Here is a 576716-nt window from a genome sequence, read left to right on the forward strand (position 1 = left end):
ACGCTGGGGAAAGACAGCTGTGGTGCTAAGAAATCATATACAGCGGCACGTTCACTGGGCAAAACTTTAATGCCGTGCCAGTTGTGATTGATGCAAAATTTACACCATCTGATCAAATAAATTGTTGAAACAATGAACAGAGTGTCAGTAACATCTTTCCTTTCATACATAATGGTTGTAGACTGAAGAAGACAGGAATGCAAGCAAGCGTGTGGTTACATATTTGGTGAATTTGAGCACTTTCTCATTTAAAACACACATTAATGACAAATTTTGTTAAATAATAATGCTTTTTTTTCTCATTCCAACTGCTTTAGTACACCGAGTCCTTTAGATCAGCAGTGGAGCTCAGACTTGTTATTCTAACATATAACTATTTGGTGGTAAGGAGAACAGAGTTCTAAGTGTGACATATATTTGAATTAGAGGCCTCCAGTAGATAATTTCCTCCTCTGTGTATACATAAAGACAAGGCTAGATCTATTATGATCTGAAAGTGAATGAATTCTCTTCAATTTTACTGATTGCGTGTGTGATAATGTCCAGTCAAACCACCCGAACTGAACAACATTGATATATTTTGCGAGAGTTTGTGGTGTAAAATTCAGTAGGCCTCAGGGACTCCAGGTTGAATTTGTAATTACAGCAATGAATGCACTAGCCTACATATTATTACAGGCTACAGGTCAATAGGAAGCAATATACCTGAACTATAACATTTGTATGGTAACTAAAGTAACATCATCTTAATCAGGAGACTAATCTTGGATCAATGTTGCTGTGACTGTGTTTTTGTTCTGTTTCCCCCACTAACAAAACAGCAGAAATGAACCCAACACACAACAGCAACTAAACAATCAAGTGAACGCACAATCTACAAACAAAAGCAACATTTTTGCTACTTTAGGTGTAGCAGAAAGAGGCAGTCGTGCATTCTCAGTGTATCTTTCGTCTGTGGGGGGGAGGTATTATCATCACCAACACCCCCTCCCAAAGGTTGCTAATAAAGTGAGGAAACCCATTGAGTTCCACCAAGTGCTTCAGGACTATTGATTTACCTTCACTTCTAGTCTCACATGGACTCGTACAGTCGCTCCTTCCTTCTCTTTCTCCCTCTGAGGGTCGTCTTTGCTTCCTCTCCTGCTGCTGCCGCCCACTCCTCCTACACCACTTGATTATTTTCAGCTCCGCCGTTAGTGTGTGTGTGTGTGTGTGTGTGTGTTTGGGCACGCGCGCGCAAACGCACGTGCCCGGCATCTTTCGCTGGCTGGCTGGCTGGCTGGCTGACTGGCTGGCTGGCTGGTTTGGGAAATACCTGGTCACGATCAATGAGAAGAGAGTTTATCCTTGTTTCATACCGCCCCCTACTGTCCTGCAATAAGAACTTAATGTTAGACCTTAAACGCACCATATTGCTTGTGCCAAAAGATGTACAGTATTCCTGAAAAAAAAAAAAAGAAAATACAGAATCAATAATTAAACAAATTAAAATAGGAGGCAATTTGTGCATTATAAAGACGTCCTTGTATGCTAACATGAAGTCCAAGCCCACTGCATCACACATTCACACACACGCTGCACCAAAAGTCACCACCTAATGGTACATGTTGTATTTATTTCATTTCAGCGACCATTGCACACAATACTTGACCAGTAATAGACAAACACGCCATTATCATGCTGGGTCAAGAAAAGCAGGGAGTGTGATTTTAAATCGTCCCCGTCTCTTGTCTGTATCGCTCGCCAGGATCGCAGTGTTCCTCAGTGCGCCTTAACCCGAGCAGAAATACAAAGAGACAAAAATACTTCATGAAAGCTTAAGTGACTCGTTCGGCTGGGGATAAAAATAGATCTGGTTGCTCTGCGAGGAAAACCTCGACTGGATCGCCCCCTAGAGGGGAGACTCTGCAATGGCTATTTATGGATGAACAAGTTTCTTCTTTTATATTTTATATTTCCCGTCTGTGTTGTTAAACGGCGTTGTAAACAATACCACATTTATTTATAATCAATGTGTTTAATGGATCACTTTTATTTTTGCAAATACAGCGTTTTTATGCTTATCCTTTAGGTTGTCCGTTTCCTTTTATGTATTTAAGGGGTGGCTGAAATTGAAGATACTGCTATGATCCTAGTTGATTACTTACATTAAGACAATTATGTTTTGCATTACAAAAGAAAATAAAAGTTGAATATGCAAATACGACATATCAAATGTGTGCAAATTCACATACATTTCCAGAACAGAAATCTGAAGATTGGATAATCAGGTTAAAATTTTTGTTTCTAAAATTGTACATTTAAATGTGCAAATGAGGCAGTATCTAATGCTAACTTTGGGTGAATTTAGGAGAAATCTACAGAAGCAAATAGACAAAGTATCATAAAATAGTTTTCTTTCCAAAAGTCTGAAAGCCAATGCGTGTTTTGCCTGGGTTGTTTCCATACAGTAGCACACTTCCAAATGCATGGTAAAAGCAGACAATGAGGTTGCGGTTTATCTGTCCTTAATTGGGTCTATATACAGAAACACAGCTTACTCTGCAGCTATTTTTAAATTGATATTATACAAAAGTTGCTGTAATTAAATGAGACATTGTTTTGCTTTTATTCAAATGGTTTGGATGTTTTGTTTTGCTGAGTTAAAACCATTCAGTTGCCTCGGTAAAGTGTTATCACAGTCGATTCAGAAATTTGAGTTTAAGCTTCCCTCTTCCTCCTCCAAAGCATCCTCCTACACACACCAGCACACGTGTCTTCACATGCATCCTGTAATAGCAGCACCCACTGAGAGGTCTATGTGTGTGTTTGTGCATGTGGCTTCAGTCTTCATGAGAGCCAGTTTTGGACCTTTTAGAGTGCATGTGATGTTTTTTGTTTTTCCATTTCTGGAAAAGGTTTAGAAATATGATTTGGTTTTAGAGTTTTATAATTAGATTAGATGCAGCTTATACTCCTACTTTGGGTTAAATGAGGTCTCCTGCAGGTATAGCATAGGTAGGTTGAGTTTAGTTCAAATTTGCATCAGAGTAAGACTTAAGTTGAGATTGGTTGAGTAATGAATAAAACACATTTGGTATCTTTCACAACCAACTACTGTGTTTTTTTATTATTATTATTATTTTTGTTAATGAATGTAGTAGACTGAAGCCCCTCCAAAGTGATACAGGCAGTTGTGTGTAGGAACATTTGCACAATGCAAGCAGAGCCTCCAACCACCAGTGTGTAAAATAGTGTGTTCTAAACATGGTAGAAACTATTTATAGCCCGTTCAATTATTGAGAGCCCGATTCTACTCTTTTCTACTTCAAAGCTACACACCCACCCCCAGTGCCTCAACACACACACACTTACTTGGCTGATGGGGGGGAGAGAGAGGTGGCGAGGCAGTGTTGATGCAGATATGTAGACCACAGAGAAGGCACGTTTGTGTATGCGTGTATTCTAAATGTAGATGCCAGAACGTGGGCTAAAATTACCCTCTCCTCACTCTGCTTTGGTACAAATATAGGAGGGTCCAAAGAAAGAAGAGGGTAAAGCAAAACAGGAGGGTGGAAAGGATAAATGGAATGAATGAGTGTGAATCGATCATCAGAGGACAGAATGGGAGGAGAAAGTTAGGTTTGGAAAAAGGTTTTGAACATGTAAGTCAAGTTAAGTATTGTGAGAAAGGTAAAGTTGAAGCAGCAGAATTGTTTTGTCTTGAGTTTTGAGCTTAACTACTAGAAACTTCCACATAAAACAAGGACAAAATGTCATACTTCCATACAAGTTTATGATAAAAATCCAATGAAACATCATTGATTAATACAAAGTCGCATAGTCAGCCAATTCAAATTAAGCTCTAATAAAAAAAGAAAACAAGATTAAATAAAAAGGTAGAAAGAAATGCATTCATTAACATATTCCAAACAAGAGGATCTTCATCTTTTTCCTACAACAATCTGACAAAAATATGTATCAGTTACAATGTGGCAGTTTTTGTTCCACAAAAATACACAGAATATTTAAAAATGAAAAGGGGAAAAAACATTTAGATTTACTATAACTATCGCCTTGGCCAGGAGGATAATGGGGAGCAAAATGTTGAAAAGTCTGAGCCCGTTTGATATTCTGAAGATAGGAAACCAAACCCACACACCCTCTTCAAAAACAACAACAGAAAATACTGGATGTGCAGTCGGAAAGGGAAAAAGACGTTGAGACCAGTTTAAAAAAAAAAAAGGAGTAGGTGACAAATAGTCCGTCTTTGTGCGGTAAAGATCCTGATGTGATGCAGTTCAATGAGCAATATGTACTGTATGTGTGTGCACGTCTCAGTAGATTCGGCCCCGGCTCCTGTTGCCTCTTCCTCCAAAGCCTCGTCCTCGGCCGCCCCTGAAGCCACCACGCTGCTCTGGAGTTAAACCACAGACAAACAGGTCAGTGTGCACATCAGCATGATTATAACCTGGTAGCATAGTTTGGTGGCGACTATGTTGGAATGAAACCGTATCTAAGTAACATCAAACTCAAATTCGACGTTGCTATACTGCAATGTATTTTCTAATACAGTTAATATATACATATATATATACACACACTTGCTGATTTGTCTTGACAAGATTCACCCATTTCATCTTTCCATCCATCCATCTCTCTCTCTCTCTCTCTTAAAATGAGAAGAATTTACTTTGTATTGACTATTTGTATTTCCTGGCATTAGTATTTATAACAAAGCTTCAGATAATAACTTCAGATGAAGAATATATCTAAAAATATATGGATTTCCAACCAGTTTCAATGTCAAACAATGTTTGACTGCAGTTTTGTAAGATGTATGGATAGTGGATGGGCCAAATCATTGTGTGAAAGGGACACTACGTGTAGTTGCAGTACAATTAAACGAATAATCCATCCCCTTAGTATTAAATACTTCCTGTAATTGAGTGTGTTGGCACAGTGGGGACTGTCAAAATCATAGTTTCTGCTCTACAAATTATAACACAATCACCTTCTCACAACTCTGCTAGTAGCATATTCAGCTATTGATTGGCAACATGATGATTTTAGCATTCATACAGATCAACAATGGAGCCGTGGATTGCACAGCAGTTGCACTTTGAAAAGTTTGAGTTGCTACTCTCCTCCACTAAAGGAGCAAGAGTCAGTATTTGAAACCCAAACATTTTCAGTATTCCTTTCCTAAGATCTGTGTTTCAACCAGACACCTGTCGAACAACTCAATGTGAAGTATGAAACAAAGTGCACATGCTGTATGACTGAGTTTACAAAAAGAAACAGAAAAATGTAACTGCCACAGTGCTCCTCACCGTAAGTAAAATTGCCAATGGTGGCGCTGAACTTGCCGCTGGGGGGATTGTAGATTTGCCGCGCGTCCCTCCGGGGCTGAGGAGAGACCTGTTTTTTTGTGCTGCCACCGGAGCCCATCTCCTCAACTGAGGGGCGCTTGGGCCTACACAAACAAAAGAAAATGAGATGAAGACTGTAGATATAAGAATGTTTAGAATGAATGATGACACCAGTGTATGTTTTATAAATCATGTAATGTGTTCGATATTAACCTATCCTATCATCCTCAGACAGCGGCAGAGCAATAGAAGGTGACAATCAGTAAAGGAGGTTGCATGAGTCACTCCTTGTAGAGCATGAACTCAGCCGAACAGAATGTACACTCTTCATGAACTTATACACCCTTCATGAACTTACTTAACCACAATAGAGGAACAAAAACAGCCGAAGCTTGCATAAACATGTATTCAGTATCATAAGGTAGAGAGAAACCAGTCTGAGCCAGACGAAAATAGAGGAAGACGCTCAATGCATAACAGAAGCGCATAAGTGTTTTCTTCACAGGACCGGAAGAGGAAGCCTACAAGCAGAGGAGGCCCCAACGTCTCGGGGACAGAAGAGGAACTACTCAGCAGACGAGGCCCCAACGTCTCGGGGACAAAAATACACATTTGCACGCTTAAGCATGACACATAGCCCTGCCTCTGTAACAGTATATATTCTGGAGCAGATAGAATAGACGCCAGAACATCTTGCCTCTGGTATAGAGCACTGTGTTGCACACGGCAGCTCTTAGCTAGAGAAGAGATTTTCTCCAGACGTCTGTTCATCTGATGTTCATCTGCAAATAAATGCCTGAAGCAATGGCGTACTAAAGAACCAACGACTTCGCTGTCTCCGTGATCCTCCTGCAGAATCTGAACAACGCAATATAGACTCTGTGAGGTCCTTCTGATTGACTAACTTGTGAACAAAATTCCTACAAGACCTAACGGGGCAACAAGGACCTTCAACTGCTTTGAGTATGGCTTCTGCTTTCTAAATGAGTGAGAGCAGACTTACGCTACTGCCTCCGGCTTCTGGACAGGTTTCCAGGACAGAGTGACTGTGCTCTTGAATGATGGAGGGTTGTGAAAGAGATCCTGAAAAGAAATAGATAAACAGTTAGCAGAAAATAGAGACCATATACATTGTAATGCAATCCTATGCAACAGTTGTTTTTCAAAAGGGAGGTTTAATTTTCATTCGATGTTCCTCACATTCTGTCAGTAACAAATGACATGTTTAATGTGGATGCTGAACTGCCCTGCTACTATCACAGCTGTATCGTTACTACTAACTCCATACTCATCACACACAGACACGCTCATTCGCTTGCAATACAAAGGTGGGAAACCCTGACATAGTATGCCAGGCAGACACACAGCTGCCAACTTTTCAGCTTAACTAATTGATGAAAGGAAGACTAAAGAGTCTGCATTTGTCAACAACAACAACATTGTGGCTGCTAACCGTCAGACGGGACTCCACCTGCTTTGTGCATACACTACAGCTGGTGACAAATGACGCATTTGTGCATCAGGATACCCTCGCACCTGGGCGGCTTATTCGGCACTTCAACCACTGATCTTGACTGTTAAAGGTTTGCTGTAAAGCGGTGTCTTGAGTAGTTTTACAGGCGGATGAGCACAGTTTCAGGCCAGATACACAATACTGGTATTGAAACATGTTTTAAAATAGTGCTGCTCAGTGTCAGACTGCAACAAAATAGCTTGAAAATACCATACCTTGATGAGGACATTGATGTTGTTTGTGATCTTCAGGGCCACCACTTTGATCTTATTCTGATCGCAGAGAAAAGATGAGTTAGTCTGAAATATTTTACAGCAGAACTCAAAACAACTCACACTGCACACACGCACTTTGTTGACGGTATGCATGAAGTTTCTAAATAGCAGTCGTTACCTCGTCCGTCTTCAGAGCATCTCCTGTCTTGCCTTGCAGTGCTACTCGCAACTGTCTGATGTAAACCTGCAGGCCTCTGGCAAAATACTGTAACCTGTTTGAACACACATTAAACTCCATATGAAAATTGGCCTTTTTTTGGATATAATCACGAAGATGAGCGAACCCATCAACACATGCTCATTTATTTTATCAATTGCCCACTAGGGAACTTTCTTTGTGAGAGACTCCTATACCTGATCTTGAAGTCTTTGAGGCGCTCAGCATCCACTTTCTCCAGGAGGAAGTCTGGCAGCTTCTTGCCCAGCTGGTGGAAGGCAAAGAGGAGACACTCCACGTAGCTGAACTGCAATTTGGGCTCCTCGCTCGCTGAGTTCTCTCCATTCTCCGCTTCATCCGGTGGCAGAGGCATGAACTCCTACACAAGCAAAAAACATGAAAGATTAAGACCAGAATCTCTTTGTTTACGTTATTGTCAAATAGCTTGGACCATTAGGGTTTACTGTAACAAAGGGATATTGGGGCAGTTTATTCTACCAGCATTTATTTTAACATGTTTTGCACTAGCTTCACTAGTTTCACTAGCTTAGAAATTCTGATTAGGGCCACTGTTTTAAGTTCCCTCAAGTTGATTACTACAAACCATTTGTATTATATAGATCAGCCCATAAGAACATGTTTCAATACAACTCTGACAGCAGTAACATATGTATTTAAAAAGGAGGGTTGTTGCTTCAATGCCAGATAGGGACAATTTGACCCAGGAAAATCAATCACATTCTTGAATGTCCCAAAAATGTTAAGTAAAGGAAAGCTAAAAAAAAAGCAGTAAAAATGTGGAGAAGATGGGGAAAACTGCCAATGTGTATTTTATTTTATTTTGAGTGTTTGTCCAACGACAACGGGACAGTCCTTTCTTACCAGCAGCTTGGTAAACAGCATGTTGAGGTTGGGCTCCAGCTTGTCCATGTCTCCACAATACGGACTCATCTCAGCCAGCAGCTTCAGCACCTGCACACACACACGCATCTTAGTACATCGTCTAACAGTGTAATATGCATTGTTAATGAGAAAGTGGTGCATGGTGCAGACTAATGACCCATTAACAACATGCAGTTGGCTGACACCTCTGAAAGGTGGCTGCTACGCTGACATAAGGAGTATCAACCTCAAACCAGTGACCATGTTCATCGGGCCTCTCAGGAATGGAAGTGCTGATTCAAGCTGAATAAATCCAGGTCAGGAAATTAGCCTTTTGGTCTAATGGTCACACAGGCTTGTAAACTGAAACATGGGTACTGTTAGTTTGTCCTTTTACTGGGTTATTATTAGAGCTGTGAAGTGGGAGAGGCCACTGGTATGGAAGTGTTCAAACATTCTGTATTCCCATTTAAATTATTTCTTTAGACAATATCCTTAATGTATGTTTACCCCGGAAACAGGGTTTAGGTTTATTTTATGGCAATGAGGTTTAATCATTTTAACTTTGTGTCTGAGAAATCGTGTTTTGTTTGTCGTTTTGTTATAGCAGCCAGTGTAGGCATCGATCAGAGCTGCAGCTCAATCAAGGTCACCACACATCATCATCGGTACAGATAAGACATTTCAAAGTCACTTTAGGGCTAGGAATTCACAAATCTACTTTCACATTCGATTTAAGATTATGTACGGGTGTGATCAATAAATATAAAAGGCAAGAACTCACTTCCAACTGAATGTCCAGCTCCGCCACAGGACTCGTCAGGACACTGAGGTTGGGCAGGACGTGTTCGCAGAAGTAGGTTACAAACCGTGTGGAATGGACATTTTTCTACAAGACAAAAGGAAAACTTGATTAAATCACACTTTTTTGTTTTACAACATAGGAATCACAAACCACTGCCATTATACAGTGTGACACCCCTCAAGTATTCCATAAATGAGTTTGAAATAAGTGGATTAACATATTTAGAGCAGGTCGTGGCTATCGATTCAATATTTCCTGAATTATGCACATTTCAAGGTTTTCTTTTTCAGCTTGCTAATTTGTGAATACATTGACATCAAACCAACTCATGTGTTGTTGATGTGTGACGTGTACAAGGTAGAAGAAACCATCGACCGGTTGCACGCGCTTGCATCGTGATTCACCAGAACACCATGCACCCACTTAACAACATCCCACCCCCATTCCAGCTACCAAGTATATTTCAAACCTGGGGGAAACACTGATACATGTTAATGACTGAAGATGGCTGATGTAAAAGGGCACTGGTTGTACTCACAGAGAAGAGGGGCAGGGCTTGGCGTGTGCACTGCAGCAGGCGGTCAACAGTGTCCGGGTCTGCTCGGTTGAGGGCCTGCTCCAGGAAAGCCTGCTCCACCACCAGCTCCACTAGCTGCTGTCGCCCATTGACCGTCTGCAGCACCCGCAAGCCTGACACGACACGCATCAAAAGCACAAACTCCTCTCCGGTCACATCCTCCAGCACCTAAGGAGGCAGCAGGGAAGAGACAAGAAAGCCTTTACTAACATGTGCTCAGGTCCACTTTTATACAGGCTAACACATAATACATCATTGTTTGAACTAAACTAGCATAATGTATATAACAAGTCCTAGACATGTCTAGTTAAGGCGGACGTTAATGAATTATGATTAATGTACAAAACTATCTGTGTATTATGTCTAACAACAAAACATAGCATTGTACAAAGATGCTTAAGGTACTATTATTGTATTCATGTAAATTATGATTAAAGTTCACTAATCAACTCTCCACTCTGCTAACCTTCTTTGTCTCTGCAAAGACGTAGTCTTCCACCTCCTTTGTCATGACGTCCTCTGGCAGGGTCTTTAGTTTGGTTGACAGAAACTTGATGGCCCTTTCACGCACTATGTCCTCTCCCTGCAGGATCTGAGAGAAGAGGCCTCCAAGAGTACCTGGGTGACAAAAGACAGCAGGCGATGGGATTATGTCATTGCACCCAAGTAATTACAAACTTAATGGGATCACAACCAGAATCTGAACTAGGGTAAAATGACTATGAAATACAGACCAAACTGACTAATTGATACTTCATGAAATCATAGGATTACATAATATTCTGATCTCAGTCCTTGAAATAAACTCCTTCAGATCTAGATTACATTGAACGGGCTGTAGATGGCGAATGATGATGATGTTAGTAGGGGCAATTCACACAGGAATTTGTATAGATTAAAGTTGATTAAAGTATCTGTATAAAGCACACTGTGCAAATTTCAACAAACAAAGTTATGTTGTTTATATGTTGTCAGACAAACACTCACAAGACTGAGGATAGGAAATGTTAATATAGGAAGAGTTAGTGAAAATAAACATCTGGGTGTACTGGATTAGACAACAATCCATCTACTGGAAAACACAGTAAGAAAGTCAGTGGCCTCTATCAGCACAGCTCAGAACTGGGCTGAGCATTTGTTAAGTATACACCACATTATTTTGGCTCAACAGCAAAGGGAATCAACACTTACCCTTTGCATCTATCTTAAAGATAGAAACAAGCGATCCAGTCACTTGGTTGAACTCTGCTGTATCATCTGAAAGAACAAAAAAACACAGATTCTTCTTAAAGATTTGTTTAGCGTCACTTCACCCCAAGGTTGGAACCTTAGTCCACTGCATGATTTAGAAAGAAAAAAAAAAGGTGGACATCGCGCTGAAACATGAGATCAAGACCACTTCTATATGATGAAAAAAAAAGTCAATGCTGCATCAACAAATATGGCTATTAAGTAAACACAGGGCATGGTGCACTCAATGAGACAAGAATTACACCACACTACTGGTAGAAGGGGTGCCAGCTTCGGAGAGGGAGGATGGTGGCTGCAGCAAAGGGAATTCAGCCAGTACAACCCCTCTCATCTCAGGAGCAACCATGAAATGCTAATGTTTATAAATTTGGTAAGAAACAGAAGAATCTATTGATTTCATCAAAGTAATATTACTATATGAGGACTGCTTCTAGCTAAATCCAGCATATTTACACAAAGTGCAATGTATGGTGTGATGCATTTGCACCCAGTGTGAAGTAATATGCATTGCCCCCCCCAAATAAACAAATAAAATAAATTAAATCTGGCTTAAAGTGTAACTGCAAACTTGTCTGTTAAGCTCTAACAGTGGAAATATCAAGAGACCAATACGCTGTTCTTTGACAAGACAAACGTGCTGTTCTTTTACAAAACTGACAAGAAAATTGGATTTGCAGGAGATCCAATGAACTATGCTGACTGAAAAACAGATGATAGTCACAATGGGTAACTGTCGTGCAAGTAAGCAACGTGGCTGTATTTGTAGTATAGACCACCCGTGTCAGTGAGGTTGTGTGTAAAAACAAATCAAATACCCAAAAAGGTTAAAGTGTCTAGCGTTATCAATACCTGTCTGGAGGAGCTGGGTGAGAATATCTGCAACTCTGAGGATATTCTCCCCAGTTGCAAACCGCGGAAGCTCCTTGATGGCCTGTCGTCGGATCTGGACGAAGAAAAGTACATACACACAAAAAGAGGTGAATGAAGGAATAAAAATGACCTACTTTAACACAAAAAGGTGGGCATGTAGAATGTTTATGTCTTCAAGTTTAGAAAAGTCTAGAGAGGAAAACCTAAATCACCTAAAGAGGACAAAGAACCTGCGATTTTAAGCCCACGCTTATAGGAGACCTATGTAAACTAGTGTCCTAATACTCACAGAAACGTCCTCATCTTCACAGAGATCAAGCTGGGCATTAATGGCTGAATCGGCCAGTTCCGGAAAGCTGCTGAAGAACTTGGGGATAAACTGTGCTGCCAGGCGCTTCTCCTTCGGGCCACCCTTCACACCATCCAAGATGACTTGGTAGGCATCTTTGTGCTGCAGAATAAAAGCCAGTACATCAATAAACACGTTCAGTATATGGGGCATTACATTACAATTCATACTAAACCTTACATTATGATATGATGCAGGTTTCGGATTAGAAGTAAAGGAAGTAAAGTACTCACTGGAAAGGTTGTTCTTACAGCTTAACCTTAACAGTGGGTGTCCTGAGCAACCTCAATGGGCAGAATTGGGGACATTCTGCTCTAATGTATTATAATCATTTGATGAATATATAAATTATTTTTACAAATCAGTCTGGAAATGCAACAATGCACATAGATATATCCCCTTAAAATGGGAGGCTTGTACGATATGTCTGTCCGTTTTTTTGCTAAAATATATCTTTAAAAAAACAGTCACTCAGCTGCCAACGTTGACATGAGCGATAATTGAACGATTTGAGAAATAAATAACTTTCCCAAATGTGTTTCGATCACACAGACCTGTGACAACATCCAACATGTTACCATCAATATCCAGAGAAACATTCTCTTGTAAGAGATGTATTGTGGTGAATATTTGTCAGTTAACATACCATAAGCTTATTCGAGTTGCAACCCCGATTTCAGTGCAACATTAAACGAAAAGTAAGTATATCGCGATTTGGTTTCCTAATGAATGACGAGTAAACGCCGCCTATCGCGAGGTTCGCTATTGCGAGGCCATTAACATTAGCACGGTCACTACTAGCCTGCTAACGTAGTTAGCCTAGCACGCACACAACAATGTTATGTGGCTTACGCCAAAGTTACGACAAATACGGTGCAGCAGCAAATCGCTCGACTTATAATAAGTTAAAATGAAGAAGTTGGCTTTTATTTACCTGGCTGAGGTTGTCCTTAGCATCAGCAAGGACCCCGTAGCTCCGATAGAGATCCTCAATAGTGACCGCCATCAGCGTGTGCCCGGGTGCCTGCCGCTCACAGATAAAACCGCCGATAAAACCAGACAACAACTCTTCTCTGGTCGCTTTTACTCCGTTTCAAAAGACTGTAATACAATCAACGCCGTATTATCGATAAATGTATTCTTCGGAATGGGGACGTGAAGATATTTCGAGAAGCCCGTGAATAAACACCCCCTACGTTCTGCCTTCCCGCAATCTCTGGTGTCCAAGCTAAAATGCTACGGAACAATGAATAGAGTGCATGCGCAGGTATAGCCAATCGCTTGGACGCTCAGACCACACGTGACCACTAGGATGCGCTGAACTCATGCGCAGTAAAGCCACTTACAGATGTTTCAGATCTTTGCTCTTTTTATATTGTATATATTTTTATGATATATATACACATCATATATGTGTATGTATATATATCATATATATAATATGTATTATGTATTACAAGTTAGTACTGCTTTTTTTTAAATTATATATATTTACTATTACTACTATTTTTTAATGGCAGGTTTTATCTTTGAAACTTGGTTGTGAAAAACCAAAACGGCTGTCAACAATGTTGATGTCTCAAAAGAACAGTAAGACCAATCTAAATTCAGAGCTTTGCTCATCAAGCAATAGTGTCAACTGGTGTTTTTAATGTATAATTATAGAATATGTCCATCTTATGGCAGACTCAGTGTTCAGTCACTTGACATAATGTCATACATGTGATATGTGATGTGTATGTGATACAAAGGCATGTCACCTGACTAAAATCTGTACTTTGACCTCTTACAAAAAATGATAAAAAAAAAGATACATCAAAACAGAAAGTCAGTGCAAACGCTTTTACTTAGCTAATTAGTCGCAACAACAATTCTGTACAAGCAATTTCCTCTTCCAATAAACTGTTTCTGGCATAAAATTAATGTTGAAACACAAGGAAATCCAATTTAATGTGGTTTCACAGGAACCTTATTCCCGCTCCAAACTGGACCCCGTCACAGATCCTGCAAAGAATGGAGAAATTAGATGAAATAATATCAAAGTATACCAAAAATCAGATTATTTCATGTTATGGATACTATGCAAGGGACATGAGTGTCTTGAAAGAGTGAACTTCACATGTGTATGCAATGTTATCATATGTATCTACACGATTGTTTAAAAAAAAAAACCTATAAAAAGGGAACTGTGGTAATTTTCACCCTGGATCCCCTTTTCCCATGTTTTTGTGTGTTAGTGAATAATGGGGACAATCATTTTTTAAATTGGTTGAGTATTGATCAAGAGCACTGCAGCCAACAGGCTGGAAGGGCAATTGCACACTGTCAGTGTACATTACGTCCAATCAAAGTGCTTGTTTTTGCCACTGACATGCTCAGATTGTTTTTATTACTGTCTGACAGCATAATGGAAAGGATCCTGCAGAGATGGGGGGGGAGGAGAATTCTTGTTCTGAAATCTTGCGAGACGTGACTTTTTGCCAGAAAACAGCGGAAATGTGAGCGAGAGTGGATGTTGTGTTGTGTTGGAGTGCAGAAAGCATAGCGGTTATCTAAAAGATTTTCAGTGTCATGGCCGAATCTTTAGATGATTTCAATAATGTGGATGAAGTCTTTGAATTTGCTGGATGGACGTATTTATTTTTGCCAGGGCACGGATGAAGAGTTTCTTCAAATGGTCGAGGAGAGAAAGAGAGTCAACAGGCAGAGGAGGGTGAACCAGCTGCTGCAGGGCCACGAAACTAGGGAGACTGCTGGTGTTCGGGGTGACTGTGCCGTAGGGCGAGAGGGGGTTGTTCTTTAATCACAAGGTCGGGGATTCGATACCTGGCTCCTCCTGTCCACGCGTGGAAGTTTTCTTGAGCAAGACTAACGCCCAAATGGCTCACCAGACGCTTTAAAGCAGGACACATGTTCAGGCAGTTTCAATGGGATTGTTTGGTCTATTCTGGTCCTTTCTAACTTAATCATTCATGGTTTGTTTGCAGTGATCATATTAGTGTTTACCCAGCTTGCAGTGATGCTATTAGTGTTTACCCAGTGTGCAATGGAAATTGTCTTAGCTAAAGGAAAAAAAAAAAAAAAAGATAACCCAACCAGCCTTACCTGTCTCCACTCTGGACTCCCATGGGAATGCAGTAATTCAGCTCCAGTCTGGCAATGTTCCCCAAACGCAGCACAATACCAAGCCCATATGACCAACGGATGCATTCTGCCAATTTCTTCAAATGTGCTTGTGGCCCTTCACCTGAGTAAAGGCAAACACATATAAAATCAGACATAAAACAAGGGCATCTGCATGCACTAATATTTTGAGCTATGACTAGCCTGATTAAGGCGCATCTCTTCCCAAACCAGAACTAGATAGGAGTTCTAGATAACAAATAAAGATGTAAAACAATGACCCATGCCTTTCTAATATAATTCAGTCATACATTACAACTTCTTGTCCATGAAACATGTATGTATTCCCCAGTATTCACCATAGTTGAGGTTACAGAGGTTTCCGGCATTGAGGAAGAAGTGTGTTCTGAAGAGGTCACCAAATCCCCCCCTGCCTGGTCTGAAGGGTAGAGGGGTGTAGAGGTGGAGGCCTCCAGCCCAGTATCCCTCTCCTCCCAGGTAGTCACCTGCCATATCAATAATTCCAGCACACAACTTTTCAATAAACATCAAACTTCAGTCTGGTTACCAAGCAACTCAGCCAAGTTAGTGTCTCACCTTCACTCTGTGGGCCCATACTGTACATACTGAATCCCCTGATACTAGTAGGGCCACCTAGATAGAACCTAAGAGGATGAAAAGAAACAGAAAACAAGCTTACAAGAAATTCAGTTTTTAATTTAATATAGTTCACACATTTTAAGCAATTTCTGTCAAACATTATACTCCCTGAGATATAATACAGTCAAACCAGAACACACAGATTTTTAGATACAATGAGACCTACACTATCCAACAACACATACAGTATATCTGCAACGTCCGGTGATAAATCTTAGAATTCATAGAAAAAAAAAGACAATCCTTGTAATTGCAGAACTTGCCTGATACTCAGCAATTTTTTTCAGTATCAAAGTAATTCAGTGATAGTTGTATATATGTATGGGTACAATGAAAACAGGAACTGCTCATTCTTAGTTACTTCAGGATAATTGGCCAAAATGTAATCAAGATGTAAGTTAAAAAACATGTGCAATTGGTCTCAAATATAAAGACTCAAAAGACCTGTGGTCTTGTGGATAATGGCAATAGGGTGGTGCATTGTAATCCGGTACCTGTCTGCTATGCTTGTTGGCTTGTCACCAATGGGTAGGAGCAAACCGCCCCACAATGAGGCAGAGAGGACCTGGAGGAGAAATTCAGAGGTTTTAGTAAAGGGCACAGAATGTCAAGTTGTATAACATAAGACATATACTGTATGCCTGTGACGAGAAAGAAGCTCCCAAGGTCTTTGGATATTATTCTGTTGGTCATTAATTAATTTTTCTGCTAACAGACCATTTTCACAAAAGCCTGAATATATGAAATTACATTATTTAATAGGACCTTGTACTTTGCCCCAGTAAAACCTCTTAAAGTTAAACTGTCTTTAGTGCCTTTAGATGAGATGATTTGCTAAATGACTGAAATGTTAAATGTGGAATCTCACAGAGTCCCAGAAGAGTGTTTTGTTGAATTGGATCTCAAAGTCCTCCTTCAAGAAACTGGCATCTCCCCCAGTGTAACCAGCAAGTTCCTACACAACCACAACGGAAAACCTCAGCTTGGAACACAATCAGTCACATTGTTGTCATAGTCAAAAAAAACTCTGGCTTAGTGTTAATCAACAAACCTGGTGGATCTTCAACAGGCCACCTTTCTTGGGAAGAATCGAGGAGTTTCTTGTGTCGATGATCATAGAATGCTAAAAAAAACAAAATAGCACTGATCACAAAACTAGTGCTAAATACTGCTTTACTGTAAAGTGTCTAATTGGACATTCAGTCCTTCCAAATTATTTAACACAATTAAACTTAAGCACTCAATACCAGTGCCATTATTGCCGTAAATTTTCTGACAGCAGACCACAGCTACTTCAAAGCCCACAGTAACATTTCCAATGTAAAATGAGAGATAAATACCGAAAGAGAGGACTTGAGGGAATGGCCGCTCTCCTTCCGGACGGCAAATGAGGCAGTGCGAGCCAGGCAGCCCAGCTCTCTCCACACTCCCTCCCACTTCAGGGTTTGGTTGGTCTTCCACACAGGGAACTGTGGGTGATATATTAGTAATAAGACACCAGTTTAATACGTATGTTTGTACAGATCTCAAGCAGTAAATGAGCAGAAATTGTTGTAACATAGCAACTGTTGTCTCCTTAGAATAAGGTGAAAATAACCACTCTGTGAAAGGCTTCTATTAGAAGGTGTCTCTCATTATCCATCCATAAATGATAAGTTAATGTTAATGCAATTATTATTATTATTATTATTATTATTATTTGCATCATTATGAAAATAATGTGTTTTACAAACAACATTTAAATGGCACAAAACGGGGAAAAAAATAGGCACATAATAAATAACAAGTGTTTACGCTTAGTTCTCCCGAGATGCCTCGATCCGTCTCCCTCAGTGAACTCCACGGAAACTGACCCGTTACTTTGTATAAGTTGAGTGAGATACTGGAAGTGAAAAAAGAAAAGAAGAAAGGTCAACACCCTGTTCCTTTGTGATTACAAAATATACCCATCTACAGTTAGATTCATATTAGTGCTGTCAATATTAACGCGTAAATTATGAAATATTTAACGCGTTCATTTTTTTTAACTAAATTAAACCAGCTGTGTTTTGTTTACTTCCCGTGGCGGCTGACGTAAGACTTATGACGAATCGCGATCGCCGAGCAGTCTTTTTTAATTATCCCGGTAATTTGTCTGCGTGAGAAACACTAGATGTGCTGCTTCGTCCTCTCACAATGTAAACAGACTGGTCTGTCTCCGTAACGGGCTGAATGTAAGGGAGGACTAAGCTGAGTTGTTGTTCTATGGAGTGAAAAGGATTTATCATTATCATTTCCTTGTTCAATTTTCCATATTTGCATGTTCCTGTGGACCTTTTTGAAATGTTCCGTTAGTGCATATAAGAAATATGCCTTTTTCAAGCTGACAGTTAATTTTGATGGCCTTGATGGTTTCTTTGGAAATCTGTATTAACATGAGAGAATCTGTGCTTAAAGTTAAAAAAGTATTTGAATGTAAATACTTCCTTTGTGTTGATTCTACATAAATTCCATCATTTTACATTTAAATATCCATTATAACATACTTTATTCTTAAGAAGAAAAAAAGCAATTAATTGCGATTAATTGCAATTAATTACGGCAAATTGTGCGATTAATTAGTTAAAAAAATGTAATCGATTGACAGCACTAATTAATATATATATATTATACATATATATATATATACACACACACCAGCATACTAAAATGAACCAGATAACGTATGCCAAAGCTATAAGCTTTCCTGCCGATGCAACACACACATGCATACAATGTATCAAGCTGTCACAATATAATAAGTGTATTTGATGAAGCTGTTCATATCTTACTTGCGTTCAAAGTGTCCTGGTTGAGGTTTGAAGAACGACAGGCCGTAGGAGGTCTCTTTTGTGCCATAGGAGAACTGGAAGGTCATTTTCTCTGCCCGACCTAATACATTGGGTAACTTTAAGCCCAGTACCTGAAAATAAAAACGGGAGAGGTTGAGTGTCCAATGTGAATTTAGAAGGAATCAAACTAATAAAAAGGTGATATTGGCTGAGTCGGTGGAGGGTTGTCCTTCAACCACAAGGTCGGTTTGGTCCCTGGCCCCTACAAGACTCATTTAATTGACTTAGACTTACAAAGATATTTAATAACACACATGTCGAAGTATCCTTGAGAAAGACACTAGACATTAAGAAATTGTAAACCAGTATATTGAAGCCTGTGCAGTAAGACACTATCAAGACACTCACCATGCTTCCCTCATTGTTTCCAACCATGGTGTTGTAGCTGCCTGTCATCCGTCTCAGCTCGGTGACTTCAAACGTCACGTCGAGGCCATTAGGAAGAGCATCCTCACCTGAAGAGAATAGAACACAAACCGAGTATAAAATGACAATGTATCTACAACCCAATTGCATGGTTCAACACAGGAAATGAATCCTTATATGTTGTACATTTATTTGACAAATGCATGTGTGACAGTAAGACTGTGACCTGACTGACCTCGTGAGGTGTCAATAACAACTTCCACTTTTCTGAAAATACCAAGACGCAGCAGCTTCTGTCGGGCTTCATGGGACCTTCGCATCACCTGCACAACAAATTGAATCATGTTTGGATGCGATTAACAACTTTTCACGAGAATAAATTGAACACCTGTATCAACATTCACCTACATCAATCAAGTTCTTTGCCCGGAAAACATCTGAGATTTCATAAGTCAACAGGTCCTCCTTGGTTCTTCCGAGCCCATCTATGTGCACTCGTTGAACAACAACCTGAAAAACACAAGAGACAGAAAGAATTAAGAACCCTACCCCAAAAAAAACAATTATTTAATTAACAGTTGTGTTATGGATATGTGGCAATGAATGCCTACTTCCTGTACTAACAAAGCACAAGTCTAGCAGGGAGATGGGTATTATATGGCAAAGTGAGAATGTCTGGTGTAATTACTTTCTGGAACAAAATAAATCTTACATTTTTGTTTTCAAGAACCTCTTGCTTTGGTTCATTCTCAATTTCCGGAGCCTCGATGTCATCAGGTTGAACTCCTAGCTCTGGCCCTTGCATGGGCAGAGGGTCCAGGCTCTGCAACACAAAACATGAGGGGGGAAAAAATCATTCATACTGTGTTTTACCAATCAAATAAATGGCAGTGGATAATGAAGAAGAGGGTTTATTAACATTATTATTGTACATGTGGGGTTGGGTTTTCTACAACAGTTAAGTTCCCAGTAGAAGAGCAGAGCTGTTACTAGTGATTATTTTACAGATAATATCCTGATTATTTTTCTTGATTGCATCAGAGCTACACCACTTCATAAACCAGATATACAATTTACATAATACAAGAAGAAGAAGAAGAAGAAGAAGAAGAAGAAGAAGAAGAAGAAGAAGAAGAAGAAGAAGAAGAAGACACATCCATCTTATCATACATGCATTAGAAAAAAAGAAATGTTGCATGGTAAAATAAACTAGATAAATAATTAAATATAAAATGATGGATTAGAACAGAAGTATCTGAAGTTAAAGGACAAGTACACAGCTTTATATTTCCCTTTAACACTATTTATTGCATTTCATTTTTAACTACTCTGGCCGCGGATACAGCCTGTACAAACACATGAAAACGAACAACGAGTAAGTAACGGTGTAACAAACACGAAGACTACAAGTTGTTTTCAAAATGTGCGAACTGCAGCAAGACTACAGTGAGTGGACGCGTCACTAGTATCTGTCATCACCGTAATTGTTGTGAATGCATGTCTAAAACCCGCAGCAGACGGCGTGTTTACGTTTCACTGTGAAGTTAAAAACGAACCAGCTGGGAAGTGGTTGAGTGTCTTTTAGTCACAGAGCTGGAAGCCTGAGCCTGGCTGGACCTTATTGAATGTACAGTGTGGCCTTTTCTTGCAGCAGCCGCTCTGTCAGATAACTAAGTGACCAGACGAAGAGGTCGAAGTCCGAGCTAACACGGTCACCGCAGCTTTCCTTACCCTGGCGTGGACGGTGCCCATGCTGAGCTCCGCAGGGCGCTGTCCCGGGAAATATAGGCGAAACGGTGGTTGGAAAAATATTAATTTAACCTACAAGCAACCGGAGAAAGGCGACGAGGCTCCGTAAAAGGAGGCGGCCATGTCACTTCCCGACCACGCCTTCTGCTGGTGCGCATTCAACACAGCAACGCTGCGAAATGTAAAACAAGTCAACTAAAATAACATTTAAAGTGAATGTACACTACCACTGTTTCTACTACTGTTCTTTGTTATGATATATTCAATTATAAAATAGTATTAATTTTATTATTGCATGTCTTACTTTTACAACTACTACGAATAATAAATAATGATAATAACGTTTTTGTAAAAAAAAAATAAAAAAACACAAAAAAAACACATTAATTATCTGATTAACTTCATGAATTTGACCTGTTTTTGTAATATAGGCAACAACAATTACACTTACCTTTCCTCGGCTTTCATATAATTGAAGATACATTCATAAACCACATCAAATTTCTCTTGACAGCTATGCAGGTTGGATGGCAAGATGGTTTTATTAATACATCAGTATTGTATTTATTTAGTTATTTTACATGAATAATCATCATCATTATTTTAAACTGTATTCATAAACAGTTTTAGGTAAGGTTATGCAGAGGAGTAAACCAAAGTATTGTTAGGTGAAAACATACGCTACAAAACATATCTTCACTGTATGACACATTGTCAAACTGGCTAGTGGCGTGAATTTAATACACTGGGAAATGAATATGTCTTATTTCAATATCAGGTAAGAAAGGGAATATTATCTGGGACGAAGAGCTGGAATTTGGACTTAGGGTACATAAGACCTGTTGTGTACTTCTCTGAGAGCTCTCAATAAACAGTTGAATCTCATCACATATCACACCTTGACATGCTGCTATTTATTGAGACATCCTCCAGTTTTAAGAAGAAATTCCACAACAATATAAAACTGTAGTGTAAAAAGGCTGGTGAATATGTGAATGGAAACTGCCTGAATAAGAAAACATATTAACAGTTTGGTAATAATAATTATATCAAATGTACTCTCACTCATTTAACAAAACACAACGCCACATACGGCCCAGTCCAAATGACTAAAACACATGCATATTCATCTATGAATAGATAACACATCAGCTAAATCCAACATCAAACGTAAGTTCACAGTTGCTCATATGTTGCTGAGCATCTCTGCAGGGTTTTCAACCTGTAACAACAAAATGAGACAGACAAGACCTTCACAATATGAAGAATATAAAAATGTTGCTGAATATTGGCTTTGTCATGCTGTTCATATTTTACAAAGTGCTCTTACGCTTCTGTTTTGAAAGTGTCCTCGGATATTTTGTCTTCATTTACACCCTCGGGACATTCATTAATGTCTGTTGTGCCAATTGTGGCAAGAGCTGTGGAGGAAGAGCCTTTGTGAGGATTTGTTTTAATCCAAAATGCCATTATTCTGATATAACATGTTGTCGTATGAAGCAATAATTGGGTGAATCAAAAGCACCTATAGGTGACATATGAATAAATACCACCATTGGCTCTAATACAGAGAGACTGAATAAATACATGACAAATAAATGCATGGAAATATTGTAAATGAATTTCTCGAGTGGGCTTATGATGTTAATACAAACAACAATTACATATTTAATCCTATTGAAAGCATCAATATCTCACTGCCTAAAATATAGTGTCCATATCCTGTGCTCACCCTGCTTGTATTGGGCAAAAGTGATGTATTTCTGATTAGTGGGGTCCAGTATCCCAAAGACTGCATCCAGGTTGTCCTTGTTGAACAGATTGGGCCCCTTCTTCTCACCACTCTGCTGAGACTTCTTCAGCTGCTCCAGCTGCTCAATAAGAAACTCTCTGGGATTCTCTGAATTAAACAATGAATGAAAGAATAAAAATAGCAAAAAAATAATAGTGACTGAAAAACTTGTGTAGGTCTTTTCATAAGCAGACGTGTAGCATTGTGTGTTAGAAATTAGCTAGTTAGCTTTTACAAGCTAGTTAGCTAGTTTTCAGCTGAGGATTCTAGATTGTTTATTAGAATTAACTCTAACCTGGTCTGTGAAAGAAGAGCATGCAGGTCAGGTTGTCCATGAGCTCGACAATTTTGTGTTTCTTGAGATAATCCGCGGCGTCTTTCTCTTTCTGTGTCGCCATCTTTTCCGTTTTCCATTTGTTTAAACTTGTTGCTATGATACTCAACACCGGCGCTCGCGCACCGTCAAACCAACTTGTTTATATGTTGTGAGGTCCCTCGATGATATAATGGGAATACATCCTCCCAGTTAACCCTAAAGACAAAGGAATAATGATATATTTTCCATCAAGGCTTCATTATTGACTGACTGTTACTTTATGGCAAAACAATACTGAAAAATGAAGGAATAAAGGTCATGTTTTTGCCACTCCCTTTATCTGACCAACAATCCAAAACTCCCAAATACATGATTTACAACAATAAATCTTCACATTTTAGAAGCTGGAAATCAATTTACACAATTGTTGAAGATAGATTTGGCAAGTTTGTCAGTATTTCCATATAGAGCCCCAACATATACCACAAAATAAAGACAAAAGTATCATTATGACATTTTTATTACAAAATATCCAAAAAGCTTTCAAAACATATACTCTTGGATAACATGGAATTATAGATCATGAAGCGTTCCATATTTCATCACTCAGTCTGTGTGATTCTAAAGGATGAAGAGATGTATTACTTACGGATACAAATGGATGTATAACCCAAATTATGTTTCAAATAAGATCCTTATCTTCAAAAATGTGACACACTCAGGGCCACATTTTCTCTCTCTTATGTTTGCTCCATTAGAAGAAAACACCAAACACAGCATATATCTATTTTCTGATGTCCCAGAAATGACTTTTCTCCCAGGCATGTGGCAGCCACTGCTGTTGGCAAACATTGGACGGGATGCTTGGTTCAGTGTCCATCACACAGAGGATATATAATTCCAGATCAGTCCACCTTTTGTTCTGCTTTAAGCTGATTTAATGCAGCTGCAGCAGCTTCTTCTCTGACTTTGAAGCCCCGCAATTCTGTCTTAAGCTCCCCAGGTTTTGGTGGGCTCTCTGGTATGCTCTGAAAGATACACAACAGCAAGAACTGTTACAGAAACACATACAGAAAGGCCGGGCCTTGCGGTGGGTGATATTTTATTATTTATTTAAAAAAAATAACTTCCAGTGATCTAAAACATCACCCATAAAAGTCTGTCTTTAGTGTCTCCTTGGGTTTTTGTTGTTAAATATGTTAAATATGTTGTTAAATAGCTGATTAATACTTCAGGTATATAACAGCATAAAAATAGCACCTAAAAAAAACTCAAAATCATCATCCTAATAATTTCATCACATCGTAACTCTTTGCTTCATTAATTCTATGTATGATTGTGTCCCTCACCAGATCAGGTAGGTAGTACTGGTGGACGACCTGTGCTCCTGCAAACATGGCCAGTATACTGGCCCCCAGCATCCTCATGTACCGAGGCCAAGATACACCGGCTGGCATCTTCACCTGAAAAAGAGGACTCAAAGATATATGCCAGAAAGAAGAATCTTATTTTTTTTTTGTCGTCTCCCCTTCTCATTTGGTTGCAAAGTCAAAATATGATGTCAAATAGTTTTCTTTCTAAATAAAAACTCATATCGTCTGTTAAAAGGGTAAAAGAATGCCTCGTAATCAGGGCTATGCAGCCTACAATTAGACAGTATGATGACATTGAGCACTGGGATCCTGTATTACTTCTATGGCTAACGTTATGCGATACCATTAGGGGTTTTAAGCTAAGTAAAATCCACCAGTTTAATATCCTATACATGTATGTACATATATCATACATGTACCTTATAATACCACCTGCACAGTAAAGCAGTGACAGGGAGGCTAATGTTAGCCATAGTGTAAATCTAGCCAGGGCTAAACGCCTGGAAAAAAATAATAATGGTCACATAAAAATGTATATAAACGGACATATAGTGACGATAGTAAGACCATACCTTGTTTATTTCTCTGTCAATTAAATAAAAGACCGCAAAGTGAAGCTAATTTCCACCATGGTAAACCCAAATGTCTGTCATTGGGACACACAGGTCGTGCTGTTTAGCACAGAGATCAAATATAACAATGAGGAGCTCACACTCTGCCTCTATTTACTGATATCACAAACGTGAAGATTTATTTTCCCGTCGCATGTTCGACGCTTTTGTGAATGTATTGGTAAATGGGGATCGTAATGGCTTTTAAAGCTTTATTCTATTCCACCATTTGCGGCTGCTTGGTGATGTAGGCCAGCTAGATTTAGCTCTAATATTAGCTTTTAGCCGACCTTGCTAGCCACATACCACCTGGTATGCTGTCTTTTCAGTTTACATTGTAGTGCCAATTCAAAACAGTAACATTGGGGAATTTGATATATTAAAAAAAAAAGAGGAGTAAATCATATCTTTGAATTTCTGGAGGGTTCAGATATATTCTTTTTACCATAAGTGTGTATTTTGAATTGGTTCTGTTTACACTACGGAGTGATCCGCTTCACGGAAACACAACCTCTTTGGCTGCTACCTTCGTCTACGGTGTAAATGAATGCTGCTGCTTTCACAGATACAATATTTGTCGCCATCTCGAGGTACTTTGTATGAAATCATACGCCTGTCTACCATGCACTATAATCCCGTGTCTATTTTATTATTTTTAAAGTAATTAATAATCTGTACTGTTTTATTAAATTTGATTTGATGATTGGTTGTGAAACTATAGTTGTATAATGGTATTTAACATCCTCGATTATAATTTTAGTGTGACCCATGCAATGCGCCTCCTAACCAAAAGAGGGCGGTAAGCATTCACTCAACCTGCGCAAAAGGAAATGTTGAGCGTTTAAATGGTCTTTGTTTTGGGAGGATTCCCAGCCCCCCTCCCCGTCTGTTCTCTTATTTGAAAACTAAAGAACAAAATGTATGACAGGTATGTTAGTTTGCTCATATACCTTTATTTCACGTTAAAGTAGAGGTCTTTTGCGGTTTCAAGCCAACTGTAGCACGGCGTAATGTTGTTAGCTCGCCGTTAGCTCAACCTTCCATCTTCCTGTAGCAGCGTCCATAAGTCTTCTTTGTGCCAGCAATGTCCCGTTTGTGCTATAATCTCCACACAGCTCACATCTCCAGTGTCTATTGATGTATTTGGCAGCAGAATGAATGTTAATTTATTCAAATAAGTCAACAGTTAAGATGGAAGAAAACCAGTATACATCATTGACGGTTCCTACGGATTATTTTCAGCAGTGGTGAGTTGGTGTTGGAGGTGGCAGGTCATGGAAAACTTCTCATGTTATCTTCCTGACGTCTTCATTTTCATGCATGAGGTGGAAAAATAAATAGCATTTGACACACGACATCCTATATACCTGCATACTTAATATTTAGGCTTGTAGCAAGCGATAGTGTAATTTTTAAGTATAAAAAACGATGTAATTAAATTGAATAGGTTGAACTAGAAATACCCTGAGTTATAATTCAGGTATGTGACAAAAAACGTAATTTACTGATTTAATTGCCAGTAAATTAAGTTAATGTGATGATATTACATTATGTGTGTTCTGTAGCTGGTTTGACAAATTAATGAGGATATTTCCTAAAATGCTACATGTTACTACATTATCCAGCAGTTCTGATACCATCACTTGCTACAGGCTTTGTAAATACACCTGCAGTAGCTCTGACTCCGCCTTTTTACATACAGTAGACACGGCCTGAAAATAAACTCTTTACATTTTTAAACCTGTAGTTGAGTTCATATCAATCACAGCCACAGTAGTATCAATTGTTTGTATGTCTTCATTCCATTATGGTCAGCTTTACCTGAGTGCAAAACAAAGTTGGTGTTAAAAGGCCTGTTTGTGGGTGCAATGAGTGAGTGTTCAAGGTTAGATGCTCAAAACCAACCAAACTGAGCCACAATGAAGCGAGGAGAAATACTTTCAGAGCTAGACTTGCATACTCTACGCTGAATGAAATGCAGAGAATACAAACAGGTGTATATCAGAGCATGTATGTTTGTAAGTATTGTGTCTTGTAAGTTTGCCTCACCGACTTCTACACGCACACCCCATTCAACACCAGTCATAATTTGTCCTTCCTTGCTTTGTCCGGGTCCTCTTTCCTTTTCTTCTTTTACTCACCATCCTTTTTCCTTCTCTCTTTAACATGTATCTTCACCCTCCTCTTCTCTCGCGCACCCTCTCTTTTCTAGGTACCAGTCCAGCCAGCAGCACCCCGAGGCGCAGCATGTGATGCCGTGTCACAGCATGGGCCATTACACAGAAGGTCCCAGAGATGAGCTCGTCATGGCCGAACTGTCCGTCCACCGGGAACCGACTGTTTATCCGGAACCTTTTTACCAGAACTATAACCCCCCGGCCCAAAATAACTACCATGAGCTGACCTACCAGCCAAACGTCAGGGAGCAGCAGCAACATCCTGCGCACCTGCATCACCTTCAGCATCAACAAACAATACAGCAGCAGGAGCCAAGTGTTCAGCACCAACCTCAGCCTGCTGGTCCCCTTCAAGGTATGGAGGTTATTGATTCCTTCCCCACACCCAAAGCAGTTTTTCATAAGTGTGTTTTATTCATATCTACAACACGTCCTTCCTCTCGGTCCTAGTTGTGACACCAGTGAAGAAGAAGAGAGGCCGACCTCCTAAGCAGCAGGCGGAGGAGGGCAAGATGCAAGAGGAGGAGAATGAGATCGATGCTGCCAAAAAAGCCAAGAGGGCTCTCAATCGCTTCAACGGCATGTCAGTGGCTGAAGTTATGGCCAAAACCCTGCCAGATGTTATTACCTACAATCTTGACATTTTGATCGTGAGTTATTTACTGGAGACCTATTAAGAATGTGTATATTTGTTTGTTTGAATAAGTAGTGAATGGGTGTCAATTGTAGAAAAAAAGATTGACACACAGTGTCTCCATGTTGAAAGGTTTCAGTCACCACACAAAGGTCTGTTGCCATGGTAACACCTTCATATTTCTCCTCAGATTGGAATTAACCCAGGACTATTGTCAGCCTTCAAAGGACGCCATTACCCGAACCCAGGAAACCATTTCTGTATGTTGAAATTCAATTTCATTACCGACTACAGGGAATATACAACATATTTCCAATTTTGAATGCTTCTACTCTGAAAGTAGAGACGTGTCCAGATACCAAAGGACATCATGTTGAGTTACAAAGACATTTTATAAAAGCTTTTGTTTTGTGTGCAGCCTTTAAATGGTGTCTCAGGTTTGAATATTTCTCAAAGTGAAAGTGAATGAAAGCTGTGTGTGCTGATGTTGTCCCAAATATACAGTGCAGCTACAATAACTGAAAAAAATCCTTCACTTAAAATCAAAAACGAGTCTGAATCCTGTGTTTTAAAATGTATTTTACGTGTCACTATAACCACTACATTACATTTTCAACTCTTCTTTTATATCCTAGGGAAGTGTCTGTTTCTCTCCGGTCTAACCGACGAGCAGCTCAACTACACGCATGATCAGAGCCTGCCGGAAAAATACAGCATCGGCTTCACCAACATGGTAGAGAGGACCACACCCGGCAGCAAGGACCTCTCCAGGTGGATAAGAAAAACATACATTGGTTTATTACATTTATGGAAATGTAGTTTCCCTTAAAAAACAGCAAAGAGTAATTTAATTAATGCTTTTATACAGAATGATTCAGAGTTGGTGTAAAATAATATAATCCAGTGGGTCCCTTGAAACAATCTTTTCTGTTTTTCTCCCAGTAAGGAGATCCGTGAAGGAGGTCGACAGTTACTCGACAAGCTACAAAAATACAGACCATTAATAGCAGCTTTTAATGGAAAAGGTACAATCATTCAAACACAGACACAACTGCACTTCAAGTGTTTTAGAAGGCTTGTTCATAAAGCCATTGGGCACGTTTAACATTCTATCCTCCTTTGTTAATTCTGGTAGGTATTTATGAAATCTTCTGCAAAGAAACCTTTGGTGTGAAGGCAAAGAATCTCGACTTTGGTCTTCAGCCGTACAAAATCCCAGAAACTGAAACGGTATGTTGAAACAGTACCTGGATGACTCTTAAAATGTATTCAACAATGCAACCGACAACCCTAAGGGCATATTGTATTCCATCTAGGTGTGCTACTTGATGCCATCATCAAGCCCTCGCTGTGCCCAGTTTCCCCGCGCACAGGACAAGGTCCATTTCTACATCAAGCTGAAGGAACTGCGGGACGGGATGAAAGGCACGGCACCTCGGCACGAGGTGGAAGAGACCGAGTACTCGTTCGATCTGCATCTTGCTAAAGGTAAACGGTACAATTCCCATGTTTTTGTTTGCTGACATATTTATGTCTGAGATGAAGCTCTAACTCCTCCATGTTGCATTTGTTCTGCAGAGGATGCTAAGAGGATGGCGATCAAAGAAGAGCAGGTGGATCCAGAGTATGAAAGCTGTAGCGGGCCGCATGGTGACACGAGGCAAAGCAGCAACTCCTCCAAATAAGAGACACCGAGGAGAGGAGAAAAATAGGCCTGTCTGCTGTAGCACACAGGTAGTGTAGTCATCATGTAGTTTCTAATCATATTTAGTAGGAAGGAGATGGAATGGGAGTTTTAGGTTCCTAAAATAACTGTAAATAATGACTACAAAGCACTGTGACTGATTACCTAGCTATAGCAACTTATAAGACTTAACAGGAAGGCCATCCAAGCAAATCTAAGACTAATGAGGAAGGAAATGTTAAAAAGCTTAAAATATAGTGGCTAAATCATGAATACATCCAACATACTCTTAGGTCTTGGTGACGGCATTTAACAAATGCTTGTTTTTTAACATTTCCTTTCTCATTGGTTTTTGATTTTGGAGTGTCTGGATTGCCTTCCTGTTTTCCAAGAGCATCCTCTCTGTCTCTACTATGCTATAGCCTAAAATATTCCCCTTGGAGTCTTCTACAATTGTGGAAGAAATAATGGTCAGTTCTAAAACATTTTTAGGTTTGCAGTACATTTTGGGAAACACTGAATGCAAATAACACTTTTGATTGTTTACAAGAAAACTCCAGCAGCAGCTTTAGGTTTTGTAGTAAATGACTTATCCTTCTGAAAGCAGCACAATCAACCTTTTTTTGGTTCGTATGTGGTATCTTGCAGAAATGGACATTGTAGGCAAGTCGGTGGACAACATGACACGGAACCAATGCAGCTGGAGAGGTTCGCTCAACCGATACCAGATATCAGCTGTACAAGTAGCATGACGCATCAACGAGGGTAAGAACCCCTCTGATGAAACCACAAGAAAAGAGGAGTCACACAGCTTCCTGAGGCCTCACAATGTGACGCACAAGGGAGAACATGCCCACAACAGTTACATTTTCTAACTCCCAAACAGACTGTGCATGTTTTTGGTGTTATTTTTTTATCACTATTTATTGCATTTTGTATGGTACGTGTGTCTGGTGACTTATTTTTGTATTTTGAAAAAATTTACATTTTATGATTTGTCAGCTGTATAAATAGGTAATTGTACTCTAAGTTTTTAATCTGTAATTACAGAGTTATTAAATCTCTTCAAAAGCTGGCACGTTTATTGTCTCATTGTATATAACATTATATGTGAAGTTGTAATATTTAGCCTATCACGTAAGGAAGCACAGTCATATTTTCATAAATCTGTGACAAGATCAGGAAGATTTGGTTACTTTGATGATTTGCTCACTTACTGACTCCACATAAAATTAAAATGCTACAAAGAAAATATGGCATCAAATAACAGTGACACTTTGTTTTAATGGTCTTCTAAATCATCCCATTTAACAAATGTCTAGCTAGAACATGTACAGGGCAACTTTAAAAGACAGGTTCACTGTCTCTGAACAAAGGCCACATTTAAGTGTTAGATGTAAACATGCATTGCACAAATCTGCTTTTCATTGGCCTTAAGCGGTACTATGTCTATTTTAAGGGGGGGCTCACATTTTAGTAAAGCATGTCCTCATATTTGCTGCCGTGAAAAAGGAAAAAACAAACACCAATGATGTCTTATCAGGTCAATGTATTTTTGTAATGTGGGAAATCTGAATTCACCTGAATGTGAAAGAGTGCATATAATCAGCATGACAAGCATATTCATTTTATCAAAGTAGTTTGTATTGTCAGATAATGTGTCCTGCATCATATGCATGTGATGTCAATACTCAGGAATGTAGACAGCATTATGTACAAGGCATGACAGAAATACCCGAAACAAGAGAAACTATTGTATAGAGAAGAAAGTAAAAGCAGTCGAAGAAGCAGTAGGAAGGAACTCACAATAAACCCAGATGGAGTGTGTAATATGAGAGAAGAAAATGCATTGTGGGAAGAAGAGAGTTGCTCCATGGACCAACTCGGTCTTTGATTTTACAGTAAACCCATATCATATTGAACTTATTAACCTAAGGAGTGCGGTAAAGGATCTGACGACATCTGGCCCAACGGAAGTTTTTTCTCCCACTTTGAATTGGCGAGCCAGCTAGGAGGGGCATGGGACAACAGCTGGGGAAATGTGGGAAATATTGATTCACTTGAATGTGTTAAGAGTACATATGATCAGCATGACAATCATATATCCAACACATTGTATGATATTCAATGTGTATTTTCATGGTGTAGGCCTACATGTTCTGTAAATACTGAAGAATGTATTGAAAAGTCATGACTAGAAATAATGACTCAACAGCAAATCCACACACCTTATAATGAAACTTAGGCTGTGTAAGACGCAGTAATATCATTTTGAACGTCTGAAACCAAAGCCATAAGTGGAACTGTGTTATTAATATTATTTTTCAACTGAAACAATCTTTTAACCTGCTATACTTTGCATTACAGGAGCAGATGTTGTATTAGTTGTAATAAATAGCTGCAGGAATAAATCCACGAAAATGATCTGCTGAAGTAATCCTAAATCCAATGGAAAAATCCCATTGTTGTTTTTGTCGCCTGAACGAGTGCGATGCTAACTTCCGGGGTTGATCTACAAAAATACGTCATCCCTGTGCCAAGCAGCACACATATCCCTTTAAACGCCGGACGATCAACCAATAGAAAACAACTCGGGCAGACTTTAAAAGTCGAGCAGCTCATACCAATCCTGAAATAGGTGCGATCCGCGGTGTTCGTTTTCTATTATTGTGTTTACAGCACAAACACCATATTAAAACGTATTATTTTAATAAAATATCATAATAGTCTGTAGCCTAAAATATTCCCCTTTGAGTCTTTTATTGGTTTCCAGTAAAATATATTTTTCTTTTTGTACACCTCCCTCTTAGACTTGAGATCTTCCGGTGTCAAAGTTGACCGGTAGGACTGTCATGTCTTTGTTGCCTCTGTTGCGGCGCTTATGTTGTGAATAGGATAGCGGGATAGATGGGAAAATAACAGTTATATGCACAGAAGAGACTTATTTAAACCTCACCCACAACAGGTACGTCTACGTCTTTACATACTGGTAGAATGTGTGCAATTTCTCTGTGAGGAATCTCAGTGGAAAGGAAACCAATCATCCATGCTAAATTAGCTCAACGGCTAGCGGTTGGCTAACATTAGCTGCACTTGTGGCACTGCTGCCGGATTGTTTTTAACAATACGATTCTTATTATTTCCCGGAATAGAAAATATCTATGACTCAAATGAGATATCTATCTTACAAATTGGCAAGTTTACCTGCTTTCAGTGTAATGTTCATTTATAACTTTTCAAGCGGATAACTGGTTTTCTTTCGGGCTTAGCTTGTAAGTTAGCATACCCATGGTAGAAGGTGCAGGTGTCTGGGTTTAACGTTACATGTGTTGTCGAAGAATTTGGTGTTTAGGATATCTACTGTTGTTATACTTTTCCTGAAATAGGGCCCGCATAGGAGTGTTTAAACTATTATGTTATCGCCATCTAAGTCATCCCTTTGTTGGTATTGTTTATGCCATGGTTTATTTTTTTGTTGCTAACTCCAGTTTGTCTGCATTGCCCTGGCACATGCATTCAGATTCATACACTGCCAGACTCTTAATATGCTCAAGCACATGTACATCCCCTAGATATGTTTCCTCAAATATGCATATTGATTTATTTAATAAAGTCAAACCACCCAAAAGATGGAGGACAAGCTGAATGGATTCCCTGTTGTCTCCCCGGAGTATCTTCAACAGTGGTGAGTGTTCGTCCTCACCACAATGTTGGTAACACATGGGTAAAATGATATCTGGAAACCTCTGAATGGCAAAGTGTGATGAAAATGAATTCAAAGCATGTGCCCCCATTTGAGTTTTGTTTTACCATTGTTTTCATAATATCCCATTCGGGCAGTGCACTGTGAACGATGATGTGCAGTGCTGTGTTTACTTTTTGTTAAGCTTGATGGCATTTTACTTTGTTTAATTCAGGGAGGACAAAGGGAAACGTTTTATTGGTGGGATGATCTTTTCCCTTAATGTGATGTTAAGCTTTTCTTCAATTCACTAACCATTGTTGACTGGGGATTAACCGTGTGGTGTGGTTTCCATGTGGTGAGAAAAGCAGAGTATATTGTTATTTTTTAATATTAGACACACATTCCACATTTGCAGAACTGATACACACTCCAGTTTATTAGGTCAACCTCGCTAATCCAACTGTATTCAATAGACCTGCAGTGCATTCTATCTTCATTGATATTATATTGTTCAGGTCAACTCTATGGTCATTTTCAAGGATCTAGTTCAGGGAATGACAAAATGTTTCTTGTATGTTGTTAAAGAATTCACATAAAACTCCACAAACATCCCTCAAAGTACCTCAAATTAAATAAATGAACCAAATATTAGCTTGATCTAATAATCTGGTAAACAACTCAGACCTAATAATTAATTTATCATAAAAGATTTGTGCAGATGTGCAAACATTCCCAGAATAAATAGAATGTATGTCATCTGTTGTGTTGATTAATTTCACTGAGTAACATTTAATCTAATACAGAAATAAAGTACATAGGGTGGTAACATAACACACTGCTCTCACTCGGCTTTAACCCTGTAGCACATTTCTTATGTTTTCACTTGTATTAATGCATCCCCTTGTTTCTTTTTATATTATCCTTACTCACAGGGTTCAGTCTGCACAGCAATTTCAAGCTCTCCAGGCCCAATATTCAGGCTTCAACCACAACAGTCAGTCACACTACCCAGAGGGGCAGACAGGAGAGCCAGCCATGGCACACATGGCTTATCCAGAACCCATGATGGATCAGCAGGAACCTGCCAACCTGGCAAAACGTATGCTCCCCTTTTGAACACCTTTGCTGTATATAGATCAGCTGGTTCTGGGTCACATCCCAGATTTATTCATTTATCATAAAGTATTGACTGAGTATGCCAAAAATGTATCTGTAAAGTTGTGTAATACTACATGACATTAGCAAACCTGCTTCTAGTAAACATGCTTTTGAGTGAAGCTCTGTGTAAGTTAGTGACACCCTTGTGAAATATATTTGGCATTCTGAAATCATTTTTGGTATTGTGGTTTGCATGGAAGTTTGATATGTTTTCGGGACACTGCAAAATGCACAGCACTTTTGATATCACCCCTCTGAACTTCTCTTATAGCCCCAGCCAAAAAAAGAGGCAGAGCTGCTCAACCCAAGGAACCCAAACCACCCAAACCACCAAAAGTCCCCAAGGCACCAAAGCCACCAAAACCACCTAAGGAGCCAAAGCCACCTAAGGAGCCAAAGGCACCTAAAGGCAAACCTGGTCCTAAGTCCAAGAAAGCTGCTGAGGCTCAGGGAGATGACAAGCAAGAGAAAATTGATGGGAGCTTCAAGAAGGTGAAAAGGAAATTTGACCGCTTCAAGGGAATGTCAGAGGAGGAAGTCATGACAAAAACTCTACCAGACCTGCTGGAATACAACCTGGACTATGTCATTGTAAGATTACCCGTTCGACTGTGAAAGATTGGAGCCCATGTGCTATCAGGGATGGATTTGAATTTGTTCAAAAACATGCACTGTTTTTTCCCAGATTGGTATCAATCCGGGACTGATGGCAGCCTTCATTGGACGATGGTTTCCAGGTCCAGGAAATCATTTTTGTAAGTTATCTCAAACGGGATTTTGAGTTGGTTAATCATAAAAATGTTTTCTGTTTTGTTCTGCAAAAATGATCAGAGAAGTTTTTGTGTGTGACCCTGAACTGTCTTTGCAAGACTCAATTTGAGTTTTAAACTTTATTTTGTGAAGTGAGGTTTGTTCAGATTAAAAGCATGTATTGGCTAAAATGTATTTTTACCCCGCTCTTCAATGTATTAAATGAAGATTAAGTTTGTGACTGTGACACCATTAATGTACATTTTTGTTGGCTAGAGAGATCAATGACTGGGTAACTTTAACATTTCAGGGAAGTGCCTGTTTCTATCTGGATTTACTGAGGAACAACTCAACCACATGCATGACACCTCCCTGCCTGTCAAGTACAAAATGGGCTTCACCAACATGGTGGCCAGGGCGACACCAGGGAGCAAAGACCTCTCAAGGTAGGCCCAATCACAGCTAGAAAAAAAGCACGTTTTGGGCAAAGAGGGGGCACCCTGACATGCTGAATTGGATGAGCAAATAGTAATCATAATGGCTAACTGTGTTAGGCTGAGATTCCTGTTAGCTTTGAGATGAATATTTTGTTGTGCTGTAACCATTTTTTATGTGTTTTCATCTCACCAGTAAAGAGTTACGTGAAGGAGGCAAAATTCTTGTAGAGAAGCTGAAGAAGTTCAAGCCCCTTATTGCTGTTTTTAATGGAAAATGTAAGTCGTTTTCTCCTACAGAGCTACAATACAATTATTCATTTAAGTGAATCAAAGTAATATTTTTCTGTCATCCTTTCTGCCCCCAAGGTATCTATGAAATGTTCTGCAGAGAGATGTTTGGCAAGAAACCAAAGAAACTTGATTTTGGCCTGCAGCCACATACGATCCCAGACTGTGACGTGGTGAGAAACCCAACTGCTTCCTTATCCTCAAATGTTGATGAAAGTTAGCTTCATTTATCAAATAAGCCTCTCAAAATGGATTTATGCTCTTTAATTTTGGTCGAGACTAATTGAACTAAGACTTGAAGTCTGAAGGATTACATCAGTTCTTGTTACGTCGTAATCGGTATCTTAGTAGTCTTAGGTATTTGTTCTACATGAGGGTTGAAGCTGTTTCATAGATGAAGTCAGTTTAGCCACACCACAGCCATCCTTTCATATGTAGACACAGTTTGAAGTATTGATCTGAGAGTAATTTCCCCTCCGCAGGCTCTGTATCTGATGCCTTCATCCAGCGCTCGTTGTGCTCAGTTCCCTCGTGCTCAGGACAAAGTTCACTTCTACATCAAACTGAGGGAGCTCAGAGATAAGCTGAAGGGTGAACGAAAAAACACAGAGGTCGAGGAGGTTGAATACTCATTTGACCTGAAATTGGCCAAGGGTAAGCACGGTCCTGAATAAATGTATGTGTGGCAATCCAACCTGTATTTAACCACTAAGTGCCATCTAGGTTACAAATCTTTTTTTTTTTCTTAAAGTAAAACTAGAAAACGGCAAATATGTGGTTATATGAAGAATTAACATTAAATTCATATTGGCTTGATTTCTTGTGCGTTTCAGTACATCCCGATATTAAAATCCTGCCCCATATCTCGATCCAGTTCAGATCAGGGTTGGCATTCACTGTTCCCTTTTATTTCACATCAACAGAGGACGCCAAGAATGCGGCAATAAAGGAGGAGCAGTACGATCCTGGTTATGAAGATGCCTATGGTGGAGCGTATGCAGAGAGGGGACCTGATGGTGAAAAGCCCCCAAGCCAGACCAACGGTCACTGTACATTCTCGACTGTAGAAAACTCAGGTAATACACTCACTCAGTCCAGTATTCCATTCCTCAGATTATTAAATCCATTTTAGGTTGTTGAAATTAAACGCATATTGTTTTGGTAAAGGTGCTGCATTATGTTGTATGTCCAGATACATATTTAACCATCTTTGAAGGGACATATTCCTGAAATGTTCTTGCTCAGCTGTGATTGGAACAGTCAGCTAGTTTGCATGAACTTAGGAGTACTTCACCCACAAAATGTGTATGAATTATTCAGCTGTGCGTTATTGTGTACCTTATGTTTCTCACATGCCTCCATGGCGAAGAATGCAGAAACCTGAGGAACCTGGTTTATTGTGTTTGGAAGCATACATACTGAAAAGGGGCCATTGCTTATGGTTGGTTTATTACAAGGGGTGGTGGCACCCTCGTAAATCTGTGAGCAACTTGTCATGTTGGCAACAATTTGTTCTCCTGAAGTATCAGTATCTTGAAAATGTCACCGCATCGTTGCTCTGGATTTGATTTTGTGTACCTGACAGATTTATTAGAATCAACATAATAGACAAAAGTTGTGTCACATTATCCTCAGCAGAGACCTTCAATTTGTGTGTTGTTGTGTCTTCAGAAGGAGCACAGGAGGCGACCACGTCACAAATCCCAGAAGGCCAGCTCCCGGACGGGCAGTGGATGACCCAGTCCTTTGCAGATCAGATCCCAGACATCAGCGGGGGACCAAAGGATAGCAGTGTATAGGGAAAAGACTTCTTTTATCAGGTTTTAGGTGGTTTTCCTTAGTATCCGAGTGGAATATACACGCATAGATGGACTTTTTTTTAGAGGTTTTGCAGAATAGTCTTTCTGCGATTTTTATTTTGTTTGTGGTCTCGTATTCATGTATGATCATCTTCACTGCAGTCTTTTTAAATATGTGAAATCAGGGACTTGACAATGATGCTCGACTGTCTTTGGAGACGATCATGTATTTAAACCTTTGATTTGCCTTTGTACTGTACCATACTGCACTGTGATGCAGTAAGTATAATATTCATGTCTACTGTTTCGACAGTAGATAAAACTCCAGATAGTTTTTTTTAATACATTTGATTGATCAGTGTCAGGATATTTGATTCTCTATATTAATAGGGGATTTGCATTCATGGTGCTATAATCTGAAGACAATGCAAAGTGATCACGCAATGAAACCTGCATGATAGATTCCACAGAGGGGATTCCTGGCAAGCCTTTCAAAATAATGTTACAGGTTATATTTTAATATTTTTTTTTTTTTATCATCACCTTTTTTTGCTTTAGGAAGTTTAGAAATACTGTTTTGTATGTTTAGGAAAATGTCATTCACATGGAATTTTATGAAACATTTGTCCATTAAAATGTCTTGATGATGATTTTTTCTATATTATTGGATGACTTTTCAGTCAGCCTGATGCATTAAACAAATGAATCATGAGGATAACTAAGGTTTTTTATTTTGTAGATAATATAAAAGAAAACAATATCAAAGAGATGACTGACATGCAACAAAGGTTGTGCGTTAGATTCTGAAACATGTAACATGGTTTGCACCTTTGCCCAATGACAGCCTCCTCCTCCAGTAGAAGTAACTTCACATATTTGACAATGTTGGATATATATAACTTCAACATCACTCGCCAGTCACATAATCGATGGATAAAGTAAAGAACATTCAAATCTTCATATGAAATATTAAGAAATTATGAATTATCTTGAATTCTTGCAGTAAGTTATACATATTATATTCCATTCATGTCTTTTTTTTCTGCCTGGTTGATAGTTGATGACTTGTCCATTTTCCTTTGTGGTTTAAAGTCACCTCGCCGTATGCAGGTGTATTGGGAGTGGAGAAGTTGTATGGACCTGAACGGGCAGCTGTGAGGGAGAAGAGGTCCAGGTTTCCGTTGTTGTCCCAATGAAGAGTTTTGTTGGAATTTGGGGCGATTGTTGAGGTCAACAGTTTACTGCCTCTTTCTCCTCCAGTGTGGGTTCTGAGGTCTGAGTTAGAGGAGCTATTGCTGCAGTGCTGCTCTTGAAATGCACTGGAGAATACAAAAAAAAGGGTCAATATACAAAAATGAGGCTGTTTAAATTTGCTATTTAGAAAGTGTTGTTGTGAATGCAAAGAATAACCAAACAAATCACTGTGATTCAAATGATTCATTGGATGAACTCAAGGTTATGTTAAAATAAAACCATTCAAATTATGAATTTCCCAGGTCACCCACCTGTTGGGGTCCTTGCCACTGCTGCTCCATGTCTTTGTGCAGAGATCTGCAGTCGACATCAACAGTGATAATATGCTGTTTCAATAAAAGACCAATATAGCATAAGTGTAAAACTTAAGTGATGCTATTAATTGTTCTTGGTCCAAGTTAATTTTCCAATGCAGAAAATGATGTTAAGTTACTTGCTTCATCCCCTTCTGGTTACACGATCAAACCACGTTACCTTTTGGTGAGGTCGAAGGTCAGCTCGATGGGCAGCATCAGGAAGGTCAACAGATACATAAACACTTTCACTGGGCGGGTCTTAGCGAGCTGAGACCACTGAGTATCGCCACCATGACTCTCCCTGCACGCCTCACACAGCACTAACACACACACACACACACACACACACAAAACATGTACATTACGTCAACTTACAAAATGTCTGCCATATTTGCTAAATTACCTGTGATACAGGTTTGTGTTTGGGCTCAATCCACATTCAGTTAATTAATCAAAGGATCCTATTATTTGACTCACAAACCTGTCCTCCTCACCTTTCTTGATGCCAGCTGGGAGGTTTTCTGGGACTTTCCAGCCCAGGCTCAAGTTATCTTCCTGATGAGGGTTTTGTCCGTTCAACAGTGCTTTCTTGGACTCTTCTGCTTGAACCACTTCCTTCACCAGCTCAAAACCAGCAGGTTTGACTGTGTTTGTCTCTGCCATCAAACTGGGGGGAAGACACTGTGCTCCAAGCAGATCTATAACAGACAGTTAACTAATAGCATGTTGTTTTGTATTTAATATGGTGTGTGTGAACCACAAAAACCAAGATTCAGTCGTGAGGAGGATGATGTTGGAAACCCTCACCTCTTTGTCTCAGGAAATGAAGAGCATCCATGTAACCATTGTGACAGATCTCAGCCAGCTTCTGTCAAAAACATAAATGGAGTAAAGGTTTGCTTCTTTGACATTCCAGAGACCTGCTTCCGCATTTCAAGTTTCAGAAACTGAATACATTCATTTTCTTGAAATCTCTCAATTTAAAAAATACATATTTAAACTATATTGTTTTCAAGAAAAAGCACCAACCTCAGGTCTGGGTGGGAGAAAGGACGTACAGATCCGATGCACATTGCCGGTGTTGACCTGGATGCTAACATTGCCGTAGTGCACCTCAAAGAAGTTGAACGTACCCTCTCTGGGGCAGATGTCGCTCTCGCCGGAGAACGGGGCCATTGTGATGGTGTTTCTCTGCTCGAACAATGGCATGTTGTTGCTCAGGGCTCCATCCATATATTGCTGAAGAGAAATAAAAGCAAGGACTGAATGTAGATAATAGTTATTTTATCCTGTGTGATGGTTTGCTTTAAAATGTTCAAAGCTAAAAACATGTCTAAAATACTCCATCATGCTACAGGTATTACACTACCATCTGTGTGTGTGCACCTTTAAGTAGATGACGTTGTGCTAGAAATCCTGACTCAGATTAAAAATCTGATTACGGGGCTTTAAAGTTAGGAACACAGTGGAACCATATTGTACAACTTCCTTCTAATCCTCTCAAAAGTGTACTGAAGAAATGGGTGTGGTATATCAACTCACCACTCCACAGTATGAAGGTGGGATGAAACCACTGTAACTCGGGAAAAAGCAGCTGCACATCAGAGCCTGCAGAAGGTAGATGATGCAGAGCAAAACCTTAATACCGGTATATCAGAATTCAGAATACATGCTGTGAAATCAGACCAGGCTGCTAACACTTCAGTCACTTTCTCTCTCCTCCATTCTACCTGAATGAGTTCCTCTCTGCTGGCAAACTCTGACACCAAAACATTCTTCCGATCAGCCAGTCTGGTGAGAGACACACAGAGCTTTCCAGAAGCCCGAAGGTGGGCATCTGCTGGAAGCTTCTCAAGCAGGCGGTCCCTTACTGTCTGCAGCAGACTGAAGGTCGGGTGGAAAACTCCCAGAGTGTGTTTTCTGGCCTCTTTCGCCACGGTCAAAACATCCGCACAGAACTGCTCTGAGGAGGGAAATGGAAGGAAGTGCTTGTTGAGTATTTTTTTTTTACGTTTTACGTTTTTTTTTTACGTTTTTTGTCAAAATCCTGGGGAAATAAAAACGAAATATATACATTAAATCTGTTAAATATATTTGTATTGTGTGTGTGTGTTTGCAAGTGCAGTAAATGTGGGAGAAAATCTTCAGCTGGGCCAGATATCTTCAGATCCCCGATCACATTGGTCGAAATACTCTTTGATCAATATGATGCAATAAGAGTTCAATATGATGTAGGTTGTTTCTCTTTTTTTTTTGAGGTTTCTCCACCATTCATAGAGATTAATGGTATTCTTCAGTGTAGCGCTGTGATAGCCTGGCAACCATAAGCTGGGATTGGCTCCAGCTTGCTCATGCTGATTATATGTACTTGATTATACGGCCACATAAGTGAATAAGAAACAGTGAGTGTTGGATGTTTTTCTGCGCTTTACTTTAAACTCTGTGACCTCTGAAATTTGCTCTCACTACTGCATGAACTCTGTGTGTCAATGAACCTGCCAAGTAAAATGATAAATGTATCAATAACAGCACTCGCCCTGAGATAACGTATCCTTGACCTTTGTGAATGGGCAGTAACAGGAAGAAAATGAAAACATGTAGTAAATGTGTCAGACTAAAACAAGTAGGGAACATACTATCATATTACTTTGATGATGTTTAATTTTTTTTAAACACACATCTTTTATTTGTTCTTTAATATGATCAAGATCCAGTAAAATATGACTGAAACTCAAGAATTCATTATTTACTTGCAAAGTTTGGCTAACATTTTAGTTTTAAGTTTAAGTTGATCATAGACATATCGAGAGGAAAAATACAATTTCATAATAAGATAGAGTGATGTAATGGGCAATGAACTGTTACCTCAAAGCATTAGTTTCATGGGACACACGTCAGCCAAAAATCATCATGTAGATACACAATAATAGTCATCAATTTGAGTCTTCAATGGACAGTAGACTCACCGATGGGAATCCCAACAGTCAGAGCTGCAGCCACGAGACAACCAGATGAAGCTCCACAGATCTTAGAGGCTCCATGAACCAGCTCTGGGACCCGCTCGAGGATACAGCTCACAGCTCCCAGGTAGTAAATACTCCTGAATCCACAGCCTGCAAAAGAGACGTTCCACTCCTCGTCCCAGTAAAACATCTTCTCTGACGTTTCCATCAACTCAAAAGCACATCTCTGTCGTATTTGTAGTCTCTTCAGACATCTATCGGGAGTTCAAATGGTGCACTTGGATTCCTCCCAACATTCACATTGTCTTATCTCTACTACATTGACAGGTGAAACTGGCAGCACTTTAGTTGGCTGTGCTAAGGTATTGCACAACTTACTAGGCTCGGATGTCACATGTTTCAAAATAGAAAACAAGTCACTTCGCTTGTGTAATGTAAGGTAATTAGGTCAGCTGCATGACATGTGATACTGTTTCCATAACATCCTTACATATGTGTACTTTATGGGGGCAAAGAGGGACATGCTTTTTTATTTTTTTTTATTTTTTTTTGTAACTTCCTTTATAGGATGATTATGACTGTGTGTGATAACACATAAACTGATTGTGGGGCATCATTATATGAGTAAATCAATAGAAGTAGATACAGTAAATATCAGATAACTACAAATCATTAAATGAAATGCATACTTGTATTTTGAACTTTGTTCATCTAAGTGACTTATTTTGACTGAAGTGACTATTTTGTTTGATAGCAACACCCAAAAAAAAGGATATTTTTGCATTCATTTATTCCATATTTTTGCCTTGTTTCAGTGCAATATTAAATAGATTTATTTTAACGCAGAAAAGGACACCGACTCATCAGTTGTATTGAGGTTTGAAGTTTGCTTGGATGCAATACTTCGGATCCACATCACAGCTCTGCCCAAACCCCAGCCGTTAGCTGCGCTGTTGGGCGACTCTGCACCAAACCGAGAGGTGGGGCCGACGGTGGGCGTATGGGGTGGAGTCAGAGGCCTGTGGTCCAACGCCTCATGTGTGTTCCATGGGAAGGTAAGGCTAGAGGTGGGAGAAGCTCCTGGGGTCAATGGGAACGGATCTTCTATTCTCCGACTGCACTGGTTCAGTCCGACTGGCAGGCTTGTACACCTGCGCAGTGACGACTCACTGGAAAAAGCACAGGGATTCATGTTAAAAGGGAAGGATATCAGGTGTTGAAATCTGCACATCTATGAAGATCTGGACAAGAACAAATATTTGTATTCTACTGCATACCTATCATTGTCCTTCCAAGCTTGTTTGTATATGTCACCAGCCATGTCATAGAGCCAGCTCATGTCCCTTGGTACATCTGGGATCCAGTCCACAAGTCTAAAAAAGGAACAGTCAATGTCGTGAATGAAATCAGTGCTATGGCTAAGGGAGAAATAATCTACTCAAATCCTACAATTTCACTTGAGTGAAGACTGCAAATAATGAATTGTAGTCAAGAATCAAAACAAAAATAAATGTGCAGATACTTTCACAGCCCAACTGTATTTATGTGCAGTGATGTTAGTCCCTGTTGTAGCCATTTCACAAAGTGAGACCATTTGAAACTTGACGTCACTGTATAAACTGACCTATAATCACAGCCTCATGAAAGGTTGTAACCACAAAACAGACGTAGGGCATTCAGAAGATGTATGTCTCTCCTCAGTATACTGACTGTAGGGACCCCTTGGCCTTTCAATCGAACACCTCAACGGTTGCCATTTAATTTGTTTTAGATGCGTGCAGAAAGATGAGCAAACGTTTCCAATAACAACACAATTTATTTATTATCGTTTGTAACTAACAAAATATAGCCACTCTACTTATTATTCACCATACATCTACCACACAGTCAAAAACTGCTTGCTTCCAGTATTGTAAAACACCTAAGCACAGTTTGGCTCTTGATTAGAATTCCTTGTCTGTTGACAGAGCACTACTGCCCCAAGTGGCAGGTGGTTCAAATCAAACACACTGACAATAAGGTGTTAAATTAGTGCTCGGCATCCAATCACTGAAAAATGCAATTCTTATATATATAATAATTTCATTTATTTCAATTAAAACAAAAGGTACGATAAAGCAAAAAAATATCTGTGTAATAAATGGTATCCACCCAAAAATTGCTGCAACAACCTATGAGACATAAGTGCGCATTGGAATGGCCATCATATATTTTCATCATAATGTTAAGATTATTTACACTATGTATATGTGGCATATACTGTTCACCTGTGATCCCCCCCCCCCACCCAGTTGAGGGTTAGTTGAAAATGAAAAAGGGCAGAAGTTAGAAATGGATAGACAAAAAGAGAGGCTATGATGCTATAACTGCAATTTATGTGAGTACTTCAGTATAATCTGGAACATAAAAATGACAAAGATAGTGTAAGATGATTTCCCAATTAAAGCTGAGTGCCTAAGTGGCTGCAGGACAATTAGAAATAATTTGGATTTGGTTGAACACAGGCTCATACACTATACCTCTGGGCCAAAGAGCAGGCCGACTCCACAGGCAGAGTGTAGGGGATCTGCAGGTAAGAAGTCACCTTCTTTGGCAGGTATTCAGTCATGTGGGACAACAGTCCACCAGCAGTATGCGTCTCCCTACAGGCCTCACACAATGCTGACACACAGTGAAAAGCAAAAAAAAATCATATTTAGCTTTACTGCCTTACATTTACTGATCTGGTTCAGTGGTCCCATTTCTTTAGTTGGAATCACAGGCCTACCTATACCGTTTCCCCCCACTAATTATGACCATGTCAGCCTTACCCTTCTTAATGTTGACTGGCAGGTTTTCTATGAGCTGTGGATCCAGCCACCAGTGCTCTTCTTGGTGTGGTTTCACTCCATTGTGTTGTGCGTTCTCATTGGACTCTCCAACTACATCCTTCTCCTTCCCCTTCAGTTCACAACAAGCAGGTTTGGGTGCGTCCGTCTCCAAACTCCTCAGGGGACACTCTGTGCTGATCAGATCTGTGACGGGCATTGAAATTGAAATGACTGCTGCAATAAAAAGCACTGGATTACTCATCATCAGAATATTTAACAGTAATTATGTCCTTACTGTTCTCTTGTAGGAAGCGGAGAGCATCTATGTAGCCATTCTGGCAGATTCCAGCCATGTCCTGTAAAATCCAAAAGGTGCTTAGAAAGGATGCAAGCTAAATCTGCTTAATCTACACAACATTGCCGTCATTAACGGTGCCAAGTTATGAGAGTTGCTGTGTATTTAAGGTTGCAATAACCCATTTTCTGAACAGCAGAGGGCAGAAAGAAGACCGTCTCTTGTCTCTTATTTGTGATATTGGGCTTTATAAATAAAACAGACTTGATTTGATTGGGATGGAATAAAAAAAAAATGGCAAATGCACAGAAAACAACTACTTCAAGTATTTAACATACATCATATGAAATTCAGTACTGTATTCATATAATTCTACACTTAAAAATATAAAGTGTGTAGCAGTGTGTCACCTGAAAATCCCTACATATATTTAGAGCTACATAGGGCCATTTGCGCCAGCCACCTTAGTTCTCCTTCCCACTTTTCACACAGGAGAAGTTTCAGTTGGTTGCAATTTGCAACCCCACCACTAGATGTCAAATGTCACTGAAAAGCCTACATTCTAGACCGTTAAACTCTCAAAATGACTATTATAGATACAATAACTGAGTCAGTAGCTTCTGAAACATGGACCTGTTTCTGTGTCTCACCTCAGGCTGCGGGGGGAAGAAGGTGCTGGTGACTCTGTACATGTTCTCCGAGTTGACCTGGATGCTGACGTTGTTGAAGCGCACCTCGTGAAAGTTGAGCGTGCTCGCTTGAGGGCAGAGATCGCTCTCACCGGCGTACGCGGAGAATGTGACCGTGTTTTTCAGGTGACACTGAGGCAGGTTGTCACTGACGGCACCATCCACATAATGCTGAGGCAAAAAGGAGGATGCTGATCAGCGGGTAGAAAAGCAAAATGTATCCAGGCCCATTATGTTCTCACATATTCAGAATAATTAACAGTGTCCTGTCCAATATGATGTGCACCATTTCATGGAGATGTAATAATTAATCATCAATAAGATCACGCAATAACTAAATCAACCTGACTGGTAAATCTGGACAAAGTATTATTTGAATGAAATACAACCCCCTGTATACATCACACATAATAAATAAAATTACACTGCAATTGTGTCAAAGAGCTGTTGATTTAACTTAATTTTGGAGGCTGTAGTTTTATATAAATATATAAAAATTGTATAGAGAAGTTTAGGGTAACAGTTATCTTGCTTTAATTTAGTCCTAATCAGACTAGATGCCCTTTCAAAGTAAAGCATGTCCTCGCTCAGTGGTTCACTCACCACTCCACGGTAAGTAGGTGGAATCACACCACAGTAGAAAGGGACGAAGCAGCTGCATACGAGGGCCTAGAAAAGCCGGACATTACTGGAAATTATTTCCAGAAACGCAAACTCCATGACAAAATATTAGACTTTTCTTTCCAAAAAGGAAGGACTGGTTGAAAAATACAAGATTAAAACAGTTAAATCAGATATCACCGTCAACATGAATCAATCACTCCTCTAGTTCTGGTCTAGGGAGATGCGGCCCCCTCATATTACTCCTACAGTTACTAGTCTAGTCGGATATTCACAATCTTAAACACAACTAAGAGACAATGATAGATACATCCTATCTACTCGTTTTCCTGTAACTAATTACCATGTTGGCAATTGAAACATCTCCTGACCTCAGAAGAGTTTACTCTGGATACAAGGACCAGCTTAACTCACAAACTGTTATATATACCTCAATGAGCTCCTCTCTGCTGTCAAACTCTGACACGAGTACGTTCTTCCCATCAGACACCCTGGTCAGGGACACACAGAGCTTCCCAGAGGCTCGAACATGGGCGCTTTCTGGAAGGCTCCCCTGCAGAGCTTCCTGTACTATTTGCACCAAGTTGAAAGCCGGGTGCAGGGGCCCCAGTTTGTGTTTCCTGCCCTCTTTGGCCATGAACATCAAATCAGCACAGCATTTCTCTGTACAGAGGAACACAGTTATTACAGTGCATGCATGGTGGACATGCTGTTAAGAAGCTCACACAGCTGTAAAGGGTATTTCACAAAACACGGCAGAAGCAATATTACTGTGGCTTTATTGGATGTAAAAAACAGAAGTTATTCTTTCAACTAAGTTAGATGACCTCATTTGAGTTAAAATACCTCTTGCTTTCTTTGCATCCTTCATCAAAAATCCACATAAAATTTAAAAAACTGAAAGAAAGTACCTCAACTGATGTCAGGCTGTGTCTAAAGTTGACCTAGCCTAAACAAGGGGATGGAAGGTCATCTAAAGTAAAGAAAAATTCCTAACTGTGCAAAAATGTGTGTCTTTTTTTTTTTTTTAATTCAGAAAATCTGTCCAAATACGATACAACCACAGCATCATTTCCACGGATCCAAGTCCATGAGGGGCCAAACGAATCAATGTGGGTACAAGCAAAGTGGTGACACAATTAGAAGGTCACGAAAGAGACAGTGGAATCACAGGGAATCACCTGAGAAAAACAAACAAATAAACACGTAGAGTCATCTCACCTAGGGGGATTCCAACAGCAAGAACAGCAGCCATCAAAGCACCTGCAGACGCTCCATAGATTTTAGAGGCGTCTTGTATGAAGCGAGGGAACCGTTCAAGGATACAGCTGCTGGCGCCCACATAATAAATGCCCATAAAACCGCAGCCTGCAAAGGAAATGCTCCATTCGTTCTTCAAATCAAACATTTTTCAGTTGCAACAAGAGTTGAGACTGATCATCCCACAGTGAAACTAGCGAGTGAAAACTTCAATTTAAAATGAAAATTAGTGGGATCACTGATGGCCAACCTGCAGCCATCAAAGTGCGAGGTAACTAAGCCAACTGTTGTGCAATTACGTATAATTAATAATCTTCTCCCATTGGCTGGAAAAGAGCACATGGTAGCACAGCAGGGCGGTGTCGCGAGCAGCCAGAAAGTAGGCTCGTTGGAGATGAACTGCTCCTCGCCTGGAAAGTAGACGAGAGCAGGCGGCAGCAGCAGGAGGCGGAGCCTAAACGCAGGAGGCGGGGCCTAAAAACAGGAGGCGGAGCCTAAAAGCTGCGCTCCAGACGGACCGTTTCCATCGGCTTTTGAAGATTTGACAGGAAGTCATAGAAAAAGTTACATCCTGTAAGACTGTTGGCTATCTGTAGTTTGTGGCCACGTTCGCATTTATTTATATTTGTTCATAAATATCAGTGGAAATCAGAATACTTTAGTTATCCCTTGGGAAGTTAGTCAGGAAAGAAAGAGTAAAATAAATATAAAAATATAAAGTATAAAAGTAATGATTGAACATAATTTATGTAGGCCTATATAAAACATATTGTAGGCTATTTAGGTAGTAATAGCATATAATAGTGCACATAAGTATAGTTTGACAGTTATACTGTAGGCCTACTGTATTAAATGTGTGTGTGTATCTGGCGTTTTTTAATGTCTGCCTCTTAAAGCACACTGAAGGCTAATTTCTCGTTTCGATAAGGTCTTTATAAATAACCTCTTTTATTGTCGTTATTATGATTATTATTATAATTATAATTAATCACTGGCTCCCCTTCAAATACTGCATAAGATCCTCCTCCTAACCTTCAAGGCCATCAATAATCTTGCCCCTCAGTATCTCACAGAGCTTCTTCATACAAGACACCCCCCGTTCACTCAGGTACTCCTCCTCCATCCAGCTCATCCTCCAACCTTTTTAGACAGGCCTACTCCCTTTAATTTATCTGCTCTTAGTATTTTTACTTCCCTGCTTTTATGACTGCTTGTTGATGGACTCAGTGTTTCTATTGTTGTATTTCTTGTTGTTGATTTTGTATGAAGTTTTATTTCCCTGCTTTTTTTATGGACTGAGTGCTTTATTGTTGTTTTATTTTGTAAGGTGACCTTGAGTGTCTAGAAAGGCGCCCATAAATAAAATGAATTATTATTATTATTATTATTATCAACCACTTACAATATGTGTTATTGATGTTTAATTGCACAATATGAGACTAACAGCCAACGATTAAGCATTAAATATTAGACTCACACGGGAAATCTCCTCAAACTACCTCAAAATTTGTACTTCTGACAAAAAATAAAATGGCACACCAATCCATAGAGCCACAACTGCCCTCATTATTAATCTAATGGATACTAATCATAGTCAAAAAATTTAATAATCATTTCATAAGGAACTGTCTAACTGAAGAATTATTTCCTGGTAGACTAAACAGAAATGACAGAAATCAAATGAGGTAATAGGACAATTAATAGACTAAGAACAATATATCCTCCCTATACCACCCAAATCAAAAGAAACACTTCAAAATCATGAACAACATTTATCCCTCTAAGGAATTGCTTAAAATACGTTACAACTTTGATGACCTGTGCTCACTTTGTGAGAATGTTGAAACTATAGACCATGTATTTTTATCATGCCATATTGTAGAGACATTTTGGTTTGATATTCACAACTGGACAAAAAAAAAAAAAAAAAGAGAAGAAAACAAAGAAAAAAGAAAATGTCATAATTTCCAGCTGCTATTTCTAAACATGATATAACATTTGATATGACCTTGCAAAACAAAAATGATGAACGTTGCTGTTATGTAATTCTGTATCTTGCAGTAAGTAATCCCCCAAATGTGTTTTCATAAGTGAATTTAAAATATACTTGAAATCTTTAAAAAATACGAAAGGAACCAAAGCACAACGTTTGTATAACGTTATAAAATAATTTCCCACTGATCTAAATGGCAGCTAACACAGAACTAAGCGTCCCCCCCTTGTACAATATGTATGATTGATATGATATGATTTATTTTGTTTCTTGTCATTCTGTTAATCCTATTTTATAATTATTATATTTTTACGTCATTCATTTTAGGAAACTCCGTAGACACTTTTTAGACACTTTTTTAGACACTTTGTAACATTATCTTTTTTTTAACTAACCGGCATGCATTGTGCGGCGATCACGGACGATCGATTCTGCGCAGGAATGTCTCATCTCGAACAAACCTTCTGCTTCACTGCATAAGAGACCCGTTTTGGAGCTTTTAAAATGAGCATCCCGGTGGTGGACTTCAGCGCATACAGCCTGAGCGAGGAGGAAGATGTTGCTGACGAGCAGATGCACAACTTGAGTAAACAGTTTGAAGTAGCTTTTACCGAAGTTGGTTTCGCTTATCTGCAAAACACCGGGATCACTCAGGAGGAGGTGAGCCACTGTGGAAGTTTGAGGGGAAGAAGTAGGCTATTGTTATATAAGTCAAAGTGTTGAGTGTCAAAAATACGTTTTAATGTTGTTGTGCCCTTGGGTTTACGTTTCTGCTACACACTAGATGTTAAGGTTGTGCTCATTTTAACTCCTACTGTTGGGTAGTAGTTACATTTACAGTTAGGCCATAGGAATACAGTAAACGTCACTGTCATGTGACAACCACGTGACTCTTATATGTCAACGTTTCAGGAAGTGGTAGCTTCGAGCTTGTTTTAAAATAGTTTATTTAGCTAAAATCATCACATTTGGAGATGCATTTTCACATTGTCTGTATTATACTGTCTCGACCACATCTATCTACCATGTTGTGTCTTGTATCTTGTGATGTTGTTTGAGTTGTTTTAACTATGCCCACCCTTTTGAGAATTACCCCTTGGAGATAAATACATTTTTTTAGTTGAATTCAAAATAGTGGAGTAGAAGTATATAGTTCCATAAAAGGGAACTACTCCAAGTATCTTGGATATGTACTTAAGTTCACAGTGAGGTGCTTTAACTTCAACTAAGGATTTAGATTACCTCATGTGATTTAAAATGCTGAATGCCTTCTTTGCATCTTTTTTTGCCATAGACCATCAGTCGCTTACATCAAATATTGGATAGAAACGGTTAAAAGTAGTTCTATCTACTGATGTCAGGTTGTAAATAATTCTAACTAAAATGTTGTGCTAATGTGATGGAAGGACATCTAATGCAAATAAAAATAAACAGTGGGTTAGTTACTTTTTTTCTTTTGAATCCAGAAAATCTGTCCAAATTAATTGCAACCACGGCATCATTTCCGCAGATTAGAATGTCAGCAGGGGCTTGTAAATCCATGAGGGGACAAATGAGAAGTGGACAGAATCAATCTGGCATGGAAAAGGCAGGGGAATACACTTGCAAAATCAATATCTGATTGTAATTAAGGAAAAACAGAGAAAGTAAAAGAAAGGAGACACGTCATCCCTAATTTTATCACAAACATTCAAAATCAGCAAGGTTGGTCATGCATTGTTTTCGCTGGGCAGGAAGCGGATACAAAGTTATAATCAGAAAAGTAACTAAAGCCGTCAGATAAATGTAGTGAAGTAAAAATTGCAATATTTACCTCTGAGTAAAAGTTATGTAACATGAAAAGTACAAGTACCTCAAATCTGTTCTTAAGTACTCAAATAAAAAGGCTTGTTATGTATAGGTGGATCGTGTTATGGCCATATCCAAGACATTCTTCCTGCAGCCAGATGAAATGAAACGACCCTTCAGCAAGAAAAGCTTTGCTAACAATTGCAACCATGGCTGGGTTTGTCTGGAAACTGAGAGGTGGGAATGATAGAAATGAACACAACACACATTATCATCATCATCATTATATCATTATAAATGGAAATAACTGTTTTTCAGGTTGAATCCAAGTCGCCCCGTAGACCTAAAGGAGGCATTCAACGTTTCGTCTCTTCATCCTGATATTGTAATGATTCATTCTCAAAGTTTGACTTCTAACACACTTCTAAGTTTCACCTCTCATCCAAGACACAGATATGTCATTATCAGCACAAATAAGAAACAGGAATGATGTGTTTGAGGTCATTTAGAAACAGTTTCCTCATCACGTGTTCACCAGAGAGCAGAGTCAAGTCAGTTTTATTTATATAGTCCATTATCACATCACAATTGATATGGTATATCATACCCTCTATCCTCACATTCTTTAAAGTGTCTGTATGTATTTAATGATGAGAACAGCATATAAACAATTTTTTTTTTTACTTTCAAATATCAACATCAGTGTCAGTCTTAGAAATCCAGTATCAATGAATTTCTCTTCTGCTGTAGAAATGGCCATCAGGTGCTGTAAAAGGGTTCAAGGAGATCCAGACATCTTTCTTCCTCCGCTGTAAAGAGCTGAGTCTGCGGGTGCTGAGGGTGCTGGCCCACAGTCTGGATCTGGACCCGGAGGTGTTCCTGAGCGCGCACCGTTTAATAGGAAGTATGTACGCTTCACAGTCAACGAGTCTCCATGAGCTCATATATGTGGCAACGCTGATCTTTTGTTTATCTACATGGAGTCCTCTGAGCGGGTGTTGACATGTCACATTCACAAACATTCCTTGCTTAAAAAAAAAACTTAATTGAAGTCACACGCAGCCTACATGTGAGGCATGTCTTCTGTCAGGTTACTTATGTCATAAGATATCAATGGATCACAGATATCAATGGATTTGAAGATTATTATTGATCAGTAATAGGAGACAGACAACCACTGTCTCAATCAACATTAGGCAAACTGACCTTTATAGTTTTTCAGAGAACAAAGAAAGTGATCATTGGTTAGCATGTGTACATATAGACAAAGGATACTTTGAAGTCATCTAAATTGATCATGAACACAACTGAAAGCAGCTGTTTTTGTGTCTCCTAGCTGATGAGAATGGATCGACACTGCGGCCTCTGTACTACCCACCAGTAAACCATGAGAAAGTGAAGGAGGGTCAGATACGATGTGGAGAGCATTCAGACTACGGAAGCGTCACCCTGTTGTTCAGCAGCTCTGCGGGTCTGCAGGTGACACAAATGCTGACAAACTACATTCGCCTCTTACCCTTTGTCTTTAAAGTCGAGGATTAGCAAGTGTGATGCTTGTGTTGGTATTTGTTACTCATAAAAAGACATCTTCAGGCATGTAATCTACCCGATTGTCTTGTTCAGGTGCGTAGACGTTCAGGTGAATTCATCCCTGTTCCCGTCGTCCCCGGAGCCGTCCTCCTCAATATCGCTGACCTAATGCAGCGCTGGACCAGCGATCATTTGGTCTCGGTGGTGAGTAGAGAGGACCTATCTGAATGAATTTAACTGTTTGTTTAAAAAAAACATATCTGGAGTATAATTCTAAAAAGGACACAAGCATTTGCATGGGGCTTAATAAGACATAATCAAGGTCTAACTGGTTTACAGGATGTCCCCGGCAGCCATGGTGCTTGATAGAATTATAAAGGCTTATTCACAAATGTTGGGAGGATACAAATCCCAGCATAACTAGAACTATGAAATGAGAATAGTGCTTATGTTCAGAATAAATTCATACATCATTAATGACAGTTTGGTTGTGTGATCCACAGGTCCACAGAGTTTTGCTGCCCCCTGTTGGAGACTCCAGCACACATCAGTCTCTGGCCTTCTTTGTCCAGCCGGATGATGAGGCGCTGATCACCTGCTGCGATGGCTCCAACAAATATCCCCCAATTACATCAGGCGGTTACCTCATGGAGCGGCTCAAAACCATCTATTAAAAAACTGAATATATACCCATCAATGCATGCAAACACACTACATTTTAAATATGATTTTTTTTTTCTATAATCAGTGAGCCAATGTGCATGACTAAAAGAAGAGACAGAACCTGCAAGCTCATTCATTTTATTGTCCACATTCAAACCTTGTACAACAGTTTCATGAATTCCTCACACAGGGCGTTGGGTGGTGGACAGATATAACTGCCTTTTTGAAAGGGATGTAACATAAACCCATCACTGGTACCTCAATTATTCAGAAGATTAACTATCTTTGAGTACTTATTCTATCTCTGATCTGTTGTATGAATCTATAATCAAACAGTTTTGATGTTATGACTTTCCTCAGTAAGTTTCCCATCTCCTTTGATGGAGACAAGGCCAAACTTAATTTACAGTGGGGTAGAGAATAAATACACTAAAAAATATTCCATTGTGAAAAAATACACAAATTTACTGACACACAAACTCACTGTACACATACAGCCACTTTAGAATCCTTGTAGTCGTCACTAACACCAGCACAATTATATTAAATTAAAATAATTTAATGATTTAAATAATTTAAATACATAATTGTGTAACTTGATCTGTAAACTAAATATGTTCTTCAATCATCTGGTCCACAGGATATATGAGTTTTATGTATCAACTCTGTAAAAAAATAAAAAAGCAAACAAAAAGTTTGGCTGGAGAGAATTGTGGGTAATTGTCACAGTCTGGAGTACACCATGTTGAAACATGGTGAAATTAAAAGTTATGAAAGATAGAACAATATTTTATGGACCCAGCACATTGAGTACTATATATTATTCATATATTAATTTACTAATTGAAAAATATAAATAGGACCATTTCATTTTTTAGCCAGCAGCACTACATAAAGATACGTTTCTGACATTAGTTTTTATGAAATAATCATCCCTCTTTAATAGAATACATCTTTTTCAAAGTATTTTTTCTACGAGACAATATCAGTGCCAATGAACTACAGTGTGCACTAAACAAAACATTCACTTTTCAGGCCAAAATCCCCTCCCGCCACTCACTTTTGACCTCAAATCACTTCCAATGGAGAACAGAGTCCTTGCTGAGGTAAAAGTTCAAAATTAAAAAACAAAAAAGGGTCGATCACGACAAAAACTGGACCAGTTCCACATTTTGGATTTATGCAATTATACACTCAGTATAATTGGGACGGACACAACACTCTGAAATCAGATTTTCCTATTTGCACTTAATATTTAGGCCTATTTTCAAGTCAATTGTCAAGTGGTTTTCTAATCATAAACAAAAATTAAAAATTGCAATCGAAGGGCAAACACAAAACACACTCATGCTCACTGGCATTCATACAGCATCCACATTACTGGGGCCCGCTAAGACTGTCCTGCCATGGCTGCCTCTTGCTGGTGGTGACCAGGAGGCAGTGGTTGACTGTTTGCTTGTACAACTGGTGCTGGTTCACCTTCAGCTACAGCTGGCTCTGCAACAGAAAGTCATAGTGGAACAAGTTGATGAGTTGCATTTACTTGATTGTGAAGCTAATGGTGAAATTGTATATAAGGATACGTCTCCCTGCTCTTTTGCAGTTTCTGCTGAGATTTTGAGTCCTTTTTGGATGATACTACTGGGGGGCACAGAAGAAATATTTCATTCTGAAACACATGACCTTAAACGCCACAGAGTTTAAAAAGCCTCATACTAGTGACTAAAAGTCAGGATCTCTTGCTTGCTGCTTTGATTGTTACCATTCATTTTTATGGTCTCCTGTAGGTTCCCAAAATGAATAGAAGTGCTAAAGAAATGGCAGGAACACCTTTCATTGTGTGTATTACTGTAAAAGCCTACATTCAGTGTCAACTCTTTGGCTAACTAGCGTTTAGAAAACGATCGTAATGCGATACTTACGTTTGACCTCGGCTTTTATCCTTTCCATTTCTACTACAGCCTGAGGAGAGCAAACAAGATGGAAAACATTAGAGCATCACAAAATATGCAGGAGCCTCCACTTGGTTCATTAACACAACTGTACCCTAACCGCACATTGTCACAGTTTGACATGCCATGATAGAAATAGCTTGCTCTGATATGCCCACTGCATCTCAAAATTGGCAGCAATAAATGGTGCTGTACGTGCACAGTATCTACAGGATACAATGACCTTTGGATGCGGCTAAACGGTGCTGCTACATGGAAGTGTTTCTCATGCTAACAAATCAATTCAAAAATGTATTAAAATCAATTGAACATTGGGTTACTGTGTGGATATTACTCCATCTACTGCACCTGTCAAGTCACTGAAGACTATTCAGGGAAGAAAACCCTGATTCATGACTGTCTTTCCCCTTTAAATAGTGTGTTTTCTTTAGTTTACCTGCTGTAGCCCCAACTTCTGAGCATTCAGTTCTTCCTGTTTCCTTTCCAGCTCATCCCTCTGCATCTGCAGCTCCACTGCTTTCTTCTTGATGTCATTCTCCTCATTGACAAGTTGCTGTTCATACACTCTCAACTCTTCGTCAGTGTAAACAGGGTTTTGATCTAAAGTCTGTGAAGGACAGGGAATTATAGGATGTAATTCATTTAATAAATAATAGGATGCATTTCTGATGATAAAACATAACAACAAATTGTGTCACATGGTGGCTGATTTTGTCTTAAATAGGGAATCTGCAACGGTTTACTACCTTTCATTTGTACGACTTTAAAGAGACAGCAGCTCTCCAACTGACGATTAGTTCAATGTCATATTGATAAAATACACTGACATGACAGCGGGCCGACCACATTTTGACTTAACTCTCTAAACATCATCCTCTCAAAAGAAAACTTATATTTCTCTCAGTCATTCTAACAGACATTTCTATATAATCTAGCTCTTACCTCCCACTCTTCTTTCTCCTGGAAATCATCCTTCTTAGTGGCAGCCAAGAACTCACTCATTGATACAAGTCTGTCTTTATTGGCATCCACCTGAACATCACAACACATGAAGCAGCTTTAATCAACATACGGGTCAATAAATGGTCTTCCAAGATTAATTGTTGGCCAGAGGACTGTCTTGACCTTTCAACTCCCTGCTAAAGCACTGCCTCCGTCATTGTTTAGGAGGGGGAATGCACTTGAAGTTATGTTCTGTCTAAATTCCAATAGAAAAGGGCTGTATCGTTTTACTGACTGCACTTAAAGGATGCCATATCATTTAAGGGGCATGATGAGAGCTGGTCATTACTGTATCAGTATAGCACAAGAGAAGTTCCCAATCTGTTATTGTTGTGTCTCACCTCATTCAGAACGTGTTCTCTCATTCTTAGTCTCTCTTCCTCCATACGAACCATGTCGTCTTCTTCATTTCCTGCGTTGTACACCTTTTCCAGCTTCAACAGGCATAGAGATGCAGATTTTACCTCAAAAGCTTCTACATATATGTGTATATATATATATATAAAGTATATTACATTATCCTAAAACATCCAGAACCAGTTGGACATAAATACATTCAAATAAATACCTCTTTAGTGAAGAGAGCTTCAAGCTCGTTCTCATCGAAGAAGCCATCTCCATTGCTGTCTGAAATACAAAACAAATGGCTGGAATGAACACGTCATTTCATCCAAAGGTAAGTGTTGTCACAGGTAAATCAGATTAATATTATGTCAACAGTGTGTTAGGATATATGGTGCTCATTGGATCAAACACTTTCAGGCACACATTTCCCTTTTTTGATGAAAGAAGACTTGTCACTAGATTGAAAAATCACAATTAAATTCTAATTTCCAACAGTATTTAGAGAGAGAACAGTGGAAACCCCAGATAAGCGTTAGTTGTTCTTGACTATTTAGACATAAGGTTTCTGGTTACCGTGGATCTTGAAGAAGGTCTTGGGATCAAAGTTATCCGGATCCAAGCCGTCCGACTCCTGCCACACCTCCTTCAGCTGGTCTTCACTCCCCTGCACACAAACACACAGTAGTAGGTGTCAGCTCATCTTCAAGCACTTCACCTCACAATTTCCATAAGGTTTTCTACCTCACTATACTGTACTGTATTTTGTGGTTTGATCATTTATCAACCCGCCTGTAGGAGCCACCTTTTAAGTTAGCGTCTTCTGCAAGTTTTATTTTGACCACAAGGGTGCAGTACCTTTTTCTTTTGTTTGTTTGACACCCAGCAGCGGTCCAGCTGCCTAAAATGAGTGGTGATTAGTTTAAGTGGGATGGTGATGATGGGTTTACACAGTTCTTACCGACAGCCAGAGGAAAGCCAGGAACTTTTCTGTTTGTTAATAACCTTTTTTGTTGCATAAATGGGAACATCACCCAAAGAGACCAACCTTGCACAACCATATTTTTTCTTTTCTTTTTTCCTCTGAACTCGAGTAAAGTTTGTCCTCAAACCACCATCAGGTGACTGAAGAGTTTTTGTTTTTAGATAGTCACCACACCGCCTATGACAAGTTAAATAAAACCTGCTAAACAAAATTCCAATGTTTCCCAAGTTATGGAATTAGTACCTTACATTCAAATAATCAACTAATAAAAAAAAATGAAAATAACAATTCTTACTCCTACTTTACAAAATGAGTTGTAATCTCTATTTGCGTCAACAAACTTCATGAGAGCAGGAGTCTTACAGGGTGGTTAACTCTTGGATGGTCGGCATGTTTCTTTCTCATCTCCTCATAGTGCTGCTCCTCTGCCTTGCGTTCCTCCTCACTCATGGTCTTCAGACGCTCACTCCTCTCATGTGCTTTCATCATCTCATACCTCTTGAACTCGTCGTGGCGGTCCTTGTCAAAGTTCTCCAGGTCTACAGTCGCCTAAAAATTAAAACAAAAAGTTTGGGAAGAGAGAATTCACACCTGGATTTCTACCTCTGTTCTGCTGCCCTTCAAAGCCACTCAGCAGCAGTAATAGCCCGGGTACTGAAACAGACAGTCCTTATGTAAATCTTTATTCTATAGCCCTGTCGGTACTCACCTGCTAAACAGTATATAGAAAGGTTATGGCTGTTGGTAAATGCAAGTGTCAAAGTCCCACAGCATTAATAGTAAATAATGACACCAAACACAACTCCAGAAAATATTGTCAGGACTGACATTACATTACATTTACATAAATTGTAATGTACCGATTGGATGAGGCGGTCCAGGTCCTCCACCTCAAAAGTGCTGGGATTCTGGTGGTTGAGATGCTCAAACTGTTTCAGCAGGAACTGGTGGTCTATTGTCCGGCCTGCATGGAAGCGGATAATGAAACTGTTTTATTTAACTGTAAAAAAAGTTAGATCAAGTGTTTTGCAGTTGCAGGAACTTAAAATGTGATACAGATATTTTACTTTTTAGACTGTGTGTAAACAAAGAGAGATTGCATCATTCAGCTCATTGGTTGCTCTTTCCCATGTGTGTCCCAATTAGATTTTGTGCTTCAGTAGCTTAGCATATAACTGACAGGCAAGCAGTTATAATGTCACAGTTTACTTAAGTTTCAGCTCAAATGTACACTGGACGAGTTAAATAAGAGTAAATTAATTTCTAAGCACAATGGTGAGGGATTCTCTGCACTTGGACACCACCTCTGAAATGTTTCTACACATTTTGCCTGACTTGCACCATATTTCTTAATGTCTCTGACCATTATGTTTTTAATGTGATGTGATGCGACTTCGACCTGTACTTCTGGTTTTTAAATTACACTTAATTTCTGTTTGCAGAACGTTTCATCCAGCAGCACACACTGGCCAGTGTAAGAAACTGTTAGCTGAAGTAAGTGCTGTATTACATCATGTTCCTGTGTTTAAGAGCCACATCCTATCTTCAATGTGTCAAGTGCTGATGTGTATTACAAAACTTCTTGTGAAACTTCAAGAAGCACAAGTTTGTGAGTGACACATCAGCAAGACACGATGCTTACGTACCGTCCCCCCTCTGGATGTCATGTTTGGCTCTGATGAGCATCCGCAGCCTGCCCATCTCCTCCCTCTTCAACTCGTCCAGCTTCGTCCGGAAATTGTGGTGGACAAAGTCCAGCTCTTTGGAAAGTTTGCCTTGCTGCAAGCAGAGAATCAATACGCCACGGTTCACCAAAAAGTGATCATGTCAACAAAGAACTTGGCATGTTTAGTGCACCTGCAGACATACCTTGATGTCATCCATGTTGGTATTTTTTAGCTTTTCTCTGAAGTGGGGGTCTTTCTCAAGGTACTCAATGACTTCCCTGAGGTAGCGGTCATAGTGCAGCCCGGTCTCCTGAAGAACAAGCCAAAGCACACATTAGTGTCGATAGAGGACTAATATAAATTCTCCAGGTAAACTGAATTTGACTTGTTAATATCCAACTTGACTTAGAGACGTTACAGAAAACTTCTGTCTCGCATAACTCTTACTAAAAAAAGGGTGGCAACTAATATTACTCTTGTTTGTTTTGAGCAAATACAAAAAAAACTAAAATATGCTGAATATAATTTTCCAGTCCACCTTTTACCCACAAGCAGGTTTACTTTCATTGTGAAACACCCTTTGCTGAGACACTATACGCCCAAATGATTCCCTACTTGGGATGATTGAGAGGTATTTGGTGTAATTAGCTGTAAGACCCAGAATTAAATGTAATATTACGGTCTATGACACGGACTCACAGCGCTCTGTGGTGGCTCCAGATCCTCCTCTTGAGCCTTTTCGTTGGTCTTGTCCACACTGATAGGGACTGACTGGATACACAGCCACAGACTCAGCAGTAACAGCCCACAGTGGGCCATGGCTTCACCCCTCACCATCTGGTTAGGTTCACAAATGAGGAAAAAGTGTCCAACCAAGCTAACAACCAATACAGTGCGGACAGGTGCTTTATCTTTACAAAAAACATTCTTCATTCCTAAATAACTGCAAAAAGGGCACAAATCACAACTTCAACTGGGATAATTTGGGATGAGGCTATGCAAGTTTGTTTGTAATCTCAAGCAACTCCCCAACACAAAGGACCACAACACACGTGGTTAGTGGATAAAGGACCAACAAGCTAACATCAAGACAATTCCGCTATCACATCCATATCAATTTAAAGAGTGTTGCCAACCTGCAACTCGTGTTTCATAATGAACACAAATGCTAACGGTATCAAAAAATAGCTTCTTTCGCAAAGACGGTTGCCAGTTAATTACTTCCCAGCTGTAGAAAGGCTACAACCGGAGACACATGATGTATTTAATTGCAATAATGAATGACATTTCGTGTAAAAATAACATGTACATGTAAACTAACACTTACTTTGAGCTCTTTTTTTTTCTTTTTACTCTTTACCGCGCTCTTACCGTTTAGTTTTCCTCAAAGTGCCTGAGCTTCTCTGGAGCTTGTTTACAGCTGTCATCCACCACCAATGCGAGCCTCCTGTGGCCACAACCTAAGGCAGAAAAAAGGTTGTGATCTCCATGGCAACGCCCCGCCTTCGATGCTTCTGATTGGAGAGATAAAACTAAACTTTCTTTGTGAAACAGTCGCGTTGAGAGCTGATTGGGCGCTCAACCTGTCAGTCAAAGTGTATCACAGTGTCAACCCATGGCTTAAGGTGCGTTGAGACAAACTGTACGTGGCGATCATGAATCCCCGACATGGGCGGAGTTAGTGGTCGATGTAAGAATCATTAGTATTCATATTTTAAAACCGGATTAAACATACCTAACATATCACGACAGCAGAGGTCCAGTGAATATTCAATGAACGGAGATGGAAAATATTTAGCATTGATTTGAGTGATTTCCTCGGCACATTTGGGCCAAAATTGTTTTTACGTTGTCCAAAAGCCCATATAAAAATCTAGATTTAAAAATACGCATTTTGTGTGCTGTGTATGTATGTATTCTGAGTTTATTATCGCATCATTTATATCGTTTATTATTTCTCTTCTATTCTGACGACTCCATCTAAAAACAGACCTGATGTAAAGATAATAGTAGCCGACTATTGTAGCAGTAAATATAAAGGTGGGTTATTTTCTCTCTCTAGTGAAACATTTTAATGGAGAAACCAAGGAAAATAAATTATTCACCAGAAAATGATGAGCAAATAAATAATGCTTAAAAATGGTAGAGGCCCCAAATAATATTTTTTTTCTGACAAAAGAAAAGTGTTACATTAAGCCCCACTTTCAGATTGCAAATAACATCACACACCCAGCACATTTTACTAGAAATAAGTATTAAGAAAGCAAAAAAAGATCCTATAACAAGTAAAGGTCCTGCAATAATAACGCTACTCAAGTGGTATTATCATCAAAATGTTCTCATAATCTAGCAGAGTGCCCACTGTGCTTGTTATACAATAACAATTGAAACTTTGTTTTGGATTTTTATTTATCACTGATTAAATCATCTGCATTTGAATGTGGTGTTCATTCAAATGAATGTAATTAAGTACATCTACTCAAGTTCTGTACTGTTGTGAAGTTTTGAGGTATTTAAATTTGACTTTGACTGATTCAGATCATTGATACAACATATAAATCAACTAATAATGTATGATGTGTTGTTATAGGTGAATATGCCTGCAGGGTATACAGTGATGCTTACACCTTAATGCATCAGAAATGATAATTCAGTGATATATTATTCTGACATGATCCATTCTGCATAATGAATAATTTTACTTTTGCTACTTTAGGTATATGTTATTGCTCTTACTTTATTAAAAGTAGGACTTTTACGTGTATCAGAGTAACGTTATTTCTACACTGGTATTGCTACTTTATTTTAAATATCTGAGTACATTGCTGGTGGCGTTGTAATATTGTAATGTTGCATTAAACACGTTGAACTTCTGCTGAACTCTTTTGAATTCACTAAGTTTTTTTTCGACACTACATTCTTTATTCCACACGGTGGCACTGCTTTCCCATTTAATCTTTCACAAAGTGACTCGGCCAAGCAGAAACGCTATCCGTCGGTGTCCAACCAAAAGTCTATCCAACCACCTCAACAGGAACTGACGTCGCGTCGGTGCAAGTGGATGGAAAAATGCAGCTGCAGGAAAAATGGCTCCAAACACCGCACCGCTAAAAGGTAATAAAGGATATTTGTTTTTACAGTAAATGTCTGCGTATTAAAGTTTTAGTTTGTAGTTGCCTGACATCGGTGGTTGCGTCTCCGTAGCATCCGGCCGTTTCCCGTATGACAAAACCTTCTTCCTTGTTGTGGGTACTTGGCAGGACCAAAGCAGTTGCCTAGGTACTTTTAAATTCATAAATCAGTGCCCCTCAAAGTACGGAAGAGTCATGTAAGTTATCGCTATGTTGCTAAATCCAGTTTCGGTTTATGTCTCCGAGCGACATGGCTGCCTTTTCGCGTAATGTTACCGTTTAGCGGCTAACGTAGCATCCAACAAAGTCAAAAGTTAAAAGTTCCAACGGCAAAAGTATCAAGAAGTGGCATTTGATCCGGCTAGCCCACTGGGTTAGCTTGATCCCTTTCGTATGATTCGCCGTTGTCTCATTTTAACAACTAAGTAGGTTGGATTTTTAAGTTGTGTAACGTTGCAGTGTGAGGAAAAACAAACGTGCACGTCTTGTGAACGATTCACAACGCATCATTTGTTGTCAGGTGAGCATCAGCCGACAGGTTAGCTAGCTAGCAGATACGTTAGTCTACCGCTACGTATGTCATGGCCCAAAAACTATGTAGAGTTGCTCTGTTGCGTTAGCGACCCACAGGCTGTGTCAATTGAATTTCTTGAATGTCTTCCAAAATGTGAGTATACACTCTACAATATCCCACTGTTAACCGTCAACACTTCGGATCAGATGAAACACAGTGTTCCCCTCACAGTCATTCAAGGGATCGTTTCCATTTTAGCTAATTAAAATGCAAGGATTAACATTATATAGTCTGAATAACAAATTTACAAGTCCCCTTTGACATGGCAACTAACTGGAGAAGAACCTCACACACTGCTGTGAACAAAGCAGGAATTCAAACGGAATAGGAACTGCTGTATAGTGATTGCATGTTACTCTGCTTGTGACCATCACCAACTGTGCAATTCTGTGTTGGGTTAATGGTCTTACAGTTGAAAAGGGTTAGTTTGCAGGTGTTGTTACTTTGCATGCATTTGTAAAAATAAGCATAGGATATGGTTGTCAGTATTAACAGTGGACCTGTCAGGTTTTGCTTCTTTTGGTAGACGTAATGTTTTGCAGGCGAGCCTCAGTAAAAGACAAATCTATAAACCTTGACCTGGTTACTTATTTTCCTTTTTAAAAGATGTTGTCCTGAACTTTGATCAGCTATACAGTGTATTGTTGTCACTTTTACACACATATTGGCAAAACTCTCACACAGTCCCATTAGTTCAAGATTGGTTCACAATTTTTAAAAACATTTATAAAACGATAGTCCGGTGCCCATATCAACACTGAAATAGGTTTTGCTTACATCATTCATCCTCTCCTAACATGCTTTCAGGCTTTGTTCTGTGCAAAAATGTTTTCCACAGTTTATCTGAAGCAAGATATATTTTCCATAGTTAGTCATTTTAGTATAACATTTCTTTCCCTGAGAATAATACAAAACAGTGTTTGCATATATTGTTTTTATACTAAAACAATTGTATCTTTGGAAGATTCATTTGACTTTGCATTAGATCTACTTTGGGATGTATTTCTGCACAGAACAAGGAATGTGGATTTTTGTCCCCCCCCATCACTTGCACTGAAATTGCTTGAAAAAGGATGTAGTATAGGAGGAATGACTCCAGAAAACAACACCTGTTGCAACGTTCATATGGGCACCGAACTGTTGTGTGAGAACAAGCTTGTACATTTTAGAAGCTATTCTTTAATAACTCATTTTAATGGAAATCCCAAAGTTTCAGAAGATACCAAATATGTCTGAAGTTTGGCAAAAAATATTTATAAAAAAATTCTAAAATATGTAGAACATTTAATGGAATGGTGCTGCCAATAAAAACATAAAATCTATGGTTTGATTATATTTCAACTTAATTTAGTTTCATTGATAATCTGGAACAAGCTGATATAGAATATATATGTGAGGCAGTTAGATAGGTAGAATACAAAGATTGTACAACCATAAACCTACCTAAAGGACAGTTTTAAGTAAACTATATGTTAAGGGGTTAAAGAAAACATGACGGTAGAAACTTGGTGAAACAATTAAGCAAATGATCTGGGAATTCTCCAGTCTCCCCAGTCCACATTGTTATTGTGACGTCTGCATCTTCCAATCTTTTCACTCAATCAAGTTTTTTCACTGGAGGCTTAAGGCTCGATTTGCTGTTGTCTTGTTAACGGTAGTAATGTCGCATTGAATTAAGCTCTTACAGGACTGGAGCTCGGCCATCGTTTGCCACGGTGCAGTGCAGTAGACTATTTGTCTTGGCTGCAGTTGGCATTTCCCCATAAGTGGGGCTTACCTCCTTTGTATGTCTCCTTTTGCCATATATGGATTTTATGCATATGGATATCTTGATTCAGGATTTTCTGTGTTTAGATGTGTTTGTAGTTATTTTCATATAGTTTGAGTCCTTCTGAATCTCCTTTGTTAAAACATCCTATTTCCCTTTTGTCAGCCTTTCTTGTTTTTGAACTACTGCAAATTAGATTATCTGCCAAATCGACAATTATCTACAGTGCAAACCAGTGAAAACCCCCAAGACTAATGTTTATGAACTGTAATCTTATTATGTGGTTTCTAAAACCCAGTGTTTACGTACAGATTCAGGAAGTTGCTGCTGTTTTTTTTGTGTCTGGCTCAGTATGTTAACTTGACATTTGGCAGATAAGGGACTCTGACCTTTTGGTTATGAAGCAGTGACTTTAACTACTGAGCTTTAATCAGTCTCACAATGCATTCTAAATGCAATAATTGTTCGAAAACAATAATATATGGAGGAACTACCTTGGTCAAAGCATGTGGCATTTCTGCACAGAATGAATTATCAGTGACAGCAGGCACCAAAAGACGACCTTTTATGCATTTAGAGTCCCAAAGCTGTGTTCTTGGCAAAGTTGGCACCAAGCTCTCCTAGTCGAATGCTTAATGAATGCAGACACATTGTCACTGCCTGCTGATGTTAGCACAGCTGATAAGACAATCTTGGGCCATGGTGGTAACATAATGCTAACGGAGTGAGAGAAAGCCAGAGGAAGAGAGAGCGACCCGTTGGGCTGCTTAGCATGCCAAATTCCTCAGCTGCACAATAGTGCTAGGCTAGCTTGAGCCCCAGCACAGCCAGCCCTCTCCACCACAATGGGAGGGGAAGCTCAGGAGAGGCCGGTGACGCCTGGGGAGGGAAGGAACTCACTCAACCCTGGGGCTGTGATCGGTCAATGAATGGTCGCTTTGAGAAGGCACTGTGTCATTTTAGGACCACAAGACACTATTTGCAGCAATGTTTTTTCTCATCTTATAGACGTGGAACACTCTTGGCTTCTGCCTGTTATAGGCTAACCAAAAATAGTTAGAATTATCAAAAATGGAAGATGCCATTGTTTGGCAACACATTTTTTTTGGAGGAGGAAAAACACAGTTTGATGACATTATTGTGGGATGGGAGAAAATTATCGGCGGATGAATCAATAATTAACTGTCAGCTGCTGTCCTACACAGAAGCATGCAGATGTGTGTGTTACAAGTTGTGTGAGTTATGTCACCTTGTTATAAATGAAAGCGCAATTGTTTGTTTAAGTCTTTTTCTGGTATGTGGTCAGCCCAGCGCTTGGTTAAACAATACCACAGTGCACCTTGCAATGTCAAGGTGAACAATAAAGAGGCACACTGATAGGGGATCGCTTGTTGTGAGTGAACTGATCAATTCACATGTCATCGACTTGCTGGTAATGTGGCCTACTTGATGCCCTTGACTCCAAAGCAAGTGCAAGTAATTATTGGCTGTACATATGTGACAAATGACAATCAATAAGCATATTGAAGCCTGTTTACAGCAACAAGGTTAAGGGAAAATTAAGCTGACATTCATATCATACAACAATTCAATACAGATTATGCCTACATCTATTTATATAATGCTTGTTTGACTCGCAATTATAATTATACATAGTTATATGGTCCAATCTGCTAATACAATCTGAAAATGTTTCTAAATGATATACAGACTGCTTTGACTCTGTGAACCTCATATGTTTTTTCCTTTTTTAGGTGTTTAAAGACTTGCCACACAGCCCTTTGAGCCACACTGACTTCAAAGCCGTCACACTCATGGCACTTTCCAGTTGACACAATGGCCCAGATATCAAGTGGTAATGGGTTCAAGGCGGACGTCCCCCAGCCAAAGGGGGTCGTGGGTAAAGAGGAAGCACTCCGCATGGAGGAAGAGGCTTTAGCAAAATTGCAAAGGGATAAGAGACCTACTCTTTCAGGTTCAACATCCTCATCTCCCTCTGCAGCATCCCCATCTTCTTCAAAACCAAAACCATCCAAAGCTACCACTACTGCTCCTCAACCTTTACCCTTTACTAATAGACCGGAAAAGGACCTCATCGTCTTCCCAGAGACCAAGAAGCAAGCAGAGCAGAACAAGTTCAGGGATATTGATGTGGACAAGCTGACCAATGAGGAACTTGAGAAGCTCCTACTGGATGAAAACTTTGGGGTTAACAGCAAGGTGTCCCGCCCCTCATCACTACTGGGGTTTAACCTCAGTGCCTCCTACCCTGGAGGCCATCCGTGTAGCTCCTCTCCTTTCCAGAGTGGCCAGTGGACACCTGTTCTGTCCACCCCATCTAACTCAAGCGTGTCCACTCCCACCCATCAGCCTTCCCCACTGTTCCCCTCCGCTCCATTCCCCAAACCAGGCACATTTCAGAATGGTTTCACTCCAACCATGTCGCCCTTCATGACCCTGACAGCGCAGCAGCCATCCTTCCTGGCCTTCACTCCCATCCAGCCTGCAGCTGCCATGGTCTTCCCACAGCAAACAGTGATGCCCCCAGAGATGGCTAAACTGTTTGACAAGATTGCCAGCACCTCAGAATATTTGAAGAATGGCAAATCGGCCAGCACTGACCTAGATTCCTCTCAAGTGGTCGCAGCTTCTCTGGCACCCAACCCACCTCCTCAGCAGCCAGCAGTGATGGAATCTTCTAGCATCAGCCGCTTTGACTGGCTTGATCTGGACCCACTTACAAAGCGTAAAGCTGAGAATGAGGAAGCATCCGTTGCATCAGGAGACACTGAGCAGACAGTACCAGGAGTCGCAGGGGATCCTTGGGATGCAGTGCTTGAGACCGAAGGTAACAGTAGTAGCAGCAGCCCCCCGCAGGACGTGAAAGCATCACCGTCTGGTCGCTCACCGCACAGGAGAGCCTCAACAGGAGCAGCTGTCACTAGGAGTCACTCGCTCAACATCCCAGGGACCTCTTCCCAGCACAAACCAAATAATCAGGTAGGATTTCAGTAAAAAATATAATTGTTCTTATCTTTTAGATTTCAGGGAAAGTCTGCAAATATTTCTATAGGCCTTTTCACAGTACACTCTTTGGCATGTAATAGTAGGAAAAGTTGAAAAAAAAAATTTCCACCAAAGCTTTTGTAATTTTACATCAGAAATGTCTGCAACATCTGTGATCCTTTCACTGGTTTGAAGTGGGCAGAGCTCAGTTTAAAAAAAAAGCAATGTCACATACTTCTGTGCACCACATCAAGGTGAAGCAACCGTTGAATTAAAATGTAAGGACAGTTGTGGGGTAGTTTCCTGATGTTGTCAGACCAATGTGAATCACATCTGATCAAAGCACACCCATACAGTTCAAATGAAGCAGATTAGCTGAGTTTTTGAGTGTTAAATTCCTAATGCTTAAGGCTGTGTTTTTCTGAAATGTTGCTCATTAAGTCAAAAACCAAGTTTTGCAATACATTACCTGCTAGACTTGTACCACCCTGAAAAGTTTTACGAACAACACTGTCTTCACACACTATTGACAAATTGCTATGTGAAACCACAACTCTTGCAACAAGAGCAGTTTAGTCAGGACAGATGATGTATCTTCTCGTTTACCCGAAGCATCCATCAAAGTCTTTTTTACGACTGCATACTCCTCATCCATTCACTAGCACACGTAAAACATCCTCTTTACTTCTACTCTCTGTAATTAAGTTTTTTTGCTGTGGTTGGCTACCCACTGTTTCACCACACAATGTCCTTTCAACCACATTTTGTGATTAATTCTGCCATGCAAGACACGTGTGATCTAATTTCTTGTGATGAATATTTAGAACATTCATTTGGGACAGTGCTGTGGGCATGTGGCATGTGATACGGTTGCCTCAAAATCTCTGCACCTAAAATCAAAAAACCATCTGTCATTTGGCAGGTCTGAGCTAGCCAGGTTGAGAAATAAGCCTTTTACTCAACATTACAACCATAATGAGGCCAAACATGAATTTGTCACCATGTGTCTATTTAATCAGCATTCAAGAGTCAGATTTACCAGAAGTTATAAATCTTTTGTCTGGAAACGGATGAGTAAAAGACATTTCATGCTTCTTCAGAAGTGCTTTTCACATACTCTTACAAATGTGAAGTGATTAATCTGGCTGTCGACATATTACTGCACTCTGCAGTTGACCCCTCCTAAGTCCCTCCCCTTTACTTGTTGTTGCTAGGTCAGAAGAAGAGGAGCGAATATTGAGCTGGGTGTATATGTGGTTATATTTTCTGGTAATTTATGTCATCTTAAAAATATGTCCGCAACCAACCTATCTATACTCTTCCAGATCTCTTTAAAATGATCACAGAAATAAGGAGGAAGCAAACCTGGCTGAGGTTGGCGACCTGACATTAAGCTAACTCCTCTCCTCTTGATGTCACAGTTGCTCTGTTAGCCAGTGTTGTGCTAACATTAGCTAACTTAAAAGACCATACCAGTGTAACTAAATGTCATTGTCCATTGACAACATCAGCCACTTAGTTTACATAAACCTCTACCATGTTTACCAAAAATGTTTTATTTTTTAGATATTGTGAAATTCTTTGTTTACCTTTTGTCAGTATTCAATGAACGTTACTCAAATTTGACTTTGGAATTCAGCACTTGTAAGGAACTATTTTTCCAGGCGTAATAATATCAACATTCTGATCAATGGCTCTCTTGGATCTGTTGTGATTGAGAGCTCAGCGGGCAGAACCAAAGTGTTAAGGAGGTCAACAATTGGCTGAAAGTTACACCTCAGACTTCTCCCAGTACATCTTCCTCATATTCATGCTCTGACATGTTGTTTTCTGAGCAGGATCTTCTTCTCTTATTTGAATTGTGGATCCTAAACTAACGTTGAAGGGAAGATGTGTTCTTCATGGAGAAAGTAAAAAGAGCTGGTTATTGAGGTCAGCGTACGCCAAATTCAAATCACTTGAACTCGATTTTACCGGCTAGCCATTCACGTAAACTCGAAGCACACATTACAAACAACATAAGGTCATTAAGATATTGCTTTTCAATGCCACCAGTGGCCGAGATCTCCACAGAGTACTTTCAGATCTGGAAAGCCTATTCTGTTGGACATTGGGTCTGTTTTTTTGTTGCAGTTTTCAAGACACCCATTTCCTGCTCATTGTATTTCTCTGTGTCCTCATGACCAAACAATTGGTCTCTCTGATACATTTCTCACACCAGGGGATAATTAACTTCACAACACTGTACAAGGCCCTCATTTCCAAAATAGCAGATGGTTGCGAAAAAGGAAAAACACAATTTGAACATGGTGTTTGAAAAGATTGTGGTACAATTTGGTCAAAAAATAAAAATAAACTTTGTGGAAAAGGTCATAAACATGTCTATCCAAGGGCAGTTTCGGTGTACTGTTCCAGTAGATCTTTTCAAGTTCATGTGTGGGACTCCACAGACATATACTTTGCCACTCATCAAAGGAAACTCATCCAGTCTGTGTCCTCCAGGGTTGAGGAATGCATATTCCTTGAAAGGATGAAGCAGTTTGTTTACACTTGCTTTTATGTTATGTCTAGGTCCACGTCTGTGTTTGTTGCTCAGTTGGCCCTGCATTCTTTGAATTAATTGTTCAGTATAAGTCCTTGAACATTTTCACTTTAAAAAAAAAAAAAATCTGCATCCATTTTGTCTGCAATCTTTGTGTATGTGAGGTTGAGATGGTTTGTGTATTTGCTTGCCTGACAGTGGGTGCCCATGTTGTTATAAACGGGACTAAGCCTGGAAAGCTCTCCTTTGCTCCACAGCAGCACTGGAATCACCTAAGAGATCACCCTCATAAGATACTGGGCTTACTCTCTTATCTTCTAGACTTAGACGGGAGAGAGAGGCTGTATTTCCATAGGTTGGATACCTGTGGTATGCCGCACTTTGAGCAACTGTGATTAGATCCTGTGATGAGGTCAAATAAGACGACAATATCTGCTTCACGGTAAAAGATTAAAAAAAGAACAATTAGGAGACACTTAGGTTGATTAGAGATGTGAGAACAGGAACACAGCAGTGAAACTAGACTTCCAACCACAGAGACTGTAATAACAGAAGCTACCATACCACATGTCATTGTGTGGTTCATCTTCTGATGCACTTACTGAGAGTATATATAAGAATATCACCTTGTGGTGCATCAATACATCACCCTGTTACTCGAGAAATCTAAAATGTATTTATGGATTGAGTTCACAAAGAGCAATGCATTCATGTGCTTAATTGCAGATAATATGACATGGTTGAGCAAATGCACTTAATAGACAGCAAAACTCTTAAGTGAAGCATGGGAAACCTGTTGTTGTTGTTGTTGTTGTTGGAGGTAACTGGACTCTTAATATGATAACTGTCTTGGTTGGTTAGCATTTTTAATAGCATTAGCCAACACTTACGTAGCATTAGCCAACACAGAAACTCCTGCAGGTTGTAGAGATGGTTTGAGTCGAGAGATGGAATTATTTCATGTGGTCATGTGGTCATAATTGAAATAAAAACAATGTTGAAGTTGAAAAGTTGAGACAATTTTTTTTTACAAAAGAAATTACATGTTTTGTTTTTACAGACAGATTAAAGTACCAAAAAACAAGAAATGCTTTCAACTTTATGGGCTCATATCTTTCACTTTATATAAATTGTATAAAATACTGACTAAATACAGACCCACATCAGAGAACCAGTTGGTGACGTCACGGTCACTACCTCCAATTCTTATATACATCAGATATTCAGACACATTTTAACCCTTGCTCAAAAAAAACTAAATACAATTCTCCATTGCCGCGCAACAAATTCTGAAGTATTGGTTGCTGGCTGTAACTTTGACAAATGTGGAGAAATTGATTCTGCATACAATCTCGTTAGGAGTTGCATATTGTCACATGTTGGGGTCAGACTTCTCAGATCCTAAGTGTAACTTGGCTTAGCATGTGGCCTAAGAGAAGCCTTTGATGAATTGCATGCATTAACAATAAACAATTTTCTTTTACGCATGAATCCTGAATTCCAATTAAAAAAAACATTTGACATAAAGTCGTACATTTCAGAGAAAAAAACCCTGATATTCTTTTCTCTGAATATTGCCTCGCCCTGGCTCTGCTTTATTTCTTTTTAATGTTTTACCTACAATGGCCCTAATATGCATACATGACTTAGGTTTTTTTACCCTGTTGTTGCACTCACATTTATGTGTACAAAGACATTTCTTTTATTACTATTATTTCCAAGATGAGTGTTTGGATGGCAAGTAAGCCTAAATTTGCCAAGCCTTCTTCTGATTGGCAAGACTGTCATGTAAGATGTGGTGTGTGCAGAGGGGGGTAAAAATGGAACAAATGAGGTGGAACTTGGAGACTTACTTAAAACTAATGTCACACATACTGTATGTCTCATTCTGTTTCTCTTGAAGCCTTTGTTGTTTATATGTATTTTATTCTCTTTGTCTCTAACTTTCTTCCAGTTTCACTCTATTTTATTTCTCTTTCTGTATTTACTATCTATTCCTTGTCTCTTCATTTGTTTCTTCACCTCTATCACTTAACTCCTTCCCTTCACTGACTGCCTGTGGTGCCTGGCTACTAATCGCTTGCTTTGGCCTTTGGAAATAAAGCTGTAGGTTAGTGATAATCAGCAGTCAAACAAATAGCTCTATCTACAGTTCAGCCATCACACCTCGCAGCACCAGTACCTGTTCAGACCTGGCTCATACTGTTTGCAAAGCAACGCTGGAAATGAATGCGTCATTTACCACACGTTGCCATGTCTGGGTTCATTTTACTTATCTTCACAATTGTTTCAAGAAGTTTAGTTCCACTCGATTCAGCGTTACTGGTTTTTTGGTTGGTGCAGTAGAGCTTCAAATCCAGTGGAGAAATGGTAAGGATTTTTAGTTTGATGTGACTTTGTGCTGGATCTAGCCCCACATCATATAACTTTACAAAGAGATGGAAGGTGTAGGGATACACATTTGTTTGTTTGAATAACTGGCTATTCATCTATTTAATTTAACAAGACCCGTTCTTCAGTAACGTAATACTTATGATTATGTAATGAGACAGATAAGCTAGTCGACTAGATTACATTTTGAGTAGTGTAAGTTGTAAATAGTAAGTAAGTGTTTTGCTTGCCCTTTCTTTGTGGATCAACTGAGCATGTCTGTTCTTGCACCGTTCCTTCAAAAATGACCTGCGGGCAGTTTTTTGTCTGAACTAGTTTTTATCTGAACATATGCTGCGATTCAAGATCACGGTGTGTATGTGTGAAAATGAAGCGTACAGTGTGCCAGCATGCACCGTACATTTTTGCCAACTGACTACACAGCAAAGCTCACCTTCCCCCACAGAATGAAAAGACCTCCAGCAGCTCTTTTATATCTCTCACACCTCCGTACCATCCCATTACAGACTCGCCCCCGTTTTCTTTTATCATCATCTAATTACACTTTCGACACCTGTATAGGAATGTTGTTCCACCAGGCAGAGCACAGGTTTAGACGATGTTGTAGTGCAGGGACATGGCATGGATCCCAGTTAACTGTGTGACTCACTGGGCAAAACGCTCAAAACGTCTCCCAACCTTTGACCCTGTTTACTGGCAGAAAACAGGAGACACATTGTGGAAGATGGCTTGGGGAAGCAGAGTAGGTAGAAAACCAGATACTAATGCACAAACCTTGCTAACAGCAGTGGGAATAAGATGCATTCTGCAATGTTTCAGATATTTCCTCCAATCACAAAATGGCAAATAATCTGATGTTATTTGACAGTCTGTTCCCTCCAGCCAGTGATTTCAGTTAATTCCAGGAAGTTTGAGTTAGGTAGCCGTCAGTCATTTCCTGATCGAAAGAAGAAGTTCGTTTGTGTTTTCCGAGCAGCTGGTTCCTCTGATGTAAACTACAGAGCTTCTCACAGGCCCATCCATGAAGCTGTGCTCAAACAGAAGTGCCATTAATGTTTTAGCCAACGGTTATGAGTTGCTGACTATTCACAACCCATTCAAATCAATCTCCATCAATTCAGTAACTGTTGGATCAGCATAATGGGATCACTTAGTATTTTCCACACAAAGTAATATTGTAAAATCAAGTCTGGAGCTAGTACTGTTTTGAGGCTTGCAGGTCATTCCCAGGTTGTGTCGGATAAATGACTGAATTTAGAAATAAAAAACCGATACAAGCAACTGATTTAGGCTACTGTTAAAATCTTTTTTTCTCAGCAAATGGATGTTTGAGCACTGAAGAACTACACTTTTTTTTTAAATATGTTGCTGTGCAGCTTCTTGCTTGTAGGCTGGTCAAATATTGACAGTGGCCGGTGAATATTTGAGTGCAGGTTTCCTGTGGACTGTGCCAGGCTAATGAAAATTACCCCAGACTAAGAGATACGGAGGTGTCTAGTGTCTAGGTGCGTAGTGTAACTCAATACTGATGTTTGGCTTGGAATTACCACCAGCCACCAGTCACAGCTGTGGTCGGTTAAGCCTTTCAGTTCAACTACTGCAGTAAGGCTTCCTGTGTGCCCATGTCTCATGCAAGAATGCCACAAAGCACATTTGCACTGCATAATTTGTGTCATTCGCACCGCCCGAGACCACCCGCAAGAATTTGCGTGTATTTGCGTCTTTGCATTGACTTTATATGTACTTTTGGTCTAAACATACCTGAAGTCATTAGAGGCAGAATATTGCAACACAGCAAATGTTACACCTCCAATACCTTACAGGTACCCGTGTAGTTTTTTTTTTAAACAAAACAACATTTCTGATAACATTCAGTGTTGGATACATTTCCCTCCACAAAAAAAGAATATTAAAGATAAAAAAAAAATAATTTGACACCTGCATCCTTTACGTGATGGGTATTTGGGAGAACTAGATACCACTTTCATAAGGTAGCTCATTCATATGAAAATTGTTCACATGAAAAAGCGATGTGGACTTCCTCACGTTCTGCATTCTTTAGCCCACAGAACATTCTCAGTAGACTCCTCCATCCAAGCCAGTCAGACTTCTGCTGGGCATGCTGGTCGACTTCCTGTTAGCTCCCCACACTCCCCACAATTCAATCAAGCACGGCATACTGCATATTCTTAGCCCAGGGCTATCCTTAGCCCTAACGGTACGTTCACACCAAATGCAAAGCTTTCACGCAGTGCTAAAAAAATCGATGGAAAGATGCAAATAGACCTGATTTTTTTGCAAGCTGAAATATTTCAACAGTGATGCATAAGACAATCATGAGGACTGAACAGTGGTGTGGTGGTTATCACTGTCGCCTCACAGCATGAGGGGCCTTGGGTTCTGGGTTCGGGGTCCTTCTGTGTGGTGTTAGCATGTTCTCCCTGTAATAGTGTGGGTTCTCTCCGCATACTCAGGCTTCCTCCCACAGTCCAAAGACATGCAGGTTAGCTTAATTGATGACTAAATTCCCCATGGTTGTGAATGTGAGTGTGAATGGTTGTCTGTCTCTACGTGTCTGGTGACTCCCTTCACCCATTGTCAGCTGGGATCGGCTCCATCATTCCATTTACATTTAGGGCATTTAGCAGACACTTTTGTCCAAAGCGACTTACAATAAGTACATTTGTCAAAAGAAAGAAACCACAACATATTGCCGATAAAGTAAGAGCAAAAAATAGAAACAAGTGTTAGGTCCTTGTCTGCATAAATTAGTAGCTGTTCAGCAAACATACCTTAAGAACAACAGTGCTATGATCAAATAGGTAAGAACATGGAAGTGCTATTTTTTGGGGGGGTTGTTGTTAATGGGTCATGCTATGCAGAGTCGAGGTGAAGTCTGAAGAGGTGAGTCTTGAGTCTTTTTCGGAAGATCGCAAGTGACTCTGCTGTCCTGTCGGGAGTTCGTTCCACCACTGAACAGAGAAGAGTCTGGACTTTGCTGAGCGACATTTGTTTGATTTCAGCGATGGTGGTACCAGCCGGCCAGCTGAAGTAGAGAAGCAAAGTGCTTGCGTCGGGCTGTGTAGTTTGACCAGTGTTTGAAGGTAGATGGGTGCCGTTCCATTGATGGCCTTGACAGCCGTACCATCGTCTTGATGTATAAACATTGTAACACTTCTCTTCAGTCAACCATGAGGTTAAGTTACCTAAGAAAAATAACAAGAATAGTGTGTCTGTGTCATTTAGTAGAAGCAGGAGTCACATGTGTCATAATTGATTATGTCTCACTCTGGAGCAGAATGTGGCCACAGCTTAGTGATGTCGTTCACCCAGGACAAAAACGCCTCTTTTCTAGACTTGAATCTTGCCAATATAGACATTTGTCAGGATTGTTATATCAGAGCTCCCAGTAGGTTTGGAAAATGTGGAAAAATAACTTTAGATATGTTCCATGACTTGTCTGTCTAATAGTTTGCAAAAATCCAGCAAGGACATCCATCATGAGATAGTTGGAATACTGTGAAAAGAGTCATCATCACATTAACCAGCTCAAACTACTGGTCACATACCACAGTTCACTCTGCATGACCAGCCACCATCAGGGTTATAATCTTCCTTTATGTTGTACAGCATGTTCCTGGTATTACCGGCAGTGCTGTGACACATCCGAGTGAAAGCAGAGAAAGGAAGAAGGATTAGTCAACGTGTGAATCATATGAAGCCTTTCCCATGACTTCAAACACCAGGAGCACCAGGAGAGAAACAAAGATGGGGCTGTGTGTGTGTGTGTGTGTGTGTGTGTGTGTGTGTGTGTGTGTGTGTGTGTGTGTGTGTGTGTGTGTGTGTGTGTGTGTGTGTGTGTGTGTGTGTGTGTGTGTGTGTGTGTGTGTGTGTGTGTGTGTGTGTGTGTGTGTGTGGAAGCAATCCTCACTCCAAACATAAACACTGCTAATGTTTCTTTTCGTGTTGGCGATCTAATGATTTCTCTCAGTTGCTCTACCATCATTATTTTCTATCTCCTTCTGTTCTGTATGTCTATCCTTCTTTTTTTGTTGTTGTTGTTGTCAGTCATTTTCTTTCCCTCTGCATCCCTATGTCCCTTCACTGTTTTTTGTCTGCAAAAATATTGAGAGCCTGTGACAGAAATGTTGTGCAGGCAGGAACCCAGTCTCCTCTCTCCCTTGCTGGGAGTTGCAGGTGGTTTGGTGACAGACTTGGCCTTCTTTCCAAGCTCCACATGCTGACTTAGAGATTTCTATCTGCTGCTGTTATATCAGCAGAACAAAACTCTTGGGGCTGAAGTGTTATGGCCTACATTATATCTCAGATTAAGCTGCTTGATGTTGTGATGTTGGTTATTAGGATTGGTGCTCCAATTTTTTTTGTAATTTTGCATTTAGTTGACAGGCTGCAATTGGACCGAGGTCACGTTAGTTATGTGGTATGCACTTGACCACCAGGTCACCCCGGACTGTTGGTTAGGTTATGAGGAGCAGGATGTTTGGACTTGATCAATCAGCTAAATATTAATTGGCAACAATTTAGTGATTCATTGTTTAACGCATCTTTAAGCAGACATGTCAAACATTCTTTGGTCTTAGCCATGGACTGTAATTAGTGGATGTTGTTACTGTGATGTCACCCATTGGTTAGTGAATTATGGTTTTGAATAGGGATGCACCGCTACTTTTTTTCAGACCAAGTACAAGTACTTCCATTTCAGTACTTGTCGACACCGAGTACTGAAATGATTACTATATAATAATAATAATAATAATAATAATAATAATAATAATAATAATAATAATAATACCATTACAGTTCTAACAATAACTTTCAAAACATTTTACACGTTCATCAGATAATCACTTTCTGAATGTAACAAATAAAAAATCCAACATGATGCTGTTGTTACATTTTAACATTCAACTTTGTGTTTTTCTGATGCAATCAGAGCAGAGTTTGCACTGTGGATATTAATAATTAACCGTTAAACCGTGCTATCAGTTAAAAAGTTAGGATTATTACAGATAAACAGCTAAGAGACTCAGAGCAGCTTGTCACTAAAAAGGGGAATAGTGCTGGTCCACCTTAAAGGTCAGTCCACCTTAAAGGGATACTTCCCCATGTGCATTGTGCTTTGTATTGTTAGAAACCCGGTAGTATTTTTGAGTAGTCGTGCATCATTTCCTCATTTTCCTCAGAGACGGGAGGTCTCCGTATATTATTCTGAAAAAGAGCTGCCTTGGTTAGAGGGGGTACGACTGCAACACTAGTTCCTCATGTTTTCAACCCGCCTATAGGGGGTGGGACCCACTGAGGCTACAGACCTATTACAGATTAGTGGGCGGGACCTCACTTGCAGAAACTAAAAGCAACATCCGCCATCAACTTCATAGCTAATGTAATTCATGTGGTGGAGACTTTGTAGGGATGTGCACACATACTACAGCTGGCGAAACATGGATTTGTACATCAGGTCATTGTTGCATCATGTTGGCTTTCTTAGGCTCAACTGATGAGAGGTTTACGTCATGTTGCCTTAGTGGGGTCGGGTGTGGTTGTAATAGGGTTGCACGGTATACCGGTACTAATTTGGTACCGGGGTACTGAGGCATTTAAAACGGTACCATATTGCATTTGGACGGGACCGGTACTTGCAGCGCCGCCGGCAGCGCCCGCAACAGCGCGGCGAACTCGCCACGTGACGTCACCCGCGTTGTAACTACAGCTGAGAGGACGAGAAGCGAGCCGCAGCTTGGGGAGATAAAAGGCAAGCCGGAGGAAACCGCTAGCAAGTTAGCGAGCAGCGTAGACTGGAACAACAAACGGAGCAGGAGGAAAGCTTGGAGAGAGCGAGCGAGCGCGAGAGAGAGAGAGAGAGAGAGAGAGAGAGAGAGAGAGAGAGAGAGAGAGAGAGAGAGAGAGAGAGAGAGAGAGAGAGAGAGAGAGAGAGAGAGAGAGAGAGAGAGAGAGAGAGAGAGAGAGAGAGAGAGAGAGAGAGAGAGAGAGAGAGAGAGAGAGAGAGAGAGAGAGAGAGAGAGAGAGAGAGAGAGAGAGAGAGAGAGAGAGAGAGAGAGAGAGAGAGCGCGCGCGCGCGCGAGAGAGAGCGCGAAGCACGGAGAGGAGAACGGCTGCTGCAACCGTCACCACGCCGCAACTTGCGGACAAACAAGCACCGCGAAGTGCGATATGGCCGTACTTTAGCTAAAAACAAATGAGCAAGGCGAGGCAGTTAACGCCGATGCACCACTGTGTAAACGATGTTTAAAACATGCATGGCTAACGGCGGAAACACCTCCGACTAGCCAAACACTTAAAGGACAAGCACCCAGACCTGCACACTGAACTCAGGGAACGACAGGTCATTTACTCAGGAAGAAAAGCCACATTCAGTGCTAAAAGCAAGCGCCACCGCCCTTCACTCTTAACAAAAGTAGCTCTGGAAGAAAACAAATAGAGCTGGTTTATTTATATTATTATATTTTATATTATATTATTGTATTTATATTTTCACATTTTTAAAATTGTGTGCATTAGAAAAGCTTGTCTTTGTGGTATTTTATTTTATTTACTGATTAATATGTTATTGTTCCAAGATTTTCTATTAAAATAAAGTCAGTAATGACATTTTTTGCGTTCACTTTTTATTTGAAAAAGTATCGAAAAGTACCGAAAAGTACCGAAACACTGTTGGTACCGGTACCGGTACCAAAATGTTGGTATCGTGACAACACTAGGTTGTAATGTAGTAGTTTTATGAGTACATGAGTAGAGTATCGGACATGATACTGGTATCGGTACCTAGTTTTGAAGCCTCAAGTTTAATCCTGCGCCTCTGATCTTCTTCACAGTGAAATCTGTCTCTTTTAAGGATAGGGCCTGGGGGTCTTTTAAAATACATTACATAATTGTAAGCATGTCTGGCTGAAGTCCCAAAAATATAATAATGTGAGGACAGAAAAAGATGTCCAAATTATTTTAGGCCCTTTTATGCATTCTATGACCACCAGTGAGAATGTATAAAACACTTCATTGCAGGTTTGCAAACTGTATTGTATGAGGAACTGATGGAACAATGCTTTGTTTTGTTTGTTTGTTAAAAGGAACTATAGAAGTTATGTTGACCTGACACAATAAGTTCTGGAAAACAACCTTTAGGAAGTTTCGCTATTTTGTTCATAGTTTCCCATTTCATTGTCACTGCACATGAAAAAACATTTTGGACATTCTTAAAAAAATAATTCCAAACATCTCCTTTCCCCTCGCTTCCGTTTCTTCCTGAGTGATGTCAGAGTCACAGATTTCCAAGCCATGACAGAGCACTTTTGCAGAGAGCCAAGAGCCTGGTGCAGGAAGGGGCGGGACCCTTTCACTTCTCATTTCCTGTGGCACAGGAAGCACATTCCTTAGCCACTGACAGTAAGAGGTAAAAATGCAGAGTGTAACTGCAGGTTCCCAGCAACAAGCCAAGCAACCTCTCAGAGTGATTCCCAAGGGAGCTCACTTGGGGGTGTGCGTGCGTGCGTGTGTGCGTGTGTGCGTGTGTGCGTGCGTGTGTGCGTGCGTGCGTGCGTGCGCTAGAGAGAGACGGGTTTAAAACTCTTTCAACTCAGCTCTCGCTCGCTCTTAAAATATTCATGAGTAAAGAATAGATTTCATATAAATATTGTCTTTGCATTGCAAAACCTTTTCCAATACAAGAGATAGCCAGCTCGACCTCTTAACTGTACAGTAATTGTGTTTGCCAGAGCTTTAATAAAAATGTACACTTTCAACTTAAAACTAAACCTTATTAAATGTTAAACTAATGCTTTTTCACAATTCCAGAGACCTTGTTGACATGTTTTTACAATCTGTAGATTTCATGGGTCTGAGGTGTATTTAATAAAACTGCTCCTTGGGGTTCAGTCAGTCCTGTTAAACTGATAATGAGTAATAATAGGTTCATATGTGTTGGACACACTATGGTTCACAGAGCCACTTATTGTGTCTTGCCTGTCTCTGTCTGGTCTGCTTTTGTTTGACATATGTAAAAAAAAAAAAAAACCTTACCTATAGCACTCTGATCATAGCACTGTTGCTCTTAAGGTACTACTTTACTCAGATGAGGACCTAACACTTGTTCTATTTTTAGCTCTTTATCGGCAATGATACGTTGTGGTTTCTTTGTTTCCTTCTTTTGACAAATGTAGTTATTGTAAGTCGCTTTGGACAAAAGCGTCTGCTAAATGACCTAAATGTAAATGTAAACCTGTGTAATTCATGTATTTTTGTACTTCCCTGACTATGTCTCCTGTAGGACAAGGGGAAAGGAAAAGGATTGGTGAAGAATGCCGCCCTAGAAGAACACGACGCTCAAAGCCTGGAGGTTGTCGCCTTCTGTGAAGATGTAGTAACGTAAGATCCTTCCTCTTAGCATGAAAATCAAGCCCTCCATTGACTATACTTCTTTGACTGCCTTTTAGCATTTTTGACAATAATAATGATATAGGTGCACAAACTCACATTATACAGGATGTAGTCTGACACCTCCCAGCCCGTTCCACCTATATTTGGTGGAATAATAGGAATCTCTACAAGCTGCTACATGCAGAAAATGCTGTTTTTCTAAAGGCCAAAGTCCAAGAAATATGTGTTGAAGCAGAATATTTCAAGAGATAAAAACTTGAATGTTGGACATGATTACATCTATCTTTTTTTCAATACATTTTGACTTTTGGATTGAGCGCTGCATCACTAGTGTGCGTGATTGAGAGAGAGAGAGAGATAAAGAGAGAGGGGAAGAGATGGTGGACTATTGCATGCAATGTTTCTGTGAGTTATTAATAATGATAATTATTCAAATGTCCATGTTGTGAATGAAGCTTTGTACTATTTGCAGCAGCCCATGTATAGATATGATTTGTATTGTGATATTTAAGATTAGATAATAATGTTAAACAGAACATAATGCTGAAATACACCAAGTACAGACACAGACTTTTAGAAGGGAGTTGGTCATAAATATATTGTATTCATTCTTAATATATTGTACAAAATGGAACTAGGTGACTTAAGTCAGGGTATCACCCAAGACAGTAGGATTCACCCTCTGGCCACCCTGAATGGCTGTACAAAATGTCATGGCTAATCCATCTAATAGGACTTAAGATATGTCAGTCTGACCACAGCTGTTGGACAGACAGACCAACATCGACAACATGACTAAAAGAATGCAAAAAAAATTGTATGTGAGTGTAAATGCATGCTTACACATTTCCTGCATATATACACATAATTGCATGTTTTGCAAATCTGTTCATTTCCTGAGGCTGTACACAGTCTCACACTCAAGTAGTTAATATGGGTGGAGTGATGATGAAGCCTCAAGGAATCCATTTCCATTATGATAACAGAGTCAACGCCCGCTGTCTGCCCACTTATTGGTCAACACTCACTTTACATAGTCAATTACTAGTAACTAGTAGCATTTTCATCATCTTTTACCCTCACAATTACCCGAGCCAACAGTATCACAGCATTAGAGGCAGATGACCGAGTGCATCAAAGCTATTCCGAGTAGAAATGAAACATTTCAACTGATTTTCATATAACCATAACAGTATACATATAAATATAATTTTCATTCAGCCTTTCCTCCTTTACCCTCCATCCAGTTTTACTGTTATACTGCCCATGATGCTACTGATATTCTCATCCAAGTAATATGATCCATATGGCAGGCTGGCTCTGGCTGCCCCTGCTGTGTTTTCCTTGGCCAAGTAGGCCAAAATACTGAAAAAAGTGTTGACTCTTCTCTGTTGTGTGTTTTTTTTTTCATTTTTCTACCAGTCTGCGCTCCAAATTCCCTCATGGCAAACTGTCCACCAATCCCGGCTATGTCCTGAGCCCCGTCATTACCCAGAGAGACAGCGGAGGTGACAATAGCTGCTCTGTGAAGGTTTCTATTGAAATCTCAGAATCTCAGCAGCCTGTAACCTTCACCTGCGATGGTAAGCATCCAGTGACAAAAGTATCTATTGTTGGGAACCATGTTTGAACCAGTTTAACAGAATAAAAAAAGATCATATGGCCGATGTTGCACCATTTTCCACTGCCTTCAACCTCCACCTGTTCTAGAATAGACATACAGCTGATTGCAACAAATATATAGAAAATCCTCTATACACACTGTATGCTACACCATTGCAATGCAGTCAGCCAAAAAAGAAACTTGTTCCCCCTGTGCTTTTTAAGAGTGGGCAGCTCAGATTGCAGATATGAGAGCTCTGGTGGAGGAAGTGACATTCACAGCTGCCAAACTCCTTACCCCCACCCTACCAAATCTTTCTTTTCATTCTTTTTTTTTCCTGTCGTGGGAAGTACACTACGTTCCTTTTCCTCACAAATAAAGGTTTGTCCCCTTACCATGGAGTAGCCATGTTGGGCAAAAGGGACTGAAGACTTTTTTTCTTTTTTTTTTGACCCAAGAGACCACTTAGATTTCTGGTTTCCTTCCCTGGGTGTTTAAGGAGCTGTTATTCACTAAGCCCTCGTTAGTCACACAAAACTTCCACCACCGTAATTGACATTAAACCAAGCAGCTAGAGGCTGTCAGCCAGTCCAGTCTGCTTTTTTGTTTGTTTTTTAGTATCCCAACTGTGTGACCAAGTTCACCAGTGTCTATGTGGGTCCCTGAGGGTCTTCCTTTGGCTACTAAGTGTGTGTGTTTGTGTTGTCTTTCTGTTTAATGCCTGTTAAATATATGTAACAGTCTGTCCCACTGACCCATTCATCACTCTGTATAGCCCAGTTCAGCAACAACAACTTATAGGAAGTATATTGACTATTTTCCTCATCCTTATTGTACTTTCCAAGCTTCCTGCTTTGACTCCTGGTTTACCGCTTCTTCCTGCTTCTGCTGAGTTCACCTCCTCTAATCCTGCTGCCCCGGGGGTCATTTCCTAGATGTGTTTCCTTCTTTCCCAGTATGATGTTGTTTGGTTGGTCTCCTGTGTTGTCAACAGCGTGTTGGCCCACATTGTTGGTGTTTGCACTTCTCTGGTTGGACCATGCTGGAATCTGCTCTCTGGAACAAAAGGCCTCAGTTCTACTCGAGGCTTGGATAGAAGGATAGATAGAGAGATAAAGGCTGGGGCGTTTCAACGATTTGAGGACATTCAAGACTTAGTCTTGAATATTAGTAGTTGTTAGTAATTAGTTTTATATTGAGTATAAACAGAATACTTCACAACTGCTATCACATTTATTGACTAGAGTTGGAAAAACAGTTATTAAATGTATTTATGGTAACAGTTGTAGGATGTAACTAAGTACATTAATGAATGAATGAATGTACTTATACTTAAGTATTTCACCTCTACTCCATCTCAAAGGGAAACATTGTACTTCTGTACTGCACTACATTTATCTGACAGCTTTAGTCACTTAACAGACTGAGATTATAAATACAAAATATAATCAACTAATAAATGATAATGTATGCTTATAGATTAAGATGCCCAATAGTATAGAAATTGATTAAATCTCTATCTATCTCTACCTTTACCATCTGCAACATTAAAGTGATTAACTGAATTAATGCATGAACTAATGCATCAATAATTAATAATACAATCCAGTAATATAATATATACTATTCTGGATAAGTTCTTTTACTTGTGGCTCTTTAAGCATTTTTTCATGATAATATTTGCATACTTTTACTTGAGTAATATTTTGAATGCAGGACTTGTAATAGAGGATTTTATGCTGTAGTATTACTACTTTTACTGTAGAAATGTTTCAAGGTTATTGCATTTATTCGTGGGCGAATTGCCATATAGGATGAAACATCTTTTATTGTTGTCATTCTGTTTTGCATCTTTGCCTTGACCCTTTTTCAAGAGAGTTGGCAGCAGGAAAGACAATCTATTCTTCGGGGGCTTGGCTGTGAACTACTAGATTCTGGGGATTCCTAACATACTGTGGATGATGAAGGGAGATGGAAGGAGTGAGAGAGGGAGAAAGATAGAAACGCGTGAAAACAAATACATAGAGAGAGAGAGAATGCAGTGGGGAGGAAGAGTGGGAGCAGAGAGAAATACAGTGGGAGGGAATCAGGAGAAAGACAAGTGGTAAAGGTGCAGAGGAAAATGATAATTAGACGGATTGAGGAAATGTGATGTAATTGATGATGGTGAAGAAATGCTATAGGAGAGGAGGGAACAGCATCGTGTTCGTCAAGTACTTTTGTGACTACATTAGCTTTAACAAGGTGTACCTAATAAACAGCCAATCTACAGTGATAAAACTTAAAGGAGCTATGTGTCTTGTTACAGTCTGTCTCCAGATGTTCCTATGGTATTCATCGAGGACAACGTGCTGATTTGTTTGTGTTTCTCTAGTGGAGATTTCATCTGTAGGTGAGAGGTCAGCAGTAAGATAGGAACACAAAGTTCTTGGCATCAGGAGGTCACTGAAGCTGTGACTCAACCATGACTGTGCATGCATTTGGGCCTTATAATCTGACATCTTCTGCTACACTGTTATACTGTAACATTGTTATTTTGCTTTGCATTTTTGTTTTGCCTCTATGCGCCTCCTTTTGTCTCTGAATCAGTGTCTGATAGTTGAAGTCAGAGCTTTGTCATGTAGGAATTCTATCATTCCTTTTTTACATCTGAAATATGTTAGTCATGTGGCTTTAATCAGTCCTGAGTGACTTCTAGCTTTATTCTGCCATTATGCCAGCACCTCTCATTATGGATTCAACCTATCCGACACTGAATGGACCTGAAACCTGCTCCATAAGCTTAATATTACAATAATTGAAGGGTTGTTTTAGTACATTTATTTGACATCCCACTCCCTAGTCCTAAGAAGTGATGTATTTATGCCAAGTATGCCAATATTGTGTGTGTGCCTGTATGTGACCCTGCAAACACCATTCCCCCAACCATGTGTGAAATGGTTTACAGCATCCAACGGAAGAATCTCCTCTTTTTAAGTCGTGCCCTGCTGGGAATTCCCTTACCACCTCAGAGCGCTCACAAAACGAGGCGTAGCCTGTCTAATTGCTTTGTTACAAGGAGTATAACCCTGGCGACCACCACTGCGGCCACACAGAACATGAAGCTAAAGCTACTGTTCTAAGTGGTAAGAAAAGACGCGCCATTCCTCTGAAGGGTGGAGAGCTGTTATTGCCGTATTCAGGGGTGGTCTCCTTCCCTGTGTGTCTATATGGACGTCTGTTCTTATAATAAGCTGTCTGTGTGCCTAGTTTCTGTGTGTGAAGTGTCCATATCTGTCTGCCTTTGTTTGTGTATCGGCAAGGTTAAGAGTGTGCTAAAATCTCTTTAAATATAGCTAAGCAGCCGAGTAATCTGCTGTGTTTCAGGTTACGTTCTCCACCCAGTCTTACTTCCACAGACACATCAGATATCTGAGCTTATATAAACAACTAGAACTGACCCCCCCTTATATTGTTCCACAACGCACCGCTGTCATTCCTTTATAGAAAAGGTTGGATACATGAACTGTTCAAAGCATGGCGGTTTGAGGTCAGAGAGTAATTTCTATAAATGTAAGGTCCAGAGCTCAGTTCCCACGGCAACAAATGAATGTCTATTTTGAATAAGTCTCGGCATTTTGTAGCATGATATGATTAACCTCTGATCCCTCTAATATAATTTGTGCATGTGTAGGATATGTTGTTCCTTAGTTCCTTTACCAAACCAATACAAAGCCATCTTTTTGATGCACCTTATATTGTGTACTTGTAATTAGGGTATAATCTTGTTGTTTAAAAAGCTTTGTTCCTCATTCTCATCATATCCTTTCTCTATTTTTGCTCTCTCCCAACATTCCCTTTTCCTACCGTCTCTTCATTCTCTCTTTTCACCCAACCACTGACTCACTTCCCCCTCCCTCACATCGCTCTCATGTGGTTCCCTTTCCCCTCCGTCACCGTCTTCTTCACCATCCATCCTCTCCGCCTAACGCAGTGAGTTCTCCGGTGGAGTTGTTGATCAGTCAGACACTCTGCTGGGTCCACGATGACCTGGACCAGGTTGACTTCTCCAGCTACCTGCTCAAAGTCTGCGGCCAGGAAGAGGTGCTGCAGAAGTGAGTACACGCAAACAGTATAGGTTAACATTTTAGAAATTGGCAGAAATAACGTTTCCCAGGCTGACTCGACAGTTTTGGGTTTGGTTTAAATAAGTTTCTATTTGTTTTATTATGCCCTCAACTCTTCCCCCTCACTATCTTTTTTTTTTTGTCACTTTTATCTTGACATCTTCTGAAAATCCTGTACAAAGGAGACTGTCGGATGTTTCTTTATCTTCCCCTGAGCCCTACACCACCATAGAAATGCTATTCTTCCTCTAAATTGGGATACATGGGGATGATTACTCCCATACTAGGACTTAAAGGCTCAGTACACCCAAATGTTCAAAGTTGCATAATGAATCGGTCCTGTCTCTTACAGCTGAACAGATGAATGATGTGTATGAAGTGTGAACCTATACTGAAACTAGTCATTACAACCAGAATGCCCTTAAAACATTGTTTTCCAATTGTTTCAAACAGAGAAACACTTGGAGATCTCTGTTGCTTTTTTATTTATTTATTTTTTGTTCTCTGCTGCTTTGGGGAAAAAATGTCAAACCTTGCACATGCACTGAGAGCCATTGTATGGTCAGAGTAATCATCATTATGGATGCTTTGATGCATTCAACAATTCTGTTCTTGGTTCACCTGTAATCATTGTAACGACAGCCCTCTCAGGATGGGGCCTGCCCAGTCCCAAGGTAATTTAGTGAGAGCCCCTCCACTAGTGATGACTTGTTAAAACAGTACTGCTTTATTTACAGCCTTTTATCTACTAGCTTCTCTATGACTGTTACCAGAGGTTCCTGCATGGCTGCGTTTAAAGCTGACTTAACACAGGAATCTCCAATGTCATGATGACATTCTCACATTCTTTTTTTATCATTATGATGTTCAGAAATATTTTTGGCAGGAAGTGTTTTTGGAATATCAGGGCTTGGCAGATGAGCCCAAAAGCTTATTCAGGACAAAATAACAAACCAGATATAAAACTAGCACAATGTTATTGTTATTATTGTGTGTTCCCCAAATATAAAGACTAAGGAATTATTCTTTTATTTTAATAATCCTCTCTGACTGCAGTTATCGAAAATAGCATAAGTTCACTCCATTGAATGACTTTCTGTAATATTCCTTTCTTTTTCAATAACTGCTCATTATAATCCTGAACATGATTTTCTTAACCATGCCTTTCTGTTGCCCTCTGCCTCAGTAAACACAGTTTGGGCAGCCACGAGTACGTCCAGAATTGCAGAAAGTGGGAGAATGAAATCACATTACAGCTACTCTCTCACTCAACCATGAGAAGAGACTTGGCACGCAGCGTAAGTTATTCTATCACGCTAACATAATGAGCTCTTGTAGACTCTACATTAGATTTATACTGAACTGTGACATAATCATTTCATGTCGGACCACGAAGATTAATTTACAACTTGTGTCCCTCTGCTGGAGACCTACAACACATAATGCTCATTAAGTGAAATGATTTCAATGATTTATGATGATAAACTTGACTGCTTTCATTCAGGCGGAAGATGACGACTCTCCAGTAGATCTAGAGAAGCACCTGGGCCAGATTGAGAGGCCATTCAGGGAGAATGTCACCAGGTATGCATTGGTTGGGAAAATAACACAACATTTTTTGTTTCATACACCAAATTTTGTCATTTCTATGATAAAAAAGCATTTTAAAGACCTAATGGCTGTCTTAAGTTATTTTCAGTTAACTCAATTATAACATTCTACATTTTGTCCTGATCTGATTAGCACTGCCAATAAGTTCTTTAATTTCTCATCCTCACTTATCTCTCTTTGTGTGTCTTCTTGTAGACAAGGCCTGGCGGATTATTTAGAAGGCTATCACAATCAAGTCAACATCTGTCTACAAAATGAGGTACGTCGTCCCTGTGCAGTTCTGGAAAGTAAAGTAGAGCGCACTCACACCAGGCAATCCGTAACATGCCGAAGCACGTTTGACCCCCTAAGTCCAGTGAGTTTGTCCGATGAAGACGTCGCACCCTTGCATAATCAAGCAAATCAGGAGTTTTAGAGGGCCCTGTCTGACCAAAACAACCCAAAATAAGCCACAGAGTCAGTAGAGTTGCAGTAATGTTCTCTGTGTCGCTCTCCATCATGATGACTCTGAGACGGCACTTTTTGGAAAACATAAAACAACAAATGTATTTCCTGTTCCTCAGTGAGTGTTTTATTTTTTACTATTAACGACAACATGAACTTATATATGTAGACCAGTTTGTTATGCATCCACAGTATCTGCATGTGTAGAAAGATATTGATTGTTTTTAAATTGATTTTCGTACAGCTGCCCTATATATTGAGACTATTCTGGTCCCATCTGGGTTTACACCATTCATAACAGTGTTTCATGGAACAGTATAACGGAGTAGCTCCAAGCATTGTTTTCAGATTCCCTGGTGTTTTTCTGTGTGGATTCAAATAATTCACGCATAAATGTTTGTATACAAGAACATTCCTGGAAGGCTGGATTTCTAGTGTGTGGGTTATTGGGTAGTAATTGAATGCAGACAGAACCGCAGCTTAACTATGCCCTCAACCCAACTTTAACCTGATAATGGCATCAAGATTTATTTCAGATCGCCTTGATTGACAAAATCATTGTGTTAAACAGTAGATTTTACTGTTTTAAAGTTATGCTGTTTATATAAAATTTCATAAAATGCTCAGCAGGAGAAATCCCCCCAACAGGCTGTGTTGTGAAAGGGCTGAGTATGTAAAAATTGATGGCGTTCTAACACACGTTGCACCAACCTGCTCTGTTTCTCTGTTTTTAGAGCACCCAGTATAAGACCGTGGACCGGGTGGTGCAGACTTTGAAGAACCTTTGCTGTGCTCTCGATGAGGTGGAGACCCAAGCCATTACAGAGGCTGTCAAAAGGCTGCGACACTCCGCCAATTTACCCAGGACACGCTCCCCCAAGGTGGTCTCTTGACACATACTCCATGCTTCACGGTTTCATATGTAGGATTTTTTAGATGTAAGGATGTCTTTCTAAGACCGACATGTTTTTGCATTGTAGATGGGGTCCTCTTCTACTGGTCAATCATCAGATGGTAAGTTCCACACAATCCAACATTTTTATTTGCGTATGTATGTATATATATCAGGCAAAAACACTTTCTATTATCAGACTTTATTGTCCAAAGTAGATTTTATAAAGTGATCAAAAGCAAATTAAAAGTCATGCTGTTTATTCCAGTGCTAGCGTACATCTTCTCATAACTGCGTTTGCAGACCATGATATACCTATGACCTCACACTGATCCCTACCGTCTCTAACAGGTCACACCAGTCCTTTGGAGGAGGGTATGGCCTTACTGACGCAGGCTGTCTACGACCTGGTCAAACTGTACTTGCGGTCCTTCTGCGCCCCATCCGCCTCCTCCAGCTCCCCCCCGTTGCCCCAGGCTGCAGACAGCGAAGGCATAGAAGGGAGGAGCAGCAAGGAAGCTTCTGGCACCACAGACCACCTTCAGTTCACTCTGTTTGCCTTGCACGGCATCCCGACCAACTGGGTCAGCAGGTAAACAGTCTGGGGGCACAAGGGACCCCTGAAGTGACCTAGAGAAATGCCTTAATACATCAATGTATAATGACATCAGGGTGTACAACCACATGAAGGATGCAGTTGGATGTATTTTGCAGATAACGTTTCCCACGGGTCTTTTCAAGATTTTTTTATGAAATTGTAAGTGTTAATAGTTGACATACTCCATTCTGTGCTGTAGGGTAATTAAAGCCTTTATTCATGCATTTGATCTGGCATGGTCCCCCACTTGTTCCGTATTATTAGTGCCACCCACACTCCACGTAATTGTACTGCTGCAAGATAGGGTGAAAGATGAAGACGGAAGGCAGTGCAGAATTTCACAGTGTTTGTCAATTGCATATAATTAGTGCAACAGCATCTTAAATGTAATAGTCAAAAACATGTTTTTTTGTCTCTAGATTGAGTTTGTAAGATAACAGTATATTGTTAACAGCTAGGACCAAGGAGAGTGTTCTCTCTCTCTTATAGCACAGTCTCGTAGGCTGTGCTGTCACAGAGGGAGTGTTCTCTCTCTCTTATAGCACAGTCTCGTAGGCTGTGCTGTCACAGCACACAGGCTTGTTTTCTTCTACTAAACAAATGGCTCCGGTGTTGCTCCCCATGTCTTATTTTTCCATGCCAGTGTCCAGTTTCACCCTGACTTCTGTGCTGTTATCTCCTGCTTATGTCTGGGCCACAGAGCTGAGACCAGTTTTCCATTCCCAGCTCTGTCACGCATCAGTGACCACGGTCATTACATTTCTGACTAGCCCTTTCACAGTTCCATAGGTTTGTAAAGTGTAGAAATGTATGACAAATTACTTTGATACTGTTAGTGGGGGGGGGGGGGGGGTGAATATGTGAAGATTCTGTGCCTTTGTCATCTCACCTATTGTCATCAGTCCTGAGCTATAAATTTATAAGACGCCAACCAAGAACAAATTAAGGTCCGATTAAAGATGTAGCATTTACAAATATGAAGGGACTGTATCCCTAACTTCAACATGGAGGCAGTTTTAAAAACTGCTGCAGTCCCTTCCCTCCATGGTAATTTTCTTGTCGGCCAGTGAGGCCTTCATAAAGAGAGGAACTGCTAAATAACAGGCCTATTGACTCCAGCACAGCCTCTTCCAGCCGCTATTTTAAGCCAGCACCAAACATTGCTGCAGTGACAGTCATTCCTAAGACACCTTCAAAAATATTTAGCCCCTCACAACCCAAGGCCAGAGGGACAAAGGGAGTACAGTTATTTTCCAGCCCAGACGAGTAGCTAGGCATATCTGTTTCATTGTGGTGTTACTATAATGCTCCCTTATTGAAGTCTGAGTGTTTGGCGTTGTTGTGGCTCGTGTGTCATCCATCTGGAGGCTCAGTACGTGCCACGGCATTGCCAGCATATTGAGACACCCTGACTAGTGGTGGAGCTGCCAACACAGATGGCACTGAGCGGTGGATCAAGCCTGTAGTGTTGGAAGGATGTGACTTGTATTTTCACTCTCCACTCACATGTACCCCTCATAGAAAAACAGAGGTTATTTTTGATTTGTTTGATTGTAAAGGAGAGTTATAATACTCACTGTAGTCTTGAAGCCTGTGTACAGCCATAGGCAACCCACACAGATGTTTTCACTCATGTTGCCTGACTGTCTTCCCTGGATAAATACATTGTTCAACGAGGTTTTAGAAAAATCAACCTGAGAATCACTGAGGTCTCATCAGAATAACTGAACCACTTTAATGCCCGTATTCTAGAAACCAATGAGCCTTCTTAAGGCAGGCACCGTCGACTTTCTACTGTAGAAAACTGAGTTTCTGTTGGGTTTTTTTTTTGTCAAATGAATGTGATGTTTCTAAAATAAACGTGGGAACAGTAGCAATACTTATTGTGTTGTTTTGTTGCAGTTATGAGAAGTACTTCCTGATATGTTCCCTCACCCACAATGGCAAGAACCTGTTTAAACCGGTCCAGTCCAAGAGAGTGGGTACTTACAAAAGCTTCTTCTACCACATCAAATGGGACGAACTGTGAGTGATTGTCTTGGCCTCTTTCCTTTCCTTAATATTCCTTTTACTCTCCTCTGTTATTTCCATCACGACAACAATACGCTGTTTGAAATGTCCTTCCATGCTGCTGACACTGTCGTCGTCTCTCCAAGGATCAACTTCCCCATTGCGGTGGCTGTTCTCCCGTTGGAGTCCACACTGAGCCTGACTCTGTTCGGGGTGCTGAACCAGAATGCCAGCGGCTCCCCGGACTCCAACAAACAGAGGAAAGCTCCAGAGCTGCTGGGCAAAGTCTCTATGCCGCTCTTTGACTTCAGACGGTGAGGAGAGAGGAACACCTGGTAGTTGTGTGGTAGTTGAGCCGATGTTCCACTTGTTAGGGAATGCAAATCATCACTCGGTTGGGGAAGATGTTTTCCAAAACAGGTAGCGCCTTTGCACATTGGTCAGTCAGCAGGAAATAAATACTTGTTTTATACATTCTTGTCATTTGATGATCCTTTGTGACATCCTTGCCACAGTGTAAGGAATGCTGTTTATTGGATTGCATATCCTGATTGCTTTGGTTATTGTTGTTGCTTATTGTTGACTGTGTTTTGCAGGGTGCTGGCCAGGGGCAGCAGGTTGTTGTGTCTGTGGACATCTGCCCAGGGTGCTGCTGCTGCCGCCGGCTCTACAGGCAGCCGCAAGAGGATGCCAGCAGAGAGAATAGTACTACAGGTAGGTGGTGGTTCTGGGAGTATCTGTAGTTGTATTTATGTTTATTGTGGTGTTAGTATTCTGAATAGTCATGATTCATTTATTGTCGCACTTGTGCTAGAATTCATTGTCAGAGTGCTAGCACAAAGTCTAAAAATACTAATCTGTGATCGTACAGTAGTAGTAGTAGACCAAGATAGTCGTAGTAGTACAGTTGTAGTATTAGTGGTGTAGTCTTTTGCCTTTCTTTCTCTTCCTGCCCATCATGACTACTATGGCAGCTACCGTACTACTACTGCACTACCTTCATTTCCGTAATCACGAAAACCGATGCACTATGAATGCTATAGCTATTGCTATATTTTTCAGTAGTACTAGTACACCAACATTTTTTATTTTACATCTAATACTTATTGTCACAGTTCTAGTAGAAGTTGGAGTACTGGTAGGTCTCTTAGTGGAAACAGTACTGTGGTTTTAAATAATAGCAGTTTGGGTGTAATAATGACAGCTTTGTTATTTGTTTTGGACCTAGTTTTTGTTCTCAGTGGGTTTCCTACAAATAAGAAAGAACATAGTGTATTTGTAAAAATATGTGCGTCTGTCAGCTTGAGTTCCTTCAAAGGATTGGACTGATTCCAACTTTGGTATTTATGTTGCTGTCAGGTGGACTTCCCCAACTCAGCGTTGGACGTTTTATACGTGGGACCCAAGGAAGATCCCAGACCAGAGCCAAACACACTGGAGGAGCTGGACCCTGACTTGCGGCGCAAACTGGAGAAAATCTGCAGTCGTGCTTCCAATTTTGGGTTAGAACATCTCCCTTATCTCTTCACAACCATAAAGCAATCTGAGAGTAGATATCATCAACATTTCTGTTATTAAATGAATGTATCAGCCTTCTCTGCTGTTTTCTGTCACTTCAGTTCTAAGAGCACCATCATCAGTTAATGCCACTGGAGAGGTGACCTTAATGTTCCTTAGCTTGATGCACAAAACAGACACGCTTCCTGTGCAAATACTAGAGGCTTGAAGCAATGGCTGGATAGTGTAATAACCTCCTCAAATTGTGATTAAAATGTCCATATCAGTCAAAAACAAACAAACTATAGCACTATGTAGAATGAGTCCAAGGCTGTGTTCAAGACAACATCACAAAGTTTGTGATGTGGTTTTTTGTTTGTGTGTTTTATGTGAAATACACTCCACCTCCTCAGAAAGAGTGACCTCGGGGGAATCAAAACCACACTTTTAAAAGGTGTGTCGTTTAATGTTGAAGCTACTTCTGAATTATAATGTAAGTCCATTGACCTCTGGTTTGGAGACTTAAAGTACTCGGTGTCATGAGAGTTTCAAAAACACGCACAGAAGCGCTATTTCTGGTTAGATTTATCCCCTTCAGCAGACAGCTTTTTGGCCATCTCTCAGACCACCCGAAATCTGTTGGACATATTAGATTTAAAAAGGGATTTTAATAGATGCCACTGACTTTGCCAGCCACAGCTCCCCATAAACGCCTACGGTATATGTTGTCTTCTTCAATGTGTCTGTTCTTTTCCAGCTGCTCCAAGCTCAACTAAATGCTCTCTTATGCCCGCTGCCAGCCAAATCTCCTTTACTCTGCCAACATCCACGAGTCCTGACCGGCATTTTAGCACAGACCGCTCACTCACTGGGCTGGGGCCGCCTGTTTTCTGTCCTGCGTTCATCTCTCCAGCCTCTGTGTGCACAAGACTTGTGGAACTACAGTTTCACTGATGTGTCATGTGTTGTTTCAGTGTGTGTGATATTCCATTAATCCCTTTAGGAGAAATGTTTGTTTTTTATTACTACAGGGAGGTCAGGGCCAGGGTACAGAGCAAAGAGCAAAGAGGCAAATGCTTACTGACAGAGATATTTAACATCAGTTTGTGTTTTGTTTTGTTTTTGCTTAATACATTTATTTGACCAGGAAAGGTTATCTAAACATGTCAGCTCTTCAATTTCAATGAGTTTCACATTTTCAAACTTATATATTTCTTATTTAACTCTTCATTGAGTTGTATTAGTCTCATTTACCCTCTGATTTTCTCAGATGAATCTGAGTTCTTGTGCGATTCTGTTTTAAGTGTTTCTTCTCTGTTGTCTGTTTTATTTATTATTATTTATTATATTATTGTTGACCCTGCCAATTAAACTCCTCATTTGGAGTCATTCAATATTTTGTTTCCTTTATTTTGCAGTGTTGAAACCTACTAATATTTATTGCACAGAAGAATGACACATTTGAATTGGTTACTTAGAATTGCAGATGGGCTGATGAATCTCATTAAAAAATCCAGATGAGATTCACATGTGGGTGCCATTTATGAACATCTTTATTTTTTTGTAAATGCCATCCCATCCATCTGTCCATCTTTTTTCCACTTCGTCTCCAGGCTGAAGCGGGCAGATCACCAACTCCTGTGGGACCATCGGCTTCACTGTCGGAAGGACCACCCCAGCAGCCTCCCCAAGGTGCTGGCAAGTGCGCCCAGCTGGGACTGGGCCAGCATGGCTCACATCCACTCCCTGCTGCACCACTGGCCCTCTCTGCCCCCCGTCACTGCGCTGGAGCTGCTCGACTCAAAGTATGTACTGTGTTCAAGGCTTAAAATGTCTACAAGAAACTTTGAACTGGTTATGAAACAATGTCAATTTAATACTGATGACTATATATGACCTACACACACAAATGAGACCATCAGTGAGTATTGGCTATTTCTGTATAATTGTTCTTGATGCCTGCCATTGTTGGAAGCCAAAACTGACTGCGTGTGCGTGTGTGCGTGTGTGCGTGTGTGTGTGTGTGTGTGTGTGTGTGTGTGTGTGTGTGTGTGTGTGTGTGTGTGTGTGTGTGTGTGTGTGTCTGTGTGTCTGTGTGTCTGTGTGTCTGTGTGTCTGTGTGTCTGTGTGTGTGTGTGTGTGTGTGTGTGTGTGTAGGTTTGCAGACACAGAAGTGAGAAATGTGGCTGTTAGCTGGATTGAGAATAGCAGTGATGATGAGCTGACTGACTATCTGCCACAGCTAGTACAGGTACAGTTAAAAATACACGCACAAATAACACTTCCACTTTCAAAGTACTCACTCTCACCCACTCATTCACTCATTATCACTCAATGTTTCTCCTGCGTTCTCTCCCTTCACCTCTCAATCTTCCCACCTATATTTCTAAATCACTTTTATCTTTCTGCCAGGCATTAAAGTTTGAGTGTCACCTAAAGAATGCCCTCGTCATGTTCCTGTTGTGCAGAGCTCAAGGCAACATCAATATTGCCCACTACCTCTACTGGTGAGTTCCCAAAAGCACTCAGCAACGAGCTGTCATAACAAACGCCTGAAGCGATATGTTTCAAAGACTGAGTGTGAGAGGGGCTGAAGTGAATGAACAGGCTAGCAGAACTACCTGAATTATGATGCATCAGAGAAAATGGTATTTTACAACACAATGAGCAATTGGTCACCAAAGAAATACACTTCCCATGTGCCATCTGTGCTTCCTGGGGATAGCTAACAATACCTACCATGTGAAACAAAAGCACTATCTAAGAGCTGATGCACTTCTAGGGCTGGGCAATATATCAATATTATATTAAGATCATGATATATGAGACAAAATACTGTCATAAATGTTTGATATCATAATATTACATAAGTGTTGTCCTTTCCTGGTTTTAAAGACTGACTTACAGTAAAGTAATTACATTGTTGTTTTATTTGCCTTTATCAACTTAGTCATTATATCTGCATTACTGATGATGTGTTAATATTTTAGAAAAGCACCAGGTCAACCCTACAGTATCACAATATCAATATTATCATGATATTAATACATTTTTAGGTATTTGGTTAAAAAAACATATCACAATATTTAATTTTCTCCAGTACACACTTTCTTTGTGCCATAAATTGAGTCTTGATTTTCCCGGGAGATCGTACCCAGACAGAAATGCATGGGGAAAGCGTGGTTTAGTAGAAGTTGGTCGTGTTTTAGTAGTGTAGGATTATAGTGCCCCTTACATTTTGACTTATGTGTGTATAATGGCTGCAGGCTGCTGAAGGACGCTGTGCAGGATCCTGCTTGGGGACGACGATATGAGCGGGTGCTGGGTGCCCTCATGTGTCTGTGTGGAGCCAAGCTGAGGTCGGAACTGGAGAAGCAGACTCGCCTGGTCGACCTGCTGGGAGCTGTCGCCGAGAGGGTCCGACAGGCCGGCGGGTCTACACGACAGGTAAGTTTGTGTGTACATGATCTAACTGTAACATTATACATTACTATAATGTGTGTGTGTGTGTGTGTGTGTTGTAACATTTCTGTGTGTTTGTGTATTTTTGTGTGTGTTCAGGTGGCACTGCAAGAAGGGCTTGAAAATGTCCAGAACTTTTTCCAGAGGAACAGGTGCCGGCTGCCGCTCAGCCCCAGTCTGGTGGCCAAGGAGCTTAACGTCAAGGTATCGCACACAAACGGGCCGTGTATAATGAGAGGTTGTCAATTAAGCATGAAAATTCAGGGCGTCCGCAATATTCAGCTATTCTTTATGATTACATTCAGGTCAATAAATCCCTTCTCACCACACTGCATATACCAGATCGACAAATAATTAGCACTAGTGAATTCATAACATTGAATAGAAATATACAGAAACACAAAATTAAACAAAATGTCAGAATGCCAGACCTTTCTCTGGTGATTCTATAATTTTAAATACCTCAGGCTTTATAGAGGCATTTTTAGTTGAATTTGTAATTAAGTGTAGATGCTAGTTAGACATGACTTTAATGTATCTCTTATGTGGCTATGGTCCAGATGCAATTATTATTATTGGCTGGTGACGATTGTGAAGAAGCAAAATTATGATGCATAATGTGGGCTCTAGGTATGTGAGACAAACTAACAAGTGGCTTTAAAATGAAATATTCAAAGAAAAGAATAAAGAAGACATGATTATATGCTGTTTTAAAGCTGGATCTTAAAAACAACATATTGTAGTGCTGAAGAATAAATTCATACTGTCTTTGTGTGTGTGTAGGCCTGCTCCTTTTTCAACTCCAACGCAGTTCCCCTAAAGCTGGCCCTGGTCAACGCCGACCCACTGGGAGAAGAGATCAATGTGATGTTCAAGGTACTGTGCCTACACACACTTCTTAAACAATGTGTGTGGGAAATGCTGACAGTGGACAAACTGATTGACATGAACAGTCATATAATACAGATAATATATGGTATATTTACCTAAGAACTGGTTATTGTGTATTCATCACACCCACTCCACTTGTTTCAACTTGGGAGTTGTCATCAGGTACACAAACATGTTGTAACAGGTTTGTTTACGTGCTTCTTATCTGAATACTGTGCCCCCTGGTGGCCAAAGTGAAACCCTGCCACTGTTTGTGTGTTAGGTTGGAGAGGACCTGAGGCAGGACATGTTGGCTCTTCAGATGATCCGTATCATGGACCGCATCTGGCTGCAGGAGGGCCTGGACCTCCGCATCGTCAACTTCAAATGCATCTCCACCGACAAGGACAAAGGTGAAGGCAAACGCATCCAGAGGCCACATTTCCACTTCATTTCAATTGTCACTGACACTTTCATTTTCACTTAGCCACACACACTCAGTTGCCAGTTTATTGGCTGAATCTAGCTCAAACGAATGCAGTCCAGTAAATAATCCTGCAATGAATCCCATTTTAGAGAGGCACTAAATCAACTTTGTCATCATTTTGGAGGATGCACTTTGTGGCGTGGTTGACCCGTATTGACTTATAGATGTGCTTCTGTTATTTGACCTTCCCTCATTGACATACATGGGTATATTGACTGGATTCGTTTTGACTAGATAGCAGTCTGTCTTTGTTTTTGTGTGCTACATGCAAATCTGGTATCTGATGCTCTTTGGCAACTTCCAAAAAACTAAAAGAATAACTTCTCCACTCTCCGCAAGGTAATGACGTTAATGGCCACAGGAAAAATAGATACGCTTTTCTCTGAGGTGTTCATTTATAAGAAGGAATTATTCAGTTGCTTTTAGTTGGCACTGGCAGAAATGATGAAAACAGTCCTGTCATGTTATCAACCTGTAACGAAACCCATTTTTTACATTTCTAACAGCTGATTCACCAGCAGACATCAATGTAACGATCTAGTCATTACAGACTAAGGTTATGACATATTCCCATTGTATCTGGCGGTACATAAAACAAGTAAAAGTACTACAGAGCTGGATTCTTTTGTGCTTGCATCACATTAATCAAAGTTGGGATGGTTTTTTTAAGGCATGGTGGAGCTGGTGCCGTCCTCCGACACCCTGAGAAAGATCCAGGTTGAGTACGGCGTCACGGGATCCTTCAAGGACAAACCGCTGGCAGAGTGGCTCCGCAAGTACAACCCTGCTGAGGATGAATATGAGAAGGTAAAACATTATTTATTTGACACAAAGTAATTGGTTTGCCTCTGCAGGAGTTAAGATCACACAGTTGTTCTCTAGAAGTTTATAGTTAATTAAGTTATACAACTTTGTCACCTTTCACACCTATAAATGTGAAGCCTTACTCTCCAATCACAACCACTCAGTGCTTTACTGCACTGTTTTGACCCTGAACACCAGGAGGATGCAGGAATAATCTTGCTGTGGCATTTTTGAGGCTGGTTACACGAGAGCATCTGCAAAACAATTTCATCATTTCTGGGTGTGCTTGAAACATCTGGAAAAGTATGGAATTTGTTTCGTCTGTCTGGTTCGAAACTTGTACTTACTCTGCAGTCAGCCAGACGACAACCAGAGCGTAGAGTATTCATATTTTTTTCTTGCCTTTTCTCTGTGTCACTCTTTCTTTTTTTAGGCATCAGAGAATTTCATCTACTCGTGTGCAGGATGCTGTGTGGCCACTTACGTACTGGGCATCTGCGATCGCCATAATGACAATATCATGCTGCGCTCCACTGGTCACATGTTCCACATCGACTTTGGCAAGTTCCTGGGCCACGCCCAGATGTTTGGCAGCTTCAAAAGGTGACAATTAGAAATGCTTTTTGGTGCGTGTCTGTGTGTATGCATGTGTGCAAGAAATGCTTATCAGGGGAAAAAACATGTATTGCCACGCCTATCTGGGTTTAAAGGTTCTTCCATGGAGTTGTCATTTTGTTTTTATCACTAGGTAGTTATCAGACAAACCCAGTTTTCATTTTCATACCCAGCGCCACGTCGCGCAAGTAGCAAATGTACTTTGCTATGGGGTTTACCCATGGGCCTGTTGGCCTTAATGAGGCGTGGTCAGGTGCAGTGTTGGCATATTGCTATCTTAAGGCAGCAGAATGCATTTGAACTAAGATGTGCCTACATTGGCAGATTCATAATGGGAATATTGAGCATCAAACACTTAATTTCCTGTATTGTGTTGTATTTTTATGCACCAATCTGTGGTGAAAATCTTTTATTTATGTGAAGCAAAGCCTTGAAATCGTCTGTCGTACACTTAGAGGCTTCCTCCACTGACAAAATGCATCATGATGAGTGCACCCGTGTTGTTTTTTTGCCTCATGGATGGTGCTTCTGTCTGGGCTCAACGTCTCCTCTCATCTCTTCTGTGTGCGAGTGTAGATGTAGGCTACTTTTTAAGGTTTGCAGGCCCTCTACCCTTAAACTTATTGTAAAGAGTTATCATTTCCAAAATTCACATGTTTTTATTTAAAAAAATATATCTTGCTTCAGTCCATATTTGTTGGGAATAGCATTTCAAACTCATGTTATGCCCAAAACACACTTATGAGACTAAATACAAAACCCTTGTGTCTTACACCTTACTTTGCGCCCAGATTATGCACCGTTTAACAAGCCAAAGTGGAGTTGGACATGCCCTAAATGCACTGCTGCCATGCACTTAGGACCATGCACTATAGATTGATTAAATAGGGCCCTAAAGCTGTTTGTCCTGCTTGCATTGTTGGGACTTGCTATATTTCTACTTGCCAAAATGAATAGTATTTTCACGGATGACCTGATTCAATGCTCACACACTGCACTCATTCCCAGCTGGTGGACTGCCCTACAACCACACTATTTATAGCCTCTGATTGTCTCAGCTGAATTATTTAGAGGTATTGTAGTAACTTTCTGAAGGATCTCCCTGTGGTAGCTTTAGTGGTGTGCATTCACTATCCTTATCCAGATTTCATCTCAGATTCAAACTGAAGGCCTTCATTCCACGAGCCCTTGCTGTGATAACCCTCCTCAGAAGCTGATGTTAAAGCTTCCCTCCTTCTCTCCTGTCAGGGACCGGGCTCCGTTCGTTCTGACCTCTGACATGGCGTACGTCATCAACGGAGGCGAACGTCCCACCAGTCGCTTCCAGCTGTTTGTAGACCTGTGCTGCCAGGCCTACAACCTCATCCGCAAGCACTCCGGGCTTTTCCTCAACCTGTTGTCACTGGTGAGACAGTAAATAGATATATAGACATTAATACCCATCATTTATACACACATACATGCCAGGAGGTGATGCACCACAGACTGTCACATAGGTGTGAGTCAAAGGTTACATCTTTAGATGTCTTGGTTTGTCGAACCAACAGTTCAAACTCCAAAGATATTTAGTTTATAATGATATAAAATAGAAAAGCATGAAATATTCACATAAAAGAAGCTGGAACCAGGGACTCTGGGTTCATGATTTAACGATTAGCAAAATATTTGCAGATTACTTTTATGTCTGTCAACTAATTGGTATATTGACTATTCTAGATTCTTGTTTTTGCATCCTGCAGCTGAATTGTATTCTTACAACATTTTTCAACCTTCAGCTTCTTTTTCTTTTCAGTCTTATTAGTTATTTTTGGCCTCCTTTTTAAAAGTGTCCTCATCAGTGAGCAGAAGTCTGTTCTTTTGCACCTGCAGGACTTAGAATAACAAGATTTACACACAAGGAGGAGTTGTACCTTCACAATAAATCAGTGCTTTACTGTTGTCCTGGAAATGTCGGACAGAATGTGCTCTACTAAGGAAGAATGATGCATTAAAACAACATTTAGAAGTCGATGAGGGCAAATAGAATTTTTTTTATTTTTTATTTTTTTTATTTAATTGATTTGACAGGGACAATGAACAACTTTGAGAATTTTATTTCCATCTGTGGTCCCTGGGAAGGAAACAGAGAATAACCTCTCTGTTAAGAAAAACACAAATACAATACATAAATCACATCAGCAACAGCACATTTAGGCAGCACTACATAAACCACAAGATTTCACAACATTAGGACACGTCGTGTGTTTACATTCTTGCGTGATGGCTACATGATTTTAGCCATGATTTCATCTTGAATTACAATCACTAAGGCTGCTGAACTCTTATATAACTTGGCACGGAGCTCCAAAAGTTTGTTGTTATAATGTAATATATATCTATATATACAGTGCATATACTGTAAATGCCCTGTATATATAGACTTTATGTGATAATGTACAAAATGATGGGTAAGAAATGGGTAAATCTGCTTGTGTGCCATCTGTTGCCGTGTGTGTTGTAGATGACGTCCTCAGGCCTCCCAGAGCTGACCAGCTCTCAGGATCTGAAGTATGTATTTGATGCCCTGCAGCCCCACAACACAGATGCTGAGGCAACTATCTTCTTCACCAGGTAAATGCATTACTTCTATTATCCCGGCAAAGATCCAAACTATTCTGTCTCCAAACTATTAAACCTCGAGATTTGAAAACATCTCAAGAAATGGAGAAATCAATCACTTTTCTGGGTTTTTTTCTTCTCTCTTCTGAGGTATTCCATTTTGCACAGCTGCTATTTTGCTGAAATACCACCAGGTGGCAATGTAGACATAGGAAGAAATAACTGCTGTCTCACATTACAGCAACAAAAACTCCTGACACATAAGGAATAATATAAGGTGGACCTAGTATTTGTAAAACCAGTCAAGTGAGATTTTTACTAAATTGCTTTACAATAAAATAATGCCTTGTGAAAACTTTCTGTCACAGCATTAGGTCAAACAGAAAAAAACATCATGTGGTTAATTGTTTAACCTTCGCCTGTCTGTCTTTCTCTCTGATATCCCCCATATTATTTTATTGTCACCCCTGTATCCCCCCTCCTCTCCAGGCTGATAGAGTCCAGTCTGGGCAGCGTGGCCACCAAGTTCAACTTCTTCATCCACAACCTCGCCCAGCTCCGATTCTCTGGTTTGCCAGCAAACGACGAGCCTATCCTGTCTTTCTCCCCCAAGACTTACACTCTGAAACAGGAGGGCCGCATACTCCACTCCGCCATCTTCTCCTTCCAGAAGAGATACAACCCCGACAAGCACTATGTGAGTTTCACTGTACCGCGTCCGTGTTGCATCACATCTCCAGATCGAAACTAGGAGACGCACTGACACATTGCATTGCTGCCCCCCTCCCTGTCCTTTCTGTGCAGACGTATGTGTTGAGGCTTCTGAGGGAAGGTCAGAATGAGCCCCAGTTTGTCTTCCGCACTTTCGATGAGTTTCAGGAGCTCCACAACAAACTCACCATCCTCTTCCCCCTCTGGAAGCTACCTAGGTAAGGAGTAAACCTCCGCTGTGACACTAAGCTTCTTCATTTCTCAATTACTGATCTGATTGTGATTGTTTATGAGTCACTTCCATAATCAGTGTATTACCTTTAGTACATGGCGGTCGGTACGCCAACAGTTTGGAAAAAACAGACAGGAGTTCGGCACAGGAAGCAATGTACTGCAGTGGACAGAGGCAGCATCAGTTTAAAGGAATGCTATATTTAGAATGTTTTCACTACTTTACTTTACCATCTGACGGCCCTTTCTGACAGGGAACTCATTATTATCTAAGCTTTCTAATAAGCTACAGGACTCCTTTGACAAAAACACTTGCAGAACACAGATTTTTGCTGGTCTACTGCTGCCTTGATCAGTCAGGTGTTTGTGTTATTGTGTGACTTTGGTGTTTTTAAAGGGGTTGGTTTGGATGCAACACAGTCACACAAAAGCAAACTAACCAATCGAGGCAGCGTTAGACCAGCAACTTCCATGTCCATGATGTTGTTGTCAGTTGGTGTTGTCCTGTGGCTTTGAAGAGATAAATGGATGTAACTGCTTCAGTTCCATCTTGGAAATGGCTGTCCATTGGCACGGTAAAGCCAAGAAAGACACTTAAACTGGTATCAGTCTGCTCCCGTGCTGGTACTCCTTTTTGTTTCTCTAATTTGGGGGCGTGCCGACTGCCACCTACTGTAGGTAATACACTGGGTATTGATAAGTACCTCATACACCCCCCACAACATCCAAACTATCCCTTTAATACTAAACTGTGAAACAATACTTTCCCATTATGATTTCACACAATATATCTTGCAAGTTATGTGGCATGTTTTAGAGCGAATAGTTAATATTCCATGTCTCTCTCTTTATCGCTAGTTTCCCTAACAAGATGGTGCTTGGTCGCACCCACATCAAAGAAGTGGCTGCAAAGAGGAAGCTGGAGCTCAACAACTACGTCCACAACCTGATGAGGAGCTCCACCGAGGTCACCCAGGTACACATACGCATGCAAACGCTCAGTAATCGGTAAACTCAGCATTCTTTATCTTAGTAAATAAAGTAATCTCATGTTCTCTGTTTCTAGTGTGACCTGGTGTACACTTTCTTTCATCCAATTGCTCGGGATGACAAGACCGAAGGCTTAGATGCCACACCTAAAGCGCCAGGTAAATAAAAGCTGTGTTTTTCTCCCCATTCTGCAAGTATTTGTCAGTGTACGTGTTATACAGTGAGTGTGACACAGGCGGATTATAAGCGACTATAATATTGCTAATGATTTTATCGGGGTTTATGTTCACAACTTCCTGAATGTAATGAGTGGTGTCTGATTGTTGCAGAGCCTCCGCTGAGTCCCACTTCTGGTCGAGTGGAAGGAGAAGTAAAGCTCTCAATCTCCTACAGGAACAGCAATCTCTTCATCATGGTCATGCACATCAGAGATCTGGTAAACACGGCAACGATTTCATTCACATCCACATAAACTGCTTCGACAGACTCATTGTTGTTTATCTATCTGTTGTCATACTATTGCTCCCTCTGCTCTCTTTCAGGTTTCTGAAGATGGAACCGATCCGAACCCATACGTGAAAACCTACCTGCTTCCAGATCCGCACAAGACTTCCAAACGCAAGACAAAGATCTCGAGGAAAACGAGGAACCCTACTTTCAATGAGATGGTTAGCAAAAACAAAACACAATTATTAGAATATTTACTCAAGGAACATTATTTTGGTTTTAAAAATATAAACATAAACCAGGATTTATTTCCTTAATTCACAGCCAATGTGCATGTGAACGCCTGAAACTAAATAAGTAACTTCATGGGCACTTTATTCACTTTCCCCGCCTCTTCCTTCACAGTTGGTGTACAGTGGCTACAGCAAGGAAACCCTGGGTCTGCGGGAGCTTCAACTGAGCGTGCTCAGTGCCGAGTCGCTGCGTGAGAACTACTTTCTGGGCGGCATTACGCTCAGACTCAAAGACTTTGACCTCAGTAAGGAGACGGTGAAGTGGTACAAACTCACGGCCGTCCCCTACTTCTAAGTCCAACCTGCCTCTCGCCAAGCTTGGAAATGACTCCCCGTGTTCTGACAAAAGCTGCGTTCACATCATACGGGAAAGGCAGCAGATACAGCCTCACATGAAAAAACTGATCCCTGCAGATGGCAGTTCATAAAAATGCTACTTCAGAACTGCATTTTCATTTATTGGTTTATCAACGTTTTCTGGAGGTGGAGCAAGGATTTCTGACGTATTGAAGCATAAGCAGTGATATTTTCATTTAAAAGCCAACTTGACCATTTTTTTCAATCAATTGTCTTAAGAAATCAGGATACAGCTGTGCTTGTTGCTGAAAAATGGCATCATTAGTTACATGCGTTGAAATTATTCTCCTGAATTTATGCAAGGAATTATTACGGCTTCAAACGAGGCTGAACACCAACTATCATGTGGCTTCGGCAGTTATTCCCATATGACATGAATGCAGACTTAAAAACTCTGTCAGATGCACCCTGAAAGGGTGAGCGCACAGGCCGATTAACAGTTCCTCAAAGGGGAGCCTACTCTCTATTCTTCACAATTTTTCTCTGTCCCTCTTTAACTAATCAAGATTGTTTCTGTGACAAACAATCTCCACTTATTTTGTGTCTCTTTTTTCCTAAACTATAACAAGGAGCTGTAATGTTTTGTACATTTTGATATTAGAGGACCAAAACGACTTACTTTCAGAAGAGTATATATAGATTGACACATTTATTTTTTAAGGAATAAAGGGGGCTAATTTTTACATTTTCCTTGTTTATTTTCTATATAGACAAATAGGAGGCGTCAGAGTTTCCTGCTTTGCAGCAGACACTTGTGGGTAGAGTAGTGCAACACACCAGATTTCAGGAGCTCAACAGTGACCTTATGATTCCCCAAGAATGTGCCAAAAGTAATGAGAAGGATGGCAAATCATACCACTCTCCCAAGTAGGGAGCTGAACAGGGTGCCTTTGTTTGTGTTCACAATCCCTTTTTAATGCTCAACTTGGCCTTATTGCTATATATATTGTATTAACAATGTGATCTGTCCTTATTAAAGATACAACCTATACTCTTTCAAACTATGTCAGTAGTTCTGCCAGAGAAGCAGCCCAGCATCGTAGAGGTTGTTTGTAACAGTGGACCTCCACTAAATGCTACCAGATCTTTCTCTCGTGTTATTACTTGACTATTTTCACACAGCACACCTTAAAGGGGATTTTGAATCATAAGCTTTGGAACACACTCAATTAACCTGATCATAAGTCAGTTCAGCGTTTCCTTCAGGTGGTTCAAAACCATAATTCAGACTTTTCAAAAAAATATTTAGGGACCGAGTTAAAACTGGAGTCTGGACATGAGGTTGTCTGAGGCAGCAATACCACATTCTCTCTCAGTGCATAAGAATGTGGTGTCATGACGCCGTGGTGAGTAACTGGGTATGTTAGCCATAACTTAAACTGCCAGTGAAGTCCCGATCCAGGTTTTAGAATATTTAAGTGAGAAAACATTCTGAATTTTAAGGAAATGTCAGGAAAACTGAACACACACGAGCGCTGAAAACTTAACTTCAAACATCTTCACAAAAAAAGGGAACCCGATTCTGAGCTTTAGCTACTTTCCTCTCATTCCCTAACTACACATCTACAGTTGTTATTAATGTTTAATAAAGACATGTATCTGAAAAGGTTTTAATAGAAAATTCTACAAGACAATTATGATCTAAGAGCATCACTCACACTATGGATTTTAGTGACTTGATCCACTCTTTTAGTGACTGTACAGAGAAAGCAAGCAGAGTTTGTATTAACATGGCCAGTTATTTATTCTTAATTGGTGACCTGTAACCCAAATGGATCAGTGTGTACTGTAATCCCTTTTTCCTAAAGCAAATTAAATGTTTTTGGAACAAATAGGATGTGGCTCCTTGTTTCTGTTGTATAACGTGTTTGGTGAAAGTGAATTGCATGAATTACAGCATCCAGCCATTACAGAACTACAGTTGACTGTAGATGAATACCTCCATTATGCAGGTGTGAGTTTGGCCAATTCAATGCTACTTGCCCAAGAACATGTGGACTGGTAGAACTGGAGATTAAACTACCAACTTCTCCCTACCACCTGAGCTACAGCCACCCCCCCCCATCCATGCATGACATTGAAACAATGCTATTCTAAGAAGTCTGTATAGTATCTGAAAGGTGGTTAAAAATACTTCAAATATACAAAGACACCATACAGTAGTCTTACGTTGGAATATATGGCCACAGATTCATCAGCTGTTAGTAATCTTATTCAAATGAGATTCAAGGGATATGCAAAAATAAGTGGTGGACTGGGGCTTTAAGGATAGTTTTTGACACCCCTCCACAAGACAGAGCCACCACACCCCACAAGGGCCCCTCTCAAAATCCATACAGTTTAAATTAATATTGTGCCAACTACACAATATTGTAAAATGTCCATCCATCCATCATCAACCGCTTATCCTGTTCAGGGTTGGAAAACATGCAAACAGTGTAAAATGTTACATAAAAACTGTATATTCAGTAAGTGTGGGGCCTCCAACGCTCCCATGGCCTTGCAGACTGCTTTGCTCAGTCAGTAACCTTCAACTATAATGATAATAATAATGTGTTACTGTAGAATCACATTGTTACAAAGCTTATAGGAGATTCATAATGACCTGAAATTGGGTAACCAGTGGATTTGGGACCCAAGAACATGACTTGGTTCACAAGGAGCTTTATAACAAGAGAATGGAGGTGAGAGTTAATATATAGAAGACAGCAGTGGAGCGGAATAGGCAGTGAGCAAGGAAACATGTTTTAGTTTATAACATATTTTTTTATGTTGCAAAATAAGTGCAATAACAAACATTATACCAATGGTTAATGGGTAAATAAATTATACTATATAAAAGAAAATATTCAGCAGTTTAGACATTTATAAAATGAACATAAATTAAGATCTTTGGGAATTATACAGTGCTGAATTGTTTATATGTAATGTTGCACAACTTTAAATGAAGGTATTCTTTTATAGAATTGTTGTAATTGTGAACATTTGCTGAGACGTTTATATGCAATGTTATAGTTTTTGTTCTGAACTGCCGATATCATAAAAATCATACCGCACATCTTCATCTTTGTAATATGTAATAACTATAACTATACAGTACATTAGAAGTTCATAACGATTTACGTCTTGCGTCATTGAAGTTTTTGTCGACGCCATTGCGTCACTTCCGACGCAGGCGCAAAATACCATTTTCTGTCGCGTGTGCGGCCTCTCTTCCTCTACCGCCATCATGGGTCGCATGCACGCTCCCGGGTGAGCTCTCTTTTTATTAATTTAAGTTAGAAAAATGTGCAGACAGATCGGTTTTGATGTCACGATATGGCTTGTAAACATGTTATGGATGTCTGAGTACCAAATCAAGCTGTTTAATACCGCATAGAAGCGAGGAAATAACTTGCATATATGCACCCTCGTATCGACATCCATCTCCGGCTAGCTAGCTAGTTAGCCTCCGCTAACGGCACTGGCAGCTCAACACTATTTTGCCGATTGACTTCGTCTTCCATGTTTAAAGCAATTTGTTATACATTCACAACCAAACGGCAAGAGTTTTCGCGTGATGTTGACGAAGAAATCGAACCGTTGTAACAAAAGCGCTTAGCGTTAAGATTAACAATAGCTCACGCTAACACGAGTACAAAGCTACAGTTAGCCCCCAACCTTCATTAACTGCCCCGGTTTACATTCACGCTGGCAACTAGAAAATGAGTGTCCTTCGTTGCATTTAAACGTGCCTGAATCATGTCTCTCCAGCTAACTGCCGATGTCTAACTAGTCACATGTCTGTCTTTCCTACAGAAAGGGCTTGTCCCAGTCAGCTCTGCCTTACAGGCGCAGTGTTCCCACTGTGAGTATAAAGAACTTATGTTTCAGTATCAATATATGTGAATTGATTTGATCGGTAAATAATTTACACGTTAATTGCAGTGGCTGAAGCTCACTTCTGATGATGTCAAAGAGCAGATCTTCAAGCTGGCCAAAAAGGGCCTGACCCCCTCTCAGATTGGTAAGTGTTTCTGTGAGACTCGAGGTCTAGATATGTACGAATGTTTAGTTGTATGCCTAAGTAGAACAGTAAACGGTGTTGCTTCACTGTGGACACCAGCTGCGCTTAGCTGAAAGCAGTCGTCCTCGGCAGGTTTACCAGTACAAATAGCGATTCAAATATCAGTTTGTGTAGCATTGGGTGAGCATGTGGATGGGTGAAGAACTAGCATGTTTGCTATCTTTCTTTTATACGTTTCATGTTGTTAAATTGAAGGAAAAAACAGATGTTTAAAGAGAATTAATGCAAAAATCAGGCCAGTTAAATAACTTAACCTGGTTTGTGAAAAGGCTTTTTCATTGCTGTTGGCTAATATATGCAGGGAAATTACATTTGAAAAGAATATTGTTTTTATTTATGTATTATTGACGAAGCAAGTCGCTGCCCACCGTGTATATTTGACACACTAGATGCCCATACTGATGTCTCAACGTCACTCCTGTGATGTAGGTGTGCTATCTGATATAGCACTGCACGCAGGTCATGCACACATTAACACACAGTTTATGCAAAGTCAACCCTGCTAACATGAGCATAAACTATGTATCCCACATGTAGCAAATAACTACTGGACTTGTAGGAACTTCTCAATGGATGCACACACACTCTCACCGTACAAATCATACAGTACGAAGTTTTATCTCAACTAAATGGCTCCTGTGCTGTCCTGAAACTGGGCCAACTGAGAAGCCATACAATACATCTGTTATGAAGGGTTGATTGACAGGTTATGTGCTCAGTACAAATCAAGGAATGCATATTGCCTTTGAGCAATACAGGGATGGATAACATAATGCAGTTGTAGCCCATTTACAAGTTAAAAAGTAATTATTTTCCCGTTAAATTTCTTCTGTCTAATTTGAATGTTCATTGGCTGATGTAGAGTTGTTTGTGGCTTTACAGGCACAACTAGAAGAGTCCCTGTTCTGCTTTGGGAAGCTTTCATTGTTGCGTGTTTCAATTCCAATTGTGAAAAACAGTTAGAGAAATTAAACTATGATGTCATAAACTTGCTACTAACTAATCCACATGGACTGTGTACATGTAAAGATGCACAAATCATTGTCCTGCTCTTCACTTTATTGAGAGTAGTGATATTTCTGTTGTGCTAGAAACAAGCTGAAGGTAAATTAGCAGAGTGGCTACTTCCTGCCACCTCTGCCAGTCCCCTTCACACAATGAAATTATGAATTATTCCTGATAATGTAAACTAGTCCAACATTGATCCCTCCAAGGATCCTAGATGGGATTGACTGTGAAATGTGCTTTTTTTTTCATAACATGACAGATATATGAGACTAACCGTTTGTGAGCAACATACAATGTAATGTCAAAGTTTCACACCTGTTTGTCATCTTGTCTAGGTGTGATTCTGAGGGATTCCCATGGTGTGGCCCAAGTACGCTTTGTCACTGGCAACAAAATCCTGAGGATCCTGAAGACCAAAGGTCTGGCCCCTGACCTGCCAGAGGATCTCTACCACCTCATCAAGAAGGCTGTGGCAGTCAGGAAGCATCTGGAGAGAAACAGAAAGGTATAACAAGACCCGCCCCATAACCTACACGTACCCAAATATTGAGGCCATTGATGGGCATTTTGTAGTTTTAAGATTGGAATTAGGTGTAGTTGTCGAAGGCTTGGAATGTCAGCTTTTTATGTCTATGTAACTGTCTTGAGTTCGGAGGTACATTTTTATCCATATGATGATCCCGAGTCGGTTACAAAAAAGTAACTTGTTATTTGGAAGTGGCACTGGATGTTCTGCACCCATAACTTGGATAAGCAAGCTTTCTTTGGAGTTTATTAAAATTGAGTAGACACTTACAATTTGAGTTTCAGGTGGAATAAATGTTTTGCCAATTGTTTCATGAAACTACACACTTGTTTCTAAAATTGTATTAAAATCCAAATGATCAGGAAATAGGATGCAAAGGAAACGGCAAAGGTGAATGTGCTGTTGGTATAGGCTGTTATTAGGGTTCATATGAGTGGATGCAGATATTTGGTAATACAAATATATATTACACCGCATACCCATGACATTTTGTTACTTTACTTGCAGGACAAGGATGCCAAGTTCCGCCTGATTCTCATTGAGAGCAGGATCCACAGGCTGGCCCGTTACTACAAGACCAAGAGAGTACTGGCCCCCAACTGGAAGTAGTATGTATTGGTTCTGCTTTGGGAAGCGTTCCTTGTTGCTTGTTTAAATTCTATTTTTGTAATAATGACAAATGGTTATAAAATGTAAACTATGATGTCATAAACTTGCTACTTACTAATCCACATGGACTATGTACATGTAATGATGCACAAATCATTGTCCTGCTTTCCCTTCATTGAGAGTAGTGATATTTCTGTTGTGCTAGAAACAAGCTGAAGGTAAATTAGCAGAGTGGCTACTTCCTGCCACCTCTGCCAGTCCCCTTCACACAATGACATTATACATGATTCCCGATCATGTAAACTAGTCCTACATTGATTCCCTCAGAAGTTTTATATATACTGTGGTGGTAATTTTGAGAGCGCCCACTCATAATGTTTTCTCTTTGTTTACAGCGAGTCCTCTACAGCTTCTGCTCTGGTGGCATAAATGCTACACTTTTTGGATTAATAAAAGATTTAAATGGGAAATTGTCCTGTTGTCTCTTTGATTACAAAGTGTTTTACAGATTGTGTGTTTTAATGGATTTTTCTGGTGTAGTAAAAAGATTGGATGTATGGATACATCAATAGATATAAGCGATTAGTTTTGGCTAATTTATAGTAATTATAAACCATTTTACATTTACATTTAGGACATTTGGCAGATGCTTTTGTCCAAAGGGAGGTTCATTTTGAGACTGAAAATGAAATGGCACCCATTTTTCCCAACAACTCCTTAACATGTCTTAGTATTTTTGCTTTGACTTTTCATTTAATTAAAAAACGAAATGCTATTAATGGGATTTCCTGGTGTTGGGAACTACCAGAGAAATTACTGGCAGTTTCCGTGCGTCATACGTTTCGTAATCGAGGGAGGGGCTATCGCACGAGGGGCGAGCTGTGTGGTGAGTGGCAGCCACGGTGTCCAATTAGAGCTGCGCTTGACGTCACTTAGTTTCAATAAGAGGCATCGTGTTGCAAGAGCGAGACATTCACTTCTACCACAGCAACGAAGACGACACACGACTGAGAAAAATGGAGAAAAGACATGAGAATATTTGACGAAGAAGATCCAAAAATGGCACATACTTGCCGGAAAATGAAGCGACAGCACATCGACGCATATCTGTCACTGACAAATACGCGAAATCTGTTCGTTTTTGACGAGGAATATCAAAATACGTGAGGGTTTTTGTCACCATTACCGCCGTAATCCCAAGAAGAAGTAAACATGGCTACTGTTGTTGGTTCTGGGAAGAGTTGTGAACGAACGGTGATGGAGAGGTTCGGTAGCGGAGGGAAGGCGCTTCTGCCGTGGACTAAACAGATGCTCACCGTATTGTGGGAGCAGCTTCGACTGCTGGTTCAGGTCATATACTACACCTTCATGTCAGGTAAGAAACACGTACATGTGGATATAACGTGTTACTTTGTTGGTCTGCCCGAAGCTTCAAACCTAATGACTGTATCGTGTCCCGTTTAATGTAACATTAACTGAAAACTCCTCCTTAAACCCACAATAGAACCTCTTCGTAATATTCCTTATGGATGTCTGTTCTTACAAGGTCCATTTAGGGGTTCGTTGAGTCTAGTTGTTTATTTTAAGAGATAAGATTGTTTTTGTCGTGTTTACATCCAAATCATAATAATATTCCCTGTTGTATTAACTACATAGTCACATTTTAGATTTGTTATGCTATGAGTCATAAGCCAATGTTCTGAAGCTTGATGAGATTTAACATGGAGTCGCTTCTGAAAATACCTACTGTGACATAAATGGCATTAGTTTCTGATTAAAATAAAGAGACAGATTAATTGATGTTTTATGCATGCATGTAAAAGTACACTTCTGATTAGTTAAAATATTTCCAAAGCCCCCAGCCCTATGATGGCTGTATTATTATGGCCTTTAACAAAGGGCAAAAAAGCTCTTAGAAAGAAAGATCATAATTAAACAGAACTTTGTAACTTTAAATTCTCTTTTGAATTTTCTAACATTTTGTCTCTTGATTTTACAGTTTTCCAGATGTTCAGGTTTGAGGTTCACCTGAGAATCACAGACGAGACAGGACAGCACATCCAGCACATGACCACGGGAGCAAACCCAACCGAATCCTTCCTGTTCTCCTCGTTGTTTGACGGCGACAACGGAGTGATGGTCGGCGGTTCAAATCCCCTCTCTAACTTCTGCGCTGACGTGGGCGACTCCTTTGCTGGGAAATCCACTGCTGAAGCTCTGCTGTCCACCCTGCGTGCCGACGACCTGTGCTGCGGACTAGTGGACGATTTTGTATCGGGCAAAGAAGACGGCATCTTTCTGGGACACCAATCCAGCTGGAAAATGGGCTTCCCTGGTGACTGGAACATCTTTGTTTCAAGCAGCGACAGCTCTAGTTCAAGCAACGGCTGCCATAAAACTAGCGAGAAAGTCTTCAAGCAGGACATTTCAGAGGAGGAGGGAAGTTTTCACTGGAGTAGCGAAGAAGACCAGAACGTAGTGGAATTTGACAGCGAGGAAAGTAGGGCACTTTGGGACTCGCTGTCAAAATCTAGTGATCCTTACAATCCATTCTTTTTCTCTGCATGTATTTCAACAAACCCAAATATGGGGAGAAGTAAAGGCAAAGCGATGGACAGTGATACCGACCTCATGTCAGTGAGCAAGGTCAGCGAGGAGATGTTGGGGCCTCGAGGCCTCAACATCTGGGTCAGTCGGTCTGACAGCGAGAGCAGTTGGAGCAGCTGGGCCAGTTCAGATGGTTCAAGCCCTGACATTGACGAAGAGAGCGAGAGGCTCTTGGAGTTCTTCAGCAGTCCCGAAGACCCCTACAATCCCATGTGCTTCAGTGCGTGCACATTCAGCAGCACATCACCTCAAACTACCACCACCAAAGTCTCTAAACAGCAGGCCTCACTTCTCGCACCTCCGTCCATGACGGACACAGAGGAGAAGGAGAGCAACTCTCCTCCTTCATCTGAGGATGATGACGAAGAGCACCTGTGGAAGTCTCTCTGCGTAAAGGATGACCCGTATCACCCTCTCAACTTTCAGGCCAGCCTCCAGAGCTGCCCGACAACAACACTACAGCTTGGAGAAGATCAAGTTCCCTTTGATGTCCACCAAGCACGCAATCCACCTACGAATGCAAAGAAATGTGAAAAAGAGTCGAGAACAGCCCAAAAATCCAGAGCCACCAAGCCCTCGCTGCCAGAGAGGCAGTTAAAGCATCACTCCCATCCAGACAAAACAATGGTACCCTGGAAAAGACCTGGACAAACACCCCAGTCACTGCCAGAGGAGAAGAGGGAAAGCAAGGCCAGCACCAACCCGAAAAAGGTCATTATCAAATAACAATTTATAGTAATACTGCCATCCAGAATTAGAGGAACCATTGAATGTTAATTATTCAACTTTATACTGCACTTGATTAACCATCTTAAAATGGAAATAATATATTCAGTGTCACAAATCAAACCAAATATCCCAAAAATGGCTGTTTTTCAAAAACTAAAAAATACAACTTTGCCTTTAAATATATGACACATTTTTCCCTTAGTTTCATTGACTCATGTAGACACAAATCAGCAAGTGATCACTTATTTTAATCTTAGACATTAATCTATCAAAGGAGTGTCTTCTGGCGACTGGCCTCAGCTGCAGGGTGTGTTGAACTGAGCTTTGGTTTGTTGACGTTAGCAACAAAGGTGCTGGTCGTCATGGCTAAGCACGTCATGTGACTCCGGTGAGTCAGCAGAGGGTTTGACTTCCATGTCAGACTAGATATAAAGTTAAGCAATAATGCAAAGTATTTGTCAAATAACTAACTCAGCTAAAATGAAGCCAGGGGCAGTTTAAAAAAAAGTTCCACACTTATTTAAGACAGTTGGGTCAGTCAGTGCTGGGAAAGTACAGGGTTTTCTTTATCCACATAAACTTGGCTCTAATCATCTATATTGTGATTTTTATTTGAAGTTTAGATACGTCTTTACTTGTATTGGTGACAGGTTTTGACATTTTGACATAATGTACTGATTTTTTTGTTTGTCTTAATTTCTTCTGGATTACAGGTGCAATTTTCTCCACTGATCCAAATCCATGTCATGCGAACCTGGCAATTTGCTCACCAGGCGTCTCGTAAAGGACACTGGGAAGAACTGGCTAGAGACCGGGACCGCTTCCGGAGGCGAGTCCGGGAAACAGAGCAGGCCATCGGCTACTGCTTTGCCCAGCCCCACAGAGAGAAGGTCCAGGCATACCTGGACAGTGCCTTGATATAAATAAAAGTCCTGAACACTGAATGTTTAATTTCCTTTTCGGATGACAACTGGTGATTGGTTGCAATGCAACAGTGATTTTGATTTAGGCCAATTAGAAATTTGTTGTTAGGCCAACTTTACTCGGTGTCAAGTTGAACAACCTTGTACCTCAAAAGGTTTTATACATTTTGTGATTGTTGCACTGACTGACACTTTCTTATATTAACCTCAGCGTTAACGTGTGGAATGTTGTTTTTGTATGCCTTATACTGACCTAGTAATGTAACTTATTTATGCCCTATGGAGCTTGTTGTTAATTTATTACCGTTTTTACTGTTTGTGTTTTTTTTTTGTTCAAACACCCACAGTTGTGAATCTAGAAGTTAAAAGTAGATGATGGTATCGTAAGAAAGCAGAGCTTTACAGTTCAACTTGTTTTGTTTATATGATGTATAGATAAAAGTTGTGGTTTGATTCATGTTTTATTGTTCCAAGTATTTTAGTTGTTGATATTTAAGTTTTGTCTTGTGTTTTCTCATTTGATGGTACATAATAGTGTGGAGATGGATATTGTTATTATTATACTGACTGGAAAGATTGAAACACTTTGTCCTACGTGAGTCACTCAGCTTCTCATGATAACATCATATAGTCAGAAATATGTCAAAACATTGTCCGTAGCAAATTTGTCATTAGGTGCTTTGCCAAATCAATAAACTTTGTCACACTTTATCATTGTTCTTGGTTTTGTTGATGCGTTTCACTACGTGGCTCAGCGTTTGACAAAGAGGGAAATTGATACTTTTACATATTCTACAGAGAATCACTTCTTGTTCCCGCGTCATGCTTCCGCGTGACAGTGAAGTGGAGACAGTACACAAGGTTCCAGGATGTGTAAACACACACTAGGTCAAATTTCTCATTGTTCTTGAAAGTAGCATAGTGCACGTATCAACTGAGACAGCCTTTTGTACGGACACATTCTTGGGAAAGGTCCTTAAAAAAGGCTGAAAAGGTGAGATAGTGATGTTATCTTACCTTTTCAGCCTTTAAATGTTGCAAAAGTGTATCACTGATACTTTTAAAGTACTTCTCACCACAGTCATGTGATTTCTGACACAAGCAGAACATTACAAATCAGCACCTTTAGACTCAAACAAACAGGTTCATTCAACTATTTTGGACACACCCAATGTGCTCTGTCAGCCTGGATGAGGTTTCACCTGTATGACATCCACCTGTGGCCAGACTAAGGTTAGGGAATAACCGGCTTTCCTTTTCTCAGTTCTTTATAGACATGCTGTACCTTCAATGTAATTCAGTCGGTAATTTGCAAATTAAAATACATGAGAGTCACCAACCACCATATAATAACTCTAACACAGAGCATGGCCTAAGTGCCATGTTTAGATGTGATATTATGTACATGTACCGGTAAATAGGTAAGTTATAACAGGTCATATTTTTTTCTTTTTTGTTCATGGCCTGATGGTAATGGAAGATGTTATAATCAGAACAGGCAGAAAAAATATTGGTTTCTGTGACGACAAAGTTAATCCCACTATATTTTGTCAACATATAAGGTAGGATGTGCAATGAGCACATTTATGATGCTATAGCCATATTCTAGTTTATTCTTAAAACTTCACCACAGGCCATTTAAAACGGGCTGTAGCTTGGTCGTTATATAAACTCTTTAAGATGTAGATAAATGTCTGTAGTAAGTAGAAGTTATTAAAAATACACATGGGCTTTTGCTTCAATGCGTCTCTCTCTATCACCTCCACACACACACACACACACACACACACACACACACACACACACACACACACACACACACAGCAGCTTATAATTTCCCAGAGGGCTCTCCATGCAGACTCACTGCTGTAAGGCTGTCGTAAGACAAGGGTTAAAAACACCAAGTATGATGAAATGACTTTCCAGAGGGATGAAATCAATTAGCAGTTCTCTGACACTCTCCCCACCCGGGAGAGAGAGAGAGAGAGAGAGAGAGAGAGAGAGAGAGAGAGAGAGAGAGAGAGAGAGAGGTGCAAAGGTGAGCAATTGCTGACACTGTTGTTGTGTCAACTCAGCAGTGGGTCTTTTGCTGATGTTGTTCAAAATTGTCCAAAAAGCTCAAATATACATTAAAAAAAAAAAAAAAAAAAGTTTCCTTATGATTTAATATTAATTACCTGAAGCATATTTGGACATTTCTTGGTAAGATGGAGGGTCTACGTGGAACAACTTGCATGTGAAGCTTTAGAAAACTTCTCAAGGGTTTTCCAGTTTTTCACAGCACCAGTAAAATCTAAAGCAAGGAAACCATTGTCAAGAAAATGCTTTCAAAAAGTTTAAAATCAGAATTGTATTAATCCGAGCATTACAACACCCAAATACATCTCACCAACCAAACAGCCCATATAAAAATAAAGCTAGTTTGAATAAAGGAAATGTCATGAATTTATAAATTAACAAGCCATGTTTTATATTTATTGTTAACAAAATGAATGTCACCATTTCCGAGGGAGGTTTTCCCTCGTTGGAAACAAGGGTCTTGAATAGAGGCGTCGTACAGTTTATAAAAATCTTTTAGGTAAATGTGTGACTTGTGTTTTTGGACTATATACCTGCTCTTCCCAGGACCATAGCTAGTAAGTGAATCTTCAGTGGAGACCTTTTTTTTTGTATCAAACCCACCCATTATAACCTGAAGATGATCTTACAAGTCTGTATGTTTTCAGAGCTTTTTTGTGTGTGCATGTTTCGTTAAATACAGCCATCACAACGTGGGCTTTCCATGACGCAAGTCTGAAGTCGATTTTCAAGATGCTGTGCCTTTGTTCTCAGGGCGTTTGAAGCTGACTTGATGACATTAGCTGTGAGCTGAGATGTAATAATAAAAAAAACACTCACTCTATGTTTTTCAATGGTGTGTGAGGATGTGATGATGGGTGTAATGTTTTGTTGGCTGAGGGTTCAGCGTCCTGCTCAGGGGCACTACAACATGATGCAAATGTCCATTTCCCATCCAGTATCGCTCCCACTTTCCCATCCTTTCTTCTTTTTTGAACCCACTCCTCTCTTACAATCTTTGTCTCCATCTTTCTCCACTTCATCCTCTCCCAGTATCATGAGCTCTGTGGCCTAGGCGACCCTGTCTCCAGGCAACCGGCAGTAGCGATGAGGCATTGAAAGGATTGCAGGTGATTGCAGCAGCGGCAGAATCAGCAGCAGCATTCAGAGGCAGTGGGTTTTTGCTCACACACACACACACACATGGTTGCCCCTCTTGCTCGCCTGCCAGTGAGATAGATCTCCTGGGTCACAATTAGCTGATGATGCAATCTACCAGCAGCTATTGTGTCTGACACCAACGCATACAGACAGACTGCATGAAATCCGAACGGAAACAAAGCCAATCTTCCTGTTTATACAGTGCACTTTATGTAGGAATAACCACCTTCTACTTGGCAAAACCAACACCTCATCTGTCTTTTAGTTAGGTTGCTCTGTTACACTTTACACATTAAAGGTTTAGGAGGGATTCATTCTTTCACTACCTGGTCAGACTCAGTGATTAACAAAGTGGATTTAGGTTCCTTGTGGGGCCGTATAGGGGTTCCAGAAACCCTCAACAAAATATTGTATGATTCACTTTCAACAAAATGAATGACACATCAATTGGAAGAATGATAATCACTATCATTATCAACACCTTCAGTGTCCCCATATACCAGGAATAATGAAACAGACAGTATGAGTAGTGTGTGACAAGCATATGTGGTGACACTGATCTGTTCCAACATGTGCTCATGAGGGTTAACGTGCTTGACCAACACCCAGATAGGCTAAACACAGTGCACTCACGTAATGCACGATGCATTTGTCACTCGCTGAATTTGAATAGGCCACTGGGGGGCGCACCTCTCGTGACACTGGTATGAGACACAACAGAAAATAATGAATGTTCAAGTGAAATGTGTCACTGTTTAAAATGAAAAGTTAGTGTGTTTAAAAAAAAAAACATACAGTAACATGCACTTAATTAAAATCAGTGTAGAAATACTCAATAATATTAAGTAAAATTATAGGTAGTAAGTGGTAAGTATTAGCAGCACATTATACTTAAAGGTGAGTGAAGAATAACCCATTTCAGAATAACATATGGTTTGATTAGAATTCAAGTAAAGGTTTTTTTTATTAAATGTTGTATTATTAAATGTTGTATTATTATATATATATTATTTTTTAAAGTAAAAAAAAATTTAAGTAACCAACAGTTCTTGAGTAAATGTAGTTTCTTTCCACAACTGATCACAAATGCTATCAAAACCAGAAAATACCAACAATTGAAAAGGTCTTTAAGATTACGTTACCATGAATTTAGCTGTGGTCATGGCATTAAAATAACCCAGTTTTACTTAAACAGAGTGTGTTAAGTATTTGGAGCTTCCTTCCACACCCAGAAGATGGCCATATTAGGACATAATGTATCATCTGTATCTCAGACAAGTAAAAAAAAACAGTCTGAATTGCATAACTTTGCTGCCCTCATGTGGTAAAACTGCAACATCAAGGTTTTCAGTCATTTACTGTTCATTTTTACCTTAAATTCTTTTAGAGTAGAATAAAGGCAAGCAGCTGCAGTGAAAGCTTGTCATCTTCCTGATTATGACCTGTGTCTTCTTGTATCTGGTAGTGCCAATAGAGTTCAAGGATGATGCATTTCTGTAGGCTGGTTGGCCGACTGGTTCCTGATTTCCCCGACAATGAAAAGCCAATGGGGTTTTTCCATTGGCTTTTGGATTATTGCAGAAAATAAACTCTTTCATGTTCAAAATCTTCACTTATGAGCACCATTTTCATGATTTTTTGATGAGCATTTTGAAAATTATATTAAGAAACTTAGTGCAAAATGAACATCCCATGTGAAATTATAGAAGGAAAATATAGATTTTCAGCTATTCACTGACTATGCACACTACATGCACACAAATGCAAAGTAATCAGATTAAGATATTAGTTTGAGTTACCTAGACTAAAATTCTTATCAATTCAGATATTCTGAGAAATTTGAGTTGGTATTTTCTTGTTATTATCAATTGAGATGATGCAATTGTGTATCATATATGAGTGTTGTTTGGCTGTTAATTCTCATACAGGGGATGCGTCCCATCCAAAACAAAATGATTAATGGTGAACACTTCCTTGAACATCACTCCCGGTCCATATGCAAATAAATGCCCTTGATAACCTCAACAAATAAATGTGAAAAATACTTCACCCCATTTTCTTCAAATCATTCAATATTTTGCTGCTGAGCAGCTGTTAGAGAATATGGTCTGAAAATGAATGCTAAACAAGGGTATTCATTATATTCTTCCTAGATAAAAAAAAAAAATCCAAACTTAAGCGTCTCTGCTCTCTGGATGTTCAACATGCTGTGTCTGCTTGATGTTTAAATAAGCGTTTGTTTTACTGGCTCTGGAGGACTATTTGAATGCAATTTCTGGGTAATGCACAGAAAAATGAACAAGTTTATTTAAAAACACACACAATATATCCATTTTAAGTGCATCAAGTCATTAGTTGGAATTCTACTCTCATCACTTGTACGTAAAAGCTACATTACGTAAAAGAGGTGAATTTTTAATACATACATATAAACATCATGTAAAACCACAAAATACTGTAAAAAAATGGAAAGATTTGCTAACTTGAAAGGAAAGATAAGTTAAGCCAGTTGCAGTTGGATTTGCTTGCAAGGCTTATCACTTCTGTGTGACATCCCCTTCTTCCCACGTCACTAAACGCAACGCACACACCTTGTTTCCTCTTCATTTTTCTCTTAGAGAAAACTCCTGCATGAGGCCCATTGTATGCCCAACCATCCACCACCACCTCCTCCTTAAGAGCTTCTGCTGTACTAACAATGTTGTTTTGGTCTTGAGGACGCATGACAAACATCCAGGCAACAGATTGGTCTACAACAATGTTTTTTTCAATCAAAGAATGTGTGCAGTGCCCAGAACTGCAGTGAGAGGCCACAGATCATTAAAGGTGGACTCAAACAAACACAAAATCAGTCAACTGTGATTATAAGAGATCTCTGTTGTGTGTCCATGAGCCTGTATCTGTGTGTTGTGTGTCTGTAGTGTTGACTGATCTGAGCTCTTAATGTACAGCAGTTCTTCCCTGTGATATAATAATGTGTATTATGTAGTTTTAATCAGATTTACAATCCTCCTGTCTGAACAGAATCACAACCAAACAGTCCTAAATGAAGGCAAATGCAAACAGGATTGTAATTTTACACCAAGCAGGCCAGAAATAAACTACATTTAAACTCAGAATGACATTAGCACTTCCCATTGTTCAACTTCTCACAGTGGCAGAGAGTTGATGGTGATAAAAGAAAATGACAAGAGCAGAGGATGAAGGCAGTTTGCACCAGCCATATTATTGCTGTAGTCTAGACTTGATTGATTTTTTTTTAGAAACATTAACAATCACTAATAAACTATTTCAACTACACTCACCGGCCACTTCTGACTTCCGACAAATCTGCAGCAACTGCGTGATGCTATCATGTCAATATGGACCACACACTCTCTGAGGAATGTTTCCAGTACCTTGTTGAATCTATGCCACGCAGGATTAAGGCAGTTCTGAAGGCAAAAGGGGGTCCAACCCGGTACTAGCAAGGTGTACCTAATAAAGTGGCCGGTGAGTGTATATGACCATTTTAACCGGTCCAACCAGATCTTGTTCTGCCTGAGCTGTTTGTAGAATATTTTGCTTGTGGCTGAGGTGAGGGGTGGCAGGTGAAAACTGACACCTTATACACCGACATACTGAAATAAATCAAAAATATCAAACTGAATCAATAACTTAAGGATGCTTGACTCTCGCTGTGTGCACATACTGCAGGTTTAGATCTTCAAGGCCCAGTTTCTTACGAGTGATAAAAAAATCTGACAGAGTTTAATGAACCCAAGTATGGTTTACATTCGTCACATTGTCATTTGCATAGGCCTCCATCATTTTTACGGTTAAAAAATAATTTTTGAAGTAGTCTAAATTATATCACAGGCTATGGTCAATCTATCCATTTATGTTGGTTAATAAAGGGGGTCGTGTGGGAACTTGGTATTGCCTATTAGTGTCCTGCTGTATAACAGAAGAAACAGATTCCGACAGGTCATCTTGTTATAGGTCTCAAAAACTTGTTCTGCAGCTCGGCTTCAACCAGAGAAGAGTCGTGTTTGATTATTTATTGTAATTTCAGTACAAACATGATACAAAAGTACTACTCCAAAAATATTTAACACTAAAAAATGCTTTGAAATAGAACGGCATTAGTACCAGCGTTAAAGGCTGATCGTCTTTGTATCAGCCTCAAAAAAGTAAAATTACTATGAATGTACAATATATAAATCTAAGAAACTTCTTTACACGAGTGTAGCAACTGTGACAAAAGTATGTTAAAAAGACATAACCCTATCTACCGCCTGGAGTTCAAGTCATTTTCCACTCACACTGCTCCTTATTTTAAACTTAAAGGAAACTGCAGTTTTGCTAAAATGAATAAAAGACATGTTTTCCTGCGGACACATATCATGGCCTCATCTTCATTAAAATAATGTGTGTGCTACTTATATTAAACCGACTGAAAATACAGACAGACATTCGGCGTGACAACCTGGTGTTTCATGAAAAACTCTCAAAATGGCTGTGAAATGTTTGAACAATACAGCAGGTGTTTCAATCCCACTGGAGCTACGACACAATAGCATCCTCCAAGTGACCTATTTCAGGCTGTTTTTCTTCTGCATCACGCGACTATATGGCGATGGCCTTTTCATTCATCTTTATGCTGGCATTGGGCATTTGTCTGTATTGTACATTCTAACATTGGATCTTACACATAGTTGTTAATTCAGGCCTCTATAGAAGCGGTGGGGTCAGGCTCAGTGAGAATGGGAGCAGTGAAGCTGACTCGGACGTCCCGGGGATAAAAACCCTGAAGAACTCCGTCCACGACGACATCTGGGAGATCTGCGAGACAAGACGAAGCTGTCTAAACAAGGCCGCCATGCTTTCCAGTGCTTTTCAAATCACAATTACAGCACCAAACAACACAAGTACAGAGTCAGTTTCATCGTGCTTTCTCAAGTGTCGTTCCTACCTGATGTGCAGTCGGGGAGATAAGGATCACAAAAGAATCCTAACACTCGCTGGTTTGGTAACTGATAACTGAGGGGGAAAAAAATTAAATAATTGATTAGTCTTCTTAACATTAATATTAGTTCAAACAAGAATGCCCCAAACATGGGTAAATATTCCACGTCATAACATTTCCAACACACAGCCAGGTTGAGGATTTTCTTCCTTGACCGAGAAAATGGTTTATATTTTCATTCAGTCTTATATGTGTTTTCCAAGCTATATTTATATTCCAAGTTATCTATTCTTTTTTATCAGAAATTTGATCAGGAATCGATACAAAAACATCAAATAAAACATAATGATCCATAAAACATAATTATGGAATTACTATCAATAAAATCTGTCATCCATACCTTGCTAGTGTGTCAGTTTACATTTAAAAAAATGTCTTGCTCGTTACATTTATTTTATTAAAGCTCCTTTTCACACCTCTTAAGTTCTGAATCGTGGTTTATTTGAAAGCTGCAGGACTGTAAAGAAATAAAACACTCAAATGGTAATATATAATATATATATATAATATACTGTATATTGTACTGCACAAATACACAGAAAGGGGAAATACTTGTAAAGATCTTACCTGCCATCCTGACTGTCCAAGTCATCAAGTGATCTGAAATAAGAACATAACTATCACAGACTCTCAAAACAAAGGGTAATATACTGTGAGTGTTCAAACATACATGTTAAGGTTAAAGACAGATTACACACACTACTCTATGACGCACAAACACACCAAGTCCATATCTCCTTCCTTGATCATCAGCTATAATGCGGGTTAGAGCCGGTGCTGCTGCTCCACACCGCTGTGAGGACCTAAATATAGTAACACATCCAACACCTGTGGGTGCGGTCAGAGGAGTGTGGCCTGAAGGACTTACTCCATGCTGCTGATCTTGATCCCTGTGTGAAAGTGTTTCACATGGAGGAAGTCCAGCAGCACCTGCGGCACATCTTCGTTTTGATAGATGATGTCCTGGAGCAACACAGAACAATCTTAAATGTGAAACGGTGTTTTTGGTTCAAAAATAGTTCAATACAGATATCAAAGCTTGTGTTTTTAAAAGGGTTCTGAATTCATATTTCATCAAGTGATAAAACACATTTTCAGTATACGGTACAAATAGTATGTTTCAGTTAAATTAATTCTAAAATGTTGGTTTAGTACAGTTAAACTCCTTTGACACATTTCCTTAGAATAATGGAGGAAAATGACCTTTATAGAAAACAGCAATATGATATATTAATCATGTGGAATATTTCAATATTAAGTAGCTGCTTTACAGAATGGTTAGTAAACATTTGATATTGGTAAATGACATGTTCTTGTTCCATGTTAAACTGGTGGTTCAGTCAAAGGCCAACGTTTTAGAATTATGTGTCATTTTTGTTTTATTACATCACACCTTCTTGTTCATCTGCCTGAGCAAATGTTCTGTATCTCGATTCCCAGCTGCTGCAGCACAAACACTGACGTAGACCAGTTTTATTTTCTTATCATTGTCTCCCTTGTCTTTAGGAGTGATTGTAAACAAATTAGGAACGGCACAATATATCCGATTTTATCACAGTAAAAAAAAAACCTTCGTAATGAGTTGATCATGGAGATATTTAATTATCAGGATAATTATGAATATTGTCACAAGTGACTGTGAAAAAAAAGGATGTCTAGGGGTGCAGTCGAATAGTCTTTTTTGCTTAGGAAGGTTCCTAACTGAAGAAGTGACCCGGAAGTAAACAAGTGGCCGCCATGATAAGAGCTGTTCGAATTCTCTAAATGCATAGGAAAGGAGCTCCACTGCTTCCTTTCAGAGCTCCTTTAGCATAGGATGCAACGGACCTTCCTATACGAAAGGAAAGGAGATTACGCCGACCCACAACTCTTTGCGAGAGCAACATTTAAAGTGCTGCACACCTCGGCCGTTCACGAAAACAAACGATATGTGCATTTGCATATTTAACAATGACTTTCATGCAGACATGTAGTAATTGGAATAGTGATGATAAATGTGTGTGGACAGTGATAATAATTTAATTATGATTTTATTTATTTCAATCATGTTACAATGTTTGACAAAAACGAAACTAAAACCACAAATGAAATGTAAATACAGCAAACGGTCAAACAGGAAGGAGGAGCTGCTGGACCTGAAGCCAGTCAGTGAACCAGCTGTTGATAAAACCAACATGTGGAGAAGTGGACGATGCGCTTTTTGTAGTCCATTATTGGACTACAGCGCAGACGCACGTCAATCACCGGTGCCGATCATCAGCTGTCAATCATCAGCGGCCGCGTTATAATGACGTAGTTTAGTGAAAGTCCGGTCGGATTCTCTGAGCACCGCGGCCGTCTTTTCCTAAATCCTTTTGAGTTCTCCTATCGCCTGTCCTTAACCCCGTGACGTTTTTTCCCCAGAGGTCAAGGAATAGGAGTTAGGAATAGGGGTTAGGACCTTATTTTTTGACTATTCGACTGCACCCCAGCTCTCCGACATGTCTACTTACATCTACCTCTGGTCTCAGGCAGCAAACTTAGCTATTCAAACAGCTTAAGATGATCATCTTGAATGGCTGCTTGCAAAGTCTCATGGAAACTAAATCTTTTACTTTTTCATTCATTTATAACTTTTAATGTGTGGTGTATTCACTTATTTCTCCTCATTGTATATCTCGTCTTCTCTATGTCTTTCATCTTTTATTTTTCTTATTCCTGTACAGCAGATTTTGAAAAGTGCTACATAAATGAGGTGGGGTTGCTTGCTTAGTGATCCCTGTCTAAGATTCCTGCCTTGCACAAGGGCATGGCAGACTTGCTGCTAAAGGATCAAGGAAGTTTATGCAAACGTTCCCCCCTCACTGGGCTGGATGTGTTACCTGGATGTAGTCTTCCAGCTCCTGCCTCCTCTGCTCCAGGGGTTTGGTCCTCAGATGGGGGTTCCTCTTGCTTGGGAAATCTGGAGTCTGGATAATCTTCCTGAGCTGCAGGTATCACAAGATACAACACGAACCTTCAAATCAACTGTGATAAATTAGAAATGTTGCCTGAAATTAAAAAACATACGCTTTTGCCCCTTTTATGAATGGGGATATTGTTTACCGACTTTAAACCTGAACCTCCACCCAAATGTATCTTTAGAAATGCAAGAGACAAAGTGGAGCCTCCTTGAGATATTAAATCCATGTGAACAATCTTATTTTACATGACAAATAACTTAGACATCTCATAGCCTAATATGTAGCAATTACTACGTGTAATCAGTAACTCTGTATTTATTCTGACTAGGTGACAATAAAGCATGCATACTTTTCTGTGGAGACTCTGGAATTCGCTGTTTCTTCGGAGCACATAATGTTTCCTCTCGTTAAACAAGACTTCAACTCTGAAAAGCTGCAAACAAAAGACAGAAGGAGACACACAGGGATTTATTCACAATCTGTCATTCAGTAAACTTAATGTTTGTGAGGTTGGACATTTAAATTGTCCACTAGCGTGTCATGGATGACATTTTAATAAATTACTCATGAGAATAATCTGGAATATATTCTAATGACAATAACATTGTGCTTCTGGGGAGAAACTGAAAGCTTGAGGGTGCAGAACAAACAGAATGTCTTCATACAGTTAACGCTTATTTAATCAGTAATGTAAACAAGAATGAACGTCTATTAAAGTCTAACGTCTCGTGTTCACAGACTGAGAAGATAAAACCAAACAGAGGTCAGTGTAGCACACTGCAGCAAATTCCCCAGGCAAGTGTCACTTCTTTACCGTTTCAAAACGTAGGTGTGAATGCGATTTATTACAAATTCATAACTAGGTGGCTGTTCTCTGGAACGCCTGACTAGATTCACGTCAGGTTGCTGCATTTAACGCCGTTTATAATCACGGCAGTGATGGCGAGAACTTTAGTGACACAAACAGTTATTAAGCTGTTTACACAGGATTCAGCCTGGCCTGTGGCTCCTGATGTAGGTGAGGTACTGAGTGCTTTTATTCAGGGAGAGGGGTGACGTGTACAGCAGTAGAATGTCACCAATGTTTTACAGCTTTCTGCACTAATCGCTGTTTGAAAAGGGAACAAAACACTACAGAAACTTCAGGTCAGAGGTAAATACATTTTGGTCCTTAAATACTTGAGTACATTTACTAAAGTACACTTGAGGCAGAGTATTTCTTCGACAATACTGTAATACTTTGAGTGCATGGTTGGTTTATTCCTCCTGCTCAAACACACACCAGGAGTTGTATGAGGGCATGACCTCATACAACTGTAAAGTAAAGTTTGTATTTACTTTTTAGTTTCAGATTTTATACAGAAAGCAAATGATGGCATCATGAAATATGATGAATTATTATAGATTCAACTACCCAGAAGTCAAAGAAAGAGAAAGAGGAAATTGTGCATTATGAGTACTTTGTATAATTTTTTATACAGGACTTTATACAATATTTATACAGTGTTATACTGCTACTTTGACAAAGTAAACTATGTGCAGTGGTGAAAGAAATACTCAGATCTTGTAATGAAGTAAAAGTATAGCAGTGCCACAAATACTCTGTTATGTGTATAAAAGTACTGCACCCATTTATTTTTTAAAGTTTTTAAAGTCAAAGTACAAAAGTACTTGCATCAAAATATACTTTAAAAGTAACAAAAGTAAAAGTAAGTCATAATTCACAACTACTGTTCTGTCTATCAATTTATTTCATCTTATTCTATTACAACTTCATTTATTTGTTGATCCAATGCTGTATTATTAACCCGAATCTGCAAAGTACCTTAAGCTCTCAAATAAAGCAGAATTACAACATTTACTTTTGACTAAACTGGAGTAAAAGGGAAAAACGAAACCTCAATATGAGTATGTGCCCTCCTTGGGTGGCAACACCACCACAGTTATTTATTTTGAAGCATGCGAGACTCCGTTGATATGTTGATGCTTTTACAGGGTTTCAGGATTTCGTTGCACCTCTGGATAGAAAAGCCTGAGCTGAACTCGCCTTGGCTCCGCCTGAAGGTTACCTGGCTCACCTGGTGTCGCTTTAATAGCAAACTAGAAACCCGCGGCAGGTAAAAACTACACGAACGGGATGAAGGAGGAGTGAAAGTGTTTTCACGCTGACAAGAAAGGCAAACACAAAAAGGTAAGTTCGACTGATAGAAGATTTAAACGGCGTACTCACCTTTCTAGTTTTCCCCGACTCATCCACTTCCCGCTCCATCGAAGGTATCGATACTTCAATCATTGAGGAATCTTCGTCCAACACCATCGGGTAACCTCGACTGTCTGCGTCGAACTTTCTGCGGCTGAAAGGAAACTTCACACGGTTTTCTCCGCGTCCGGCGACTGACAAAAAAACCCGTGCCTGTCTGTCTGCCTGCCTGCCTGTCTGTCGGTTTGTTCCTGAGCCCCACCTCGCCTCCACACTAATTGGACAAACACAACCACAAACGTTAAAGGTACAGTTCAACATTTAGGAATCCCAATCCAATGCGCGACTGCTGCTGCTGCTGCTATAGGAAGTAGTATAATCAGCAGTTTAGTGCACGTGAACGACACAACGACTCCACTTCAATTCAAATATTTACTTTGACTCCACTACATGTATTTAATAACGTTGTAGATTCAGATTAATAGTACAAAATATTATTATTAAAAGGTTAAGGGAAAATATCACTTTTAACATGTCAAAGCGGGTCAAACATTATGGCCCTGTTCCATTGGGTCCTGGTATATTGCATTATGACTCACTTGAATGACAGTGAAACACTGTATACAATGGGACCATAATTCATTTGTTCAATTACACCTGTGTTGACCCTGCCTTGCCACCTGGCTGCTGTAAAAAGGGCCCATTAAAACAAGTCCAACCATTCATCTGCAACGTGAACGTGATGAACACATTAATGCGTCAACAATTCTAATACAATAATGTATATTATTCTGAAATGGGCCATTCTGTATAATGAATACTTGTACTTTTAGTACTTTAAGTATATTTAAATGCTAATCCTTTTGTACTATTACCAAAGTTAAACTTGCATGCATCATTTTAAGTCCCAAGGTTGGTTTATTCCTCCTGCTCTTGAGCATGCCTGGAGTTTTGTGAGGTCATGCATGTAAATCATATACCTTAATATGTATTTACAACAGAGGTGGGTGAAAGTGGTTTGAAACTAACAGCCTTCAGAGAGCGACACAGTCAAATGTCACTTTCAAATCCAGGTTCACTTCCCACAGCGCTTGAAACACAAAGTACAACAACATCAGTTCATTGGCTATACAAAAGGGATGTAAACCCAGAACACACAACGCAGAACTACTTGGATCCTCTCAGGCCAACTGCTCAGAATTCAAATCAAACGTGTGTGTTGACCTCAACCACAATCACATGGTCTGTCTGTGACTTGTCATCATGGGATTTATGTCTTCCCACCCCCGTTGTTCCAAACTGCTGCGCTTGAATTTAAGACAGGAGGGAAAGCAGCTCTACGTGAGGATGTGTGACCTTATAGAGTCATAGATCACATCATGGTTAAAAATGTAACTGCGATTTCGTCAACACTGAGTTTTACTACAGCTCGTGCAGATTCTTGTCCTGCTGACACTCATTGTGTCTGAAACCCCACTGTCAGCAGATACAGGCTGCACACATTAACAAACAAGGAAGTAAGTCTGGGTTTTGTCAATGCAACACAGACTTTTGACCTTTGAATATATTTTAAAGTCAAATTTTTCAAGTTTTTCTTTGCGTTTGATTGGATTTGAAGACTGGTCTCCCGACCCTGGCATTATACTGCACCCATGCAGGCAAGACATAGTCCTGCATAACCCCCTGTAAAGTTTGACATTTTGACAACATGTTATGTTTGTCCACTTATCTGTGTGTTCAAATCAGGGCAACAAGAAGAATCATTGGCATTGCCACTAGCCTGTACACCAAACTCATCCTACAAATAACAGGATAGTACCCATCTCCTTCACTCCAATTTCAATCGCAGCAACATACTTCTATAAAATGAAAAACATGTTGATACAAGCACTCTTATTTCTCAAGTGATCAGCGTAACATGCAACTTCATCAGCAGGTCTCTTTACGGGTCAATGTTATTCAATTGTTATACTTCATGGTGTCCTCATGTCTGGAGCAAGCCCTGTATGGGATAATACATTTTTGTACACAGGCTTTATTCTAAGCTTCATTTTTCAAAGGACCAATATGAGTGTTATGGATCTTCTCATCAGAATCAGACCATAACTCCTCCTGTCATTCTTGTCCCTTAACCCTCATGCACACACTTGTTTCCAATTCCCGAATGACCCCCCAGAATATCTACAGGACTCTCTCTCTCTCTCAGATCAGCTGTCTGCCTCTGTGGCCAGCCCTCCTCTTCCCCTCTGCTGTAATAATTTGCCTGTGTGGATTCTAACCTGATGCCAAACCAGTAAACCATTTAATTTAACCTTTGTGCATGCAGTCATCAATAGGCCTTTTTCACAGGTTGAAGTTTGACACGTCACAGTAGGAAAAGCAAATGAACGATGGCTGAAATAATTTAGTTACTATGATTTTACTATCCAGTTAATGTCCATGCTCGCTCTCTGTCTCTCTAGAATAATTTAATATATCGTTAGTGTGCTTTCTTATTGTGACAGTCAAAATGTCTGCTGTGAAAAAGGCCTGTTGTCTTCTTGAGGAAAATCTGGCATGATTTAAAATGTCTGAAATACTTAAATCCTAGAAAGGTTGAGTACAGTTGTTCTCAACCTTTCTAGCTTGTGCCTGCTTAAAATAAAACAATCTTTAATTGTTTTATCTGTAAATAAATAATAATATTAAAAAATACTGAAAGGATACATTTATGAGCTAAACCAGTTTTTAACAGGTTTGACTCAGGCTCCCCCTCCCCCAGTGGCCCTCCTAAGTCACATGACCCCTCTCATTCTCAACCATCCCCCGCCAACTTCTGCAGTAGTCCACACACCACCCCCCCTGCTGCCACACTGTCCCTGCCACACCCCCCACTCCCCAGACTGGTCTACATCTCAGCTAACCAGGTGAAGGGAGCGTTGGAGGGACTTCGCCTGGGAAAGGCTTCTGGACCAGATGGCTTCACCCCACGAGTGTTGAATGTATGTGCTCACCAACGGTGTGGTGTGCTACAGCACCTATTCAGCCTGCACCTCCAGAGACTACCTGTGCTGTGGAAGATATCCTACCTATCCTGTGTCCAAGAAGGGGCACCCAACAGCCCCCAACGACTACAGGCCCATAGCACTGACGTCTCACATCATGAAGGTTATGGCGAGACTTCCTGTGACACATCTGAGACCACTAGTGCATTCATCCCTCATTCCTCTGCAGTTTGCATATCAGCCCCATATTAGTGTGGATGCTGCAATGAAGCATCAGCTGCAGAGAGCATATGCATTCCTGGACAGACTTAACAGTGTGGATCATAGTTTTCGGTTTCTCAAGCGCCTTTAACATCATCCAGCCCAGGCTGCTGTGTGTCCGAGTGGGTGGTGAGCAAAGTCGGGGAGCTCCTCAGGGCACCGTACTGTTCCCCTTCCTGTTCAGACTTTCAGTACAATGATGAGTTGTGTCTCTGCAGAAATTCTCAGATGATACTGCCATTGCTGGGTGGATTGTGGGTAAACAGGGGTGGACCGGTTCACAAGGTGGTGTGGAGTGAACCACCTGCATATCAGAATCAGAATCAGCTTTATTTGCCAAGTAAGTGTGAACACATACAAGGAATTTGACTCCGGCTTCATGTTGCTCTCAAGATACATACAGAAATAGGCATACAACTAAAACAAGGATAACAAACAGAATAAAAGGTAACATTTACCAATTATGTACAGATATAAATAAAAGTATTTATACAGGAAAATGAGTGCAAACCCATCTGAATGCAAAGGTGTAGAGTGCAAAAGGAATAAATATGAAATCTATTTAAAAGAGTGGTACGAATGTTAGCTGTTCACCATGGTGACCTGTGGGAAGAAACTTCCTGTATCTAGTGGTTTTGATGTACAGTGCTCTGTAGCGCCTACCAGAGGGGAGGAGTTGAAGAGGTGATGTGTGTGGGGAGAGTGATGGAGGAGCAGAGAACATGGCTAGGTCTAAGGAGATTGTGGTGGATTTCAGGAGGAAAAAGCCTCCAGTCTGCATCAGTGGGAGTGATGTGGAGATGGTCAGCTCCTACAAACACCTGGGTGTGATGCTGGATGACAAGCTGGAGTGGTCCACCAACACTGATCAGGAAGGCTGGAGCTAGGGTGGGCATCAAGCTCGCCACTCTAGAGGAGGTGGTGGAGGACAGAGTAACGTCCAAAATGAGGACCATAATGGACCACACCTTACAACCCCTCACTGTGCTAAGGAGCTAAGGAGCGATACAGTAGAGTTCCTGCCTACAGCCATCAGGTTGTACAACTCCGGTACCCCTGCCAGGCTGGAGGTTGATGCTCTGGACAAATACGGTAATACGGTATTTATTTTGAATATAAGAAAGTTCCTCACATTCAGAATGATTTGATAGTTTTTACATATGACATTATGTATTTAGTTAAGGTTTGGGAAAGGCCATAATGTAATCATGTTAAATAGCATAGACACACTAACTGCAATTCTTTCTTTCTTTCTTTTTTTTTTTACAAATTTCTTTTGGCTGACCCGGACATTCATTTAAAATGTAATTTAATATGGAGAACCAGGTCCATCAGTGTGTATATCAGATGATTTGAAATCAGGAAGTTGTTTCAGTTTCACTATTTCACATGCATTTGGTTTCCTTGTCCTGAAACGCTTGTCAAGGCAAGTCCCCACAACTTGACGCACTGGAGTTTGTCATTTATAGACATACCAGCTGGTCCAGAGAGCGTGATGCAATTTGTCCGAGCCGTGCGTGAATGAAAGAAAGCACTGTCATCCAGAATAACTTTGTTAGCTGATGCATTCTTGAGTTCTGCACACAGTTTGACTCTGATGTTTACTGCTACAAACTGGCATTCATTCACCCACATATATACCTCCTTATTCAGACCAACATAATTAGGCTACATTATCACTCATAATGGAAAAAAGTATGCATTGACTATCTTCCTAAACTAGGCATAAAAATCAGCACTTAATATGGATTTAACAGATTTAAATTTAAATTGTGTTGATTCTTGTCCCTTATTTTCAAATCAAATTGAATTCTAGTTCTCCAATTTGTGCTGACCTATTCACTTTAATCATACGCCTTATCACCTATTTTTGGAAATATGTTTTTGAAGCTACTATGAGTGCTGGATTTAGGCATGGGCTACCTAAGTCTGAATTTTTTTATTTGTGTCTTTATGCTACAATTTTTTCACACTTAACTTTTGGTATTTAAGATTGTTATGACTATATACTGTATTTGTTCATATATAAGGTTTTATAGACATTGTTCCAAATGTCTCAATAAAAATGACAGTTAGTTCTGAGTGGTGTTTTTTTATATTGGGGGCTTGGGAGTGTTAACGCAATTGTTTGTTTGTGCCATAGAAGAACTTTAACTTCATGTTGATTTTGGCGGTCCCGTGTTTATGAGCACCAGAATCTTTTTAAAAAAACTCACAGTTTTCTGCAGCAGGATTTGACAGTCCGCCCCATGTAGTCCTGGATCTGGTCCTCACATGCCTCTCTCCCAGTACAGCCTGGGCCTCCAGTGATGTGGTGTCGGTCTTTGCTCCCAGCAGAGCAGCGAGGTGAAGCTCTGCTCCTGGCCAGAAGAGGAGCTGCTGCTGGAGCTCTCCACCTCCTGCTGGAGCTTTAGGCATTTGCTTTATTCATTAAATTACATTTAGAAATGATTGATGTTTCAAAATGTGATGCTCTCTCCCTCAGTCTCAGGCATCTCCTTCTCACCAGAAACAAAAGTGATCGTGAGAGAGAGTGAAAGATGACAAAAGGTAATATATACCCAAAGTTTTCATTACTGTATAATATAAGAATAGTAGAAAGTGGTCCAACAAGTCCAGCAGTGCAAAACTATATGATGCAAAAAATGTTCTCACTTGATGCTTTTCCATGTAAATCTCTTGTTTAAACATAGATGTGATCTGCCAGTAGAGGTCTCCATAGGTCTTGATAATAAAGTCTGTATCTTGTCATCACAAGTTGTCAGGGTCAAATCATCCCCTCTCAAGTTACATTTTTAGTGTTTAGGGTACAAAAGAAAAAAAAAAAACTTTTGATTATCACAAGAACCTTCTGGACTGATGTCTCTAATGTTATAAACATTAAACAATTATAGTATGTAAGATTTAAATTTTACTTCCCAAATTATTAGTTTGGAATTTAAATTGAGGTTCAGATACAACTCTTTAATTGTGGTCTTTTAAGTTAAATGTCGTAAATATTTTCCCACCAGGTTTAATTGCAATCTTATTCTTATTATTGTTTTATCCGATCTGTTGATTTTTTTTAATAAATATATGAATTACCCTAAATGGAACATTGTAGGAAACATTCATTTCACAGCTTTTTAGATACTTTTCAAGACTTTACCTCAATTTATAATTTTCAATAACTGGCAATAACTGAACAAGTAAGATAATTTAAGATAACACAAGTGGCTCTCAAACAAAAGGCCAGCCGTGGTATTACAAGTAAAGTGTTTTGTGTGAAGATGGCAAATAGATTTAAAGTTTTTCATTGCAGTTTAGAACTGCAGAGTGAATGATGCCGTTCAAAATGTCCAGCTGAAAGAAAGAGCAAGACAGACAGTTTGACCTGTGTACCGAGTATGAAATGTTTAACCCTACACCAACTATTGTGATTTGTTAGGCTGTACTCTTATCAATCTCATTTTGTTTCTCTGGATGTCTGGCACATCAGCCAGTCGGTCGATCTATAACTGTAACAGACATTTAGTGCTCTGCAAAGTCACCTAAACATGAAATAACTTATATTTTCTGTAATGTCAAGGCCTTTTCAATAATCGTCCCATATCCTGCCTGTACTGACTTGTTTGTAAAGGAGATGCTCTGCAAACCTCTACAATTTAAAGAGAAAATAAATAAAAAATAACAAATGCATTCATTCATATAAATACATTGCATATAAATGTGCTTGCATATTCAATTGTTTTACAATATGCTCCATGTAGAACATCACATGGGCCACCTCACCTCCTTGCCTTCTCCACAGTGAGGTTCTTGCGCTGGTAGACAGTCACTTCCCCATCACTGTCCCTCAAGACAGAGTCTGTTTGTCTGGCAAACAGTGGGGACGTCAGCTGGTGCACATTGTTTGGGTGCAGGATAGTTAGTTTCTCGATCGTTGTTGGTGTTCACAGTACTCAGCCTTCTCACTTTCTTTTGGTCACAGAAATAGACATAAATGTTCCAGATAGTGTCAATTGGGCCTGTGAACATTAAAGAATTTCAATGAACAGTCTACTTTGAAAAACTGAACATGAATAATCATAATTGACAAACCGAAAATATGTGTTTTTATGTATAATACTTGAACTGACAGTCTGAGGTTGGAAAGGCAGCTACATTAATCTGACGCGATTATCATTATATTATATATTATTATTATTATTATTATTATTATTATTATTATATATTATTATTTAGTTTGAGGTGTTTTCTTTTCCAAAACATCACCATGTAAAAATCAGCTATAACATACTGACAGTAGACTCTATTCCATTGATGAATTTGAAGTATGCTACTACCACAACATTAGCCAATAACTAAATTATAAGCCTAACCTTTATCCACCATGACAATCTTGTCCGCCTGGGTCAGTTTGTTTTTCGGCACTCCATTAAATGTCTGCATTGATCGTACAACATACTTATCACTGCCCATTATACTTATAGCATTATATTATATTATACTGCCCGTAGTACTTGTACTTGTGCTGAACCATGGCAATACAGATCCTTAAATCTTGTATTGAGTAGTTTCTGGTTATTCCCACCCCTAATAATATGTTAACATTAGCCAGGTGCTTAGACTTTAAGGCAGAGTAGGTCATTTTGAAAAACCACAGAGACTTTGACTTTGAACACATCGCCGAACGACAAAGTCCCGTCCCCTTCGTTCAGACCTCTGTTCAAAGCCGCTCTCCCAGAACACGCAGGAATTCAGTATTGGCAGACAAGCAGGCCGTCCAATTATTTTCTCCGGCCCGACTTTTTTGATTGGACAGGGTTTTTACAGTCCTGCCACGCCCACAGATGACATTTTTTTTAATGGGGGGACGCTTTCCCCTCTGTCCCGCATGAAGAAGAATCAATATTGAATTAAACGTTTTAAAACAATTACATATAAAATAGATGACTATTGGCATAATCCTTTTGTGTGAAATGACGAATACATCATCATATCCTCAGTTTTTTCCCCATTTAAAAAAAAACGTATATATATATATATATATAAGATTGTCTTAATGCAATGGCCATGCGCTTTATGCAAAATAAACTTGTTCAGGAGTTCCCAGACTTTAACAATATTGTCATTGAAAAATGTCTCAAGGACCAAAGGGCAAAGTTTAAATATAAAACATAAAAGATGTACAGTTTCTATATCTGTGCTTAAGCGTACCCTACTGGTGATAATAAGTAATAGCACGTTTAGCATTTGCTTGTGTTCCTGCATTATTATGTTTGGTTACCCAAAAAGTGCGCCCCCCCCCAGAATAAAAATCCACCAGCCGCCACTGGTGCACATCCCGGTGAAGCCAAAGGACTACAATATGTAACAAATCACGTGACCAGAGCATCACGCCTCCCCCTACTCTTCCACCCATCATTCCCCTCCGCACAGCGCATCTCGGTGATAACGGCCGTGTGTCTGTGCGCCTTTAAGAGCTGTATATCCTGCTGCCCTCTGCACTAAATCTCCATCGCTGCTCTGTGAGGGCGAGAGAGAGAGAAAAAACAGTAAGCCACGGCAATGTCCGCCAGCTCCGCTTTCAACGATGAGAAGGGGGGCTCGTCCAGCGTCGGGGAGCCTGAATATGGTCACGACCCGGCGAGCGGAGGGATTTTCTCCTCCGACTACAAAAGGTACGGAGCCACCTGCGTCGGTGCCGCGGTGCCGCTTGACGCCGCTGTTATTTGTCAGATGGTGGGGGGTAGGCTATCCCGGGAGCTGCTAATGGCGGGGGAGGTGCAGCATGGATGTGGTTTCCTGTCCGATAAGATGTCTAGGAAGTGCTTTTTTAATGTCAAAATGCAACATAGCACACCCATTAAACTGAACTTTGTTTGTTATTAGGCCCCTGATTTTTAAAGCGGCGTCTGCTTGCCTTTTCTGGTCGTGTATCTGTCTGTGATTTGGCCGCTCAAGCGGCAGCGTCAAATGATGACACAGTGCTGACGACTTTCAATATTTGTGCATCCGCCGGTGTGTATTCGAAGCGTTTAAAGGTTCGGGGTGTTTATATGTCATGTTTTGTGAGGTGGGATGTATGAAAGGCCCGTCAGAGGGGATGCCAGGCCTCGGCGCCCGCTTTTTCAGCACTACCCCTGCTGGACAGCGCGCGGAGCGGCAGCACGGCTCAGCGAGCGCGTCCATGGAGCCGGTTTCTAATGATTTGAAAGGTTTTTACCATCATTAATGAATGACAACTTACATGTCAGACCTTATTTATCAGTGATTCCAAAAATATGTCAGCTGATTGATGTGTTTCTGAGTTTGTGTCTGTTTAGAGTCCCATGTGTGTCCTTCAGATAGACGAACATAAGATTAAATAATAACTGTAATAATAATGATAATAAGGGCTTCAAACAATGATTATTGTCATGGTCGATGTTGGATTTATTGTTTAAAAATCTTGGGGAAAGTGTGTTGTTAAGTTACATACAACACATTTTTATACATAGTCTGACTGGTACTGTATTTTAAAGCTGATACTGATAGCAATATCAACTTAAACTGATATTTTAAGTTTAAAAAATTGGATAAATATTATATCATACCAATAAATGAGCCTCAGTAAGCCAAGACCTGGGAGTTAGAACGGGCTGCACACCCTTTTTATTGACCCCCATATTGCTTCCAAATGCACTTTGACGATGCCCAGAAGAGTCCCGCAGCAATATAAGAACAAAAGACATGATACAGGCAGAGGGCAGGGTCTGTGCAAATACAGACACCACCACACATTTGTAGAGGGTAACAATGGATGATTGAGAGGGATTGTTTTTGTTATTAGTCTATTATCCGTTTTTTAGGAAATTGTTGCTACACAAAAAGCAGTGAAAACATTTGAGAGTCTGGAACCAGCACATTTTTGGCATTTTTCTATGAACATTACTTAGACATTTCAGCGATTATCATTGTTGTTGCTAATTCATATTCCATAAACTAATTGATTAATAGCTCTTATACTTAATTATAATGACAATCCAAGGTGAGCAATTTGAGGCATGTCATGCAAATTAGTGGCATAGCAAATCTCAGACTGGAATAAATTGCAATCAAACAGGAGCATGTTTATTCCATCTCATCCTCAAACCTTAAAAAAATGTGTCAAACATTTTAAAGTATAAAGTAAACCCACTAGAATGTTCTAACATCAATGAAAACTCAAACAATTTGAACCAAAGAAATAATGCTGACATGCCCATATACATACATTTAAAGAATGATTGGTTTCTGAATACATGACTGAAATTTACATTTTCGCGTGTGAGTTTAGGGGTGAAAATGAAATGACTCAAGTGAGGCTTGAAGAGTGAGGTATTATCAACTGAGAGACATGGATATACCCGTTGTCATTCTCCATCCTCACACCAGATGCCATCAGACTGTCCTTCTTGTCCCACTCACCTGCCTCTCTCATCCCCCTACTCACCTTGTTTTTACTTTTCCTCATCAGCCCTGCAGAATAATAAGCATTCGTTCACCCCCATTTGGTATATGCCTTTGGTTTCTGGGAGCAGTTTTAAGGAGCATACATTCACATAAAGACTATATCCACTATGCAAATTTAATGTAAAATAACCTATAAATCTAACGTGGATAACATCCTCTTGCAACCCCTGTGTGGACAGGACTCGGGCAAATAGGTTTCAGTGTTTTGCCAGCTATAACCTGTGATAGTGGTGGTATATAAGCTCAATGCCATACGTTTTTCCACAAGTTCTCCTCCTTTACCTATATTATGGATGCTATGCTATGAAGAACCGAAAGTCCGAAAGAGCCCAATCAGAAAAAGCTTGCTAAGTGTTACAGAAGCACCAGTGAGGGTTTACTATGGGTGTGAAGGGCCTCTAAAAACTATTATCAATAGATCAAAATAAATGCAGCCATTTACATATGTGAATAGTTATTTTATTTCACTTCAACAAAAATTATTTCAGAAGAGAAAAATCCTGCTAATGGCAGCTGTGTGCTGACTAATATACTAAATGTATTTGTATGATTCATCAGTGCCCAGTTATAAGTTTTATTGTATGCCTCTAGATGTATGTGTCACTCTCTGTTGGAAATATAGTACATACATCTCAGCTTTAAAATCATCAAGATAATCCGTTGTTGACAATTATATTGCAATAATATCCATTAATTCTTCCAGTTAAAAAGTCTTCATTGCATGAACTTATTATTTATTAAATTTAAATGGAGTCTTGTCTCTTAATGTAACTTTAGAGATGGTTTTTGTGAATTTTAACCTTCCAGAGTTTTGTGTATCTACCAGTGTTGTACTTGGTCTCAACACTAACCTTGAGATAATGTTTTGAACGTCTCTCAGAATCGGCCATATTTATAATCTGTTTTGTACCAACCTCAGACAAAGAGGAGCCTCGATTTTATCGCAAGACCATTCAAGACCACACCTGTGGGACTATTTCTAAATGGCCGGTGCATTGTCCGACTCCCGTTGCTCATAGAAAACAATGTAACATTGTAAAAATTCACCTCTGCACTGCATTTTGATTACTTTATCAAGACATTTCTCACACGTCCAATATTCAATAAAAGAGGTGATTTTCGAGCAATCTTCATTTTCTTTCTGTGGGAGTTTTTATGGGAATGTGGATTTTCAGTGCCTGGTTTGCATGTTCCACATTTTATCGTTAAGTGTCTCATGCAGTGTGGGACTTGTACTGGTTTGGTCTTGATCTGGACTCGGTCTCGCCCTGACACGACCTTTGGTCTGGATGCACTCTGGTCTTGGGCATGACTTGGTCTTGGTTTACTATCTATGCCTGTTTTCATCTCACCTTTTTTGTCATACACCTGCTCTCTGCTTTCATCTCAGTTTGGGAACACGTGTAAATTTGTCATTGCTTTACTTACCGCATTATTGCCTTCACTGTTGCAAGCTCCACTAACATATACCACTGCTTCACATTGATCCACCAGCAGAGGGAGCTCATTGTTTAGAGATGGTAGATGTATTTTTGGATGAGAACTTTGACCTTTGGATCTAGAGGAGGAAATTCTGTCTTGAGTCTGTTTGCCATGTTTTGTTTCATTTGAAATGACTTGGGGTTAAATTCTGTCTTCAGGGGTTGATTAAAGTATAGGCTGGGCATTGTTATGTCTATGTATTTGCAGAAGTCATTGCAGTAGATTAACCAGTTTGTCAACATGACAGTGGAAGCGTAGACTCAACCTTCACTGTCGTCTCCATGGAAACACTGCAGATATATCCTGTCCTTCAGTGTGGAGTGACTATTGTAAGTTTATGGGGTGTTGATCTGTGTCAGCGACCGCTTCTTGTCCATGTACTGAGATTTTGGCTTGTACTGTTTTTATTTGTGGGGCTCTGCAACACATTGTTTTCTCAAGCAAGCCATAAAAATGGCATTCCTATTCTACGTGCGATGGTTACTCTACCTGTGGTTGATGCGTCAATGAGACAATTCTTTGGCTGGTTTATGTAGGTTTTCTTTAGTGAAAATGTGGCTTGACATCAGACCTTTAGCCATGCCAAAGACATGATGTTTTGGAGTTTAAAGGCCCTAAAAGAGGTTGACAATCTAAAGTTGCTATTTTTTTCTTCAAATAAATAGTTAAACATTTTGGTACATTTATTTTTTGCTTGCTTGCCAATATGAGAAGTTTAGCTTAGCATAAAGACCGGGAACAGCTAGCCTGGACGGTCAGTAACAACATCATACCTGCTCCTTTAAAGCTCACTTATTAACATGTTATAGCTTGTTTGTTAAATTCATACAAAAACCGAAATGTTTACGAAAAATTACAGTCAAGTCTTTATGCTAAGCTAACCGGCTGTTGGCTTTACTGTACAGATATTAATATGATATCAAACCACTTATCCTAGAGTGAGAAAAAAATGTAGTATTTTCCCCAAACTATAGTTGTTGCCACATACGGTTTATGTGGTTTTGATTTTGGCGAGCTGCCCCCCCACATGACATGAGAGTAGTATTAATCCTTTTAAAATGAACTTGAATTTGAACTATTTCTATAAAAACACACATGCATCATGATTTTAAAAACCCTGAAACATAACACAGATAGATTGTAGCTAAAAGGCTTATTTCCACTGTGGCCCCAGTGGAGGATGAATGATCCAACCTCTTGTCTTACATATACTTTATTAATGCATGAAAGCCTTCATGTATTTGTTTTGATTGTACGCCTCTTCCATTCAGAGAATATGATTTTGCTGCACTGCACCCAAAATCAGACATAAAAGTTTGACAAGAATAGGAAAAATATGCTTTTATTTAATAGTTAGGAGCAGCTATCTTTTAGTCAGAATCATAAAATATTTATACAACCCGATCTTCTTAAGATGTTTTGGATAATGGCTGTGGTAGATAGAGATTATTTTATGTGTTCCTCTGAAATTGAGAACAAATAGATCAAAGACTTTATTAAACCATCAAAAATACTTTCCCGAAGCAACTGCATGGAAGAAATTCCCTCTGTATTATATCCAACATCGTATCAGTGTTTCACTTTTAGAAAACACTACACCAGCGTTGTTACTGTCGGTGTATTTCACTGTAAATGCTGCGGCCCTGGGATGTATTTCCTGGTGACATCAGAGATTTAAAAATCGTATTAGTCTGTAGCAAATGTCAGCAAATCCTGACTGAGCTGTTACAGATCACAGGAAGAGCATATGTGAATTGTGCTTCAAGGCAGTTATTTATGGTTAGAGAGAGAGAGAGAGAGAGAGAGGGAGAGAGAGAGAGAGAGAGAGAGAGAGGAGAGAGAGAGAGAGGTCCTCATCACGACATTGCCAAGAAAGCTGAGTCATGTAAGGCGAGAAAGGAAAAAAAAAGGCACCTCACAGAGTGCTAAAAATGAATAAAACAGTGACATTTTAAACATAATGAGCAGGAGGAGTGAGAAATATATTGAAAGCATCTGTCTGGTATCAGAAAAGGTTTGTTGGCAGTGAGTTTGGATGAAGGCGGATAAAGAGAGCTGTGATGGAGCTAGTGGTAACATGAAGCCGCGATTACACGGCGTGAATGTGAAGAGGTGGAGCAAAGATGACACGCAGGAAGATGGGAATGATAATGTGACAAAAGGGCTGGAGACTACGATACGTGGACGTGTTGTGTAGACGACGCGGAGTCGGAGAGAGCTGGTGCAGCAGCGGGAGGAGTCGCAAGAGGAGAGGCAAATAAAACTCCACGCCCCTCTCTGCCGAGCATCCATTTACTGAGCAGCTGATGTCTGCTGCTTCACTGGATGCGTACAGACTCAGCAGCAACAGAAAGAAGAAAAAAAACAACCCCTCAGTGCACTGAGGCTCTGGTGGATTTGGATTACAGCACTCAGGAGGCAAAGTACATCAACCTTGCCAGCGTGGCAAGAGAAGAGGCACTGGAGCACTTCTGAAGAGGTTTGTTGCATCATTTTTGTCCACACTGGATAAACTTAACCTCGGAGGGAAGGAGTACTTGTACTTCCTCTTATACCTATAACGGAGAATCTAACTGGAGCTGCTCTTTGTTGAGTGGAAACGGTCGGAGGAGAATCTGGAGGATTTCATAGACTCGTCCAGCTGATTTTGACATCGAGCAGTGGCTTGAAAATCCTGCAGTCTTTCCATTTTCTACAGGTTGCTCTCAAGCCTAAGTTTCAAACATGACCACCATGCAAAAGCTGCTGCAGCTGCCGGTGAACGCAGTGAACATTGTGAAGACGGTGCAGAGTCAGGTCCAGGGCCAGGAGGAGGACAAGAGCCCTGTGCTGACCCCCGACGGCGTGCAGCAGACCTGGTACAATGCCCTGCAGCCTGACGAGCTGCGCCACCTCCGATCTGGAGGAACAGGAGGCGGAGGAGGCAGTAGTGGTGGTGGTGACCACGAGGAACGAGCACCACTGGAGGAAGGTGGTGGAGGTGGCGGCAGTTTCCAAACTCAACCTTTGCGGTAGGAAAATCCAGTGGAATCCAGACCTGTTCAACCCTTTCACGCAAAAGTTATGAGCCTTTAGCCACTTGCTTTTCCAGGGCAGATTACAATGACACTGACAGAATATTAAGAGTGTAAGTCTGCAACCCTGCAAAAGAGTTGCAAGATAAGTCTACAGAGTTGTAAGACAATTAACATGATAAAAAATTCGAAAATTTTTGTTTTTTTACTCATAGCTTTTGTAGGGTGAAATATCGTTTTGCATCCTCAGTTGCTGGACTCAGTCAGGCCAGTTGCTGCTCGCAACTCTTGACATGCAACATATGAAAATACATGGCTGCTAGACTGTTCTTCACTTTAAAGAGACATAACTACAAATGTTTGGGACCACTGCTATAAAAAAGTGTATAGGCTCACTGTCAACTGAAGACAACAGAACATAACTCATAGATATCTGCAACATGTCAAATGGATTTTAGAGTAGACAACATTGTTTCACTCTTTAATGGTCCTAAGTTAGAAACGGATGGGAACCACTGGTAAAGAAAGTGAATAGTAAGTCCAAGATATTTAAATCCAGGGCTTTTCTGTGTTGGTGCCGTTATCGTCACACATGTATTTGTGTTCTATTTTATGAATCGGATCTATGATATCCTGAAGTCCTGCTGCTATCTTTAATTAATTAGCCTGCAGAGCTTTCAAACGAACATCAAAAGTGGTTCTCTTCAGAAATAGATTTGCTTAAAGGGAGCTATAATTACACTTTTGGATTTTATTAAGGTCGTACCTAAATTATTTTCCATCATTTTGCAAGATGAGAGCTCTACTGAGGTACAGTTCTGGTTTAAGCAGGCGTATTTCACATCAGTTACATAGAAAAAACAAAAAACAAAAGTCTCTGCAGAAAGTCGACTTATGTTAAACAGCCTGCTTATAAATGCAAGCTGCAACTCTTCAATCCCTTCATATTCCTCTGAATCATGCAAATCCATTTTCATATCTCCTCTTTTTTTTAATGTTGATGCAGTAGCGCAGAGCTCTGTTCTCGACGAACAACGTGACATTGCTTCTGAAAGTGTATCACTGAACAGTGGAGGCCTACTTCCATGGAGACCTGCTGATCTCTTGGCTTTGGTGCCAGGTAACCTGACCACTGCAGGACTCTGTTGTACCACAGCAGGTTAAATAATTCAGGGCTGTTTGTATATTCAGCTGCTGTTTGGTAGGACGGGACCAAATCCAGGGAAATTAGAGAGGCAGTGTTGGTGTAGAATTACTGTGGGCCCCGTAGGCATGACCAGGGAAGTATAAACCGAGTCGGAGGGTCGTTTCTCTGTAGGTGCTCAAGATGAGGCTTTATTTCTCCGATAATTCACTAAGGTGGCATTTATAGTTGATTAAAAATACATTATGGTCAAGCAGATAGACTGTAAAGTACCTGGGGCTGTAGTTTGTCTCCCCCTTCTAAACTTTGAATTCATTGAGCCATTAAATCTGCCCGTTAGGCCACTATACCATGTGTGTTGATGAAATACATTAAGAAGACTTTTAAGTGTATAAAATAGTGAAAGAGATCTTATAGGCTGTTAATTGTTGTAAGTCATTTTATCCTCCACCTTTTCCTCAATGGTGTTGCTAATATTGTTTAACCCTTTAAAGAGCAACTGCACATTTAAATGTGACAATATGACTTGACTGTGATGAGACACATCGATGCTGGTGTTGACATTAATTATCAAATTGTCATGTCATGGTTGAAAATGGCTCAAATCGCCTTCTACCGTTTTAAATATTGGTTCAGCCCTGATCTTCAAGGCTAACCCTGAGATAAAATCGACCGTTGGGACAATCTAGGTCATGAAATAAATGAAGGTTAATTCCCTTTAATCAGACCCTTCAGCATCTATTGTTTTGACTTTTTCATAATTACAGCATTATAATCACAGCACATGTGTGGTCTCTGCTTTCTGTGTACTGCAAATTAAGTTGAGATCACATGACTGAATATCTGGCGTTAGCAATGTGCTTTCTGTGAGTCTTTGGAGCAGACAGACTTCAGGCTGTAATTCCTATCTCCTTTTTGTCTGATTAAACAGTAAATTCATCTTCATTTATTTATTATTTATTTTCACATTTGGTGAGGTTTGGGTGAAATTCAAAGGAAGAGGGGTGTAAAGGTAACATGTAAAGTCTGTTTAGGTAGAGTATAGTGATTTGAATTAGGGCTGGGTGCGATAAATAACATCACAGGATCAAGCTTTTAATATATGCCTGTCAATTCTTATAACATATTTTTTACAATACATATTTTTAATAATGCACCAGGTTAGAGGGTTCCTTGCACAAATTACAGCATTAGTTCTATGAGAATCTATTTCATATCCAAGCAAAATTGGTATTGTACCTGAAATATCCCTAAGTGAATCGATATTGAATTGAATCTAATCCGAGATTAAATCGAATCTGGACCTTGTGAATCGGAATCGAATCGATTCGGGAAATCAGTGGCGATCCCAGCCCAAATTTAAACAAGGAATCCAGAAAAACGGACTGCACGGTGGTGTAGTGGGTAGCACTCTCGCCTCACAGCAAGAGGGTCCTGGGTTCGATTCCCGGGTCGGCCTGGGTTCCTTCTGTGTGGAGTTTGCATGTTCTCCCCGTGTAAGCGTGGGTTCTCTCCGGGTTCTCTGGCTTCCTCCCACAGTCCAAAGACATGCAGGATGGGGACAGGTTAATTGATGACTCTAAATTGCCCGTAGGTGTGAATGTGAGTGTGAATGGTTGTCTCTCTCTACATGTTGGCCCTGCGATAGATTGGCGTCCTGTCCAGGGTGTAACCTGCCTTCGCCCAATGACAGCTGGGATCGGCTCCAGCCCCCCAGTGACCCTAAATACAGGATAAGCGGTAGAAAATGGATGGATGGATGGAATCCAGAAAAACAGTTCTCCTTCTCCACCTCGCAGTTTAGGATGTATTTGCCAAAATGTGCTTGACAAACTGTCAACTCCATTGTGTCTGCATTAAATTATCTACATGTGTTCAGTTATTCACAGAAAAATAACCAAATAACAAATCTGGCATAAGTTAGATTACAACGTTTGGACCTTTTTACAGAGAAAACACTTCATGTTTAGAAGTTGACTTCAAACTGGGAAGTGAAATAACGCAGCTTCGGGCTGTAATAAAGAGACTACTAGATAGAAATGTTCGTATTTCTGGAGTCATGGCCTGATTTCACTGAGAGAAATGAACCAGTGGGACCTTCGTTTTCTGCTGGAAATTTGCATTAGTATCACTCATCCAAATATCTGAGCTTTCACTGCTTTGGGCAAAGTTATCTTTGCATTTTAACAGTTTATTTTCTAATTTGTTTGTAACCAAGAAACCAGTGTCCACTCAGTGCTTGCATCCAAAAATAATCCGCCAGCAACAGCATTTTCTAGAGACTGTCAGGTTTTTAATTTGCTACTCTTTGATGCATTTAGGTTTTGAAGTGTGCGACACAGTGATTTATATTATTCATGCAATGGAATTATTTAACACTTTGATGCTTGATGATGCAGGCGAAGGCAGAAATCTTTCCATGCACACAGAAACACACGTTAAAGTCGTGACATATGAACTGATCTACAATCTCCTCACAGACTGCAAGGCCTCCTTTCACTGCTGTCACCCCACCAAATCAGATGAAACATGTAGTAAACCGCTTCAGCCTCCCACGCAAACAGACAAATGATGTAAAACCTTCTGGCCACAGTTGGAACAAATAGTTTGGCTGTTGACAGTGAGCCTTTTGTAAACCCCAAATCTGACCAGGAATGTTAGGACTCTGCCAAATTTGAAAGGAAATCAGACTGACAATTACATTATGAATATTCTTTTTTTCTTTTTTATACTTTCTCCTGGCTCATCCAAATATTTTATGCACCACATTTGGTCAAATTAAGGTGAAATTTGAAGGATGAGTGATGGATATTTTAATTTGTTGAACACTCTTTAGGTAAAAATAGGCGTGACTGTAAGGAATCCAGAAAAACAATAATTTTATTGATCATATTGATCCTTTTCACATCAAAAATTGTTTGTTCTTCCTACCACTACTGAAATAACTATACATTTATGCTGCTAATTAACAGACGAACACAAAACGAGTCAAAACACAAAACCTCTTCAGCAGATGTAATAAGTAATAAGTATTTATATAAGAGATCAGAGTGTGTCTAAATCGCACTGTATCCATGTGTTTTATATCAGTGTGAGTTGCATCAGTGCATAAAGTCCCAGGAGTATATTACTTTGTTTCCACAGCTTAGCACCACAGGCCTTCAGCCAGACGCAACAAAGGCACTGCAGGAAGGCAGGAAATCGCTAACATCATTTTATTGCATCTTTTGTTGCCTTGGAAACTAGTTGGGGGAAATATGCAGCTCTGCAGCTATTAAATCACCTCGGCCAGCAACCAGCAAACCCCACCCAGGATTAATATTTGACTCTGTCAGTTGGTGGATTTTCCCTGTTTGGCAGTTTGGAGTTTCAAGTTTTGTTCATGAATACAGGGTGGCAAACTGACACACACACACACACACACACACACACACACACACACACACACACACACACACACACACACACACACACACACACACACACACACACACACACTGTACATGGAAACTACAGTTTTGTGATTTAATATGGCAGAGGTATACAACATTAGAAAAATAAACCCTAAAGACAAATAAAAAAAAAAAATATGATTATGAGATTAAAAGAAGAGTTTGTAGAATCCACAAACTGTCATCATCAACATTAGAGCGGTGCTTTGTTCTACCTTAAAGGCACGATTTCTGTATATGACCAATGTCTCACTCAAATAACTATATGTGGACAATCATAATTGGATTTTCATTTTCGAGTCATTATCAGTCCACTATTGGCTTCCATATACACGTACCAATGATTTTAAGTTGTAATCAAAAGGGTTCCGTGAGTTAAAAAAGGTGAATTGTTGTCTTCTGTTACTTGACATCACAGAGCAGCAAAGACAGATGATGATCGATGAGTATTTCACCGTTGAATTCGGCTGCCGTCTTTATCTTGGCAGCTGTTGCAGTGATCTTGTCTGCACCGATGCTGTTTGCAGGTTCCTGCTGGCAGGTTCTGTAGAAAGCAAACAGTGTTGTTTTTGTGTGTTTGTATTGCAGCAGGATGTCTGCTTAGAGCCATTCAAAGCCACCCAAAGGATCCTGCTTCTCATGTGTGAGCTAGCTGATCTGTTCCCATCGTCTCTGACAGGGAGGATACATGTTAATGGGTAACAGTAACCTGGATATAGAAAAGACAGCTCATTAAAATGGGAAGACAAGAAATACACATATTTCTGCTAGTTTATCTTTTTCAGGCTAGACTAAAATATCTCAACAACTACTGGATGGATTGACAAAAACATTGATATCCAGGGCCCAGAGGATGAATCCTTACAAAATGATTCATCCCTTGTCATCTGGTGCCAACAGCAGATCACAATATAAATATGAAGTTTATAGCCACATTTTGCAAAACTAATAGCAATCCCATAATACTTTGTGTTGCTGCTAATTAGCAGTGCAGTTATTATGCAATGATATGCTTATTTATATAGCACATTACCATAACCAAGAAATCAGTAATGGATGATGAGTCACTCATCCAACAATCGATTGGATGTCAGAATATAATTAAAATTTCCAATTTCATGAAGCTCTTCAAAAAGCTTGATTCCCCCTAAGATATTAAAAAAAACAATACACTGGAACAACACATGTTTTTAAATTTGTGCTCAATGAATGATTTAAACCAGATATTCAACAAGGGATCTGCGACCCCTAGGGCGTCCGCAGACTTACTGCTGGGGGTCCCCCAAATTATTTGATCCCAAAGTTTTTTTCTTCCAAAATTTGAAATATGTCTAAAAAATACACATTAACATGAATACAACCTATAAATAGGCAAATCTAAATCTTCCTATTTGTCAAATGTTATGTCAATATAGAACAATATAGAACATATGATTCAAATATGTTCACAGTATTCTGTCAATAATTACTATTTTGATGGCTGAACATTGTATACATACAACATTACACAGTCATTTTATTCATGGCACTAGGCTGCCCTTCACATTATTTTAAGGTTAATAAGCAACACAATTGTATACAAATTGTAATAGGGGGTCCTATAGCCAAGGGGTCCTCATGGCCTGAAAAACATTGAAGACCTCTGATTTAAACAATTCATTGACAATGAGAGTAATTTTGGATTCATTTCCTGTCGATCAAATAATCATTTCAGCACATCTCCATAATGGTTGGTGATTAGTTATTTAAATGCAAAAGAAGTGTAACTTCAACTGTACTGGTTGCATTTTTCCTGCTAATCTATAATTTCTCTGACAAGTCAACATTAAGGATTAAGTCACTTTCCAATTACCTTGCTTTTAGGAACTTCGGTTTCAAAGGTTTCCATATTTTACAAGCTGGATTTTAACACTTCAAAGAGAAGTATTTCTGGGTCACATTTGCAGACTTTGATACATTTTGAGCATTGGATGGGAAATCGTTAAACAGGTCTGTGATTCTTGTTTGAGGCCTCTGTAAACAGTCTTTTGATTTTTTTTGTGAAAAGCTGTGAAATGATTTTCGGTGTTTTTTTTCTCCGTCAGACATGACGACTTGAAGGAGATGCTGGACAGCAACAAAGACTCCCTGAAGCTGGAGGCAATGAAGCGGATCGTGGCGGTGAGTATAAATAATGTTTACTTTGGAAATTCACTGTACGGCTGCATGTCGACTTAAAGGCACGCAAAATTTCAAGAAAACATAAATGTTGCCATATAAACAACATGCATCATTTTTAAACCCCACTTGTTACCTGTATCAAACTTGATTTCATAATTTTGATGGAAATGAGAGATGCCATGCGAGATGCAGATACAAACTACTGATATGTTTTTTAGGTAAGATCCTTAGATGTGATATCCTTTAGCTGTAAGACAACGACAGAAAGATGATATAACTACTGAGGTTATTTACAAACTGTGCAGTCAGCTGTTAAATATTCATAATCTGAAGCTCCACACCCATCTCTTCATTCATCACCCCAGCAGGACAGAAAATATGACAGACAGAAAAAGAAATAAAGGGGGCTGAAATCAAATATAAACACACCTTCTCTTACTAATGACTTATAAATGTCACATTGTGAAATCATCACTGCAATTTCTTTTTTACTTTCTGATGATTGTTTTCTCTGCAGATGATTGCCCGAGGTAAAAATGCATCAGATCTCTTCCCTGCTGTGGTGAAAAATGTGGCCTGTAAAAACATTGAGGTTTGTAATGAACACGGTTTCATGTTGTCATATATGAATCATCTCATCACATTTTTAAAAGTGGTTTGGTTTTATCTCAGCTGTACAAAATATTTTTTTTCCATCTTTCTCTTTTTAAAGGTTTTTATCACTTTTCATCATCTTTTCACTCCAAATGTATCGCAGTGAAAATAATTGAGCTAATCTATATAACTTGGATAGCACCTGTTGTATTTGATTGGCCTTTTTCCTTCTGACTTCTCTCTGCAGGTGAAGAAGCTGGTCTATGTTTACTTGGTGCGTTATGCTGAGGAGCAGCAGGATCTCGCTCTGCTCTCCATTTCCACCTTCCAGCGAGGGTTGAAGGTACAGCAGCTTTCACAATTCTGCTTTTTTGAGTAGTGTTTATTCATGGTTCCAAAACGATGAATTGAATTCCCTGACTTTTCCTCTAGAGTCACCATGAGGTTGACATTTATAGTTTTGAGTATAATATCTTGAATATCTATTGGATGGATTGCTGGGAAATTTGCTTCACATTGTCTAGGTCCCCTGAGGATAACTTTTCTTCTGGTGCTATCATCAACATTTTAATTTGTCAAATATGATACCAGCAGAACAACATTCCATTCAGCCTTAGCTGTAGGTTGTGTTTAGCGCAGGGGTCATGAACCTTTTTCCTGAGAGCTAATTTGACAAAAGGAAGGTGTCCGGGAGCACCGATAGCAGACATCATATCTGTCTTATTTTTGTGGTGCTTTAATAACGTTTCAGCCACTGTAGTCATTGCCCACCGTAGGCGAAGGGCTTTTTGTATTTCCTTGCTGTTGCTGCGTTGGCCTTCTTCGTTAGTTTGGTAAACAGAGACGTTTGTCTTCTAAGTGTCATTTTCCTTATCTACTCGTAGACCCTCCAGCCGGAAAACCCCATTAAAAGTTGCTGTGTTGCTTTGGTGAAATGGAGCTTGATGTTACAGTTTTGTTTTGCCTGACAAGCTCACAACACAAATGAGACAAAACACCTTTGTTACCTGTTCCTCCTGAAAATAGTTTATTCTTTTTTTTTTATGATGAGCATGGTGGATATCATTTTGGCTAGACATCGTCATGTTAGTATTTAGCTCAACGTCCAGCTGTGCCTAAGAATAGCCTCAGATTGCTCTTGACTTGGCCATATTAACCTTTCTCTGTACCTTTACAGGATCCGAACCAGCTGATCAGAGCCAGCGCTTTGCGAGTCCTCTCCAGCATCCGAGTCACGATCATCGTCCCCATAATGATGCTGGCCATCAAAGAAGCTGCTTCTGATATGTCTCCATACGTCAGGAAGACGGCTGCTCATGCAATTCCTAAACTCTACAGGTGAGTAGCAGAAGCATAAATTATCTTTTTATAATTTAGAAATCAGTTGTTAAGCCTGCAGCGAGTCCGAGAGTCCTGATCCCCAGTTTGAGAACCTCGAGACTAAGATCAAATATCGTTTCTACTAACTGTCTGAAATGAATGGCAGTACAAATTATACTCATTAGTGCTCTGGCAGTGAAATCATTTGATTGACTGCTAAATCTTCCTCCCACATTTGTTGTTTCGTGCCTTTTATTATTTTATTCTTTTCTAGTTTGGATCCAGAACAGAAGGACCAGCTGATCGAAGTCATAGAAAAACTCCTCGCTGATAAAACCACGGTGGGTGTTTGCACCACTGATCCAGTCATTTCTTTCTTTTAACAAATGCAAATACATGTTTGAAAAAGTCACCAGACTGCATTCACTGCCTCAGTTGTTTCAAGGCTCATCATTGTCACCTTGCAGTTTTTGCACAAGCTGTTTTCAACTAAAATTCAGTCACGACTTACAGGTTTATACTTCAACTTGAATAATTTGACAACGCACAGATTTTATTTTGTGCTCCGGTAATCCTCACAGATTATTCTAACATCAGCACCTGTTGTGTGCTGCAGTTGGTGGCAGGAAGCGTTGTTATGGCTTTCGAGGAGGTGTGCCCGGAGCGAATCGACCTGATCCACAAGAACTACAGGAAGTTGTGTAACCTGCTGATTGACGTGGAGGAGTGGGGACAGGTGGTCATCATCAACATGCTGACCCGCTACGCCAGGACCCAGTTCCTGAACCCGAACATGAATGTGAGTAAGAGTACAGAATCATTACCACGACCAACAGTGATCAGTTCACGCTTGGGAACTAAATACCAGTGGCCGTGTACTTCGGATAAGCATCCGGTCTGGTCTGAAGTGTGGCACAAGGCTCTGTGAACTCCTGGTTGATGGAGGGTGCAGCATCCACCCAGACATGTGGCTCATGGTGTCATCCTCCTCGTTGGGGGAGGTCCAGCATCTGCACAGACAATCAGTACTGCCCAATGTACAGCGAGTTGACACAATCCATCCATATCCATATGTACATTACACTGCGACACACTGTACTGCTTCGTTTGCATGTCTGGTTAGATGCTAAATTGCATTCCGTCGTCTCAGGGCTTGCACTTGCACAAAAAAAGTAGAATCTAATTTAATGAATCTAATCTAGTAAATCTTTCCTGTTTCCTTCTCTGTCAACTCTGTGCTGATGTTTTCATGGCTGCCGCCTGAGCCACAAGGTCCGGCCCGGTTGTCTGTACCAGAAGTTCCTGTCTCATAATAGGTTTAACAGGAAGCTGAAAAACAATTAAGTGTTATTAAGGAAGCCTGTGAATACATTGGTATACAGAGGTCTGTGGCTTCTAGACTCATTCAGCCCTCAAGTGAACTAAGTTTTATACAGCAGAATGTTTTTTTTTTTTAATCCAACCCCAGTGCCTGCGATTTCCTTCAGATTTGGGAAGATTACTGTTTCCTATAAATACATCAAGACAAAAAAAAGTCACTTTTATGAACAAATATGTCAAATTTTAAGCATTTTGTAATTTGGATGGGTATGGCCAAAAATGTTATCAAGATACATGTCAAATCGTTATTTCTTTCAAGTTTAAGGGCTGCTTTTTGCTTCCCATTGTTGTTTACATGCTATTCAGATTGGCTAGTTACTTTAGTTTAGCAGTTAGCATAGTGAAGCTATTGCTTTCTATAAGACCTGTGTATTTTAAACATAATTGTAATCTACTTTAAGTACTGTATAATCATAGTTATAAGCACGTATACATTTTCATAATGCTTTATAGCAGTAATTGTAATGCAGAAAGCATTTTATAATTACTTATAAGGTCAAGTATCATAATGCTTAATAACTGGTGGTTGCGCACTGACATTTTTTTGCAAGGATCATGAATGCATGATATAAAAACAACACACAACCCTTTTCCCATTAGGTCCCATGGGGGACACTGGAAGGGGAGAGACTTTCTTGTCCTGAAACATTATGAATATTTATGAGTTCATATAACTAATTATACAGTGCTTTAAGCAAATGTATAATTCATTATAGACATGGGCATCATAAAAAGTGTTACTGTTATTCTTATTAATATAAATTCTTACCGCAATTTTGGCCGTTTCTTTCCTCTTTTCTCCACACTGGGGCCGCGGTTCATTTGGTTTCCAAAGCAGCCATCCTCTCCTCCATGGATAGCAACATGGCGTTCACTGCAGTCAGTTGGTGTTTCACTTCAGCAGTAAACTGAGTCATCTGGTGAGACAGCCCACTTATATCAGTCAGCAGTTTCTGCTCCGCTGCAATGCTTTCCCCTTATTCATCCTCTTTAGTCACATACTCATCATATGCAAACTTAAAAGGCTACGTTTAAAACACGTCCTGAACGTTTATGGAGTTTGACAAGACAAGCTGCTCAAAACAAACCAAGGTAATAAGATATAATTACCTCGTTAAAAATGACAGTGAAAAGACCATCATATGTACAGTTTCACTATTTTTCAGTGTAGGCTGAAAAGATGATCTACTGTAGATCTCAAACAGTTACTATTAGTTATGTTATGTTCTTAGGTCATGCTTACCAGTACAACAGGAGATGTTTGATTGGATGTTTGATGTCTGCTTGATTTAACTAATGATTAGAGTATAACTAGGGATGCACCAACATCAGATATGGTGACTAATAGCGAGACAACATAGAGAATATGAGATCGGTACTCGGTATTGGTTGATAACCGAAGCCCAGGTATCAGGACTGACACATCCTCAACTAGCCTATAGAAATGTTTAATTGTACTGCTTACTGTTGTCTGAATAATCAGTCTTGGCTGCATTTCTATGGTTACTTTTATATCTCCTACCCAGTGGGTGCATTTATTCAGTTTCTACAAACTCTCCAACCAAGTTCTCTTCGAGATCTTCAACCATCGTCGGTATAGGCTTTGCTCGATGACAGCAGGTCCTTTGTAGCCTGGGATCTAGCCCTTTTGGATTTTCTTTCCCAAACTCCATTTCCTAAAAGGCGTTTTTTATGCTCAAAATATTCCGTATTAGAGAGTTTGACGTTTGAGGTTTGTTTTTCTCCAGCTTGGCGACTTCCATCTTGCTGGGGTGTTTTCCAGAAATCAGGTTTAACAAACTCTGACTTTACTCTGAACTCTGAGTTGGCGGAATTAAGATGTGAAACTCTGAGTTTCCGGTTCCAGAACAGCTGTTCTGAATTAGTTGAACAGCTCTGAGTATTTAAACTCTGGGTTACAAGTGTACCCGTCGACTATAAAAAGCCATCATCAACGGAGCTCCGATACTACAAGTTGCTATGCCAACCGCGGAGAAAACGTGGTACTCCTACTTCACCCCATTCGAGTTAGAGATAGTACTTTGTGCTTATTGCGAAAACAAGCGCATCCTTAGAATCCCTAAGTGGAGCAACGCAGCTCCAGCTGCAAAGGAGAGAGTTGGCGTGGGAGGCGATTGCTGCCAGAGTCCTTGCGTACGACTGAATGAAATAGTCTATTGATTTAAAAGTTGCAAATGTTTTATTTCCAGCTCTACAGTGGAGCACAGCGGTGCAATGGTTAGCAGTGCCTAATGTTCAGGCGACTGGGGTTCAATTCCTTGTTGTGCACAACTGAAAGTAATGGAATGGAATAAAATTCTTTTTGATTTAGGTGCAATCCCCCAGACACAAAAGGAACGTGGCTGCAGCTGAAAATGAAGCATAAGAGTTTTGTACAAACAGGTAGCCTAAGGCATATGGTTCAAATCATATTTCATACTAAACAAATTAAATACCAATAGCTTCATCCGCCAAGGGAATACTGCTTCAACACAATTAATGTCTTAGTTAATTAGTATCTTAACATTTAACTTCACACAACTTTAACTGTCACAGAAAAATCTAAGGGCTATGCAAAGAATTCACTCTGGTGGGAGACATGTTGGAAATGTAAGGCCTATTACTAAGTAATCTTCAGGGAATGAAAACAAATCAATTTTGGGAAAAAAAACTCTGATCTGTGGTCAGTATATCAGTATAAGATATGCTGATTTCCATAATAAGATAGATCTTTCCCACTAATTAATTGCGTAGGGATTTCACCATTCAAAGAGACAAATCCCGATGCACTTTTGATGAGGAAAAAGTAACTTGAAATTTTGATTCCTTTTCATAAAGTTCAGAGCACATGTGAATATATGGCAAAGATGAACATACGCTCAAGTAAATCTGCATATAACATACATATTCATCCACACAGATATATGCTTGTCATGCCTGCACATGATCATGCCACAATCAGCTCAAATATCCACATAAATATGTGTACGTATATCTGTGTGTGTGTATATATATATTTATATATATATATATATATATATGTGTGTGTGTGTGTGTGTTTTTTTACGGGGGGACCATTAATTCAATCAAATACAAGACTATATCACTCCTTTTCATAGAAACAGTTTTTGGGGAGAGTACTGTTCAACTAAAGCGTATAGGAACAAAACTTCCAGGATTATGTTGGATTGATTATATGGTGGTTCTTCCGTTCTGCATTGTTTTCCTCTTTCACTGTAACCAACTTGCTGTTTTTTTTGTTTCACTGTTTTTACCAATTTTTCAGGCCCACCTGTCTTTTTGTTCTCATAAGCGATTGGAAACAAATTGAAAAAATGTTCATACTGTGTTGATGAACATTGTTATTGTAGTAATTCCCAATGCATGTGGTGACATAATTGGTAGAACCATTTTGCCTCACGTGTTCGTCCCACGCAAGGTTGTCTAATGGTGCTTCTTATACACAGTGTTGCTGCTTTTAAACACGTGTATTCAAGAGCAAATTACCATCTTGTCTCTTTTTTAGCAGCCTATAACTACTTCAAACGCAAGCGAGAGAAGAGATCTGTCTTGGTCCGTTTGCCTGCAACACCCTGCTTAATCCCCACTGTCTTTGCAGGAGTCCCTGCTGGAGGAGGGAAGCGACAAGACCTTCTACGGCTCAGATGAAGATGAGGACGAGGAGGAGGAGGAGAAAGAAAAGAACGCAGAGGCTCCTGTAATGACCAAGAGGAAGCCATACGTGATGGATCCAGACCATCGGCTGCTGCTGAGAAACACCAAGCCGCTCCTTCAGAGCCGCAACGCAGCTGTGAGTCCAAGCAGCACTCTATAACGGCCCATTGACCCTCCTCATGAGTCAGTTGCCATGGCAGAGATCATAATTGTTTTCTCTCCACCATTATTCCACGTTGAGCCGCAGGTCCACAAACATTGATGTTTTCAAATACGCAACCTTGGCTCATGTTAACAAGCAGCTGAAGTGCCCTTGGGCATTTAATCAGAGCTGACCTCTCACTCTGAAATGGGGACAATCTCCCATAGGAAATTAATAAAGTATCACACTACAAAAATGCTGCTGTGGTGACCTTGGAAGGTCTGTTTTGTTCTGCTTTTTATATGATATGAATTTCCCCCTTCACACATTATTGTGCTTTGTTCTGCTGTAGTTAAGCTGTTTGCTTCAAGACGGTTCAAGATTAACCCTGTTCCTCAGGCAACAGTTGTTTTCCTTATCTTGCATGTCGTGCAGCAGACATTGAGCTCTATAATTACCCTTTATGCAGATTCTTGTTTCTAACCTTTCAAGTAAATAATTAATGGTTTCCCTTTGTCTTGATGGTTTTAAATAGTTAAGCTGTTGTGGGACTATTGAAGCTCTTATTTTGCCATATACGCTTCTTAGTGGGGCATTGGAAGTCGGAATCGACCGCCACACATGCTACTTAGAGTAGTTATGGCCAATATACTTATATTAAAGGGATAGTTTGGGTGTTTTGAAGTTCGGTTGTATGAGGTGCTCATCCATAGCCAGTGTATTACCTACAGTATTACCAGCACAGGAGCAAAGCAATGTCCTGGATGGGGGAAGCAGCAAAACATATTTTAGACACCTAAATAAAGGTGTACCCAAAACAATTGACAATTTCAACCTAAAGTGCCCTGTCAGTGTTGGGCCTTCGGAATCGTCCTAACTCTCTTTATTGCATGACTTTGGTTCAAAATAACACTAACTAATAAATCCAGACGGCTCCTGTTCCATGAAGAAACATTTTTTTTTTTTGTCAAAGGAGTGCTGTGGCCTTCAAGAGAGCAACAGTTAGTTCCCTGTTGACGGCTGTACACCTGCCCAGCACCAACAGATAGACGCCTTTAGTGACATCCTGATGATTATTTTCTCAGAGAGATAACAGCTTTGGCAGTTGGTAGAGACCAAACACAGAGCTAAAAGAACGTGAATAATAGACTAGCGTTCACTCGGTGGACACAAACACAACTCTCAAATGAATGATAGTGTTGCTCCAGAACTGCTAGATAAATAAGTGTTTGCTTACAAGTTCACTATATCAGTTTAATTATTAAATAGTTATATGTCAATGTTGTGTTTATAAACAACGTAGCCAAAGTGGTAAAAATCTGTTATTGCAGGTTTAAAACGTCTTAAAACAATGTTTTTATGTCCACAGTAACACAGATGTTAACGGGAACTCTGCATCTCCCTCATCCCTTCAGAGCATTTTAATGTCTTTCAGCTTATTGAATTTTATTTTATGGCCCATGACTTTACGTTTATTTTCACTCCCTTCACTCTCATCAGTGTTGCAGGCAAATGTTTTCATTTGGAATTCTGCTAAATCCACTGTAGGCTACACTACCTGCCCAACACCAAACAACCGACAGATAACGATAACAACCAGCTGAACATTGTGGAACATTTGGCCCATTAAGAGACAGCTATTTACTCAGGAGTTGGTGGAGGCCAAAAACAGAGCTGAAAGAGAATAGTGGACATTCATCTTGTGGTCACTTAACATACCTCCAAGCTAATGCCAATGTTGCTCCATTTGCTAACACATTGACGATCATCTGGTAATCAATGTTTACAAGGGTTGTGAGGTTCAAATATTGTGCAAATTGCTGATTGAGTGCCTAAAAACACAACCCCTTCCCCTGGAATGACTCAGCGCCAGATCATTTCTTTGACTTTTTTTTGCGAGTGCTGTTAAAAAGAGGGGAAAACAATATATTTAGTTCTTTCATGGAGTTTCAACAGAATTAATATCACATTCAACATCTGCTCTGCAACATACTGCAGCGCAAGACTGCTGCTTTAGAAATGAATTCATTCTTAATGGAGAAGCATTTAACACCCAGGCGGACAGTATTGCACATTTGAACTTTTTATAGTATTTTACATTGTGAGATGACATCATTGGTGATGATTAATCCTTCTCTCTGTTTTCTCTGCACGTTCCAGGTAGTGATGGCTGTGGCTCAGCTGTATTTCCATCTAGCTCCCAAAGTGGAGGTTGGGGTGATCGCCAAGGCCCTGGTCCGTCTCCTGAGGAGCCACAGGTGAGCTATCATTTGAAATAAATGGTCTATTGCTATACCATACATTTTCCGGAGCAGCATATTCCAAAAGTTAATCATAGTGTAATTAAACCAGCACGAGCCAGCCAGCCATGAGGAACAATATACATAAACAGTTGAATATGATAAGAGGAATCAACAATGACCATGAAGCTCAGCAAAGTGAAAACGGTATGAGAACAAAAAAAAGTGACAAGTGAGGGGAGTAAAATAAATGTGTTCGGCCCTGAAGCAGGAAGTGAAATTAAACAGGGAGCCGAGTGAGTCTGAGGTAAACATAAAGGCATAAACCATAAGGAGTGATGATGGCACATAGGTGGCCTCTCAGCAGTAAGTCCTGCAAACTGTCAGCGTCTTATTGAACAAGTGCTCTTTTGGCTCAGAGTGTGCTGTAATGGGATCATCATTCAGGCGCGACCAAACAGCAGCGTCTCTCTATCGGGGATTTATCAGAAATCCATCGTACCGGACAATATGTTTCATTAGATTTTATTATACGTATGAAGTCTTGACATTGAAGATTAATGCCTGTATATTTAACAGCTACTAAAGTTATTCAAACCATTCTATTGGTGTTGTTTGTCTACTAAACAAACCCAAGGGCAGGTGGCAGATGGCATCTGGTATGCATTAAAAGTCAATAGTTTAAAGTTCATTTTGGACTCAGGAAACTGTAACCATTTTTGTTTATGGCTTTTTCAGAATGTGTATTGCAGAAGTAACAAATATGACTTTCAAAATTGAATCTCAATCTAAGGAAGAGGAAGAATTGAATATAGATTTTTTTTAGATGTTCCAGACAACTTGGAACTCAAAGATTTCCAACCTAGTAAAAAATCACTTGTGTGTAATAGCGTCACTAGACGGTGGTATGAACCCAAAATAAACAATTGTGTTGTGTTATAATCGCAATAAACAGAAAAAAAGGATGCCGATATAACTACATAATAACAACAGTCTTCTAAATAGTCTGAAGTGGTTTATTAGATCTGTCCATAAGATGTTACACTAACACTGTAGCTGCTGCAACAATATATGACATAATGTAATCTAGACATAAATACAGCAGCAACCTTGTTAATTGTACCAGACAGTTATGGTTTATACATAACTGTATGTGGCATTTTTGTTCTGTCTGTACTGATTGTACGATTGTACATGGTTTTTTGTTTACCTTTGGCTTAACGCACCTGAAACGTTTGGAGATCTGAAATTGAAAATTCCAACTGCATCTGTGGGCTTTTAGCTCAAATGATTTGTTGTTGCATGATCTTCTCTAAATTATGCTAGACATTTTCATACAAACATGACCACCTGAAGAGCCCTGGACCTTCAGTACGGCTCTGGAATGTCTCAGATAAGGGGATACATATGTTTCTATTGCCCTTTTACTTCATCAATCTCTCCTGTTTCTGTCTCTTCCTCCAGTGAAGTCCAGTATGTCGTTCTTCAGAACGTAGCAACAATGACGATTAAGAGAAGGGTGAGCTACACCTGTGGTATCTTTGGGTTGTTTGTGTGTCATTTGAACTCACCTGATGAAGGAACTGCAGATTTACTGAGATTTGCTTCTCTCTTTCTGTGTTTGTTAAACAGGGAATGTTTGAACCGTACCTAAAGAGTTTCTACATCCGCTCTACAGACCCAACACAGATTAAAGTCCTTAAGGTTCTTTTCTTTTCTCTTCTATTCTTGCTTGGGTCAGAATTGTGCTGCTATCCCTTTTCTTTTTAATCCCAACATCGGATCAACAGAAGAACATTAAGTATAAAGTATATCGCCAGCACCTTTAGTCTATTAAAAGTCATCTTGAGTCATCAAAAGGCATAGACATCAAGTTTAAAAAACATTTTACAAGTCTTTGCCACAGGTTTTTAGTTCTGTAAGTAAATGACACCATGGGATGAATCTGTACAGTAATTACAGCAAATAGGTTTGCAATGTTCAAAAAGGTTCCTCTTTTTTTCTCCTTTGCAGCTGGAGGTTCTCACAAATCTGGCCAATGAGACAAACATTTCCACCATTCTGAGAGAGTTTCAGGTACAGTGAATCCTCCTTTGAAGGGACGGTCAGCTTCCTTTGCTTAACTGTACTGAGTGAATATTTCTTTCTGGCAGACGTACATTAAAAGCATGGATAAAGACTTTGTGGCTGCAACGATCCAAGCCATCGGGCGCTGTGCCACTAACATCGGCGAGGTGAGGGACACGTGTCTGAACGGCCTGGTGCAGCTGCTGTCCAACCGAGACGGTGAGTCTTTCTGTGCCACCTAAATGATGCAAGTGATGCATATTGCAGTATGCAGTAGAGTCGGGTCTATGGGATCATTTCATCAAGCTTATTAATCTGCAAGAAGTAAGCAAGTTTAGTCACTTGATCTAGGGTGAAGATGAACACGTTCAATGTTCACTAATTATTCATGACTCTTCGTCCTGTACAGAGTTGGTTGTAGCCGAATCGGTGGTGGTTATTAAGAAGCTGCTCCAAATGCAACCAGAGAAGCACAGTGACATCATAAAGCACATGGCCAAACTAACAGACAACATCCAGGTGAGAGCCTCCTTTAATGTCTGGCTTTAAAGGTTCTGGTTCCAAAGCAAAGGAAACAAGAGTTGTTCTTGGTTTGAAAAGATCAAAGGTTGCTGTGTTAAAACAAGCAACACAACCATCTAATGTAATTGTTCCGATGGTGTAATAGGTGCCGATGGCGCGGGCCAGTATCCTGTGGCTGATTGGAGAATACTGTGAGCATGTACCTAAAATTGCCCCGGATGTCTTGAGGAAGATGGCCAAATCCTTCACTAACGAAGAGGACATTGTCAAGCTACAAATCATCAATTTGGCTGCCAAGCTCTATCTCACCAACTCCAAACAGGTGTGAATGTGTTTCTAGTAGTATGACTAAAACGTGTCAACAATGTGTGCAGTCTATAAAATACATCATCATATATGAGTTGATTCTACTTTGTATAATTAATCTGAATTTGTAACTCAGTAAGTACGACTTAACTCTTCAAATAAATGTAGCGCGGTAGGTATTCTTGTTTGTATTCCACATATGAATTAATATATCCTTTTTCTCACAGACCAAACTGTTGACGCAGTACGTTCTCAACTTGGCAAAATACGACCAGAACTATGACATCCGTGATCGGGCGCGCTTCATTCGTCAGCTCATCGTGCCCACCGAGAAGAGTGGCGCTCTCAGCAAGTATGCTAAGAAACTGTTCCTCGCCCTCAAACCTGCACCGATCCTCGAGTCTCCATTTAAAGGTACAGAATCCATTTTCATACTCCTGGGAGAGAGTTGAACGCAAACACAGTCCGACTATAATTCTTGAGATAACCGGAAACAGGGATTACTCATGTATGTGCTCCAATCAACTAGAAGGTTCTTATCTGGTTTATTATATTTTACAGTATTTTCAATTTTGTAACACTTCCATAGTAATATAAAGGTCAACTTTTGGAATATTAACTAGGGCTGAATTACATTTAGTGCTTGGACCCTCTAATGATTTTCAAGATTAAGAAACTCTACTAAATGATTACATGATTAACTTAAGCCTCCCAAATAAGAGTATGATTATCCCCCCAATAATGGAATAACTAATCACCACTGTTGTTTTTTCTTGTTTTGTTTTTTTTCCAGATCGAGACCACTTCCAGTTGGGCTCATTGTCCCACTTGCTGAATGCCAAGGCTGGCGGCTACCAGGAGTTGCCTGACTGGCCCGAAGCTGCCCCAGACCCCTCCGTGCGCAACGTGGAGGTGAAGGATTCTGTGCGTGCAGTGGGAACAGTAACATACAGAGACACGGGGGCCCTCTGGACTCTCCAGGGGCCCCAAAAGGTGGAGGGGAGCGAGGGTTGCTCCCACCCCAGAGCAGTGCCTCAGAGGGGCTGCACAGAGTCACTAGAGCCTCACATCCAATATCAAATTAACTCCAATATAACATTGATTCCTCTTTCACTAGCCATCTTTCATCCACTTACAACTCATTAGCATCAACAGCTCATCAGTAACATGCATCCCTTTTGGGCCTTCATCTACTTCCAAATAGATGCTGCTTAGCCACCCCCTTCCCTACATGGAGGAGAATGAGTCACAAAGGAGAAAAGAGGATTATAGTTTCTATTTAAAAACGTCTGATTCACTATGAAAACATGGTCACAGGTATTGAACTCCTCGCCCTCTCTGCTGCACTTGCTTCTGTTCGGCAGCAGCTCACTTGTCCCGTCTTGGTGATTTCTCACCGATGTTTGAGCCAATAACACATGCGATACCGAAGGGAACAATTTGTTTTCTCGACAAATCAGTAGCAACAGCACTCACCTCCTGTAATCTGTGCTTGAGGTTGACTTGAGGAGGGCAAAAACACCAATTTATATTTGTACAGATGCATTCATCAATGCATTTACCAATTATTCATCCATTTTAAAGGTATACTATTCAGGACTTTAGCTGAACAAACAAACTTAGTATTTTGTAGAGTCAGTAAAGACCCTCTTCTTCTTCTCCATCCCATTCACTCCATGTGCCATTGGTTCATAACCAGCAATGTGATTTAGATGAACATATAAAATCAAAACTTGAGCGTGTCACTTTTTTTTGTGAAAATGAAGACTCAAAATCATCAAATTCTAAATTTCAGCAGTGACCTCAAGACTTGATTTTGTTGTCCTATATTTGTTAATCATTGTGATTATGGCGTAGTTTGTTTTTTACTCACAGCTCAATGTTCCATACCCACTGTTAACTTGTCATATACTTGTGATGCAGATTTCAAGGTGAGGCCACAGATGCATTGAGTTTTATTTTGATTTTCTTGATGTTCAAGAGACCATACAGGGAGTTAAGCATGTTTTACCTAAATAATGTTGCGTTACTGTTGACTGTTTTCCAAAGCACTGAACCCCTACACTCCAGGCAGACATTTTTTGTCTAATGAGAGTTGAAACCTGCTTGAGATAGTCGATCCATCACTGTGGACAATGTGAAAATGCAGCGGTGAGCAGGCATTCTTTTGGGAACGCAAAGAAGCGCCGCTATCTGATTGATATTCTGACAACAGACCTCATAACTACATTATACCATACCCCAGTTCTACCGCTCTCATTGTGGTCTGGCAGCCATCAAATTACATTAGGCTCCGATGTCAGCTGATAAAGGACTGCTCACGCATCAGCATTCAACAAACCCTTTCTTCACCTGACTAGAGAAGCTGGGTTTTTTGTCTTTGCTTAGAGTTTTCAAACTGCAAAATATGGCAGCTATCCTCTAAATGATAAACCTCAATGAAAAGATGTTTAAGGCCTTTGCAATAACCAAAGTGTTACATGTTTATCATGATAACATTTAATGTAGTTATAGATATTGGAGTAATGGTTTCCGAGAGGCGATACCGTATTAATTGATCCATGAATTGATATATTGAGGGACCAAATGAATACTGTTATGGATCAGTCGTTCTACCACAGGTTTGATTCCCACCAGGGACACACCTCCCACCATAAGATGAAACACCTGAAGTGACATAGAGTAAAAACTTGTGAGCACACAAGATGAGAGCCTTGAAAAGCTAAAAGAAATGGATACACTGTTGAGTTTTAATGGTAAAAGTGGGCAAAGACTAAACATCAACAATCCCAGGATCACTGTGTCTTGTACAATATGCATTTTAAAAAATATAATTAATAGTGTTAAATCCATTTCAATTCAACATTTAAACAGGAGACACACAGAATGGACACTGCAGATCATCTGATAGGGCTGTGGGATCTCAAGCACGTCTCAAATCTCTGCCAGTTGTTATTCAAAGTGATTTCAAAATGAATGAAAAAGATGGATGGCTCGGAAGTTAGGAAATCAATGTTAAAACATTTGCTTTGCTTTGAAAAAATGGTCAGCAATACACATTATACAATCTCCACAGACGGAGGAAGTCGTACCCACCGGCGAGGGGCGGATCAGCTTACTAGGAGACTGGAGAGAGGTGCCACCCCGCCTCAGTTTGGGAGTGCAGTGGTGTTTTGTTCTCATGACTACTATCTCTTTCCTCTCGAAGTCTCTCTCTCTGTCATCATGTAACTGATGATGGTCAAGTTAAGATAAGAGCTGCCTTTCCAAGTGGTAACAGATTACCTAGAAGATACACAAATAATAATATATCCTCTTAAAAGACATTCGAGTTGTAGAATGAGAGCTGATGCTAAATGTTAAACTGGAAGACTGATTCAAGTAGCAGCTGAAAGCAGTCAATGGGATTAGAAATCTGAGCTTGACAGCAGTTGACCATCTCGTAACTCAAGGTCCACTTGTCCTGGAGCTTTCGACACATCCCATGGTTCCTTCAATTGGCTCTGTTGTCAAGGAACTGTAGATGTTCAAACTTTTCACTTGAAAACTGCAGTTGACAAAACAATCTCCACTTAAGGTCCACTGACTCACTTACATTTTTACATATTAAGTGTTCAGAATAAGACCTTTTGAATACAAAAGTGTATTTCTTATTTTGGAAGTAAATATAAATGCAGGAATTTAGCATGCGATATGGTCAAAAGCCCCCGGAATAAGCAAGTAAGTGGACATTGTATTGGCAAGTGGTTAGTTTGTGGGCAACTGACTTCCCCATTTCCTCTCCTGCACCTAACTGGTCTCACGTGAAATGTGTGACAGGGTTTGTGAATGTGTCACAAATGTTGCTGTGTAATACTAAGTGATTCAGATCTCTCCTGTTCCACCTCATTATAGTTCATATGAATCCATGCCTTGTCACTGATGAAGACTAAATGCATTTTCTGTATGTGTTTGCTTGACATATTAGTAGTGAATGCTAATGCTGACTTTTATTGATTTATTTAAGTATATATTTAAGTATATACAGTATGATTATGTTATATTGGAGTACATACCACAAAAAAGAAATCCCTAATAATTTAGCAAATTGCCAGATATTATGGTAAGTACTGTGATGAAATCTGGGGTTTAATTTGTCTCTGATATTAGAAACTGTTCTCACACTTCTTATTTTGTAGATCCAGACGAGTTCCTGTTCCTGTTTTTTCTTCCTTATCTTACCTCCATTCCAATCTTTCTTTTCTACACCTACCAGGTTTTTACGCTGCTTGAAAGAGTCACAACATTAACGAGTGTGAGTCAGTTAGCGGCAAAGAGCCCACCTCCTTGAGCCTCAACCCATATAGTCGCATAACCCAGAGTGCTTTTTGACCCCCCGCCCCCCCCAAACCCCCCTGCCAAACATAGTTGCTGTTCTGTGCTTAGCTCAGCCAAAGCTACCTGAAACACAGCCTCCTCTTTCTTGGCCTCTACCATTAAAGAAGTGATTCTTTAGCAGGACGTGCCGTCCTCTGACATGCCAAGATTCGTTAGCAGCCTTGTGGGTTTTAAATGGGGTTTGGAGATGTCCACACTCATTAGCTGATGACTGTAGTTAATGAGTTTGGTCATAGAGAGTGCGAGACGGATCAGTCTTTTTGTTTTCTTGTGTGGGAGGATAGTCACCACTCCTCAAAGACATCACTTCTCTTAATGGAACTGCTCCCTGTATTTACAGAAAACCATTTTGCACCCGGTCATGAAGGCATCACCTGGTGCTAACATCTATCTGTGCCCAAAAATACATTAGTGTCTGCACTGATTTTGTTCTCTGACTGTCAGATCTAAAAGCAGATCTGACGGCTGGCTTCATTTGGCTGCATCTGCCCAGGCAGAGGCATTCATGGCCGCGCTACTGTAATCTGCCCACGTCTCTGCTTCTGTCTGAGGGGTTTGTCACGGAAAGCAGAGCCGACGGCTTACTGTTCGAACTCCGCTTCCTCTGCCAGGTGCCTGAATGGACCAAATGCAGCAGTCGAGAGAAGAGGAAGGAGAAGAAAGTGGAGAAGCCGTTCTACTCTGACTCGGAGGGCGAGTCTGGGCCGACGGAGTCAGCTGACAGTGGTAACTTTAGGGGGCTGTGTTGGTGCCATCACATGATTCTCTATTTTCTGTTTTTTTTAATGGAATTGATTGACAATGAGAAGCATATATAATATCACCAGCCTTATTTTCTAATAAACACTGTTATTTTGCATCTATACTACAAAATGCATGCTTTTAGTATTATTTCGTATTATTTTGGTCATTTATTAATTTGTTTGTGGGAATGTCAGTGGCACTGTTTGATTTTTTATTGTAGCATTGCAGCAAAAGTAAGTATTATTTAAAACTAAATAAACAAATCATTTGCTCCCAGCTGTTGTTTATTTCTACATCTGTACAATATGCATATACACAGAATATATGTCACTGGATATGGCCTATACTTTAACCAAGTAGACTCTCCCTGTTGACCTTGTTTTCCGTATAAAATAACTGACCTGCTCGCCCTCTGACCCCGACCTTTACCCCCGTTCTCCCCTTCAGAGTCGGACTCTGCCAGCGGCTCAGAAAGTGGCAGCGGCATCGAGGAGAGCAGGTCAGCATCAGAGAGTGAAGAGAGCGAGGAAGGCTCCGAGTCTGAGGAGGAGGAAGAAGAGGAAAAGGACAAGAAGATCAAGAAGGAATTGAAGAAACCAGTGCAAGAAAGTGAAAGGTAGAAAATTACCTTTATATTAAAGTACATGAAATACGACTATAATTACATTTTGCCATGTTTTCATTCCCCAAAAGCAAGCCCCCTTTGTGGTTATCAGTAGTCACCTAATTCTCTTCTTGTACAGATCCAGTTTAGTTTCTGTAGTTCTATCATACAACAGAATCTGTATCTCCCATCTCTTTATAATACTAATAATAATAACACCAGGAACACCTCTGAACTTTGCTTTGTTTTCCAGCGAGCAGAGCAGTGACGAAGAAGAGGGAAAGATCGAGAGGAAGAGTAAACAACGTAAGAGCGACTCAGAGTCTGAATCTGACGAGGACGAGGAGAGTGAGTCTGAAAGCAGCCAATCAGACTCTGAAGACTCGGAGTCTGAGGTGGAAGTCAAAAAGAAAAAAAAGGTATCAAAAATGATTTAGGACAGTATCAAAAGTAATAAAAGACCATCAAATAATTCACACCTTGACTTATGGATCAAACATTCCTGCACTTAGACTTCACACAGTAACATGAAAATCTTCATGAGTTCACGTCACTTTTCTTTCTTCCCCATCCAGGCCGCTGAATCTAAACCTCCTCCTAAGCCTGTCAAGAAAGACACCAAGAAAGAAAAGAAAGAAATGTCTTTGCTCGACCTTGACGACTGTGAGTTTATTTACTCTATGAGGGAGAATACAAAAATACTGAGTCACTTCAGTGAAGCAAAGGCTGTGGGCGAGGTTGTTGCTAACCCTGTGAATGTTTCACAAAATCACAATTGGTACAATTGACAGTTATATTATCTCTTGTGGGTTTCAAATTGGTACAAGAGTCTATCACAGGGCTGACATGTAGAGACAGACAACCATTCACACTCACATTCACACCTACGGGACATTTAGAGTCATCAATGAACCTATCCCCATCCTGCATGTCTTTGGACTGTGGGAGGAAGACGGAGAACACAAATAGATAGATACAGTCAGGTGTAAATTTGGGGACATCCTCGCTGAACGTGTTTCTTGCCCGTCCCTTTTCCAGTCGAACCCACTCCCTCTCCTCAAGTCACGCCGGTCAACACCTTCCTGTCCAGCAGCCTCGTGACTGACCTGGAGGGATTGTCTCTGTCTGACGCCGTGCTCTCGCCAGCAGTAAGTACATAACGTGTCTCTCATCTTCCTGGTTAGTTTCTAACTCTATTAGACAAACTGATGAGACCTGGTATTTCAGGCAGACATGGAAGTCTTTTTATACTGTAGTCTCTGCATCCTTGCTGCTTCACTGCTGCCTGCTTTCAGAAATATAACAACGTCTATCTCTCCTGCCTCCTCCTGTATTAGAAATACTTAACAATAATATATTGGGGCAATAAATGATTTGAACATTTTACGTGAGGGCCCGCCCTGGATGAACAATATGAAATATTTTGTTAGTTAACGGGCAGAAAATCCTCATCTAACCTGGATCGACCAGATAGTTCAAATAAATAAAAAAATAAAAAAATAATGTATGCCAATCTACAGTACATTAGGCAATCTCCCTATTGTATCCATCTTACTGTTAATAGGGTTAATTAAGTTTTGTACTTTAACTGTCAGTCGCTCACCCATACACAAATAATATATTGACACCACTAATGGTGGCTTTTAAATAAATATTTGACCTAAAGGCTCAGTGATGATTCAAAGAATCGTTTTGAATTTCTGTGATCCTCCAGAAAATTCTTAGTTTTACAGCCATTGTTTGTAATCATTTTACATTTGTTAGGGTCTGGGAGCATCACGCACACCTTACCACTCCAACAACAAAGTCAAAGAAAATGATTATTATGCTTCCTAATAAAACAATGTACCCATCAGTGCCTCTCTGTAAACAGTTTTCTTTATAAATAGTGAAAAATGTAAAAATGAAGCTTACATGCTAAGTGATACCAACCCTTTCTTCATCTCCTCGTCTGCCTGCAGAGCATCTCTCCCTCCAGTACACTGAAGAGCTACGAGATGCTGCACAGGATCACAGGGGAGGGTCTGTCAGTGGAGTACTGCTTCAGTCGACAACCATTCAGCCCAGACGCCAACATGGTGGCGGTGCAGATGCAGTTCACCAACAACGCCACCTCAGACACCAAGAACCTGCACATAGAGGACGTGAAGCTCCAGTCTGGGATGAGGGTCAAAGAGTTTCCAGAGATTGGTTAGTGACAGTTTGGTGGGGCCCGACAGGGACGCAAGTTCTTGTTGGATCCAAATAAGGCACAGATTTTCGATTAAAAACAACTGTAGTGTTGCGTATACTTCCTACTTCTCAGTAAGAAAAATGACCGGTGAAATAAACAATATGCAGATGATGTCCTGTTCTCCGAACCTCACTAATAGTGGGAATAAAAATATATAGGTTACGGATCATGATAGAGAAAAGTCTAGGAGTCATCAGAAACAGAAATATTTTCTTCTTTCTTGTGTATAAATAATGTAGCTCGATGACCTGGGGGTCACAAAGAGCATTACGAACCATCAGTCTCAAAGTCTTATGAGGGCCTAGAGACTGAGCATAAATACCACTAACCAGAGAAACTAGCAGAGAAATAACCAAGCCAACAAAAGCATTTTAAAGCATGAAAGTGCAAGGTAAGGGGTATATTCAAAACAAAATTAAAAGGCAGGAATATGGATGGATTGAATGGATTTATATGCTAACGGGGTATATTTTAATTCACTTGTAAAAAGTTGCCAGTATACTTAATGTCTTTGTAGTTAGTATACAAGTAAAGTATTAATATGAAACAATGCAGTGGATCTCATTAAAATTGCAACTTTGGAATAAAAAAAAGAATAAATAAAATTATCTTATGATATATATTCCTATTTCTCATGTTGGAGCTGTCTCTTTGTGCATTGCTTTCAACTGCACAGTCAAAAAAATTGGGAGTTTTTTCGTATCCAGTGAAGAACACATGTTTCATCTCAGATCAAAGTTGCTGACTGGAGGTTTAGGTTTTATTTGTGACTGTGCCTTTTTGTTCTTGTGCGTTGACAGAGCTGCTGCCAGCAGGTGAGACGGCCACAGTTGTGATGGGCATCGATTTCTGTGACTCAACACAAGCGGCAAACTTCCAGCTGTGGTGAGATGGATTCTGATGTTTTGATGTGTAGACTTCCTGTGTTTCAACACCGTCCTCCTATACTGTGTGAAGACAGACGCCAAGCTGAGTCCGCTGAGTTTGAAACTATTGGAATTGTTAAGTCTGCATGAGTCTGCGAGTGAAATAATGTTTTAAAAATATCCCAATTATGTATTGTGTACAGCACAGAGGAGTATTGAGCGGTGATGTTTAGATCTCAGAGGCTTTGTCCTTTTTAGAAAAATAATCTTCATTTCTTTAACTGGTGATTCTCTTCATTTTCAGCACTCACACCAGGAAATTCTTTGTGTCGATTCAGCCTCCGGTTGGGGAGTTGATGAGGCCCGTCTTCCTGACCGAGAATGAGTTTAAAAAGGAGCAAGGTGAGTGATAAAAGGAAAAGGGCTGTTAGTGTGTGGAGGCAAATACACAAGTAATTTCTCATATTTCCTTTCTTATTAGTGCTTCTACTTATCTATTTGTTTGTTTATTTTTCAAAACTTTATTTTCATTCATATTTCCAAGCAAAAAGAATGGGTTGACATGGGCAACAGAAATTAGGGTTTATGTTTTAGGCACATATGTAGCCACACCAGTATTTTACATATCGATCAAATCGCATGGTTAAAGACAATTTAATTAGGGATTAATCTGTTGTAAATGTATTTTCTCGATAACAGGCTTTGGAATGTCATGATTTGTTTCAGGAAATAATATATTTAGTCAAATTCAAATAGATGCTCCAGAAAGAAAAGGGAACCTGCAGCACCTTTTTGATCAAAGACGGTCTGATGTGCACATTCAATAAGTAGGAACATTGATAAAACTACTGTAATGAGTTAAAATGCAGAGGAAACATCGTTAAAACTGCTAAATAAAATGTGCATTGCATTTAAAGTAGGAGATCATCATCAGGATTTGTTAAAATATGTTTGTCCCTGTGTATCAGCTGTGGACAGATTTTGTGTCAAGTCACTAAAAAAACACCTTTAATTAGACAGGTGACCATTAGTAGTGCATAATGTGTTTTAAATTTGTATTATTTTATCGTTTTACAGTACATGCATGTGAATAATCACAGTATTGCATGACGTTTCTTTATTTCAAACTGTTTGCTGCACAATCAGTGCAGGAAACTAGGGGTCCGTCTTAATACCCACACTTACTGGTGTGAGATATATATAGGTTCATCATGCTTCACTAGAACACCCTTCATTAATGAAGGCTAGGCTCACAACTTTATTGGTGTTATTTCAATTCCATATAATGAACAATTATATACTGTAGAATAAAACATACACTATTACAGATGATTATAAAAATATATATAAATCAATAAAATAGTTAAGACATTTCCATCTCTACATAAAAGACAGCAAACATTTTATTTTTATGTTTTATATTATTTTTATGAATTAACATATTTTCCCATTAATAATAAGATATGATATGCATGCATGTTGATGTGTCAGATATACATTATGATATCCTTATCACTTCAATGAAGAAGAGCATATGTTTTATATTAAATGATAAGCATCTGTTTATAGGTTTTGGACACAAATAATATTAAGCTGAATCCACATCATTAACTTCAACGTCTTGGTGTCTGTTTGTTGTTGTCGATCATAAAACTAGCTTATCAGCACATAACCACCAACACCTGGACGTGGGACAAACTTGTCTGCCAATGATGTGTAAAAGAGTGTTGGTTTTGGGCCAGATCCTAAGTGTTTACTGATTACTTCAAATACATAAGCCAGGTTTTTCAATTACAATATGAGCAAAGTGTTTGGTAGAGCAGCTACAGACAGTTACCAGCATGCTTCTGTTGTTTGGTGGTCATTTCCCATCCTGACTAACACTGAGCGAGTTTTGAGCTCCAACAAACCCGTAGTGACTCTTTAAACATGTGTCATATCCACGGTTCCTCCCTCTTCGTACTGTCCCCAATAGAGAAGCTATTACTAGGTAAGTTGATAGATTTGTTTTCCCCAGCCATCTCCGTGCCCACCTGCCTTTTAGTCAACCTCACACAGACCCCCACTCCCCTCAACCTCCTTCTCCCGAGCTCCTCCCTCCTCTAACTCCTCCGGCTGACTCCCCCTCCTGCCCCCCGCCTAATCAACAATTAACTGCATCTTCAGGTCTGTAGCTGCAGACAGACTCACCTGCACTAACCTGCATCTTATTAAAGGGGCTCACACCCTGCTTCACCGGGAATGACTGGAAATGCTCATCCACTGATCTCGATTCACTCTTCAAGCACCGTGTGGACAAAACATAACAATAATAATGACATCTGGCTCGTTCATATTTCTGTTTCCTGAGCTTTCAAGCTGCTGATGACTGACCATGTTGGGAAGTGTTGCGATGTCACGATGCAGGTTGAAAGACATCTTGACGCCTAAAATCAATCTATATTGTGCAGAAGAGTGAGATATTCTCTTTAGACGCCTTTGCTTAACAATTATATTCCCTAGAGATTTTCATTTTCAGATTATATTCTGATAAATTAATTAATTATTATGTTCAGTGTTTTCCAGTCTTTTTGGCTCAGGACCAGTTAAAGGGCAAGTGTGTAGGAGTTAGGGGGGCAGTGTTGGCAGAAATGGAATATAATATTTATTATTTTTTTGTAATCACCTAAAAATAAGAATCACTTTTGTAAGTTTAGAATGAGCCGTTTATACCTACATATACCTCTTTATAAAAAAAAAGAAAATAAAAAATAATCATGTTTTGTTTCCTACACTGTGTATTTGTGTTGTGATGATTCGGAAGTTGTGGTTTAATCTATAAAATGGGAGAAAATTGAGATAATTGCTCATCACAGCCATTAATATGCTCGTCACAGCCATTATCAACAATCAAAAAATCTATTCAAATTTTACAATGATATCAAGTGATTTAAAAAAAAAATGCAGTCTTACATTAAAGATGTAAATGTTTTTGCATTTTTGGTTGATACATGACTGAAACGATTATTAGATTAACTACGTTTTTGATTAATTTTCTGTCAGGAGACTAATGGTTTCAGCACTCATTTGAATTATGTGTAATCAAGACTTTCAACCGGATGTCTCAATGTCTTTTGACCTGCAAAGTGTTGGTGCTGTGGAACAAAATGTCTTATTTTCAGACTAAATTGAAACCTCATGAACAAGTTTGCTTATTTATTTATTGTTTGAAATCATGAAGGAAGGAAACTGAGTCCCTCCTCTACTGTGTTCAGTGGAAAGCACCTGTGCATTCCAGTTGAAGCTTCAGTAGCATTTTGGAAGCACTTATGTGTTGAAATCACTGTAGTGTTAGCCCTATATACAGTATTTCTATATAATACTGTAGTATATGTCTGTAGCTGGCAGATATCCGAAACAATTATATATTTTATTTGACTTCTTACATAAAACAGCACAGTATTGAGTCCCCACACTGATACTGTACAAGCAGCACCTTATTATTATGTATCGCTGTGTTATTAATAACTGCTTCGCATTTTATGCTGCTTGGAGAGAGAAAATGAGCTACAACCTAGCTGCTTCCCCAGTGTTATCAGTGCTCTACTCACTCTTCTGCAGGTCAGCTGATGGGTATGAACGAGATCACGGAGAAGCTAACCCTGGACGCAAAATGCCGGAATGAACACGCCATCGTCCAGAGGGTGACCACCGCCGCCAACCTCAGCAGAGTCCCCTGTGGTTCAGATAAAGAGTGCAGGTGAGAAGATGAATGGAACCTCCTCCTGTCAGAGATCCTGTTCATGTTCAAACATTTCAGGAATTATTAAAGTAGTCATCATATACAGTATATAGCAATCATGCTATCAAAAGCTTGTATGTCTGCTCCACCTCTATGGTGGAGTAGCATATACAGGGTCACCCATAAAGTTAAGTAATTGGGACACAAGATGTCATCATCGCACCTGGTCAAAAGTGATTACTGATGCATTTAAATGGGAATAAACAGGATTGTGTCTGAAAACAAAATATTCCAACTTTATAGGCAACAATGTATAATAATACAAATGGTACACTGTCAGTGGCTGGAACAGATTTCACTTTTAAAGGGAAGGAGGCCGGGTTGGTTGTTTTCTTTCAATTTACAACGTTAACCACGTGTTGTCGGCGGCTGTGGCGCAAAGGGAGAGCGAGTCGTCCTCGAGATCGGCAGTTCGAATCCCGGCTTCCACATGCCAAAGTGTACTTTGGCAAAATACTGAACCCCAAATTTTTTCCCTGGCATGTGCCATCAGTGTGTGAATTAGTGTTTATGACTGTTCGATTTGCTCCTGCAGGCATCTCTTCTGCCATCTGTGTGTGAGTGTAGCCTGAATGTAGTGTAAAGCGTCCTGAGTAGTCCAGAAAAGTGCAGGTCCATTTGTAAACTGTTTTTATTGTGCATTATTGTCGACAAACCTGCTGATTGACACTCATGTGTGTCCCTCCTTTATTCTGTTGCTTCATCTTTACTTCTGATCTTTGCTGCTTTGACCTCAGTCCTCCTGTTCCTCCTCCTGCTCATCCTGTCCACAGGTTCGCATCCAGGACGGTGACCAGCGGCAGCCTGGTGTTGGTCTCCGTGGTGACCAAAGAGGAAGGAGCCGCCCAGCTGACGGTCAACTGTGAGAAAATGGTGATCGGCACGATGCTGGTGAAGGACATCCTTCTGGCTCTGACCCAGTGATGTGACCTTTTGTCCTCTGCCCCCTCACCCTAGCATACCTCTCACATATCGTCCATCACACGTGTAGCATCTCCTCCGTTCTCCTGTTAGCAGCGTCGCCGAGGGCGTTTTCAGAACTCTAGATTGTGGTTTTGTTCAAGAGCCCTCTTCATTCAGAAACTACTCCTATATTAACTGAATGCCACAGCTGTATGTGATGTTTACGACAATCAGACATGACCTGATATGAAATCCCTCTCTTACTTTCAACTTTTCTTACATGTCGTTATACAAAAATACTTATTTTGGAATGTACTTTCCTTCCCACAAAGAGCCAGTTGAACTCCCATTCATGAGTCAAAAATGATTCATGCATCTTTTAAAACTTAAATGTACTTAAAATGGAAAATAGCTCCCACCTACACACCTGGGTGTGAACTAATCGTGCAGAATTTGCTCGCTGAATGAACAGGAGGTGAGCTTATGGGTTCAAGTATAGAAAATGTATGAATGCTGTTTTTTAAGTTTTGTCTGTGGAATAAGTAAGACGATCCCAATCCAGGAGGAAGATAAAGGAGGCCATTCACATCCAATGTAACCCCCCAAAATATGAACATCTGTAAAGATGTGACCTTACGTTGATACTTACGTCATTTGATAACAACTATCTGCTGGGGAAGGACTTGAGATGCAGTTTAACGTTTCAAGAACACAAAGTTAGTGAACCTTGTGTTAGGAATGTTTTAATAAAAATAGAGGTATTTCTCTAAATCTACTCTAACACATAAAACGATCCAGTTTCACTCATAAAAAGTTTTATTTTCTTTAGAAATAAGCTGCCCAAGTAAGTTATTCTTATTCTTTTCAAAGTGGAAGCCGAAGTTTGTCACACGTTTAGCTTGCTAATAGCCATCAGACTAATTAAAGATGTAGATAATATAAGTAATAGTTTATATGATGTATACGTTTCCCCAAAATACATCACCACAATAAAACACAGACTGTAAGATCAGCATAATCAATTCCCGTCATTACTTGAATGTAGCATGAAGGCTCCACTGAGAGAAGGACTAACTATAACTGATTAATTCCATTTTGGCACTTGTTGTTAATCAATAACTCAACCGCTCTTTGCAATAAATACAAATTTTCATCTCAAATTCTATGATTTTAAGCATCTGCCTCACTGTCATAGGGCACATAGCATATTCATTAAAATAAGTGGGGCATTTATAAAAACTGAAGATGTATAAATGTTAATGTGTGTATTGCAACATATTGTAATACAGTACTACTATAAGGATGGTGTGCTGCGTGTGTGTGTGTGTGCATTTAGCTGTTTTTAAAATTACTCAAAATGACACTTGAAATCATAATGAAACACATTATAATAACCAACAAGTAGGAAATATTTTGTCTTTGATAAATTTGACCGACAAACCTCTTTCTCACACATTTCTGCTTTGAATGTTATTTATCGCAACATTTTAAATATTACTGAAACAAGTAACATTAGTCACCAAATTCTATGTGGCTTCAAATCATATATTTATTATTGAATAACCTGCTACTTATTTTCTTAACACATGTTCATTGTTTGCCCATGAAATGTGATAAAATATTAGTTCCCATCTTCTTGGTTGCAAAATGTTCAGTTTAATTCCAAAAAGGAATTTTAAAAAATGTATTCAAATTGAAACCAGCAGTTATATATTTGCTTAAAATCGATTAGATTATCAAACAACAGATTATGAAAATAGCTGATTTGTTTTCTATCGATCGTTTATGTTTTAACAAATTCTCAACTGACACTTTGCCTTGAAACTATCCGGAATTTTTAAATGAATAGTTCAACTTTTTGGGAAATATTCGCTGTCTTGTCGAGAGCTAGACAAAGAAAATCGACAACACATCGTCATGTTTGTACTGTGCAAACATCTGTTCAGCTTAGAACAGCTAGCATCCCAGTTAGCTCTTCCCAAAACGAACAAAATAGCACTATTTGTAATTTTTTAAACTTAAAGCCACATTGAGTAAGATTTGTTGCTTGCTATTTGAAAATACAACATTCAACATTGGCCGCTCCCTCAATGAGTTCTATGCTCCATTAAACCAACACGTCTTGATTCGTCATCTTTAGAGGTGTTGCTATAGATTTTACTTTTGGACAGAACGAGGCTAACGGTTTGCTTTTCTGGCTCTGTGCTAAGCGAACAGGCTATGCTAGCTACATACCATACAGACAATTATAGATTATAATTGAAATGGTGCTCATGATATCACCAAACACTTTTAAATGGAGTGTTACCCTGTCATTTGTCAGGCGAGACTGTTTTCATGCCTTTTGTTTGGATTTCAGGTCAGAGGTCATGTGGCTTCTCTTTTGTTATGGACCCTCAGTTGTCCGGCTGCATGTTTCTTGTCTTTTTAACACAATATCTGCATATTTATTTATTGTTTTCTTTACTGTTGGAAATTGTGTTTTACCAGAATATATTACAGTCAAACTTCAGCCCTTGTCATAGAAAAGTAAGCGGCAGCAGTCGATGGTTTTATTTTGGCCTTTTTTTCTACCTGATACATAGTTTAACTTTAAACCACTCAGACCTGACATTTCCAGCCACTCCATCACAGTCATGGTGAAGAATGTAAAGAGTTAGAAATTCTACTTTTAATGTAAAGTTGCACCGAGAAAAAGACTGCTTTCACAGAAAACAGTTGCATAAAATAATTTACTTCATGTTTGGTCATTAGTTTTTATCGGCATCGGCTTTCAAATATCCAAAGTGTGTTTTATTCATACTCTGTGTGTGGTTGTGAAATGTGGTCCTGAAGTATTACAAGTTTATTTATTATACAAATAAAAAAAAATACAGATACATTCTCATGTGTCTCATGTATTTTCTCAAAAGACACCATGTAATCCGTCTGAAAGAGATGCTTTCAGAAATTTCAGGGACCATCCTCATTTTCTGGTGCTTTCAAGAGTGGTGAAAAGTTTACATTAGACTAACTCGCTACATTTCCTCAAGTACCTTACTTATATTTTTCAACGTTATTTGCCTACTGCGGCTGTAATCTAGTTGCTCGGGGCAACGGTCTGCTGTCAATTTGTTCAAGATGCAAAAACAAGCACTTCTATCAGATGTATTTATTTACAGTGAGTTACATTACAGGCCGTTAAGCAGCATTTATTTATTTGTTTATTTCGGGCATGTCCGTTAAATCATCATCACACATATTGCTCACACAGTAAAAATGAATACACATGGCCGAAAGGGAAGCGGGAGAAGCCGTGGCTTATCTAGTCCCGCCCCCATAGCATTCTCCCTCAAGTATGGACCAATATTAAAAATTTCTGTCCCTTAACAAAAAATGTGGGAAAATAGGGTCCAGGTTGAAAAATACCTAAATTACACTTTAAGTACAATACATTTTCATATTTTATGCTATTGTATACTTCGACTTCACTACATTTCAGAGGGAAATGCCGTCCCTTTTACTCCACTGCAGTTGTATTAAGATTGTATTTAAACAGAACATATAAGCTTTTGCTAAACATTAAACCAGTGATTAAACCTGGTTCTAAACTCAACCAGTTGCAACAGTAAAATGCAGTTTAAAGGTTCAAAGTTGAATCATGTAATTAGATAAAAATCTATAAACTGCAATAATCAGTAACAGATGACATTTTACTGCAGAACTCTAACTCTATACTTTTAGCGGATACGCTGATAATACTTTTACTTGGACATTTTTTAATGCAGGAATTTTACTAGTAGTAAAGTGTGTTCATATTGTATTGGTACTTGTACTTAAGTGAAGGAACTAAATACCTTTACCACCACTATCAGTAAAACATACACAACTGAGATGAAAAATAGTGCTGTTTATTTAAAAAATAAAATCAGTCACAAGACAGCTTTATAGATTCACCGATGAGAATATGAGCCCATCAACAATGTGGCCACTCTGTAATGAAGGTCTGCACATGTTCGGGTCCTTTTCACAAAAATGATGATCTTTGGTTCATAATGCTCATCCACAGGAATGCTGAACTGGTGTGGTGCAGGTTGTGCAGGAAAATGCACATATATACGGAGTTTAAAGAAATTACACTTATTATTACATAGTAAACTAGGAATTAAAGCCAATGTGGAATGTGCAGTGTATTTTCTTTTCAGACATGAATAGATACAACTATTTTAAAAGGACAAACCCTTGCAACCCAATTCACAATAGCCCTTATCATGAGAGCCAATTCGAGCGTAAACATTTTTGACCATTTTTACTTCCATTTCCACATCACCTTATGTGTAAACGATGCATTTTGAAGAAATAAATGTTTGATAAATCACACCTTTGTTGTTGCATGTTAATGAAAACATAAAAACATAAATACTTTTTAACATAAATTAGACCTAGTTAATGCATTTACGAGGAGTGAACAGACTCCTCAACAGTTACAACAAACGTCAGTGATGGCTAGCCTTTCATGTTAGATTATCACATTCACTGTTATATGTAGGCTACAGTACAAACATTCAGGCTCCCTCGTGTGGCTCAAAGATGTACTGCAGATATAATTATTACTATTTTCAGAAATAATTTCTTTGGTGACCGAAATAAAATCTCCCACCTGTGGGGCTCGACCCAAACTTAAAAAATGACTCAGAAAATAAGACTTTTGTGGAGTATAGAGACTGGCAAACTTTCTAAAGGAGTCCATCTTTCTATGACTCACGTCTGGTAAGAATGTCAATTCCTCACAAGCTCACAATATAGACATTATCGTACACCAGCACTTCATTTTCTCTTCACTCACTTTCCTGAATAACATTTGTTCGAAGGTAGAGACGTCCCGACGTCTTTTCCCCGTATCTGTAATTGTTGGCATTTTAAAGAAGGCACCATAAAAAGGCACAGAGAAATGACAGAAGGCACAGGATTCAAGCGTCCTCTGGGAGCAGAAAAGGAAGATAAACCATCAGAACAACAACAGTCATCCTCCAGTCTGCTTCCATAAGGACATTATGAGGATGTTTTATAATAATTCATAGAAAATAATGTTATCCTGAGCGATCAGGCGAGCTCAGTCTGCCTGGTTTGTGGAAGCAAAAAAGCCACCAGTCCTCCGGTCAGCAGCAGAGCCGACACCAGCAGGATCGGTATGGCACAGTTTGTGTCCACCAACTTTCCAAAGGCTATGTTACCCATGATGGCTGCCACTCTACCCACTCCTGTGAAGAACCCAACAGCAGAGGACCTGAGGGACAGAAGGAAGAAGAGAAACACCAGGACACATGAACAGCTGTTGTAATTACTAACAACAGTTCTAATTCATATGTGTGTAACCTCACACTTTCCCAAAATTGTGACGATTCCTGCTGATTTACTTTGACAGTTTAGTTGCAAGGTTTTCTGTCCCGTTTTCCACATTGTTTAAAAATACAGCTAATAGTAATAAGTATGATATTTAAATGTAAAGCTGAATAAAGAAAACAGATTACACTTTTTTAGATTAGATCAAAGGTGAAACAGTACAAATTAAATATAACATGTAATATCATTTATCAGAGTTGAGTTGAAGGACTATAAGTAAAACATGGCCAAAAGCTTGGAAACATTTAACTGAATGGTGTGGCTTGTGATAAGTTATGTTCTGCTGAAAACATGAATTGTAAGTTCACCCATTTAAAGTATTTCTTTTTTTTTTTAGGTCTGAAGAGTTCAAAGTATCCAGCATGTGAAAAAAGCTGAAGTGTGAGAAAATACTTTTATTTTTATAGAAGTGATCCAAGTTAAAAAGAAACATAACTCGGTAATTAAAAATCCAAATTGACAGAGAAATCTAAAGCGGCATGCTTAAGAACAGTTACCGTAGCTGGGTCGGGTACATCTCTGTTCCCAGCACATCAAGGGCGTTCCAGGTAATCACAGACACGCCGCTGAAGATGCAGGACAGAACCAGACTCTGAGCTTTGGTCTTGACCACATAGATGAAGAAGACACTCAGACTGGACAACAGCAGGCTGCAGACTAGAGACGCACCAAAGAAGGTGGAGAGATTTAGGGTAACTGCATACATGACGACAACGAGGAGATTATTATTATTATTAGATAGTCTCAGGTTTATACTGAGAGACTCACTCATTAGAGTCTTTCCTCCAATGCGGTCCATCATTAGAATGGTGAATATGTTTCCCGGTAAGTTTGATGAAGCAGTGATGAAGGTCTCCATATACACTGTGAGGTGAGGAAGATATAGGAAGGTTAAGAAGAAGCATCTATTCATCAGTTTTCTTTACCAGATTATTATTTTTCTGGGTTGCAGGGGGCTGGAGCCTATCCCAGCATGCAGTGGGGTGGGCCTAAATGGGTAATGCTTTATTTTACAGGCCTGTAATTCTCCTGGAAAGAACTGTATAAATTGAAAATAATCATAAATAAAATGAAAGAAAAGCTAGATTTGAACCTGTTTATTATTGAAGCTTCATTTTCCATATTTTCCGAATTGTATTCTGGCCTGTAGGTTAGTATCCATGTTAACAAACAGTTAATTGGAATTGGAATTCCTAAAATAATTTATTGGCATTAAATGGAAGTGTAGCCACTGAAAAGTGAAGTGACACTATTTTCTCTATAATTAGAATACAATAAAAATTATTTTCATGAAACTTCTTGGAAACTATGAGAACATTTCCAAAAACACTGCCAGAAAACATTCAAATCTAGAGGCAATTTAGAGTCTCCAATTGACTGGAAACACAATATACTTTAACAAAAATGTTGCTGGAGCTTTCTTTGGGGATTAGTCTGATCATTTCTTCTTTACTTTTAAGAGTCAGAACTGAATTTCAAATTCAAGTCTTGCAAAAGGATGACAAAATGTACTGAGACAAACAAGTGAAGTGACCTGAAAAAAAAAAAAAAAACATCCTGAGCACAGTGTCTTTTCATTTTGAATATTTTAGACACTCCTCTTAATATTATCAATACCTCTGGCTGAGCTACAGCTGTATGCTACATGTACAGTTCTGTGTTTTCTGACTGCAGTAAAATCTGCTTGAATTCTTTGTCATCCCAGATACACACCTGCTGTCTTGACCGGGTAGCAGCTTTGGTTGCGGATTGGAGAGGGAAGGGACACATTGGCACAGGGAGCACCACCTTCCTCAATTCTCTCAAAGAGCTCCGGGAACCACATCCACAGCCCGTAGTAACTACACACATACACAAAAAAGGAGTCCTACAATGAGACTGCAGTAGTTTTGTATGAAGCATCACAGACAAATTGGTCATGTTAAACGTCTTTTTTGCTTTTCAAGTACCATGATTTCATGTTGTTGAAGATGACTTATTCACAATGGTTGCCTCTCGCTGCCTAAAGTAGATTTATTATATCAGCAATGTTAAAACACACGTGATGAGAATAAAAGCCCTAGACTTACACAATTCTGATAACATATATATATATGTTACATATATATATAAAAAAGAGAAGTCCACTTTCACTGCAGAGGCTCTCTTAAAATGGGATTTCTCACCCGAAGGAGATGCAGTAGAAGATGATTACCAGAACGATGCTCCTGGATTTGAGTGAACCATTAAACATCTGTTTAATGGGCATGAAGGCCTGCAAGTAGAAAAAATACATTATTTTAGATGACAGTGACAAATAGCAATAATGAAGGAAATAACAAGTCAAAGTTACAGTTTTGCTGCTTTTCTTTTCTATATGAAAGCAAAGCTAATATATTTGCGTTTTGGACTGTAAAACAATGATTTTACAAAAAACAAAATAACTATAAATTGATTGATTAGGAAAGAATGAATATACTGTACAGTTATTATGTTGTGTCTGTAAGCACCTAGGTCCTGAGAAACATCATCTCATTTCATGGTGTACCATGTAAATAGATGGAATGACAAATAAAATCTGACCCGACAATGCAAATAACAGTGAGCTGAAACTCTAAACCTGGGTCCAGGCAATATCACAGCAAGTTGTGCCCTGCAGGACCCATGGAAGGTTAAGACAAAAAAAGTTACACCAGGTTCTACAAGGACACATACTGAACAGTGATGGAGCCTGTGGGTTGATGTCGAAGACAGGCATGTCACTTCAATATACACAGCGGAATTTTAAAATGTGCTTTTACACAGTTCTGCAGCAGTCTGACTCAGACAACCTCTGAATCATCGCTGGGGATGTCAAGTTTGTGACATTACCTTTTTCAAAGTACAGGCAAGTCTCTCTCTGCGTGAACCCCAGACTCTGTTCTCCTGCTTTTCCCCTTTTTGCTGGGCGCTGGTGCACAAACCAAATTCCTTCAATAGAATACAAAATAAGAGTCTTTACACATGCGGTAGATTATTATACTGTAGAATGAAGCAAGGAATGTCACATTTATCCACCAAACTAGGACACGGAGTCCTAAAGGCATAAGAAATAATTTCGGTCATACCGGTAAATCCTTTCCCCTTCGCCACATGTTCAGCGCAAACATCTGTTGGAAGACATGGATTGCCTCTTTCTCCCGTCCAGCCTGGCAAAGACAGGATGAATATCTCAAGGACAGCTCATTAGAAAATAGAAGGCCACAAACACGAGTCTGGTCTCATACCTCCATGAGGAACTTGGGGCTTTCAGGCATTAGCAGCTTGAAGACGAGGGCTGAGGTGAGGCTGGGAACAGAGCAGAGCACCACAAACAGTCTCCAGCTCTGGAAGTCCAGTGTTCCCAGTGAAAAATGTACCCAGGTTCTTGGAATCACCAGCCAGGCCAGCCCTGCAGACACATCTGTCAATTTCTACTAGAATTCAGTGTTTTTATCTTAGTTTGATGCCTCTGACCCCAAAGTTCATAAGTCAAGTGTTTGAGACATATCAAAATCATTAAGATGTTTAAGGCAAGAATTATTTAACCTGGTATTAATCTAGTTCTGGGACTTCAGACACCAGATGTATACATTTTAGCTACAACTATGAGCCTAGACAGACACTGAATTCACTGAATTGTAGATGTGTTGGTAGGGAACACATTCAGGGAAGAACATTTTAACTGGCCCTCTCTCCCTTCCTCCCCCCGTATATCTGTCTGTATCAAATAAATAACAATTTTCAAAAATCCAATACAGTTAGAGAATACGGAGAGAAGATTCCACTAACAGGTTCAGCTTTTTTTTTTAGAAAATGGAAAATATAACTGTCTACCTAAGGCTAATAGAAGAGAAATGTTAACCCCTTGATGCGCTTCGTGATTATTGATGAGTCATAAGTTCCACTTGGCACACTTACACAGAGCAGAGCCATCATCAATTAATTTGTAGCATCTGTGTTTTTCCTGCTGGAGTGTGACAAGTCTAAACATCTGAATAACTACACCAGCTAATATGCAATAATACACACAAAATATGTGCATGTGACTCCATAAATAGAACTTGTGCTTACAACTTTAAACATGAAATTATGTTATTAACTTTTCACACTAACATTGTTTTAGTTATGTGTTTTTCCAACCTGCAGCCAGGATGTTTCCTGCCATCCAGAAGGTGGCCAGGGCGCTGATCATTGCACCTCTCCTCAGCCGGGGCATAAATTCTGAGAAGTAGGAGAAGATAACAGGTATCGACCCGCCGACCCTGCAGAAAGGGAAAACAGCTGTTACTCTTGAGAAGTTTTTTTGCAACTCTTTACTCATTTTGGCTTATTATGGCAATTGAAAAGGTTACGCTGGTTGGTCAAATGAGGGAACAACTAAAGTGAAGGAACATGTAGGTGTCCTGGGAATTACCATGATGGCTGATTACAATACGATCATGGAAATGTCCTACATTCAGTGGGTTGCCATCAGCTAAATAACTTGAAAAACGAAATAGTAAATGTATGTTAATCATGTGCGCACCCGATGCCGCTGATGAGCCGCAGCAACAGGAAAAGCCAGAACCACGGAGCCATGCTGGCCAAACCTCCAAACACCCCGTTAACCGTCAGGGACACAACCAAGACCCTACGACGTCCCTTCTGATCAGCCAAGTAACCCCACATGTAGCCACCCACCATCATTCCTAGAAAACAGGAATTAAAACAATAATATACAAAGATTAGTATTGAACACTAAGCCAATACATTAGCCAATGTATTAAATGATTGTGATTCACCGAGGAAAATGCTGGCAGTGAGCAGGCCCATGTCTGAAGAGCTCAACAGCAGATCGCAGCGCGCTGTTGGCAGTAGAAAAGAGACACAGAGAATCTCCACAGCATCGCTGGCATTGGCCCAACCGCACACCACCAACAGCAGCCAGTGGAACAATCCAAAACCTGAGTAAAACCAGAAAAAAAGCATTAAAAGACGAAAAGATTAAAACAAAATGCCATTTACCATGGTATGTAGTAGAGGTAACCCTCCTGTTTAAAGAGTTGCTGTAATCATCAAAACAGAACTTACCAGTTTCTTCTCCTATAAAAACGCAGTCATATGTTGACTTCCCCATGTTTCACCTTACAGTCTATTGTAATATTTATGTTTAAGAGCAGCACAAAAATGACAACTTAAAGTAACAACACCATCATCAAACTGTATACCTGCTTCCTCTACTGCTTCTTCATATGTTAGTTTTCTCGTTGTGGTTCCACCAGCATCATATGTGACGTTTGATGCTGTCCTGTCGAAAATCATTTCACCTAAAGAGCAGCAAAAACACACACAAAACGCTCAAGTGAAACAGCAGTTCCAGGAAGTATATTTGAGATGTTCATTTTGGTGGTAGCCTACCATCAAGCCAGACAGTATAAAAGAGGTTAATGGCAGTAGTGTTTGCATCTGTCACTGAAGCTTGCACAGTTTTCCAGTACCTATTTGACCACACCCTCTCCTGGAAGGGTAGTGATATGATTATCTAATGATAGCACTCAATACCTCTTCTGGCAGCATGGAGTCATGTAGAAGGACAACAATGAGTAAAATTGAGTTTTTCATCGAATTGCTGTCACTTTTCCCACAAACAAACTATTATACTATATTCCGATAATGGAATAATTAGTGGGGCATGTCAAACAAAAATGTCTTATGTAATAATGATTATCTTTGGTCTTGGGGAAATTGTGGACATTTTCTCTATTCTCTCACATTCTATAGGCACAAGAATTTCACTGAGAAAATAAGCAGCAGATTCATCTAAGTCTTCTTATGTTTCTATCGATTCATTATTAAATAATGGATTGTTTGCTCTGAAGAACATAAGAAATAGTGAATATGCCCACAAAACTGCGTTGGGCCCTTAAAGCTACTAACGGAGAATCACTGAAGGATACGTAGCGTGTATCGCGGTTTGTCTGGTTATTTCCTTGAATTAAACATGAGGTAACCGCTGAGAGGGGAAATGATGTGATGGAGTGGCAACAACTTTTACCTTCATCTGAGTCCAGCGCGTCTGGCGCTACGTAGTCACCGGTGAGAAGCGGCTCGCGTGCCTCTGCGTCTCCGGTATGCACGTGACGAAACATCCCCCCTAAAATACGTCTCTCTTATGGGTAATGATTAAAACCGCAACTCCTGTCCAGGTCCATGTTCCGGTCGTAACATCTGTCTCATGACTCCCAAGCTTTCGGGTAGCTAACAGTGAAGCTAACCTGACAAGAAGGAGGACCAGGAAGTAAAAAAAAAAAAAAAAAAAAAAAAAAAGGAAAGGCAGCGGCGGTTTGCACGTCCTGGAGCTTCCAGTCAGTCAACCCTCTGCGTCAACGTTACTTGTAGCTTCAAGTCAACTGCAACCACAACAGTTGTTTAGCTTTGCATGTGCCTCCGGGGTAAAGTTAGCCGCTAAAGGAGACACATCTATCCGCCTGTGTGGTGCGCAGACAGAGTGGAGCAGTTGACGTTGCCTCCCCTTGTGTGTGTTTTTAAGAAGATTGAAGATGGCGACCAGCTCGGAGCGCAGTCCTCCTCCGTTCCCCGACTCCGAGGACCAAGATGTGCTGGACTCTGAAGACGTCGGCGGCCGAGACAGTGATGAAGACGACGACGGGGACGACCTCTTCATGAGCGCAGTATGTCTGAACGGACTTAACGTTGAATTCACGCTAAGCTAAGCTGCCTCTGGTATTTGGCTAACTAACATTAACTGCCAAAAGACTAACCTAGTTAGCTAACGTCAGCGAAGAAAGCTAACGAGGCGCTTTTCGCAAAAGTTTTAGAATGCTGTTGATAAACATTTAGCTTGTTTTCTCGTTGAGGAAACCGTAAGAAAACGACGTTGACATAATCAACTGTCATGTCGTGTTTACTGTAACTTAAATTATCAAAGCAGTGCGGCGGTTTGAGGCAGACAATCCTACTTCTATTACAAGTTTTTGCTTTAAAACAGCTTGTGGTGATCTTTGACAGTGTTGCAATTTGCAAACGCCCATTTTGGTATTGATTTCTTCCTGAAAAGTTGCATTGTGGAGAGCTGGCTGGCTGTGATTTGGTCAGCTCGATTGGGAAACCAGATGGGCCGAATTCATCAAATAAACGCCCCTGTGTGTGTTTCCGTGCAGAAAATCGTTCACACTCCGGTTAATTTGCACTAAAATCTTTAGATATCCTCTTCAAAATGTTGAGTGTGCAGACTTTTATGTCATGCATATAAAGCAGTTAGTAGTCGAACGTTAGCAGTATGCAGAGAATAAGATGTGTGTCGCCTGTTTGTGATAGTTGACAACATCTTGGATCCTCTTTTACATATTAAATTGTTTAAAATTCACTGTCCTTTTGAATGATGAATTAAAAAGCTGGCTCGGGCAACCTCCTGTCATGTGAGTGAGCTGTGGTCACATGGTCAGAACCCGGATGTTTTCCCGCAGTCAAAGTTCAGAGGAAAGATTGGAAAGTTGCTGGCGTCGATTTTTTTTTTTTTTTTAAGTAACACTGCTGCATGGAAAACATTACTCAGCAAGTTGTGAATGTTACGTTTAACAGAGCCTGTAGCTGAGGTCATGTATGGTGATGGAGCAGGCAGTGGTCATTTGTCATTTCAGAGTGGCCTCATTTATAAAAGGGACGTGATTATCAGCTCATTGATGTGTTCTCTGACCTTTAGTAGATGTTTGCTTTTGTTAAGGAATTACTCATAGTGTGTATGTGATAACTAGCAGCAACAAGCAAACATCTCTTTATAAATGTTTTAGGAAAGCAGGATTTGTCGCAGGACACTTCCTCTAGTAAACTGACTACTTAGTGTATGCATTGTATTCTTGAAAAAGTATTAGTGAATAAGTCTTAGTGAAAAAGTTGTTCTGTTGAGTGCTTCGAAGTGTTATCTGGGGGCTCAGCTCACAATCAAGTTGACCAATAACATGCAATTTACTACAAAAGCAAACATCAGGATGTTCACTCATAAATCTAGTATCTAGTATAGCGTACACTAAAACCAACACATTTCTTAAAACCTGTTTGATTTATCTATTTTTTTACATAATTAATCTGAAAATAATTTACAGATAATTGTTAGTTGCATATTGCATTTTTTTTTTTTTACCCCTTTCACCTCCTCTCCAGAGCAACCCTCTCCCGACCAAAATGGACACCACACTGCCCCCTGCCAGCCAGCCCAGTGATGTTTTAATGAAGCCTCCCAGTGACATCATGGATGATCCCTTAATCGAGCCCATCAGCAGCCAAACAGAAGACAAACCAACGAGTGAAGTCATGAGCGAACCCTCAGATGATTTTGTCGACCTAACAGACAACATAACCGACTCTCCTGATGACGCAGTTGAAAGTGCCATCGAAGATGTAGCAAAAGACACAACTGAAATCCCTTTAGATGGACCCTCAGATGATTTTGTTGACATATTTGGAAGTGAAACTGAAGCACCGCAAGAGGAAGTTATGGTAGCAGATGTTACTATTGCAGCAGCAACAGATGAGATTGAAGTGACCAGTGGTTTTACGGACCCACCTGGTGATGGGGAAAGAGGAAGTGATGATGAACAGCAAGCAAAAGAAGCTTCAACTGATTCAATAATCGACCTCAGTGATGATTTGCCAGCCAGTGACACACAACAGCCACCAACTGCCAGTGACACGTTTTTTGACCCTCTGGTTGACCTTCTTAGTGATGTCCCACCTGCTGCTGATGTCAAAGTACCAAGCCGGGCAACAGTCGATCTGTTCGAAAGTGAGGGAAGCGACTTGTTCACAGAACCACGGCAGACTAAATCTGCCAAGCAGCCACAGAAAAACCTCTTTGGTGAAACTGATGAGGATCTGTTTGGCGAGCCGCTGGATGCCACCTCAAAGAAAACTGTCAGCAAGGAGCAGAAGGCCAAACATGTCACAACCAAAGCTGCTAGTGACGTTAGCAACATAGGTGGGCCTCTGCAAGACAGTAACCCTGCAGAACCTGATGACATCTTCACCGAGGAAGCCGTCACTACAGTGCCCAGCATTAAAAAGACCAGCGCTGTCAACTCCAAGACTAATGGAGTCCACTCTGAAGAGGAGACAGACATATTTGCTGGTGAGTCCACAATTTAAAAAAAAATATATTATTTTGAAACATTATCATGAATTTAGATTTAATGTTCTAAGAGCTGCATTAGTGACAAAAAGAGTGTTTGCATCAAGCTCAAAGCGGGTCATTGAGACTCTTGATTGTCTATCTTTTTATTTCAGTATGATATGATTTTTTTCTTATTTATGACTTTGAACAGTTACATTCAAAGTCAGGTGTGCAACAGATGACTTCACTCTGGCCTGAAAATATTTAGTTTCAATAAACAATTTCTTGTGAGTAGAAATATAGCCAGAACTACAATTTTAAAAACACCAGATGGTGATATTATAGCACTTCCGTGTGTTCTTTGCTTTCCACTGTTTATTTTCTTTTTTCTACCATTATTGGATTGTGGACAGTAGTAAGCTTACAGGAAATGAGGGGAGACAGACGGAGAATGACTTGCAACACTGGTTCATTGCCAAACTCAAACCAGAGATTGATGCATGTCATCGTCTTATGACACGACACATCGTTTGTTTGTATTCTTAAAAGAATTTAGCATTGCAATAAATATGTGTCATTGCCAGATTCACAATGGACAGTTTCAAATCTATGCAGCAGAACTTGCGATATGGTGTTTTTTCTTCCTTGTCAAAACCTGGTGCATACATTACCCACAATGCAACTTGCCTGCTGACAGTTCAGTCAGAGGTTGTTATGGTGCGTTATGCTAGTAGTATATACTAAGCTTGTAGTCTTCTGACCAAACTGACATTACTTTACTGCAATCTATCAATTATTCTTTTTACATATGCAGTGGTACCGTCCAACACTGTACAAGTGGGGGAGTTCCCCTTGTACTGCCCAATAAATTAGGCACTTGTGACTTCAGTTTACAAGCTCTGGTGTGTCTGAGCATGTAATGACCTCAGTCTTGTTTGTTTTTTTTTCACCGCTAACAGAAGCCACAGTGGAGCTTTCTCTCGACAGTCCGCGGGACGAGAGAAAGAAAGATGCGGCGGCCAAACCATCTGCATCCGCCTCCTCCCTGTCAGCAGCTGCCAGCCTGACCAAGCCGCAGTCTGCTGCCCTGGAGGAGGTACACAAACATACTTATTACTATTTTTTATAAAAAAAATTCTAGTACTAGCATTTTACCAGAACTAACAGTTGACATTAGAAATGTTTTGTGACTGGCAGTGTTTCACTTTCTATCCAATATGTATTTCAGTTGGAAGAGGAGGAAGAAGAAGAGCAGGAAGACACATTTGAGATTGTTGTCTCTGTCAAAGACCCTGAAAAAATAGGTGAGGCTTATTATATGTCTTCTGTTTTAATCTGTCTTATTATGTTTTAGTGCACTAAAGTCAATAATTGGTTTGTTCACTGTAAGCAACAATCAAGCAGAAGTTATTCCGAGGTGCTTGACTCCTTTTTCAAACTTGTGGAAAGACAAAGGATAAGAAAGGAAACTAGTGATCATCAAGGAAACCCATGTGCAGCTTGTGTAATTGTCAGTTTTTGTATCGGTTTGTATTTTATTGCACTGACTTTCATCCTTTTCTTTCAGGGGACGGAATGAATGCCTACATGGCCTACAAAGTAACCACACAGGTAAATAACTACTCGATGTGCAACGTATCACTTGACCAGGAGTTGGTTGTCTTTAATTCACAGGATGTTAGCCCAGTTACTCATCAGATGTGTGGTAACAGTGTGTCAAGAGAGGATATATTGTCTGGCGAATTGCAGAAGAAGCGCCCAAGCACTGTTCTTGAAAGGAAATCCTAGATTGTGTAAGATGTTTATGGTAATATTTCATTTTTTTCACTCCAGACTACACTGTCCATGTTCCGCAACAAGACATTTACAGTGAGGCGACGCTTCAGCGACTTCCTCGGCCTCTACGAGAAACTTTCTGAAAAACATGGACCAAACGGATTCATCGTGCCTCCACCACCGGAGAAGAGCATCCTGGGTAGCCTAACTTTGCTTGACTGTTTCCTCTGATACTGTAACCTCAGCTCCATCAGCTATATTGAGGTATGCCATCTTGTACAGGTATGACGAAGGTGAAGGTGGGAAAGGAAGATTCGTCATCTGCAGACTTTGTTGAGAGAAGAAGAGCCGCTTTGGAGAGGTAACAAAGAAGGGATGAAATTAAAGCTGCTTTATGACAATTCAGTTAGAAAAATCAGTGAACTTAGCAGTTATGATGTTGCCATGCTTATAGAAAGCAGGAAAGTGAGGTCTTTTCTTTTGTTTCCGCATTCCATAGGTATCTCCAGAGGGTGGTAAATCACCCGTCACTTCTTCAAGATCCTGATGTCAGAGAGTTCCTGGAGAGAGAGGAAGTAAGTTGGGCTGTGTGCCTTTTTAGAAAACACACATCTATTTAGTTTTATGCCTGAGCCTCCTTAAAGGAATGTTCCCCCAACAAAACAAAACCATATATCAATTATATTATATCAATTACTCACTCCATGTTACTTTGAATTCTTGACGAAAAAAAGGTCTTGATTAATTTAAGTAAATGGGGGTCTGCATTTAACTAAAACTATATCAAAACATTAGTTCACAAACTCACACAATTCTTGTAATATAATCCAAGTCTTATTTATTATAATAATAATAATAATAATAATAATAATAATAATAATAATAATATTATTTATTTGTTTCATACTCAATACTTCCCAAGCACGTGCATCTTTGCTTAAACCTAATTATTTAAAATACTTCAGACTCATCCATGCAAAGATGCATGTGTAGTGAGCATTGTAAATTAGACTTGTATTATACTGCATGGGTTGTGGGAGTTTGTAAACGGATGTTTGGTTTTATTTTTGCTGTTGTTAAACACGGCCACCATTTACTTCAATTCATCAAGCCATTTCTCTGATTTTTTTTATTCTGGAGGCATGTGAGAAAAACGTTTCTTTTTCAAGATTTGAGGAGAGGAATGGTTTTACAAATGGTAATTTAGTGGGTGAGCTATTCTTTTTAACAGCATAAGACCTTATGCACAACAAAAAATAATTCTGATAAAATACTCTTTATTACATCTGGAAATTTGTGTTCAAGTTGAGCAACACTTTCAGAGGAATTATTGCTTATTGTCATTGATCCTCTTTGTGAATCTGAAGTTTTAGTGCATTTCCTTAGTGCAGTCTGGTGATAGCTATGCTGTAATGTGTGTGTCTTCAGTTGCCCAGAGCTGTGAGCACCCAGGCTCTAAGTGGCGCCGGCTTCCTGAAGATGATTAACAAAGCAACAGATGCCGTCAGTAAAATGACCATCAAGATGAACGAGTCCGATGTGGTGAGTTCAGATTTCAAATACTGCTGCATCAGGGCTTCTTGAGAATGAATGCGCCCAGTTAAAGGCAGGTAAAGGCTGTGGCAGGTTAAATTGGCACTGAGAAAAAAAATGTTTTCATTTGTGTTATTCCATTATGACAATATTTACGATGAACGCATTATTTTGTAAACTGATCTGGTTTTTATTTAACCTTTTGTTTTTAGTGCTATCTTTAGTGCAAGATAACATTTTTACAGTATATTTAATAGATATAGATATATTTTTATATACATATATATATATATATATATATATATATATATATTAAAGAACGAGCAGGCAGTCATGTTGATCAAAGACCAGTTTTTCAAGAGTTGTTAAAAAGAATCTGAACTATGACACTGATTCCCTTTGGTTCTGAGCATACACTGAACGTATTCAAATATTTGAGCTAAATGCATGTACAAGAAGATAAGTGCATTGAACTGATTTCAAGTGCGTTTTCAACTTGTTTAACACTTTTCTCTGAAAGCACCAAAGAGTCATCATTAGCATACATTTAGGATCAGGGTTCTTGTTTAAATCAAGACTGTCTGGAATAGTATTTTAATTAAATTGTATTTCTTTGACTCATTTGCATCCTTAAACTTAATTATTTCACCCTAGTTGCCAAAAAAACAAAAATGGTAACCTATTGAAGTTCAATCATCATACAAATATAATTAATGATAACATTTGAGCTATTATTGAAATGTTTTAAAAAAAAAAAAAGTACATTGTTGACCCCATTATCACAGTTGTGGTGTTGAGGTTTTGTAATGTCAAAGAGCTCATGATTCCACTAACTCTAAGTGTGTGTTGCTGCAGTGGTTTGAGGAGAAGCTGCAGGAGGTAGAGTCTGCAGACCAGCAGTTCAGGAAGCTCCATGCACTGGTCGAATCTCTGGTCATCCACAGGAAAGGTTAGTCACCTCTGTTGAATTATTAAATTTAATTCAGTCAATGTCGTAAACTGATTATTTATTTGTCTGATTTTGTGAAAGGGATTAGGATAATTTTGACTCAAAGATAATGGTGACATTCATTAATGAGACCAGGTTTTGCCGTCATATCCTTCATCATAATGGTATGGCAATATTTGAGAGGGTTACCAAGTTTGTTCATCAGTTGGCTGTTGATGCTTTTAGTGTTTTTGCACAAATCTACAGTCTTTATGGATATATTTATGATAACTCTTTACCAATGGGTTCCCTTTTTACACAAAGCCATACCCAGGACATAGTTTCCCCAGCTGATCACTTATTTGCTGTATTTGGTGTTTCTATGAACATGGTGGACTTTTTCATTAATATGTGGCTCTCTCCTACGCCCCAGAGCTGTCATTAAACACAGCCAGCTTCGCCAAAAGCACGGCCATGCTGGGCAGCGCAGAGGACAACACCGCTCTTTCCCGAGCTCTCTCTCAGCTGGCAGAGGTGGAGGACAAGATGGAGCAGTTACACCAGGAACAAGCTGCTAACGACACCTTCAGCTTTGCCGAACTCATCGCAGATTACATCCGCCTGCTTGGAGCTGTGAGGGTACGAAGAAAATCGATAGTTTGAATTTAAAAATAACCCAAAATGTTTAAGTTACATAATCCCTTTCACTTTTCCAAGGTTAGGAGGTAACTTGAGGCCTATTTATTTGACATACAGTGACTCCAACCTCAAAAACAGCCTTTCCATCTGTCATTGTACCTTACTATCTTAAGTAGTGATGTCAAGTCTGCCAAGAAGTTATGTTGAATCCTCGTAAGGAGAACCTTTCCTACAAATACAAATACAAATTCCACTTAGATCATCATCTTTGAACAGTTTTAAACCTTAGCCAGAGGGTACATGGCTATAGTGGCTATAGTGGATAACCAAATATAAAGATGAAATGACCCTCTGCCTGTCTGTGACCTGCAGGGGTCGTTTGATCACCGGATGAAGTCGTGGCAGCGTTGGCAGGATGCTCAGGCCGCGCTGCAGAAGAAGAGGGAGACTGAGGCCAAACTGCTGTGGGCCAACAAGCCTGACAAACTGCAGCTGGCTAAAGAGGAGATCGCTGAGGTACAAACCACACAGACAAGTTTGTTGTCAAATAATTAGTCACTTGAAAAGCCTACATATTGTTCATCAGAAACGAGGATCAAATGGAGTTGAATTTGATTTTGAATCGCCATAAATTATTTTCTACTAACTTGCTCATTGTCAGGACCCAGCAAATACATTTCAATTATCCATTATTATTATTAATTGATGATCTGGAGCAACATAATTCTATTTTATTATTATTATCTATTTATAAAAGTAAAAAAATATATATACTTTTATTAAATGAGGTCAACAACAGTCATGAGCTTTATATTTTAAGATTTTTTTTATCTTCTATTTTTATCAAATAAATTGTATAGAGGCTAAATTACAGCAGGACTATCAAAAACAAAAAGGTTTAAAAGTTAGAAGAGAGATACATATTCACAGCAAGTCAATTTTGCGATACTAAGTCTAAATTTTGACTTTTAAAGTAAAGTTTCTGAGACATTAAATCCAAATTTTGAAATGCGAATCAAAACATTCACCTGTGATTTACTTTCTTAGTAAGAAATATGAAATGCTGCAATACAGCGTTAACTTATAATTCTGACTTGGACACTCAATTTTAACATGATTTTATTATGTTCAACATTTCATACGTTAATGACATGAATATGCTTCTAAAAGACTCTGAACTTTTCCTCTTCTCTTAACAGTGGGAGGCCAAGGTGACGCAGTATGAGAGAGACTTTGAAAGAGTTTCTGCTACTGTGCGCAAGGAAGTCATCCGCTTTGATGTACTGATGTTTATCTTTGTTACTTTCACATCGGTTACTAGAATGTAGAAAATGTTATTTATTACTGATTATTACTGTTTTTTTATTATATCACACAGAAAGAAAAAGCCAGAAGCTGCAAAAAAGAGATAATTAACTACTTGGAGTGTCTGCTTCACTCTCAACAACAGGTAGGTGTCAAACAAGAATATTTAACACGTAAATAATGAAATATTATATATCCTAATCAGAATTACATTTAAATTCAAATGATTTTTATTTAGCTTTTCTTTTACATGATAGGAAAAGGAAATAATAGGGCATGTATGTTTAATAAAGTAGTACATTTAAAAACAAAAAATCCAAACCTGTATGGAGCTAGAACAGTCTCATAATTCATAAATGCACACAGAAATTCATAAATGCACAAAAAAGATTTACAAATGTATTTGGGGATTTGTATATACATGTGACTCAAAACACAAATACATTTTCAATGCACACACAAATATGTTTCATTTCATATGTAAGTAAAAAATATTCACATATAAAAAACAAGATTCATAAACATATTTCCAATGCACACACAAATCTAAAAAAAAATCACAAATACATGAATGTTAAAGTATTTGCAATCTTCATCAAATACGCATTTGGGGCTTGTTACATTCATATATGAACTGTTGGACCTGTATTTACAAAGTGCTTTTAATTTGTAAACCTCCCTGCATTTGTGTGTGAAACTTTTGAGACTCCCCTGACGTGACTCTGATCCACAAATGCGTTTTTTCTAAGAGGAGGTTGTCTGTAGCCAATCAGATGTCTCCCTCCTTTACAGCCAATCACGTGAGTGTCTCCCCCAAAAGTCTAAAACACAACTCCGCCCGCACCGGTTCATCTTCCCCAGAATGAGGGAATAAATTACTTCCATAAAATGCTTCTTTATAAAAGAAAAATAGATATTTATATAACTGTACACCTAATCTATACAGCATAAAGACAGGGAGCACAGGAAGAAGGGAAATTATCTCCAGAAATAAGGTAGATTCTGGCTCTAGCACCCATATCCCTCCAACGCAACGCACTCACGTGATTGGCTGTAAAGGAGGGAGACATCTGATTGGCTACAGACAACCTCCTCTTAGAAAAAACGCATTTGTGGATCAGAGTCACGTCAGGGGAGTCTCAAAAGTTTCACACACAAATGCAGGGAGGTTTACAAATTAAAAGCACTTTGTAAATACAGGTCCAACAGTTCATATATGAATGTAACAAGCCCCAAATGCGTATTTGATGAAGATTGCAAATACTTTAACGTTCATGTATTTGTGATTTTTTTTTAGATTTGTGTGTGCATTGGAAATATGTTTATGAATCTTGTTTTTTATATGTGAATATTTTTTACTTACATATGAAATGAAACATATTTGTGTGTGCATTGAAAATGTATTTGTGTTTTGAGTCACATGTATATACAAATCCCCAAATACATTTGTAAATCTTTTTTGTGCATTTATGAATTTCTGTGTGCATTTATGAATTATGAGACTGTTCTAGCTCCATAAACCTGGTGATATTAAAGTTTTGATTACGTAAAACTGAGAATTCATTTCAGATGTGTGGAATTTTTCCTTGATGTTGTTAATTGTTTTTTCGTCGACTATTAACCATTTCTTGTGTGTTAATTATGAATGAAACTGACACTGTTTTCTCTCTTCTTTTCTTTCTGCAGCTCATAAAGTACTGGGATGCTTTCTTACCAGAAGCAAAAGCAATTGCCTAATCCTCGAGCACCAGCCTTTTGGACAACAAAACAGGCTGCCTTTTTCTTATACACTTTACCTCTTGCCTTTAAACCAAGGAAAATGCGCGCATTGTAAAGGGAGATACAATCAACCTGTTTTTTTAATCACCTTTCACATATAGCTCTGTACTCTATTGTATTAATAATTGTATATTTTCATTTAACCTTCCACAAATATTTTCTTAATAGATTAAAAGAGTTTGCATATACAAAGATATGGACACACAGATAGAGAAAACAGATGAATGATTCCCTTAAATTCCACAAGAGAAGGGAAATGAACAGAGTCCGTTGTTCTCAGGATTTTCTCCCTCGTGTGATCAGGCGCTATTTCACATCAGCAGTGGTTAATTGTTTACAGCTTGGCTGCTCTCCAATCAAATATTTCTGGGGACCCAGACGAACAAAGTGGCCAAGAGTCTCACTCTATTTCTTCTTAAAGACTCAAAGGGATAAAATGACAGTTAAATAAGAATTATTAGCACTTCCACCAGGTGGATAAAGTACTAAAGTACCAGCCATGTTTTTTTTGTTTTGTTATTCTTTCAGATTTCTAATACTATTGATGCTGAGGGGAGGGGCTCGGGGTATTTCGAGGCATTAGATGAGCAGTGTCTACGGCTGTGGTCAATGGTTGCATCATAGGTCAAGCTTGTGAGTTTAATATTTTAGATATGATTTCAATCATCCTGCAAACTTTACTCTTATAACCACACGTCTGTGCCTTTTTTAAGTCAGAATGGTGTTTTTGGTGTAGTCCAGTTTGGGAGAACGTTGTATACCTTTGTGGGCAGTGCAGACGCAGCCATAACGATACGACTGTCGATACTGTGGTTTAAAGAACAATACTGGTGTTTTCATGTTTAAGCCCATTTACTACAAATTCAGTGTTTTTCTCCTCTATATTCTTGCGTATACCGCTGGAATGTAGTTCATTCAAAAAGGAAAAAAAAACGTTCCCTACAGCCTGCCGTATGAAAACCAGCCTGCATAAACTTTAAACATATAATCCTCACAGTGAGCATCAGGTTGGAGTCTGTTTTTTGTCAAAGTTGCGTCATTAATGTGGTAATGCAGTACAGTAAGTGTCAGTTGAAACTTTTTTGCATTTCCAAGCAACAGTGACTAACTGGATTTCAAGACTGCAAGTAGATTTCCATGCTGTAGTGAAATGAATGGAAAGCAAAGGCTGCCTGGATTAGTGGGCTTCTGAGTCCTACTTTTTCATATTGTTAGCAGTAATATGAGGGCTGCAAATAATAACAACTAAACTTGGTGGTGAAGAAGAAGAAGAATGCTAGATAATAATCATGGATGCAACAATGTAGATTTCAAAGGATTAAAAGAAAACGGTTCTGCAAAAGTTTTACAAGGAAGGAAATGCATTCTACACATTTGTTAGCTCTGCAGTATAAGATACTCTAATGCACTTGATGAGAAAATGTAAACTATACTTCGTTAACGACATGAAACTCAAAAGAAGCAACACCTGAGGAAGTGAAACCAGCGAACAGTGGGAGTTTTTGCATGATTAAACACAATGAATTACCAGAAATTGTTGGTGAATGTCAGCACTTAATAATACTGTGTGATTTCTAGTAAATGGGCAACAACATGCAAAGAAAGACTATCGATGCTGACTCGGAGACAGAAGATTATGGTCAAATATTAAACGTACTGATGTCATAATGAACCTAATGCTTTCCTGAAGCCTCAGTCTGCAGTTTGACAAGTTGAGTTTTAACATCAAACAGTATCAAACCCGTCATGCATGGCTGCCATCTTTTGAATACAGCTTTAATTTCACATTTCCATTCCTAAATTAAAGCTGCGTAGTGACGAGCTACATAGCATCCTTTGTTGCCATCTCTTAACTTTCAGTCATTTCTTTGCACATTCTTATCGACAATTTGATGTACACTTGTTTTGAACTGTTAAACAGCACTCAAATAAAACTGGTTAGGGTGGCCTCTTACTGTATGTCATCACTTGTGCAGAGCAATGTCAGCACTGTCATAAAAAGAATATTTTAAACGAATCAATAAAAGTTGCACTGTTTACACTTGGAAATTTCATAAAGGTCTGAATTCAGTGTCTCATTTCTCTTCAGTCGTTTCTTTAGCCTCACATTAAGGACTTATAAATGTGGCATTATTAGAATAGCAATGTCATTTGTCAGAAAAAAAGGTATTGTGTAGTATGTTGTGAAAAAACAAAGTAATTGTATGTCAGAAAAAGTCATAACAGTGTCATCTTTTGAGGGTATTGAGACATAATAAATCTGTTATTGGTGCAGAAGGCTAAAGATATTTCATGATCAATCTTGGAGATATCCTAACCGGAATGTTTAAGGCTGTCATAGTATATACCATAAAAGGTTCTAGGATAGTATGTTGTTATAACTAACAAAATATCAATGTATGGTATTTCTAGATGGATGTAAAAAAAAGAAAAGAAAAAATGCCAACCAAATGTCATAGAATTGTGTCATGAAAAAGCAATGGTATAGTATGTAATTTAAAAGGTATCACAAATTTGCAGTATAGTATTCCATAATAAGATCCTAAACAAATCATATTAAAACAATCTAAAAAGTAATTGGATAGTATGGCATAACCCCCCTCCCCCTTCATAAATCATAGTATATCTCATAAGTCCTTAAAATAAATTATCCACACATCGTCACTCTCTAACTGTGAATGAGACTAAGCCAGTTCCTTCGTGCTTTGCTTGTTAAATAATAAATGCATTCTGTAGTAAACCGTTAGTGATAACTGTGAAGTTATCCTTCACCAGAGCACCTCACAGACGAGACACATGACCAGCGTTGCCTTACCATTTATTAAAAACTATTTACAATATGATTCAGAGTTACAGACATCCAGACACCTTTTCATGTGACCGGCGATGCACTTGGTTCACATACTTTGCTTCCCTAATCTGAGATGATGGGAAGCGGCAGCGGAGGACCAGTTAACTGCTACACACGAGAACACTACAGGTAAAGCTTTCACACTGCTGCATCCAGATATCAGACTAATTCAAACGACTGCAAACTAGGACGGCAAACGGGGACCGAGGGACTAAACGCCTACATGTCCTGTAAGATGAAGCGGTGTAGAAACGATGAGACTCACGACAGCTCGCTACTTACTTTGTCTAATTTTGGCATTTGGCAAAACACTGTCGTCGTGTTGAGTTTTAAAATGACAAAACACAAATACACAGTTTTGCAATGGTTTCAGGCAGTATATGGTTTTAACAGAATAGTGTAGGTGATTTCTCTTAAACATAGCCACGCTCTCAAAAAAATATGAATGCATAAAGGCTCCAATCCAATGTGACAATGACAATGAAGGGATGATTTCTGAAAGTGCCATTATTTTGTTTGGACATGCACAAACATTAAATGATAAAGCACAGACACAAAAATGATTATACGGGTCCAGTACCTCAACATACCTATATTATAGACCGGGTTGGAGTCCATCCATACACTTATAATTCAGTTCCAACTGCAATATAAACTGGTAAATGAGCATTGATTATCAGTAATTTCTTACTAATCTCGTCATGCAATTTGCCTCAGTTATATTAAATAGAAAGGAAAATGCACTGATGGCATGAGAAGCACCCAAGATATGAAGCGCGGCGATTACACTTTCATGCAGCTTTTATCTTTAGAATCACGCCAAATCACGACAGGGACCAAGTATCAAAAACGGGTTCAGTTGTTAAAGTGAGACCAGAAAAAGAAAGTCATTTTAGGAAATGCATTCATCCTTGTCAAAATGTACCACCGAAATTACCCACAATGCATCTCACGAGCCAGGAGTTCAGACGTAGATTGGAGTATAATGCTGACGTAGCCTCGAGCCACCAGGCGCTGTGAAAGGTTTTCAAACTTCGGCCTTGATCAAAGCTGACTCAAGTGACATCACTTGTTCATCAGATTTCTAGAATCTCCTCCTAGAGACACTAATGCAACGTTCACTCTCCAGGCAACAAAGCAGCAACATTTAGTTTTCAATGGAAGCCGGTGACATAAAGCTACACATCAAAGTTGAGCGGTGCTATTAAAGACATGACTACACGTCAACGAGAACATAAGACATAAGGATTTATACGACTGAGTTTGGTGTGTAAAACCAGAGTGAGTTCAACTTTAAATAAATATTTGCTGCAGGAAGAGATTGAGCTGGACAGGTTCACTGGCGATACATGAGTAAAAGCTATTCAGTGTAATTTCGAAAATCTATCCTTTTCAAGTCTACCTAAAAAAACCCGACTACGTGCATATGACAAGTGTAACTACAACCAGCAAAACGATGTAGCTGCCTTGAACCTCCGCACCAGCTAGCTTGACTAAAATATTACAATGTTGCCTTTTAATAATACGTTGGATACAAATGCTAAATCTGTCTTTTTTGCTCAAACTATTCAAAGCATCTGATGCTTTATGGATCGACACTAACTGATCATTTAGGCTGAAAAACCTTCACAATTCACTTTTAATGTGACGCACAGGACTGCCTTTATGTAGCTTTGTGATACAACAGAAAGAGGGATTTCACATTTTCCACAGAACACAAATCGAGTATCAAGAGGCAACTGCAAATGGGGATTTGATTAAATAAATATGAACAGCACTTTAATTTACACATTCGATTGTTTGGCCCAAATAAGATGTAGGGGCAACTGACATCCATTCTGCAAAATTATATTTCACTTGGATGTGGTAAAAACAGGCTATACTGCACCCTGACAAACAAGGTATTCATGCCGTAGTACCTAGCACCTCGTCAGCCTTTCTAGGCAGGATTGTTTTTATTGATTTATTTTGTTAAACAACTGAAGCAGACAGGATTTGTTTCGTCTTTGCTCAACTCCATGACAAATGTACCCTCAAGTACGCAGCAAATTAGGTCTCCAACACAATAAAACACAAAAAGGTTAGGTTCAAAGGTCCTCTAAGGGTCTCTTAATCGAGTAATTGTCATGTGTCAATGTCGTCTTGTGAGGAGGAACGCTGCTGTTGCAACTGCAAGAAACAGTCATGAGCAGTGACCAAGAAGCAGCCGAGGTCTAAAAACTGACATCTGGTCATGCTCAAAGACAAATCATCAGACTTTATGTTGAGCCATTTTTCATCCACGCTGAAGACCGACTGGTGTAATGATGCAGATTGCTCAGTAGGGCTGCAGGATATTTCAGAGCAAAGTCCGAGCGACATATCTAAGGAGACCTCCGTGTTGGAAAAAGATAACGTCCAGCTCAGTGTCAAACAGTGCGGTGACAGAAAAGGACTTCCCTTGGCTTGTCTGCAAGAGAACACACAAACAATTCTCATTAAATAACGAATCAACATGCTATCATTAAAGGGCCAGTGTAGCATTTCAGAGGATCTATTGGCAGAAATGGAATACAATGTTTCCATTAGTGTATAATCACCTGAATGTAGGAATTATTGTATTTCCATTAGCTTAACCCTTCATATCTACATGAATTATGAATCCTACTGCTTTTCTTGACACGACCCAGCCTGTGTAAAACTCAGTAGGCTGCAGTCCACTAGATGCCACTAAATCCTACACACTGCTCCTTTAAGACGCTTATTAACATCAAGCAGCCGATGAGTAAGATATTATTCCCGGAGTTGGATGAGACCAAAATGGATTTAAACGGAGAATGAATATCGGATTATTCTTCTAACACGACTACAATAGTATGATAAAGTCGCTTAGGTTCTAGTGAGTGTGAATTTAAAAAGCTAAAAATGTACTCTTAACAGTCTTAAATTCCTAATAACATGTCAAAATATTTTTTGCCCTACCCTTCGTGGAGAGAAATTAAACAATGTAGTGTTAATTGTGTTAAATCTTTGGAAATGAGAACTTAATGGACTTAATGAATCTCAGGTAGAGACATCCACAAACAAACAATAGAACAACCACACGTGTTCTGATAGTAATCCCTGCTCGGGGCTGACCGCCTGTTGCCTACCTTGACAGTGAGCTGCTGCCTCGGACTCAGTCTGTCGGGTTGGGTAATGGTGAACCTCTCCTTCCCGCTGAGCTCCAGCGAGTCTGCATTCTCGCCGGGGAGGAACTGGAGCGGCATGATGCCCATTCCCACCAGCTGGTTCTTGTGCAGCTTCTCAAAGCTCTCGGCGATGACTGCACGTATCCCCTGACGACCGAAGGAAAAAGCCAGCTTCTTAGATATTTCATACTTTATTGTAAATGTAAATTTTCTTCAAAATTGTTGGACCATTTTAGATCATGGCTATCATGTCTCCTGCTCTGTGGAACGTGTCATGTGTGTACTGCAGTTTACCAGCAGGTATGGTCCTTTGGCTACCCAGTCCCGGGAGTTTCCAGAGCCGTAGTCTTTGCCTGCTAGGATGATGAGGGGAATGCCGTCTCTCTGATAGCGATCAGCTGCCTCAAAGACATCCAGCTGATCCAAGGCAAACGAAAGAAGAGACATATTAAAGCAATTAGACAAAAACTAATCCAATGCTAATGCTAGACACACAATGCCACAGCTTAAAGCTCACAAGTCTGATTATTGGAACAATGAGCTTGACTGATGTTTGGACTAGCTGATGCACCTCCACAAAAACCTCCACCTCTGTGTTACTGGTCTCACAACGTTCACACTCACTGTGTGGCCTGAAGGAATGTGCAAAGTCTTAGGGCCTGGTTTGCCGATGAATCGATTTTGGAGCTTGATGCTGGCGAACGTGCCTCTGGTCATCACGGCATCGTTCCCTCTGCGAGCGCCGTACGAGTTAAACTCCCGCGGTGTCAGGCTGAGGTCAGAATTCAAAGTGAGATGGCATTACATTTGCATTTGTGCGGTGAAAAACAAAAAGGCAACAATGTCCACTGACAACACTGAAATCGTGTTGACCCATTCATACATCTGTCCTGCACATTAGATCTTTCAATATTATTTGACAACTGAAATCGCAATATAGGTTATCATAACTTTGGTTTACAGAATTAATGTTAATGAGTTAAAAAGGATCTCCACAAATATTTTTTGTAGTTTTCGTTGACAAAATTCACATTTCTAGGCACATTTTTCCTTCTCTGACCTTGCTTTAAACAACTTATTGGAATAGTATTCCAGGACAGGCTACTTAAATAGCCTTGCTTAATTTAGGACAATGATGAGGACATGGCCATGCAGTAATCTGAATCTGGTCTATCTGAATCTAGTATTCTCCAGTCTGGACTCCTTCATGACTCTCACAACCGGGTCTGATAGGAAACTAACCGTTTGTTCAGCAGGTACTTGGCAGCGGCGCTAACCCTGGCAATGCTGCCTGCTGGCGAGATGTGGTCCGTCGTCACTTTGTCCCCGAGGAACAGTAAGACATGAGCGTTCTCTATTGACTGAGGAGGCGGGACCTCTTTACTCTAAGACAAAAGACAAGCGGTGGAGGCGTTTATTGACTTGTTGCTGCTTTTACTTCCTTCAATGTGTAAAATCAGGAGACACTGCAAGATAACGATTACCACAAAAGGTCTGAAGACTTACCAACTTGCTGAAGAAAGACGGCGAACGGATATATGTGGACTTGTGATCCCAGGGGAAAACCACAGAATCTGGATACTCAAGGTTGTTCCAAAGCGTGTTCCCTTTCTGGAGAGAGCACATTTTATGATAATGAATTCACATGCCTTAATAGAAGCAGACATTAGACATAAAAGAAATAAAGAATATTGTGTCCTGACCTCTAACCTTCCTCTGACATCCTTAAAAATGGAGGAGATGACCGTGTCCTCCTCAGTCTGTTGGACTTCCTCCCTGGAAGGCCAGATATCACAGAGGTACACCTCCTTCCCCTCTTCAGTCACACCTGCACCAACAACAATGGGATACTCAGTGTCAGCCCTTCATAATTACTGCTGCTTCGTCACATGTTCAGTGGTTACACGTCTGCACAAGACACTGAATCAATTAATGTCCGCTCACGTTAATCAGCCAAATTCCTAAAAACCTCAGGTTTTAGTGGAGCAGCTTAAGAGAGCTCCTGACGTGTGCCTTCCTTACCCAGAGGCTCCGTCTCAAAGTCGATTCCCACGGTCCCCGCGAGAGCATAAGCCACCACCAGGGGAGGGGAGGCCAGATAGTTGGCACGCACGCAGTCACACAGGCGGCCCTCAAAGTGCCTGTTACCAGACAGCACACCGCAGGCCACCAGGTCCCCCTAAAGCACAGTGGATCATCAAGATTTGATTCATGTGAGATGAACATTATAAAATATACAAAAAAGCTTAAGGTAGCATTACGGAGATCTCACCTGTTTGATTGCATCCACGACAGCTGCTGGTAAGGGAGCTGTGTTCCCTACACAGGTGGCACAGCCGTAACCAATCACCTCAAACCTGAGGTGTGAAGGAAAACACGGCGTTGTTGTGCAAAGGAATGACATAATTTCACATTCTCTTACAGGATACAGGATAATTAACACATGTTCAAACATGTTTTACTTTTACAATACACATTGCTCTTTTGGGTTGATGGCTGTCACAGAAATGATACAAAAAGGTCTAAATTCGTAGCAATGGCTCACATCTCGCTATTACTTAATTTAATGTTACTAAATATTTACACACAAAATGTATGTGTGTTGTCACTGTATACGCATGCTTACCCCAGTTGGCTAAAGTAAGGCAGGACTCCACTGGTACTGAGGTAGTGTGTGACCATGCCACTTCCAGGAGCCAAGCTGGTACGAATATAAGGTTTGACCACAAGCCCCGCCTCCACAGCCTTTTTGGCCAGTAGACCTGTCAATCACAAAAACAGCTGCGTTATGCAGATTGGCCTCCAAAGTAGCCACAATTATGAGTCAATATTCATTAAGTGAATGATGGAAAACTAAGTGGATGAAATATGAGTTGTGAGAGATTAGGATTTACTAGAATGAAAAGAAACAAAAAAATGTGAAAACAGGCAAGCAAATGCAAAAAGGTCAGATGACTAGATACTGAAAAAACGTCAATCAAGTAGACTTTACCAACCAACCCATACACAGATAAAATTAGGGAATATTTTCAGAGGAAATCTGATGACAGTTTCATCTTTGGACTCTTTACCTGCAGTCAGCATGACAGACGGGTTGCAGTTGTTAGTGCAGCTGATAACAGCAGCGATGACCAGTGAGCCGTGGGCCAGTTGATACTCCTGACCACAGTGCAGGAAAGGGACTCGTGTGTGCTGCTTCTCCTTAGAAATGTGGAAGCCTTTGAAGCCAACCTGCAAGCAAAACAAGGAAAACAAATGTTATAGCCAACCAGTGTTTCCCATTAAAAACCTAGACTGTGGTGGGCCGCCATAGTCTCAGAAAATCCTGTGGGAAAAACTGACTCAACCAGGTATTATCAGAAATCTATGCCAGCATAAGTGATACTTAGAAGAGGATTGACAGAGGATGTTTTTCAAACTGTTGTTATTGTCATGAATACTTTCAAACAGAACGTGAATATTAGCGGGAAACTAGCAATGCTTTTTTTTCAGAACGAGGTAAAGTTGTCTGAGCTTTCACACCGCAAGTAAAGGCATCAACCAATCACTTTGCGTGGGATGAAACCTGTGTATAAACAACAACACTGAGGCTTTCCAGTCGGATCTTTCCCGAAGACAGCAACATTATTACACCTTTCAACCTTGACAAGACAGAGCAGATCCACTACTTTTCTTCTTACCGTTCACAATAAAAGCCCCCCACATTTTATGCATTTTCGTGTCATTTTCCTTTTTGTCTGCCTGTGTTCAAAGGATTCAAATAAATATTTTTTATGTCTTTTCAAGGCAATGTATCATCTGAAAGATCTTCCTAAGTGGCAGTAATCAACTCTGCCTCTACAAGAAAAGCCTGTTTTCTGTCTATGACTTATCTTTGCCTGGATGTGTGCACACTTGGTCCCTCTCCTAGCATACGGAAGTAGACATTAATATTTAAGTGTCATTGTGCATCATGTGTTTGTTACCTTTTCATCAAGACAACTCTGGAAGTCTTCTTTCATGCTGCTGACTGCAACTCTGTCCTGAGGCCTCTTCGGTCCGCTCACACAGGGCACTATGGAGCTCAGGTTGATCTCAATCACCTGCACAGAGATCGATGGTCTTAATTTCACTTTATTATGGAAATAAATTCCTCTACTGCTGTGCTTATTTTTTGCTAATTTAGCTAGCATGAGGCAACAACCATTATTAGCCAAAATTAATGAATTCTATTAAATGATTTAATGTAAAACACATACAGGGATTTCAGCCACCACCATCTCTTATCTTACCTCAGAGTACTGGGGATCTTCTGATGAGTCTTCATAGCTTCGGAAAAGTTTCACAGCCTTCATGTAAGACTCCAGTAATTCAAGTTTTTCTTGGGTAAAATCTGGAAAGAAAATTGTGACATGTTAATAAACAATGTATAAAATGCTACGACAGAATCTGGTATTGTCATTCTTAATGTGGAGCATCACTTTGGCTGACTCACTTGTCTTTTTAAAGTGCCTGAGTGTGACTTGGTCAACAGGGAAGAAGCTGACGGTGGCGTTGTACTCTGGGCACATGTTGGCAATGGTGGTCCGGTCAGGAGCTGACAGCTGGGACACTCCAGGTCCAAAAAACTCTACAAACCTTCCAGCGATCCCAGCTTGCCGCAAGTGCTAGAAATCAATGCACACGATACATTTAGAGGCAATACTTGAGTTTTTCCTATAAATAGTGCCATATATTACTCGTTGCAACAGTGATTGTGCAAACGTCAATTCTTGCATATCATATTTAGATAATACCGTCATGGGATGTTTTGGATCTAACCGACTAAACATGGGTCACTGTCCTCCACTAGTGAGGTGTGCAGTTTGCACAAGGAACACGTGTGTGAACATGTGCCGACCTTGCCCGTGGCCTGTTGCATTTGCTCCCGTTTTTTTTGCAAGACTCATTTAACCGCAATGCACCACAGAGCCCAGCAGAGTGTCTATGAGTGAATATACTGGCGCTTGGAGTTATTTCACTACTTATTTCACTCGTCAAAAGCTACCGATTCATCTTATATGACTTTTTATGTGCAATGATGATTAAACTGTACTCACTTGTACAATAATTAATTAATACTGCATTTAAACTGTACATTTCAAGAAATATTCTTATTTAATCATTATTACAATATTCTTGCATTTATATTGAATAAACTTAATAGAAACCCATTTCTTGCAATGTTATTTGTTTGCACTCCGGTTTCATGTTGTTTGTGTTTAATGCACATATTTCTTATATTTATCATTTATTATTTACTGACTATATATTGTATCCTCATGTACATAATTTACTTTTCACATGGTCCTTTGTTTCCACTTTTCTTAAATGTATTTGTGCTTCCCCCAGAGATCAATAAAGTATTTCTGATTCTGAAATTAAGTCCTAATAACACATGAAGGAGAGCAGAGCAGCGTTACCTTTGTGATGCCGAGGACAATGTCTATTGAGGTGGTCAAAGGGTTGATAGAGCCCTCCAGCTTACAGCCCACCACCTGAGGAAGGGTCAGAGACACCGGCTGGCCCAGCATCACGGCTTCTGACTCGATTCCCCCAACACCTGAAAAAAAAAAAAGTCAATCAACTTGCCTGGTTGACAAATCTACCAGAAATGACGTGGGCAATTAGTGAGAACTTAAGTTTAGAAATGGCTTACCCCAGCCCAGTATGCCAAGGCCATTGATCATGGTGGTGTGTGAGTCGGTTCCCACCACACTGTCGGGGTAGATGAAACCGTCGGTGACCTGAACCACTCTCGAGAGATATTCCAAATTCACCTGATGGACTGCACCAACGTCCGGAGGAACCACGTTCACATTGGTAAATGTTTTTGAACACCACTGTTTGATTTGACAGATAGGGAAAGAGCAATAGGTAGACAAGTGTTTAAATGTCTCACTTAAGGTACAAATACATTGTATATTGAGATACCAAGTTATTTTTCTTTTTAGTGAAAGTTTTCCATGAGCCAAAATTCTTTGTTCTAAAAAGTGTAAAACAATACACTGCAAAAAGTATCACTTTTGATATAAAGACAGCATTACCGTCTATCATTCTACAGTTGAATATTTTGGGGAAAACACCTGTTCTCCCCCAGAAGAGACTCCAGGAAGTTACAGGAAACAGTCCGCCACATAACCCCCATAAAACGGTGACTTGTGGTTTTTACACTTTGGTTTCTGCATGGATTTAAACCAAGGAGAATAATACAAGTATATTTGCTCTTTGCAGTACCTTAAAGAACTGGAGCCTCTCTTTGTTTCTAATCAGTTCCATTTCCTGATTCTTCAGGGACGTTTCAGTTCTGCAGAAAAGAGAACAAATCAACCGTTATCATACTAAAGGAGAACGCAGTGATATGTCAACTCACTTGACCCGTTTAAACTGGCTGAAACTAAGTCATTCAGGCATGCATACATTTATAGAAATTTTTTTGGAAAAACTGGCATTTTGCATTACTGAAGTTACCATTTTGCCGATTAAGTACCAACTAAGTTAGTCTTATACCCTGATGGCTTCATTTTCTTTACGCTCATATAATATTAGCAAGGCTAATACTGTCATAAAAACAATGTAATTACACAATTTGCTTTTGGATTTGTGACGTCAAAGATAACGCTTCATACATTAGCCTTATTATGCTTGAGAAGGGAGCAAATTCCAAGCTCAGTGAAAATGACACAAGCTGAATTGAAATTACATTTATATTTTTCTTTTAGTTGTAGCGGTTGTGTAACCAATACATAAATGTCATGTCAAAGCCCTGTTTTTTTAATTGACCAAACAGCAGGTAAAATAGCAATAAAGAGCAAAGACAATATTCATTTTTTCCTAGCAAACTCACTCAGACACAGGCTGCAGGTGGAAAGGGCAGAGAAGAGGTGTATTCTCAATCTGCTGGACAGAGGCTGCAGGTTGACCGGGGGAGGATGGAGGGTCACTGCAGGCAGCTTTACTACATGAGCCTCGCTGGCCCCCGCACTGTGAGCCTCGCCTGGCGGGTGTGGAACGGGAATGACCCTGGCTCTGGTTTGGGCCGTCGCCTCCACCTGGGTTTGGAGCATTCTGTATGGCGCTGTGGGTAAAAATTAACTAATTTAGCTTTCTATGAATACAACAGATCATCATTATCAAAATACTAATGTGGGTTCATCTAGTACCTCTATAGTCTCACTTACTTCAGATCACTTTCAGTACCTAAAAGGGAAAATATAAATACTAACTCACCATTTACTAAAATCAATCTGTAATGAGTGGTCTACGATGAGATCTGTTGGGCATTTGGGGTTGACCAGACCAGGGTCAGCGCCATGTTTGGCCACAGCGTCCCTCATGGCTGCCAGGTCCACCATGGCAGGAATACCACTGTCAAAGGAAACCAGGAGAAGATTAATCATAAAACCTGACCTTCCTTCTGGGGTTTATAGGAATATTCTGCTTGTTTAACTCATAGTATGATAAACTTACGTGAAGTCCTGGAGAAGGACTCGCGCTGGAGAGAACGGCACCTCGGCTTTGTTCTGCTGCTGCTGCCAATCCAGAATGTTCTGGATGTCTTCTTCTTTTGTGTAAAAGCCATCACAGTGACGAATTGCTGCTTCCAGTAAGACACGAATGGCCAGAGGCAGCTTGTCTACACGGCAAAACAAAAGAAAAGAAAAGTGGTATTTCATTTCCTACAATAAACAATGTGTAATTAAATTTGATCGTTTATTAACCGCCACCTGTCCTTGTTACATAATTATCAATTGGATGAACATTGTGTTCAGATCATGAGGTGACAAACCAATGCAGGCTCTCAAAGGTTAATTCAACAATTATATTCATTGACAGGTATATTTAGAAATGTTCTTTAAGAATGCTGTTTGTGTCGATTCCTCCAGACTTTTCACATGCATGCATGTTTAAACGGCTATCCCGGGACACACTTGTGGTGAACACGACCTCATTATATAATAGCACAATATGCTCAGAGTTATAAAGTACAATATGTCAAACTACTTTTTCTAAATTGTGCAGATCTGATTAAAATACCTGCTGCCTGAAAAAATATCTTGAACTGTGAATAAATGTGTGCACTTTCTTTAAATCAGAAGGTCTGAACTCACCATATCTTGGATCATTTAATTTCTGTGGACTGAAGAACTTGATCCTGCCATCTTTCAGTGTGTCTATTAGATGGCTGTAGGGGTGCTCTGTGGAGGGAAAACACACACTTATGTATACAACTATGGTTCCAGTCTGCGTGTTACAAGTTCAGCAAACTTCCAGCTGTGATATCCTCAAAGATTCCTTTTCTCAGCATGTGTTTCCACGCTGGCCAGGTTTACTCCATGGGTCTATAAAACAGCTCGGAGCTAACAACAGTTACCCAATCATGATCTCCTCAAAAGAAGGCAGTTCAAGCAAGAAGGCGGCTTATTCAGTCTCTAAGGAACTTGCAGGGCCCCCGCATTTTCTGAGCTGTGTATGCACACAAAGTAGTGCATCCATAGAATTGGCTTATTACATACATGCCAGTTTGTATTAGTGGTTGTATAAGCAGTTGGTCTTAAGAACAGCCACACTTTGACTTAGACTGTACTCAGTACTGTAAATAATCTTCTTGCATAACAAACAATGAACATTTCATTTTAGGGGAAAATGTAAATGCAGAGAAAAAAGAAATGAAAAGAATCCTTATGGTCTCATTTCTTCTTTTGTGGCTTTTATGTAGTAAAGCAAGCATGTGGATGAGGTAGTTAGCCGCACCTTGATACAAACTATTTTGTATCAGATTGGTACTTTATGACAGTACAAACTCGAAAGGTGGTAGGTTTGGACCATAAGACAAATACTGCTACATTTAGGTTGTTTAATGTTGATGATGATATTCTCCTTTAAATCTTGGGAGTAAAAACTCCCCATATGAACACTAGGGCTGTCCTCGACTTAAGAACATCTTAGACTATTTACACTCATATGACTTTGTATCGATGAGACAAAGGCACCACTTTAAAATGTTGCATTTAGCAGAGATGTCTTCACAAGTTTCTCTGAACCTTTATTCTGCATGAAAAAATGCATTTAAAAAAAAGCATAATCGTCATTAAAAAATATTAGTTGATCATAACAAAAAAAATGTGTGGACTAAGAGGGGGCAGCCCTAATGGACACATTGATCGTTTGAGTCTTGGCTCAGCACTACTCACTGCTCTCACAGCAGGACATCATGTTGTAACTTTGGCTCTCGGGTTACTAGCTTTTAAAGCAGCACTTTTATGATGATTATGACACTGCATGGAACACACTAGACTTGGCCAAATATTAATTCAATATTGTGTATTTTTAAAGCATTGTGAGTTTCCTTAATATGTATTAACTGAATAGATGTGAAAAGTTAGAATGTCCTCAAGAACAACCATGTAACCCTGCAGCAATCCACCATGCAGAGGTGATAAAAGGAAATACAAACACTGGCTGACTCATGTGGAGATCATTTTGTGAACCTGTTCTCACCGAGAGACAGGCATCTCAAAGGGCCACACATCACAGAATCGACTCAATGCTACACTATCATTTGAGTGTTTGTTTACATGTCATTGTCACGATGGCCTATAATCCCACTTTCAATACATCCGTTCCGTTTCAAAATAAAAAGTAATCCCCGTCTTGTTTGTAGCTTGTCGTTTCGATTAATACAGGTGTAAACTCACAGATGCTTAATGGTAAATTGACGTAGTGTGATGTCGTGATGATGTCCGCAAATACATGAAATGCTCGCAGTGTGTCCTGATGACAAGGAATGGGAGATAGCTACAAAGCTAGCTAACGCTCGTCCTTATCGTGAAGCACACATCGACTACTTGTCGTGCTAGTGCCCGGACGTCTTGGTGTGATAAGAAAAGGCAAGGTAGCGTTAATTAGCACACATTTTAAGCTTAACTAGAAAAAGCGTTAACGTTCTGATATTTTCCAGCAGAGCAAAGACAGGTCTAGCTCGCGGCATTAGCATATTTAAGAGCTCTTGCTTAATTGTAAAGCAAACATTGTCAGGCTAGCTACTGTTAGCTTTTATATCCCAACAGTTTGGCGCTGGGTAACGTCGCGATAGCCGACGACAGGCATCTCCGGGAGAAGAGTATCTTTTTTTCTAATCGATTCCTGTCTTTTAAGGTGAACCGCTGATAGGATGGCGGCGTGCTTGGTAAGATTAGCAGAATACAACTCTTTACCTTTGACTGGCGAAGCGAGCGCCATGATGACTTCTGAAATCAACACGACCCGTTCTCACGACAGCACTGGCAACAGCGAGCCGACCAATCAGAGTACGGAGATGTACAGCCACGCCCATTCTTCGATGACGGACAAAAATCCTTTAAAACAACAAGTAAAGCAGCTAAAGTGGTAGACCTCGCTTTTTGCAACCATATCTGTATTGGATTAGTGTAAATATGTCGAATGTGATATCGTCATTATTGAAACGATTATGCTGACATTATGCAAAAGTGAAAAAAAATATACTGCTTTGCATAAAGGCTACAGTAGTACCAGTGTATTATATACTTTGGTTAGGTGCCTGTGAGATATGACATTTGGATTTATAGTATCCAGAAAATAAGAAACAGTTAAAAAAAATATCCTTGTGAAGTCAAAACTAATGGAGTGGTTATTTAAAAAAACATCTCCCATACTTTGCAGACACGATAATTTATTTGTGAACAAGGTCATGTCTATTATGACTGACTGTGTGACTTTAAAAAGTGCCGTCATAAAGATTCCACATGACTGTAAAGATGTGCCTCCGTTCGTGCTGCTTTCAGGGTACCTCCGAGAAAAAATATCGAGTCGCCTTCAGAGTAAAAATCGGAAATATAAGTAAGGTCTGTATCAAGTGAAATGTTCATGACATTATAGTATTCAGGTGATTGGGTTGGCTTGTGATGCTGCTGCTTTACATCAACTTCCAAATACATACGATTTAACGTTACACAATACATTTCACTACTTTTACACATTATGTTGTTTAAAAAATCGAATCAAGCTGGCATTTGTTTTCAATCCTTGCGTTTTAGATACCAGTGCTGGAATGTAACAAAATATGTTATCATTTTATAAAATATGATTAAATGTCAAAGGTTTCATTTATTCTCATCGTACAACATAGGATTGCGCAATGAAGTGTAGCATTTTGCTACACAAAAACAAAAATTATGAAAAAACAGAACAAAATCCAATTGAACTACTTATTTCATTATAAAACAGTTGCTGTTTAACAGTATATTACTTGGGGAACATTAGTCTTTTCGAAATCAGCGCGATCATTTAAATACTTCTTGCATATCAATGCATCAGCCATAATAACAACATAATAAGATAGTCCCCTTCTGCTGCTGCAGAATGAGAACTTTTGGAAAAGTACACTTTGCTGATAGTGCTCCATATTTTTTTTTTTTTACTTTAATACGATTTTGAATGCATGACTGTTGCTTGTATTGGAGCATTATATTGTTATTGTAATAAGTTATCTGAGCACTTCTACCACTGCTCCAGGCAAAAACACCGCTGTTTGCTCACTGGCTGTGCGTGTTGTTTGCAATTCCTACGTTTGCAACGAACCCTGAATGCATCGTCAACGTCAAATTAAACGAACCCTCCTGACACACAAATCGCTAACATGATAAGTAGCGGACGTAAAATTACATGGGTCGCCTAGAAGAGACATTTTTTTCCAGATTTTTTTTTTTTTTTCATCCAGGAAAAGTTTGCAGTGTCAACAATATTACGCTACAGTAAAACCCAACCCATGCCCTTTCACCTTTGACTCTACAACAGTAATGGACGGAAGACGTGATCCATCTTGTAGCAGAGCAGGTTGTACGAGTTTCACAACAAACCAGCTAACCGACAGTTAAACCCGGACTACACGACCCAGCAGGTAACGTTAATCGGCTTGTTTCGTACACAGCTAACGTTAGCTTTAAGTTTGTTAGCGAGCTAACGTTAACACACAGCGCGAGGACACTGTGTGACATTACACGTGCTCCACCTTTTCTTCACCAACCTCTGAAAAAGACGCCAAGAAAACATTGTGTATCTTGTGTCGTAGATAAAGGGGATTACTTGCTGTCGACCATCATGGCACTCTGCACACTGCTTGGGCTACTAAGCTGTACTTTTCATTGGGAAGCTAGTCAGCAGTCAAACTTCCCCTTCTTTGTCCTATAATATATATGTCGTATAGCATGCACGTAACGTTGGGTAGTAGATAGGTGTAGTCTGTAAATTAGCACACATGGTATACCTGCCTAACGTATACGTTACAGCCTGAGGACAGCATTCCTGCATGTGTAAACGTTTTAATGATAACACAGCGAGTCATTCAGGTCCGCCAGGCTGTGACTTGTACCCTTTTAAATGTTGTTACAGCTGTTTGAACGTGGTGCAGCAGGTGAGTGGACTTTATTTGGATATTTACTTGTATATCCTGACATTTTATATACCAAATTAATTAAGTGAGAGAATAATTGGTCGGTTCATTCATAGTCGAAGTCTTTTTCAGGATGTTTGTTGTGAAATACCCTTGTGTTGATAGTGATACACTATCAGCCCACATATAAAGGGATTTAGTGGTTTCTGGTATTGCGATGCCTCTTGACGGCCATCCAGGGATCAATCCAAACTCTGAAAGAATGACTGAATATTTGATCTGATCACAGAGCTTTACTAATGCTGAATGTTCTTGTTTAGGTGTGATGGCAGCTGGAGGGTTGGTGACTGCAGATACGTGGTCTTAGAGGGGCAGCACTGCCTAAGTCGGCACCATGCAGCAGAAAGGTTCAATCCAAATTATTGAATGGGAGGACCTGGACAAAAGGAAGTTCTACTCACTGGGAGTGTTCATGACCTTGACCACCAGGGCCACCGTTTACCCGGCCAGCCTCATCCGCACTCGGCTCCAGGTGCAGAAGGGGAAAGCCCTCTACTCCGGCACCTTAGATGCTTTCTGTAAGATCCTGCGAGCAGAGGGAGTGCAAGGCTTATACCGGGGCTTTATGGTCAATACCTTCACCCTGATCTCAGGACAGGCTTATATCACCACCTATGAACTGGTGCGCAAGTATGTCAGCCAGTACTCACCCAGTAACACGACGAAGTCGGTGGTCGCTGGAGGGGCAGCTTCCCTGGTGGCCCAGACCATCACTGTGCCAATAGACGTGGTGTCACAGCACCTGATGATGCAAGGACAGGGGGAGCACCTGACTCGTTTCAAGGCCAAACCCAAAATGATGCTTGCAACAACCAAGCGCAGACTGACTTTTGGACAAACCCGTGACATAACGGTGCAGATATTTGCCGAAGATGGTTTCAGGGGATTTTACAGGGGCTACGTGGCATCGCTGCTCACGTACATCCCAAACAGTGCACTTTGGTGGCCTTTTTATCATTTTTATGCAGGTAAGGCCCTAACTTCCTGTTCATGTGTGAGTTATAGTTGCTGCTACAAGCATGTGACGAGTGACTGGAACCACAAATGCGTTGGCCTTACACTGTTATATCCTTTATGTTCCCAGAGCAGCTGTCCATGTTGGCACCTAGTGAGTGTCCCCATCTAATGCTGCAGGCTTTGGCAGGACCAATGGCAGCAGCCACCGCCTCCACCATCACCAACCCCATGGATGTTGTTCGAGCAAGAGTACAGGTAAGCACTAAGAGGCACCATTGTGCACCACATGGAAGCTGACATTTTAGTTTTATACATTTAAGGTGAAGAGATATGATGGTGGGTTTTATGAAAATTATGAAGATTTACTTACCAGGAGCATTTTTGAAAAAGACTTGGTGGTGGTATTTAGACTTTGATATGTGGAGCTCCATGAAGCAGGATCTCTTCAGTTGTAGTTGTAGAAACTCTAAGATTAAACAAAAATTAACATAGAATCGGAGGTGTTCTTATTGTTTTGCTGCAATCACATGAAGTCTATTATATATGCATTGGGCGTGACTTGACCTTACCCAATATGTGATTAACAAGGCCAATATTGACCCATGTTACCTAACACTAATCAACAGTGTTAACAGTGATAAAACCTGCAACTGTGTGTTTAAAGCATCTCCCCAACCTCTGGTTGCAATGACCTAGCCAAACAATGATCAGATGGTTTTTAAGGTACTCTAATTTTAGATGGATGGATCACACGTAAAGGTTTAATATGAGTTTTGATCTAGGGTGAGCGTTCACACTCAGATCTGAGTATTCAGAGTTTACTAGAATTATGTACAAGCCAATCATTTGTTGGTGGACAGAACAATCTGTTTTTCCATAAATATTGTGAAATGTCTGTGTTTAATTGGCTGAGTCAGCTACTCTTATTAGCTACTTCCTATTATTCCTCAATAGTTCCTCAACTCGCTCTTGATTGCAGTGCAACATCAGACTGATTGGGCAACTGATGTTTTGCTCTGATTTTACTGTGTTCATCTCTTTCTTGTGTAAATACATGTCACCTCATTTAATTCAGTGCTTGTACATTCAGAACATACAGCAGGACTCGACTTAAATGAGGTCTTGATCTCATGATCACGTAGATCATGAGAGATTCCCTCAGTAAAATAAAATGTACTTGTTGGTGAGATGTTGTTTCCAAGGTTTCAAACTCAAATACTCCATTAACATGCATTTGCATATATAATAGAGGTTTTTCTCTGTGTGTTGAAGGTAGAGGGACGATCTTCTGTTATCGAGACGTTCAAGCAGCTGCTGGCAGAGGAGGGCCTCTGGGCGATGACCAAGGGGTTGTCAGCCCGCATCATTTCCTCAATGCCGACGTCGGTGCTCATCGTGGTGGGATATGAGACTCTGAAGAGACTGAGTCTGCGAGCTGAGCTTGTAGAGTCCAGACACTGGTGAGAGGCCAGAGGGACCCAGGACGGCCTCGTACCAAGCTTCACCTCCACACAGCCGGACAGGAACCTCTCTCGCATGAGATAACAACCCAGATCTGTGTTCAGTCTCGGTAACCACTCACCTGTTTAGGTGCTTTCCTTTTTAAACCCTGTTTTAATACAGGTACAAGGCAGCAGAGTGTTGATGTCTGTCTTGAGGAACAGTTACAGGTGCTATCTCCTTGCGTTTTCCTGTTTGTCCATTTCTGCTGGCCTTATTTTTTGCCAAACTTGCTGTGAAATATGAGTGAAAACAATGTTCTGCATCTTTAAAAAGGAAAAAAAAGAAGACGAATCAATATGGAATGACTGCAGCAGTGTATTTTTTATGGTTATGAAGATCATGATCTTTTTTTGTTTTACCGTGTCACACTTCAACGGCACTAAGGCAGCGTAAGCTTGTGATGTGATGCACCGTTTGAGTTCACGATCTAGCTGGGTTTAGTTTTAGCTACTCCGCAGTAAATCACAGTATGTGTTGCTTCAGAGAATTTGTGAAGGCCACTGTTGAGCGTTGATATCTGCATTCCAGTGAAAAGACAACATTGCACAGATGTTGTTCTTTTCTAATGCCTTTCTGTAATGTATGTAGCTGTGTCAAGTGATTTATTTACCTACAGAAGTCAGTGGTTTGAGTAAGATGATGAATTCTACTTAAATTTGTGATTCTATTCATCTGTGTTAATTGACTGTACAAAACAAAGTAGATATTGACAGAAAAGCTAAGTGATGACGTAGCTAAAGGAATGTAAAGCCAACGGTACAGGCCTTGGACCACATCAAGGAGAGGGTTATTTGTATTGTGTACATTATTTATACTGTTCAGATGACTGGGGATCACATCGGCAACCATTTGGTTATATGACAGAAGCCACTAGTGCATTGTTTGATTAAAGGTAACACACAGGGAGTAAAGGTAGCAGCCGACACTAATTCAAAATGTTGCCTTTAGATTTCACCAGTCACTTAGTGCGTGTGAGGTACACCTCCTAGGCCATATTGCAAAATCACTATTACTGCCAGAAAACACATCTCAGTGAGATTTGACACTCTCTGTGCTTTTATAAACTGCTGACTGTTTTGCAGCCCTCTTCAGTTTGATGGATCCCAGTATCTGAAGTGATGTGATTCATTTGTGAAAAGCAAATTCATTGAACCTTTGCCTGGGTGGAGGAAGTGCTCACATGTATTTACCAACTACCAATGACATGTTAAAAACACAGTTTGATGTGTTTAAACTTGTACACCTTCACTGAAAAGTAATAAAGAATGTTGAATCACTGCAGTGGTTGGTAACTTGTTTTAGTATCTGTACTGTATCTTTTTTTTTTTTTTTTAAAGCCTGCTACAAGCACATGACAGGCTTGACATCAATTTATCATGGGGCTGCAGTACACCTGCTGGGCCACTGGAGGGAGCACTACATATTTCATCTACACGCTGCTGAAACAAAGTTCCCTCCAAACCACACTGTTATCAATTAACCTGATCTCAAATCAACATCTCCAAATTATGGAGCTAAAAAAACTGACAAAAGGCTAGTAACAAAGTCATCAGTTATCAGACGCACATCAGAAATGTAACTAAATGGGTAAGGATTCAATGTGCAATACCACCAAAAAGAAAGGAAAGAGAGTGAATGAATAATAAAAGTAAAAAATGATTTTAATTTAAGTTATTGTAAAGGGAAAACCCATCTGATAATCTTTTACTGCCGTTTGAAACCTAAAGATATTCAATTTACAATTTAAATTCTATAATAGCCAAATAAATGCTGAATCGGCCCATAAACTAAGAAAATACAATAAAAACAAAAGTATAAAAGTAACCCTTTTTATTTGACCGCTGTGGGCCAGTGCAAAAACCTCTATCACATTTACATCGTTCCCCCCCTCCCTCCCCCAATTACAACTCCATGGTCTTGTAAACAGCTCTATAGAACCTCTCCTCTTGTAGCCTGTACACAACGTCTTCCATCACATGGGGCAGTCGTAGATGTGGATGGCACGGTCATCTCCCGCCGAGATGATCTTTGAGCCTTTGCTGTTGTATTTTACACTCCACACCTGAAGATAGGCAACAGAAGGGAAGGGAATGGGAATTGAGTCACATATGAAAAGTGCAATTCCATACATATATTATACATATTCACAAAAATGTCTTCTTTTATATTATATGTATTCTTAAAAGAGAGAATAACAAATGTCCTTGCCTCAAGACAATGAAACCTTTGAAAAGTTTAGAATGATGTTTTTCTACTGGATTTACAGCATTGTACATTTTGGTGCGTGACTGTCCAGCTGTATCGAAGGCTGAAGTACAACCAGGCAGGTAAAACTGGAACAGCTGCGGGTGCTATTCTTTGAGCTTTTTACAAACACCTCAAAATGCAATTTGATCAGAAACTAAGCGCTTCAGAGAACTGAGAATCAAGCTAAACAAGGGCTACAAAAATGCTCTCAACAGGAGAACAAAGCTGAACAATTACATGACAGCAAATTGACCTTTTAGATTTTCTGTTTGTGTGTGTGTTTGACAGACAAACCAAGGAAACCAAGGCTGTAATATTTAATTCAAAGATATTGTTGGAGAACAGATCAACCTCCCCACAGGCATCTGCAGCTAGGGATCTAATGACAGCAGGCTTTATTGGTTTAGCCAGAGCTGAAACCCAGCCCCCCCCCCCCACATCAGCACCTACAGCATGGATTCTCACTTTTAATCTGATTCTAAACACACTAAGCGAGAAGACACAGAGTCATCTTTCTCACCTGGTCTTGATGGTCGAAGAAAGTGTTGATACATGCTCTGGAGCTGGCATCCCAAACCTTCACACTCTTGTCAGACGAGCTGAGAGTAGCACATGAGAGAGGACGTGTCATAACAGTTCATCTAAGAATCAAACTTTGTGTCTAGTTGACCTGCTGTGTTCATTTTGGCACCGTGTCTGGAGAAACAGCTTCCTAACGGTTCCACATGGGAAAGTACAAGTCTAGTTAAATACATTGGGAGTGGAGGGAAGATGCTCACACAGCTATCGGCTATAACATGTTAATTGATTTAAAATCACAGTCTGTTTCAGGTCTATCAACATTTGCTTCAGGAGGTAAAATGTGATCCAGCATTCATGCATCAATGCCTAAAACTGTTGCTCTGTTTTGTAGAACCTGAAGAGGTTTTGAACGTGTGCCATTAAATTTTACCTTGAGACAAAGTGGGTGTTATCTGGGGAGAAAGCGACATTAAGGACCCAGGATCCGTGTCCACTCAGTGTGCCGGCCAGGTTGGCATGTTGCCTGTAAAACAATAGCTGAAAGTTTAAACAAATGCTTCTTTATTTTTTCCTTCTACACTATTTCTATAAATATAATATAATTACATTATTTTATTATGTATAAAGAGCATCTTTGGCCAGAATACAGTTCTTTCACGTAAAAATAACTGACAATGATCAGCAGGAGTGTCCGGCTGCTGTCGGCTGAACTCACACATCATATATTTTGATGTAGCCATCGTCGGAGGCTGTTACCAGGAGCTGGGAGTCGGGGGAGAAAGTGAGGGATCTGATGGGCATGGCGTGACCTGAAGAGAGAGGAGACGGTCATTTAGTCCTCACTGAGCTCTTACATGTGGGTGATCTCTGCCTCCTTAAAACGCTTTGTGATTATAGAATATGTATATGTTGTCATCAGATCCACCTAGTGCTAAAAACATTAGTATATTAATTGATTAGTCGATTAAAAGAAAACTAATCATAGTTTAATTAATTAAAGTAATTTATCAGGCAAAAAGGCTAAATATATCTCAACTTGTGAGAATGTGAAAATGTATTACTTTCTCTGTTTTCTATAATTACACGTTTAACCGCGAGTCAAACAAAACAAGCAAAAGACATCAACTTGACCCTAAAGTGTAGTGGACGCTATTCATTATTTTCTAATGTTTAATAGACAAGAACCTGATTTACAGTATAATTGGTTATGAAAACAATCACATCACAAGATCCTTCATTTATTACTCAATAAAGAATACTAATATTCAAACCTACCTTCCAGCGTGTGGAGTAACTTTCCAGTGGCAATGTCAAAGATGTTGATGATTCCATCAATGGCTCCGCTGGCCAAATATTTTCCATCAGGGCTCTGAGGGCCAAAACAGAATAAAATCAATATAATCAATTCTAAAGACAACTTCCAAATAGAGAGACATGAGCCTGGATGAGCTACAGCTAGTTCCAAAAAAAGCTTTGGACCTGGAGAGAAAGGCTCTGCTGAGTTAAAAGAAGGGGAAGAAATAAATCGAGATGAGTGATTGTAAAGACGAGACAGGGAGGTCTCGGCCCTTAGAGACATAGAGCCAACACCCAACCGACCAAAAGGACACTTTATGGTTCCTTACGTAAGCTATACTCAAGATGAATTTTCCTCGAGTGTCAAGAGAATATTCCCTCTTGCCACTTTCCACACCGAAGATGTTGACCTTGCCGTGGTGGCTTCCCGTGGCAATGTATTTAGAGTCTGGGGAGAAGGCGACCGACCATCCGTCAACTAGAGAGGAGAGCAGACAGACAGGGAAGGTTAGGAACATCGAACTGATTCTTTTCAAGGAAATGGTTATTTTAACAATTCTGCTTTACCTCACACAACTGTATGAATGCAATGTGTCACCTAGTAAATGTTTTTAACATGTGTACTTACTGTGTTTTCTTATGGCAAACCAATATGTCTTGTCACTAAACCTACTTCCTGTTCTCCTATGTCAATGTTGAGCTAACAAGCTATTATCATATAAATCCACGCGTTTTTTACATAACCAGGACCCTTATGAAGACTCCAAATACACCAAAATACAGTATGTCCCAAGAGAGGGAGGGAAAAGGTATTTAGTCCACTGACCCAGACCAACCACTCAGTGAAATGGAGTGTCACTAATGGAAGGTGACATGACATTAGATGAGGTACAGCTTGGTTCAAGAATCACAACAACAGAGATATTTCTGGGTGTGGGGTTGGTAGTAAAATATAAAAAAGCTTGCTGTGCTTCGCAGCAGAACAGACAAGCTGTCGTCTCCTGCAGGTTTTAATACTACATTTGGTAACAATTTCCTTTTGTAGTGACCTTATTACAGTGCTGTGTGCTAGAGTATAAAAAAAGTAGTGAATGAACACTACACATCCACAAGGTCAAATCAGCTACGAGTTTAGATGAAAAAAAAAAAAATCTAATAATCAATTAATAATATAAAAATAATTCATCCCCTTTGTAATCAATCTTTAAAATAGGTTTATTTTTTTAACCATCTTTTATTTATAGTTTTAATACACATTTCAGCTCCTTGGGCTATTTGTTTGTATGTATTTTATGTCTTTCTGTATGCAAGCTGCTTTCACACTAAAAAAAGACATGCTGGCCATAAGTGGGAATATTACAGTCGGCCATCAGTTGAATTAATCAATATTTAAATTGCAAAGTTAATGGTTAGAAGCAAAACCCAATGTAACATAAACTGAAAGCACACTAAGTCAAAAGCTCCCTTGAATATGAAATTATATAAAATAGAATGTTCGTTCAATTCAGACGTCTATTGATGTAGAGCTGAGGGAAGCATGCTCTCTGGGAACAGTGTGCCCCAGTCGTACCTGGTCCGGCGTCCATGGACTTGATCTGTTTTCCAGAATCTAGGTCCCAGAGACGGATGTGAGCGTCGAGGGAGCTGGAGGCAGCGATCGCTCCGTTGTGACTGATGTCCACTGACACCACACCCAGCTGGTGGCCCTCCAGAGTCCACTGCAGCTCCAGCTTCTCATCTGACCTGCAGGCACAGAGTGAGATTATTCAGTCATGTCAACTCAGATTAACTCAACTCAACTTTTAAGCCAACAAGGGGCGAAAAGTTTGTAAAAGAACGCAGAAAAGAAAAGTGAATATACAATTCAATGACAAGTGGAAGAACTCCACATTGTTGTGAAATTGTTTTCTCAATTCAACTCAATTTCTTGGCTTATTTCTTACAATAACGTGTTACATGTTACTTTTTAGGATCTAGAATGAAACTGCATGCCTTTTCAGATCTGATAGCTGGACTGTTGCTACAGAGGTGCTTGTTATGTAGTTAACAGGTGTATATACGGTATATATATACATTGTAGATCCCTTTCCTTTGTTAAACATCTTCTAAATGTTTAGAATCACAGGACCTTAATTTGCACAGAAAATATTGATACCCTACAGCCATAGATGTGCAGGTACTCCTAAAGATGACATAAAGTGAGGAGGGCAGTCAAGTGTGCTTTTGCACTCTTCACCTACGGTCATAATCAATACCCTCACTACCCGACAGTTCAATGACAACGGAAAACAGTCAGACTGAGTTAACCAGGTCTGACTCATGTGGAATAAACACAGGCATGACTTATCAAAACAGAGACTTGAATTCTTACAGACTGTAAATAATGTGATTTACTCTAACTTTGTCTGTTATTTGTACTTCATTTGTGAAAAATTTAAAATTAGGTGAATATAAAGAGAACAAATGTTGATGTTAATTAACTCCAGTGTCACAAAAGAAGAACACAAATACAATATTGGTGAAGAAAACAACATCAGCTACACAAACAGCTGTCTAAACAACATATCAACTGGTACCGTCATGAAGAATAGTGTTAAATATCAACACTCACCATTTCCAGACTTTCACCATATCATCTAGTGAGCCGGTGACGATAGTCTCTGACCCGTCCGACTCACTCTTCCCCCACGCTGCCGTCCAGATAGCATCATCGTGCGCTGAGAGGAAACAAACACAGCTTAAACTCTGATGATAGTGCAAGTACAGGTGATGATTTATACCGGAAACTAACAGGGCAGATATTATTGTTGACAAATCCAATGAAAACTCCCAAAACAATAATGTGTTAGTATGAATATGAACACTGTCTGACTTTCCTATCCTGTGTGTGGTTTTCAGCCCCAAGCCTGAAAGTTACTGAGAATATACATTTAAGAAACGTTTCACTTTTCATGCAAGTTGTTTTCTGTTTGTCAATGCTGTTACTCACCATGTTCTTGCTTGAAAAGAATGCTGTACTGTACAAAACACACGCTTACAGTTAATATTTAAGTTCGCTCACTCAGAAAACAAAGACAGTTAGGACAATACGGACTGTAAATATGAGGCTATCTGAATATGTTGCTTACTTGGGTGCTCATTTTCTTGGTTCGTTTAACCTGTAAAACAAAATGAAAGTGTGCTAGTTTTGCTGCCAAGAGACACACACCTTACAAACAATACCTTAAATGTGTAGAGCTGCCACATTAAATGAGAGGACAGGTACATTAATAACACATTAAACTGAAGCTTAACAGCGCAATACTTGTGTAGTTGCAGATGAAAAGCGGCTGAAACACCGCGGCTAGCGGAAGCTAGTTGTGACTAGCAGCGATGATGTTTGCAGGTTAGCGTTGTGACAAAGTGTAGCTTGCTGTTTAAAAGTTACCAATTTATCAGCATCGGGTGATCACCTATCACCTGTATAAGCAATATATATTTAAATATGATATAATATGCATCCACGTACCTTCAAATTTCCAAATAGGATGTTTTATTCAATTTATAAAGCTCGGTGTTTTACATGTGAGTCGCCATAACAACATTTGGCGTAACTTCCGCTTTCCGTCTTCTTCGTTTGTAGCAAAACGGTTGGCAACTAACACACGAGGAGCACGATCACCACAAGCAGGACCGTGGAGGAAAAAAGCAATTACTAAAGTTGAAAAAGATAATAAAAGTGATTGAAACGATTGATTTAAGAGAAACAAAGATTTGTATAATGACTCATTTGAAGTATGTTGAATAATAAAATGGTTAGTAGTTATTAGGGTAAATATATAGAACATGCCAGTTTGAGGGGTGTTAGGGAGAATCAACATGGGCATGGCAACTGAAAGTACAGGAAATAAAGACACGTGGGGAACATTTATTTGTGAACGGAATAACAAAAAGCTTGATTTTTTTTCTGTTATTTATAAACAGAGAACTGGAATTTTTATTGCATCAAATAGCCTTCAATATTCCCAATTGTTTTTGTGAATTTCCTTGATAGACCCATTAAAATTCAGTTTAATTTAATTAATTGTGTGTAAAGATAATATTTTAGAAACATTGATTTTGCCAGTGACTCGTGATTGATATTTGACTTTAGATGAGCTCACTGTCCGTCTTGATTACAATAACAATGACATAGTGTGAAGAGAGAAAGGCAAACAGCAGCCTAAAGAGGAGGCAGGAACAATTCCAATATTTTGAAAGTTGCTGCAGCAGCAGTCTGAGCTGCACACACTCAAAAAAGAGATGAAGATGAAGAGCATTGTTCCATGAAGAGAAAAGCAAATTCAGCTGATGCATTTTAAATAACTTCTTAAGTAAAGCAGGAATGGCCAGTTGTGTTATAGAAAGGACATCATTGTGAATCTCCTGCAGCCTGAGTGAAGAAGATGAGAGATGTCCTAGAGCCATGTTTGTCTTACTGTCATCTTAAATGTGACCATTTTTACTCCAAAAACTCTTAGTCTTATGTGGAGGCAAAGTTTACAATATCAGCAAGATATCACAAGATAAATTGAACTGGATAAAATAAATGGGATACAACCCTTTATCATTTGAAAAAAGTACACATTAATATGAACATAACCTAACATTATATAACATTACATAACATATTTTTTTATATGTAATTGTACTTTTTCATGCAATTTAGGGTATCCCCTACCTTCAAAATTCTACATGGAGCAAAGTATGGATCTATTCCTGCAGCCTCAGCTGGAATCTATAATTTCTTTTTCAGGCACTTGTGTTTTGCTTTTTGTTGGTCCTGCATGCAGTATGATCATAGTGTTCTATTTTAAGCCATGTGATTCATTCGTATTTTCAGGGAAATAATAATGGGTAATGAACCTGATGTAATGGCATTAGCCGCAGCATGCTGAAGGGAGAGCAGGATGTCTGTTGTCATTATCTTTTGATGTGCTTTGAGAACAACTTTGAGATACTGTATGTATCGATCCAAGCATAAATCATATCGAGGTATTACTAGAAGAGAAGAGAAACTCTTTCTATTTTTGCCTCAGGACAAAAACAAAATGTTAAATGTGAAGTATAAAATAATATTTGGTTCCATTCTAAGCACATCAACACAAGCATGAAATATAAATGCAAGAAGTCTTTAAAAGTGACAGCTCCCTGTGTGATCATAATTTTCTTCCTTTTGGCTTTTGAATGACCAGTCTAGTCTGATTAAGGGATTTGGTTTGGGCGTACTCAATGGAAAAATTAAAACTTTAAAACAGGTTTAATTTACGTGAAGGATGATGTGCATTGTCTTGAATTAAGAGTTTCAAACGTTATCCTCTGAACTACTAATTTTGAATAAAGTAACTTAATGTTCTGAGTTTGAATAATAATCGCCTAAAAAAGGCTTTCTGAATTAACTTGCCAAAAGCTGTCAACAATATTAAAAGCCAATTTATGATAAAATGACAGTCGGTGACAAAGTAATGCACTATAAGTATTCTTTCAATGAATTAATTTAGTCGTTTTGATCCCCGGAGGAAGTAGACACATCACTCTTGCTCTACTGTATTAATGGGGCCGAGCTTTCAGGGGGAGGGATCTCTCTGACTCCCATTTAAGAGAGTAGCTATAAAGAAGCTGAAGACAAGATTGCAGCTGCAGCACACCGAGGCACCCAGACGAAGCCAGAGTGTGTGAAGAAAACCAAATAAATATAAGTGTGAACGAGAGGCAGAGCCCGGCGCCGAGGAGACAGGAGCACAGGGAAGGAGGAGGAGGGTGAGACAGAGTCAAAGAGAGACAGAGAGACAGAGGGAAGAGGAAACAGCGAATCATCAGATCGTGGCAGCCCTTGGACTCAGCCTCTGCAGACATGCCTAACTTTGCCGGCACCTGGAAGATGAAGAAGAGTGAGAATTTTGATGAACTTCTCAAAACCCTGGGTAAGCCCTCGCCTGTCTCCTTTCTCCCTCTCCTCTCTCCCCCCTCAGTAGCCAGCGCCACATCCCTGCATGAGGTTGACTATCCATCATGTCCTTATAGAAAAAAAGGCTTTTCTTGTTCTTGGAGAATGGCATGCCTGACTTCCAACAACATCGTATTGTTCGGAGAAGCTCCCTGGGAAAAGAAGGCAGAGATCTACGGGGAGATGCTGCTGAAGGGAAATCCCTCGGCTTTACAGGAGATATGAAACACTGGATGCTGAATTCCAGCCTAAACAGACGTGGTATTGTTACACGAAGAGGAGGGGGGGCACAACATTATTCATGTTAAGCATTTAAGTAGGGCATGCATTTGCAATGCCAGGGGAGGTCTCTGGAGCCCAGTGCTTTCCTCTAGTGTCCTATCTTTTTTCATTCTTTTTTCACCCTTCTTAAGTCCTAACTGATGATTGTGTTGGTTTAGATCTGGACCCGTTAAACTGGGTCATTCAATTGTGTTGCGGCGTTTCGTCACACCGGGACGGCTGAAACAGACAGGACACATCAAAAGGCTGTGTGTCTTTAGAATAGAGTAGACATCTTTCAGGAGAAGTCCCACTGTGAGTACAGGGAGCTGCTTCAACAACTCTCCCAGAAAGTGTTGACGCCAAACTGGATGATTATTAGAACTTCTTAGAACATAAATCATTTGGGTTTAAGCACACTCTGGGAAAGTTAGGTTGAAGACAGTTAACAGTTTGGCTGTTTGTGCATCGCTGCGGCTCACATGGAGAATTTCTTAAGTGCATATTTAGCTCTCAATCATACATTTATTAATTTACTAAAACTGATTGTGTTTATAGCCAAAGCCTGGTATACTTCATGTTAGATTCCTGCGCCACAGATTTAAAATTGTTGTCTACAAACTATTAAAAAGACATAATTGAGCCACACTGTGGGCCTGGTTGACATGTTCCACTTTGTCATGAATCCGGGCACGGCAGTTTATTTTGAATCAATCTCAAATACACCATCCTGCTGCCAGAAATATCAGATAGGTATTAACCTGCAGCATGAAATTCCCTAATTACCACTGCTTGAGTTAAATAGTTTAATAACTACAGTGCCAAAATGTTTTAGGAAATTACAATTTTTTTAAATGAAAGTATATATTTGTCACTTGTTAGCATTAGTAGGAATGAATGGGTACACAGTAGTACAGATGAGAGAAATTGAGATGTATTGAGAGACAAAGTAACACACACACATGTTTTATGGGATTTGTTGACAATATGAAATATATAGATACATTTCTACTCTATTCTAAATGTTATTCTTTAATCCACAGATATCTTTAATAGCCTACAGTCATTGAGGAAGCCCTCAAAGACTAACTTAAAACACATTTACTGCACTCGACTGAAAATGGTTCAGTGTGAAAAAACAATTCTCTTCAACACCCTTCCCATGTTTGGATACAAGGTTCATAAGGCAACTGTCCCTAGCACCTCATCCATTCACAAACACTTGAAATCACATCTGCTGGAGCACATCACTCGTCCGCTCTTACATAAGGTCTCGGTCAACGGGGAGCTGCGATGGGCAACTACTGTGGATTCCGGGGCTCCAGGGCCGCCACTTTCCATCAACATCTTCATAATTATCCGTTGAGTCTGAGTTTTCCCTGCAGTAGGAGGGTATCCAGGGTGCAGATAGCAGAGTGAACACGCTGAGTGCACAGAGCTGTACGAGTTGATCAGACTCACAGTTTCCTAATTGAGGGCAGGCATGTGAGTCTGCATTTGATCAAAGAGTGTTAATATAGTGAACACTTCATGTACAATTTACCACTGAGCCAACATGTGGATTCTTTAAAGACTTCCCTGAGTAAATGGCGACTCTCAAGAAACGGCAAAACAATATAAACTCCGTATGAGGTATAGCACATACTCCTTAGAACTAATGGTGTTGGGAAGACTGAAGCTTAATGTACTTTTTCTATAAACACAAATAAACTTCTAACGTTTAAAATGTTTTCAATTTCAGAATTTTCAGAAACAAGGACAGCCTGTTTGACTCACTGATGCTCATACATATTTAATGCTATAAAAACACATGGCGTGATCCCTCAGAACTTGGGTGGGGTCGACTGTAAGCTATTAAATTAAAATGTTTGTATGACAACTAATTTGGACTGATTTACTTTTTTGAAAATCCATGAAAACTCAATACTTGATCTTGTTTGCAAAGAAGTTGGCTTTCTATATTTTCAGTTATTTCTGGCGGTAAGAGAGGCCAATAAAATAAAAGATCCAAGACTTTGGCAGGATACAGCCAGATGGGCTTACAGAGTGAAAGCCATAAACCGGGCGGTGCCACGTGCAGGTTCACCACTCTTATAGTTTAGGCGAGCCAGTGATGACCTGCACTGACATCCTCCCGAGTTCATGGTTAGATATTCCCACACACAGGCTTCAGTCACCAAATTCCATAGATTTGTCTCAGTTTTGAGAAATAGTTGAGAATTCCGACAGAGCCACAGATCATCTAGTGTTTTATTCACTATGAAACATCTAGATTTCTTGTCATCCATAGTTAAAATTTAAGCTTAGAGATGTTCCTGTTCACCACACAGAAATACAAGAAGACATGCAGTCTCTATATTTAAAGTCTGGAGTCTGATAGAAGCTGGCATGAGGGCCTGGAGACGTCTAAATCTGGGTGGGGTTGAGGGTAAGGCAGAACAGAAAGACAACGGAGCATACTGGAATATGTTTCTGTGAAATATTTATCAACAACAGAACAATCATATCTCTCTTTCTTCTTTTTGTGTTGATTTGTGTCACACTTTCTTAATCAGACATAATTGAAGCCTATATTTAATTTTGTTGTAACAAAAAAAAAAGACACTTCCTTTTGCATGTCTCAGCTTTTTAGTACCATAAGAGTTCAACCTGTAGCCTCTTTCCTTCCTTTCTTTTATGTCTGTCTCTCATGATTAAAGTTGATGTAATTATTAAGCAATCAATGACTCTTGTTGACCTCTGTCTGCAAGGTCCTTTAATGGTGGTCTTTAATGAACAAAATCATATAAACTGTATCAGCAAACCAACTAGAGCATGAAACTGCATTTCTGATAAAGTGGGGGGAAATCATGCAAATTAGTCTGCAATTAAGTATATTAACAGTAATGTCTGTTTAGCTGATTTTCAACTGTGAGCTAGGTTTTAACAACGTGTAAAGTAGCCTACCACAAACGTCAGCATGCTGTAATTTATTGAGTTATAATCAATCAATTGCCATAAATCATCCCCAATGATATTAGTAACTTTGTACTTTGAGGCAGTGAGACATGCCACTAATTTCCCCTTTTAGTATGTAAATTAATACTTTCAAAAAGGGGACACTGACCTCTGTTTCCCCCTCTTGTTGTTGTGACCTCAGGAGTGAACACCATGCTGAGGAAGGTGGCTGTGGCAGCGGCCTCCAACCCCCACGTGGAGATCCGTCAGGATGGCGAGCAGTTCTACATCAAAACATCCACCACCGTGCGCACCACCGAGATCAACTTCCACATCGGTGAAGAATATGATGAGGAGACCGTGGATGGACGCAAGTGCAAGGTAGAATTTCAACTGAGTATTGAGAAAAAAGATACCTTGGGTATGGCACACTCATATTTAATTTGTTAGGAATTCTGGCGTAGAATTGGAGAAGAACTCAAAGCTTAAAGGATTGTTCCAAAGGTTACGATATTGTATTCTATCGGCACAGGAGGAGCTCTTCACTAGATGATATGATTCTCCTCCAATCAGGAGCACTAATTAATTTCATTGGAAATTTGCAGTTACCAGCCAATCAGGACATGCCTATCCAAATACATGGGAACCCACAGTATAAAAGGCCTCACATGCCTACTAACAAGCTTTCCTTAAGATCCAAAAAACCCACCAGCCACATCTGTTTGAATGCACCAATACTGCACACCTCACACATCATACAGGAACATGAGACTTCTGGGTATTCAAGCTGGCTAAAAACAAAAACAGTCCACCACCAATAACATGACAAAATGTGACCACTCACATTGTTTCAACCTTATTCCATCCTTATTCCACATCTGACAGATAAAGGTCAAGGTTTCCACTTCATTCTCCACCCTTTTCACCCTTAAGCCAGTGTCCTGCAAGTATTAGTCCTCTATCCCCTCATTTTTCTGTGACATCTACCACCCACCATAGGACACGTCTCACCATTTGCTGATGACCTCTGTTACTGGAGCCACTCCAAATCAATTCCACCACAGAGCATCATCTGAAATCCTCTTTATGTTTTACCAAATATACATCAAATCAATCTCTGAATATGCAGCGCAACCCTGGACCACAGCCTTGTAACACCAATTCAACAGACTACAAACCATCCAAAACAAAATGGGGTACAGACTCAGCACCCATCACAAGCACAGTATGTCATGAAGCCCACTGATACTGGCCACCTAAAGGTCTGCCCTCCTACTTCTTAAGAACCTTAGCCACTACAGCGGAAAAGTAGGGGGCTGCAGCCAACCAGGTAGTAAGAGCCATGGCCTAACCCTGCAGGGCTCCGTCAGAAGTGTTGAAAGAGCTAACATCGTTTGGGGGAACTGGAATGATGCTGTCGGTTGGAACATCAGCTGTAACCGCCAGGGAGGTCCAAGAGGTGGAACTGTATGAACGGACTGAACATTGATCGTAACGCTGCAGACACCTGACAGAACAAGTCCACTGACCTGACCTGTAGAGTCTTTGCAAACCGTCGGTCTATAGGCCTGGATGATGCACTCAGAAAGCCAGCGGACAAATCGCTGAAGACAAAAAGCATGACACGCAGCGGTGTGAGCTTCCCTATATACTGTAGGGTCTGCATATATTCAGGTAGGCATGTCCGGATTGGCCAGATTGGCCAGAGTAAAGGACGGAGCCTGAGTGAGTTAGAACAACAAATCATAATAATTTTTTTTGTTAAGTTTACAGTGTGTGATTTATTTGCACTGCAAATACAATCTACACTTCATTACTTCACAATATTGAGGATATTTGGTACCATACAGTATCTCAACCACGAGGCAACCAGCATGCCCCAGAATTTGAGACTTTGAGTCTCAAGATGCTGCCATTTGATTATTATATTGTACGGAAATTGGTTGAAACCCTGGGATGGTACACAAAACGCATTTTAAAAATTGTACTTGCAGTTGTGATGGGAACTTTTCACCACAGCAGTGCAAAACACTGGTATGGTTCTTTGTTTTCACTTTGCTCACACTTGTTTCACGATTTCACTTACCTAAACCTTCATCATCAGGTGATGTCACACTAATGACATTAAGTCATAATGACATTAAGTTATTAGTGTGCTAGCATATAGTTTTATTAACAGCATTGTGGGGACTCACCACCCATGTAGGGACAAATTTGGAGTCCACTGAAGGTAAATGAACAAACTCCATTAGAGACACACTGTATTAGACATGTGTTAGGTACAAAAATCTTGGACAAACATTGAATATTTTTAGTAAGAGCCACACATTTGTTGTGTCTTTGGATGATGTTAAAGTTATTATACCTGTTTCTGTATCAACAAAGAGAATGCCAACTTTCACCCTAACATCTAAAAACATCTAATGGAATATACCCTCCAAACTTTTCACATCATTGGTATTCTCATGGTTTGGTATCATCCTCACGTCTGTGCAGTGGGATTAAGGGCAGCTTGAGTTGGGATGGATGAGAGTTTCTCTCTGAACCTCTTCAGGCCCCGAGGGGGATTTCTCACAATCCTGATAGACAGTCAGAGCTCCTGCACAGGTTTGGAAAATAGGCAGAGACATTTATTCTTTTAAATATTTATTTTTCAGGAACATCAAGGTCCTCTAAATTCTCAGAACTCATTCCAAATTCTGATTAAATACTTCAGTTCAGGAATCAGGAAATCATAAACACAAAATGTAACTTACATTCGTAATGTAATAAGAATGAACCGGTTTATTGGGTGACATCAGATATGATCTAATCGCTGAGACATCTGGGCTACATCATCAGCGTAAAAATATGTAGGTTGCATAATTAGATAACGATGAGGCAGCTGGATTGTTGGGTATGTTAATTATGAATATATTATGATCACATTCCCAGTCCCAGTGTTTTTAATTTGTGTCAAAGCATAAAAATATTTTCTCTAATATTTTTCTTTCTTGCTTTCTTTTAATTTTTTTTATAGAGCAGGGCAGATGTTTTAAATTTCATCTAGATATAAAAACTACCTCTTAAAGCGTTTCCATGATGTATGGGGTAGTCAATTCAATGAAACAATTCAATCCACCTACACAATGAAGGAAGTCAGCGCTCTCTCTAAGAATTTAGAGACAAGATGTCTCGCCGAAAAACCTGCTGCCACTGAGTCACTTTAGGCAACGAGTTATTTTGCATTGATGGTCCAGAAGCTGACATCTGTTTATTTCCCTCCTGTCTAGCAACCGGCATCTGAGCTGGAGAGAAAAAGAGTCTCATTCGGTATCATTGGGGACAAACAGTGGGTAATCAACATTAACATGTTATCCAGTGTTATCCTCTCGCAGAAATGGACAACACATGATATAGCCACATAAGAGTAGCAGTTCATTAACTGATAAACTGCAGTTCTTTATTTTTGCTCACTCATTTTACGAACGTAAGTTCATTGTATGGCATATTGAGAGAGAGTTTGGCATGGAAACTATACTATAGATCAACAATGTAAACCAATAGCCAAAGGCAGTAGGTTATACAGGTATAACAGGATTGATATACTACAATTGCTGTTATCTAATGGTATATAAAACTGCATATTTAAGTGGTTTGGAAAATATTTTTAAAATTGGAAAATGTAGCAAATATACTTCTCATTAACAATTGATTACAATCTCACAGTTTTGGGCCTTTTAGGATCCATAATTTTAACACTTAGAATTTATAATATAATTAATCATTAAAACATTTCCAAGAAAGAGACAATCCTTCAGGTCTTTTTTCAGACATGTTGAACATTTTGTGCCAATCTCCCAGTGTGGGAGGGGCTGGTCTAATCTGACCACATACGGCAACTTTTTTGTATCTCATGGTATTTTTTGGAATTTATTTTTATTTATCCCAGTTGGATTCTTGCTAAAGGTCACATCAGAAAGAAAGCTTTGGACCATGGACAATCTCTCAAATTAGCATGTGAGTCTACCATCCATAGGTGCATATACCATTGAGAAATACAATTTTGTAGTAAGTGCAGTGCTGCAATAGACTCAACCATCATGTACAAACATTTCATAAAGAACAGGCAGTGGCTGTTGCACTGTCGCTGAGGAGATGTGCAGAGCTCCTGCAGGATAGGGAGTTGTTGACAGTCACAGTATAACTTGTCATGTTTCTCTAAGACCTGGATTAATATGAGATTTTGTTTGAAAAAAAAACTTTCAAAGGCAAAAAGCAATCCTTGGCCATTAGCTTGTCCTTAAATGTTTATATAATCTCTACAGCTGTCATGTTTGGGATCCTCAAACAATATTTTACTTGTAGAACCACAATGACGCTTTAAAGCTGAGGACTGATGCATTTTTAGAAAATCCATACTTCAAGGATGATGATGGTTTGATATTTGAAGCCCCCATCCCCCAAATGTATATGATATATTATGTAGGTTAATTGAAGACATGGTAAAAATAAATTAAGATTTAAAAATAGAAAAACCCCATACTTTATATCTAAGGCAGTTTCGTGACAAAGAGAAAACAAAAAACCTAGCTAGCTAGCTAAAGTTAGCTAAAGAGTTTCTGGTTCCATACTGAAATGTTAAACAGAAAATTCACAGACCTGAAGAATTCTTTGGCAAAAGGAAGGACTGATATTCATACTTGTGGAGAGGACATTGCACATGGAAAGAGAAACCATTTGTAATTGCATACATAAGTTGACCGAATTCAACCAAAGAGAAATTGGAGAGATGCATTTTCTTGAAACCACAACGCTCTTCTGAGTATATGCAGTACATCATTCAAGGGTGAATTTCTGTCTTATTATATCTCCACTAACATGCAAAGTTACATCACATAATGTTTGTAAATTTGCAAAACAGCATCCAACAGCTGAAATATAGATCCTTTTATTTTATGGTAACTACATGTTGCAGTCAGGGAGAGCAGACATGACCCATTTCTGATCCCAGGAGACACTGTGGCTCCTTCTGTCTGTGCCCTGAGGCTTGCTGGGTACTAAGCAAGAAGACGGCTCTCAGTGTTTGGTTTTTCACCACATTAAGCATCAAGTCGAATTGTCATCGCACATTTGTCACATCCAGTTGTTCAGCAGCAGCACCACAGAATGTTGTTTTTCACTGTATTGTCACTGTACTGCAGCACTGGAGTTAAATAAACAAACAGGACTAGGTGAAACCTAGTATATGGCTGGACCAGGTGTGGCCGGTGTGGTTATTAGCAGATCACCTGACATAGTCAAGCTACATTTGAGTAAAATGTTACAAATGGACTTACAAGACTCAGTCGTTATATGGTAGTTCATGCATTGGTCAGTATTTTATACAGTTTATGTGAAAGATACATACATGGCGGTTATATGGCGGTTACAGCTGATAAAGCCGTTCCAACCAACAGCATAGTTGCAGAACCATAGCACACGACCTCCAGTCCACCTAAATACTGTTAGCTCTGTTGGTACTTTTTCAAATGTCATGCCATTAGTCCATTAATCCAAGACTAGTCTGAAAAATGGCCCTTAGGACCGTAAGTACATTTTTTAAAAGCCTGTTATTCCAGAAACAAAAGCCCATTGTCATGAAGAAGAAGGTCTGATGATGTCATTAGCCATGCGCTTCTGTTTGTTGCATGGAGAATGTGTATCTTCAGCGCAATGGGAATTTTGGGATAACAGGCTGACGGACAAATAGGCTTTCAGTCCAATTGGACATTTTTAGGACAGTTGGGGTTTCGGAATAATGGGCTATTGGAACAATGGGCAATCTCTGTGTTGCTTAGTACTGTTAGTACTGCAAGCACTGTTAGCTGCCATCTGCATGCAGATGCATCCATCCATCCATCCATCCATCCATCCATCCATCCATCCATCCATCCATCCATCGTCTACAACTTATCCTGTATTCAGGGTCGTGGGGGGGCTGGAGCCGATCCCAGCTAACATTGGGTGAAGGCGGGGTTCACCCTGGACAGGTCGCCAGTCTATCACATGGCTGACAGACAGACAACCATTCACGCTCACATTCACAACTACGGCCAATTTAGAGTCATCAATGAACCTATCCCCATGCATGTCTTTAGACTGTGGGAGGAAGCCGGAGAACCCGGAGAGAACCCGGAGAGAACCCACGCTCACACGGAGAGAACATGCAAACTCCACACAGAGGGGGGGACTTTGCTCATTGTGTGCTTTGTCCTTTTTGTGGCAAATTAACACTCAAAATGTGAGTGTAGGGAGGTGACGAGTCACTGTGTAACCTTAAGAGGTGCTGGACTGCTGGGGGCAGAGTGGGGTGTTGGCAGACCCTCAGGTGGAGCAGTTGGCAGGGGAGCCCTAAGTGAGTTTTGGCTGAGGCCGGCTGCCCCTGTGGTTAAAGGGATTACATGCTAATCTGTGCCTGGCGAAGAGTCGAGAGCTGATTAACAAAGGTTAAAAAGCTCCAGTTAATCTGTATGAGTGCTGTGGGATCAGGCGGTCTCCTCTCACTTCCAGGAGGAGACAGTGATAAGAAATGTCCCGTCAGTCTCAAAGACAACAGAGAAACAGTCACCAGACAGTGAAGTTATTTTGATAGCCATAATAAGGTGATAATGTACCTGCTCTGATGGATGGGTCGAGTTTTGCTGCTGTGGGCAGCTGAGGGTGAGTTTTTGAGAAGAAAAACAGCATCATTATGGAAATGGAGTCTTTTAACCCACCTGCCATGGAGCTACATGGAAAGGAATGGGAGATTACTGACACAAAATACAAGTATAAAATCCCATGTATCTCCAAATTATAGACTATGCGTAAGTGGATAAAATGGGCATGTATTTCCATGATGGTGTGGCTGAGAAAGGCAAATAAAAAAGAGTGGAAAGACTGAGTCTTTTTGGCTGAGACACTGGGGGCAAAATATTTGGTTTTGGATTTGCAGCCCATTGTGTATCATTATTCTCAATGTTTAAAAAATGTGGTCATTCTTTCTGCTGATGTTGATTTGTTATTACGTTTCAAAATTAAAGGCATTTTAACTGACACCAACGTATTTAAAGTTATAATTCATGATGCTATAGTTCAGGTGTGTCAAACTGATCCAGTAAAGGGCCGCTGTGGCTGCAGGTTTTCATTCCAACCAAGCAAGAACACACCTGATCCAACCAATCAAGGTGTGAAGGCAAATCAGGTAGGTGAATAAGTCGAGTCAGGTGTGTTCTTGCTTGGTTGGAATGAAAACCTGCAGCCACAGCGGCCCTTTACTGGATCAGTTTGACACACCTGCTATAGTTGAACCTGCGAATGTTGGCAAGTGTATTTGGATAATACAGTTTCCAGAGTTACGTTTAAAATGATCGTGGATGTATTAAGAGGCTGTTCTCATCATTGTTATATCTACATAAAATAATACACTAATTCTTATATAACGCACAGAATTGGGAGCCAGATCCTGCAAGGTGGTAACCTGCATCGCCTGAAGGTTTGCTACACAGAACCACTGGAACCTGAAAGGGCAGTCACTTTCAAAAAAGACCTGGTGATTGGATGAACCATTTGTCATCAAACTCTTGTCAAAGCCGGTCGGTCAGGAGAAGAGCGAAAATATATTTTCCTTTGCAAAAAGCTTTCAGTGCTGTTCTTTGTTCTTCTGTCGAAAAAAATACTCAGAGAGTAATCACAGAATACAAATATAGCAAATGTAACTGGTCAGAGCCCCTGTGGAACAATGCTGCAAGAACCCCCAACTGTGATAAGCTTAGACATCAAAAATAATAAGCCATATAACAAGAAGTGGAGTGACTAAATTTGGACCATAGCTTCTTGTGGTAACCCATCGTTCCAGAAGTTGGAAGTTAAGTCGTTATTAGGGAACGTACAGCTCAAGGCACTTCTGCCGGTCTTTGCCTCACCGATGTAGTATTTGTCTCTTGGTAAAATACAAGTTGATGTGATAAAGTACAACTGTGCCTCACATTTTTTTAAGTGTAATGGTATACGAATGCACACGCTGGGCGGTGTGAATGACACGAATCATGCAAATGGAGGCAAACACAGGAAATGTGCATAATTTGCATATTTCTGAGAGTTGAAATATTTCAACTTTAAACCAAGCAGGAAATGAGATGTTGTCCTCCTTTCTGACACACTGTTTGTGTGTGCTACGCAATGGAAAGTCTTTGAGAAACTGAACCAAAGTCGAAGGTGGCAGATGTTTAGATCAGTAGCCTAAAAAGCTATGCAGAAAAAAACAAACATATCTTCATTAAAGCATGGACCCATTTACATGCCAATGTTTGTCGGACCTCATGAGTCATGGCAAGACAATCAAATTATTGCCAAGACCGCAGGACAAATGTGTAGCTTGAGGACATGATTAAAAACAAATGATGAATTTGTCTTGGGCTCAAATGTGTTTGCACAAGCTCTGGTGTGTTATTTGGAAGAGAAGGACGATGTGTGAGAATTTGTCTGTGACTTAATATGCAATAGAGAGAATGAGAGAGAATCCATCGGAGTCAGAGGCTGAGACCAATGCTAACGTTAAAATGGAACCGCAGCTAATCGACTCTCTGGGTTCCGGCTTTATTAGGAAGGGAAAAAATAAAAGCCCTGCTGTTGTTTAGCCTGGCAGAGCCTGCGAACGGCAGCTCACAGGGGCTGATGGCTTTCTTTACCTTTGATATGGTGATTAACATTTGCCTCTGAGAAACCGAGGGTTGCTGCACCGGCCGACACTGCACAGCGGTGCTTTATAAGATACATAAACCTTACAAATTGTCAAACAAATCGTTGATGAGACACACTAGAAAGAAAATGTTGGAAGAACATAATCTAATTATAGGCCTGTCCGGATTAAAATTTAGTTGGATATATTTATATTGTGCCTGAGTGGGATTCAAGCAACAGCAGCTTTGATCGGTTCCAGGCTTTTGGAGCGGGATCACTTCAGATGCTTGAAAATGCAGCTGGCTTTATTGAGAGGAAAAAGCCATTTCAGGAGTGTGGGAAAATATAAGTCAGATAGCAACTAAAAGAAAATGTGAGTGGAAAATTAATCTTTGGATTAGTCTTGAGAAGACTAGATTGGGAATTTAAAAGTTGTACTCCATAACATTTTCATGTATTTAATTGTATTTTAAGTTATTATCTATTAAAGAGTGAGTTAAAACAATGGTGATTGATCATACAACCCACTAATGAAAGTGCTTGTACTCGCTGCTTTGCAACCTGTGGCGACATTCCCTCGCAAAATTCTAAATTAGTGAGGCAGCGGTTGGTTTGCCAGGTGGTCGATGCTGTTCGGTTTGGGTGATTTTGTTCCCATCAGTTACAGCCATGCTAGCTGTTTTCTCATGTCCTGCATTTATGTGACGCTCCTGGCTGCAGTTTCATTTTTAAAGGAATAATTAGACAATTTGGGTAAATTTCTTGTCAAGCATTATTTGAAAAGATTGATACCAGTCTGTTGTCTGTCCATTTATTATGAAGCTGCGGCCCGGACACGTTAAAATACTGGAAATGGGGACATAACTATAACCCTGTCCAACATAACAAAATCTGCCCACAAGCACATCTAAAGCTCATTAATATGCTTTGACTCTTTGGTTCTGAATTAAAAAAAATTAAATACTACATTTTTGGTCTTTATACCAAGCTAAAGTACCTGTCCCCTGGCTTTAATGAATACATATGAGAGTGGTATCAATCTTGTAACCCTCAGGAAGAAAGTGAATAAACATATTTCCCATAATGTTAAAGTGCTCCTCTGACAGAAGAGCTTTTGTGTCAGCAGACAGTTGAGGTAATGACATAAGAGTGCAGTTAATGGACCATAAATCGACCAAAATGATAAATCCTCTGCATTAACACAAATGACCTGCACAGGGTCACCTTGGTCCTGCTCTTTTATGAATTATTAGCTCACTAATAGGCCATTTGAGACTGTTATTTCAAGAGAAATTTGTCCTGTATGACTAATCCTGATGAAATCATTTGAAGTATTATTGAATCAAACTAGCAGATGGAGATCCCAATTAACCAAAAGGCAAGGCAAATGGACCTCCTTTTATATAGCACTTTAGTCTTTTCTCTATTCATACACATTCATACAATTTGGGGTGCAGCATCTTGCCAAAGGGCACTTCGACATGCTGGGAGCCAGAAATAGAACCACCAATCTTCTGCCACAGCTGCCCCCATTTTCTAACTCTCCTAAATTCTACTTCATAAAGGGCTGGCCATGGTTGAAATATTACCGGACAATTGATATTTTCAATAGGCTTTTAATATACGATTAAAAGTTTATGGACATACATTAGGCCTACACTGCAATTAAACTGCAACAGCCTCCCTCCTGGGAAGGTTTAGGGTTTATGGACATACTGTAGCTTTATCGAAAATATCATTGTATGCTATGGTATTAACATTTTGCGCAGTCTCAACCATGAAAAACAGCCCCAGACCAAACGTGAACATGTCGCAGAACTAAGATAATTTTATTATTCAGTTCTGGAACAATTTTAACATTAATTTGGAGTGGTGTTCGTCTTCACATGATTAATTCAGATCTACTATACACATGCTCCATAATTCTCATCCTTACTAAAAGTGACCTCACATTGGTTTCACATTGTCATTTGATACTTTATCATAATACAAAATGCTGATTATGGTGCCTTTGACTTCTCACCCCGATGCAGTGGTGGATAAGTGTACTGTTGGGTGCAATAAAGCACATTTCTGACCACCCCAATCAGTGATGCTAGCATAAAGCCTGGCATTAAGACACCCTTTGCTAATGTATTTTACCTTCACTGACACCATCATGCTGACCTCCCCACCTTTTTGCCCTTCCCCTGCAGAGCCTTGCCACCTGGGTGTCAGAGAACAAGATGTACTGTAAGCAGACTCTGGTGGATGGTGATGGCCCCAAAACCTACTGGACCCGAGAGCTGAACGGCGATGAGCTCATACTGGTGAGCGCACAGCTATGACTCATCATCTCACTGAAAGCCTCTTAATAGATTGCTACTTATCAAAAAAGGAAAAACTACAAGCTCTGAAGTTTAGGTGATTAATGAACTTTCATTTCAGGGTGAAGAAAAGAAGGATATCCAAAACGTAATTCTCAGTGCAGAGAGATTACGACCTTATGGGTAGATAATCTGCGTGGTTCCTTCTGTGATGTAGCTTGTTGGACGCCAGGTGCATTGAGATGGGTTTTTTAAACAGCTAGTGTACGAAATAATTAATGAAACGAGGCAGGGAGTGTATGAAGTCACCCTGGAGATTCATCCATAAAGGAAATGAGAGAGGCTGTTTCCCAAGGAGCCGAGCTTTCATCCACCCCATGGAGTGATGTTGAAAGGAGAACAAGAGGAGCTGCTAGGCTGATGTAGCAGTAATCCCCCCTGTATTTAGCCAGATTAATATGGGCAGAAGTCAACGGGTCTAAAGCCCCTCGAACGATGTGCAGGGGAGCTGTCCAAGACCAATGGACCGGACGAACAGTTCTCAGGGACTCAACAGCTTTCCCCTCTCCACGTTCAATGCTCCCACGCTCTGCTTTGTTGTTCTTCGAGTACTTTTAAGATGAATGACCAAAAGGCAAAATCTTGAAACAACAACAAAAGTAATCGCAGGATGTGCAGCTTGTATTAGAAGCAAGCAATGTGAAGAAGCATATGTTCGATGCTTAAAGTTCCCAATTAATCAGAACCACTAAAAAGTGGGTGAGCTTAGAGCGTAGCCCGATACGGAGCTACAGGACACTTCCTTCCTTTTGGTCAACTTCACTTGAAGTTGCATGGATGTCATATTATTGGATGAAATGGATTGGCCACAGATTTTAAAAAATGTTGAAGAGCATTTAATTTATTCATGCGGTATGTTACAAAAATTTCAAGTAATATAACAGAGTGTTTCTGAATAGAATTACCTACTCCTTCTTCAGAGGGAGCCAAAACATATTGAATCAGTTCTAATGTTTGGGTGATAAAAGCTGAATGTGTTCCAGCACCTGCCACTCTGGTGACACTCTGGCCTGGCTGCCCTGGAGGAGCTGAAGCGTTCATGTAGTCTAATGGAGATTGATCGGGCTGAACTGCAACAGCATCTGTGTTTCTGTGGTGCTCTTACCTGTCACTCCACCATGCAGATAAATCATGTTCACAGAACAGCTTGTAAAGTCCCAATTTGGACTTTTTTTAATCAGTATTAAGAACAGCCGAGTTTGTTGCCATGACAAAGACTGACAAGTGTTGTCATCATTAACCAGAGACAGCTGCGCTAGATTTGGTGCCACAGCAGCTGGATAGTGTTGGTATAAGCAGGAAGGATAGATAACAAACAACTGTTAAAAGAAATTGAAATGACGGCTTTGAAATGTGTCAAAGCGAAAATTCCATCCCTGTCTCCTATAAAATATGAATTCATGTATATATTCATAAAAATGAAGGAATGAATGAAAATGTGAACTGTATTATTGGTTTGGAACAAAATGACGTAACAACGGTCAATGGAAACAAAAATCATCAACCCACTGAGGGCTGGATTCAAAATCACATCGAAATCAAAGTAAAAAAGTTACACTCGGTGATCCAACTTGCGTGAATTTCATCACGGCAACTCATAATGTGACTCAGTAGTGTGTTTGTCCCCAACGAGCCTGTTTGCCCTCTCGACAATATCTGGACATGCTCCTGATGAGCAGGAGGATGGTGTCCTGGGGGATCTCCTCCCAGACCAGGATCAGGGCATCAGTGAGCTCCTGGACGGTCTGTGGCAGTGCGGCAGATGCACCGAACAGCGGTCAGGGTACGACATGGAGGTCTGTGTGACCCTCCAAGGATACGACTCCCCAGACCATCACTGACCCCCCACCAAAACAGTCATGCAGGATCTTACCGGCAGTATCACGTCACCACGGCGTCTCCAGATTTTTTCCATGCCTGTCACATGTGCCTAGTGTGAACCTGCTCTCATCTGTGGAGAGAACGGCCCACCAATGGCGGACATGCCAATTCTGGTGTTCTCTGGCAAATGCCAGTGGTCCAGGTCCCACTAGAGGACATCGGGCCCCCGTGCCTCCCTCTGTTCCTGACTGTTTTCTCAGAACAGCCCAGTCCAGCTCTCCTTTAATTTTAATACAACTTGTACTGAAGCCCAAAATAGTTGCTCACCTTGATGTGAGTGCTCTCTTAAAATTAGAACATTCACTGTTCATATTAGATAATACATAACAGAAAATGTACTTAGCTTTGACCCAGTGCTGCATGTCAGTGCTTTTGAGATGCTTCAGTTTGATGCCGATTAAATAAATTCTGTATCATTAGAGTCTTGGTAGATTTTAAGCCTCTCTATAGAAAAAGTGACAACCTCTTTCTTTTGGGACAAGCGACTGTAAAAACCAAAACAAACATTGTCTGAATCCTATCTGTCTGTCCCCAAAAAAGCCTCCAGACACAAAGACAACCTAACAATTGTAGAGCTTCAGCTCAAGACTCACAGAGGGACGAGTGATCATAAAGCAATGGTCTGATTGTCTGTGGCAGTTCACACTGTAAGTGGGGCACATTTCCATATGATTTGCATGATCCGTTTAATTGGTTTAGTCTGAAAAATTGTTAAGGGAAAAGTCTTGTGGATTTTCTACATCAGAATGAAATAAGTCTAAAAAATGTCAGACTCAATCACTTCAAGCTCGTGCATTCGAGGGACGCATAACTCACATATTAAACGGTTTGTTGTGGTTTAGTCATCGACAGAATGCAGTACTGCAAGATTGAGGGCCATAATATTGACCGTGATGATGTGACACACACATCACTTTAAAACGGAACAGAAAAGAGCTGAGAGGTCTCTTAAGTTCCAGTGTGCTTGAACTAAACTAGTTCATACAACGTGTCACTCGGCCCACGTCTAGAAAAAGTGTTTAAACCTGATGCAAATGGCCACAAACTCTGCCACACTATTCTCTCTCCAGAACGTTTTTGCATGTCTTTGTAGTCGTATGATAATTAGTATGAATGGGCGTGCATACTCAAGGGAAATCTCTGCTTGAAGGCATTTAATCTGTATTCGACTGTACTCCCAAAAAGTGCCAGAAGTGATTATGTGATTATGTTAAGTAAAATAAGAGAGCTTGAATCTTGGGTTGGTAATCATCTGCATAAAAACATTTCTGTTATTCTTTGAATTTCTCACTACATCAATAAATGAATCAAATGCTCTGACAAAAAACTTAACCAATCCTGTCCAATCATTTTACTCACATTTATATGATTATGTTCATAGAGATGCTTTTGGGGGAGTGTCCTTGGAGGGAGGCCTGAAAGGACAGACCGAAAGTAGGGGTTTTTACACAGAGATCCAGCCATAATCACGGAAAGAAGACCCCTCAGCATACCGCGATCACACTGTTTATAAAGGTTTTGGCATAACGCCACAGCAGTGTCTTATTTTACTTTTTATTAAACAAGCATCGGAAACACAATTACCCCTAGCACACCAATACAACAATGGAAGGTGAACCTGGAGTTTAGTTTCTTTTCCTTGTCGTGCACATTGACGCGACTCTTCAAATGCAAGCAATGTTGCAGTGTATCTTTTGCAACATGTTGATGCATAGAATGGCGACAACTCCTAGCTTTCTATCTTCTTTGAATGAATCTCCCGAGCTTTTAAAATCCCTCCGTGGCGGGTCACACACGTAACGTGTCTTCAAAACGTCACCTTCTGTTCCAGCTTCCCGGCTCTCACATTGAGTTCGTCTCTCCTCGTTTCCCCTCCGTTACTTACGGCTCTGTGACTACCTTCATCACCGTCCCAGAGGCGGAAACAACTCTGACAGCCTGGCATTACGTTAAAACAATGCAAGGGACTGCCTTGGTAGAGTTGTGTGTTGTTTCTATTAGCGGTTGTGAGACATGAAAGAAAGTCCAGGAAGTCCAGTTTGAGTTATAGATCTGTGAATTTGGAGGCTTTTCAGATGTGGCAGGCACTTCAGTTGCAGCATATTGGGGCCTCTTAGGCTTACTGTTACATGGGTTTGATGAAGTCAGACAGCATTTAAAATGTGACGCTAGTTGAACATCTTCTGCCAGCTGACTGTGAGGGCTACACACCATCAGGTGTCTAAAACATGAAATTATCTTTTTGTTCCCTCCAGACTTTTGGGGCAAACGATGTAGTGTGCACGCGGATTTACATCCGGGAGTGAAGCTCTACAACCTTCAACACCCAGTTGGACGGCAACAAGACGTTCAAACCCAACAACGCTCTGTCATGCTAACACGTTAAGCTATCTGCAAAGTATCCTGTGTAATCTCTCAGCATGTATCTGCATATTCTCCACAAACAATAGCAATGTGTCTGTAATCTGGTTATTTGTTGTGAGTGTTGTGTCTGCGGAACAGTAGCTGGATATCTCAAGTGTCCAAATCTGCAACCCTGGTGTCAGCTGTGTAGGCTACGTAGGATTTAGTCATCAGTTGCATTGGTAAAATATTCATGTGCAATGACGGGAAACAATAAAAACATGGAACAAACAGTAACAGAGCCTCTTTCTTGATGCATTTATTTTAAAGGTAACCTATGGATCTTGTAATCACATATAGTTATGTCTACATTTCGGTGTTTTCAGAAGCCAAAAAACACATGATGAACACGTTACCTTCGTCATAAAAGCATGTGCAGAGCAACTTTTTTTGTACTTGCATCTACATTACATTCTCCCTCTTTTCCTCTTTTTAGTTGGTATATGCAATACTTCTTGACATTGTCTGCTTCCAACTGTCAACCAGTGGAATACTGAGTCATGGATGCGTTGCTCTATGGCACCAATAGTGGTCGAAAGCTGTTTAAGTGAACAAAACAGGTTGAAATGTCATTATCTTCTTTGGAAACACAAGTTTCCAAACAATATTAACTGAAGGTCCAATGCTATGGAGCTTTTGATCAAATCACATGGTCTTCATCATCAGCAGACGGAGTTTTCCCACTTGTCTTGGATTGTAAGTACTAAGATGTTCCTTTTTTCAGAGCTTGCTCTGACAAATACTGATGTTATTGTGCTTTTGCCACATCCAAATATGCAGTGATATCTCACTACACCACAGCTGGGTTTGGTCACAAGTATGACAGAGCACACCTGATCACACCCAGCATTGTTAATCCTTCCAAAATCTGAAAGTGCTCAGAAAAAAATGGACAAAGGGCCAAACTCCATCTGTTACTAAGAATCGTGTGATATGATTGAAAGCACATTCTTTTTGGTTTTAAGATATAATCATTTAATATTACCTGTTCCCTTTTATGTGGAGGACATTTGTGTGACACAACTGGTGGGTTCAACTTCTGCTTGGGATCAAAAGAGTTATAGATCAGGCTGAAAGCTGTTAAAATAGTGGACACACACACAAACACACACACACACACACACGTTTATATATATACATATATAAAAAATACTTAGAAACCCACATTTCCCATATACACACTCATATATGATATTCTATTTTTTAAGAAAACATTGACTTCCACCAGCCTTGCTATAGTGTAATGAGCCCAATGAGCATATAGCCTACTCCTGAAATCTCAAAGACAAAATAAGTGGTGTGAGTTTGGAGCAGAATGCAAGAACTCCCATCTTCCGATGAACTCAGTCAGACTTCTTTAAAACCCTACGCTGGCCCTTTAAAAGAGCTTTAGCTTTAAAAACCCCATATCATGCTCCAGCCTCCCACTCCCTGCTGCCATGTGTCACTTTCTCGGATTCTTCCCCAGACGATCCCAAGAGACACGTCTTTGTGTCTGATACAGTTCTAAAGCGACAAGATTAAAGGCAGAGTGGAGCGTTGAGATAAGAGCAGACAGACTGGAGCAAATACAGTCGAAAGCTTCCAAGCAAGGCCCTGTCGCGCCAGCGTGACTAATGCCACGATTGCACATTTACATGAGCTATTCACGTAGGCGGAAAAAATGAAGGGCTTTCATTTTTTTTGCTACTGGTTTTAAATTCAGACTTTTTTTTGCGTGATGTTTTTTAAAATTCAAACAGAAGTTGTCCTCATGTGACTTTACCCTTCAGCTGCCGTCACGTAGACACAGAAGCGTTAAGGTTAATTCATCTATCTGACCTCTTTTGCTTCACTAGCCTTTCTAACCTGAACGCCCGGCAGTCAGTGCTGCCCCTTGTTTGACCAACAAGGTGGTCAGACCGAAAGACAAGAGGGTGAAATACAAAGCCCAGAGGATACCAAAGCTGAGAAGAAATAATGGAAGCTGATCAATAAACCATTAAAAAAGAACAGCTGAACCAGTAGTGTGAACACGTTAACATAAAATTGGTGAGTACTTCAAAATGATGAGTTGAATTCAGTTGCAGGCTGCAACTTTAGAGCTGGTTGCTAATGAAGGTGAGGTCCTAATTATGAATTCTAGATTTATTGGGAAGCATCAGCGTTGAAGGTAGTCATCAGCAAATGTCCAGCTAATATAACCATACAACACATCTGGTCATCACTTGTTTTGAAAAAAACAAGTTCAAAAGATTCATCAAATTTTAAAATGGCCCTCAACGATAATGGGACCCTAAATTTAGCCACATATAACCATATGGTATTATGTATCTTATTCATCAATGAATCATTTATTTCCAAAAATTTAAGGCAGGATGAGGGAGAAGCTGCTGAATCTTCAGGGCTTCAGGTGAGGTCTTACACTGATTACCGATTTAATATACTGATTCAGGCTCAAGCACCTGGTATAGATGCACCACCCGTCCCCACATTAGAACATGGTCTGGGTATGGTCAGTGTACACGGTGAAATCTGACCCAGCAGTGTGAGGGGAAACAGGACAATCTAAAAGCATAAAAACCTGGTAAAAGGCCATGTCTCATGGTGTGACATCACTTTGGTGCAGAACCTCAGAAACTCTTGGTCACAATGAAGGTCCTTTTGCGCCTCTTTTGACACAGGGCCAAGACAACTGACCCGGTGTTCCCTCACTGTCGGCAGCTCACTTGTACCTCTTTTACAAAAACAATATTATCAACTACAGTTATTTAAACTTCCCTCTTTATTTGCTTTTAGGAGGAATACTCCCGCTTCCTTCCTCTGGTGAGCTGGTAGTGGTTTCTCTTTTGCCAGAAAGTTTTTTTTTTTCTTGATGCAAACAGAATTGGCTCACATGAACCCATTTCTTAGAAATCTGGGTTTTGACTCTGTTGTCTTGACAAATGATGAAGCTTTTGTTTTATTTAAACGGTGTTTCAGTGCTGCTCAGGGGCTAATTTACCATCTTGGCGCATGAGCCAGACAGTGCACTGCTACCATACAAATCTTTCAACTGGAAAAACCATTGGGGAACTTATTCAAGACACTTCCCCCGGAGCAGGTGCACGACCCATGAGTGTGTGGTCCTTGCCAATTCAGCCAAAGCCTCGCTGCAGTGAAATGTGTTGCATCCTCACCACTGGTCAGAGGCCTTGGCGTAGACTATAGTCATCTCCTCGGGGTGGATATGACGAGAAAGTGGCACAACATCAAAAACAAAAAGCAAATCTGTCTCTGTCCTTCACGGCTGCCAGGGATTAAAATGGTGTCCTTTCAACACTCGGCCTCCGTGAGGACTAACACAGTGGCACGGCGACGGTTCTCATTCCTCAACGCCAAGGCTCCTGGGACGAGTGTATACCGCCCCTGCTTTTTGACCTGGTATCCCCTGAAAGAATGAGTTTCCTCCCGAGTGCACCACAATGCTCTGGGAAGCAAGGGCCAGGGCGCGCGCCTGCTGTGATTTTAATTTAATGACAAGCTGCTGTTCAGATGGCAGGTCCACACAGCTAAATAAAGGGATTGTTGTGTTTATGCTCCATTTTGTCGGGAAGGGGCCCCTCCGGCTATCTTACTGCTCTCTTCTGGGCACCAAACAGTGGGGCCTCTGTGAGTACTGTGGAGCACAACGCCGCTTCCTAAAGACAAACAAAACAAAAGTCTCCCTCCTCATCTCCACTTGGTGTCCCAGTTAAGCTCCTCCCAGGGCCTGAGTGGGTTTTGGAGTTTGGGACGCTGGTGAAAAAGGCCCATTGAATTTCATGCGAAATAAGACTTTAGACTAATTAGTGCATTTCTTAGTATTGGCCACCATTCCTATTGGTAATGTTGGTAAATTGAATGCACCAAGTTAATTGTTGGGCTGTGGGAAGGAACACGGCAACAATGTTAAAAAGACATGAGGTGGAACAAGAAACACAAACAGTATGTCGAAACCAACATCCAGCCATTTAGGTGATCCTTGATTTAACTTTGAACTACCGTACTTACCATAGTTACGAGGTCACAGTCTTCCTAATCTATGAGGGATTATTAGCATCATTACTGCTGCGCGTGCGCTCACTTACAGTATGTTTTCTTTAGTCAATAATCACCTGAAAATAAGAATAGTTGAGCTTTCGATAACTTAGAATGAGCAGGTCCTCTCAACACAGCCTTCCATTGTGTTTCTAAGCCAACCCAGAACGGACAAATCAAACACAGACATGATCCGTTTACGTTTTTGTGTCCGAATCCTACACACTGCACCTTTAAGTATATTTTTGCTAAGTTCAGTGTTATCATAACTGAGGAAATCAAAGCCAAAGCTCAGATACAATCAAAGCTGTAATAACTTGGAATTATCCCTGAAGTGAAAGAGAAGAATCAGTGTTGTATTTCAGCCTGATGGATGGTGCAGACTCACCCCCCTCTCTAGATGTGTAACATGCAGCACATTAACGTACATGTTATATGAACACCAAGAAAGGATGAAAAGGTCAAGTTCAGCCAAGTGTATGCGTTTGTGTACCCAGCATGCTTTGTGCCTGTGATGTCCCCAATGATTTTCATTTTGTGATCTATTTAGTCACGCTTGTCAATAAATGCTTTGTCGGGAGGGGGACACGCAGCACTCTGGCAACTCTGTACAAATGTCTGCTAAGAGAAACAGAAGAGAGGAACAAGCATGACGAAGAGAAAGAAATAAACATTCACATTCAGGGTATCCTAGGGTAACTTTTAAGTACCTTTAAGGTTTATGGGTCAAGTAATTACAAAAAACATTACTGAAGAACATCTCGCCCATATCTGTGGTAAATATTGGAGATGCAAGGTCCACATTTTCTATGGGTTTTAGTCTGATTTCCTTGCGTCCTTTCCTGATTCGTTTGAGCAGAGAAGGACGACCAGCCTGCACAAAGTGGTTGTAAATAGTTATTTTTTCACATTTCGCCTTTACTTTTTGTTTATTTTTTATACATGTCGGGGCATTCAAGGACAGTCAGGGACCCAATCAAGTTCACATCATCCTTGTCACACAGCCAACCTTTACTTCCACTATATTGGGTGGAGGCGGACGCCTCAGAGATGGACATCTGAAAACATGGACAAATAAAACCATAACAGGTGTAGAGGCCAACGGAGGTTGAAACTCTGCAGTGATGCTGTTGGTTAGCCATTGTTATAGAAAACACATGTGATTCTGATATTCATGTCAGTAGCCACAGTAAAACAGCTAAGTTAATACATCTAAACATGAGTCACTAGTTAGTTCCAATTTGTCTTAAACCCATGTCCCAATTGGTAATGTGAGATAATTATTTCATCATGTGAGAGGAAACAACGTTGACAGTAATTTAAAAATGATACAATCATAAATAATATAATAATAATCATAAATAAATGTGATTTGTGTGTGTGTGTGTGTGTGTATCACCTTGCGGGTAAACAGTCTACGGCCCACGGGCCTGAGGTTCCCCACCCCTGCGCTAGAGGAAAGGTCAAAGAAAACAATAATCATCCTGAATCATCCTCTGGGAACCACGACGTTGTGTAACACATTTCCTGTAAAACCATCCACTAATTCTGGAGATATTTCAGTGGTGGACGGACGGACACACACCATCATTTTCATCTGTTCTCCACTTTCCACTAAACACTGCAGCCTGTGGTCTGTGGCTTAATTAACATGTAACAACACAAGATATCCATCCAGAGCATGCTGGTAAGTGACGTTCTTCTAAAGTGGCCATTAAAAGGTTAAAGTGGTCGGTGGATCCATTTTTCCTGGACTGTTGCAGTGGTTATGTAAGAGTGCCAGACTTCCCTAATCCTTGTATAGGAGAGGAGCCTGAAGGGTTTCTCATCAGGACAAATCAGCTTCTAATGCAGAAATATCCCAGCTGGGCTGTGCTTCTTCCACCATACAGAGAAGGATCCTCTCATAGACCAAAACTGCCTCTCGAGTGTAGAAATCACCCATGAAGTTGTGAGACAGATGATTTGTCGAGAAAAAGAAGAAGAAGAGTGCTTTGTGTCATTTATAGCTGCGCCAATTCATGCTTCTTATTCTTTCTAATCCTTATAACCCATTCCAAAAATACATCATAGATTTGGATAATCGGCCCTTATTTAGCAGCGTTATTGATGTCTTGTGCACACAAGAGTGTGAGCTCATCGAAATGCTGGAAACTTCTCGTCACAATACAATGTCAAATACAGGACAAGTATTCAGATGTTTTGTTCTTCTTCTGTAGAAGAGTGAAAGCACCTGTGGAATCATGAAATACAGCAAATACTGTAAAAAAGCAAAAAATAAAAATAAATAAATAACCTGCCTCACCACACACAACAATCTACGTGGTCACTCTCAGTGAGTTAATTGCTCTGCATTGTGAGTGCCAAGGCCTCCAAGCTTGAGGGACAATACAGGCTCTGTAGTTGTGACAATAGCTCTGCTCTGTGAGTCAGAAGTTGCGGAAGCGCCGACATTAGGGAGCTGAAAGCTGTTGAAAGTTCAGGAGTGTGCACTCCAAGGAAGAAATCACGCAGAAGAGCTTGCGGCGGGAGGGGGGAGGTCGCTCCCACTCAGCCGGTGATGCCTTCGAGGACCTCATCGTTAGCGCTGCCAGTGGGAGGCATGGAGGGTTCTGCTGACATGCGTCGGCCTCGCTCTTTGTAAGGGCCTCAGCACCATGACTGCCAAGTGGGTAACGGGTGTGTGTCTTTGAGTGTTTTGTTAAGGGTCTGAAAGCTGCAGGTACTGTAAGGGAGGTGAGGTTTGGGGACATGTTCAGTCTCTCTTGTCTCTACTCACTCACTGTACAGCATGTAGGACCACCCATACAGGCCTGACCAGAGGCCAGTTTCCCAGCAGATTATCCCCCATCAGGTCTGAATCTCACAGATGGTTGCCAAGAGATGTTTGTCCTGTCACTCTCAACGGCTAACGCTAATCTCTCAGGTCACGAATAACCTGTGAGAAATGATACATGGAAATATTTATTAAATAAAATAAGGAGTAAAGGGTTAACATTTCAATCATATGAAAGAATAGTTGGATTGACGTTCTCTTTTCGGAGCCTTTCCGACTCATGTATACGATCACCTGACTTTCAAGAGGAAAGAATATGGCGAGTTCAGATGAAGGCTCTGGGTTTTACACCCCACGGTGTTACCCAAAATGAACATTTGCCCGCTTCTGAACAGGTTAAATATTAATGTGTTTTCATTATTGGGTCATGGAGAAAAAGATGTTTTAAATGTCAAACCACAGGCTACATTTTAATGTAATTTTCCAGTGCGAGTTCAGCCATCATAATTGTAGAAGTTCATAGCTAAAATCTAAGTAGAAATCCAAGTAAATCAAGCAAAATGGCAAAATTCAATTTTGAAAGGTTAATTAATAATCTGTAAATTAAGACCATAAAGTTGTGATGTAATGAGTTTAGGTAGTTATAATTCATCTTCAAGGAAGATTAATATTCGTAAAACAATTCAATATAATTACATTTTATTCATAGTGTCATATCATAATGAAAAGTTATCTCAGGACAGGACACTTTTCACACTAAGCAGGACTAGAGAACGCTCATGAATTTCAAAGTCCCAACCGCAACCAGCATTACAGCGTGACCCGGTTCTTGGGTTGCATTTTTGTGTTGGTAGTAATATTAGCGCTAATAGTAATATTACAGCAGTCCATGGTGGCAGGTCAGCCACCTTAAGATGAATCTCCCACAGATATACAGTAATACTGTATGTGTACAATGCAAGCATCTCTTTGTGTTGGTGGACAGTCCTCCGACGCCCTCTGCAGGATTTGAAAGGGAATACATCATTTGATTTTTTTTTTTTAGGTTTTGACAAAAGGCCACCTCTGTACACCATCTACTGGTTCATATCCAAAAAGGTTTTTATCCTCTGTCATGTTTTGGAAATTAAATCAATGATTCTGCATGGTTCACCCTGTTAAATGTAAGACCCTTTAAAAACTGCATAGAATGCAATTTAATACCTGTAAGGATTAAAGTATGATGGCAAATCAGTGGGGACAACATGGCTTTAACATCTTGAGAATGAGAATAACAATTGTATAAAAAGAAAAATAGTCACAACATTTTGCACAATTAGTAAAATATGCAATAAATATACTTTAACTGTTTAAAAAAATATTGTGTCTAATTAAGTTAGTTGTCTTATTGGATGGGGCCTGTTTGCTTCTTGTAGTCTTGAGTACCATTTTAAGTACAATTTGAAAACTGTGTCTGACAAGAAAACCAAGACTTATCTGTGTATATCTGCTGTGTGTTTGAAAAGAGGTAAATGTGGTTATTTTTCAGCTTTCTTGCCAGTTCACCAGAACATGAATGACTGAAGGTTTAGTGTGAAAAAATAAAAATCACTCAACAACTGCACAAAGGGATCTGTAGGCTACAAATATCGTTTTTTATTATTACTTTAAATAATGTCTAAATAAAGGGACTAAGACATGCTCGTGTGACTTCTTCCATTATCAAAAATATGGTGTACGGTGATGTTCGCAGCAGAAATCTATCCAGGGAGGGAAGCGTGCATCACAAGGTGAAACCGTAGTGGAGTCGATTCATCTGGCGACAAACGAAATAAGTCCTGCCATCACCACGGACGGTGTCGGTTGTCAAAAGGGGGGGCAGTGAACTTTTTTTCTTTTTTTAAACCAACCAAATGTCACATTCAGGAGAAAAAAAAGTCATTTCTCATATATAAAAACTGAAATACCTGGATACATTTCTACTTTTTCCATGTTTTTACTACAAAAATTTAAAAGAAAATACATAAAGGAACACACAAAGGGGGGGAAACAGCTATTTTTATAATCAACTCCCTTTGGTAAAAACTGTAATAAATGGTCTTGCATTTGTCTTTTTCATATACATACTAACTTTAGCCATTTATCACTAAAGTCCACATTAAGCTTGGAAAGTATTACTAGCACAACAACACAGATCTGTCATAAAAAGTCTGAGACTATATACAGTGTATTTACAACGTGAACGGCATGTGGACAGTCCTCTCAGAATGAGAAGAGAGGGTGTGTGTGTGTGTGTGTGTTTGCATGTGTGTGTGTGTGTGTGTGTGTGTTTACAAGCTGGTTTATTGGCGGAGGGCATTTTAAAAAGGTTGACTTCCAGGGCGGCAAGGATTATTTGTGTTAATAGAACTATATATAATATATATACACAACACATACACTGGAATACATGTCAGTATCTGACATTCACAACCTATACAATTTTACAGTCTGAGACCAAACAGTGTTGTGAGGCTAATTTTTTTACTTTTTAATGTTTTTTTCTTTCTTTCTATACATAAATGCAACAGTGGTCTTTGATGTTAACCTGACAATACTGTTTGGGGCTCAGGCACAGTTTCTAATAATGCTGCCATGTGTTTCGGAAAAAGGAAATGTAACCCTTATTCCATCTAGTGATAGGTACATAATCGTGATTTGGCCTCAACGCAGGAATGTCAGAACCAGACCTCTCAGACTTTGTTGTGCTCCTTTCCAAACCTTCGATCCAGGTAACAAAACTTTTGAAACATTTTCCTCTTTCTAAATAAGTGCACTTGTCCACCATATTGTTTTTCATGGATACTGTTTTGATAACACTATCATAAAGAAATCCCTTTATGAAGGAGGGAGCTCTTTCTCTGATGGCTTCAGACAAAATGGTCAGTCAAAAAATCTAAACCGAAGCTCTGTTGTGATAAAGTACAAAAAGCACCACTCTATCTCTCATAGGCTCACTGTGTATGTATCGCTAAGCCCCACAGAAAAGGCTCAGGGACGTGTGAGAAGTGGCTCAGAGTGCTGGTAAGAGCTCAGGTCTGTGACTGGATCATGACGATTCCTATGTTTTGGCACCAAAGGCCCTGCGAAAAAATGGGCCCAGCTAAAAACGCTGGTAAAATCAGTAATCCTGCCGCCCCGGGTGCAACATACACGGTCGCTAGCTTAATTGTGCTCCCATGTCAGCCTTAAAAACGCATTAATAAGCCCTCATCCCTACCTCTACTCCTGACCTGTTTGACTGCTGACCCAACACCCCCCAGTAATCAGTCTCTCTCTCTCTCCTGTTTGTCCTCGGCTACGGCGCCTTGCTCGGTGGGCCGTATTTCACACGGTACTTGTTGATGTTCACGTAGTGAAGGATCTCTGGATTGCGGGTGGTGGTGCAGGGTAAAAGGCCTTCACGCGCTTCGCCCATCAGCCACTTGTTGGTGTCGGCGTTCATGTCGCGGGTGACGTGCTCCTTGGCCCACGTGTCCACCCAAGCCTGGAAGCGTTTGTGCAGCCGTGTGCTCACCCTCTCGTGTGACTGAGGAAAAAGAGGATGCTGTTACAATAGGCAGACAATGACATCTACAGATATGATTCTTAAAGTGAAAAGAGAGGATTGGTACTAAACACTGAATTCTCCAGCTAAACTGAATGCACTGAATCAGTCAGTAGAGCTCACATCCAACTGTCAGCTCAGCTGTGATAATAGTATGCTACATCCACCTTTACTGTAAGGCCATAGGTGAACAGTGATTAATAGGAGGATTAGTGAGAAAAACAAGGTTTTGTGTTATTGTAGATCCATAAATGCAGATGTTTCTGTTAGATTGCTGCTAGACTGCCCTGTTCATAAAAAGGTGCATGCCTCCTTTATTGAGGCAGCTGAAAATAATGTTTTGGCTATACGCCGAAAAATATGGATTGATGCAGAATAGTTTGTTAAATAACAATATGTGGGGAATTTTGGAAATGACAATCCTACAAATCCACCAATGAAATTTAATTCTACAAATAGTATAATAATAATAATATTAGTGCAGCATTATCGTTATCTTCAACTATCCCCAATACCAAAAGGTTTAAGACATGTTTCAAAAAATATAAAATACATTTTGCATATCACTGTGGTTATTAGATCTGTATAAAAACATTATCATATGTTGCAAAAATCTTCATTTTGATGATGTTCTTTCGCCGAATGCATTTTCAACTGGGATCTTTAGTTTTAACAAATGCTACATCAAATCACTGAACTCAGAAGCTCACTGCTCCCCCTACAACTTAAACACAGTCGGGGAGTGAAGGAGAAATTAATTTTGGCAGAATAACTGGGCAAGTGGTTTGGAGGTCAGTGGGCTGTGAGGTAGCAGCAGCAGGAAAAAGCATTGGATACCTGGTGAGCTCGCAGTAGGGCCGTACGCCTGTACATGTAATCCTCAGACTTAAAGACGTACACCATCTTGTAAGAGTTGAGTTTGAACATGCACTCCATTTTCTCCTTTTCCACCGATTTCTTGCCACCCTCGCACGCCTCTTTGTCCAGCTCCTCTCTGCCCTTCTGGTACTTCCTGATCCGTCTCAGATTCCTGGTTACAAGCGCAAAGACAAACGTGGGGAGGATGATTAATGAGGCCCCGGCAGGAATCTGTCAGAACAAATTGATTGTAGTTAATTTAATCAAAACGACTCATGTTCGACTTTTGCATTTGACTTTCAAGATACTGTGATGCTATGCAGTAAAATAAAATTACTTACTATTAACTTTGCCCTTGAGTCAAAAGAAACAAAACTGCATTCACAATTCAAAAAATGATTTTCTTAAATTTGACAAAAACTAATGAGCTGACAACTCACCGGGGAAGAAAAACGGGCTTCTGAGCGAGATGCTCCCTCAACTCAGGTGTGGTGGAATCTGGGTTTAAGTAGCGTCCGACGTAATCAGACCAGCGCTGCAGACAAAGGACAAGCATAACACAAACATTAAGACACGAGTTAGGTTTATAAACACTACTACTAACACCAGTATTACCAAAAGGTTGGCAATAGGTCCTTACTAGTTTTTCCACTCCTGCTGGAAAAGCGGACTCTCTTACTAGACAGAATGTAAAAACAACTTTTATTTGCACTTTATTCACTGGATATTTGGCTCCCTGATATAATAAAAAAATATATACTTGTGACATAAGCAGCTAATGAGATTAATTTACTGCCATTAAACACCAGTGTGGGAATGTAAGACTAGTCAAAGCCTAATAACATGGTCCAACAAGTCCCCCTAATTTAGGCAAATCACAAAATCCTCACTAGGTGGTGAAAAATCGAAAAAAAGGAAATATTAAAAACAGTCTTCAAAGGGGGTGACCAGTTTCTTACCTCAGCCTCCATGGGCCCGTCGGAGTTGTCCTCGTCCGTGTCGAGCAGCTCCACCGTGAGCTGCACCTGCGACCTGTTCCTCGAGAACATCACCTGAGAAAGTGACAGTGCAGCTGAAATTAGAGAGCTGCCTCATGCCTCATTTCCTCTGCACTACGATGCCCTGCACGGCTCCACTCGCTTTTGCTACCAGGTACTTTTCTCCATTTCGTTTTCCACGGCGGATCGTCATGTGTTCTTAGCTAATTGTCCGAGAACCTGAAGTTCCAGGTAACAGTACCTAACTTCCTATCCTCAACTTTTGCTAATTAAAAAGCAAAAAGTTGAGTAGAGCCCAAGATCCCAAGTTTGTGTTGACGGAAGAATGTTTAATAAATGTAAACATGAAGAAAGAAAGCCATCACAAAATCAGGCAACATAAAAACATTTTTCAAGATGCATTTTGTATTACTTCTCTCACTTGACTTTTCCATCAGACTGGAGAGCATGGAAGTGCCTGAAGTCACTGCAGGTCGATAGCTTTGAACATTTGTTTTTCTTTTTTGAGGAAAGTGGATAAACTTGTGTAAACCGAGCATTCTATCAATGTTATAATGAAGCCTTAAAAATCCATCTAAAGGGAAATTTGCTTGAAATACGAAGGTGGCCTTGAGCTGCTTTTACACATTGGTGGTATAACTCATGATATAATAAATGGTAAACTGCGGACAACACATTCATGTTTAACAGGATAGCTGTATTTATACATGTATTTCTTTGCAACCTCATTTTAGAAGATTTAGATGCCAATAGACTCATAACAGAGCCCTTTACACTGCACTGCTTTTATTTCACACAGACGTTTTAATCTGTTGCAATGTAGAGAAGATTGGTGGGTTGTGAACACAACCAAGTACTGAATTTACATAAGTATGAGAAATGGTTGTTATTGGAGGGATTTTTGTGTCCTTATCAGCATTAATTAACGAAACCACTTTGCACTTTGAAGCCGAAAATGTGTAATTTGAAGTACTTCTCCTTAAATTAACTTCAATTCAACTAATTTCCATTTAGCACAATGTTTCATCGCCCATAATCAAATTGCATCATGCCCACAGTTTCCCAATGACTGTTCATGCGTTTACCTTGAAGCAGTTCTCATCAGACATGAGCTGCTCAGCTCTCCGCTGGTACATTGCTTCCACAGGGCTCCTTGAAGGCTGGCTGGACATGGTTCCTCCGCTGGCACCGTTAACGCTCTCTGAGAGGTAGAGGTCTGTTACTTGGATGCAGATCTCATCACTCACGATGTGCTGGAGCTGGATGGAGAGGATGGAGAGGAGGAATGGTTTTAAAGTGAAAAAACAACCATTTAAAAGTCTAAGAATGACTCAGAGGATTAATTTGATGTCGTGCAAAAAAACTGTTGGAGAGCGATGACACAGGTGCTTACCTGCCGGACAATGCTTTGGACGAGCTTGTCCATTGTGAAGGCGGTGTAGGCGTGAATGGTGAACATTTCCCTCAGCGAGTCCTCGTACTGAGAAGGCTCCATATTTCCATCCAGTAAATTTCTAACCATCTCCAAGAAGGCTGAGTAGTAATCTTCCACCTCGATGTCCACTGCACAGAGAGGAAATAGTATGTAAAACAATCAGATGGCTGCGTAGATCGATACATAACAGAAGTTCCTTGGTTCAATATTTTTTAAATGACATTTTTCTTCACTTTTGTCAATTTATGTTTAATCATGTAGTGTTAAACTATCAGTTTCAATTAAATTATTAGAACATCATTGTTTGCCATGAGCCTACAGAGCCAAAGGAAAGTATGTATGTTTTCTTCCTCAATAAGAAAAGCAAATAATTGATATGGTTTAATTAAAGGGACAGTTCACCCCAAATGAGACCATTTTTCCTATTACCTGTATGAGAAAGAAAACCGTTCCTACATGAAATCGCTCACAAAAAGATCTGTGAATTATCTTGAGTAACCGTGATTTCTGAACCACAAGCTGAGCGCCGTCAAGTTCCATTATCTTTTAGCGGAGGAAGACATCTCTATGGCCGAAACAATCTAGATTGATAAATAGCACTACAAGTGTATGTCATTTTGATTTTGTGAACCGTCCCTTTAAGAACATCAACCATGTGAGAGTGTGTCTGTTGCTACTCACTGGGCTCCTTCAGTCTCAGCTGGATGGCTGGATTATCGTTCTTCTCCTTCTTCAGTCCCAGGACTTCCCTCTCCCAGTCTCGCTCTCTGACCTCTTCTTCGATCTGCTGCTCCGCCTGCCCGTAGAGCCGCAGCAGCCGCGAGCACAACGTCTGGTGCAATCGCAGGAAGATGTACCAGTTGTTGTTGACGTAGAAAAGGTTGTAGGCGTCATCAGAGCCGCGCAGCTTCTGCGCCGCCGTATTGCTGAACAGCAACTTGGACTTGGATGGGCTCCCGCTGCCAGGGACGCCGTTGTGCTTTTTAGAAGCGCCTTCCTCCAGATCCATCTCCTCTTCCTCCTCCTCCTCCTCTACGTCGGAGAGCTCGCCACGCTGGGAGAACAGCATGTCGGGGATGAAGTGGTAGATGATCTGTTTGATCTTGTATTTGTCTTCCTTCTGAATGCAAGTCTGCCGCTTGACGTGGTGGATGATGAGTGCTGCTGCGTCCTCCAGTATCTGGCTGTCCTCATACGCCAGCGTCAGGTGGGGGCCTGTGGATGGAGTGGCGTTCTCCTCAGACGCCTGCTCTTGGCGCTACAAAGCAAGAGAAATTTCAATGTCAGCATTTGGGATGCATAGAATATATGATTTTGTGTGGTGCTGACTTTGAAATCAAAGTGTGTCGGATATTTTTTTGTGCTCATTTTATGACTATGTTCAAGACCCTCTCGTGGTTCCAGAATTTCACTTTTCAGATTTTTGAAAAACCCATTTTATTTACTCTTTTATACTAGGCTTGGGCGGTATTAAGGTATACTGGGAAATGTCAAGATTCTGACGGTATTATTTTCAATACTGTCATAACTACAGATGCTTTCTATGATGCAGTTACAGTTTCCCAAAGCAGTTTATCTTCTAAATGTATGTTTATTCCATATTTTGTGTTTGTGCTGGTACGGCACTGAGGTACAGAATAAAGAAACTCACCTCATCATAAATGCTTTCGATTTCATTCAGCAGGGACTTGGATCTAAGCACTTTGGTGTCATTCTGTTTGAAGTTGATGCCTTGATGGTCGAGAGACTTGAGGTAATACTTCTCGTTCTGCTCCCTCCAGATCTTGTTGAAGCCTCGTTGGGCTTCCCGCCACTCATCCTCCTTGGTCTTTAATCTGGTAAGAGGATGAGGTCAGGTCAAGTAATGGACACACTCAAACTCTCTGAATTCATATGTTCAACTAAAAAGGGAAGAACAAAAAATCCTTCCGCCTCTCACCTCTTTAACACGATGGGGACAGAAACTGCAGGGTTTTTCTTGAGGCCGTCGATGATGTCGGGGGCCTTGTCTCCGTATATCCTCTGGATAGCCTTGCGGTGTACGACCTCGGAAGAGCCGCCCAGCGTGTTGTCCAAGCGGAACTTGGCCTGCTCCTCTGCTGACATGCGGGACAACTTCCGCTGTACAGACTCCAGGACTCTGATGGTTGCCAGGTTGGTTTCCAGTACTACATCCAACTGTGGGTGAGAAAACAACGCTTTTACTATCCATTGCTTTGTGTGTATGCCCTTTATATTTATTTAAAGAATCATCCTGTAAAAATAAACTATGTTTAATGTTGTAATGACTTAAATATATCATTGCCCTCACCCATTACTGCGTGCCATAATGAATCCAAATTGAATGTATTCAGGGTCATATTTCCTCATCAAACAATTACTAATTGCTTTCCTTATAAAATTTAATATATACATATTATATATGTTTGGCTTACATTTCATATGTTATCAGTCAAAACTAAACTGATTACATTTAAGTGTCATATTTAATTCTGCAATTAAAACTAAATACATTCTGAAATGATTAAAAATGAATTAAAAACATTTTCAAGGTACTTTCAATATGTTTTATGGGCTACTCTTTTATGTACTATAACTTGAACCAATCAAATTTTGATGATTTGTTTGAATTCAAAATTGATATGGATTCAATCATTCGGGTGATCAAATTATGTGGGCATTAAATCCACTACAGGAGCTATATCCAATAATACAAAAACATTACGATGAAACAACACTTCAATGCGAAGAATTTGCGTGGATGATTTTTGGAAAGAGCATCCATGAGCAGAACATGTTTGTCTCCATCTGATATGTGTTGTGATTGCCGTGATCATATTGAAATGTAACTGGTCTTTGGAAATATACATTTTTATTGTGTGTACATAAAAATAACTTGCTTTGTATATTACTATAAAAATGTATTTTTAATTTAATCTATCCATTTGGTAGTACCTCTGTGCCAACTATGCTGGTTGTGTGCTGGTTGAAAACAGCTGCTGTATAAGATTCTCACCTCCTACTGTTTGCAAATGGGCAATTTCACTGCAGTAATTCAAAATTTGTTACGTGAGAGGAAATCCTGAAGCTAATTTTCACACCTGTGGCAACATCAACAGAAAGTCATAAATGTTGAATGTTGCTGCTCACCTCGAAGCGTTCGTCCTCACATCTGTAGATATGCTCCTCATACTGAGTCTTCTTGGAGCTAACAAATGTGGAGTCCTCAGACCAGGAGGGGAAGGAGACCCAGGTGTCATTTAAGACCTGGAAACCGCAGACACAAACAATGTGTCATCAAGGTACAAACACTTATCTCATCTTGTCATAAAATCAGAAAACTAAAACATGACTCATCAAACAAAATGAAAGCACCATGTATGACTTTTAGTTTCTCTTCCAACTTTTCCTGGGTGCCACTCTTACCTCTTTACAAAGTGGAGTTCTGCCGGTGCATTTGGGCTGTTGGTAGCTTTTGGGCAGAGCTCTGTAACTGGAGCCTAGTCTCTTACATGAAGCATAGTCAATCTCCATGGCGATGCCCTCCGTGGCCCGTTCCTTAGGGTATGCTTCGATGTGGGACATTTCCCGATATCCCAAGAAGTTTTTAAACCAGTTGAACAGCTCGGGGAATTTTCTATACAACATAATGAGTGAAAAATCATATGTATGATACACACAGTGTACTGTGAAAAATGATATTTAAAAAATGGATTTGACATTTTCCAGGTGAGACGAGTACCGAGTACTCACCCTAAAAAGGGCAGCACCAGCTGCACTAGTTCGGCCCTGGAGATCACCTCCTGATTAAAGATTACCAGGCACCGCAAGAAGTTGTCATAAGCTTCTGCACTTCGCAAGGCTTTGCGCACCTGTAGTGAGAAATAAAAGTTATACTTAAACCTTAAAAATAACTTCATAATTCAGCTGTAGTTATCTTTAGTCATATTGGAAACATTCAATAGGTTCACTGTTTCAAAGTTAGAACTACTTTTGATAACCATTATTAGAACAAATCAATTTAAAAACTAGTGGTGATCGGTATTCTAACTCGTCAATCGCTGATAATGCTACATTATGAACAACAAATCCCTGTAGAAATCAGCAGGAGAGCTAGTTATCAATAAAAGTTGTTTGAAGGAGATCTTTAGGAATTTTTTTATTAAATAAAAATACAATATATATATATATATATATATATAGTTTCATCATTGTTTGAATTGTGTGTTTTTATGCAAATAACCATAACAAAGTAAAAAGATAAAAATTACATTGACTCTTGAATTAAGATTACACTTGAAATTATTTTTGGGATGGTTAAGTTGCTACAATATAACATAACAACAAATATGATCAGTATTGGCTGATATGGCTCATCAAGCATCAGTATTGAAAGCAACAAAATGTGTATCAACGTTATATTTGCCCCCAATTTTGGATGATCCGATCCATGACTTAAAACCACGCGATTTTTGTGATCCGTTGCACCACCAATAAAAACAGAATTACTTTCTGAGGTTACGTCTTGCTAATATCCCATAAAACCTAAGTCTCCCTGTTTTCCAAGCATTTGCTTTGATTTAAAATGCTAAATTTGCGATTATGGTTTTGTCCTTCATATCATGTGTTCATATTCTTTCATTTAATTACGGTTTGCTTTTTAGATAAGTACAGAGATAAAACACAGAATACTAAAAACTCACCTTCTCAAAGAACAGAGATTCTGTTCCGACTCCATGCTTGCTGGCCTCTGCCACAGAGGAATCTTTCAGATTCAGTAACTTGGGCTTCTTCTGTAGAGATACCAAAAATAGCAACGAGACACCATTGGTACAATCATTACAAAAACAGACAGGAAATCAGAAGGAAACTGAAGTTGACTATAGCTTCAGCAGTATGAAAGGATGCATGCATGTACCTTGACAGTGGGTGTGGTGCCTGGAGTTGGATGACGACGGATCTGGCAGCCGTTTTGATTGGGCCTCTGTTTGTTGTTGAGCTGCAGCTTTTTGGCTGTACCGCCGTGGTCGTTTCGTACAGACTCAGCCTTCTCAGCCGTGGTCTTACTTAACAGCTATAGGGAAAACACGACACTGATTAAGGCGAGGGGACATGAATACGCTGATGTCCAAAACTACAGATACAATGGAATTATTTAATTGATTGATTAACTGATTAACTAACTTGATTAACTGGTATAAAGTATTTAATTTAAACTCCATAGAGAAACAGCACATCCTAAAAGTATCTTTTACTTCATACATGAAGTAAGAGCTACTTCTGCACTAAAGCAAAGAGAAGTATCTCTGCTCACCACTGAACTGTTGGCATCAGGGAGAAATTGGCCAAACTCTGAGAGCAGGTCCTCTTGGTTCTTGAAGAGACTAGCCACCTGCGCGTACACCTCCTGCTCCGTGAGAGCCGGTGTGTAGTTCCCACCAGCCTCCTTAGCGTTACGCTGCTCCTTCTGTAGAGGACAAGCACACATTTACTGTGATACAAGAGGCAACAAAGGCCTCCCTCCTAATTCTAAAATACACTTGCAGATTTTAGGCCTGCAAACTCCAGCGAGATGAAAACATTTTGTGAACAAGGTCGAACTTGTCCTTGTGCCGCTGCTAAAGCAGTTGAGCTCACTTTGCACAAGAACACGTTACTGAAAAAGCAACATTAAAGTTAGTAAAAGTTAGTAGAAAACACGCTACTCTAAACTGCACCTGAGAGTGTGGCACATGTTGTTAATGAAACATCCACATCTTGGGTTTTCTGCTCAAAATGCACTTGTATGTGTCGTTTTACATCAAAGCATCACTATGGCTTCAGCTGCAGGCACCAACCTGGTACGTGTGGAGGATCTCCAGGAAAGCTTTGTAGATGTCGGGCTGGCCCTGGAAACGGTTCTTGATCTTGTTGACGTAGTTGATGGCGTGGTTGAATTCCACAGGCTGGTTGTTTTGCATGGGTGGCCCAGTGGGGGTCCCGCTGAGTGGTGGCTGGAGCTGCATGGGCGGGGAGCGAGGAGAGGTGTACGCGGGGATGGACGGATTGCTCTGACTGCTCGGTGTCAACGCCTGGGGCTGAAGAGGCTGACAAAGGCCAGGACATTCAAAGTTTTTAGGGTTATTGAACCAGATGCTACATGACAAATTTGTAAAACTTTTCAAACCTGTGGAGAATAACCAAACACATGTACTGTACATCTCTGCTGGTGCCCATCACTCACTTCCCACTCTGAATTACTCACCTTGCTCATCTTGGCAGGGGTGGGCTGCACCAGAAGGGGCAGTGCGGCGGTTGTCGCAGCAGATGGGAGCTGGGGCGGATGTAGGGTAGCTGCTCCTGTTATGGGGATGTTCTGGACTGAAATGCCATGCGGGGTGATGTGGTGGATCTGACCTGGTGTGGTCACGTTGACCAGGTCAGCGCTCTGCACCTCAATCTTGTAGCCAGGTGGCAGGAAGGTGTTGAAACCCATGATGAGGTCGGGGTGACCTTTGAAGAGCTGTGACACTCTGCTGATGACCCCAGGGGTGTCAATACTGTAGGAAAAAATAATAATTGAAAAGTCAGAATTAATTCAAATTCACTCTGACTCATGCTGCCAAACACTTTGTAATTTGAGGTTAGTGTGTCAAAAAAACATTAGTACAAGCCAAACTTGACTACCAAAAACTCTGACTCAACAAATGGAAGTTTTCTAGTAATGTGCTTCTAGTAGTGTGCTCTCTAAGTAAATTCACAAAATGGCAAAATAATATTAGTTGTAGAATAACGAACAATGACTAAAACTGTTGAGGAATTGATATTGAAGTAAGACTATCAGGTCTTTTTGACTTGTGGTTCTACCTGAAGAATATCTTAACATTTCTTATGTATATAATTAAGTCACTAATTCCATCCTCATGTGAGTGCCTTTAAAAACTGCCAACCTTGTGGGGCATTGAGATTTGTGCGAACGAGTTACCATGACACTGTTGTTCAAGGTAGGACTGAACAATTTAGAACTCATAAGTTGGATTTTGAACACAAAGTTGGACGAACTTGAGTGTGCATCCTAATAACACAGTACAACAGTGGCTTCACCTTTGAGACTTGAACTCTTTCATTATGTCCAGAAAGTCATTGTAGACCTGAGGCTGGTTGCCAAACTGCAGTTTCACTTGATCCAAGTAAGACAACGCATCTTCCACCTTTCGGACAGAGAAGAGAGAATGTCAATTTCATCAATCTGCAAATCTGTGTTTTCCCCTCCTTTCACTTTTGGCAGCAGTGTCCTGATTCTGATAATAAAAATGCAAACAGTAAACCGTAACTTAATAACTACTCATCAGCACTTATTTACCCCAACATCACATTTTGAAAACTTGACAGGTAGGGGGAAAAAGCAGTAGATAAATAAATGTGGTTTTTTTTACAGTTAGGATGTACTGGCCCTTATACTAACAAGAAATGTACTCAAACTACAAGCAACCAACAAATAAACTAAACTAAATTAATGGGTTAAAATATACATATTTCCCTTGAAGTTCTTATGTTTATTTATTTGAATTTGTTTGGCATGAAATCTCCTTAACATTTCCAGGTTTCCCATTGAAAGTGACAACACTAATAACCTGTCAATATATAATGAGCCGTCTAACCTTGAGCCTCTGGAACTGCTGGCCCTGTGCAGAGGCTTGGGGAGCAGCTGTATGGCTGTGCCCTGACATCACTGAGGACCCATGGGACTGGACTGCTGGGCTGTGGTGGTGGGACCCACCATGGACGGCCGGGCTCGGGGTGTGCCCATGCCCGCCACTGTTTTGGGCCACGGTGGGAACCTGGGAAAGTAGAGACACCTATAACAATGACGACAAGTAGTTAACTTCAGTATATCTGGCAAGATATATGCTGCATAGCACTATGACATTGTCATAACAGGAACATTAATTCACTACATACAGGTATTTACAACAATAAATATGTTAAGCAATTTATCTTCATAAAAAAAGAAGACATGTAAGCAGCTTACAAAAAACCCCCACAGAGCTCCAATCTCTAAATCAACACAAACTGACATGGGTTATAAATGACAGTCTGAGTTATTGGTAACGGGTGACTTAAAACTGCTGTATTTGACCTGGTTATAAATCTAAAATTCAGCAAGCTGAAAAACAAATCTGTCCTTGACAAGCGGCATATACCTGGTATCCCTGGGGGACGGAGTACTGGACGCCTGCTGTGGGCTGCATGTTGTCAGACACGGCCTCATACACAGCTGGGGCTGGCGCAGGGGCCAGGACACGATGCTGGAAAGCCTCCGCGTTGCCAGCGAGGCGCCGCTGCTGGGACGCAAAAACCGTTTCCTGATCCTCCAGTCGTCGCTTCATTATGAACTCATACTCGTAGTAGCTGAGAGACCTGCACATAAAGAGCATATGATTCTTATTACACACTGGCGAGCTTCTGTCAAGTTAGAATTAATTAAATCAGCACTTAATTTCATTCACTAATGTGTTGAGGAGCATATGGCAGTATTTTTTTTAATTTTTTTTTTACTTCTACTGTGAATTTATAGATACACACAGTGCCAGTTTCACTGTCAGTTTTAGGTTGTGTTATACTTTTGGGTACTAGGTCAATGTTACACTGACGTAAGATTAACTTTGTGGTGACTCATTGGTACTCTCAAGCACCGCCACACCTAGAATTGTATACAGACAGAGTATATGTTGATCATCCCTGGCCCCCAAACCTAAAGCCCCATGCTGCTACCTAAATAACAACAGAGCCGCTACATCACCAAAGGACTGCTGCGGAGACGGTGGAGCAACTGTATGATGATACAAGGATGCGTTGCCTGTGCACGGGGGTATTAAGGGAGAAGTAAGCACTATGGGAGGGGCGGAGTATCCTGAAACAACAATGTACAGTATTTGATCCTTTTGTGGACTACCTGTTGTTTTATTGTGTGCATTTTTATGTAAATCATACCTTTTGTTTGGTATACAAGTAAAAAATAATTTGACAATGGGGAAAATCTCAAGGTTTACTGAAAGACCATGACATTATTACCTTTCATACAGTTTACCCTCCTTGTTATAAATAGTTCAACAGTTTCCTACCCTGAAGACTTATTCCATCTAAATTGTAATCAATTCGCAACACATCGGATTGAAAGTACAGAACTTGCAATAAACCCCTGTGAATATTTTACAAACTACTTTGGGTTTAAATATGACAGCAAATGAGAGAATAGTGCAAAACATCACTGTGTAAAAAGCTACCATTTTCTCCCCACGATGCCTTTCTTATGCCGTCAACTAAACGAGGCGCTCACTCGGTGCTGAAGTGATGACTAAATGTATCTAAATGTTAAGCTGCACTGAATGCGTTTCATTGGCTATGGCGACTGCAAGTTTTACAGACAGCCTACGTCACCGATGCAACAAACAGGTGCTGTGGGAACGTGGGAGTCGAGTCAGTCCGCCACAACTTCCTCAAGACAGCAACAACTCCATAAGCACCTAAACGTATCGCGTTAAGAAAGACAGAGATAGAACCCTCCCGGCGGAAGAATTAACTACGTTTAAAAACTCGAATATTGAGCAAAAGTGGCATAACCACTGTCAAACCGAAGTGTACTGTTAGCGCTTCCGACAGTGAGGCTGTTAACCAACAAAAGTCTCGCTGCCAACAGTCGCGTCCGAGGAAGACGAAGCTGCAGTATTTATAGAAACCTCACCTTTGCTTGGTTTAGTAACGGTATAGTCACGTATAGGCAAATGCGGCTATGTCCGCTAGCTACAAGCTAACTGCCGTTAGCTAACAACAGCGATTCACCATCCCCTTTATGGCCTGGCAACACAAGCACCGACCTCGAGTTAGAGCACGACGCTTTCCACACGCCCGCCATTTAGAGCGTGGCGCAGGGGTGCTGCAAATTACACTCCATTTCAGGCAGGTAAGCGCGAAAAGCCACTCGCGTGCTAGACGTCTGAACGGGTGTGTAGTTAAAAAGTATAAGAAAGCATTTGTTTGTAATAACCATGCCGGGAACTCGTTTTGTCGACAGTGTCTGTGAGCTGCCAGTTAGCTTCTAACGCTAGATAATGTAAACAACATGAGTTGTGACACAGAGCACCGTCCAGGGCTAACCACATGCAGCTAACCGTTAGCGATCTGGTTTGCTGTTGCTGAAACAAGCTATCCGAAACTAGCGGACGGTTTATTAGATTACTTATATCGGGTTTTGTTACGAATGAATGACATGCAAAGAAAGGTCGATTACCCGTGTGATGTACTTAAAACGTCTGCTAACGGTAGTTATGTAGCTATAGCTGTGTTAGCTTGCTGAATGAATTCAACTGAACTCACCCCTCTCACCAATAGCAAGCCGAAGATCGCGAATGATGCCTCGATAATCCGTTATTTGTGGGTTAACCGCAACACCTCTGGTCGGAGAAGATGCCAACGTGATGAATGTGCTAAAAGCAATTTATCAGTTGCGTGGGATTTAAAATAAACAATCAAAGCTGCGGGCTGCAAAGTGAAAATCTCCCAGAGAGAGGAAAACAATCTCCGTTCGGTTAGCTCTAGATGGAGGCGGGGCTTCGTAGATAATCCCGCCCCCGAGCAGGCGCTATAGGTCTATTCATTCAGTGAATACACGGAAGGGCGGGGCAATGGAACCGGGTTGTGAGTTTGAACTGTCAATCGGGAATTTTCTCGCACAGCCACCATGCACGCCCATTTTGACTTGAAGCGCGACAATACCAGCGGTAAGAGGAGTCCCGCTTGTATTATGTGTGGATACTATAGCATTATAGGTGACTGTAAGACCCTGGCAGTATAAAGGCTGCTTCACATTTACTTTAGGTGTTGTTTTTTACCATTGAAAAACGGACTTTGTCCTACAGGGTTATTGTTTATCCTGCACAATAATGTGACTCCTTCCCATCTGTTAACATATTCCAGAGGTACTTTTTTTGTACTTCTACAATTATATTGATACTAAGGTTGGATTATATGGTATCTTAACAAAAAATGACTTGAAAAAAATAAACGTTTTTGAACCCTATGGAGGCCTTCTTCCACACACTGTGTGTGTTTATGTGTGTGCACACATGTGTATATAGTTGTCTTTGTGTAATGACATTAACTTGAACACCAGTTGATCGTATTTACCACTGTTCCCTCCTAGTTTTCATCAAGTAGAGCACACTTTATCAGCATGAAAGTAGTTTGCACAAAACAAGTACTCTTAAGTGGAATATTGCCCGATCTCAGGATATTTGTATGTCAGTTAATTTTGGTAAATTGATGAAACACAACTTTATAAATGTACCATGTGAGCATAATATCAACTAAATTGAATAAAGGTCTTACAATTATATTTTGACACTTCATTTACAGGGCAGGGCCACGCCATTATTACATTGTTACATTGCGGCCCTTTGTAATCGAGCCTGGTGTATATTACATACCTGTGTGTGTGTGTGTGTGTGTGTGTGTGTGTGTGTGTGTGTGTGTGTGTGTGTGTGTGTGTGTGTGTGTGTGTGTGTGTGTGTGTGTGTGTGTACTGTATAGTTGCTTTCAACACTCATATATTCAACCTAGCATTTTGCTGTGAAACAACAAAATACACACCAACTTGTAGACTTAACACTAAGCATGTAGGCCACAGCAAATTACCAGGCGCTGTGATTGGATCTATAAGATATTGCGAGTCCTATCTATCTGTCCCTCTGATGGATCAAGATCTATCTTCAAAACTAGCTACTTCCTGGAGTTTGGTAACACGTGACTCTGTTAGGAGGGAGTCTGCTTTTGCACTCGTGTCCCTCCTCTTTTGTGGACACTTCAACCAATCATTGCATTCAACAGTCATTGCGAATCCCAAAAAGGTGGAACTTCCAAAATAAACCATCGCCCACGACAGGCGGAGCTGCAAAACCACCCCGGGATTCCTCATTCCAGCTCAGGCAGAGGATCCAGTAGCGACACTAGGCTGCAGAACACACACACAGTCATCCACGATCCAGACTGGCTCTCCCCACACAACTGCGTGCCTCTTTGCAAAAAAACCCCCAACATATTCAAAACGGTATCCAGTATTTGAAAAAAATAACCCGGTTTAAATGCTTTAAAAGAACACTAAAATAGTATTTTTCGGCAGCTTAACAATTATAATTACACTGAGTTTTGTGCAAAAGCATGCAAGACAATGCACCGCGGGCTGTGGAGATCACCCACAACACCCAACTACACGGTGCACACGGTCGGGAGGATCAGCCAACCCCCTTGCACTCGGCGGCGGTGGACGTGGGTATTCACGGGCTGCACTCTCCAAACAAAAGGCACCAAAACGCATCATCTGGTAACCGAAGCTGCGCGCGGACACCGGCGGGCACGGCGAAGTAGGGCCTGTAGGCGGCTAACACCGCGTCTTTGCTCGGCGGCGGGAGCGGATCCAGTTGCCCTTACTAAACAATGCCAAAGTCAAACGAAACGGCAACTACGGCGTCGCTGTGTGAAACATCGGCGCGACGGAGCAACGCCATTCCCCCGCGCTCCCAAACAACACGCAGCCCCCATTTTTTTCTGCAGAGGGGACGGCTGCGCTCTCAAATCGTGGTATTTGTTTACTTCTATAGCCGGGAGTAAAATGTCTTAACACGTCTCACCACAACAACTCCCTCTCCCCCTACAGCTCCATTAGCGTTACATGCTCGCACAACGCTGCAGAGCGAACGTTTCGACTTCCAGACAGCGGGAAGCCTCACATTCTCACCACGCAGCCCGGGGGAGATTGTTTACTAGCCGACAAAATGACGTCCTGTCGATTTAGCCATCTACCGCGTTATGCTTTTGGGCTGTTCTGTAGTCGCTTACGACCATAAAAAGCCACCTTTTAATTAATTTGGACACGAAAGCACGGGGCGCAACTGACTATAAAAGGCTTTCGGCTTCGAAATGAACAGCGTTCACTTTTTATATCAGCAATACTGTTAATATTATTGAGTTTAACCAGCTGTTACATACCCAGGAAAAGACTCCTTACTCCGGATTCGTGTTTGTAACAAAATAGTTAGATACGCCCACCTCCGTTGGCATTGGCGCATACTACAATACACGTCATTTTATTTTGAATATCACCCGCTAAAACCGAGGCAGCAGCAGTGAAACAACAGTGTCTCCATGACTATAATCTAAACGCAGCATCTTTACAGTGGAAGGAAATGATAGGGGACACTGTCGGACAATAATAAAGTATATTTACTCAATTTATGTTTTTGTCCACGGTAGGCTACTATTTACTCAACTACATTTTGTTTGGCTGCTATAGTTAGTTGGCATATTAATATTTGAAGATACAAAACGTGCTCAACAAATAAAATATGATGCATTGTTAAAATGTAAACATCAGAAATTCAAATTATCACCAGCTATGTCAGTGATCATCAGTAATCCAATGAGATATATATGAAATAATATATCACTTTGAAAGGGGTCATTCTACTTTTACTTTTGATACATACAGTATATTTGGTGATACACTTTTTCACTTTTACTTACCAAGTAAACATTTAAACCAAGACTTTAACTTTACACTTTATTTTTCACGTTGTTTTGTGACTGCTTTGATTTCTAGGTGAAATATCTGAGTACTTCTTCCACCACTGTCTGTACATTCAGTGCAATTGCCAAATATCAAATAAAGTAACTACTCCAACATTGTGTTTGTATTTCCATAATTACTGCCAATGAAGGCAAAAGGAGAACACCTGCCCCCCCCTTACATACACCGTCTCTTTATATGAATTATAACATATTTAAATATAATATAATTGCGCTTGAATTGTTCTAGGTCCTTTTTATATTTTACCTGTAGTATATTGCAGCAGATAAACATTATCTGCTGCAATATACATTTTACTATATACTTTTTGTGTTCCATTATTATTTCTGATATAATTATAAATATAAAGAAATATATAAATTGGAATAAATATAAAATGGTTAGATGTTAAAATTTGTTCCAATGTAAATATGTATGCATCTTGTAGCTTTAGTCTGAACAAAGCCTTTGTATTTTTTAGTTGTAATTACCTCTTCATTACTCAGAAGAGTTTTTATTTGTTGACAATAGTAATAAATGATGTTTCCCTGTCAAGTATCCCTCTTGAGAGTAGCTAAAGGTTTACTTAAACCATTTTAACCTAAAGCTGAGGTTGTTCGGTGACCTATTTTCTCAATTGCAATATTACAATCACACTATTAATAGGCAACTATTGATTCTTCACAGTGGATTTGTCCAAGAGTTGGAATTCTGTTCAACGTTTTACGTTTCTGTCTTATCAGAGTCTCAAGTTGAATAATTCACAACATAATCACGAAGCTTTGGGCATTCATGAACGTCTCCATCACAGTAATAATTAAGTCTTGTGTGAGTCAAATACATAGTTACACACTGTTTCTGTCTACTTGATAGATAGAGTCAAAGGCACAGCAGCAAACAAAACAAAAAAACAATCCTTCATGCAAAGTTTGTTTTTTGGTTTCAACATCTTAATGTTACGTGGTAAAAATTATGATTAGAGGTCATTCTAGTGAGTGCTTACTCTGCAAGTTTATCATCAGGTGTAGGGTTTAGGGCCTCTGCTGCAGTGACACGTGTAATACCGGAATTTTACCAGTGCAATATACAGAGAGCAAGTTTCCCCTGACATCATACCACACCCAAACATGAGCATTGTTTTTTTTTTTTTTTTTTTTTTTTGTGGCTATTCCTTTTTAAACACGGTTGCTTACACTGTTCACTTTGGTGTGCTTGTAAACACCAGTCTGGATAAATCCAGTTTTTGTTCCCAACTCGGTATTTAACGAGAAAAGTGAGGTTTTGGACCTTTAGCTGTAATGACTGGTCTTCATTATCTAGCCTCGTAATAAGAGATGTGTTTGGTTTTTAGGTAAGATTCAATGCTCGACAAAATGATACTGTTCACTCCTTTTCGCTCCGTTTTGGTCTCCATCAGTTCTCGAGGAGAACATGCAGCTCTCCCATGGCTAAATACTCCACTATGTTCTCAAGCTCGCTTTGTCTGTCCACTGTGTTGCTGGGCTGGTAGTGGTTTTTACTCAAGCGTTTTTTGCTGAAAACAGCTGCCTGCTGCAACTTGGAATGAGGTTGTGAGTGGTGAGACTGAACCAAAACAGTAAAGTTGCAGCCCGTAAAACCAAAACAAGCAGCTGGAGGACTGTTGAGCCGAGTTGAAATCTCTGTGGGTTTAAAATACAAAAGTACAAAAATATTGATGAGTGCAGCTTTAAATTTACTTGTTAACGACATAAAACCTGATTCATACATTGTTCAACTACCCCCTTTTGATATGATTTGAACTCATCTCCATAAAAGTGCATGTTTTTCTTTATAGTTTCGGTTCCTTAGAGGTTTTTTTATGCACCCCATTTTTTAGAGAAGACACAATAAATGTGATATGTACGTATACAAGACAAGTCAACCTGTGGTTGCCACATTTAAAATATCATAAATCATGAACCAATCAGCATATTCGGGCAAAGAAAACACTGCTTTATGAATTCATATGTTGACATATTTTGTATTTAATACAGTATAGCTTGATTCAATAGTCATACGAATGATAAAGTAATAGGTTATAAGAGGAAAAATATAAAATTAATGTAGATAGCTGTATATCCTGGATAATCGTATGAAAACAGTTGTTGAATACAATAGAAAAATAAAACGGGGAACATTTTGCGTCATTGAAAGGTAAAATAATTCTAAAAATCAGAGTGCATGAGGATGGCAGACTTAAAAATGCTTCACTACAAGCTAATTCAATATGAATTCTGTAGCAAAGAACACTTTTTTTTCACCCAGCAACAACACAATGCAACATATGACACATAGACACTCAGTTTTTGTACATGTACTCTATAATAATGGCAAGATACTGGGACCAGATGAAAGCACTGTTTACAACCACAGTCTGTAGAACTTAAAGTAACACAATACAAATAAAAATTTACTTCAGGCAAAATGTGTGACTCTGAAGTGCCCAAGAAGGACTCTATAGCGTGTAGGCACAGATTTTGCATGCTTATTTAGCTATGCTATCATTAATTTCTGGCTTCCCTGTAAAAATCCTCTCGATTTGTCCCGAATGAAGCTCTATGCAGATGTTTACGGTAAGTTAAAAATGTCACTAGATAGATCATATTTCAGCATCACTAAATTTAACAATCAAGTTATCCAAGCACCACATGTAGATCTACAGAATTACGTTTTATGAGTCATCTCATTGCATCACCATGAAGGCTAATCTCAGAGCACATTGGGAATAGTTATTTAAAAGTGCTAAGACATGATTTGTGTAAAACAAAGCAAAAAAAAAAAAAAAGGAAGTATTGCACTACTCATGAGGTCTTATCTGACGACTTCCACGGATGTACACACAGTACACTTTGATGGCATAGTCACTGCAGGCTGCTCTAAATGTGTGTGCGTGCATGTGTGTGGGCGCTTAGCGATACATTCCCACAATCACTGAAGCGTGATGGCACTGCTCGTGAGCAAAGGCAGCCATATAGACACAGGTCATTGTTTGTACTGCAAGTCGGGAAAATGATTATTTAGGAGAGATGGAAGGCTTTCAGTGGATACATTTGGAAAAACAAAACAAATACACTAGAGGGATTCACATGGACGAGCAATCACAGAAGGAATGTAACGGCCTGATCATGTTGGATGTGCTTTACTGCTCTTTACTGCCACTCAGGGGGTTTTCACTAAGGCAGAGGCGAATGCATCATGCAACCTCAAAGGAATACAAAAAATGATTGGCAAAAGCCTTTTTGTCTAAACTGTCTTTTAAGAATGAGTGGAGCCGTTTCACCTCCTTGTGTTCAGTATGACACTCCTGAGACTGGCTTGTATGATCAAAGTTACGGACACTACGTGCTAAAAATGCACTATTCAATATTTCCTGGACACAGGAGGTGTAAAACTATTATCAAACTAAAACCTTACTGCTGCATGACAGAGGAGATCAAGCTCCCCATTTTCACCCAAAACTGAAAACAGTCAGTAACTTTCCCAGGTCACTTAAAACTCCAATAAATACAATTTTTACATACAAAAAGTTAGCCATTGTAGTTCCATCTCAGCCCTTTTCTAAACTATTACGTTGAGTTTAGTGCATATTTCATGCGCCTGCCGGAGATATTGTCCTTGTACAGTAATTATGCCTATGGGGCATTCATTTGGCTGCAAAAAAAAACAAACAAACAAACAAAAACATTCCACAGCAGTTGTGAGGAGGAAAGTAACAGGCTTTTTTGGTGCACGATGGCCACGTATATAAGCATTGAAGCAGACTTGGACTGAAATGCAATTAAAAATCATATTAATATTCAGTCATATACATTTTAGTGGAGTTTTAACCAAAAAAGGTATGGATGATGATTTTTTATTTTGGGTTGAACTACTCCTTTAAAAGGTCCCCTAAACCATCGGTTTAAAGTGGCAAATAAATATACAAAAGGTTAACGTTACCTCCATCGCTCCACCCAATGTGCCTGACCACACGCCACAAAGCTGCACAACGCAGGAGCAGTTTGTTCACGCTACCACGTATTATATGAGATATGTTGGCCATAAACAAAACGTCACATTGTTGGAGAATGTTATCATGTTGAAACATCATTATGTCAACACTCAAGCCTTTCCTTTTCACTGTCTCGTCTTGGTCTGATGGAAAATGGCCCTAGTTTCGAAAGACAGCTCTTGTGAGGACGTTAACTTTCCTGGCCTCACAAATTGGTCACACAACACAGTTTGGGGTTAACAGATCGACTGCAGAAATCTCAGGGCTCATGGGTTAATTTGGGACGTCGGAGCTGAAGCTCACTGATTGGTTGGGAGCAAGCCCTGCCTTTGGGCGTGCTCCAAAATGGCATTGTAGCAGAAGTAGAACTGGTCCGGGGTTTGAATGCTGAAGGCCCTCTGTGTCCTCATGCGTCGCACCGTCTGGCATACATTGAGCGAGCCTACGTCTTGTAACTGGGACAGACAGATGTCCAGGGCACAGAAGGTACCTGCAAGCAACAGGGCTGGTTAGCAGTGACACGTTTTCAGGAGGGGGGGGATACAACATTGTTACGTTTCCATTCAACTGTCAAGTGTATTTTAAGCTTTTGAACGGCTGCAAACAAAGAAATACTAAGTAGATGCGTTTCCATCAAATGGTTTGGCACTTATAAACTAGCATAGTTTCATCAGAAGTTGGTGGTATATGCCATGCTTTACATGTGGCTGTAATCGGACTGTAAAACAGGAGAGGCAGAGGTTGTGAACTGAAGAAAAAACAAAAAGGTTCAAGCAAGTGGAACAACTTTTTTTGCTCACTTCTTGAGTTTTGCAATGAAATAATGAATGAAGCACAATTTTCAATACAAGCTTAAAAAAATGAGGCAAATTCAGGCGTATACGATCTCAGGATCTCACCTGTTCTCCCAATCCCTGCACTGCAGTGGACCACCATTGGGGGTCCCTGTGGATGGCCTGCCCACTGAAGTCCCAATCCCTTCACCATTTTCCTCTGTTGTCTCTTCACCGCTCCCAGGAAGTCAATGAGAGTCACTGCTGAGGTGGGAACGCCGTAGTCAGGCCAGCTGAGGTACTGGAAATGACTCACTTGTCTCTGTTCACATGTCTGAATGGATACAAAATGTTTTTAGTTGCATGCTCCTCGTACGTCACGCTCTTGGAATATGGCTTGATAGCACCATGAAAGGAATAGTTCGATATTTTAGGGAAATAATGCGCACTTGCTTTCTTGCCAAGAGTTAGATGAGACAATCAATACCACTCTGGTGTCTGCACACTATATATAAAGCTAGAGCCAACAGCCTTTTAGCTTAGCTTAGCATAAAATAAAGACTGGAAACAAGGCTGGCTTGATACAATGTAAATCATTCCTTGTATGCAATGTGTTTAAAAAGAGATGGAAGAAGGGAAGATGGATCTCACTATAGCAATTAGTGGGACAGAGCTTGAAAAACATTTCTATACTCTACTGTGCATGTATGCATCTAGTATGCTTTTAGTTTTTTTGTTGTCAGACTTAATATTGCTAGTACACCAAAAACCTCCCAGTATAGGCATTCCTGTTGCAAAACATATTCCTGCAGTGGTCCATGGCTGTACCTCCGTGTTGTGCAGTTCGAGGGTGGTGTGATTATAGTGGGTGTGATGGTCCACCCTTTGGTTAACCACCGCCATGTGTCCATAGACCTCCTGTCCCCCTTCCTCCAGAGGCCAATACTGTCCACACTTCCTTCGACTGCCCTCGTCTGTCCTGCAGCACGGAGACAGGACGTACTTGATGAAATTCATTCAAGTCACAGGTATAATCCTGACTCACCTTAGAAACTGGCACTCCGCAATCAACTGAAATTACCTGGTTGTCATGACGATAACAAGCACGTTTTGTTCCCAGACCATTCTCCAGAAATCACTGTAGGTCTTCTCCAGTGGTCCTACACAAGTACAATGGGAGATTTCAAAGCACATTTTAAATGACTCCAGTTCAGTCAGTGTAATGGAACACATCATTTGGACTGCATGGACCAGCAGCTTAATGAGCCGAGTACGAAAACACTAATAAAGACAACCATTACTTTTTCACAAAATGTACCTCAGAGTGTATTGTTGTATGCACATCCAATAATATAATAATAATAAGTTCTAAATCATTTTCAAGCATGATTTCGCCTTCCCCGTCGTTGCCTCCAGTTATCTGGGAGCACATAAGGGGCTTCTGGACTGTCATTATTTATCATAACATGCCATCGATTGGCAGTCTAATAACACTAATACAGTCATGCTTAGAATCACATTGAGCTCTGCAAGACCAAATAACATAAATATACAAACCAGATTTAAAATGCAACAATGTATAATTTCTTCACTTGGTCCAGACTAAATCTCTTATATTACTCAACTACAGGCATGAAAGGACCCTGAGACGATCATGTGCTAAGTTTCTAGAATCTGAAATAAAAATAGTTTGGCCTCAAAACACAACTCAGGACAGTGCACTCACAGAAGCTCACTCTCTTTCAGTTAACTTTCACATTATATATATATTGTATGTACACTGACTGGATTTAATGCGCACAGATCAGTTTGAGGGGTGATTATTTTTGGCAGGCACCTGCAAGTATGCCTACATCCGAGTATAACACAGCCATGGTGTATGGCTTCAATTATTCTTCTTTATGCTTGTAGAAAACAGAAAAAACAACATTCTGCCTCGTGTTCAGCAGCCCCACACAAATTATCATCTCTGAATAATGTTTTCAAAGCTATGATCGGATGAGCAGTGATATGATCACTTTTGTTAGCAAAATGACTGATTTTCCTGAATCTTTGCAACCATCCATGTATCCATCTACACACACACAAATTAATATTTAAGTTATTTTTTAACTAAAAACATGCAACAGTTGTCATACCTTGAGTACCGATGTATGCATTCCTCTGTTTATAGCCGTCCATGAAGCTTGCATTGATGTAGTCCGATCTCTGCGGAGACGACGAAGCTTTGTTACAAAGATGGAGGTTACCTTTGCAAAATATATGTACATCATGGCAGTTCTAGAAAACAGTGAATTGTGCCATGACCTGAATGAGACTGTACAGTTCAGTTCTCAAAATGGGGCTGATAGAGTATTCAATCATTTTAGAGGAGTAAAAATAAGTAAATGAAAAAAATCTGGTCACAATTTTTTTGGAGAGATACCAGCTAGCTTGTAAATCAGAATCTTGGCAGTGTGGCTGCCTTTAAAATGTCAAAGCTTGGCACAATGTGTGCAGCTGAGATTAAAGCTATGGTCTACGATTTGGAATAAAAAAAATCCATTCAGTTCATCAGCCATAGGCCTGCATAGACATTGACCAATGGGCTCCCATTGGCTCGTACCCTCCATCCAATCCCCTCGTCTCCCCTGCTCCTCGTCATCCCGCCTCGTCCCCTCCCACTCCCGCCTCGTTGAATCGTGGAACACTGAGGGGAGGGGTTTGGTGGTGGTGGTGGTGCTTTTTTAAAATCTGTCTCAGAGGCTCAACTGATTTTCAGAATGTAGACCATAGCTTTAATAATGAATGAGGCTGTCTCTCTCTTTTCATATGAATGACAACTGCAATGTGCAGATTCTATTTAAAAACACAACACAACACCCACCTCGTTCCTTCTGGCTTTCAAACGGACTCTTGTTTGATCAAGGCACAGCACGTCGCCATAGCGATTCCTCTCCTGATTGTAAGTGGATCTGTAGACAAATAAAACCAGATTTTATGAATGAAAATACTACAACTGTAGTCAGCTTGCTAGCTATACAGCCAAGTGCAACATCTAAAAATATCTTAAGTTTACTCTCACAAATGACAAAGATCAGCTCTTCACATTTGTGAAGCTTAAACCATCAAATTGTTGGCTTGAAAGATTTGTTGCAGATTCATTTTCTGTTTTAATCGACAGATCAATTAATAGTTTCAGCTCTAACAAAACTGAATATCATTTCCCTGCTTCTGCAAGTAGTGTGTTAGTAGTAAGTAACCTAAACTAGGACAGTCCTTTCAGAGTGGAACTCTAATTGTTCCCAGGGAAACAGTAAATGTAACTGCTTCTACATAAAGCAGCGTGTAATAATTCCTTGTTTTAATTAATGATCCCATGTTTGTAATGAAACTCCAATGCTCCAAATGTCTATCCATCATGTCTGCTTCAGGAAACTCACTGTGCACAGTGGAAGGTTCCGGGGGGCGGTTCTTTGCGGAGCTCCTCATACTCCTGATGGATGCCTGAGCGCTGCAGCCTGCCGAGGTGCGTCAGGAGCTCCTGCGGGCGCATGGACTCGGCTCCGGGGACGTGAATGGAAGCATCTTCGATGGGAATACCCACCAGCTCGTCCACTGGGTCCACCCGGCCGTTCTGGCCCGCCAGTAGCTGCTGGTTCCAGCTGTATGACTCCAGAGGCAATAGGCCGCCGAGGTGCTGGGGGAGACAGTCTCGGGGGAGGTGTTGTCGCAGCTCCGCCATTTTCACCATCTGGACCTGGAGTTAGAAGAGATATGAATGAGTTCACATGGCAAATCATGTAGTCAACTCATATTCAATATTCTTTTTCCATTGTTATGTCAAAGAGTATTTGTTTGTTTATCTATTCTTGATGCGTGCATTCTGAAACACAATTTACAAGAGACCAAGAGGTGACTCTTAAGAAATCCACACTAATTAAATTCTTCAGGGACAGTATTGCAGGCCGGGTGATCGACTGTTCCTGTGACTCAAGCATTAACATCCCAGGAAGTATAAGGCAGCAGGGTGGATTAGTGGTTAAGGAGAAGCCCTAATCAAATGATCACTTGCAACAATCAATGACACTGCATTTCCTGCTCACTTATTATACGCCACTCCAGATAAACTAAATTTAATTTGCCAAAACTCTTAACTGAGCATCATCAAGTGTTAGGAAATGAGCTCCTCCATTTACCCTCTCCCTAAGTTTCTCCTTGAGAAGCAGGCTGAGCAGATTGTAGGGCACTCGAAACCAAACGGGGGCCCCGACAATCAACACCTTCTTCAGCCTGGCAGGGAACGCCCCCTGGTGGAGAGAGACAGAAACAGGATTCATTGCATGGTTCTTTGACAGTCGTGGTTTAAGGGTGCTTTCACATCCAACCCGTTTGATTCGGTGAAACCAAAGTCAGGTCTGCTTGCCCAGTTAGTAAGGTTTACTTGGGCTGGTGTTAAAGCTGTCTATCAAACCCAATCAAACAACTGAACCTGATTCTGGTGTGGTTCGTATGTGGTGTGAAAGCAAACACACCAACCACAGGATTTCAGGATAGCAGATATGTGATTTTAGCACGATTTCAAAAGCTGAACTACTGTACAAATAAATCCATCTGCTGATCGGGAAATCTATTCAGGAAGTGATCTTATTGATCTGTACAAGGTCATGTATATAACCTATTTATGCAAATCAACACGAATGCACGTTTTCCTGATAAATAGGTCAAAGCTGTTGAAACTGTAGTGCTTACATCTGAGTCCATGTGCTTTGTCAGTTCATTAAGTCCATTAAAAAAATATGAGACAGCCAGTCATCCCGCACTAAGAAGCCCCTAATAACTACTGTACTGTCTGTGAGCGCCAGTGATCTGGGCTTTCGTCCTGTCTCTACCCGTTAGTCATTAATTATCATAGCATGCTGTCGATTAACTCAAGCACAACTCTGCTGCTACAGTACATTTTTAGATGAGGCACACAATATGAGGTTGATGCTAATGTGGCCACATAAGTGTCTGCGTTATTGACTCCAGATGACTTACCACTCGATCCTTAAAGCACAAATCACTGCTGGCAAGCAACGTTGGCAGGTACCTGCAAGTATGCCTACATCCCAGTATTACACGGCCATGGTGTGTGGCTTCAATTATTCTTATGCTTGTCAGCCCAGTTGCTGAGCCATTGATTTTGCTCTTTTGTCAGGCACTAAAATTCTGACACCAACCCCATTTTAATCAAACTGCATCTTACCAGGATGAAGGGCATAACTCTACAGTTATGCGTTAACCGACCCTGGAGAGGGAGTGAATCATTTTCAACAATGGCAGACAATTCAACCAACCTCCATCCAATATGCTTTATGTAGTAGTGTTTACGGTAAGTGAAATTACATTGAATCCTTTGAATATTTCACTGTCTGTTTCTCTGGATCAAGCATCTCATTTGTCTTTCTTGGGCATTTACTGTACACGTATAAAAAAATGTAATATGCAAAATGCAGCAGTAAAAGTCCAACCTTGAGCAGGTTGAGGATCTTCTTGCTCAGGTCCAGCTCAAAGTTTGTGTAGTTGGAGCCCGCCATGTCGTAGATGAACACCAAGCCATTCCTCTGGGTCTCAAAGCTGCGGGCAAACAGAAGTTACGACTTCTCTGTTAATGTCTTGGATATCTTAACAAACAGGTCAGCCAACTAACTTATGCTGACACATGCTAGTTTTTTTTCCAACACAGCTAATAGTTAGCATACTGAAGTGACATTTAGAGCTTCAATGACAGTATCAAAGAAAGAAAACTGTCTTTTAATAGTCAAATTACATGGATTCCCTAAAGGAAAACTGACCCACTTGTAAATACACTGGGTAAAATATGTTCTAAGGTTTCTAGTTTAAGTAAAATAGTACATTACTAGAGCAGGATATATTATTCTCTGGGGATATGGATGCGCAGTATTGATGAGATAACATTCACCAACAACTTCAAACAAACATGTAGCCATTTTAGTTGAACTTCTTTTACATTCAGGCTACATACCTAAAATCCTCAGTCCTCACCTTTCCACAGCTCGATCCAGGAGGTAGAAGAGGGCCTGAAGCACCACGTGGTTGCCTGTCTTGTTTGGGTGGTGCAGTTTGGCCGTGTACAAGGCAATGGAGGCCCCCGAAGGATCCCGTACACTCTGGAATACAGAAAACTATCACGTTATATGAGCATTCAGCTTAGTGTGATACGCTTGCCCACTTTTCATAACCTACTTAACCTGTAATGAACTGGTTCAATGGGATACATGGAAAATAACATTTAATGTAAAAAGGATATCATTAAATCCGCATTAGACGCATGAATTATGATGTACATTTAGCCACTTGTATGAGTAAACTGGGGCTAGTTTAAAGTGTGACAACCAACCAGCAGAATGTGAGCGCTTCAAAAATGAAGAGTTAACATTGACCACAGGGGGGCACTTCAGTTCATATGCTGGTTACTGGCAAGCTGCCCAAAAAAAGAGCCATCAACAGGAGGAACGATTTGTGTCAATGATGCTGCAGGTTTTACAGCTCTTTTTTTCCTTCCATCCTGAGAAAGACACGGAACACATTTTCCACTTCAAACAGATGGGTGTTAAGAGAACTAGTGAGTCTTCACTCGGAAGAAGCGGCACGGAATCGTCCTTTGTAGGCAAATAAGTCTGTTCTCGAGCACGAGGGCTAAAAATACCTCAGGCAGGATATGAAGCCTGCTGCCTGAGGATGGAGACCTCCGACGTCAGACAAAAGGATGTGCAGCATCAATGCCACTGTGGCACGTCAACGGGGAAGGAAGAAAGGAAACGCAAAGAGAGTGGGAGTGTGTGTGTGTCTGTGTGTGTGTGTGTGTGTGTGTGTGTGTGTGTGTGTGTGTGTGTGTGTGTGTGTTGAAAGCAGGGCATCATTTATGGTTCTGATTTGACAAAAGGCTAAATTTATCTGGCACAGGAAATCCACTTGGCACATCAGTCAATCAATAACTTACGCCCAAACAGACGCTTAATTCCTCATTATGAGACCGTGCATTCACAATTAGTAACCAAACCTTTTTTTGTCAATAGAAAGTGAGCTCATCACATTACAAGTTTTTGATTGGTCCTAAAACCAAAGTACTTTCTTGACAAGAGGAAAAACATCCAAAGCAGGACAACCTAACAATCTCAACATGTTGAACGGGGAAAGTGTGTTAGCTTTTGAGTAATTGTGTTCAGTACAGAACTGCATGTCTAAGTATATCCTCTCGCATTCTATAAGAAAAGCCTGAACTGTTCTAAAACCAAAAGCACAGTAGCATGTTACAAGATAATTACACATGATACACAAAAGCTGAATTTGAATGTTAAAAGGATAATTCTATATTTTTGTTGTAAACAAATCCTGTGAAAATACCAAAATCAGCAGTCAAAGTCTCAATATTTTCTGACTTTGCTTCTACTGAAGGTGGAAATCCTTTAGAATAATGTCACCATTTAATTTAGTATACCATTTCATTTTGAAAAAAAGCTACTTTATTTCATAAAGGAGCTGGCCACTATAATATCACTCAAACAAGAGTAAATACTGCATTTATTTGGGAATATTTTCAGCTGCAGATAAAAACACATTTGGTACTCTAGTAAGCATCAAGTAAGCACCAGAATAAAAAGTATCTATTGGACCACAATGGAGGTCTACGGGACAGTGGAACAATCAATATCATGCACTGGATACAGTGATAACAACTGCTAGTCATTCAGTGGTTTCTTCATTGGTTTCTTAAAAGTCAATTACATAATATGGCCTGCCTTATCCTGTTATTGTTCTGTGATATGACATCAGAGTGAACTTTTCCATTTCAGGGATGCCAACTGTCGAGGAGATTAAATGGACACTCTTACCAACACGGTGAACTTTCCGCTGAGCAGCTCGGAGCGCAGAGGTTCTTCCTGGGGCTGGAGTCTGACGATTCCTTCTTTAAGACGCGTTTCCTGAAGAAAACAGATCACAGCAGGTGAAGTCGGGCTGAGTAACTCCAACAGGCCGTCACTTTGAGGTGAATTCCTCTCTGTGAACAATGGAGAGCTACCCGCGTGACTTTCCTGCCAGGAGGATCCCGCTCCACAACCTTTCCATTCCTTTTTCTTCAACTCATTCTGAGAGCCACGTATCAGAGGTGTGATTTCCTTTCATGGTTTATATTTACCTTTTCTTTTCATTTCAAATAATGTGGGCCCTTAACTGTGATTAAGGGGGATACAAGTACATCAGCAGTGCCCAGTGATATACAGTGAAGTATAGGATGAACCTGATACAACTAAAGTTAACAAACCCCAAATTATTTCCCCATTATTTCACTTACACTGACATATAAGAACAAACTAGATTTTGGTAGAGGCTTTTCCATTTGAATGGAAATGGCCTCTATTGACCCACACTGCAGCTCTCTTATTCTTTCTTCTTTCTTCTTTTAAAATTAGCTTTTTTTTTCTCAGTCAATCTTTTAATGGGAAGCATTGGGTCATGGGAAAAACTATTAAAAAAATACTAACATTACAGATATAAACAATTTTAAAATCATAATGGATATATCATGCTGGACAGCAGCCATATTCCAAGTCATCTAACATCTCATGTAAGACATACACCTGACAACTGAGACTTAATGTCTAGAGAATGATTGATGACACTGACACAAAGGCAAATGCTTGGCATTTACCTACCAGCACCTCTAAAGTTCACTTATCAACACGTTGTATCTTGTCTCTTTAAAAGTGACATGTTGCCACGTTACCACGGGTTACGTAGCTGGACTATCTCTTGATGGAGCGCAGTAACTTCCTGGAATCACTGCTGGTTGTCTGGCAACCTTACAATGATGACGAGACTCCAAGAAGTTACTACATCAATTAAATAAAACAAAAACACTGGCACTTAATGGTTTATCTAAGTGCAATGATTCATTAAAATACAGCAAATCCAATGCTTATTGCATGCCAGGCCCTACTCGCACAACCAGCAATGTCAGTTTGAAAGCCAGCTTGGCCTTTGCATTCGGCCCAACCAAACAAACACTTGACAGGAAACCTTCCCCCTTAGTTTGTTCTGACAAATGACTTGTCCCCAGCCTCTGTCCTGGTGCTAACGCAGCATTAAACTGAGTTAAATGAACTGTGGCATGGCAGGGGAGACTAATCCTTCTCAAAGTCACAGTCGAGGCATTCATGAATGAGTTGCGTTAATGCGGGCCAACGATTCATTGCACAAATAAGAACCCACCTTGGTGACTAAAGTGACGTTTCTAAGCGGTAGGTGGTAAAAATCCTGCCACGTCCCGAAGCTATTCAGGTCATTAGATTCTGTGCAAGACGTCTGAACTTTCTCCACTTGCTGCAGTGGATAAAGCAGTTTTAAAATGTTACATTTGGCCAGATTTAAATTTATAGCAGCATTTAGGGACACAATGAGACATTTGCCTCAACTCCCTGGTAATTAATAACTCATCAGAGGAGAAGGCCTCGATTATGATCAGAAAATAGCATCTAGATAATTACATAGAGTTAATGAGAGCTGGAGTCGCTGCCCCTCGAGGTTTCACTTTGCTCATCGTTTCCCAGTTCCATGAGAATACTATCACCAAGGTCACCAACTGCTATTTCAGTAATATGTACTGAAAGGGTGCTTTTTCAGCACAGCTGATGTTTTAAATACCACCCCCCCCACCCCTAATGTACAGAGAAACCACATTCCAATTCTTTTATTTGACTCATCATGCATACGTTTAGGTTTATACTGTTTTGTAGGCAGGCCCCACCAAACGTTATGTTCCTCATTTAATCTAACCTCATTACCTCAGCTGTACCAACCATTGAGCCTTTCTGACGACAGTGCAACGCTTATTTGGTGATAAGCTTGAAGCTGAAAGCTGAATAAGCCTTGAAATATCCCCAAAGTGTATAATTCAGTGCGAGTGTGTGCGTGTCTGGCACCGGGTTTTCGGTGCATCTGTTTAGGCAATCTCTTGCTTGGCTCGGGCTTCAGAAGACATGTGTCCAATGAAAAAGGCTTTGTGTGGCTTTGCTGTGGGCGTAGAAAAGATGCTCCCTACCTTCCCTCTGAGACAACCTCTATCTCTTTTACAAAAAGTGAACCGACGAGATAGATACGTTTCTAAATTTAGGTTCCAGAAACTATGTTCTCACTAAAACATCGGAGTCAGCTCATCTTAAAACTATTTCTTTGCATAATGACATTTGCCTCTTCTGGCTGTGTTCTCGCTTTCCATTTGGCCAACGACGTTAAAACAGCAGCTTTGGGTTTTTGTTTACTTTGTTTGAACCCCTCGAGAGAAGCCATGGCAATGAAAAAGTGTCCAGTATTTTAACTTGACATTTAAGGATCAGGCTTGTTTATTCACTCTTTAGTCAGATATTTTCTGATCTAAATCACTAAACCTATCTAACATTGGAGGCTTGTATGTAGGCAGTGATGTGAAGGTGAGGTACTCACTTGCGTGTCCCCCAATAATATTTTGGATTAAAATCGTGTTGCAGACTAGGACCATGGGAGGAGCCATTTCGTCCCGCCTCACATTATACCACCTAAAAATGTCAAGTTAATTTATTCATCTTAATTGTATTGAGACATATATGTGTAAGTGTTTATAGCCACTGGATGATAATTCCAATATGGCTAGCAGAGAGTGACATCACACATCTGCTGGTGTGTATACATAAGCAGATACATAATTTGTTTTTATTCTCTCGTCTCCTCTTACCCTGTAGCTGTGGAATAGCTCGATTGCTCGGAGGACGTCAAACTTGCGAGCCATGAGGAACTTGACGGCCAATTCCCTGGACAACTGGGACACTCCATGCTGACTGGTCCACTTGTTGATTTCCTCCAGGAACTGCCTGGTAGCCTGAAACAGAAAACAAAATTTTGTGCTCCTAAAATCGAGGTGTCAAACAGAAAGGAAGTGAAACTGGGCTTTAAACTCGATACATCCTCACCGGAAGTGCCATCTACAACTTCACAGAATATTTGACAGTTTTGAAGCCTGGAAAAATGCCTCTTATGCTGTTTTCCTATGCCGTTATAAAGTCTGCTCACTTTCATTTGCAGAGACAAAACGATACTAGTTCATCTTGTGTGTTAAAAACAGCTATCTTGGGGAAGGTGTTGGCACTTCTGAAAGTCATGAAGGGCCAACTTTTTTTTATGAAAGCTGGAATCTTGCTAGAATGGCATTTATGGCATGAAACTGCAATAATGACAGGGCAGCATTCTCGGCCTTTTAATAGTACTTGGCAGTAAAGCACATGTAGTGGTTGAGTGCTAGTGCAAGTTCTTCATTGATAACAAAATGATGGTGAGTGATAGGATGGCAATGAAATTCAAATGGTTTAAGGTTTGATTTGTTATCAAAACCCAATTCTGGTGTCAGATTCCTCTTCTCCAAGAAGATTGATAGTCAGCTGTCAAATTCTGTGCTTACACATGTGCATCCAACATGTTTCAGGATAAAGCTGCTTATCAGTTTCTTGATAAAATATGGCTTCAGCCACAGGAAAGAACCCCATATGAGCAGATTTGAGAAGTGCTAAAAAATGAAAAATGACTTTATGATGATTACTACTGACTTTGTGGGATTATTTAGACCCACATATTGCATTTAAAAAAAAACTTAAGAGACACATGGGTGCCTGTTCTTAGTTACAGTGACACCTTTCACATAAAAGTATGTGATCCATTATTAAACACAAAAGTGTTTATTATAGCCATTTTAAAGTAAATGGCACTTAATGAGAGGAAAGTTACCAACTGATAAAATGTGTGTTTTTAATCAAACATTATGTTCAGAGACTGGTTCAAATCTAAAAAAAAGACAGCTAATCAAATACACATCAAATTTGGAAAACAGGTTTATCATAAAGGCTTTCAACCAAAACTCGCAAACAACTTGTGCATTTAGCCAGCAGTCATTTAAGGGCTTCCTGTCCTCCCCTCTTCTCTTATTATACACGACCCTCAAGAACCCACCCCCACCCCCCTCAGAGTGAGCGAGTCAGCACCCAGTGAATCGTCAAAAGGCGACACAGGAGGCAATGAAAGCTCACATTTTAAAACACAGGGTCCCGCTTCTCTGGTGAGGCACCGCAGCGGTGGGGCATGCATGGGAGACAGGAAGTCAAGTTCTGGGAGTCGGCGGCTCTTTAGGAATACAAAACGATCAACTGACGATCGCGGAACCTAGAGACAGGATGCCACTGTCTCCCCTCAGGAAAGCCAGTGCTTTCACAGACAGGAGGGCCTGCAGCTTCTGCTCTGTTTGGCTGCCTTAACATGCAAGGGATGAGGGATGATTGCACCTGACAGGGCTGAGGTCGTTTCATATCCGATTCTCATGGGGAGAGGTGTTATTCTGAATCTTGAGCATTTCCACCAGGCAGAGAACAGATCTCTGGTCATTTCAAGCAGAGTCTGCTATACTGGCATACAATATTGACAATTTAAACTAAATAAAAAATAAATTGACACGTAAGTGTTTAAGACCTCACCACTTTACTGTCCTACAATTTACTTGGAAAACTGGGTGAAAACTACAACAGAATATTCTAAATAGAAAACTGTACCAATACTTTATGCTGGACTGAAAAGAAACACTTAACACGATAACTACACTAACTCTTTCATACGTATATAGTGTAAAGTTTTTCATCATCCATCTGTGAACACCAGACCAGAACCGGCTGAACACTGAGTGGGAAAGGGTCAAAGGCCTTGACCAAGAGCCAGTGGACGGCCAGAGAAAGATCAAGAGGGTCATCCACATCCCTTGCCAGAGACCATTTTTTAACATACAACCACATGTTTTTAAACATCTCTCCCTTTTATTACATTTTCATCGGGTCACTGGATGGACTCACTTTTTCAATATCTAGGGAGTTTAACCACTGTGCGATTGGTTGGTGCCTTTGATCTGGCGGAAATCACAAAGAAGATGATGACTCAGGGCTTCAGACAATTGACGTCAGTGGCTGACTTCCTGATTTAGATCTTCTGTCCTCTAAAAGTAGGTTTGATTCAAGTGAGTTTCAGCAGGACTGAAGCAAAAAAAAGCAAGTCCTGTTGACTTGGTAAACAAGACAAACAGAAAAAGACTGAGGCAGTAAGATACTGTATGAAGCAATGATGCAAATTATTTACAGAGAAAACTATGGTAAGATTTATACATGATTTCAACAAGTCATCAACTCTAGAGCAGAGAAAATGTAGTCGTGAGAAGTTTTCTTCAGAGGAAAGGTTTTTGTTTCTGTACTTTGTAGTTCTGTGTAAGTCAACATTCTAATCTTTTGTAACTATTTCAGGGTTGTAAAAATGTTTTGGACTTGGCTTTTCCAGGTGAAATATCAAATGTTGCGGTACAGTCCTTAAGGTTCCATCTAATTTGGGCCGCCTGCTCTACGTTGTTGTACTGTCAAGCAGTAATCCTTTGGTGTTGGCCAAAGATAACTTCCTGTCAAAATGCTGTCAGGTACACTTGGGTTTCCAGGATTTCAATGGTCTGACAGCTGCTCTTTCTCTCTTAGCCTTTTAAGGAGAGCCTGCCAACTCTAAGCAGTGACCCTCTGTTCCTGGAGGAGCCAGTCTTGTTTGGTTTTTCTGCACTATAGGGGCCATATCCGCCAGGGTGGAATTTGAGGATGAACCAGTTTGTTTTCATGATAGCCCACCAGACCACATTGGAAGACTCACTGCGGAGGAGTTTCTTCAATTCCTGGAGGATGCATAAATATTTGCTTGACCTGCTCCAGTTCTTTATGGCAGGAGCCATTTCTTCGAAGTTGTCGAAACATTTAATTCTGGCTTAAACTGCCTGACATGAATGTAAACATACTGATAAGTCAGTGCAAGTACAGAATTAGTCCATCTGATCTTTATATGTTCAATCTTCATTGGTTCAGTCATCTTTATGTGATCAGTGTGTTGTTCTCAAATGCAGAGTGAGACATTTTAAACAATAAACAGGTGACATTGCAATATCCAGTTGTCTGGGCTTGTTCATTGGTGGTGTTGATGATGACTGTTGGTAAGTAATTGATTAGGTTAACTGTGGTAGGAACACGCTGTGCTGAGTTAGTGGATGAAGTTGTAGTATCTTTGCCAAACAGTCCTAAAAACAAGTCCACGGGTCCAAAACGGTTGGAAACCCTGACCCAGATAGCAATGACATCAGAGCGACCGTGTCCAACACCACTCCGTTTTTCACTCATTTACTACTCCTCAATAGAGTTGTTCGGATATTGGTATCGGAAATCCCTCCAATACACCCTAAAACGCTGGATCAGGCATTGGCCAGTACGCAAGTCGATGCACAGGCCAACAAACAGCAAACATTAACAGTAACAGAGGACTTATGACCGGTTTAACTATTTTTGTCTTTAACACACTGGCATTGGATTGCTACTTGGTATCGGCCAATACTCAAGTTCAGGTATCGGAATCTGGAAGGAAAAAAATGGTACCTGAAAATCTCTAATCCTTAGTGAATAACAGCAGACACTCAGAAGTTTGCTGACCAATAGTATAGCACCTAAATTAATTCAATTAGAAATCACAAAGGATGAGAATAAAAAACAACAACAAAAAAACAAAATACAAGTATGAACCTGAAAAGGAGCTTGATATTTCCCCTTTGAATCACTGGATTTACCCCCAAAAAGAGGTTAATCACAAACTGTTTCTAAACTGAATTTCAAGAGAAAAATGTGTTTAATACGTTTTAAAACGACACAAAGAGATTTTTTAAATAGTTTTACTAACTACCATCCTGATCCTTTGTTACAGGAATTGGTCGTTCATTTCTCAGTATCGACATACTGTCGACTGTATTCACATTCCAGCCAGAAGGTGTCATAATATGGTAACTGTATTGTCTCAGCAGACAGAAACTCTATTGAAGGGTTATGAAAGTTAATGGGGGGTTACTGCACCGTCATGACCTCTCACAGAGCTTATGCATTTCTTTATTATTGTAGTTTACAAAAGAATTCACGGCTGACATTTGGTCTTTCCAGAATCTATCTGATTTCAGATGCCATGCTAACCTATTTACAAATGTAGGACTGTTGTTGCCAAGCAGCTTTGGTTCACTTCACTGAGTCCCATTTGGCACGAGTCAATACCAAAACAGGAAGTCAATGACGTCACTCTCTCCCTATTCCCCGATTTCTCTCACTCCACTGCTTCCTGGGAGTAGACTCAACTTGCACTAACACAGGCACAACACACAAATTTTCTCTGAAGCACATGATAGACACACACAAACACACTCTGCAAGTCATAAACTGCCCCCCCCCACCCCCCACAAGTCTAGTGGAAATGCTTTTAACAGCTGCCTTTAGAACGAAGTTCCACTACACCCGTGTATGCTCCCGAGAGAGCCACCCTGTCCCACAAACACGCACAATCCCCCCAAACACCCCCCACAAGGCTGTGGATGTAATGAGGGCGTCCGGTACCCTAGCGGGGGCCCTGGCTCACACAGGAAATGGAGTAGCCAGATAAGGCTTTCTGCTGGCCAGATGATGAGAGGAGTCAGCGGGAAGAGGAGGCACACACATGAACAAAGCCAAAATCATACAGCCATTTGAAATCTAGATAGTGCAAACTGATTTGTATCCCCCCCACAGTAACTGGTATCTTTGTTAAGAGCGAGATGAACAGCGTACATGAACAGTTAACTACAGTATATTTGCTCATGTTGGATTTCTCACGGTTCTGTACCGTTTATGCCACTATGGCTTTGACTTCTAATATTTAAAAATCAAGATAAATGCAGTCACTTGGTTGCCAATTTATTAGGTACACGATTAAAAAAAAAAATACAGTTTGATACAATACAATGCAATAGAGCTTACTTTCATGGATTATGTTGTTTTGGTAGAAATGTTTAAAGAGAGGTGCTGATACAACATTAGGTGCTACCCTCATTGATATAAATTAGGACAGAATATAACAGACACATCTCAGTATAACATAATACACACATCAGAAGGACCAACATTAAATCAACACAATCAGCTACACAACTTTCATGAAGGTAGGATTCATTGCAGGGCTGTTTAATTAGACTTTTAGCTAGTAGCTTTATTAATAATTTGCTATTTAGTGTATTTAGAGTATATATTAGTTAGTTAGCAATCCAGGTTTCGCTGGAAAGATTCATATTTTGGTGTTTTAATCCAAAAACTAAGTACATTTTTCAGGGCCTGAAGATTAATTCAGGGCCAGTTCCCTTTTTAAACAAACAAACAAAAAATGCATTCCCTAGTTCCAGTTTCTCAAATGTGAATATTTTCTGTTCTCTTAAATTAACTTTGAGACCTACATGATGCGACGGCTTCTTGTCCTTGAGCCTGGATTACATGTGTGCATGTATGTCAGTTTACTCTGTTCTAAACCACATGATTAGCAACGCAGCAAAAAAAAAAAAAAAAGCTGAAAAAAAGTTTCAGCTGTAAACATTCCTGAATGAGCCAAATGTGGAAGACAGTCTCTAAACCTTTCCCCGTGTGATCTCGAGGTCTGTACCCGTGGACGAACAACTCCTGAAGACCAGGAATTATACTTTTACATTATGTGGAGGCTGAAAAGGCGAGAGTGGCCTGTTTCGCAACACTTCGGCTCAGCCGCTACATACAGAGGAACTGACAGTGATGCAGAGGGAGCAACGCAGCGCCAGAAATCGATACAATATTTCCGCTACGCATTCAGGACCGTTTCGCAACAAACCCGTTGCGCACGGCCATCGCCACTCGCTGCTGTGCGCTACACGCAGTGCTCGGGGCCAACATACCTCCAGGTAGGGCCGAGGCTGGGACGTTAAACGCGACGAAACACAACAAGAATATAAGTGGAAGCATAAAGATAGTTAAGGCCTACCTGTTCTTCCTCCGCCGATAGAGTAGCTGCCATGGTGCCCGTCGGTTCTCTGATCACCTTTACCGAGGCGCCTCCTTTTCGTGAAGTGGAAGATGACGGAGATGTCTGTGTGTCTGTCCCTCGTGTAAAAAAAAAAAAGGGGGTTTATGGGTTGTCCCTCTCGCTCAGAGTCGAAGGCATCTGAATCGCTGCAGTGTGAGCTGAATGTTTTTTTCTCCCGATACCGTTTGACTGCGAAACACGCGGGCCAATTAGCACGAATCTTGCCACCCAAACTAGATAGAAAACGCGCTGATGGTTGTATCAAATTTCACCGAGGAGGAGAAGGGGAAAAAAAGAGGACAACACTCGAGCAGCTAGACGAGGCTTTGCTTCGGCTCGATGGTAACTCGGTTCAGACCATGATCTGCTGCCCAGCCACCTAAACGTACACAGACCAGAGGGCTGCAGCTGCCCGCTGACTCCTCCATGCCATGAATTGCAAGTTTTTTTTTTTTACCCTTGAACCTCTCCTTACACACAGCCCTGATCAGTGGGGAGATTGGACGCTATTCTTTCAGTATGTTGCTCTACCCCCTGGTGGTTGAGACCAGGAAATGACAGCTCACGACCCCCGCCTTCATTCATAAAAATAGGAAACCAAACCATTTTGAGTGTCAGTTTGCACCTGGAGGAGGCCTTGACTGCCACTATATAGTGTTGGGGGGTTAGTCTTGCCTTTAAGCAAAACAAACGACATTTTCTTACTATGAGTTGGATCAAAAGATTTAATACTACCCTAATTGTCTGTTTAAGTTATATTATCTAGCTAACTATTAGCTACAGCAAGCAGTCGGCTAGCTTAGCATGAAGACAGGAAGTGGTTACGTGTGCCTGGCGGTGTCCAAAGGCACACAAACATCTGTCTACAAGCGCCTCTTAAACTCTGTAATTAACATGATATATGTGTGTGTAATAAAACCTAAGTGGAAAAACAACACTTTGCTAACGTGTTTTCAATCGGTTATGTGACGAGCTAGCCCTGTTTCTTGGCTGTGAGCAGCTTGCAAGCAGCGACACTGACGTTACAGGAAGTTCCTGCTACTTCTCAGCCAATAAACAGGCACAGAACCACATGTAAAGGTAGACTTCCCCGCACATTATACACGAGAATACAACGTTCATTAGTGAGGTTCAGAGTTGCTGTTGGGTTACCTTTATACAAAAACAACACGATATGATTCCTCTTCCAGTCTTAAAGTTTAAGGTCAGCTAAAATGATCCGGCCTAATATCTAACGGACTCTTATCAATCAGAATTATTGGCCACGCGCATGTATACGTCAATTGACTCGTGCATCTACATGTTTTCGCATCTCTTCTGACGTAGGCAATTTATACAGAAATAACAGCTAGAAACAAGGTTGTGTCCATGATGTGAAGGGTCTGCAGTGATGCTACGCTCCTGTTTAGCGTGCGTGTGCGCGTGTGTGTGTTTCACTGGTCACGTATAATGTTGCCTTCACCTGCTAGTCGGAAAATCCTACTTCCCACTTGTGAAGTCGAAATTACGAGAATGCGACGTTCATGTAGACCTACTTTGTTGACGGGACGAATTTAAAAATGGTGAACGTAAAAGTTGTCTGCGTATCGGGAAAATCCTTTTTATGCAAATGTTATTACTTTTGCATCGCGCTAGCAGACTTCATTTGTTATGAATATAACGATAAAAAGCATTGGTCTAAATAGAGTTAAGTGTACATAGATTGCAGATTACATTAATGTAAGCAACAGCTAATAGGCTACTCGTTGCACATTAAAAAAATAAAGAATTACGTACCATCCATTACTGAATCTGTCCTCTTCTCCGCCATGTTGAAAGGTTCTGGTCGCCCCAACTCGAAAACTCGGTTATCAAAACGATCTCCGAGTTTCCCACTCGTAATTACGATTTGAGGGTGCGTTCATGTGCAATTTCCAAATCGACAACTCGTATTTACCATAATTGTGATACCACGTGAAGGCGGCATGAATCCTGAATGGAGGGCAGGCTTGCGTCAATGGTTTTCTCTGCAGTCCTGACTGTCCGTTGTCTCATCTAACCCTCATCACTTATCAAACCTAAGCAAATGATGCAGATCTGTCTGATTCTCAATTAAAAAAAATACAGGCATGTTTTTGTGACATCACTGCATCCTTCTAGACTTTCTTATGACAATATCAGTTAAACGTTTGGAAACTAAAAAGCATTGCTTTTTCCAAGATCCTTCACTTTTCTGATTATGCTTTTACAACATTAGGCATTTTATGTCTTAAAACATGTAAGGAAGGGGTTTTTGATATATTGCTTGTTGGCGACTGTAGTCTATATTTAAAATAGAGCCTACTGTTTTTTTACATTGTGCATTAGCTTTAAGTGTACATCAGCAGTCTCCAAACTATCACTGCACATTATTAATGCATGAAATAAAGTGAGAGGAAATAACTAATAATAGGAGCAGGCCCTTCCGCAATATCGGTTGCAAGAATAGCAATTTAATTAGTGAAACTCAACTCATGCATCCCCCAGGCTACATTATAACCCAGTACATTTTACAGGAACTGCATGACATCATAGGAAACAGAAAATACCCAACCGTATGATAAAGTCACTGTAATATGAGCCAAAAACAAACACACTGCAGGTCTCTAATTATTCTGCTGATATATTTCAGCAGGAAGGTTAGTTCAAATGCAGTGAGGAGATTCCATATCCTGCAGGGCTATCGATGGCCTTTAGTTCATTGATGTGTTTTTAATGAGGTTGTAAAAGTGATCTGATGCAAAACAGGGAGAGTGTGTGAGAAGTTGGTAAGATTTCTTAATGCTGTGTTAACCTTCACATCATGGATATCTCATCAAAGAAGGAAGCCCTTTGAGGTATTTGCGATTCATCTCTCTGACTTCAAGTGTTTTTCTAAGAAAAGGTTGGAAGTTACAGGTACATTCACATGCTGTTTATGTTTTCTTTCTGCAAAAAGATCCCACAATAGGCGAACTGTAAATAATAACGCGTGAGAAAGTCTGGCTTGAAAACTAAAGGGAAAAGGGAGTGGACAACAATAGACTTCCTATCAAACTAGCTGACATCATGTCATTTGGGAAAATGTGATTGGTAAATCCGTAGCACTGCCCTCGCAATGTCAACCCTGACAAAGAAAAAAAAAGAAAGTCTTTGAGTGCATCAAACATGTAAGAGATGATAAGGATTGATGTAACTCACCACACTGGTTAGAAAAAGCTGGAAAGGGAGAGTAAGTTAATAGTTAAAATCTACTCCAAGACGTCTCATGTACAGTTTGTGGATGCCTCTGGTACAACACAAGCCTTTCCAGGCCCCACAAAGTCTAAAGTGACTAATATATGCTAAGTCTGCATGAAAATCCACTTTAATCAGATTTTCACAATAATCATAAATGTACCGTGTGAACATTATGGACCCGTGGTGGAAAACAAGGAGGTCATGTTCTCAGCATTCTGTCTGAGAATTTTAGATTGGATCATTTGCATAATCTGACTGATTAATGATTTACATAGTTTCACACACATTACTGACATCACACACGGTGAAGGTTTATTCTGAGTTTTCTCTGAAGCTCACTAATAACGGCAGTTTAACAACACATTGTGGTTCTGCAGGTTAACTCTAGAGGTTGGGTGGATGTTGGTGTTACCACGCAGGCTGAACATCATATATCTGACAGGGGTGGAAAGATGCAGTGGAAACAAAAATCTGCCTCCTTCGAAGGCTTGTTGACAGGATTTTTTTTTCATAGAGATCAGAGAGACCTAAAGTAACCAACATTATGTGTGTGTGTGTGTGTGTGGGAGGCTGAGCACGCTCTGAATCTGTGGACAGACAGGTGCTCAGTTCCTGGAAAGTGATCGGTGCTGCTGACTAATAGCTGAATTCTTGCTGTAACCACATGCCTGACTTTGCTCTCTTTGACAGGCCTCTTGGTTTAGTGGTGAATGTGAAAGAAAGAAAAAAACCTCTGAATGTACTTGATGAAATGCATTTGCTACTATACATTTGGAGGAGCCAAACCGTTTGGGCCGTGTTTGGCACGTGTTTTGACCACAATTGCAAAGAAACGATGGGTCATTATCAAGCCACTTGGAAACATTGCTTGTATTGTTATGTGGAGTACCATCCAAATTAAATTATACTACTTCAAATTGATCTCAAACGACATCTGCAGTTATAACCTAGATCATTTTTTCCACGTCTTCATTGATGCACAACTGAAATCACACCAAAAATCAGATAGCCTGCTAGCTACCGCCAAATATTGTTATCTGCTGTAACGATTCTGTCTGATGCTTTCCAGGAGTTATAGCGTGATCGGATGATGTGGTTTACCCAGTTTCCTTCATCTGCATTGTGCACCTTCCTCTACTTCAGTCAGTGATCTCCTACGTTTCCCAGAATAAGTTTGAACAATCCCCCACAGAGGCGTAGAGAACATGTTATTTTCACCTGTTGATGTTTAGCGTAGGTGGTGAGAGCAATAGCGATACCATCATAAGGACACGAAAAGGAGAGAGCAAGATTACTTTTGTTTCCAGTGTAGAAGGAGTGACTTGTGGCACAAAACCTGTCTTTGAGCTGCAGTATGTCTGTCTAGTGAAGCCGAAGATAACATCAGTTTTGTACAGTGTGAATGTTGGACATTTAAGTTAGTGTTTAGAACACTACATTATTCTGGGTCAAACTTAATCATGTGCTGTTCTTACCTTAAAAACTGTACATTCCATTGATAGCAATGTTCTCTTAAGTGTATCTTCCTTTTAATTGGGACAAAACAAATCGATCTCCAAATGACAAACTAAGCCTTAAAAAGTATGTACAGCTAATCGACTGGCCCTGAGGATGTTCTTCCTGTTTGCTAATGTTGATGGCATGCAGCATGTTTGCCATTTTCACCACCTAATTATTATAACTTGTAGCACCCTATCATTTGCAACTTAACATTAAATAAAAGGTGCAACACCAAGGTGTGAAGGAATGTCAGACTGTGTTGATGATGCTTTATAAAAGTTGGCGGATGACCAAAGTGATAGCTGTTCATCCCAAAGAGGACACGAATGTCAAGTTTCATGGCAACCAATAAAATAGTTGCCATATCACACAGAAACCAAACAAGGTCAACGTCACAGTAGTGCTTGAGGAAATTCAGAGGATCACCAACAGGCTTCATCTTCTGTATGTCTACAAAATGTAACGAGGAGCCGTTCAGTAATCGTTGAGATATTTCAGTCTGGACCAAAGTGGTGGACTGGCCGACATTAAACCCACTGTAGAGCCACACTGCTAGCCAGAGGTAGTGATATAAACCTGAATGTTATGAGGACACGGATTCAAGAAGTTTAAAAATTCACTTTCAGTTAAACCCATTTCACTATTCTCACTAAAAACAGGACAACAAATAGGGCAAAGAGAATCAGGTTGCCTCCCTTCCTAAGACATCGTAAACTCCTTCATGCAGCCCAGATCTGATAACCTGAGGCAATGGACTTTGTCAGAGGATGTGTTGGCACAGGTCCCCGAAAAAACGAAGTTGACAACCCTGCCAGACAACTTTTCCTGTTGACAATTTCCACCCAGCACTTCACCGCGTTACGCAAATGGCACAGTAAGTTCAGTGCAGAGGGGAAGAGATGCGCATGAATTCGGCAGATGAGTGCTGCTCTCAGCAGTATGAGTCACGTCTTACCATATACTGGAACGTCAGACGTGCCGTCATACTGACAGTACATGTACAGTCAAGTCTGAGGTGTTTGCAGAAGATAAAAAAAAGAAAGACAAATCACATTCAAAGGGTACATAACTTCAGTTTAAGATTACTATATAAAACGGTTTTCCCAACTATATGTTGTAAATGATTAAATATTTTGAATTATATCCAAAAAACAAGCAGTGAAAAACAACCACAATACAATTAAATGAGCATGTTACAAATTTCAACAAAGTGTTATTAAAAAAAAAAGTTTATTAAATGTCTGTCCTCGAGTGTTGAACTGATTCTGAAATAGACCGTTAACAAAAACGTGGGAACACGTGCATGATGTAGGCCCATAAAAATCAATTTATTAAGAAACATACACATTAAAACATCTTCGCAGCAACTTTAAAATTTAACATTAAATTCTGAACATCTCTCCATTCTGTTGCTCAAACGAATGATCTGCCACCAAAACTACATTTTCGTACTTTTTGGTGGTTGCATCGATGATAGAAAGTCTCCAACACATAAGGTTTTGTATGCATAATCCGGTTGAAGTAAAAAATAGCAATATAACATAACCACAACATTTACTGTGCTGCACTTTGTTGTTAACTGTCCTATTTTTTTATAATATGGGACTACCTTTGGTGTTATGAAAGAGGGCTGCATAACAGGCCGTGACTGAATACTTTATTCTAGAAAACTACTCTGTTTCGGAGTTCTGTAACAGGTACAACGTGTGAATGGAAGAGTTTGCAAACACATATAGGGCATGGCTCTTCTAATCTGCACTCTGTGGGCATCCTTAGCAGTGCCGGATTAGAATTAGCCTTGCTTTGCAATTGGTCAGATCTCCAAAACCATTCAGAAGACATTCTAAAGAGCCATATGTGGGCCGCCATCACTCAGAAATACTGAGTTAGCAATTTGCATCTCGTTAAGCCTCCCACTCAGATCTCCATGTGTGCTTCCCTTATTGGCTTTTGACTCAAAAAGTTCAGAGTGTCCCCACTGTCCTGGCCTGGCGTAGACAGGTACTCTAACTCATAGCCTCCACTTCTGTTGGCCGGCCGGACTTCACTTGATGTCTTTTTGTTTTCCAGGATCTGCTGCAGCTGTTGGCTGGCGTACTCAGGCTTGGTGGTGAGGGGTCCTACAGGGACCTCGATGCCCAGGATGTCAGTGACCATGTAGGGGCGAAGCCAGCCCACCAGAGGGGTGGTACCGGGGGTGTAGTGGGTCTGCCGGTGGTAGAAGAGCAGACCATCCACCTGCAACCAGAAATTCAGAATACAACTAATCAAAGTCTTACGAGAAGAAAAAAAAATGTTTTAATGTTTCATAAAAGAGAAAAAAAATCTCCAAATAACATTAAAACACTTTGCATATGAGAAATTATTTGACTATTACCGATACTTGTAATGTACAGCAGTAAGGTGCGAGCAGAAAATGGTTGAAAGGCAGAACTTTTCTTACACTGAAGCTGTACTCGGCTGCCAGGGCTTTCTGAATCGGCTCTGCTGTGCAGTCTGTACTTTGGAGGCCCACAAACCGGAACTGTTGGATCAAACAAAACCAGAGCACTAGGTTGTTAGTTCCAAACACTATTTGTCAATGTTGAGTTTCCTCAAGTACTAAGCCTGATTTAGCTCCTCCTGTGCTGTACCACGCAAACACTGAAGATTAAGAGGTGGAACATGAACTCAAAGTTCACTCTGGCTTCCTCAAAGCCCCATAATCGTCAAGATGTCTGTGTAATAATCACGTTAGTGCAAAATTTGTACCAAAGACGGTAATGGTAAGTTCGCCTTACATTTTCCTTTGTCTCATTTACCCCCGAGGAGGTTCAAGTTCAGGACTTTATTCATCCCATGTGTGGAAATAAGGTGCAGCAAGGCATAAAGCACAACAAACACAACATGCAGAAAACCTAAGATTGAATCAACATGTTACAGTATCTCAAATAACAACGCCAAGTACTGAAAACTAGGAAGGACAAAATGGGGCCACGCAGTGAAGAGGCTGTATTCCTGTTACTCACAGGGTTGCGTTTGGCAATTTCTGATAGGCCGTCCGTCTCCTGGACTTTGGACTGGAGCCAGTAGAAACGAAACTCGGTCTGTTGATGAGAAAACAGGGACTGTAAACAAAAACCTCCTTCTCAAATCCCGAGCCAATGAGATGGGCAACATGGCAAAAAAAAGAAGAAGAAAAAGCACATCTGTGGCCCAGACTTTGCTACTTAAGCAATTAGACAAGCATTCCTGGATTGCTGGAGGATTAGACGCCAATCTTACCGGGCAGTCGTAGACCGGGTGGCCTCTCCAGCACATGACATCCAGGATGTAGTACGTTCTGTCCACCTCACTGTAAATGCAGTCCAGGATCGTGTAGTCTGCATGGGCCACATACAAAAGGGCCATTTACAGATATACAAAACACACCAGTATGAAACTTCACTTATAATCACTTAATATCCCAAATATTATTTAAGGCAATAAGACTTACAACCTAAAAGTACCAAATTACCTCATTATACTGTATATGCAAGGCTGATTGATACAAGTGGCACAAAGGTCTGATATATATGGTCACTTTCAGTTCCTGTATGATGCCTTAGAATAACATTACGGATGACTGTAACATCAACTCTCAGGAACTCTAAATAGACCCCATTATTTTTCCCGTTTACCCATTCTATCAACTGGAAATAGTCCACACATTTCTTCATAATTTTATACACATACCATTACCCAAAATTCTTGGAACATTTGGGATCTCCCCTCTCTCCTCTTAAAAAGATTACATCCAGTTGGAGGTTCTTCCAATGTTGAATGTTAATGCAATACATTTTAGCTAGAACATAACCTAAAAATGGAAATAAACAATGCGAGAACCTTCTGTCGGTTTTTTGTGTTGCTAAAATGCCTGAGCGCGCCCCCCTACCTTTTCCCATGGCAGAGTTGTGTCGGTTCCCACCGGGCAGCAGGGAGGGGAAACGGTTCACACAGTAGCCGCTTTTAGTGTACGCTGCCGTGGAGCCCTTCAGGAAAAACAATAGAAAAACAAAGACGACACATGAGAGAAATGACAACTGTTACCACAAGGTCAGCTACTATGTCATTTTAACAGCAGAGTTTAAAACGTCATGCGTTTGTGTTATTGGTGATGAAAAAAGAGACAAAGATCAAAACACTGAATCATTTGGTTTCATCTACTAGTAGTGTATTTTCTACATACTTTATACATAACCTATTACAACTGCTGGGCTCATGATAATGGGATTTAAAAATGGGTTCACAGATCAGAGAACGTTATATTTGGTGCAGGTGGTCATTAGTGGCATTAGTGTCGGCGTCAGCGCTAGAGTTGACATAGCATTAAGACGTGAAACAAGAGGCCAACAACAATTAGTATCTTTGACAACGTAAGACAAACTTATCTGCAAAGTAGGCATCCTCTCTGCAGTCCCAAAATATATGCATACATGAACTTTTTGAAGTAGTTGCATAAGATAATGTTGTCTGGGTGTAATTGTGGAAAATTCTTAGTTCTTAAATGAGACAATAGCTCCCCAAGTGGCAAAGTAGGAAATTACACATGGATTCATTCAAATTCAGTTGATGATTGACAGATAATCCATCCATCCATCCATCCATCCATCCATTTTCTACCGCTTATCCTGTATTCAGGGTTGCGGGGGGGCTGGAGGCTGGAGCCAATCCCAGCTGTCATTGGGCGAAGGCAGGGGTCACCATTTCTCAACTAAATGATTATTCCAGAACAAGCATAGTAAGGAATTAGAGCACAAGTGTTTTATAAAGCTTAATAATTATTATTCATCTCTTATACCAGTAGTTTCCTGGTAGGCCACCTACAAATGGGAACCAGTGCATTTTTACTACAGCTTTAGAAATGACACAAAAACATTTGTTGACTAAATGCAGAGAGGAGAAAATTGATGAAAAATATTACACAAATTAAAATCTTCATGTACCTCTTTTCACTAGGGGGCTTTCCAGCATAAACACAGTATACCAATCTCTTTTCTTTTTATTCCTGTTCTGATTATATAATTTATGTATACGGGAGCATGATTTCCAAATGAATTGAGACAGAATGTGGTCATTAGAAAATGTGTGTTGCTTGTGAGTCTGACACAGCATCCTTTTGGTACTACTTGTTTTCAATTTTATCAGCACTCAAGGCCAACCTCTTTTTCCTTTGAATTCAATTCTTGTTTTTTGTCTTGTTATTTTTTAGCAACTCTCAAACTCAAAATTCGCAAAATGATTGATAAATGAATGAATGATTCAATGGTACTTCGAGCGCACATCTTTACAGTATCATAATGAAGTCACTTCCGGCTTACTGGTTTCTCCGTCACAGGCTCGGGAAAATTGTATGTGATTGCTCAGCCAATGCAGCTCATCATCCAATCTTAACTCACCTCGTTATCCCACATACCAGGAATGCAGTGTTGAATTTACAAGCAATGAATACAAAATATTGATTCAGTACAGTCATAACCGTGCCTGATGTAATCATTTAAATGTAATAAAAGATAATAATGTAATAAACCAAAAAAAAACATAAGGGCATAACGCAGGGTTTCCACCAGAAATGTTGTTAGACCTGGTGGCCAAGTGTCTTTTTTAGATAGCTAGTCCACCTTAAAAGGTCAGCCCACATTAAGTGAACCTGAGTAACCCTTCAGTTTTAATCAGCAAGTGACCTCAACAAATGAGCTGAATTTGGTAAACTGGGTGATGTGAAATAATAGTTCCCTACATAATTATTTGTAAAGTTATTGGAACACATTGGTAATATAAATACATGATAATCACATTTTAAAAAAGAGGTAAAACTTCCGACCGGGGCTGGAAGACGGCGCAGACACGGAAACTAGTTCAAAAGCTAATAATAAGCAGGACGCAGAATTTCAGTTGAATTTCATTGATAGTTCTATATGTGGCGATTTATCAGTGTAGTACCTTCAAATCATCATCTTGTTCAGAGACAGCAGTAAGACATAATCTGAAACGATAGAGAAGCAGTGACAGGTTCTCACCTTGGAGGCAACAATGAGAGATCTTTTCCCCATAGGACAGACCACCATCAGCCAATCAGTGTCCAGTTCTGCTGGCACATCCACCAGCCACTCTGACAGCATGAGCTAAGGAGTTAGAGGAACTTTGTTAGCATTAGCATTTAATCTTCATCAAAATTGCATTCAGAGCATCCAAAAAATGAGAATTACAGATCTGTTGGCATTCAACAAGCTTTTTGGGCTATCATTCAAGAAACTCCTGTGCCCTCTGCTGGCCAAGAGGAATAATGCAACAAAGATGCAAAATGATATCTCTGGATAATAACACATCAAACATTGACCTGGTTTGCATAATGTTTTGGCAGCTTCCTCCTCTCAATCTCCATTCCCTCTTCCTCCGTGAGGTCATCTTGCTCCCGTTCCCCCTCCTCTTTTTTCTCCATGTCCTCCTCCGGATCGCTGTCTGCCCCCGTCCAGTCCCCATCAGCCAGACGCCGCGCATGGTTGACATAGTTCAACCTTTTACTGAAATTAGTGATGGAGGGGAAAAAAAGGTTAATCAGATATGTGCACCTAGGTATTATTTTAAAGATGAAAATTTTGTGTAATTTACCTTTACTCAAGCTAAGGTAGTCGCTCAAATTAAAACACACATTTAAAGAGTAGCCAGAACTGCCATCAGTGCATCTGCACAGTCTGCAATATTTTGAGTTGAGCCAGAGCTGCACAAATATGTTCCTGGTAATTTTAGTCCTTTTGTTGTCTGCAGTCTAAAGACCAAGACTGACAAAACACACTCTGCAGCTTGCAATTCAGTGTGCCCGCCTATTACATTTAAAAAAACATGCTGAGAAAACAGCTTTATGTGATCAATGAAATTCACAGGAAAATGAAACTAAGACAGTTAATCATCTGTTGAGCGCTTGATGGTTATTTATTTGAGCTTTAGAATTTAACCACTGTGAATAAAAAATAAAAAATTAAAATAATCTGAAAATAACTTTCCTCCCACTACTCGCCCCCTGAGCTCTCTTTTTCTCTCTGACTTTTGTTAAAAAGAGCCTACCTTTACTTTTAATGTTAGAAAACAAAGAGAAACGCTCTCACATTGTTCTAACTCAATATTAGACTACTTCCTTGTTTTCTGAATGAAACTTTACTTTAAGTTAATGCAGCTGTTTGTCCAAACAGCGAAAGTCATCCCTACAAACCCCATCCTGAAAGTTCCTGTACATTCAGAAAGTACTATCCCTGACAGAGGCCTTTTTGGGGAGTAAATTGTTCCCAGAACTTAATTTAGACTTTGAGGAACTCGTTGTGTTTTTGACTGCAGGGACCAAAGTGTTCCTAGTCCCTGGGGAAATTTCCTGCCGTTGAAAGGGGGCCTAGGATGTAGCTGACAACTGTTACTGTAGCTTTAATCCTGCAGCTGTAAACCGTACAAAGCAGAAGAGAATGGAAAAGGGTCTCCAATGCATTGCCTTTCATTTAGTATAAATGCTGGTGTAATAAGGGCATTATCCTGTGTAATAAACTAAAATTAATTTGGAGTAGTGACTTGATTGGAGAAATTCTAACCCAGAAGGAAAATGCTCCATACTGTGAGCTAGCAGTTAATAACCTGAAGGTCAAATATAGAGGTTTTAGGATATTTACCTTTTCTGCAGGTCAAGGAAGCGCCGCCGTCGCTCACTCTGCTCCAGCACACTGTACTTGCTCTTGTACTGGGCCAGCCGAGGGTGGGGGGCGGCTGTGCTGTTGGGCTCCTTGGACACAGCAAAGCTGGCCGAGAGGGCTTGGGTCAGGTCATCCATGGAGGCTCTGTACAAATCAACACAATCATGGATTTATTTTTTCCCCTGTGACAAAAAATCAATCGATTTCATGGGACTAGTGAAACAGCTAATAATGTGTCCTCATAGGTGGTTCCATATTACACTCATTCACTACACCTTGGAAGTCTGAAAATGGGGGTATTATTCGATAATGTTTTATTGTCCCAAGAGGGCAATTCTGGTGCAGCATAAAAAGAAAAAGAAAATGTAGGAGAAATGTACTGTACATACAACCAATAACAAAAACACTTTTAACAACAAGCAAATAGAAATCTACTATATACAAGGCAGGAACAATGACACAATAAACAACAAATAGCAGCAAACATCACGTTTGCAAAGTACAATGACCAGAAAAGTGCATGCATAGACTACAAAGTGCAACAATACAATTTGGACTATAGCTCATGTTCAATGACAGCAATTGCCTTGGGAAACCTTAAACTCTGGAGCTCCTCAGCCTCAGAGCCCTACACCTCCACCCAGAGGGCAGAAAGGTGGAACTCCTGGTGCAAACGGTGGGATGGGTTGGCCAATAGGGAGCTGGCCTTTTTTTGGGTGAGAGACTAAGCTGGGACACCCCTGGTCTCAGAGCAGATGTTCACTACTCTGTAGTTTGTCTTGCTCCTCACTTTAAGATTCCCAAAACCAGCAAATCAAATATCCATGTAACTCTTTCTCACAATCTCAACTGTAATCTGCAGCGACTGTCTGAGATGGAGTGGTTTGGTTTTTCTAAAACCAATCGGCATGTCTTTTCCTTTTGTTAATCTTTCGGTGAGAATCTTTACAACGGTCAATAAAACCATCCAAAAACTTCCTGCGCACCGACTCAACAACAGAATCCCTAGTGTATTTTATAGTTTTATATCAGTGCCACAGATCATTCATAAGCATTGGGAACAGCACTGATAGCACCTTTGTGTACCAGAACACTTGTAAAATTCGCAGAATGATGTGACAAAATTGTAATTGAACACAGGTGGGATGAGGTGAATGATATTGCACTATAATGAATGTGTGTGTGCGTGTGTTTAACTGACTATAGGAGCTTTACACCAAATTTTTCTGAACTTTTCTCAGCTTCCTTTTTTTTCTGTGAAACTGAAAGCTTTTCACATCAAGATACAGAATATTACCGTTTAGTGATTTTGCATTTAACTATTGATTACAGATTGATCCTTTTATTTTCTTTCATATTTGTCTAGTCTATACAGTTTTATTTAGTGTAAATACATCTACATTTAATAAGCAACGATACAAACCAGCAGATCCTCAACATGTGACATTACATTTAAGATGCTGGAGCCATAAAGCTTCATAAAATACTTCAACAAAGGACACTTATTGACTTTCAAAATACGCTGCGTGGTTTTAGCAGTCTGGTACCATTACAAGTATCGAGGGCTCCTGGTTTAAATACAGTTCCATTACACAATGAACTAAGTTAGCGTTAGCTAGTACTACAACGCAATGTTGCCTTTTTTTTGCGGGACGTTTTACCCACATTGCATTCTTCGCACATGTATCTATAAAAATCAACCCAGACAACAGACGTCTCCTCAAACGGACGACAAAGATGTTTTGAAAAGCCCAGACTGCTTAGTGTGGTCGGTTAGGTTTGTCATTTTAGCAGCTTGCAACGTGCTAAACCCGCTAGCGTGTGGTTAGCCGGGCTAGTCGCTAGCAACAATGATTCTGGAGCGGTACGTAAGGCTAAATACACGTAATTATCTGGTCCAGTAACTTGGCAGCAGGTTTGGTTGTATAATGGCATACATAATATCATTAGCTAAATATATACCTTGGACGTTCAGAGATGATGTTGCTGCTGCTGCTGAGACGTCACGCTGCCATCTTTCCCTCCCGCGGCGACTTTTTGTTGGCCGACTATAAAAGGAAACTTAGCCCGGAGTTTTACAGCGCAGACTTCTGCACTTCATAGACATATTCATTGATGGAAGGCATACTTTTATTTATTACTGACGTAAAAGTAGCAATACTAAACTGATACATTCTCTGTTGTGTCTAAAAACCCTGCATTCAAAAGCTGATGTAAGTGAAAGTATGAAAGGAGTTGCAGTAGAAATGTAGTGAAGTATAAAGTAGCATTATACAATGGAACTACAAAGGTATGTGTTCAAATACACATGTATGGAGACGTACTACTATAATAGTAGTATCATTATCATTAGTAATACCATCATCATATGAAATCAAAGTGTCCCCTGATATGAATGTTGCAATCTGTATTGTAGGTTCTAACTTGTTTATCCAGCTGGGGGCGGTGTTGAGCCAGTTTCTCTTGTACAAAGAAAATAAAGGAGCTGATGAAAAAAGTCGAAGTTGCCTTCAATTGTCCAAGCCTAACGTCATGGAAAGAGTAACTTTGTTGCGGCGCGCACGGGAATAAACCCAAAGAAACAATACTGACCCGTGGTGTTTGTTGATACTACGTAGAAGGAGATAGTTTATTTGCGGATTTCGTTTTTTTGGGGGGGTTGCATTCAAAGGATCGAGTGGAGATGCGCAGGAACCTGTTTACAAGGAAAACGCAGCGAGTTTCAGTCTGAGGGAATGCGGAGCAGGCTCACGCTTCACAGGAATATCATTACTCATCCCTCTGTTTTTCTTCACGCCGGGCCACTTTGTCTCCGAGATATTTTCATCAAGGATCATTTTTAGGCTCCGGAATGAGAAACAAGTGTCCGATAAGTGAACGACACGAGGCTGCAGCCCAGTTTCTGAGGATTAAAACCACCGACGGTTCTTTTGGAGGAACTCTTTGGTGAAACCATCTTTTGTGTTTTGAACCTTTTGTGTTTGTGATGTAATCTGAGGAAGCGGGTCCTTCTGTTATGAGGAAACCAATGTGTTATAGAGCATTTATAGTCTAAAGTTATTGTTGGACGTTTAAACGTAATAGACAGTAAGACAATGGAGCGATAACCAGGATGCTATTGGTCACAGTCGGTCTACTTTAGACTCCTGGCGGATAGAAGTAATAGTTTTACGTAACTGTTGGCGTGACCTGTGTTTACTAAGTGTCAGATCATTAAATTTACATAAGTCATAGGCTACTGTGCTGTTGCACACCTGATCCAACAGCTGCCATGTAATTTGAGATGAGTTTAAATATTACAGAGAGCTAGTGTCAGATGTTTCCAACAGCATGCACCAAGACAGTGGCATCAATATAATCTAGGCACTATGTGCATGTAGATTCTTGTTTGCTTTCGGTCCCACTGGTGTATCAAGATGTCAGTGAAAGCCAAAGCAATCTACACCTTTTTAAGTGAAAACAAAGAGGAGATCAGTATCCAGGAGAATGAGGAGCTGGTTATCTTTGACGAGAACTCAGTGAACGGCTGGTATCAGGGGGAGAACAGCCGCGGGGAGAGGGGTCTCTTCCCCGCGTCCTACGTGGAAATTGTTCGCAATCGCTCAAACTCTAACGTGACTGACTGCTCCATAAGCCCGGCAGGATCTTTAGGAAATGACTCCTCATATTTCCCCTCGAGCCCAAACACCCCCCTGGATTTGCAGCAGAGTTACTATGACGACGACGACGATGACTGGGACGACTGGGATGACAGATCAACAGTGGTGGACGATGCTGATCACGCTAGGAGCCCCGGGGCGAATGGACATGCCCAGAGCCCACTGTCCAACAACCCCAACGTGCACTACCGGGCCAAACCCCACATGGAGAGACAGGACAGCATCTCCAGCTCCAGGAAAGGCAGCATGGTGGGCAGGAACTTAAACAGGTTCTCCAGCTTTGTCCGCTCGGGGGTGGAAGCGTTTGTGTTGGGCGATGTGCCCATGATGGCAAAGATAGCTGAGTCATACACCATCGACATGGGTCCCGTGGGGCCCCTGTGGAAGGAGAGCCCACAGCCTTTCTCCTGCTCCATTGAAGACCCCACAAAACAGACAAAGTTCAAAGGCATCAAGACCTACATTTCTTACCGGGTCACGCCGAGCCACACGGCACATCCCGTCTACAGGCGCTACAAACACTTTGACTGGCTGTACAACCGCTTATTGCACAAGTTCACTGTGATCTCTGTGCCTCACCTGCCCGAGAAGCAGGCCACGGGGCGATTTGAGGAAGATTTCATCGAGAAGCGCAAGAGACGACTGATACTGTGGATGAACCACATGACCAGTCACCCAGTCCTCTCCCAGTATGAAGGCTTTGAGCACTTCCTGATGTGTGGCGATGACAAGCAGTGGAAACTGGGCAAGAGACGGGCGGAGAAGGACGAGATGGTGGGTGCCCATTTCATGCTGACCCTCCAGATCCCGAATGAGCACCAGGACCTTCAGGATGTGGAGGAGCGGATCGACTCCTTCAAGTCCTTTGCGAAGAAAATGGACGACAGCGTGATGCAGCTCACTCATGTTGCCTCGGAGCTGGTGCGTAAGCACCTGGGTGGGTTCAGGAAGGAGTTCCAGCGGCTGGGAAATTCTTTCCAGTCCATAAGCCAGGCGTTCATGTTGGACCCTCCCCACAGCTCAGAGTCCCTCAACAAAGCCATTTCTCATACAGGCCGCACCTATGAGAACATTGGAGAGATGTTTGCAGAGCAACCTAAGAATGACCTCTTCCTCATGCTGGACAAGCTGTCACTCTACCAAGGCCTGCTCGCCAACTTCCCCGACATTATTCATCTACAGAAAGGTAAAATCACCCATGAGTAGTTATAATGTGAGAGAGAGTTCACTGATGTCCTTATACATGCAAACGTCTTTAAAAGGAAATTATAAAACTAACTGTACTAAAAATGTTAAAATCCCATCTGACTTTAATTTCAGCAGCTTGATCCATATTTCAATTTCCAAAGACAAGTCTTTATGTGAAATTACAAAATGGTAACCTTATCCTGCCACCAGGCCACATACTGGCCTCTTCATGTGATAATTAATAATATAATTATTCTATTATTAATTATATAATTATCATTTATTAGAGAGGCCAAGCAGATTATTATCGGACCTAAATATTTGTTACTTAGTTGTAACAAGTTCATCCTTCAATTGAGACATGCAATGTGTTGCATTGGCTGTAATAATAATAAAGAACGATACACAAAGTGTATTGTTAAGTCATCTCCCCTCATCACAGACACACACACACCAACACACAACATTTAAACCCATAACTGAAACTTAGGGTTAGTACTATGTTTTATGTGTCAGTCTGGGATGAATATGAGGTCAGACTGTTTGTCATCTGAGGTAACTTGCTTCACCTCCTTGATCCTCACGCACACACACACACACACACACACACACACACACACACACACACACACACACACACACACACACACACACACACACACACAGACACACACACACCAGCACACACCCATTCTTTAGGTTTAACAATGATGGACCTGGACAATCTGTGCAAACAGGTTTTCAAAGAGATGGTAGTGGATAGATAATTTCAACTTCTTGCCATACTCAAACAGAAAATCAAACTTAATCAAGGAGTGTACTTTTTTTTATATCCAAAGCTCTTAATGTTACTGACATCATACAACGTTTACAATAGCTGTCATTGGAGCCTGGAAATAATTGAACTCCTTACCAAACTAGTAATGTTACATAACAACGTATGTGTTTTGTTGTGTAAGTTCTCCTTATTGTTGTCTGGGTTCTGTACAAAGTTGGATGAGACAAATAGGGAAGCACTTTGTTGTAGTGTAATGTTACAACCAATTGCCATGATGTGACAAGGACACTTGAGTGACATGGGCCGGGAGAGGCTTACGGATAAGTGATATTTTATCGGGTCACCTTAAAGGTGCTGTATTCCAAATTCAGAGTGAAGATTCACTGCTTATATTTGTTGAAACCGCTTCATTATGACTGCAATCATTAGGTTATTTCACTCTCATGTAAGAGTTATAATGGCATATAGCCATTTCCCTGTAACTGTAACATTCCTGATTTGAAAAAAAATTGAAATATTAGTTCTGTGCAGTTCTGCACTGCAACTCAGGCTGTTTCTCCAGTGACTCTTGTTTTAATTCCGACATATCAGCATTTTGTGTCAGCCGTCAAACATATCAAACCATATCAGCTGTGAAAGTGCTCCTGCCAGTGAGGAATTGTGCTCTCAGTATGTCATCCCCTTCCTTCAAGCAGCTGGGAATCATTAACACAGAGGTCATTTGTGATGTAATTTTGTTAGATGCATTTAGTCACTCCACCCACGAATAAATGTGAAAAACATCTGAATGATATTAAACAGCCAGTCCACCCAAATCACAGATAAATTATTGTAATTATTTAACTCTGGCGGTGTCAGGCCGTAGGCAACAGAGAGTTGCACATACCAAAGTTTTGAGATACCTGGCTCTACAACTTCATTTTTAAATGCCTGGCGCACCACAGACGAGATTCCATTCACCCTGTTTATATTGGGAAGACAAAGGTGGATATCCCAAAAATATATCCTTGGCTATATACCAGCAGGGGTAAGCAGAAAAATATGTCTCTCTATAATTTTTTCAAACTGACTTTTAAAAAACACTGTTACCTTTTTAAGAAGAAATATCACGTACTTCCTTTTTGAAGTGAAAAGTTCAGCTTATCACAGACACGTTCCTGCTCAATTCTATACAGTCATGGTGCCTAATGTTAACTAATGTTGGCAAAAGCTGGATATTGCTGTGTAATGGACATTACTGCAGATTTCTGGCTTCATGACTCTTCTTGTGTTGCTGTTAACACAAGATATGTTTTACCACTATCTTGTAATTGTCGCACATAGTCACTCTGTTTATCAAACTTACCATCGAAACTATGAGGAAAGGAAATTCGAGTTTTTTTCAAGTTTTTTTGCAATCATGATTGCCATTTTTTTAAACGCCAAGGGATTTATTTTTACCATACAAGGACGATTCAATTATTTTATATAAGATCATCAGGTGTATCAGGTGCACAGGTCAAACGGGTCCTTTATGCCAATACATTTAACTACAGAGTGATTGTTTGCATCTAATATTTCAAAGGAAAGCAGGCCTGAATTTGAATAACTTTGTGGCAAATCCTGTCAACAAAATTTTGTACACAACGTGCATTGCTTGACATATTTTGGTTTGTGCAGTTTAGCTGTTCTCCATTCTAGACTTTGCTTGCCAAGAGTAGGGCTTTGTATTGCACCTTGACACTGAAAGTTGGCTTTCATTCATTCATTTGGTCCATAGACTGTGCATAAAAAGTGGATGTTGTCACCATGATGTCACCCATTGGTTTGTGGTCTATGGTTTTGAAGCCTTGAGTATGTAATTTTGGCCATGTTGGTCTTTGGCCGTTGCTATCTTCGTTTTTTGAAACGAGAAGGGGAGCTAAGTACAACTGAGTGCTGAATTTTTAGACGTCCAATATGTTACAATTCACTTTCATAAACTGAAAATACACTGTGAAAAGGTTCAAGTTCGAACACAAAACAAAGACACACCAGTACCAGACAACACCTTGGTAGCGATGTGTCAATCCCAAACTAGCCACGCTCTGAAGCATAGACTGCTTTATCGTCTATTTTACTCTAAGTGGGACCATCATTTAGAAAATGTCATCATCATGCTGTATTGAAAAAGACTTGAAACCAATAGCTACAGCTTTTCTGATTTTCTGAACCGGAGGTTGCCACCTGACGTTGTCATTATTTTGGTACTGGTGCCAAATCAAACCAAATTAATCAAATAGTTTGTGATTTAAATGAAAGTTCTTGTACATCTGGTTGTGTTAGACAACATTTAACACCTGAGAAGCTTAGTTTATTATGTTAAATGAAAAAGGGGATTTGTATTTCACGAATCTGTACCGCAATTCATTGTATTGGTAATTGTATTGAAAATTGTTTTATACAACATTAAAACGGTACCCAAGCGTAGCCGAGAGACAACAAATTGTGTAAGCGAGGTGGTTGTGTAGCAGTGTTTTCGTGAAGACAGAAACCTTTTTCCCGCTGCTGTGTCTTCCCTGCCGGTCCAATAACTCCCCTTGATGTGACTTGTGTTCTGCTGAACCAGATACAGCTGTGGCAACACTCAGAACACAAACAACTGAGGTCAACCTTTTCCGGTGCATTCCTCCTCCTCTTCATGTCCTCATTGCTGCTTTCCTGACGTTCCCCCTTCACCAAGTTCTATAGGGGCTGTTTTTTTTAACCGTGATCCTAGTGAGCATGTGAACTTGAGGAATGTTAACTGTCTTTGAGATGTGGTGTTGGGCAGGGACCGCATGTGGCCTTGATAAAATGGATTTGGGGAGGGGGAGATATTGGGTAATGTCAGAACAAAATGTCAGGGTGTGCTTTAAACATCTTTCTCCCACTTTCTCTCTCTTTTTTTGGCTTTTACTCAACAGATCTATAATTCTCTTTTAGACTCTGCTTTTGCTCATTCTACAGTCTGCCCTGGTTTCAATAATGGAGAGAGTAAATCTAGTCTGGTCCAAGGGCTTCGACTCCTAACAGTGCTCTGCCGTACTTTGAACCTCTACCAAAACGAACCCCGTAGACCTTGATCTCATTTAAAATCTTAATCTATAAGCATAATGGTAAGGCGTTGTTACAGAGTACAGGGTAAGCTATTCGTGTGAGTAAAGCAGATATCATGTTCTGTCGATTTCATACCTGATAATGACTGAGGCACCGATCTGAGACAAAATCACATCACATCATCTTTGAGTAAACACAAAAGGGCTCACAATAGAGTGAAACCAACCCGCCCCACAGCCTGGGTTCCAGTCCGAGCTGATCTGATCACACGTTGCGAAAGTGAAATGTAAGGCGTTGGCTCCGCATGAGATCTGGATCCGCCTCACCTGTGTACCCTGAATGACATGCCGATGAAAGTCAGGCAACAATTCCAGTTGCATTCTTGTGGATAACCCAAAACTGAACTATAAGTTGTGGGTTAGCTAGAAAAGAGGAAAAAATTCAGTACATGGTCACAAATGACATAAAACCAAAGCAACAAGTTATGACCAATATGCTGTTGTAATCTGCAGTTTTGTAATCAGCCCTTAGCTGTTCTCCTTTTATCTCGACTCTTTTTTGTTTTTTTTGGCGTGGTCTTTCTCCCTTGAACTGTAGCTGATACGGGATAAACCCCCCTGTGATCCACACCAGAGCTGAGAATTATTCAGTTTGAGAATGAGCTAGCTCCCCTGGGACGCCTCCAGCTCACCAGCCAGACTTTTAATCTGGACAGGAGGTTAGTTGTCCTCCATATGGCAACACATTACAACACCACATGCGGGCCCCATCAGTTGGAAGGATAAGATATCTTGCTGAATGCCCCCTTTGATCTGCCACAGAGAGTTGTCTTAACTTTTTGGGGATTGTGGTCGCCTACATAGGTGAACACTATTGCGCGTTTCGCCTCAATATTGTTTAATTTTTGTTTAATTGTTTAAGTGCTGACCAGGCGCTCATGCTGCGTTTATATTGTCTGACAAATGTGTTACAGATTAACATTCCATACACTGGTTACACCACACAAGAAAACTGCACAGTCAGCAGGTAGACAAACCTCAATCTGTGAAACCAGACTAGGGCTTCGGAAGCATGCAGTGGCCCAATTATGGCACCTTTTGAATACTGATAGTATGTTATGCTTTTGGCCACAGTACCCATCGCTGGCTGTGGTGACTCATGACCAAATGTTTTCTCTGTCTCCTGTTTGCTTACCCATAAATCTTGACAAAGGCCAGGCCCTCGTCTTGACACACACTGTCCGTCCACATGCTTCTGCATTCCTGTCCGTTGGCCCAGTGCACTGCTGTTTCACACCGAAGGAGATTACAGATGTCTCCAAGAACTCAGTCTTTACCACAGCAGTGTCATTCGACTGAATAAGGCACAAGCTTAGAGAATAATTAGCCAGTGACAAAGCTATTCCCTGTAATTTTTTTAGATTCTGGTCCACCCATGACAATAACTGAAATTGGATTAAGAAAATGTTCAGTGTACAATGCAGTTTTATACACCAGCCATCAATTACAACAGTCAAACACTTCGCTAACACTTTGTCAACAAAAACTATGCTTCACAAAGTTGTATCAATGATAGCTTTCTGTCATAGATGACTTCTCAAGTTAAAGTAGGCATGGTAGTCTGTAGCTATAAAGCCCATGTTCAGACAAACAATAGCCTTGGTCAAACAAACAATGTGGCCTCGTAATCCATTTCAGTCTATTGGCATTGGGGTTGAACCTTGCTCAACATTTGCCACAGAGTAATGCATTCGGCATGCACTTATTAGCCAAAAAAGTGCATTTTAGCACTAATTTATGTTACTGAGGGCATTTTAGTGTCCTTCAGCTTATTGTTTTGACCAGCAACTTACCTGTTTTGTTCTCACTGCTCTCATTACCCGTTTCCAGATCAAGCAGGCCACTTTTTTCATTTAAAAAAAGCTGCGATAACCCCAGGTATGCTACCTGTCCAGCACCAAATGATGAACAGAGAAGGTTAGCAACTCTGGTGAAAGTAGTGGAGCGTTTAGCAGCTAAAGACAAGTTAACACTTTACGACTTTCAAAGTCGTCACATCACTATACTGTTCACACTACACTAATTGTTGTCTTGTAATCGGAAGTATTTAAGTTGTCTGTAAATCCGACATGTATCGGAAGGCTACTGACGAGGCGACCCCTCCTTAAGTTCTGTAGGGTTTCATAAAGATACATTTTTCTCAAGAAGTTGGTGGACAACACCACAGAGATAAAACATGACTCCAAATGCATTCTGATATTGCTTTATGTGAAGTGTTGTATTTTGCCAAAAAATCAAGCTTATACACAATGCAATTGTTGTTGCTAAATGCTGTGACATGGTTGCATAGTGGTTAGCACTTTAGCCTCAGCTGCTTTTTGGGTGAAGCTTACAGTTAGCTCACAGATTCATTGTTTTTCTCGAACTACTTTAACCACCAGTGTGTCTTTTCCCTGACAGGAATGAATCTTTAACTGTCAGAAAGATCCTGTGTGTCTGCCAACGTAGCTGTAGTCATGGTAGCGCTGACAAGATGCTTGTGGTTGCATTGGAGACGCCACCCCTCAGAGGAGGGCATTGTTAGCTGTTGCATTCTCTGGTCTTGTTCTTTCGAAAGTCACCATCATAAAAGTTATGACATAAGAAAACTTGTAATTTGATCAAGTAGTTCATCTGTTGTTAGGATCAGCCAAACATTTTTCATCGTAGGCTGATCTTGCATTTTTTTCTTTCATTTGTGATGCTTCTCTCAAGTTATTGCAACACTACAACATCAGGTCAAACACACACAGAGGGAATTGTACATCTGTTCTATAAACAAAGCTGAAACTGTCTAAAATATTAATTGAGTGTCACAATCAGAAACACAAACAGGAAACCTTAAGACCTGGGGGGATTTCATGACATCAGTACTCTTGTCTCACAAAGTAATAATAATACATTATACAAGGTATTAAAATGTCAGAGTTAATGTTGACAGGGACATTTGATGTGGGAGGACTGATGATGCTTTGTGAGGCTGGCGGAGTTTTTAAAAATATTTTACCCATATCCAATCCAACTTTAGATTTCACTCTGATAATTCTGTTTTTTTTCATGCAGTTGCATGAAACCTGAGCTGGGATACAGGTGAATGTAATGAATCACTTTAGGCTACTGATTGAGTAGCTTTTATGCGTACTTTTCAAATGCACTTAAGTATGTAGTTTTAACAGAAGTAAATCTGTTACTGAGTGAAATATTTATTGTTGTTTTAAAATGATCAACGGATATCGTGAGCTACAAAAAAACTGACTTGCCCGGACAACAAACAAATGCCTTGTATCAAAAGCAGAAACAGCATCAGAGAAAGAGGATGGAAATCCATGGCATCTGTGTCCTAATGCAGTGTAAACTTTTACTTTTCTACTTTTTCTTAGCATTAACCGCTAATTTTAGCCAAAAATGAATAGGCTTGTACAAAGGGAAACACTAAGATGTGGGTCACATAATGTTGTTTAAATGCTTAATTATATTATGTGTTATGTGAAGCAGTTTCTGTCGGGAAAAAAAATTATGAGGCGATAATTTAAGCTTTTTTAGTCATTTTACCTGGTCAAATGCATCAAGACTAAAGTAAGCTCTGATGAAATATATACTGTAAGGGAAACCGTCACAAGATTTATTATAAAAATCAACCTGGGTAGTAACTAAGTAACTTTTACTTTGAGTACTCTTTTTAATTGTACTTGAGTCATGTTTTACTGAAGTTTCAATTTCAATCAAGTAATGGTACTTCTGCCTGAGTATAATATTTCAACACCTCTGATGAAAAGTTATGGAATCAATTGCTTTGCAGAGGAACTTTAGCAGATACACAGAGCTAATGGTGATTAATTATACTTAATTTCAAGATCAGTTAGTGGTCGACCGATATGGGTTTTTCAATGGCCGATGCTGAAATTAAGATAGCAGGGCGGCCGATGGCCGATCTATAATGCCAATATAATGTTTTTGTTTATGACAATTTAATTAATAATAACAACAACAATTCAGACACAAAATTGCTATGGGGGTGGGACCCACTGATGCTACAGACCTATTACAGATGGTGGGACCTCACTTCAGACTCGGGGTGTGAGCGGAACTAGACAGGTCCTTTTATAACAAAAGTAGTGTTTGCTACACTGCTGCCGGCCGCACAAGAGCCGCCCCTGTGCTCGCTCCGCCACTCCCCGCAAGCTGCTGTGCGCCCTGCGGGACATTTTTTGTTTACCAGCCTCGTGAGCGCAGGCATTGGCTGATGCCGATCATCTGAAAATGCAGATTAATTGGTCGACCATTAAGATCGGTGCTCAGCATATCCCTCATAATAAACTTACATCTTGATAAGAACATGAAAGGGAAAAGGATGTATAACACCATCCATGTGAAAGTGAAGTATATAGCAGTTTTGGATATATAATAGTTTTCAGATACTCTGTGCGTATTAATCCAACATCTGTTGAACATCTCTTTGCATGGCTTCAATTAGGATTTTAGTTGGAACTATTGGAAGCTTCATGTCTTATTCCTTTGAGTATGAAATAGTTGCGTGGTCAAAAAATGTAGTAGTTGCGTAAATTAATGTGTGCAGAGGAATTTGCCCATAGATAAATCATTTCTGGTAAATAATTCCCCCTTGAGGCTGGTTCAGTTTTTACAAAAAAAAAAACAATCAAATAATTGGAAATAAAAGGATATTGGAGATGGCTAAAATCAGCTGTGAGCACATTCCATCACAGAAAATAAACTCTGGCTCTGTTTTATCTGTGTATTTGGCTGGTGTCAACACTATTACATACTGTTAGCTTACTCAGCAGTGGGGTTTTTCATGTTTATGTATCCTCAAGGCTTTTAAAGTCCACATTAAACACTGGCAGAATTTGCAGTTTGACTCTGCCATGCATTCTTGAAGCTGTGTCTCAGTGTGTCTTGTTTTCTTCTTTGCTAAAGCCTCACCTTCCTCTGTGTTTTAAAATTTCAGTTCCTCTGTGCATCTTGTGTCCTGTCTTTTTCCTTTCATTTCTTTTCATCTTTCTATCAAATTTCAGTATTTACTCTAATTTGCCTTGACATTACAGACTAAAGGCACAGTCATACCAACACAATCACAAAACGTTGCAGCAAAAGTTCAGTGGGATCACCTCAATTAGCATTTTTTTCCCACAGGGAAGATGTAGACCTAAAGTTCAACTTGGGATGCTTTGTTCTGCTGTCAAAGCTGACCTTTACGGTAAGGGAGAGCCTCTGTCAGACTATAAACTTCTCCATAATGAGGAAAGTTATGAAGAGTCAATGATACAAATATATCTTTTGAATTGATTGTCTGAACTTACTATCTCACTAAAGACCACACTAACAAACTTTATAGCTAACCACTTGTCAGCTAGCAATCTCTCTTAGCTAAGCTTGTTCCCTCTTCACTAACTTATTATTGAATTACATTTTTTTACATTCCTGAGAATTAAATGACCGTACAGTAGGCTAGAGAGAAAAGAAGGCCAGAGAGCTATTGCTACAGACTAGCATGCAACATGCATACAAACTTGCATGTTTTTTTTGTTGCTAGGATGTTAGCTGTTAGCTCACCAGCAAACCTACAAGTTGTCTATTGCTGCTTTCAATTGCAACTTGTGAGCTCGTGGTTACAACATGGAATATCGTGTACATGATATGGTGTGGTGAAGTTGTGAGAACATGGATAATACCATAACCTATTAATGTTACTGTCGCCGTCTAGAAACCACCAAGTCTAACAATTTAGCAAGCTAGCAAATGGGTAATGTAGTGCAGGAAATAAAAGCAGTATGTGAGAGGGACAAGATGGGAATATCAACATTTTCATCAAACATCACATCATCCACCAAAAAAAATTAACCCCCATATATTTCCACTTCTGAAACGTCAGCAAACATGAAGAACTTGTGAACTCTGAGCTTTAATAAATGATCCACTTCCAAGGGTTGTGAATACCACAAGAAGAGGGTGTTGATATGGAGAATTTTTGCGAACACAATAAATATAACCCCTTTGAAGGCACCACGTTGACAAGCCTCTAGCATTTTCCATTTCACATTGATTGAGCTATCATTTTTTTTGCTACTTCCATCTCTGACCTCAACAAGAAAACACTTTGGAGCATTAATATATTTCAGTAAGACGGCTTTATTTTTCTTTTCTATATTCATTTACTATTTTTTGAGAGATCAACAGAGAACAAAAGTCTCATCAGTTCACTGTGGTGCTTGACTCAGACGTCACACACATACACACATTCACAGCCCTTTGCTAATGGTTAGTGTTTTGTGGTGACAAGCTTCATTTGTCCTCAGCTGGAAAATGTTTCTGTTTACTCCTTTGCCCAATGTGAATAACATCCACTAATCTTACTCAGTCACGTGAGTTCTTCCTATGTTTGAAGTCTTTCAACCAAATTCACGGACTACTTTATTATACAGTACACAAACGAGTCACTCTGATTACACAACTCCAATACTTTACCATGATTTCTTGTCTGTATTTTGCCATTAAGCATTTTAAGTGTTTCAGACTTACAGTATTTTAACTATATTGCATTCTAATATTATAATGTACGTGGCTGTTTCAGTCACTTTATACACCAAACGTAGCAAATAATCTTGGATTTGAAAATGTCATGCCATTAACTGCCAAATATTTATTTTATTTCACAAGACAGAAATTTAGCCTAGTTGCAAGCCGTAAATGAAAAATATTACCCAATATATTGTTTTTGTTTTGTGTTTTGTGGTTTGCGTTGCAGCAGTGAAGTCAGTTGGCAGTGCTTTCACACATTAACCTTGTCACACACACACACACACACACACACACAGTTTTGGAAATGTATCTTCGTGCAAAAGGCTAATTACATCATCGGAAAACGAAATGGTTTACAGCACAAATATGGGATATACCTGCATTGTGTACAGCTGATGGTCCTTAACCAAGCACTACATACCATCATGCATTGTGCTGAAGGAAAAAGGGCAGACAGATGAGGGGAGAGAGTGCGGCGCAATTGAGACAAATCCATCAATTGGGAAAATTACCCCCACATTGACAACGGCAGCGTTTACCGCTTTATGCCTTCCGTACTTACCTTTGACAACAAAAGCCCTAGACACATGACATCACTGTTTCCCAGGGGATCTTAAATTCACTTATACTTTGATTATTTTGATTACAGGCAACTCAAAAGAATTAATGTCTGTATTTATTATGGGTGGTCCGCCAGTCAACATTGATCTGGCAGGTTTTAGTTCTGTGACACCAGTGATGTAATGAACGACGCAGGGAAAATGGCCCAAGGAGTGTCTGAAAGTGTTTTTTCATTGTGCGGATGAGCTCATCATGTGGCCCTCTACATAGAACGATTAATGGTTTTGGATACCACAATGTTAATGTTGCAAGAGCCAAGTTGTTCTTTGGTTATGGAAAGACATTTTATAATTTTACTTATCTTGCTAATCTTACATTTCAAGAGTTGCTACATACGGCTTCCTAAAGACACCCATTGTAGTAAAATGCGTCCTGTCTAGAAGTTGATATTAGCACACCACTTATCAGCCCATGTTATGTTTTGTTGATACATTGGGGCCTACACATCACAGGGGTCAGCTGGTTTATACAAATGAGCCTCAAGTAAAGAGTCTCCACTCCAGTTAAATGGCGCCCCCGCTTTGTGATAAAACAAGAAGAAGGATTTAATTAGCTGTGACTGGAAACCGTAGTGCTTCATGACAATGAGTTTAAAATTAGACACACTTGTCTTAAAACTGCTGTGTGCTCGTGTTTGGATCCCCGAAGAATCTGCATTCTGTGGACAAAATATAATGCTGACTTTGCTCAAAGGAGCTCAGCTAGAGAATTGGGAAATGTCAGCAACTCTCAATATAAGCACACAAGCAACACACACTGTAAACAAATACAGATATGTTAAAAGGGGACATCCGTTCTCAGTTTCATGTTTGTGTCAAATGAAGAAGAAGGGAAGGAGTGCTCCACTTCCTGAATTCATCCCGCGGTGACCCCAGGCTGTGGGAATGAGGAATTTAGCAGATGCCTGCGTTCAGTTCCCCTGAGGGTTGTTGCCGTAATTAATCTTGACTATCCTCATTCTTTTTTTCTCTCTGCTTCACAAACACACTGAAACTAGACCTGTTTTGATTGAATTCAGTTTAATCCAAAAAAGGACACAGAGAAGGTATTCAAAAGACTTCTTTAGGAGGCTGTTGAATTCAGTGTTCATTCCCACTGTCACTACAGCAGCTATGCTGTCACAACTGGACAAGCATCAATTTGATTTTAGATTCAATCAATTTATCATTTTTGAATTGGTTGATCCATCCATTTATTTTTAATGCCACCTTTGCAACTCCACGTTGCATTGATTTAATGAATGATATCATTAGGATAACTACTTCCCACTGGTTTTCCATCATACTTTAAATATGCACGCTGTGTGGTTTTAAGAGCTTACGTAAAATTTAACTTTACGAACCGTGCAGAAACGCTGCCAGAAGCCTTAATTGTGTTTTTAGCTCTCCTCATACTGTTTGTTTCCCTCTCCTCTCACTCCTCCTTAACCCCTTATAGATGACTGATATTTACCACAGACCCATGACCCATTGCATGTGAGATAGGTCAATTCTGTTTTCGGCCACAGCCTTAAAACCTGCGGTAGCCAGTCTGGTTGGACAAGATAAACAAATCTGGTTTCTTTCCAGGCCACCGGCCATGTATCATAGAGCATTTGTTAACTCAGTTAAAGGAGGCAGAAAGGTGGGAATGAGCAACCACTGCTTTGGTTTTCATTCGGTCACAGTTTTTTATTATGTAGCATTTAATGTTTTAATTTGTGGTGTAGTGTATCAATTTAGAGAGCAGATTTATCTGCAAGGTAGAGCACATGAAGCTGATCCAGAAATGTTGAACCACCCCCCCCCCCCCCTCATTAGTCCTCGCTGCACACACACACAGCCATGAACGCCTTTCCTTTATGTCGCGTAGACATGCTATCTGGCGATGCACATTCTCCTCTCATGTGGAAAACAGAATACATGAATGTAGGTCACCGCCACAGACTGTAGTCCACACGCCTCCTTGCTGGATCAGACTGGAAATGCTGTTCATGCTTTCCCAGACTTCTGCCAGGAATTCCATATGAAATCCAGGGCGGCACAAACTCTCAGATAGAGTTAATGGATTAAACCTGTACACTGGAGCGCACACATTACAGCCACAAACTAGCTAGCATTTGCAAACTTGTCCAAGCTAGCTTATCTGCATTTCTTCCTGGTATCGAGATGAGCTTGTATGAGACTGAGGTAGATGCACTAATCTGATCTGAATGCAGTGTGGCGACATGCCATTCCGCTGCCATATCTTCTCCTTGGAAAGTGATGTCATGTTCAGTCTAGGTGGATGTGGTTACAACTTGTCCGCATCATGCTGAAACTAGACGTTTGGAATGCAGTAAAACAAAAAGTAATTGTATCTGTATGGCTTTACAGTAGTTCATTTCTGGGGGAAAAGTTACACCGTTGGTCTTGCTGAGTGCCATATAGCACAACGTATAGAAATCCAGACCCACCCAAAGCCCTGAGAGCAATGAAAATCTGAGTCGGTTTTTTAACTACACTTTAGTTTTTATTACAACTTTTGTTGAGGGGTTTTTATTTTTATGCTGTCATCTGAAACACTTTTTACAGCGTTCCAGTGACATAACATCTCATTTTGACGCCTCTGTATGTTTTACTTTGTCTGAAAATAGTGACTTTTTAGTTGACAGCGAATTTAAAAGATCTGTCCAACCAGATATAAAAGCCCTCTTTAATTTCAAGCTTAAATCTAATGGTATACTTTTGGTTGTATTTGCCCAGTGTCTGCCTCTTTAATATATGAAAATAAATCTGTGGAAATCTGTTTTCGGTAATCATAGGCATAAAATATGACATGTAAAGGATTCAACAGCAGTCAGCACCTTGATGTTATATCTTTTAAATGTAGTTTTTCAATGCTGTGAGCACCACAAACAAAATGTACCAGCATGGTACTCGGTTGAAGGCAGACATATTAAGAAAAGAAAACCCCAAAACCTCAGAAATAAAAAACGAAAAAAGCTAGCTAGCTACCACTATGTGATAAAACATGTTGCGCAAGTAAAAACTAAACTATCTGCATCACCACAAACCATTTGAGACCACACTTCGCTCCTCCACTTCAGCTGTCCGGCTGGTACCACCATCAATGAAATCAAACAATTGAGTTCTGGTCCTCAGTGGTGGAGTTCGTTCCACTTTACTTTATCGGCAATGATATCTTGTGGTTTCTTTCTTTTGACAAATGTACTTATTGTAAGTCGCTTTGGACAAAAGCGTCTGCTACATTCCCTAAATGTAAATGTTTGTGCAAAAACCAATCGCGATGCCTTTTGTGTTTCGATTTTGAATTCAACTGACACTATTTTAAAATCTAAACACAGGTGCCTTTGCCAAGGTGAAGGAGAGCCAGCGGATGAGTGACGAAGGAAAGATGGACCAGGATGAGGCGGACGGCATCAGGAAACGCTGCCGGACGGTTGGCTTTGCCCTCCAGGCAGAGATGAGCCACTTCCATCAGCAGCGAGAGGTGGACTTCAAAGACATGATGCAGGCCTACCTCACAGAGCAGATAGCCTTTTACCAGCGTGTTGTCCAGCAACTGGAGCGCACCCTGCGCATGTACGACTGTCTGTAAAGACTCCCAAATGCTGTCTGGTTGAAGATGCCAAAAACCCCAGAAGAGAAAGAAGGAAAGATGACTCTTTATCGAGGCATTTGTGTTGGTCAGGTCTGGTTCAGTTTGACAAGACTTGCAGATAAATTAAGCAATAGTAACTGGAAGGACGTACAAAGCCAGTCAGTCTTTCACTTTGATGGATTCAAAGTCACATTTTTTCAAGACCTACTGTAACTTTTTCACTTTTGAAATACACATCACATAGGCAATGTCACAGCGTATTGTTTATTTGACATAATTTAAGGTGTTTGTAACGCTAAAATAATAATATAGTTTCAGATTCATAGTGAATCTATAGCTGATTGTTCTTTAGTATAACACCATGAAACGGGTTCTGTTTTGAAAATGTCCCCTTCTCTCCAACATTAAGCACTTTGGCTTTTCCTTTCTCCAAAAAACCCCCCACAATATTCTGCTATATTTACCAACATCGCGCAAACATTCCAGACGTTTTTAATGCCGTTTTTATTGAAGTCACTGATTTTTCTCATCGGACCATGAAAAGATTTCTGGACAAACAAGTGCACTGCGTACTAAAATGGAATTTCTCCATCATCCTGTTGGGTGCTTATCTTGCTCAGTTGTTCACTGCTTTGAAATTCATATCAGATTCTCTGGTATCTTTAGTACAAGTCACAGATGTCTGTCTTAACTTTGCACTGTGCGGAAGACTTACTGATACCATGGAATTCAGATTAGTTTCCTTACAGTTTCCACACAGTAAGTGCCTTTAAGAAGCTGAGGCATTCGGATGGAGTGTTTTTTAAATGGACTATTTGTTTGTAGTATGACTTCTAGGTGGAATCATTTCGAATGAGTTGCATTTAGAAGCAAGTTTGCACATGTTTTTATACACTAGTGGGTCATAATGTGGGGTGTGTGTTTGTACGTAGGCGAGCGAGTGAAATGAGTCAACTGCTGTGCTGATCAATTTCCTTTTCCACAGTGGAAAACAAAAAAAATATGTTGCTTCCATATGTAGCAGCAGGTTTACCTTACCAGCTAGTATAAAACTTAGTCAGATAGTTGAAGTGACAGAAAGGCAGCATCTCAATATTTCTATTAAATAATTTCCTTACAATATTCTTCCCTTTAGAGTTTTGTGTTTAATGTAGTCTGGGTCAAAAAACATATGATTTAATGCTTATATGTATTTGAAAACAATCTAATCCACAATTAAAGCCACATTATATCATTCAGATTATCTCTACACTGTACCTTCTTCTGCCATTTTGGGAAATACCCTTATTCACTTTGGTGCCACGAGTTTGACGAAAAGAAAACGGGGGCAGACAGCGAGCCTGGCTCTGTCCAAAGCTTATCCGATACTCATTAATTCAATTTGTTTAATCTGTACAAAAACCAAAGTGTAAAAACTTCTATTTGTCGTTTGACAAGGTGTAACCCCCGAACCACAGCTTGTCATTTTGACATTTGGGTTTTTGTACGAACTGATGAAATATGACGTGTTGGTGAGAATAAAAGGAACTGGTTGGCAGATTTACAGTAGTGACCTGTGGACAGAGCTAGCTGTTTCCCTCTGTTTTCAGGCTTTATGCTAAGCTAAGCTAACAATCTGGTGGTGAAAGCCTTACATTTACAATCATGTCATTTAACTCTCAGCAAGAAAGTGATTAGGCATATTTCCCAAAATGGCAGAACCATTCCTTAATAATAATAATAATATATACATACAGTAGCTAAATGCTCTTCTTCCAGCTGTGATCACAGCGAAGTGTCACGTTTTACATTCTGTTTTCCACATTTAGTGTACTCATATTGCCACATTGAATGAGATTTAAGTGACTGCGAGGATTTAAGTCCCACTGTTGACCGCTTGAACGAGTGTTTAATCCTGTTTAACAAGAGGGGAAAAAAGCACGGCAAAGTGCGGTTTGACGAGACTATCTTTAGCATCGATTTTATGTGGAGCCTGCATTGGCAATTATAAGCATTACCTCAAGAACTGTAGGGAATGTTTTTGTGTGCTTCTCCTCAAGAAATTTCCAGTGTTTATTCACCAGTTGTGAGACAATGATTCTCCATTGTGATGGAGCAGGGGTTGATCTGGCAGTGGTGTGTTTGGGTTTCAATGAAAGGTGAAACATCTCTGCCTGGTGTTTGAGAGTTTCAGAATTCCAGTTTAGAGCCTTATTATGGTTCTCTATTAACAAAGAGGTGCTGACTCAGTGCTGATTCCTCAGTAAACAAATGGTCCCTGTGTGTGTGTGTGTGTGTGTGTGTGTGTGTGTGTGTGTGTGTGTTTGTACGTGACTCAGATATGAGTGTCTCAGTTACTGGTACTGCTCAGTTCACATCTGCAGCCTTTAACTCTTAGCTAACATGTGGTGTTGTTTATGTATATTTTTGAACAAACCTTTGCTTTTTCATACTAAGCATTATTATGTTTAAAAATGTTCGTCAGCATTTGCACTCGCGCAGTTTCTCCAAGACCAAAGAAGTCAGACATTTTCTACTGGGCTTCCATTATTACTCGGTTGAAGTGAAATTGAATGTGCTCCCTGGTTTTGTAATCGAATCTGTTCTACTTTGAGGAAAAATTGAAGAAAGAATTTAGAAAAACAAAAAACATTCCATAAAGAAACAAAAAAGGACACCAAACGCTAAGACAGATTTGGGGAAAAAGAAAGTGAAAAACCATTCAAAGAAGTGCTTGCAGCCTCAAATATGTTTCATAATGACACTTGATGTTCCAAAGCTGTGTGATGAGTTAAATGCCAGGCATTTGACACAGGTGACTGTTTCATAACATGGATGTGTGACCGCATGACTTGCAGAAGTCTCTGAAATAACAGATGGTGATTTTCCGTATTGATTTAAGGGAAGGGGACCTAAACATGTTAATAAAAGTAATGAGGGTGATGGCCTGCTGTTTCTCTTCTTTGTGGATTTGTACGACAATATTGTGAGTTTGTTTCCATGCAGACATTATGTCTCGACTCAAGTATTCTGTTTTATAGTTAAGAAAGTGTGAGCATCATATTTGATTCATAACCCATGTAACTCCTCTCTCAAGTATGAACAAACAAACAAGCAGCACTGACGTAAAACTGGGACACTGAAACATACATCCACATTACACAGTGAGCCTCCTTCAAAGCATTGTTGTTATCATATTCTGTCAGTTTTTTCTCCCCATGCTCACTACATGAGGACATTTGTCAGCAGGATGTGATGACACAAACAAACAGTTTGTCCTAAATATAACCAAAACAAGTCAGGAATTTCTGTGAACATGTAAACAAATGGACACACTGATGTTGAAGCAAAATAAATGAGACACAAAGAAATGTGCGCACATTGTGCTGAGTCTGAAAACAGCAGCATTTTCAGATCAAATTCAAGGTTTGGGTTGCCAATATGTTTGGTCTATTTGTATGTTTTCACCAGAAAGCATTTATCACTGTGTTTTTTTAGCCATGGCAACGCCGTGACTGGTATTCGTCTATCAGGCGGTCGGTTCAGACTGAAATAACTCAAGGACTATTGGATGGATCACTATAATATTTTGTACAGACATCCATTTCCAACGGCCTTTTGAGGTTTCTGATTCCTTCACTTTTCCTCCTGTGCCACCAGGGAAGTTGGCAGTTTGGGTTCTGAGGGAAATATCTCCTGGATGCATTACTGTGCCATTTGCTCAAGATATTTATCATCTCTAGATGATGAATTCTACTTACTTTTGTGAACCATTATGTACATCCTCACTGAGCTGATTCTCAGTTTAAAGGTGCAAAATTCTAAATCTTCATTCAAGAGCATATCTACGACCCTCAGTCATTCCCTCCACACAGCCCTCAGCATGGTGACGGCTGAGCCGGCAGCTAGAGGGAAACAGTGCTAACAGCACAAACAATGGCAACAGTGCTGACAGAGCTAACATTGTTAACTTGGAGAGGCACCAGGTACCGAGGGTAGGAGTAACGCTGACAAGACCAGGGGTCAAGTCGCTGTTATCAGCAGTGAGGAGGTAGCCTGAGGGGCACACAGAGGCCTACCTTGCGCACAAGGCCAGACTGGCTATATAACCAAAGCACAGAGAAACTCAGATTACAATGCACACACTTAATTCTCTCAGGACTCCATTATTCCACTTTATTCCACTAATTTAGCACCTATAAGTAGACTTATTTATATGTCTTATCTAAACTGTATTCTTATACTCAGAATCCTAACATAAAACTCAACACAAAACCTCTTCTTCAGCTATGGGTATGTAGGAAAACACTCCAAGCAACAGTTAACACCTATTCTGATATCACATTTTAGTACAAGCAGATTTTATTGAAAGTTTCCTTATATGAGTGAGGCTCTCCTGCTGGGTTAATTCTTGGAGACAGCTGATGAACGCCATGCCAAACCATAGCCAAGTACAATATGTTAGAAACTCTGGCTTTCCCCTTTAATCAGCTCCAGATGTTTAGGAAGAAAGCCTTTCATTTGGACAGCTCAAATTGACAGCCATGTTGGTGAAGTGAATGAGATGTTGGCAAAGATCTCAATAATATTGAGCTCCCTCTTGGAGGTGTCTTAACAATACTTTTTTTTTGTACCATAGTGGTAACTTCTTTTCTCTCTATCATGTTGACATATAGTGATGTTAAAGGATCACAGTTGCTCCACTGTTTGTCAAAAACCAAGAATCAGTGCATGTTACCGATGCACTTCCAATCTTTTCAACCTAAAACAAATTCCAGATGTTTCTATTTGAACCAATCCCTGGGTCTGATGGTAATGTTTCATGCACCTTCAGGTTTTGGTTTGCAACTGGAGCGGCGGGGTGATGTCACCTTTATGATTTGTGCCAGGAGGAGACATCATCGAGTTCACTTAGAAAACCCAAGACTGACAGGGGAGTGATAATCTAAATTTGAAGCATAAATCCCCACTAAATAGAGTGGTGAAAGAAGATTTAAACAGCATTTTCAAACTGATTAAGTTTGTCTGCCACACACTTCTATGATTTTTCACCACAGAGTATTAGTGAGGCAAAAAGGCCTCAATGGTAGTAAAATGACACCTTGGAAAAAGTTCCAAAAACTTGAGGTATTGCCAAAGTAATGCTAACAGCGCACTTCTCTGCAGCAACCCAATTTGTGTGAGTGAGGAAGTGGGGGGAGATGAAAACCGTTTCTTTGGCTTTTTCCATCAGACACAGCTGAAGCCTAGATGAGCTAACTACCTCTTTTCCAGAAGCAGCGGTTGTTGGAACGGCTCCAGCATGGTGCCAAAATTGACGTATCATAAAAAAACTCAAAATGTCCTGCTTCTACTGGTCTGGTCATGCATTGGGCGTCATGTTGCAAGTCACATTTACATTACTTGCACATTCTGAACTTCTCTTCATGCCCAGACCTTCCAAAGCAACACACCTGGCTCGTATGAAGGGGAAAAGTGAGCGCTGCTGCGGGGCCACATGGTAAAAGCGTTATGGCCCAGAGTGCAAGCAGTTGTCTACAAAAGACTGAAAAGAAACACATGATGCCAAGTGAAGGAAAAGGAGAGGTTTCATCTCTGCATAACCTAGGGAGAAAAAGTGCACCTCCAGCCCCTGTACAGGATATCTCAGAGGACACCATGTACCCAGAGTCCTCATTTGTTTCTGTTAATGAAAAATCAGTCTGAGCTCCGGAGCACAGCAGCAAATGTGTTTAGGTTCCAGAAGCATTACAGCTGTCTGTATCAACTGTTTGACAGTAGACATGAATCACACATGACTTTTTCAAACATGTCTAGACTCCAAGATATACCTCAAATTTCCCAGTGATTTGTAAGTAAGCTTCCCTGAAATATGTGGTCAGTGTATAAAGCATTTAATGGGATATTGGAGTTAAGAATTTGTTTTTGCTGTCACTTTCATGGACAACCAGACAGGATCATTATCTTGCTTCTGGATTGGCTGGAGTGACATGGACTTGATCTACACGGTGCAGAGGATTACAGCGTCCTCCTCAAGCATGCGGAGGACACAAAGGCAACAGATGGTTGAATCGACACATATGGTGGTTTTGGTAATCCCTCCTCCTCATGCCCCTGCTGCTGGCTGCTGAGGCCAATGTCACAGCAGGGCCAAAAGACCAGACCAGATTTGTGAGTTGGTTTGGGAGAGGAATCCTTGTACTGCCAGTCATTGTAATTATTGTTTAGTCATTCATTTTGTCATGCAGAAACACATTTTTTAATTATCCAGATACCTATTCATTGCAGAGGATCCAAAAGGTTTGGCTTGTAAGGCTGTAAAATGAAGCTATATCTGTAGCCCTGAAGAGGTACATTTCACAAGAAAATAAAAGTCACAAAATAGTGATTTTACACAACAAAATAGCTTAATTTTCTCCCACATTAATGTGTCTCCTCATACCTACTGTGAATTTGTTTGAAATGAGAAGCTCCCTCATTGCCAAAAGGCAAAAATGTACGTTTTCTCAACAAATGATGGATCACGTTCCTTCTGTTACATACACTGTTACATTCATTATTTATCCTGAGAGCCCCCAGATAATATAAACAGTACACAGTATACAGATGTTGTTTGTATAACTTATGTTGCCTGTTCCAGTCAATGTTTGACAGGTCAGCTAATAGTTTAACAAATAGATGACAACAAGAATACAGAAGCAAAATCATTTTGAAGCTGATAAAAACATGGCATTCTTTTTCAACAATTATTGACCATTTATCCATATGCTATTACCCAACCCAGAGGTATTAATCTGAGGGAACATAGTGTTAGAGTGGACATAAGGTTGAGAGAACAAAGGGCTGAACGAACATGGGGTTGAGAGAACATAAGGTTGCGGGAACATATGATTTAGACAACATACGTTTGAGGGGACATAGGGTTAAAAGAACATAGGGTTGAGGGAACATAGGTTTGAGGGAACAATTTGAGAGACCATAAGGTTGAGGGAATATAAAGTTGAGGGAACATACGGTCGAGGGGACATAGGGTTGAGGGAACATAGGGTTGAGGGACCACAAGGTTGAGGGAACATAGGGTAGGGATAAAATAGGGTTGAGGGACCATAACGTTGAGGGAACATAGGGTTGAGAGAACATAGGGTTGAGGGACCATAAAGGTGAGGGAACAAAGGTTTGAGAGAACATAGGGTTGAGGAAATATAAATTTGAGGTAACATACAGTTGATGGGACATAGCCTATAGGGTTGAGAGAATATAGGGTTGAGGGAACATAGGGTTGAAGGACCATAAGGTTTAGGGAACATAAGGTAGAGACAACATAGGGTTGAGGGACCATAAAGTTGAGGAAACATAGGGTTGAGGCAACATAGGGTTGAGGGAACAAATGGTTGAGGGAATATACATTTAAGGGAACATAGACACTTGCCCAAAAAGAACATATGATAAATTCATAAACTCATAGAGGCTGCCTGTTAGTGGTAGAGTAATTGCCTGATGGCAAGTAATTTCTGAAGCAACCATACCTTAAACCTTATCTTATATTTCTGTCTTTGTATTGTTTCTGTCTCTCTGGCTGCCCTCATTCACCTCTGTGTGTCTCTCTCTCTTACTCACACATTGTTGGGGGGAGGGATGACCCAGACTTCAGACTGATTGGTTCCAGATGCATATTACTGTCCAGATCTATCAGAAAAGTGCTTTTCAGGAGGCCGGTGGGCCTTCTTCATAGAAAAGCACACACACACACACACACACACACACACACACACACACACACACACACACACACACACACACACACACACACACACACACACACACACACACACACACACACACGTAGATCATAGGTGCAGCACTCTAAGGTTAAAGGTCACCACTCCACTGGCTCCACTGTTACAATGTTTGATGATATGATACTAGAGGTCAGATTGTGTGGATTGAAGTGCCTTCAGGTTAACACTTCTTTTCTTATACACATGTAATACAAATGCCAAAACACTCTCTACACCAATCCAGAGCCAGGCTGGTTTCTAATATTTGCCTGGCTACAAGAGAGGACATTCCAGTGGGTTGGATCCAAAGTACTTCCACATTCTTCCAGAAAGTCCCTGTAAAGTTTTCTTTTCTTCAAGTAATTCAAGAATCAAGCCACAGTCAACAGCCAACAGTCTCAACATGGATGTCACCCCTGGATGAGATCCACAAAGGTGTATCACACACAATCTATATTTTATCTACTGTCTCTCTTCTGCATGATAAACACAGACATTTAAATACTGACACACCAGTTTGCTCTTAGGATAGTCCACTCAGCATTAAATGGCATGAACTATTTTTTGGCAAAAGGAAAAACCAGAGAGCCAAGAAAGTCATCATGATGTACAGCCTGGAGACGCTCCATCGACAATAGATTGTAGATTGATTTTATGGACTCATCTAACAAATTCATGAGCCAGCATCATATTTTGCTTGTAATAATGGTCCTTAATCACACATTACTCCCTGTGAGGGAGGCAGGAGGCAGTTAATATGACATCCAGTCGTGGGGAGTAATTAAGTACATTTACTAAAGTACTGCACTTAAGTAAAATTTTTACTTGCGTATTTCCAATTTCTGCTACTTCTATCCTCCAATTCAGGGGCAAATATTCTTCTTTTTACCCGACTACATTTTATTGTTGACTTGAGTTTCTAGTTACTTTGTAAATTTAGATTAATGATGAAATATTACAGGTTATGATGAGACTTAATTCATCCCCAGGGCCCAGTAGTTCAAAACTTTTAATCTCAATCAGATCAGATCATGTTTTGAAATCCCATATTTTCTGATCTGGGATCAGACAACTCGGCCAGATTTTTTGTCCCAGTATTTCAAAGCAATTCAGGATAGGATCACCCTGATCCAGATTCAGACTTTTCAAAATTACTAGATCCTGAATATCGGTGCTATAATCCTACCGATCTCCATCTAGTGGATATGAAAAATAATACAAGGAAGACAAGAGACCACATTGCAGAGACATTTATGATGTGTAATTATATTTGTAAATACATAAAGGACAAAAAAAATAAATAATTGAATTGAATTGAAAATAAATCTACAGCTATAATTTAAGATTTAGTACTCAAATCCAGTCTGTAAATTATCTTGGACTTTTGTGGGTGTTTTGAGCCATACTCAACCTTGGTCTGGACTTTTACAGTCTTTAGACTTGACTGATGCCAATTTCTTTGACTGGAAAGCTGTTGTCTGTATCAATTCCCGTTAAATATGCAACATTCCTAATTCAAGTAAGGCTTATTTTCCATGTGCACCATGTGACAACAAAATGCCATCTTTACTGGCACGTAGCTTTGTGCACAAATGTCAAATGTGTGGAAGTTATCGTAAATGACCTTTCTCAAGCTTCTAATTTTAGCAAAGAGAAGAAATTAAATGTTTCAAACTTTTCTAAATTGTACTGTAAACCAAGCTCAGTACTGCGTGAGAGAAGTTAGAAATGAGTTAACTCTCACTTTGAACAGTAACAGTTAGACAACATATGAAGAATATTGAATTGGGACTATTGTTTCTTTGGTCTCATTGTTGACTTGGTCTTGAGCCCCATTTAGATTCGGATCTTGAAAGTGCACCCACTTCTTGACTACAGCTCAATGTACCAACATATTGCAGATTTCCAATATGAATATTCCAGTTGTTTTCCGTTGACCCAAATTCCTCCAGAGAGGACTTCATTTGTATATAGGAGCACAATCATGTTGCGTATAGATGGTTTATGTAGTACAGGGTTTCCTCAAGTACCAGAAGTTGTGAGTACTGGTAAAAGAAAATATTTGAACTTTCAGATTAAAACCCTACAACCTGAAGGCTTCTGAGCAACTGCCACAGATGGTTCATCTCATGAACTGCCAAGCTGAGTTTAAACGGATATTCCATTCAAAATGTGTGTTTTGGATACAAAAAAATAACATCGCATAGGCTTGAAAGGTGGCCCTTTGATCTTGGCACAGAAAGAAAAAAAAGATTTTAAGACAGTGTTTTGTAAAGAACAAAGTATGGTGACTACATAACGGAAATATAAAATAGAGAATGAGGGAGAAGGATGCAAGTTACCTCTTGCAGATATGAGATATACAGCAGGGAGTGACTATCATTCATTTTGCCAGGAGATGAGTCAAGTGGATATCATTAAACTATAATGGTAGCTTGCTTTTTAAAGTATCCTTCAACTCTTCATGCTGGAGTAATTCATTTTATGCTTTAGTGTGCAATTTAACAAATAAAGTCAAAATGTAAGAGTGCTGAAAAGATCATTTCAAGCTTACTGCAGGTTAAGTGGCAACTGAGAAATAACAGGCACACTAAAACCACTCAACCATTAAATCTGGAAGAAATTAAAGCTAGGAACAACAGGAGCATGATTAAAATGAGAACCACTTGTTACCATCACAGAAGCCATTTTGCCCCATGGATGATTTGGATGTAACTTCAAGTGGCCTGAAAAACACACGATTGGCAGTTCTCTTTATCAGTAAACACGAACCCTTCTCATATGGCTGGATGATCGCGGGCACCGCCTTCGATTTGTCAAGGTGTAAAAATATGTGGCAGAAGTTCCTCTAAATGGCCCTGCGGTAGACTGGTGTCCTGTCCAGGGTGTACCCTGCCTTCGCCCAATGATAGCTGGGATAGGCTCCAGCCCCCCCCGTGACCCTGAAAACAGGATAAGGGGTAGACAATGGATGGATGGATGGATGGAAGTTCCTCTAAATTATTCACCAAAATCACTTACTCAACAAATCCAATCTTTAGACCATAAAAACTGCAGACCTGCAAAACAGGAACATTATAGCTTCTATTGTCTGCTGATGTCAAAGGAATGCTCCCTATGCTAATGGACAGGGACCCTCTGGGCCTGCAAACCTGTAGAAGTTTCCTCCGGAGACAACAACCATTTCCTCAGCAAACAGTCTGCATTCCTGAGACGCTGTGTTACGTATAAACAATGTCTCTGCTTTGGGAAATAAAAGCCGCAAAAAAATAAAAAGCCTCTTCTCCGCCGCCTCTCTCTCTCTTCTCTCTTCCACTAATGAGTGACATTCATTCTCTTCCCTGGAATTTCCAACATTTAATTGTCAGGCCAGTTTTGTGACAATGACTGAGCTCGATTGAGCAACCTTTAACCATAGTCGTCCATTCACTTGTGGAATTGTTTGTGGAATAGTTTCAAAGTTTGGTTGCTTGTATTGATAGAGCTGGGGAAGGACGAGGCCAGGTACGTTACCTGCTAAAGTTGGGTATTTTAACATGGGGGTCTTTGGGGATTGACTTGCTTTTGGTGCCAGCCTCAAGAGGCCACTCAAGGAACAGCAGTTCGCTTCATTTTTCAGTCCTGGTTGCAAGAGTTCCTGCCTTTAAATCATATTTACATCCTCTTTATTTTGAACACAGCAAAACTCAATCCCTCAATCCCGTCAGGGTCACCTAGCCTCATAAAAACAATTGGTTTATCACATTATCACAACAGAGATGACAATTAAAGATACATTGCTACATTTGTTAACCTGTGTTATTCACATATCTTGTACAATGTGATTATTGGTCATGATCATTTACCGACTATGAAGATGAATGACAAGACAGCTACCTAAAATTGATGCCGAAACATCTTAATTGCACACATCTTAATTGGCTCGTCATAGATCAAAGTAAACCTAAAATATTTCTTTCTTAAAGAAGCTTTCTTTTGATTTTTTTTTTTATTTGATTTTATGAAAAGGTTGTGATCGACTGCTCTGTGAGTGTAGCCACGGTTGCAGAACTTGACATATGAAGCTACAAACTGACGCCTGAAACCCACTTGTGACATTCTACATATCTCCAGCACTACAATGCAAAGCATCAACCAATCGTATGTCATTGTTTCACCCTGTTCCAGTCCCCTTCCTATATAACTATGTAACTATGTCAACAAGCGCTTGAGCAACACTTCAGCTGCTACTCGTCAACAATGAAGCTGGCTGCTTTCTTCCTTGTGTCACATGTAGTAGTGTGAACATAGCGTAGGAATGTCGAGAGGAGATCCCATTATCAAGACCAGCATTGTTTCTGGCAACTGGATCCAATAGTGAAATTGGCAAAGACAGTGAATTGTACATTGTAATAAAATTAAATAAACAAAACATGCAGGAGCAGTGAGTACTTTGTATAGTATGTGAAGTTGATGGCAAGACTGTATGTTGAGATCTACTTTCATTTGTACAGAAATATCTGCCTAGTTATAATAATATCACACAGTGCTGTCCCATTCCTCAGACATTTCACGAGTGATGCTGATTAAACTCTGCGGGGGCTCACTGCTTACAACTTAAGGGGTATATTTAAACTAGGTAATGACTTCTGCTCCACAGGCAGGGGATGTTAGGATCAGAAAAGACAGGAATCAGACAGAGAAATGTAGAAATGACAGAATGAAATCACAATGCAAATAGAATGGTTTGCTTTGGACTGCTTGCTTGTAACATTTTGTTCTGCAACAGAGTATGGGCCAAAAAAAATGGGCCTCGATCCATGATCCAGCCAACATCCATACCCATGGTTTGGTCAGACTCTCTAATACCGAACTGCCCGGACCCCCATCTCATCTCCCCTGGGACAATCTGTCCGTGAAATGGACAAAGCAAACTAGAACATTGAAAAACTAACATCAGAGTGTAGAAGGTATTCAACTCGGCATGATTAAAAGGTTTTATTCCAACAACACAGACATCCGTGCCCTGTGATTCAATGATCCCTGATGTACAATATGTATTCCTTATATTTCCAGTTAAGAGGTAGTTACATGCAGTACGACATCACTCATGTCTATTTGTATTATAATGATGAAAGAAAGAAATGCAGAAACTTGATTGTTAACATGTGAGAGCTAATTGTTCATTTTCTCAGGCAATAGGCTCCCTTGAGGTCACCTTATTAAAAGTAAGTAAAATGCTATTACTTCACCAGATAGGAGTTTAGCCCAGGTCACGGATTTTCAAAAACAACAACAAAAGAATGACCAGAAATGCCAAACAGCCTGGCCCTGAACTGTAATAACTCTTTATCATTTCCGAAGGCACTTCAAAGGTGAAATTTAAAGTAGGAAAATAAAAGTCCAAGATAGCATTATCAAACAGTGCACAAATAAGAGCGTGACTCGGAGTGTTAAGGCTGACGAGGTTAATCTGCTCACATCACGCCCTGTGCAAATGTCAGAGCACAAGGGGAAAAAGATAAGAAAAATAAATAAATAAAATAAAGGTTCTGCTCTGGTTGCCTAGCAGTGGAGGCATGCCAATATAGTTCCCCTCTAGTCTGCAGCGCTGTGTTTTTTTTCTACCCCACACTCCCTCTGACTATGGCTTTAAGCATTCCTGGATAGTTGGAGACTAAACTGTGAACAGATATGACCAGCAATTAAACAGAGCCTTGTAAATCGTCTACAACAGCAGAGAAAACATCCACCCACTTTGTAAACAGATCATGTCAACACTGCCAGTGTTTGTGTGTGACCAGAGAGCTATTACAGTAGTTGTGAAATGATAATAAGTATTGTCGTGAATATCTTAAGACCTTATGTCAAGTTAGAAACATGGCTGTTTTAAAGAAGCTAGTGGCCTTGATCCAGTGTATCAAATTCAATTATACAGGACAATGCTCATTAATAAAGACGTTTTTAACATGTAGGTGACACATCATTTACCTCATCCCACAACTGACCTCTGACCTCAGGAGATGCCTGTTTTTACCAGTTTGTCCCAGACAATCAATAACTGTCCTAAAACAAGAATAACATGGCCTGCTCGACCAGGAAAACATTCAGTTCAAATCTGACTGGACTGATCAGTTTTGTTTGATTTTACCGGACCAAAACCGACATGCTTGATATGCAAACAGAGCACAGCTGTCTGCAAAGTGGCTAAGATAAAGCCGCACTCCAACACCCCACAAATTCAGATCAGCACAATACAGCACAAAATATATCATACATCACTCAGTGGCTACTTTTTGTAAATCAGCACAGGAGAACTCAACAGCTGCATCGGTGCAGGTTTCAAGGAACGTGGTTAAAGCTAAGAAGCCATTTGCAGATGACGATTCAATTAAAAAGCATGCAATGGATATGGTTGGTGAAGTTTTCAAAATGTTTTTGGTTTAAGTCATATGATATGTTCAGTTCATTATATTTAAAACAAATGTATGTACACATTGTAAAGCTCAATTCAACATATTTTGAGGAAGACATTTTTGCTGTCTCGGCCTGAATAGCAACATCGGTGATTGAAGCAGCAGAGGCAGCTCTGAGTGAATTTCCAGAAGGGCTCTCTTTTAAAATAACTTCCCAGTGAGGTCCTGCATACCTCCGTCACTGTGTGTGCTGAACTCCAGCCTGCCCCGATCCGACCACCACTTCATCCTGCTCATACACCTTCAGGGCCACCTCATGACCACACTTCCTCTGGTCATGTTACCGTTTGGTGCCTTCATTTGTCCAAAATCAACAGGGAGTACTTGCCCAGCATTCCGCTTTAATCACAAACTCGCCTTTGAAAAAGTGAAACTTTAGCAAATTGTAAAAAAAACAAAAAATCAAAGCCTGCCAACTTGGAGAGCATCATCACTGTGTGAAAGACGGCAAGCAAGACGGCAGAATGTGTGCATTCAAACTAATGCAATTTTTCCTCCCTGCTTCATTTAGGGACACAATAAATGCTGGAAGGAAAGCTCCACCCTATCAGCTGGACGGCGCAATGACACAACCCAGATGTGAGTACCCCCCACCTTACAGGGAGGGGTGACCGGGGATTTCCTGCCCAGTCCAGACTCTTGGCCTCTTTCCATGACTTTTGGAGGGCATTAGTATGGATGAGGGAATGGCGAGGATGGAAGGTGGGTGGTGAAGGTGGGGAGAAGGGTGAGGTGCAATGGAGGGAGGGAGGCAATGTTAGACAAGGGCCGTGTTTTTCTTGGCTCTCTCCATAGTCTGTCCCACCCCACTGCGTGATATGACACACACACAAACACACACTAACACTAACACTAACACTAACACACGCACACACACAGACACAAGGAAAACACAACAGAGATTTCCATGACAATAGTGTTCCAGCCAGTGGGAGTGACAAAGCAGGGTGAACATTTCTCCCAGAGGAGGAGAGGGTGAGAGTCTCAGTGTTGGACCCGAGGAATCATCTGCTCCGCCGGTCAGGCCACAAAACCAAATAAGCAGTGTGATGACTTCAGAGGCAAGCTAGCGTCTAGGATCATGGGAGTGATGGTACGTGGGGGGTCTGCGGCAAGCTGAAGAATTAACTGTGTTAATTAACTCTTGTTCAGTAGAAATCATTTGTTGCTGTGGTGTTGGGTCTAATTAGGAAAAGGCTGGGAAACTGCTATGGTTACATAATGTTGTTCAAAACTATATCAACCTTCCCAAAAGAAGGTGTCTGAGGCAAACTAGGGTAAACTTGACTGGAACTTATGATTATCACTCCGGAGATCTTTGCTGTCATAAAGGTTGGGAACCCTTATTTTACATCATATGTACCCTTAAAGGATCATTTCAGTTTAATTCAATTTCCAATTTTCCAATCATAATAATACCATGTTATCTGGGGGAAACATTAGCAGCAAAACCCTTTTATTCATTATTTATAATTTTATAATTAGTGTCCAGTGAAAACATCCATCACAGACAAACAGACAAACCCTCTGGTTCAACTTTTTTCAGCAGCAACTAAATGTTCCACTGATGGTCTGGTTGGACTGTTAGGAGCCTTTCTACAAAGAGTTAATGGAAACCTTATTACACAGAAGGAGCCTACTGTGAGTGGAATGCAGCTTGGAGACGAGATTATTGGTTCAAGGGGAGGCGTACAACCTATGTATCTATGGTTGTTGCAAGACATAATAAAAACAACAAAACCTAGAGCCTCTAATTAGCCTTGTCCTATAGGATATGTCATCATCTCACCTGCTTTGTTGATTTCCCTAAAAGGCCTTTTTACAACACACACATTAAAATGATGCCCAAGGACACAACACAGTCCACGTGTAGACTATCAAAGTATCACTTCCTGCATACTTGACGAGTTCATGGTACTAAACAGAGCTACCTTCGGCATCAGGAAACTATGCTGATGAGTGTGGTGACATAAAGTTGCAGCCAGACAACCAAAACAATTAGCTGAGGAGACCTGCAGAGTCACAACAAGCGACCCCTTTCACATACACATAGCTGTGTGGATTATTTACCTTACAATATTGGTTGAAGACACTTTAAGAGGGCCAAAATGGATCTCAGAGTATACTTTTACAGTTTATGCACAAACTGTCAGATTTTATAAATAGGTTACAGTCATGAAGTCACCTGTTTTTAATTTGGTACATTTTATTTCCAAACTTGGTTTCGGTTTGTTGTGAACAGCACAACAAACCAAGTAACAGTAACCAGTAAAACATCAACATCTGTGGTTTTACTGGTTGCTGTTGCATGCAAACTCTTGCTCCCATGACTTGCTGCCATTTCCTCAAACTGAGACTCCAAGAGATACACATCCAGTCATTTTATTATGGACGTTTAAAAGTATTTTTGCCTATAATGTCAACAATATGATGCAAACTTAATTAAAACTAAAAGGTAGACTATGACTGTATATTTCAGAAGAGAGTGATTTGATGAGATGCATTTTATGTGATGAAAACACATAAAAATGTAGAATTGTAGTGGTAGACAAGTAGACAGGAATAGCTGTTTAATCATGCAATAACTTACAAAGGTTAAACACCTTAGCCTATATCAGGTTACTCAGTGCAAGCTGATTTCACCTGTGAGCATCTAAATACATGAAAGCTTTAACATTTGCAGCTCCGGCATCTTCTGGCACCAAAGAGTCTCATTTTACGGCCGAAACTGCAGTTTGATTGGAATAAATGACTGAATGGCACCCACAGAAATCCATCAACTGGACTAAATATTAAGACATCACAGTATTGCTCTCAGTGTTCGATTGATTCCCCGAATGATCCATGAGAATTGCAGTGCAGCAACTATACTGTAACACCAACAATTTTGGCAAACTGAGGACAAACAGGAACAGTCGCATCCATTGGAGAGACTCTGTGGAGGATTACATTTAGTGATGCACCAAACAGGCAGGGGGATTTGTTTTCAGGTTGTTACTGCTGCAGTGACATAAGACATGCAGGGAAGGTAGGAACAGCATGCACCAAAACACATCCAGGTCTGGGGGTTTGTCCCTTTTGAACGCTGCTTACTGCCTGTGAGAGCTGATGAAATCTGTTGATAATGTAGTTGAGAAAAGTCCAAAGCCAACAGGCATTACTCTTCCACTGAGGCCGACCCAGAGCCAATGTCAACACAACCGAGATCAGACTTATATTGAAGGTTAACAAGCAAACTGATGTTCTGAAAGTCAAAGAGGCTGAATATAATGCCGACTTAATTGCCCGATGCTTTGCTTGTAAAGTTACTTGGGTTATCTAGAATATTTCCTGTACAGTGAAGATTGTGATGAGGACAACGTGAAACATCTGTCAGTTTTTTTGTTTTTTTTGTTAGCAATTTTATTCCAAATGGCTTGCCAAACAATTACGCCAACTTTTGCATCTTTTTCTCAAACCCTTTGTTGGCTCTACATTCTTAAATATTTAACCCTCAAACATTATTCAGGATTCAGCTAAAACAATCAGATTTGACACAATGTCCAGTCCTTGATTTCCACAGTTAAGAGCATTTATGTTAATGGCATGTTAAGAATGCTGCCCTTTGTTTTCATTCCTGTTGGTCTTTAGGGAGAACGGAGGCTAAGATCCGCCCAGCGTCTCATTTTTCTGACAAGGCCAGACTCATTAAAGAGGTGTCCTGCGTCAAGAAACTTCTTTTGAATTCAAAGAAGTATTTGAAGCAGAAATTGGGGATCCATTGAGAGAGTGTGGTTAGAAAGGAACGTCCAACTTATGCAAGCACATCTGTGGGAGTGAACACAGGGATGTGTCCATATCAGGAGAACCAAATCAGTGCTTACAATATTAACACCACCACCAACACTCCTTCAATGTCAGAACATGTCCTTCTCCAAGCTGTTTAACTCCTCTTAATACAAGCATTCACAAGGCATCTTCAGTTAATGACTGAATGTTATCTTTTATTTCTATGAAGTCAAGGAAAAAACATAGCATTTGGGTTTTGGGTTTTTTATTCATAGTGTTGCCTCTAAATACTAAGTTGAACTGATATTACGTTAGATTAGAGGTTTTACAATTACCATCAGTTTTTATTTATGTAATTAGATTTACATTTCCGCTAAGTTTAGGTTACATTTCATTTTTTTTTCTTTTCTGACAGTTTTTCTTTGGTTTAGTGTTAGCTTCATCTTTAAGCACCATGCAATGCAGTGTGTTTGTTGTATAGGCCTACAGAGCTTGAGACTTGACATCCGCAGTACAGGGACTGCTCAGAGACCATGACATATGCAGACATGTGGAGGTAACAGCTGTGCCAAGCAGCTTATGAAACCTGCAGCAGGAGCAACTGGGAGAGGAGCAGACGACAGCCAGTGACACCGGGAAATGTAAAAAGCTGAGAGAAACACCGAAAGCAAAGGTCATTCACTGGAAAGAATGACTGACGGAGAGATCCTTGTTAAATACTGAGGAATGGCTGCGACTGTTCTGGTTTCTTCAAGGGCCTGTTTGCACCCTACCACCACCTGGTGGTCAAAAGGACTTATAGCATCTATAAAAAAACAGACAAAATGTTGACCAAAAGATGTTTCCCTGGGAACGATTCAGTACTTTCTTTTACTATGAATAATTAAAGCATAAACAATGCTGTATAGTTATCGTGGAGCATGTATTTGAATACACCTCTTCTAATAATAGGAGCAGTCACTCTAATTGCCTCTCTTTTCCCTAATTGACCCCAGCCATCACTCAAATTAACTTTGTGTTTTTCATGTATGTTCTTCACGTATACATAATAATTAATTCAACAGCATGTATAGTGTAATTATGGTAAGTAATTAACATTTTCATACACATAAAAATATAACGTGTGGCTGCTTTAATGTTAATCACTGCATGGACAATAGCAGAAATGACACAATTAAATTAAATATAGAAAGATTGTATTAAAATAAATTGTTACAATTATCCATTTCTACCTTTTGTGTGGGTGAAGTATTTCTTGATAGGGCACTTAGTTAAAGTTAAAGTTTGCCTCACAATAAAAACCTTTAGCGCAAAATATCAAACAAACGTGCAGAATTAAAAGATAACATAAAACATCTGTTTAGCAAAGCAAAGGCATATGTTATTTTCATAGTCAATAGATTTGGAAAATAATGAGAGGTAAAGTATTCCAAAGCTTTAGTAGCAAAAACAACAAATGCTCCATCTCCCGTCATCTGAAGTCAAGCTTTGGACATTTCCAGTAACACTGCTTAACTGACATTAGAGACTTGAAATGACTAAATGGGCAGAACAATTAAGATATTTGCCTTGTTTTCAGTAATAACTAAAACATCATATTTAGTTTTAAACTTCAATGGGAATCAATGAAGACAGGCCAACAATGTAATTAATGTGTTCCTGTGCTTTGTCTGTACTTCTTTTCCTGCATTTTAAAGCATCTGAAGAACTCCAGCTGCAGTACAATAAATTACAGTAATCCAGTCACAAAGGCACAAAACCTGGATTCATGTCTCTTTTTCAAGTGATAAAACATGTCTGATTAATGAAAATGTTCTTGATTGGACAACAAACTACAAACGTTTAAAGAATGAAACAAGCTTTAAACAGTAGAAAAACCAAATCACTGACTGAAAACAATTAATGCAGGTTTTTGTTGCGTGAACGTTTTTATTTCCATTAGTGCTGACAAAAAAAAAAGCTCAGAGGCATTCTGCAGCATAGTAATTTCTCTCGTTCCAGAATCTAAACATTGCTTTGTATTATCATTATTTTTAAAGACACCATCAATTTACAGATTACAGTTTGTCTCTGACAATGGAAATATCTTGAGTATGACTTGATGTATGACAGAAATAATAAATAAGGAAAAATTATGGGTGGTGATGAAACTCTGCAGTGAACTCAGCCTTCAGTAAACAGACAACAGAATAGTGACGGGCACTGCAACAACATATACATACAATCACACACAAAGAGACATACACATGTTTTGCAGTTGAGTATATATGAGATGTTAATCAAGCCCAAAAGTCTTACTAAGCAACAACAACACATATTTACACATAAAACTGGTAAGGTGTGGATGTGATATCCTGAAGGAGAAACAAATACTTTTTTAGCCAGCTATCTGTAAGAGAATTCACTGGAAATACACCGTCTCCTGAAACACATCACTTCCTGAGCTCTGTGCTGTCTGTAAAATCTCTATCCACATTTCCTGCTCTCAAAACACTACAAAAATATAAGATCAATAGACAATGAATACTGCAAAGAAACTATTGTATATTCAGTATATGACTAACAAAGAATAAGGTGTCATTGGTATACAGTTTGAAAAAAGAAATGTACAGCAAATAGTCAAACACCCTTTAGAAAGACAATTGTTGAGTCTTTGTTTTCTTTAGTGGATAAAAAAAAATGCATCTGATTTTCTCATTGTAAACTTTCTACTTCACCTTAAGTACTTCCAACATTCAACAACCACATATATGTCACAGGTCAGAGTGACAGTTAAGACATCAAAAAAGGAACAAAAGGAGTCTGATTTACAGCTACACTCTTCTTCATTTCAACATATAAAACAAGAATAAAAATATTTCAATATATGACGGTCTGTATATTCAGCTTACGTATGGAATGCTTAAAAAATAGCTGTGAAGACTTTAAAAGAAAAACTCTAAATGTCTTAATTTTCTTCATCAATGTTACCTTTACCGAGGAGCATTTTATTTATTATCGCCATGACAGCACCAACCGGGTTTTATGAATTCTTAATTGCAAACGTGGAAACTGGACACATAACAGTTGGAGAAGACCTCACCCCTGCCTGTCAGCCAATATGGATGTGTTAAATACTAAAACCACAATAACATCCTGCCTGTGGTCTACAAACTGTGTACTGTATGGTTTCGCAGTCAGTGCTGTGCCAGTCCAGTGAATATTTACAAGCACTTTGGAAGCATGCAAAATAATAATATATGACAGATGCTGACATAACTCTGAGCTAAATTCAATCAAAACTGTGAGTTGTTGCAACAAGTTTTGTAGTTTAAACATTTTTTGTATTAAATGTTACATTACATTACATGTTATCATGTGATGAAATTAAAGCAATAGTTTGACATTTTGAACACTGAAGTTTATTTGCTCTCTTATGGAGAGTTAGACTAGAATACCACTGTCATATCTGTCTATTTAATGTGATGCCACAGCCAGGAGACTATTAACCTAGCATAGCAGAAAGACGAGAGACAGGGAGAACTGCCAGCTTGGTTCAGAAAGTCACTGTAAGGGGTTTCCACTGTACATGGCTAGTTTTAGGAAAAGACTGATGATTGAAGATGTAACTGCAGTAACTTTTGCTGGCTTTCGAGGTGCTGGATGGAACCATTGTCATTAGATCTAGCTAAGCTATTTTCTCCTGGCTGTAGTTTCAAGAAACAAATATTTAAGTCTTCTAATTTAATCCTCAGAAAAACAAGTGAATTCACATATTTTCCAAAATGTTGTACTATTCTCTTAAACTGAATTTAGCCCTGAGAAACATAATACAACAGTACCTTAAAAAAAATTAGAAATAAAAGAGAAAACACAAAGCATATATTTATCTCATCATCAATACACAAGGCTTATCAACTTTCCTGATGAACCAAAGGCGAAAATCAAACCATCACAAAGACTTTAAATCACCTATCCACTCAAATGAATACAATTGGCCTATTCTATCTTATGGAATACAATGAGAGAGCGCACCCAAAATACTTTTTGCAAACACATGGCATGTTTATGTCTTCATTTGTGCCCTTTGACAATGAGGAATGATAAAACTAAAATAAATAGACATGGCCTGAGCCTCCTTCGATAAGAAAGTGCCCCTTTCATTGCCAATAAGTATTCAGTGTTTTATTGCCTGAGAATTTGTCCACAGTTATGTTGAGATAAGTAAATAACCAATGGCGTCAAAAAAATAATTTTCATTTAAACTGGTGTGGCAAGAGGTCTTTAATACTGAAAGGAATGATTTGTGGAGCCTTCCAAAGAGGATCAGAGGATCACCTCCCTCTGTGTCTTACCTCAAGTGTCTCAGACCCAGTACTGGTTCTTTTTCAATGCCGGGTTCGTTGTCCGACAGTGCTGCAACAACTCTGGGTCTGTGTCTTTGGAGTCCACGGTGGACATGGGGATGTTATTGGCTGGGTCAGTTTTGCGAAAGGTTTCTGCGCTGGCCACCTCTCCATTTTTGGGCTTAGATGCTGCTGTCTGGACGTCATGCTTGCCTGTCTTGTTTTTACGGATCAGGTAGTAGGCCAAGATCCCTGCCAGCAGCAAGAGGAGAAGGATAACCAGGATAGGAATAAGAATAGACCAGAAGTTGCTGCGTCGGTAAACATGTGGTTTCTCGTGGGAGCTAGAACCAGGAGATGCTGTTGTGGGGGCATTTCCTTGTGGCAAGTCCATACTGGTCCTCCAGTGGGGGCCAGCTGGAGTGGAACGAGGGGACCCAGCCCCAGGGAGGTCATTGCTGTCCTTTGATGGATCTTCTGAGGGAATCCTCAACAGAGTGACAGGATAGATCCCAGAGTCATTAAAGGGCCCTGTATGGAAGGAAAGCACACATTCTGCAGGAGGAACCCCATGGGCTTTGAGAAGGAAGCGGGCCTCATCCTGACTGACACTATCTTGTGATCCAGAAGCACTATTTAGGATTTCCATAGCTACAAGGCCCTGATCCAGCTCCTTCTGGCTGAATACGTCCACTGGCTGACCTGCACCAGGACCTCCAGACCTCACAAAACGTGCCCCTTGGGGCTGTTGAATGACAGTGAACGTGGGGGAGGTTCGAGTCTTGTTTGCCAGAGGAGTTGCATCCAGAAGCTTCCGGTCGAGTTGGACACGAGTACCTTGGGGTAAGAGAGGATCCTGAGCAATGATAGCCAGAGGCTGAACTGTGATGTTGAGGACAGAGGAGACGTTAGCAGCCTTACTACGGGCTACAAATGCAACACTGTCTCGAGGTGAGGTGGACTTCACAAAGCGTACGCTAACTCTGCCTTCTTTGATCTGTTTCTGGGTGAATGCGGATGTAGGCTGCCGGTCTACCATGACAGCTGCATACTTCGGTACACTTGTGATCTTGTAAAGGATGTCCTCTTCAACAGGGCCCCCAGTAGTGGCCCTCAACATCTCCTCAGTCACCAGGGTCTCATCGTCGCCTTGTTTCACCTTGATCTCAGGGGCTTTGTCAAGAAACAAGGTGTGAGCTAAGACGCCAATGTGGAGTGTATACGGCTCTGTTTGGTGTTCTCCATCTGAAACAATGAATTCCATAAAGCCTTCGGCAAGGCTGCCATCACTGAAGAAGCCCACCTCCCCACTATTAACCATCTCCTGTGTGAACTCAGAGATGGGGACCTTTTTGAGTGAGTCGACCAGTTGACCGTTGCTAGGGGCTTTCGTCACTTTGAAGTGCACCTCATTTGGCGGACTGTCCTCATCGTGAGTGTTAAGATGCTTCTGAGTCAAAATGGTCATGGAGCCTTGAAGAACCTCCAATAGCATGTCTATAGTGACTAGTTCGGGAGAGTCAGAGCCCCGCCGTTTGATTGAGATGTTAAATATCTCCTCCAAGACCACGGATTCAGCAGGTGAGGCTACATCGTGACCCTCAGACTTCAGAGAGGCTCTAAAAGAGAAGCTGTCAAAGGAAGCCCCTGAGTCATCATGGAGATACTCCAACTGCCCTTGAGTTACATCTTCTTGCATGAAGGATAGGCCATTAAGGTCCTGACCACCCAGGGTGAATCGACCATGGTCAGGGAAACGCTTAATCTCAAAAACCACATCCACATCACCTCGCTCTGCTTCAGGGAGGCTAGCCAGAAGGTTTGAGGCATCAAGAATCGAATCATCTATGGCTTTCCTCTGGCCTTGCACAATTTCCAAACCTGAGTGGAAGTAATGAAAACAAACCTATTATTATTGTTTCGGCAGCAAAAGAAGCATGATTGATAAGTTTGAAGATACTTTATGACTTTCAATTATTCGGGCAATAAACAATAATAGTAATACTAAAGCTATTCTAAAACTGTATGAAAAAAATATTGAATAAACTGAAATTTCCCAGCATAATCAGATGAATCAGAAATGTGTAAGTCATTGTGAATTTTTCCTGAATGTACATGTTTTTTTGTTTTTTATTTTTTACGATGGAAAGATTTGCAGATATTTTAGATTCAAACTGTGATCAAACTTAATGCAAATTCAATCTTCCATGTAAATGTATGGCATTTTGTTTTCACATGAACATTTGTCTGATATTTTTTTTATGAAAAATACATGTTCAATTAAAGTGTTAAATATAAACTTAGTCTCATGTAGTCCAGAAGTCACATACAGTAACTACAGTAGAGTTAGCAGCAGTTTGCGTTATAAGAGTTGACAATATTGTCGCATCACATGTAACTTTTTCTTTCAGAGATTACCTTTGATCGCAAACTATAGCTTTTATTAATTATAACATTTTTCTACTCCAGTTTGTCTACTGAATTATGACTGATATTGGTAGAAGTTCTGTTAACATTGATTCCTAAATTAACAACACACAGTAAACCACTATTATTACTATTATTACTACTATTACACTATTATGTGTAAGAGAGAATCACTGTTAATTTTGTTAATTTTCTATGAGTACTCATTGCACATACAGTATATTGACTCACATTATAGCGTGAAAAGTGTGTTTTTTGATAAAAACAGGTAATATTTTATAGGGGTGGGGGGAAAAATTGATTCTTAAATGCATCGCGAAAGCAGATAAAACTTTCCCCTATGGGTTAGCATTGGAGCTTTTCTGGAAGGCTGGCAGGCAGGTACACATCTCAGGCTAGGTCATGTCAATTTTTGTCAGGTTTTTTTGCTTCTAATTAGTCGGGATGACCCTGGGGACAACGAAAATGGGGTTAAAAATGACCGGATTTCTCCTTTAACCTGTTGGTTTTCTTTTATGATCATCACAAAAGTAGGAAGTGACTAGCAAAATCATGCATGGGAATGTACACAAGAAAAATGGTTGCATCGAGATGCATCGCGAATCAGTTTATAATCAAATCATTGACCTCTGAATCGTAATCGGATCGAAGGGGTTTTTGGTTAGGTGCCTGAATTAAGGTCTGTGGTACAAATACAAACTTAAGAAATGTTCATGTTTTGTTCAACGAACATAAGTGATTTTACATGTCTTTAAAAAGGTGGTTGAAAACAAGTGGCTAAGTTTCGGGTACATTAAACATCATCACTAACACTAGTCCACCTTTGTGTTTTGTTGACTAATTGTGTTTGTGTATTGATTGTGTACTCCACCCAAACTGTTCTGTATCCGAGTAACGAGCCCTTACTGTAAAATATAATGTGTGCTCAGCCAGTCTACACTGAATGACTAGAGGTTAGCTAAATAAATACAGATCTGACATCTGTTTCAATAAACCACAGCTGGAGCTGGTGCAGTAACTGTAACATGCTCTAATGGGGCTTTACAGGCTTAGACACTCATCTCTGCATCTCAACATCTGCCAAAAGTTTTATATTATAACAAACTACTACAATATCTGTGAATGTGTTGAAGCCGTGCTGTATTTAAAAGTATGTTAAAATCCACGTCACTGAGAAATGAAACTGCTTTATTTTGAGCTGGAATTAATCTCCTCCATGTGTGTTTGATGGTTGTATTTCCCGTCTGTTGTGTTTTCATTTGATTTAAACTGTAACTGGTGTGCTGTCTTGGCCAGGCCTCCCTTTGAAAATATAGTTGTATCTCAAGGGATTTCCCTGTTAAATAAAGGTAAAACGTTAAATTAGTGATTTTAAATATGAGCTTTTACCTTTGTTCTTCCATAGCTGTGAGGAGATATTGCTGTGAGCAGCATAGTAAGAGATGGTGATGGGCAGGATGTGACGGACATCTGGGGCTGGTTGGGATGATAGAGTGAGCTCTACGGAGTCCCTCACCACCCAAAAAGGCTCATCAGGTATCTGGTGCGCATAGTAGACCGCTCCTGACTCCAGCTGTGTGTCAGGAGGAAAGAAATCAGAAGAGTGTGTGTGAATGAGTGTGTAAAACTCTTAGTATCACGTATTTTACAAGGTTTACCTTCTGGAATTGACAGTTATTGAATAAGATGATCATGGAGAAATGTGATAATGGAATAAAGACAGCCAAGTAAAAAATATTAGATCCTAGCACAAAGAAAATCACTAACAGTAAGAAAGTTTTTATGGTCAAGCATCTACTATATCACCAATTCAGCAATTGTATCTGTCTGTTCTATTTTGTCAATATGAGCTTGATATTTGACCTCTCGTTCACAGTTACTTGTAAATGACTTTCTATTTGTTTTGACTTAAATGATTTGGGAGACAAAGACACATTTTATTGCTCCTTTCCCCTCTGACGTATGTAAGAACCACAGTGAAATGGGAGCTCAAACGACTGCCGCAGTGGTTTGGCTCAGCTGTACTGGAATCAGGGTTTGGGAACTGGAATGTGATGGCCTGTGTTCGCACTCTGAGGTCACTCTGTGTCCTAAACTCAACTCTACACACACACACGCAAGCAAGGGTGTGTGCATGCATGAGCACACCCACAAGTGCTAAGTTACTCAAACCATCAAATCGTGTTTTCAGCTCAACCAGTATTATATTTTCTGTTACAGTCTCATCAGAGCATTTTGCAGGGAAAGAAGAAAGAATGTGTTCTCATGCTCATCCAAGCACGGTCAGAGATCAGGAATGGAAATCAGACGTATATGGCATATTTGGTTATCTAATCAGAGTAAAAGTGAAAGTATAACTGCATATTTCCTTTACAGATTATGTTAACATTTTTTATTTTTTTTTAATCCAGTCAATGATCAAAGGAACACTTGGAAATTAGGAGCCACACCACGATGCATGGTTTTGTTGAAAACAATGCAGGTGTAAACCATGAAAAGTCTACCACATTTTGTTATACTCCAGGATTTAGGACTTCCTGGAATTTTCTTTTTGCCGCAATCTGAATGTTTGATTATGTTGATGTTACTTTTCCAACTGTACAGTTACAAAATTATGTAATAAATCCCCTGAAACGTGTTATTTATACATCCAGTGTTTACTTAAATCCTCTCCAAGTATTTAAAAGCCTATTAGCATTGATGTTCATGCAAATAGTGACGCTAAACATCACAATGCCACAAAGTCAAATGCAATGAGGCCCCCTGTTGGTGAAGCAGAGGAACTACTTTGTACCTCATATTGCACACACTTATAAAAGGGAATGCAGTTCTAGTGAGGGGGCGGCTGCATCGGTGTGTGATTGATTTAGTAAGCAGCCTCTGCCATCAGTGTATGAATGTGCGTGTGTGAAAGGGTAATGCAAATCGCTTGGAGTGGTTGAACAGATTAGAATAGTGCTATTTAAATACAGGTCCATTTAGCATTTACCATCGATGGCCTGTAGATGTTTGTTACAGCCTTATGGAGAATACTACAGTGTATTTGATGTAGAACTTGAGCCAACACCAAAAATGTGTGTGTGCACAGTTGGAGTACCTGCATCTGAAAAGGGAAAATACTTTGTTTGGTATGTGATTTAGGTGAGATTTAAAAAAAACATTCTTTGAATTTATCAATTTTCTGTCATGTCAGAAACGGTTTGAGACAAGATAGAGTAAGCTTTAGTATCAAGTTTCATTGAATTTACTTTTCTAATATAAATAAAAGTCAAAATATGTAATAACAGTATTATTCCGAGCAGACCTTTACAAGTATTGAGTCAAGTCAACACAGCGAGAATTTAAATGACTTCATTTCCACCTTGTGAGATCTGCAGCACCAGTTTGTGTTGAAAGGAGGATTTGCAGCAATGTTATGCATTAAAGCAGTATTGTAAGTTTTTATATGTCTGCCTAATGGCCTCTGCAGCAGACAGAGTGTTTTAACAGCTACGACGGCTTTAGTCATGGAAACCTGCTATTAATAGGAATGCTAAACCCCAAAGAGGCGAGGATTTATATGAAAAGAATGAATATGGACATGAATAATAACTGACAGTGCCTCCTTAATGCCACTGACTATTTAAGAAACACTTCATCAAAAGATGCTTTTTCCCTTTGATTTTCCTAGAATTTCTTTCATCCAACAAGCTGTTTTTCTTCCTTAAATGTGTTTTCATCTTTTACTGTTTTTATGCGTCACCAGACATTTATAATTACCATTAAAAGTGAATGTAAAACATTCATTTTAAGAATGGTGGAACGGAAATTCGTTAAATGTTTCATAAAAGAAATATATCCTGGAGATGCACACATGCAGCTTCACACACAGAAAAGTAATTACCTGTGTTTGTGAGAAGCGGGTAATTTCCTCATACTGGTTCCTGTCATTGGCCAGGATGAGTCTTCCCAAACGCGGTGGGTGGATAAGAGAGTAGCTTATCTCATTTCCATCCTCATTGGTCACAGCCCCCAGATTGGCACTAGTGATAGACTGCCGTGTTCCTGTGAAAGCACAGACACACAGACACACAGACACACACACACACACACACACACACACACACACACACACACACACACACACACACACACACACACACACACACACACACACACACATGTTCCTCTGAGTGCTGTGGAAAATCACCTCTTGGAAGTGGAGCTGAGCTTCTAAAATTAAGCTGAATCTGGAATTGCACATTAGGGTGCAAAGGAGTTTCCAGTTGACGAGAGTTTCACTCCACCATTATATTCAAGATTACAAAAATTTCACAACTTATCTCCTGTCATGCATGAAAGTCAAGTTTATTTTAAATCGAGCTTAGATCATTGTCTGTGCTGACACTTGCGCTCACAAAATAGTTTCGTCTGGAGAAGTTATGTTTTTTAACCACAAAAATACAGCTTACAACATTTTATTTAAGTAAGTATTGAATTTTAAACTTCTCTTTGGTGCATTGGGACATTTTAGATCAAGTTCCACTGAAAACAGCAGGCAAACATTTTTGGTTTATTACTTTCTCTCTTGCCGATGTTTTGTACATAAAAAAACCCCAGAAAAATACAACGGGTAAAATAAAGACCAATTATTATATTGCAGAATAGGGTTGAACGAATCACACTGTGGTAATCCTCCAATCACTTCAAATATGACGCATTTTGGCATCTTACCTGGAAATACCATGAGTTCTTCCTGCGTTACTACGGTGATGGTGAGAGGCCTGGCTGTGACAACAAATTGGAAGAGAGGAGACGTGTGCTCTCCATCTGTCACTGTGAAACTGAAACCACCAGACTCCTCACCTGCAAGAACAGAGGAGTTTGGACGTGTTTAATATACTGGTCGTTCCTCTTTCAATTCATATTCTAATGCTTATTTGTAGCTACTACTTATTGTTTATTGTATTGCTAATTATACAAGCAGGAGGTCATTTAAATCTTGCTATACCATTGTACCTTGATGGAAGTTACATTTTCATTTGGCACAATGAAGGGACAAATAAAGATTAGTACATTAACTGTCTTGTGCCACAAAAGTCTCTCTGTAATTGGTTGTAGATCATTAGCAGTGACTTCTGCTTCGACTGATGCTGTTGTAAAAACAACTGCAGTCGCAGATAGAGGCCAACCACATACATCGTACTGTACTATGGCTATGAAAAAAGATTTCAGTGGCCTCACCCTCGTGAATGAAGATGACCTCCCCGTTGTTTATGTTAGCCTGTGTGAAATTAAGGACGGCGTCCTCGGGCGCCTCTTTCAACGCCACCATCCCATTGGTTGGCAGCTCTACATGGTAAACCAGTTCCTCTGCAGACGTATCAGCGTCCTCAGTGTTCAGCATGCTGGAGGAGATATCGGCTTCCTCTCCAACAAGAACCTGTGAAATAAAAGACAGTAAGGAAGAGAGAGAGAGAGAGAGATGAAACACATCACAGATTACTCAGTCTGGGTTATGTTTGGATGAAGGTGATCCAAGGGGTCAGGAGTTTATTAGAGATGTCTTGTATAAAAGACAATATGATGCTGTATGCTTGGTTGAAGTCATTTCCAAAGAAACTGCATGAAAGGTAGAAAATAAATTAAGAAATAAAAAGTACAAAAGGTGTCCTACAAAACAAGACACCTCAAAAGCAACTATTTAAAAGGTGAATGATTTCTCCATCACAGTCTGGTCTAGACTCCTGTTATCAGAAGATGGAGCACGGCAGTGCAGGCTGAATGACTCTCTGGGTGGATGAGCTTTAATGGACTTCTAATGGTTGGCTGGCTGAAAGAAGCATTAATTGAAAGAAATGGGCCAGATCCCCAGAAAGACATTCTTAAATAGCTGGAATCAGTTGGGAGACTGAGCTGAGGGTGCCCTGCAGTAAGAGGTACATATTGATCTCCAAAGCCATTTGCCCTCTGATAGCATCCTCGCTTCCTCTCTCTCAAGACTTGGGATGAAGAGCAAGAGGCTTTTCGGCGGGAGGAGGAGGAGAGATGAAGATTCAGTTGTGGATATTAAAGCTTTAGGTGTCACTCACTGAGGGTCTCTTTTATTTAAGAGTTACCTCATGCTTTGAGGCACGTATGAGCAAATGATCCATGTTTTATTTTAATTACTCTCAACATCCCTTATCTACTTCTATGCAAATAACTAATTCCCTAAGCTAGCTGAAAGAACATCTAATGACCTCGGAGTGTGGGCATGGCCTTGTGGCATTCACATGGGTTGCATCTGTAAGCATGATTGAAAAGAGAGAGAAATAACAGATAAAGCATGAGAGCGAGAGGTTTTCCAGCTGTCAAACAGCAAGTCAAAACTTAAAATTCATCCTGTCTAACATATCTCTACCTCTACGATGAGGATTTCTCTACGGGTTAATGCTGCTGCAAGAGTGAAGCTGCTTCTAAAAGAAACCTGATGTTTAACTTGTAGAAAATGTTGTTGCTATTTCTGCTGTTATGGCAGCTGCGCTACACCTGAGCAAAGCAGAAATACTACATGGTACATTAACTAAAGCTGATTTTAACTGTGATTAAGATATTTCAGGTGAGCCTTCTTTGTGATTTACTGTAATAGTTGCCTAAATACTTAATTTACTATTTAACATTCACACTGTAGGCTATTCAATACAGAAATAGACCTTGACACTTGAAAACAATATAGCACCAAGGTAGCAAAAATCACTAGCCAACTGAAAGGCCTGCCTATGTTGCAACTGATAACTTATTATCAATTGCATATTTTTATATGTATTTCTGGCTTGGAGCAAAATACGTACACTTTTCAGCCATTAATATCTGTATTTACAGAATGATTTACACGTGTCCACTTGCAAATCACAGACACAACAGATTTGGAGATTTTTTTTGTTCTTGACACATTTATAAATTACACACATGTTCAAAATACACATTTGCAGATTCCTGTACAAATCTCAGTACAAATTTAGAAATAATTTTACGCCCTTACAAATGGGATTACACACACAAGGTCTGAGATATAGTTATGCACCTCTCCACACACGTTTGCAAATAGTTCTGCTCGGATATGGCCCAATAGTTTAGTATGCTTTAGCTGGTATAATGCTGGTCATGCGTACCTTGGTTAGCATGCTAATCAGCATTAAGTCGTGGCTGAATGCAATTAGGTTTTCAAATTTTCGCTCAAACAATAAATAATTCGATAAATTATCATTTTTTTTTCACCAGATGATGGACATCGACAGTAATTCATCCTGAGAAATGGTGAGTTTATTTCCCAGAGACTTATTCTTTTTGTTCTGGAGTTGTTGTGAAAACACAAGTGTGTCTCTTTCAGTCCTCTGTGTAATCTCTCTATTTTTAACCCATCTAGACTGTTTCCATACAACAAATGTGTATACTTTAGTTGCCTTGCAATCCACTGCTCAATCCCATTCAGTTTGACACTCCATCAAAGATCTTTCACTGTGACACACCAGCGGTTCAAAGCCATAATCCACCATAACACACTAAAACTTTTTATTTGCTGGCAGATTGCATGTTTGTTCCTTTCAAATGATTACTTTTAGAACTGGTGGAGACTTCACAGACAAGTACGGTTTGAATTGAAGTGAACTCAACAGTCCTCAGCACACATTTTTGGCTGCTACACAGTCTTGTACAGTGACTGCAGAGGTAATTTAGCTCTAATATTCTGTCTGAAATGTCTTCATATCCTATGTTTTTTGTTTAGTTTAAATACGAAAGAAACAGAAAAGAAAGTAAGACAAAATAATTTAATTGTGTACCAAATATAATAGTTCACGCAGGTTGAGCCCTGATTTATTTACTTATACATAAATATACATATACCGGTAAGTATATATATATATATAGTTGTTTCATCCGACTTTAAAGGACCTGTTTCTTACACTGAATATAATAATTTACTGTAAGTGCTTGCCGGACCGCCTTGGGTGCCAAGGCGTGGAGAGCACAGGTTCTGATGTTTGGAAGCAGCTATAGGATAATCCCTGGACTATCAGTTTGAAGGGGATTGAGGCCTGCTGCTTGCATTTGCAGACAGTGGGGACCCCAGCTATAACACCTAAAGTAGAGCCCCGGTTTCTAAAGCGTTCAGCAAGAATTTGTGAAACATTGATTGATATCAGATGTCAGCAGCTTAGCCTGTGGTCCCACTGGGACTATAGCACACGAGATACCTGCAGAGACTTGTTACCTGGCGACAATAACCTTTTGTGTCAGACACTTGGATGACAGAATGAGGGTAATCTGCCTGGATGAGCGGTATAGGTGGCATCTCACCTTCAGAGGAAGAAAGTCACATCAGCAGCGTCATACCCGCCTACATCAACAAACAGGGAAGCATTTTATCCACTCTGCTGTTGCAGCCTGCAGAGAAGCTGTGATATCAGGCCTGGGAGAATCCCTTCTTCCTCTAGGCAGTTTACATCTGCACAAAGCGGAGCCTGTTAGTTTGTCTGGGACAACACCCCTGGTGGGGGACTGAACACAAACAATTTAAGACAAATCTGGACTCAGTACGGAAGGGAGGAAGTGTATCTGTTTTCATTAAGGCAGGACGCCCACTCAGCAAACAAGACAGATGCTCTATGCTTTCCTTTACCGTTCCCTCTCCTTATCCAGAAAGACATGAGAAGCTAATACGATATGCAGAGATGACTAAGCTGATAACAGTGCCACCCACCTCTTTCATTTCTCAGCATTAAGGAGCATTATTGCAGCCAAAACACCAATAACTCGCCATCACTCTTTCACCACTATTAATAGAACGGATGCTGCAGAAGAGTATACACACTAACAATCTTCTTTCAAGAGGCAACAGGAAATGCGTTTTTTTATTTTTAGAAACATTTGCTCTTATGATCTCAGACAAAAACCTCCACTTCGCCGAAGGTTTACAGAAACGTTATCAAAAGGTATCACCATTTAAAAGATTCACACATTTAACCAGGTTCTCTTTCAAATTCCTGGACTAGATATATATATATATATATATTTTTTTTTACAGTGCAAGCTCCAATCCCTGACACTAGATGGCCCCATCACCCCACTCTACACTCCGGCGAGGCACCAGGCAATCTAGGGCAGGTAATCTGAAAATGGCCTTGCAAATTGATGGTTTATATAACCATGAGTGCATTTAGAACCTAAGAGGATGGGCTGCAAATTCAATTTGATTGGACACAATGGCTGATATTTCATTTGGAGGCAGTAATGAAGGAGATGCCATAGGCGAATTACTTACTTTGCTCATGACTCAACAGGATACCACGATCTTCTAAATGTTTAAAACTCTAAGGGGTGCCAGATGTCTGAAGCTCCAGCCCACACTGCCTAGGCATCCAGAATCTTGGCTGATTTGTAAGTACAGGGGACATCAGAGTGTGTCTAACTCTATATTAGGGAGTGGGGAAAGTTAAGGCAACAACAAGACAGATGATAGTTTGTTGTCTATGGAGTTACACATTTGATTTAAGCTTCCTATCAACGTCTGTGGTATTTCCTTCTGAGACACAGATGACTGTTGTGGTCATGTGCACAAATAGCAAAGGGGTTTAGGCTGGTATTCAAAGCAAAAATTTGAAAGACTCAGAAGGCAATGGCAGAGTGGCTGATACAGACAGACAGACAGACAGACAGACAGACAGACAGACAGACAGACAGACAGACAGACAGACAGACAGACAGACAGACGCAGAGGGACAACTATTCTGAGATACAGCAAAGTAGAACCAGACAGAGACGAGTGTAAACCTTAATCGAGTCCAGCTGTATCCTCTAGACTGGGCCAACTGGGATCAACGGTGAGCTTGAACAGAGCTCGATCACGGCCATGTTAGTCATCGTGTCTGATCACATGCTGCAGAGGTCACTATACACACACATACACACACACACACACACACACACACACTTCCTGCTTTAAATCAAGCCAAGAGCTGCTGCTGCTGCTGCTGGGCCAGCCCTGGCTCTGTGTGGGGAGACATCCACATATCATTATGTTACATTCTGCAGCCGCAGCAGAGGAGGCGCAGGGATTGGATGCCGCCCTCACTCTGCCAGAAAGCCGTGGTCTCGTCGACCATCTTGGTTTTCCAAAAATACGGGTTGCTAAGGAGACGCGGAGCCGCAGGCAGAGCAGGGAGGGCTGAAAGACACAGTTGGTTTCCAGGTCTGTGAGCTGATTACTGCTGGCTTTTTCCAACCGCCTTCCTGCTCTTACAGTAGAATCTACGTAATGGATCCTCCAAAACTTTTGTTTCATGCCTAAATCAGTTACAAAGTTTGTCCCAAACACACTCTGAAACTGCTGTAGATCACCAACAAAAAGGTGCAGAACGAAGACCCTTTTCTCATAACAAATGTCATTGTTTTCTCTTATGCAGTTACTTGATATATTTAAAAGATAAGTGTCCGTGTACTTGCACTTTTAGAGTATTTCAATAGAGCTGTCATTGTGCACTTGCTTTGCGATGTTTATCACCCTGGGTGGGTTGGATGGTTAACCACTTCTGACACCAGTAATCAACCTTTTGACATAGAGCGTGGTTTTCACTTATAAGAAGATCTGACGAAGGCTGAAACGTCTATTTCAGCAAACACGCAGTTTGGCGTCAACGTTATCAGGATTAACAAACCTATTAATTCCAACATACTCCTAAATCATGCGATGACAGCATAACCGTCATTAGTCAGACGACACATAATCCAGACACATCATGTGAATACATATTATGAAAAGCTCACTGTTTCAGTGCTTGAAGAGAACATGTGAGTTGACAAACCATTCAAATTTGGCTCCCCTTCCTTTGCCACTGCTGGCTCATTAGAATATACAGCCCATGGCTTCAGAAAGTTACCTGCGCCATATTGCTCTTGCGAGTCATTAAGAGCAGACTGGACATTTTTCGGGAGGAGGGTTTAAAGAGACAGATGCTAAAACTAAATCTTTCAGATGGGGGGAATATAGGTATAATCAGACGGACTGTATGTGGATGAAGATATGAAGATAATGTATTTTTTTTAACATTAAACCAACATATTATAGTAATATATAGTATAGTATTTTTTTAACATGGCTATGTCAATCAGTGACAATAATTCAAATCTAAATTTAAAATCTCTAATTTGTGATCTTTTAAAATAGTCCCATTCTGAGAAATAATAAACTCAAGTTAGAGCAATTTACAGTTATATTGTGTAAATAAGAAACAATATCAAATAAAGTCAATTGCCGATTGAAATATGTTTCCAAATTAGACACATTTTATATTTGAAAACATCACAATTTCATGAAAGTAGACTATTCAGCATAGGATATTGATATATTTGCGATACAGTAATAACTATAGCGACTGTGATAATAATACTATGTTCCCTCTGTTCAAGTGCAAATTGAGATATTTGAGAACGGCGTTGTATACAATAGCTGGAATTCAGCTTGACACTGCAGTGAGTGTATTGAGTAGTGAATCCCTACCCTCCTACACACATGTGGTGTACATGATTCATTTGCAACCTTTTGGAGCTGAGTATATGCTAATTCACTTCCACTTTATGGCTGTTCATGAAAACAAATATGCTGTGGAGGCCACTGCTGTACCGATGCAGCATGCGTCATCGTTTGAGAGGTTAATAGCCTTCAGTATCCTTCAGTGTCTAAGTTAAAAAATCACTGCCTTTATTGTACTTTGCATGAAGTACATTTAATTCTCAGTTCATACAGGATTCATGACAGTGGACTGCAAATGCAGCTGAAGCTACTATAGCTGTGAGAAGGTTCATTAATTCAGTCCATTGATTCTTAAAACTTAGGGCATGTCTTTGGACTGTGGGAGATAGCAGGAGTACCCGGAGAGAACCCACACTAACACGGGGAGGGATGCAAACTCCACACAGAAGGAACCGGAACCCGGATTCGACACACTTGTGTGAGAATGTGTTTGGCTTGGGCATCACACCACTCACACAAAGTATTGAGCAGACAGAAACCACTGACATGCATGTCAATCACATGCACAAGTTGGTCTCCTTTCCAGCATATGGCAGAAGAAGAAGCTAATACATTTACATAAACCTATTGGGAAGCAAGTTGTTTTCTCCAGTTTCATCTGCTTGGTATAAAATACTCCCTTGTTTTGAAAGGTCGCAATAAAAAGTTTGTTCTTTCCTCCTTCACACAAAGTGACGCTTGTGGTTAGCTTGAATTCTCATCAGTTGAAATGTTTAAAGGAAAAAAAGTATCCAACAAACTGAGAGTTTACTTTTTATATGATTTTCCTTCCGCACGTTTACCATCGAGTTTGTTGGAGGAAAGTTCAAAGTTAGAGCAAATGGCGTTTTAAAGAGCACAACATTACCTCCAGTCCCGTGTTACGTGTCAGTTTTGGCGGCTCATCGTTGACTGGTATGACAGTCACCGAAATGGTGACAGGGAGGCTCCGGCGCTCGATCTCATAAGCCGTGGCAGAGAGTGTAAAACTGTCCTCTGTGCTCTCTGTGCTGTCATGCATGTAGTAGATGTGTCCAAGTTTCATCTGGAAAAGACAAAAAAAAAAGGAACCTGTTGTCACTCAGTTCTGAATCAGGCTGAATGGTGGTATAACATCATGAAATAGGCAGAAGCTGGCCTATATACATATACATATATATACACAAACAACACTGCACACAATTTGATCTTCTCAGATAGCCTTCCTTCCTCTGACACAGGGAACTCCAATCATTTTACTCACTTCATTTACTAATCATCTGGAGTACTAGCCTGTGCAAACATACTCTTTAATGTCTCCCTTGGCTCTGGGGGATCTATTTCGAAATCCTGCGTTACAAAGTGTTGGGCATATACTATGCAGGGAATGTCTAAAAAAACATTATCCTATATCATCTTTGTACACAGAACCTGATGATATAAAGCAAAAGCTGGTTCAAATCCCCAACTTGCTTGATCTTGATACGTTTAGGGCATTTCAACAGTGAGAGGCGAACATCAAGTTGATTTAGAATATGTTTTATGGAATGTCATTAAAATATCATGCTTTGTATCCACTTTCCCCTGAGATTGTCAACCTGCTTCCAGCCTTTGTGCATTATAACATTCTGTTATAATGGAGCTATGTTCTGTACAGTATATACACTGTCCTTTGTTGTCCTAAACAAATAATATATGTTTTCAAAGTTTTGAGAGGAAGGCTATAATCGGGTGTTAAAGGTCTGGCAGCAGCACATGAAGCAGGAGAATCTCGTTTGTGGGACGAAACCTTGAGGGAAACCAGACGCATAAAGGAATCAGTCATCCAGTGTCAAGTGAGCTAGATGGAAAACAGCACCTGTGGCTGGGCCAAGCCAACTCTGTTGACTGCATACAAAAGAAGAGGAATCTCAGCATCCTGGATCTTGTTTCTCAGTCCTGTAGTCCTCTCTGGATCAAATAATCTGCCCATGCAACATTTTGCTCTGATACTTTCTGACAAATGTACAGAGAATCAGGATCCTTCTTCTGTAAAGAGGACCGTTGGAACTTTGTTCTGACAAGAGCCAGTAAGCTGCTGTGAAAAGAGGACCGGCTTCACAGAGCAGGAAGTGCCAAATGGATCCCATATGACGGGCATCCTTCTGGAATAACAACCCCAATCACCATTACTGATCAGGGAAAATCAGCAAGACAACCAGTCTGCTCGCTGAGAAAATAAACAGCGGGTGGTTGTTGGCGTTCAGATTTACTTAGATAGAGACTGATGCAGGTGTCAATATTTATTTTATTTTCGGTTTTGATTGATGTAAAATGTCAGGTTCTGTGTGCCTACGGTATTTCGGTAAAATGGGTAATATAAATCATAGAAGCGTTCTCCCTTTGTTAAGAAAACATTTTGTACTTTGTGAAAAAAAAAAGACGCCTGTGTGGACTTTAATAGGTTTCCACAGATGGAAGACCTAATTGAGACCCGATGTGAAGGTCTATCAGTGAAAAGTGTTTCAGATTATAAACAATATTTCTTCAACTTGGGTCTCACTCATCATTGCATATCTAACTGAATGTGTTCGGGGCTTGGACGTTCAAAGCCGGAGTAAATCATCGTCGGCACTGTGGCTAGCAAGATGCCTTAAATTGTCTGACAGGGATTCTGTGCTTGTGTGACACATGTGGGCCACATAGCGCATACAGTGGCGTAACTACATTCTTGTGGTTGGTGTTCTTGTAGATCTTCTGGGGTTTATGAAGATACTCTCGAACCTCAGTTTTTTTCACTGCACACCCCCAATGTTAAAATGTGCACTTACATGACCTCAGTCAACTGATGACTTTATCACAAACATACTACACACACCAGTTAGTTCAGTGTCCCAACAGCATTAAACCTAGGGGGAAAAGAAGAAGTACACACATCCGGCGTTAATTTTGAAACAATTACAGTCTGGTCATTTGGGAGAGCTGACTGTTTTCCATTCTCTGATTATAACAGTACTCTGCACACAGATCACACATAAAAGAAGCAGTATAAAGCAAAGCTTTTTTCTCTGTGACATTTTCATAGTGGCACATGACGATATCTATGTTTATTTTTGCCTCTCCGCTACCAATGTAATCTTTGTTACACACTGGAGCCATTGGATTTGCACATTGGGATCTTTGAGAGACAGTATGAGCGAGTCTGGCAGTAGCAACACACGGGACGCTTGTATGCACTCACACATTATTATAGGAATATAGCGGGCCAGTTTATTTTGGCTTCAGGCGGTCCAAAGGCATCGTCAGTTTTTCCACAATGCTTCAGCAAAGTAGAGAGTCTTGATGCAGAAGCTATAAGATATGTGTCAAACTAGCTCCACTACACTATGTGGTCCATTCAGATTGCATGGGGTTTTTTCCACTGGTAACTACTCATGCATTTTTTATATTTTCCCAAAGCTGGGGCCTCTGAACCACAAGGAGAGAGACCAGATAGCTGTGCTGCAGCGGCTCCTGAACTCTCCCTCCTCTCTCTAGCTGGAAGAACACAGCAAATCCAAAACTGTGCTGAGAAGCAACTGGGAGTTTAATGTTGAAGCCGTGCTGTGGTAATCCTCCCAAACAGCCACCGTGATCTAGTGACGAGAGGGAGATGTTAAACTCCCTGGAGATATTAAGAGAGGATGAAATATGGATTATTGTTTTTTCTGGGAATCTTTTGGTCCCAGACTAATAATAAAAATCTCTGGCCACACATCCGCAGTTCAAGTGCTTTGAAGAAACGACTACTCGTATCTACTTAATCCCTAAAATGTTAGTTTGAGGATCTGTTGTTTTGGTGGGTTAGGCAATGTATGTGGTACACATATGCTAACAATTTGGTAAAATCAATCATTTATTAAATACAAAGGCTTGCGTTTTATTTTACAAGGTTCTATCAATAAGCAGGGGGGAAAAGTCTGAATTTTGAGGGGGAAACCAAATGGAAAACATCATTTTTAAATATTTATGATAATCATGTTTCTATACTGCTAAAGTAGTTTCTGATTATGCTGGTTTGTAAAAAAACAAACAAACAATAGATATTTCCTGGCAATTATGCAAAGTGATTGATTTGTGCACCAAAAATAATATAATTTCACAATAATGCATACAGAGGAGAGGAGCTTAGGCAAAGGCTAATGGCCAATGACATTACTCATTACAGCAGCTAATCAAGCCAGTACCATATTGGCAAAGGAAGTACACTTAATTAAAAAGTCTTTGTAACTTTTGAGGGAAGGGATCAGAGTTAAAACCAATGGTGATATACAAGAGAAAAATGCAGTATTATTTGAACGAAGCCAGGGAATGTCATTTTTGAGAGATCTTGTTTTGTTGTTTTTTGAATATGTATATGAAGTCATAATTTCTACATATCTCTCATCATATCATTACGTACCTCTTCCCATGTAAAGTAAGTAAGTTCGTCTCCATCCAGGTAACGGATCTCCCCGTGCTGCGGCGCCTCTTCCACAACAAAGTCGATGTGTTCTGAGCTGTAGAAGGGATGTGAGATGTTTACAACCTCTGTGTTAATTGTCCTGCTGAGGCCTTCCTTCACTGTGAAGTTGAAGGTCTGGATGGGGATGAGCTGGGGCACGATGTTCACAGAGATGTGCAGGTCCTCCACTGTGGTGAAACCATTACTGACATCAACTGAGAAGGCGTCATTGCCCTGAAAAAGATGGATGTTCAAATACGTGATTGATATACTAAAAATAGACCTTGAATCTTAGACTCATCATAGGCTGATGTTGACTTTTGTCTAATTTTACTGTCTGTGTGAATATGAGAGAGAACGAGCTGCCAGGTCTGATTTGTTGTAGTACAACAAAGTAAATTAATTGACAATAAACCTGGATGGATGCAGACACATAGAGAATGCGTCCCTGATCAATGTCCTCTTGAGAGAAGGAGTGAATGTAGTCAAGGACAGGCGAGGCCGTGCTGTCCGAGCTGTTTGTCAGCATGACCACATGGCCGAGACGAGGAGGCTCTTTAATAATGAACACCATTTCTGAAGGAAGAATATCGGCTTGATCCACCTAAAAGGCAAAGGTACAAATTATTAATTAACATCTAAATATTGTATCTCTTTTTGTTGTATAATGATCATCCACATGTGGTTTGTGTGTACTGTGGTGCAATGGTTAAGCTGGCTAATTAAATCGATCTTAAAATGCAGCACACATTCTAAAAAAGGTGTGTGATGTTTAGATGCTGTTATCCCCCCTGGAATGTAACATGGAAACAGAGGAAATAGAAGAAGTACTTAAAGTTGACAAAAATATCAGAAGGTTGTGCAACTTCTCCAGTGACAGTTGGCAAAACAAATAACATTAACTAATAAAACTTACTTTTTCATTTGACATCTGTGATAATAGATAGATATAGAAATCAGGACTTGGATACATTTTCTCACAACCTTTTAGGACATGAATATAATTGTAAATGAATGTCTGTGCACAAGATTAATTTGTTATTATCTACCAAAATAGGGTACTGTCATTAGTAGCCTACCGTTTATACCTAATAAGTATAGCATACAGAATCTAATTAGAACACTGTGACTGTATGAAACTTAAAAAAACACATTTGTGACATTTGGAAACATTTTACACCTGCAGATTTATCGCCATCCCACTGAGAAGGTTTAATTAACTCTCTGGAGCCTGAAGCCGGAGACTGTTTCATTTCAGAAGACCATACTATTTTTCATTTCATAGTAAGGACACACATTGGGAAAGCTCCCTAAAATCAAGTCAATATTTCAACCGTTGTAAAGGCAATTCTGGCAAGGCTTTATTCAATACATATTTCAGCCCTATGTGTACTAGGTGCCTGGGTTCTTCTACAGTCAACACTTAAGATTTTAAATGTGTGGACTATGGTGAAATTAGAAAGTTTCAAAGAAAGAACATTTTACTTTCATTATTTTAAAAGTCAAGATACAGAGAATGTGGTATGAATGGACCGGCAATTTAAACCTCATTAATTACATTCAAGACGAAGTGCAGCCATGCTCATCTTATAAATTACAGTGGGCTTCAGGAAGCTCCTTGGGGGATACTTAGTGCTGTTTTCCACACTTAATAGACTGTAATTTAGTACATAAACTAGATTAAGAGCAGCAACGGCACAGTCATATTGAGATCTGTTTTTATGTGGTTATAATGTAGATTAGAGAGAGGGTTACAAATCAGGGCAGTATGCTGAATTGAGTCACATGAAGGATCTATTTCACAAAGAGAAAATCGACTTGAAAAAGACAAAGACAATCTGTGACATAATTACATCTAAGTTGTATGAATATGCAATTCTGTTTTGATGAATTAAAACAAATGTGTGCTTCATAGATCAAATGTCAGTCAAGCAAAGTAATAATGGATATGTCAAGTGTAGCTTTCGATCACTTTAGAAAAAATCTTCCAGTTAGTAAAAATAAATAATTTGCTCAACAAACTAATGCAATGCAATGCAAGATAATTACCTTGAGGTTATACTGGTTGATTATGGTGTGCTCTCCCTCATAGGAAATGATGACCTCATTGTTTACCACCTCAGGCTCAGAGAGGTAACCTTGCTTGAATATTTTAATCCTGAATGTGCCTTCTTCAGAATGTCCTCTGGCTTGGATGGTGAAGCTGAAGGAGTCCTTGGACCTCAGGCTTTCATAATTATGTTCATAGGAGACTACGCCTTTTTTCAGATCCTCCAGGGTGAACTCTGAAGCTTCAATACCACTCACAATAATCCTGCCATCACTGGGTGGTGATGTCACCTGGAACTTGATCTCACTGTCATCTCTGATGTCCATGTTAGAGTCGGCACTCAACAGCGTGGTGTTCAGGGTCTTGGTGCTTCCATGGTGAATGACAATCATTGTATTGTTTACTACTCGCAGGTAGGGCTCACCTGCCTGGATGTTGAGCAGTGCGGTGGTCTTGTGGAAACCATCTGACACCTGCAGTGAGAAGCGCTCCCGGTCTGCTCCGTGGTGAATGAAGAGGATGTTCTTATCTCGTAGGTCGGCTTGTGTGAAACGGAAAAGGGGCTGTGAAGGATTCAATGTTGAGACGATGTTGCCTGAGAGTATTCCCTCGCGAGCATAGACAATGTGGGTGTCGTTGAAGCCTGAGTCGTCATCCTTAAACTGGATGACGTCAGTTGTTAGCAGACGCTGACCATGGCGTACTATATTGAAGACTTTGTCCACAACCCTCACAGGAGCATGCTCGTTCTTGAATTGGATAGATATTCTGAAAACAGCACTCACTGTTTCCTCATTGTTGTCATTTTCCCCTCCTTGATCAATTGCTGAAAAGTGGAACTCATCACTACTTGTCTTAGAGCCATCATGCTTGTAAATAAGCCTTTCAAATTCAAGGTCTTCACTGCTGAATACTCTTATTGCTCCCTCAAATCTGGGCTGTCCGGGTGGGGAGTCCCTCATCAGCCGGCCATATTTTGGCCCCTGTGTGACCTGGTACACAAAATCTGTAGAGCCTGGAGAATCCATCCAAAGATAGTTTTTGTTCAGAGTTTTCTCACCACCTTGCAAGACAACCAGCTTCTCATTGGTCAAAACAGGAACAGCAGCGTTAGCGATAATGTTAATTGGGAAGGTATATAGAGGGGAATACTGATCATCAGCAAGGATTCTGAACTGGAACTGGTCTATACCCACCACAGCTCTTTGCACACGCGCTCTGTAGCTAACAGCACTGTCCAAAATGTCCTTCTGTGTGAAGATGTCCCCATCAGCTAACTCTCTTTCTGACAAGTGGAGACTTCCAAGTGTTGGAGGCTTGACAAGGATGTATTTTATAGTTTGTGGATCTGGGATTTTCCCTTTTACTTCCGCTTGAAGCTCCGTGATTCCGATTGTTTGCTCTTCATTTGCCTCCATCTCCAGTGGGATGAGGGTAGACACTTTCACCTGCGCAGGGATGATCTTGACCAAGAAGGTGTGGTTCCAGAGGGAGAACTGCCCCAGGTGGACGTCAAACTGAATCCGCTCACTCACAATATCTTCCTGGTCAGCTGAGTCTGTGCTAACATATCGAAGGAGGTCTTGATCTAGATCAAGTTGATGGAAAGTTGTAACTTGCGTGTACATTCCATCACTTGTCTTTATCTGTACTTCTCCAAATAGCAAAGGTTTTGTGATGTTATATATAATATCTCCATTACGGGGATGAGCGATGACAGCCAGATTTTGAACACCTATGGATGCATTGCTTCCTTGTGACAAGAGAAGGCCAGTGTTGGTAACAATAGTCATATGTGGCTGCGTCACAGATAACTTCAAAGTAGTTGAATGGCTTACTGACTGTCCATCAGACACCTCCAAGGTAATTCCAGCAGCACTACCCCCTTTGTGTATGAAATAGATGTCTCCATCTTTTAATTCTCTGCAAGTGAACTCTGAGATGTGTCTTCCTGGCTGCTGACCGTTTTCTAAGTAACCAACTTCCATGGAAGGCTCTGAGGTTACAGTTACAACTAATTGATCACAGCGGGTGTCAGAATCCGCAATTTTGATAAGGGTGGGGCTCAAACGTGTTCTGCCATTTTCTGTGATAGTGATTTCTTCTCCGCCAAGTTGTGGTATGTCATTGACAGGAAGAATTTCAACTGGGAGGATATACTTCTGAGGAGTCTTTAAACATTCAGGAAGGTTGTCGTTACTTTGAACAACGACCTCCAGCTGGACTTGATCTGTGTGCCTTTCATTTCCATCATGCAAATACTTTATCTTGTTATTGACAACGTCGAGGAGAGTGAACTTTTGTGTGCGTCTTGTGTTAGTGTTGATATCCACCAAGCCATACCAAGGATCATTCTGGAGAGTTAAGATGATCTGAGACTGACGCATGCCTGCAGCTCTGAGGTCAAATGTAGGATTTAGGTTGTTAATAGAAAGAAAAGCTTCTCCACCTTCAGGCAACAGCAAAGGGGTGACATCAAGAAGTTTTGTTACATTTTTGAATAAATCTGGAGTGTCATCTGTTGGGTAGCAGTGTTGAACATTGACGTCATATCGCATGCGAACAGGTGGAGCAGTTGTAGTTGCGTCAGTCTCACCGTAACTTGGGTAGTCATAGTCCTCTCCTTCACATTTAACATGAACATCTTTGGTCACCAAAGCATCCTGTAGGCTTCTATCCTTCTGATTTACTTTGATTTCCCCCAAACAACCAATGAAGGATTCAGCTGTCATTTCCTCTTCTACAATTCTAAAGGAGTTGCTCTCACGGAAGACATCCTTCATTTTCCCCTGGATGCCTCCTAAATACAAGTTTCCAACCAAGTCCAATGTTTGTGATGGGTCAAGAGGGAGGGAAGAATACTGGCTATCTACATTAATGACAAAAGACTCCTGACTGACTTGGACCTTAACTCTATGCCACTGATCATCATCCAGCTGCACCTGGGTATTTTCCACTATCATCAATCCATCGCCGAGGTCCAGCATGCCTTTGAGATAGCCTTTCACAACACAAATAGCAATGAAGTCTGACTCTCGGCCAGGGTGGAAAACAAGTAATGCATCCTCAATTGTTGTTTTCATTAGGATTTCTAAGACCCTTGGGGCACCACTCGCTCCGCTCCAGGTGGGGAAGGACACAAAGGAATCAGGTGTGCTGAAACTGGTTGCCTCCCCGTCACTAGCCTCAAACTCGCTGCTGCAGGATTCCTTCGTGTCGTGGCATTGTTTAAATGCGGTGCTGAGAATGTCAAACTGGTGGGACTCAAATTTGACCTGGCTCATGCAGCCACGGAAAGGGGGAATTGCATTGCTTAGATAGGGAGTATCCAGGTCTCCCGTTCCTCCAAGCCAAATGCCCAGGTCAATATTTAGCAGTTCACCGTCATCATCCACAGGAACATATGTCGGGAAGAGCTCATCAATTGTCATGGTGAGTTGGCCATCATTCAGTGTGAGTGCGATTTTGTGTTCCAGAAGGTTGTTCAGTTGTACTCCTTGGGATGAGGACAGTGTCACCTCGCCAGCCCCCAGGTTCATCCGTGCCTAAGGGAAAACTTTAATATTATTATAATAAACTTACAATACATTTCAGCATTCAGCAGCAACATTTACTTGTGTATTTCTTTGGTAGAGCATTATCTCACAAATGGGCTGGGCATGGATGGGATTCAGTGCTCTTGTGTAGTGAAGAGCACACACACACACACACACACACACACACAATTAAAACAAACATACATTTTGGACACATCAAAGTGTATACAATGATGAATTCATAATCAGAATATTTTTCTTAAGGAAAAGCTTTCTAAAAGTTCTGTGGATGTATTGTTTTTAGTGTTTAAAGTGTTATCAATATTACCTTTAAACAGCATGATTCTTACCCATGTATGACGGATATGGCTATTTAATTTTTATAAGGCCTTGAGTCTGTTTGCTCAGTGCACAGAAATGTTTCATTTTATTACACATATCCTCAGATTTCACCTCATGAAATAGCAGTGCTACTGTGCTTTCCGTGGAAAATCAATATAAATCAATGTGATCGCACACCTGATGCTAATTCGGCTGCTGTTCAATGCTGTCAAACCATTAATTATATATGTAAAATGTCACTGTTCTCATCCCAGTGCTTCAAATAGAGAAGGCAACAGAACATTCATATCAGATTAGGTTGTTTTCAGAATGGCAACTATGAAATGTGTTGATGATATAGACAATGCAGCTGAATGCCCCTCTAAACAACATTTAATGTCACAATCTTCACAATCTATTGCACAGCTTTGGAATGCATTCAAATTCAATCAGATATTTTGCAGCTTAGATCCCCAAATGTCAGTAATTTCATATGAAATGTCTTTTCTCTACTTCATATAATGCGTCACCAAAACAAAACAGAACAAGACGCAATATGCATCCTGCATTGGAAAGTGACTTCATTAGAATGGAGATGGTTTACTTTGGAATTTAATTTACAAACATATATAGCACTCTGGTTAAATATATAATGACATCAATGACAGTGTCTATTTGTCTAATTCACCTGTATTTTCCCGTTTTGGAGTTCAACAAACAGGTAGTCCTCCATTCCTGCTGCCAGGAAGAGCAGCCCGCTTCGCCGACTTGTCTTGATCTGTAGTGACAGGTGGAAGGTGGAGACATCTTGGAAGGCTTGTAAATTGCAATTGCTGTCCCCAAAGTAGGATTCTGTGAAGGGTGAAAATAGGATATAAAGATAAGATAAGTGGCATCATGCTGTCAAAGGCATGCTACCAGCAACAACCAGTGATTTTCACTTCATATCATGCTACACACAAATACACAATTTCTTTGACTGCACACCTTTGAATAGAGAACGAACATCCACATTTGGCCATTTGCTATTTCAACACTTAATAGCCTCACAGTTTTCATTCTTTACACTGTAGCAACAAAATGTGTATCATTAGGGATAACACAAACCTGTATATGAAGCAATAATCTGATACTAGACCTGCTGGATGGCAACTCTAATTCTCTAAAATTCTAATGTGGAAGTTTGGAGAAACCAATTACTGTATATTTATTTTCCTCGCGTTACAGTGTAACTTGTTCAGGGCTGATTTCTATATTAGCAAATGTCCTCCAGCTGCTCCTGGCTGAAGTGGAGCTCCTCTGCCCCTCAAAGGGAATCACTCACTGAGACATCAGTCATCACACCTGCAGAGTTTTTCCGGGTATAGAGTCGTGGGGCACAGGATTTCCCAGACATGAGCTGTCTCGTTTCCAATGATATGCAAATTCAGCCACCTGCCTTGGACTGTGCCCTGGGAGACCCTCGACAAAATGTAAACCATGGAGGAAGTCAATTACTTCCTAGTGCACATGCTCTGAAATTAAACTGGACCACCTCCAACATCCCATCTCCTCAGCATTGGTTTTCCATCGCCTAAGCCAAGAGATATAGAAAAGGGGGGTTTCCATTAGCCACCCACTCGCCCCCACGAGGGACAAGAAACAGAATATCATTGGAACACAGGAAAGAGGACAGTCTTCCAATCACAAGATGCTAATGCTTTGGACTGGCGCAGCAGAGAGAGACTTTGCTGTGTCAAAGTGAACACATTCCGATGAGATCACATGGACCATGATATTCCCTCAAAATCAACAGTAGCATTCAGGAGCCTAGCAGAGAGGTGGGCTTGATGCCACGAGGCAAAAATCTCACAGAACAACTTTTCAGACATCACTGAGTCAGAGAAAATAAGACACCAAACATTTAAATGGAAAAAGGTTTTTCCTCAAATCTCGTTTCTGTGTTGCTTCAGTAATGTCACACGGCCAATTTTGAAAACACTGAAGGGTACACTTGTCCTTTGGTTTCTCCTCTTGTAAATGAACCACAATCTGCCACAAACAAACTGGAAATGTGAACAAAGAACAAAGTCATTTTGATGTCATCAAGGATGAAAAGCAGAGCTTTTATCGCGGTGCCCATGCTTTTGTGATTTCACTAAGAGGCATTTGCTTTTGGTTCCAAGGCTGCTCTGTCATGAACAAAGAAAGTGATGAACGGTCTCAGCACTGGGCCAGATACACAGAAACATTCGATTATACACTGCACTGTCATGATACACTGCTGCACAGCACCAGTCGCCTGCGGCCAAAGAGACACCACTTTGGTGGCTCTCGGAAATAAACATCACAGGAAATTGTTTTTGACATAACTACATTTTGCATGTTGCAATCCATATTGTGTGAATTCTAACAAATGAACTGACATACATAAGTGGAAACTATCCAAACTAAAGCAATGAGATCCTTCCTGGTAATTCAAAATAAGAATGGAGATGAACATGCATTATTTCGAATGAAATAATCACAGTTATACACAGTTCATTTTCAAATGTTACTTTTTTGGAGGTTTTTGTCATTAGATGTTATTGACTGTGCCAGAGGATATCATGGTGCAGTTCAGTCAGGAGTTTTTCGTGAGGCGAGGTATTCCAAGTGAAAGACTAGTGCTAATTGCACAGGAGCCTTCAGGCTGAAACTGAAAAATGTGGGAACAGAATCTTTTCTTACAGGTAATTGCATTAACAAAGAAAATCGCAATGAGCTCCATGGTTCTTAAACCCAAGCTTTTGTTGGATTGTTCACTGAGCATGGGAATAAAAAGCTGAAGGAGAGAGCGATGCCAAGACAATTCTGCCTGGGGATTTTCTGGTTCGAATTCAGCTTGCTGCTGCTGCCGTCAGGAAAGGGAGCACATTTTCTAATGATACACACAATAGCTTCACTCTCTGCAGTGTACCTGGACCTGCAATTCATTAGTTCCCCAGCTAAGCCGTGTAAAGCTCTGGATAGAACAGGCTTTATATAGGAAAAGCACATTTTAAATATCTGTATAAGTGCCCTGCTCTGTGACACTTCTTTTGTCTCTGCACTCTTGTTTAAGCCTTTTACGTGTTCTCACAGGTATGCAGAAAGTTACTCATGGCTACAGGATGAAAGAAAAAAATATCGTCATGGAGGACGTTTGAGAATGAGAATGTGCATCAGAGCGCTCCTTTTGTCTACATCAAGGTTCATCCTTGCTCATTAAGAGTGTAACCTGGAGCTGTGAAGCTGCTGCCACACATTGGTGTCAGTCTATGTGTGGAGGTTTAACCACCCAAGAGGACAGTTTCTGATGCCCTTTAGCTACCACACCCTTCCTCACACTACTTTATTGTGTGTCAAGCAGAACCCTGGTCTCACGCCAATGCAGATGGCTATAATTTGATGACTGACTGCGCTTGTATTTATAATGCTGTGAGGAAACTGAGTCTTCCTCTCTTTCACAAGCCTCTGAATGAATTACCCTGTTGTCTTTCTTTCCCTTTCCTCCTCCTCCTCTTCTCCATCCTCCTTTGGTCTCAATCTAGAGACACATGTCCGGAAAAGCTATAGGGAAACAAGCCATGCTGACCAAGAGCAGGAAGATTGGAGACTTTCAGGCGACTTTGTGTCCTGTGACTTGACTGTGCCGATGAGTCAGAGTCACTTCAGGCATATTTTAAAAGAGCGTGAAGTTGCAGACAAAATTTGAGCCTTTGGGCCTCTTTCTTTTTTGGCGACCTGATTGTATTGGTTACCAAAAAAATTACCTGAATCGCAAGCATAATATTGTTTTGAATGGTGTCTTATTTGTATTGGTTTGACGAAGGTTAGTGTGAACCGTGTGTGTTCCCCTACTTCAACGTTGCCGTGGTAACGCTGCCTGGAATCCAAACAAACCACCTACTTGTGTAACCCATGGTTAAACCATGGTTAGCTTTACTATAAATAGTGGTTATGTCGGTCATTTCTTTCCTTTGCTGGGTTGTGTCCGTTACAACAGGCTGCTGGATACAATTATGTGAAGGATAGGGTGTTGTTAACCGTAGATAGAATGGAGAGCTTTTAAGGGTGTAATGGCATTTACGGTACCATATGGCAACGCAGTCATTACCATAAAGAGCAATTACATCACTGACAAGGGTCAATAGCACTTGTGCTTGTGATGAACATTCATTTTCCAGTTATGTCTGCAGATAGCGACCCATTTAACTATCATAAAATGGATGATAATAGATACGAACAGTTGTATATCAGCAATAGAGCAGGATCAATTCAGGAAATGAATCAATCATTTTAATAATTGATAAATTGTCACATATCAAGCAAAATATCATGGTAAATCCAATACCTTTGGGTTTAGGAACATTTCTTGGCCTAAACATGCAATTTAATAATCATAACAATTGATGACTCGAAAATATAATCAACAGATTAAACTATGATGGTAGGAATCAATAGTTGAAGATAGATATTGCTGATGTTTGAAGTGTGAAAAGAGTTCAAACATCCATTCAGTTCATTGTTTACATTAAAAAACTGCACATCCATTCAGCTCCAGGTTTGCATTAAAAAAGTGCACACTCAACCATGTTTGTGAAAACTATCACTATGCTAATGTAAGTCTGCTCGCTACTGGTTGTCTCAGGTTTCATTATCAGTGTTGTGTTGAAGACTGTTTCTCCATCGATATATGATGACGTTTGTGTATTAGATAGCGATTGACTTTCAAATTTGTGATGTACCAAATCTAGCCTGCCTTGGGTAAGCTATGTTTGACCCTCAGATTTTCTCCCTACAGTAGAGGAATGTGGAAACACCCCTATTTACAAACTTTGCACAGATACAAGTCAGTATATTCATGATCCAATCTTTTACAAAAAAATTGGGACAAAAACTTAAGAAACAAACGTTTCTGAGTGGAAGATATCTATTAAAAATGTATTTTTAATCCTTTTAGATCCCATCCCTAGTCACATTGTGCACCTATTTCACAATTTATGGAAATACATTCGAAAACAATCTATTTCTTTGTATTTTTATGTCAAAATCCATTCATCGTTTTCTCCTGTAAAACAAAATATAAGGTGTGTCTACAATTTCAACCAATAACACCATGACATACATTCATCAATCAATCTGCAAGGGATCTGTGAGGGATTTGATGTGTGTCAGTGTATCAAACATTTGACCAAAAAACACATTCCTCAAAGTCAACCAAATTACTTTTGTAGCCTCAAATTACACAAATACGTCGTACATTCTAGCCATCTTCCACTTTGGTGGGAAAAAAAATCAAAGCCGAAAAAATCATCCCACTGAACATAATCCATAAACCAATAAAGTAACTAGCAAAACAAATGAATCACAGGTTAGCGTGCCCTTGAATTGTTCACTGATAATTACTGGAAAACCATTCTGTGATAAACGCTTGTCACTTCAGTTTTCATTCGATAATCAGCTGTGTGTTTATTCAGATAAATGCTGATTAAAATGCACTATGGGTACTGGATAACGAGAAAGCTGACAACAAATGATATTCCCACTCTGATCACGGCACACTGGCTGCCGTATAAGGAAGGGATCATGTTGGTGCAACATGTTTACAAACCTGACTCTGAATGTAGCAGTCTGTATTAAAAATACTGCTAGCTCAGGCGCTATTAAACAGCAGAGAGCAGAGCCACAACTCTACATACCTTGACAGCACTGCTTTATAAGGACCCCCCTCCCCCTTCCCCGCTGACTTTTCAGAAGTCACCGGGGGCACAATTTTACAAGCTCTATAGAGCTATTTCTCAGACCATGTCAGTGTGAAAGCAAACACAACATCATTTTAGACCTCTTTTAAATCCCCACCTACCTCCGCATCCCTCTGAGACACTCCATCGCTAGCCAGAGTGAAGAGGTACAATACATAAAAATAAAAAAAAGCAGGCTTGTGGAGCCTCAGCGGGGGGCTTCCCTGGCAATAACTAAAAGCTTTCAGGCTCCCTCTCTCTAAAACTTGCACTTACACAACAGACAAGGGGTGGCAGCAGCAACTAAAAATTATGACCTTTCCTTGTGAAAGGAGAATGGCAGTGTAATGCAATTTCAGTTTAGGAAAATGGACCTGTGAGAAAGGGGAGGGAAAGCGGGGAAAGGATGTGAAAAACTTAGTGTTGTCTGGGTTTGTGCTGTTAATTGGAGCAGGGGGGTCTGAAAGGGTTCTATACAAAATGAATAGGAAAAGGCCACTTTCTTTCGATAGCAAACTTGTTTTGTTGGGGACGATGGACTTCACTGGATGCGGATGAGATTGAGAACAGGAAATCAGAGAGGCAGAGGGTTACCGAGGAGCAGCGGAAGACCACACAGCATTCAAACAAATCATTGTCTTATACCTCACAAACTCGCCATGAACCTTTCTCTGTGGTCTGTACATTCTCTTGTACAGCTGCCAGTGAAAACATTTCCATCAAATGTTGGCTGCATTTCGTTAATGTCAACTTTTTGTGTTAACTTTGCTATACTATATTTCAAGTCAAATGCGACAAAGAAATATTGTGCCGCTTAAAAAAACGACACAATGAGACATTCTCAAATGTTCTAGCCGGGCTTCGGCGACAAGGTAAACATCTTTCCTCAAACACAACATTCTGGCGGAATAATGACGAATTCACAGTTTGTTGGCTCATCACACTCAACTAAAAAGACTCGTTGGTCATAATGACTTACGGGTGATGATGTCACTCACCTAACAACATTGTAAGACAAACACAGCAGTGAACAGAAGCATTGTGGTGACTTTGGGCTCTGCTGTAGTTTATGACCGGCTAATACAAAGCGTGCTTCTGTTGGGCCCAGCCAAGCTACGGAAGCCATCAACCGCCATGGTCCCAGTGGGTGGGTCCTGTTAAAATAATCCCCCCATGACATCAGAGGATTGACCCACCCCCCATCCCCTTCATACTATTTCAACCTATATCCCTCCTCACACTAACTGACTCCCTCCACTCCTATTAACACACACACTACCTTTAGCCAAATCCTCCTGCACTGCAAGAAACATTCCAACAAGTGAATGTTTATACATTAGCTGTGACTTTCTCTGTTTCCCCTCAGCTAGAACAAGGCTGTTTATAGACTGAGCCGAAGGGACATTTTAACACACCAGTATGAATTCCAGTGTGAAACCTCACCATGTGAAAAAGTGTATCAAGGGAGAGGACGGGAAGGAAGAAAGTATCTCATAGCGATGGAAATCACGTAGAGACTATAAATGTAAGCCTTTCACAATGATACGTTTCTCGTCCTGCAGACTTCTGCACCGTTACACCAAACTTATCCTTAAGAATCTGATTAAAAGTCAATAATGGATTTTCATTATCCCACAGTACTTTATTGTAAAACTTAGAGCACTGCATGCAATGCATGATTGCTCTGGCTTTGATCCACAGCACTGACGGTCCAAGTTAATTACAGGAGGAAATTAGACAGCAGTTCACTACAGCCACTTAGGTTTCTAATATTTACAATGTCAAACACAAAATGGGAGGGCATATACATTCTGTGTCCTGTTGGCTACATCTACTGATTAGTACAGATAATTAAACAAAAACGCAAATAAATTGGCAGATGAACCTTTCATAACTCTAGATTGCTCCTTCACTTAACGCTAATTTGTTTCTCAACAACATAAATACAATTCTAATGTCACCCTATCACCACCATAGCTCAATGGCTCCACCAGTAGCAACATAGTTAGCTATTTATGGGTCAGAAATAATTGTTGGGAACATAATGAATGTGGATACCAATGTAGATTATTTTTTCATTTTTTTTGGCATGCATGGTTTGAAAGATTTCAGGACATTTTCATATGGAGTAACCGTGTTTCCCTTCACAACGCCTCCCAACTGCTCGGCTGAATGGAAGTTCATCATGCCATAATGAAATAACCAAATTCGGCTAATAGTGAATTTTACAACTAAATAAGGGCTATTTAAGTCATTGTAGTGGGAAGCATATTTACCTTAAAATAATCCTTCATTTTTTTGCCCAATGGCATCATGTGACCCGAAAGTTGTAATTCGGTTTTGCCATTACGGAAATTGACCCTACTGCCCACCGCTCTTCCTGAGGTCTTGGGTCCTTCATATGATGTGTCGGGTGATATGACAGCAGTGTTTTCAACTTGAGCTAATCATCTCCAAGCTCCAGCTCATTTTCAGTCTTTATACAAAACATACATTCAATAGAGAAATTCTGATTTAACTCTTGGCAACAAAGCCAATAAGTTTTTTCCCAAAATTTCAATTTCTTTCAATTAAGCGCATTAAAGAGAGCACAACTATTTGTTGGTATGTAGATTTTCTTGTGTCGTGACTCAAACGCTCCTCTACAGTTCTGGTACTTCACTTAATGTCAGCATGCACCTGTGAGGGTTTGTGTGGGTTTTAATGTTTCCATCATACATATCATCGGATACACTGTTGCATACTATTGAAAGTGTCTGAGGTGTAATTTAACCGTAACAATTTGAAGTGTGAATAAGCAGAGAGCACTTGACAGCACAATGGTTTGGTCCCATCATTTTTCACCATACTCCACTTGGAATTGAAAAGGTCTGCCTCATGAACCGTTGACAGTCATTTTAGACATATCAATAGCTCTATTCAGCTGTCGCTCAGAGTTCCCTTATGACTGCAGTTATGGGTGTGAGTGCAGGCATCAGTCACACCACCACTAATTAACAGCATGACACTGGCTTTTAAGTTAGCTGGAAAACACACTGCTGAGTAGCATCTCGCTGTCAAAAATCCTTCCCCTTAAACTTCAGCACAGGGGAAGAGATTTAGGACCTGGACCCTCATTGAGCTGGGAATGCAGGGGGAACACTCGATAGAGATGGAGTTTAAGTTGGGTCTGAACTATATCCCAGATAGATTTCATAAGTTAACTAACTAACTTTCTCTTTATTTTTCTTCGCCTATTTCCATACTGGTTAAACAGTAATGACATGTCTGAATATAATCAAGCATTCATTGCTTGTTTTGGTATTATTTTTTCCAATACTCAGTGCTCCTTACATATTTCAGTCACTTTCCCCAAAGTACTGAGGTTCTATAGACCTAGTTTTCTGTTAAATCCAGTTTCAGATTATGCACAAAAAAGCCAAACAATAACAAATATAACATCATAAATGTCTCATATTTCTCAGCTCGTTTAGAACTCACGTCGAGAGACCATTTGTCTCATCAGTTTCAAACGTCACAGCTGCACACGTTTCCATGACCAAATTAGATAGTGAGGCATTTCTATAAACGAGGCCCTCAGTCTTGCTGTGCTTTAAGGAGGGAAATTGTGCCACAGAAGCTGCAGTGAAGGGGCCTCCCAAAAACCCATATCCGGCATTAACCTGGGTCTGCAAAGTCTGTGCGTGTTGGAGATCAGAGCGTCACATTAGCCCCGTAATGAGAACCAGCTGAAGGCACACACAACCAGACTGACCCTCTCCAGCTCAGACTGCCCCCCCCCCCCCCAATACCTTACCTTTCCCCCCCAGACCCCAGAGACACCTCTCTCTCTCTCTCTCTCTCTTAATGCCCAGATGAATGCTTTATCCAGATGCTTGCTCTCAAACCTTTCCATCAACTCTAAACTATTCCAGCGCACACACCCATGACAGAAGTAAATCGTGCAAACATAAACACTCGCACTCACCAATGCACATACTAGTGGCCATGAGCACACACACACTCACTCTCTCCACTATGAGTTAGACGTCTCACATCCTGGTAGTCATTCCTTAACAGCCGGCTGGCTGAGTCAGCCCACCTTCTCCCGCCATTCACATAAATGTTTTCCACCATGGCTACCGTTGAGGAGGCCCGCCCTGCTCCACCCAGGCAATCCAGCCACATTGCTCCCAACAGCAGTTCCACTCTCATTCGGGTGAATTGAGGATCCATCCAACCCCCCTCCACCTCTCTTTCCCGTCCCTCTTTCCTTCCCTCAATCTTTCAACCCCCAAATAAACAGCCCATAACACGGAAAGCCCGGGAAGACTGCGAAACGATTTAAACAGCAATCTAATGTTCCAGCTGCAACTTTGTACATCCACTTACTTTTTCCACAATTTGCACAGTTTGGTTTCATTTACAAAGCATTGACTTGAAGATGGATAGCTCTGGTTTCAGTGGAAAACAGTGGTAGTTGGTACATAAAAGAACACTGTTGGGGATTTGAATTTGAAACAGGCTACTTTCGCTCTCCCCTTTACCACCAACAAATGTGTTTATGTAAAACATTATGTATTTATGTATTGATAAAAGCTGATTTGATTTGTAAAAATTCAAGATCAAAGTCTGAAGTGCTGTATTGTCAATGTATTTTGATTTTTAGCTCGATATTAGTTCATTGTTATGGTAGTGAATTTATGAATTACTAATCTAAACTATGACTCAAACTAAAAGTGGCAAAACCCTGCTCCACAGTTACATGCACACACCTAGAGGCTTAAAATGCAACAGGAGGTTAGCTCTTTGCTCAAGAGCTCTTCAGCAGTGGTTATTCAACAAAGAACAAGTAGTCCTCTCTGTCATCTCTCTGATTTGACCATTACTTTTTCACAGCTTGAATTTTCTCATCTAAAAAAGAACTGCACTATCTGCCTTGTGAAGTCATCGTTACCTACACATGGCATGTGAGACTTCAACATATAATACACATTTAACGTAAATACTGGTCTTGTATGGCCTAAACACACATGCCACATCTGTGGTAATGGTTTAAACATGTGGTGACAAAATCGCCCCAGAGGGAAAGAAGCTCTGCGTCCCTGCCAAATCATTCACTGACTGCAGCTACTCTGCACACCGCAGCAGGCCTAGAGGGACGTCGTGGCAACATGCATCCTCTAACAGAAGCCACTGTTTACTGTGTAACTCACGCCCTTTGGCAGCCCGACTGTGGACAGATGTAGCAAGAGGAGAAGCCTGGCAGGGAAATCTATGATGGCTGCACCAATCTTCACCTTGCTGGTAAAAAGAATGAAGCTCTATCTTTACGATTTTCTGTCAGAGGCTTTGCAGTTGCTGATATTTTTTTCCGTTTACGATGCCTACTGAATTCGTTTGAGATAAGTTCTGCTGCTCACAGCTACCTCTTGTCAAGGTATCGAATATGGCTGGCAGCCATTACTTCACCTGAAGCAATGTATTCACTTATAGTTTACAACATTTGAGTCAGAATCAACCACCTTGGTCAATACAGTCCAGGACAAAAGTGGGGTGAGAAGTTCTTCTTTGGCTGCTGTTGCATCCTCCCTCGAATCTAAACGTGTTATTTGAGACAGGAAGGTGATAGGAGGTTTTGTGGTTGGATACAAAGTGACTCGATGTCCACCGTTGGTACTGACAGGACAGTCATGAACAGTCACGTGAGATTGACAGAAATTGCCCTAAGCATTTGAATAAACAACCAATGCTTTTTTTCTGGTGGAGACTCATTGGTTTTGTTTGTACATGTCCTCAGAGAAAGGGTAACTTGTGACATGAGTCATGAGTCACATTTGAAGCCAACAGTGCCACGAGTTCATGTGCATCATAGCTTGCTGAACCTCAGGGATGCCTCAGAGACAAACGTCAGAAAAATTTAGAAAGACAAAATGTTCAAAGAGAAAGAAATATTATGAAAAAGACCTTTGGAAGTATACTTCTGGGAGTCTGGGAAAAAATCTTGAGAAGTACAAAGACTGGGTGCAGAAAAATTGAAAGCTACATCAGGTGGCCTTCTTTTTTGCTGTATGTTGGCGCAGAACTTCTGCAGATAGACAAAGTCCTTATCACACCCATTTGCATTTAAATGGTAACAAGAGCAGGGAGTTCAATGGGCTGTTGTTCCAACAGCTTCTCCATGTATCCAACAGATGTAATTAAGAGTAATGCACCTCATTGCCTCTGACTGATTACAGTGTTATTTCTTCATTTTATCTGAGAGAAGTTGCTCATAATCCTCTTTTGTGTTACCCCCAACCGTGCATGACTGATTTAACTAAATGCTCGTCACTGTGTTTGAAACGAATATATGTGTCGCAGACAACTGCGGAGAAATGAAACTCCCATATTGCACCACCCACCTTGAGGATGAACAGATCAGCGTAGCTATTATTGGAGGTTGACTGCTTCTCAGCTAGGACCGATCTATGGAGGTGTGTTTCCTGAAACTGAGACTCTGCCTAAATTGCCAGAACACTGGAAACAAGGATTCATTTGTGACAGCTGAATGAAGCCTTCAGGTATACTCACACAGCTGGGTTGCCAGGAAGAAATGTTGGCATTGAATGTTTCTGCAATGTGGATGTTTTAAAATGGGCGACGCAAAGAGCAGATAACTTATTATATCTGTTATTGAAAGTTACATGGGATGAAGGTCATTTTCTACGTAATGTTATTTTACACAACATTGCTACACTTTTTACTTAACAGTATGTAAGAAAGTCAGCTAAAGGATTCTTATTGTTTATTTATGGTATTTGTTACAGTTGTGACGTGAACCATGATGATGAACTGTAAGGTGCAAGAACGAGAGGTAGTTGGTAGGACACAGCCACGTGCACGAACATGCACTAAAAGCTTGTTTCAACAAAGCACTGAGAAGCTTGATTTACAACACACACAGAGGGAGAGACTTCATTCTCTGCTTTGGTAGACAATAGCTACTCCTATAGAAAATAGTTGTTATGGTCTGAATGTCGTAACCAGGTAGTTTTGATGCCTAAACGTCACAAATGGTTTCACAATGTTGCAAGCGTAATACAAGGCTGATATAAAATGTATATGAAGCAATATTTTTTTCATCAACATATCTTATCAACTCAATGCAAGTAGTAGACATAATTTAACACGACTAGAAAAAACAAGAACAAGTGTTCCAAAACTTAGGGGATAGGAAGCAAACCATGAATTGCAAAGTTAACAAAAAAAATATAGAAAGCATTTCTGAAAGACGGATGGTATAAAAGGTCTGCAAGACTGAGTTACAAAAGCTAGCGGAACATAAGCTAACTAGGATTCACATTTAACTCTCCACATCTGCTTTCTGTGGACGAGATCTGCCATTTTCTGCCCAATTCATTTCTCAACTGTCTCAAGGCGTTTGTGTCTCAAGGCTGCTTCATCAATAACCATCATAGCATCCATTATGATGTACCTGGTGTATGTTTTAGGGCACATGCTTTAAACTAGTGTACACTGTGTTGGAATGTATCTGCCAATCCAAACTACATGCATCTCGGGAGCCTTTCATCCATCATGCGTTAGACGGATAGTTAATCTTGCCATAGTACAATTACATGTACTGATGAAAGTGCCACACATGGGTGAGTAATTTGATGGTATTAAGACATGCCATGGGCACAGATGGCTTGCACAGATTTTGTGCATAATACCAAAATCTTTATACATAGTTGTACATACAATGCTGACAGCTCCTCGGCTATATTTAGATTTATGAACACATTTGTTCCTCTCATTGAGGCGCTAGATGGCTTTTTGCCCACTTTTTGTGGTGAATATTGACAAGGCTGTCAGGCTTTGATGAATCCAGGGATTGGAGGAGCGCTGTGTTGAAATTCAGTGTCAAATGAAAGCGAGTGAGAGAGGCATCATCAAGGGGCGCCTGAACTGAGCATTGGCGAAAGGGGAAGTGAGGAATGTGTTTTTTATTCACTGCTTGAGGCAAAAGCTCCATTGAGACAGTCACTGTCTTGACTCAAGACTAAAACAAAGCCTATGACTAAGACCAAAGCTTGCCTTCATAAGACCTTGTAGCCGAAAACAGAGCAGATCCTGATAGAGGGAAGTTTGACGTGGTGAATAAATAAATAAACACAAAACCCAAGTCTATTTGTATATCCAGATATTGATTTCATGGAAGGTTTTACTTTTTCAGTGTCAGTCTGTAAAACAAATCTGTCCACAACGTTGCTTCTTCACACTGATACTGTATATTTACGCAGTATTTGTCACAAAATTATCTGAATGAAAAAAAAAAACTGAGTCAAGCAGTTAAATTTCAGTAAGATATGGCCAGAATTTTGAGCTAACCAGCTAGCCCCGCCTCCTGTCTTGTAATCCAACTTGTAACCTGAGAAGTGAACGTGAGTCACTGTAATGCCCGGTCAGACCTCAATCCAACATGAAAGGAAGAAGAGCAACCCTGCCTGGCTTGTCATATTGAAGGTACAGGGCCAGTGTGTCTTTGTTTATTGGATTAAATCCAAAGTGGCGGTAACAAGAAATCAAAATTTCATTACATCCTGGGCGCCAGCTGCGGGCCTTTCATTAGTTAGCTAGCTAACTAGCTTTGACTAACTAGCATTCAGCTGAAGAAGTCGTCTGGTCGCGGCAAACACAAAATGTCTTGTGTTTTTGGACACGGATTGTACTGTTCCTGGTTAATAGCACATTAACACATTATAGGCCAACGACATAGCCTATATGAAGATGATAAGATAAGGCTTTAAAAAAAATGTATAACCAATGTACATTTAGATTGTTTGGACTAAGTAGTGGGGGTGAGATGCTGCCCCCTATTTCTTTGCATGTGACTATATCTTACACATTGTACCTTTAAGCAAATATGCAGGAAAAACAGAGCTATTTCCAACTGTCAGTCAAGCTTTCCATTCTAGCACTCCACATTTTATCATATTTATTAAATTTATCACTCAAAATTCTTGGGTAATGTGTAATTAATGTGCCCTTGATTTCAGATGAAAATAGACAAAAGTATGCTCCTCATTTCTATGTTGTGGCCTTGTGTTTTGCTGGATGTAATGTTGGAAACAGATTTGAATGACAATCTGACTGACTTGTTTTTTTAAATGAGGACCATGCAAAAGGATTTTACATAATGGATTTCTTGGCTACATACATGACTTATGGTAAAAGCAAAATGTCCTGGGCAACAAAGCCTCAACAGTTGATGATATATGTATAAGATATATAAAAAAACAAGCGTGTTAGTCCGAGTATTATCGTACAGTATGATAAGGAATGTGTTAATAGGACTGCTGTTTCGTTATTAGAACCATACTAAGAACAAATATGGTACCTCATGTTTGAAATGCGTGAATTAATTCCATCAAAAAGTCTATATGTGTGCTCCTATTCTCTCTGGCTGAGTGGAAGTCTGTAATCTGTAATGTCATAAAGGCACCATTGCAGATAATGGTCCTTTCTGTGGCAAATTCTCTGTCCTTCACCTTCTTTCTTCACCATTTCCCTCTTGATGTTTTATGAACATGTGCTTAACATACTGGCATTTGGCACCCTGACCACACGTCTTGTGTAACAGTCTTGTGGGTCCATTACATAGTATTGTATACATAGGATTGCCTATGTAGACTTTCACTTTATCACGTAATATTTCTATTTTATATTTAAAGCTATATACAGTACACTTAGAATTTTGACTAGCAGCTACAAATAATAGCAATGGGCACTTTAAACTTTGGTATTCAGAGATCAGTAAGCTGCACCAACTTGTCTGTGATCGCTTCATGTAAAAGGATGCCTAAAATTATAAGTGCAGCCAAAGCTCAAACCTTTTCTGGACAAAATGCTAAAGGCTTTAGGAAAACTGTATTTTGCTCTTATGTTCCATCACGTGACAACCACTAAATGCTATGGGGTCTTAAGATGCCAGATATAAAAGGGGACTCCTATTTACAAATACAGAGTCGATACACGTTTTTTGGCTAGATGTGATGGCCTCAATTTGTAATTGAATACCTCCCAGTGTGGATCAAGATGTCAATTTTGACAATTGCAGTCTCAATAAGTTGATATTGGGATGAGCAGAGGATTTGTTTGCTGTTTGTGTTATTTGATTGACAAGTCTTCCTAGATTCAACTCGTTATGACAAAAGCTTGAGCTCAACCATGGTTCCTTTGTTGTTTCACACATTTTAATCTTATGACTTTAAAAAATACATTAAATTGTAGTAGTGAGTGGTAAAAAAAAAAGTTGGTTGTGCCTACAAATTCCGTCTTCACGTAGACACAAAGAAGCACTTCAGTCTGTAAATAACCTTGAGCTCAATCATGGAGCCAAACATCCAAAAAGTCAGGAAATTGGTTATAATCCCTTTTCGAGGTTAGATTTTTATTTATTTTTCAAGCAGGATATCTCTGCTCTTCCTTTGACCTCCTTGCAGAAATGCTCCTTTGCACACCTGTATGTGGGATGTTCATTGTTATTCATTAATTTAATGTTGGCTTTGAACTTTTTTCCAAAAAAGGAATTATCATTCTTTATGTTCCATCTGGCTCGTTTGGGAAGAGGAAGAGTTTCCTAAAGATTCAACTTTTCTGTTCACGTTTGCCTCATTAAAGTAAAAATTATATACCCTCACTTGTAAAACATGGAGGGAAAGAGGACAGGAGGCCTCATACAGTAGAAACGTAAACAATCTGCAGATGTGTTCACTGGTGCTATCCTCTCGGTAAGCAAACGTCACAGCATGTCAATATGTGTGAGAACTGATGCACGACATTGTCTGAACGTGTATATATTACATCTCACATCTCACAGGGAGATCAAATTCCACACCCAGCGGATATGATAATCATAAATCTGAGGATTAGCTTTTCGAGTATTTCACAGATCTGGATGATCTGTCAAGCTGGCAATACGCTTTATGTAAAAAGTCCCACAGCCTCATACATCAGACAAACAAAAAAATTCTCTGTTCTGTTCTTCATTTGAAATACATTGCAACATCTCTAACCCTTCATGAATGAAGAAATAGATTATTCTAAGTAGATTCCTCTTTTTAACTCAATGATAAAAATCCCCAATTTATCAATGAGGCTTCTGATCACAGGCTTGAAAAACAGAAACATGGACTTAAGTGTCAGTCAAACAGTTGATCATCAGCAGTGGCAGACGATCAACGGAACAGATAGAAATCTGAATCAGAGAAAATTGAAACTCAACATGAGACAGACTGGATTCTTAAAGATTGGCTCTAATAAAAGATGGTGATTATGTCAAAATGTTTTTATATGATTAAAAGAAGTTGTCACACTACCTGTGATATTGTTGTCTGCTGTAATCCTGTTAAGGTTTGTGGAATAAAATAAAACAGACTGCAAAACCATTAATTACATATCTTAGTGTAATTAAAATTCCTTGAGATTGAAATACATTCTTGAGTGTGCATACTAATGGCCCTTTAGGGAGACGAAGAAGATTGTTTCCTTTTTCTAATGGGTGAAAAATTTCACAGCTTCCAAAGCGAGTATACTCTTATTCGGGTCAGACATTCAAAAATATCCATTATCACACAGTTTTCTCCATCATGTGTGTGGCTGATGTAATCTCTATCTCTTCTGGCCAATGAGTGCTAGCACCCAAACTTAACCCAGACTTAATAACAAGCACAAGTCTAACCATAAAGGCAAAGAGGCAGAAGGCCTCTCATGGCTGGTTTGATGTTGCAAATGTTAAATGTTAACGGAATTTGAGGAATCATTTAACGGTTAGTTTTCTGTAACACTGTAAACACTAATAAAAGAACACTACTGAAAAACACATTTTGGACAGACAGCTTGTACACCAGTGGCGAGCGGTGACTTTTTACTGTGGTCATGCTGAAGTGTCAATACTATGCGCGCCCGTGGGGGGGCATTATATTTTTTAATAAAAAATATAATATGGTTAGTGGAAACAGCTTGTAGTGATCACGTTGGTCCAGAGTACATTTGATCACTATAAGCGGTTGATTACTAAAACCGAATTGTTATTACAGTATTTCACTTATTTTTTTATGGAGAACATCATCTAAATGCCAGTTGTATAGTTTTTCAATGTGAAAAATGTAACGAAGCGGTCGTCAGCGCGATCCTCTCGTCAGCTCCAAACTCACCCGTCTGCATCTCAATCACAGACCACAGCTGGTTTCCGCACAGCATTTACAGTAACTCACTGACACGTCTCAGATCAGTAGGCGCTGCTGCCGGTGTGTTTTTAAAACGAACTAGGCTAGTAGCGCCGCAGATTTCTCATTCCCCACCTTGTTTGACTGAGAGTGTTTCGAGATGGTTTTCATGAATGAACAGGCAATATGTCGCTGTCAGACCGGATCGTTTGACGGGAGGGGGGTCGGCTAGCTAGCCATTTATGTTTCTCATACGCGCTAGCTTGAAAGTGACGGACGGAATTCTTTGCAGTCTTTGTGATATTTCCTTCAGGAGTAGGCCGACCACTTGAAATTATAGCTTTCTTTTCCTCAAAAGGTCTCCGCGAAAACGGCACTGAACGCAAAGCCTGAATATAATTAATATTTTCAGCCATTTTGACCAGGCTACACAATGAATGAACCACTGACAGTTTCCCGCTGAACAATTCAAACAAGTCATTTTTGCGCATGCGCGTTGGCAGATAAGCTGCTTCACTGACAGCTTTTTTGCCATTCAAAATGCTCATCTACAGTAAACACCCTTTAGCAGTAATTGTACTAGTCGGTGTCACAGTGCGCATGCGCGAAACAAGCTGTCAGCTTTCCAGCTTTTCGCAAGCAAAACGGGACAGATTAGGCACGGATTTAAGACCAAAACAGTAAAACTAAGGTATTGTATAATTGAACACACTGCCAGATAAATATTTTCAATTATTTTTATTGAAGGGCTTGGGCATGCACTGCATTTATAGCTTATTATGACCGCTCGCCCATGTTGTACACACAGCTGTTTTAGGTAAACAACACTGAAGGCCACACATACGTCTATGTCAGGATGTTGGAGAGGCTGGAAAAGCCAGATCACCAGCCTCAAAAGATAAGTTACTTGTGATACCAACACCCATTTTCTTTTAAATTAAATCACCACAGTTTTAGAATATTGCCAGCCAACCTGCACAGATAGTTTACATTCAAGTTAATTGAATAATGTGCAAGTGCTCAGTGATGGCAGCGTAATTAACCATTAACAAGCCATCACTACAAATGGTTGGCTGCGTGTGTTACTGTCACTGTCAGATAAATGAGACCAGGTATTTGAGCAAGTTTGGTCAGCATTTGCAAGCTGCAAGACATTTTGTTTCCTTTCAGAGTCATATGAATTATGCGGTGCTGGATCTAGCCCTGTCGCACCAAAATATAAGTTACCATACAATGGAACTGCATTGTGACATGCGTTAGGAAACATATCAAGTGCCTTTGTTGCATTTTTGTTTTGCTTTGGATAAAATGTGTAGTCATGTTAAGTCAAATCATAATGTTATATATTTTATGTATATGTTATTATCATGTTTTTTTTAACCTAACCAAGTAGTTTTGTTGTCTCAACCTAACCAAGTAGTTTTGTTGTCTAAACCTAACCAAGTAGTTTTTTGTCTAAACCGAACCAATAGTTTTGTTGTCTAAACCTAACTAAGTAGTTTTGTTGTCTAAACCTAACCAAGTAGTTTTTTGTCTAAACCTAACCAATAGTTTTGTTGTCTCAACCTAACCAAGTAGTTTTTTGTCTAAACCTAACCAATAGTTTTGTTGTCTAAACCTAACTAAGTAGTTTTTTTTGTCTAAACCTAACTAGGTAGTTTTGTTGTCTAAACCTAATCAAGTACTTTTGTTATCTCAACCTAACCAAGTAGTTTTGTTGTCTCAACCTAACCAAGTAGTTTTGTTGTCTAAACCTAACCAGGCAGCATTTTTAACAATAACCATATGTTTCAATATGTTGTCCTGTAGTCCGGGAGAAATACATTTCCCTTGAACCGTAATCATTTTGCAGGAGACAGGGCAGGTTGGATCCACACAGATAATTTAGTCATTTCTGATATATTGTTGTAATGCTGCATGAAGTCAGTTTACTGTTTGAAAATGAATGTCAACTGCACAGTAATGTTGTCTAAACTCCATCTAAAATATTGACATGCTTTTTTCTTGTGGCTGTCGTATACAGATGAACAGATAAAGAGAACGTGGCTGCTTCCATCAAAGTGCATAATGATTGTCATTATCGGGAGATATCTACATCGATTTCTAACCATTTTTGTGGCAAACTGTTTTTTTCATGGAACAACAAAGAACAGAAATATGGATTAAAATGAAACGACAGAACTGAATAAATTGGCAGCAACAAAAGTGAGAAGCTTAAAATGTATGACTCATCCATCTGTCTTCATGCTTCACATGACCACACATGAAAACTCTCTCTCTCTCTCACACACACACACACCCGCACGCGCACACACGATCCTCATTTCTGGCTCTCCCAATGAGCAACAGACATGCTCAATTCTACCCACTCAGGAAAAACAGGCACAAACACACAGCCTCCGATGCAAATAGAGGACCTCCTGTGAAAGCATATGCATGCGCTGGCTGCATGAAGGTGATGGAGGAGGGTTTATGACTGCAGGGATGTCAGTTTGGATCCCCAAATGAGCCAGGGGGGTTGAGTAATGCCGTTTCCTCCCACTGTATAGGTCCAATGAGGTGCCTTTGAGCAAGACACGTAAGCTACAGTTACCTCTGGTGGCTCCCCAGAGTGAATGGGCCTAATGACAAGAATGTGAAGCCGGGTGTTGCTAATTGTTGACGAATTCCTTATCTCTGAAGTGCTCATCACCCTCCACACCTGCCATATGGAGAGTTTATCAAACATGAATGCTTCTGCCACATGATAAATAAACATGCTGTAAATATGGGGTGCATAGTGAGCGAAAAAAGTTTGAGACTTTGCAGGGAATTGACAGAGCTTTTTGGAAAAACTGAATTCCATGTATGGATTAAGCTCACACACAGCCGTGCATGCACAACCAACTCCGTTTTCTGCAGATGATGACATGGAATGTGTTTGCTACGTTCTACTGCGCAGATGTGGTTTTGAATGGACGAGAAGAAGGCTCTTTTTTTAAACATTTATAAGCTGCAGGGCGACTTGCACAAGGGAGGGTCCTTCCAACCGAGCCTGTGGAGAAAACCGCCCCCGAATAAGCAAACTAAACAAATGGCACTGAAAGTTATTTTTCAGATGGCTAATGTAAAAGGAGTCTTTGTGTCCTAAAAAAATCTGCTCCAACCGACACTTGACTAAGTGAAGCAGAGGAAAGTACAAATGGAAAGAAAGGCTCAAAGAGAAAGTACGCAGTGTACCCAGTGGGAGGAGGGGATTTTCTGGAGAGCATAAAAAAATATATATTTCGGGCAAAAGAGCTTCTTCTGCAGGCTTCTGGGCCGCTGTTTCACCAGAAGGCCTTGGCGTTGTGTCAGGGCGTTGGTCTTGTTTCCAATAGCGTCACGTTCTGCGTGACAGCAGCTTCATAAGACCTTAATAATGTGTTCTATTTTTAACTACCACAGTTATCTGATGTGGCAGTGCTCACAGTCATGTTCAATGAGAAGCTGTAGTTGAACAAAGGCAAACTACAAGATATATTTTGACATACAAGTCAGTGGGGAAATGTGCTGCAATGTTCGTCCACGAGGAACAAACCCAAGCACCTCTCTTTCAGTGCTGAACTAGTGATAATGGACATTTTATGCTCTCTGTTGTTGCCATGCAACCAGAGAAAACCGTCAGCATTTTAGCCATTAACAGCAAAATTATATGTATCTTCAAGCCTGTGGTGCTCTCAACACTATAGAGCCTGCTCTCAGAGCTGTCAGCAACTGTCCAACTGAAAATACTGATTTGATTTTAATTTGGGGCTGAACGGTGGTGTAGTGGGTAGCACTGTCGCCTCACAGCGAGAGGGTCCCGGTTTCGATTCCCGGTTTCGGTTCCTTCTGTGTGGAGTTTGCATGTTTTCTGTTGCACGCGCTGGTTCCCGACTACCCTGCCAAAGCCATCCAGTGGCATCCAGCTGGCATTCACATGTTCTACAGATGCATTCGATTCACAGAGAATAGGGCCCATGGAACAAAAAGAGAAAAAAAAGCATCCAGAACACTGCACAGTATGGAATGCATAAATGATGCATTTTCAAAAACTGTTCTTTGCGGCATCCAAGCCAACAGTTTGGGTATTAGTCACACAGTCGAGATACAATAGTCCATTTGTGTGAGATTTTGTTCCGCAGGATGCTGTGATTCATGTAATACATCCATGAAGTCAAATGAGGTGACCAATGTTTTGGTACATGTCATCCACATATTAGTTGTTGTTCACTTTGTATATTACAGTGGAAATGAGAGAAAACCCTATTTGAACAACTGTGTGTATGGAATGTTTCCGTAAAACAAATAACATGCATGCTACCTCCGGATATGCTGCTGGACACTAAATGAACTGCACCCTGAGAAAGAATTTTATGAGTGTATTTCAAACATTAGTCGTGCAGACACTCCTAGGTTATAAGCAGACCGAATCAGTTACTTGAGTGGCTGGAGAATACAACCAAAATTTGGGCTAAGTAAGATGAATTGAAGTGTAGCAATAACAACAAAGACAAAAGAGAATGTAACTATTAAAATGTGGTCTGTCTTTTTTTAATTGCAAAAGTGTCTTGTCTTTTTTTTATGGTATTTTGATTTAATCATGTGTGCCGTAGTTATCAATAAAATTAAAATGAATTCACAATCACATTTTCACATATATTGTTACATACATATATCACTTTGATGGCGTGTGAGTGGGAGGCAGAGGAGAGCTGACACATAAGGGCGAGGCAGGGTGGAGCTGGGCAGTGCAGGGCTGCTACTGTTGGATTTGGCAATAAAACCATCCACCACAGCATCCTCACACAATATGTCTTCCAAGTCTTCATAGTGATTCTCTAACATCATGCACCCATATGAGGTTTTGGTACGCCTGCATTTCAGCAGTTTGACACTATTTATTTCTATTTCACTCCACAATGCATTGGGGCCCTTTTTTTCTCTCTAAACAATTTATTTTTTCAGCTCTTGATGAAGAAGGAATATATTATATCTGGAACATAACACACCTGCGCACAGTTACAGCCTCATTCATAAATCCAGTACAACGGTAAATATTATACAACTACACTAGTTCTCTATGCAGTCTGTGTTAAGGCCACCCCATTGTTTCCAAAAGTCCTCAAGGTGGAGTGATGAGGAGTCAGCAGTGAGTTCACATGGAGACCTTGGAGACTTTAGAAACACGTCAGAGGATGTGTGTTGTGGAAGGAATCGTACATCGAAAGTTTAGTTGAGACCTTAAATGGTGAATATTTTGCTTTACAACTATTCATACTGAAAGTATTTGCTACAGTTGCAACCTTTTTTCAATGAAAGGTACATGTATTCGTATTGAACCGAAACAGTAGGCTACGGGAGTCATGGTTCGCTGCGTGGATTTACACGGAGAATACACGGTATAAAAATAAATAAAACTGGTGTGCGAATGTTCATACGGAAACGTTTTTTGTGGGTAAACGCACAAGTCTTGTGCGTTTCAGCCGCCCGTCCATACTGATCTAGCATTTTCGGGGCCTGAAAACGCACTTTTTTGAAACTAGGTCCCAAGGTGAAAAAAAAAAAAACGGTGCCCCTCTGTTTCGTGTTCGTTTTCATGTAGATGGCAAAAACGCATACGCTGACGTCATCGCCCCACTCCTCGACCCTCCACCCGACTTCTTCCCCCGCGACGTCTCGTAACAACAACAACGGCGGCCTACGTGCTCATGAACGTGCTGCAGCAAATATTCTGCTCATCTGTACGACGGCGTTTTAGGGCCACTGTATGAAAAAAACGGAGTTGAGAGAGGGGGTCAGTATTCTGGGAAAAAAACTTGCCGAATTGCTACTTTGCTACTCCCGTCAAGCTCCGTCTCTTCTTCTACTTCTGCTTTTTTGGTGTATTTTTGTAGCAAAAACAGTGCCACATTAGGGCCTGGAATATGTACTATAGCGCGCTTAGCTATAGTCGTTTTCAGTGAATTCATGTGGACGCAGATTTTCTTGAAACAACGCTGTTAGATTACGCAGTTCAGGCTGTTGCAACTAGCTCAGGAGAGAGACTCTATGACACTAGTTCGTACAACCTGAGACATGCACAATAAAGAATTGCCTTCTGCATTTTTTTTCCTGTCCCCTCCATTGCCCCGAACTTGTACCGAACCGTGATGTCTGAACTGAGATACGTACCGAACCGTGACTTCAGTGTACCGTTACACCCCTAGAAGCTACTGACCATATTTTCAAAATCCCCAAACTCTGAAGTTTACTACATGTTCATGCATGCGCACATGCACCTATTCACCAACCATAGTCGTGCTGTTGTACATTTATCTGACTGTTTAAATCATTTAAATTCATCCAATACTTTGCTTCATGACCAAAGAAACTAAAAATCGAATGACATCCGCCTAAGCTTGACTTTGTATTAACATGTGAGCATGTTAACTTACTAAACTAAAATGAATATGGGAAACGTTATACCCACTTAGCATCAGCATAGTAGCCCATTGGGAGTGAGTGGACTTTGGATTTCATCCCACATCTCTTGCAATGGAAGCACTATGACTTTCCAGTATGGCCAGGAAGAAAACTTTGCCTTTTGTGTATGAGCTTAAGTGCTGCATACGACAAAGACTCTTCATTCGGGCCAAAACTCGAACTTCAATGACACTTCGGTGCAGCTGTTTCACATTCAATTTCCACTTGAAAGTACTGCAGTGTTAATTCCCTGAATCAGCTCCCAAACTGTATCCAGTCGGCTCAACGACAGGCTCAGGAATGCTGGCCTATACGCACTGAGACAGATGTCAGGTAATGGCTGAACATTCCCTGGCAGTAACACACTGTTTCATATTTCCAGAGACCACTGTACACATATTAAAATGTGCACTGGATTTTACCTCGCAGCTCAGCACTATAAGTTTCATGTAGAAAACAGCCCCTTCTCCAGTGCTATCTGGAGGGGAACACTCCCAGTCAAACATTGTGGAGACATTTTTAGCGAATCATTATTTGCTGCTCAGCAGAATGTTTCAAAAATCAGTCGGTTATGGTAAGAATGAAGGTTTCCCATTAGAGGAGAAGGGGATTTTAAGGCGATTCCAACATTTGTTTAACAAGCACGTACTGTAATCTGTCATACGGTGCAAGCAGAAGTGGAAGCTTCTCTGTGTTTAGATTGTGCCTTCTCCTATAAGGATGGCCATGCTTAAACCCAATCAATGATCTATTATTCAGGTCTATTCTTGTTTGTGTGCCATTTAAATCGTTGTTATTAAGCTGATTGATTTTACTGGCATTAGATGTTTGCTTTCAATTACCAGGGTAATTGCAATCACTGCTGTTTACTTGCCATGTAAATGAAGCAGGGAAAGCAGAAATGCAGCACATATAAGCTTAAAGAAAATATGGCAGTTTTCTCCACCTTTGACAATCATGTTCAGTTACTTGTAGAAATGAAATCCACAAGTTGGCAAGGAAGTGAACCCAGTTTATTCCACTTGGGGTTGCCAGGAAAATATTTGTGCTCATAAGTTGCTGCCTGTTGGATGACACGAAGATTTCTCTGCAATGACAGCTGCTAAGCAAGTTAATGTTAAGACTTCCACCAAGATACACGATATGAGAAATATCCAATGGCTTGGACTTTGATTTTTGCGCAGATAGGAAAACTTAACAGCGTTAGTTGTCAGGATCTGGTGTCTTGTCGAGTTATTTAGTTATTTTGGTAGTCTTGATCTGTGGTGTCTAGTCCTAAACGTTATGTATTATTTTGTAGTCTCTATCTGTCATGTATTGTGATTGCTTTAATTCTGGTGATACGTTTCGTCAGCCTTACCTGTTTCCTTATGTTCTCCTCCAATCACCTCTCAGCCTGCCAGCATGTTGCCCTACCTGTGTCTCATTTCCCAATCAACCCTTGTGTATTCTGTGCGTTTTCGCTCTTTCATTGCTAGTTTGTTCGGTTGATCTCTGGGATCACCACCGGTCGGTTTGTTTTTCCTGTGATGTTTGGATTTTTTGTTTGCCACCTGCCTTCTTGTGATTTACCCGTAAGTTTATTTTTCCTGCAAGCTTTCATTTAAATAAACCTTTGTTCCAGTGATCATTTTGTTAGCATCTGCTCTGAACCCACCACCCCTCAACAAACCGATGTACTATCTGGTCTGATCAGAGAAACCGTTTCCGAGAATGAAATCTAATCATGGCAAGATATTCCTATTTTAAAGTTTGACACTTTCCGGGGATCATATATTTCTATTTTAAACTGCTGACGTCTTTCACTGTATGCTAGAGGGGAAGTCTTTTTTTGTAAAGACCCACCCTGAAACTAGCCTGACATTCTTCATGTCTCAATTGAGTCATAACTGAAAACTTATAAGTGTCTTCTCTTCACTTGCATCTCCCAATTGAGAGTGAATTTAGACTAATTGATAGATTTAACAAAGGATTGTAGCTTTTAAATTGTATGGAAACAGAACATAGACTCATATTATTAGCATATGTACTAAATGGAAACCAGTGAGTTTTAGTTCAACCCACTCTCCCTCCCAACTTGTCAAAATCTACTGCAGCTTGGTCAGTGCTCATCTGCATCTGATACCAACCTAACCTAGCAACCTCTTAGCATCTGTATGAGACGTACTGGGATTTCAACTAACTACACCAGCATCTTTATTAAATTGTATAGACAACTGATGTTCAAATGGTGGGAAAGGCCAGGTGAAGATTGGAAGGGTCAAACAGGAATTTCATGCCAGAGACTGCTGTTTGTGTGCATGTGGAACCCAGTCACTGTTGACTTATTCTACCATTTTGTTCAGAAACATACATAACTAATGTTGGTTATGAAAGTTTATTTTGAAAGGACTCTGTGTGCAAGGAGCAGTAACTGACACGCCATCATTGCAATGTCCAAACTGAAGCTTTATGGGCAGGATCATAGTTTGAAGAGTAGGCCACGGACCAAGCATTGGCATTTGATGTTGGAGTTAGACTGTGTTGTTAGTTCAACACCTCAGGGATCTAGATCAATTAACAAAATACACACAGTAAATGCCACACACTAGACTTTACACTAAATAAACTCGCCATCCAGTTACATAACACATTTTCTTTTGACTTTGCCAATTTTTCATTGCCAAGCATCTATAAAGATACGTTATGCGCTTAATAGAACAAGGGAAAAGAAACAACGGGAGCATGCTATTTTTTTCTAATAAATGACTGTGCATTAGAGAATCAGGCAGCCAGAAAAACCTAAGATGGACCTTATCTAATTGACATCAAATGGTTATTGGCAGCAAAATGTTCTCTCACACTGCAAATTAGCTTTACAGCCTCTAGTGGTAAACTAAACAAGTGTTGGACCATGTTTCTGTGTGTTTGGGGTACCTGACCAGGCTACGTGAATCACTGATTTGCTTTAAAAAAATAATTGGTGTTTAACTCTACTGAACCTCCTACATCAGAAGACCATAAAACAAAAACGACTCAGACCATTGCAATTCAGCTCCCCATATCTAAAGTGAACTCAACAGTGTTTAAAACATCTGGAGTGTCTACATTGTGGTCATTTATACAATAGAGATACTTTCAAAAGAGAAGCTTGGGAATGTGTTTTTGGCTGTCAAGTGACAGGATTCTCCAGTGTCACGCATAATCAGCTTTCCTACTCGTTATCTTTGCATTCCCATGACCCCAGTCTGGCACAATATGATATATCAGATTGCATAGCTGGCCACAAAAATACTGGTTGTTCTCGGTGTTCACTCATCTCTCCCGTCATCTGCATTTCTTCTGGTTTGGCCGATCATTTGTTGACTTCAGCTGCTGTTGTCGGTTACCCAAAGATTCAGATTCTTTTTTTCCTCATCCTCACTATAATATTTCATCATCCACAAGATAGTTCACGTCCTCTGCCTGTTTAGTCAAGGATGTCCTTTTTTAGGTTGGTCTTGGTATTTTACAAAATGTAAAATATTGGCTGGAAATGCAAATATGTGTTCAGAGGTGAGGCATGGAAAATTCGACAAATATTTTGTTTATAATTTATTTTCATTTTATTTTATTTATTTATTTTTAAGTGTATGACAGCGTATTAGGTACGACGGCGTATTAGGGCCACTGTAGGGGGGCAATATTCCGGGAAAAAAAGTTGCAAATTTGCGAGTTTATAAAGTAACAAATTTGCTACTTAATAAAGTTGCAGATTTGATACTTTATAACAATGCTAACATTAGGGATTTATGCTACCTAACTTCCCATGAATGTCCACATTTATTTCTCTAATTAATACATCACACCATGTGACAACACCTGACTGTTGAGGGTTATTGTTTTTGTTTTTTTTATATAGGCAAAATTGACATCTTATGGAAGTTTATTGATCGGGTGATTAGGCTAAGATGCTAGCGCTAGCGGCAAAACATCCAATCAAGCAACTTCTTTATTTCCTCTATGACAAGTTGCCTTTAACAAGTTGCTTGACTGGATGATTTCCTACACTGGCCCTATACCCTTTCGTATAAGGGAGACTCAATGATTCACTCTTATATATTCAGGTAGAGGTTTATTGATGACACAACACGGTTGTTAAGATGAGAGAGGTGAAAGGATGTTTTCCTTTATATATTTATGGAAGGATGGGAAAGCAGCACTCTGACATCATTAAAGTCTTTTGTCTCTGACTGACGTAGGAAAACATGTATGATGCAATAGCTATAAACACTGTTAGCATATTTTTTCCAGATGTATGGCAGAAAGACTGCATACTTTCACGAGAGTAGTGTAGAGTAGTCATCAGTCTGCTAATCTAGATCAAGAAAGTGAATAAGCATATATCCCAAAATGTCTAATCTTTAATTATTGTATTTTTTTCATTTTTTTGGCTGATTGCTTTATGTCCTGTCTCACCACCACAGCTATTCTACATAGCTAAACATATTTCTTGTCTATGTGTCCTGCAGCAGATGATAGAACCTAATAAGTGAAAAATTGAAAGATTGTACTGTAACTTATGGCCCAACACATAATCTGAGCCTGTGGTCACTTCACACTTCCCTATGAAACTGTGCAGAACTCCTTAACATCTGTTGTGTCACAAATGTGCAAAAGAAATGATTGCACAAGGAGCTTGCTTGTCTGGCAGACCAGTGACGTGTGCTTCAGCTCCACTGTGCAGCTGTTCTCAGCTTCATGCTACAGTCAGTCAAAACCAACTTCATGTGACACATCATTTCCTCTGGTTATTTTAAGCCTCCATAACTACCAGGATGACGACATTTGCTTGGGCTCCCAAACACTGTGATCTGTGTGAACCGCAGCAAATACAAATATGCGCACACTTACACAAGCATAGACACACTCATGTGCGCGCGTACACACACACAAATGAAAGCCCCACCCTGGATACCATTTTCTCCCCCTTTCCCTCATTTCTCAGCCCAATGTGAAGCAACATGCTCTTTTGTTGGTTCTCCCGTCTAGCTATATTTATCTGGTGCAGACTATTCCAGACTGTCATCTGCTCCGATCCCAGGCCTGGCGCAACCCGCAACCCCCTTGATTCTCTCTGAACCCAGCCTGTAATGAGGCCGTCTGGCGTCAAATTACTCTGAACACTTCATGGTCCCCCGGCGGTGCTGATGAAGATTTTCAACAGGATGGAAGTTGGTGCTGATCCGCCTTCATGTCAGCATGCTGTGAAAAGTGTCCCCCCTACTGTAACTGCAGGCTCCCGCTGCCATGTTGTTGATAGAGCAGCAGACTAGCTGTTTTGATTTTTTAAAAATGGTTCTCTTTTATGTAGCTCAAATACATCTTTATGTGAACGTATCCTCTTACAACAGTTCATATAAAATTTGGTGTTTTTCACGCATCTTCCAACGACATGTCCAGCAACATGTGTCAATGTATGCTTGTTACATGCATGTAGTCTTTTCAAAATAAACGTCCATATTCACAGGAAACATCTTTTGTTAAGTTTAGGCAACAGTACTACTTTTAGGGGTTTAGGATAATGAGGTTTGGGTTAAAGTAGCTATGAATTACTGTGCTTTACTTCTCATAGTTATAGCTAAACAAAAAATTGTGTATGTGAACAGCCTGATTAAAGACAATGATGTCACATACTTTGTGAGTTAACAATCAGGGTTCAGGTGTTTGCCAGAATCTAAACTTTGTACTGAACTGATCTAAACTTTTAAGTGTCAAAACTTTGTCTTTCACCAAATGCACAATGCAGAAATATTTAATTTCTCCCAGGAGATAAACATATCATATAGCCCCTTGAGGCTGAAGCTCAATCATCTAGTCCTGTAGACGTAAATAATTAGAAGCACAAAAAACTGTTAGTTTGGAGCCAGACGTCTTATGATTAACCCCGAGCAGCCTTGTGTTTATGAGTCATGCACCCTCTGGGCTAGGGGGAGTCCTCACACTCACAATAGATTTCTTCATGTTTAAAATAGTGAGTCATAATTATGCGCCAGCTTTTCTGACGGATAGTGCAGAACAAAATTAGCATGTGAAATGCAATATACAACACGTGAATATTAAAGACGTTTTACAATTGAAGACTTTTTTTCCCCACTTGGCATCACTTCTTTATGGGGCTTACTGTAATTGGAATTTACAAAAAAAAGAAGTTCCCAGGAGTTTAAGGGTTGCTGAGGGAACAAATATAAAACACATCTGATAACAAACTGGTCACTCAGTGCCTGTTCCGAGAGCTGCTTCAGATCTAACACTGAGCATTCTTCACAACCTGCCTAATTGTGGCACACTCGCATTCTTTTGCTGCAGTTGTTTTGTCTATATTAGGCAAGAGAAGCAAAGGGACAATTTGATTAAAGCCTCCAGATTTGGCTTGCTACTAAATGACCAAGCTGACTCCAGATGTTGACGTGGAAAGCTCAGGCTTTTCCCAACACGTCTCAGATGAGTCAGCCCAACGCTGGAAACGATTCCCCAGACTCACGCTCGTTTTCCAGTGCCTGAGCAGCCTTTTCTTACCGCATTGGCCACATTGGACTGATTCCAGTGATCAGGGTTAGTGAGTTACATGCCATGCAGAGAGACAAAGCAAGCATTGTTCCCAAATCAGAATAGGTATTAATGTGTACCATATGTTGAAGATAACAACATCTGATGACAGTATTATTATTGTTATTATTATTTTTATGAAGAAGAAGCATTTTCAATGGATAAGAGAAACAATGGCAGCCAGAATAGATCAATTCAAAATGATAAAACTGACTATTCTCTTTAAAAAAAGACAAAGAAACAAAAAAAAAAAAAGAAGGAAACCCATAGAGGCCACTCGTATCGAGACATCTGGTCATGCATAATTCCTGCTTATTGAAAACTTGGCAGTTCTGTGATGATGAGAGTTTTCCCCAGAGATTTTTCATTTTGGGCACTAAACTCCCCAACAGCTCTTATCAAAAATAAACACTCAGAGTTCAGTTGCTGGAGTTAGGGGGGATAATTATAAGCCCTTCTTTCTCAGGGTCATAACACTTTGATTTTAAATGTTCTGCTTCGGGACGTGGCCCCATGTGGTATAGGTATCCTAATGTGCATGTTGATGCATCCAGGTTTGTCTTTTTGATCTTTTGCATCGCTTTTCACGTTTGTTTTATTATTGTGTTTACTGTGTATTACATTCAGCAAATGACATTAAGCTCATTCTTATCTATTTCCTGTTGCCTGCAGCTTCAAAGATCCAATATTCTCAAAAACATCATGAACCAAATCTAATGTACTTTACAGATTTCCGAGCATGTCAAGCTTTTGGCCAAAGGAACACATTTAATAGGACTTTGTCTCAAGTACTTTTGCTGTTGGATTCCAACCTCAGCTGTACTTTATTTTTCCTTCCAATAATAAATGTTATCATGCAAAGCTAAGGTTATGAAGATGGCAAACGTCATATGTGCTAAACATATGCATGTTGGTAGTGTATTGCCATTGTTAGCAAGTTAGCATGCCAAAGTACCTGAGAAGCACTACTCTGCACAAGTACAGCCTAACACAGCACCTACGCCTGTAGGCCTCAACCCTTATGCTAATTCATGTTGTAGATAGTAAGTGATTACAAGGTAAACAGGTAACGTAGTAAGAAGTACGATGAGCATAGATATTAATGTAGCCACAGTCTGGTGAATGAAAAATACAGCTGTTCAATTTTATTATCCTGTTCAGTGGGCTAATAAACACACAAACACACACACACACACACACACACACACACACACACACACACACACACACACACACACACACACACACACACACACACACACACACAAATTAAACACTGGCCTGTAACAGTATAACCGAGAATGTTAGCTGTTGGAGTGCCCCCATTGCAAGACATTTAAGTTTTTTTGAATACAGTGCTCCCCTGTGGAGTAATAGTTGACTTTTCTCCTTCTTCACCCATGCTGCTCTAACTCCACACTGCTGCTGCTGCTGTGTCCTTAAATTGCATGGCGACAAGGCAATCACAGGTTAACAACCATTTGAAACCCCTTACATACCTGAAATATGGGCGTAGACCATCCTTCACTAAATTGCAGCAAAACCCCCTTCCAATAACTTATCTGATTGACGTGGAAGGGGTTAAAACAACATGGGAGATGACTTTTGACCTTCCACCTAAAGAGAGGCTGTGCCTGTGTTTATGTACAGAAAGTCTTTTGTGTACACACCCAGGGCTAAATGAGGTCCGTGTGTGGGCTGTGTGCCCCCTCTAAGCAGATCATGCCCCTAAAACATAACCCAAGCAGCCTGCCATTCAGAGCCAGCAACCTCAAAGACAGCAATGTGGGAAAGATCATCTGCCAGTGGACATTTTTTTTTTTTTTTCTCATTGTTTTTAAATCACATTGCGAATAAACAGGGTTATAAGGGTTTGAAGACGCGGAGTCCTCTGCTTGAAGTGTGACAACAGTGCCAGTCATTCATTCAGAAGCAAGGTTGATTTTCTCTCTAATTTCGGAAGGATTGTGCATCTGGCACATCTTTGGCCCTTTGAAGGACAACTTGTTAACTTCATCACATGCGTCTGCTGTTTTAAAGGGTTCTTCTGATTTATTAAACCGTGGGATGTATTTTTGTAGTTTTGGAAGTTAATCCCTTCGGTCATTATACCACAGGACAAGTAATTTGCTGAGATCTGGCAGGCTTATAAAGGGGAAAAAACATGAGCAGTCAGATGATCAAACCCTTAGACATAGCCTCATTAACATTTGTGTTTTAGAGGCACATGCATTCTTAACAAACTATCGAATAACCAGACAGTGATTGTGGAGTCTTTCGGAGTCTTGAGCATACACTGCGAATGTTAACAGCTGATTGAAAGGGCGTCGTCAGTGGTTCTCACTATTATTCTAACGTTTCAGATAGACCAAACTGCACCTACCATTGAAAGTTAAACTTACCGGTGTGAAACGAAACACAACTGCCTGGTTAGGTTTAGGAAAAGATTGTGCTTTAGATTAAAGTAAGTATGCTTAATATGTAACTTCACATAGGTGAAATACAATAAAGAAACCAATTTGGACTTTTGTTTTCACACAGGACATGAACCCCGATCTCCCAGGAGAAAGTCCTGTGTTTATTTGAACCATCCTGACCCCCGACCCCCATGTGGACTGTTGCTTATTTTACCGTGTCACCTGACTTCCTCATTTGCTCCCATCACAATTAGTATGGCCACTAGAGGCGCCATTGTCTTCTTGTATTCATATTCGTGAACCATGTAAATATTACGTGTAGCATGCCCTTCTAAGAAATTATCTATGATGGTGATAACTGATAATAATCCAGTCAGTTATATAGGCTTGCTCCAAGCCTAGCCTAATTTAATTGGAAGAGAAACCAAAGGTGAAGATTAAACTTAATAACCAATGTTACATGTGTTTTTCTGTTCACTTTCGTTTTTACCTCAGAATTAAGTTATTTTGATGTGTCTGAAATACTTTCACTGAGACCCCAGCTGTATTTCGGTGAAATAAATGATGAGATGTTCATCAACTCCTGCTTTTTTTTGGCAGTCTTTTGCATTTTACATGTCTGGCTTTTTACTGCCCTGACTACAGCACCCCCACTGTGAAAGAGCTGCAGTGGTCCGGTGTCTTGCTCAAGGACAGCTTGACAGGAGTTATTGATGTTACAGGAGTCAAACCTCTCACATTTCATTATAGGACTGACAGTGTAATCACCGGTCAGACATGCTGCCCACCCTGTTGCTGCAAGTCAGATATAAAATTCTATTGTAGTAACAAGATGACGTTATTTAAAGGAGAGGAACTGGGTAAGGCTGTTTGCCCATAAAGCCAGATTCTTGCGATCATTGTAACCCAGAATCCCCAATACATAGTTAATAAACTATGAGTCATTGAAACTTTCTCTCTGAAAGCACCAGGATAAAACATCAAGCAGGCAGAAGTGAGGGAGCTTATATCATATTAGAAGCGTTATCAAAATTGATTGCCTTCCATGCTCAGAAAATCTGTGAGCGTCTCATTTTCATGCAGCCAAAAGGGTGAGATTGTAAATGAGCAGGATGTCTCCCAGACTACAAGAATGACCCATATACTGCACTTGAGTTTTAGAAGAAATGCACTTCTGCAGCAGAGTTTAATCTCTGTTAAATATTCTCTATACGGCATTCAGCACATTAATAAAGCAGCAAGGAACTATTTGTTCTGTGTGTTAACCTAAGAGTAATGGCGACCTGTGCAGGGAATAAAGTAACTGTGTGCTGTAATTGTGCTTTGTTAACGTACCCGGTACGCTGGCATGTTAGTGCATGTGTGTCCCTCTGGCTAGTTAATGGTCCCCAAGCGTCCTCCCTCCAGTTCTCTCATTAGACATTTTTCACAAAGCTGATGTGACCACTTTTGGAATTGAAGTCACATTTTGAAGCATTTCCAAAAACGGAATGCAGGCAAGGCATTCCGATCTGAATATACAAACACTGATTTTCTTGTTTGGATTTACTCCAAATGGCCCCATTTTTATTCTGTCCTAACATTTGCGTTTTGTTTAAACTAAGAGGCAAGGGGGATGGGCACAAAGTGTGTCTGTGCAACCAGCACAACCAGCAGAACACTAATCTCATCAATTTCCCAACGCAAATATTGGACATATTAATCTTCTGCGCAGACACTTGTAGTCACACCATTCTCCCTGCCAAATCTCAAAGTAACACGCGGAGCCCTTGCATAAAGACACTTCACAAAGCCACAGGAAAATTTCACATTTATTTTTTCTTGTTACCATAGTGACATTATACTCCAGGGGAGATAGCAGGCTCATATGCAGTCTCGGGATGCAAATCCCCTCGTTAAGCTTTGCAAATGAACATGCAAACACATTCAGGAGCACGATGTCTCTAAAACACTCACAAATATGCATAAACAATTAGACAATCTTTGTAGCAGGTGTTGTTGTTTTATTAGGGTTATTTGAACATTTAAAGACAAGCATCCGCAATTGGGTATGTGATGATTCAATCAATGTTCTTACAATCTTATCTAGAAGTTGTTTTCCCCACATTTTAGCTCCGTCAACTGAGTTGGACAGGAGTTTTGTTTTCTCTCCATCGCATCTGTTTGTCTGTTTCGTCATCTGTTCATATTTGTATTGTAGAAAACTTCAATATGTTATAAATGGATTTCTAGAAAACAACACAAGAGGAAAATAAAAGAACAAACAGGGCACTTTGTAGAAGGGCTGGTAATGAGGCAAGAAAGAAGTCATTAGCTTTTCGCACTGTAAGGCCAACACAGGCTAGTGGTGGTGGACGTGGCTTCCTTAGTAGCATGCAATGTCCAAAGAGATCTACATAACAACGTCATATTTTGTGTGCCTATCAACAGACAGCAAACAGGAAAAAAACAACACCTCTATTTCCATGCCAACCGAACAACATATAAGCACCAGAGAGCAATTTATGTTCTGGAAATAACTGCCCTGTCATTTTTTTTCTTCAAACCTCGGTAAAGTGGTGGTTGAATTGCAGCTTTAATGGCCACTGCGGAGATACAGCACTGCAGGCTGTTTTTAAAGTCTCTGAACAGGAACATGTCATGTTCAATTTCAGATAGAGCCATGACAATGTGAACATCCCATGATTTGAAGACTGGAGTGCTTTCACATGGCCGCTGAATACAGAACTCTGCTGCTGATATACTTTCAATGAGATGTGTTCCTTATAAATTCTATGGTGAAATGATAGTCACTGATACACACAATCTAATGGGGTTGGCAGGTAACCTTGAGTGAAAGATGGTGTTATCAATCACAGGTGCCAAGACATCACCAGGAGGCTAAACTCGCAGGTCTCTTAATCTCCCATCTTACATTTTGCTGCATATATTCTACATTGCAAAGGAAATTATAGGATTTGTGGCCTGCCTGTGTTCATGCTGTATCACAATTGTTCATGCAGTCGTTATACGGGCGGAGGAAACATGACGGCTGTGACAAGACAGTGGAAAGTGGTATGTAGCGTCACAGACGAAACTCATGGAAAATGTTATTATGGGGAAAGACTCACTGTGTTCATTGTTTGACTCAAATGACCTCTGCTACAGAGAAAGGCGTGACGATGCAGGTTAACACTCGGAGAACTGCACGGTGCTTCTGTAAAGAAAGTTCTCAATGACGTAGAATGGCCAGGCATCTGGACGTCATGTGGGGCATGGCCTGTGACATCTGAAGATGTAAACACAGGGAAGAAAGGAAACCCTCTGTAAGGTTTTTCCACAGTTGGTGGAAGAGTCCCCCGACAGCTTGTGGCAGGCATTTTCTGAAGTGATGGGGGGGCAAAACCTAATTAATGACTCTGTACATCTGGTCAACATTAGCAATTAGTTCTCCAGGGTCAGTGGGTTAGTACTGTTCACACTGAGGCAGTTTGTGCCAGCAGATAATTAGATGAGGAGACATTGTTCCCTCAAACAGTTTTCCTGTTTTATTCTGCCAACATTTTGATTAGAGGAGAATTTGCTTTTCAAATTTGTGGACCATAACTTCTACTATAACTACTGTATGTATAGATCCTTTCACAGTATGTAAAACAATGATGACAATTTAAGTGTGCACACACAGTTTGGCAACAGAAGTACTGTGGAGTGCATTAGCTTGTCAAGCTATGCAAGGGCATTAACCACCAAAGATCGCAAATGGAACCTAAAGAAATCAACTTTCCAGATCCGTGTGCTATTAGGCAGTGGGTAGAATACATTAGCAAGTGACCCAATATTTAGGAGCTAGATACATATGTTTGGTGTATAACTTCATACAAGTCACTAGATGCTTACGTTATCTGTGGTCATGAACGAATAACGCTAACGTGTCTGGATGGCTGGAGGGAAAATGCCACTCCCGTGCGTGCATATTTTTGATGATGTTGTTTGTAAAAGGATCTATATCTGCGTTGAGATACTGCACACTGATATGCAAGAAAGTTTCTGTGAATCAGCAAATGCAATGCGACCGCGCTCAGACTGCGTTGGGATTGCTCCGTGCACAGTGAATTCCTTAGTGGAGGTGTCGCCGTCATTGCCAGTCAGCGGGGTTTATCTCTAAATGAGCAAACAGAAGGGTATATTACTCTTTTCATGCTTGCGACGAACAAATCGGAGTGCAGACGATCTGAAATTCATCGTGCCAGCTGAGCTTTGATTCTGTGCCACTGAGACAAAGCGATGCTCCCCCGTTAGGTTCAAGAGACACTTTTTCACTTTAGCTGCCAATAAGACACTCGTGGAGAGTATGCCCGGAATTAATTGGAGTGGAATTTACAGTGAGGGCTTGAAGATCTGACAGCCAGCAGAAGACAATGGGCTAAACAGCTGCTCTAAGTCCAAGGCTGATCCTGCCAACTCGCCATATGTATAATTTTGCGCTGAGGTGATGTTAAGCTGTTTGAAGATGCTGTTTCAGCTTCCCATTTGCATACCTGATTGGCCTTGCCCAAACACTGTACATCCCTCTCTGACTATACTCACACTCAGGAGGAATAACAACTGCATCATGCCACACTGAGAACCATCCAAATGTAGCTTATGTAGCTTTACTCATGCACTATGGGGCCTTTGTATGGGGCCTTGGCCTCCCAGCATCCCCCTCCCCAATATGCACACTGCATCTCTCACTACCTTACCCCCCCCCCCCCCCCCCCCCCCCTCTCCCACACTTTCATCTCCCCTCTCTGGGTGGAGAAGGAGCAGCTCTGCCCACCACACTGCACGTCTCTGAAAGAGCCATTCATTGCTGCCGGCAGAGGGACCTCAGCTCACCTCCTACTTTATCCACAGAGGGCTTCAACCTTCACTGCCTCCTACCTTTTGGCAACATGCTTTCAATGCAAACATTCAAAAGGTAAATGCTCTCACCCACTCAGCCGGGATCAGATGGAAAAGCAAAAAATGAAACCGGCAGATGTTGCCTCAGACCTTGGACCAGGGTCAGACCCCTGGCACATCTCTCCCCTCATGTATTTAGTTTCATCCAAGAAAAGGAAGGTTTCACTGCTGAGCAATGAATGGTAAGAGGACTTTGAGAGTGGACCAAAAAAGTAATGAAAAGATAGACGTGATGAACAGTAGAGTTTACTCAAACGTTTTCGCACAATGAAAAGCCTTTGATTTATGCATTTGGGAAAGCCTCAGACGGGGACAGGGATCTGATCTCCGCTTGTGCATCTCTTACAGTGGGGAGAAAGGGAGAAGGGGGGGACAGGACACCGACAGAGTGATTTGCAGTGGCACTTACCTCCGTGACCGGGACTGGGGAGGCAGAGCAACAGGGTCAGGAAGGCACCGACCAGGACCGAATGCATGGCTCTCATATTCTTGTGCTGAAAATTAAGTCCTCCACTCTGACGTTAAAGACACTCCATTCAGAAGGGACTGAATGAGTTTCCAGTTTTGGGACCTGCTACAGGATACTCCTCCATGTGAAGGGGCTGGGCTGGGGAGGGACCATAAGTGGGACGCCCTCTTTCAACCTCCCCCCCTCTCTCTCTCCAGCACACTACTACACACACACACATCTTCTGAAAGACTGGAAAATCATATCCTGCCTCTCCCTCATGCCCCTGCACTTACACATTCACAAGTGCAAGACCAGTTAGGACACACACATGTGTAAAACATCACACATACAAGCGCACTCTCTCACACATACATTCACGTATATCAGTTTGTCCTGCACCACTCCTCAAACCCTTAGCAATACTTCCTCTACTCCCTCCATGTCAGTCTGACCACTCCTGGATTTGTGGAGCTTCCTCTTTTTGTCTCTCTCATTAATTGGAGTGGCCTTTAGAGACCAGTGGCTGCCTACAAGGATAAACCTTTTACTTTTAATTAAAGACAAATCAGTGTTGCCCAACTGGCGTTTTATCTTCCTAGCCTTTCACTTGATCAGTGTTGCGTTCTTTATGTTTTTGTTCAACAAGCCTGCTCCTGAAGCTAATTTGCTCACACTTTGGCGAGTAGAGGTGGGTTGTGTTGGATTTGCATTAACTATGTCTGATCTATTGTTAGGGCATTGACAATGGAAAGGTTTTTAAGTCTGAAGTTATCTCAGGCACTCAGGGAGAGACTTTAAGTATGGAGAGTGCTTTTGCTGATTGTTCTCCACTTGGCTTTTACTTTCTTCCTTTTTTTTGGTAATAAACATTCATGCGCTCCTCTCATTTGCTTGGATACGAAGATTAAACCCCAATTTCCCACTCGAAGCCTGAACGTTCAATTTCACCTGTCTCACAGTCAGCTGGTTGGCAAATTATTAGTCGTTCTCTCTTACAGCTGAAATGGGAATACAATTATGACTTTCACTTCCTCTCAGGTGTGGAATAACAGTATTTCACTGTTCAATAAGATGTTCCTTTTCAACTGAACAAACAACTCCTCAGAAATGATCTTCAAATAACACATCCAAAATATAAAATACTGAAATAAATGTAATACTTTTTTTTCTCATTCATGACTGACACTGATACCCACACAGGAATTTTGCGTTCATCCGACTCCTGATCTGTGCAGAATAAAAGTTCTCCTTCAAGAAAATAAATCTGAATCCGTCTTTTCTTTCCATCAGCAGCACCTCTAGTGGCAAATGGCATAACAGCTCCACACTGAGGTTGCATTCATTTGTTTGGAAAAATACCAAACGCAGTGCAGATGAAGTAGATAGTTAATCTCTTTACCCTGCAAACGGGTGTGAGTGCTTGTAGCTGTGAGAAAGTGATATAACGCATGGCGCCTCTAACACAACACTATTTATTCCAGGCCACCTTTTCTGACAACACAGCGTCCCTGATTATTTCAGCACGACACAAGCTACAATTAAAATGCTCCCTCTGAGCCTAAGCCAACCGTTTGCACCGATGACATACTCTCGCCTTCCTGGGGATGCATTAATTGCCCTGTATGGATGTCACCCACTGATATGAGTGGGCTCTTCAATTATTTGAGAGCACTGGTAGTCTTAGTGTAAGCACATGTAAGCTGATGCCAGATATGAGTGAGAGATGATGCAATGCATGAACGTTTTTGGAGGTTTACATGGACATGCTTTGATTAAAGGTGTCCCGTCTTCATTGGTTTTGTTTACATTCAACTTTTTTCACCAACATGTGAAACAGAATATATCACACTCACATCAGGCAATCCATTCCCCCCCAGTGTCCACTTTGTTTGTGCTGAACGGTAAACTTTCTTGGTGTATGGTTGGAAGAGGTCGGCTTGGTCACGGTACAGTTGCTAATGCACGGGTACACAGCGTGGACATGACGTATAATCAATTGGCTATTCTGCTCGTTATTGCTCAGTGCTCAACTCAGATCTTCTGGTGTATCTTCTTAGCTGAAAATAAAACCTATTGTTTTCTAAGTGCATTTGTGTGAGAAAGAAAGTTGTCCATTCTTCCTCTATAATATTTTCTGCAACTAAGCAACCTATTTGCTTCCTATGTACACTGGCATATGCATTCCCTGTGTATGGGATTAGTCAAGAGATATGCATATTCATGCATATTAATATGGTAAATGGTAAATGTAATATGGACAGAGAATGCATTCTGAAACAGTGATAATACACTTGTGTGCATGGTGTGCGAAACACTAATCTTGTGCTAAAGGACAGTAAATTAAGATCTCCATTTGATTGGACTGTCCCCCTTCTCTTATTTTGTTAAATTCCTTCCTTCACTAAAGAAAGTTGAAATAGCTGTGCACTACTGCAACAATATATATATATATATATATATATATATATATATATATATATATATATATATATATATCTTGACTCAACCACCTCACAGCTTTATAGCTCAGTGATCAGATCTTATTTCCCTCCCAGTTGAGGAGTAATTTGGGACACTTTGCCGAAATATCACCTCTTGAGTCATCTTGGGCAGAGCGAAGAAGCTCAGCTTTCACCACAAGGTCTCAAATATCACCTCCATGTTTTGCTGCAGCCATCGGGCCAGACCACCGCTATGCTGTCAAAGCTCTAGACTTGATTAAACTACAGCAAGTCCATGTTATTCTAAAGCTTTTTTTCCCTACTGTCAGGATAAGAACTTGAGCCAAATGCCAAATAATCACAGCGGTCTGGTTTGATCACCATGATTTGCTGCTGTAAAAAAAACCCCACTGTAATAATCAAGTGGTCCCTGAACAAAGAGCTTTATTGGCATTGGCAGGATCCCGCAGTTTCATTATAAGTGATTCTTAATTTTGTCCAAATCACTTTTCTATACTTTTTCAGCTAGTGTGAGCCCACTTGATTTTTGGCTCAGTGTAATACATGGTTCACTTATTACTAGTTGAATTGTTTGACTAAATTCATATCATGACTTTCATGACACCCTTAATTGAGAATAACCTGAAACCACCTGCATAACATCAAAGCCCCCCCGGCGGTATGCCTTGAGCATGGTTGCCAGAAAGGATTTCATGAGTGGAAAAGTTTTCCTGAGAAGGTTGCAGGTTGCAACCCCTGTCATTTAACAGCAAATATAAGCACTTTGATGTGTAGCTGAGAGAGAAAGCAGCACACGGAGAGGCAAAGTTCATGGTGACACTATTTCTATTCGGGGCAAAGAAGGTTTCTTTCAAAATGTTATCTGTTATAAATCAATGATTATTGTACCCAACAGTGAAATGAGAAATAGCATTATACATTTTTTATTGGTATCTACAACATGTTTGTTGCATTCGAAATAAGATTATGATTACTAATATTGGCTAACTATTTTGATAAGTGATTAACCATTGAAGTCATTCATCAAGGATAATTCCATAAAATTGAAAGGGGCTAGCTTCCCCCATTCCCCCACAGTTCTCTTAGTCTATAAAAACATGGCATTTGAATGCATTGGACACTTGGACACTAGGACATTTTATGGACATCCTCCAATAGTTTTCTGATATTTCATACAGTAACGATCAATTGATTAATCGGGCAACTAATCAGCAGACTAAACAATAATGACAGTAATCGCAGCCCTATTACAAATTGTACCAAGTGATAAAAGAGTAATTTTGACTAATTCATCTCAACCAGTAATTTTAATAAACATATAATCTCTGCATCTGAATCTGTGTTACACTAACATTCTACTCCAGCTGCTTGTGACCTGATGCATGGCAGTGGTTTTATGAATTTTAAGTGTATCTCTCCAGGAATGAGCTCTGGAGAATCCAGAGTGGAATTTTCACATATATAAAGATAAGATTAGCATACCAGCATCTGTATATAATGCTGTACGTGGGCTCACTGCCAAATAGCTAAAAATGCCCTACACTGGAGATGGTAACCGGCTTATATGGATTAATTCTGGTGCTATATTACTTTAAAAATCTATTTTAAGCTACAATATGAGAATCTATATCCACTCCCCGCAGAGGTAGAGGTGTTAGTGTGATTAATGAGGCTAGCACTGTCACAAAGGTGTTGATTGAACTTGAAGTTGGTAGTGTGATGTTTATGTCAGGCAGGCAAAATGAATTTCTAAGAATTATTGGGGTGAATTATTAAGGGACTTTAATCAATATATCATCCAGGCTGCATGTTCACAGTGACTTTCCTCCCTGACTCACAGTTACTGATAAAGACAGCTCACATTAGGACACGTTTTCAACATTTAAAGGACTCCCAATGACAGTGACACAACAGTGAACATTGGCAGATTATTAAAAAGCATGGCAAATATAATTTTCCAGGCTTATAAATATATATTTGTATTTATATATATACAACATTAGCAGACGTGAGTTGTCAGAGTTCCTTTCCTCCCGCTGTAAGCCTATTACAGTCCGTCTTTGACAATCCATCGACAGTGTCATCTCACCTCAGCACCTCATGCACCGCACCGCTGGCGGAATGGTCGACTCATTTGCAGTGTACACACATATAATGCTGTGTCTCGCATATTTATTAATGATGCTAATTCCTACGAGAATATTTGTGTCATGTTCACTTATTTATTTTTTTTGTTAATAATCACTCATTTAGATATGTTTGCTCAAGGAGAGGAGATGATTAAACTTGCTCATCAGATAATTCCACTGGAAATGAAAGCAATGTAAGTTGATGATAAGTGTTGGAGCCTAAACAGTGTTTTTGCTGTAAACATCGTTTGAGGGTCTTAATCTCTATTAACATGTAGTTCTCAAAGGCAGAAGGCTCCCAGCTAAATCATCACCACTTCCAGTTTGTTTATCTTTTGCCTGAAAGCTTTGGGACTTTGAATCTCCATCCTAATGCAATGCTCTGGGGTGCATTGTCTCAGGTATTAAATGATGCTTGCGAAGAAACAAGACGGGAAATAAATTAAAAACAAAGATGGAAAATGCAGGATAAATAACTTAGCAGACGTGTCTAATAAAACAGACTTGAAGCTGTCAAAGATAGCACATACCAACATATCTTTTTCAATTAAATTATAGCTGATAGCTTCACTTACCTGCTATTTACTATTAACTTTTAGTTATCTACTCACTACCATTTGTTAGCATTGGAATCTGTACCGAATATGTTAGAATTTCAAGATTATATTCAAACATATGCTTGCTTTGTTACAGGAAAAAAAATCCAATCTTATTTCTTGACACATTCCTGACACTGTGAGGCATAACATCACAGCTGACAGGCAACAAATAATCAGTGTGACAGAGTGTGACGGAAATCTTTACAACAATCAATTGTGCCAGTCAGCATGTATACATAAAACTAAATTTTGGATTTCATGCGCTGTTTCACTTTAGATAAAGGAATGCCATCTACTTGCATATGAATTGGCTAAATGGAAGGAAGGATGGGACAGTGGCGTTGTTACTGTAACACTGAGCCCCCCTGCTGTGCTGTGAACATCCTGGTGCTTTAAAGCAGCAGACAGCAATAGACAGAGCATACATGCAGCGAGTTGGCTTTGGAAACAGAGCCAGCCAGTGATTGAAACATTCACAAGGGAACAGTCAAGGTGCACAAGACTGAGGAATTTCTTTTAATTTGAAAAGAAAAGAAAACATCCTTTGATTTCATTAATACGTTATGAATGTTGTGCAGATGACTGCAAGCTGCGTTGGAAACCTTTGTTTCTGCTGTATAAAACGGATTCCTTACAATTGGCAAAATACTGAAAGTAAATTAGTAATTTGTTTGTTTTCGTCTTAGTTTTGTGTCTATAGCGTAAATATAAATCTACAGGCAGCTATACACACACACACATACACACACACTCACACACACACACACACACACACACACACACACACACACACACACACACACACACACACACATGTGGAGGAGGAGGATGTAAAGATATATTTGATTGTATTTTTTACTGATAATATAATTTTTGCTGGCAAAAATTTGAAATTGACTGGCAGTTCTTCAAATGTTTGCTCTTTACAGATTCATGATTCATGAACTTGTTTGATTAACAATTTCTCTTGGGCAAGAAACCATTCTACATGTCACTGGAGGTTTTTGTTCTCTAATAATACATAATAAATAAATAATGTTATCTTGTCATCCATTGAAAAAATAAGTCTGTCCGTTTTATTTTATTAAGTTTCTGAACTGGAAATCTATATGAGACAAGGTCAGCACAAAGCGTCAGTCACACCGGTGAATCAACACTACAATACAAAGCGCTTCAACAAGTCCAACAAACAGTGTATGTATATATATATTTCTTCAGCTTGTCATTGTTCCAGACTTTTTCTCTCAATAGCAGAAATTAGCTAAGGTTATGATGCTCATAGTAGATTAAATAGGCTTAATTACCTTCTATTCTCTAACCTTGATTGGGGATACCATGTGGAGACCCAGCATCACTCATTTGAACATAAAAAAACCTGCTGAGAGCTTAAAAAATGTAAAATGTTTGACTGCCATTTCTGTTTGCGCCTGGCTTGTTCAGACACAAAAGACACACTCCGATACAAAGCTTAGCACAGTGTGACAAGACCATTATTAAAAAAAGGGCTCAGTTTCAACTCAATGATTCTGTGCATCCTCTGTTCACATTTCCAAAGCACCTCCCATACATGCTTACACTGTATTTATACACTGTATATATGATGTTTTTATATTTATGTTATAGTTGTGTGAGTGTTTTTGTTGACCCACTGCTGCTGTGTCAAAATAATTTCCCAGTCTGGGATAAATAAAGTAATTCTATTCTACTGTGTGGTTTGTGGAAAAAAAGAAAGAGGGTTTATAGCTAACATGGAGAGTGATAGAAAAGTTTCATCCCACACTGTCTAAAAGTTAAAGCTGCACAATCGCTACTACATCATATACTGCAGAAATACAGACAATGGCTGCGATCTATTAGACAGTATTTACATCTGCAGCAATGAATGGCATTTTTTTTACTTGACCCTATTGTACAAAATGTTATGATTGTACTAGAGTGCAAATAACCACAGCTCTGAGGAATGGCAGTAGGTGGGATGAGATGCAGCCGCTACAGAGTCGAGCTGAGCGCAGAGGTCAAGAGAGCACTTAGCACTGCCCTCTGGTGGAGGATCAAATGAGCTTTGATGACCACCCTCTTTGAATGCAATTACAATTATTGAAATTAATAGATTGTTGCAAAAGACACAGGTTTGTCCTATAAAAGAGTCTGATGGATGACTCACCAGAATCTGCTCTGTGGGAAGAAGAGTCATATTCAATTATTCCAGTTCACAGAACAGAAACTCAAACAACTCAGGGAATGAATAAACTATGTCAAGGAACATTTTGGTGAATAAACAGTAATTTCCGGTGTGTCACAAGCATACAACTGAGATAAACAAAAATGCAAGGTCAACCTCTGGGTCCCTGGGAACAAAACATTAAAGAATGCTTGTATAATGACTTAATGTGAACGTATTTATTAGTAAGTCAAAGTTTGTTATTGCTGAATGGAAACTGAAAGATTCAGAGAAAATGATCTTGTCACACATGAGCAATGTGACTGCTGTGCGTTGATGTTGATTGCTCATGATTTGCAAAGAAAGAAGGTTACAATATTGTAACCTTCAACATCCTTCTACCCTCTTCAGCGAGCAGCAGGGCCTTCCTGGTAGAGGGCTCCGCCTGTGCTTATTGAATTCGGGTGACAATATCATAACCTCCATTCTAACCCATCGAGGCTCTGCCATCTACCATAAATGCAAGCCCTGCCACAAAATTGACCCAACCACACCGATCCTGACCAACTGATGTTCACTTGCCGCAGCGGAGAAGTTGGGGGCCTCAGCCACCCCAGTTAATATGTCACGGCACTGGGCAGAGCCTAAGCAGTTGCCCAACGTGCTCCACAGCAGTGGTCATCATGAGATGGAAGGCACACCGATGAGATATTGTTGTCATTGTCACCATCATCCACAGATAAGGGAGCAGGGATGACCATAAGTAGCAGCGAATGACGGCAACATGGACAGTGTGGATCTTATGCTCTCATTGTAGCTCTTGGGCAGCACTCAGCAGGCCAGGCAGGCTGGTGGCTGCTGAATACCTCTCTCTGCAATGAGGCTTTGATATGATGGGCATGGACGTGGTTCTCGAAGCAACGACTCCGTCTGTGGAAAAACAAATTGGCTGAAGAGAAAAAGGATGTCAAGCCTCAACGCAACTCTTGGTCCAAGCACTGGTCATCTCCCGCCTTGACTACTGCAACTCTCTCCTGGCCGGCCTCCCGGCCTCTGCGATCAAACCATTGCAGCGTATCCAGAACGCTGCAGCACGTCTTATCTTCAATCTACCCAAATTCTCCCATGTGACCCCCCTCCTCCGTGACCTCCACTGGCTCCCTGTTGCAGCACCTATCCAATTTAAGACGATGACACTGGCCTTCAGGGCCATCAATGGAACGGCACCCATCTACCTTCAAACACTGGTCAAACCTCATGCCCCGAAGCGAGCACTTCGCTCCTCTACTTCAGCTGGCCGGCTGGTACCACCATCGCTGAAATCAAACAAATGTCGCTCAGCAAAGTCCAGACTCTGCTCTGTTCTGGCGCCTCAGTGGTGGAACGAACTCCCGACTAATGTCAGGACAGCTGAGTCATTTGCCATCTTCCGAAAAAGGCTCAAGACTCACCTGTTCAGACTTCACCTCGACTAGCATGACCTCCCCCCCCAAAAAAAAAAAAAAAAAAAAACCCTTACCTATAGCACTCTGATCGTAGCACTGTTGCTCTTGAACTACTAGTTTACTCAGATGAGGACCTAACACTTGTTCTACTTTTAGCTCTTAATTTATCGGCAATGATTCGTTGTGGTTTCCTTGTTTCCTTCTTTTGACAAATGTACTTATTGTAAGTCGCTTTGGACAAAAGCGTCTGCTAAATGACCTAAATGTAAATGTAATGATATACTAAGGGTTCACACATACTTGGGTAGGCACGTGCTGATTGGTCAGCTACGCTCATGCAAATGCATGCTCATGATGGGACAAGCGTATTACTCACCCTCCAGTAGAGGGTGGAGCCAAATTTGAGTGCAACTAGCATGGTTCCAACTTTAAAGAGCTGTTCCTTTATTAACAAAAGAAACTCATCACAGCTCATAACTTCAGTGACATTTAACAGTGAATTGCACTTTCATGGCAGCAATCAATCAGCAAAAGGTTTCCCATTTTTTTTTTTTCAAAAGCTGCATTTCTTATTTTATGAGCTGTGTAAAACCATGTGGCGGTGTCCACATTTCAACAATACAATGTATCAGAGTGATAGAGGGGGTTCTGGTAGGTACAACAGTGAGATTATGCAATGTGCAGCATGAATGGTCTTTAAATCACTGTTTTAAAATGAACTAGATGGCCTCCCATGGGCTTCTGTCAGACCCTGATGCCTTGAATGATATTGATGGTGATAAAGTTTGAAAGGCGGTTTTGTTCACAAAACGACCCCTTTGCAAAGACTTCAGATTCAAATGCATCGGCATGACAAAGACACGCTTACAAATGTTGACAGGTCATAATATGCTTTATTTCTTTCTTTCACACTATCAGGACATTGATCTGGAAGATGAAAAGGGCCCAACATGTGGCCTCTCCACACCTGAACCACAGCAGGGAACCTCTTGGAAAGGAGTGCTGTCATGGATGAATGCAAGAGTCCATCTCAGACAGCCTCCCTTCTGGTCCAATTTATGAACAGAACCTGGAGGACCCAAAGTGCATAAGAAACATTTGAACTAAATTCAACATTCGACAACACTGCACGTTGTGTTGCTGCTTCTGTATGTGATTTTAAATAAAGTTTTCATAACTGTACATGTGCATTGTCTGTTAGTTGATAAACAAGAGGCATTTGAGTTTTCTCATCTTAAAGGTCCAGTGTGTGGGATAGCATCAAACTGTGAGGTTGCAGATTGCAATTTATGAATACCTCTCTGCTTACTCTTAAATGCAAAAGACCCACTCTACAGCCAGTATTTGGTTTGTCCATTCTGGGCTACTGTAGCAACATGACGCTCATTCTAAGCCAAAGAAAACACATTATTTGTTTCAGGTGATTATACACAGAGAAAAAAATACACTGGTTAAATGAAAACTGGATTAAAACAAACTGGAAAATGTAGTCATTTAAATGTTGAGTTGAATAGTTGGGTAGACTCCATACCTTTTTACCTTTCTAAATAAAGTCAACTTATCTTGGTAAACACTGTGTGTGTGTGTGTGTGTGTGTGTGTGTGTGTGTGCATCGAGTGAAATCAACGCTCACTCCTGTGTCCCACCAGCCTTGTAACTCAGCTCTATGAATATACCAATTTTTATGTGTGTGTGAGTTATGTTTTTTTTTTCCCAGCAGACCATGGCTCTCTCTCTCTCTCTCTTTGTCTCTCTTTCCCTCTCTCTCTACCTCTCTCAATCGCTACATCTCTGTCTCTTTTCTTTCTTTCCCTCCGTCTCTTCCTCTCAATCCCTCTCCCTGTCTCTTCCTCCCTTTCTCCTCAGTGCACCAGGGCCATTGTAAAACACTGGCCTGAATCCCAAACCCTCATGAGGCTCAGGGGCTCAGGGTTGACTGATCGCTGGATTTCACCACAGGCTCCAAGAACGGGGATTGTTCAAGAAGCTTTTCCTTCCCACTGAGACCCCTGTGGATTAAGGATTCCTGGCTTCTGTTGCAATAATAAGGCCTCACACACTGCCAAAAGAAAATGCTGCAGTAAAGCTCTGCACTGCTTCATTTGTAGATGCTGTGCAATGGCACATTTTGCCCCTCGTAGTTTATTTCCTTTCCCCCCCTCTTACCTTCAGCAGTGCTGTGTTACCTCAGACTCAGATTTAAAGTGCAATTGCCAACAAGCATGTTGTATTGAAATGGGTGATATTTTCAAAATAATATTCATTTGAATAATAATAGTTTGTTAATACCCATTAAATGCATGATAATTTGATTGAAAATGCTAAACTAACATTTCCTTTAATTAGTATAAGAAGTGAAAATCAATGCTTAATTTTTGTTCAACAATTTGCAGCAATAGGCCTACGCAAGAATAACTAAACAAATACAATTGAATGGAGAGGTATTATTATTATTTATAGTTTGAGATTTCTAATTAAAAGTGAACCACCTTGAGTAAGTATATATGACAAACACAAATGGCCCTATATGTCCTGTTTCCTGGCCTGTCCCCATCTCCTTCCTTTCCCCATCTGAAGCATGTCCTTCATCAATAGAATTGGAATCTAGTAGAAATTAAGAATTAAATATATGACAGTGCTATGTAGTAACCAAGACTGAGATAGGAGCTGCACCTCAATGGCTGCCGCCTCCACACCATGAGCTCCTTATGTAATGATGATTGGCTTACAGTAGCAGCAATTATTGCATATGCACTGGACGTGTGCTGCAGTTCCAGATGGTTCTCTCTGGTGTTTTGGACACCACAGCCATCTCCATGCAAATGAGTTGCAAAGGCTGACCAACATTAGCTCTTTATGGAAGTCAGCTTCCATTAGCGCCATCATGTAGAGTGCCTTTACTTTAGCCACCTCATCATCATGCTGTCCTTCTAGCCCCACAATAAAACAGGAACAAAACGATCTGTGTCTTGGGCACAGTTGTGAATGCTCGATCGGGTATTTCTAGAGCCAGCGTTTCAAACCTGAAATAAGCAGGCAATAAAAAGAGGTGTCATTTAATACAGAGGAGGAATAAAAATAACGTGATAAAACGAAAATCACTCCAACATCATCAGTAGCACTACTGACATGACCAGATGTTAATCATTCAAACTCTCAGTAACTGACATACTGCTAATTAATTAAATGTAGCCCATGACAGCTTAATGAGGCCAATGCAGTGACCAAGACTCTCCATGCGGAGGCTTTAAGAATGGATTGATTTCACTGGCCTCCACAAACATGAGCAGTGATTTCTAATGGAAGTGGGAGTGAATACAACAAAAACCTCCATCACACAATAGCCCGGATTACAGAAACCTACTTTCCTGATCTCCCTAAGGCCAGAGGAAAAGTAATTGATGGACTTTTGCACTTGAATAAAAAAACCAAGCCATGAGACAAATGGAGGGCTCCATGGTTTCTCCTCAAAGTAAAGCTAGTCAATAATTCCTCTGTTAATCCGTTCTCCTTGCTTTAAGATCTCTGAAGAAGGACTTGAAAGACCATTAAGAGGAGGTGGAGAGGAAAAGAGGTGGATCGTTATTTCTCTCCTGAGAGCGGACAGAAAGAAAAATTGTTATTTGTGTTATTCTTTAATGGGGATTGTGATTTATAAGGCATTCTCCTTACTGTAGACATGTCAAACATTGAACAGCCCTCCACAAGTCTCCTGTTTCAATAAACTATGGAGAACCTGTGTTACTTTCTATGACTGTAAAGTATAGAAAAAAAATTAAGATGTTTACATCTGCACCATTCTCACGCCATATAACTTGCAGAATGTGTCTTGGCACATTAAAATTCAAAGTCACATTAACTTACAGGAGTCTTCTCAGCCTGCACCCACACTCCATTACCGTACAATAAATGTTGCCATAATGGTAAAGCTATCTCTATAGAAAAGCTTTCTATTCAGACTGGAGGGGTCCTTTGACATGCAGCAGGTGATAAACGTATAAAGAGAAGGCAGAATGCTTTCATGTTACATATGAAGGCTACAGCAACAACAGCTACTCTAAAAAAAATAATTTGTGCACTTCATAAATACAGGTAGAGGGTTAGTGACTGCAACACATACTGGTAGAACTCCACTTGTATCCTTGGTGGTGTGCACTAACCTTAAGGTAATATGATGGTCTGGTAATTATTCTCAGGAAGCTGTTTGATTGATAAAACAAAGCATTGAATACTTGCCTCGACTTGTGTAGTGCCTGTTCAAAACATGCCTGTTCAGAAGGGGATACATGCATGGCATGGGGTGTTGCTGCTTGCAGCTTTCTCGCGGGCCGCTCAATACAAACAACTTCACACGCAACACTGCACGTCCTCGGGTGTTAGCAATACACCTGTCATGACATAACTTGCATCACACACTCAAGTAGCGGGGCCGACTCAAGGTCAGGAAGATCCGTGAAATACACTGTTAAGGATAACCTTACTTTTAGGCAACATAGGCAGCTGCCTGGGGACCCAATCTAAAAGGTCCCCAAACAATTATTATGAGATGAGATGAGATGAGATGAGATTCAACTTTATTGTCATTGTGCAGTGTACAAGTACAGAGACAACGAAATGCAGTTAGCATCCATCCAGAAGTGCAAAACAGCAGTAAAGTGCAGAGTATGTGCAAATGTACACTGTAAAAATAAGAATAAGAGTATTGCAGTGGGGTATGTACAAGTATGTGCAAATATACAGTTTAGGAACAAGTATGGGAGGTGCACTAGATGAGTGCGAGTGCAATATGGCAGAAAACAGTATGAAAAATACACTATAACACTAAGTACGCTGGGTGAGTATGATTACACTATTTACATATGAATATACTATGTCAGTATTATACACTATATATACATTTATTAAGTAAAGGCAGTATGAATACACTAATAAATGGAAAACACTTTAAGAGTATACTAATATGAATATGATTTCCAGTGAACAAGAATGTACATTATGGTCAGAATAAATAGCTAAATAAATAGGGGTGCTATGGGTGGAGTGAGTCCTGCTATCACCGTGGTTTAGAGTTCAACAGTGTGATAGCAGCAGGGAAGAAGCTGTTCCTGAACCTGCTGGTCCGGGAACGGAGAGACCTGAAGCGCCTGCCGGAGGGGAGGAGGGTAAAGAGTCTGTGGTTGGGGTGGGAAGTGTCCTTGGTGATGCAATGAGCCTTCCGCAGGCGTCGCTTGCACTGGATATTGTCTATGGTGGGGAGTGAAGAACCGGTGATGCGTTGGGCAGTTTTCACCACCCTCTGCAGCGATTTCCGGTCCGCAACAGAGCAGTTACCGTACCACACTGAGATGCAGTTGGTGAGGATGCTCTCGATGGTGCAACGGTAGAAGTTCACCAGGATCTGGGGAGACAGGTTGATCTTCTTCAGTCTCCTCAGGAAGAACAGACGCTGGTGAGCCTTCTTGACCAGAGTGGAAGTGTTGAGGTTCCAAGTAAGATCCTCGGAGATGTGGACACCCAGGAATTTAAAGCTGGAGACACGCTCCACCTCCGTCCCGTTGATGCGGACTGGAGTGTGCGTGTCCGGTTTAGTCTTCCTGTAGTCCACAATGATCTCTTTGGTCTTCTTGGTGTTGAGGGCCAGGTTGTTGTCGGCGCACCACGCCGCTAGGTGCTGGACCTCCTCCCTGTAGTCCGCCTCGTCGTTGTTGTGGATGAGGCCAATCACCGTTGTGTCGTCTGCAAACTTGATGATGGAGTTAGAGCCATGTACAGGTGTGCAGTTGAAGGTGAAGAGGGAGTAGAGGAGGGGGCTCAGCACACAGCCCTGTGGAACGCCAGTGTTCAGGGTGAGGGTTGAGGAGATGTGGCCGTTTAGTTTAACAGACTGGGGTCTGTTGGTCAGAAAGTCTAGTATCCAGTTGCACAGGGAGGTGTTGATTCCCAGGTCGCAGAGCTTGGACACCAGTTTGGAGGGGATGATGGTGTTGAATGCTGAACTGAAGTCGATGAACAGCATTCTAACGTAGGAGTTATTATTGTCCAGGTGGGAAAGGGCGAGATGTAGAGCCGTGGAAATGGCATCCTCCGTGCTCCTGTTATGGCGGTAGGCGAATTGGAGGGGGTCCAGTGTGGGGGGGAGGCAGGATTTGAGCTGGGCCAGGACCAGCCGCTCGAAGCACTTCATGATGATGGGGGTGAGTGCAACAGGGCGGTAGTCGTTGAGACTCGCTGCAGTGGAGTGTTTAGGCACCGGCACGATGGAGGTGGTCTTGAAACACGAGGGGACAGCTGCTTGGGCTAGAGACATGTTGAAGATGTTGGTCATGACTCCGGTCAGCTGTCCAGCACAGGCCCTGAGCACACGTCCTGGTATGCCATCGGGACCTGCAGCCTTTCGTGCATTAATCCGGCTCAGTGCAGCACACACATCAGAGGAGGAGAGGATGAGGGGCTGGTGGTCCGCAGGGAGCACAGCCTTGATGGCAACCTCCTGGTTGTCCCTGTCGAATCGAGCATAGAAGCTGTTGAGCTCTTCAGGGAGGGAGGCGTCACTGGTAGGGGGGCTGGAGTTGGTGGTTTTGTAATCCGTGATGGCCTGGATGCCTTGCCACATGCGTCGGGGGTCAGAGTTGCACTTGAAGTGTTCCTCGAGCCTCAGCTTGTAGCCGTGCTTGGCCTTCCTGATGCCCCTCTTCAGGTCAGCCCTGGATGAGCTGTAGGCCTGTGCGTCACCTGATCTGAAAGCGGTGTCGCGTGCCTTCAGCAGAAGGCGGACCTCTTTATTCATCCACGGCTTCTGATTCGGACTATGACTGATTATGACGTTTGGATATGAAAATTATTGAATTATTAACGATTCAAACTCCCGAAATAACTTACAAAAGGCCCCCAAAGCACTTAGAAAATAATATTACCTTTTTTTGGCTATGGCGATGGCCATGCATGTAGTAGGTTCAATAACTTCGCAACACTTTTGTTTGAATTTGTTGTCTGTTTGTGTTTATTATTGTAGTGCGTATGGCATATGACAGAGTTATACTTATTAATATCCAGCATGGGGACTGGCCAGCCTTACAAGACCTGAGTGGGCAGCTAAGCAAACCCAGCGAGGACCGAAGGCTGCTTCTGACTATGGTTCTATCACAGGAACATAAGAATGATGTAATACAACTTCAGGCTTACCCAGCAACAGGAGGTGCCTGTTGTACCCACATCTTTACAGACACCAGGCTCCATCATGGCAGCGTCTACTAAATGACCTAAATGTAAATGTAATCTTGCGTCGAGCTACACTTGACGGGTGGACGACAATGAAGGACTCCAGTGGGTCGACTCTGTGTTTACTTCAATAATGTTTGTGCACAAACTCACTTTACGGTTTACTGTTTTCCTGATGTTAAATTAACTGCTCAGAAAATTGTTTTGTTGCTCCTGTTCACGTTCCTCCTGATGCAAATTTTAAAAATGTTTGTTTTGTCATATTTTTCTTGTGTAACAACTGGATTTGGAACCCCCATGCTGCGTAATGACAGTGAATTATCCTTGAAACGTAGATTTACTGTGTACTTCTTCTGCTTCAGAGGTAAATGTAGTTCTACATTTACCTGACAGAGAAATGTCACTGGTTAGGTTGCAGATTCAGATTTGACTCACAAAATATAACAGTTAAAATATGATGCATTACTATTCATTAAACTATCCAGCATCATATTCAAATTGAAAGCATCACCTTGAACAGGCGTTAGGTAAATCTGAAGGAATACTTTCCTGCCTGCTCATCTGACACACAGGCACACACACGCACACGCACACACACACACACACACACACACATCAACCTGCTCTGATTACAGCCTTGTGATACGACCCCTCTGCAGTGTGTCGCCTCCACCAATGACAGCAGCACCTGAGCTGACATGCAGGTGTAGCATCAGCTGTATGGGAGAATAAGCATATAACAAGTATCTCAGCAGGAGCAGCTTGTGTGTCTGAACTGCTCTGAAATCATGGTTTCATATTTTCAGCAACATCCTGAAATCCAGGATTTAGAGGATGAAAACGATGCCAGTATTACTGAATAATATAGTATTTTTATATTATAGTCTAAAACACACAATGCAGTGTACTGAAAAGCTTTGCTAATCGTATTACCTTCATAAATGTAATGGAATTCAATGCTGCAGTGATGTATTTGGTTCAGATGTACACATGACCCATCATCAAATACATATTTGACCTGACACAGGGAAAGGTTTATTTCCCTGATTGAATATTATGATATTTAAACCCTGGTTCTTTAAGCGCAGGCGGAGCCCTCTACTGGACTTCATGGGTAATAATTTCCTCCATCACAAGCATGTGTTCGCCCACTGAAAATTAATAAATGTAGCTGGCCAATCAGGACTACGCCTGCGCTTATGGAACTATATGGTGAAAATATAGTTACTTTTGCTTGCATTGTCAATGAGACAAATTTGTAACAACGCATGGAGTTGGGTATGACACATGGGAGAAAATGGCTTAAAACATTTATTTCTCAATTAGGTTTTTTTTCCCTCAGATATTTTAACTCTGCACTTGATAGCATATTCCAGAGGCAATGGCATCTGGTTGGTGTGTGTTAAAATGGTTTGAAATCCATATTAATCTGAACACAAGTACGGTAAAAAAAAAAAAAAAAGAAGAAAGAAAGAAAGAAAAAAGCAATGAGCGAGAGACTGCAGACTCAGAGTCTGCTCCCAGACTCAACCTCCCATCTGTCTAACCCAGTGAGCTCAGTATGAAGATGTGTGCATTCAGATCTCCACGGCTGTCTGCTCTGTTTCAGGAGCGAGAGAAGAAAGTAAAGGCAGTCTAAATTCCTCCATAGGGCACATCCTGACTGTGGAGTTTAATAGACGGAACACTAATTGGCCTTACTTCCTCCATTCTATGTGACACACATTTCGGAGCTGGCCATGCTCTAAAGGGGGAGCTGTTGCTTAAAGCTCAACATACCTGCACCTCGTGATCAGCAGAACACCAGGCAGCAGTGTAAGTCGGTGTTAGTCTGCTGAGAGACAGCTTGTCACACCACAGCTCATGGAAGCTCAGGCCCCCATCTGCAATCAGACCGTTTGGAGTTTAAGCACTTAACCTGATGGAGATAGCTCAAAACCTCCACATTGGCCTCCTTTTTCTCTGTCGCTTTCCTTACCCTATTTTCCTGCCACCTCTTCAAAGCTGCAGGTTTGCCAATTTCATATAAAACTGTCTCTCAAAATAACAGCAATTATTTTAATCTCCCGGCTTCACTGTTTCCACTAGTTGTTGTAATTTGCATGATAATAACACAGACAGGTATTCAGGAAAAGTTTTAAACATTTTCAGATTTTTTTTATTTTTTTTAATAAAAAGGTTGGGCAGTGACATTATAATGGAGTATAGCAAGAGGTCTATGCCCTCTATAAGACCTCATGGCATTTCAGAATGGTATCACTTTCAGGAATGCTCAATAGTCCATTGACCACTGTGACATTTTTAAACTTACTGAGAAATATGTATTTCATTGCATTAAATAAAATGAATATGTTGGTGTCAGACAAGCACCTGCGAAGAGCATTCTGGCATATGGCTAATATGGTGTTGCAGAAACAGAAAATAAATGCATTAACATCAAACAGGCAACAGATGCAGAAACGACGAAAAGTCAAAAACACACACAACCTGAAAACAAAGAAACAGAAAAATGCTGCATATCCAGTTACAGAAGTTCTCCAGGCCTCTAGGGGGAGCACTAATTCAAGCTTGATTATTGATCCAAAAGAGAGAGGCCAGATGAGAGTGTGTTTGTTTTTCAATAATCAAGTCTTAAAGTTTGCGCTCCATTGTGTTGCTGTATTTGTTTTTCATGTGTGTTGGTGAATTGGCATTGGCTGTAACAATTGAAAACTTCTACTTTCCCATACATAATCATTAAGAAGACATCCAGCTAACAATAAATAAACATATGACCATAACAAAAACACTCAAATTTCGTTTTGAGTTGATAAGAACTAGAAGTACCTGAAAAGCAAACTAAACTAAAGGAAATGTGAGATCGGACCTTGAGCTTGCTGTTTGTTTGACTTTATTATGGCTGTTTGTCTGCCATTGGATGCTGAAAGAAGTTCACTTAAGCAGTCAGTAAATGTCCTATAAAACCAAGACACTGATCTAAAAAAGCCTAAATGGTCTCATTGAGATATGTGATGGTTTCTTGTGGATTTGTCACTGGGAGTGGCTGTTAAAATGATGATGTAACCATTTATATATTGGAGTTAATTATTTATGGCTTATGCTTAATACTACAGTAGTGTTCACATTATTGGAACAACAGACACACCTGCCTTAAGTCTCTGACACTATTTCAGGTTGAAGCCTGACTGACAGCGAGCATATGCCATGCTGCAGTGTCCTTGAGTAGGAAATTGAATCTCCACCACCACCAGCTCTCCAGGTGCTGTTCTGTGACTGAGTTTGACCTCTGACATCCATGTGAAAGTTAAGATAACATTTCTGAATGAATGGATTGATGGAAGAACAATAAAAAGGAGTCGCAATGCTCCTAAATTGATAAAACCCATCTTGTGAACGAACAAGCAGTGACATTCACATTTAACAATATATGCTGAGACACCAGAGACATGCTGCAAAATCACACTGAAACAGATGTACTGTGACGTGCAAATGAATATGCAAATGACAGATTTTAAATGCTCACATCCACTCAGCCACATTAAATATCTGTTCCAAAGTATGACGAGGGACTTTTCCGATGGATCTGGGACTTTCTCTGAAGAAATGTAACAGTAAGAACAGCCATTTCTCTAAATAAAGATATTTTTCTTAAGGTGGAATACCTGACTTGGCCATTATTCTGGGTTTTGTTGGTTTAGAAAGTGTACTACCTGTTGAAGTCACACTGTTGTATGATGTCAGTATGATGATCGAACAGGAGGCTGCAAAATCCAATGAATTGATTTTAAATATAAAAATAAATATTACAGTTTCTTATTCACATGGGAACGAAGCCACAGATGTTAATTTTACGGACATGATAGGTGTGTTCACATTAATTTAACATAAATTTAAGGCATCTCATTCCTACAGCTCATGAACACGATGTTGAGCTCATGGAGAGGAGATAGTTGAGTATAACATGTTTATCATTATGTACTGCCATAGACAGAACGTCCTGTCAAAAAAACAGACCTGCAATGACTCAGATGGTTTTCTTTGTCTTCGTTTAAAGATGCCACAAGACATTTTCGGAAAAAAAGGCTCTGGTGAAATGGAAGTAAGACACCACCAGCACTTCAGTGTTGGCGGTTTGTTGTGAGTCAGCCGGTAATCACTGAAACAGATTGCACTTTTCTTTCACAGCTCAAAGAGACAGAGAGAAAAAAAGAAAAGAAAAACAGAGCTGCTGTCTTTTAGTCTCCAGGAGATTGTCTTTCTGATTCAAAGCCTGATTCTTGTCAGAAAACAACGGTCTAAACAACAATAACATGCTGCTTTTCCATATTCAGCTCTGTGGAAAACAGAAGTAAACAACTTAAGACACATTTCCATCATATCGCTTCGCCAAGATAGAAAGTAAACGTGTGTTTAACCTTGGAATCTTATCTGAGACATGATGCTTAAATTAATTAATGAGTCGACGGGCAATAACGATGTGCAATAAAGAGTGACAAAGTAATGACAATGTTTTTCCTGAGGGTCAATACGATTTTGGCTTTGAAAACCTCTTCATCAAATTTTTACTTAGATATATTAACACAGTAATTTACACTGTGGCATATACTATAACCCCCAATAGATGTCTATGATGAATATGTTTCATTTTTGTCATAAAATGGACACATTACAATTCATGTCAATTGCCACCAAGCAGATTGTCTCAACAATAGAGGTTGTCTAAGGCAGGATTAAGCCTCTTGGAAACATTACATTGACATAAAATCCCTGTTAACAAAGGTATTTTACAACCTGGACCCTATTTGCTCATGTTGTTGGGTCTAAATGACTTATAGGTAACCCAATATTGTGGGACAATGCTGCAGATGGAATTTGCTAAACGGTCTATCGGATAGTGCTGTAGCTAAGTTAAAGGGAGTGATACCATCGGTACTTAATCCAATGCCACGATTTATGTGAACTGTAGTCCTTCCTTAAGTGATTCTCCTATAGATGAATCTGTAAGCTTACTGTGAACGACTCTGGACTCTTTTGCTCCCCTAAAAAAGAAAATAATAAAACAAAGGAAGTTAGCTCCATGGTAACTCCCAAACTTGCAAACTAAAACAAAAATCACGGAAACTTGAAATAAAAACAACCCAAGATTTCTTTTCAGCACTGAAGCCAGGCCAGTCAGCCAGGAGGGGGTAGAGGGGACGTTTTGCTAAGTTTGGCTTTTGTAGTAGCTTGCAATGTGAATAAAGGTAAAGTGAGTTTTGTAAATATGCTACTGGGGATTGAGAAGTCAGGTTGAGTGTCTGCTCTGCTCTATGATTGAAATCTGCTGCACCTGAGGGACTTTTATTTCATCCAACAGTCTGCTGTTTGTTTTGAAGAGGGATGTGAGTCTTTTTTTTATATTCACAATACAAGTCAAGTCCAGAGCTCTGGAAACCAAGACCCTGGCTTGTTTGAGGCTCCTCATTTGTTGTCACTGGTTTCATCCTGTTAGTAGAGGTTCACTCCCATCAAAAGCCTACAACTACCAACACCAAACTCAGATGGAACCCAAGAGCCTGGTCTGCTCAATATTTCTGCTAATTCAATTCAATTTCTTAAGGTAGTTCTTTCTCGCCACTGTCAAGATGTAACGCTTGCTCTTGGGTGATGTTGGGACTTGAAATTCAGATCATCATAATCATGAGCGTGTTCTCCTCCTGAGGGGTATTCCACCAAACTCGCTAATTAAGGCGGCGCTTACCTGGTTAAGCCTGGTTAGAACTAACATTTTTGACAAATGTACTTATTGTAAGTCGCTTTGGACAAAAGCGTCTGCTAAATGACCTAAATGTAAATGTAACTAACGCCAACTTCCACTTGCGGCTAAACCCATTCCATTAACGCATTTCAGCCGCGCCTTGTTGAGGCTAATTCAAGCCAGGTTAACGTTGTCGTGTGTTACGCCGTTCACGGGATATGAAGGCAGACCAGAACCGTGAATGTCGAATCATCGAGAAAATGGCAGGAAAGACCAGAGCAAAAAAGGTTGATGGAACTGTACGAGGAGTACAAACCCATCATAACCAATAAAGGGAATACTGTAGTGATAAATAAAAATCGCGAGGCTGCTTGAGCAAGAATTGCCGAGCGATTAAATACGGAAGTACCGTTAAGAGTAACATGTTCTAATATAACACTGACTACGACTTCTCAAACGTGAGGATAGTGTAGAGGCAACGCGCCGGCTTTGCACGCGGCCGGCCACAGTTCAATTCCCGACTATAGAACTTTGTGAAACTTCTTTCTTTGGCCGGAACGCACGCACGCACGCACGCACGCACGCTCTCTCTCTCTCTCTCTCTCTCTCTCTCTCTCTCTCTCTCTCTCTCTCTCTCTCTCAAATAGGCCTAGTAAATGCATCTACATTGACCAACTCATTTATCTCAACAATTCAATGAACACATTCAATTAACTTATTAATGAACTCACCTGAAAGATATTTATGTGGCTGACAATTGCATGCAGCAATGCCTTTGTCATTGGGATCTATAAAATGCTATTAATAATAACATCTTTATGCCTATCATGTTTTTGCAAGTTATATTTGGGTTCTGTGGAAATTGTATGACATATTTATCATAGTTAAAGTAAAATGTTGGTCTAATTCTCTGATCTAAAGACAATTATACAAGCAAAAAAAAAAAAACACACACGAGATGTCCTTGCCGGGATGTGAACCTGGGATGCCCACGTTCGGGGGCAGGTGCATCACCACTCACCCAACTGGGGGCTTTAGATAATAATATGGCCAGTCGGTTTTAAACAAAATAAACGATTTATTCATATTTTTTTAATTGCAAGCATGTATTCTTAGACGCTTGATGAAAATAAAGTCTGTTTGTACTTCATATATGTAATTTTGGTGATTTTTGGTCACGTGACGAAATCACGAGGACTAGGCTTGGCGGAACCTTCTGCTGGTACAGTTGTTTCCGACAGACGGCCTTCTCTGAAACCCCCGCTAAAGTAAGCCTGATGGTTAGCCTGCCCCGGGGCAGGCTAGTTTGGTCGGATAAATTCCCATGGTAACTTAGCGGAGAGTGCCTCAAGTCACGTTGATGGAACGCAACTCTCGCTAAAGGTAGCGAGGCTTATCGAAATTAGCCCGGCTTTGCGCTTAGCGAGTTTGATGGAATACCCCTCTGCTCTATGTGAAAAGTATCCCAACTTCTGTTGTGATATGACATTATAAATTAAATTGAATTCAGAGTAATCACTCCTCATCCCTAATGTACGTCACCTAAAAGTGCTGGTGTTTGCCACTGACTCAGATGGTTATTTTAGGTGTCTGACAACATTACGGAAATAACTCTACAGAGAAATAGAATGTTTTTGTTGACCTTTTTCCTTAATCTATTCTGTTTGTTACTGTGTCACATGACTTGAAAGAAAGCGTAGCTCCAGTTATCTAAAAGCTTTTCAACGTCTGACAATGGCTGAATATTTATCTGATTTCTAGAACGTGGGTGTGACGTGGGGCTGCACGGTGGTATAGTAGGTAGCACTCTCGCCTCACAGCTAGAGGATCCCGGGTTTGATTCCTTCTGTGTGGAATTTGCATGTTCTCCCCGTGTAAGCGTGGGTTCTCTCCGGGTTCTCCGGCTTCCTCCCACAGTCCAAAGACATGCAGGATGGGGATAGGTTAATTGATGACTCTAAATTGCCCGTAGGTGTGAATGTGAGTGTGAATGGTTGTTTGTCTCTACATGTTGGCCCTGTGATAGACTGGCGTCATGTCCAGGGTGAACCCTGCCTTCGCGCCCAATGTCAGCTGGGATCGGCTCCAGCCCCCCCACGACCCTGAATACAGGATAAGCGGTAGACAATGGATGGATGGATGGGTGTGACGTGAGATTTCAGAAGGAGACACAATTAGCAAAAAGACAGGATTAAGTGAAACGTAAAGAAAATGGTCATTAGTAGTTTTTTAGTAGTTTTTGGCCATTATTTCTTCCAACTATAATGACATTGTTCACACAAAAAAATAGCTGTGGCATTCCTACAACAAATTCCAAAAAAGCATCACAGAATCAGATTGTTATAAAGTTGTAATTACACCAGCTTAAGCTAAATGAAACACTTTCTTTTGAGACAAAACCTTCATTGAGCACATCCATTATGTCAATATGAATCATTATTTGCAGAAGAAAACTGCTTGCATGCACAGCAATCGCAGTAGATCAAAACCACAACCAACAACCACCATTTGAATACTAAATAATCTTTCCTCTTAAAAAAATAGATTTTCCTTTAGTGCTGCTATTTTATTTAAAGATAAAACAACTACGCAGGAGAGCTTAAATGCATTTTTCACTGAATGTGATTTTACAGGATGAACATAAAAAAGGGATAGTGACATACAGTATTTTGCCAACATTTATGAAATCTGACATGAAGGCCCCATACCAGATTATGAATAGATGTCGATGTTAAAACCAGCAGGAGATCCTACACACAGAGTTGGCAGCATGTGACTCAATTGACCATAATGTGAATTGATGATAATGACGGGTAATCCCATTTTATATGCAATGTTTCAATATGAAGATGTTGCTTTGGCTGCTACAGAATATACAGTTATATTCATGGCTGACAGCACTGCTGGAAACCTCGTTATACGCAGGCTGCCATTTAAGTGTCTTTACACTGGGGGGAAATTTGATCGTAAAATTCAGCTGAATGTATTATTTTGCTGAATTGTCATTTGTTATACTGTATGATGCAGAGGTATTGATTCATGTCATCATTTCATACTGATGTACCTTAACCTGACTGACCTGGCGGGTTGTAATGATCGTGTAGGCTATAGCCTGCAGGCTCTTTGAATTTACAACAGCTCATCAATTTCAATTCAATATAATACTTGATGACACTCTTTGTTCAGCAAGGTAATCTTCACAAAATAACACCACTTGTATGATTTTTGAATGCAACTGCCGGAATTAAAAAGCTAATATTAGGCCTTAAAAGGAACTGGTCACATGACTTCCAGTTAAAGGTGGAAGAAAAGAGGCTATCATGACAAGCCTGTGAGGGACCATGTAGTATTCCTATGGTGTGTGAGTTGCTGCTGCTTTCATGGCCATCTGCCCCTGGATATAGCCTACGTCATTTCTGCAATGCTACAACTGGTGCAGTTGTCACGGCCAGCTCAAAAACCATGACAAATAGGAGAAGACGCAAGAAGTTAAAGCAATGAAATTATAATTTATTGACACTAACTCAAAACCAACATATCGTTGTCAAACAATAAAGAGAGTGGAGAGCAGGATTTCTCCCTTGTCCTCCCTCTCTCTCACAGATCCGTGTGAGGTGTGATCTTATAGTACTGGGAACACCGGGCCCAGGTGTTCCCAGCAACTAACGACGCCCAAACCCCTCCCGCTGGGCATCTGCAAAACAACAGCACAGCAAACAGTACCACAGCACCAGAGGCATGGCCGTCACACAGTGTCCACAAGTTTATTAACTGGTGCAAAATACACCAACTTCATAATACAAAAAAGACTTTAGAAATGCTGGTAGATCCCAGATCAGCTGGAGATCAAAGCCCTGTGACCATCCATACATCAAGCAGGTGACCTCCTTTATCTAGGAGTTTAGATAGTGACCTGAGCTGGTGCACACATGTAGCAAATGTCTGTGCCAGAACTCATCAGTGCCTCCACTTCTTGTGCAGACTTTGAGTGTTTGGGGTCTGTAAATATATCATGCTAATCTTCCAAAGGGCAACAAGTATATTCTTCGGTATGGTATTACCGGCTGGTTTGGGAACTTAACAGTCAAATCTAAAACCCAGATCCTTAACCTGGTTAAGACAGCAGGCAAAATTATAGGAACACCAGCACCTCTCAACCAGCAGGAGCTCTTTGATCAGGCAACAATTAGACAGGCTAAAACTATTCTATCTGACAGCTCGCATCTGCTGCTTATCCCGAATATATACTGTTGAATTCAGGTAGGAGGTACAGGGTTCCTGTGCAAATACCAACTGGTATAAAGATTCATGTATCCCTCTCTCAATCACGGTGAACATGTGTCTATGAATGTAGGAAGGAAGGTATTCTCATGGCTGAATGCAGTATTTGGGTTTAATTGCATTTTAAATATATCTTAATATCCATTATATGCATTATTTCAATGTTTTTTTAAATTAAATCCTTATATTATAACTTGTGTGATTATTAATAAATTTGAAAGTCTGCTCCTGTCGTTATTTTATTTTTGTCATCTGCATAAATTCATCTAAATGTGATACAGCTTGTTTTTCGACACTTGCTGCCATTCATTCTACAGAATGAACAAAAAACTAAAACAAATTCCACCAAAGTAAAATAAAGCATCACAGCAAACACTGAGCCTAACTTTGGGCTTGTGGCCATTTGTGTGTTATTTTATTGTGCTGGATTTTTTTTTACATCATTGCACACATTATTTTATGCTCTACTTCCTTGTCAACCATGCACCTGATACCCACAGGAAGAACTGGATGTCTCCGTGAGCATGTGGACTTAACATACTTTATTCAACATTCATGTTTTCCTATCTGGGGCAGCAGTTGATTTTAAACTAGGTTAACAACATTAAGTTTGTATTTTACACAAATAAGGAAATGTTTATGTTATGTTTTTGATTGCAATTTGGCTTGCATTGCTAACTAGACCAAGGCAAATGCTACGCTACAGTTAAAGTAGCAACTATAAAGTAACTATATTGCCATCTTTTGGAGCAAGAGTGTGAAATAGTCCCTGGATCTTACATCTCAAATGTGAATGTTTGCTGTTTCTAAGTCCTCAATGATCTGTATATTCAATATCTTTGGACTACAACATATATGCAACCCATCTGAAGCACATGCTCACGGTTATAAACCACTGTAAGAACACAGTCACAGTACACTGGGTTGTGAATGCACATAAGTGAAGAAAAGCAATGCCATAGGTGTAGCCCTTAGGGTGGCACCAGCTACATAAACGCTGAAGCTACTTTGAAGAAAAATAGAAGTAAATGCTGAGAAATGTATGTTAACATTTACAATGTACCTCAGGTTATTATGACTTGAGCCTGCTGTAGTTAATTGAACAAAGCCTGCAGCTGCTCCACTGATGATGAAGGGCAGACTGAATTTTGGGACACAGGAGGTTTATTTGAGTTATTTTTCCTTTCTGGAGTGAACTCTATTTCCTTGTTCCACACCGTATGACTGCTTCGGTAAACAGTGGTAGAATAGTGGGGTCTACTGTCCGTTGTCAAGTCAGATGTTGCCCTCTCGAACTGCACGTGAGGCGCTGGTGGCCCTGCACCATGTTTGATGTATACCCTTAATTTACACACACTGTCATACTTTAATTTTGATACTATCATAGTTATATGTTAAATATGACAATGTTTCTCATTTTCAGAGGGAAACGTCATGGAAGCCATCAACAGTATGTGGCCAGGAAAATCAATTTAGACCGACCTTTATTTTTGATAAAATGTATCCAAGCACTCAGAAAATGAGACAAAGTGGTTATGTCACCTTGTTTGATTTAATTCTAAATGTTAAATATTAATCTTAATGTTAAATCTAAATTATATAATGATTTGTTGTTCATGATGTAGCATTATTGGTGACTTTACAGTACAGTACCGATCAGGACCTATTGGTGTTGAATAAATCATTTTATAACGTAGTATCGGATTAGTGCATATTGCACACTTGCCAGTACCTGATCCAGCAATATAGGTTGGAGGCATTTCCGATCCTGGTACAGGTATCGGAACAACTCTAATCACGATACTAACCAGGGAGCCGTCAAAATCAAATGTGCCGGTGAAATGCTTGGTTAATGCTGAGTGAGGCCTGAGCAATGGAAGTGGTACCTGGCTCCGCTTCAATCAAAGTCATTGTGGAGGGAAAGCAAGCCAACAAGATATACGTCCAAGCAGGACAGTACTGTAAAGGAGAACGGAGCACAAGAGATGTGTCTAATGCCTCAGGGAGGAAGACCGATAGAGAGATGGTCCGGACGTTAGAGAGAGATTGAAAAAGCGGAGTAGACACAGAGCCAGAGGAAACCAATTAGGACAGTGATGGGCACTTAAATCAGGCTGTTATTCAATACAGCACAGTCTCTGTGAGAGTATTACAATACCCTGAAGCTTGATGGAGTATTGCTTGTCTGTAGTTGACAAGGGCTTAAAAAGGGGATAATACAGATTTTTTTTTTTTTGCTTTGTGTTTGGCTCTTACACACCAAGAAAACTATCTGTATTATTGAACATTATCTGCATCCCCTTACAACCAGATATAATAACAAATCTTATTCTGCCTTCTTAGCTGTGATGGGACACCTTTTGTATATATCCACTCACTACAACATCTTTTTAGACGATAAGCTCTACAATTAACCCTTATTTTAATTGTGAACTGATTCTATTTGTGCCATAAAATAAGCAAAAAAAAGGCAAACCCTCTATTTTATATAATACATTTTTTTGGTCCAGTTTTGGGCAGCGGAAGAAGGTAGAAAAACAAATTATCATTATTATGTGATAATAATAATGGAATTACTATGTGAGAAAACTACCTGAAAACTGCCTGAAAACCAAAAAAATGAGCCAAAATTGACTGAACGGCTCTGTAGAGCTGCACCCAGACACTTGATCTACATACATAATGAAAGTAAAAAGGTGACTTTCACTTTCACCAACAAGACATTCTGGGCCCTAGTTTCGTAGACCAGGCGCAGTCAGCTCTCAGCGCACCTGCGCCACGCCGACGGGGTGTGTCCGCCTGGACTTTGCAAGTTTCGAGCACCGCGCAGGCTCGCGCAGGCACACCTCCTGTCACTCCCACCCGCGCAAGTGGGAAAGAGGGAGGAGAAGAAGGCGTGAGTGGGAGACGAGGAGGAGACGAGGCGTGGACTGGGATTAACACAGCCGATTCAGATCTTCACCAATCAAATGAGCTCCTCTCCTCTCCTTTAATGCGTTAGGGGAGGTTCAGTGCAAGTTCCGTCACTTGACGACCCGATGACAGAAGCAGCGCCGCCGCTCCCACCTCGCGCATCACGCGCTGTGCGCGCGTACCATAATAATAACAATGCCGATATTATAAAAAACAGGAGAGAGCGAGGGAGATGTTTTGGTCCGAGAGGCTGAGTTTCCGTTACGCGTGCCATCCGCCTTTGATCTGACGTCAGATGTGACGGGACAATCTATATAGATATAAATTCACATGTTGATTCAATCAGTTGCATTAAATAGTGTCTGTTGTGATTATTTATTGCATTTAAATGTGCCTGGAACTGTGGAAACCTGCCTGTGAGGTCTCGGTGACGTGTGCGCACTGCGCGCCGTCAGCCACACTTCCACTCCGCCAGCTGTGATTCGCGTTGAATGAATGGACTTTATTTACGCCTTGCGCCGAGAGTAGACCAGGTCGGAGCTGGCGAGCTTTCAGCGCAGTCTCGGCGAGGCTTTTTGCCACGAAACTTCCGCTACGCCAAGCTGAATCCGTGATGCCTCCCCCTGCTGCGCCGCCACACCCATCTTGGCGCAGGCGATCCACCAAACTGCCAAACTGACCGTGCGCAAGGCTGCGCGGGTCGAAACTTGCATTGCGCCGGCTCCGCCACCCTGCGCCGCGCCACAAAACTAGGGCCCTCTATCTTTCCAAGCGGAACGAGACCAGTTGTGAAGGTTAATTGTAACACTTGGTTGCTTAAAAAGGTCTTATTCAGCATCCGGTTGCACTTATCGCCACCCCCCATGTCACTTCTGATCGCAAAAACCAAGATTGGATCAAAATGCTATATTTGAGGTTTCAAAACGGCCAACCAATAGGTGATTTCTTATTTACAGTCTATGGACACTCATCCATTAGAACTCCAGGCTCAATTCGAATTTCAAGCCACAATGAGATAAATACAGAAGATAAAGTGTCAAGTGGTTGCTTTAAAAGCAGACATTTCAATAAGAGTACAGTATGTTGCAGTTTGATTCCTATTAAACCTAATATAGTAAGCTCTCTTTACTAGTCAGTTACAGCAGTGTATGAATACAGATTTATAATGACATGCGATGAGATAACATTTACTCTATGTACGGCACTTTTGGTCAGTGTGAACGGTTTATAAATGTGCTTTATTGATACATTTTACTTACTTTCATACTTACTCGATTGTTCCCTGAAGGGAAATTTCTTTGTTAACTTTAAATACAAGCACTCGCACATACCGAGAGCAAAACAACACGGGATATGATCTCCTAAAGAGCTAACGAATTAACTCCCAATAGCACTTGCCATTTATTATTTATTATATGATGTCAGTGGAGGAGTTAAAGCCTGTAAACTGATGCAATGTGATATGTTTGTTCATGCTCACAAAAACTGATTAGACTGTCTGAGCCAACCAAATACTTAATGAATTTAAGAATAGAGGTGTTCCTCCTCTCCTTTTAATGCCGTACTAGGAATAGTAATTGAACAATATTTACGGTAACTGAGACAATGGAATGCTATTAATGAACTATCAGCGCTGCAATTCTCACAGCTAACAGCATAAACTCTGTGATATGTTGCAGCTGTAATTACCTCTAACACTGATTTTCCCATTGAATACCACCCGGCACCCTCTCCTGATAATATGTCTAATCCAAATTCAAACTGATATAAGCTTTAATATTTAGTGACATTAAAGCTGATGCGCCTAATTAAACATGTGCAGGGTTCTGTCTTTGTTTGTTCGACAGGCACTTAAATCCCCTCACACAAGCACTTTTCACACAGACACACACACACACACACACACCTTCCTCCTGCTGCCCCTTGTTAGGTAGTAGAATTACTGAATGTAAATAACAAGGAATAAAAGGAAAGGCTTTGGGCCCTAGTTTCGTGGCGCAGCGCAGGGTGGCGGAGCCGGCGTAATGCAAGTTTCGACCCGCGCAGCCTTGCGCACGGTCAGTTTGGCAGTTTGGTGGATCGCCTGCGCCAAGATGGGTGTGGCGGCGCAGCAGGAGGAGGCGTCACAGATTCAGCTTGGCGTAGCGGAAGTTTCGTGGCAAAAAACATTGCCGAGACTGCGCCGAAAGCCCGCCAGCTCCAACCTGGTCTACTCTTGGCGTAAGGCGCAAGGCGCAAATAAAGTCCATTCATTCAAGGGGAATCACAGCTGGCGGAGTGGAAGTTTGGTTGACGGCGCGCAGTGCGCACACGTCACCGAGACCTCACAGGCAGGTTTCCACAGTTCCAGGCACAATTAATTGCAATAAATAATCACAACAAACACTATTTAATGCAACTAATTGAATCAACACGTGAATTTATATCTATATAGATTGTCCCGTCACACCTGACGTCAGATCAAAGGCGGATGGCACGCGTAACGGAAACTCAGCCTCTCGGACCAAAACATCTCCCTCTCTCTCTCCTGTTTTTTATAATATCGGCATTGTTATTATTATGATACGCACACACAGCGCGTGATGCGCGTGGTGGGAGTGGCGGCGCTGCTTCTGTCATCGGGTTGTCAAGTGATGGAACTTGCACTGAACCTCCCCTAACGCATTAAAGGTGAGGAGAGGAGCTCATTTGATTGGTGAAGATCTGAATCAGCTGTATTAATCCCAGTCCACGCCTCGTCTCCTCCTCGTCTCCCACTCACGCCTTCTTCTCCTCCCTCTTTCCCACTTGCGCGGGTGGGAGTGACGGGAGGTGTGCCTGCGCGAGACTTGCAAAGTCCAGGCGGACACACCCCGTCGGTGTGGCGCAGGTGCGCTGCGCGCCGACTACGCCTAGTCTACGAAACTAGGGCCCTTTATGTCTAAACACTTAAGACCTGTGAGGGAGGGTGCAGGGAAATGGATAAATGTCTGGGACGAAACACAGTCAGTCAGTTTTAAGGTTTAACTAACTTGTGTTTGTGGTCCTGCCTCGCAAACCACCCTATCTGATTGATCCGTTAGTGGAGCCAAAACAGGAAGAAGCAGGGGCCCATAACCCTATTTCTAAAAGACAATCTTAATTTGTATTGATTTGAGTCTGCCAACAGCTTACAGTCCCATTTCATGCATTCTTAGCCTTAACCTCAACAGACCTATATTTGGATGCTGGGCGCTTCATTCTAACGGATGGCTCTTCAGAAACACATACATAAACATACGCACACAAATAATTTATCTTCTATAATCCAAAATTGCCTGTCAGTAGCTGAACAAGGAGCGGTGAGCCGGAAAAAAAGAAAAGCTCAACTAGGCATTCAGCAGCAAAGGAATTGAGCAAATGTGAATCATATTTAGCGGTGCTACTGCAGCCAGTTTAAACGTGGCATACCTGTTGTGCAGGGAATAATAGGGCAAAATTCAAATTCAGTGATGAGCAGACCTTAAGGCCAAATCGGTTTGTCTAAATCAAAGGATTCAGCAATTCAAGGCACTGACCATGACATCACAGTTAGTGCGGGGTTGTCCCCGTTTCAATGTGTGTGTCCTGAGTTCTGACACATATAAAACACTCAAATGTCCCAGATGTTTTCACCAGGATTAAAATAGTAACAATAACAATATAATTGCTATCAGCAGATATATTGACATATATTATTACCTTACCAAATATAAAGCATCAACAATGTGCCACGCATCTCAATTCAACACTGATTTGTCTGTATAAATGTGAATCAATCAATGTGTCACTATCAAGGCTGTTGCTACGACACTTGAGGCTCCTTCTTTCAATACGCACTGGAAAATTGGCCTTTTCTAAAGAGCTCCAGTACTTGGAAATGCCGATTTAAGAGATCATAATAAGATGGCCAGACAGCAATATGCAATAGCTGGAAGAGAATATGTCACATTCAGCCATTTTGTTGGCAGCCTGCGCATTGGGGAGTTTAACAATATCTAACTTAATATAAAACCAGAGCCGAGCAACTTGACTTGTACTGCTGTTTGGGGGGTAATTTGATGTTATATAAATTACATTAATATCTTCTGTCAGACAAATGTTGTAGAAGTACATTTTCGAAAGAGGTTACAACTGTTAAATGTATGGTGTTATTGTGGATTTACTGTAGCTAATGATCATAGTAAATATGGCTTCCAGGTGGTCACTAGAACGTGCGATTCTGCGATGTATGGGGTTTTAATGTGTGTTCAGATGTCCCCCTGCACCTCCTGTTAGCACGCTTAGCCTTTGTTGGAACTGAATATCCTACTCAGTAAACTGCTTTTACGAGATAATCAATCTCAGGTTGTGGTGGTGTTATGATAACATTGTAATAGGATTTATGATTCCAGCTACTGACGACTCCAACAATGTTGCACAGACAGATCTGACATTGAAATCCCACAGGCTAAAGCCGTCATTATTTCCATTTTAATAGCCATTATTGTCATTGTCAAGGTTACAGCGGCAGCTATGTTTGCTGACATTTTGTGTTTGCAAGGTGTTGATGATACATATTCTCCCTTCACTGCACATGGTTATTGGATTCCCCGACCATATTTATGTTTTTAATCCCCTGCGACAAAAGTCACCAGAGGGAACCTGCACATATAACCAGCCATATTTGCTGCCAACAACTGCGTCCAGTGAGAATCCAAGTCATTTAACCCTCCCATATGCCAATAGAGCAATACAGCTGGAGGCTTTGAAATAGATAGCTTGTAGTTAATTCTATGCTGTATGCTGTTTATCTTTAACTGTAAACTGCATAGCACTTTGAATTGACAAACTTGAGATACTATTCACCTGGAAATTGGAAGCCTACACTTTTCTCCTCATGGATTTACTTGTTCCTTACCTGCAAAGCTTTGTAAAAAGGAATGTGTGTGTGTGTGTGTGTTGAGAGAGAGTTCTCAGTAACTTATAGATTAAAAGCTACGGCACACCCAAACACGGAGAAGAGAGCAACAGGTTTGATTTTTTTTTTTTTTTTGTCAATCCTTGTGAAGACAGTTTTCTCTGCTTTTATGATACCACATCCTGCACATGAAATTGATTACCTGCCAGTATCCATGGATTTAAATTAGGAAAAATAAAGTCTGGTCTAAATCAATAGGGATAAGACAGGGTTTTTTTGCTGATGAGAAAGTATCCATCTCAGCTCCACTTAACCAAATAAAAAAGTTAAATAGAGCACAGTGACAATAGGTGAGAGTATATGCAACTAAACATGGATTTTAACATAAATACACAACAGAATTCCTCTACATTTGTTATGGTACATTTGAACACTATAGTTAATTCATGTATAAGCCATGTACGGCTTCCTCCTTTTTCATATTTTCCAGAGCTCAATCCAGACTATTTTGAGTAATTTAAGACTGTGGATACATGCAGCCATTTTCCCAGCTCGTCTTCACTGCATCAATGAGTTTAGCTGTGAGGTTGTCAGCGGTGTGTTTTGATGTTAATAAATACAAATATGAAAATAGAAAATCAGAGTGAACCTGCACTTTTTTCTCCCTTTATTTGGAATCACATTTTGACAGCACCTTAAACAGTCATTACCATTTTGATAATTTACCCAATGATCCATCTTTTCAGATTTTAGCAGTTATATAACAGACCAGAATATGGGGTGTTTCCATCTAAGACAAATAATAAGACATTACAAATTAAGAAAGAAGGAAATCGCATACATTTGAACAAAAAAGGCATTTCATGTCAATAAACACTTTCCCCCAAATTTCCTCAAATTTTGCTGTCTGGAGTCTCTCAGAGAAGGTGATTCTTTCCATTGTAACAGATTCATAGATGATGTCGTACCATTCCTACATGGGCGTTCAGGCTTGAGCCATTTCTTTGTAATAGCTTTTCTAGCAGCTACACTCAGTATGTCAAATAAGGGGTTTGTTTTAATGTTAACGGTCAGGAGTTCATCCCAATCGAATGTAATGTTCGTCCCAAATCTCACTAATTCTCTGTAGATTTTACACCAGAAAGCATTTGCATTTAGACAGGCCCAGAACAAGTGATACTGATTTGCCTCCTAGAAACCACACATTTTCGACGAGCCTGAGTGATGAGACTGCTGAACAGGTGTAATAAAATATCTACCAAGACTCTTCCAGCCAAGAGGTTGAACTTGATTTTCATTTGTTTGCAATGTTTCATCCAAACTTCCTCCGTAATGTGACCGTTAGTATCCCCTTCCATCCATCCATCCATCCATCCATCCATCCATCCATCCATCCATCCATCCATCCATCCATTTTCTAGCGCTTATCCTGTATTCAGGGTCACGGGGGGGGGGGGGGGGGGGGGGGGGCTGGAGCCGATCCCAGCTCATTGGGCGAAGGCAGGGTGCACCCTGGACAGGACACCAGTCTATCACAGGGAGACATGTAGAGACAAACAACCATTCACACTCACATTCACACCTAAGGGCAATTTAGAGTCACCAATTAACCTATCCCCATCCTGCATGTCTTTGGACTGTGGGAGGAAGCCGGAGAACCCGGAGAGAACCCACGCCTACATATGGACATAACAGCTTCATGGATTTATTACGGACATGACGACTGCACAGCTCGGTCGTTTCTTTATGGATACAAAATCAAAACTAAGAGGAAAACGTTTTCGTTTCTGTGGTGACTGGGAGGGACAACAGGCGCTCGGCTATCTACTGCTAATGTCTACAGGGTGATTTGAGCTGAGTAACTCCATGCAAAAACACACATATTTATGTCATTTTGCCACACTATTTGAGCTAAACGAGCGCCGTCGTGTCTCGTACGGACCCAACCTGTGTTGCATAGGTCTTGGAATTATTTTCTGAGGCCCAGGAAAGCAGATAAAAGTTGCCCCAATGGGTTAGCATTGGAGCGAGTCTGGAAGGCTGCCAGGCAGGTACAGATATCGGGCTAGGCAACGTAAATTTTTGTCGGGTTTTTTGCTTCTAATAAGTCGGGATGACCCTGGGGACAATGAAAATGGGGTAAAAAATGATCGGATTTCTCCTTTAAATAACGTTAATGTGAAACAGGGTAAAGATACTGAGCCAGCTGCTAGGTGAGACGATCAAAACAATCACTTCTGCTCTTGATTTGGTGGCCTATTTACACACATGCAGATACATACATACAAAGTGTAACACAGCAAACAGTGAGATGCCTGTTACCGCTACAAATACATAGCATGCAGTGTGCAAAGACCCAGATCCAGTGGCCTGCCCTGGAGTAGCACATCTTTTGCTTACTTGCCTCTTAAAACCCATGACAATCAGCAAACCAACAAAACAGAGGAAACAAAGAAAATAATCAAAAATGACAGGAATTCAGACTCTCACTCAGGTCTACTTTAAGGAAAGCAAACAAAAAAAAGCAACGCAAAAATAAATGTTAAGCTACACTATATTTACACTAGGCAAAGCAGCAATGGCAAATCTTCTTATGCATCTCCCAATGCAGACCTGAATCGCAATACATGGAACAACATTACGCAATTAGGATGCAAAAGAAGGTTACTATATCCCCTACAGTTACAGAAAAACACTGTATCTCCTGTGCATGTAAGGCTGATATTACTCCCCTTTACTACAAGCTACACAGGCAGGGAACAATAGTTTCAGTTTACTTTCATTGGGGTCACTCTGCATCGCTCAACCAGACCCAAATTAAAACATTGCCATAATGCCTGCTAATTTAATATACATAAATCACTGACCTGACTTGTGCACTTGAAGTGCCAGGAGTTAATTAATAGAAATACCTTCAGAAGGAAACACGTACACAACCAGAAGCATTCGTGGAGTGAGTCCTGGACAACTTTACGCATTTCACGTTAGATGCGTAGGCTAAACGCACTTGACTGCAGTGGAAGTTTAAAGGGAGAAACACACACCTTTTGAACCAAGGAGAGCAAACAAGAAATAGAAACCCAGTGACGTACAATCCTACCAGAGGAAGCTGTTATATATAGAGAGACAGAGCCTTTGTTAATTAGTGATTAGCAATTTAAGGGTTACTGGGGGCGTGCCGGGGAAGAGGGAGAGCTATGGTGGCTACAAGGAGAGGGAACAAATTACAAGACTGACAGTCTCTGCTGGTTACACAAGCTTTACAAATTTATATCATGTTAGGTTTGCTTTATGTCATGTGAACATATAAAAGTATTTATAATGGAACTTGTCTGCACACAGATGGAAGGTCATAAGTTATTGATAGATTGGTAGATTAATCATGATGCACTCTGGCATGGCAACAGTCTGTTAGAAGAGTGTATGGAGATATTTTATGGATAATCATCAATTTCATGAATCATCAAATGCATTGAAGCATTACAGTTACGAGCAACCCCCCCTTCTGAGTGACACCACACTGATACCTTCATATTGTTGCTCGTATATGGCCATATTGTGCTCCAAAGGTTCCTGCAATTCAGCTGTATATTCTCTATGATACATTATATAGTATGTTGAGCTTTTAATACAGTGAATCTGTGGCTCTCAGCCAAAGAGCAGTTTGCAGACAAAGCAGGTGTGCCTGATGAGGTCCGTGCGGGTAGATGGTAAACCAAGCGCCTTAATTCACACCTTCGAAAGTTTAAAGGAATGTAGAAATAGCTATCATAATGTAATATCTATCCTAATATAATTAAAATGAGCATGTTATTTAGACAATGGATGGATGGATGTTATTTCTTACTGGGAATACAAATGACAACAAGCAGAACAAGAAAAATAAGTTTTGGTCTGAATGTAAACCTAATATTTCATGTTTTTGTTGCTGCCAAAGTGTTTTGTTTGAAGGTTAAGTTCAAGTTCATGTTTTTAATTGACAGTTGAGACCTGAGGCAGACTGACTGACAGCTGATACTGGATTGTTTTAATGTCAGCATTTATATCAGAAAAATCCAGATATCCTCATCTGTCGGCACAATCCTCAAGCCAACTACCCAAATATCGAGGAGACAAAATGCAGTCTTTCGTGCTCTTTGTTCTGATGGTGCAGATGTAACCCAAGAGAATCTGTTGAGGCATTTTTCTCGCCACTGTTCATGCTTGCTCCTAGGTGACTTCGGGACTTTGAAATCAATTGACTCATGGGTCCTGACTGGTGTCATAGTCCTGCTCTATGTGTTAAGTGTCCAAAGATAACTATTGTTGTGATATGCCACTATAAATAAAATTGAATGAAACCAGTCATGTCAGTCTTGTGGCTTCATTGCTCCAGTTGTTTAACTATCAGTGGCAAAACTATTGTTTTTCTCCTATGTGAGTTGTTATGTGATAAATGATGACTCTGTGTGTTGTGAAAAAAACAGTAAGCTTGAATATAGGAGGAGAGTCTATGGGTTGTATCAATAACAGCGCTTTATTAGCACAAATATCAGGAAAACATATTCCGGCAGTTAAACGTGCACGGACCTAGTAGTCAACTCAACATAGGGTTGAATTCACTCAAAAGGCGCTTTACAACAGAGTGCGCAGCGTATTTCAAGAGACTCCGCATGAGTCTGATTGGCTCATTCTATAGATGCAGGCGGAGCGTAATTTTAGCATGCCGCGGCCTGGTTGGAGCGCTGGGTATCTCCACCCACACTGGCTCATACGGTCCATCCCTCCGGGTGCTGTCATCTATGTATTGTGTGTGTATGTTGTCGAGATGCATATCATGTGCTTGTCATGTGCTCCTTCCTGGTGCGGCTACACAATGTGTCCGTTCATTGTGTGTTGTCGGGATGTATATCATGAGCTTGTCATGTGTGTGTGTGTGACCCAGATGTTACCCTCTCTTGTGTTTCCTGTTTTCAACGTATGGCGTACAGATGGAATGCCCTGACACAGTTTCTGACCCTCACAATAGTTTTCCACTAGCCTGAACATCTGAGTCTATGTGTAGTAATTTAAAACATGTGTGATTAGCTTATGTATTTACATTTTTCTCCACAAATCCCCCTTTTCACACCAACTAGGTGTGAACATTTTGTTTAAAGGTACTCTTTTCCTTTTATGGCGGTAAAATAGCCAGCCCTAGTTTTATTATCAATGGGTGGGAAGACTGATGCCAGGGATTGGCATCCTGAGGGTGTGGCTTTTCTGGTTAAGTTCATCATACATTCATAACCTAGTTTGTCTTTGTCTGGATATAAGGGGGCAGGTTCGACGAACATGGCAGGACGCGCAGCCGCGCATGCTACACATCCCGTCATGTTCTGGCGCTTAGCATTATCCGTAATCCACCTTAACCAAATGTTACTTTCTCCGAAGCCTGTAGCCATTTTTACGACGTCTAAAGGAGTTAATTCTGTGTAATCCTGGGTCATCACTATCGGACTGGTAGTGGGCGGCTTTAGGGCAGTGGAATTAGCTGTGGTCGTATTCGTTGCACTACCTTTACTAGTGGGGGCGTATTTGGGCGGGTATATGTTTACTTGTATTCCTCGTATCTGGTCTTTTCCGGTGACGTCTACTCCTAATGCGATCCATATGCGATTTTTTCCCGTGGAGCTTGCCTTAATGTTATTGATAGAGAGAGTGAGCGGATTGCCGGTTGGACTGAAATCTCTTTGGAACGAAATGTGGTCCCAAAACTCGCTGTGTGTGTGTCTGGTAAAACCGGACCAGGTCCCAGTGTACTTTGTTACTTGATACCAATCGGGACAAAATGGCTGTGAATCCACCGAGAACCCAAACCCATGTTGGTAAGCATTCCCAGTGGCCTCGCAGCTCTCCACTATTCGTGGACTATTACACAGATAGACATCGTAGCCCCGCCAACTTGCTTGGGATTCCCCGCAGTCTATCACGGAGCACAGGTCGAATGTGAACATTGTGGTATCCCCGGCAGTATAATTTAAAACTATTTTAGCACCGCACGCGACTTCGGGGATCTGGAAAGTTTTCGTTTGTTCCCTTTTGGGACGTGTTAGGTAAATGTTGGTGGAATTGTCTCGCTCTTTGTTTATTAGTTCGAGTCCTAGTAGAAGGAGTATTACCGCCACCCCGGTTACACCCATGATCACGGTGCACATCGTTTTCCCCCATGGGAGATAGTCTGCATATCTCCACCTCCGTCTTTCCTCCGGTGCAACAGACGGATCTCCGGAGAGTCTCCTAAAACTCCTCGGAGTCGTCATTTTGGGCCAAATCTATTCTCACTTCCTGGAGTGAGCGAGTAGGTGATGATGCTGGGGCACAATGTGTCAGGTGGTGCCAGGGTGCTCCTGCTTTTCCCTTGACCTGGACCGAGTGTGAAGTAACCTCCTTCACTTCGTACGGACCAGTCCACCTGGGGTCTGTCCACTTTCTTTTGTGAACCTTGACCCTGACCCAGTCTCCTACTTTGACTATCGTCCCCTGCTCTTCGGGATCCTTCTCCTGTGCCTTCTGCACCTGTATTGAGAGGGCTGAGACAAGAGATATTAGTTCTCTCATGTAGTCGGATTTTTCTATCTGACACACATCTAAAGGAGGTATATGTCCTCCATCACGTGGCGGGCCAGGCATTGGCCTTCCCGTCAACAACTCATGGGGCGACAGGTGCGTGCCTCCCCCTTTTGAGGTTCTCATGGCCATGAGAGCCAAAGGGAGGGCCTCCAACCATGTCATCTTACTGCCCGCACATACCTTGGCTATTTTAGCCTTCAATGTTTGATTCGCGCGTTCCACCAGTCCCTGGGACTGTGGATGGTAGACCGAACCAAAACTGTGTGCAATCCCCAGGAATGCCTCCACTTCACTCAGCATCTGATTGTTAAAATGTGTCCCGTTGTCTGATCTGATACGTTTCGGTACCCCATATCTGGGTATTAGCTCTGTTTGCAACCACTTTATTACTGTCTTCCCGTCTTCTCTATTTGTGGGGATTGCTTCTACCCATCTTGAAAATCTGTCTACCATTACCAAGATGTACCTCTTTCCCTGTACTACGTTCTCCTGTCCCATATCTGTATAATCTATACTAATATCTTGGAATGGTGCGAGAGGTACGGGGTAGGATCCCATGGGCGTTTTGAATGGTTTTCTTGGGTTGTGGTTTCCACAGACGACGCATTCTTCGCAGTATAGTTTTGCCATGCTGTCTAGGTGTGGGTGCCACCAGAGTGCTGAAATGTTCAACAGTGTTTGTCTTTGTCCTTCATGGGTTGGTCCATGGGCTTCTTTTAGTAGGGTCGCTACTAGTTTTGCTGGTGCCACTATCCTTCCATCATGTGATCTCCAGAGACCTTCTTTCTTTGTGGCCCCCTTTTGTGTCCATGTCGACCATTCGTACGGGCCTGCTTGTTCTTGTATCTTTTTTAGGTCCTCTTCGGTGAGTTTAGGTTGGGGGGGCGTCAGCTTAAGTATCATTTGCTTTGGCTGATATCCTCCTGCCTTTTTGGCCGCCTGATCTGCAGCCTCGTTTCCTTGACTGATCCTGGTGCCTGTTTTCTCATGTCCTTTGCACTTCATTATGGATACTCCTCTTGGTAGGGTGATTGCTTCCACCAGCTCTTGTATTTCTCTTTGGTGTTTGATTGGGGCGTTGCTGGATGTTACAAATCCCCTCCGTTGCCACATGGGTGCATCTACTTGTGCCGCCCCATGTGCGTAAGCAGAATCTGTAAAGATGTTCACCGTCTTTCCTTTGGCCAGTTTCAAGGCTTCGGTGAGCGCCTTGACTTCTGCCATTTGCGCTGAAGCGGGTTGTGGTATTACTTCTGCTTTGAGCGTCTCATGTCTTCCATTGGAGTGTTGCTGAACCACTGCATATGATGCCTGGTTCAGTCCGTTTTCTCCTCGATAGCAGCATCCGTCAGTGTAGAGCCAGAGTTCTGCTTTGGGATCTATGTCATTTTTCAGGTCTTGTCTGAGCTTACTTTCCTTGACCGCAAGTTCTTCACATGAATGTGGGGTTCCTTTCCCAAAGTTTCCAGCCATGTTCCTTTCGGCTGCGACAAAGGTTATATGTGGCCTGGTGCATTCTCTTTGAATCTTGGTTTTTCTGGCCATGCTGAAAGTAAACTCCTTACTTGCCAAAAACGCTGCAACTCCATGTTCAGTGTGGACCTGTAATGGGTGACACATCACTACATGTGCTGTTTTTTGGAGAGCTTTTGCTACCGCTGCAACATATCTGGCGCACATTGACTGTCCGGTTTCCACTGCGTCGAGTTTTGAAGAGTAGTATATCAACACATTCCTCTCTCCCCCTTTTTTCTGATACAAAACAGCATTTAAAAATGCATTTTGTTCAGAAACATCCAAATGGAACACTTCTGTGTAGTCCGGTGAGGTGAGTGCAGCAGCTTGGGAGAGTACTTGTTTCATGTCAGTGAATGCTTGTTCAGCTTCAAAAGTCCAGGGTAGTCGTTCTGTGAGGTTTCGAGCCCCTACCTCGTTGATCATTGTCCGCAAAGGTTGTGTCCGATTGGAGTAATCAGGTATGTGGGATCGGCTGTAGCCCGTTAGTCCCAGAAATGACAGCATATCTGCCACCGTGGTGGGCTTTGGATGGTGTAGGATTGATTCCCTGTGGGCCGTAGATACTCCCAATCCTGATGCTGAGATTTGTCGGCCCAGGAATAAGACTTCTTCTCTGCATAGCTGCACCTTTTCTCTCTTGACTTTGTAGCCCTTTTTGTGCAGAACTGAGAACAGTAGGGCAGTGGCCTCCAGGCAGAGGGTAGATGTTTCTGCTGCCAAGAGAAGATCATCTACATATTGGATGAGCACAACCCCTGGTGGCCATTGGAGTTCTAGTAGGTGTGCTTTTAGTACCTGATTAAAGAGACCTGGCGAGTCCCTGAACCCCTGTGGCAACCGATTGTAGGTGTACTGTTTGCCCCCAAACGTGAAAGCAAACATGGCTTGTGATGTTTGTGCCAGTGGAACACTGAAGAAAGCGTTTGCCAAATCTATGACAGTGAAGTATCGAAATGCTGGGCTTAAACTCGTGAGTGCTACGTGTGGGTCTGGTACTGGATGAACATCTGGAGTCGTTGCATCATTTATAGGGCGGAAATCTTGTACCATTCTCCAGCCCTTTCCCCCTGCTTTCTGTACCGGTAGTATGGGAGTATTCCATGGGGAGTGGCACTCGTATATTACCCCGACGTCCAGAAGGCCCTGTATCGTGGGTGCAATTCCCTTCATTTGATCTTGGGTTAGGGGATACTGCCGTCGATAAATAGGAGGTGCATCTGGGTCTTTCAGGGTGACAATCACTGGTTGTGTTTCCAGGGCTCCTACGTCATGGGGGGTTATAGTCCAAAATCGTGAGTTCACCGCATTCAAAACCGCTGCGGCTCCTGGGTGATCCGTACATGGGAGTCCATGTTGTCTTGGCAGTGGTATGTGTTCTGGGAGGGAGACATCCGTGGTATGGGGGCCCGTGAAGCACCACATATCTTCTTCTTTAGCCTTCAGCATATCGGGTTGTGCTGTTTGTTCCCATGTGAGGGTGGTTGCCCTCCTGACCATGGGTCCCAGGCTCCGCGATTCCTGTCCGAATCCTACGGCCAGGGTTACATGTGGAGCAGCTGAGGGGCCCAGGCAATACCAAGGCAATAGCCACGAATCCAGAAGCACCCTGGCCGCGACTCCCTCTCTCCCGCAGTAGATATGGCTGCATACAATGGGAGGGTGTAGATGAGCCATGTTTTCGTCCCAGTCTTCGGTATAGGGGCTATCCGGATCTGACTCCACATCCATGGTGCAGTGTATGTGATCCAGCGGCGTTTTGTATGGGTGCAGGGCGAATATGCGTGACTTCAAAAGGTTGAATTGGTACTGTATCTGTGGGGTCCTTGGGCCATTTTCCAGGAGGCGTAGCCAAAACACCTCTTGATCCGCCATGAGGGGTTCATTTGCTTCAGGTGCAAGCATCATGAGTCTCACTGGGTTTTCGGGTGTCGATGGTGGCGGGCTGGTTGTTACATGTACTCCGTCATTGTTCATATAAATTGTTAGTCTCATTTTGCACATTAGGTCTCTTCCCAAAAGATTTACCGGGCACTGTGGTGCCAACAAGAAGGAATGTGAGATTTGGTGTCCCTGATATTCCACCGAGAGTGGTTCTGAAAAATACTGTATTTGTGGTAAACCCGTCACGCCCACCACCGATTGGGTTACATTCGAAGGTTGTTGCGGTGTTGTTAGACAAGAATAGGTGGCTCCGGAATCAGCCAGCATGGTGTGTGGCCGCCCATTAACATTGAGTGTCAGGAGAGGCTCTGTGGTTAGTCCGAAGTGCACCGATTCTTGTCCTGATGGAGGGGCGTGTCAGTAAGGGCCTTGATACTGGCTCCCCGGTCCCTGGTACCAGTCCCCAGTATATGCCTGATGCTGGGGCGGCTCAGCCCCCGGTGTCGGTGGGGTGGGTTGTAGCCCGTACGGTGGGATGGGTTGTGGCCCGTACGGTGGCGGTCCCCCTCTTCCTCTTCCCCTATAGGGACCAGGTCCTCCTCTTCCTTGTGGTGGCCCTGCGTAGTTTCCTGGTTGTTGAACTCCTGACCGGCAATCTCTCGCATAATGTCCAGGTTTGCCGCAGTTGTAGCAATAGAAGGCGGGCCCTTGGGCGCGACCCCTTCCCCCTCGGAATCCTCCTCCCCTTTGATAGCCTTGCTGCTGCATCTGAGGGGGCCATGGCTGCTGTGGTTGTTGGTACAACTGAGTGGCTGGTGCTTCCGGTGCGGGAGGCGTCACAGCCGGCATTTGTTTCGCCTTTCTTGCCTTCTCTTTTTCTTCCAATTCTGCTAGTTGTTTCTTCAAGATCTTCTTTTTTAGTCCTTGTATCTCATCTTTCTGTCCTTGCTCTCCTTTCTGATGTTTTGTCAGGTAATGTCGTATCTGTGAGCACCACATGGGGCCGTCCATTTCTCCCAAACCTACTACATTTTCCAGGTTTTTTCTTGCCCCTTCTGGCAAACCTTTGATCACTGTTGCCCTCCACAGGGAGAGTGTGGTCTCGGTGCTGTCGTGTGGTTCTCCGAAAGCTTTTTGCCATTCTCTCTTTGCTCGTGACATGTAACTGTCCGGGGATTCACTCTCTTCATGCTTCAGTGTGTCCACCACTGATCGATCCACTGGGGTTGGGTAATGCTGTCTCAGTACCGTCCAGAAGATGGTGGCAAATACCCCAAATGGAACTGTTGATGGAGCCGTGTCCGGTTGTCCGCATTGTTCCAATATGGTATTTGCTGTGACTGTGTCTGTGGCTCTTCCCAGGATCGCCCTCATGTCTCCCAATGCCATGACGTTCCCAGCGGTCTGCGTCAGGAACGCCTCCATCCACGGTGTGGACCCTGAGTGAAGGTTGGGCAGCCTGGAGTTCAGCATGTCCAGATCACCGAACGTGAACGGTGTGTATTGGACGTGTCCTCCTCCTCCTGGTACCGGTCTCAATGGGAGAAGAAGCTCCGTTCCCAAGCTTTCCTCCAACGGACTCATTAGGGGCCCTGGTGTGTTGTAACATCTGCTTCTCCTGGAGCTGGGAGGTTGTGGAGGCAGCACCACTCCTGACCTTAGTTGCATTCCTACTGATGAGGGTGCCCCCGCGGGTGGTCGTGGAATCCTAGTGGTTTCCCCATAAAACGTGCCCTTCAGTTGCAGGTGTGTCTTTTCTGGTGGCAGAAGCAGCCTGTCTCTTAGGTCTGCAATCGCTTTGTCCAGGCGCTCATCCTCTGTTTGTCCTCTGGTGGGGCTTGGGCTCCTTGGCGGGGCTTTTGGACTTGGAGCGGCCATGTTGCTTAGATCAGTCAATTGAGATATGTCTACCCCTCCTGTGGGGAGGCCAAAGTGGTCCTCGTTATCTCTCATGAAGTCCCGATCGTATCCACATGCCGCTGATTTAGGGTTGTATCCTCCAGCCGCTCCCCGTTCCTCTTCCTCTTTCTGGCCGCCAATACTGCTGGCAGGTGACTTTACTCTGGTTGACCCCTCCTTCCTTGGGTCGATATGGCTTCCACCACTAGGTGGCTTCGAGGGATTTTTTGTGAGAGGTCCTTCTGGTTCACTTTCTGACCAGGTCTTTTCTGAACTGCCTTGACTCCTTGATCCTCCAGGGGGCTCCAGTGCCGTTATTCGCTGTTGCAGTCTTTCCACTTCTCTCTTCATTTCCTCTCTGTCTTGGTCTTGTACGAGGACTTCCACGCCGGCCAATGTTAGTACTGGTGCTTGTACTGCTGTGTCTGTGGTCTGTGCAGGCATAAATCTTTGGTGGGTGTAGGGAGGTGGGGCTGTTGGGGGAGGTGTCGTTTCTGGAGGCCCAGTTGTTAACTTCTCTGGCAGGACTGGATATATGCCCCCTCCCCCTCCCTGTGTCTCTTCATGTTTGTCTCCCCTCTCCATTTTTCTCTGCTGAAACAGGTCTTTTAGCATTAGGTTTGTTACTCTTGTCTCTTCTTCTTGTTCTTCAAACATCTTTTTGAGTGGTTTGAAAACTGATCGCTTGTCCTTTTCAGCCTCCATGTTCTGTCGAGCTCTCTCTAATCTTTGTTTGACATCATTCACCATTATATTCATAGCTTCTCTTGATGGCAGCCCGTCCTTGGTGATCCATCCCTTTATCTCCCACCTTTTCGCTACTGATTTAACTATCTTCCCATCTCCCTTTTTACTTCTATCCTCAGTCATAACTCTAGCCTTCAATGTCTCTACGAAGTCTTCCATTTCCCCCTCGTTCAATCCCTCAATATAATCAAAAGAATCGCTCCTAACGTTACCCAGACCAGCCCCAATCCCACTAGGTTTATTTAACAGACTCGTCTTAATAAGTTTTTCTAGTTCTAGTATCTGTCTACTCACTACCGTTATCGTTGGTATATGTATCTCTGCTGTTGCTGCTGAATGGAGAGTGTCACTTCCTGGAGCGTGCAACAGGGTGTCGGCTGCTTCCTCTTCTTCTTTGTTATCTATATCTCTAAACTCTTCTATGTCTATATCATAAAACTCCATGCCATGTCTAAATTTTCTTGTATTACAACCACTGCCTACGCTTCTCTGCTCGACAGCGCGGTTCCGGAGAAATTGTATCGGTTTCCAAATTACAAAATACTATAAATTTCTATTGTATTACAACCACTGCCTACGCTTCTCTGCTCGACAGCGCGGTTCCGGAGAAATTGTATCGGTTCCAAATTACTATAAGTTTTCCTGTATTACAACCACTGCCTACGCTTCTCTGCTCGACAGCGAGGTCCCGGAGGAGTTGTATCGTTTCCAAATTACTATAAGTTTTCCTGTATTACAACCACTGCCTACGCTTCTCTGCTCGACAGCGAGGTCCCGGAGGAGTTGTATCGTTTCCAAATTACTATAAGTTTTCCTGTATTACAACCACTGCCTACGCTTCTCTACTCGACAGCGAGGTCCCGGAGGAGTTGTATCGGTTCCAAATTACTATAAGTTTTCCTGTATTACAACCACTGCCTACGCTTCTCTGCTCGACAGCGAGGTCCCGGAGGAGTTGTATCGTTTCCAAATTACAAAGTACTATTTATGCAGTCTGTTGGTTAACCCAAAACACGCTATGTTCGTTAATAGAGTGACTTAATTATGTGCAAGAATTCTCATGTTTCACGGGGTGTGGTGGGTCCGCTACTTCATGATACTGTACACATAAAAGCCCTTCTATTCGTCCTTCATCTCGTGTTTTCTGTTAGGTTCAGTCACACATGTGTACACACTATGGCAGGTTTATTTTATCACTTTTGCAGAATATGTTTTCCTTCTATTTTTAACATTTTATCCTTTAGTTAAATTTTGTCTAAAGTATTCATACTCACACTCGGTATTTGTTGATCACCTAATTTATATTTTTCAATATACAGAATTCAATTAAATAGGTTTCTGCTTACCTTTTCGGTTGAGCGCTCATGTGATCAACTTTCCCGAGAGTGGATGAATCCTTCTGGCCTCCACTTTCTTTCAGGAAGCCCCCCTCCTTCTGCAAGACAGGAGGTAGTCGTTAAAATTCTTTCCTCCTCAAGCTTTTCTCACAACCATCCTCTGCTACCAGATTTGTTGTGAAAAAAACAGTAAGCTTGAATATAGGAGGAGAGTCTATGGGTTGTATCAATAACAGCGCTTTATTAGCACAAATATCAGGAAAACATATTCCGGCAGTTAAACGTGCACGGACCTAGTAGTCAACTCAACATAGGGTTGAATTCACTCAAAAGGCGCTTTACAACAGAGTGCGCAGCGTATTTCAAGAGACTCCGCATGAGTCTGATTGGCTCATTCTATAGATGCAGGCGGAGCGTAATTTTAGCATGCCGCGGCCTGGTTGGAGCGCTGGGTATCTCCACCCACACTGGCTCATACGGTCCATCCCTCCGGGTGCTGTCATCTATGTATTGTGTGTGTATGTTGTCGAGATGCATATCATGTGCTTGTCATGTGCTCCTTCCTGGTGCGGCTACACAATGTGTCCGTTCATTGTGTGTTGTCGGGATGTATATCATGAGCTTGTCATGTGTGTGTGTGTGACCCAGATGTTACCCTCTCTTGTGTTTCCTGTTTTCAACGTATGGCGTACAGATGGAATGCCCTGACACAGTTTCTGACCCTCACAATAGTTTTCCACTAGCCTGAACATCTGAGTCTATGTGTAGTAATTTAAAACATGTGTGATTAGCTTATGTATTTACATTTTTCTCCACATGTGCAAAAGATTTTTTTACACACTGTGCATCCAAAAGGTTTTTCCACCTGTATGAGTTCTCATGTGTGTATGTAAATGTTGACTTTGTGTAAACGATATTTTACAAACTGAGCAGTTGAATTGTCTCTCTCCTGTATGAGTTCTCATGTGTGTTTTTAGATGTTGTTTTGTTGTATACGATTTCTTACAAACTAAGCATTTGAAAGGTCTTGCTCCTGTATGCTCCGTTTTCATGTGTGTCTCCATATCTCCATTTACAGTGAAAGCTTTACCACACACTGAGCAGCATAAATGTTTTTCCCTCGTATGAGTTCTCTTGTGCTTATGTAAATATTGACTGTGTGTAAAAGATTTCTTACAAAATGAGCAGCTGAAAGGTCTCTCTCCTATGAGTTTTTATGTGCTCCAGTAAATGTTGACTACGTATAAAAGATTTCTTTCAAACAGAGCAGCTGTAATGTCTTTCTCCTGTATGAGTTCTCATGTGGTAGAGCTTGACTTACAGGGAAACCTTTACCACACACTGAGCAGATGAAAGGTTTTTCCCCTGTATGAGTTCTCATGTGTTCCTTCATAGATTTATTTACAGGGAAACCTTTACCACAAACTTAGCAGCTGAAAGGTTTTTCACCTGTATGAGTTCTCATGTGTGCATGTATATGTTGACGCCGTGTAAAAGCTTTGTTACAAACTGAGCAGCTGAAAGGTCTCTCTGCTGTATGAGTTCTAATGTGTGTATGTAAATGTTGACATTGTGTAAAAGCTTTGTTACAAACTGAGGAGCTGAGGGCTTTTTCTTCAGTACTACATCTGAAATCACTGTTAGGGAATTCATAATTTTTTAAAGCCTTTAAACCTGATGGAGGTTCTTTGGTGTCCTGCCAATCCTCACTGTCATCAGTTTCAGGTTCAGAAGAGTCTCCAGTCTTGTCATCAGTATCTGGTTGTAATTGTGAATCTGAGTTTCTGGCTGGTTCTCGTCCTCCACAGTCCTCTTCATGAAATTCTGTTTTCATCTTTTCAGTTGAGCTGCTGGGTGCAGCTGAAGCAAGCCCTGAGGGGAGAGGCTTCTCTTCATCATCTTCACAGGTACAAGAATGAATGTAAACTTGATATCAGCCTCCTTCAGCCCTTGAAGCTGCTCTTCCTCATGAGTTGTCCAGAGTTCCTCCTTTTCCTCTTTAATGTCTGAGGTCTCTTGGCCCACCCGTTCCTCTCTCTTTCCTGTATGTGTTCTCATGTGTCCATTCAGAGCTGCATTTACAATGAAACATTTACCACACACTGAGCAGCTTAAAGTTTTTTCTTTTGTATGAGTGATGTGCTTATGTAAATATCGACTGTGTAAAAGATTTCTTGCAAACTGAGCAGCTGAATTGTCTCTCTCCTGTATGAGTTCTAACATGGTCCTGTCAATGTTGACTCTGTATAAAAGATTTCTCACAAACTGAGCAGCTGAAAGGGTTTTCTCCTGTATGACTTATCATTGTGTTGTCCCTTAATTGGTGACTCTGTTTGAAATATTTTTTACAAACTGAGCAGCTGAATTTTTTTTCTCCTGTGTGAGTTCTCATGTGTGTCTGTAAATTTTGACTCTGTGAAAACGATTTATTACAAACAGAGCAACAGAAAGGTTTCTCTCCTGTATGAGTTCTCATGTGGTCCTGTAAATTGGGATTCTGTGTAAAAGATTTCCTACAAAATGTTCTCCTCACCCCAACTCAGGTATCATAACTGTCTCCGAATTCCCCACACGTTCACATGTAATTTCCAGCTAGCATGCTAAATTCATTAGCATCGCAGGGCCACCGAGATAAGCCGGACATTTTCAAATAGGTACAGGGCAGCACATAGTCCACTCAGGGAAGTTTATCCGGACATCATGGCCCCATGAAAAGTACAGTTTGGACGCGGATACCAGCGAAGTGTAGCTGAGTTTCGTCGATTCGGTCGATTCAACGCCAGCACGCCACGCTCTCTTCATTTATCATTTTATAATTCTTTATTTTCATGTAGGTTAACAAAAAGAAGTCTAAATTTAAACTTAGTACAAAGTCCACTTAAACACGTGTATCCATATACGCGGGTTCTGGTGGTTCAGTCTGGTTGTGTCTGATGAACTACGCGCGGAACGTGAGAAAATCAGTTTGGACCAAGGACGGCACAGACCTTTCCAACCAGTTGCTCATGTTAGCCTCGGTGAAGTGCTTCCGGTATGATTACTTCAAAATAAAAGTATTTGTTACAGGCTCGTCTGTACTGGTTGTGGCTCTTGGCATATGTTGTGTGTTATTACTATTATTTTGAAATATTACATAAGACCTCAACAGCCTTACTGCATAGCAAATCATAGAGGCCTTTTTTGTAGCCCCCCCCCCTCTCAGTGGTAGAGTTGGTGTCCCATGTACCAAGGCTTCGGGTTCAAATCCCTTTTCACACCGTCCTCTGTCAATAAAGGCAAAAATGACAGCGCTTATTTCCGCCTATACAGCCTATGACAAGAGCCAGTGCTCAGTAAATGATCGGAATTGTAAACTCGTATGAGATGAACCGTACCGGCGCAGAATCGATCACCGATGACACGGCAGAATGCCAGGCACGAATAGGCGAAGATATCCCATGTCATAAATGTACAAAATCTACCTTAAACGGATGATTACCTTTTTGTGTGTTTACCATCCATGCCAAGGTTGATTTCACCTTTCAGCCTCTGGTGTCTGGTTTAAGAAGCACTGCAGTGAATCTCCAATCCATACGACAACTCTGTGCCTTGATATGTTGCCAACTTTGGTGATTTCTGTCTTTTTGCAATTCCCTTTTGTAAGTTCTAACCCAGGAAAGCCTAACCCTTCCATATACTGCATCCTGCTCCCCCACACTGATAGCAAAATGAAAGTAAAGCTACTTTCTTTGATGTAGATGTTGAGGCCTGTGATCTTACTTAGACTAATTAATTAATGACATTCAAAGGCTTTCAGTCGTCATCCTGGCAGGTTTACTTACAGCCAAAGCAAGTTTGGTGTGTAATGATCAGAAGCTCTGCTTTGACTTTTTACTTTTTACTTTCTGTCACTCCTTCGGGCAGCTAAGGCACATTACATGCAGTTAGATTCTTGCTTCCATCTACAATGTGGTGGCATCTCTGAATGTCGTACTTGTCCTAGTAAACTGATCACTTCAATCAGAATAGATTCACATCATTCTTGGGAGCCTTCACGCCTAGATCTCTGGCATGTTTTTTTTTTTAAAGGAAAGACAGGGCAGCTGTTGTTGACTGGGTGCATGAGACCTAGTTTTAGATGTGGCTCTACTCTGTCAAACCTGCCAGGAGAGGGAGATGGACTCTTACCGCGGCAGAAGTTGCATCCGGCGGGGGCGACAAGGTGGAGCGGATAGCAGACTGACAGCTGCCATCAATCACTGGCCCCACCAGCCAGATGCAGGTTGACAGGAAGGGGCACGTTGGCTAGAATGGTGATTCGTACACAGTTTACCGGAGATGTCTTTTTGCCAGCCAGTCTCTGGTGGAATGCTGTCAGTCATTAATCCACCCGACCATCTATCAATCAATTACTTTTCCAGGGTCAAGCCTGTATGTGGCATGCTCCATTTCACAGCAAAGATGCGGAGCTGTGGCACTGCTGCATTGATACTTTCCAATCCAACAGGCTGTTTTTGCCTGAGGAGGTAAATCTGCAAAGTTTGCAACCAAAAACAAATCATAATCATGGCTTACCAGACATCTTTGTGTATGAGATGGAGAGAAACTTTGAGAATCTTTTGAAACTTTATCTACTAAAGACAAGTGGAGAGTCAAGAAAGGATGGACTGAGATGACCAGAAGCTAAATAATGCCAGTCCCAGTCGGGGCAGTTGGATAGACAGGAGAAAGCTCCTGCTTGGTCTCTGAGGGGTTTGCATTGGGTTGAGCTCACTGATGCTGAACACTCCAGACAGCTTGAGCTAACTCTCAACAAATCTTATTTTCTCAGCCTCCACTATAGGTAATTCTTCCATTTCCCCAGACAGCATGTATTCATGTTTACAGTCTGGCAAACAGAGAGTGACAACAGATATATGCACTTTATATATATATATACACTGTATATATATAACATGCAACAACAGAGATGCTCCATGGAGCTGGCATTACAGCTGTGTATGTAGCCTCGACATATGCAACTGGCTCAGGGATAAAGTTATTTAAAAAAAAAATAATGTAAAAAAGAAAACTGTGGCTCAGCAACACTTAAGGTGGGCTGAACTTTTAAGCTGGGCTGAAGTTTAAGTTTATTTTTACAAAAGTTATATCAGGACACTTTTCACATATTATTTTCAAAGTTAATGCATTCAGAGTCCCAACATCACCCAGCAGCAAGCGTTAAAGTGCGACAGTGGTGAGAAAGAACTCCCTTAATAGAATTTAGGGCGAAAATCTTGAGCAGAGCAGGCCCTTGGGTAACATCTTTTGGTGTTGGTAGTAATATTTGCAGTAGTAGTAATATTAACAGTAGTAGGAGGTAGTGGCAGGAAAAGACACATTTAGATGGCTTTATATCCAACATGTCGCCATAGACCAGAAAGCAGTTGACGTTGAGCATCATCACAGCGGGACAGGTGGAACCGCAATATGGGGCTTCCATGGGCCAAATTAGGACAGGTAGCAGCCAGCGCCGGGCAGGACCACGGCAGACAATAAAGGTTGCATGTGAAGGCCTACAGTGTGCTGGATAATGCAAATTTGCACAGTTAACATTCATAATTGAATATTTTAATTTCATACAATATTCAAAAAACAGTCTAATAATTAATCATAGAATTTTCGAGCGACTTACCTTCACTGTGTAGCACAAAGAATTATTTCTGCATACATGTTTATTTGAACCCATACAATGTGGTCATAACCAGGCCGGTCATAAGATGTTCTTTCTAGAAAAGTGGGGGGTTGAAGAAGAGCTATCGCTTGTTTTCATGTTCATGATCACAAACAAGGTTATACAGACCTGGCTCAACATGACACTGCAATGCAAAAATTCCTGCTTCCGCTCTCTTCTCCGTGCAGGTGTTAAACAGGGTCGTTTCTGTTCAGCATTCCTGCAAATCTACTGTTGATTACTTTTGCCATTTTGGCTTGAGAGAAAATCCATGTGAAGTCAGTAGAACTCAACCCACAAGCCCTTACTTAACTTAAATTGACCACAGCATGCCAGGTGTGTTCCATGCAAACACCATCTCAATGAGAGGGGCACTGGAGCCTGAGGAGGAAAAGAAAGTCAACTTCCATTTTACAATTTCGGGGGGTATATATTGGGTTTAAGTGTCACAAAACACTAAGGTGACAAGCTCTTTGGGATGTGATCAAGCGCAAATATGATTGGAGTGCAGCAGAGCAGTGACTGCGCTGCCTCTGGGATCGGCTTTGATTATGCGTGGAGCTGGCTGCTAAATCAATAGACCCTGACGCTATCACTGTCTGCACAACAAACACCCTAGCTTTCATGTACCTGCCTCATCTGGAAAGGCGGACAATCTGTCCAAACCGACTCACAGTTCTCGGAAATGAATATTGAACCATTACATTTTCTTTTTTCACAAGCTTGGACTATTTTGGACATTCTGGAACAAGCAGCTGGTCACCAGCCTGTTTTCATCTTAAATGTAGCATCTACTGAAGTGGGGGATGAAGAAATGAAAGAAACAGACTTTAAATGTGCTGCGATTCTGATGGCGTTCAGTCATGACGTCGTTCATGAGCTGCCCCGGTGTGTTTGAGCAAAATTTGAATAACTCTGTCTGTTCACAGCTGAATGACGACTTTGAGGGCCCTTGGGCAAAGAACACAGAATTACAGCATGACATAGATCTTTATTACTTAGTCCTGAGGGCAATTAAGAATATTTACAGTTTATTTCATTTGCTCAAATTGTCCTTTTGACAGCAAAAACAAAGGACAATCTGATGTTGGCTGTAAAATAAAATACAAAGAATAAATCATCAACATTTTTCATCGTCATAATTTTGATCTTTGTCAGTTACGTTTGAAATCTGGGGCTGCTATTATGTTACAGTAGTGTTTCCTGTCCTGTTGTCCAGTTAGACTCTTGTACAGCATTCCCTGGTGCAAAACTGCTAACTTGATGAGCTTGATTTTTTTTGATAAGATAGGAATAATGGCCCCTCCAATGAATTACCACCTTAACATGGTGGAGGGTTTTGGCCCAGTGACCCTGGGAGTTGTGTCGTCAGGGGCGATAGCTCCTGGAAGGGTCTCCCCGAGGCAAAGTGGTCCCAGGGGAGGTGCCAGACCAAGAGCGATCCACCCTATATAAATTGGCCAGAAAAAGTAGCATCTCGTCCGGAAAAAGGAAAACGGGGCCTGCTTGTGGAGTCTGACCTTGGAGGGGAGCTTGCCGGTAAGTGTCTTGTAGCCTGGAGACGTTTGTCATTTCAACAGTTGAACGCTAAAAATGAGAAGCTGTTACCTGAATGACTTTGTCAGTGAGAAAGATGGTCGGTGGTTATTTGGCCAATTGGCATGTCAGAGCTCAGAGTCCCTCATAGGTGTACTCAAATACATTCACACTAGGGTTTGGTGATTTGTTGAAATTTTCCAACTGGCTACCTCAGCCTAAAAACCAGCAGTTGCTGACATATTCATGGAGGTGTGTGTGTGCGGCACTCTGTTTAAACTTGACAGAAACTAAACAAAATTCAACAAAACTGTGAAAATTAACTGAGTTAGATTTGAAAATATGCTGTCTCTACACACTGTTTCCCCGTGCTGTCTCACTCTCTGCCTGCTGAACACCCTACCGCTGAGTAGTGGCTCCCTTCTCCTTCAGAGGCAGATGATTAAATTGACAAAATAAATTGATTGCCGATAGATGATATATTCATCCTAATTCACACACGCTCCAATTTTCATTGGGCTGTGACTGGAATCACACACACTGTAGAGCCCGGTAACAGCGAGCCGCAACACTTGAAGGCTGAGGTGGAGAAAACACAACAAGGCAAAGATCTGATTTTACTTTAGCAGATAAAAACATTTAGTTTAATTTAAAAAATCCAATTACTTTTTGGGGGGTTTGGGACATCTCTACTTACTTACGTATTTCACCTAATTCTTGTATAAAAAATACATTTAACTAACAAAGCAAACATCCACATTTTATTAATAATGTGATGCATTTTACTCATAGAAAAAGGTTAAATACAGTACATCGTATATCGACATCATAGTTTTGCTCTGCAATAGACATTTCACAGATGGTCCCATCCAGATTTCAGAATAGTGCAGAAGTAGGAGTGATTGTTATCTGCCAGTGGGAGCAATACAAGAAAGCCGAAAGCAATTAAAACAAGACAAGGAGAAGATGAATTTCTGTGTCTCTCAGACTGGTGCCTCACTTTTATTCTAGTGCCACCTCCTCTGTTCTTTCTTTGCTGACAATTCAATTACTCTTCAGTGTCTCCTATTTTGGCGCTTCCTCTGCATTGTGGATGCTGTGCATATTTGTTTGAGAGAAATTTCAGCAAAATACCTGGTGCTTCCAGAGATCCTTTTACAGACTCCACAGAGCCGAAACATTAACTACAGCAGCAACCATTCTAACTTGATACTACTGCATTCCCTAAGTGCCTTTAGACTCATGTGGCGTTTTATTAGGAAGCTACAATCACTTGTTGACACGGTTGAATCCTTTAAGAGCACCACGTGGGGTTGTAGGCTGAGCTAAAAGTCACTTATACCTGCATTTAACTCCTGTGTGTGAAGGGGATGTTGCCAAGACAATTTTCATAAATTATATATAGTTACTAGCAGGGCCATCCTCATGTCCATTTTGTAGCAATGATGAATTTTTGACCAGCTATAGCCGGTGACTTTAGTCCACATTGAAGAGATTTGTGGGCAGATTCATCATTGTGCCCAGTTGCGGAACTCATAGTCATAAAACAACAGGCACAGTGTCTGAGAGCTGAGAATAACAACTTGTCATTTCTGCCTTTTTTACCGGGCAGTATCTCCTCTCCTTCATGACACTGTTTTATAGAATGAGTGGCTCCACTGTGTTTAACGCATCATTTCCCTCCTCATTGTGAGTAGGGAGGGGAGAGCTGGCTGATGGGTGAGCGGCGATGGGGAGGGGGCCCAACGTCCTTGCATTTTATTGCCCAGCTCGTGTCCTTCCAGCATGGCTAGTCAGAGCAGTGCCCTGGGTATTACAAATAAGCAAATGCCCTTTTCATGCTAACATTCGACTGAGTCTTTCATTTCCTGTATGACTAAAAGACGAATGGGGGTCCACTCTGTTTACAGTGTTTTTTAATGTTTCAACGTGATGAAACGGCTCAGAGGGATAAGCAGTCAGTGATTCATGAGGAACAATAATTTGTGCAATTAAGAGTGCAGGATTAAATGCAGTTACTAGAGAGCATTAAAGGAATTAAACACAGTTCCACGCTTTCTTAGGGAAAGAAAATCATGAAGCTGCTTGGTCAGGTCTGCGTCAAGATCACAGCAAATAATCTTCACTTAGCATGATCAAAAACCTCTACTTGACATGTTGGCCATTCCGTCTCCAGTTCTGACATTTAGTGTTTAGAAACTCCAATGTGCACTGAACTCCTGAACCCTCCTTGAATATAGTTTCAAGCTGGTTTCTTGCCTTTTAATGAGCCATGACTAACTGGTTTTACATTTCACTTCAATTACGGATTGCTAATGCTCAACTGCCTCAAAGTGTTCATAGCTGGGTAATTTTAATTTTGCCTTCCTAAATTGATTTATTTAAGCTTAATAAAAGTGTTATCTTTAAAATGCACCATCATCACTATGGTATCTCATTATGGCCACACATCAGTGAAGAAGAGCCTTTTCCCAAAGGGAAATACAGTTAGTTACAGAAAGAAAAGTATATGTAGCACCTTTTATACGACAGGAATCAATGTGCTTTAGGAGCAGAAAAATAATACGCAAAGATAATGCATGACAAAAACATACAAGAACACGTGAGATTAGAGACAACAACATCGGTGGAGATTCTCCTTATGTGTGTGATGCAACCCAATTTCAAAATCTGTTAGGATTTGTGGTTGTCTGAGCTCATTTTATGATCATTGACAACTTTGACCAGGGCAGTTTCAGTACTGTCATTAACTCTAAAACCAGACTGCCACATATCAAACCAATTATTGTATCACAGGTATGTAATTGTTGACAAACCACCTTTTCTAGAATCTTTGAGATTGGTCTGTAGTTCTCATGAAAAAATGGATCAAGATTAATCCCAACACAATGGTGTTATAATAGTATGTTTGAGACCATGGGGAAGATTCCAGAAAATAGGGAGGCATTGACAATCAAGTACATCGTCTTGCAGACAGCTGAAAACATTTTAGACAACTTTGTGGGTATTGGGTCAAGACTACATGTTGCAGAGCTGTACCACTTCTTGTAGTTCCCTAGGTTGAATAAGGGCAACGTTGGACATAGAGACTGTGAAGGAAGAGAGGCCACACCTACCAGCAGAGGAAACCACAATATTATTTCTATAAATCTTGCAACGTCATCCATAATCATGTTACAGAAAAGTTGAAACTATTGATCAAATTGTCACACAATGACAAGGACAAATTAAAATATAAGAAAACCTTGAACTTCTTAGTATAACACTATGCCTTAATTCATGTTATGGCTCTGTTATATTAAAATGATTCCAGTACATTCTCTCTCCAGGATTACAGTCATAATGTGCAGGACATTTTTGAAAGACATAGTTATTACAGTTATATGGGATGTTTAGATGGACGTAAACCCAAGCTATCTACATATGCATTTGATCAAAGTCAAATCCTAACCATTAACCTTCCATTAATTATAAAACCGAACAACCACAAGACGGTGTGAGGTTGAAAAAATGGAGCGGAATTTGTCTTGATTGCACACGGTTACAGTATGCCTCCTGCAATCAAACTATCACAAATGGTAAATTTCCTGAGTTTGGGCCAAGTTCGGCTGTAAATGTTACTGCAAAACAAGGGTCTGTCAAGTAAGTCTTTGGGAAATAACCCCATCAGAAATCCAAGCACTCAGCTGACACCTTTGATACAGTACAGCTCAGCCTTGCTGCCGTCATGGTGGAATTGCTTTTAGTGGAGCAGAGATTTTGAAGGCTACTTTGTATTGAGATGTTTTTCCTCCCCCTTCGCTCCCACCTTCTCTGACAGCAGACACATTGATAAGGACAGACGGATGGAGAGACAGGGGGGCAGAGCAAAGACGGGAGAGGGGGAGGGTGGCGGCGCTGACGACAAGGCAATAACTCCACACCTCGTCGGCGGGATGAGACATCAAAAGACCCACGACTTAAATTAATTCTGACAGACTGGGTGCAGCCCATCAATATCCTATGCTGCCATTAAATCAACATCCAAAAAGCGAGCTGGATACCTGCTCATATAGCCATGGTCCTGTGACAAAGGATCTGCACCCTAAGGAGAAAAGCAGGTGATGCATGCACACATCCTGAGACGGGTAACTAAGTGATGAGCAGCATCACTAATGAAAGCCAAGCCTTTTAAATCCCATACTGCTGCTTGCCAGAGCAGCATTCAAACAGACAGACAACATTAATATGGCTGCCAGAGCTGTACTGATAAGAAGATTACACAATAAACATCTAAAAGATCAGTGCTACTCGGCCATGCTGAAGGACATTGCTGTCCTTATCGTTCAGTCCCTGCAACACACATTCGACTGCTATGACACAAAAGAACTTTGAATGTTTAGATACGACAGCAAAGACGTGTATCACAGCTTCCATTAATCACTTTTAAAGGGAGTTTATCTCATAAAAAGATGCCTTCTCCAAGATTATTTCCCTAATTGATGAAGTTTCACAGACTATAAAAGGGGCCTTCATAAGCAAATGAAAAAGTTATGAGTTACGGCTTCATTGTAACACATTACTGCACCGCCACCCTCCAAAAACTTTATAAGAACTCAGAGTTCTGCCCTTGTGAAGAGGAGGAGGAGGAGAGGCACATGGCAGAATCAGTCATACAGACAGCCTATGCAGGACCAAGTCTGTAATGTAGATCTATGATGCTGGACAGGGTCAGTGGAGGCAGTGGAGTGTGTTTTAGTGCACCATAACCTCAGATGAATGGGTAAGGTGTGGTTGTGCAATGAAGGGAAAAGAAAGAAAGAAAGAAAAAACCCACTCTGCTCTAGGTGACTCTCTTTTGGAGATGCACATTTTAAAGGCAAAATTCACCACCTTTTATGTGGATGTCCCTCACTGCTAATTCCCCAGTGTGTGTTGTGTTGTTTTGACAGAGAAAGCTGACTGTGTGCGAGCGTGGTTTTCACGACGTCAGATGAATAAACAAAGTTAATTCACAAAACATAATTAACGGACATATCGTTACACCTAAACCAGAAAAATGTTTTGAATTTGAGTTCCTCTTTGACACACAAACTTGTCAGGCTTAATTGCCTTGTTAACTTGCCATAAAACACACTTCATAAAGTGAACATAAACATAATAAAAACTCACCAAACACGTCTTAGTCTTTCCACTGCTCCAATAATCAGCAACTCAAGTTTGGTCAAAATAAATCCTTTATTCACAGAGATAGATGTGAATATGCCCGATCTATTCCCCCCATGTCTCTGCCATGGCAGCCAGCACAGCAGAGAGACAGTGTATCTTCAGAAGCAGACCATTAAATTAGGAAAATACAATGACAAAAATCACCCTGCTGGTCTTGGTTGTTTTTTTCTAGTTTATCCTGGGGATGCTGAAGAAGGTCTGGAGCGCACCTGTCTCAGTGAGGAGGGGAAATGTCATGCATAGCAATACACGCACAGCTCTCTTTCTCTCTCTCTCTCTCTTGGATGTTGTCTACGCCAGCATGAATGATTCTGCTCCTGTTGGCATCAGATTGTGATTTGAGTAAAATTAACCACCAGCGTTTATTCTGGGCAGCTCAGAATCTGGAGTGTCCCCACCAGCCATATCCTCCCTGTAGAAGCTGGGAAGCTACACTGTAAAATATCCTGGTCTACAACTTCCTTTGCACTAATATTTTGGGATGCCATTTTCACGGTTGGAATCGTAACAGAAGCAGCAACAAGGTTTCTTAATGCCATTGTGCAACAACAGGTTGAGCAGGTGTTTTTCTCACTAAATAGAGTGAGGGTTAAAAAACTGCCAATTTTCCCTTTAAAAAAAGTGTTACGTTACTAAAACGTGGTCAATAGTAATAGTAATACTGACATGATTAGTTCCAGATCAGAATGGATTGTAATTATTTGGATGTTGTCACTTAATATTATTATTTTTTTTTTGTGTGTTTCCAATGCAATTCAGTGTAATTGAGGTTGCAGCTCATCACACAGACTTCCTGCAGCAAAATGGAGAATTTAAACTCTCCCATAGATCCAGCTCTCCAATGAAAGGCCTCATGCCTGCAAGCGTATAATTTAGATTGACAACAGAGGCAGAAGCAATTGAAGTGAACTTAAGTCTACCCCCTGCCCTATAAATAATATTTAATCCCTCTTTGGAAGGGAGAATTGGTAATGAGTCCCAGAGCTTTTTTGATGCATCACATAGCCTTCAGCTACAGCTGACACCAATAGGATATAAACCAGACAGTTCTCTGTGGCCTACAATGGTGAGATACGACAGCATTTGCGAGATCGGATCAATCAAATAGTTGAAGTCTGGTTAAATCAGGATATTGAGATTCACTGTGTCTTTTGTCTGAAATGTGAAAGAATGTGGAGAAGAGAATTAGAGTGTGGGAAACACTATAAAGCAACGTCGTCCTTTGAGGTATTATTAAAAACCTAAGAGGTATTAGTTCGGATATTTCCACTTTTGGCTAGAAGAAAGGGTAGCTTAATGTGAAAAGAGCTTACTGTGCAGAAATCTGGTAAAGAGAAGTCTAAGTATGTAAGCTTAAATTGTTGCACGCTAATGCCATTGAAGGATCTATTCAACCTTGTTTTCTCAGAGCACTCCTTGTGTTTGTTGCTGCATTTTATGTCTCTTTATGTTTCTTTCTTGTTTTTAAATATATACAAATGGCCAGTATGCTGAGAGCATTGTCCTTGAATGCCTGGATAATACATGTCAGCTGTCAAATTTGAACCAGAGTCCAGCCATTAGAAATCTAATGTTTTAATAATTACTGCAACTGAAATGGTAATGTTTGTTGTTAATAACTCAAAATGTTTAGCATTTTCTGCATAATCCCTCATCTAGCCTCTAGGAAAGTACACACCAGTCTATGGTTACCAATAAGATGCGTATCTGTTATTCAGCTATTAAAACATCTTACCAGGCTTAATATACTACCCGGCTCCTTCACACTGATACAGAGTGAGTGTAATATTACCTAAATGGTGAGTAAATAGATTCCATGGGGAATAATAGCCATCAGCAGTCTGATTCAATAAAGAAGTAAGCAGAGAGAGCATGGACGGAAGATGAATGAATCTTATTAAAGAGCACTGATGCTGGGTCAGCAGGCAAATGAAGAAATTGCTAGACTGGCTGCACTGCACCTGCAAACTCACTCGGCCTTAATGCTGTCTTGCTCCGTTTCTCATTTCACTTGGTTATCAGCAAAGATTTTACTTATCAGAATAATTTAAACTTGAAGATCAAATATAAGTTTGCTTAACACATTTTGTTCACAGAAAATGCTTACCATTGCTTCAAGAGCCAGAACTGTGAGGAAAGATGCACTCTAGTATACTTAATGACACAATTTATTTACTATGTATCTCCAATAGGCCTATACATTCCATTTAGTAATGTGCCCTAATACAATTGAGGTGTTAAAAATATACATTCTATACAAAATACAAATTCATTTCTATTTCTTTTAATTTTTATTGCATACTATACAAAACTCTATTTCCAGAAATCATGACCTGGTTATGGGATAATAATTCACAGACCTTGTTATAAGCAGTTTTATATCGGACCTATTGGCTTTCTACTGAACTACACCACCAAGTGCATCACCAAGCTGAAATTAGCATGCATATATATACCCAATACTGCTAGCTCACTTAGCACCATTTAGCCAGTTAATGCTACAGCTGAGGCGGATGCCATTAATGTTTACATCTTGGGCCGTCACAAGCACGAACCTCTCGTCCATGAGTAGATGCATCTAGTTCCATTCAAGAGAACAAATGAGTTCAACTGACGGAGTATTTTTTTATTTTTTTTTAATTATTTGTAAGGGACAATGCAGCACACATTATTACATACATAGTTATCACAGTCTATGCCACAACAATGTGTGCAGATGTGTTGCATAAATGGTTTCTAGCCAGTTGGGTAATTTGCAACCCCAGTCCCTGGTCAGGCCTTTCTAAAATATAATCCAAATATCGTCTAGTTATTCACATTTACATACAAACTACAGATGTCAAAATCACATTTTACAGATTCAGATCACATGATCAGCACACTGTTTGCATGTGTGCATATACATAAAGACATAAACAACATCACAAAACAGCACATCACATCAACACAACCCCCTATTTGACCGTGATATATGAAAATGATGCCAATAAAAACAGTTGTTCATAAAAAAAAAAAGGACACAACCCCCAAACACCCAGCCGCTCGCACATGCTCACCTATGCCCACCCCAACAGTGAAGGGCCTGGGCCACTACGTATTAGCTCCCATACCCAGACCCCGCCCCACGGGGTGATCACCAGCAGCTATGCGCGAGCAGCCAGGCATCTAGCACAGACGATACATTATGGACAACAGACTGTGTACATGTGTGTGTGTGTGTGTACATGCATCTGCTCCTGTATCTATGGTTCTGACTCAGTGGTGACATTTTTGGTTTCTTCTTTCAGCCAGTATTTCACCTTACTATTAAATGTTTTCAGTTCAGTTTATGTTTTTATTTCCGTTTCCGAAATTTGGTCCCTATCACTGAAAAACATGATGTGCCAAAAGTGGTTTTGCGCCCCTCTGCTATGCAGTTAACACCCACTGCTCCCCTTGTGGCCACTCTCCTTGTGTATAACGTATAAAGTGTGGGATAATCCACATAGGCTGGACAGGAGGGGATATGGATTGGTCAGTTAAACACAGGATGTCCAGAAGACCTTAGTTCATGTCCCACACCAAAAATAAACATTGACATTTTGCCACGACAATGGTTAGTCCCGTGAGCCACATGCGTTGCTATTCATGTGACTTGTTTGTCTCGTTGGTTGGTAACGTCAACCACACTCTTTTCCTAAACCTAACTAAAGTATTTTTCGCACATGCAGGATTAATATTACCTTATTACCTTTTTTGTAATAATTGCGGAGGACGTCTGTGATGTTAATCCCGTGTGAATCGGCCATATCTGTAATTTGTAAAGTAAAGTAAATGGCAGTAGTAAAAATTCCAGCGTAAATCACCTACCATATTTCAGCAAGCACAGTGGTCATCTGGTGATATGGAGTAATTTTTCTTGCCTCTTTCCGGTCAATAATTGTGGAGGTTCGAAGGTATAAATTATTGTTTTGACAACATTTTGGGTGTAAATTGCTAAACAACATGGAGACAAGCTCAAATCCATCAAAAGAGCAAAATACCACAAAGGTAGGATGGATGGGGTAAGTAACATTTTTCTTTCTTTCAACAGACTCAACACAAACAGCCATAGTGTTGCGTTACTTCTTTATCTGGTTGCCTCTTGACACTGAAAAATAAGGAAAGCAGTATTCAGGAAACTGATGGCCTTGATATTTTCAATCGTATCTCGGGGGAATGTCTGTTAATTTAAGTGAAATACCGACTGCATGTATCCCTGTGAATCCCTGTGATGGAATACAGAGGTCAGGGAGTAATTTCTAAATTATGTGAGGTCCCAATATAACACTAGTAATGTTGCTTAAACCTAACTTCCTTTGAAGACACAAGCTTATTTTGAAAAAAACACTATGCATTTACCGCCACAAATTGATGTCCCCCAGGTCCATGCTCCTACGATTTCAGTTCCACCTCTGACCACTATACATACAACACCGGACTTGGACCTTATATTCACACCAACACTTCACCCATTCCCGTAATTATTACACACCACCACCACATCAGACACTACCACACCCACTCTGTGAACATTCATAATCTCAGACCACTCACAGAACAATCCACCACTCCAGTCAACAAACCACCTGTCACCATAAACTTGGCACTTTTTAATGTTCGCTCTCTTTTAAATAGAACTTTTTTAATGAATGATGTGATTTTAGATAACAAGTTAGACTGTCTTCTTTTAACTGAGACATGGCTTGGCACTGACGCACCTGCTGTTCTCACCGAGGCTTCCCCACCAAATTTTAATTTTTTATTTTCTACTAGAGAGGGTAGAAGAGGAGGAGGGACGGCATCGATTTTAGATAACTCATTGACCTCAAATGGAGTGTTTTTTAACAGTTACTCATCATTTGAGCACCATGCCTTTACTTTTAGCAGTCCTCCAATTCTTTGCCTTACTGTTTATAGACCACCCCATCACTCTAGCTCTTTTATCAGTGAATTTTCTGAACTTTTATCAATTATCCACACTTCTTTTAGCAGGATTTTAATAACTGGTGATTTTAATCTACACGTTGACGATATCTCGGATCCGATATCCAGAGAGTTTTTAAATCTTTTAAGTTGTCTTGATTTTAAGCAGCACGTTGCACAGCCAACTCACAACAGAGGACACACCCTGGACCTGGTCATAACCCATGGCCTGGCCATCGGTGTGTCCTCTGTTGTCGACCTGGCTGTGTCTGACCACTACTGTGTATTTTTTAACATCACCAGTTTTAACCAAGAGGAGGCCCCGGTGAGAACGGTGAGGAGGCGCTACCTTACTTCTGAAGTGGCTGCAAATTTTATGGAGATTTTACAGAGCACTCCTGCTGAAGTTCTACCTGCACCTTGTGATTTTATCGTTGATAATTTTAACAGCAGACTGAAGTCAACCTTGGACTCAGTAGCTCCACTTTTAACTAAAACAATAAAAAGAAAACTTATACCCCCGTGGAGAAAAAACATTGAAATCAGTGAACTGAAAAGAAAATGCAGGAGTGCAGAGAGAAGATGGAGGAAAAGTAAACTGACAATTCATTACGAGATTTTACGTCAACAACTCAAAACCTACAATAATACAGTCAAAAAGGCACGAATTTCACATTTCTCACAACTCATCATCATCAATAAAAACAACCCCCGGTTCCTCTTCGCCACTTTTGATATTTTAACAGGTACTAATTCTAATAAAGTTTTTAAGACACCCACAGATGATCTTTGCGAGAACTTTGCAGACCACTTCAGAAACAAAATCAAAGACATCAGATCCTGCCTTTTATCCCATCAAATTTTATCTGTTAACACAGAACTGATGTCCTTGCCTGAGGAAACACTGGAGAGTTTTGCCCTGGTTGATGCAAGGACACTTGGTCGAGTTTTCTCCCAAGTAAACCCAACAACCTGCCTTTTAGATCCCATTCCCACATCACTTTTAAAATCGTTTTATGGATTCTTCGAGGAACAGTTTTTAAATATCGTGAATTGCTCTCTTCAGACGGGTGTCTTCCCCACCGCCTTTAAAACTGCGGTGGTGAAGCCCCTTCTGAAGAAGAGCAATTTAGATCCAAGTGTTTTTAATAACTACCGACCTGTATCCAACTTACCATTTTTAAGTAAAATTTTAGAAAAACTGTTTTTTAACCAAGTTAACGACTTTTTAAACAGAATTAACATTTTAGAGAAACATCAGTCTGGTTTTAGGAAAAACCACAGTACCGAGTCAGCACTTTTAAAGATTTTAAACGACATCAGGTGGAATTTTGATAATAAAAAGCTCACAGTGTTGGTTCTACTGGATCTAAGCGCAGCTTTTGATACAGTAGACCATCACATTTTATTAAATAGGCTCAGACACCTGGTGGGCATCTCTGGTACTGTTCTTAACTGGTTTTGTTCTTATCTCACAGACCGATGTTTTTATGTAAGTATGGATACATGTTCCTCAAGAACCCATGAAATTGAATGTGGGGTTCCCCAAGGGTCAATTTTAGGTCCACTTCTCTTTAATCTTTACATGCTGCCCCTTGGGGACGTCATCAGGAGGCACGGCATCAGCTTCCATAGTTATGCTGACGATACGCAACTGTACATTGCCGTGTCTCCTGATGACACAGGGCCAATTGACGCCCTTTTTAACTGTATTCTAGACATTAAGTCATGGATGGCAGACAATTTCCTACAGCTCAACCAGGACAAGACTGAGGTTTTAGTTATAGGTCCTGAAGGCCAGAGAGAGAAACTTTTACCAAAACTACAAGATCTTAAACCAGCACAGTCAGTAAAAAATCTGGGCGTGATTTTTGACTCTGAGCTGAATTTTATTCCACATATCAAAAATATGACGAAAATAGGTTTTTATCATCTTAAGAACATAGCCAGAGTCCGCCCGTTTCTCTCTCAGGCCAGTACGGAGGTGCTGATGCATGCTTTTATCTCCTGTCGTTTAGATTATTGTAATGCCCTGCTCTCTGGTCTTCCCAAAAAGAGTATTTTAAATCTCCAACTATTACAGAACTCAGCCGCACGCGTGCTGACGAGGACAAGAGGGCGGGAGCACATTACACCAGTTTTAGCTTCGCTGCATTGGCTCCCTGTACGCTTCAGGATCGATTTTAAGGTTCTTTTACTAGTTTTTAAATGTCTTAACGGCCTTGCGCCCTCTTATTTAGCTGACCTGCTTTTACCATATCAACCCTCGCGGACCCTGAGGTCCTCCGGCACCGGCCTTTTATCCATACCAAAACCCAGAACTAAAACCCATGGTGAGGCGGCATTTAGCTACTATGGCCCCCACCTGTGGAACAGCCTGCCAGAGAGCCTCAGGACCGCAGAGACAGTTGATATTTTTAAAGGAAGGTTAAAGACACACCTTTTTAATCAGGCTTTTAACTAGTATTTTAAATTCTTCTTAACGTTCTTATGTGATTTTATCTTATTTTATGTGATTCTATCTTATTTTATATTTTTGCTTCTATCTTGTTTTTAGATGATATTGATCTTAAATAATTTTAGTTGTTTTACTTATCATTGGTATTGTTTTATGTTATTATCTTTATTATCTTTTACTAAGCTGGTCACTTATTTTTTCATGTGTTTTAGTTTTTAGCTTTAACTCCAGTGTTTCCTCAGGGGGGTCTTCCACACTGGGAGCTGTGTCTGGGCTGCTGCTGGGGGCGCTGTCCCTGGGTCCCTTTGGCTCGGCTGACTGTTGTCTGTCGGTGTCGGGGGGCCTGGGCACTGGTGCCCCTGTGGCACGGCCTGCGACTCCTCCCAGTGTGGATGGCCCCATAGATAGCGTTTCCTCAATCATCAGTGTCATGCCATGTCTCCCTATTGTCAGTAGTGAGAGTGTGCAGGTGTGTGTGTTTGTGTGTGTGTGCGTGTGTAGTGTGGAGGGTGGGAGGGAGGGGCTTTATTTGTAATTGTTTTTTCTTTTTCTTTTTTGATGTGTGTAAAGCACTTTGTGTTACATGTTTTTGTATGAAAAGTGCTCTATAAATAAAGTAAAGTAAAGTAAAGTAAAGTAAAGTGGACACAAAAAAGGGCGTCCCTGCCACATCCAAAACGTGACATGTTAAATCTGTGTGTTCCATCGGCACAAAAACCAAAGTGTAAAAACAACAATGTGCCAGACTAGATCTTAGCAGGGATTTGTAGCTTCCTGCAGTCGCAGCTGGTTACCTGGCAGATGGATGGAGCAAGGATAGCTGTTTCCCCCCGTTTCTTTGTGCTAAACTAAACAAGCCGTCTCCTGTTTGTAGCTAGACAGACATAAGAGCAGTATCAATCCTCCAATCAAACTCTTGGGAAGAAAGCAAATAAGCTTTTCCTTAGATGGCAACTTAGAACTTCTACAAAGGGGTTCTGGAAGAGAAGATGTACTTGTCTGAGACATGTATGTTAACCTGAATGTCAGGTTTTGTTGTTATACCTCAAAGTACCTTTGTACCTTTCTTTATAGACTCATCATTGTCCACTCATGTTCACCATATAAGCTGAAATCCATCATTGAAGATGCACATTTCTACCCTCACAGAATTATCAGTAGACCAGAAAACAATGCAGCCACAAGACATGCTACATTTTGTGTGAGGTGAGTGGAAAAGCTCAAGCTTTTTTTTTAATGCTGTTGCTATCAGTCTTGCTCTCTCCACCTACATGCACAGTCTTATAGCTGAAGGCGATATGTTCCTTCCTGTTCTCTGGGGATTCTCAAGTCATTCAGGGCAATGTGGAAAATTGCTTACAGAAGTAGAAGTGGACGAGGTTGAGGCAAAATGCATGCAAAAAATAAAAAAATATATAAAGCAAATGACACCATTTCCTCAGGAAAGAACACCTGGAATGCTCTGAACATTACATTTGTGATGTGTGATATTAGAGAGCCTGAGGGGGGTCGGTTCCTGAAAGTGCCTTGCACAAAGAAAACCCAGCTTTTGTTGAGGGAGACAGGAGTCTATTGTCTAATATAAATCAGGTTTACAGTCAGTCTGGAGAACTGGCCACTGGGTGTCTGATCATTAAAGTAATTTGGTCTCCAAATGAAGGATTGATTCCCACATTAAAGGATAGTTCTCCACTCTAGTGTTCCGGTGTTTTCTCATAAGATTATTATACTGTAAAGTGACACTACTCACATTGCTCTGAGAAGCTGTTTCAAATCACAGGCTTACAGAACCAATTACGTGCCTCACCATTGTGATGTCATTGCCAAGTCTGAAGCTGAAACTCTCTTAAATACATATTTACAGCAAGTTAATTATTTTGAACCTGCAGAGATCAACGCTGTTTAATATTGTTGGCAACTGTCAGTGAATTGATTTCAATGTTGCACCTACAGTATATGTGGAAATTGCAGAAAGAAAAGGCGCCAGTTTAGTCTAAATGCCTCTCTCAACTCAACATGATGTAGCGGGAACGCAGGAAGTGGTTGCGGTTCTTTGAGTTTAGTTGGCGGGCTCTTTTTAACGCCTGCCAGCAGACGTGCAGGGTGTCCAGGTGCACAGTGTGCAGACACCCCTCTGAGAAACCAAACCTTCATTATTTATTAAGCTACAAAATGAAGCTGCGAGAGGGGGTCAGTCAGCCGTGAAGCTGGCAGGAGGGGATGTTGCTCCTTTTGTTTGCCAGGGATGCAGGTTGGAGAACTGGGAGTAGTAGCTGCACGAGCGGAAGATGTGGGATTCAATTCCACCTACTGCGTGTGACAGGCCAAAAATAGACTATCAAATGGAGTTGTTAATTTCACGATGGCACACCATCTTTAACCCCCCCAACCCCAGAATCAGCCATTTCAGGTCTCACATAATCTTTAATCGTGCCCACTCATTTTTCTGGCCCGACATCCTTTTTCTTCTTTCCGCCTCTATACTATTGTAATGGCTTAGAGCGGGATCCAGCCTTGATTTTTTTTCTTCTATTCCAGACGTTTTCTTCACTTTCATGAGCGATTTCCGATTATCCCCGGCATAGCCTTATTGGCTCAATAAATGCCATTTGACTTCCTTTCCTGGATAGTGAAAAAAAGGGGGAAAGAAGGCTGTTTTCAATAATCCTGCCAATATGATGATTCAGTAGATTTTCATCCTGTTAGACTTGAAGTGAAATTGCATTGTTCCCAAGCTCTAAATCTTTCCATCTAATAATGCATACCAATTGATGCCCACTATGCAGTTCCAACTTGGGACTTTTAATGTGAAGACTGAATCAGTACCTAAAATCAGCCTCCACCACATGCAGTATTCACCAGAATGTACAACATCAAGGTAGCTATTTGTTTGTTCCTTGTAAAAAAAACAAAAAAAAAAAACAAACAAGACTAGTTTAACTGGACTTGGATACATACCAGTGGGGTTATGTGTTGATGAATTATGATTCATGTTCACAACTATCTGTGTATCATATGCAGCAGTACTGTTTGCATGCACTTGATGACTTCACAACTTTGATGACTTTGACTATGCCAATAAATAGGAAGGAAAACTGTTAATATCAGGTTTTATTCAGGTCTTCTGTGACTCCCTGTAGTGGATGGACCTACTTAGTCCAGCTGTAATGAACTGTTTCATATTTTAGACTATAACAAAACTGCAGTGCAGGCTTACAGGATAAAGTTATCAGTAACTATCAATTTGTGTATTTAAGCCAGCATGAATATCAAGATGAAATAGGCCATGAAACCCCAGATGACTTACAAATCATTCATCTATGAGATCTGGCTTGGGGAGGATCTCTGCACACACACACATTGCAGTAATCCCAATCATGAAAATGATTAATAGAAGAAGGATTAATAGTACATGGGGTCGGTTTCCCGATAACGGTGTCTCTAAGCATTTTACGAAGACTAAGTTGGAGCTTGTTACGTGTGATGTTTTGCGGGATCGATGAATCTAACATCCATTAATTACTGCGATGATGACTTGACAGGTAGAAGAAAGAAGTGTTATTTATCAATGAAACTCTGCAGGGATAATGATTAACTGGCAGCATGAAGTTACCAAATGTTAAAAGTAGGCTGAAAAGAGGAACTACATTGTACATCCTGTTTCAAACAAAAAACACCATTTCTAAACAGACATTATTTTACAAACCTGGGAATCTACATGGTTATTTTTTTTTGCCTGCAACGTTTTAAAAAAATAATTAAGCGATATATTTAGCCCTTGAGTGCAAAATGTCAACACTTTTAGCCTTCCTCTGCTGCCACTTCAAAAATGTACTTGAGAAGATGAATGTTTGGCAATTAATCGATTATCAAAAGTGTTGACTAGCTTACTTAATATTCTGCCTATCGACTAATTAATTATTTCTGCACTCGAGGCAACTATAGCACATTTTAAAGTCTGAATTTGACTGTGACTGTATGTGATTTGAGAAAGACTTTCACAAAGTGCAGTTCGACACAACATTGGGAATCCCTCTGTCACCGTATCACCACAAAAAAGGCAGTTCTTCACACGAATCACACTATGCTCAGTTGTTCTATCTTGCTGAATACAGAATATACAGAACTCACATAGTGTGTCACCTGAATCTCTTGTACCCCATCAAGAAATGTAGCACAACCCTTTAGCTTGTCCACACGTTCATACTAAAAGCACCACATGCCAAGTGTCCTTGGTCAAGATACTGATCCCCAAATTGCCCCTGAAGGCTGTGCCATTGGTGTGTGAATGAGTTAGATTACATCCTGATGGGCAGGTGGCACCTTTTTTGGCAGCCTCTGCCATCGGTGTATGAATGAGTGTGTGAATGGGGGAATGCTCACAATGTAAAGTGCTTTGAGTGGTTGGAAAGACTAGAAAAGTGCCATATAAATGCAGGCCCATTTACCACTTACCACACTCTCGGAAAACTGCTTTTGCTGTATTTGAAGGTCCTTTTAGTGTCTAACCACATTCGACCTTGGTGAGGGTCAGTATCTTATCAACTTGAACCAAAAAGTGCGAGAAAGAAAAATGAATTCGACAAAAAGACACGCTTTCTCTGGTGTCTGCTGGAGATGTTTATATGATTAATGCTGCTTATACGTCCGCCTGTTACACACAACCTTGGTGCCAGGAAAGGATGCGTTCAGTTTATGTTAATATTGTGTACCATTGCTGTGGTCAGATAGCCACACAAGCCAGACAAGATGGTAGGTAACCCTCCATAATATATATGCCCAAATAAGACAAAATCAGAATACATGGGATAAATACAATAAAAACAGAATACTATACAATGTTTTAAGTTTAGTGTGGCAGTGGTATATTGCTGCAAGTACTTTAACCGTTTCATAAAACTAAATTGAAAAGGAGCATAGAAAACTGGAGGGCAAATGTGTACAGTCATCTAGCAATCTGGCCTCCACAGATGTCACCAGTTTCATCATCAATGCCACTGTCAATTTTGCTGCGAAAATGTACTTTTCTCTTTCTGTGCACATTTGCATTTAAGGACATCACACTCAAAGAATAAAAAACCTCCAAATGTAAGCTGAAAAGGAGCGAGAGCAACACAAGGAACGGGCAGCAGCCTATAAGGAAAATGTGTTCCTGGAGAGGTCCTTGGTGACGATTTAGCCTCCAGTAAAAGAGCCGTGTCCACAGACGCTAGGAGCAACTTGCCGAGCTATAGTGAAAATGGATGAGCACTTCTACCTTTTCTCCCTCATGTCCTCTCAGACTCCTTTTGTCCTCTGTCCCTCGCCTTCTCACTCTCTCTTGTCCACCTTTTCCACTCTCCCACAGTCTCCTTGCTGATGCACTCCCCTCCTGCAGCCTTACCTCCGTCCTCCCTCACAACTTCTCACTTCATTTCTCACTCTCACCTCCCTCACAGGCTCTCGTCCTCATTTCTATCTCATTGCGTCTCAATTTTGCTCTCTCTCCCCTTTCAGCCGTCAGTGTGGGAGTAAAACGGATTAGTCGAACCAAGAGGGAAAGCAAAGCAGTAAATGACAGTATTGAATTCTGGCAAAATAAATTTGGGCTTCTCACACCAAGTGAGAAGTTGAGTCTCAGGCAATGCGTTTTCTAGCACATCTAACATGATAACAATGAATAATGAACTCATTTCAGAATAACAGCTACATTATCAAAAGCCTGCTGATTACAGAAAAAAAGAGGGTAATGGAGAACAAATACCATGCAATGGATGAGGGTTTCTTATCTTATAAACACGCTATTTTTAGCTAGAATTGTACAACATATACTTGTTATTGCTGTCTTCAATAATTGTGGAATATAGCCAGGGTAGGAGAATTTGTTGACGAGGGTACTTTACATACACATTCAATCCAATAAAATAAATGATGCATACACATGTTATCATTATTTACAAATTCCATTGCATATAATGGTCAATCTCACTAGCTGGTTCAACAATCTCCATTTCAACATCTAACTTGGCCCTTTCACAATGTGGCGGTATAAGCAGCACAATCAACATAGAGCTTTGTTCATAAGGAAAACTAATAAAAAATAAATAAATAAAAATCATACACAACATAAAATAAATCTCTCTGCGGTCAAAAGTTCAGCAGGGTGAGAGGTCGGATCTAGATAAATCTCAGGCAAACAAAGCATGGACATCCCGTCATTGAGTTGGCCTCAAGATCCTTCATACTGTAGTTAGTTTGAATTTGCCAAGAGAGGCCAGCTCTGTCAGTCATATCGGACTGATGGGGCGAATGACACTCAACAGTCTGAACTCGGAGCCAGCACTCTCTCCGTGTAAGGTTATGTGTCCGGGTATGACAGGCGTGTAATGAAATTCCTCTCCTCTTTACACTCAGCATCAGTGTCGCTGTGCAGGTCCTGACAGTATCAGCACCGCAGACACACATGCGAGAGGTAGAGAAACGATGGCCAGTTACCGCAACCATACTAGTTGGATAGCCCAAACATAATATAGCAAACTTTTTTGTTGAGACCAAATCCATTTTGTAGAACTATATTTGACAGCACGCACACACATTTTTGTAACTTTGCTTTAACTGAACATATTCACAAAAACATGTCAGAGAAGAATCAGGGATAACATGTTCCCAATATTATTCATCCTAACAAGTATGAAACATTTTATGAATCAGTATCTACTTACAAGAAATCAAAGGTATAATGGATTAATATTCTAGTAAATTATATTAACTCCCACTCCGGTGGCGAGCAGCATCCTCCAGCCTGCCCCACACCTACCGACGGAGCACAGCCAAAGAGGAGAGGGAGACTGAAAAGCCAGGCACTGTGATTACAATATGATATCATAGATGTCTGATGAATTTAGTTGTTCCAGATGTGTTAATGGTTGTTCTTTGATCGCTTGTTTTGGACTTGCAGGTGTTAGAAACTTGCCAGGAGTTTGTGACGACGCTGTCTGACTGTGTTGATGACTGGTGTGGTGAGCCTTGTGTCCCCTACAGTTAGGTGATTATAGGTGTGGCAGCGACCCAGATTGAGAGCACCTGGGTACAGCGCTTTCTTGCAGGATAAAAGGCTAACCTTCAGCATTGTGCTCTCTCTCTCTCTCTCTCTCTCTCTCTCTCTCTCTCTCTCTCTCTTACCTGCGCAAACCACGCCAGCAGCCACAGGCCTTTGGCAGATTTTGCCTATTGTTTTGTTTCTGCTTTGTTGCTTTGATAAGTTACTCTGATTCAATAAATACTTTTAATTTATTGCCATCAGCTCATCAGTCAAGTTTCCAGTTTTAGTTTTTAGTTTGCTGCTGGAAATGATGCTGATGAGAGCGGTGGAAGTAAGCCAAAACAATAACGTTGTGGGCTGTAAAACCAAAACAATGAGCCGGAAGAAGGTAAAACAGCCAACGAAGAACTGAAGAATCAGGATTACAATTCTCTGTAGGGTCTGCACCATGTGCAACTTCTTTTACATTAATAACATGTTACAAATCTCTAATCATTATCTAACCGCTAAGCTACAGCAGCTACGTGAATATTTTGCGTCGTCATTTATGTTTTCCGAAAGATTGTTGAGGACGGGCTTTTGTCACAAAGTATATGCCTCAGCAAAAATCAGGAAGGGAACTGCCTCATAGTGAATAAACATTGTGAACCTGCTGAAAACAGCAGATGGTGGACCCGTTGAAGGGACTCGCCCTGAACAGCTGTATCATCAACAGAAAAAAGAAGGAAGCAAAATGATTGAAGTGACAGACCCCGGGAGATCACCAGACAACTTTTCACTGACACAATTACTGATGGAGAATTAAAAAATAGTGAGCAGCAGGCTTTCTGCTGGACAAGTAAAACAATAAAGTGTCATATTTGTTTGCCAAAAGTTTTCCACATCATTCACATTTGTACTTACAGAAATAGCTGATACCATTGGGATAGTCTGAGTTAGCCAGCCTGCAGGATGTCCGTTGTTAGAATTACTCTGGCTTAGTAAACTGATAAAATGTTGATATTATTGGCTTGCTAGACAGAGGTTGTTCAGATTTCACTTTGTGATGGGTTGGTTTATGGCCACTCAGCAGTTTGGCCAAACTTGACAAACTTGTTGAACGTTTTATATTTAAATACATTCATTCCAATGTGAAATGTTTGAAAATATCTTTAAAGAATGTATTAATTAGGCCTATGCCTAGTGAAATTCCAAACCCTGTTCCCTCGTTGCTTCAACTCTACCATCTGTGTGAGCCCTTGGCAACATCCGAGGAAGCATTCAACATGATGCATGTCAAATTCATGCCTAATGCGTTTTTAGCCCTTATGTCAGGCCCTGATTAGAAGTCATACAGTATGTTCTTTTTAAATGCATAATATGCAAACAATTAATAGAACACATCCTGGAGCAGGGAACAGATGGGTTGTATAACCCAGTGTTTGCGAGGGTGAGCTTTTGTAGCCATCTCTGTTTAGTTCCACCATTAATGATCAGTGGAATGTGGATATTTCTAAATGGTAGGCCTCATTAATTCCACCGCATAGCTCCAGTATACAGATATATTCCACTCCATAGCCTCGGCATACAGGAATGAAACCCAAACCATTATGGGACCGAACCATTAAGTTTGCAATGCTTGCTCAAGTGTCCACTGCACACCATTGAGAGTATGAACTGATTCCTGTCACGAGTATTTTAGTTTGTCTTGGAAAGTTCCCAGTCCCCATGAACCAAAATGTGCTTGCATGTATGTTTCTCCTTCTGTCCAAATGACTCACTTAACAAAGCTGTCCAAATGACTCACTTAACAAAGCTCCTCTCAGTGTGCGAGTGTACTGCAGAGAATGCGACAGAAACTAACTGTTGCCACAGGGAAGCAAGTGGAAGTGAGGCAAGGCTGTGAACAGCTTGCATGGAGGTTGTGAAGTCTGCAGGGGTACGAGGTGGAGTATGTGGGTGTGTATGAGGGTGTGAGGAGAAGGTCGCTTGGTGGGTGGTAGGTTGTAGTTGGTGTATTCGGGTGCTGGAAGGTTGGACGGGTTCCTCATTGAGCTTTCCTGTCCTGCCAGGATTTGAAACACATGAAAAGCACAGTGGCAGCGAGCTGAGCCTGGTCACGATTTATTGGTTGCCACATTTTTACTTCTAGAACGTTAAAAGAAGAAAAAAACAGCAATTAGTCGCTTTTTTATCAACCCTTCCCTGACTGCTCTGCGTACAGTATTCCCTGAATGAATCATGCATTGTGCAATACTGCTGCACTCACAGTGCAGCAGAATTTGTTGGAACTATTGAGAGTGATATGATACTTTTAAAATGAAAGTTCGGCCTCATGCAATAATGGTCTAGGCCTTCTTTGATTGTATTGATATTCAAGGATGAGCTCAGAGGTTAAGGGTGATACGATGAAGTAAATCATCTTCTTATCTGTATGCACTGGACTTCAGCTCTCTATAGCCTACCACCTACTGCTGTAACATGTTATGTCAAAATGTCACAAGTAAAAGAAAATGTTATGTTGAATGAAAAATGCAAAAGATAAGAAAATATTATGATGAAGATTTGATCCTGTGGGTAATTGGCTTCTCCCGCTTTCCCTGTCGGCCATGTGTATTGTATTATTGAACAAAGATGTGTGATGATGACGATTTAATTGACATGCCCGAAATAAATAAATAAATAAATAAACAAAGACACTCCTTCTGTTACTTTTGCAGCATGTGTGCAAGCTCTTGTGTGCTCATACAATTACGTGTTAGTTGTTAATGTTCTATGATATCTTTATAATGATGTACCCTGCATTTGTGTCTCTTGCAGTGTCACCACCTGCAAATTAGATCTCGAGTTGACAGAAACATTGCTATCCAGCTTCAGCATATGAGGGAAAAACATTGAGAATGGCACAAGTAGTGTCAACATGCCTGCCTGGCTTTCTGTGTGGATGTATTGTTTTCATTATGTCTCCGTGGCTTAACAATTCACTCTATTTATTTAGCTATTTAGAGCTTAGCTGAATTAAAATGACTTTAACTGAATAATATATGCCTACGTGTCATATCAGACCTTGACCAGGTGTTATGTAGTTGTACTACTTAAGAATTGTTGCACATTTCACTCTACTGCACCTTGACTATACTTCTTTCTTCTTCTTTCTATGTTGCATATCCAGTGTATGCTAAGGGTGTCTGTTGGTTCATGTTAAGTCACATAAATGATCCATGGTGTGTCTTGTTAGAATATTATTTTCAATACTGTGAGCACCAAATTCCTAATTCCATGAACCCTGAAATAATCGTCTTGGCAAGATACCAGAGATAAGTGAGAAAATATGTATTTCTTTTGTCATTTTGGGTGATGATCCTTTAACGGTGAATAATCACAGCAGGATTCAGTCTCCTGACCGTGGTGACTTTGGCACCATGCTGTTCCCACTCAGGACCACAAGGTCACGGTTCATAAAACCATGAACACACTGCACATGCACTGCACACAGAAATATGGATCATTATTATGGTAAACAATGGGCCTCCCCAAATTTAACTCTGCAGCATTTGGATGCAACATCGGTGTGCAGTATCTTTCTTAAATCAGCTACAGACCTGACAGTGAAAGCACAGACTGTGTGTGAACAGAATGAGAGCACAGCAGCATGTGCAGAGGGGGGGTGGGCTCTGCAAAGCTTCTGCACTACCCCTGCCTTTCACCAGGGGGCCACATTGTGCTTCAATAAATATACCCCCCCCCCCCCCCCCCCTTTTTTTCTTTCCATAAGTCAGATAAACACACCATGAAAACAGAGCTCACCTCCCATCGACTGCTCTGTAAATGTATAGCGCTGTAAGTGGAGAGTGTGCGATGGAAGTGTGTGGGGTGGAAGAAATTTGGATGTATACGTTTCAAAAGAGTAGTCTCAGATTTAGCTGGCCTCTTTGCAGACAGAGAGACACACGCCTCTGCTGCCTCAAAACACTCATTCTCTAACATGGCATCTCTGGTAATGGGAGATTAGTGGCAGAGAAAAGGAGACAGAAAGAGAGAATAGGAAAATGACAGGAGGAGTGAGTGGAAAAGTAGAAGACAGACGGAAACAGGCAGCAGAGGGCCTCGCGTCGAGAGAGATATGGAAGTAGAACTGATCAAGAGACAGAAAACAGAAATATTTAGATTGAGTGACTCATTTATAACATTGTGTTGTGGCCTAATTACAGTGGGTGCTTTTCTGTGCTAGGTGCTATTTTCCCAAATAATGTCACTTGCTGAGTGGCCCTCGGCGTCTGATACCACACACCAAGGCAACCTTAAGTGTCTAACACACCAGGCTTTCAGCTAACTCCAGTGTAAACCCTTCTGTGTTGTTATTAAACATCAGAGCGAATTACTTTGTATAAGAGGCAAGAAAGTCCACATATGGCAGGTGGGGAGGGAGGTTTGAGATAAACAATCATAGGACTATCACCCAGGAGATCGCTGTTTGTGCCACGTGTGAAACCAAAAATCCAGTGTTCAAGTAGAGGGTTGGAGATTGGAGAAAAATACCCCCTATTTATTTTCTATTGGTAAAAACTCTATTTGTCATAGTTGGTAAACTATAAAGAATGGCTATAGCACCAGGTCACTAGGAGGTATGAATATACTTTGTCTCATAGTTTTGAGTTATGATTATGTGAGATGTAGTAGATGTCTTTTGGAAAGACAATGTAGGACCTCGTTTATACTGCCGTAATTCTTTCTATTTCAAGGGAACGCCATTGCATGATGTTTACGCATTGAACAATCAATCATGAATATTGCCTTTAATAAAACTAACCAGTTAGTCTAGATAGGAGTATTTTTCAAGTTTAAGCACCTTGAAAAAAGGCACCGTTGGTTTTGTTTTTTATTCAATGGCTGCCTCCAAGGAGTGCACTTGGTTAAGGACAAAAGCTCTGAGTTTGTTCAATGAAGACGGGATGTCATGAAGGATCTTTAGTTTAAGGGACGTTCTGTAAAATAACTCTTCAGAACTTCATTCATGTTCTGGCAGAAGTGGTGTTTTTCCATATGATAAATAACAATGATTTCATAAGTTAGAGAAACTGGAACTGCATTGGACATGTCGTGCAGCAAAATAATATAATCACATTATTTTATAATTCTAATGGAAATTGGTAATCAAGAATGGATTGCGTGATGAATAATATGAGTGTATTCATACTGAGTAAATGCATAACTGCAGAATATTATTCAAATAAGAAATGTTTTTAAATTAAATAGTATTGTATTAGCAAAGAACAATGTAATGGTAAAATATAGGCATTGCAAAATTAAATGTGCGCCAAGTTGACAACACTGTTTCCTCATTGCTCCTCAGGCTCTGTAGGGTTTGCTGCTGGCCCAGGTACCTAAGCTTGAGGCTGGTAACATTGTCTTATTTTACTGTTGTTTTGTTACATAACTTCTGTACTTTACAAATGCCTATTACACATCAAATGGTTAATTGATGTCAAACATATGAGTACGCTTTTCTCTACACTGTGCATGACTGTGAAGGCTAAGACCCGTATACTAGTCCCGATTAAGGGAAATTTAGTACTACGGTGAGATGTGAGACAGTGATAAACTGCAGGGTTAAAAAGGGCAATCTGCACATACAGTAACAGCATAGTCTCATTTGTCTTGACTTTAAAGGTATAGTGTGACATTTTGTGAAATATTAGTATTATTTACTTGATTTATTGCCAAGAGTTGAATAAAAAGATCACTTCCACTCTCTTGTGCGTTTGTTCAATATGAAGCTGGAGCCAGTTAGCTTCGCTTGGACTGGAGACGGGGACAGTGCTAACTAGATAGCCATGAAGTGCTACATTCTTTTTTGTCTTTTTTGTCATCCCTGTACATCCTTCACAGTCAGACTAGTTGAAATTTTAATGTGATTTATAGGAACTCAGTGGCCGAGACAGAAGGGTGAGGAGGATGGCTTAAGTTTTATGGGGCACTGAAGAGTCCTGCACTGCAGTGTCTGGAGGGACGCATAGTGTATCTGATTCCACTTAGCTGGGTGCTCTCTGTGCCAGTCAGATGCCAACATCACTGCCAGCTTTCGCTCTCCTCCGGCTAACACACTCCCACCACCCTCCTCCTCCTCCCCCTGATGCTGCAAACATGCAAAAGCTTTAGCAACTCTGACCTGAGACAGACAGTAAGGAGAGTGCTGGGAGAGAAAGGTGAGAAGGAGAGGAAGCAAGGGGGAGTCGCTGCAAAAATTAAGAGGAAGAGAGGGGGTGAAGTGGAAAGTAGTAGAGATGGGTGAAGAGTGGATGCGTGGGAAAGAAGGGAAGAACGACAATAACAAAGGCTGAAGGAAGAGTGAGAGAGAGGTTGACAGAGAAATAAATATCTACAGGAGTGAGACAGCTGTTGTTTAAGACCACGGGAGAAAAAAAACAGGAGGTGCAGACACTGATAAGCAGGTCGACTGCACAGCTCAAGCAGAACCTCTGTTTGTACAAATAAAGCCTGCAGGGCTGTTAGAGCGTCTGCGCCTATGTGTGTTTTTTTGTGCGCGCACGCTTGATGCTGGATGCACACGTGCTGCATTTCTGCTTGTGTTTGCATATCCGTGTGCATGGCGGACATTAATATAATTGTCGTAAGCATGCAGCGACGGGTGGGTGGGATGTGTGAGGGGGGGAGCAGCTGTGTATCTGAAGGCTGACCCCATGTTGCAGTCGAGAGCAAGCCGGAAGACTGGAATATGTTCAGTTCAGCATTAACTAGTGTGTCTGTGAATGGTTATTTGTGCATCAAGCGTGAGCAAATAAAGAGTTATTTTTTGTGTCTGTGTGTGAATGCAAGTGTAATTTGAGGGAATAATGCTGCTCTTTTTTTGGACGCAACAGGGCTGTGTTTAAACATCACTTCCTTTTGTTTATGCCACGGGCGACGTGTTGTCCATGGAAGAGAGCCCCAGCCAACTTTGCTGACGCAAGGTCAAACACACAGGCATGAGCCCCGGGTTGCTTTGAAACAGATGTTACCCCCACGCACTGACACCCCGCTCCCCTTCTCCCTCACACCCAAACTCCCACACAGATCTATTGCCTATGACAGCGTAGTGTTTGGGTCTGATAAAATTCAAATGACAGACTACACAGATGTCACTCTCCGACCAAAGTGTATGCCTCTGGATGTAAAACCATCCGCTGCATCTTAAAACATGACAGGCCCGAGACCCTCACATGCCCTGCTGTCACTCATCAGAATGGCTTTAAACAAGAACAGAACTTTTTTTATTTTAAACGTTTGGTCACATCTTTTCATGGTTGTCTAAACAGGGCAAACATCAGATTCTCTCTGTGTTGGTCCAGCATGGCTTAAAGCAACATGAAACACGTTTAATGTAAAGCTTGGGCAGTGATTTTTATCCCAGTGCATCCATTAAACCAGATAGATCAAACACAAGAGAGACAAACAAACAAACAAAAAAGTTATTATTTAGCCTTTTGCCTGCATGAGAATTAAAATAAACACATAAGGACACATGTAGTAGCTGTCATTAGTAGCTGTCCTTATTAAGTTAGATGTTATGCAAGTGACAAGACTCATCTCCCTATATGTAGAAGCTTTCACTTGAATGCCTTAAATCGGAGGTCTTCGATGTTTTTCAGGCAGAGGATCCATTGGCTTATTGTGACACGGTGGAAGGACCCCCTATTACACATCATATAAAATTGTGTTGCTTATTAAACAGGGCCAATAATAATGTGTAGTACAGCTTAAAGTAAAAGTACTTTGTATACAATGCTAATTCATCAAAATTATTGTTGACAGATTCATATATTTATAGAGCAAATAAATTGGCATTTCTACATCACAATTTCACTACATAACATTTCACAAATAGAACGATTTATATTTGCCAATTATAGGTTATATTCATGTTGTGTTCTGTTCATGTGTATATTTTTGACATATTTACATTTTTGGAAGAAAAAAAGTTTGGAATCAAATAATTCTGGTGACCCCCTGCAGTAACTCTGCGGACCCCCGAGGGGTCGCGGACCCCCTGTTGAAGATCTCTGCCTTAAAGGTTCCTAACAGATCAACTAAAAACAAGTTATGGATCCTTTTAATTTTTTTTTAAATCTCCATTCATCCCTTGGGAATACATGCATATCATATGAGTAAACATACAGTATTTGATACAGCAAAGATTGTGCGTGATGTTTATAGATCTTTGGCATTGGCTCAATCATGTTTTTTGTGATCATTCAGCCATGGAACATCTACATTCAAAACTGCTGAATTCCAGTGTCTATTTAACAGCCACACATTCTGCTGAAATGTCCTTGTGTAAGACACTAACCTTGTACCTGCTTGTTCATTATGGGAAGGCTCAAACAGTAAAGTCTACAAAATGCAGGGTAGTTACTGTTTAATGTTCCTATATTTTGAAATCAAATATACCTGCATGTCACTTCCTTAAATCTAATTGTTTCTTAACTCACACTGTCAACAATATTCACAACAGCCAGGCGGTAATCAGGATATTATACATGACACTATGCAAATGTATGGGAGCTTGAAAATGAATACTTGCAAATCCAGGTTTTATAGATTTAATCCTTTTGCAACTTTTGCAAGGGCAGCCGAATACTGCGTACTTTTGATAGTTATTAATTCCCCTCATGCAAGTGAACATCATATGTCATATATCACATGTCAGCTTTTAATAAGATACAAATTCAGCTCACTCACTGCCTGTGTGCTACCAATTTTGATAAAAAGGCACCTTCCATTTCAACCCCTGCGGCCAACAAATTCAGAAGAGATACATGATACGGAGTAAGAAGTTGGAAGTTCTAGGCCACCCTCTCAACCTACCAAATCCTCATTTCATCACTCGAGATCAAACCTCAAAACAATTAAATATGTACTAGTTAGTACTGTTATAGGCTGTGACTCACTTTATAAAAACATGGCAACGGTAAATGTGTTTGCTGTCTGACTAAATGGTAGAATGGGTAAGCCGTGTAATCTGAGTGACATTGAAGGTGTTAGTTGGTGCTAGTACCGTTAGCAGCCATCGCGGAAAGCGGCTAACCACCTGGGGCTTGCGTGCACAGCAGTGTTTACAGTGAGAAAATAGAACGTGTGTGATATTATTGAGTCGGTGAGGACTGAGAGCACCTTGTTGATTGCATGCTTGAAAGGAATAAGAAGGTTGTAAAAGCATAAACGGGGCCCATCACGGTAGAAAACACTTCTTGGTCCAATAGCTTCCTAATACTTAGTAGAACTGCCAGAGGGGAACTGGTGTGCAGCTGTGAATAGATTTCTAGAGAGGACTGTGTAATTTGGTACTAATTATACAGTAAATGGCGACAGTTTTCAATTGTTACACTGATAATTCATTCCAATTAATATTTGGCATGGCCTAGAGTCTTATTCTGCACAGCAGGGATTTCTGCATGCTCAGCTACATGTAAAAAAAAAAAGGAAAAAAAAGTCCTCCGAGGTTGAGATTTACAGGCGACATACAGTTCAGCAAATACAAAGAATCAACTCTCCAATTCAAACTAAAATTATAGTAATTTTCCAATTATTGTAATATGTGTTTGATTTGTGGGTGAATATCACGGTTCTGCTTAAAATCAGTATAATCTGTGTTGCATTCGTTCTCAAATCCCAAGTCCCCACATCAGATACATTCTGGGATCAGATTCATTTTCCCATTTGCGGCCTAAGGGGAGTGCATTGCTGTCTGTGACAGTGTCTTTTTGCTACCACCCACCACCACCAAATCTTTCAAATCCATTACATATAGAGCTTTAATATTTGCTTGGGTTTAAATAGATTACTGCCAGCTTTCTAATTACTGAGATGACAGCATTTTCTAGAATATTCACTCAATTGTGTTCTTCTGCTTCTCATGTGTCATTCATTGGCTCTCTCTTATGAACTCAAATAAATGGATACTGCGCTCCATTTTAACTTTAAAGTTATCTAAGCTGTGTGGAATTGAGGAAAAACAGTATATGGGACCTTTAATTTGTAGCAAGTTACACAGGGCATGCAAAATAATGCCACATTTTATAACCACATATGCTATTCTGACTGTGAAAAGACGCATAACTGACCCGAGACCGGATTATATGGGACAAAAATATCTTATTTCTATTCTATTATTATTAGAATATGGTTATTTTTGAGTGATAAGTATTTAAAGGTGTTATTGATAACATTGATAAGTAGATGTCACACTCACACTTCCCCTTCCGTTGCATTCACGTCACAACACAGCTGTTGCTCGAAATGCATGCGCCCTCAAGGGGTTGCCACCCTCAAGGGGTTGCCAGTTCGTTGCACAACCTGCGTTTTCATGGTCGATTGGATTGACACTCAGACAGACTCGGTCATGTCAAGTGATGCATCTTTCAAGTGGTATGAATTCATTTTGCAACATGTAGCTATACATTTGGATTACTTTGTTCGGTGGTGTTTCAAAATTCATGTAACGTCAAACTCAGCCATTTTTCCGTTTTTTTCCACAATAACTGGCAACCCAAAGACTCTTGATCCCTGACTATGCAGAGATACCACCTGATAACAACGCTGTTATTCTATTGGCTCACAAGCCTTGCTAGAAGCCACAGCCACACGTCACTCATCTACACAAAGCATTCATTTTGGACCCATACTGTGATTCTGCACCTTTCTAAAAGCTCTGTGGCTGTATTTTTTTTTTTTTTAATATTCATTAACATAAAAATGTTATCAATATGACGTTGGCATCGAGTTAGAACTGTTTTGTTGCATTGTTTTGCCTGTTATTATAGACTGATTTATTCATGTTTAGATAATTGTGCCGTATGTCCTGTAGAGGGAGCTCCTTGTTTATTTTGCTGCTTGTTGTGCTGTAAAAACAGAAAGTGAGAATGCAGAGAGCTAGCTTGGGAGACACGGTTTTTACCGTGTCGGACCGTGGATTTACCGTGTTATTGATTCTGACCGCGGCTGCGATTATCAGCTAGCTACATTCTGCACTAACACGGATTAAGAAAAATATGTTTTTGCTGTATCATGTGCATAATGCAACACTCAAACAAGCTAAGTATTGTTCCAATGTTGATTACTAGTTTAGACATCATTTTCCAGGAGGCTCAATGACACTAGTGTGCTTGGTATCGTGTTATGGACTGCTCCCTGGGGAAAAAACTACTTTGTATTCACTGAGCAGCATATATGCTATTTCATGAATGAATAGCCAAAATGGAATCAAATGCATTGGAAAAACTCTTGAGCCAAGCATTGTGCTTTTATAATTTTTTGTTAGACATGAGGGGATGTGCAAAATAGAGATCTGGCTGTGAGTACCTTGAAAAGCTGCGCTGAGGCCGGAGTTTCTCAAGTACAAGTAGGTATCTTATAATAAAAGTATGTAAACTGTCTCATGATGTTTCTTTCTTCTCGTTAACAATTTGCATTACCTGCAAGATGAAACTCCCACACACAAATTCAAGCTACGGGTGTATGTATATATATATATATATATATATATATATATATATGTATCTTGAATTTGTGTGTGGGAGTTTCATCTTTCCGGCGCACCAAGATCTGTTCATGTGGGCGGATTTTGTATTATTATTTTCATTATATTTATATTTTTACATGTATTGTATTTATATTTGATTTATATATTTCTTATATATATATATAATTATATATGTTTACGATGGTCACCATTACCATCGTCACCATTATTATTTTTTAAAGGGGGTGGAGAAGGGGAGGATCAAAAAACCTGATCACGTTTTTCCTTCAATGCCAATTGCTGATAAGCCACGTTAGCAGATACCGACGGTTTTCCTTTCCTTTTGTTTTGTGTGGCAGCTGGAATACAAGGCTCCAGACCGACTTTCATCACTGTCCTGCAAATTATTTCAACCATCTCAAAGTCTCAAAGTTGCATTTGCAGCAATGCAAAGCAAAGAAGCACAGGTAAAAAACAACAACACATTTTTGTTTTGCGAGACAGCCAGCCCTATAACTTTCAGCCCTATTTCATAACTTCATTTGTAAGCCATCTGTTAGAATTTGCTGCATTGTCAGAACCAGGAAAGAGTACAGTATGACAAAGTATGAGTGGAATCAGTTGTTTTTTTTTCCCACAAAGCCCCCACTTTAGTTTAAGAGGAGACACAATATGATTCATAAAGGGAATGACTCATTTGCCAAGTGTGTGTGTGTGTGTTGGCCTGTCGTCAGATGACGCTGCACATGAAGCATAAACAAATGCACCAAATAACTCTGCATATGGGAGTGAAACCTAAATCCTATTTCCGGTCTGGCTGATGTTGAATGCTCATGCCTGTCTCTTTACCTCTCTCTACCGCTGACCTGAGCCTCGGTTAGTGAGGGACACTAAACCAAGCAAAATGCGCTGTAGCCCCATTATGTCACTTCTCTTCTCTGTATAATGTATTCATGCTACACAATGTTTTCTCCTTCCGAACTACTGTCTCATACCGTGTACAACACCTTTTTATATCTTAAACACAGCATCACTCGATGCAAAAGCCTCTTCTTTTTGGACGTGGCATAAAAGCACGAGTTGAACAGGGACGTGTCTGAGTCACAAGTCCAGTTAACACTTGTTACTGTCACAGAGGTGATTCTGCTGTCACTTTCACTTGTTGTAGAACAGTGTGGCTCCGTCATGTTATTTTATACAGAGCAACATCTGGAAATCACCATGGATAAGATAGAACTGTAGTCTTCAGGGGAAATGTAGCAGGAAGAATAAGGATAACATAGTCTTTATCTTCTTCTGCTTACTCAAAACCAACAACAATTTAGTCTGCATTGAGGGTTGCAGGAGACTCACATCTGCATTTTTACAAAACCAGATCCATAATCAAAGCATATGATTGAAAATGCTGCCTGCATGCTGTTACCATCCATGTTTCTGAGTGTGAAATGCTGCTTTGAACCGTGTTCTGACAATGTACTGTACATTTAATAACACAAGACAACTCTTCGCTGCTGTGATCGCCAACAGCTGTCTGCTCTGAGTGCATGCACCATCACTCTATTTATGTTGCTTAACCACACTCTCGCTACGCACACATCATGCTATTCATAATGATATACTGACATAATGCTGCGCACTGAAACCCAGGCTTTGCCATTTTGATGCAGAACATGGGCTTAACCCTCCCGCTATCCCAGGGGGCAATTTGACCCCATTTAACTTATGCTTGATATTCAGTGAGTTTTCCTGATTGCATGGGGGTAAATAGGTAGAAATTAACATAGGTTTTTTAATGTCCTGTACACACAAGTGTTAACTTCCAAAAAATAGAAAGTTATCATGGTCCAGCTTCCCACTTGAACATCCAGGTAGACTTAGCGGTGCTAATGTATGAGATTTTGCCATGATTTGTCTATGTTTTGATAGTCACGTAGTCTGGCTGAATGAACGTGTGGTAAGGAGGGGGTTATGTTTTATTTAATGGGTTATTTAGGTTGTCAACAAAGAAACATGAAGTACCTGAAGCATAAACCTCGGTAGCAATTTTGATTATAATTATTTTCTGATGGTTTAAATTGCTGAGGTCAAATTGACCTGAAGGATAACAGATGTTAAAAAATTCAAGGGTAACAGGAGGGTTGAAGTGGGGCCTTAGTCCCAATCATCATGGGAAGGACGTCATGTCCTTGCTGCAACATTACTAGCTAAATCACGAACCTGGTATTATTTTCACCTATTTTCACTATTCTGTGTGAGTCCTGACACTCTAGCAGGAACTACCCAATAAGCACCTCTGAGTACTACAGACATTTTGTCTGTGGACAGAATTTGTTTTACCACATGTGATGAGATATTCAGATATTTAACTGGATTACATTTACATTTCATATTAATAAGTGTCTCTAGTGTCCATGTTGAAATCCCATTGAGATCTGATCGATCAAGCTCTCCATTACGTATTTCTGCCAATGAGTGATGTCCAGGTCAGGGTAATAACCATCCAATGAAATAAACTGCCTGCTTGTGTGTGTGCCATTTAAATAGGTTTGGATTGTACACATGCATATCGTTATTGATGTGTGTATATGTTGATGTGTGTACATGTTGGTGTGGGCAAGTCGAGAAGTAACTGGGGTTGTTTTGACTTCCACTCAGTGGAAGCAGACTGGGAGTTGGAATTTTCACTAGTCAGGAAAATGCCCAGCAAGTAGTGGGTGAGAGCAGGAGGGCTGACACACACTCACTGCCCTGTTGAAATGTAAATTGAATACTAGCAGCCAATGCCACAGTCCCAATTTAATGGTCACTCCAGAAACACTGGAGAATGGAAAGGAGACTGCATGTTGCTGCACTGAGGGCTAATTGAGGCAACCATACACAGGAGTTGAATTTACACTCCATTTAAATTCATGAATGTAAACAGGATTTATGCAACTAAACCCTTAAGCAGGCTTCCAGGTCTGAAAAGTGAATAGTAGCCATCAGGGGGCGACTAAAGACGGGAAGTCTGGTTGCATAGAAGTCAATGAGAAGTGACTTCTCACTTGATTTATTACCTCAGTAAATATTATAAACATGAGTTTATGTGTTTTGTAAATGACGGTTCCGTTTTGTGTCAAATAGAATATCAAGCAGGGTATTGCTTTCATTGCCTTGTGATTGACAGGTTGCTACCATTGCATTGTCTTGTCTGGGTCTAGGCAATTTAACCCGTTCACAGTGTGTTTTGAGCTCATGAACATTTTAGTTTGATCAGCAAATAAGTTTAATGTCAGGGCCCTCAATGAGTTATCAGTGCAGTGTAATGTTTCACCTTAAACAGTAACAATTAATATCAAAGGTGGACAAAAAAATGTTCCTCAGGAAATGTAATTTGTTTTATTTATCTTTAATATCACCAGAATAACCATGCCTCTCTGTATAGTCCACGAGGCAGTAACAGAACAACAGTAAAACAATCTGCATGTCTCTTGTACAGTAAGTCTATGATGGCTTGTAATGAAAATAATTATTGTATTGACAACAAATTATTGAGATGGCCAAGTAATATATAATATAACACAATTATGTTTGTTAGTTTGATCACTTGGTCCTTTTATTTTATGTCTCATGTTTTTACTCATTTGATGTGTTTTTATACCTCTGCATGTATTTTATGTTTTATTCCCATCTTTATGGCATGGTGTTTTAATTAATTATGTGTGAAAGAGAGTCGGTAAAAGTGTTTTGCAGCGGACGCATGCAAAGGAGACAGCCGATCAACAGGACAGTTTTTAGTGTTCAATTTGAATCCCTTTTAATTATTTAACATTTTAATTGCTGTTTTAGATCATTTTAATGGATTATTTAAACTGTAATTGCTGGTGTTTTCTTAACATTGGTGCTCCTCTTTTTGCTGGTATTCTTAGAAAAAAGAACCTCATACCATTGTGTGACATACCCAGGTTATTTTGGCAAAATGCCTGACAGACGACATTTCTTGTTTTTAAAGTGTGAAAGTTCGGTATAGTGGGGCAGGAGCAGGAGCCCAAGAGTGTGAATTGGGGAAGTCTGACTCACGAAGAAAAATACTGTGTTCAAAACACCATCTTGCCTTGTTTGTACAACTCAGGAATCGCTTTCATGCAGAATTATATTAGGCTATGTCTTTTCCTTCAGAAAGACTTATTATGGATTTATTTCCAGCCCAAACCAACGCAAGTTGTTACAAAGCAGCAAGCAGAAGGTTACATGTAGCAATTTATGTTTGTAATAGTGTTTGCAGTGTTTCCTATTCTTTTCACCTCATGCACTTTGTATCGCTACACTGTAAACTATTGTCTTGTAAATTAACAGTAAAATACTGGCAGCAGGGTTGCCAGCATTCTACTGTTATTTTTACAGTTCACCTACTGTTATCTACTTTACAGTATGTTACTGTGATAAAAACCACATACTGAATTACAGTACAATGCTGTATCTCCTTGATTTGACAGTAAAATACTGGCAGCAGGGTTGCCAGCATTCTACTGTTATTTTTACAGTTCACCTACTGTTATCTACTTTACAGTATGTCACTGTGATAAAACCACATACTGAATTACAGTGCAATACTTTATTTCCTTGATTTTTACAGTAGACTAAAACAGTATAGTGCTGTATGAATTCACAGTATAACAGTGCTAGGTAGTTGCAAGGTAGTTTAAAATACAGCCATTAAAAATGTGTACAAGAAGAGACTTAGAAAATATAAGTTATATAACCTTTATTTTAAAATTATCACAGCAATATGTATGTACCTATGTACAATGGAGCTGAAACGGCTTGTTGCTCTCAAGGTCAAGGTTAAATACATAATACATACAAAACTATCTGCAATGGAACACTGATTTTCAGTTAAGTTATTTAAAGTGCTTGCATTGAAACTCTGAGTTGTGCTAAAATTAAACATAATAATAAAATATAGAATAAAAATAAATAATAAAAAACAAACGAAGGCTCTGAGTCCTCAAAGAATAACTGAGATCCAAGATCTCTAAGAAAAACCAAGATTTTGCTGACTGTTCTATAGACAATGGCATCAAAAGGCAAAACAGAACATGTATATTATACGACAGCATGTCCTGGGACAAGTGAACATACAGTATCATCCCTGCTTGTTTACTGTAGCTGCACACACGTTTTTCTGCAGCGTTCAACAATATAAATATCCAAGTTTTTTAAGTGCAATATAACATATTTAGTCAATGGAACGAGAACACATACATAACTGTAAACAAAAAATGGGCAAAAACAGTGACTGCGACGATGACTCACTCACCAACCTATACAAAATTCCACTGAAAGTCCATTAGATTCTTCAGAAGTGTGGACACATGGGGATTGACTGTGACCAACTTCTTCTCGACAACTTTTCCTGTTGTCTTGGAGATAATCTTTCCCCGGCTGGCCTTGGACCCTCTCTCTGGGATGATCCCGATGAAGTGCCTGAAAACACAGTAGTCTGAGATTAGAGGGATAGCAATAATGTCTGCTACTATATAAAGAGGACTGGGTGATATGGACATAATCAAATCAAAATACCTTTGACCAAAGACAACCCTAAAAGAGTGTTCACTCACAATTTCATGTCAGAATGATTGCTTTGAAAAAGGTCTGTTAGGTAACACAAGTCTTACCTTTGAATGAACTCAAGAGTGCAGGCAGCCTCCTCTTGGTCCTGCAGGTTGAAGATATAGTACAGGGAAAACAGCAGGCCCTGTCACAAAGGTGGGCTGGATGCCCTCACACAGGACATGACCTTCAAGGCTGATCATCCAGCGTCCAGTATTCACACGCTCTGTTCCCCCTCAAACGTGAAATAAGAGTGATATCAGTATTGAAAATCCTGGATAAATATCTCTACTTGGAAGAACATTCATGCTTTGTTGCGATACAGAGAACTCACTTATCAACTTAAAAGCTCATCTGATATGAAATATACAGTATGTCCATTACTAAATACATACAGAGGAGGATTAGACGAGGAGTCAGTGGTAAGGTGAGGGTCTTCTCGACGTCATCAACTGTGGCAGACAACTGTAGGGCACAGACAATATAATCGTAGTGAGAACAGTTTCGTAAGAACTACTGTAATGGAGATTTTTCACATTTTTTCAACTTCTGGTTTTATTTTTACCAATCTTTTTATCTTTGTAATTTAACTTTTTTTATATACAGTGTCCATGAGTCTGAGAAAGGCTGTCCAGTCACCGCATGGCAAGTTAAGATGACCATATACTGATTAATCACGGTTTAACTAAAATAAAATAGTATGATAGCAAGCAAACATCATCAAACAAATAAAATATAGTTCAACTTACCCTGTGATTTGCTCATGAAATGCAGGATTAAAATGGATGTTCCAAGAAATGAAAGACCAGAGTTGGCTTAATGACTCCAACGTGTTCCCAGGTGTTGTAGCGTGTCTCCTTCAGAAATACAGTAATGTTCCGTATTTGCGCGGCCTCTCTGCTGTTGATTCTAACATCACTCCCAGAATGCAATGCTGTTTACGGTATATTACAGTATTTTATGGGAAACGGCAAGCTACCTACAAATATTGCCCAGAATGCATTGTTTTCTACAGTATAATACCTTTTTAATGGGAAACAGTATGTAACTGTCAGAATTTGGCTGTTTTCTTACAGCAATTTGTTACAGTGTAGTGTAGGCTACTTATGGCTAGTGTACTTATGGCTAGTGTACTGACTTTAATGATACTTGTTAACTGTTTTCTGTTGAAATAAGACACCTCCATAAGGATATTTGAATATTCAATTGGAAAAATGTTACCCCACTCACTGCACATCATTTATTTGCGTATTACTTGCTGTGTTGTATTATGTCATTGCTAATTATGGGTAGAATGTGTTACGCAGAGTTTTTCATCTGTCATCCCTCCATATAGAATGCATTTTTTATTCCTTGAAAAACAATTTGCCAAAAATGCGAGTCCTCCAGCAGTGAGGAAGATTTTGTGATAGTCTCATTCTTGAACACCAGAAAGAAGACCACCAATTACAGCGATCCAATTGACCCTGAACAGCAGCTGCAGTACGTCCTCAATCCCAAATTCAACAAATGCGAAAAATGCAGAAAATGGAATCTGTTCAGAAAACATTTTTGATAGGCAAATGTTTGAGAGTCGGTATGCAAACGTGATTGCCACAGCGTGTCATAATAATGACCTGCATGCATGTAAACTATTGCATGCATACACATATCCAGGGAATTATCCCTAGCCTCTACCTAGGGATAAGAGGTTTGCTTACCGTTAGCTCTGTGTGAGCTTTACTGCCTGAATGTGGACTACCTGGCTGATTGACATTGACTTCCCCTAGCTTTAATTTGCTTTGGTGGCTGGGACCAGCTGCAGCCAGTCAATGCACAAATCTGAGTATCAGCCATGCATTTTATGGGCCCATGACAACTTGACAAATGGCTCATTCATGTTATCAGCAGCTTATCTTAAACATGACTTGCTCTGAGCAGTTTTTGGTCAAGGATCCATAACAAGACTCATTCGTCGGCAGTGCCCCAAAGAACACACACGAGTAAATTAGAAAAGTTATTTGGTGTCCACGCCTAATTGACTGACATGTTATCAGCATCCGTGACAGGAAGCAGGTCAGTGCTCTGGCCAGTGATTCAACAGTTTTGGCCCAAGGTGGGTGGAAAGATAAAAGTCTGGATATAAAGAACATTTGGGGCCCTAGTTTCGTAGACCAGGCGCAGTCAGCTTTCAGCGCACCTGCGCCGCGCCGACGGGGTGTGTCCGCCTGGACTTTGCAAGTTTCGTGCACCGCGCAGGCTCGCGCAGGCACACCTCCCGTCTCGCCCACCTCCCGTCTCGCCCACCGGCGCAAGTGGGAAAGAGGGAGGAGAAGAAGGTGTGAGTGGGAGACGAGGAGGAGACGAGGCGTGGACTGGGATTAATACAGCCGATTCAGATCTTCACCAATCAAATGAGCTCCTCTCCTCACCTTTAATGCGTTAGGGGAGGTTCAGTGCAAGTTCCGTCACTTGACAACCCGATGACAGAAGCAGCGCCGCTGCTCCCACCACGCGCATCACGCGCTGTGCGTGCGTATCATAATAATAACAATGCCCATATTATAAAAAACAGGAGCGAGAGAGGGAGATGTTTTGGTCCGAGAGGCTGAGTTTCCGTTACGCGTGCCATCCGCCTTTGATCTGACGTCAGATGTGACGGGACAATCTATATAGATATAAATTCACGTGTTGATTCAATTAGTTGCATTAAATAGTGTTTGTTGTGATTATTTATTGCATTTAAATGTGCCTGGAACTGTGGAAACCTGCCTGTGAGGTCTCGGTGACGTGTGCGCACTGCGCGCCGTCAGCCAAACTTCCACTCCACCAGCTGTGATTCACATTGAATGAATGGACTTTATTTACGCCTTGCGCCGAAAGTAGACCAGGTTGGAGCTGGCGAGCTTTCAGCGCAGTCTCGGCGAGGCTTTTTGCCACGAAACTTCCGCTACGCCAAGCTGAATCTGTGACGCCTCCCCCTGCACACCCATCTTGGCGCAGGCGATCCACCAAACTGACAAACTGACGGTGCGCAAGGCTGCGCGGGTCGAAACTTGCATTGCGCCGGCTCCGCCACCCTGCGCCGCCCTGCGCTGCGCCACGAAACTAGGGCCCTTGGTGTGTTGGTATTGTTTGTTTGTTTGTTTTTGGCGAGAGAATCATCAGGCCGATTCTGGACGCCAGGCTATATACCCTGCTTTATCGCCTAGTTTACTCTAAATGCAATGATCATTTACTGAGTGAATATGGTGCTGTATTAAAAAAGACTTGAACCTAGTGATTGAGAGCATAAACTCATGTTTCCAATGTTTACTAATACATTTTCTAATAAATCAAGTACTAATAGGGTAATTTCCTCTTAGACTTCTATCAAATCAGAGGTTGCTGTTCAGTTATGGTTTGAAAAAACAGAATGTTCAAACATTTCTGCATAACCTGACATGCCTTCTCAAGACTTTACTGTCACCCCAGATCAGGACCTGACATTTAAAGCATTACATCCACTTATAGATTGGACATGTCAGCTGCTCTTGGCTCTGGACATTTTATTTGCCAGCATCTTTCTGACAATGTCACTGATCCATCGTTTCAATCTAGGCAGTTTAATTGCAGTTCCGCTTGAGTTTGATGAAGAACTCAGCTTGACCTGACCATAACAACCCTTTAAGACAGACAGCAACAGTAATGGTCTCAACATGCGTGGGAGCACAGGGCAAACTGAACACACTGGCCTTTTCATATGGTAGCACTGCTGACTTGTTCTTGCACTGTCAGCCCAAATAACTTCATTGTCTTTGTCATGCAGAACTGCTCATCTCTGTTTGCCTGCCATTTAATCTGACAGTGGGGGAGGGAGACGTTTTTTTATGGTCTTATGAGGTCAAAGCAAAATTCAGATTCTTGTTTGCTTTTGCATTCTCCATTATGGAAGAATTTAAACATATAAACAAACATGAACATAACTTATAATTTAACACAGATGAACTGTAAAGCATTCCGAGCAAAGTTGGTAGCGGAAAACGAATAAGGATGACTAAATGTATTAGTACTTACAGATGTTTCTGTACCTTAAACTATACAAACACAACAGTAATGTTCATTATCCCAAGAAGGAAACCTATTAGCTCTTAGATGGGGAATAAAATGGGTTGATACCCCAAGTAAGACAGGTAAGTGGGGCCACCACCCTGCTGTAGTCTTGGATGAACTGTCGGTAAAAAAGGAGAGGCCAGTCCATGACCGCTTTCTTATGAGGATATTTCTTCACCTGCCCCTGCTCAATGATGAAGCTGAGAAAACTGACAGAATTTAACTTACATTTTCCACATTGAGAAATTATTTATTGTTGATTAGTCTTTGACGCACAAACCTGATGTGCTGAGTTTGTTCCACTGGGTTCTGGGAGAAGATGAGAATGTCATCCAGATACACAAGGGAAAAACGGTTCAACATATCAGGGAGTATGTCATTGACCAGGGCTTGGAACATGGCTAGGGCATTGGTGAGGCCAAATAGCATCACCAGATTTTCCAAGCGTCCAATGTGGTTTTGCTGTGAAGCAGGACTTGAGGTAGTCAAAGTGGTGACACAATGCAAACATTTTGTGGTGTTATGGGAATTTTGGATGTTTGTAATTTATAATCCGAATCTTTGTCAGGTCAGACGTTGATCCGCATCTCCTCTTTTGCAATGTCATCCTATGACAAAAATGTTTGTGCTTAGTCAGGTGACATGGGCATGAGTGCCATGAGATCATTTCAGAGGACATTACATCTGTGTTCTGTACATCTTGCGACAGGACATGATCCGTCTTTTATCTACAGTATGGTTCCTCCTCCTTAAAAGGGAGATCTCTGCTAGACTCAGGGTCGTTCCTGCTCTCTTTTGCATGAGAAGGCAGGCGCAAACTATTTTTGTCTGCAGACAAAAATACTTTGCAGAATAAACCATCAGAGAAAATGCTGATCCTGGTTGTTGATCTTTATTGGGCAGATTCTTTTTTCCACTACAGTGGTGACTTTGATGTGTTTTTCAAGTTTAATTGGTAAAAGCTCATAGTGGTGCACCCTGATGGCTTTGAATGGAAAATGTCCTGTTATTATGATTATTCTTTCAGAGCAAAAAATATTGCAAAAAAATTACGCATAGGCCTACAAATTCTTCTCCAAACATTTTTACTGGTAATGCTATCATGACATTTTGGCCAATGGCCATTCAATTTTTCACGGCCCTGCTGTGCATGCATCATTGATAGTTTGTTAACTGAAATCCTGTTTATAGGCAGAAGGAGAAGTCGTTCACTAAATTACAGCTACTCAACAGGTACTTCCACATCTCAGGAGGTGCCATTTGGCTCTCTGGCCAGGCCTAAATCCGATTTTGCTCCACCTGCTCCTTACAATCGGTGTGTCTGCCACCGGCGCCTGTCGAGAACATGTATCACACGGAGCAAGAAACAAATCAAGTCACTGACACGACACCATCTGTACATGCAGGTAGCAATCTGTGGTGTACTTTTCCTGTTCTGGCCTGTCATTAGTATCTCCACCACACTGCTTATTGTTTCATATCTGGTGTAGTTTTGAAAGAAAGGTTTGAGCAGTGAAATGACTGGAGACCTGCTATCTTGTTCCCTTCTATGAAGTGTAGAGAGGCGTGCCAGGAAAAGGTGAAGATGAAAATGCATTTAATCACAAATTATGGGATATTGCTTTACAGTATAAGGTACTCTACTGTAGTAGCAATACAAATAATTTCAACCGGTGAAAGTTCAGTCTTTTAATTCAAGTTCTATTTGATGATGACAATCTTTCTTGTTGATCCATTAATTGACTTAATACAATACAACTCCAATACACGACCCTTAAGAGACCCACATAGAGAACTTTCTGTCTTTTTATGTTTGTGTTTTGCCCTAGAAAATTGTCAGTTCTTACAGTATCATCAAGTTATACACATCCCCAAAATAAGCACTACCTCGGCTAACAGTCTGTATCACTTATATACACTATAATAGGGGATTTTAGCCCATAAATTAAAAATAAATAAAAAACGCACCTTGAATTTTTACAGATTTTATTAAGTTTCAGTTACAGAGTTTCTCTAGTTTAAGAGGAAAAGAACACATGTTTCTAGCGCAAACCATTAAGGAGTTATGATGCTCTAAAGGCAATGTGGTCTTTTGTAGCGTATACACTACAATGGGTCTCAGAGGGTTGTGTGTGTAGATCAAAAACTTCATTTTTAATCATCACTTATTCTATATCATTCAAATTTAGTTTGTAGAATTATATGACACAATTACAATATGACTATGTTGTCATGGCAAATGGTAATACTGAATAATTAAATTACTGGGGTTATCAGGTGTTCAAGCATGTCTGTTACTTTTGTTTTAAATGTATTTAAAGCACATAACACAAATGTTTTTTCTGTTGTCACCTGTCAATATCAATGGTGAAATGTTTCTACTGTAAAAATGTGTGAGGAAGTTGTATTCCATACAGATGTTGAGAAACTGTGCAACAATATACCTGCATAAAAGCAGGCATGTTGGGGGAATAGATGCGAGTACTGTTCTACCATTGATTGATGCCACCTGGGCACAAGAAATAAGCCGAGCATTGTAGCTGGTATCAAATTAAAAACATGAAGCCCAAGGAGAAGACCATCTGAGAGGCTACATCTATGCAATACACAGATCCGAGATGCTTCCCCAGGAGATGCGGTTCAAATGGCCTCAGTGAGCAAGTTCTGCATGACTGCCCAGCAGAACACAGCCAGCATGCATGAAAGTAGTGTGAGAGGGGAAACTTAATATCTTTCGCTCTGGCGAGCTGCTTTAATAGGAGCTGTCCATCCCGAAGAGAATGAGAGACAGCAACAACACAATAGGCTCTGTGGTCTAATTTAAACATTGCCACATTTTGTCTGTTTACATTTTCAAATATGTGTAAACGGATGTGTCTCTTGAACAGCCTTGCTGGGGGCAAACAAAGGTCACCAAAGAGTCAAGTGACTGAGTTGTCGCCGCCGAATCATATATCCATATGAGAGCAGAAATTGCTATGGTAATGGATGGGATTGTACTGTAAAACGTCCAATAAAATCCCCTGTAGGATTTGCACTAAAACATGAATGACTTTTCTAACACATTATTATTGTTAAGCTAAAACAGCACTTCTGACTTTCACATCAATAAATTAAACATCATGGCTAACGGGGGCCATATCACAAACATCACCCAGCCTCCATCATTCCATCTTTGACTGTTTCACTGGAGCAGATCAAAGACGTGGCATGCATTCAGTTTTGCTGTGGCAAAGATGAGGCAATTGCAGTTTGTACTGCCATCTTTTATTTACACGCTGATGAAAAGTCAGTACACTTCTGTGAAAGATAGGCTGCAGGACATGATATTAATATGTTTTAAGGCAGGAACACCAAGTATTAATATTTGAAATTCTCAGGGTAGAACAGATTATGTGGCATTACGTGAAGGAAGAACATGAACATACCTGCTGGTACAAAGTCACTCATCGAACATTTATCACTCCCTCCATACTTTTTCTATCTCATCTGCCACAGGCACAGACATAACATGACAATTCTAGAAAAAAGTATTGAAGGGTGTCAAATGATGCGTCGTTAAAGATCGCGAACTACCACAGGTGCTGCTTGCTTGAACATTCATGTGTCAGACCTGTCTAGGCTACACCATCCATATTCCACTGAATAGACCGTTTACATGGCTGCTGTGATGGTCAGGTCATTGAAAGGCTGTGAACTCATCATTGTAGCTCGTAAGTACTCAATGTGTTTTGCCCCTGGGTTAGGGGAACCTTACGCATATGGTGGGTTGCTCTCCCAGTCTTCCCACTCCCAATAAAGGCCAGTAGCACAATAAAGGAACAGTCAAAGTAACAAAAATTTGTAACATCAGAGGAAGCACAACACACTAAACATGTTCTCAAGTCACTCCAAGCTTGCCTGACAAAACTATAAGTTAAATCTATTTAACTATAACTTCTTGCCACTTGCCAGGAAAATAAAATTGTATTAAAAAAACAAAGATCTCCAGGGCCCGGTTTCCTGAAGCCTTCTTAAAGCCTTCTGTTGGGGTAGTAGCAGGAGCAGATTTGGTTATCAACAGCTAATTATTAATGTCAATATGATTATCGATATTAATAATTATATTTAATATATTATCATGATATAATCATGAATAAACGGGGCACCACCCTGGGATCAGGGAAAAGATAACCTAAAACTGTATTCAGTCTCAATATAAAGGTTTTATACTCACATGCCAAGGATCGTGATCATTGGCATAGAAGCATAATCATATGCTTAATCAATCTAACAATTAAAAAGGCGTGAAATTCAAGCACTAGCCTTCACAACCTGCTGTTATCCAGTGACATATACACAACAAGCACAAGAGACCGCTAGTTATAATATAATAAGATTTATTAAAATCAATAATAATGATCACAATCAATAACACTGTAATTAACAAAGCCTTATTACCTAACTACCTAACACACAAAACTAAGCTAAACAGAAGGAGAGACACACGTGGAGTGTGTGTGTGTGTGTGCGTGTGTGTAGAGAGAGAGAGAGAGAGAGAGAGAGAGAGGGAGAGATGGCCGGGTGCGGCCACCAGATGGAGCTATTCCTCACAGCGTTCAGGGGCGGAGCCACTGACATCCGATGGAGTAGCGAGAGAGGGAGAGAGAGATATGGCCGGGCGCGACCACCAGATGGAGCTATTCCTCACAGCGTTCAGGGGCGGAGCCACTGACGTCAGATGGAGTAGCGAGAGAGGGAGAGAGAGAGGGCGAGATGGCCGGATGCAGCCACAGGATGTAGCTATGTCCTTAGCGTCCGCCGGGAACAGCTGGCGTAGGACACGTGCGGGGCGGCGTGTATGTGTGTGTGTGTTAGCGGGACACAAACAAAGAGAGGGGGAGAATGCTCGCGCAATATTCTGAGGCTCAGGAGGCGTGTTACTATCACACGGGCGCTCGTGAATGAACTGGCGTTTATTCAGCGAGTTTATTCCTTTAACTGATCGTAGACGCTTACTGAGCTCGCGAATATGGCTGAGGTTAGTCGAAAACACTGTTACAGAAATCAACCCAGCGGCGTGGGTACACAATCAGCATTCAAATACAACACGGAAAGCAACGGACTCGGCGGTCCGTGATCAAAACTTAGAACACATTAATAAGAATTACAAGCATATCCTACACTATCAAACTTATGTCTCTGCCCAGACTGATAGCCTCTTACTGGTGTCGTTGCGCAAGCTGCGAGTCCGTCCTGCCGATGACGGCGTTCGCGGCGGTAGTTCGTGGGCCCCGGCGTCAGCGGGGGACGTGATGAGTCGGCTTAGTCTAGACGAGAGCGGAGCCTGTTTCCTCTCGTTGATCAAACTCGAATAAAGAAAACAGTTTGTGTTTCTTTCCTCCGTGGGCGGCAGTATAATCGCGGCTTGGCGATTTAGTCAGCTTACTTCAGACAGCGTCTGGTAGCTGGAAGGCCGGAACCGGCTTGGTTCCTCTTGTTGCTGCGGTGTGCTGCGGGGGTCGTGTCCACCTCCTGCTGGTGGAGGGGTCGCCTCCCGTGGCAACGTGGTGTTGCGATGGAAGCGCGTTGGAAGCAGGAAGAGAAGAGTAAGAGTAAGATGGCGCTGGTTTATATAGTTCACGGCTGCTGCTGCTCCTCAGTTGTGTGACGTTGCACTTCGCACTTAGGTGAGACGTGAAACTAAAATGGCGATGTAGTTTTTAATCCCCTTTGCCCCTTTTCTCTGACCGCATGTGTAGGCTTTTGTAGGCCGCATTGTGTAGTCCTAACGGTGAGGTCCCAACACTTCTTAACGCTACGTCATTCGTAACCCCTACTTAGAGTTCCTACTTAACATTTTGCGTGTGTCCCGAAACGTTCTTTGCTACGAATCTCTTTCGTACGTCATACGTTGGTAAGAGTGGTCTGGAGCACTCTTAGAGCCTTCTTAGCTCTACGGTAGCGATGTTTCAGCTCCTGACGCTAGTCGCCGCCACTGTACAGTAATCCAGAAATCCCTGCTGCGCATGGAACTGCACATTGCATTGTGTTGTGTTTCACCAGTGGTTTTAAGTCATTCATGAAGAAAATAAAAATAAAATGCGCATGCATTTCATCACAAGGCTAAGCTTTACCTCAACCTCAGAAGTAGCCTAGGTATATTACAGTGTCATTTAATTAGCCCATTATCCTTTTGTCAATGTCAAGGCATGCACAATCCTGCAAGCAATTTGGGAAATTGGCACATCGTTAAACAATTACAAAATGTCATAAATGGACGCCGGTGACGGTTGTGAACGGTGACAAAACTGTAGCAGCGATACAACGTATCCTCGTGCTGAACCAAAGACGTCGCCGTCCTCGGAGCCGTTGGAATACATAATTTCATAAGGATCAACTTCAATCCCATGGATATATTGACCGACGCGGCTATATTGCTTCGACTAGTTTCGACTACAACGGCAACAAATCTGCATTTAAGGATGTAATTGGCTCAATCTCCACTGTTTCTATATTTATTATATCTTTTTTTAAATCAGTATAGGCTATATGGTAGTATGTTCGACCATGGTTAAATAAATGTTTAGGCCTAGAAGGATTTCTAGCAATGTTTTATTCGCAAACACTGCAATAGCCTACATTTTATAATATACTGCTGTCATGCACCTGCGCATGAAATGGAAAATCGAACTCTGAGCAACCGATTTCAGCACTTTCTTTCTGGACAGCGCCGTGTACGTATGACGTAAGGAGTGTTTAAGAAGACTCCTAAGAGACCGTTCGGGAACCACGACTATAGAGGTAAACAACTTTGGTAAGTCATAACGTAGGAGTCTTCGTAGCGTGCTAAGAGTGGACGTTATCGGGAAACCGGGCCCAGGACTTTAAGCACCCAGTAATCTCAACACAGACAAACACTGAGGGGAGGAAGAGACAGATGAACTCTCATCCACACACACACACACACACACACATGCACACACACACACACACACACTGGGAGGAGAGTGGAAACATTAACTGACATCACAACACATGACCCATATGTGCATCATCTTACTGTAATGCAGGATAATTTAAACAACATGGCTAATGTTCAGGAAGCAGTGTTTCATTTGCATCTCCATGTTAGTTTCCTTAACAAACATAACTGCTACCTTATCCTAGTTATTTTATTCTACTTTTTTCTTTTTGGAAAGCTACATTTCCTATTCCAGGGGTGATCAACTATGACCCACTCTATCAGCATTTAAAGGTTACGAAACGTTGTTTTCATTTTAATTAATTTAAGAATAAAAATGTTTGATTTCGGATCATATCCTTTGACAGACATCCCCCTTTCCTATTAATAAATGAGGGTGAACAGATCTGCATATTTAAAAGAAAAGTCACTTGTCACAAATATTTGAATAGGTTATCCACACTACTTAAACAAAGGACATACTTCATGATCTCACTGAATGAAAGTACCGTTGTTGTCATTAATCTGTTCTGGCCAAGTAGGCCAAAATAATCAAAAATGTATTTAAATTCAAGAAGCACTTGTCTCCTGCCTCGGTACTCCAGATATAACTGTAAATTCTGTGAAGCTCAACAAAATCGTAATGCATGTGAATGTAACATAACAGACTGTCAAAGTAAATTCAGGTCTAAAACAACTCTGTGTGTTTGTGTGTTCTGTGTACACTGTATGACTCACAGCAGGAAGGGGAGAAGAGAAATAATGGAGCGTACAGGTTTTGAATTTTCCAAAACAGAAGGAATGGTACTAAGTTTATTCATAAGAATGAAATGAAATGCATTTTTGCTATTGAAGGTGCTGCTCTATTTCATATGACCATTGTTGGGCACGTTACCTAGTTACTTCGCCCAAAAAGTAATTGAATTAGTTACTGAGTTACAGATTATAAATGTAACTTGTAACCATGGAAAGTAACTATTTACTTGATTTAAACATTTTAAATGCTCAAATGTGTCAAATAATTTGGATCCCACCTCCACCCCTCTTTAACGGAACTTAAATACATTTGCATGTTCAATTATGTGTGAATCATCTGTATATTATAATGAAATGGACACTTAATACAATAAATGATTGATGATTGCTGCAATAACAACAACATAACTGGTGATGGAAGTGAAGAGAAGAATGGTTTTCTCTTCAGTAAAGTATCAAAAATAAAAAAAATGTCATTAAGCAGAATGAAATGGCCCATTTCAGAATGATATGTATGTTATATTACAGGATTACTGTATCAATGTGTACATCACTTTTGCAACTGGTATTGCTAATTTTCATTATTTTATTTTATGTTCCGGATCCTCCCCCGGCTTACCATATATTAATTCAACCCCTGATTAAGATGTATTTGCATTTTTACCTACAGTAGATGTATGCAAAGTCATGTGATAGTTTTGTTATGAACTTTGAAATGGAAAACTTTTATTTTGTTTATGTTTGGTGCCCATGCATTATCTTAACCAGTATGCCAGCAGGTCAGAAAAAGGCTCATGTCGTCTTGGAGAGCGTTGTTTTGGAATGTACTGACAAATTACCTTTTTGTCATCTAGGTTAAGGGCCTGTTAGTGATGCTGTGCAAGAATGTTCTAATCCTCTCGGTGAGGGGATTTAAACTTGCTTTCCATTGTCTTGCTATGAGGTTAAGAGCCTCCATATTGATCCAATCTCTGTTTCTGTTGGCTTCCTACGGATTGTCACGCTCGTCTTTTCTTAAACTGCCTCTTCAAGACAGTTAAGGTGAGTTGAATGTGGAGTCTGTGCCATCTGTATCTTTGTCAAAGACTTTAAGCATATTATTCTGTTTGTTTCCATTCAAGAATAAAAAAAGTCAAGTCATGAGGTTGAGATTCAGGGAGAGACATTTTTATGGCACAAATGCTGAAGGGTTGTGTCCTCTGATTCAGCTTCAGTATTTCGAAGTGACAGACGTCTGCGTCTATCACATAGAACAGTGTTGAGACTGGACTGGACACATAGAGACAGGTTACAGTGTCTAATGGGCTTCAGAGAAAGACAGCCAGACATGGCTGATACTTTTGTAACTCACTTTGAAATGGCCTGATGAGACGCCTTACAACAAAGACAGTGCTGTACTTCAGTGTTGTTTGTATGGCAATCCTCAAAGTCAAAAGGACTTTATAGGGATATTCTTCTGGGCCATTTTGTTTTTTTACACACAAGTGAAGAAGTTCAGAGCAAGTCAATTTCAAACATGAGCTTCCTTTCCTCTTTCATTACCTCTGACACTCAGCTATTCTTCCTTGGCTCTTAAAATTGGTATGTGTCAAAGGCTGAAATTACTTATTTAACAGGTACAATTCAGCAGACTGAGTTTAATAATATAGACTGGGTGTCGAGTACTTGTGACTCCTCAAAATGAACATTCTTGAATATGAAGTTAGTTCTGTCCAAATAACAAAAAGACAAGCAGTACAGCACTGCACCATGTGAAACTGATTTTTCAACTCTTGTTTCGAAGAAATTACTGTTACATTCTACAAATTGAATTTTTGCGATGTGATGTAAAGAGGATACCTGTGTTTGAGGTAGCTGGAAGGATGAGTACAATGAGAATGAGGACAAATGCAATGCAATCATTTTTCATGGAAAGAGTTTGCATCCTGAGTTCCATCTGTGGTTAGCTGTCGGTGACAAAACCTGCTGGTGCTGCAAGACTTCTTCAATGTTAATCAATCAAGGTCACAGGTTTCCCCTAACAATAACCAAGTGGCTTTACCAACTTCATCAAGTGTTGTGGGTGTCTAAACATAACAAAGAAACAAAACAATGCTTTAGTTGCTACAAGCAGATATTGTAGTACAGGGGTGGATGTTTTAAGGAGAAAGACATGACAATATTGATAATATTGATAGAAAAAGAACTGTATGCAGCCACAGATGCTGTAAGTCACTCACCAAGTACATTTTTTTGGCTTCAATTTGAATGACCAGGATGTTATTAACAACATTTGTACAAATGTTCAGGTCCCCCTGGTTATTCTGAGGGCTTATGTCTCGCTTTGCCAGCCCCTTCTCCACAGTAGAAGGGTCTGACTACTATATCGCATCTCCGGGATCGGGGGGAAAATGCTCTGGCTTGTTTGTATTTCTTTCAACCAATCACAATGGTCTTGGGTGCTAAGCTTGGGAAGCCGCTGTGGTGTGGTAGTAAACTTGTTTCGATGGAAAGTCGAGCCCTGTCATTAACATGGCAAAAGAAAACTCCACATAAAACTCTTCAGAAATGTTTGTTGACTGTGTGACGAGACATTTACAAAAGAATAACATAATTTGATGGTCAGTGACCCGGCGGTGAAGCCTGTCTATACTTCAGCTCTGGAGGAGCTCACTGGACTAATTAAAACACTGATGATTTGCTAGCTCTTTGTAGCTCTAAACCAATATCAGCAAAGCTCGTGTGAAGTAGAACGGATCGGTACCTTGGTCAAATCAATGTCACTGGCACATGCCGCTGCCTTACAGTTAAGAGATGTACTTTGTTAAAGCTATGGTCTATGATTTGAAAGGTTTGAAAAAAGCATTCTCCCCCCACACACCCCTGTGCTCCTTAATCCCTCCCCTCCGAGCTCGTATCGTCCTCCCCTCAGAGCCTCCCAGGAAGCACACACCCCCTCCAGGCTAACGTCTCCATCGAACAAATAATACTGCAGAGACAGAAATAGTCTTGACACCGTCTAATAACACAAAAACAAACTAACGGCAGCTTTCACAGTCATAAGGCAGCATCGGCATGAAAGTGATCTGTGTCACAACATCCACAATAAAGACGAAAGATTCCCTGTTCCAGGGCTCTCAAGTTTTTAACTTAGTTCAGAGTGAGACCGTGGCTGACCGTGCTCCACCGAGACTATAGATAAGACTTACTATAGATAACAGTGGCATACGTTATCATAACACCCCAAAAGCTTTAAGACAATACTTGCTGTAATAATTCTTTATTATTTACACATATCCACACATTTAACATTCTTCTGACAGAATTTGCCATGTAAATTCATGTTTAGTAAATCAAAAGAGCAAGAGTCAGAAACACATTTTATCAGTGCGTAAAATCTAATTTTAGTAGGCTGAAGCAGTCATTACCAAAGGCTGTTGGTATAACCACAGGTGAGACACAGAAGATTTTATTTAGGTACCAAAGTACAGTGAGGCATTATATAGATGACCAATAACAGGTGACTACAGTTTATAATAATGCAGGACAGTGAGGATCTAGCCCTTTCAAAAAAGGAGATGAGCCAGCAGCAACCAATGGAAATTCAGCCTGTGAAGGTGTATTTCGAGTATTAAACCAGATTTTTAAAATAGAGATTTTTTTTTCCAATTGCAGTTTAGCCATAGGCCTACAGTAAAAAAACAAACAAACAAACGGGTTGCTGAAACATGCTTAGGACCTTCACTTCCCATGGTGATTGCAATCAACATTTAATTTCTTCATACAGATTAAGTAAACTTTTTTTTATTGCATTTCACATTGTAGCTCTTTTGTCATAATTTTGTATTGATGCTCCAATTCAGTTGCTGTTGTTGTTGGTTGGTTTATATGTCTTACATTTGCATTTTAGTCAATACCTGAATAGATAATAAAGACACCATACCAAAGTGTCATACTTACCGTAATGACTACAGTGAACCTGGTAGTTCTCCTGGAAGACCCTGTAAGGGAAAAGGGTTGGGGAGGACTGAGAAAACAGTAACACCAAGCTGCTGCATGACACAAAATGGGATGATGCATGGGCTGTGAGATAGCAGCCTGTAAATTAGCTGATAGTCATCTAGTAAATGGAAAGAGAAAGAGCATGAGACCAAAGTGAATTAAGATGGCAACGCAGAATATGTGGGTCATCCAGCCTGCAGTGAAAGGTCCCTCAGGCATGCACCCTGATAGAAGACTTTGAAGAACTTTAAAGATGGATGTCGCAATGAAGACAGCAGACTTGGCTCACACAGAATATTGAGGAATCTATTTCAGATAGTTCAGAAGGAATTAAGATGGAACCAGGGAGGTCCTGGCCAGACCTTGCATCTCTTGAAAGAGTGCTGATCCAGGATTATTGGCCAGAACTCCCCAACACCCCATTTAAAGTGATCCAAAAGGCAAAAACTTGTTTTGAATCAAATCACTTGTTAATGTCTTTGATTCATACATGTTATCCTTTCAAACTTTTGTTATCATTCTGATTATCTGTTATTCAGTACAATTTTTTTTAAGGACCCTGCTTGACCTAGAGGGAATACATGTGTACATGCACTAGCACTATTCCGGGACAGAAAGCAAGGTAAGGTAACTTAAATCCTGAGTTAAAGTTTTGTAAATATCATGATTATGTCTTCAAAATAGCCAAGATTTAATCATGGTCTGCGACATTGCAGGAACCCTGGTCTCCTACATGCAAAATAGATGCACCACCCACCCAAACTTCCACTTCTTTCTTTCTCCCTCTCTAAATCATGATTTTGCTCCATGCACACTACAATAACGCATACAAATCTGTTGGGTTAGGTTAAGGCACTAAAGAGCTTGAAAGGAAAGATCATAGTTTGGGTTAAAATAATGTTGTTGTTTTTAGTTAGACAAACAAAACTTTGATTTTCAGATGTGAACGGGAAACAAAGGGTCTCAAGTCTGACATTTTGTTGACCAACAGTGTAGTACTGCGAGGAGTTCTGTGGAGATGTGGGATACTGGGTGCATTGCTATGAGCAATCTGGAACTGGCGTACTAGGCACGTTCTCTTTACAACTGATCACACACTGACACTTTGTCAGATCCCCTGGTTAATGTCGTGAATTTAAATAAAAACACTTAGGTTTAGGAAAAACATCATGGCTGGGCATGAAGTAACATGTAACAGTAATATAACACTGGTCTAATGGATGAAAATCCTGTTTGCCTCCCTGAGAGGTTTTACTCCTGAAACATTTTCTTGGGTGGGTTTACATTGTAGCTACTTGAAAGCCTTGTGTGTCTTATGCAGACACTAAAGGGGTTGCGTGTGCGTTGATATCACATGACAAGGGGCTTGATAAAGCCTTGGCACTGATGCCTAGGGAATGAGAATGGACTGATCGAGTTTCCAGTGGGTGTTGTTTAATACCCTGCTAATCCTACTGTGTCCCAGCCCCAGGTGAGCGGAAAGAAAATGGATGGATGGATTTTGTTGTCCAACACCCAACCCAAACATATACCTCTTCCATGTAATCGCTCTATTACAACAGTGCACTTCTTCAATCTTCGCTCCTGATGGATAACAGTCACAATTGCTGGTTATACATGTGTTATCTGTGGCAATTTGGGCATTTTTTTGACATCTCCTATCTATTTGAGTTGTGGACACTGGAGTCACATTTAGCAGCATCTGTCAAGATCTCCAGAGATGTGGCAGCTTGTGAGAGGTGCAGCTGAACAACATTTCTGACATAGAGATTGTTGCAATCGCTATACACCAACTAATTAAACTTTTCCCTTCATCAATCATAAACATTTTAAAAACAAGCAATTAACTAACTTCATTGGATTCCAGCCTGGCTGCGAGTGGAGCCGAGTGAGCAGGCAGTGCGAGCGGGCAGCAGATTTTGGACAGAGCACACAGTGCCATTTTTATTATACAGTCCATGTGGAACAATGATCCCTGAGCTGAGCAGGCCACATAACGTGGGTGATAGGAATTAAATGAAGCCTCGAGTCAGAGATTTTGCTTTGACTATTTTTTGTAATCACATTATTCGAGTTACTCTAGTAAACGTTTGAGCCCTAGCTGAGATATAAATGTATATAAACACATGATTCCATTTATATTACTCTCAAGGTAATCACACATTAACAAGGCTTCTAATTACAGACCCCCGGAAGGACATTTTGCATGACCCCCTCTCTGGGGGTAGAGGTAACCTGCAGTCAACCATCCCTGTCATGATCTCAATACATTACACGGGCATCCCATGATAATACAACCATTAATAGTTGGAGATTCATTAATCAAGGTATTCTTCTCGGGGAACCTTGAGGGTGTTTCATAATTACGGCTCCATATCAGCGAAGCTTAGAAATGAGCCCACGTATTCTCTATTTGAGGGTTCATGAGAATGGCATCTGCAGATAATAGTGCATTATGTTGTAACCATCACAAAAAAAAAATACTAATTAACCATTATTTGACTGTCAACTTGAGCCATATGACCCTACAATCTTCTGCCATAGCTGTTATTAACAAATACTTGGCTTGAAGGATTTTTCTGAATTTTCAGATTTTTTTTTAAAGACATTTGCAGAAGAACTTTATAGTTTTTGAATTAAACTTCAATATTCAAAAGATGTCTAAAACTGGAAAGGCACATTTGTTTTCCCCCACAATATGTAATGGTCATTGCTTGAATGGCAGCAAATTCTAGCCGAGGTTTCATTTAGTGCAACATGATTGAATTAAAGCTTTCTTTTGGTCATTGGAAACTAAGTGGTTCCCATAGTTCAGATGGCTAGATAGGCAGGACTTTAATAGAACTGTGACCATCGTTATTGCAGACTCTCTGATGCAGCACTATGTGAGACAAGCACCCACCGCGAACACAGCCCAGAGGTGACTGACGATGTAACGTTCTATCTGCTCGTCGCCGCAGAACTTTTGAACCCTTTTCAAATGAGGGTCCACTTCTTACAGCTCTCCCTCCCTTGTCCTCTTTATTTATTCGCTCCTTCCCCGGAGGCCAGTTTAAATGTCACGGACAGGCCTGCAAGATGAGGTCTGTGTCGGGGTCACTATCATTGCCCCAAGCAAGCGCTGTGATGACTTTTGCTCGAGAAATTGTGATTTTCAATTCAGTTGATAGTGAGTGAACGCAAAGACCAAAGCCAGAGATGCTCAACTAGATAAGGAGGCCGAAGGCTGCAAACATGTCGAAACATTTATGACACGTAGCGAAGGATAGCTTTTTAGGGTAGACAAGATAATGTGAAAAACATTTGTGGTGGTTTTTGTGGTTCCAGTGCATATCCTTTACAATCGAAGAGGTTTCAAATCTAAATTATTAATACATTAATGGCTTTGAGTGCTTTTTACAGACCACAACCTTTAATTTCTTTTGGAAAAATATAAATGTCGGCCTCTTTATTTTACTTCTGCTTTTTTCCCATCAAAACAGAGAGCTGCAATAATGAAACGCATTGTTTCAAATTGTGAACATTATGAACATTGTCAAGGTAGACAGCATAAAAAAGCCCCTGGTCAAAACCTTGAAAATAAAACCCTAGTTGATGAAAAAATATTGAAAAAGTGGTCTGAAAAAAGTGGGCAAGATTGATTGTGGGGAGAGTCTGAGTGGAAAATTAAATAAAATACTTTTGTAACATCCTATGACAATAAAGTGAACTTCTGAATGTCAATGTTTATTTTAGGCAAATAACATGAATTTCTGTCAAAAGAAGTGAGCTGACATTACCTAGGGTGTCAGCTAATTTCATATTTCATGCTGCCAATAGAAGAAAAAAAGGAAAACTGACTAATCGTCAAGCAACTCCACAGTTTTGCTGTTATTGCCCATCCTTCCGATCTGATTGTTGGAAAATCGCAATTTTTGAATAAATGGAATGCAGTGTGACTAAAATGAGACGTTAAACTAAAGAACACAAAATAATATGATCAAAAGCTTGCCACCCTCACCTCAACTAAAGGCTTTCAGAAAAGTGATGTGTAACACGTTAAAACATCAACAAGTTTTTGTTCAAGTGGTTGAATACAAGCAATTTTCCAATGCAAGTAAATTGGATTACATTATTTCATTAAAAGATATAGAAGACATTTAAAAAAAAAAAAAAAAAAACTACAAATAGAAAGTCATTAGACCTGTGTTCAACCTATGAGGATTCTTAGGGTCAGAAGCCATGATTTTTCCTCACATAGCAGCCGTCTGCTGGAATGCCAGCCAGTGACTCTAAGGAGACAGATAGCTGCCAGTTTCTACCGGAGATGAGGAGAAAAACGGCAGGAGAGGAAAGCTCCGTCCAATCTGCCTTGCCCTCAAGACCTTGCTGGTCCCTGCTGATGAATTTACCCATTATCAAAGGTGAGGGGTCTGCTGAGAGAGGTCTTAAATGAGGGATATGGTGGAGAGATTGGGGGTTGTGTAGCCAATATTTCAAGTTGGATGGAAATAAAATGCTGGAGGAGCAGCCACGCCCAGATGATCTTATTCCAATAATTGGATTTCCTGGAGAGTTCTTTGTGATGTTTGGGACTGAATAAGACAAGTAGGGGGTAAGCCCTAATCCTCATTCTGTGTAAAGTAACTATTATCATTTAATAAGACATGACTTTTGACATTTCCAACTAAATTTTTTTCTGTACAATCATCAACCTCACGACTTGTTTTTGCCTGTAATGTGCTTTAATTTCAAGCCACCATGTTGCGACAGCTGCACACAGTTGTGCCTGATTCACATTTACAATGAGTCACAGTCCACTCACAGGTCACTGAAACTCACCCAGTACATCTCATGATTGGTCACCACCCTCCTACTCCTAGGATGAACGTTGTTCCAATATGTCTCTTTATCTGCAGGATTTGTGCAGTTTGCTCCATGCTGCTTGTCTCAGTATTCAAAATGAAAGTGAGCAGAAAAAAAAAAAAAACTACAGTGAAGACTGGGACAGGCTATAAATCTTCCACCCCCTTCATACCTTGCATGAAAATGCGTCTCATATCCAAATTGTCTAGATATGATTTAACCGGATTTACACCTGGTAATGTGTCTCCAGTGTTCACAGTGATGCCTGATTTAGATCTGATGGCTACACACGGAGAGGCTCTGCGAAATACACTGAGATATCAGCCTCAAAATGCAGCTTGGGCAGAAGAGGGCCCAGAAATGTGACTTGACATGCACACAGGGGGATGACGACAGGAGAAGCTGACTGCAGACAGAGCAGGGCAATCCGCCAGTGACCGGAGATCCCCAATCCCGGTCGAAACTTATATTCTATACTAAACTAATATTCACTGTTGATTACAACTGAGCCCATAAATGGTATATGGGACAGGCCTAGCATAACATATCTGCCCCCCCCACACACACACACAGTACACCTACCTTTGTGAGGACACTTACTAATATAATACCTTCTTTAGCTGTACCCAATCCTTACCCAAACCGTCATCACACAACCATAAACCTAATTCAAACCGGAACCTGAGCCAAGTCTGAACCATCAAACTGGGCATGTAAAGGTCTGTCCTAAAGAGAGGATTGGTCCATGTCTGAGATACTAAAACTCAAATTGGTCCTCACAAAGACAGCTGTACAAGTACTACTACTACTACACACACACACACACACACACACACACACACACACACACACACACACACACACACACAGATCGGAGTAAAACAGCCCCACAGTGGCACAGGTAATGGCACTACTCTGCTCACTTAATCCTGCTAAAGATATGGGCTGCTAATCAGTGTGTGTGTGTTTCATTACATCAGCAGTTAATATTGTCCCTGGTGGGTGACTTCTCCGTCTGTGCTGTCGTAATTCACCAGCAGGGCGAAAGCAGGCATTGGCTACTCTACTGCTGCAGGTTGGCCCATTGTGATCTATGGTCCAGTCCTCAGCACTCCATTTTAGGAAAGTTCTCTAATGTACCTTTCCACACCGTCCTCCTCCTGCTGCTGTTGTTGTTGTTGAATAATTCACCTCAAAGAGAGGGGGGAGATCGAGCGAGAGCAATATGGGGAGAGAGAGCATGATTCACAGGTCATGGCAGGGCCTGTCATTCCTGTCATATTTCATAGCCTTTGCAGGTGATCTAGACACTGCTCAACACGCACAGGATAGAGAGTTAAAGGTTCACACGAGGTTTGTGTTTTTGCGACAGACAATCTTGTCAGGTGGTTCTCATCAATCTTGATTATTTACGCTGTCCTCCACACTAAAATAAAAAGCAGGTCAATAAATAAATCCACAAATTAATATCTATATGATTCAGACGACCAACACATTTGGTTTTGGTCTTTTCATGAGATTTATGGCATTGAACAACACCCACTTGCTGTATGGAATTGTATTTGGTGCCCATATTCTCCATACATACAGAAGTAGTTGTATGGATAAATCCTTATGCTTTGTTCAAAAACAGTCTATGCCTCTCTATCTGCATATTGCAGGTGCTTAAGGACAGAAAGGAAGGTCCAATATACAGTACATGATATATGTTGGGGTTGTAGCAGGAGCAGATTTGGTTAGCAACAGTCAATATGATTATCGGTATTAATAATTATATTTAATATATTATCATGATATAATCATGAATAAACGGGGCACCACCCTGGGATCAGGGAAAAGATAACCTAAAACTGTATTCAGTCTCAATATAAAGGTTTTATACTCACATGCCAATCATCGTGATCATTGGCATAGGAGTACAAAACCAATCGAACAATTAAAAAGGCGTGAAATTCAAGGACTAGCCTTCACAACCTGCTGTTATCCAGTGACGTACACAACAAGCACAAGAGACCGCTAGTTATAATATAATAAGATTTATTAAAATCAGTAATAATGATCACAATCAATAACACTGCAATTAACAAAGCCTTATTACCTAACTACCTAACACACAAAGCTAAGCTTAAACAAAGGGAGATACACACGTGGAGTGTGTGTGTGCGTATGTGTGTGTGTGCGTGCGTGTGCGTGCGTGTGTGTGTGTGCGTGCGTGCGTGCGTGCGTGCGTGCGTGCGTGTCGAGAGAGAGAGAGAGAGAGAGAGAGAGAGGGAGAGATGGCTACGGGCGGCCACCGGATGGAGCTATTCCTCGCAGCGTTCAGGGGCGGAGCCACTGAGGTTCGATGGGGTAGCGAGAGAGAGAGAGAGGTGGAGCTATTCCTCGCAGCGTTCAGGGGCGGAGCCACTGAGGTCCGATGGAGTAGCGAGAGAGAGAGAGAGAGAGAGAGAGAGATGGCCATATGTAGCCACCAGATGTAGCTATGTCCCTAGCGCCCGCCGGGAACAGCTGGCTTAGGACACGTGTGTGCGGCGTGTATGTGTGTGTGTGTTAGCGGGACACAAACAAAGAGAGAGAGGATGCGCGAGCGATATTCGGAGGGACAGAAAGCGTGCCGTTATCACACGGGCTCGCGTGAATGAACTGGCGTTTATTCCGCGAGACCGGTCTTTTAACTGATAGTAGAGGCTTTCTGAGCTCGCGAATATGACGGAGGTTAGTCGAAAACACTGTTACAGAAATCAACCCAGCTGCGTGGGTACCCGAACAGTATTCAAATACCGCAGCACATGAACAAACGGACTCGGCGGTTCGCGATCAGAACTTAGAACACATTAACAAGAATTACAAGCATATCCTACACTATCACTTGTGTCTCTGCCCAGACTGATAGCCTCTTACTGGTATCGTTGCGTAAGACGATGACGGCGTTCCGTAACGGCGGTGGTTCGTGAGTCCCCGGCGTCAGCGGGGGACGTGATGAGTCGGCTTCGTCCAGACGAGAGCGGAGCGGGTTTCCTCTCGTTGATCAAACTCAAATAAAGAAAACAGTTGGTGTTTCCTCCTTCCACGAGCGGTGATATAATCGCGGCTTGGCGATTTAGTCAGCTTACTTCAGACAGCGTCTGGTAGCTGGAAGGCAGGAACCGGCTTGGTTCCTCTTGTTGCAACGGTGCGCTGCGGGGCCGTGTCCACCTCCTGTTGGTGGAGGGGTCGCCTCCCGTGGCAACGTGGTGTTGCGATGGAAGCGCTGGAACCAGCGCCCGGGTAGGAGTGGGAGCCAGAGAGTAAGAGTGAAATAGAGGGTGTTCTCCGGGCGGCTTCGGTTTATAAAGCTCAGGCCGCTCCAGGGGACCCCCCGGGGTTCCCTGAAGACTGTCAGCCAATGGGGCACTCGTTGGGTGGCGTCGCATCTCTCACCTGGGTGAGATGTGAAACTAAAATGGCGGTGTAGTTTTTAATCCCCTTTGTCCCTTTGTCCTGGCCGCATGTGTAGGCTTCTGTAGGCCGCATTGTGTAGTCCTTCTAGTGAGGTCCCAACATATACATACATACATACGCATACTAGATCTACTGTTTGCTGATCGTCCTGTACCATCATGTGAAAACAAGACAACTCACCTTTTTGCTTTCTTTGCAGTTATCAGTAGGGGTGGCAATCTTTGGGTGTCTCACAGTTTGATTCCAAATCTTGAGGTCACGATTCAAAACGATTCACGATTCCAAATCGGTTTTCGATTAAAAAGGATTTACGTATTTACGTACCTGAATTAGTGCATGCTTCAGGATCTACTCCAGTCCTCTGTGAGCTAATAAAGGCGGTGTGGCAAATGGCCTTCAAGACCATCAATGGAACGGCACCCATCTACCTTCAAACACTGGTCAAACCACACGCCCTAACGCGAACACTTCGCTCCTCTACTTCAGCTGGCCGGCTAGTACCACCATCGCTGAAATCAAACAAATGTCGCTCAGCAAAGTCCAGACTCTTCTCTGTTCTGGCGCCTACTTTATCGGCAATGATATGTTGTGGTTTCTTTCTTTTGACAAATGTACTTATTGTTAGTCGCTTTGGACAAAAGCTGTAAATGTAAATGCTTGATTAAACCTTACAAAAAGGCAAGGTTCTGATTTTGTGCTTTATTCAACAGAAACAGAGAACAGTGATGTATCCTAACAAATTGATGCGTGGCTTATGTTCGTTGCTTTAATGTCAATAAGAATCAATTTAATTTCAATCAATATCATTTCAGAAGATTTCATGCTCATTTTCAAGTTCATATTTGTATTTTGAGTTTCCACAAGAACATGTTTACATTGCCTAAATCTTAAAAAAAAAACATTGTTTTGCTCACCTCTGTCTGAAACTGCATTTTAGCACCTGTCTATTTTAAAAATGGCCAGTGTGCTCTAAATGGCTTGCGAGAAGTCGTGCACCTTTGCAAAAGTAATACACAAGCTGTGGAAGGGGATATGCAGATGCCAAATCGGGATCAGACTTCTCCTTGTGCTTAATGGACAAAAACACTGTCCCTTAGACCCTGTATGGTCGAATGTAATATTAAAAAATGATAATACAGCATATCAATGAATATGTAGTTTCTAACTGCACATGCACTTAAAGGAACTGGTTTCACCATTAATAGCTGTTTTAAAATATTTTAAAATTAAACTGTCAGTTTGATTTAAATAGAAGTTTCCTAATCAGGTTTGAATCTAACTAATCAGCATCTCTAAATGTAAAATTAAAAGGCAACTCTATCTGAAATTATGGCATTCAGCATCGATCATGTCAATGGTGACTGTTTACCACACAAATTTATGTACATGGTGAGTTACTGAGCATGAACCTGCAGCCGGGGCCACACGTGTAAAAACATTGATGCACTGAGATAATATATTCAGCACAAGCCACAGCAAACTAATCCTGCCACTGACATTTATGTCATGCCATTATCCAAACAGAGGCATCCCAAAGGATGTGCTAAACTGCCACCCAACACTTAGCCATGAAAGCAAATGCTGCGTAATCGTGCTTATAACATGCGCATCAGGCCTCTGACTTACAGGAGGGTGTTGCTGCTTCTAATTATTGCATGTTGACTTAATTAGTGCTGTCATTCTGAGTTGAAAATGGATTGATAGACCAGTGTAGTGTAATGTCTTAAATTTAAATAATTGTGTAGTGTAAATAACAATGATGTATCTTCTCGTCGAGAGGTATCACTGTACCTTCCTTTTTTGTAGGATTTGTTTTTTTTAAGTTTTTTGACATAAATAAACCAATCAGGAGCTAATTCTGCAGCAACTGAAGCAGCTCTGATGAACTGGCCATTGACGCAAATCTTGCTGCTTTCCAGTTTATGCGTGCTTACAATCACTTGGTGGGCTTGAGTTCCACCTAAAGACACAAATACCTTTATAATGTGTCCATCATTTTTTCTGTTGGATGTCCTTATAATTCATGCCTGATAACAGCTTTGAAAGCTTTGCGATCATGCTGGTGCGTGAGATGGTGGCTCTAAAGAATCTAAAGCTCCTTGCTTGGCATTCCTTGCAATCGCCTCCATCACTCTAACCCCTCCTCTCCAATCCAACCCTCAGTTGATGGAGGGCTTCTGCCGTCTGCCTGTTTCTAATTCTGCTCAGGGCAGTGTAGCGCCGTGGTTCAGAATTTGAGTGTGCCTCCCTGGGACAGATGTCGGTTCCTACGCAGGTATTCCCTAAGGTGCATTTCAAAAATCACATTCCTAAAAGATGGAGATCCAAGCCCACAACGTTGCAGATGGACTGCATCAGTCTTTTTTTCCTCAATAAAGACCCATCAGTCCTACAGCTGTATCGTGAAGACTGGGTGGGCTGGGCAGCATCCTCAGGTCCAGAGGGGCTTATTTTTCCCGGGCTGTCAGTTGGATAGTAGCAAGGAAAGCATCAGCATGAATCTGTTGATCTTTCAGCATCCATGAATGTGTTGCGTAAACATGAGCACCTTGCTTTAACACTTTAGCACACTGGTCATGTGCCATCAGAAATGTACGTTCCACAGCCTGGAAGGGCAATATTCGGGGAAAAAAAGTTGCAGATTTGCTACTTTAGCATTTATACTAGCTAACTTCCCATGCCTTGTTAAGGTCCTTAGGGTGATGGCTGTTGATGCTTTTTTTATTTGTTTTTATATGGGCCAAATTGTCATCTTATGGGTGTTTATTGATCGGGTGGTTGGGCTAAGATGTTAGTGGTAGCTTTCATTGTTTTCATAGTGTAACAGACTGTTCTTGGAGAGGGTGTCCCTGTAGAGTTGCCGTAGGGCTGTCATATTCTTGTTGTGAAGATTAACATGTGAGCTACCCAGCAAAGAGAGTGGAGCTGTTGCTGTTCACTGCATCCCCTGTCTGAGTGGTTATTACATACACCCTGTCAAGCAAACCAAGGAAGCTTGGTTACAATAGGAATGGCAAATATCTGGTCAAGCAATTTATTTACGTCATCGAGGACAAGTGAAAACTACCGCTAGTATCTTAGCCCGCTAGCTACCGCTAGCATCTTAGCCCAACCACCCAATCAATAAGGACCTTAACAAGGCGTTGTTACACGTTGTGATGTATTAATTGGACAAATAAATGCATACATCCATGGAAAGGTAGCTAGCATAAATGCTGGTTGTTAGCATTGTAATAGAGAAGCAAATCTGCGACTTTATTAAGTAGTACATTTGCGGCTTTTTTTCTCTGAATATTGCCCACTTCTTTCGGCTCCTTTTTTTTCTACAGTGGCCCTAATACGTCGTCTTGGAATTCTTATCTTTCATACAATACAAAATAAGAGCCTTAATGGATGGGGTAAATGGTAGCCACCATTCATCCAGATGGTGGCCTAAAGGAAAAGTGCAGTTTACCAAAGTCAGTACATTCTTTCCTGATGGGAGCATAAAAGTGCACAGAACATATTTTTTGGTGGCCATCCATTCAATCACACTGACACCAACCTGATTGCTGCCCTATTAGCAGCACATTTGCTTATAGGTGAATGAATATCCATGCTTCGCATTATAGTAGTAGCATAGGAGATACAATACACTCACTGTAACTCAAATCGGAGTGTGAGGGCAGGACTTTCTAGCCACTAAAATAATTCTGCTGCCTCCTGTTGGGATCCCAGAATTAACACTTTTTTTGTCAAAATAATATAATCTGATCACCAATTATTGTTGTATATTAATAATATTAGTTAGTTAATATTTAGTTTCAAAGAATAAGTTGGTTCATATCTGATATTTTGATTTCCCCTAGCAGGAATAGCACAGGCGTGACTCGCAACAATGGCTCAGTTCCATTTAGTTGTTACTCCACCAGTGAGTCGAAATGCACAATCTAGGAACCCAGAAACGGAAAAAATCTAAACAAAATTGAGCAATTAATGTTATTAGTTATACCTTGTTGACGAATCAATATATCCTCTGTGGGGAAAGGCTTGTAAAACTGTTCATCAATAAATGTGTGCTGTAACATTCAATATTGTATCTCGGTGAGTAGTTTAGGAACAGTAATATAGATGGACTTTATAACTGAAAATTAAAAGTGATTTGTTATAGAATTTCTTTACCTTCCTCAAGGATTTTACAAATCCATTATGAGGCATTATCGAAGCATCACAATGACAAAGATTATGGATGTGCTTTTGCTCCACACTGTTTGAGATTCATAAATAAACAAATGCATTGCCAAGTGTCCCCAGTCCTTGGGAATAATAATATTCTGTTGTTGGATACATTCTCCTTTTTTATACCTAGACATTTGAATGTCATAAATGGGTCAAATGGTCGTTTGCAATACATTTTTCATTTCTTAACAGACATCAGTTGCACTTTATTTGTGGTCACAATAGAGTAGAGTTTGGTTGGAGCAACATAATGTCAGTTCTGCATATGCAAACAGAATATATGTTTAATTGATAAGAGATGTCTATGAGCATCTATTAGCAAAATATAACATTATTTGACATCTATTAAAATGTAATTGTTTAATGAAATATCTTTCTGTATATTTTTTGTTTAACAAAACATATACTTTTAAATCATCGTTATGGGGCCCAATAAAGGTTGTTCCTGATTTCTAGCTAAGTGTTCACCTGTAGAAAGTGTAAAAATACCTCATGCTTACAGCAAGTCCTTTTCATGTTTTATTTGTGAATGTATTCAAAGTCAATGGCAAAACATACAATCACTTAACAACATAACACAACAATTTAGGCATGGTTTTCTGTGTACTATGATCACTAACGGGTGTTTCTTTATTTACCTAGCAAACACAATAGCTGTGTTCAGCAGTTAGAAAACCCTTGTGCTCAATTAATGAAACAATTTGCATTTTAATAGGCAATGGAAATGTACTTAGTAAAGAGCTCTAGGTAAATAGCTATTACCCATTCAACCTCTGCCTTTGAATCTAAAAATTATAACAAAGAAAAGATTAATTCAGTCTGGGATGCAACTGACAGGTGTATAACCATCTGGCCTAACTGACTCCGTCTCTACTTGGGAGTCTATTAATTGTGCATGAGATTGTAAAAAGTGCAATATACCGCTTCCTGTCCATGACATTAACTTGGCTCTAAACCCTTTTTGGCTTTTTTCTTGATCATTTGGAATCAGCTGCAATATGTCCCGATTTGTAAAAGCAGATGTCTGAAGAACGGGAAGTCGTATTGAGAGAGGCAGTGTGCAGGACAAACAATCAACCAACTTCACAGAGTGGATGTAATTAACTTATTGACTGTGGTATAGAGGAGACTGAGACAGATGGACAAAATGACAAAATCAAGGTAAAGCCTTTTGACAACCTGTTTATGAGGTGTCAGTTTGGATTTGGATCAAGGCTTGTAGGGCTCCACAAGGGCATGCGTCGGCTGATTTTTAGTGGCTCATGCTGGCCTGCCGGAGAGGCTCGGGGTCCTTTTTTTTAATGCAGAACCATCCAGACGCAACAAAACAAGCTGAACAGAAAACACAGTGGAGTTTGCACTGCCCTGCAGAGAAGAAAGGTTTGTATAATGCAGCTTCAGCATTGGATTTCAAGACTCAGAAGTCACCTAGTGAGTTGATCTGGAGATGTTGAAAAAGGTCTAGACTATTGACTGACACGCTTACAATCAATAGCCTGGAAATAACCAATCACATGTTTTGATTCTCTCGGGATATGTAAGCACAGCTGTTTTTCTACATGTAAAACCATTTCAAACAAATGTAGCTTCCCCTACTCAACATCCTGTTAACAAGCTACTAATTGGCCAGAACAATTCAAACAAAATGGAAATACATCACCAGGGAAATTAACAACTTGGTTGGTGGCTAGTGTAGTGGCAACAGGAGAAAATAACTGTCTGATCAAAACAATTTCCGAGATTGAGAGCCTTGGGTTAAAGGGATAGTTCAGAATTTTGGACATAAGACCTATTTTCCAAGTGAGCCGGTGTGTTCGAGACGTAAGGAGACGTTTTCAAGAAATTTCATTCATTTTTTGACAAATTTGTGCGGCGGTTGATGTCGATGATGGACGATATTAACCATTGCACTCTGAATTGATTTTATTCAGTAACTAGGCCAGCTGGTTGCTCTGCAGGGAAGGACCAGCAACAATCCTTCCAGCGAACGATCATGTTTGGGCTTTTCACACATGGGTCTGTTGTCAATGTGCTTCTAGAAAGAGAAAGTGTGGCAAGGAGGGACAATGTTAAAGCAACACTAAAGAGTATTTAGTGCCTTAAAATAATGTTTCCAAAATAGTTTCAGTTCATCACCTCAAAACCGGGTGAACGGCACTTCAGCATTCGCTCTGCAGCCCTCTATTGGCTGTAACCGCACTATGTAACTTTGCCTCGTTGGGTAGCGGTTTTGTAGTTCTAATGAGACTACGAATTTGACCTGCTTTACGGCAAGCGTTACAAAAGCCGGTAGGTGGAGGCTCTACGTAGAGATCAGTGGGAGAACACCCGGCAGGTGCGTGGAAGATACCTTGCAGCTAGGTAGTTTTTAAATTGGCATCATGGCAGAGCCTGCAAAGAAAAGGAGGAGTATAATGTCCGATGAGGCGAAGAAAAGAAAACGGGAGCATGACAAAGAAAGAGCTCGAACGAGAGTGAATATCGGACCGGCTCACACTCGTTGGTGAGAGCTGCAGGAGGCTGCAAAATGCAACATGGATGGTGACTTGGCTTTGTTGCTGCTGGACTTGTAAATGATACCGGTAATCTTTTTTTTTTCCCAACAGTGTGCATCTGTGTACAATACATTGTCGATTATTTTATTGGCTCATGTTAGCTAAGGCGTTAGCTATTGTGCTAATATATATGTAACTATCGCTATGGCTCATATTAGCTAATGTTAGCTAAGGCGTTAGCTACTCTACCTTGTCACTGGACATCGTTCAAATCGTTCATCGTTTCCAGAGCCGGTTCTGCATACAAACAAATAATGGTAAGCGGTAGGCTAAATTATTTACGGCAGTAATGGACAATTCCCTTCCAACCTGTAGGGGGACCGAAGGAAAAGTTCTTAAGTGTTGCTTTAAATGTTTGGCAGGTCGCCACAAATAGATAAATGTATGGGAAACAATGGGGGGATTGCCCACTAGTTAATCAATTGTGAATGATGCCATTCATAAAGAAAATCTAATATGGGTTGCCAAACATACTTTGGCTGCTGTTAATATACCTGCGTGGCCCGGCCTGTCTGTGCTGCTTAAAAGAAACAGAAATGCCTTTTATTGACTATCGTTATGTTGCCTTCATTATCAACAATCTCCACTGGTATCAGGTAGTTATAAAGGAGAAAATAAAACCATCCCAAGCTGACAAACCCGAAACTTCGAAACTTGCATTGCGCCGGCTCCGCCACCCTGCACCGCCCTGCGCTGCGCCACGAAACTAGGGCCCATTATCATTAACTACAACCACCTCTTTTGGGACACTTATACTGTAACTTCCATAGGAGTTACTAATAAAGCAAATACTGTTTAATGTAGGTTTTTGTAGGGAACTGGAACCATAAATCATGAACAAATATACAGTCTTACATCTGTCAGAAAAGATTAATTCCAATAAGATAAAATCCCACACTCACTATTGCCTGAAAGGAAACATTCTCCAGACAGTCCTTTTCATCATCTTTCGGGTCTAGTCCTAAACACGAAGTCAGGACTCTTGTGTGACTCACAGGCTTTCGAAGGAGACAATGACTGCCTGCATTAATATTCTAGCCTTCTGCCTGAGCCATTCTTGGTTTTGTATTTGCCTCCGTGCCACACTCCTTCTCCTTCTTCCCCTCTTCTTCTTTCTTCCCCATCTCTCATTCTCGCCTTTTTAGTTACAAATGCTAAGTCAGCTGGATTATTTGCGCAGTCCTTTTTAAACGAAAGCCTGCTTTATTCCTTGTGACACATCATTTGTTTTGTTTTTGTGGACTTGCACAAATGCTGATGCTCTACTTCGGGGCCCAACCACCCAACACTGTAGTATTCCAAGCAGCCTGTTCATAATGCCCAGTGTGTAGACTTAATTAAGGTTTTAATTAATTATCCATTTAGGTCACGTGTAAATTAGAGGGGCGCACAGATTGAGCCATGCCTGCTGGCTAATATTTGTGTTGCTCTGCTTGGTGGAATAAGATGGATTCTTATGGGCTGATCTTGTAGCATACTTGTTTTTTTCAGTATTTACCACATGCAGATTCACATTATTTATCTGATTAATGTATGTCATGTGACTCTGTGTGTGTGTGTGTGTGTGTGTGTGTCGGGGGGGGGTTACTTGTGATGAGAGAAGAAATATAAGCATGGAGAACACCTGTCCAAGCCGCTGGCCTTGTGTGTGGGAAGTCAATTGAGTTTCACCCGTCTCATCTCATCCATAACTCTCGGCCTGATAGATACAAGTCCAGCAGATTGTAAGGGCTATTCGGGTACTTCCCCTTTCGGTGTCAGAGATATTTGGTATTCTGATGGTTCAGAGCTTCCCCCTAGGCTGTTTTTGGCACTCAACTCAACCCAAGAAAATGTCTCTTGCTCTTGCGTCCTTCCACAGGGAGGTCAGAGGTCAGAACATCTTCCCTGGAACTGGTAGGGATTCTGAAGCTGCTCAAGGACACTTCAGCAGGGAGAAATTGCCTGTTGATGCAGAAGTTTGAACACATTTGAGATTGTTTCACTTATCACAACAGCGCCTGCAGTAAGAAATGACTGCTGCCGACTACATAATAAGTAAAAGTGCTGGTCTGTATTGAAAATACCATCCATAACATAATGTGTTTATAATACACACACACACACATATATATATATATATATATACAGCTGTGAAAGCTTGACAGTATTATGAAGGGCCATAGTGACGCAGCTTTCTACTTATCATGTAGTTATTACTATTAATTACATTTAACTGCCTCGAAAAAGAAAGAACTCTTCCATCCATCTGTTTTGTGTCTTTTAAGTGTACATTAGTGTTGCATACTCAGTTGGCACCTGTCAAAGACAAACACTGCATTCACATTCATGTATAAAGGAGACATCGATACTGAAAGAATGATGGAAGCTTGCTCACACAAACAACAACATACGTCAGATGAATATCCATCCATCCATTATCTATATCCAATCATCCTTTGGAGGGTCGCCGAGCTCAGTTGACATTGGGCGAGACACCATGGACAAGGTCGGCAGTCAGAGACGGATAGCCATTTGTGGGCAATTTATAGTTGCCTATTAACTTAACCTGGGAGGACGTGCAAACTCCACACAGAGAGGCCCTAGACACCCTCCAGGCTCAAACCGGCAACCCTTTTTGCTGTGAGATAACCATGCTAACCAGTGGACCGCCGCAAGCAAACAACAACCAAATAGGTCATATGAAGAACTTCACACAAATTAGAATGGGGATTTAGAGCTGAACTGATTGATTGACACCAGCTGTCATCCTTACTGATGTGTGTTGTCACCATAAAAATAATCACCATTTTCTTTTGTACTAGTCAAATAACCACAGCAACCAGGTTAAACGCCTGTTCTACTCCAATTCTGTTTCGACACGTATAAGATTTACACAGTGTTTAAATTCAGACAGGATACAATGACAAGTCAAATACCAACGGTTGTATGTGTGCGATTATATATGTGTAAATATGCTTTACATTATGTTTTCATGATCAGGGCAAGAGCAACACAAAGGTCACCAGCCTGTTGGAAATCATCAGTTAGTGTGTATGTTGTAATTTCGTTTACACTTATCTCCGGTGTGATTGATTGTGTGTCATTTGGCGGCATTTCATCACGCTTTTCTTTGATATCATCAAGGTCGGCCCTGGGGAAAATAACATTGGATGGATCCATGGCTGTAAATTTAACCTTAATCCCCCCCCCCCCCCCCCCCCCCTTCAGTTGTCTGTCCATGCAGCTGAGATGATACTTGACAATTTAATTGAAGAATTACTAATGGAAGAGAATAGGAATTGGATGCGTCTGCTTGTGCCTTGTTTTTCCACCAAAATGTCTTGTGCACACCCCAGACAACCTTTGAATTTCTTGGACTTCTGATTGGGTGACTATCAGATTGTCCTTTAGGGTCCCTCCTACACGCAAGCGGGAATTGCTTGTGACAAGTTATCAAGCCACAAATGATGTCTATAATGGTGGATTAGCCGTTGACACAGCCTTTCATGAACAGCAGAGAGAGGAAAGGCATTGTATTTAATGAAAGATTGTATCTGCAGCTATTGCTATGGCTTGCTGTGACGTAACTCTGACTACAAGAAACGGCCATCAAACTGTCATAAATATCTCATTATAGCCTGTGATTTAGCATTTTGATGGGGTAGCTGCAGTTGTTATCACTGTGCTTCATCAAAACTGTCACATTTGACATTGATCTTAAAGCTACAGCTCATTATGGCATCTTCAGTAGTTGGAATGATCACCTAATGTAAAACGTTTAAATTGTGATTATAATGCTGCCATAAGGAGCACATACAGATATATCATGTATCTAAAAGGCCTTACTTTAAATACAGGATACGCTGTAGACAATGGATGGATGGTAAAAGGCCTTAGTTATGAGTAGCAACTTTCTGTCAACAATTCTGGAGCCATTCTGCAGAACCCCTACTGCATTGTAATTGCTTGTAATTTGAGAGAGGTATTAGCCTACAGCAAGGGCTTTGGTGTGCCACTAAAGAAATCTATTGAAGATGGAAGAATCCCATCTGCAAAACTGAGACAAACAATTACCAAAGGCAAAGTCATTCTGCTCTCACCAAAATCAAGGGAAAATTTCATTTAGAGACAGAGGATGATGATATCTTATGTTAACATGGCTCTGTTAACCTCCTAACCCCCCGGGCTTTCGGGGCACAGCTCAAAATGTACTGCCTGAAATGAATAGATAATATCTCTATTGATTTATGAAGATGTAACACATACTTTGCACTTTTAGACTGACTATCCTGTTGGAATGATGCAGTTGCAGCCCAATTCCTTTGACAAACAACAGAACAACATCTGAATAGACCTGTGTACAGACTGATGCTGAAGTGTTGCAAAGATGGAGAGGCTTTAGTCAAGGCATTTTGAGGTGAAATCTGCAAATTGTCAGTTGAAATGCTACCAGGTAACTGTAAATGTAGTTTTATTCGATTTACATGTAACTATAGGTCTAAGAATTATACAATTATTTTTTGAGTGATCACGTTTACACCGTTGGAATCTCAGATTTCATAATAACACATTGTTTGTCTGGGTAGCATGAATGATCAAAATCGCTAGCATTTATATTCGCACATGCACGGTTTTTGGGTATGATGGGTATTTGGGCGTTTTATCATTGTTTTTGCTTTGTGCTTATTTAGTTGTTAAATGTTGAACATTTTGTAGATGCAATTTCCCACATTCTGGTGCATTTTTAGAAGAGGTCACTTCAGTATCTAATTTCTCGTGTCTCTTGTTCTAGAAATGAAAATGAGAATTAAATAGGCCTATCATTGTTAAACTGACATTTTTTTTTAGAATCCGCAATACTTCACAATAGTATTCATACAACTGACTACAGAATCAAAACAAGCTTTTGCACAGTGTATATCACATAGTGGCGTACACTCGCGATAGCCTAAATATTAATCTTCATTTAACTTTCAGGCCAATAAATTAAGGTTTAATATTATTTGAGTAAAACTTCTGAAATGTGGGTGTTGTAGATGGTTTTTATTTCAGAACTATGTTGTGTCATGCTTTTACTGCATTGCAAGCATTTATCTCACAACAAATTGTGCATTACAAACCACTTCAATCAATATGAGTACCTGCAGTTACAGTAAAGTGCTTGTAGTCTTATAATGCTACTCGGCTATCAAAGTTCTGTTTTGGTCAGCGAATCACACAGGACCATGGCAAAGTGTCCCCATCTAAACTTTTAATGAGTCTTGTATATTCTATTAGGCTGGCCTGGAAGACCATATGCATATTTGCTGGTGTTGTGCCAAGATCTATTGTACTCCACTGAGGTGCAATTTACAGATGGCATGTTCATTGTTGTCAAGGGAACAGTTCATTTGACACCAGACACTGTTCCCAGATTGCAATGGGACAGAGCTTAACATTTTATCTTCCTTGTACAATCTCAAGAAATACCCCCGGCCAGAAGGCCCACAGACTTGTCTCGGTCCTCCGTCGAGATATCTCTTTCTGTGCTTGATACTTACGTAAGGATATTCTTCAATGTTTGCTGGCACAAACCTTACATTTCCTATAGTCTGACTTCTGAAATCTGTGCAGATAGTTCTCAATATCTGATGAATATTTCAGTCTGCTCTGAAAAAAAAATTACAAGCCTGAGTTACTCCATTTTTATCTTTTTAAATGATAATAGGCAGACTCCTTGGATACCAATTTACAGTGTGGCCAAATGTATGTGTAAATGAGACAAAGTTTAAAATAAAAAAAAAAATATATATATATACAAAAAAACAAAACAAAGCACGTGTTTGTGGCAGCATGGCTTCTCGTCGATACTAAATTAAACAATTATTTTCTCCTCCTTCTTTCTTGAGCAGCCAAAAGGCTGCTGCCATAATCGGGCTCTCTGTATACCCTAGAGTGCACCACTATATCCCAGGAGGGCCATGGGGCAAATAACATTGGTGGACCTACAAAACATTTCTAACCTCAAAAATCCCCACAAAGCTAGACTACTTTTTTTCCTCTCCACAATACAAGGGGCACCTACCAAGGTAACTTCCCCATTTACCCCTCAAATGCAAACAAACAAACACGTGTGGCTGTGAGGTCGAGCAAGTCGTCCTCCAAAGGAAAGATCAGTGGTTTGAATCCTGGCTCCTCCAGCCTGCATGCCCAAGTGCCCTTGGGCAAGATACTGAATGTGTGTGAATGGGTATGGGATGTCGGAACAAAGAAAAGGTGAGTATGCAAAACAAACAGTTAACCATTCAAACCTGCAACTTAATAAATCAACCTGAAACTAAACTGTATTTGTGTGTTTCCTTTAAATAAAACCGCTGATATAGAACATTTTACGATTTTAACACAAACACAACAAACCCTGGATAGTTAGTTCTGAAATGTTGCACAAAAGTATTGGTAAAATTATAGCAAACTGGAAATTAATACAATATGAAAATACATGTGGAAAAACGTTGTAAGCACAAGGGACAAGTGGTGAGTGCAGAGAATCTCACTCACTTTGTCACAGGTTCCCCATAAACAGGCTTCTTCTACAAGTAAGGTGTCTTTGACAAGTTGACAGTGTTTATTTTCTAAAGCCAAAGGAAATAAAAAACAAACAGCTGGCAGTCTTCACAAATAAAATAAGCCCAATAAAAAGCAATATAATAAAGTAAGGTTCAAGTGATTATTTTAGGCTAGACAAAGCAGCAGTGGCAGTCTCTGCTCAGCAGGGACAAAGCAGGAATTTTTTTTTACACGCGTCACAGGAATTCTAATAGCAGACATTTAGTAAAATAAATGAACACAAATGGGTACCTTGGCTGTCCGTGACACTCCCACCACACACGGGGATAGCAGCACACAGGACAGCCATCTAGAAGGTAATTTTTCAAAGACCGGTGCAACCAGGTAAACACCGTAAGGCCACTTTACAAAGAGCACACCACATACCTTGGCCAGGGAGCACAAGGATACCTTGACTAGCGGGACGCAGACGCACAGCAGCACAGCAGACAGCTGATCGGAGAGGAAGATTGTAGGTTACTTGCTGCTGTTTATTTCTAGGGGAATAGTACAGGCAGTACTGCATTGGCCACAATCAAGTAATGTGTTGGAACAGCGTATTGGGAACCAAATTGCTCATACCCCCTTCCCTGTTCTTCATGCTCTTTCTGGCTCACTGCTTTTTTTTCATGGCATCCTCATGAGCCCATTTTTCAGCATGTGATAGAAATGTGCCAACATTAGACAGCATCACTTTCTCTGGGACTTAATCCCTGCCTCGCTGAAAGCTGTTTATATAATTACCCATTCTCTCTAAAAGATGGGATGAGGGAGCCCTGTGCCTATGTGTGAAAGGGGGCGAGTCTGTCTCTGTATGTGAGTGAATGAGAGAGAGAGAGCCGGGTGACTTGGTTTAAACAGAGGAGTTAAATATATGGTATCAGACAGACAGACAGCCTGTAGCAAGGGACCAAACTTAATGGTATTTTATGCCGCTGGGTATCTCAGATTGCAATGAGAGTGGGGGGGGGAAAGGAAAAGAAACAAAGCCATAACTGCTGAGCATAATTTAATAATGTAGAATAATAAATATTTGAGGGGAGTTATTCTGTCACCATTTAAATTGTGGATGGAACATTATTTCACTATCAGCGATGAATATGCTTTGGTGACTAGATGGAAAAGCGATGATTGAAATTCATGTTAAATTGCGAAATGCAATTTCAGAAGCATTTTTGTAGCAAAGTTAGTGCACAATTTATATAATATATCAACAGTTATATTCACGATGAGTTTTTACATGATATGTGACATTGGACGTATTTCATCCGACTGTGGCACAAAATAAGCATTTTGGTGAAATATATATTTATTCAATGTATACATCCAGTGCTTTGCCCTAAAATGTCTACAAAATTGGCCCATTTCTCTATGGATTATGATATATATATATATATTATTTTTATTTTTTTTATGTAGCTGGAGGTCCTTCTTGAGTTCGTCAGGTTGTGTAGAATCTATATATTTGTTTCAGGGGCGCTCAGTATCCAAGAGGTGAAGTGTTGTTGTGAGTTGTTGCTCAGAATACAAGTTTATCTTTTGAGATTATGATTATTTTTGGATTTTGGAGCATTAAATCCTTTATTAAGAGAGATGACAGGAAATGAGGCCTGCAAGAATCAGGGAATTACCACAATAAAGATTTGTGGCAAGACTGGCAATGTTGTGATTCATGCTTAGTGTCTTAAACCCCAAGGCCTAGAATAATAAGATTATAAAATATGCTGATAATCAGAACAATATCAGCAATGAGACAGTCATTTAACTTTTTTATTCATGCTATTATGCATTCCTACTGAATGAACAACATGGCTCTATCCAACTCAACATACTCTTTTTTTGTTTTTCATTAGCAAAAACTTGCTAATTTCTGAGAAAAAACTTGCAAATTTACTAGAAAAAAACTTGAATGTTCTCTGACATAATAAACTCATACATTTTAAATCAAATGATACTTTTGTGACAGACCATTGTCACTTGGGGTCATGGGCGTAGCGGACGCGGGGTATAGATAGCATAAAAGCATAAAAGTGACTTTGCGATTAATTTCCACAGCTATGTCACCACTACTATTCTTAATTCTATTTATAAATTTTGCTTCGCACACATTTATTATCTGGCTTCTTACCCTCTAGATGTTAGAGTCATTCTGTGTCAACTCAGCTTTAGATTTTAGATTTTGACTTTAGATTTTGATAGTATATAATTCTAAAGAACTAAAGTCGGTCCCCTGGTGCTCTGCTGTTTGTAGTTATGTGGTTCTTTAGCCACTAAGGAGAGGTGCAATTGAATGCGAGAGGATGATAAATCACTCAATAGACCTCAGAACAATTTGTCCCCCTCACTTCTGAAATGATGCTTGGGGTTCTTACAGCTCAAGCGATTGCAGGGACACATGTTGGCAGTTTTATTTGCTCTTTTATACACACTTCATACACAGCAAATATACAACAATAATTTTAACTCGAATCGTCACTTCCGCAATACGGGACATCCAGTACGAAACATGCAATTATTTTATTCACTCACCTAAGATTAAATCCAGCAAGTGTTACAATGAAGATGATTTATGGAAAATAAAATAGAGAAAATGACCTGGTACCAAAACTGAGTCAACTTAAGCACCATGAACCATGCAGTAGAATTAGACACGTGTAAAGGTAGTTCTGTCATTTGGTCAAATAATTCTGTCCACGGTAATATAAATTGGATGACTTTAAAATTAAAGGAAAAAAAACACAGTTTATAGCATAGTCACTAAAAATACACATATTTAGCAGCAGCACATTGTAATGATAGATTTTTCAGGGACCTCAAAGATGAGCAAAGCACAGTTGTGGTTGACAAATTACACCTTTGGCTGACAATGTTGAACTAAGCCGGACAAGCTCAGTCTGTTCAGAGTACAACCTCTGCCGTCCCTTTGTATTCCGTCTGTGTTGCGTTTCAGAGATACCTATAAAAATGACCATAATAACCTTGTAATGCCACTTGTTTTCCTAGGCACCTAGGGATTGTCAATAATACATCTATGGCCTTTGTATGTTTGCTCATTAGATTGGAAAACTTGGAGGATCGTGGAAACCTCCGGCAATACAGGGAGGACATATCAACTCCATGCAGTAAGGGACCAGGACTTTCTTGTAGCGAGGCGACAGTGCTAATCACGCCGCCACATTTACATAGGGACTTTCATTTGAAGCCGGTGTTCAACATCAGAAAAGTGTATAAAATACAGCTCCAGTGAGCCTGTCATTTCTAGAAGACACAGATAATATAAAATAATGAGTTGATAAAATTGTTGAATAATGTTTGGTTCAATTAAACAGATTTGTGTTGCAGCATATTGATCAGTTTTTAATTCCAGAGTATTGTTCACAGGGTTTTAGAGTGAAGCAAAGAAATGTCAGGATAGCGCAAATAAAACACAGACACAGATCACATGAGGGATTGATGTGGACCTAATCAAAGTGACTGCAAGTGGCCGAGCAAACAAACGCGGCCCTTTGATGTAAGGCTGGCTTTCTTTTTGCCCCTGCCATAGAGATTAAGGAAAATGAGATTGCTTTTATGCCTTTGCAAATATCTTCATGTTAGAATTTAATTTTCCCTTGGCCCAAGATGCAATGAATAATAAATTGGCAGAAAAGTTCCCCATCTGTGAAGATGGGTAGGAAGCATGAATCTCTTGAGGGAAAACTTTAAGAGCCTAAAGTATTACTGACTTGATAGCTACAAACTGTATTTCAGAACATTAAGTTTTAGATATGCCTTGTTCTGTACTGAATTACACCACTGCGTAAGTGCTGCTATACCTGTGGAGTAGGCCAACATGTTCCAAGTAGTATCTGAAAAAAACTGTCTGTACATGCTAGTTGAGTTGAAGAAGACCATGTAAAAATGTCTTTTTAAACTGTGCCTTTATTTGTGATATCTCTCAGGATGATGCAAATTATCCTGTGACTCATTTCAGTCCTATATACAAGCTGGATTATGCCGGCCCTTGTAGGCTTGTTAAGTAGGTCTGGTGGTCAAAATGGATTTCACATTTTAATGGGCTTATAAACCACTGGGCAGTTTGTTTTCCCACAATACGTCTGTTGTATACGCTAACTGGGATGCCACTTAACACCGTGGTTTGCATAATGGTGTATAATTACTGTTAATTTGCCCCCCCCCCCCCAAAAAAAAAGAAAAAAAAAAGGAAAGTAATTTCCTGTGGATGTTGTACTCTGTTCCTATAAGGGCCCATTATCGAACAATGAAATAGACCAAATATCGTGTGAGAAGGCAGAGTAGAGGGCGTGATATATGTATAGTATAAACCAAGAAGTATCCCCTTTAATAAAACTGAATTATTACTTTGTTACAGTACTTTACTCTGCATTTTGTACTGAACTGTCAGCTATGCTGATGTAAATGTTACTGATGGCTTTGTTAACTCTCGAATGAGAACACATTTGTCATATAGTTGCTTGCTGAGCATTAAAAGATAGACCATTGATTTCCCATTGTGCACAGATGGAGATGACAGTAGGCATAGTAAACAAAGGCAGGGAAACACCAGATTTTTAACAAACAATAATTGCAAATATTGGACATAATTTAATTTATTACGTTACTACTACAATTTACCTACTTCTTTTTTTACTTTCTCACACACAGGATATAACCCTTTTCACTTTGGGATAGAGAAAAAAAGACATGTTTGGCTGGAATAAGATATGGGGTCACATCTTTTCAAATGTGAGAAGCTTTGCAGTGTCAGCAGAGTGAGCTCAGCCAGGGAATATATTTTGTAGCTGGGAAAAGAGCTCTCGCTGTGGTTGACTTTTTGTCACATCTATAGTATATCATAGAGAAGAGATCTTTTTTTTAACTACCAGGAGGTAAAACATGGCATGCAGACAAAACAGATGTCTGATGCATCTGCTGAAGTGTGTAACACTAAAAGTATTTTACTCCCAAAAATGTGAAGGTTGTTGCTCGTAAACACACTTATAAAGCCCCTGTATTTTTAATGTATTAAACACAAGTTAAAAAAATACCAGACAGGCTGAATGATAGTGGTAACGCTAATGACAGTGAATAGAAATAGTGTTCATTTTTAACAAGTGCAACAACAGCAAATGTGTGGGCATCTCCAAGTGCACCAGCTGTTTTTGGTTAATATGGTTGTGGTTGGTTGCCTGAATTATCCGGTATCCCACATCAGAAATTAACCATAGTGTAAAGTAATGATAGAGCAACATTGTGCATGTCAAAAAATAAAACATGAACATGTCATGTGGCTCAGCAGGTAAGGCGGTTCAATCCCTGGCTCCTGAAAGCTGTGTCATTGGTGTGTGACTGAGCATTAGATTAGATTAGTTCCTGGATGTGTGTGTGTGTGTGTGTGTGTCTCTGTGTGTGTGTGTGTGTGTGTGAATGGATAAATGTTACATGTTGTGACAGCGTAAAGCACTTTGAATGGTCAGACTATTAGAGGTGCTATATAAATGTGAGTCTATTTACCGTAATGGGAGACTCTAGTCTTGAACTAATGCCATCTGCACATTTGTGTGGTTTGTAAATAATTGTATTGATTTATCGCCTCATTGATTTATCACAAGTGTCAGGTAAGCCAGCCGTGAAGTAAACAGTGCGGCTTGTGAGTGTTTCAATAATAAGGACTTACAATGTTGGACAATCAACAAACAGAATCACATAATGCTCTGTGGCGAAATTTCTATGAATTTGATCTGCAGCGCAACGTGTGTATTCTCAGTTTCTGTGTCAGAGTGATGCTGGGCGTGACTTGAGAGGGAGCGAAACATCTGTGGCATCCATCAGTGCTCCTGACATGACTTTGTGTCTGAGTGCGGTTTAATCATTGTGATCCCCCCCCCCCCCCCCCCGTGGTGACTCATCCTGCTTGACTGAGACCTTCTCTCCACCCAAATTACAGTGCTTGTAATTCCCTCTCTGAAAAGGCGGATCAAAATGTTGTCTGCTGTAAGATATTTTTATCCATCAACCAGCAGTGTTAATTATAGCAAATATTCATACATTAAAGTAAAGCCCTCTGAATTGGCACAGTGCAGCAGGCAGCACCCGTTGCCATAGCAGCAGTAATGGTTAAACCATCACAGTGGTATTACCTCCACATGTGAGTTCCCACTGAACTACTTATCCTTAACTGAACATGGGATTTCAGTGGGTTATAAGCATAGCTTCATATTTAACTCTGGGTTTACAACACATTAATGACAGCGGTGAGTTATCAACACAAAAAACACACCAGCAGCTTCTAAATAGTGAGGTGTGGTTCTTCACAAGGGGCCGTCTGTTTATGCAAATAGGGCAAGATCCTAGGGACTTCTGCATTGCAGCATTGTTAAAATAAACAGATTAATATTCAATAAATCATGCATACATTTCTGGTTATATCCAGTGTATGTGTATTTCTCCCTATAGAAACCAAAAACAAAGTTCATGGTTGTCCGAGGTGAAGTTGAAATGAACAAAAAAAAACCTTTGTGTTCCAAACATCAGTGTGTTAGAACATACTCATCCTCATACCAGATAAAACTCACTGAAAATTAGAAGACTGGAGAAGTGTGGACTACATAAAATGTAAGGACTCAGCATCAACAGTTTTACAGCAGTGATGAAACAGGGACAGATGGGACATATTTGTTCTACCCTTGAGGAGCAATTTATAAGATGGTGGTGGAAGGATTGCTTGGGTTGGGTGGAACTATGGAAAAATACACTTTTAATCAGCACCCAGATGTTCAAAGCATATAGTTTGAATAAACAAAATGCTTTTGCTGACTATGCCTGTTTGTTAATATACCCAAACACAAAGGCTTAATATTCTAAGAGTCTACAGTAGTGATACTCAACTTGTGGCCGGATAGGGCATAATTTACCAAGTTATTTGGGACCTACTTTAAAAAACACAAAAACAAACATTCCATTTCTGCATCACCTCACATTATCTTGATTATTGCATAATGCTTGATGAATTACAACTGTGTTTTATACATGACACTGAAAACAATTGCGATTTATTTTAAATGTTTTTACACCTAGGGTGAGGATACAAATGCTGCACACAACAGGTATGTATGGTTGTTAATGACCTTCAGGCATGCAGGAGAATTCCGGGCAGCCACTGAAAAACACCATAACAGCAGCAAAGAGGAAACTGTGACAATAGGTCTCGTAAAATCCTCACTGTATATTTTTTACATGATTATACATGGTACAGGTTGGTGGGTACAATGCCACAATGGCTTCTCAAACATCAGCACTAATAAGTCAAGAAACAGCCCATTAGAACGTCAGACTGGACAACAGATGTTTTAATAGCTCATAATTACAGAGTGGAATCATTGTGAAACACATCAAGTGAAAAGTAAAAGATAAGAACAGCAATTACTGTATGGTGAAGGAGCCTGACGTCTATTCTACAAAAGCATTTCATCCACATCAATCTGCCACTAACTAATTGCTGTTGAAAATGACCCCGGCACTGGCAGATTGTTTATTGAGCAACTAATCTGTGCTCCTCCTTCTTCCCATAGGCCATAGAGGGGAGGAGAATTGATCAATGTCCCATCACTAGCCTGAGTCTTTTAACCACACATACAGTATGCAATAGACTCCACCCAGCACACGCTTAACATGTGTTGAAAAGGGTCTCCGTTAATCAATCCCATTAGCATGTGGGGGGTTCGGTGACATTGAAACAACCCAGGATCTGCTGCTCACAGTATAATGCACGTAAAGTAATTGTCTTTGAAGTTCTATTCTGGGTGTACATTTCTGTTTTATCTGTGAATGAAATATTAACCTCCAGACCGTTGGCTAAGTGTTTCATAAATATTGCATGGTTTGGAAGGAGTAATTGGTTCCCCCATCCATAATGGCTGTCACCCTGGCAAAAGTGAATGGCTGTGCAGAAGATGGCAGTAAGGTTCATAATAGAATTTTACATAATTCTCCTTGATTCTGCATTATATCCTCAGAAAGGCACTTACTGGGTGCTAGTTTGTAATTGTAGAGTTATTGTCCAAACTGTAAGTAAGTGTATCCATTTCAAGGAAAACCATTACTTCCAATATGACAGTTGAGGAATTCCCATAACATCTTTCAAAATATCACAGTGTATAATTAGATTATTTGTATTTAGTCACTTTGTGGGATGATATAACATTTTTAAACTAATTTAGGAACCAAACAGATTATATTACATTGCTTCTAAAAGGAAGTGCTTATGGCCCATTGCTCCAAAGCTGGTTAACTTGTCTTTGTCACTGGCCCAGTTACTCTGACTGGTGTATTAAATAGAGTGGATCAATATTTCTAATGTAAGTGGTGTCTCAATTATCAAGGCTAGGAAATCGTTCTTTAACAGGTTCTCTCTTCAGCTTCACCATCAGTCAGCTGAATTTAAAAGACAAGTTTGCAGAACTTGAGATCTCTGCACCTGTTTGTGGAAAGATCAGATTTCTTTAGGTTTAAATTTAACTGACAACATGTTCTGGGGGAGCGGCTATGAACAGAGGTCTGAACTAAGGGGACAGGACTTTTCTGGTTCGGTGATGCGTTCAAAGTCTGTGGTTTTTCCAAATGACATTCTCTGCCTTTAAAGAGAAAATAAAATATACTGAACGTTTATAAATCTTTACAATCAAGTTAAAGGATGAACAGTGTTTTCTTGTACAAAGCAGGAGCTGAGTTTAACTATCACTGTCAAAAATTCAAGAAAAGCTATACAACAATTAATAATCATTATCGATTAAATATAATCATCAAAAATGAATAGTACTATTTAGTTGCAGCACTGGATCGTGTTACAGGCCCCGCATAATGGGGATTTGGTATATGACAACGCTGCCTCTGGGACTTGCACCCCAAGGCAATGAGTCCTAAATGGTAACAACTTAAAATCAACCGAGGACACACACTAATAAGGATCAGAGACGTGAATCCACAACATAGGAATACATTTTATTAACACTCTTGGACCACAATAAACCACAACAACTTTTTTTTTTTTTGCCACAACAACTTAGCAAATCCTGACAATAAATAATTATTGACACAAAATCTGGACACACACACTCACAAATGGGCAAAATGATAAATCATACAAGACAACAGGGCACATGAAGGTCAAACAAAAAGGGAATGTATTCACAATAAACCACCAGCACCCTTAACAGACCAGCAAAGGCAATTACACAGAAATAGCCAGCACCAAACGTAGGTTTGCGAGCAGGTACTGCATACCGACACAGAAGACGAAAATGAATTAAGTCATAATAGAGACAAATCAGCAGTTCCGGGTTGTACCATGTCAATGGCCAGCCAGTGATCTCTTGATCCTGATCGCCTGGCTTTCGATGCTCTTCACATTAGACAGACTAAAATTACTATGGGAAAACTACATTATAGTGAAAGAAATACACTTTGAAATACATACTAGGAAACACAGTTGGGAGAGTTCAACACACTGAAAGCTCAACACACGGACACCGCAGCATTACGCTGCTGGCAGCAGACTGGAGACAGCTACAGAGTAGATTAATATTAAATGTAAAATTCAGGTTTGCCTGCCTCAACAGATTCTCATGGAGGCCGCCCAGTAATTAACGTGCCCAGAAATTAAGACTACATTCCTGGAACAAGTCAGGGAGCAGAGAGGGTGACAGAGAGGCAGAGAACCGGCTATGCATGCTCTGTTGTTTTCTTTACCAACAGTGGCCCTAATACCCCATTATCCAATTGCTTAAAGGATATTTGGAAAAGTCCAGTCACATTTGAATGTTGTGGTGAAGAAACATAGACAAGAAAGAAAAAACATTTGAAAAGTAATCATTCTGATTTAATTAAAAGAAAAGCTTCACCTGACAGGTGAAGACAACACAGAAAATCTGACTATTTCTTCATCAAAACCAACATTTTGCAAGAAGGAGAAGGAGAGTCACTGCCTGAATTCACTCTAAACTAAGCTGTTTTTACATAATATATTTGGAGCTGCACTCAACAAATGCCTTTTAAAATGTGTCTCATGGACGGGGAGCAACACACAGTCATACGAAAAGGAGCATCGGTATTTTATGATATTATGCGCTGGCTCTGCTATCTCCTTTCTGTAGATTATCAAAAAGGCATCAGCATACCAGCACTGGGATGACAAACTCTGTGCGACTGCAGTTTTGCAACCAACAGATGAAGGCCTGAACTTTTGGATGGAGGGGATTATAGAGTTGGGCTCAAATTTCTATCCCAAGAAAGTCTCATCGGTGTCAAGCCATATGCAGTCGAGAGCCGGCGTGAGAGCTCATCCTTCTGTGGAGAATTTTGGATCCAGTTCTGTTTTTTATCTTCCCGCTTGCAGATGCCTCCGTCAACGTGAGGATGGCTATCTGGGGGTTGTTTCCAGAACAATTTGTCATCTCACGTCCAGGCTTTGCATATACTGTATGTGTGACATTCTGGTACTGCACCACTGTACAGTTTTTCTAAGCCTCCTAACATGTTTAAATGTATACCTAATTGCACTGAAGATAACAATGACAACATATTCTGAAATGAAATAACAATAAAAATTATGGGGTGTTTTTGTTTTGTCGCAATAACAATACTGATCATTTTAGAGACTTACGGAGGATTTTGAAAATCCGGCTACAGTGCAAACATACTCATACGATGCTCATTTTGAGTCTTCCTCCTAGGGAGTGATATCAATTTGTTGTGACTCACACACTATATATTGACAGTGCAATGTCAATCAATCTATTGCTAAAGCTATGGAAAATCCTGTGTGTATGTGACCTGCAGGGCACTAAACTAATTTCAACTTGGTGTCCTTTTTCTCATAGATGCCATGTTCCATCTCGGCCATACCATTTTTTCCCCGTTACATCTCATGTTCCATCTTTTATACGTGCAGCATGGTGTCAGTTCAGGCTGACCTCTGGAGCAGCTGAATCAGTGGATGCAATTGTTTCTGTATGCTTCTGACAACACGTAAATGCATTCGTAGCTGAGAGATTTATCACATCTGAAAGTTCATGTCACACGAATTGATCAAAGCGCTTGGCTCTGCAATGGCACAAAGGAAATGCGATGCGTTTGAGGCGTATTAGTGTGCATTTGAGTGGAATTTAGTATCTGTTTTGGCTTGAAACTGTAGCCCAAACCACTTAATCCCTTTCCTCACAAGTCGAGTCCTATAGGGTATGAATGAAGAGCTGTGGTAAAAGCCGCTTCCCACTCACTGTTCCAAAGTGCTTTAGGGCAAACCCTTGCTTTTTTCACATGACAGACAACATCTTGACAGATATTTATCATTTAAGTAAGACATTCCCACTTGAGATTTCAAAGAAATCCCCCCAGCTTCCTCAAGTACAGAAAGAAGATGTGGCTTCTCGGAAAAAGTTGCCTTCTTCTTCTCCCTTTTAATTCTTAATTGAATTCTAAAGTAATGTGGTGATTTATACATATTTCCACACAGGGCTCCTACAATATTATGGTAACAAAATAAGTGTAATGTGACTGTGGATGAACAGGATGAAATCTTAGTTTTCTTTAGTAATTCAATCGAATAAGCAATCACTGTAGCATAGTCAATCTAATATTCTATTGACTGCCGGTTCCAGACCTGGAAAACAATTATGTAATGAAGTGTGTATTAATTAGCATAAGGCCAGTGTCTTTTATTAAAATTGCAATAGATCCCATTTGAAAAGATTGAACTACCCATGCCTGAGGATTTATTCGAAAGGAAATTAAGGTACATTATCTGAAAATAATTTAGACGTGCCTTGAGGTCCATCTCATATTTTAAATGTTGAGTAAAACGTTGATGCTATGAGAAGGCAGCTTTTCTGAAAGTTTGAGTTTGAGCCTTTCCAGGACATGAAGTATGTAGTGTTTTCCCCATTAAAATGAACTGACAATCCCTAGAAGTACTACATACAGTATACACTAGGCAGAGTGCAATTAATCAAATTTGGCTGGTGCGATCTCCTCACAACTAGTTCCTAGTTTAGGTATTGAATTGAACATGTCTTCAATCACAGTAGAAAATTACAATTCCATTGTTCTAGGAAGGGCTTTCACAAGATTATGAGCCTGGCTGCAGGAATTTTGTTCCTATTCAGCCACAAAAGCACAAGTGAGGGTTGGGATGTCGAATGATAAGGCTTGCAGTCGGCGTTCTTTATCCCGAGGTGCTTGATGGGTTCAGATCAGAAAACAACTCCCCTGTGCTTTGTGACCATGAAAAACAACCCTGGAGCAAAGGTGCACAGAAGTAAAAGGATATGGACACCCTGTCCAAATACATACAAATACATAGACCAAACCATTCCTGAATGGCAACAAATTAGCAGTGCACGTGACTCCGTGCCACTCCAACATATTAGTTAATACTAGTATGAGAATAAAGTAGCCTGAATATAGATAACGTGTTCTCTCCATTGACTGTCCAATGTCAGATCTGACACTCATCATGCCAGCACATTTCTATCCACACCATCGGGTCTAACCATCACGCTAACACTGAGCTGACTGAAACAGACTCCAGACACATGCTTATCTGATGAGTAAGTGGTGCGTGTTAAACTGATTAATAAACTGCCATGCAGAGCTGTTGGGGATAATAACAGATTAATTTCCCCCTGACCAGCACATATCCCACCACTTTCTCCAATAACCAACACCACACCACCAGCAAATGTGAAATCTGCCAGTAAATGGACTGGGACATCATCACAATGGAAGTGATCCAGAAGTGGTGTAGATAATGGGGTACAGTGTACAGTGTAGGTGAAGCCTCCGAAGGTCACACTGACTTTACAAGTTTTTATGATTCACTTGTACTACACGGTTAGGGTTACGGCTGCATCACTGCCACAAAACACTGTGAAATACTGGCATATAATAATAATAATTAAGTGAATTTGTGCTGTTATTTTTTTATGTCGTTTTGACATCAGAAAAATTATGTTTGCTTCATTGAAGGGAAACATTCATCCGTCCAAATGCAAATCCAAATCCTTAATACAATGTAGTCTGATAGTATCATATTAACTCATTTACATTTACAGACATATTCTCTGGCACTGCCTTTCCTCTTATATTGCCTTGATTTGGCAAAAATGTGTATTTTGTTGTCTGCACCTCTAAAATGGTAGAAATATAACAAAAGCAAATGTTCATTCTTAACTGATTTACAGTGTTTCCTTTTTGTTCCACCTTTAAAGCATACTATAGCAGGTATCAGGTAAGTGGACACTTACACAGTTCAACTTTCGTGTCCCTGCTCTCTGGACTGTGTTTGTGACTGATCTATTAAACATGAGGCATTTTTATTGTTTTGAAGAGGGAGATAACCTGCTGGGATCGGAGGAGAAAATAGCAATGACTCCTTCAGTCGGGGTTTCCCTCCCATTATAACCTGCCTTCGAGGATTGAAAGTCACACTATGTTTGATTTTCTCTGATCAGCATTTGGGGAATACACCTTTTACCGTCTTTTGGGAAGGTTGGAGCACATGCTGTTGAAAATGTCAGATGAATAATCATTCATGATGAATGAACTGCCGGGCTCAGTCAAAAGGGGAACTACACCTTGAGGAAAGATGACAAAATGTAAATCAACTCATCATATTTCTGACAGTGATTTTGTCTACATTTCAAGAACATCTCATGCCATGTGCAGGTTGAGAGGCAGTAATGTGATTGTGTTACCATAAGCGTCGGTATTCAATGTTTCAGAAAGGGAGGAATAAATGAATGACTGAAAATGTTACACCTAAAAATAATAATTTGCTTTGTCATTTTGGCATTTGTGTTTGAGCAATAAATGCAAAAGTGAAAACAAAATAAAGAATAAACAGCATATTGAACTGTGCATATTTGCGTGTTGATGTTTTTTTTTTTTTACATCTTTTCTATTCACTCTTGATGAATCCATCGGTGTTGTGACTTCACAGGTTCAGAAACCGGTTTTCCTTCCTTTTCCGACGGCAGGAGTCAGCAGGGATAACTATATTACAGATACCATGAACATGGGGCATTTGCAAATATCTGTAATGCCAGAAACTTGAGCTTTAATACCCCAATTTCAAGGGTAGAATTTGCCTATCTCAGTGTTTTGTTGGACATGTCTTAATAAGCAGAAATTTGCATCCCACGAGTGCATCCAGAAGGTGAGTGCTTACCCCAGCACTCGTCTTAGTGTGCAAGGAGAGAGAAAAAATACAGACAAGAGTTAACATGAGGTTTAAATTAGGGTGAAGGTCGTGCTTTAGGCAGACAAGTAAACATGTTTCATCGCAGAAAAAAAAAATAAAAAAATGATGATGTACATCAGATCTAGTCATCGCTTCAAGACTTAACTGTGAGCAAACAGCACACGAGTACAGTGTCTGGGGAGCTTACTGGTGCATCACTGATGGATAAGTCAAATTGGAGGCATTTTTAGTCCACTATGTGCTTGTACATGCAGCAAATTCCTTGTAGAACTTGAGTGCCTCGTAGAAACCCTCCCCTGAGTATATCCAGCTACTCCTAACCTTTCAATCGACAAGGTTGTTTACAGGGAAGTGCTTTGGGTCTGTGCTGCAGCCACATGGGCGTTGCATTTGTGAAACATGTGGGATGTTTGGTATTTCAACCAAGTCAACAGTTTTGTGGTTTCATTGGCTTTGAAAAACTTGTGGATTTTGGTCTCTAAAATGAGTAGATGGTGTTTTGACCGAATAGGAATTCAAATGAAAATCTGTGAACAGTAGAACCATTGGCTCTCATTTGGATGACTGGTTCGTGCACTTAATTAGACATGCATTGGAGTGTTTTATAAATATTCACTGTTGCCATGACTAATTAGAATTTTAGAGTTTTTAATGCATATTTAGTTTTTTACACATATCATCTGTCTTCATTTGTCATTTTCATTTTTATATTTTGTGCTTTTTATATTGACTTATTTACTACATGTTTCACTTCTTGTGTCGACAACAGTCCTGTCTATTCTTTATCTTTATCTATCCAGCTTTGTTGTCCGTATTCCTTGTTGTTTAGGTAGGCTAAGCACATTGAGAGACATGCAAATAAAAGAGCACTACTTAATTTTGACTTGGAGTGACCCTTAATATATATCTTGATGTGGTGAATGCAGCCTGTTGATTTTAATGATAACATATATTGTTTTTTTACTTCTGCTGTAACAATCACTCTATATCCTCCTAATCCCTCGCTTTGTGGCGCGTCATAATCCTGAATATCGTGTTTTATTGTAGAAAGCAGGATTGTCCATTTTACCCACCCAAAGCACTCAAATGCACTACTCAAGCATAAGTGCCGTCAAGTTGCTGCATGCGTACTATCCATCCATCCATCCATTTTCTACCGCTTATCCTGTATTCAGGGTCGCGGGGGGGCTGGATGCATGCGTACTACCCAATGAAAAAAGAGAATTTAATTAGGTGCTTAAATATTCAATAACTTCTCTCATTATTTAAACCAAGAGGCTCCCTGGATTTGACAAAGAGCCAGGGCATACAGTGCACGCCTGGTACTTGAAGATAGTAGTGAGTCTCTGCCATTCAACCAAGACACTGAGGCAAAACACCAGAGGGACTGACAGTTCCTGCTAATGAACCATGAATTTAGTGTTAAACAAGGTCCTCCTTGTTAGTGTTACAGAAAATTATGTCAAAGATGTTGCAGCATGTTGTTTCATCAGCCTTGCTTGTCAATTTAAGTGAGGGAACTAAATGTGTGTCCACCATTCATTTTTTTGTTGGGGCGGGCTTCAGTTTCAACATATCCAAATTTCTGATAGCGAAAGATATCAAAGTTGAAGAAAGTGTCATAGTTAATTAAAAAAAAGTTATTTCACTGGTTTGTATGGACAATTTGTGCTGAAAGAAGAAAAAGGAGATGGGAGATTTTCGTGGTGCCTTTTACCCCACAAGAACAAATGCTCTCCCAGAATGCAGGGTTCCTAGAGTCTCCAAAAGTAAAATGGGAGCAAGAGCCTTTAGCTATTTGGATCCCCGCCTGTGGATTCAACTCCCCACATTTAAGAATAGGCTTAAGACTTAACTTTTTGATAAACGCATATAGTTTGGGCTGGCTTAGGCTTTTCTTGGACCGGCCCTTAGTTAAAGGAATACTTCACCCATTTACATTAAACTTTGTATCGTTAGAAACCCGTTAGTACTTTTGAATGGTCGTGCATAATTTCCTAATTTTCCCCAGAGATGGGAGATATCTGTATTTCTATTCTTAAAAAGAGCCTCCGATGACACAAATATCGTCATTTTGCATCATTGGAGGCTGCTTTGGTCAGAGGGGGTGAGACTACAACACTACTTCCTCATGTTTTCAACCCGCTTATAGGGGGTGGGACCCACTGAGGCTACAGACCTATTACAGATCAGTGGTGGGACTTCAGAGCTGTGCATTGTGGGAGTTGTTGTCTTCCATCCACATGCGCCAAAAAAAATCACTGTCTGCCTTTTCTCAGTCAAGAAGGCACCAAATTTGAAATGTATTTTACATTTTTATGACATATATGATCCACTTTCAATACAGATTCATGTTTCCACCAGTGAAGTATTCCTTTAAACTGCTATAGGAATCGACTCCCAGAGGACATCCTCTGATACACTGAGCTCCTCCCTCCTCCTCTCTCTCTCCGTCTGTATCATTCATGTCTCATTAATGGATGTCTCTAACTTGACTTCTTCCCTGGAGACTTTGTGCTTTCTTGCCTCGCAGGTGAAGTTGGATCATGGTTGTAACTACTGCCTTGGACCAGCTCAAACTGCCATTATTACTCATTCATATTTCTATTATTTACTATAGTACCATTTCTGCTTTATTATTATTAAAATCATTGTATTTGATTGTACAGTGCTGTACACTCAAGTATAGCAAAGAAATATAACCAACAAAGTTAAACAACATAATAATAACATTAAACCATAAAAGCAAAAACACAAAACCATGAAAGCAAAGCCATAAGAGTAGAGCAACTGTAACTCTCATAGACTTAAAATCCAAAGAATAAAAATGTATTTAAAAACGGGGAGTGTAGGGGCCAGTCTAATGTATGTGAATGAGAACCTCAATGAGATTACCTGTCTAAATAAAGGTTGAATGAATGCCATGATCTCCGCCTTGTACCAGCCTTGATCGTGAGGCATTGAATGTCGTTTGTATGACTATGACTAACCTTAGGGTAGGATATTATTATGCCTGGGATTTTGTCAGAAATATCCTGTACAGTAGCTCCTGAGAAAAAAGAGAGCTCTGTGAAGTCTTATATTTCTGATTATTCAATCCCAAATAATGATTGTTGATGGAGGAGTCAGCACCTGCCGCTGTGTGCTGTGGGAGCTGTCAGCAGCTCTGTGAGTCACTGGCATGGCGGTCTTGAGATGGAACACAGTCTTCCCTGACTAGATATCAGCTGCTATGGGCGATTGAGGGTAACCAGATTGAAAATCCTTGTAAGACAAAAAAACGTATCTCCACATTCGCTGGTCACAAACCTTGTATCATCAGTTGATTTTGGTAAAATATTGATAATAAAATAACACATATAAGTATTTGATCATATATAAAAACACAATACCAACAAGGCAACATTTAAGTGTGTTGAGTGTCTGTCATTCACTGAAAAGAAACAATTTTAAAAATATGAGGCTTCTGCAAGACTGCACACACTGCCATGTAATTTAGGCTGTGTCTAATGTATGAATGAGGGACATGTTTGACAAAGTCAGTGTTTAAATGTGTTTTTATGTCAGGTGTCAGTTTCAGTTTGAGTCAGGGGTGTCATCACATACTAAATACTTGCAATTGTGAGGTAGCAACATGAAAACACACACAAAGACACTGCTCTACTGACCATCATCTTTAATTGAGAACTGTATCTCACACTTCAGCACTTCATGGCAGCATTGCAAGTCTTTACGTTGTTGAATTGTAGGACTGATTGTCTAGCGTCGTCCCATAGGAAGATAAATCTGTGAGGAAACTGGTGCACACATCTGTTGTTTTTTTTACTGGCTTTTAATTAGGTGGAAGGAATTATAACAATGGATATCATCAACATTCTGACACTCAACACTTTGACTGAGATATACACTGACTTGTTCTTCTTAAAAATGCTTCTCTCAAGACTGAATTGAAAGCTAAATATACCAGAAATCAATGTGGTTTTCTATGATTTGCATGCCCCGTAGAATATAATTGTGAGAACACAAGCTGGTATACCCTAACTGCAGAGCCATTTCAACAGATTGCATCCTTCCACAAAAACCCTGCTCAGTGTCCAAAAAAAATATATAGATATAAGTGCCTATATGTCTTGTCAGCTTAGTCTGTATGTATATTACATGTTGTTTTCCTTTTTCAGAATTACCCCCCAGATTATATGCATCAAATCTCTGAAATGGCAAGACCTTTTCTTGGGCTGTTAGCATTTTGAAGAAAGGGGCTATTATGCAATGTGTTTACGCTCAGGGGGACTTCTCCCCATATCCTTTGAGTTTCCATTAGCTTGGAGGCAGCCAGAAGAATATGAGAATGGTCTGAACAGTGAATACTTCTCACTGAGCTTTGTGGCTCCTCCATGGCCAGTAGCTTATACTTTCCAAAGCCAAACTGATATTTCTATTTTCCTTCTGATTTATGGCCAACAAAACAACAAGCCACCAGATAGGAAATGTTTTAGAATCAGAGGCTCAACACTAGTCCTGATCTTGTCATAGGCTTGATTCTCAGTTGTACTCATTCCCTGAGAATTTAGGTAGATGGTGTTTCTTTGGTGGAATAAAGAGTCATCAACATTTCTGGGTGTACCTTAAAATGTGTGTATGATGTTCAGCAACTTAGTCCTGCTGACATGACTCTGGAATCCAATTCACAAACTATCTGATTTTCAGTATGCCGCTTAATAATATGGGCCCTAGTTTCGTAGACCGGCGCAGGGTGGCGCAGCCGGCGCAGTGCAAGTTTCGACCCGCGCAGCCTTGCGCACCGTCAGTTTGGCAGTTTGGTGGATCGCCTGCGCCAAGATGGGTGTGGCGGCGCAGCAGGGGGAGGCGTCACAGATTCAGCTTGGCGTAGCGGAAGTTTCGTGGCAAAAAGCCTCGCCGAGACTGCGCTGAAAGCCCGCCAGCTCCAACCTGGTCTACTTTCGGCGCAAGGCGTAAGGCGTAAATAAAGTCCATTCATTCAATGCGAATCACAGCTGGCGGATCGGAAGTTTGGTTGACGGCGCGCAGTGCGCACACGTCACCGAGACCTCACAGGCAGGTTTCCACAGTTCCAGGCACAATTAATTGCAATAAATAATCACAACAAACACTATTTAATGCAACTAACTGAATCAACACGAGAATTTATATCTATATAGATTGTCCCGTCACATCTGACGTCAGATCAAAGGCGGATGGCACGCGTAACGGAAACTCAGCCTCTCGGACCAAAACATCTCCCTCTCTCTCTCCTGTTTTTTATAATATCGGCATTGTTATTATTATGATACGCGCGCACAGCGGCGGCGCTGCTTCTGTCATCGGGTTGTCAAGTGACGGAACTTGCACTGAACCTCCCCAACGCATTAAAGGAGAGGAGAGGAGCTCATTTGATTGGTGAAGATCTGAATCGGCTGTGTTTATCCCAGTCCACGCCTCGTCTCCTCCTCGTCTCCCACTCACGCCTTCTTCTCCTCCCTCTTTCCCACTTGCGCCGGTGGGCGAGTCGGGAGGTGTGCCTGCGCGAGCCTGCGCCGGCCTGCGCGGTGCACGAAACTTGCAAAGTCCAGGCGGACACACCCCGTCGGCGCGGCGCAGGTGCGCTGAAAGCTGACTGCGCCTGGTCTACGAAACTAGGGCCCTATATTATCATTGAATGCAGCAGAACACATCAGTGTTCTTAACTGTGTTGTACTAAGAGGAATTGATGCAATATGCTTGCCAACTGATATCAAACACATTTCGACTTTGGGATACCATTGCCAATTATACTTCACAAAGAGAATGCAAAACATTACCCCATATATTTAATACATCACTTTCACTCCCTCCACCAATGCGTTTGAATTATCCAATTGTCAATAAATCCTCTCATTTTAGTTTGTGCATTGCATTTTGAAGGACAATAGTATATGGTACATTTTACAGTGTGAACACAATATATGTCAGAGAAAGCTAAATATTTTTTTCATTAAAATTTAATGCTGATATATAATTTATCAAGCTGTTAAATTTTCCATTTCCTATTTTAGTGACATTTCTGACCCTTTAGAGTAAACAAAATTTAGTGTTTCTTCAAATTTAATGGGGACATTTTTGTGGAAAAAATCAGGTAGCAACCTCCGACCCTGAAAAGTGAAGCCAAAGCAGAAGTACCTGAAACTTCCCCATCAGGGGCAAATTCCTCCGGTTGCAAAAATAAATCTGATTGCATAGGATAGGATAGGAGTTTATTTATTTAAAACAGAGACAATGCACAAAAAACATTAATCTCGTAAAACAAGAAAAAAATTATTGAGCCAGGTTATTAGGCTGGGTGAGCCCTGCCTGAAACTTCCGGGAAATTTGGATTTCGCTCGGCAGTTTAGGCTGGACACCCTCAGGCTTACTTTCGCTGTTACATTGCCAGAATCTTTGGCTCCAATCAGAAACGGCCATTCTCTCCTGGCCGGTGACGTGACGATGACGAAACATAAGCGACGTGAAGCAGCAGTTGTTGTCCGGAAAGTTGCTCTGATTGGTTGTAGGACTATCCAATTGCGTACTGAGTCATTTGAACGATGCCCATTGATCCCGCCTCTTGAGCAGTAGAAACAAAGCGCAGCTTCCCCAGACTAATGTTCAATCTTAAAAGATTGACCTTAGTATGGTGAAAACCAGACTACCAGGTTATAGCAATTTTGCTAGTTTCCGCCTGTAGTCCCTGGGCAGGTAAGAACAGATGAAAGAGCAACAATATTAAAATCGTTGAAATATGAGAGAATAAAAAATGATGTGATGGCCATAGTTTTTTAAAAGTAGACAAAACAAACTAACAGAAACAGGGAACGAGAGCACCAGGTCATAAAAATGCACAACAGAGATTAGCCCAACAGCACATACTCTCTTATTTTCATCATTTTCATCAAACACAAGCACATACATAGATAAGTCCAACCATCCCCATCCCCACCGTTCTCTAATAACCACACGCATGGAAGTCCATTGTTAAAATAAGTCTATAGGAGTAAATCCATGTGTATGTTTTGGTTTGAGTTGAATTTTGCTGAACTTTGCCAAACTAATGTACAGTTTTGACAATATTCAACTTTGGTGGAATGGAGAAAAGCAGAGTGCAAAACCCCCACTTTCTGTGGATCAGCCTTGGGTCCTGGATTTTGAAGAAATGAGCTGATACCATATACTTATACATATATATATATATACCGTATATACACACAATGGACTTCCATGCAAGCAGATTTATTTTAGCAACCAGAGGAATTTGCCTTCACTTTTCAGGCTCGGGTATATATGTACAGTATATCCTTCAAAAAGAAATGTACATGTGTAAAGGCCTTTGCACACTGTCAGTTTTTTTCCGCATGCATGCATCATCCGGCAAACAAGAAAATTTGTTACACACAGAAACCTTTCACACTGAGTTCAATGCGTTTTTAATCCATATACATTGTGAAAAATCACAAAATGAAAATAAACGGTGTTAGCCAGCAGTGAGGGAGATTGTGATCATCTCATTTTGTGAAAAAAGAAAAAGCTGTGCAACAGTTGGATCGCGGAGATTGGCACTACTGGGACTGTACATCAGAAAGAAGACCATGTTAGCCAGCAGTGAGGGAGATTGTGATCATCTCATTTTGTGAAAAAAGAAAAAGCTGTGCAACAGTTGGATCGCGGAGATTGGCACTACTGGGACTGTACATCAGAAAGAAGACCACCAATCTCTGCGATCCAACTGACCGTGAACAACGGCTGCATTATGTCCCCTGATCACAAACAGTTCGGCGATCGCTGCCTTAATCTGCCCTTCATCTGTCCTTCATCTCTGCCTCTTCATAGTCTTTAGACTGTTTGTTGTACAGCATCTTGCTTTGAGAAAACGCGGTGGATGAGCTCGTTCCTTGATATTTTTGATGTTTGTGGACTCTACGGTGGCTCAGAGTGGTCAAAATTCTCTAAAACACTTTTTGAGAACTTTTTTGATGGACCAAAGTTTCGGAGTCAGTGTGCAAACGTGATTGACACAACGTCAGGTCGTAATGATTTTTAAACGTGCAGCAATTTTTGAAAAAAAAAAAAAAAAAAAATGCACTCAGTGTGTAAAGGCCATTTTCTTGAACAAAACAGCGTGAACAAATATTGAAATACAAATTTTGTCTTTCTGGAAAACAAAATATGATACATGCCTACATCAGCTAGTATCAAATGTTTTCAAAAATATCTTGACATCGATCCATGTATCAAACTGCAACTTTAAACGTCACAGGGCTAGAGAAGGTTCAACTTTAAGACACTTTATTAATTTCTGATTAGCCTGTGTGTGTAGCTAGCCATGACTAACTGAAGGAAATACACATATCCCCAGTCTGTTGGTCTACCCAAAGCCCCAATATTCTGTGGGATTTGTTCCTGTTCCCAAAGCCCATTTTGTGGTTAGAGAGCTGTCACTGCCTCTTGATAGAGTTGTAGTATTAATTAGGACATGTTTGGCTCTATGTTTACTTCAGCTTTCATGTTTTTAATGATGAAAGAAATGTTTTTATTGTTGGCTTATCACGAGCTGTTAAATGAATGGATGTTTTAAGTCCATTAATCATGACATGTGTAGGGAGGAGGCAGGTTCATACACATTTCTCCAGTAATTAAAAAAATATATATCTAAAAAGTTGATTATGCTGTGTGTGTGACAACATTTTTAAATATTATTTGCTAGGGCGCAGAAAGATTTAATTATGTCTGAAAACATTAGCTGTTGTAAATATTTAGTAATTACTGGCGGCAGCTGAGGAATATTTAATCTGACGCAAGCCTAGCCTTTAGCCCATTTTAAACACCTCAATCATTATTTGCCACAGTCGTATTACTTTGAGCAAGAAAGGATATAAAGGCAGTACAATCTTCATTTCAACCCGAAAGACATGGAGTACCAAACTCATTTCTGCCATCTCTAAGCTCTCTGACCCTTTGGGAGGCTAGGGCACAATAGCTATTCATGCCTTTCCTCTGATACTGAGCTCCTATCCCATCACATCACTGACCCTCTCTGCTCCACTGCCACTGCAAGACAGAACCTGTGCCTTAACGTGTTTCAATATCTACTCTACTCTCCCTGTAGCCAGTACAAATGTGCTTCTTATTCTTATTTTGTCCACCCCTAGCAGCATACAATATAACAATGGTGTTCTAATTATTGTAAGTTGTGTTGATAGTTACAAACTACCAAGGTCACAAAATGCATGTTGACTCATGTAATAGTGTGTGAATAATAAAATTAATGATGACTGAATTCTATTTAGCTGCTTCAGAGTCCTGGTATTGTGCATGCTGGCTCACTGCCACACTGTCAAGGCCTACTGGGATGCTTGGATAGAACAGAGTCAGTATGTTATTAGTATCACCTGCACCTTTACATGTTTATTGAACCTTAACTTTAAGTCTAGTTTCCTAAAGATGATGTCCCCATGCAACAAAACTTTACTGTCAATTGCATTTTGACGGAAACATGTACTCATCAAATTCTACCCAAGTCTGTGACAAACAAAATTGACACCTCATCTTTAGTAACCCCACGCGGACGAATTATTTTTGCATCATCCAAGGGATGGCGGATCAGTGAAATGTTGATTTGGTGGACCCTTGCCGCTCAGTGAGTGAGGAGGAAGTAACAGAGAGGTCGAACATCATTCATTTGCACATACCAGTCTAATTCAAACAGACGGTTGAAAATCAAAATAATCCTTTATGCCTGGACTTGGATTCAGGAAATTGTTAGCTTAGCTTAGCATAAAATCAGGGGAAAGAGAGCAAGGCAAGTGGTGGCTTACCACTAAGCCACTAAGAATGAGAATGTTGTACTTAGCAGACTGTTGTGTTCTTAAAAGAAGAAATGAAGATGAAGAAAAACAGACAGAAGACAAAGTTACAGTAACGTTAATGTGATGACATGGATGAAATTAATAGTTTATAGTGTTGCCAGTTACCATTGTAGCAGAATGTTGTCAACTTGCTAGCTTACTTTTGGACGCTAGCAATGTTGTAATTTATTCATCAATCAATAAATTCTGAGTTGACGTTAGTTAAGGTGACTCCCAACTTAAATACACCAGGGACGTAAGCAAAGATAACGCTAGGCTTCACCTGTTGGCTCTGTCAAACATTTTTGTAACATTTGCCTTGCTTGTAACAGTCAATTAAAGTGCTATTTGTTGGTTGGAAGCCTTTGGTTTATTGTGATACAGTTTATACATCTAGGGCCCTAGTTTCGTAGACCAGGCGCAGTCAGCTCTCAGCGCACCTGCGCCACGCCGACGGGGTGTGTCCGCCTGGACTTTGCAAGTTTCGTGCACCGCGCAGGCTCGCACAGGCACACCTCCCGTCACTCCCACCCGCGCAAGTGGGAAAGAGGGAGGAGAAGAAGGCGTGAGTGGGCGACGAGGAGGAGACGAGGCGTGGACTGGGATTAATACAGCCGATTCAGATCTTCACCAATCAAATGAGCTCCTCTCCTCACCTTTAATGCGTTTGGGGAGGTTCAGTGCAAGATCCGTCACTTGACAACCCGATGACAGAAGCAGCGCCGCCGCTCCCACCACGTGCATCACGCGCTGTGCGTGCGTATCATAATAATAACAATGCCAATATTATAAAAAACAGGAGAGAGAGAGAGGGAGATGTTTTGGTCCAAGAGGCTGAGTTTCCGTTACGCGTGCCATCCGCCTTTGATCTGACGTCAGATGTGACGGGACAATCTATATAGATATAAATTCACGTGTTGATTCAATTAGTTGCATTAAATAGTGTTTGTTGTGATTATGTATTGTATTTAAATGTGCCTGGAACTGTGGAAACCTGCCTGTGAGGTCTCGGTGACGTGTGCGCACTGCGCGCCGTCAGCCAAACTTCCACTCCGCCAGCTGTGATTCGCATTGAATGAATGGACTTTATTTACGCCTTGCGCCGAAAGTAGACCAGGTTAGAGCTGGCAAGCTTTTTGCCATGAAACTTCCGCTACGCCAAGCTGAATCTGTGACGCCTCCCCCTGCTGCGCCGCCACACCCATCTTGGCGCAGGCGATCCACCAAACTGCCAAACTGACTGTGCGCAAGGCTGCGTGGGTCGAAACTTGCATTACGCCGGCTCCGCCACCCTGCGCTGCGCCACGAAACTAGGGCCCATAGTGTGTGTGTGTGTGTGTTTGTCTGTGTGTTATTGTTTACATGAGTGTTGAAGTTCACATCACTTCTCTCACTTTTTAAAAATTGTTTATTCACTGTGGAGGCATGTGAGGAAAAATAACGTTTTACGTCATAAAGGGCAAGTAATTGATACATGAATAGTAATTTTGTTGATAAAGTATCGCTGCTTTGCAGGTGAAATTATGTTACATTATTTATTTGTTTTGTCCACTAATTAGTTTATATGTTGCTACAGTAGTCTTGTTATACATATGCAGTATTGTATTCTCTTCTGTAGTGAAGTAGACAATGCTATTCCTGTTTTCCACAGCCCTCAGCATTTGTCAGTGTCCACTAAAGCAGCAGTCATGCACAGCAGGCAGAAACTGAAAGTGACCTCATTCTTGTGCTGCAAATACCACCTGGGCGTCCCCCTGTCTTGGCCCAGTAAGTCTGCAGGGTGTCGCCCTGGTGACTTTTTAAGTGACAAAATCTAATTCTCAGCACATCAGTCAAGAAGGGCACAGGAGGGAACCAACTGAGCGAACGGCCACTGGTGAAGGTAGCACAATTAGCTAAAGAGGTCTTTTTCCTTACGGCCTTTCCTCTCACTGGCAGTCGACTTCTGTTCGTGTCAGAGTTCAGCTCTGTGAAATGTGTGCCAATAGGCTGTGAGCGTCTCTGAGGAGAAGAAATGTCGTTTCTGTGATATGCAAGCAAAGCCTTTACTCCAGATTGCAGTGGATGGTTATTTTTTGGGTCATTCCATGTGAAAACAGCCAAAATCGGGGTATCATGTACATGACACCTCTCAGATTTTGCTGAAAAGCGGTGAAAATATGCCTTATGTAACCAAATGAGGGAATCTGAAGTTTCAGGTCAATATCTCAAATGGTTTGCCCGTGGCGTCCATTTGAATTTCAAGTGCCACACCCCTTTTTGACACATTGGAATTTCGCATTTCATTTGTTGGCATTTTTGGAGGCCCATAACTTCTGTTCTAATAGTGATAGAAGGCTAAAAAATGCTCTGTAATGTGTACTACACAATTCTATAAGCAGAATCAACATTCCTTACTGTTTGGGTGAGAGGTGGGTCACCAAAGTCCAATTTTCTTTTGAGGGTCAAAATTATTTTTCATTTTTTGGGTGCTCCTAGCACCACGATGAATGATCAGATTTATTCTAAACAGGATTATTTGTTATATTTGAGACCTTTGCTCTTGCCAAAATGAATTTGAAGGGTATGGTACCACTGGTGGGGGTTTTATGGGGGTCCAAAAACCCTCCCAGGCAGAGGTGACTCTTTTGGAACCCCATATTTGGACCCCCAAATGACAACGTGGGCACTTGATGATCCTAATGAGATTTATACCAGATAAAGATACATATTTGTTCTTTCTTTTAATGAAATAAAACCTTTGACTATGAAGCTCCTTGATATTAATTTTATTCGTCAAAATGAACCATTTTGGACTTTTTTTTCCAGAAGTCTGGAATGTAAATCAGGGAGAATTTAGTGATGATAAAGCATGAAAATAGTGGAAATAACTTAGTATTATGCTCAGTGATGGCAAACAATTAAATATTTAGACTGCTGGCCATTCATTTCCTGAAAATCGCGAATGAACCCCTTATCCCCGATGAAAGAGACCCGCCTGTGACAAGCGACTCGCAGCACGAGCAAGTCTGCAGGCCACTGATGCAAACCACATTCTGACACCAATGGAGATGTTTCAATGGGCAAAAGAAAACATTAAGAACATTACATTCTTCTTTGTTAGTGCAGAAAATATTAAAAAACACGAGGAAACATACAAATTGGAGAGACGTTACGCCTCGGCCAAAACGTTCAGTGGAACACGATTGCTTCATTGCTTTATACCAATTTCCAAAAATAAGATACGGATGAAAAGAATATCACAGGATACAATATTCACAGATGTCGATGCAGGACAACAATCGGATTCAGAACACTTGGATACAGAACACCCGGAGGCAGAACACTCGCAGTCAGATCAGCCACAAAACTACATTTTCCAGCCAGGAAAATACATTGCCTGTATCTTTAATGATGACTGGTTCATTGGAAACATTGTTGAACGTTCAGATAAACATGGTGATGTTTCAATGGGCAAAATAATTTTAAAAAATTGGACTTTGGTGACCCACCTCTTACCCAAACAGTAAGGAATGTTGATTCCTGTAGAATTGTGAAGTACACATTACAATGAACTAACAGAGCAATTTTCAGCCTTCTAATACTATTAGAACAGAAGTTATGGGCCTCCAAAAATGCCAACAAATGAAATGCGAAATTCCAATGTGTCAAAAAGGGGTGTGGCACTTGAAATTCAAATGGGCGCCACGGGCAAACCATTTGAGATATTGACCTGAAACTTCAGATTCCTTCGTTTGGTAACATAAGGCATATTTTCACTGCTTTTCAGCTAAATCTGAGAGGTGTCATGTACATGGGTGGCTGAGTTGGCACGGAATGACCAAATTACATTTCCACTGTCTGTATCTAATTTTAGCTTTGTTTTGTTTTTTGTATTTTGTCCTAAAGGTACTGTTTTGTTATGTTTTTATAAGTATAATTCTAAATAAAGAATGAAAAAAAAAAGTCAGGTTGGAAAACTATTTACAGTTGTTGCTCCTGGACTCCGGAGCAACATTCTACAACGTCTCAGAGAAGTCAAATCTGTGAACACACAATCCCCCATACAACCACAGTTTGTCTCTTAAATGCCCTTTGATGCAAATTTATGCTTTTCATTCAATAATTCAACCTTTATTTTAACTTGGAAATGCATGCAGCAAGAAAGTAAAATAAATAAAAAAGCCAAATCAGTAAAATAACTATACATTAAAGCTGCGAAAGAAAAACACCTTTTAACCCCTTTAGATCACATTCCTGGTCATATTGTTCACCGATTTAACGATATTTGCTGAAAAAAAAATCAATTTCTTTGTATTTAATATCAAAATCCAATATGTTTTCTTACTTCTTTTCTTAAATTTGCTGTGTGGATTTTATGTGGGCTTACTGGGACTGAAAAAAATCATCTTAACACTCAAATAGACAATCCCTCCACAATGGCCGAAATGGCTTTTCAGACCATTACGACCCATTTCTACCTGGTATTGACTTTTAGCCAGGTGTAAATATAATCTATACAATTATGCCACATTCTTGAGACAATAAGCTTAAGTTAACCTAATGATGGTTTTCTATGTCAGGCTGCCTGTCAAAAAGCATACAGCAGCATTGCTTCAACGGTCTCAAAGTAAGGATCAGGCGATGGACAGGCGGTTGCAAAATGAAAAAGCAATGTTTGCCATACTACCAAAATAAACGTGTAGATGCCTTAGGCTGTCTTGATACTACCAAGTTGGAGCACTTTTGAGAGCCTGCATTACTTCTCTTAACCCAAGATGCTCCATATTTATTGACAACTCTGCCAACCCCATCTACCTAATTTGCATACTGAGTCTGATCACATTGGCAGAATCTAGAAAACATGAAAGCAGAGCATTTTTTAATGCCATGTATAAAACATAGGTCTTGTGATTAGATGTGAATGTCAAGATCATGTTTCCAGACACAGATTGCATGTAATTACCAGCTGTAAATGGGGTCTATGTCATTCATGGTTAACTAGGAAGAACTCAATTGATATCTAAACAGATGAGGAGCCAGAGTCGGGAGGGATTGTATCAACCTAATAATCATTACACTTTTTGCATTAGAAATGCGCTTTGCATCGAGGAAGTAAATGTGAATGGGATTACTGTTTGTTTATAATATTGCATTATCTCTAATGGCCATCAGGGGGCAACTCTTCTAGTTGCAAAGATTGTATAGAAGTCTATGATAAAATTATTCTACTTCTCTCTTTATGTATTACCTCAGTAAACATTGTTGAGACGTTTGTGTGACGGGTCAGTTTTTAGTTTGCATATTTTGTTTGTTTTGTGGGGATTTGACTGATTATTGCATGTTTTAGTTTTATTGTTTGTTGTGAATGTTTTTATTCGTGGAACAGCGTGCAGTGTTCCATTTACCAAGCTGACCCTGAACTAAAGACATGCGCTAATCAGTGCAACAAGCCGCAGGTGGTGGCAAAAGCGCAGGCATAAGGCCCTTTTTATTCAGCCGGCAAGGGGACGACAAGGGGATGACAACAAGGGGGCAGCAGAGAGCAGGAAGGACGGGGGAAGCGGGGTAAACACGAGGCAGAAGAGCTAAACAACCAGCTAGACGGCCAGGAGACCACCATCGCCACTGAGGGAGAGTATCCACACCCGCAGCACAGCAGCCTCTGGTTGGTGCAGCGGCTCCAGCCGGCAAAACAACAGGACGTTGTTTCCCAGGAGAAGCAAGGATGCCAGATTTGGGGATCCAGGGAGCGTGGGCTACAACGAAGGTGAAGAAGGATTCCACCGGCCAGAGTAGAGGGGAAGCACCGTGGGATTGTAGAGGGGTGTACGTCACGATGCACCCCTCTCCCAGTTAAGTACCCCTCTTGGTTATTTTAAAAGACTGGTTGGCGTTTTTATTAGGAATTTTAGACCATGGACATTACTTTTTGACCCTATGAATTTTAGTCTCCCAAATTATCCCTGATTATCTGTCCCCCCCTATGTGTGTTGGAGCAACTGAGGGCCTCTTCTGATGCCTGGACGGTTGGAGGTTGGACCGAAAGACTGTGGGACATTGGGAGAGACTTGGGGCTGGGTTAACCTTTTTAATTATTTTTTTTGTAATAAATCTTTTAAACCTTCAACCCAATTGTGTTTTTAACCCTGCTCAACCCTGATTTTAAAAGAATCTGTGTTGTTATTAGACTTCTAGGCTCTTGTTAACCTAGGTGGCGTTTTCAGCAACACTTTTAAACATTTTATCTACATTCTTTTTTATCTATTTTAACATATGACATTTTTAACCACGCCACATAATGAGAAATGTAGTCTCAATCGCAAGTGTCAAGTTTTCAATACAGCATGATGTTCATTTAATAAATTATTGGCTTTGTGATTGACAGATCACTACCACAGTGTTATCTGGTCTGGGAGTGCCATCTTAGACTGCTAACCCTTTCTCAATGTGTTTACAGTTAAGTTAGATCCACCTTCTCGTGTCATTTATAGTTACTAAAAACTAAGAAGGTGATGGCCAAAAACCAAGATGGCGACCACCACAATGCCAAACTCTAGGTTTCAAAATCATAGTCCACAAACCAATAGGTGAAGTATTGAAGACTATGTCCACTTCTTATACAGTCTTGCCTCGATTTAGACACCGGCAATGTTTCCTCAAAAATGGTTGCAAGAAAATTGTTGGAGTAATGCTAGGGCCAGATGTTGTCAAGGAAATCAAGACAATTACGCTATCTGACAGCACCATCAAACGGGGCATTGATGATATGTTGGAAGACATGGAGTCTGTCCTCATTGAGAAACTACGACTGAGCCGGGGGAAATTTGCGCTCTAAAGTTAGGGGTGCCTTGGATGAAAGAAGTTATTATAGGGGTCCCCTGAGCCCAAAACGTTTGAGACCCACTGATGTAGGCATAAATACAGCAGCAATCTTGTTGTTTGTACCATAGACAGTCTATGATTTAAACACATAGTTGTAGTGCTGTGGATGACCTCAGACCACGTCAATATGTTTTATTAATTTTAAAGTGGGGTGCAAGGGAATGGCAGAAAGGGCCGCCATTTTGTTTCAATTTTGGATTCATTGACGAAGGGGAGGAGAATCTCAACACTGATAGATTTTGTGTCACAGCATCACATAAATCTTTTAATTTAATTTCAAAAAATCCTCATTCATGTCATTTTGTCATTCATCTTGGGTTTGGTGTGAACACACCTTTCAAATAAGCATCTAATGCCTCTTAATGTCTTTTTTCATGATTCCATGATTATTATTACTCATTAAATTATATATACAAATCAAGTATTGATGAACTCAATTTGTTAATTTAGGTGGAAAAAAAATATTCCAGAAACAAAGACATTAATTGTTCCTGAGCAGTGGGTAAATAGTACATTTGACTGGTTAGATGTTTTTTTTACCTTTTGGAAATGACTGTGTTATAAACAAGATAATAACCTCTGAGGCCTTGTGTTTTCAAATGAATAATGCTCTCCTTGGAGGCAAAGAACTCCCTCCAGTGCTTCTGTGTCAAGCACCTCAAAGGGTGTTATTGTCTGCCACACAAGAAGTGGAAA

At 40.4% G+C, this 576716-nt stretch overlaps 26 protein-coding genes and 1 long non-coding RNA gene across 48 annotated transcripts; 11 read left to right on the plus strand and 16 right to left on the minus strand.

Annotated features, from left to right (window-relative positions):
- Window positions 1–3755: 3755 nt before the first annotated feature.
- api5 (apoptosis inhibitor 5) lies at window positions 3756–13262 on the minus strand. The gene is made up of 14 exons (XM_084018163.1): window positions 12965–13262; window positions 11971–12132; window positions 11661–11754; window positions 10752–10817; window positions 10027–10178; window positions 9522–9728; window positions 8963–9067; window positions 8179–8268; window positions 7494–7675; window positions 7258–7351; window positions 7080–7136; window positions 6355–6434; window positions 5313–5455; window positions 3756–4396 (listed from the first exon to the last, which is right to left on the minus strand). Exons 1-14 carry the CDS (start codon window positions 13034–13036, stop codon window positions 4317–4319), a joined length of 1584 nt encoding a protein of 527 aa, XP_083874289.1. The 5' UTR covers window positions 13037–13262; the 3' UTR covers window positions 3756–4316.
- A 596-nt stretch (window positions 13263–13858) lies between these two features.
- samm50 (SAMM50 sorting and assembly machinery component) lies at window positions 13859–20934 on the minus strand. Of its 2 annotated transcripts, none has more exons than XM_084017604.1 (15): window positions 20781–20934; window positions 19762–19872; window positions 19458–19559; window positions 19285–19372; window positions 19032–19138; window positions 18624–18754; window positions 17608–17695; window positions 17154–17282; window positions 16865–16936; window positions 16682–16768; window positions 16308–16378; window positions 15751–15818; window positions 15513–15659; window positions 15136–15277; window positions 13859–14034 (listed from the first exon to the last, which is right to left on the minus strand). In XM_084017604.1, the coding sequence occupies exons 1-15, from the start codon at window positions 20799–20801 to the stop codon at window positions 13989–13991; spliced, it is 1410 nt and encodes a 469-aa protein (XP_083873730.1). In that variant the 5' UTR covers window positions 20802–20934; the 3' UTR covers window positions 13859–13988. The 2 variants fall into 2 exon arrangements, with proteins under 2 accessions (XP_083873730.1, XP_083873729.1); XM_084017603.1 differs by having other exon boundaries at window positions 15513–15668.
- Window positions 20935–21355: 421 nt separating this feature from the next.
- efcab10 (EF-hand calcium binding domain 10) lies at window positions 21356–23088 on the minus strand. Its single transcript, XM_084018611.1, has 4 exons — window positions 22886–23088; window positions 22531–22698; window positions 22129–22219; window positions 21356–22020 (listed from the first exon to the last, which is right to left on the minus strand). The coding sequence occupies exons 1-4, from the start codon at window positions 22986–22988 to the stop codon at window positions 21975–21977; spliced, it is 408 nt and encodes a 135-aa protein (XP_083874737.1). The 5' UTR covers window positions 22989–23088; the 3' UTR covers window positions 21356–21974.
- A 326-nt stretch (window positions 23089–23414) lies between these two features.
- On the minus strand, window positions 23415–24966 carry uqcc6 (ubiquinol-cytochrome c reductase complex assembly factor 6). Its single transcript, XM_084017343.1, has 3 exons — window positions 24852–24966; window positions 24256–24369; window positions 23415–23934 (listed from the first exon to the last, which is right to left on the minus strand). Exons 2-3 carry the CDS (start codon window positions 24361–24363, stop codon window positions 23812–23814), a joined length of 231 nt encoding a protein of 76 aa, XP_083873469.1. The 5' UTR covers window positions 24364–24369; window positions 24852–24966; the 3' UTR covers window positions 23415–23811.
- A 740-nt stretch (window positions 24967–25706) lies between these two features.
- Window positions 25707–30460, plus strand: tdg.2 (thymine DNA glycosylase, tandem duplicate 2). Of its 3 annotated transcripts, none has more exons than XM_084018288.1 (10): window positions 25707–25818; window positions 27103–27422; window positions 27518–27717; window positions 27892–27961; window positions 28337–28472; window positions 28644–28726; window positions 28837–28931; window positions 29018–29189; window positions 29280–29435; window positions 30034–30460. In XM_084018288.1, the coding sequence occupies exons 1-9, from the start codon at window positions 25808–25810 to the stop codon at window positions 29384–29386; spliced, it is 1194 nt and encodes a 397-aa protein (XP_083874414.1). In that variant the 5' UTR covers window positions 25707–25807; the 3' UTR covers window positions 29387–29435; window positions 30034–30460. The 3 variants fall into 3 exon arrangements, with proteins under 3 accessions (XP_083874414.1, XP_083874415.1, XP_083874413.1); XM_084018289.1 differs by having other exon boundaries at window positions 25732–25809; XM_084018287.1 differs by lacking the exon at window positions 25707–25818 and adding an exon at window positions 26077–26137.
- Window positions 30461–32218: 1758 nt separating this feature from the next.
- On the plus strand, window positions 32219–38152 carry LOC311019085 (G/T mismatch-specific thymine DNA glycosylase-like). Of its 2 annotated transcripts, XM_084018285.1 has the most exons (11): window positions 32219–32350; window positions 32999–33070; window positions 34003–34169; window positions 34500–34819; window positions 34914–34983; window positions 35289–35424; window positions 35609–35691; window positions 35782–35876; window positions 36186–36357; window positions 36627–36779; window positions 37375–38152. In XM_084018285.1, exons 2-11 carry the CDS (start codon window positions 33015–33017, stop codon window positions 37500–37502), a joined length of 1380 nt encoding a protein of 459 aa, XP_083874411.1. In that variant the 5' UTR covers window positions 32219–32350; window positions 32999–33014; the 3' UTR covers window positions 37503–38152. The 2 variants fall into 2 exon arrangements, with proteins under 2 accessions (XP_083874411.1, XP_083874412.1); XM_084018286.1 differs by lacking the exon at window positions 32999–33070 and having other exon boundaries at window positions 32227–32350.
- A 109-nt stretch (window positions 38153–38261) lies between these two features.
- LOC311019084 (patatin-like phospholipase domain-containing protein 2) lies at window positions 38262–42223 on the minus strand (the record flags this gene model as incomplete). Of its 2 annotated transcripts, none has more annotated exons than XM_084018283.1 (9): window positions 38262–38821; window positions 39008–39082; window positions 39231–39372; window positions 39547–39750; window positions 39860–39920; window positions 40082–40291; window positions 40595–40660; window positions 40783–41015; window positions 42019–42223. In XM_084018283.1, the coding sequence occupies 9 exons, from the start codon at window positions 42221–42223 to the stop codon at window positions 38530–38532; spliced, it is 1488 nt and encodes a 495-aa protein (XP_083874409.1). In that variant the 3' UTR covers window positions 38262–38529. The 2 variants fall into 2 exon arrangements, with proteins under 2 accessions (XP_083874409.1, XP_083874410.1); XM_084018284.1 differs by having other exon boundaries at window positions 39860–39917; window positions 42019–42221.
- Window positions 42224–42847: 624 nt separating this feature from the next.
- LOC311018848 (patatin-like phospholipase domain-containing protein 2) lies at window positions 42848–47838 on the minus strand (the record flags this gene model as incomplete). Its single annotated transcript, XM_084017917.1, has 9 exons — window positions 42848–43184; window positions 43293–43388; window positions 44535–44676; window positions 44826–45029; window positions 45121–45181; window positions 45771–45980; window positions 46413–46478; window positions 46861–47093; window positions 47652–47838. The coding sequence occupies 9 exons, from the start codon at window positions 47836–47838 to the stop codon at window positions 42848–42850; spliced, it is 1536 nt and encodes a 511-aa protein (XP_083874043.1).
- A 2299-nt stretch (window positions 47839–50137) lies between these two features.
- LOC311018317 (uncharacterized protein) lies at window positions 50138–54089 on the plus strand. The gene is made up of 7 exons (XM_084017229.1): window positions 50138–50343; window positions 51584–51708; window positions 51790–51856; window positions 52222–52375; window positions 52808–52950; window positions 53095–53205; window positions 53505–54089. Exons 1-7 carry the CDS (start codon window positions 50188–50190, stop codon window positions 53673–53675), a joined length of 927 nt encoding a protein of 308 aa, XP_083873355.1. The 5' UTR covers window positions 50138–50187; the 3' UTR covers window positions 53676–54089.
- LOC311018316 (nucleobindin-2-like) lies at window positions 53787–61114 on the minus strand. 2 transcript variants are annotated; one of them, XM_084017227.1, is made up of 13 exons: window positions 60984–61114; window positions 60312–60449; window positions 59815–59922; window positions 59592–59724; window positions 58806–58909; window positions 58309–58494; window positions 57537–57627; window positions 57187–57245; window positions 56960–57052; window positions 56559–56648; window positions 56053–56223; window positions 55587–55626; window positions 53787–55161 (listed from the first exon to the last, which is right to left on the minus strand). In XM_084017227.1, exons 2-13 carry the CDS (start codon window positions 60447–60449, stop codon window positions 55055–55057), a joined length of 1320 nt encoding a protein of 439 aa, XP_083873353.1. In that variant the 5' UTR covers window positions 60984–61114; the 3' UTR covers window positions 53787–55054. The 2 variants fall into 2 exon arrangements, with proteins under 2 accessions (XP_083873353.1, XP_083873354.1); XM_084017228.1 differs by having other exon boundaries at window positions 60940–61068.
- Window positions 61115–62625: 1511 nt separating this feature from the next.
- On the plus strand, window positions 62626–107897 carry pik3c2a (phosphatidylinositol-4-phosphate 3-kinase, catalytic subunit type 2 alpha). The gene is made up of 33 exons (XM_084018472.1): window positions 62626–62726; window positions 66840–68085; window positions 81327–81424; window positions 82859–83019; window positions 87013–87133; window positions 88332–88443; window positions 88650–88729; window positions 88952–89015; window positions 89935–90081; window positions 90181–90214; window positions 90444–90684; window positions 92593–92715; window positions 92847–93014; window positions 93297–93414; window positions 94060–94202; window positions 95811–96002; window positions 96355–96448; window positions 96610–96704; window positions 97464–97644; window positions 97759–97863; window positions 98443–98535; window positions 98813–98942; window positions 99687–99823; window positions 100254–100423; window positions 101684–101840; window positions 102936–103045; window positions 103523–103730; window positions 103838–103962; window positions 104834–104951; window positions 105042–105123; window positions 105295–105401; window positions 105508–105633; window positions 105818–107897. The coding sequence occupies exons 2-33, from the start codon at window positions 66922–66924 to the stop codon at window positions 105998–106000; spliced, it is 5187 nt and encodes a 1728-aa protein (XP_083874598.1). The 5' UTR covers window positions 62626–62726; window positions 66840–66921; the 3' UTR covers window positions 106001–107897.
- A 1317-nt stretch (window positions 107898–109214) lies between these two features.
- On the plus strand, window positions 109215–112735 carry rps13 (ribosomal protein S13). Its single transcript, XM_084017296.1, has 6 exons — window positions 109215–109314; window positions 109861–109909; window positions 109990–110068; window positions 111472–111641; window positions 112170–112270; window positions 112667–112735. Exons 1-6 carry the CDS (start codon window positions 109292–109294, stop codon window positions 112698–112700), a joined length of 456 nt encoding a protein of 151 aa, XP_083873422.1. The 5' UTR covers window positions 109215–109291; the 3' UTR covers window positions 112701–112735.
- Window positions 112736–113236: 501 nt separating this feature from the next.
- On the plus strand, window positions 113237–117238 carry LOC311018736 (uncharacterized protein). The gene is made up of 3 exons (XM_084017795.1): window positions 113237–113646; window positions 114271–115589; window positions 116321–117238. The coding sequence occupies exons 1-3, from the start codon at window positions 113484–113486 to the stop codon at window positions 116528–116530; spliced, it is 1692 nt and encodes a 563-aa protein (XP_083873921.1). The 5' UTR covers window positions 113237–113483; the 3' UTR covers window positions 116531–117238.
- A 6536-nt stretch (window positions 117239–123774) lies between these two features.
- snx22 (sorting nexin 22) lies at window positions 123775–135410 on the minus strand. Its single transcript, XM_084018564.1, has 8 exons — window positions 135361–135410; window positions 129930–130053; window positions 128049–128132; window positions 127619–127723; window positions 125626–125720; window positions 125325–125357; window positions 124704–124771; window positions 123775–124573 (listed from the first exon to the last, which is right to left on the minus strand). Exons 1-8 carry the CDS (start codon window positions 135393–135395, stop codon window positions 124455–124457), a joined length of 663 nt encoding a protein of 220 aa, XP_083874690.1. The 5' UTR covers window positions 135396–135410; the 3' UTR covers window positions 123775–124454.
- A 3279-nt stretch (window positions 135411–138689) lies between these two features.
- ap3b2 (adaptor related protein complex 3 subunit beta 2) lies at window positions 138690–180530 on the plus strand. 12 transcript variants are annotated; one of them, XM_084016901.1, is made up of 28 exons: window positions 138690–138807; window positions 151797–151872; window positions 152390–152464; window positions 152714–152809; window positions 153644–153804; window positions 154061–154127; window positions 154403–154585; window positions 158786–158977; window positions 161144–161241; window positions 162688–162742; window positions 162856–162927; window positions 163237–163299; window positions 163377–163509; window positions 163700–163809; window positions 163958–164134; window positions 164346–164532; window positions 164912–165042; window positions 168374–168412; window positions 169107–169221; window positions 169687–169855; window positions 170097–170262; window positions 170419–170506; window positions 170882–170991; window positions 171805–172033; window positions 172877–172961; window positions 173247–173344; window positions 176543–176681; window positions 177461–180530. In XM_084016901.1, the coding sequence occupies exons 1-28, from the start codon at window positions 138695–138697 to the stop codon at window positions 177645–177647; spliced, it is 3414 nt and encodes a 1137-aa protein (XP_083873027.1). In that variant the 5' UTR covers window positions 138690–138694; the 3' UTR covers window positions 177648–180530. The 12 variants fall into 12 exon arrangements, with proteins under 12 accessions (XP_083873027.1, XP_083873028.1, XP_083873020.1 ...); XM_084016902.1 differs by having other exon boundaries at window positions 164912–165030; XM_084016894.1 differs by having other exon boundaries at window positions 164912–165030; window positions 177497–180530.
- A 422-nt stretch (window positions 180531–180952) lies between these two features.
- sv2 (synaptic vesicle glycoprotein 2) lies at window positions 180953–189288 on the minus strand. Its single transcript, XM_084017757.1, has 13 exons — window positions 189043–189288; window positions 188216–188314; window positions 187790–187951; window positions 187534–187696; window positions 187149–187270; window positions 186254–186417; window positions 186095–186175; window positions 185859–185957; window positions 185174–185262; window positions 184722–184849; window positions 183777–183872; window positions 183506–183665; window positions 180953–182892 (listed from the first exon to the last, which is right to left on the minus strand). The coding sequence occupies exons 1-13, from the start codon at window positions 189134–189136 to the stop codon at window positions 182709–182711; spliced, it is 1641 nt and encodes a 546-aa protein (XP_083873883.1). The 5' UTR covers window positions 189137–189288; the 3' UTR covers window positions 180953–182708.
- Window positions 189289–189371: 83 nt separating this feature from the next.
- snx1a (sorting nexin 1a) lies at window positions 189372–202020 on the plus strand. Its single transcript, XM_084017756.1, has 15 exons — window positions 189372–189679; window positions 191169–192132; window positions 193074–193210; window positions 193343–193418; window positions 193682–193725; window positions 193948–194089; window positions 194173–194251; window positions 194390–194465; window positions 195319–195432; window positions 196279–196372; window positions 196785–196990; window positions 197363–197506; window positions 198190–198270; window positions 198369–198440; window positions 199982–202020. The coding sequence occupies exons 1-15, from the start codon at window positions 189548–189550 to the stop codon at window positions 200030–200032; spliced, it is 2412 nt and encodes an 803-aa protein (XP_083873882.1). The 5' UTR covers window positions 189372–189547; the 3' UTR covers window positions 200033–202020.
- An 855-nt stretch (window positions 202021–202875) lies between these two features.
- On the minus strand, window positions 202876–216460 carry ireb2 (iron-responsive element binding protein 2). The gene is made up of 22 exons (XM_084018473.1): window positions 216331–216460; window positions 214225–214311; window positions 213584–213749; window positions 213344–213481; window positions 212961–213191; window positions 212351–212420; window positions 211773–211956; window positions 211537–211676; window positions 210570–210741; window positions 210367–210467; window positions 210061–210177; window positions 209167–209326; window positions 208722–208857; window positions 208368–208452; window positions 208118–208274; window positions 207799–207923; window positions 207602–207706; window positions 207338–207480; window positions 206720–206867; window positions 206390–206512; window positions 206057–206242; window positions 202876–205374 (listed from the first exon to the last, which is right to left on the minus strand). Exons 1-22 carry the CDS (start codon window positions 216353–216355, stop codon window positions 205264–205266), a joined length of 2910 nt encoding a protein of 969 aa, XP_083874599.1. The 5' UTR covers window positions 216356–216460; the 3' UTR covers window positions 202876–205263.
- Window positions 216461–217793: 1333 nt separating this feature from the next.
- On the plus strand, window positions 217794–222315 carry slc25a44a (solute carrier family 25 member 44a). The gene is made up of 4 exons (XM_084017857.1): window positions 217794–218033; window positions 218846–219553; window positions 219670–219797; window positions 220815–222315. The coding sequence occupies exons 2-4, from the start codon at window positions 218920–218922 to the stop codon at window positions 221004–221006; spliced, it is 954 nt and encodes a 317-aa protein (XP_083873983.1). The 5' UTR covers window positions 217794–218033; window positions 218846–218919; the 3' UTR covers window positions 221007–222315.
- A 614-nt stretch (window positions 222316–222929) lies between these two features.
- On the minus strand, window positions 222930–228268 carry skic8 (SKI8 subunit of superkiller complex). Its single transcript, XM_084016960.1, has 10 exons — window positions 228239–228268; window positions 228100–228127; window positions 227722–227827; window positions 226681–226853; window positions 225440–225588; window positions 225090–225183; window positions 224530–224623; window positions 224245–224337; window positions 223813–223891; window positions 222930–223107 (listed from the first exon to the last, which is right to left on the minus strand). Exons 1-10 carry the CDS (start codon window positions 228248–228250, stop codon window positions 223018–223020), a joined length of 918 nt encoding a protein of 305 aa, XP_083873086.1. The 5' UTR covers window positions 228251–228268; the 3' UTR covers window positions 222930–223017.
- Window positions 228269–230760: 2492 nt separating this feature from the next.
- crabp1a (cellular retinoic acid binding protein 1a) lies at window positions 230761–249833 on the plus strand. The gene is made up of 4 exons (XM_084017338.1): window positions 230761–231052; window positions 234476–234654; window positions 245151–245264; window positions 249458–249833. Exons 1-4 carry the CDS (start codon window positions 230983–230985, stop codon window positions 249506–249508), a joined length of 414 nt encoding a protein of 137 aa, XP_083873464.1. The 5' UTR covers window positions 230761–230982; the 3' UTR covers window positions 249509–249833.
- Window positions 249834–259436: 9603 nt separating this feature from the next.
- On the minus strand, window positions 259437–276374 carry sin3aa (SIN3 transcription regulator family member Aa). 4 transcript variants are annotated; one of them, XM_084017994.1, is made up of 21 exons: window positions 276299–276374; window positions 271459–271675; window positions 270916–271095; window positions 270359–270465; window positions 269520–269814; window positions 269113–269361; window positions 268590–268742; window positions 268194–268349; window positions 267979–268068; window positions 267029–267147; window positions 266702–266912; window positions 266426–266542; window positions 265215–265453; window positions 264927–265110; window positions 263957–264533; window positions 263234–263403; window positions 262926–263099; window positions 261802–261894; window positions 261283–261377; window positions 260822–261014; window positions 259437–259966 (listed from the first exon to the last, which is right to left on the minus strand). In XM_084017994.1, the coding sequence occupies exons 2-21, from the start codon at window positions 271642–271644 to the stop codon at window positions 259736–259738; spliced, it is 3819 nt and encodes a 1272-aa protein (XP_083874120.1). In that variant the 5' UTR covers window positions 271645–271675; window positions 276299–276374; the 3' UTR covers window positions 259437–259735. The 4 variants fall into 4 exon arrangements, with proteins under 4 accessions (XP_083874120.1, XP_083874119.1, XP_083874118.1 ...); XM_084017993.1 differs by having other exon boundaries at window positions 267979–268065; window positions 270916–271113; XM_084017992.1 differs by having other exon boundaries at window positions 270916–271113.
- Window positions 276375–278837: 2463 nt separating this feature from the next.
- Window positions 278838–299047, minus strand: ptpn9a (protein tyrosine phosphatase non-receptor type 9a). The gene is made up of 13 exons (XM_084017818.1): window positions 298584–299047; window positions 292414–292557; window positions 289538–289627; window positions 287688–287812; window positions 287153–287258; window positions 285839–285949; window positions 285083–285399; window positions 284527–284614; window positions 283799–283868; window positions 282742–282820; window positions 282489–282639; window positions 281787–281994; window positions 278838–281377 (listed from the first exon to the last, which is right to left on the minus strand). The coding sequence occupies exons 1-13, from the start codon at window positions 298614–298616 to the stop codon at window positions 281187–281189; spliced, it is 1713 nt and encodes a 570-aa protein (XP_083873944.1). The 5' UTR covers window positions 298617–299047; the 3' UTR covers window positions 278838–281186.
- Window positions 299048–304666: 5619 nt separating this feature from the next.
- On the minus strand, window positions 304667–313096 carry snupn (snurportin 1). The gene is made up of 9 exons (XM_084017940.1): window positions 313019–313096; window positions 311036–311200; window positions 309721–309904; window positions 309401–309505; window positions 307276–307372; window positions 306627–306724; window positions 306371–306448; window positions 305806–305886; window positions 304667–305600 (listed from the first exon to the last, which is right to left on the minus strand). The coding sequence occupies exons 2-9, from the start codon at window positions 311191–311193 to the stop codon at window positions 305280–305282; spliced, it is 1122 nt and encodes a 373-aa protein (XP_083874066.1). The 5' UTR covers window positions 311194–311200; window positions 313019–313096; the 3' UTR covers window positions 304667–305279.
- Window positions 313097–313610: 514 nt separating this feature from the next.
- snx33 (sorting nexin 33) lies at window positions 313611–333438 on the plus strand. Of its 2 annotated transcripts, XR_014597765.1 has the most exons (3): window positions 313611–315901; window positions 330260–331216; window positions 331250–333438. XR_014597765.1 is itself a non-coding variant. In XM_084018011.1 (2 exons), exons 1-2 carry the CDS (start codon window positions 314473–314475, stop codon window positions 330511–330513), a joined length of 1683 nt encoding a protein of 560 aa, XP_083874137.1. In that variant the 5' UTR covers window positions 313611–314472; the 3' UTR covers window positions 330514–333438. The 2 variants fall into 2 exon arrangements, 1 of the variants encoding a protein (XP_083874137.1); XM_084018011.1 differs by having other exon boundaries at window positions 330260–333438.
- A 16969-nt stretch (window positions 333439–350407) lies between these two features.
- cspg4 (chondroitin sulfate proteoglycan 4) lies at window positions 350408–415994 on the minus strand. The gene is made up of 11 exons (XM_084018003.1): window positions 415843–415994; window positions 377815–377978; window positions 373269–376814; window positions 371635–371823; window positions 371178–371453; window positions 367647–367823; window positions 360472–360670; window positions 359962–360093; window positions 359132–359292; window positions 356638–356821; window positions 350408–354702 (listed from the first exon to the last, which is right to left on the minus strand). Exons 1-11 carry the CDS (start codon window positions 415916–415918, stop codon window positions 352841–352843), a joined length of 6966 nt encoding a protein of 2321 aa, XP_083874129.1. The 5' UTR covers window positions 415919–415994; the 3' UTR covers window positions 350408–352840.
- Window positions 415995–506786: 90792 nt separating this feature from the next.
- Window positions 506787–508147, minus strand: LOC311018607. Its single transcript, XR_014597738.1, has 3 exons — window positions 508043–508147; window positions 507823–507882; window positions 506787–507792 (listed from the first exon to the last, which is right to left on the minus strand). It is a non-coding gene; the product is annotated as an uncharacterized lncRNA (long non-coding RNA).
- Between the last annotated feature and the right edge of the window lie 68569 nt (window positions 508148–576716).

Source organism: Eutrigla gurnardus (assembly GCF_963514095.1).
Source record: "Eutrigla gurnardus genome assembly, chromosome: 9".
Lineage (NCBI taxonomy): Eukaryota > Metazoa > Chordata > Actinopteri > Perciformes > Triglidae > Eutrigla > Eutrigla gurnardus.

What these genes read in the sequence shown, in the direction of transcription:
- sin3aa (XM_084017992.1), bottom strand. Translation starts at nt 271,644, where the DNA reads ATGAAGCGACGACTGGAGGATCAGGAAACGGTTTTTGCGTCCCAGCAG. An exon ending in CCGTCCCCCAGGGATACCAG is followed by an intron (nt 271,114 to 271,458) that starts GTATATGCCGCT and finishes TCATTGTTATAG; the next exon opens with GTGTCTCTACTTTCCCAGGT. An exon ending in ACGGGCCCATGGAGGCTGAG is followed by an intron (nt 261,378 to 261,801) that starts GTAAGAAACTGG and finishes CTTTGTCTGCAG; the next exon opens with CGCTGGTCTGATTACGTCGG.
- sv2 (XM_084017757.1), bottom strand. Translation starts at nt 189,136, where the DNA reads ATGTTTCGTCACGTGCATACCGGAGACGCAGAGGCACGCGAGCCGCTT. An exon ending in CACTGCCAGCATTTTCCTCG is followed by an intron (nt 187,697 to 187,789) that starts GTGAATCACAAT and finishes CCTGTTTTCTAG; the next exon opens with GAATGATGGTGGGTGGCTAC. An exon ending in TTCTACTGCATCTCCTTCGG is followed by an intron (nt 184,850 to 185,173) that starts GTGAGAAATCCC and finishes GTATGTGTGTAG; the next exon opens with TTACTACGGGCTGTGGATGT.
- ptpn9a (XM_084017818.1), bottom strand. Translation starts at nt 298,616, where the DNA reads ATGGCAGCTACTCTATCGGCGGAGGAAGAACAG. An exon ending in TATCGGCGGAGGAAGAACAG is followed by an intron (nt 292,558 to 298,583) that starts GTAGGCCTTAAC and finishes TTTCTGTTTCAG; the next exon opens with GCTACCAGGCAGTTCCTGGA. An exon ending in GCGGAAAGTTCACCGTGTTG is followed by an intron (nt 287,813 to 289,537) that starts GTAAGAGTGTCC and finishes TCTGTATTCCAG; the next exon opens with AGTGTACGGGATCCTTCGGG.
- LOC311018736 (XM_084017795.1), top strand. Translation starts at nt 113,484, where the DNA reads ATGGCTACTGTTGTTGGTTCTGGGAAGAGTTGTGAACGAACGGTGATG. An exon ending in ATACTACACCTTCATGTCAG is followed by an intron (nt 113,647 to 114,270) that starts GTAAGAAACACG and finishes TTGATTTTACAG; the next exon opens with TTTTCCAGATGTTCAGGTTT. An exon ending in CCAGCACCAACCCGAAAAAG is followed by an intron (nt 115,590 to 116,320) that starts GTCATTATCAAA and finishes TCTGGATTACAG; the next exon opens with GTGCAATTTTCTCCACTGAT.
- tdg.2 (XM_084018287.1), top strand. Translation starts at nt 26,082, where the DNA reads ATGGAAGAAAACCAGTATACATCATTGACGGTTCCTACGGATTATTTT. An exon ending in GAACCCAGGAAACCATTTCT is followed by an intron (nt 27,962 to 28,336) that starts GTATGTTGAAAT and finishes TTTATATCCTAG; the next exon opens with GGAAGTGTCTGTTTCTCTCC. An exon ending in CGATCTGCATCTTGCTAAAG is followed by an intron (nt 29,190 to 29,279) that starts GTAAACGGTACA and finishes TTTGTTCTGCAG; the next exon opens with AGGATGCTAAGAGGATGGCG.
- LOC311018317 (XM_084017229.1), top strand. Translation starts at nt 50,188, where the DNA reads ATGAGCATCCCGGTGGTGGACTTCAGCGCATACAGCCTGAGCGAGGAG. An exon ending in CGTCTCTTCATCCTGATATT is followed by an intron (nt 51,857 to 52,221) that starts GTAATGATTCAT and finishes CTTCTGCTGTAG; the next exon opens with AAATGGCCATCAGGTGCTGT. An exon ending in CGCGCACCGTTTAATAGGAA is followed by an intron (nt 52,376 to 52,807) that starts GTATGTACGCTT and finishes TGTGTCTCCTAG; the next exon opens with CTGATGAGAATGGATCGACA.
- api5 (XM_084018163.1), bottom strand. Translation starts at nt 13,036, where the DNA reads ATGGCGGTCACTATTGAGGATCTCTATCGGAGCTACGGGGTCCTTGCT. An exon ending in GTGAAGATGAGGACGTTTCT is followed by an intron (nt 11,755 to 11,970) that starts GTGAGTATTAGG and finishes TTCTTCGTCCAG; the next exon opens with ATCCGACGACAGGCCATCAA. An exon ending in CATTGGCAATTTTACTTACG is followed by an intron (nt 4,397 to 5,312) that starts GTGAGGAGCACT and finishes GTTTAACTCCAG; the next exon opens with AGCAGCGTGGTGGCTTCAGG.
- snx33 (XM_084018011.1), top strand. Translation starts at nt 314,473, where the DNA reads ATGTCAGTGAAAGCCAAAGCAATCTACACCTTTTTAAGTGAAAACAAA. An exon ending in CATTATTCATCTACAGAAAG is followed by an intron (nt 315,902 to 330,259) that starts GTAAAATCACCC and finishes ATCTAAACACAG; the next exon opens with GTGCCTTTGCCAAGGTGAAG.
- uqcc6 (XM_084017343.1), bottom strand. Translation starts at nt 24,363, where the DNA reads ATGCCAGCCGGTGTATCTTGGCCTCGGTACATGAGGATGCTGGGGGCC. An exon ending in AGTACTACCTACCTGATCTG is followed by an intron (nt 23,935 to 24,255) that starts GTGAGGGACACA and finishes TGTATCTTTCAG; the next exon opens with AGCATACCAGAGAGCCCACC.
- pik3c2a (XM_084018472.1), top strand. Translation starts at nt 66,922, where the DNA reads ATGGCCCAGATATCAAGTGGTAATGGGTTCAAGGCGGACGTCCCCCAG. An exon ending in CCAGGACACGCTCCCCCAAG is followed by an intron (nt 90,082 to 90,180) that starts GTGGTCTCTTGA and finishes TTTGCATTGTAG; the next exon opens with ATGGGGTCCTCTTCTACTGG. An exon ending in GCAACTATCTTCTTCACCAG is followed by an intron (nt 103,046 to 103,522) that starts GTAAATGCATTA and finishes CCTCCTCTCCAG; the next exon opens with GCTGATAGAGTCCAGTCTGG.
- snx1a (XM_084017756.1), top strand. Translation starts at nt 189,548, where the DNA reads ATGGCGACCAGCTCGGAGCGCAGTCCTCCTCCGTTCCCCGACTCCGAG. An exon ending in AGAAGAGCCGCTTTGGAGAG is followed by an intron (nt 194,252 to 194,389) that starts GTAACAAAGAAG and finishes CGCATTCCATAG; the next exon opens with GTATCTCCAGAGGGTGGTAA. An exon ending in TCTGGTCATCCACAGGAAAG is followed by an intron (nt 196,373 to 196,784) that starts GTTAGTCACCTC and finishes CCTACGCCCCAG; the next exon opens with AGCTGTCATTAAACACAGCC.
- efcab10 (XM_084018611.1), bottom strand. Translation starts at nt 22,988, where the DNA reads ATGGCGACACAGAAAGAGAAAGACGCCGCGGATTATCTCAAGAAACAC. An exon ending in GCTCTTCTTTCACAGACCAG is followed by an intron (nt 22,699 to 22,885) that starts GTTAGAGTTAAT and finishes TGTTTAATTCAG; the next exon opens with AGAATCCCAGAGAGTTTCTT. An exon ending in GACACTTTCAAAACAGAAGC is followed by an intron (nt 22,021 to 22,128) that starts GTAAGAGCACTT and finishes TTGTTGTTACAG; the next exon opens with GTTGAAAACCCTGCAGAGAT.
- snupn (XM_084017940.1), bottom strand. Translation starts at nt 311,193, where the DNA reads ATGGATGACCTGACCCAAGCCCTCTCGGCCAGCTTTGCTGTGTCCAAG. An exon ending in CAAAACATTATGCAAACCAG is followed by an intron (nt 309,506 to 309,720) that starts GTCAATGTTTGA and finishes CTAACTCCTTAG; the next exon opens with CTCATGCTGTCAGAGTGGCT. An exon ending in CAGCCGAGTACAGCTTCAGT is followed by an intron (nt 305,601 to 305,805) that starts GTAAGAAAAGTT and finishes TTCTGGTTGCAG; the next exon opens with GTGGATGGTCTGCTCTTCTA.
- rps13 (XM_084017296.1), top strand. Translation starts at nt 109,292, where the DNA reads ATGGGTCGCATGCACGCTCCCGG. An exon ending in ACAGGCGCAGTGTTCCCACT is followed by an intron (nt 109,910 to 109,989) that starts GTGAGTATAAAG and finishes CGTTAATTGCAG; the next exon opens with TGGCTGAAGCTCACTTCTGA. An exon ending in CCTGACCCCCTCTCAGATTG is followed by an intron (nt 110,069 to 111,471) that starts GTAAGTGTTTCT and finishes CATCTTGTCTAG; the next exon opens with GTGTGATTCTGAGGGATTCC.
- samm50 (XM_084017603.1), bottom strand. Translation starts at nt 20,801, where the DNA reads ATGGGCACCGTCCACGCCAGG. An exon ending in TGTTATTGACACCTCACGAG is followed by an intron (nt 19,139 to 19,284) that starts GTCAGTCAGGTC and finishes TATTCTCTTCAG; the next exon opens with GTGAGGATGCTCTTCCTAAT. An exon ending in GGAGTCCAGAGTGGAGACAG is followed by an intron (nt 14,035 to 15,135) that starts GTAAGGCTGGTT and finishes CATTCTTTGCAG; the next exon opens with GATCTGTGACGGGGTCCAGT.
- crabp1a (XM_084017338.1), top strand. Translation starts at nt 230,983, where the DNA reads ATGCCTAACTTTGCCGGCACCTGGAAGATGAAGAAGAGTGAGAATTTT. An exon ending in TGAACTTCTCAAAACCCTGG is followed by an intron (nt 231,053 to 234,475) that starts GTAAGCCCTCGC and finishes TTGTGACCTCAG; the next exon opens with GAGTGAACACCATGCTGAGG. An exon ending in ACGGCGATGAGCTCATACTG is followed by an intron (nt 245,265 to 249,457) that starts GTGAGCGCACAG and finishes TGTTCCCTCCAG; the next exon opens with ACTTTTGGGGCAAACGATGT.
- LOC311019085 (XM_084018285.1), top strand. Translation starts at nt 33,015, where the DNA reads ATGGAGGACAAGCTGAATGGATTCCCTGTTGTCTCCCCGGAGTATCTT. An exon ending in TGCTGTTTTTAATGGAAAAT is followed by an intron (nt 35,692 to 35,781) that starts GTAAGTCGTTTT and finishes TCTGCCCCCAAG; the next exon opens with GTATCTATGAAATGTTCTGC. An exon ending in TGACCTGAAATTGGCCAAGG is followed by an intron (nt 36,358 to 36,626) that starts GTAAGCACGGTC and finishes TCACATCAACAG; the next exon opens with AGGACGCCAAGAATGCGGCA.
- ap3b2 (XM_084016892.1), top strand. Translation starts at nt 144,827, where the DNA reads ATGACCACCATGCAAAAGCTGCTGCAGCTGCCGGTGAACGCAGTGAAC. An exon ending in GCAATTCCTAAACTCTACAG is followed by an intron (nt 153,805 to 154,060) that starts GTGAGTAGCAGA and finishes ATTCTTTTCTAG; the next exon opens with TTTGGATCCAGAACAGAAGG. An exon ending in AAGTCAAAAAGAAAAAAAAG is followed by an intron (nt 170,263 to 170,418) that starts GTATCAAAAATG and finishes TTCCCCATCCAG; the next exon opens with GCCGCTGAATCTAAACCTCC.
- cspg4 (XM_084018003.1), bottom strand. Translation starts at nt 415,918, where the DNA reads ATGAGAGCCATGCATTCGGTCCTGGTCGGTGCCTTCCTGACCCTGTTG. An exon ending in AGAACTCATGGTATTTCCAG is followed by an intron (nt 359,293 to 359,961) that starts GTAAGATGCCAA and finishes GTGCTTTCACAG; the next exon opens with GAACACGGCAGTCTATCACT. An exon ending in ACAGCTATGGAAGAACAAAG is followed by an intron (nt 354,703 to 356,637) that starts GTAAAAGCTCAT and finishes ACTTCCACTCAG; the next exon opens with GTTTGGAAATTGTGCAAGGC.
- slc25a44a (XM_084017857.1), top strand. Translation starts at nt 218,920, where the DNA reads ATGCAGCAGAAAGGTTCAATCCAAATTATTGAATGGGAGGACCTGGAC. An exon ending in TTTTTATCATTTTTATGCAG is followed by an intron (nt 219,554 to 219,669) that starts GTAAGGCCCTAA and finishes TTATGTTCCCAG; the next exon opens with AGCAGCTGTCCATGTTGGCA. An exon ending in TTGTTCGAGCAAGAGTACAG is followed by an intron (nt 219,798 to 220,814) that starts GTAAGCACTAAG and finishes TGTGTGTTGAAG; the next exon opens with GTAGAGGGACGATCTTCTGT.
- skic8 (XM_084016960.1), bottom strand. An exon ending in GTTACTCCACACGCTGGAAG is followed by an intron (nt 224,624 to 225,089) that starts GTAGGTTTGAAT and finishes CTCTCTCTTCAG; the next exon opens with GTCACGCCATGCCCATCAGA. An exon ending in AACACCCACTTTGTCTCAAG is followed by an intron (nt 223,892 to 224,244) that starts GTAAAATTTAAT and finishes TGCTACTCTCAG; the next exon opens with CTCGTCTGACAAGAGTGTGA.
- LOC311018316 (XM_084017227.1), bottom strand. Translation starts at nt 60,449, where the DNA reads ATGGTGAGGGGTGAAGCCATGGCCCACTGTGGGCTGTTACTGCTGAGT. An exon ending in TGACATCCAGAGGGGGGACG is followed by an intron (nt 58,910 to 59,591) that starts GTACGTAAGCAT and finishes GCTTCCATGCAG; the next exon opens with GCCGGACAATAGACCACCAG. An exon ending in AAGCTCTCTTCACTAAAGAG is followed by an intron (nt 57,053 to 57,186) that starts GTATTTATTTGA and finishes TGCCTGTTGAAG; the next exon opens with CTGGAAAAGGTGTACAACGC.
- snx22 (XM_084018564.1), bottom strand. Translation starts at nt 135,395, where the DNA reads ATGGGGCGGACTGTCAAATCCTGCTGCAGAAAACT. An exon ending in AAATCCTGCTGCAGAAAACT is followed by an intron (nt 130,054 to 135,360) that starts GTGAGTTTTTTT and finishes GTTTCCTTTCAG; the next exon opens with CCGCAGAAAGTTCGACGCAG. An exon ending in ATCAAGATCAGCAGCATGGA is followed by an intron (nt 125,358 to 125,625) that starts GTAAGTCCTTCA and finishes TTCTTATTTCAG; the next exon opens with ATCACTTGATGACTTGGACA.
- ireb2 (XM_084018473.1), bottom strand. Translation starts at nt 216,355, where the DNA reads ATGGCGCTCGCTTCGCCAGTCAAAG. An exon ending in AAGATCCCCAGTACTCTGAG is followed by an intron (nt 210,178 to 210,366) that starts GTAAGATAAGAG and finishes ATCTCTGTGCAG; the next exon opens with GTGATTGAGATCAACCTGAG. An exon ending in CCTTACTTTAGCCAACTGGG is followed by an intron (nt 208,453 to 208,721) that starts GTAAGCATGCGT and finishes TTCACACCTCAG; the next exon opens with GTTTGAGGTGATTGGTTACG.